General features: G+C 44.3%; 10 protein-coding genes, 2 long non-coding RNA genes and 1 pseudogene across 13 annotated transcripts; 9 read left to right on the top strand and 4 right to left on the bottom strand.

Annotated features, from left to right (window-relative positions):
- Positions 1-11173: 11173 nt before the first annotated feature.
- Positions 11174-34702, top strand: LOC149301528 (uncharacterized). The gene is made up of 3 exons (XM_089484306.1): positions 11174-11258; positions 12992-14259; positions 33733-34702. Exons 1-3 carry the CDS (start codon positions 11174-11176, stop codon positions 34213-34215), a joined length of 1836 nt encoding a protein of 611 aa, XP_089340432.1. The 3' UTR covers positions 34216-34702.
- An 18121-nt stretch (positions 34703-52823) lies between these two features.
- LOC149301529 (uncharacterized) lies at positions 52824-125182 on the top strand. The gene is made up of 3 exons (XM_089484032.1): positions 52824-52896; positions 58185-59452; positions 124803-125182. Exons 1-3 carry the CDS (start codon positions 52824-52826, stop codon positions 125112-125114), a joined length of 1653 nt encoding a protein of 550 aa, XP_089340158.1. The 3' UTR covers positions 125115-125182.
- A 1446-nt stretch (positions 125183-126628) lies between these two features.
- Positions 126629-139164, top strand: LOC149301530 (uncharacterized). The gene is made up of 3 exons (XM_089484307.1): positions 126629-126640; positions 136949-137849; positions 139124-139164. Exons 1-3 carry the CDS (start codon positions 126629-126631, stop codon positions 139162-139164), a joined length of 954 nt encoding a protein of 317 aa, XP_089340433.1.
- Positions 139165-205063: 65899 nt separating this feature from the next.
- LOC149301531 (uncharacterized) lies at positions 205064-206673 on the top strand. Its single transcript, XM_089484242.1, has one exon. The coding sequence runs from the start codon at positions 205121-205123 to the stop codon at positions 206345-206347; it is 1227 nt and encodes a 408-aa protein (XP_089340368.1). The 5' UTR covers positions 205064-205120; the 3' UTR covers positions 206348-206673.
- An 18709-nt stretch (positions 206674-225382) lies between these two features.
- LOC149301532 (uncharacterized) lies at positions 225383-472728 on the top strand. The gene is made up of 3 exons (XM_089484308.1): positions 225383-225457; positions 466196-466316; positions 471202-472728. Exons 1-3 carry the CDS (start codon positions 225383-225385, stop codon positions 471933-471935), a joined length of 930 nt encoding a protein of 309 aa, XP_089340434.1. The 3' UTR covers positions 471936-472728.
- Positions 259583-279186, bottom strand: LOC149301533 (uncharacterized). The gene is made up of 4 exons (XM_089484078.1): positions 279074-279186; positions 278371-278434; positions 273918-274060; positions 259583-259654 (listed from the first exon to the last, which is right to left on the bottom strand). The coding sequence occupies exons 1-4, from the start codon at positions 279153-279155 to the stop codon at positions 259638-259640; spliced, it is 306 nt and encodes a 101-aa protein (XP_089340204.1). The 5' UTR covers positions 279156-279186; the 3' UTR covers positions 259583-259637.
- LOC149301534 (uncharacterized) lies at positions 298708-300574 on the top strand. The gene has a single exon (XM_089484034.1). The coding sequence runs from the start codon at positions 298903-298905 to the stop codon at positions 300460-300462; it is 1560 nt and encodes a 519-aa protein (XP_089340160.1). The 5' UTR covers positions 298708-298902; the 3' UTR covers positions 300463-300574.
- LOC149301535 (uncharacterized) lies at positions 307069-341066 on the top strand. The gene is made up of 3 exons (XM_089484231.1): positions 307069-307074; positions 320276-321451; positions 339975-341066. Exons 1-3 carry the CDS (start codon positions 307069-307071, stop codon positions 340707-340709), a joined length of 1917 nt encoding a protein of 638 aa, XP_089340357.1. The 3' UTR covers positions 340710-341066.
- On the bottom strand, positions 364131-377922 carry LOC149301536 (uncharacterized). The gene is made up of 5 exons (XM_089484232.1): positions 377892-377922; positions 375830-376477; positions 365025-365215; positions 364526-364727; positions 364131-364141 (listed from the first exon to the last, which is right to left on the bottom strand). The coding sequence occupies exons 1-5, from the start codon at positions 377920-377922 to the stop codon at positions 364131-364133; spliced, it is 1083 nt and encodes a 360-aa protein (XP_089340358.1).
- LOC149301537 (uncharacterized) lies at positions 426982-461371 on the bottom strand (annotated as a pseudogene). Its single transcript, XR_016272214.1, has 6 exons — positions 460805-461371; positions 459839-460004; positions 458868-458988; positions 448857-449946; positions 432828-432840; positions 426982-428159 (listed from the first exon to the last, which is right to left on the bottom strand). The product of XR_016272214.1 is annotated as an uncharacterized LOC149301537 (transcript).
- An 11622-nt stretch (positions 472729-484350) lies between the features above and the next one.
- Positions 484351-485553, top strand: LOC149301538 (uncharacterized). Its single transcript, XR_016272218.1, has 4 exons — positions 484351-484629; positions 484722-484775; positions 485008-485064; positions 485494-485553. It is a non-coding gene; the product is annotated as an uncharacterized LOC149301538 (long non-coding RNA).
- A 92-nt stretch (positions 485554-485645) lies between these two features.
- Positions 485646-486448, top strand: LOC149301539 (uncharacterized). The gene is made up of 3 exons (XR_016272227.1): positions 485646-485711; positions 485818-485889; positions 486072-486448. It is a non-coding gene; the product is annotated as an uncharacterized LOC149301539 (long non-coding RNA).
- A 6666-nt stretch (positions 486449-493114) lies between these two features.
- On the bottom strand, positions 493115-495246 carry LOC149301540 (uncharacterized protein F54H12.2-like). Its single transcript, XM_089484309.1, has 2 exons — positions 494961-495246; positions 493115-494055 (listed from the first exon to the last, which is right to left on the bottom strand). The coding sequence occupies exons 1-2, from the start codon at positions 495244-495246 to the stop codon at positions 493115-493117; spliced, it is 1227 nt and encodes a 408-aa protein (XP_089340435.1).
- Positions 495247-514572: the final 19326 nt, after the last annotated feature.

The following is a 514572-nucleotide window of genomic DNA, read 5'->3' on the forward strand; positions in this document are numbered from 1 at the left end:
TAAGACTGTTGATCAAGGCTAAGGAAAGCCTAACGCTCCTGTCAGAGGCGTTCAAGGGAAGAAGAGACACATGAAAATGGCAAAAGCAGAACCGCCCAAGACATCCCCAAGAGCAGTCTGGCTCTGCAAATGATGGAGTCCGTCCATGTGTTCTACCCCTTGGGGAAGAAGCTTCCAAGTGTCCCCAGGAAAATGACTCACCCTGAAAAGAGGCCACCATCGGGAGCCATTGCAGAGAAACCCCTGCCTATACTGGCCTTCTTGTGGGGAGGCATGGGGAAGCCACTGCCCAAAATACCACGGAGCCCAAGCTCAAGATCAGTAGCGGAGCCACCAGGATCTTCCTTGCCTCAGCCAACCTTACCCAAAATGAAGCCGTCTCTGCCGAAACAGGTGCCTTTCCCTTCTGTGCCATCACGGCCGTACGCAGGGACCTCAACCAAAGCCACACAGCTGAGGCCACCAGAAGCTCTCTGCTCCCAGTCGCCACCACCAGCAACAAGGAAGCCAGCCCTACTCAAGCCTGCCGACATATCCTTTTTTGCAACCCAGATACCTCATCCCAAGCTGCCTTCTTCTCAGCCTTTCCAAACCAGAAGAGACAGAGTGCATCACCCCAAAACAACAACTCTCTATTCTGGGCCAGCTTTGACCATGGAGAAGATTTTGAGGCCTACCTGCAGATCTTCCTCACCCCCAGCCAGAAGAAGTGACCTTCTCCCTGTTGACCCTCCTCCATCTCCACCCTAGAAAGGGGACACCTTCATCCCATGGAGGACACCCCCTCCTGACCTGGAGTTCTCCAAGCCCATCACGGAGGAGCAGTGGCCCATCCGAGAGAAGATGAAGCGCCAGGCCCAGAGGGAGAGGGCAGAGGCGGCCTGCTGGACCAAGCTGGGCAGAGACAGGTTTAGGGAAAGGGAGAAAGAAGTGGCGATTGCCGACCACTACGGCTACCCTTAGGCTGAGGACTCTTAAAACTAAAAGAACTCTATTTAGGCACTGAATAGCTTCCCATCCTACAATTAGGGAGACATTAGTTCATTTGTGGTCAACTGTCATCAAGTCAACTTCGACTTATGGGGACCCTATAAATGACAGACCTCCAAATCTCACCTTCTTTATCAATCACCTTGCTTAGGTCCTGCAGACTCAGGGCAACCGTGATTGAGTCTATCCTTTTATTCATAATCTTGGGAAATTATCCTGCCTTTAGTTTCATTAGTATTCTTAAAACATATTCACATTTATTTATTTATTTATTTATTTATTTATTTATTTCCAATAAAATATATATTTTCCTATTTTTTATTTGTTGCCTTGATTGTTACCTTTAAGGTTACTTCCCATTGGAATGATAGTACCAGGGAATGTCTGAATTCGAGGCTGAGGTTGCAATCCAGGGCTTGCTTAAGTAGGAGTAGGTCCCATTGGCCTTACAAGAACTGATATCCATTATAGCAGTGCTTCCCAAACCTTGGCCCTCCTAGTGTTTTGGACTTCAGCTTCCAGAAGCACCCACCAATTTGGTCCAAAGTCAGGAATTCTGGGAGCTGAAGTCCAAAACATCTGGAGGAACAAAGTTTGGGAACCACTGCAATATAGGATGGCTCAGTAAAGGTTCATTACAGTGTGCAGGGATGGGAGGTGAATTTTGATCACTTGCCTTCAGTAGTGGGTTTCAAAAAATTATATTATTTCAAATTATATATATATATATATATATATATATATACATATATATATATATTGCACTGTTGAACATTTCCTCTGGTTCTGATGCTCATTTGTCACATAACTGGGTTCAATTGTACTTTTACCTTTAGCTGCTAGATAGTTAATAGTACACTAGTGGAAATCAGGAAATGTATTAAACGTCATCTCATGGTATGTAAGAATATGGAACTTTGCTCTATTGGAAAAGTTAACACAAACAGTCAAGGAACTGAATGAAAAGTACATTTTCTGCAGAGGGAGTTTGAATAGATGCAATTTTGCATCTAGGGCTTTAAAAGTTATAACCAACACCTTGTACTGGAACTTGGTGAAAAATAACACTTGAGATCTGTGTAAGTATGTGAATATCTGAATATATAAAATTATGTTGTGATAGATAAGATTTAAAAGGTATACAAAGAAAGACATGCAAAATAAATTAAATAACAAGTAATGTCAATGGTGATGTAATTTAGGGGGTTAGATAGACTGAGATAACGTAATACGATAGACTGTGATATAGATTTCGACTTCAGATACATACGTACATATATATGATCAAGGATAAGGACCTAGAAGTATAGATTAATATGTATGTATATAAGGAAATAAAGGAATAATAGATATAAAATAAAGTAAGGAAATATAGAAACCACCATTTTAAGACATATATATGCAAAACAAATTTTTTATTATGAATAAGGTTTATATAAAAGCCAGTATACATAAATATAAGAACCAACAGAGAGGAGTGGAAGTGATATATTTCCATGGTATTAATGTGTTTTATTTGTATGTTTGTTGTCTGATGAGTTAAGTTTTATGTTTATTGTTTCTGACTTTTAATAACAAATATATTTTAAAAAAATACTGATGTTCCATAATTAATGCTGTCTTTCACAGATTCAAGATATGAAACGAAGAATGAGAATGCTTCAATTAATGCAAAGGTTTATTGAATGTCCCTATAAGGGCAATACTTTCAAACCAACTATTTTGTAGCAGAAGTAGTATAAATGAAGATTGCAATAGACCTTTACAAAATACAACAAAATATATGAAGGCTGCTTCTCCAAAAAAGTATTTTCAACCACTAACATTTGCACACTTTGTCCCTAATGTGGATTTTTGGATGCCTCTAAAAGTGTAACTTCTGAGAAAGACATTTTCCACAGTCTTTCTTTTCTATAGCTTCTCTTCTATATGAATGCTATGGTGGCGTGTAAGGTTGGTACCTGAATCAAAACACTTGCCACACTCCTGGCATTTGGATGGTTTCTCTCCTGTGTGGACCCTTTGATGTCTCAAAAGGTCTGACTTCTAAGCAAAGCGTTTTCCACACTGCTGGCATTTGTAAAGTTTCTCTTCTGTGTGGACTCTCTGATGTTCCATAAGGTGAGTTCTGAGGAAATCATTTCCCACACTCCTGGCATTTGGATGGTTTCTCTCCTGTGTGGACTCTTTGATGCCTGAAAAGTGTTGACTTGCAAGCAAAGCATTTTCCACACCACTGGCATTTGTGTGGTTTCTTTCCTTTGTGGACTCTCTGATGTAAAACAAGGTGAAACCTCCAAGCTAATCATTTTCCACACTGCTGGCATTTGTATGGTTTCTCCAGAATGTCGATTCTCTGGTGAGCCACAACTTCTTCTACAAAGAAGAGGAAAGACAGAAAATACTCATCTCAGCATCTTGAGAGGAGAGGTCTCTGGAATCTACAATGGATCTAAGCAAGCTCTACTATGAAGAGAAACAAGAGAGATAAAGGAGTTTTAGTCTTCCCTTTCCCTCCCTTCATAGATATGAGTCATAATTGCTACATGGAATACCTTAAAATGTCTGAAAACAAGGACTTGAGCTGGTTCCCACCAGTTTACTTATTTAGTTGTTAATGTTTTTCAGGTTCATGGCTGTCTGACAATACTCCTCTAGCTGTTTTATGGACACCTCTCCTGGCTCTATTGTGGACTTTCCCTGAGTTACTTTCCTGTCCAAAGAGAGCTAGACTTTGCTCCTGCTCTCTCCTCCTCGCTTCCACTTTCCTGATCTCCTTCCATTTCTCCCTCCTCTCTCCAATTTTCCTTCCTGCTCTCTTTCCATCTGCACTGCTTCTGTATTTCAGCTTCAGCATCTCCTCCTGCCATTCTGCCTTTCACATTCTCTCTCTCTCACACACACAAAAAGTATGGTGCAGGAAAGAGACATTTTCATTCCCATTTAGTGAGACATGTAAGATAATGATATAGCAATCAATCCATAGGAAGGCTGAGGAAGGGACCTGAGGACTCCCAATTTGGTGGGGTTAGGGCTCAAGAGAGGAGCCTTGAAACAACCTGAAGACACCTCCAAGACAGGGCTGGGCAGCTGTTGGGGATTAGGAGCCAGACTGGGCCCAAAAGGGACCTCAGAGGCAACCCCCATTGGACCACCTTGAAAAAACCTAAATGACGTTTTGCCCCTCAATATCCCCCAAATGCCTTAGGAGAAGCGGAGGCAGTTTTGTCACCGTTGGGCCACTCTGAGCCCTTGTAGGAGGACCAAGGGAGGCCTTCTTCCCAAGAGGCTATTAGAGGCCTCTCCAGAACAGAGAAACACTGAAACACAGATCAAAAAGACCTGAAACCTTGCTAAGGGATGTAATGAAGAGCATTTGGGTCCAAAAGATATCAAGTGCCATGGTTCTTTCCTAGTATATCCTAAGATTTGCAGTTTAGCAAAGGGCATTTACAATCATAACTAGAGAGCTCTATTGGCTCCGTAAAGTAAAGTACAAATCCCAAGATTCCCAGGATGTTCCTTTGACCATTAAAGTGGAACCATAGAGCCATGTATGTAGCATGCAAGGCCCCCTGTTCTGAAGGAAGAGCGAAGGATCCAAGTTCCTTTCAGAGAGAGGAGACATTTCCATAGGTTTCCATCATCACCTCATTGTACAGAAACTTCTGTTCCAGACTGAAGAGAGGCCCTTCCTCCTCAGAGAAGAAGACTTCCACGTCTCTGGAGATCTGCAACAGAAAGTAACCCTCATCCAGAGACTGACTGAGCAAAAGGGGAGGAAGAACACAGAGCATCCCGAATATGATTTGATCACTTCAGGATATCAATTGAGTGGGATACATTGGGACATCCTCCCTTCCCTTTTCCTTGGCTCCCTGGATCTTCAAGAATGGGGAGAGAGGGAAAGACAAGGCTGCCATCTGGGTCCCTGATCCTCTAGATTTCTCCTTGATGGAGACTGTGTTTAGCAATGGAGGCTCTTCCCTGGAACTCTTCCCAATCTGCTTCACTGAACTGACAGAAGTCTAGGGCAGCCTTTGTAGTCTGTCTGGAGGCCAAGTTCTCTTTGGATTCAAGGCAGAGAGCACTCCAGGGCCCTCTTCCCTTCCCTGGGAATAGAAATAGGAAGACCACTATTCAGTCATTAGGAATGGCTTCCTTTCATCATGGCTCCAAACCAACTGCCTTCATCAGGAGCCTCACTGCATCAAGCCCTATCTCAAAGCCATGGGTTCAATGTTCTTTTAGGAACAGAAGAAGTCCTCCTGAGGACACTCTGAGGGCTGCCATTGGCTGGAGTCCCTGTCCCTCCCACCATCCCTAGATCTCATTGGGTGGAATCCCACATCCAACACAGAGTGACATCACTGCTACGGAAGGCTCCCTTGACCAATCAGAGAGCAAGATAAAGGTTCTTCTGGAAGCTTCCGTGAGAAGGAGATATAAGGCCTGAGAGACCAAGAGACAGTTGGGGGAATTGTGTCGGTTGGAGATCCAGAGAGAGAGTTAAAGAGCAGATCTTGGAAGTCAGTCTCAGAATTGGATGTTTAGGTCTATTTATTTCTTTAATAGCTTGTAGGAATTGTATATTATATACTTACAAATGTTGTACCTGCAACACTCTTAATATCTTGTATGACTTATATTTCATTTATATTTTGTTATTTATAATAATCATTTCCTTAGAGTATCTACTACTCGACGCTCCTTTTACATATGGAGCCCTGGTGGCGCAGTGGTTAAATGCCTGTACTGCAGCCATTCACTCGAAACCACAAGGTTGCGAGTTCAAGACCAGCAAAAGGGCCCAAGCCCAACTCAGGCTTGCATCCTTCCGAGGAGGGAGCTAAAATGAGTACCCAGACTGTTGGGGGCAAATTAGCTTACTTGCTAATTAGCTTACTTGCTGTTCACCACTATGATCTTTGGAATAGCAGTATATAAATAAAACAAATTATTATTATTATTATTATTACACGTGTCTTGGATCGGTTGATGCTTGGAAAGATCAGTAAAGAAGTAGAAATAAGGTTTTGGGTTCCCTAAAGGCCTCAAACTGCCAACTGCCAAGCACTGAGGCAGAGGCGGCCATTTTGTATTCCAACCACCATTTTGTGCTGCTTGTGACTGTGGGGAATAATGTTCCAGAACCTTCTCTGAGGCCCCAGTTGAACAGAGGCTTCTCTTTCTCTCCTGAGGCTCCAGAGTCAGAAGGAGGCCAAGCTCCTTGGGCCAAAAGGAAGGAAGTGTGTCTCTTTGTGTGTCTTTCGTGTCTCTTTTCTGAGAGGGTTTTCTTATTACAAAGCTCTGCTCCTTCTGGGGAACATGGGTTTTAAAAGGGATCAGAAATGAGGAGGATAGGTTTAATACAAGGCTTATTCTTCTTCACTAACATTGGGCTTTTGCTACTATCCCTGTTTTAATAACTATTTCAATAACTGTCCAATAATTTAATGGTATTTTATTTTGGATGGGAGTCTTAGGGTTTGGGAGATCATGAAACATGTTTTTATTGTATTGTATGGATCTTTTTATTGTAAGCTGCTAAAAGGTGGCCATTCTTGTGTAGTAATTGTCTTGTGATTAACTCCCACAACAACCTTGTAAGGTAGGCTTCATAGGCTCCTAGAGCTGGAAGGGAGTCCCAGGGGCCAAACAGTCAGCCCCATTCTGCCCTCCAAGTCCTCCGAAGAGATGGCCATCCAGACAGAGACTCCTCCAATGCTCTTTGAGGCAGCATCTCCCATAGATTTGCTCAGAGGTCATGGGGCCCCATGGGAACTGGTCCTTTCAACCCACTTTGGGAAAGGAGACAACCGCCCCCCCTCAGCCTCCTGGACTATTTACTACCAGGAGTTACTATGGCTGTGACTCAGAGGAGTTTCCTAGGCATTGTCACCTTCTGCCCTCCATGGCCATTGGCACTGACCTTTCCCCATTGCCTTCCCTCCCTCAGCCCTTGGACCTCCTCCTCCTTCGCACTCAGAGCAACCCTTCTCTACGGCTGAGGAGACGGCCTCTGACCCAGGGAAGCTCCGGCCATAAAGGATTACAGAAGAGCCCTTTCTGAAGCTGCAGAAGTCAGTGTCCTTGTACTGAAGGTAGGCCTTTATTCCTGGAGCTGAAAGAGGACCTTTCTTTAAATGTTTCAGTCCAGGATTGTGTGGAAGGGCTGCAGCTGAGAGAATGAGCCCATGCTTTGCAGGCATAAAGTCCCCAGTTCAGTCTCTGGCAGCATTGTCTTCCCAGAAGGTGGAAGTGAGATTTCCAGTCCCAGACACACAGTGCGCCAGTGAGTCCTTTCTGTGGGGACTCTGTGTGTCCATGTTGTTTACTAGAGCTTTGTGAGATATTTGTTTCACTGGGTTTACAAAATGAATTTACATAGGTCTTCACTTCCCAAAAATGAGCATAATCAAGGATGCAATCTTCATTCATAAACCTATACATTTATAGATTTTTGTTGTATAAGTGCAATATATTTAGCATTGTGCATCTTTTAAAAAAATATACAAGGAAAAGTGAAGAAATTGTGATTTTGACAATAGATCCATTCAGAAACAATGCACACAAATGTACATGCCTCAATTTCTATGTGGCTTTAGCAAGAAGAGGGAGGAGGTGCATACTTCATGCTCCTGCTATGACTGACACACACAAACACACAAATCTTGTAATTGTCCATTTGTAAACTGCTTTGATCTTTTTGGAAAAGTGGCATATAAATAAATGTATTATTATTATTATATTATTATATTATAAACACAGCAGTTAAGCTCAGAGATTTGTCTCATTTGTAAAAATGAAATGATTATTTTCACCAGTGTCTAAATGGGGAAGTGGCGTAATGAGGGGAGGCCATTGATCAGATCATTGAAGAAATGCAGGTCTTATCCAGCCCAGGGACCGGAGTTTCTCCATCTGGGAAATAAATCATAGAATCATAGATTCATAGAGTTGGAAGAGACCCCAAGGGCCATCCAGTCCAACTGCATTCTGCCATGCAGGAACTCTCAATCAAAGCATCCCTGACAAATGGCCATCCAGCCTCTGATTAAAGACCTCAAAGGAAGGAGACTCGACTGCACTCCAAGGAGGGAGTTTGTTCCACTGTTGAACAGACCTTACTGTCAGTTAGTTCCTCCTAATGTTGAGGTGGAATCTCTTTTCCTGTAGTTTCCATCCATTGTTCTGGGTCCTAGTCTCTGGAGCAACAGAAAACAAGCTTGCTCCCTCCTCAATATGACATCTCTTCAAAAATTTAAACAGAGCTATCATATCACCTCTTAACCTTCTCTTCTCCAGGCTAAACATCCCTAGCTTCCTAAGTCATTCCTCATAAGGCATGGTTTCCAAATTCTTCACCACTTTAGTTGCCCTCCTTTGGACAAGCTCCAGTTTCTCAATGTCTGTTTTGAACTGTGCCCAGAACTGGACAAAATATTCCAGGTGGGGCCTGAGAGAGCAGAATAGAGTGGCACTATTACTTCCCTTGATTTAATATTTATTTAGGTATTTATGCCCTGCCCTTCAGCCCTAATAGCTCTCAGAGCGGCTTACGATTATTATTTTTAATCAGACTGTTCCCTGCCCTCAGGCTTACAATCTAAAAGACACGAAACAAAAGGAGAAGGGAATGGTGGAGGGAAAGGGGATGAGGTCCAGTGGTTCTTCGCTCCCTCTGAGGCCTGGACCAAGGCAGATAATAATAATAATAATAATATGTTTTATTTATATACCGCTATTCCGCGATGATCATAGATGGATTGGAGGGGGGGCTCTTCCTTCTTCCAAGCTAGCCCTGATGGAGCTGGACCTGCCTAGCGAACTCCCTCTCAGGCTGGCAGATGGCAGTTATGGAGGGCGGAGTCTCCTTCCTTCAGGCTAGCCCAGATGGAGCTGGACCTGCTTGGTGAACACCCTCTCAGGCGGCAGATGGCAGTTATGGAGGGTGGAGTCTCCTTCCTTCAGGCTAGCCCAGATGGAGCTGGACCTGCCTGGTGAACTCCCTCTCAGGCAGAAGGATGGCAGTTATGGAGGGCGGAGTCTCCTTCCTTCAGGCTAGCCCTGATGGAGACGGACCTGCCTGGTGAACTCCCTCTCAGGCCGGCGGATGGCAGTTATGGAGGGCGGAGTCTCCTTCCTTCAGGCTAGCCCTGATGGAGCTGGACCTGCCTGGTGAACTCCCTCTCAGGCCTGCGGATGGCAGTTATAGAGGGCGGAGTCTCCTTCCTTCAGGCTAGCCCTGATGGAGCTGGACCTGCCTGGTGAACTCCCTCTCAGGCTGGCGGATGACAGATTTAGACACTATACTTCCATTGTTGCAGCCCAAAATCGCTTGTTTGCAAGAATGACAAGGGGATACTTGTCAAAGGCCTTACTGAAATCAAGATATACTATATCCACAGCATTCCCTTCATCTACCAGGATCATCTATGGAGATTAGATTTGTCTGGCATGATACCCACCTCTGCATCGGCCCAAAGGAGATATATGTGACCTGCGTATGTCACCAGCAGGATGCTGTTCTCTGTGTCTGAGCGCTGTAGGGTTTCTTGCCAAACCAAGCCTAACCTTGGTCCCTTTTCTCAGGACCTTCATCTCGGCCTCCTTGTACACGGCTTTGGGCCCTCTCTTTCTGGACGTGACCCAAGTGCAGGACGACCAGCCCCCCCCCCCCGCAGACCTGATGGCCGACACAGAGGCCAACCGGAGGGAGTTGGGCTCCAAGAGGAAGAGGTTGCCAAGGTACAACAGCTCTTTGGTGAGTCACTATCCTATTAGCTTCGTCTGGATCATTGATGGGCCAATTTATGAAAGGAATGAAATACAATACTATCCGAGTTTGGCAGACACAGTCCTGGTTAATCCTCTGTCACCCCATTATTTGGGAGGCTTTTAAAATGTCCTGGTTTCTCTCTCCTCCTCCCACTTTCCCCCTTCTTCAGCTGACTCCTATTTCTGCATAATGAATGCCAAGGAGTTTGCACCCCATCAACTCAAAAGTGGGGAGAGGAGAAGAAAGAAGGGGGCAGGGACATGTCCTTGCTAGAAGTCTGAGGCAAAAGCAAAGTGCTGTGCCCTTCCCCGCTTGTGTGATCTTCCTCATAAACAACTTTGACCATCTTCACCACTTTCTGGCGTTGCTTGTCCACATGTGTCTTGTTCTTTCCATCTGTGAAATGTTGGGGGATATGGGGAAATGTCTCTGGATCTAAATTGGGGGTGGCCCCATGGCCCTCAAGCCCACAGTGCTCCCCAAAACTGCTTTTTAGAAATGACATTTGCCTCTGAAATTTGGCAACAAATGGCTAAATGCACTATAATGTTTGGAGGCTAAATGTACTATATGTGTTGGAATAGACAGTATCCTAATCCATCATCAATATCCCAGCCATGGTCAAAATTATATTGTTGATTATATTGTATATTACATTGAAAGAATTTGAGACAAACTGGGTCTAAAAGGCAGTAGCTTTTCTCTTACTAACAGAATTAAAAGTTTATTTCCTGGACAAAATTCTGAGGTGATCAAATAATTTTTGGGATTTGCTCCTCCCTCCCCTTTTATTAGTCGTTCTCTGGATGAGGGCTATTTTTTATTGTAGGTGACCTTTGCGGATGTGGTGGTATATTTCACTGAGGAGGAATGGAAACTGTTGACAAAGAAGCAAAGACTTATGTACAATGATGTGATGATGGAGAATTACGAGAATGTGGCCTCTGTGGGTAAGGAAGCTGAATTCATTGCCCTTACTATGAAGACTGAGGGCCCTTTCATTCTACATTATCATGGCACTATGATTCCACTTTAGATCTGGAATAGACCACAAGGACCATCTGGTTCAACCCCTTGCCATGCAGGAAACACATTGAAAGCATCCCTGACAGATGGCCACCCAGCCTTTGTTTAAAGGCATTTAACAACAACAACAATGAGATGCCACCATGCTCTGAGGGGGTATATTCCACTATGGCATAGCTCTTACTTTCAGGAAGTTCCTTCTAAAGTTTAGGTAGAACCTCTTTTCCTGTGGCTTCTGACCATTGTTCTATGTCCTTTGCTATAGAGTAGGGTTGCCATATTCTTCTTGGGCTAAACCAGGATGGGGTGGACGCTCCCCCTTCCCAGCCTCGCAACCAATCAGAGAAGCTTCTGGGGGCGGAACTTCAGGTCGCAATGACCGCTGGGGCTTGTAATCACAGTGGGTTCCTATTGGAAACTACAAGCTTCAAGGGCCAGGAAGAAGGCCAAAATGGAGGAGGTTAGTGGGCTGGAGGACAAGGGCAGCAGGCTGGAGGACAGGAGGCCAAAACATGGGATTGTCCCACCTAAATCCGTGACATAGCAACCCTACTCTAGAGCAGCAGAAAGCAAGCTTGCTCCATCCTCAGTATCTCTTCAAATAGTTGAACAGGTCTAACATATCCACTCTTAACCTTCTCTTCTCCAGGCTAAACATTCCCAGCTCCCTAAACCACTCCTCATAGGGGCTTGATGGTTTCCAGACCCTTCACCATTTTCATTGCTCTCCTTTGGATACACTCCAGCTTCTCAACATCCTTTTTTGAATTATGGTGACCAGAAGTGGACACAGTATTCCAAGTGAGGGCCTCACCAAAGCAGAATAGAGTTGCACTATTACTCCCCTGAATCTCTAACATAGAATCATAGAGTTGAAAAAAATTAGCTTAGCTGAAAGGAGATATATAGTTTGGTTGGGGCAAGAGTGACCTCGGGATTGAGCCCAACTACACCAGGCCTGGAAGCCCACAGAACTCCAAAGGCATTTGAAATAGGTTTTTATGTTTTATTTAGGTGAAAAGCAAAATACACACACACACATAAGCATTCACACACACGCACAAGAACTAGATAACAGGTGGAAGTGGTGAAGAGATGTAAGACTTTCATAATGGTAATACTTTACCTAGGTGGATCTTGATTCCAATTGCTGAGTGTGTGAAATGGGAAGAGAAGTCAGGAGCTCCTGCGACAAATGGGTTTGTCGAGTGCATTGAGGTGCTTAGCCATGTAAACCGACTGTCTGTAATTGGACTGACGTCAAAGAACACACACACACACACACACACACTGGAATTGTTGCTTGAGGGCAACAAGGTTTAAATTGCTTTAGAATGTTTCCTGGGGGGAACAATGGTCTGAAACCAAATTGAATGCAATGGGAGCTTGGTGTAAATATCTCAGACAAAAAGGATTAGCACACTGGGTCTCAGTCCTTCTTGGCTGTGAATTCTGATCGTGTTCATGAGCCAATATACAGCACAATCTGAGGGTAACGCTCCCAGATGCAGCTCAACAATAACATAGCAGAGTACGGAAGCAAATATCCAGATATAGATATTGGCAATGCACTGACCACTTTTCAAACTTAAAAGTAAGTCACAAACACAGTTGATTTCACTGAAATCTTTGGAAGTTTTCTATCTTGAGTTACAAATTAATACAAATATTTGCAAGCTCTCCTCTCCGACTTCCATGAACTTCACCATCTCTTGAACACACAACTCCAATCCAATCCACACCAATCCGCATGTGAGCTATATAATGTATTAGTTGTGACTCATATCCTGGTGCCAAACAGCATGAAGTGACCTCTGCAGTTAGCTTGCATCATGCCATGTGCTCTGACTCAGCACTCTATGGCAGTCTCACAGGATATGCCACCTATCAATCAAAGTATTTTTGCACATGTTTCCTGGAATATTGTTTCAACAGTCCTTTGACTATCTGCTTCCACTGATTCCCTCAAGGCAGTCCCCATCCAGCCTCTTCTTTGCTAACTCTTATGAGTAAGGATACAATCATTCCATGGATTTAGAGGTATAAGCAACAGGGCCATGCTTGGGTTCCACACAGCAACTTCATTAATTAAATTTCAAATAAGGAGGGGTTAATGTGGGCTAAATCTTGGGGTAACTCCCTCCTCTATTAAGTCTGATTTTCAGTCTTAACTGTCATTGTCCTTTTTTACAGAAGAATATTTTAGTCATGAGAGAGTCCACACAGCAAAGAAGTCACATAAATGCCAGCATTGTGGAAAATGTTTTTCCTCGAAGTCAGACCTAGTGAGACATCAGAGAGTCCACACAGGAGAGAAGCCATACAAATGCCATCATTGTGGGAAATGTTTTTCTTTGAAGTCAGACCTAGTGAGACATCAGAGAGTCCACGCAGGAGAGAAGCCATACAAATGCCAGCATTGTGGTAAATGTTTTTCTTTGAAGTCAGACCTAGTGAGACATCAGAGAGTCCACACAGGAGAGAAGCCATGCAAATGCCAGCATTGTGGGAAATGTTTTTCCCGGAAGTCAAGCCTCCTGATACATCAGAGAGTCCACACAGGAGAGAAGCCATACAAATGCCAGCATTGTGGGAAATGTTTTTCTTTGAAGTCAGACCTAGTGAGACATCAGAGAGTCCACACGGGAGAGAAGCCATACAAATGCCAGTATTGTGGGAAATGTTTTTCTTTGAAGTCAGACCTAGTGACACATCAGAGAGTCCACACAGGAGAGAAGCCATACAAATGCCAGCATTGTGGTAAATGTTTTTCTTTGAAGTCAGACCTAGTGAGACATCAGAGAGTCCACACAGGAGAGAAGCCATGCAAATGCAAGCATTGTGGGAAATGTTTTTCCCGGAAGTCAAGCCTCCTGATACATCAGAGAGTCCACACAGGAGAGAAGCCATACAAATGCCAGCATTGTGGGAAATGTTTTTCTTTGAAGTCAGACCTAGTGAGACATCAGAGAGTCCACACAGGAGAGAAGCCATACAAATGCCAGCATTGTGGTAAATGTTTTTCTTTGAAGTCAGACCTAGTGAGACATCAGAGAGTCCACACAGGAGAGAAGCCATATAAATGCCAGCATTGTGGGAAATGTTTTTCTTTGAAGTCAGACCTAGTGACACATCAGAGAGTCCACACAGGAGAGAAGCCATACAAATGCCAGCATTGTGGTAAATGTTTTTCTTTGAAGTCAGACCTAGTGAGACATCAGAGAGTCCACACAGGAGAGAAGCCATACAAATGCCAGCATTGTGGGAAATGTTTTTCCCAGAAGTCAAGCCTCCTGATACATCAGAGAGTCCACACAGGAGAGAAGCCATATAAATGCCAGCATTGTGGGAAATGTTTTTCTTTGAAGGGACACTTAATGACACATCAGAAAAGTCACACAGGAGAGAAGCCATACAAATGCCAGCATTGTGAGAAATGTTTTTCTCAGAAGTCGCACCTAGTAAGAAATCAGAGAGTCCACACAGGGGAGAAGCCATACAAATCTCAGGAGTAAACTAACATTATTTTTGTCAATAAGGAATATAAAATACTTTAATTCAGTGTTGCTAAGAAAAGCCCTTGTGATTTTGTTTGTAAGGCTTGTCTGTCCATATGTCTCTTTGGGTTTTAAAGTTGTATTTTATTAAGTTTAGATTTTAATTGCTAATAATATAGATAGTTGGTTTGGGTTGTAAATTTGGCTGGGGATTATGGGTCATGGCTGGGGAATATGGGTCATGGTATAGGTTAGCTAGGTTAGCTAGATGGGGGGCTGGGATTTGTTGCAGCTGTCTAGAATAGTTATGGCAATAATAGCTTTTGCAATGTTTGGGATGTTGGCTGAAGAAAGTTGGAGGCTTGTATTAACAGAAAGGGGTCTAGTTTCTGGGGATGGCAAAGAGGGGCTTGTTTACTGTGGGGCTTAGACTGTGGGAATTGGAGGTGGGGGCTAGGATTGGAAGAGGGTGGAGTTTTAAGTTTTGGGGTTGAATGTATTGTTTGACTTGGAGTGGGCAGTTCTGGCTTAAAGACTGAATTTCTGACTATGTGTTCTCAATAAAGTTCTTTACTTTTTCAACACACTGGACTCTTTGATGCACAAAACTGACCCTTTATTCTCTCCTCAGCTCCATTCCCATCCGTAAGAACAGCAGAGGCAAACATACAGGATACACAGAGAGAGCTTTATTTCCAAAACAGAGCCTCCCTTTCCTGCCTTTCCCTCCTGAGTCCAGCTCTGCACCTTGGGCTCCATTGCAGTCTTCTCAAAGGAAGAAAAGAGGGAAGGAAGGGGAGGCCACTGAATCCCCTTCCTTTCCCACAAAGGATGCCAGCAGAATAAGCAGCAGCAGCTAGGCCCTGGCAATCCCTGCGCATGCTGAGGAGGGGCCTTGAGGGGGATGTTGCGGTCGCCCAGGACCAAAAGCCTAGGCGACTCCAGCAGCAGCTCTGAGACCAGTTGTGTCAGCTTGGCTAAGGAGTCTGTTACGGAACAGGGAGGATGGTAAACCAACAGATTCCCCAGACTTTCTCTAGTCTTTAAGCTGAGGTAAATACATTCGATGTGGTCGATCATACGGATAGGTATCCTGCTCAAGGCAAGATTGTCTTCATGGACCAAAGGCATTCCCCTTACCTTCTCATTGATGGAGAACCCAGCTGGTAAGGCCTGATCCCAGCTGGCTGAGCTATCATCACCAGCCAGGTCTCCATGAAACAAGCCAGGTCAGCCTCTTGGTCCAGTAGGAGATCATGGACTATGTGCGTTTTATTTTTGACTGACCTGGCATTACACAAGAGCAGGGAAAGGTTCTGTGGTTGGTTTGGTATGCTCTCCAGCCCTTTTGGGAAAGCAGGGTGAATGGAAGGGGAGAGAGATATCTGTCAGGGTCCTAATCGCAGCCCCTCTTGCAACACAAAAGGCAGTACTTTGCAAAAGGAAGAGCTTGTATTGAAGAAGAAGTAATGGAAGTAACTTTTTTTGTCACAAATGAAAGAAAGTATAAAGATATCCAGTTTATAACCATATGAATCCACCCCACTCCATTTACCAGTAAACCAAATTAATTGGATAGCCCTTTCCCGCACAGTGTTCTCCCGCCCTTTTCTGCGCAGTGTCCTCCCATCCGGGATTCTGGCAGCTTTTCTTAAAGCAATTATGCTCTCATGTGCCTTTTCTCAACCACTGCACCTGTGGCCTTGGACAACAGAACTCAGCCACACAACAGTTTTCATTAACATTATGGCTTAACAATATATATAGCTATCTATAATACAAAACCCCATCAATCTCCACATAATATGGTACAATATGAAAATATAACAAGCACAAACCCATAGCAACATAATGCAATATAAAAAATACCAATAACTCTCTAGGTTCCCCCTCCTTTTACAGAGACCAGTCTTTTAAACTCAAGCCTCTGTTAGAAGGGTGATGCCCACACATTCCAATCCTAGCAAAGAAGCACATTCTTTAGCCATGATCTCTCTACCTCTTTCTAGTATCTTCTATTAAAGCAGATATTAAAACATATTATTTTAACCCACCATAAATCCCATCTATCTTAAGTCTAATCTACACTAAAACCTATAACCTTTATGGCATGAATCCCTAAATGAATAAATGCATGAATAAAAGGATTCATGACATATTGTGACTTCAGGCTGATGCTCCTTGCCTGCAACAATGAGATGGGACCATTTTGAATTTAGGCTAATGCTGCTTACCTGAAGGTTTGAGACGTGACCATTGCAACCTGAGGCTGATGCTCCTTGCCTGAAGGATTGAAACTGGCCCATTGTGATCTCAGCCTGAGTTTCCTTGTCTGAAGAATTGAGACATTACTATTGTGACTTCAGGGTAGTGCTCTTTACCTGAAAGATTTAAACTGGCCCATTGCAACCTCAGGCTGATGCTCCTTGCCTGAACAATTGAGATGGGAGAATTGTCACTTCAAACTGGTGGTGTGTCCCTGAAGGATTGAGAAAGGTCAGAACTTGTGTATAAGAGTTCTGTCATAAAGGGTAAAAATATTAGGGGTTGGTTATTAAAGTAGGAGTTACAGTTGTAGTTCTTAGTAGGCAGTGTAGAGTGATGGGTTATAGAAAGCACATAATGGAAAGTGATAGAAGGACAGATGGAGTGGCTTTTAGATGAAGGAGGGCGTTTGGAGAGGGGCTGGGGTTGCAGCTGTAGACGGGTTTTCAAGGAGGAGTGAAGCTGGCTTGGGAACACCGCTCTTCAAGGTGAGGCTGTCTGGGAGAAGGGAAGGGAAGTATAGACAACCTTGGTATCTATGCAACCTCTGCTTGTGTTGTTTTAGCTTGGGAACTGGGGGCTGGGTTGAGTGAGTTAAGAAGGGAGCAAGTTCCTTTGGACTTCTGACTTTGCAGAAAGGTGTTAATGGATGTTTCTGCCTGGATTCATCAATAAAGCTTCTTTTGTTTCAAATGAGTTTTATTTTTTGAGCACAGGACTGACTCCAGATCTCACAGTTTGCAAAGTCTCACAGATTTACCTCCAGTGGAGACCCAGGAACAAGAAGAGTGGTTCTGGAGATCCCGATGGTGGAGGAGCAGGTGCCTTCTTCAGAGGAACTAGGAGCCAAGCCCAAGACTGGGAAACCTTATGAAGCTCACACCATCCAGGCCACCACTGGAGGATTTGGGTTTCCGGCCCCAGACTGGGGAAAGGAAGGCCGTCGGGAGGCAGAGTGACAGCCTGGGACCTGGCAGTGGGGGAGTCGCTTGATAGCCGCCCCAGCAAAGAAGAACCCCAGGTAGACGTTTATCTAATGGAGGAAGACATCAAGGAATTAAAAGACCTTATGAAGTGGATGGTGCCCAGGTTAAAGGTGCAGAGGAGGAAGATGTCAGAGGCGAACCGAGGGCATCTGATGCTCCTTGCCTGAAGCATTGAGACTGTCCCATTGTGACTTCAGTCTGATGCTCCTCACCTGAAGCATTGAGACTATTCCATGGTGATCTCAGGCTCTCATGGATGACTACGTTGGGGCACGTCCATGACATACAATGGACCAGTGAAACGATGTCCATGATATAGGAGTCAGTGTGGCCTTGTGGTTTGAGCATAGTGGAACTACAACTCTGGAGATCAGGGTTTGAATCCCAGCTCCAACATAGAAACTCACTGGGTGACTGGAGAAGTCACACTCTCTCAGCCTTAAGGGAAGGCAATGGGAAATATTTAATAGCAACATTTAAGTATTGCAATTGCTATGGTTGTTGTTACTGGGTTGTTGTTATTGCTGTCTATCTATACATTATGATTTTTATGTAGATTATTGGAAGAAAAAAATAGAACCATTAAAATCAATCAGACACATGAGTCCTACCCAGCCCTCCTCCTCTTGACATGTTTGGAGTGATGAAGGCTGGGGCCAGCCCTAGGACTCCAATCCTAGACCCATTTTCTGGAAATTAAGGGGATGTACAGGCCGCCCCTTTTAGCACCAGATCAGGGCCATGGCAAACACACTGCTTGTTGCAGCTCCTTTTTGCACTATAATAAGGCTACGCTGTGGCCCTGATGTGGCCTTTCCATAGTGCAAAAAGGAGCTCCTTTCTGCGCCAGGGAAAAAGTGCCATATCCACCAACATTGTGGCTTTTCTGCACTACTTTGGCACTGCGTCATCTGGATGTAGTGCCAGAGGACTAGCACTACGTCGCCTGTGATGTAGTGCAGTGTGCAGCGTCACACTGGCATAGGAGAAGAGTCAGGGAGTGCGCTCTGCAGACGCCATCTTTGCCCTCATGCCGGCTAAGGATGCTGGTCTCTATGCCCTCAAAGGCCCAGTGAACTGTCTTAGTCTTCCAGCATTCACAAGATTCTCTCTCTGAGGGTTTGGAGGTGAGACTGATAATAGTAATAATAATAATATCATCACTAGTTAATATCCTGCTTTCCAATGGATTTATTTTGAATTTTAAGGAAGGTTCAGGTTTGAATTGCTCTTAGCGCTGTTGAATTGTATTTTCAGTGGTCCGTGAAAGATTGCATAAATGTGTGCACATAAAAACACTTTGTATTTTCTGCAGGTGTGGAAAGAACCAAGATGGCTTCCAGAGGAAGGGAGAGAAGAGAAACAACCCTCAATTCCTCCTTTGTTGAAGAAATTGGAGGAAAGAAGACCTCCGGACAGGTTAGTGTCCAGACCTCCTTTTTTGTGGTGGAGCCATTGGGAATTTGACTGACTAGGATGCAATGGGGCTGTTATATACAATCCTCTGTCTTTCAGCAAAGGCTATTTTGTATTGCAGATTACCTTTTGAGATGTGGCAGTGTTCTTCTCAGAGGAGGAATGGCCACTCTTGAGTCCAAAGCAGAAATTTCTGTACAAAGAGGTGATGATGGAGACCTATGAAAATGTGTCCTCTGTGGGTAAGGACCCATTGCCCTTCCTATAGAATGGGGGCAAGTGCTCTAGAAAGCTACATTGCGTGGGACACTGGTTCCAGTTTAATTTTTATAGCTACATCCAGTGAAATCATGGAATTTGTAGTTTGTATTTTCTAGAACTGCCCAGATTACACCGGTTCTTAAATCCCTCCACTGGCTGCCCATTAGTGTCTGGGCAAGATACAAGGTGTTGGTTGTAACCTTTAAAGCCCTACATGGCTTGGGTCCAGACTACTTGCAGGAGTGCCTTCTTCCACACAATCCTCCCCACACTGGAAAAAGTCTCCTAAAGCCTAAGAAGATTAGATTGGCTACAACAACCCAGAGGACCTTTTCTTCTGCCTCTCCTAGGCTTTGGAATGACCTTCCAGAAGAGATCCATCACATCACCACCTTTGAAGCCTTTAAAAAGGCTGTTAAGATGGATCTCTTTTGGCAGGTCTTTCTAGAACACTGTCACCGACACTGTTATTGATACCGATCCCCCGGCTGCCCTGGATAGATAGAAGTTCTCCCCTCAGCCTCTCCACCCAATCTAGTCTTCACATGTCTTTAAAGAACAAAGGAGGTAGGAAGGAGAAAGATGTAGATGGTAATAATAAGAACAAAAATAAGAAAAAGTGTGATGTTTGTTTGAATTGTAATTTTATTGATTGTATGGTTGTTTATTCTGAAAATAAAAAGAATTTGAAGATTATTTACAGTTTGACCTCAGTATCTGCTGAGGTTTGGTTTCAGGACCCCACTTAGTAACCAAATCCGTGGATGTTCAAGTCCTATTACAAACAATGGGGTTGTAGTATGATGCGCCTTACATAAAATGGCAAAATCAAGGTTGGCTTTTTGGGGATATATTGAGATGCAGAATCTGTGGATACTGAAAGCTGACTGTGAAATGTTAAAAAGCAGTTGAAATCATCCCATTAAGAGAAATGCAACCCATGTAATTGGACTCATGGAGAAGTGGTCAGATGGAACCAAGGAGAATGTGTTTCTTTGGTTGGTTTCCCTGGAAACAATTGGGAATCTTGGCCAAGGTGGAAGTTGAGTCAGTTGAGGCTGAGAGAAGGAGGAGAGACCTCAGGAGAAGAGCATTTCTCTGGGTTAGTTTGCCTGTTTCCTATTTTATGTTAGTGTTTTGAATACTGTCTTTCTTACAGTGGAACCTACTCCTGCTTTGTGAACTGACAAGGAACAGAAGAAGCCTCATGCACTTTCCATGGTGTTTTAGAGTTGGGCAGCGTGTTCACATCTGGCTGTCTTGGAAAGAGAGTTAATTATTCCTTCCCACTGAGAATTTATCCTTAAAGTAATGGAGGTCAGAGCAGGGGAGCATTAAATCTGCCTCAAACTTTTTACTGAACTCTCTTCCCCCCAATAAATTCAATGCCTTGGACAGTCAAGATTAAAACCAACATGGATTCACTGTCCCACTAAGATGGAAACGACTAAGGGGGTTAGACACAGTGGGATGCAGACCTTTGCCTCTAGTGAGAGCCGTTCGATGAATTTTACGAGGCAAGTCAAGTTTATTTACATACCCCCTTTCTAATGGGAAAAAAGTATATAAAGTGAATTCCTTGCCATGATAAACACAGATTTAGGCTACAGATACAAGGGAATATTTGATTATACAACATTTTTGTTGGAGATTTGGGATATCTGCATTGCATATGTAAACAAAACTAGACACATTTCCTGTTAAACTTCCTGCATCTATTTGTAGAAAGGTACACAAGCCGAAATGATTTGTCTTGCTGGGATTTGCTGTTTTAGTTGATTTGGAGATAGTTATACAAACTCATTTTTTTTGTTTGTTGTATCATTACCTTTACGTAACTGTTACTTCTCATTGTTATTAATACAGAATGACAGGGAGAAAAACTGTGCAATCACAGATCATGCATTGTGGAGTTCCTATTACAATGGAACAACCATTAATACCATAATAACCATGTGAATCAGATGTGTCACCTACAAGCTGCTCGCAGAAAACAATGTTCACATCACGTTCAAAATCACGCCTTCCAACCCTTGCTTGCCTTGCTCTGGTAGGGGACTATTAAAAAACATGTGGGATATTCTTTTCTTTTTGTGTATTTTCCCATCCAAAGATCCTGGAAGTTGAGAGAGACAAAACGCCACAGGAGGAGCATCTCCAAACCCAGCGTGACTACTACTGAATTTGGTCAAGAAAAAGAAGCAGGAAAACAAGCGCTTGAAAGAGAAAAGCTCACAGGTGCCACAAGATCTCTTTGCAAATTTAAAGAAGAGTGATTTAAGTCGGGTAAACCTATATTCTAAAAATATGGCAAATTAAAATAGAAGAGCCGACAGCCTTTGAAAACAATTTGAAACCAAACACATGCACAAATATGGATTAAATCCAAAGGCACCGGGAAGCAAAAAGCCAAGTTTTATTTGGCATTCAATGAAATCGGTGTTGGTGCCAATTGGACCCCTGAAGGCGCCCTAGTAGAAAAGGCCCTCTCTCACATCCTCCCACCATAAACAGAGCCCACTGGAGGAACATGGAGGAGGTCCTCTCCAAAAGACTTTATTTCTTAGGCAGATGGGTCCATAGGAAGCACTCCTTCAAGTACTGGGGTTCCAAGCCATTTAGGTCTTTAAATAACTAAGTGCCTAGTTCCAATCGTAACAGATGTAGTTTTGCAAACTTGCAGGAAGCAGTTAATGAAACCTCTTGAAGCCCAAGAGAGGTTTGACAGGGATGGGATCCAGTGCTCATATAAATGAGATGCTTCCAGCTGCTACTATTTTCCTTCTTAAGTAGGGATCCTTTCCCTCCTCTGATCAAGGTGAAAAACAAACAAACAGCTTCATTTATATACCGCTTCATACTGAACTAACAGTGTCTAAGTGATTTACAACTGTAAGCTAATTGCCCCCAACAATCTGGGAAGTCATTTTAGCAACTTCCTCGGAAGGATGCAAGCTGGAGTCGAGCTTGAGCCCTTTCGCTGGTCTTGAACTCGCAACCTTATGATTTTGAGTGAGTGGCTGCAGTACAGGCATTTATCCGCTGTGTCACCAGGGCTCCTAAAAGCAGAAGCCCTGTGTAAAAAGGAAAACAAATCCATCAAAGGCAAGGATGAGGGTGGGATTAAAGTCTCTCTTCAGCACTCGGACAACCCGTCGGAAGAAGGAAAGGATAAGGTAAAGCAAACCCCATAGATCCCATCATCAATGTCTCTCCTGTACCAGTTTAGTAAAATGCATCAGGAGATTTTTGGCTGGCCATTGGAAGAACATCCCGTGGATGATATGTTGGATTCCAGGATGCAACCTCATACTGAGAAAAGCGAGAGAGGCAGGCTGACTTCTGAGCAGGTACATTTCAGCCAGCTAAATGGAGTGTCTCCTCCATGTGCCATCCAGCGCTTTCACAAGGGGCATTGTTCTTGCTACTTCATTGCTTGTTTTGAGATTGAAAAAAATATTCATTTGCATCTTTTAGCAGAAAGAAGGTATAAAAAGGATTCCCTTGGTCGCCTTTCCTCCATCCTTTCTTCCTTTTTTCTAGAAGCAGGGACAGGATAAGAGCCTTGAAAAAATGGGGGAGAAGAAGGAGAACAAGGAAGATACAGAAAAGGAGGATGAGAAGGAGAAGAAAGAAACAAAAGAGGGGGAAAGAGAAGGTAGAGCCAGCATGATGTGGCTATTTTAGTTTTAAACTAGGTCTCCCAAAAAGTCCCTTTGTCTCCTTTACTCCATCCTTTCTTCCTTTTTTCTAGAAGGATGGACAGGATAGGAGCCTTGAAAAAACAGAGCAGAAGAAAGAGCACAAAGAAGATAAAGAAATTCTTGCAATCAGTCCAGAAAAGAAGGATGAGAAGAAGAGGGGAAAAACCAAGGACAAGACAGAGAAGGTATAGCAAGTATAGCATGCCTGTTTAAATATTAAATTAGGACCCTAGCAATCAGGGTTCAATTCCCTGATCAAACATTAAAAAAACCCACTGGGTGACCTTAGGCAGGTCAAACACTGTCAGCCTCACAAGATTGCAATGGCAAACCCCCTCTAAATAAATTTGCCCAGAAGAACCTAAGACAGGTCTGCCTTTAGGCCTCCATTAGTCAAAAATGACCCGGAGACATGCCAGCACCACCAGCAGCAGCACCACAACAAGGCAATGTCACACCTTCTCCCCCTCCTTTCTTTCAATGGCCAGATCCCTGATTTTGTCACATCCTTAATTTTACTTTAGGACTAATCTGCCCAATTTTCTTCTTTCACAGGCCAAAGACAGTGAGGCCAAAGTTGGAGATACAAGGAACGCACCAAAGGGCCCTGTCTACGTTGCAAATGGGAGCGAGCCCATAGCTATCGCGGAACAGGAGGAAGAAGAGGAGGAAGAGCAACTGGACCAAGAAACATTTGACATTGTACGCTTTCTGCCACTCCTAACATGTTGAAAGCATGCAGAAAAGAGTATCCATTGAACTCTTCTTCAGCATCACATTTTAGATGAGCTGATTTTCCACTTTCCTTAGCTGTCCAGAGCAATAGGCAAGTTTAAACAATTCCTCCCACCTTCCCTCCAACCCTTCACTTTCACATGGCTCCTCTCTGTTTGTTCCCCTCTTCAGTGTGAAGAGAAGATGTGGCCAGTCAGGAAGACCATCTGGACAACCCAGGCAAAGGGCGCTTGGTGGAAGAACTGGAGAATATTATACACAGCTGAGAGGCAGTGAACAGGCAGGCCCAGCTCCATCAGGGTTAGCCTGAAGAAAGAGAGCCCTCCCAGCAGTCCATCTGCCTTGATCCAGGCTGCAGAGGGAGAGAAGAACCACTGGACCTCATCCCCTTCCCCACCACCATTCCCTTCTCCTTTTGTGTCGCATCATTTCAGATTGTAAGCCTGAGGGCAGGGAACCGTCTAATTAAAAATAATAATTGTAAGCCACTCTGAGAGCCATTAGGGCTGAAGGGCGGGGTATAAATACCTTAAATAAATAAATAAATATTTAAACAGGGCTATCATATCACCTCTTAACCTTCTCTTCTCCAGGCTAAACATCCCCAGCTCCCTAAGTCCTTCCTCATAGGACATGGTTTCCGGATCCTTCACCGTTTTAGTTGCCCTCCTTTGGACACGCTCCAGTTTCTCAACATACTTTTTGAACTGTGGTGCCCAGAACTGGACACAATATTCCAATTAGGGCCTGACCAAAGCAGAATAGAGTGGCACTATTACTTCCCTTGATCTAGACACTATATTCTATTGATGCAGCCTAAAATCACATTGGCCTTGTTAGCTGCCTCATCACACTGTTGACTCATGTTCAACTTGTGGTCTACTTGGACTCCTAGATCCTTTTCATACATAGTTTCATTCATCCAGGTGTCCCCCATCCTATATCTCTGCATTTCATTTTTCCACCCTAAGTGCAGTACCTTACATTTCTCCGTGTTGAATTTCATTTTGTTACCTTTGGCCCAGCTTTCTAATCTATTAAGGCCATTTTGAATTTTGATCCTGTCCTCTGGGGTATTAGCTACTTCTCTTAATTTGGTGTCATCTGCAAATTTGATATGCCCCCATTTCTGTCATCCAAGTCATTGATAAAGATGTTGAATAGCACTGGGCCCAGGGAAGATCCCTGTGGGACCCCTTTTCTCTTGCCAATGGGATTTGCAGTGTATTCCTGGACTGTATCTCCCAGCATCCACAGGGCCAGAGAGAGGAGGGTCCTGCCCTGCATAGGGCTGCCATTTCATGGGTCTTAGGCTCTGGGAATGTGTGCCTTTGGCCAGTGTCCGTGTGGCTGGGGCTCCAGGGTCCTCAGTCCCTCCTGCCTTGCTCCATATTAACTGCAGGAGGAGCCTGTGAGGGTGGGGCAGGGGGCGGGGCCTTCCAGCTCCTCTGCCCCCATTGGCCAGAATGAAGAAGGGGAGGAGCTTCTGCCTCTCTATTTAGCTCTGTGCGCGGAAGAGAGAGTGAGGAGCAGAGAGAGAGAGACAAGGAGGAAGGAGAGAGACAAAGAAAAGGAGGGAAGGAAGGAAGGGAGAGGAAAAGAGAGGGAGCAGAGGGACAAGGCCTGGAAGTGGTAGGCTTCACTGCTGTGCTGAGGCCTCCAACTGCCAAGCGCTGAGGTGGAGGTGGCCATTTTGTGTTCCAGCAGCCATTTTGTGTTCTGGCGGCCATTTTGTGCTGCTTGTGACTGTGAGGAATAATGTTCCGGAACCTTCTCTGAGCCTCAGTTGAACAGAGGCTTCTCTTTCTCTCCTGAGGCTCCAGAGTCAGAAGGAGGCCAGGCTCCTTGGGCCAAAAGGAAGGAAGTGTGTCTCTTTGTGGGTCTTTTGTGTCTCTTTTCTGAGAGGGTTTTCTTATTACAAAGCTCTGCTCCTTCTAGGGAACATAGGTTTAAAAAGGGATCAGAAATGGAGAGGATAGTTTTAATACAAGCCTTATTCTTCTTCTTTACAAACACTGGGCTTTGGCTTGTAAGAGGAGGCTTGTCCCCCCAAAAAAGGCCAAAAGTGGCTCCTTTGGGAGGTTTTAAAAGTCTCCCCAGTTTTCTTATTAAGAGATTTTCAGGGAAGAAGGAAGGAGGCAGACCAGAATAACTCATATTACCAAGAATGAAGCAAGACTTGGGCGCTTTTACCCTTTTACAACCAACTCTGGCTGTATCTGCACTGAAGAAATAATCCAGTTTCAAACCGCTTTAACTCTCCTGGCTCCATTTTGTGGAATCCTGGGATTTGTAGTTTGTTGTGACACTAGAGCTCTCTGGCAGAGAATGTAAAATCCCAGGATTCCATAGCACTGAGTGGTTAAACCAGTGTCAAAGTGCCTTATTTATATAGTGCGGATGCAGCCTTCTTGGGAAAAGGGCTGATGATGGGGAAAAGCACTGGAGGTTTCAGCAGATGATTTATTTATTTGTGATGCCCTCATTTCACATCCAGCGACAGGGACATAACCAGGACCCTCTCCAATTCCCCATCCCCTAATCTCCAACCACCCTAAGAAGGCATGGAGTATCTGTTGTGTAGGGGAGCTGCAGTGAATCTATGCTAGGTCCAGGGGGCTTTGTTTGGTGCAGAGGGAGGGAGGAAGGGGATGCCCACCTCTGCATCGGCCCAAAGGAGGCATATGTCATCTGCGTTTGTCACCAGCAGGATACTGTTCTCTGTGTCTTTGAGTGCTGCAGGGTTTCTTACCGAGCCAATCCTAACCCTGGTCCCTTTTCTCAGGAACTTCATCTCGGCCTCCTTGTACCCGGCTTTGGGGCCTCTCTTCCTGGAAGTGACCAAGTGCAGGTTCACCAGGACCCCCTGCCCACCTGATGGCCAACACAGAGGCCAAGCCGAGGGAATTGGGCTCCAAGAGAAGGAGGCTGCCAAGATACAACAGCTCTTTGGTGAGTCACTATCCTATTAGCTTCATCTGTGTCACTTCTGGGTCAATTTATGAAAGGAAGCAAATAATATACTGTCCAAGTTTGGCAGAGACAGTCCTGGTTAACCCTCTGTCACCCCACTTATTCAGGGGCTTTTAAAAATGTCCCAGTTGGTCTATCCTCCTCCCACTTTCCCCTTTCTCAGCTCACTTTAGTTCCTGAGTGCAACTGAGTTTGCAGCCTATCAGCTCAAAAGTGGGGAGAGGAGAGGAAAGAGGGAGACTGGATATGGCCCTTCCCAGAAGGCTGAAGCAAAAGCAAACTGCTGTGTCTTTCCTAGCTTGTGTGATCTTCCTCATAAACAACTTTGGCCATCTTCACTGCCTTCTGGGTTGCTTGTCCACATGTGTCTTGTTTTTCCCATCAATGAAATGTTGGGGGCTATGGGAGAATGTCTCTGGATATAAATTGGGGGTGGGCCTAGTGACCCTTAAGCCCAGATGCTCCCCAGAACTGCTTTATAAAAATGACATTTGCCTCCAAAATGTGGCAAGAAATGTCTAAATGCACCATAAATTTTTGGTGGCTAAATGTACTGTATGTGTTGGGATAGTCAGTATCCTAATCCATCATCAATATCCCAGCCATCGCCTAAATTATATTGTTGGTTATATTGAAAAGATTCAAGACAAACTGGATCTCAAAGGCAGTAGCTTTTTTCTTGCTGACAGCATTTAAAGTTTATTTCCTGGACTGAATTCTAAAGTGATCAAATAATATTTGGATGCACCATGTGCTTTCCTCCCCTTTTGCTTAGTCACTCTGTGGATGAGGGTTATTTTCTGTTGCAGGTGACCTTTGCGGATGTGGCAGTATATTTCACCGAGGATGAATGGAAACTGTTAACGAAGAAGCAGAGACTGATGTACAATCATATAATGATGGAGAATTATGAGAACGTGGCTTCTGTGGGTAAGGAACCGGAATCCACTAGCATTATAGCTAGAGTTGGAATAGACCACAAGGGCCATCCAGTTCAACCCTCTCCTGCCATGCAGGAATACACATTCCAAGCATCATCCAGCCTCTGGTTCAAGACCTCCAAAGAAGAGAACTCCATCAAACTCTAAGGAAGTATATTCCACTGTCGAAGAGCTCTTACTGTCCCAAAGTTCCTCCTAATGGTCAGGTGGAACCTCTTTCTCTGTCGTTTGCATCCATTGTGGTGTCTCTTTTTCTCTGTAGCAGCAAAAAGCAAGCTTGCTCCATCCTCAATACGACCCTTTCCAATATTTAAACATGGATATCATATCCGCTGTTAATTTTCTTTTCTCCAGGGTAAACATACCCAGCTCTCTAAGCCGCTCCTCATAGGGCTTGATGGTTTCCAGATCCTTCACCATTTTGGTTGCCCTCCTCTGGGCATGTTCCAACCTGTCAACATCCTTTTTGAATTTCGGAGGCCAGAACTGGACACAGGATTATTCCAAGTAAGGCCTGAACAAAGCTGAATAGAGCAGCACTATTACTTCCCTTGATCTAGAAACTATCCTTGTATTGATGCAGCCTAGAATCACATTGGCCTTTTTAGCTGCCGCATCACACTGTTGGTCCAAGTTCAACTTGTGGTCTACTAGGAGTCCTAGATCCCTTTGAAGCGTAGTTTAATTGTGATAGCAACATCCTGTAGAATATTTGAATTTGTAGTTTAGTGAGGCACTATTGCTTTCCACTTTATAAGGATTCCAAATACTGCATTGTAAACTGCCAATTGTCAGAAGCAGGTTCTGTGGTTCATCCAGAATGGTATTGGGGTTTAGGGGGGATTGTTAGTAGTTTAAATGCTAGTAGTTTTAAGTAGTTGGTAAGGATATTGGGGTCTAGAATGGCTTCGGGGAAGGGAAGCAGTTGTGGGGGCTATTAACTGCCTGGTCTGTGAACTCTGGGTGGCAGACATGCCCCCGGGGGGAGAGGCGCCTGTGAACGGTAGAAGAAGAAGGCCATAGGTACCTTGGCAGCTGGGCTGGTTAGGGGCTGAAGGGGAGGAAAAGGAAGGAGTGTGAAGGTAGTTAACGACGGAGGGAAAAGGTTTAGACTCTTCAGGGACAGCTTAGATGTATTAATGGACCCTTCTGCCTGAGTTTCTCAATAAACCTTTTGGTGGAAAGAAAGGACTTTTTAATTCTGAAACTAAGTTCTGCCCCCAGATATCTCACCAATGCTAGGATTTTGTAGGAAGACAGCATGGAGATAACTAGTAATGCATTTCTCATTGAAATGGTAGCACATCTCTGAGTATGTTTCCTTTTTTGGCCCTCTTCCAGCCTTTTGAGGTTCTGCTTCACTTCCCAAAAGGGATGCAATGGGATACTGAGGCACAAAACTTTATTCCTATTTTAAAGCAATACAATGTGCAGTTGCCCCTGAGATCCCCAGGGGGCCAATGTGACGCCCCCAATCCCCAACAGTAGCCCATCCCTGTCTTAGAGATGTCTTAATACTGCTCCCTGTTGCTTGATCCTCACCAAAACAGAAGTCCAGGTCCCAGCCCCTTTGCTTTGCCTTTCCCAATGAGTAATTTGTATATGGATTATCCTGCCTTTCTCAACAAATGAGCCTCAAAGTGTCCCTTTTATGCATCACATAAATGGGTGTGTGTCTGTGATAGAGAGAAGGAGCGAATGTGAAAAACAGAAAGGCAGGAAAGAGATGGTGAAGGTGAAATACTGAAGCAGTGCAGATGGGCAAGAAGGAAGGTTGGAGAGCGGAGGGAGAAAGGGAAGGAGATCAGGCTTAAGAGGGAGATGAAATGCACAGATATAGGATGGGGGACACCTGGCTGAATGAAACTACGTGTGAAAGGGATCTAGTAGTCCAAGTAAACCACAAGTTGAACATGAGTCAACAGTGTGATGCAGCAGCTAACAAGGCCAATGTGATTTTAGGTTGCATCAATAGAAGTATAGTGTCAGGATCAAGGGAAGTAATAGTGCCATGGTATTCTGCTTTGGTCAGGCCTCACCTGGAATATTGTGTCCAGTTCTGGGCACCACAATTCAAAAAGGATGTGGAGAAACTGGAGCATGTCCAAAGGAGGGTGACTAAAATGGTGCAGGATTTGAAACTATGAGGAACGACTTAGGTAACTAGGGATGTTTAGGCTGGAGAAGAGAAGGTTAGCCCTGTTTAAATATTTGAAGGAATGTCAAGCTTGTTTTCTGCTGCTCCAGAGACTAGAACACAGAACAATGGATGCAAACTGCAGTAAAAGAGATTCCACTTCAACATTAGAAGGAACTTCCTGACAGTAAGGTCTGTTCATAAAATAGCCACAAAACAACAATAGCATCCAGTTTACACACAGTAAAACAACAAAACGGTTAAAACTCAATTTGGGACAAATAAAAACATCATTTAAAATGCACAGTTGTGATCAGAAGTGGGATTTTTCCTTAAGTTCTTTACAAGAGGTCAGGTGTGTAAGCCTGCCGGAAGGGATCCGTCTTAAGTGCTTTCTTGACAGCATCCAAGGTGGTGTTAAGACGGATCTCCTCCGGCAAGTTGCTCCATAACTTGGAGGCCATGGCTGTGTATGCTCTGTGAGAAGTTGTTCTTAGCCTGACCTTTGGGTAATCTAATAGATTCTTCCCAGATGTTCTGAGAGTGAGGGGCGGATGGTGTAGGGAGAGGCGTTCCCTCAAGTAGCTCAGGCCCAAGCCATGTAGGGCTTTAAAGGTAATAAGCAACGCTTGGTATTGCGCCGGAAGCTAATTGGCAGCCAACGTAGGGATACTGGTGTTATATGGTCTGACCTAGATGTTCTGGTGACCAATCTGGCTGCCGCGTTTTCAACTAACTAAAGCTTCCGAACTTGGTACAAAGGTAGCCCCATGTAGAGCAGTGAACTTAAGAAATGAACTTGAAATCAGGCCCTTGTTTTCATACATATTAAGGGTTCCATTTAGCAATTATGAGCAATGTCTATGAAGAGAGGAAAGGGTGACACAAAAATTCCTTTTTCTCTCATGTTTCTTTTCCGACCTGAGCTTGCTTAGCTCCGTGGTTGATTCCAGAGGCCCTTTGTCACTCGAAATGCTGGAGTCTGGGGAGGACACCCACAAGTGCTATGCTTTTAGGGGAATTTCATACTTAGCTCAAAGGAGAGATTGAGGCAACAGTGACCTCGGGATTCATCCCAACTATACCAGGCCCAGAAGCACACACAACTCCAGTGGCATTTCAGATAGGTTTTTGTGTTTTATTTAGGGGAAAAGCAAAATAAATGCACGCACAAACAGATATACACATATAGGTGTTCACGCACCACATGCAAGAACTAGGTAACAAAGGTGGGAGTGGTAATTGTGTAAGGCTTTGCTAATGGTAATACGTTACCTAGATGGATCTTGATTCCAATTGCTGAGGGTCCAGAATGGGGAGAGAAGTCAGTAACTGCTATAGCAAATGAGGCTGGTGAGTGTAGTGAGGTGTTTAGCAATGTAAACCAACAGAGTGTAAGTCTGCAAATGGACTGATGCTGAAGAGCAGCCAGTTGGGGATGATATTTATACTGAAATTGTTGCTTGGGGGCAGAAACCGAGCATTCGAAAAGGTTTAAATTGCTTTAGGATGTTTCCTGGGTGGGGAAAGAATTGTCTGAAACTGAATTAAATTAAATGGGTGCTTGGCGGAAATACTTCAACCAAAAAGGATTATCACACCGGCTCTTAGGTCCTTCTTGGCTCTGAATTCTGTTCCCATTCAAAGCCAATGTATAGCACAGTCTGAAGGCGACACTCTCAGAGTTCAATAATTTTTTTTAATCTTTATTGAAATTATTTACAACATAAAAAGGGCAGTACTAAAGTTTGTACTAAAATTTAATAAATTTATAATGAAATATGAAAAAAATAAAAAGGGCAGTACCAAAACATTTCCAAATTCTTATTCCAATATTTCTTAACCCTCCCCTCCCCCACCCCACCCCCTCACTTTCTATTTCACTTACTGCTTATTTATTAGCTATAAAATCTCTATTTCTCAAAGATCTATCATCCTTACTTCCTTATCTCATCGTCTTTCATTCTATTTTGCTTAAATCCTAAGTTTATACAATAATTGACTCTATATCAATAATTCTACACAGCAATGGTATCACCTATCTAACATGATTTCCCTTCACTCCTTATTACCTTATTTAACCTTTCCCTTTTGAAACAATTCTCTTATTTTCAGCCAAATTAAATTATCTTCTTCTCGCGTTTCATCTTTTAATTTCAAAGTTATGGTATCCATTTCTATGATTTCTAGACACTTTCCTAACCAATGGTCCACTTTAGGTACTTCCTTATTTCTCCAGACTTTGGCATTTGTTATTCTGGCAGCGGTGATTAAATATAATAGTGGTTTCAATTTTGGTCTTAAATCCTTATTTTCTACTATGTTTAAAAGACAGAGCTCCGGAACCAGAGGGAATTCCAGTTGTATAATTATTTCAGTTTTCTTGTGTACTTCTCTCCAGAATTTTTTAATCAGAGGACAACTCCACCACATGTGAAAAAAGCTTCCTGTAGTTCGTTCACATTTCCAACATTTCCCTCTATCTTTTTTATATATTTTCGCTAATCTATTCGGTGTCATATACCATCTGTACATCATTTTGTAGAAATTTTCTTTTAGATCCATACACAATGTAAATTTTAAATCCTGTCCCCAAGCTCTTTTCTACGCCTCGTACTGTATGTTCTTCCCTATGTTCTCTGCCCATACAATCATACAATGCTTAATTTGTTCTTGTTCCAATTCAAGCCTCAAAATTAGATTATAGAAATTTGTTATTTTTTTCTTATCCTTATCCATCCATATGACATCCAATTCTGTTTCTTTAACGTTATACCTACATTTTTTCTGTCTGCTTTATATTTTTCCGTTAATTGGTAATATAAATACCAATCTATTTTAATTCCCTCTTTTAGCATTTCTTCCCTATCTTTACATAATCTTTATATTTTAGCCAATCTCTTCCCTCAATCCTGCCCTTCTTTAATACTGCTTCATGAGGAGAAGCCCACTCTGGTAACTTTGTATAATATTTTTGCTTATATTTTATCCATACTTTATATAGTGCTTTCCTTACAATATGCTCTTTGAATTCCTTGTTTAGTTCAACTTTATTCCACCACATGTAGGCGTGCCACCCGTATCTTAGATTAAATCCCTCTAAATCTAATAATTGCTCATCCTTTAATTCCACCCATTTTGTTATCCATTCCAAGCAACATGCATAAAAATATAATTTCAAATTTGGCATCCCTAATCCTCCTCTTTCTTTGCTGTCCGTTAATATTGTCCAATTGATTCTGGCTTTCCTTCTTGCCCACACAGAGTTCAATAATAACATAGCAGAGTACAGTAGCAAATCTCCAGATATAGGCATTGGCAATGCATTAACCACTTTCCACACTTAAAAATAACTCACAGACACAGTTGATTTCCTCCAAGTCCTTGGAGGTTCTTTAGCTTGAGTTGCAATAGAAAACAAATATGTACCAGCTCTCCTCTCTGACTTTCATCAACTTCACAATCTCTTGTACACACAACTCCAACCCACATCAATCCACATGTGAGCTGTATACTGTATTTGTTGTGAGTCATCTCCTGGTGCCACACATCATGAAGCATCCTCTGCAGTTAGTTTGCATCATGCCATGTGCTCTGACTCAAGACTCTATGGCAGTCTCACAGGAAATGATGCCACTTTTCAATCAAAGTATTTTTACATATATATATTGGAATATTTTTCAAATGCCTGACTATCTGCTTCTACTGATTTCCTCATGACAGTTCCCCTTCAATTTCTTCTTTGGTAGCTCTGAGTAAGGATACAGTCATTATATGGATTCGGGGCATCCAGAACAGGGTCATGCTCAGTTCACTCACACCAACATTATTAATTTAATCTCAAATAGGGAGGGATGAACGTGGGGCTAAATCTTGGGGTAACCCTTTCCTCTCTTAACACTGAGATTCAGTCTTGTCTGTCATTGTCCTCCTTTACAGAAGAATTTGTCAGTCACGAGAGAGTCCACACAGGAGAGAAGCCACATAAATGCCAGCATTGTGGGAAATGTTCTTCAAAGTCAGACCTAGTGAGACATCAGAGAGTCCACACAGGAGAGAAGCCATACAAATGCCAGCATTGTGGGAAATGTTTTTATCGGATGTCAAGCCTCCTGATACATCAGAGAGTCCACACAGGAGAGAAGCCATACAAATGCCAGGATTGTGGGAAATGTTTTTCTTCAAAGTCATACCTATTGGCACATCGGAGAGTCCACACAGGAGAGAAGCCTTACAAATGCCAGGATTGTGGGAAATGTTTTTCTTCAAAGTCATACCTATTGGCACATCAGAGAATCCACACAGGACAGAAGCCATACAAATGCCAGCATTGTGGGAAAGGTTTTTCTAGGAAGTCATACCTAGTGACACATCAGAGAGTCCACACAGGAGAGAAGCCATACAAATGCCAGCATTGTGGGAAATGTTTTACTTCAAAGTCACACCAAGTGAGACATCAAAGAATCCACACAGAAGAAAAGCCACACAAATCCCAGCAGTGAACTAACGAGAAGTCAAGAAGGAATACAAAAAAGATATGTTCTATCCAGTTGTGATAAGAAAAACCCTTGTGATTTTTTGTGTTAGGTTTGTCTGTCCATATGTCTGTTTTAAATTTATATTGTGTTAAGTTTAGGTTTTTATTGTTATTAGTATAGATCATTGCTTTTAATTATAAACTTGGCTGGGGATTATGGGTTGTGGTATAGGTTAGCTAGATAGAGGGGTGGGATTTGTTGTAGCCGGCTAGAATAGTAATGGGAATGATAGCATTTGGGATTTGTGGGATGTTGGCTGAAGAATGTTGTGGGTCGATATTAGCAGAAAGGGGTCTAGTTTCTGGGAATGGCAAAAGGGGCTTTGTTACCTGTGGGGCATAGACTGTGGGAATTGGAGGTGGGGCTATGTTTGGAAGAGGGTGGAGGTTTAGGTTTTGGGGTTTTAATGTATTCTTTGGCTTGGGGAGGGCAGTTCTGACTGAAATCTGAATTTCTGACTATGTGTTCTCAATAAAGTTCTTTGCTATTTCAGCACACTGGACTCTTTGATGAGTTCAGCATTTGCACAAAACTGACCCTTTCTTCTCTCTTCGGTCCTCAGCTCCATTCCCAGCCACAAGAAGCAAACACACACATACACACACACACACACACACACACACACACACACACCAACATAGACAGACAGAGCTGTATGTACAAAGCAAAGCCTTCCTTTCCTGCCTTTCCCTCCTGAGTCTAGCTTCTTATCTTGGGCTGCATTCTGACCTCCTCCAACTCTCCTCAGACGGAGGGAGGGAGGGAGGGGAGGCTGCTGAACCCCTGGCACACTCCTTCCCTTCCTTCAAAGGCCACCAGCGGAATAAGGAGCACCAGCAGCAAAGCCTTGGCTATTCCTCCAAATGCTATGGAGGGAGCTTTGGGGGCATGTGTGCATGTGCAGCCTCAGCCCCTGAAGCCATTGCTTCTCTAATAGTCCTCTATTCTGAGGGAGGGAGGGAAGTGGGGGGAGCCTTCGTTCGTTCGGAGGTATGTCTGGAGGGTCTTCTGGAGGATCCTTTGGGGGGGGTTATAAGAAGAAAGAAAACCCCTCTGCTCCCCCCCCCAAACAAAGGCAGGGGCCCTGCCAGGCCTCCTTTCCCTCCCTCCCTCCTCTCCTTCCTTCCTTCCCCTCCCCTTCCTTGGGGATTCCTTGATGCTCAGGTACATAGGGGGGCTTATTACGAGTAAAGGAGTTAGGGGGACCCTTAGGGAGGGGCATGGCAATGGGGGAAGGGGGCAGGGTGGTCCAAAAACAGAAAGAGCTTTGAGGACTGCCCTCCCTCCTGGAAAGTGGGGCAGAGACAGACCCTCCTTTCTGATTACTCATTTGGGGAGAAATTTGGCTTGGCTAGGCCCTCCTTTTTGCTTTCCAGGAAGGGGGCACCCTTTTCATCTCTGGGAGGGGGCTGAGATGGGGTTCAGAAGAAGGGAGGCCCCCAGTCAAAAGATTTTTGTGACAAATAAAAAGCATCACACAGGAGAGGGTTCAAGAGCATTGGAAACAACATTTTTTTGGGGGGGGGGAGGAGTTTTCCTGGGGTCCTAGGGGAAGGGGGCTCTGTCTGGGGGAGAGAGAAGAGCCCAAATCTAGGCCAAAGCCAAGAGGAGGCAGACAGAGGAACCTCAAAGCCCCTTCTGGGGAGAGGAACATCCCCCTGGCAACCTGCAAACTAGGCATAGAAGCACACAGGATCCGTATTAGGCAGACACACACATTCCAAATATATACCTTTCCCTTCACAACAACCCTGCAGAGGAGGGTCAACAGAGAGACCCTCAGTACCAGAAAGATTGTCTCCCCCCACTTCTGGGAATATGCTGAAAGGGCCTTGGACCCCTTGATGGGATTTAGGTTAAAGGAGGGGAAGGAAGAAAGGAAAGAGGGAAACTGCCAAGGGAAGAGAAACATAAAGGGAGTCCTGAGGTGGAGGGGAAGCATCTGGGAACCGATCCAGTCGCCTGCCCCCCGGAGTCCATTATGAGAACCTTCCACAGCTCACTGTGATGCTTTAAATGGCCATTTCGTAGATAAAATCTCTCAGATAAGAGCCAACTTAGACTCCGATGTTATTGCAGAAGCTATAGGTGAGGTGTCCAGTGACTCTGTGAATAAGATCATACTGGATCAAACTGAATCTGTGAGTATCAAGGATGTTGACAAGCTCCTTGGAAGTGTGAAGAAGACAACTTGCCCTCTTGAACATTGCCCTTCATGGCTGGTCCTCCAAGGAGGAGATGCACTTAGGACTCACCTGAGATATATTATAGATGCATCTCTTAGGGAGGGCTATTTCCCATCTTGCTTAAAAGAAGCGGTGGAACGGCCACTTCTGAAGAAGCCTTCTCTATATCTCTTGGACATGAACAATTACAGAACGGTCTCCCATCTTCCATTTCTAAGCAAGGTGATGAGAGGGCAGTTGCTCTTCAAGTCTAAGCGGTCTTGGATGAAGCAGATTATCTGGACCCATTTCAAACTGGCTTCAGGATGGGATACGGAGTCGAGACTGCGATGATCGCCTTAGTAGATGATCTCTGCTTGAGTATTGACAGATGAAGTGTGACCCTGTTGATCCTTTTGGATCTCTCAGTGGCTTTCAATATCATCGATCATGGCATCCTTCTGGAAAGCCTGAGGGAATTGGAGTTTGGGGGCACTTCATTGGGCAGATTCCAGATGGTGATGCTTGGAGAAAGTTGCTTCTCCTAAAGGGAGCTTAAATTTGGCATCCCGCAGAGTGCCATCCTGTCCCCAATGCTCTTTAACATCTACATGAAACCTCTGGGAGAGATCATCTGGGGTGCTATCAGTTGCTGGTGACACCCGGATATATCTCTCCATGCTGCAGACCTCAGCGTCAACAAAGGAAGGCATCTCCCCTCTCAATGAATGTCTTGAGAAAGTAATGGGCTGTATGAGGAAAAACAGATTAAAACTGAATCCAGATAAAACAGAATTACTTGTTGTTGGATAGCCTAATCCAGGTATGGAGGTTTGTCAACCGGTCCTGGACAGGGTCACACTTCCCCTAAAGGACGGTATTTGCAGTTTGGGGGTGCTCCTGGAACCGTCGCTCCAGATGTCAACTCAGATAGATGTTATGGCCAAGAGTGCCTGTTATCAGTTTCAGTTGATACACCAACTGCGTCCCTTCCTGGAACCTGAAGACCTAAAAACTATGATGCATGCGCTGGTAACCTCACATCTTGACTTCTGCAATGCGGTCTACAAAGGGCTAACCTTCAACCAAGTCCGGAAACTTCATCTAATTCAAAATATGGCAGTCAAAGTGGTCACTGGAAGATCTAGAGGTGACCATATTAAACCTATAATAAAGTCTCTTCACTAGTTGCCTGTTAATTTCTGGGAACAATACAAAATCTTGGTTATAACCTTTAAAGCCCTTCATGGCTTGGGTCTAGCTTACTTATGGGATCCCCTTCTCCCATACAATCCACCAAACACATTGAGGGCATCTGGTAAAGTCTTACTATTAAAAAGTAGGCTGACTGCATTTACCCAGAGGACCTCCTCTTCTGTCACTTCCAAGTTAAGAAATAGCCTCTGGAAGAGATCTGATATATCACCAGTCTTTAAGGCTTTAAAAAGGCAACCAAGACGTATCTCTTTCCAGATTAACATTCCAGCAATCTCCTATTAATTTAATTAATTGTTCAACAACTGCTCTAACTGCCTCTGCCCTTGTAATGATCTCCTGTGGTCCAAGAAGCCAAACTGTGGCCCTCTTATGGCTCTTAGCCCAGCAGACTCTTAAATTCCTGAAATCACGCTGCCAGCACCCAGTGACTTATAAAAGAATTTCCCTTAACTTACACTGGGACCAGTTAAGGAACCTGATTTCTCCTCCTTTACTGATCTTCCAAGCATCAACTGAGCCAAGACATGTGTAAAAGGAGTGTAAAGTAGTAGATGCTCCAAGGAGGTATTTATTATAAATAGCAAAATATAACTAAAATATAAGTCTTACAAGATATTAAGAATCTTGCAGGTACAATATTTGTAAGTATATAATATTCAATTCCTACAAGCTATTAAAATAATAAATAAACCTAAGCGTCCGAGACTGACTTCCAAGATCCGCTCTTTAACTCTCTCTCTCGATCTCCAACCGACACAATTCCCCCAACTGTCTCTTGGTCTCTCAGGCCTTATATCTCCTTCTTACGGAAGCTTCCAGAAGAACCTTTATCTTGCTCTCTGATTGGTCAAGTGAGCCTTCCGCAGCAGTGATGTCATTCTGCATTTGCATAAACCTCCCTTTACTGCCTGAAGAAGACTTCAATCGCCTGGGGCCCTGTTATTACAACAACAGCAACAACAGCAACCTCTCTTTTCCTTGGAAGAGATTTCCAACAATGCCTTGCTTCCCTGCTGGGAGAAAGACAAGAACTCCAGAGGTTCCCATTTCCACTTAGAATAGGAGCTCCCAAATTCCCATGGAAGAGGTTTCCTAAGGCATGTGCCAGGACAGAGAGGGAAATGAGGGGGCTCCTCATGGGCAAATGGCCCTTTGTCAGCTGAACTTGGGGCTGAGGGTCCCTAAGAAGAGGAGGTGCCAGGACCCCCCAGAATCTCCTCTGAGCCTCCAGGACAGCAAGACTCAGAGAAGGGACAGTCTGCAAGGGGCTGAGAGCCGTTTGGACTAAACTTTGAGGGCCCTTTCCCAAAAGCTGGCCAGGATTGGTTTCAGGGTCTGGCATTTTCCTCTCAGAGGACCATCAGGATCTCAAAGACCACTCCCCATTTTGGATTTTGTTGTTTGACTGTGCTGCCCTCAGTGGAGACTTACTTATTCCTAAGGTGCCATGGAGGTGAGCATGGAACATACAGGGAAGATGGCTTTGGTAATCTTTTCCACCATTGAGCTTACCTTGTGTTGTCTTCAAGCCTGTCCAAAGAGAGCAGGAAAGTAATCGGGAGGAGAAAGCAAAGACCCACATTTGCTTCCATAAGCTCCCTCTGAAGCTTTTCCCAGCATGCCCTAGTCCTCAGTCTCCCTCCAAGGCTCCAGCATTTCCTAGAGATGGAAACCTTCAAGGAAGAGTCTTTGGGGGTCAAGCCAAGTTCTCCTCTGCTTCCCAAGGCCTCCATCTCCATCCACTGCTGGTCTTTGGAAGGGAGACCTAGACTGCTCTTAGGAAAGTAATTTTTGGAAGGACAGGGACTCCCCAAACCTCCCAGTCTGGCTCTAACATTAAGGACTTCAAATCTCTGCAATGAACTGGGCCAGGTCTTATGCCAGGAGTGGGAATCCTGTGGCCCTTGCTCTATATCCCCATTAATAAAAAGATGGATTCATCATAACTAGGGCTATGTGTTTCATGTTCTTATGATGGGCAGCCAGGAAAATAGAATGCTTGAAAGAATTCAAGGGTTTATTGGATGGAGACAGAAGTGCAAGATGCCTTAAAATCATATGTTCTGAATCAAAGACAGCATCAAAGGGGGCTCTGATAGTCTTACAGGACAGAATCTGGATAGACACTTCCTCCAAACAAAAACTATTTTGCACTTCTACTTTCTCTCCTTTCTGGAAATGCTGATGCCTCAAGGACTGGATCCTAAGCAAAACAAGAGATAAGGTTTGAACTGCAATTCAGAGGTCAAGGTTTGTATGTGGTTTTTGATGCAATTTACTATTTTCAAGGTCCAACTGTATAAATGATTTAATTTAAAAAAACTGTTATAATTTTAATGCCTTTGCATTGTTTTGAATTTGTACTGTATTAAATTTGCTGTTAGCCATCCTGAGTCCCTATATTGGGAAAAAGGATGGCTGTATATAAATAAACTAAATAAACTGGAGATCTTTTGAAGATCCATGGGTTTCTTGGTGTAAATAGCCCTCCATCAATAGAGACAGATACTGAAGAAGCCTTTCCGGAATTGCTATGGGTCATTTTTGGCACCTGGGTTGTATCTCCATTGCCGAAACCTAGCACTTTGACACCATGAAGCTTCCAGGACTCTGTCCAACAGAATCCTGGGATTTCATCTTTCAGGTACTTAGAATTATATAGCAACTTTCATGAACAACTGTACTGGGGCTCTCTACCAAGTATCCAATTCTAAGCACCCCATTCCTAGGTTTCTGTAGGATGGATCCACAGCCGGTAACATGGCACCAAACTGGTACAATTGGATAATATGTATAGGACTTTGGTTGCCTACTTTCTGGTGTCCCTCCATCTCTCTTATAGGGTTGTGAATTCAGGTCCTGAAGTTTGTGAGCTAAAACCTAGGACCTGGGGCAGGGCCTCTAGCGATCTCATTCAGCCTAATGCATAAATTACAAACCACAGTCGCTCACAGTTTGTCATTCAAATCTACTCAATATACTTTCCTGTGTAGAAATGAAGAGAGAAATTTTTAAAGGTCTGTTCCCAGATCAAGAGGAAATGAGAGAATTATTCTTTCTCACTTGCTTGGAGAGACAGGATAAAAAGCGTGAAGTCGAAGGCTTTCATGGCCGGCTTCCATAGCTTTTTGTGGGTTTTTTGGGCTATGTGGCCACGTTCTAGAAGAGTTTCTTCTGATGTTTCGCCAGCATCTGTGTCTGGCATCTTCAGAGATTCCAGCCACAGATGCTGACGAAATGTCAGGAAGAAACTCTTCTAGAACTTGGCCACATAGCCCAAAAAATCCACAAACAACTAAGGATAAAAAGCATTTAATTTAGCCTCCTTCTTTCTAGCCAGATGGCGAATGCAGAGTATAGTAGTGAGCCCTTGTACCACCACAACTGAGAGAAAGCAAGAAACTAAACTAATCCATAGACCTCTGCAATTTTTCTAGTTGAAGAAACCAATGAACTAAGCCTCGCAAATTATAATAAGCTACTGCTCTCACATCTGATCTGGATGTTTGCACAGAGCCCTTTCCCCTTTCCTGGAATTGGGCTCCTTCCAAAATGGAGAAGAGGCAGCCTCATCTCCTGTCTGAAGATCATGCATGAAAACTGGAAGCTCAATGCCAGGCCCTGATGTATCATATCTTTACTGCCACGTGTAAAAAGGGCAAGGAAAAACACCTGTTGCAGGAGAAGAAAGCAAATAAAGCCTGATCCTTTCTGGTCCAGGTTTAGGTCCTGGGCAAAAGAAGGGAAACCAGGATTTGACTTGGGAGTTAGCGAATGTTGTGTGCCCTGCCCTGCCTGACCGGGGGCCTCCCTGGGGACCAAATCCATCGCCCTTCTCTTCCCCCTCAGTCAGCATTCTCACAAAGGAACCAAATTTAGGGGTCTCCCATCGGCATCTTGAGGCACCCACCTTTCCTTTCCTTTCCTGCCAAGGAAACCCAGAAGGAGCCCTTCTTCCCAAGCAGCTAACGACCAAACCCACCAGCCTTCTAGAACCCTATTCAGGCTCCAAGCCAACCGCTAACAATGGTCCAAGTTCAGGGCTGCTTTAACTGTCTGGCTGAATGCTAGGGAATTCTGGGAACTGTAGTTTTGTGAGATATTTAGTCTTCTCTGTCAGACAACTCAGATGCCATAATAAACTAAAATTCCCAGGATTCCCTAGCACTGAACTAGGGCAGTTAAAATGGTTTATTTCTGCAAACTGGATTATTTCTGCAATGTGTTTTTGACCTCTGTTACTATTTAAGCATCCACAAGGCTCTGTGGGTTTGAAGGGAAGATTCATCATCATCATCATTATCATCATCATAATTTCTGCAGTGTCTTTGAACCAGATCTGAGAGAGACCTGCAGCCTGGATCTGCCCAAATCCCAAATATTGCCCTCTCAGCAAAGCCTGGAGATATTAACCTTTAAGGACCAGAATTCCTCAAAGGCTGACTTTCCCAATCTCTCCTGAGAGACCCTCCTGGACCTAGAGCAGCCTCAAAGAAAGTGGTCCCATTGAATGGGGGGCCCATGTCTTTCTGAGTCTGTGGGTCCAGAGGAAGAGGCCTGTTTTCCAGGACCCTCTTCCTAACTTCACAAGGCAGCTCTTAGCATTTGCCCAACATGCAAAGATCAGGCAAGCAAGATCTGCTTTGCTGTTTGCAAAAAAGATGGGAAAACAATGGGCCCTTGGTATCTTTTGGGATTTGGTTTGGATAGAAAATCCATGGGTGCTCAAGTCCCATTATATAAAATGGGTGACCTTGGGTAAGTCACACTCTCTCAGCCTCAGAGGAAGACCAATGGCCAGCTGGAAGGCACACAACACACACACACACACACACACATCTACATGAAATGCCATTCACTCTGGGTCATGAAATCCACTGCGGGGGAACCTTGGGCAGTAGACACTCTCTCAGACTCAGAGGAAGCCAAAGGGCAAAGTGGAAGGCAAACCTGAAGGCAAGGAAACCCTGGGAATAGGGTCACTAGACACGAGTTCAAGGCACGCAGCACACCCCCCAGCCCCCAAGGCACACTCTCTCAGCCTCAAACTATGGCAATGGTAAACACCCTTCGACAAAACCTACAAAGGGACTCCTGTGACAGTCTTGCCTTAGGATCCCCAGAAAGGAATTGAAGGCACACAACACTCCCCCAAAGTCTGGGAGGAAAAGGAGGAGGAAGGTTTAGAGGAAGGGCCTGAGGAGGAGGAGGAGGAGGAGGAGGAGGAGGGGGGGGAGGAAGAGGAAGGCCTTACAGGAAGGGCCTGAGGAAGAGGAGGAAGGCTTAGAGGAAGGGTCTGAGGAGGAGGAGGAGGAGGAGGAGGAGAAAGAGGAAGGGCTTATAGGAAGGGCCTGAGGAAGAGGAGGAGGAAGGCTTAGAAGAAGGACCTGAGGAGGAGGAGGAGAAAGGCTTAGAGGAAGAGCCTAAGGAGGAGGAGGAGGAGGAAGGCTTAGAGGAAGATCCTAAGGAGGAGGAGGAGGAGCAGAGAGACCTCTGGAGGATTCTGCAGAGGAAGAAGAAGGGGAAGAAGAAGGGGCTCCTGAGCATACGCAGAGGCCTCTGGGGGAGAAGCCACCGGGAGAAATCTCCTGGTTGTACCTTATTATTACTATTATTAGTAGTAGCATTAGTATTATTAAATTTTATTTATTTATAAAGACATGTAAAGACGTATTTATAAAGAGTATCTCAGGGAGTCTCTATATTATAGCATCAGGAAAGATTTTAGGTGTTGTTAAGGTTTGGAAATGCTGTTTGGGGTCCCTTCTGACTTTGGGGCCCTTTCCTCCTCCATTTTGGCTTCCCTGAAGGCCTCAAACTGCCAACTGCCAAGCGCTGAAGCAGAGGCGGCCATTTTGTGTTCTGGCGGCCATTTTGTGCTGCTTCTGACTGTTGGGAATAATGTTCCAGAACCTTCTCTGAGGCTTCAGTAGAACAGAGGCCTCTCTTTCTCTCCTGAGGCTCCAAAATCAGAAGGAGGCCAGGCTCCTTGGGCCAAAAGGGAGGAAGTGTGTCTTTTTGTGTGTCTTTTGTGTCTCTTTTCTGAGAGGGTTTTCTTATTACACAGCTCTGCTCCTTCTGGGGAACATGGGTTTTAAAAGGGATCAGAAATGGGAGGATAGTTTTAATACAAGCCTTATTCTTCTTCTTCACAAACGTTGGGCTTTGGCTTCCAAGAGGAGGCTAGTCCCCCAAACAAGGCCAAAAGTGGCTCCTTTGGGAGGTTTTAAAAGTCTCCCCAGTTTTCTTATTAATAGATTTTTACGCATGAAGGAAGTTGACAAACCAGACCATCTCCTATTACCAAGAATGAAACAAACAAACAACAAAAATAAAGATTAGACAGAAAAACATACTGCTTAGTTTTTGAAAGTAAAACCATTATTAAGAGGGGGAAAACCAGACTTGGGTGCTTCTACCCCAGGGATAGGCAACTTTTCTGAGGTTGCTGTCCCTCAGACAAATGGGGGGGGGCGAAGCCAATAAATAAATAAATAATTTTTAAAAAATTTAACTAAATAAATAAACCGGGACAAATGTAGGACAACATTTTTTTTGTGCTTTGACTATTACTAGTTTTCTTCCCCCCCCAATTTGCTCATTTCACATCTTAATCTTATTTACATTCTCAATTTTTTTATACTTATTATAATCAACTTGACAAAAACAACTATTTCCGAATAAAAATAAAAAATATATGTACACACATTTTTTCCTCATTTCACATGCATCAAATTTATATCAAAATACCTTTCTTTATATCAAATACCTTTCCCCATGTCTGTGCTATTGGTAACCAGTCATCATTTAATTCCAATTCAGATCTATTACTTAGCAATTTTGTCAATCTGTCCATTTCCTTCCATTCATCTATTTGTGGTGGGTTACTGCTATTCCAATTTTGTGCTATCACAAGTCTTGCAGCAGTAACTAAATACAGTGGAACCTCGCCATATGCTGTCTTGACATACGGGGACTTGAGCGTACGCGCTCAAGCCGTGGGGCGCGCGCGGGGCGGAAGGGGCGTGTCCCATTCAATTGAATGGGCGCACGCCCCTGTTGCGCCCTGGGCGCGCCCGAGCCACCATGCACGAGCCCCATTGTTTCCAATGGGGCTCGAGCATAGACGGAATTCGCCTTACGCGGAGGGATCCGGAACGGATCCCCGCGTAAGGTGAGGACGGACTGTATAAAAAAGTTATCCAATGTTTTTTTCCATCTTTTTTCCATCTTTGGCAGTAAATAGTTCAGTAAATAGAACTCTGGAGACATGTTAAATTGAAAAGAAAAGGCTGTTTGTATCTCAGAATGAACCTTAAACCAAAATTTCTTGACTTTTTTACAAGACCACCACATATGCCACATCTCCAACATTTTAAGTTAGGTATTATATATATATATATATATATTAATTTTAGCTGGTGTGAAATACCACTTATTGGATATTTTGAGATGATTTTCTTTTAGAGACTGTGAGGCGGTGAATTTATTTGTCTTGTCCCAGGCCTTCAGCCATTCTTCATATGGGATTGGATGTCCTATATCCCGTGCCCATCTTATCATATTTTCTTTTATTGTCTCCTTTTCAAGATCTCTCATTACTAATATCTTGTAGGACAACATTTTCAAATGGTAGACACTTTTTTTTAAAAAAAGTGGGGGACACACAAAAAATGTGCTGATTTTTTTTAAAAAATGTTAATATAAATGCATGTTTCTGAGATGTCTATAGACAGTTGCCCCCCTTGCCCCTGTGCACGAGAGGCCAAAGGCCCTGGCGGCAATCGGCGGCAGTTCTGGGCTGGGGCCGGTCCCAAGGCCTCGCCGGGCTGCATCCGGCCAGCGGCCCACAGGTTGCCTAACCCTGTTCTACCCTTTTACATCTAGCTCAGGCTATATCTGCACTGCAGAAATATTCCAGTTTAAACTGTGTTAACTCTCCTGCCTCCATCCTGTGGAATCCTGGGATTTGTAGTTTGTTGCGGCACCAGAGATCCAGAGCCACCCCAAGACAAAGCTCTCCAGGGCTCTCTTGGCCCTCGTTTGCTTGAGAATACAGTGGGCCCCTGGTATACCTCCCCCCCCCCCCATGTATACCAAAATCCGCGTATGCTCAAGTCCACGCTCGCCGACATTGGGGACAAGAGTCCCTCTCCTCTCCTCCCCTCCCCAACTTTTTCCCTCCTTGCCGCCACGCTCTGGGGAAAGGCTGTGTGGGGCTATTGGCGGCCAAGGGGCCTCCAGCCAACCATCCGGCCCTTCTGTGGATATGGCAGTGCTTGTGGCAGTGGCAGCGAAGAGGAGGCGGAGGAGCAGCACCAGAGGCCTCCTCTCCACGTCAGCCTCCACGGCCCCACTGCCGCCACCATGGAAGGGCCGGGTGGTGACCCAGAGGCCTCTTGGCCTCCAATAGCCCCACCCGGCCCTTGCGTCATGGCGGCGGTAGAGAGGAGGCCGAGGAAGCCTCTGGCACTGCTCCTCAGCCTCCTTTCCACTGCCAGCACACTGCCAGGGAAAAGACTGGGTGCTGCTCCTGGAGGCCTCTTGTGTAGCTTGTTTCGTGTTTTTGTTTTATAAACTGTTTAATTTGGTTAACTGCTATTAAGAGACATAGCTATGAGAATCTATGATATGGGGTGCACTATAAACCTTTTGATAAATGAACAGGGATTGCAATCCTATATATACATATTATCAGACATAACTACAGAAAATGCCATCCTTTTGGATGCCAGAAGGTTCCTCTCATTCTTCAGAGGAAGAAGCAACTGCTGCCTTCTAGAAGATAAAGCAAAAAGGCTTCCAAAAGAACTGAAGCCTTGGGCAAGTCGCACTCTCTCAGCCTCAGAGGATGGCCATGGGAAACCCACTCTGAAGGAACCTGCCAAGAAAACCCCTTCAGAGACTCCCATAAGGTCACCATAAGACCTGGAAACAACTGGAAGGCAGACACCAAGAACAACAATGGGAAATAGGGGCAAGTATTGCCTTGGGAAAGTGTAATGACTGGGCTCCAGTCAATGGAGGTCTTCTTCAGGCAGTAAAGGGAGGTTTATGCAAACGCAGAATGACATCACTGCTACGGAAGGCTCTCTTGACCAATCAGAGAGCAAGATAAAGGTTCTTCTGGAAGCTTCCGTGAGAAGGAGATATAAGGCCTGAGAGACCAAGAGACAGTTGGGGGAATTGTGTCGGTTGGAGATCGAGAGAGAGAGAGTTAAAGAGCGGATCTTGGAAGTTAGTCTCAGAATTGGACACTTAGGTTTATTTATTTTTAATAGCTTGTATGAATTGAACATTATATACTTACAAATATTGTACCTGAAAGATTCTTAATATCTTGTAGGACTTATATTTCAGTTATATTTTGTTATTTATAATAAATACCTCCTTAGAGTATCTACTACTCGACGCTCCTTTTACACGTGTCTTGGCTCGGTTGATGCTTGGGAGGATCAGGAAAAAAGTAGAAATAAGGTTCCTTAACTGGTCCCAGTGTAGGTTAAGGGAAACCCTTTTATAATTCACTGGATGATGGCAGCGTGATTCAAGGAATTTAAGGGTCTGCTGGGCTAAGAGGCATAATGTCTAAATGTCTAATTAACCATTTGTAATCCACTCTGATAACCTTTTGGCTGAAGAGAGGGGTATAAAATTATTTTTGTTATTATTATTATTATTATTATTATTATTATTACAGGGCCGCAGTTTGGCTGCTTGGACCACCGGAGATCATCACAGTGAGTCAGTTGGAAAAGCCCATCTCACTCCAGAAAATAAAGGTACTTGAGGAGTTTGTACTCTACGTCTTTCTGTAATACTAGCTACAAAACTGATAATAGCATTTGGGACATTTAGGATTTTAAAAACAAATATGGCAGATTTAAATGCTGCTTTAAAACCTCTTTCCATCTGCCAGCTTTGTGCTGGTTTTGGGGGGAAATGAGAAAGTGTTGGGAGGGAGGGACTGCCAACAGAATTAGGAGATGCATTGCAGGGTATGGACAGTTTGCGGCCAAGTAAGGTCCAAAACACACGGCAGCAATAGTCCATTTTGAGAGCGCTTTAACTGTCCTGGCCCCGTGCTAGGGACTCCTGGGAACTGGAGTTTATTGTGGCACCAGAGCCCTCTGACAGAGAAGGCTCAATGTCTCACAAAACTACATTTCCCAGAATTCCCTAGGACTGAGCCAGGGCAGTTAAAGCAATCTCAGATTGGATTATTGCTGCAGTGTGTTTGGGACTTAGGTGACCCTTGGCAAGTCACACTCTCTCAGCCTCAGAGGATGGCAATGGCATCCCCTCTCTGAATAAACCTGGAAAGGGAACCCCATGATAAGGTTGCCTTAGGGTTGCCATAAATTGGATTAGACTTGAAGACACACATGAAGAACAGAAAAAAAGTCGGCAATTATTTCACAGGTTGTACATGGGAATGGGAGGCAGTGTGGTGCAGTGGTTTGAGTGCAGGGTTACAACTCTGGAAGCCATGGTCCAGTGCCCCAATCCTCCATGAAACCAGCTGGGTCCCTTGGACAAGATGTCACACTCTCTCAGCCTCAGGGAAGGCAATGGCAAACCTCCTCTGAACAACTCTTGCCAAGAAAACCCCAGGGAAGGCTCTCCAGAAGTCGGCAATGACTTAGAGCCACTCCACAAAAAACTACAAAGCCTCAAGAAAGAGCCAGTGTGGTTTAGTGGCTGGAGCATTGGACTATGACCCTGGAGTCCAGGGTCCGAATGCCCTCTTGGCCACGGAAATCCACTGAGTGACCTTAGGCAAGAAGTCACACTCGCTCAGCCTCAGAGGGAGGCACTTGCTAAACCACTTCTGAACAAATCTTGCCAAGAAAAGCCTTCAATGGACTTCCCTTAGGGTCACCATAAGTCAGAAACAACTTAGAAGCACACAACGACAACAAGAGCAGTAACAGCACTAACACAAGGCAGCTTGGGAGAAAAGAAGGAAGGAAGGAAGAAGGAATGTAACGAAGAAAGAAAGAAAGAAAGAAAGAAAGAAGACTTGGGAGTTGTAGTCCTCGGTTGAGAGGGATTGGAGTGGCCTTACTGCAGGGCAGGACCAGTGTTGGTAAGAAGCCTTGAACTTATTTCCCGGCATGTTTTACCAAAATCCATGGAATCCACCCCATATTACACGGAATATTCAGTCAAAATCCCTTGTAAGTTCCCGTAATGTTAATAATAATAATAATAATAGGATTTATTTATTTTTTTATTAATATGGTGGATCTTTAGCAAATAAATGTAAACCTAATTGAATAAAAATAATTGTAACTTATTTCAACTCTCAAAATTACCATTGGACCAAACAAAGAATCTTTCAGTCCTTCTAATACCTTTAAGATACTTATTTGGACATGAAGGGGGGCCAGGAAGATTTATGCAAAATAGAAACGTGTTCGGCTGCAACCACACTGCAGAAATAATCCAGTTTGACACCCCTTTAATTGCCCAGGCTCGGTGCTATGGAATCCTGGGAATTCTAGTTCTGTGAGACATTGAACCTTCTCTCTCAGCAAACTCTGGTATGATAACAAACTACAATTACTGGGACTTCATAGCACTGGGCCATGGCAGTTAAAACGGTATGAAACTGGATTGTCTCTGGAGTGAAGATGCAGCCTGAGTTGGTTCCAAGACACACTGCAGAAATAATCCAGTTCAAGACCACTTTAGCTGCCGTGGCTCAGTGCTAGGGAACCCTGGGAATTGTAGTTTTGTGAGAAAGAGCTCTGGTGCCACAATAAACTACAATTCCCATACATCTGAGGAAGTACACTTAAGTCTAGGAAAGCTCATGCTGCCAACTTTTCTTTTAGTGAGTCTCAAATGTGCTACACGATCTATCTATCTATCTATCTATCTATCTATCTATCTATCTATCTATCATCTATCTATCTATCTATCTATCTATCTATCTATCTATCTATCATCATCATCACCATTATTATTATCATTATTAAATTCAAATGCAGCTGAAAAAGTGGACTTAGATTGGCAATGCTGATATACTGTAGAGACTCTTTCTCTGGGGCTGTGATCTGGAAGCGTGGAAGCAATTCCCTTGTCAAATCAGGGAATCCTGGGAATTGTAGTTTGTTGTGACATGTATGTATATATACAGTATATGTATGTGTATATATGTCTCTCTCTGTGTGTGTGTGTGTGTGTGTGTATATGTGTGTCTATATGTCTCTGTGTGTCTGTGTGTGTGTGTATCTGTGTGTGTTTATGCATGTTCAACTGAGGACTCAGAGAAGGTTCTAGAACATACTCCATAGTCACAAACAGCACACAAAATGGCTGCCAGAACACAAAATGGCCGCCAGTGTGGCTGGGGCTCCAGGGTCCCTCAGTCCCTCTTGCCTTGTTCCATATTAACTGCAGGAGGAGCCTGTGAGGGTGGGGCAGGGGGCGGGGCCTTCCAGCTCCTCTGCTCCCATTGGCCAGATTAAAGAAGGGGTGGAGCTTCTGCCTCTCTATTTAGCTCTGCACGCGGAAGAGTGAGTGAGAAGGGGACAGAGGAGACAGAGACAAGGAGGCAGAGGCAGAGGCAGAGGCAGAGGCAGAGGCAGAGGCAGAGGCAGAGGCAGAGGCAGAGGCAGAGGCAGAGGCAGAGGCAGAGGCAGAGGCAGAGGCAGAGGCAGAGGCAGAGGCAGAGGCAGCGGGAGCGGGAGCGGGAGCGGGAGCGGGAGCGGGAGCGGGAGCAGAGGGACAAGGCCTGGAAGTGGTAGGTTTCACTACTGCACTGAGGCCTCCAAGTGCTGAGCCAGAGGTGGCCATTTTGTGCTGCTTGTGATTGTGGGGAATAATATTCTGGAACCTTCTCTGAGGCCTCAGTTGAACAGAGGCTTCTCTTTCTCTCCTGAGGCTCCAGTGAGAGAGGGAGGCCAGGCTCCTTGGGCCAAAAGGAAGGAAGTGTATCTCTTTGGCCTGTTACAGACAGCCAAAATAAAGCTGCTTCGAGTCACTTTGGAGGTATGGTATTTCAATGATGCATGCATCCTAAGAGTCCAAAAGCCGCACCAAAGCCACGCTCCAGTCCTAAGGACTAGAGTGCAGCTTTGGTGAAGCTTCCAGACTCTTAGGACTCATGCATCATTGAAATACCATACCTCCAAAGTGACTCGAAGCAGCTTTATTTTGGCTGTCTGTAACAGTGTGTCTTTTGTGTTTCTTTTCTGAGAGGATAGTTTTAATACAAGCCTTCTTCTTCTTCACAAACATTGGGCTTTGGCTTCAAAGAGGAGGCTAGTCCCCCAAACAAGGCCAGAAGTGGCTCCTTTGGGAGGTTTTAAAAGTCTTCTCAGTTTCCTTATTAATAGATTTTTAGGCAAGAAGGAAGGAGACAGACCAGAATAACTCAGATTACCAAGAATGAAACATAAAACAAACAACAAAAATAAGGATTATAGACTAAAACAAACTACTTAATTTTTTAAAGGAAAACCATTATTAGGAGGGTAAAAACAAGACATGGGTGCTTCTATCCTTTTACAATCGACTCAGGATGTATCTGCACTGCAGAAATAATCCAGTTTGAAACTCCTGGCTCCATTCTATGGAATCCTGGGAGTTGTAGTTTGTTGTGGCATGAGAACTCTCTGGCAGAGAAGGCTAAGTGTCCTAAAGGTAAAATCCCAGGATTCCATAGCACTGAGCAGTTAAAGCGGTCTTAAAGTGCCTTATTTCTATAGTGTGCATGCAGCCTTCTTCTGAAAGGGGCTGATGCTGGGGAAAAGCACTGGAGACCTCTGCAGGTTTCAGCAGATGGTTTATTTATTTATGATGGACTGATTTCACATCTATCTATGGGGACATAACCAGGGGCCTCTCTAATTCCCCATCCCCTAATTCCCCCCCCCCCCCCCACTCTAAAAAGGCATGGAGTATCTGTTGAGTAGGGGAGCTGAAGTAAATCTATGCTAGGTCCAGGGAGCTTTCTTTGGTGGAGAGGGAGGAAGGGAATGCCCACCTCTGCATTGGGCCAAAGGAGGCATTTTTCACCTGCGTATGTCTCCAGCAGGATGCTGTTCTTTGTGTCTTTGAGTGCTGCAGGGTTTCTTGCCAAGTCAATCCTAATCCTGCTCCCTTTTCTCAGGACCTTCATCTTGGCCTCCTTGTACACGGCTTTGGGCCTCTCTTGCTAGAAGTGACCCAAGTGCAGGGCCACCAGGACCCCTGCCCACCTGATGGCCGAAACAGAGGCCAAGCAGAGGGAGTTGGGCTCCAACAGAAAGAGGCTCCTGAGGTACAACAGCTCTTTGGTAAGTTGCCATCCTTACTATTAGTTTCATCTATGTCTGGTCCGGCTAATGAAAGCAAGCGGAGAACATATTGTCCCAGTTTGGCAGAAAGAGTCCTGGGTAATCCTCTGTCACCTCATTTTTTCAGGGGCTTAGAAAATGTCCTATTTCACTCTCCTCCTCCCACATTCCCCCTTCTCCTCAGGTCAGTTCAGTTGCTGAAAAATTTGTTCCAAGTTCAAAAGAGTGTTCATCCCTTCCACTCAAAAGAGCGGAGAAGGGAGGAGAGGAGGAAGCAGGGTCTTGCCCTTGCCAGGAGACGGAGGCAAAAGCAAACTGCGGTACCCTTCCTCGCTTGTGTGATCTTTATTATACAACTTTGGCCGTCTTGACCACCTTCTGGTGTTGCTTAGCCACATGTGTCTTGCTTTCCGCATCTGTGAAATGCTGGGGGATATGGGAGAATATGTCTAGGCCTAAATTGAGGGTGGGCCCAGTGGCCTCAAACCCAGAGCACTCCCCAGAACTGTTTTTAACAATGAAATATACCTCTGAAATTAGGTGAGATATGGCTAAATGCACTATAATTCATTGGTGACTAAATGTACTATACATGTTGGGATAGTCAGTATCCTAATCAATCAATAATATTCCAGAAATGGCCTAAATTATATTCTTTATTATATTGTATATTATATTGATAGGATTCGAGACAAACTGGATCTCAAAGGCTGTAGCTTTTTCTGGCTTGCAGAATTTAAAGTTTATTTCCTGGACTAAATTGTGAATTGTTGAAAAATAATTGCAATGCACCATGTGCTTTCCTCCCCTTTTGTTTAGTCACTCTCTGGATGAGGGCTATTTTCTGTTGCAGGTGACCTTTGCGGATGTGGCAATATATTTCACCGAGGAGGAATGGAAAATGTTGACGAAGAAGCAGAAACTTATGTACAGTAATGTGATGATGGAGAATTACGAGAATGTGGTCTCTGTGGGTAAGGAACCTGAATCCATTTCCCTTCCTGTGAAGACTGAGGGCCCTTTCATAATTCACTGTCAGAGCGCTATGATTCCACTTTAGAATTATAGCATCAAAGAGTTCAAATAGACCACAAGGACCATCTGGTTCAATCATCTGCCATGCAGGAAAAGCACCCCCAAGAGATAGCTATCCAGCCTCTGTTTAAAGACATCCAAAGAAAGTGACTCCACCAAACTCTGAGGGAGTATATTCCACTTTTGAAGAGCCCTTACTGTCAGGAAGTTCCTCCTAAAGTTTAAGTGGAATCTCTTGTCCCTGTGGCTTGCATCCATTGCTCCATGTCCTTTTCTCTGGAGTAGCAGAAAGCAAGCCTGCTCCATCCAGAATATGACATCTCTTCAAATATTTGAACAGGGCTATAATATTACCTCTTAACCTTCTCTTCTCCAAGCTAAACATACACAGCTCACTAAGTCATTCCTCAGAGAGCATGGTTTCCAGACTGTTCACCATTTTGGTTTCCCTCCTCTGGACATGGTCCAGCTTCCCAACATCTGTTTGATTTGTGGTGCCCAGAACTGGACACAGGATTATTGCAAGAGAGCCCTAACCAAAACAGAATAGAGTGGCATTATTACTTCCCTTGGTCTTGACACTATACTCCTATTGATACAGCCTAGGATCACATTGGCCTTTTTAGCTGCTGCATCACACTGTTGACACATGTTCACCTTGTGTTCTACTACCATTCCTAGTTCCCTTTCACACGTAATTTAATTGTCATAACAACTTCCTGTGGAATCTTGGAATGTCTAGTTTTAGTGAGGCAATATTGTTCTCCACTTTGTAAGGATTCTAAATATCCAATCCTAAACTGCCAGTTCTGGAATTTTGTGGGAAGGACCCATGGAGATTAATGCTTCTTGCCCCTAAATGGTCCTCAGCCCATTCCTGATCAAGTTTCCTGGCTTTTGAGGCTCTGGAGAGGCTTTGTAGGAAAAAGGCCTCCCTTAGCCCTGCAATGGCTCAGAGAGGGCCCAACAGTGGCAAAAAAGCCTCCATTCCCGAAAGGGATGCTGTGGGATATTGAGGGGCAAACTATTATGCCAAATTTTTAGGCGACACAATGTGGGGTTGCCTCTGAGATCCCCTGGGGTCCAATGTGACCACCCCACTTCCCAAGAGTAGTCCATCCCTTTCTTAGAGATGCCCTAAGGTTGTTTTAAGGCTTCTCCCTTGCACTTGACCCTCACTAATATCAAAAACGAGGTCCCGGAGCCCTTGTTCTGCCTTCCCTAATGCATTAGTTGTAGTCTTGCCAAGAAATGACCTCAAAGTGTCCCTTTTGTGCATCACACTCTGTGGGTGTGTGTCTCTGATAGAGAGATGGTGGCAATGTGAAAAACATAAAGGCAGGGAAGAGATGCTGAAGGTGAAATGCTGAAGCAGTGCAGATGGGCAAGAGGGAAGGTTGGAGAGCGGAGGGAGAAAGGGAAGGGGATCAGGCCTCTGGGAGCCAGGAGGGGAAGGCAGGAGCAAAGCCAGGATCGCCTAATTCTGTGCGGAGAGGAAGGGACTTCTGGGAAGGGCCAGGAGAGAGGCCTTGGGGATTGGGAGGCAGCCACCAACCTCACAGATTTTAAATTTTGGTTTGAGTGAACTTCTGAGAACCAGCTCAAATCCTTCTTTGACAAGGTTTCCCATGATATTCTTGCAAACAAGCTTGTAAAATGTGGGCTAGACAAAGGAACTGTTAAATGGATCTGTAATTGGTTGACCGGCCGAACCCAAAGGGTGCTCAACAATGGCTCCTTTTCATCCTGGAGAGAAGTGACCAGTGGGGTCCCACAGGGCTCTGTCCTGGGCCCAGTGCTATTCAACATCTTTATCAATGACCTGGATGACAGAATTGGGAGCATACTTATCAAATTTGCAGATGATACCAAATTAGGGGGAATAGCTAATACCCCAGAGGACAGGATCAAGATTCAAAATGACCTGAATAGACTAGAAAGCTGGGCCAAAGCTAACAAAATAAAATTCAACATGGAGAAATGTAAGGTATTGCACTTAGGGCGGAAAAATAAAATGCACAGCTATAGGATGGGTGACACCTGGCTGAATGAAACTACGTGTGAAAGGGATCTAGGAGTCCAAGTAGACCACAAGTTGAACATGAGTGAACAGTGTGATGCGGCAGCTAAAAAGGCCAATGCTATTTTAGGATGCATCAATAGAAGTATAGTGTCTAGATCAAGAGAAGTAATAGTGCCACTGTATTCTGCTTTGGTCAGGCCCCACCTAGAATATTGTGTCCAGTTCTGGGCGCCACATTGAGAAACTGGAGCGTATCCAAAGGAGGGCGACAAAAATGGTGAAGGGTCTGGAAACCATGCCCTATGAGGAACGACTTAGGGAGCTGGGGATGTTTAGCCTGGAGAAAAGAAGGTTAAGAGGTGATATAAAGCCCTAAATGGCTTGGGTCCAGGATACTTGAAGGACCGCCTCTCCCCATATATTCCGTCCCGCACCCTCAGAACATCCGGGCAGCTAATACTGAAGGTGCCTGGGGCTAGGCTTACTTCTGTCGCAAGACGGACATTTTCCATCGCCGCCCCGGCCCTTTGGAACACGCTGCCCGTCGAGCTCCGCTCGATCACCTCCCTGGCCCAATTTAAAAGGGAGTTGAAAACCTTTTATTTCCAGCTAGCATTCCCCGCATAAAAATCCTATGGGCCTCCCTCCTCTTCCGTGGCCACGAGGATGGGCTACTGGGGCTTTAGTTGGTTTCACTTTAATTTTATTCTTGTATATTCTATGATGTTGTTTTTAATCATTGTATCTGTACTGTAATTTTATGTAAACCGCCCTGATCTACGGAAGGCGCGGTATATAAATAAAAGCTTTATTATTATTATTATATGATCGCCCTGTTTAAATATTTGAAAGGATGTCATATTGAAGAGGGAGCAAGCTTGTTTTCTGCTGCTCCAGAGAACAGGACCTGGAACAATGGATGCAAGCTACAGGAAAAGAGATTCCACCTGAACATTAGGAGGAACTTCCTGACAGTAAGGGCTGTTCGACAGTGGAATGCACTCCCTCGGAGGGTGATAGAGTCTCCTTCCTTGGAGGTCTTTAAACAGAGGCTGGATGGCCATCTGTCAGGGATGCTTTGATTTGGATTTCCTGCATGGCAGGGGGTTGGACTGGATGGCCCTAGTGGTCTCTTCCAACTCTACGATTCTATGATTCTTTTTAGACATATTTAGGGGTTCCATTTAGCAATTATGTGTAACATCTATGAAGGGAGGAAACGGGGACACAAAAACTCCTTTTTCTCTAATGTTTCTTTTGCTTAGCTCCATGGTTGATTCAAGACATCCTTTGGCGGGTTACAGAACGGCAGCCTCTGAGGCCCCGATCCGCCGCTTTTCAGGCTGCGGGGAAGCGGCAAAGGGCCACTTCCCTGCGGCCTGGAAAGGGTGTCGTTGAGGCTTCAAGCCCCAAGGACACCCGGCGGCGACGGGGAGGAGGAGAAAGGGGCCGCTTGGCCCCTTTCACCTTTGTGTCGCTTGCGCAGCCATCTAAATGCTGCGCCCAGCGACACAAACGGCAAAAGGAGCTCCGTTTTGGAGATCATTCTGAGGCCGGGGAAAGGGCACACTCTGCGCCCTGGCGTAGCATGACGACGTCACGTCCGCACCGCCCCGTATTGAGGCAGCGTGCTCATGACGCTGTAATGGTGGCGCAGTCTACATAGAGTGCCGCCATTTTGTACGGACTGGGTCTGTATTAGGGTTAGGGGTGTCCGGAAGGGACACCCCTTGCTAACCCTAGTATGGACCCAGTCCATACTTTAAGGCCCGTGTGTAACGGGCCTTTGTTACCCAAAATGCTGGAGTCTGGGTGGACACCCACAAGTGCTATGCTTTTAGGGGAATTTGGTACTTAGCTCAATAGAACGAATTAGGTTTACTGGGGCAATAGTGACCTCTAGATTCAGCCCAGCTATAGCAATTCCTGAATCAAACAGATCTTCAGAGGCATTTGAAATAGGTTTTTGTGTTTTATTTAGGGGGAAAGCAAAACACACAGACGCATATATATAAGTGTTCATGCACACACACAAGAACTAGGTAACAAAGGTGGGTGTGGTGAATAGATGTAAGGCTTTGATAATGGTGATACATTATCTATCCAGATCTTTATTCCAATTGTTGAGGATTTGAAATAAGGAGAGGTCAGTAGTTCCCATGACAATTGGGGTTGGTGAGTGCATTGAAGTGTTTAGCCATGAAAACAAACAGAGTGTCTATCTGTAACTGGACTCACACCGGAGAACAGCAAGTCGGGGCTGATATTTATACTGAAATTGGTTTCTGCTTGGGGGCAGAAACTGTGAGTTCAGAAAGGTTTATATCACTTTAGAATATTTCCTTTGTGGAGGAAGAATGGTGTGAAACAAACTGAATGCAATGGGTGTTTGATGCAAATACATCAGACAAAAGGCATTAGCTCACCGGCTCTCAGATTCTTGTTGGCTCTGAATTTTGATCGCATTCACAAGCCAATGTACACTATAATCTGAGGGTGATGCACCCAGATACAGCTCAAAAATATCATAGCAGAGTACGGAAGCAAATATCCAGATATAGGCATTGGCAATGCAATGACCACTTTTCACACTTAAAAATAAGTCACAAACACAGTCGATTTCATTGAAATCCTTGGAGGTTCTCTATCTGGAGTTGCAAAATAATACAAATATTTGCAAGCTCTCCTCTCCGACTTCCATCAACTTCACCATCCCTTGTACACACAACTCCTATCCTATCCACACCAATCATGGCATGTGAGCTGCATACTATATTGGTTGTGAGTCATCTCCTGGTGCCACATAGCATGAAACATCCTCTGCAGTTAGCTTGCATATGCCATGTGCTCTGACTCAGCAGTCTATGGCCGTCTCACAGGATATGATGCCACCTGTCAATCAAAGTATTTTTGCACATGTTTAATTAAATATTTTTTTTTCAACAGTCCTTTGACTATCTTCTTCCACTGATTCCCTCAAGGCAGTCCCCATACAGTCTCTTCTTTGCTAGCTCCTATGAGTAAGAATGCAACCATTCAATGGATTTAGAGGCATAAGCAGCAGGGTCATGCTTGAGTTACTCACAGCAACTTTATTAATTTCATCTCTAAGAAGGAGGGATTAATGAGGGCTAAATCATGCGGTAACACCCTCCTCTCTTAACGCTGATTTTCAGTCTCATCTGTACTTGTCCTTCTTTACAGAAAAACATTTGAGTCATGAGAGAGTCCACACAGGAAAGAGGTCACAAAAATGCCAGCACTGTGGGAAACATTTTGCTTATAAGTCAATCCTAGTCATGCATCAGAGGGTCCACACCAGGCAGAAGCCATACAAATGCCAGCATTGTGGGCAACGTTTTTCTTGGAAGTCAAACCTAGTGATGCATCAAAGATTCCACACTGGAGAGAAGCCATACAAATGCCAGCATTGTGGGAAATGTTTTTCTTGGAAGTCATACCTAGTGAGACACCAGAGACTCCACACAGGAGAGAAGCCATACAAATGCCAGCATTGTGGGAAAGGTTTTTCTCAGAAGTCAAACCTAGTGACACACCAGAGAGTCCACACAGGAGAGAAGCCATACAAATGCCAGCGTTGTGGGAAATGTTTTTCTCGGAAGTCTGACCTAGTGAAACACCAGAGAGTCCACACAGGAGAGAAGCCATACAAATGCCAGCGTTGTGGGAAATGTTTTTCTCAGAAGTCTGACCTAGTGATACATCAGAGAGTCCACACAGGAGAGAAGCCATACAAATGCCAGCGTTGTGGGAAATGTTTTTCTCGGAAGTCTGACCTAGTGATACATCAGAGAGTCCACACAGGAGAGAAGCCATACAAATGCCAGCGTTGTGGGAAATATATTGTTACGAAGTCATACCTAGTGACACATCTGAGAATCCACACAGGAGAGAAGCCATACAAATGCCAGCGTTGTGGGAAACGTTTTTCTCGGAAGTCAATCCTAATGATACATCAGAGAGTCCACACAGGAGAGAAGCCATACAAATGCCAGCGTTGTGGGAAATGTTTTTCCGAGAAGTCAAACTTAGTGAAACATCAGAGAGTCCACACAGGAGAGAAGCCATACAAATGCCAGCGTTGTGGGAAATGTTTTTCTGAGAAGTCAAACCTAGTGAAACATCAGAGAGTCCACACAGGAGAGAAGCCATACAAATGCCAGCATTGTGTGAAATGTTTTTCTTCAAAGTCAGACCTAGTGAAACATCAGAGAGTCCACACAGGAGAGAAGCCATACAAATGCCAGCATTGTGTGAAATGTTTTTCTTCAAAGTCAGACCTAGTGAGACATCAGAGAGTCCACACAGGAGAGAAGCCATACAAATGCCAGCATTGTGGGAAATGTTTTTCTTCAAAGTCAGACCTAGTGAAACATCAGAGAGTCCACACAGGAGAGAAGCCATACAAATGCCAGCATTGTGTGAAATGTTTTTCTTCAAAGTCAGACCTAGTGAGACATCAGAGAGTCCACACAGGAGAGAAGCCATACAAATCCTAACATTATATTTGTCAATAACGAATACAAAAATATATTTCAATCCAGCATTGCAAAGAAAAGGCCCTTGTGATCTTATTTGTAAAATTTCTCTGTCAATATGTCTCTATGTTTTCAAGTTGGATTTTGTTAAGTTTAGGTTTTAATTGCCAATAGTATAGATAATTGCTTTGGGTTGTCAATTTGGCTGGGGATTGTGGGTTGTGGTATAGGTTAGGTAGATGGGAGGTTGGGATTTGTTGCAGCTGGTTAGAATAGTTATGGGAATTATAACTTTTGCAATGTGTGGGATTTTGGCTTAAGAAAGTTGGGGGCAGGTATTAACAGAAAGGGCTAGTTTCTGGGAATGGCAAAAGGGGGCCTTGTTACCTGTGGGGCAGAGACTGTGGGAATTGGAGGTGGGGGCTAGGTTTGGAAGAGGGTCATGTTTTAGGTTTTAGGGGTTTTAATATATTGTTTGTATTGGAGTGGTCAGTTCTGGCTTAAACACTGAATTTCTATGTGTTCTCAATAAAGTTCTTTACTGTTTCAACACACTGGACTTTGATGCACAGAATTTCTGAATTTGCCCAGAACTGACCCTTTCTTCTCTCCTCAGTTCTCATCTCCATTCCCAGCCATAAGAACAGCACAGACGCACAGACACAAACATACAGGATACACAGAGAGAGCTATATTTCCAAAGCAGAGCCTTCCTTTCCTGCCTTTCCCTCCTGAGTCCAGCTCTGCACCTTGGGCTCCATTGCGGTCTCCTCAAAGGAAGAAAGGAAGGAAGGAAGGGGAGGCCACTGAACCCCGGCGCATACCTTCCTTTCCCACAAAGGCCGCCAGCAGACTAAGCAGCAGCATCTAGGACCTGGCAATCCCTGTGCATGCTGAGGAGGGGCCTTTGGGACTATATGCGCCTGCACAGTCTCAGCCCCAGAAGCCATTGCTGCCCTCACAGTCTGTTCTTAGGGAGGGAGGGAAGTGGGGAGAGCCCTTGTTCATTCAGAGGAATGGCTGGAGGGGAGAAGCCCCTCTTCTCCCCCCCAAAGAAAGGCAGGAGTCCTGCAAGGCCTCCTCTCCCTCTTTCCTTCCCTGCCCCCTCCTTGGGGGATTCCTTGGGTCCCGGGTACTTGGGGAGTTATTATGAGAAATGAAGGCCGGTGGGACCCTTGGAGAGAGCCATGGCCATGGAGGGGAGGGGGATCCAAAGGTAAAAAGGTCTTTGAGGAGCCCCCTCCCTCGTGGAAAGTGGGGCCGAGGAGAACCCCTCTCTTCTGATGCCTCATTTGGGGAAGAGTTTTGTGCCAAATAGAAAGCATCACACAGGATAGGATTCAGTAGCATTTTTCTTGGGGGGGGGGTTTCTCTGGAGTCCTGGGGGAGGGGGCTCTGGGTGGAGAGAAGAGCCAAAATCCTCTTGGCCAAAGCCAAGAGGAGGGAGATGGAGGGACCTCAAAACTCTGGCAATCCCCTGTCAACCTGGGAACTAGGCTTAGAGACCCACAGGATCCAGACTGGGCATCCTCTCTCACATACTTATCTTTTCCTTCACAACAACCCTGCAGAGGAGGACCAACAGAGAGACCCACAGCCCCAGAAACACACACACTCCCAGATCTGGGAGCATACTGAAAGGGCTTTTGACCCCCTTGAAGAGATGTAATAATAATAATAATAATAATAATAATTTATATTCCACCTTTTCTCAATGGAATCAGAGAATTACAGTAATAAAATAATATACAATTTAAGAAATACAATTAAAATTCCAAACCCCCAATCCTTCTCCCAATTATAAAAACATTAATCAACCCTTTAAAAACCTATTAAACAGCAAGAAAATTTAAAACTTTCATAACACAATACAGTAAAAAAAGCTTTTCGGGCAAGAAATGGGTCATTTTCTGAAGGAGAGGTGGGAGGGCAGGAATGATACATCAATAGCAATTTCCATCACACGATGGCAAGGGTAAGGGTCAGGAGGAGGGGGAGGCAAGTCAATAGATTTAATCTAGTCTGGAAAGAGGTCCGTCTTCATAACCTTCCTAAAGGCTTCCAAGGTGTTAATAGGACGGATCTCATCCGGAGGTCGTTCCAGAGTGAACCAACACCTTGGATCTTGCCCGGAAACTAATGGGCAGCCAGTGGAGGGATTTAAGAACCGCTGTAATGTGGGCAGTTCTAGAAGTGCCCGTAACCAACCTGGCTGCCATATTCTGTACCAATTGAAGTTTCTGAACTTGTCACAAGGATAGCTCCATGTAGAGTGCGTTACAGAAGTTGAGCGCATGTACTACTGTTTCAAGGTCTCCCTGCTCCCCGCCCCATGTCTCCGAATGATCTCACCCAGCAGCTTCATGTAAATGTTGAATAGCATTGGGGACAGAATCACGCTTTGAGGGATGTCCGACTTGAGCTCCCTCTTGGATGAACAACTGTCCCCAAGGAGAGTTGGGAATTGGGGCACTGCTTTCCAGTGGTTCAGGTCCTACACCTGAACCACTGGAAAGCAGTGCCCTAATTCCCAACTCTCCCATATGTTCCAGAAGGATACTGTGGTCAATGGTATTGAAGGCCGCTGAGAGGCCTTCAATAGCACCAGCAGGGTCCCACTTCCCCTTTTCAAAGAGCTGTCGATGCTCAAACGGAGATCGCTGACTAAGGTGACCATGGCTGTCTCAACTCCGTAACCCTTCCTAAATCCAGTTTGAAATGGATGTAGAAAAATCCATTCCTTCCAAGATTGCTTGGAGTTGAATGGCGACTGCCCTCTCCATTACCTTGCCTAAGAATATTAAGATCCAAACTGGCCTGTAATTGTTTCTGTCCAGAAGTCATGGGGAAGGCTTTTTAAGGAGTGGTTTAACCACCACCTCTTTGAGGCAAGATGGAAGAGAGCCTTCCCTGAAAGATGCATTAGTTATATGTTTAGCAGCATCTTGATGGTATTTCCCCCTGGATGGCCAACCAAGACAGCAAGTATCGAGAGAGCAAGTCCTCTTTTTCATACTGCCAAGGAGCTTGTCCACATCCTCTGTACTAACTGACTCAAATTCATCCAGAATAACAGTATAGGGGGAGGCTCTGGATACCTCTCCTGTCACCTCTGTCGTAAGGCCAGTATCCAAATCTGCTCTTACCTGAGAGATTTTGTCTGCAAAGTAGTTATTAAAAGCATCACATCAGGCTTTTGTAGGTTCTAATAAAGAGTTCAGGATTCTGGAAGGTATATATTAAATGGGACAGTGTTGAAAAATATGTAGTTTGGCAAATGGGTGATATAACCCAAGAAAAAGGTTTAGTTCACAGAGACTGGAAGAATCTTAAAGTAAAAGTTGAAAGAATAGATGTGTATATGCAGAACATGTTCCCGTCTATAAACTTCACTGTCAAACATACTGGTGGCGACCAGATGACAGACAAGCGTCGGTGGGACCCCAAAAACCATCAACCAACTGGAAAAGGAGATTCAACAGAGGGAAAAAGACCAAAGATTGTGATGAACTATCTAGAGAACGGATGATTTTGATAAGGGACACTTTACGGTCTACAGAAGAAGATGTAAAGATTGCTCAGCGCACTCAAGGAACGTGGTCCAGTGAAACAGGAGGAAGCAAAGACTTTTTACTAGATGAGGTGTTAAGTCCACAGCCGGTAAAAAGAAACACGTGGTCAGTTACAAGGACTGATCCAGAGAAGACTCCTAAATCGGTCTGAAATTTTTGACCTCCAGCACTTCTTTACTTTCTTTAGGAATCAAAGGCGGGTTACATACTGCCATTTGGGACGTCCCCAGGACATCCCAGTTTAAAAAGGAGGCATCTCTTCCAGATGCCCCTACTCCTGTTACGGACTCTGTCTGTAACAAATGGCAGCGGCCGTTCCACACGGCCGCCGCCATCTTGACGTAGCGGACGCTGTGTGTCTGCACGTCACGCAGCGCTTATGACGTTTTTGGACATTTTGGAGCTTCTTTTTTGCTCCGCAAGGGAGTCGCACAGTTTGGCTGCTGCGGCTCCCTCACGGAGCAAACAACAGCGCCGGCAGACCGCCGCAAAGCGGCGGTCTGTAAAGCACCAAAGTCTCATCTAGTCTCCATATCAGTTCCTTAGGTTTATTCTTCAAAGACAATAAAATTGGATTGTGATCCAATAGGATTTTTGGTAAGGTTTCTACTGCTTCCACCATTGTGCTAATAGTTGGGAAAGTCAAGAACATATCTATTCTCCACCAGGATTGATGGGTGTTTGAAAAGAACGTGAATCCCTTAGACAGACCCTACTTCATTCTCCAGTATCTTCTAACGTGAAGGCTTCTTTTAATTCAAAGAAAGATTCCGGCAATTTCCCTTTCTTATATAAGTATATTTTGTTGTCTGCTTTTTTATCTATCTGCGGGCATATCACCCCACCCCAATCTCACATCATTAAGGTCCTATCGCAAATATGGTCTGGCATTTGTTTTTTCCGTTTTCCAAAAAACAGGCCATTATTTCCTAAGGGTACATAAACTCCCACCATTAGGATCCTTTGGTCTTGTAAAGTAACTTCTACACCAACCAAGTATCCATTGGGGTCTGAGAATACCTCTTTAGATTCTCATTTATGCTTTACATACATCACTACACCTTTTTTCCTCTCTTTTGAGGCTGCTATGTATTCTTTCCCCAATTTGTCATTTTCCAACAATCTTATATCCTCTTCCTTTATATGGGTTTCCTGAAGGCAAATGACATCAAGTCTCTGTTTCCCTCAATAATGAAAAAGTTTACCTTGTTTTTTGGGCTGTTGATTCCTTTAACATTCGATGATAGGATGTCCGTCTTTTTCCGTTTCATCTTCATATTCTCCATCTATATCATCCTCTCTTGTGTTTGGATCTGGTTTCCTAAGCAATTCTCCTTCTTCTCTTTCTTCTTTTAAGCTCTCTTCCTCCTTATCCTCTTCTCCTTTTCCGGGGTTGTTTCTTTCTTCTTTCTGACTGTCCCCTTTATTAAGTTCTTTTTCATTCTCATGTAGAAAATGTCTTTCTTTTTGTACCGAGTTGATTTGGTATCTTTTTTGCTTGAATTTAAAAGATAGGCCCTGAGTTAGTTCCCATTTGTAGTAGATTGCATTGCTGCGCAAAACCTTAGTCAGTGGTCCATATTCCTTCCTCTTCCTTAACAGTTTTCCAGAGATATCTTTAAACAACAAAATTTCATTTTCTTCAGTGTTGAATCTTGTATGAAAGTGTTGTTGTAGAATTGCTTCTTTCATTTGAGTCCTAACAAAATACATCACAATATCTCTGGGCAGTCTCTTCTGTTTTGCGACCCAGGAGCTTACTCTAAACATCTTGTCCACCTCAAGGAGAAAGGTTTCATTATCTAGGTCCATAAATTCAGCCAAGGCCGGTATTATCCTTTTATATAGATCTTCTTCTGTTCGGGAAGACCTCTTATTCTAAGACATCCCTCCCTAAATCTTTGCTCTAATTTAATTCTTTCTGCTGTATCTTCAGTATGTTCTTTTGTTAATCTCTCTATCTCTTTTCCCATTTTTTATATTCTTCCTCCAGGAATGTCACTCTTTCCCTGGTTTGTGTTAATTCTGATGTTATCTTTTCCAGAGAGTATTTATGTTAAGCAACAGGGTGGACATTAAACCAACAGAATCCCCAGACTTTCCCTAGTCTTTAAGCTGAGGCAAATACATTCGATGTGGTCCATCTTACGGATAGGTATCCTGGCCAAAGCAAGATTGTCTTTATGGACCAAAGCGACGTCGCTTTACCTGCTCAAAGACTGAGAACCCGGCTGGTAAGGCCTGATCCCAGGTGGCTGAGCTATCATCACCCAGCCAGGTCTCCATGAAACAATCCAGCTCAGCCTCTTCGTCCAGAAGGAGATCTTGGACTATCTGCGGTGTATTTTTGACTGACCTGGCATTACACAAGAGCAGGGAAAGGTTCTGTGGCTGGTTTGGTATGCTCTCCAGCTCTTTTGGGATAGCAGGGAGAATGGAAGGGGAGAGAGATATTTGTCAGGGTCCTAATTGCAGCCCCTCTTGCAACACAAAAGGCAATACTTTGAAAAAGGAACAGCTTTTATTGAAAAAGAAGATATATGCAATAGAAGTGACTTTTTTTGTCAGGAATGAAAGAAAGTATGTATATACATTTCACTTTTATAACCATATCAGTTAACCCCATCCTATAACCAATAAAGCTAATTAATTAGATAGCCCTTCATCTGGCAGTGTTTCTAAAAACAATTAAGCTCTCATGTGCCTTTTCTCAACCACTGCACCTGTGGCCTTGTACCACAGAACTCAGCGACACAATAGTTTTAATTAACATTATGGCTTAACAATATATATATGAAACCCCATCAATCCCAATCTAATATGATACCATATGAAAATATAATAAGCATAAACCCATGACAACATATTACAATATAAAAATACCAATAACTCTCTATGTTCCCCCTCCTTTTACAGAGACCAGTCTTTTAAACTCCAGCTTCTGTTAGAAGGGTGATTCCCACACATTCCAATCCTAGCAAAGAAGAACATACTTTAGCCATGATCTCTCTACCTCTTTCTAGTATCTTCTATTAAAGCACATATTCAAACATATTATTTCAACCCACCATAAATCCCATTGATCTTAACTCTAATTTAATCCTAAAACCTTATGGCATGAATCCCTAAATTAATAAATGCATGAATAAAGGGATTCGTGACATATAGCAACCTCAGGCTGGTGCTCCTTGCCTGCAGCAGTGAGATGGGACCATTGTGAATTTAGGCTAATGCTACTTACCTGAACGTTTGAGACTTGACCATTGCAACCTGAGGCTGATGCTTCTTGCCTGAAGGATTGAAACTGGCCCATTGTGATCTCAGGCTGATTCTCGTTGCCTGAGAAACTGAGTCTGGCCTATTGTGACTTCAGTCTGATGCTCCTTGGATGAAGGATTGAGACGGTACTATTGTGACTTCAGTCCGAGCAGGTGCCTTCTTCAGAGGAACTAGGGCCAAGCCCAAGACTGGGAAACCCCCTGAAGCTCACAGCACCCAGGCCACCACTGGAGGATTTGGGTTTCCGGCCCCAAACTAGGGAAAGGAAGGCTGTCAGGGGGGGAAGTGACAGCCTGGGACCTGGCAGTGGGGGAGTCGCTTGATAGCCGCCCCAGCAAAGAAGAACCCCAGGTAGACGTTTATTGAATGGAGGAATACAGAAAGGAATTAAAGGACCGTATGAAGTGGATGGTGTCCAAGTTAAAGATGTAAGAGAAATGTGTGAGTTCTGACTTAAACCCAGAGCTGAAGAACCAAAGAACCAAGGAATGGTGTTTTAACACAAGCTAAAGAACTAAACAAGATGGTTCTGCGCAGAGCATTGATATGAAGGAGGGATTTGGCAACTGAGATGAGGAAAGGCTGAGGAATTTGGAAGCTGAAGCCGGGTGCTGTTCAGGTGTGTCGAACTATGACCGGGAAGGTGCCTTTTCTCCTGAGTCACAATAAAGAGGAACTGACAGGACAATGGACTAATTTGAACAGAACGACCTGCCTTTGAACAGCTGTCTCCTCCCGAAAAGAAGAAGTTGAGTAATGGGCGCCAATATTGCAAGACTTCAGTAACCAAAAGCCAGAGAGAAGAAAAGTATAAGGAGCCTTGGCTTTCACCCTAATTTTGTTGGCACCAAATGCGCAGCAATGATGTCATCCCCAGCCTTCGAGGACAACTGATCAATGTCCGGCGGAAGGAAAGTGTGTGAGAGTATTGTATGAATCTGTGAGTGAATGAAAGACCTCTTGATAATCAATGTTTGTATTATGTTTGTGATTTAATAAATGTTACATGTATTATGTTTAAACTCAAATTTTGGTGTCTCACTATCTGTGTTATCCCTTCTCTGAATCAGTCCACAGAAAGAGACATTTTCATTACACGCTCTCAGGTTAAACAGGTTGCCCTTACAAACTTGGGCATAACAAAGATGTGGAGGAGGAAGACGTCAGAGGCAAACTGAGGGCAGCTGATGCTCCTTGAATGAAGCATTGAGACTGTCCCATTGTGACTTCAGTCTGATGCTCCTTGCCTGAAGCATTGAGACTGTCCCATTGTGACTTCAGTCTGATGCTCCTTGCCTGAAGCATTGAGACTGTCCCATTGTGACTTCAGTCTGATGCTCTTTGCCTGAAGCATTGAGACTGTCCCATTGTGACTTCAGTCTGATGCTCCTTGCCTGAAGCATTGAGACTGTCCCATTGTGACTTCAGTCTGATGCTCCTTGCCTGAAGCATTGAGACTGTCCCATTGTGGCTTCAGTCTGATGCTCCTTGCCTGAAGCATTGAGACTGTCCCATTGTGACTTCAGTCTGATGCTCCTTGCCTGAAGCATTGAGACTGTCCCATTGTGGCTTCAGTCTGATGCTCCTTGCCTGAAGTATTGAGACTGTCCCATTGTGACTTCAGTCTGATGCTCCTTGCCTGAAGTATTGAGACTGTCCCATTGTGACTTCAGTCTGATGCTCCTTGCCTGAAGTATTGAGACTGTCCCATTGTGACTTCAGTCTGATGCTCCTTGCCTGAAGTATTGAGACTGTCCCATTGTGACTTCAGTCTGATGCTCCTTGCCTGAAGCATTGAGACTGTCCCATTGTGACTTCAGCCTGATGCTCCTTGCCTGAAGCTTTGAGACTGTCCCATTGTGACTTCAGTCTGATGCTCCTTGCCTGAAGCATTGAGACTGTCCCATTGTGACTTCAGTCTGATGCTCCTTGCCTGAAGCATTGAGACTGTCCCATTGTGACTTCAGTCTGATGCTCCTTGCCTGAAGCATTGAGACTGTCCCTTTGTGGTTTCCAAATCCTTCACCATTTTAGTCGCCCTCCTTTGGAGGTGCTCCAGTTTCTCAACATCCTTTTTGAATTGGGACACCCAAACTGGACACAATATTCCAGGTAAGGCCTGACCAGAGCAGAATAGAGTGTCACTATTACTTCCCTTGATCTAGACACCATACTTCTATTGATACAGCCTTAAATCGCATTGGCCTTTTTAGCTGCTGCATTGCACTGTTGACTCATGTTCAACTTGTGCCTACTTGATTCTTAGATCCCTTTCACACGTAGTTTCATTCAGCCAGGTGTCCCCCATCCTATATCTGTGCATTTCATTTTTCCTCCCTTAATGCAGTACCTTACATTTCTCTGTGTTGAATTTCATTTTGTTAGGTTTGGACCAGCTTCTTAGTCTATTCAGGTCATTTTGAATTTTGATCCTGTCCTCTGGGGTATTAGCTACTCCTCCTAATTTGGTATCATCTGCAAATTTGATAAGCATGTCCCCAATTCTGTCCTCCAAGTCATTGATAAAGATGTTGAATAGCATATAAAACAAAAACATGAAACAAGTTAGACAAGGCAACTGTTACATGGATTTGTAACTGATTGACCGGCCGAACCCAAAGGGTGCTCAAGAATGACTCCTTTTCATCCTGGAGAGAAGTGACCAGTGGGGTTCTGTCCGGGGCCCAGTGCTTGTTTAATTTGGTTAACTGCTATTAGTGAATTGCCAAGAGTGGCCACCAGGTGGCGCTCCAGAATAGAAGTTGGTGAGAAGCCCAAAGAGGCTGCAGTGCCCTGAGTATCCACCAGAGGGCAGCGTTGTATTAGGAATGTTCTTTATTGATTAAAACATTAGTCTATGGGGACTAATGTGATTTTCCATTGGCTCCCCATTCCTGAGGGGGTGTGGCCTCCTTCCCATTACCTGGACTTTCCTCCACTCCCATTGGCTGCCTATTCCCCACGAAAGGTTTCAGCCTTATCCCAGCAACAATGGAGCGAACAACACACTCCCCTGGTTGCCCTGAAAGTGAAAGGAGCACCGGAAGGAAATGGGGGGAATTGCAGCGCTGCATCATGGGAAATTTGCAACCGGGGGGTTTGCGGTGGTGAAACAGAGCAGAAGCGAAGCTACATTCCACACCAGACCAATTCGGAGTGGAATCGGAGTGAGCTTGGAAGCGATTTCTGTGCATTCGCTTGTTACCGATTTCAGCAAAATGAGGGGTCACTTTGGAATCACTTCGGAAGCCCCACGGAAGGAGCCCCATAGAAAGGAATCGCGTGTGATAACACAAAACGTTGTCGCCTGAATTCGCATCATTGGACCCGCAGTGGCTTCGGATCTGAGCTGCAAAGAGCTGCAAAAACCTCTGTGTGATAAACACAGTCTTTGAGATTTCACAAGGCTCTGTGGTTTTGGGAACAAGACACTAATTATCATAATTGTTGTTGATAATAATAATAATAACAACAATAATAATAATCTCATTCTCCCTCATAAAGGGACACAACTGGAATTACAAGTTTAAGACAATAAACTCTCTTTCCCTGGAGTTTGCACCCATTGCTCCATCTCCCGGTCTCCTCCGCTGGGAGGAAGGAGAGCGTGGAATTCTGGGAAAGGCTGGTGGTTGGCTTGGAGCCTGAATAGGGTTCTAGAAGGCTGGTGGCTTTGACCGTTGGCTGCTTAGGAAGAAGAAGGGCTCCTTCTGGGATTCCTTGGCAGGGAAGGCAAGGTGGGGGCCTCGAGATGGCGATGGGGGACCCCCAAATTTGGGTCTTCTGTGAGAAGGATGGCTAAAGGGAAGAGCCCCCATTTTGGAGCCAAGGATGGGGTCTGGAGGGTCTTCTGTAGGGAGGCAGCCTTTGGGGGCTGGAAGCAAGGAAGCCCCCCTCCTCTTCCCCTCTTCTCCGGCTGCCAGGCCTCCTCTCCTCTCTTGGGAGTCTCTGTGGGGCCCTGAGAATTTGGAGAGAGATCCAAGAGAATCAAAGGGAGGCTGGGACCAAACAACCTCATAATATGATCAAGACTGCAAGGTTCTTTCTGAGGAAGGAGAGGCAAACTAGGAGAGGCTGCAGCTGTTTGCCTTTGCCTGAGCCGCTGGGAAGGGCCCCTCTTCTCCTTTCTCCTTCACTGTCTTCATGGAGGGCAAACTCCTTTTGCCCTTTGGACTCAGTTTGCAGCAATGGCAGTGAGCTGAAGAGAAGGGGAGAAATGGCAGCAGGAGGAGGAAACTGTGGCCTTTGAAGAGCAGCTGAAAAGATGGGAGGGCAGAGGATGAACAAGGGGAGGGTCCCAGCCAGACTGGGAGAGATGGAGGGTATGCAGAAGGAGCTGGGCCTGGAAATGGAGGAGGAGAAGGGGGCTTGCAAAATGACCTCCATGGATGAGGAAGCTGCCCAAGTCCATGGCATACAATGGTCCAGTGAAATGATGTCCATGATATAGGAGCCAGTGTGGCCTAGTGGTTTGAGCATAGTGGAACTACAACTCTGGAGATCAGTGTTTGAATCCCATCTCCAACATAGAAACTCTCTGGGTGACTGGGCAAGCCACACTCTCTCAGCCTTAGGGGAAGGCAATGGGAAACATTAAATATAGACATTTAAATATTGCAATTGCTATGGTTGTTGTTATTGCTGTCTATCTATACATTATGATTTTATGGAGATTATTGGAAGAAAAAAATTAAAAATAGACCCATTAAAATCAATCAGACCCATGAGTCCCTCCTCCTATTGACATCTTTGGAGTGATAAAGGCTGGGGCCAACCCTAGGACTCCAATCCTAGCCCCATTTTCTGGAAATTAAGGGGATGTACAGGCCGCCCCTTTTAGCGCCAGATCAGGGCCACGACAAACACACTACTTTTTGCAGCTCCTTTTTCCACTATGATAAAGCTACGCTGTGGCCCTGATGTGGCCTTTCCGTGGGGCAAAAAGGAGCTCCTTTCTGCGCCAGGGAAAAAGTGCCATATCTGCCAATGGTGTGGCTTTTCTCCACTCCTTTTCTGCATCATCAGGATGTAGCGCCAGAAGAACACCGTGATGTCACCTGTGATATGGTGCAATGTGCAGCATCACACATGCGGGAAGAGTCAGGGAGTGCGCTGTGCAGACTCCATCTTCGCCCTCATGCCAGCCAACGATGCTGGTCTCTACGCCCCGAAAGGCCCAGTGAACTGTCTTAGTCTTTCAGTATTCACAATATTCTCTCTCTGAGGGTTTGGAGGCAAGACTAATAATAGTAATAATAATAATATCAATAATTAATATCCTGCTTTCCAATGGATTTATTTTGAATTTTAGGGAAGGTTCAGGTTTGATTTGCCCTTAGTGCTGTTGAATTGTATTTTCTGTGGTCCATGAAAGATTGCATAAATGTGTGCACATAAAAACACTTTGTATTTTCTGCAGGTGTGGAAAGAACCAAGATGGCTTCCAAAGGAAGGGAGAGAAGAGAAACAACCCTCAATTCCTCCTTTGTGGAAGAAACTGGAGGAAAGAAGACCTCCAGACAGGTTAGTGCCCAGACCTCCTTTTTTGTGGTGGAGCCATTGGGAATTTGACAGACTAGGATGCAATGGGGCTGTTATTTACAATCCTCTGTCTTTCAGCAAAGGCTATTTTCTATTGCAGGTTACCTTTTGAGATGTGGCAGTGTTCTTCACAGAGGAGGAATGGCCACTCTTGAGTCCAAAGCAGGAATTTCTGTACAAAGAAGTGATGATGGAAACCTATGAAAATGTGTCCTCTGTGGGTAAGGACCCATCGCCCTTCCTATAGAATGGGGGCAAGTGCTCTAGAACACTACATTGCATGCAACACTGGTCCGAATTCAATTTTTATAGCAACATCCTGTGAAATCATGGAATTTGTAGTCTGTAGTTTCTAGAACTGCCCACATTACACCGGATCTTAAATCCCTCCATTGGCTGCCCATTAGTGTCTGGGAAAGATACAAGGTGTTGGTTGTAACCTTTAAAGCCCTACATGGCTTGGTTCCTGACTACTTGCAGGAGTGCCTTCTTCCACACAATACTCCCTGCACTAGAAAAAGTCTCCTAAAGCCTAAGAAAAGTAGATTGGCTACAACAACCCAGAGGACCTTTTATTCTGCCACTCCTAGTCTTTGGAATGACCTGCCAGAAGAGATCCATCACATCTCCACCTTAGAAGCCTTTAAAAAGGCTGTTAAGACAGATCTCTTTCAGCAGGCCTTTCCAGATTAGGGCTTTTCACTGTCACTGACACTTTTATTGCTACCAATACCTTGGCTACCTTGCATAGATAGAGGTTCTCCCCTCAGCCTCTCCACCCTCATTTTAGCCCATTTTTCCTTTTTCTTATCTGTATTGTAATTTATCTTACTTAGAGCCGATATAGACAGGCCAAAATAAAGCTGCTTCTGGTCACTTTGGAGGTATGCTATTTAAATGATGCATGTGTCCTAAGAGGCCAGAAGCCATGACAAAGCCACACTACAATCCTAAGGACAGGAGCGCAGCTTTGGTGCAGCTTCTGGCCTCTTAAAATGCATGTGTCATCTGAACAGTAATAATAATAATAAGAAGAAGAACAAAAATAAGAACAAGTGTGATGTATGTTTGAATTGTAATTTTATTGATTGTATGGTGGAATTTGAAGATTATTTACAGTTTGACCTCAGTATCTGAGGTTTGGTTTCAGGACCCCATGAAGCAACCAAAATCCATGGATGTTAAGTCCTATTACAAACAATGGGGTTGTAGTATGATGTGCCTTACATAAAATGGCAAAATCAGGGTTGGCTTTTGGGGGATATATTGAGATGCAGAATCTGTGGATCCTGAGAGATGACTGTGAAATGTTAAAAAGCAGTTGAAATCATCCTATTAAGAGAAATGTAACCCATGTCATTGGACTCATGGAGAAGTGGTCAGATGGAACCAAGGAGAATGTGTTTCTTTGGTTGGTTTCCTTAGAAAGAATTGGGAATCTTGGCCAAGGTGGGAGTTGAGTCAGTTGAGGCTGAGAGAAGGAGGAGAGACCTCAGGAGAAAAGCATTTCTCTGGGTTAGTTTGCCTGTTTCCTATTTTATGTTAGTGTTTTGAGTACTGTCTTCCTTACAGTGGAACCTACTCCGGCTTTGTGAAGGCATCACAAGTTGGACTGGTTGATCTCACCTGAAAGCATCCTTCTGGAGGTCTTTAAGCAGAAGCTGGATGGCCATCTGTCAGGGATGCTTTGATTTGGATTTCCTGCATCGTAGGGGGTTGGACTGGATGGCCCTAGTGGTCTCTTCCAACTCTACGATTCTATGATTCTATGATTCTTATTCATTCATTCCTATTGTACCTTCTTTTAACTGTATGGTTGTGTTATTTATTACATTTCATCCCATCTTTCTCCCATGGGTGGGTCTCAAGGTGGCTTAGAATACAAAATGTAGAATGTACAAAAGCATCTTTGGGTCTCCATTAGTCCAAAATGACTTGGAGACACACCAGCACCACCAGCAGCAGCACCACAACAAGGCAATGTCACACCTTCTTCCCCTCCTTTCTTTCAATGTTCAGATCCCTGATTTTGTCACATCCCTAAATTTTGCTTTAGGACTAATCTGCCCAATTTTCTTCTTTCACTGGCCAAAGACAGTGAGGCCAAAGTTGGAGATAAAGGGAACCCACCACAGGGCCCTGTCTACGTTGCAGCTGGGAGTGAGCCCACAGCCATTGCGGAACAGGAGGAAGAAGAGGAGGAAGAGTATATAACCAGGAAACATTTGACATTGTATGTTTTCTGCCACTCATATCATGCTGAAAACATGCAGAAAAGAGTATCCATTGAACTCTTCTCCTGCATCACATTTTAGATGAGCTGATTTTCCTCTTTACTTAGCTGTCCAAAGCAATAGGCAAGTTAAAATAATTCCTCCCACCTTCCCTCCAACCCTTCACTTTCACATGGCTCCTCTCTGTTTATTCCCCTCTTCAGTGCGAAGAGAAGATGCAGCCAGTCAGGAAGGCCATACAAGATCTGGACAACCCAGGCAAGGGGCGCTTGGTGGAAGAACTGGAGAATCTTATGCTCAGCTGTCTGTTGAGATAGGCCACCACATCGGCGAGTGCTTGAAAGCTTATTCCAACAAGCAGGAAACTATACTTTGGCGAAGGTAAGCCTCAGCTACTTTCCTGCCAGGCCTTTTACCATGGAATCCAATGACCCCGACGGAAAACCCAGGACAGGGCTATAGAAAGGGAGCTTGTTTGGCTCTCAGTGGCTCCCCTTGAGGTCCAATGGACACGGCAGATTGCAGTCTGGAACATAGTTGAATGCAGGAGCAATCATGGGTCTTGGCTTCCATGTCGACCTGTTCTCAGTTTTAATACCCTCTAAGATGCTGAGTTTGAGGGATATGGTTCAGCACTGTCAATAGTTGCCTTAAAATCTGAAACTGCGCATGTGCATATACTTCCAAAAGCCCCTTCTGATCATGTGCAGGGATCACCAGGGCCTTACTGCTGCTGCTGTTTATTCCACTGGCGGCCTTTGAGGGAAGGGAAGGAGCGCGCCGGGGGTTCAGCAGCCTCCCCCTCCTTCCTTCCTTCCTTCCTTCCTTCCTTCCTTCCTTCTTTTGAGGAGATTTTGAAGAGGCCGCAATGGAGCCCAGGAAAGGCAGGAAAGGAAGACTCTGCTTTGGAAATAGCTTCTCTGTGTATACTGTATGTATATAGATATAGATATATATAGATGTATGTGTGTTTGCCTCTGCTGTTCTTATGGCTGGGAATGTTGCTGAGGACTGAGGGGAGAAGAAAGGGTCAGTTTTGTGCAAATTCACAACTTCTGTGCATCAAAGAGTCCAATGTGTTGAAATAACAAAGACCTTTATTGAAAACACAGCCAGAAATTCAGTGTTTAAGCCAGAACTGCCTCCCCGAGCCAAAGAATATACTGCAACTCCAAAACCTAAAACTCCACCTTCTACCAAACCTAGCCCCCACCTACAATTCCCACCATCTATCTCCCACTATTAACCAGCCCCACTTTGCCATCCTTCTCACACGCACAATCTCTCCCCGCCCCAGACATTCGAAGAAGCTAGCTCCCTTTCTGTTACTACCGGTCCCCAACTTTCTTCAGCCAACATCCCACAAATTCTGAATGCTATCATTGCTATTCTAGCTAGCTGCAATAAATCCCAATCCCCCATCTAACTAACCTAAACCACGGCCCATAATCCCCAGCCAAATTTATAACCCAAAGTGATTATCTATACTAGTAGCAATGAAAACCTAAACTTAACAAAATATAACATAAACAGACATATGGACATAAAAACCGTACAAATAAAATCATGAGGGCCTTTTCTTAGCACTGCTGGATTGAAAAAAGATTTTTGTATTCCGTCTTTACAAAAATAAAGTTCGTTCACTGCTTGGATTTGTGTGGCTTCTCTCCTGTGTGGATTTTCTGGTGTGTCAGTAGGTTTGACTGCTGAGAAAAACAGTTCCCACAATGCTGGCATTTGTATGGCTTCTCTCCTGAGTGGATTCTCTGGTGTGTCAGTAGGTGAGACTGCTGAGAAAAACAGTTCCCACAATGCTGGCATTTGTATGGCTTCTCTCCTGAGTGGATTCTCTGGTGTGTCAGTAGATGGGACTGCTGAGAAAAACAGTTCCCACAATGCTGGCATTTGTAAGGCTTCTCTCCTGAGTGGATTCTCTGGTGTGTCAGTAGGGTTGACTGCCAAGAAAAACAGTTCCCACAATGCTGGCATTTGTATGGCTTCTCTCCTGAGTGGATTCTCTGGTGTGTCAGTAGGGTTGACTGCTGAGAAAAACAGTTCCCACAATGCTGGCATTTGTAAGGCTTCTCTCCTGAGTGGATTCTCTGGTGTGTCAGTAGGGTTGACTGCCAAGAAAAACAGTTCCCACAATGCTGGCATTTGTATGGCTTCTCTCCTGAGTGGATTCTCTGGTGTGTCAGTAGGTGAGACTGCTGAGAAAAACAGTTCCCACAATGCTGGCATTTGTATGGCTTCTCTCCTGAGTGGATTCTCTGGTGTGTCAGTAGGGTTGACTGCCGAGAAAAACAGTTCCCACAATGCTGGCATTTGTATGGCTTCTCTCCAGTGTGGACTCTTTGATGCATGACAAGGATAGACTTGTACGTAAAATGTTTCCCACAATTCTGGCAGTTGTATGGCTTCTCTGATGTGTGGACTCTCTCATGACTGACAAGTTCTTCTGTAAAGAAGAATAATGACAGATAATACTGAAATTCAGAGTTAAGAGAGGAAAGTGTTAGCCCAAGATTTAGCCCTACGTTCACGCCTCCCTATTTGAGATTAAATTAATAGAGTTGGAGTGGGTGACCTGAGCATGATTCTGTTGCAGGTGCCCCAAATCCATGAAATGATTATATCCTTACTCAGAGGAGCTGGCAAAGAGGAGATTGTGGGGAACTACGTTGAGGTAATCAGTAGAAGCAGATAGTCATACAGACTGTTGAATAAATATTCATTTAAACATGTGTAAAAATATCTTGATTGAAAAATGGCATCATATCCTGTGAGATGGCCAGAGAGTGCTGAGTCAGAGCACATGGCATGATGCAAGCTAACTGCAGAGGACGCTTCATAGTGTGGCATCAGGAAATGAATCACAACCAATACAGTATACAGGTCACATGTGGATTGCTGTGGATAGGATTGAATTGTAGTTGTTTATACAAGAGACAGTGAACATGATGGAAGTCAGAGAGGAGAGCTTGCAAATATTTTTTTATTTTGCAACTCAAGATAAAAAACCTCCAAAGATTCAGATGAAATCAACTGTGTCTGTGACTTATTTTTAAGTGTGAAAAGTGGTCAGTGCATTACCAACACCTGTATCTGGAAATTTCTTTCCATATTCTGCTATGTTATTGATGAGCTGCATCTGGGAGCATCGTGCTCACATTGTGTTGTACATTAGCTTGTGAACGGGACTGGAATTCAGAGCCAAGAAGGACCTGAGAACCGGGGTGCTAATCCCTTATGTCTTAGGTATTTGTACCAAGCACCCATTTTATTCCATTTGATTTTGGACCATATTTTCCCCAACCAGGAAACTTTCTGAAACGATTTAAACCTTATAGAAACTCAAGTTCTGCCCACTAGCAACAATTTCAGTACAAATATACCAACTGGCTGTTCTTTAGCGTCAGTCCAGTTGCAGACAGACACTCTGTTGGTTTACATTGCTAAACACCTCAGTACACTTGCCAGCTACACTTGCCATGGGAGTTACTGATTTCTCTCACCATTCTGGACTGTCAGCACTTGGAATCAAGTTCTGTCTAGGTTATGTATTACCATTAGCAAAGCCTAACATCTCCAGGCCCACCTTTGTTACCTAGTTCTTGTTTTTGTGCGTGAACACCTATATGTGTGTGCCTGAGTGTAGAGTGCACCTGTAGCCAAGGGTCCGTTTAGGGGAATTTTATTATGATGTTATTAGTCCAAATATTGCAAGAGGGGGCTGGCTACAAGAGCCCACCGAGATCGTCTCCCGATATGTATACGGAGTAGACCAGGGGATCCCAATAAATAAAGCTGAGACGGATTGCAATAACTAGATGTCTAATTTATTGAAATAGGGGAAAAACACATGCGTTGCGCATACACTCACACATACACTCAGGAAAATTAGGGTTGGAAAATAGGAACAGATTTCAGGCGTTACTAAGGGTGATGCTTACCAGAATGTAGATTCCCTCCGGGAAGCGAATGGAGTGGTGATGGACAGTGAGGCAAGTCTGCTCCGCAACCTGGGTTTGAGCAGAAATGCCGGCTACCAGAACAGAGGTCTGACTGACGTGGAGTAAGTAGACCTTTGGGATGGCGCGCTGAGCAGCCAAAGTTGGGACCTTTTAAGGGCGAAATCTCGCCTGAGGGCAGAGAGTTTTGGTGATTGAAACAAAGGCGTTTAATTGCTTTCTTTCACCTGGATGTCTGGATCTGATAATATCACTGACTTAAGTTGTTCGGACAACAGACTTGAGGAGGGGGTGATAGCTTCAGGGAAGGCAAACATTTCACTCCTTCTGACTCAAGATAATCCCTTCATGCGACTTCCCAGACCTTCTAAGATGTAAATGGGGCTTCTCCCCTCAGGGGAGGTGCACATGTCCTCTCGCTTTGCCAGTAATGGAGGACAGGCTTGGAGTCTGGCCAGGGGTCATCCAAGGGTTATCATTGATTCCAAAATTTATATAAACCAGCATGGGTAACACACCTGCGTCATACGCGGGCATGCCTTACACGGATTTCAGCATACACTAAAAGTCACATTGGGAAAAGGGCCGGCATGCCTCATAAGGGTTAATGGCGCTTCATTCATTTAAATAGGGCTTGGGAATATACGGAATTCGTCTAATGCCGGGGGGGGGGGGGTGTCCGGAACTACTGAGGTCCCTGTTGCCCCAATCTCTCCTTTGAACTCAGTATGAAATTCCCCTAAAAGCATAGCACTTGGGGGTGTCCTCCCCAGACTCCAGCAATCAGGTAATAAAGGTCCTCTGGAATCAACCATGGAACTAAGCAAGCTCAGATTGGAAAAGAAACATTAGAGAAAAAGGGATTTCTGTGTCGCCCTTTCATCTCTTCATGGGCCAATAGTGTGATGAGGCAGCTACAAAGGCCCATGTGATTCTAGGCTGCATCAATGCAAGAATAGTTTCTAGATCAAGAGAAGTAATAGTGCCACTCTATTCTGCTTTGGTCAGCCCTCACTTGGAATAATCCTGTGTCCAGTTCTGGGCCCCATAATTCAAAAAGGATGTTGACAAATTGGAGCATGCCCAAAGAAGAGCAACCAAAGTGGTGTAGAGTAAGGGAACTATCAAGTTCTGTGAGGAACACTTTTAAGAGCTGGTTATGTTTAGCTTGGGGAAAAGAAGATAAAGAGTGGATATTATATCCAAGTTTAAATATTTGAAAGGTTGTCATGTTGCGCAAGGAGCAAGCTTGCTTTTTGTTGCTACAGAGAAAAGGCGACACCACAATAGATGCAAGACACAGGGAAAGAGGTTCCACCTAAACATTAGGAGGAACTTTGTGACAATAAGAGCTCTTTGACAGTGGAATATACTCCTTTAGAGTCTGGTGGAGTTATCTCATTTGGAGGTCTTTAAAGAGAGGCTGGATGGCCATCTCTTGGGGGTGATTTGAATGTGTATTCCTACATGGCAGAAGGGGGTTGAACTGGATGGCCCTTGTGGTCTATTCCAACTCTATGATTCTATTATTCTAGTGGAACCATAGAAACATAATAATATAGGATAAAAGGACCCTCAGTCTTTATAGAAAGAGCAATGGATTCAGGTTCCTTACCTACAGAAGCCACATTCTCATAATTGTCCATCATTACATAACTGTACAAATGTTTCTGTTTCTTTGTCAACAGATTCCATTCATCCTCGGAGAAATATACTGCCACATCTGCAAAGGTCACCTGAAATAGAAAATAGCCCTCATCCAGAGAGTGACTAAGCAAAAGGGGAGGAAAGCACATGGTGCATCCGAAATATTAGTATTTCATCACTTCAGAAATCAGTCCAGGAAATAAACTTTAAATTTTGGCTGGGATATTGAGGATGGATTAGGATACTCACTATCCCAGCACATATAGTACATTTAGCCACCAAAGAATTGTGGTGCATTTAGATCTTTCTTGCCAAATTTCAGAGGCAAACGTCATTTTAAATAAGGGCCACTGGGCCCACCCCCAATTTAGATCCAGAGACATTCTCCCATATCCCCCAACATTTCGCAGATTGGAAAAGCAAGACATATATGGACAAGCAATCCAGAAGGGGGTGAAGATGGCCAAAGTTGTTTATGAGGAAGATCACACAAGCTAGGAAGGGCACATCAGTTTGCTTTTGCTTCAGCCTCTTGGGAAGGGCATATCCTGCCTCCTTCTTTCCTCTCCTCTCCGCACTTTTGAGTTGATGGGCTGCAAACTGAATGGCACTCAGGAACTGAAGTGAGCTGAGAAGGGGGAAAGTGGGATGGGGTATTTTTAAAAGTCCCTGAAAAAGTGGGGTGAGAGAGGCTTAACTAGGACTGTCTCTGGTAAATTGGGAGAGTATGTTCTCCGCTTGCTTTCATGAACTGGCCCAGCAGTGACACAGATGAAACTAATAGTCAAGAACCTAGACTCACCAAAGAGTTCTTGTACCTCTGCATCCTCTTTCTCTTGGAGCCCAACTCCCTCCGCTTGGCCTCTGTGTCAGCCATCAGGTGGGCAGGGGTCCTGGTGGTCTTGCACTTGGGTCACTTCCAGAAAGAGAGGCCCAAAGCCGTGTACGAAGAGGCCGAGATGAAGTTCCTGACAAAAGGGACCAGGGTTAGGATAGGCTTGGTAAGAAACCCGGCAGTGCTCAAAGACACAGAGAACGGCATCCTGCTGATGACATGCGCAGGTTATATATGGCTCCTTTGGGCCGATGCAGAGGTGGGTATCCCCTTCCTCCCTGTGCCCCAAACAAAGCCCCCTGGACCTAGCATAGATTCACTGCAGTTCCCTTACACAACAGCTATTCCATGCCTTGTGAGTGGTGGGGAATCAGGGGATGGGGAATTGGAAAGAGCCTTGTCTATATCCCTGTAGCTAGATGTGAAATGAGTGCACCATCTCCACAAGTACCCAGTGGTCCTCAGAGGAAGATGTCTTCATTTTGCTTCTGGCTACAGAAACACGGCTGGATGCTTCTCTAATACCTCGCACCCGACACTCTCAGCAGGCATGGAATGGCCATGCGGGATGGCATCCACAACTCTATGGTAGGACCTGGGTCAGTGAATGGCCAGTTGTAGCCTCATTCCACCCAGAACAACACTGGAGCGTGGAGGGTTTTGCTGAGTCAGGCTGTGTGGCCTAGTGGCCCCTCATTCTCCCAAACCAGTTGCCCTCCATCCCCCAGGGAGGTCCCTGGTCAGGCAGGGCAGGAAAGGAGCTCTCTCTTCTCTTCTTGCTCCCCTTGCATTGTATCATGCCCTCCTCCCAGGGTTGGGGGGCATCAGAGGATTGAGCTGATGGGAAGAGAGCACCTGATTTACACATACAGGACTAAATCCTAACCTGGAACCTATACTATGCTTTGTCCTGATCAGAGGAGAATCGCTGAATCAGTTGGCATTACCTATAGTTTGACTCGCCAGTCACTTATGGGTTCAGTGGGTCTAATCTCTAGGGTTAACCAACAGGATTCATGCCACCTCAGTTTTTTTAAATGAAGAAATGCTGTTTCAAAGTCATGGATGAGAATTAGACTACTCTTTCATGTAGAGGAGGAGGAGGACCTGTTTTATGTCCCACGAAGAGAAGATCTAGCTCCTGGACTGGATAAGATATGCACTACTTTACGGATCTGATCCACAGCCTCCCCTCATCATGCCCCCATCCCCATTTTGACACTGGTGAAAATAATCATTTCATTATTACAAATGTGTTCATCTAAGTTTAACTGCTGTGTTTCTGTCTGTCAGTCATAGATAGGGCATGAGGTGTGCAGCTCCTCTCTCTGCTTGCTGAGGCCATCCAGAAATCCTTATATGTATATTTGTGTGCAGTGTTTCTGAACAGACCCATTGTCAAAATCACATTCATTTTCACTTCTTTTTGTATATTTTTAAAAGGTATGCACACCACTTGATACAATAAAATTATATAAATGTATAGGTTTAAGATTAAAGACTGCATCCTGGATTATGCTTATTTTTGGGAAGAGAGGACATATGTAAATTCATTTTATAAACCCAGTAAAACAAATACCTCACAAAGCTCTAGTAAACAACACATACACACATATTCCCCACACAAAGGACCATGTGTCTGGGGTCTGGAAATCTCACCTCCACCTTCTGGGAAGACAATGCTGCTATAGACAGAATTGGTGACTTTATTCCTGCAAAGCATGGGCTCACTCTCTCAACTGCAGCCCTTCCACACAATCCTGGACTGAAACATTTAAACAAAGGTCCTCTTTCAGCTCCAGGAATAAAGGCCTACCTTCAGTACAAAGACCCTGATTCCTGCAGCCCCAGAAAGGGCTCTTCTGCAGTCCTTTATGGCCGGAGCTTCCCTGGGTCAGAGGCCGTCTCCTCAGCCGTAGAGAAGGGTTGCTCTGAGTGCGAAGGAGGAGGAGGTCCAAGGGCTGAGGGAGGAAGGCAATGGGAAAAGGTCAGTGCCAATGGCCATGGAGGGAAGAAGGTGACAATGCCTAGGAAACTCCTCTGAGTCCCAGCCATTCTAGGAATGAGTGGCAGGAGTGAGTCCAGGGGGCTGAGGGGGTCTCCTTTCCCAAAGGGGGAGGCAAGCACCGGTGGATCCTCCCCAGCTAGGGCCCAAAGGGAGGGTCTCTTTCCCAACTCTCTCTCCCAGCCCCCAAAGCCCAGGTTCCCCACTGACCCTGAGTCCCTGCCTCCCCTTCCTCTGACCCCCACTGGCCCCTTCCTTCCTTCCTTCTCCCCAAAATGGAGGGCCAGAGGCACAAAGGGACACACTTCCTTCCTTTTGGCCCAAGGAGCCTGGCCTCCTTGACTCTGGAGCCTCAGGAGAGAAAGAGATACCTCTGTTCAACTGAGGCCTCAGAGAAAGTTCTGGAACAAGCAGCACAAAATGGTTGCCAGAATACAAAATGGCCAGGGATGGTGGAAGGGACAGGGATTCCAGCCAATCAGGGTCAGGGATGGTGGGAGGGACTGAGATTCCAGCCAATCAGGGTCAGGGATGGTGGGAGGGACTGAGATTCCAGCCAATCAGGGCCAGGGATGGTGGGAGGGACTGGGATTCCAGCCAATCAGGGCCAGGGATGGTGGGAGGGAGGGGATTCCAGCCAATCAGGGCCAGGGATGGTGGGAGGGAGGGGATTCCAGCCAATCAGGGCCAGGGATGGTGGGAGGGAGGGGATTCCAGCCAATCAGGGCCAGGGATGGTGGGAGGGAGGGGATTCCAGCCAATCAGGGCAAGGGATGGTGGGAGGGAGGGGATTCCAGCCAATCAGGGCCAGGGATGGTGGGAGGGAGGGGATTCCAGCCAATGGCAGTCCTCAGAGTGTCCTCAGGAGGCAATCATGTGTAAAATACACATCATAAAGCCATCATAAAGAGGGACGTAGCCAGGATTTTGGGAAGGGGGGGGTCCAGACTAAGTGCCACCATTTTGAGAGACACAGAAAGAGGGTCAGCGTTCACCTGAGGAAAGGGAAAGAGGAGGGGAGGGGGCTCCATTCCAGCCCCATTGCCAAGGGCCCTCAGGTCCATTCAGGGGACGGAGAGCCAGGAGAGCTGTCTTTTGGGGGAAGGGACATAAAGGAAGCTGGGGCTGCAGGGAAGTCTTTGAGTCAGTGGAGAAGTTTGCCCTTGGAGTGAAGGGAAGGAGGGAAAGAGAAGAGAGGGGGGAAATCCCATTTCAAACCGGATTCGGGGGGGGGGGATACGGAGTGGAGACTGCCATGGTCGCCTTAGTCGATGATCTCCTTCTGGGCATCGACAGGGGAAGTGTGGCCCTGCTGGTGCTCTTGGACCTCTCAGCGGCCTTCGATACCATTGACCATGGTATCCTTCTGGAACGCCTGGGAGAGTTAGGTATCGGAGGCACTGTTCCGGTCCTACAGTGGTTCTGCTCCTACTTCTCAGGCAGAGTCCAGATGGTGGCGCTGGGAGAGTTGATCTTCTAAAAGAGAGGTAAAATTTGGTGCCCCCAGGGTGCAATATTGTCTCCTATGCTGTTTAACATTTACATGAAGCCACTGGGAAAAATCATCCGGAGACACGGGGCAGGATGTTATCAGTACGCTGATGACACCCAAATATATTTCTCTATGTCTCAGACTGATGCAGTGACTAAGGATGGCATCTCTCCTCTGAATGCATGTCTTGGGGCGGTAATGGACTGGATGAGGGAAAACCGACTCAAGCTGAATCCAGGTAAGACGGAGGTACTTGTTATAGGAAACCCAAGCCCAGGTATGGAATTATGTCAGCCAGTTCTGGATGGGGTCACACTTCCCCTGAAAGACTCTGTCCGCAGCTTAGGGGTGCTCCTTGACACGTCGCTTCACCTGACAGCTCAGGTGGAGGCAACAGTCAGGAGCACTTGTTATCAGCTTCGGCTGCGCCTCTTCCTGGAGTAGGGAGAGCTTGAAACAGTTGTACATGCGCTGGTCACCTCTCGATTGGACTTCTCTAATGCGCTCTACATGGGGCTACCCTCGTGCCAAGTTCAGAAACTTCAACTTGTACAAAATATGGCAGCCAGGTTAATTACAGGTTCTCATCGTAACGATCACATAACACTGATTTTGAAATCCCTTTACTAACTGCCAATTAGTTTCCGGGCAAGGTACAAGGTGTTGGTGTTTACCTTCAAAGCCCTACATGGCTTGGGTCCAGAATACTTAAGGGATCGCCTTTTTCCGTATTGTCTGTCACACACTCTAAGGTCCTGGGGGAAGAATCTACTTCAGCCAATAACATCTAGGCTAACCTCAGTCACCCAGAGGGCCTTTTCCATCGCAACTCCGAAGCTACGGAATGACCTGCAGAAGGAGATCCATGACATTTCTACTCTTACAGCCTTTAAGAAGGCTCTTAAGACAGATCTCTTCCGGCAGGCCTTCCCTGCCTAGTTCCCTACCTAGTTCCTCTCCCCATTTACTGTGACTTATGTCGCTTTGTCCACCAATTCTTCTCTTATATTAATGAGAAGAATTAAATTAAAATTAATGAAATTATATTATTGCCTCAAGAAGAAGAGCCCTCCCTCCATTTCAAGTGTCATCATCAGACCTGGGAGGGAGTGAAAAAGACAGGCCCAATTTCCATCAGGCCTAACTGTGAATTACTGTAACTAACGTCGCTCTGTTTTATTTTATTGTATTGTATTTATTTTTTGTATTTTATTTTATTGTATTCTTTATATTTTTATTCTTGTAACCCACCCAGATTCCTTGTGATTGGGCGGGCTATAAATAATAATAATAATAATAATAATAATAATCATTATTATTATTATTATTATTATTATGTTGTTGTTGTTGTTGTTGTTGTTGTTGTTGTTTAGAAACGGAAGATGGGAGACCGGTCTGTAATTGTTCATGTCCTAGGGATCATAACACCATTTCTTTTAAGCAAGATGGAAGAGATGCATTTATGATACATCTCAGGTGAGTCCTAAGTGCATCTCCTCCTTGGATGACCAGACATGAAGGACACAGGTCAAGAGGGCAAGTTGTCTTCTTCTCATTTCCCAGGAGCTTGACTACATCCTTAGTACTCACAGATTCAAATTGATCCAGTATGATCTCATTGACAGAGTCACTGGACACCTGACCTATGGCCTCTGCAATAATGCAATAATGCAATAATGCTGGCATCCAAGTCAGCTCTTATCATTTAAAGCAAGGGTCCTCAAACTCCGGCCCTCCAGATGTTTTGGACTTCAGCTTCCAGAATCTCAGATCATTGGCCAAGCTGTCAGGGAGGGCATTATGAGGTAGGAAGCAAATTTGTGGATGGTGATTGGCTGAGGGCCAAAGAGGAAAGGGGAGCCTTTGTGGGGCTCTGGAAGTCTATTCAGATTGACTGTAGACTACTGAGGTAGGAAGGAAATTTGCATGTGGATGTTGATTGGCTGAGTCTTCTGGGAGATGAAGTCCAAAACACCTGGAGGGCTGGAGTTTGAGGACCCCTGATTTAAAGCATCACAGTGAGCTGTGATAGCTCTTACAATGGGTCCTGGGAGGTGAGTACATCAGTCTGGTCCACGATACCCCCACCTCACTTCAATAGTCCCATTATGCTTTTCTTCCCTTGGCACCTTCCTTCCTTCCTTCCTTCCTTCCTTCCTTCCTTCCTTCCTTCCTTCCACCTCCAGCCAGGCAGAGAGTTGAGCCAAGCCAGAAGCAACCCTTTCTCTCCTCCAATTCCTCAGGGGCCAAGGAAGCCAGCAGAGGCAAGGCAGCAGTGAGAGGGGCATGGCCAGGACTGTAGATCTTCCCCGAGGCCAGAGGATGCCAGCCAGGAGACAGCCTTCTCCCTTAACATCCCTGGCTCCCAGTGGCAGGGACGCAGTGGTGAATGGTGGGACAGATGATGCCAACTGGCTGGTACCTTTTTCCTTGTGTACTTTTATTTCATATGTTCTTAGACAGACACTTGGAGGGAGATGGCCATGGGCAAGGAGAATATCATTCAGATGATGAATTGGGGGGGGGGGGAGATTGACTGTGGAGTGGCTATACAAGATGTGCATGGTGCGCTAACAGGGTGAAATGTCGTTACAGCGGAAGGAGAGTGATGTTTGATATCTATCTCCCATTCACCCTGCTATCCCAAAAGAGCTGGAGAGCATACCAAACCAGCCACAGAATCTTTCCCTGCTCTTGTGTAATGCCAGGTCAGTCAAAAATACAAAGCAGATAGTCCAGAATCTCCTACTGGACAAAGAGGCTGACCTGGCTTGTTTCACGGAGACCTGGCTGGGTGATGATAGCTCAGCCACCTGAGCTCAGACTTTACCAGCTGGGTTCGCCATCAGTGAGCAGATAAGGGAACGTTGCTTTGGTCCATGAAAACAATCTTGCTTTGGCCAGGATACCTATCCATAAGATGGACCACATTGAATGTATTTACCTCAGCTTAAGGACTAGGGAAAGTCTGTGGGTTCTGTTGGTTTAATGCCACCCTGTTGCTTAACAGACTCCCTAGCGGAGCTGACACAACTGGTCTCAGAGCTGCTGCTGGAGTCGCCTAGGCTTTTAGTCCTGGGTGACCTCAACATCCCCCTCGAAGCCGGTTTAAGGAACGTATCTGGTGCAGCTCGGGAGTCCATGGTCAGCATGACAAACATGGGCCTTTCCCAGATAGTCTCTGAGCCCACTCACTGTGCAGGTCATACTCTCGATATGGTCTTCTGTGCGGAACAGGCACATCCATGGGCGGAGGTAGTCAATATCTCCGCATTGTCATGGACCGTGGATCATTTCCTGGTCAAGGTTGGGCTGAAGGCCACTATTCCCCCCGTCGGGGTTGGAGGACCTATTAAAATGGTCCGCCCTCGAAGGTTGATGAAACCCACTAGGTTCCCAGAGGCCTTAGAGGGTTTGATGGCTGGTAATGCCTGCGATTCTGTTGAAGCTCTGGTCAATACTTGGAACAATGTTCTTACCAGAGCTATAGACACTATTGCTCCCAAGCGCCCTTTTTCAACCCGCTTCAAATTGCAGTTCATGGTATACTAAAGATCTCAAATTAATGAAGGGGGCTGGACAACGGCTAGAGCACTTCTGGCAGAAATATGGACTGATACCTGATAAGGGTTTTTCTTAAATCCTATGTAGTAGCAATAGATGCAGCTAAGAAGTCCTTCTACTCTGCATGTACTGCATTTGCAAAGTCTCGTCCTGCAGAGCTATTCAGGATGGTAAGGGACTTGGCTCAAATGTCCCCCACCCTCAAGTCTTTGTGAGAACCTACAAAAGTCTGCTCTGATGCTTTTAATAATAACTTCGCAGACAAAATCTCTCAGATAAGAATCAATTTGGACTCTGGCTTTACAACAGAGGCGACAGGAGAAGTATCCAGACCCTCCGCTTATACAGTTCTTCTGGATGCGCCGGCGGTTCAGGAGCCTCCCCTTCCTTCCCTCATTTCTTCCTTTGAGGAAACCAAAATGGAGCCCAAGGTGCAGAGCTGGAAAGTCAGGAAAGGAAGGATCTAGTTTGGAAATATAGCTGTCCCTGTATATTTGTGTTTGTGTGTGTGTGTTTGCCTCTGCTGTTCTTATGGCTGGGAATGGAGCTGAGGACTGAGGACAAAAGAAAGGGTCAGTTTTGGGCAAATGCAGAACTTCTGTGCATCAAAGAGTCCAATGTGTTGAAATAGCAAAGAACTTTATTGAGAACACACAGAAATTCAGTGTTTAAGACAGAACTGCCCACTCCAATACAAACAATACATTAAAACACCAAAACCTAAAACATTACCCTCTTCTAAACCTAGCCCCCACCTCCAATTCCCACAGTCTATGCTCTGCAGGTAACAAGGACCCTTTGCCATTCCCACAAACTAACCCTTTCTGTTAATACTGGCCTCCAACCTTCTTAGGCCAAAATCCCACAAATTGCAAAAGCTATCATTCCCATAACTAATAAAGCCAGCTGTAACAAATCCCAACCCCCCATCTACTTAACCTATACCATGACCCACAATCCCCAGCCAAATATACAACCCAAAGTAATTTTCTATACTATTAGCAATGAAAACCTAATCTTAACAAAGTATAACTTTAAAACATAAACAGACATATGGACAGACAAACCTTACAAACAATATCACAAGGGCCTTTTTTGGACTGTTGGATTGAAAATGTATTTTTTGTATTCGTTATTGACAAATATAATGTTAGTTCACTACTGAGATTTTTGTGGCTTCTCTCCTGTGTGGACTCTCTGATGTCTCACTAGGTCTGACTTTGTAGAAAAACATTTCCCACAATGCTGGCATTTGTATGGCTTCTCTCCTGTGTGGACTCTCTGATGTAACACTAGTTTTGATTTCAAAGAAAAACATTTGCCACAATGCCGGCATTTGTATGGCTTCTCTCCTGTGTGGACTCTCTGATGTGTCACTAGGTATGACTTCCGAGGAAAACATTTCCCACAATGCTGGCATTTGTATGGCTTCTCTCCAGTGTGGACTCTCTGATGTATCACTAGGTATGACTTATGAGGAAAACATTTCCCACAATGCTGGCATTTGTATGGCTTCTCTCCTGTGTGGACTCTCTGATGTATCATTAGGATTGACCTCTGAGAAAAACCTTTCCCACAATGCTGGCATTTGTATGGCTTCTCTCCTGTGTGGACTCTCTGATGTCTCACTAGGTCTGACTTCTGAGGAAAACATTTCCCACAATGCTGGCATTTGTATGGCTTCTCTCCTGTGTGGACTCTCTGATGTCTCACTAGGTATGACTTCTGAGAAAAACATTTCCCACAATGCTGGCATTTGTATGGCTTCTCTCCTGTGTGGATTCTCTGATGCATCACTAAGTGTGACATCTGGGAAAAACACTTCCCACAATGCTGGCATTTGTATGGCTTCTCTCTTGTGTGGACTCTCTGATGTTTCACTAGGTCAGACTTCCAGGAAAAACATTTCCCACAATGTTGGCATTTGTATGGCTTCTCTCTGGTGTGGACTCTTTGATGCATGACAAGGATTGACTTGTAAGCAAAATGTTTCCCACAATGCTGGCATTTATGTGACTTCTTTCCTGTGTGGACTCTCTCATGACTCAAATGTTTTTCTGTAAAGAAGGACAATGACAGATGAGACTGAAAATCAGACTTAAGGGAGGAGGGTGTTGCCACATGATTTAGCCCTCATTAACCTCTCCTTATTTGCGATTAAATTAATAAAGTTGCTGTGAGTAACTTAAGTATGGCCCTGCTGCTTATGCCCCTAAACCCACTGAATGGTTGTATCCTTACTCATAGGAGCTAGCAAAAAATGGGGCTGCCTTGAGGGAATCAGTGGAAGCAGATAGTCAAAGGACTGTTGAAAAAATATTCCATTAACCATGTGCAAAAATACTTTGATTGACAGGTGGCATCATATCCCATGAAACTGCCATAGAGTCCTGAGTCAGAGCCCAAGGCATGATGGAAGCTAACTGCAGAGGTCCCTTCATGCTGTTTCGCACCAGGAGATGACTCACAACCAATACAATATACAGCTCACATGCGGATTGGTGTGGATTGGATTGGAGTTGTGTGTACAAGAGATGGTGAAGTTGATGGAAGTCGGAGAGGATTATTTTGTATTATTTTGCAACTCAAGATAGAGAACCTCCAAGGACCTGAATGAAATCTACTGTGTCTGTGACTTATCTTTAAGTGTGGAAAGTGGTCAGTGTATTGCCAATACCTATATCTATTTATTTGCTTCCATACTCTCCTATGCTATTTTTGAGTTGCATCTGGGAGTGTCACCCTCAGATTGCAGTGTACATTGGCTTGTGAACATGGTCAAAATTCAGAGCCAACAAGGACCTTAGAGGCGGTGTGCTAATCCCTTTTGTCTGAGGTATTTGCATCAAAGACCCAATGCATTCAATTCGGTTTCACGCCATTCTTTCCCCACACATGAAATATGCTAAAGTGATATAAACCTTTCTGAACCCTCAGTTTCTGCCCCCAAGCAACAATTTCAATATAAATATCAGCCCCAACTTGCTGTTCTTTGGTGTCAGTCTAGTTACAGACAGACACTCTTTTTTTTTTCATGGCTAAGCACCTAAATGCACTCACCAACCCCAATTGTCAAAGGAACTACTGACCTCTTCCCAACCAAATCCTCAGCAATTGGAATAAAGGTCTGGATAGATGACGTGTCACCATTAACAAAGCCTTACATCTATTCACCACTCTCACCTTTGTTACCTAGTTCTTGCATGTGTGTGTGAACACTTATATATTTCAAATGGCTCTGAAGATCTGTTTGATTCAGAACTTGCTATAGCTGAGCTGAATCTAGAGGTCACTATTGCCCCAGTAAACCTAATTCATTCTATTGAGCTAAGTACCAAATTCCCCTAAAAGCATAGCACTTGTGGGTGTCCACCCAGACTCCAGCATTTTGGGTAACAAAGGATGTCTTGAATCAACCATGGAGCTAAGCAAAAGAAACATTAGAGAAAAAGGAGTTTTTGTGTCCCCTTTCCTCCCTTCATAGATGTTACACATAACTGCTAAATGGAACCCCTAAATATGTCTGAAAAGAAGGATTTGAGCTGGTTCTCACCAGTTCACTCAATCCAGTTCTTAAAATCTGTCAGTTTGGTGGCTGCCTCCCAATCCCCAATGCCTCTCTCCTGGCCCTTCCCAGAAGTCCCTTCCTCTCCGCACAGAACTAGGCGATCCTGGCTTTGCTCCTGCCTTAGGGTTGCCATAATGGAGGACCTCCAAACCGGGACAAATGTAGGACCAGGTTTGAAAATGTAGGACTTTTTTTTTTTAATTTCCTGGCTAGGAAATTAAAAAAAAAGTCCTACATTTTCAAACCCTGTCCTCCTCCTCCCGGCTTCGGAGGATGCCAAGGCTCTCTCCCAAGCCGGGAGGAGGAACAGGGGCCGCTTGGAATCGCGCCGCGGTTCCAGTGGCCTCTTCCTCCTCCCGGCTTCGGAGGACGCCTAGGCCGGCTCCCAGGCCGGGAAGGGGCGCGGGGAAGCTTGGCACTGTGGCGATCGCCACGGTGCCAGGCTTCCTCCTCCTCCTCCCGGCCTGGGAGAGAGCCTAGGCCGGCTCCCAGGCCAGGAAGGGGCGCGGGGAAGCTTGGCACCGTGGCGATCGCCACGGTGCCAGGCTTCCTCCTCCTCCTCCCGGCCTGGGAGAGAGCCTAGGCCGCCTCCCAGGCCGGGAAGCGGCGCGGGGAAGCTTGGCACCGTGGAGATCGCCACGGTGCCAGGCTTCCTCCTCCTCCTCCCGGCCTGGGAGAGAGCCTAGGCCGCCTCCCAGGCCGGGAAGCGGCGCGGGGAAGCTTGGCACCGTGGCGATCGCCACGGTGCCAGGCTTCCTCCTCCTCCTCCCGGCCTGGGAGGGAGCCTAGGCCGCCTCCCAGGCTGGGAAGGGGCGCGGGGAAGCTTGGCATCGTGGCGATCGCCCCGGTGCCAGGCTTCCTCCTCCTCCTCCCGGCCTGGGAGAGAGCCTAGGCCGCCTCCCAGGCCGGGAAGCGGCGCGGGGAAGCTTGGCACCGTGGAGATCGCCACGGTGCCAGGCTTCCTCCTCCTCCTCCCGGCCTGGGAGAGAGCCTAGGCCGCCTCCCAGGCTGGGAAGGGGCGCAGGGAAGCTTGGCATCGTGGCGATCGCCACGGTGCCAGGCTTCCTCCTCCTCCTCCCGGCCTGGGAGGGAGCCTAGGCCACCTCCCAGGCCGGGAAGGAGGCGGGGCCGCCCCTCATCGCGGCGATTGCCGCGAGGGGAAGCGTCCTCCTCCTCCTCCCGGTCTGGGAGGAAGCCTCAGCAGGCTCCCAGGCCGGGAAAGAGGCAGGGGCCGCTCCTCATCGCGGCAATCGCCGCGGTGGGAAGCGGCCTCCTCCTCCTCCCTGGCCTCGTGGAGGCCTTGAGGACCCCGCAGCCGGAGCTCCGACTGCGGAGCCGCCTCCAAGGCCTCACTGGGGCCCGGGAGGAAGCGTCTCCGCGGCTGGAGCTCCAACCATGGAGAGCCTTCCCAGGCCTCAGCAAGGCCTTGGAGCCGCCGCGGAGCCTGAGGTGGCTGCAGTGGGCGGGGCCGTCCCGGTTTGGGCGCCAAACCAGGGTGGGACCGGGATGGCACCGCCCAAACCGGGATTGTCCCGCCTCCCGGCGGGATATGGCAACCCTATCCTGCCTTCCCCTCCTGGCTCCCAGAGGCCTGATCCCCTTCACTTTCTCCCTCTGCTCTCCAACCTTGCCTCTTGCCCATCTGCACTGCTTTACCATTTCACCTTCCGCATCTCTTCCCTGCCTTTATGTTTTTCACATTGCCACCATCTCTCTATCACAGACACACACCCACAGAGTGTGATGCACAAAAGGGACACTTTGAGGTCATTTCTTGGCAAGACAATTAATATACAACTAATGCATTAGGAAAGGCAGAAAAAGGGGTCCGGGACCTTGTTTCTGATATTAGTGAGGGTCAAGTGCAAGGGAGAATCCTTAAAACAACCTTAAGACATCTCTAAGACAGGGATGGACTGCTGTAGGGAAGTGGGGTGGTCACATTGGACCCCAGTGGATCTCAGGGGCAACCCCACATTGTGTCGCCTAAAAATATGGCCTAATGTTTTGCCCCTCAATATCCCACAGCATCCCTTTGGGGAAGTGGAGGCCATTTTGCCACTGTTGGGCCCTCTCTGAGCCATTGCAGGGCCAAGGAAGGCTTTTTCCCCACAATGCCTCTCCAGAGTCTCAAAATGCCAGAAGACGGGCTACAAAAGCCAAGAAACTTGTTCTGGGATGGGCTGAGGACCATTTAGGGGCAAAAAGCATTAATCTCCATGGCTCCTTCCCACAAAATTCCAGAATTGGCAGTTTAGGATTGGATATTTAGAATCCTTAAAAAGTGGAGAACAATAGTGCCTCACTAAAACTAGAAATTCCAAGATTCCACAGGAAGTTGTTATGACAATTAAATTACGTGTGAAAGGGAACTAGGAATGGTAGTAGAGCACAAGTTGAACATGTGTCAAGAGTGTGATGCAGCAGCTAAAAAGGCCAATGTGATCCTAGGCTGTATCAATAGGAGTATAGTGTCAAGATCAAGGGAAGTAATAGTGCCACTCTATTCTGTTTTGGTCAGGGCTCACTTGCAATAACCCTGTGTCCAGTTCTGGGCACCACAATTCAAATAGATGTTGAGAAGCTTTAGCATGTCCAGAGGAGGGAAACCAAAATGGTCAACGGTCTGGAAACCATACTCTCTGAGGAACGACTTAGGGAGCTGGGTATGTTTAGCTGGGAGAAGAGAAGGTTAAGACTGGATATGACAGCCCTGTTCAAATATTTGAAGAGATGTCATATTCTGGATGGAGCAGGCTTGCTTTCTGCTACTCCAGAGAAAAGGACATGGAACAATGGATGCAAGCCACAGGGACAAGAGGCTCCACTAAAACTTTAGGAGGAACTTCCTGAGAGTAAGAGCTCTTCAAAAGTGAAATATACTCCCTCAGAGTTTGGTGGAGCCTCTTTCTTTGGAGGTCTTTATACAGAGGCTGGATAGCCATCTCTCGGGGGTGCTTTGAATGTCTATTCTTGCATGGCAGAAGATTGAACCGGATGGTCCTTGTGGTCTATTTCAACTCTTTGATTCTATGGCCTGTTACAGACTGCCAAAATAAAGCTGCTTCAAGTCTCTTTGGAGGTATGCTATTTAAATGATGCATGCATCCTAAGAATCCGGAAGCTGCACCGAAGCCACACTCCAGTGCTTAGGAATGGAGTGTGGCTTTGGCACGACCTCCGGACTGTTAGGACCCATGCATCATTTAAATAGCATACCTCCAAAGAGACCCGAAGCAGCTTTATTTTGTCAGTCTGTAACAGGCCTATAATTCTAAAGTGGAATCATAGCGCTCTGACAGTAAATTATGAAAGGACCCTCAGTCTTCAGAGGAAGGGCAATGGATTCAGGTTCCTTACCCACAGAGGCCACATTCTCGTAATTCTCCATCATTACAGAACTATACATAAGTTTCTGCTTTTTTGTCAACAGTTTCCATTCCTCCTCAGTGAAATATACTGCCACATCCGCAAAGGTCACCTGCAACAGAAAATAGCTCTTATCCAGAGAGTGACTAAACAAAAGGGGAGGAAAGCACATGGTGCATTGCAATTATTTTTTCAACAATTCACAATTTAGTCCAGGAAATAAACTTTACATTCTGCAAACAAACAAAAAGCTACAGCCTTTGAGATCCAGTTTGTCTCTAATCCTTTCAATGTAATATATAATATAATAAACAATATAATTTAGGCCATTTCTGGAATATTATACATTGATTAAGATACTGACTATCCCAACATGTATATTAGATATAGTCACCAATGAATTATAGTTCATTTAGTCATATCTCACTTAATTTCAGAGGCAAATTTCACTTTAAAAAAAAAACAGTTCTGGGGAGTACTCTGGGCTTTAGGGCCACTGGGCCCACCTTCAACTTAAGTCCAGAGATATTCTTCCATATCCGCCAGCATTTCACAGATTGGGAAAGCAAGACTCATGTGGAAAAGCAACATCAAAATGGGGTCAAGATGGCCAAAGTTGTTAATGATAAAGATCACACAAGCGAGGAAAGGTACAGCAGTTTGCTTTTGCCTCTGACTCCTGGCAAGGGCAAGACCCTGCTCCCTTCTCTCCTCCCCTCTTTTGAATTGATGGGATGCACACTCTTTTGAACTTGAAACACATTTTGCAGCAACTGAACTGACCTGAGGCGAAGGGGGAAAGTGGAAGGAGGAGAGTGAAATAGGACATTTTCAAAGCCCCTGAAAAAATGAGGTGACAGAGGAATAACCAGGACATTCTCTGCCAAACTGGGACAGTATGTTCTCTGCTTGCTTTCATAAGCCGGCCCAGACACAGATGAAAGTAATAGTCAGGATGGCAACTTACCAAAGAGTTGTTGTTCCTTGGCAGCCTCTTTCTGTTGGAGCCCAGCTCCCTCTGCTTGGCCTTTGTGTCGGCCATCAGGTGGGCGAGGGGTCTTGGTGGCCCTGCACTTTGGTCACTTCCAGCAAAGGATACTCCAAAGCCGTGTACAAGGGGTCCAAGTTGAAGTTCCTGAGAAAAGAGACCAGGATTAGGCTTGGTTTGACTAGAAACCCTGCAGCACTCAAAGTCACTGAGATCAGCATCCTGCTGGTGACATACGCAGGTGACTAATGTCTCCTTTGGTCCAATGCAGAGGTGGGCATCCCCTTCCTCCCTCTGCACCAAACAAAGCCCCCTGGAACTAGCATAGAATCACTGCAGCTCCCCTACACAACAGTTACTCCATGCCTTGTGAGAGTGGCTGGGGATCAGGGAATAGGGAATTGGAAAAGGTCCTGACTATGTCCTAATAGCTAGATGTGAAATGAGTGCATTATCTCCTGCAGAGGTCCCCAGTGGCCCTCAGAGGAAGATTTCTTCATTTTGCTTCTGACTACAGAAACACAGCTGGATGCTTCTCTAATGCCTCACACCCAACAGTCTCACCAGGCATAGAATGGCCATGAGGGATGGCTTCCACAACTCTATGGTAGGACCTGGATCAGTGAATGGCCAGTTGTAGCCTGATTCCACCTGGAGAAACAATGGAGCATAGAGGGTTCTGCTGGGTCAGGCTGTCTGGCCTGGTGGTTCCTCATTCTCCCGATGGTCGAATCAGCAGAACTCTCTATGCTCCAGTGTTGCTCTGGGAGGAATGGGTCTACAGCTGGCCATTCACTAGGGAGCCCTCCGGTCAAGAAGGGCAGGAAACGAGCTCTCTCTTCCCAGGTTGTTCCCCTTCCATGGGATCCAGCCTTCCTCCCAGGATCAGGGGGCACCAGAGGATTGAGCTGATGGGAAGGGAGCACCCAATTCCCATGGCAAACTTCTGCATGCAGAGAAGTCACAATTCTGAGAGTGTCTCTGCCCATGTGGAGAGTGCCCATTTTCCACACTGTTGCCTGTCCATCTTGTCTTGGGAATATCCTGGTCTAGCCACATGCAGACCTAAATCCTAGCCTGTATCCTATGCCTAGTCCTGATCAGAGTAGAATCACTAAATCAATTGGATTTATCTATATGTTGACTCACCAGTCACTTATGGATTCAGTGGGTCTGCTCTCTGGGGTTAACCAACAGGATAAAGGACTCCTCAGATTTTTTAATGCAGGGATGCAAATTTTTAATGCTATTTCATCATCACTGATGAGAATTTGACTTCTCTTTCACAAACAGGAGGAGGGGGAGGACCTGCTTTATGTCCCAGGTGGAGAAGCTCTAGCTCTTGGGCTGGATGATACATGCTTTACTTTACAGACCAAATCCACGCCCTCCCATCATCATGGCCCCCTCCCCATTTAGACACTGGTCAAAATAATTATTTTATTTTTGCAAATGAGACTATTTCTCTAAGCTTAACTGCTGTGTTTGTCTATGTCAGTCATAGCAGGATCAAGAAGTGTGTACTTGCTCCCTCTGCTTGCTAAAGCCACATAGAAATTGAGGCATGTACATTTGTGTGCATTGTTTCGGAATGGATCTATTGTCAAAATCACAATTTCTTCACTTTTCCTTGTATATTTTTTTAAAAAGATGCACACTACTGAATGTGTTGCACTTGATATAACAAAAATCTATAAATGTATAGTTTATGAATGAACATTGCACCCTGAATTATACTCATTTTGGGGAAGTGAAGACATATGTAAATTCTTTTTATAAACGAAAGACGTCATGCCAGACAAACCTGATCTCTTTTTTTGATAAAATTACCAGCTTGTTAGATGAAGGGAATGCTGTGGATATAGTATATCTTGATTTCAGTAAGGCCTTTGACAAAGTTCCCCATGATATTCTTGCAAACAAGCTTGTAAAATGTGGACTAGACAAGGCAACTGTCACATGGATTTGTAATTGGTTGACCGGCCGAACCGAAAGGGTGCTCAACAATGGCTCCTTTTCATCCTGGAGAGAAATGACCAGTGGGGTCCCACAGGGCTCTGTCTTGGGCCCAGTGTTATTCAACATCTTTATCAATGACCTGGATGACAGAATTGGGGGCATACTTATCAAATTTGCAGATGACACCAAATTAGGAGGAGTAGCTAATACTCCAGAGGACAGGATCAAGATTCAAAATGACCTGAACAGACTAGAAAACTGGGCCATAGCTAACAAAATGAAATTCAACACGGAGAAATGTAAGGTACTGCACTTAGGGCGGAAAAACGAAAAGCACAGATATAGGATGGAGGACACCTGGCTGAATGAAACTAAATGTGAAAGGGTAGTAGACCATAAGTTGAACATGAGTCAACAGTGCAATGCGGCAGCTAACAAGGCCAATGCGATTTTAGGCTGCATCAATAGAAGTATAGTGTCTAGATCAAAGGAAGTCATAGTGCCACTATATTCTGCTCTGGTCAGGCCCCACCTGGAATATTGTGTTCAGCTCTGGGCACCACAATTCAAAAAAGGACATTGAGAAACTGGAGTGTGTCCAAAGGAGGGTGACTAAAATGGTGAAAGGTCTGGAAACCTTGCCCTATGAGGAACGACTCAGGGAGCTGAGGATGTTTAGCCTGGAGAAAAGAAGGTTAAGAGGTGATATGATAGCCCTGTTCAAATATTTAAAGGGATGTCATATTGAGGAGGGAGCAAGCTTGTTTTCTGCTGCTCCAGAGACTAGGACCCGGAGCAATGGATGCAAACTGCAGGAAAAAAGATTCCACCTCAACATTAGGAGGAACGTCCTGACAGTAAGGGCTGTTCGACACTGGAACACACTTCCTCGGAGTGTAGTGGAGTCTCCTTCCTTGGAGGTCTTCAAGCAGAGGCTGGATGGCCATCTGTCGGGGATGCTTTGATTGTGATTTCCTGCATGGCAGGGGGTTGGACTGAATGGCCCTTGTGGTCTCTTCCAACTCTACGATTCTATGATTCTATTATTCTAATATGTCACAAAATTCTAGTGAACACAACATACAAACACAGTCCCCATAAAAAGAATCACTGGCGCACTGTGTGTCTGGGTCTGGATATCTCACTTCCACCTTCTGGGAAGACAATGCTGCTAGAGACGGAATTTGGGGCTTTATGCCTGCAAAGCCTGGGCTCAGTCTCTCAGCTACAGCCCTTCCACACAATCCTGGACTGAACCATTTAAACAAAGATCCTCTTTCAGCTCCAGGAATAAAGCCCTACCTTCAGTAGAAAGACCCTGATTCCTGCAGCACCAGAAAGGCCTCTTCTGCAGTCCTTTATATCTGGAGCTTCCCTGGGTCAGAGGCCGTCTCCTCAGCCGTAGAGAAGGGTTGCTCTGAATGCGAAGGAGGAGGAGGTCCACAGGGCTGAGGGAGGGAAGGCAATGGGGAAAAGATCAGTGCCAATGGCCATGGAGGGCAGAAGGTGACCATGCCTAGGAAACTCCTCTGAGTCCCAGCCCTAGGAATGAGTGGCAGGAGTGAGTCCACGGGGCTGAGGGGGTCTCCTTTCCCAAACGGGGAGGCAAGGACCGGTGGGATCCTCCCCAGCTAGAGCCCAAAGTGAGGGTCTCTTTCCCACCTCTCTCTCCCAGCCCCCAAAGCCCAGCCTCCCCACTGGCCCTGAGTCCCTGCCTCCCTTCCTTAGACCCCCACAGACCCCTTCCTTCCTTCCTTCCTTCCTTCCTTCGCCCCCAAAATGGAGGGCCAGAGGCACAATGGGAAACACTTCCTTCCTTTTGGCCCAAGAAGCCTGGCCTCCTTCTGACTCTGGAGCCTCAGGAGAGAAAGAGGAGCCTCGGTTCAACTGAGGCCTCAGAGAAGGTTCTGGAACATTATTCCCCACAATCACAAGCAGCACAAAATGGCTGCTGGGAAGACAAAATGGCCTCCTGAGTCTCAGCGCTTTGCAGTTGGCAGTTTGAGGCCTTCAGGGAACCCAAAATGGAGGATGAAAGGGCCTCAAAGTCGGAAGGGCCCCAAATAGGATTTCTGATCCTAAAGAAAAGATTTCCTGATGGCACCCGATGGCTGTGAGAACACAAAAAGTCCCCAAACAGGATTTGCAAACCTTCACAACACTAAACATTTTTCTGATGGTATTGAAAGGAGGAACCTCATCCCCTCCTTAATTACAATCAATAGTGAAAGATATTAATATTGATATTAAGAGTGCCCATCGTCCACAACCCAGCTCAGGTCTTGACTGCTCAGGGAGGCCACTCCAGCTGCAGGTGGCCGTCCGTCCGTCCGTCCGTCCGTCCGTCCGTCCGTCCGTCCGTCCGTCCGTCCTCCTTTCCTTCTGCATTCCTCCTCTTTTCCCCAGCATCAGCCCCTTTCCCAAGAAGGCTGCATCCGCACTATAGAAAGAAGGCACTTTGACACTGCTTTAACCACTCAGTGCTATGGAATCCTGGGATTTTACCTTTGGACACTTAGCCTTCTCTGCCAGAGAGCTCTCATGCCACAACAAACTACAAATCCCAGGATTCCATAGGATGGAAGCAGGAGAGTTAAAGCAGTTTCAAAGCGGATTATTTCTGTAGTGCAAATACAGCGGGAGTCGGTTGTAAAAGGATAGAAGCAGCCCACTCTTGTTTTTACTCTGCTAATAATGGTTTTCCTTTCAAAAAAGATGAGCAGTTTGCCTTTCAGTCTGATCTTTATTCTTATTCTTCTTGTTTGTTTGTATGTTTGTTTGTTTCATTCTTGGTAATGAGTTATTCTGATCTGTCTCCTTCCTTCTTGTCTGAAAATCTATTAATAAGGAAACTGGGGAGACTTTTTAAACCTCCCAAAGGAGCTCCTTTTCGCCTTTTTGGGGGACTAGCCTCCTCTTAGAAGCCAAAGCCCAGTGTTTGTGAAGAATAATAATAAGGCTTATATTAAAACTCTCCTCCCCATTTCTGATCCCTTTTAAAACCCATGATCCCCAGAAGGAGCAGAGCTGTGTAATAAAAAAACCCTCTCAGAAAAGAGACACAAAAGACACACAAAGAGACACACTTCCTTCTTTTTGGCCCAAGGAGCCTGGCCTCCTTCTGACTCTGGAGCCTCAGGAGAGAAAGAGAAGCCTCTGTTCAACTGAGGCTCAGAGAAGGTTCCAGAACATTGTTCCCCACAATCACAAGCAGCACAAAATGGCCGCTGGAAAGACAAAATGGCTGCCAGAACACAAAATGGCCTCCTGAGTCTCAGCGCTTGGCAGTTGTCAGTTTGAGGCCTTCAGGGGAGAGAGAGAGACTGAGGGAAGAGAGGAAGGAGGTCATGGAGGGAGGGGGCCTTGGGAGATATAGGGCCTTCCTGAGATATTCGGGGTTTGCTTCCTAACAAAGGGTTTTCTGGCCTCATAAAGGATTTGGGGCAAACTGGATCTGAAAGGCAGTAGTAGCCTTTTCTCTTGCCAATGGGACTTAAAGTGTATTTCCTGGACTGAATCTCCCAGCATCCACATGGCCAGAAAGAGGAGAGGTCCTGCCCTGCAGTAAGGCCCCTCCAGTCCCTCTGAACTAGGACTACAACTCCCATGTCTTCTTGACCAGACACACTGGCAATAGCTCGCTTTCTTTCTCTTGTTGTGGTTGCGTGCTTTCAAGTTGTTTTGACTTATGGAGACCCTGTGGGGTCTTCTCAGGCTTTTCTTGGCAAGATTTGTCCAGAAGTGGTTTTGCAAATGCCTACCTCTGAGGCTGAGAGAGTGTGACTTGCCTAAGGTCACTCAATGGGTTTCTATAGCCAAGAGGGCATTCGAACCCTGGTCTCCAGGGTCATAGTCCAGTGCTCCAGCCACTAAACCACACTGTCTTTTTCGTGAGGCTTTGTTGTTTTTGTGGAGTGGCTCCAAGTCTTTGCCGACTTCTGGGGAGCCTCTCCTGGGGTTTTCTTGGCAAGAGTTGTTCAGAGGAGGTTTGCCATTGCCTTCCCTGAGGCTGAGAGAGTGTGACTTCTTGCCCAAGGGACCCAGCTGGTTTCATGGTGGACTGGGGCAGTGGACCGTGGCCTCCAGAGTTGTAAGCAACATTCAAACCACTGCACCACACTGCCTCCCATTCCCATGTACAACTTGAGAAATAAGTGCAGACTTTTTTCTGTTCTTCATCTGTGTCTTCAAGTCGTTTCCGACTTATGGCAACCCTAAGGCAAATTTATCATGGGGTTTCCTTGGCAGGTTTCTTCAGAGAGGGGTTGCCATTGCCATCCTCTGAGGTTGAGAGAGTGTGACTTGCCAAGGGTCACCTAAGTCCAAAACACACTGCAGCAATAATCCAGTCTGAGACGGATTTAACTGCCCTGACTCAGTCCTAGGGTATTGTGGAAGATGTAGTTTTGTGAGACATTGCACCTTCTCTTTCACAGACCTCTGGTGCCACAATAAACTCCATTTCCCAGGATTCCCTAGCACTGGGCCAGGGCAGTTAAAGCGCTCTCAAAATGGACTATTGCTGCCGTGTGTTTTGGACCATTCTTGGCCACAAAGTGTCCATAGCCTGCAATGCATCTCCTAATTCTGTTGGCAGTCCCTCCCTCCCAACACTTTCTCATTTCCCCCCAAAACCAGAGCAAAGCTGGCAGATGGAAAGAGGTTTTAAAGCAGCATTTAAATCTGCAATATTTGCTTTTAAAAGACTAAATGTCCCAAATGCTATTATCAGTTTTGTAGCTATTATTACAGAAAGACGCAGAGAGCAAACTCCTCAAGTACCTTTATTTTCTAGAGTGAGATGGCTTTTCCAACTGACTCTCTGTGATGATCTCCGGTGGTCCAAGCAGACAAACCGCGGCCCTGGAATAATAATAATAATAATAATAATAATAATAATAATAATAATGTTTTTATACCCCTCTCTTCAGCCAAAAGGCTATCAGAGTGTCTTACAATTTGTTAATTAGACATTTAGACATTATGGCTCTTAGCCCAGCAGACCCTTAACTTCCTGAAATCACGCTGCCATCATCCAGTGAATTACAAAAGGACTTCCCTTAACCTACACTGGGACCAGTTAAGGAACCTTATTTCTACTTCTTTACTGATCTTCCCAAGCATCAATCCATCCAAGACGTGTAAAAGGAGCGTCGAGTAGTAGATACTCCAAGGAGATATTTACTATAAATAACAAAATTTAAGTATAATATAAGTCCTACAAGATATTAAGAATCTTGCAGGTACAATATTTGTAAGTATATAATATTCAGTTCATTCAAGCTATTAAAATAATAAACATCCAGTTCTGAGACTAACTTCCAAGATCCGCTCTTTAACTCTCTCTCTCGATCTCCAACCGACACAATTCCCCCAACTGTCTCTTGGTCTCTCAGGCCTTATATCTCCTTCTCACGGAAGCTTCCAGAAGGACCTTCATCTTGCTCTCTGATTGGTCAAGAGAGCCTTCCGTAGCAGTGATGTCATTCTCTGTGGGATGTGGGAGGGACTGGGATTCCAGCCAATGGCAGCCCTCAGAGTGTCCTCAGGAGGACATCTTCTGTTCCTAAAAGAGCATTGAACGCATGCCTTTGAGACAGGGCTTGATTCAGTGAGGCTCCTGGTGAAGGCAGCTGGTTTGGAGCCACCATGAAAGGAAGCCATTCCTAATGGCTGAATATGTGGTCTTCCTATTTCTATTGCCAGGGAAGGGAAGAGGGCCCCGGAGTGTTCTCTGCCTCCAAAAAGAACTTGACCTCCAGGAATACTAGAAATCAAATAAATAAATAAATAAATAAATCTGCTGATTGGGTGACACTGCCCTAGATTTCTGTCAGTTTAGTAAAGCAGATTGGGAAGGCCTCCAGGGAAGAGCTTTCATTGCTAAACAAATAATCCCATCACAGGAGAAATCTAGATGACCAGGAACAAAGATTGCAGCCTTGTCTTTCGCCTCTCACCCCTTTCTTGAAGATCCAGGGAGCTAAGGAAAAGAGAAGGGAAGATGTTCCAATATCTCCCACTCTTATGATATCCTGAAGGGATCAAATCATATTTGGAATTCACCCTGTGCTTCCCTCCTGAATCGCTCTCTGGATGAGGGCTATTTTCTATTGCAGATCACCTTTTGAGATGTCGCAGTGTTCTTCACCGAAGAGGAGGAAAGGCCATTCTTGAGTCTGAAGCAGAAATTTCTATACAGGATTTGGAAACCATGAAGCCCTATGAGGAAGGACTTAGGGAACTAGGGATGTTCAGCGTGGAGAAGAGAAGGTTAAGAGGTGGTATGACAGCCCTGTTTAAATATTAGAAGGAATGTCATATTGAGAAGGGAGCAAGCTTATTTTCTGCTGCTCCAGAGACTAGGATGCAGAACAATGGATGCAAAGTGCAGGAAAGGAGAGTCCACCTCAACATTAGGAGGGACTTCCTGACAGAAAGGGCTGTTTGATAGTAGAACAAACTCCCTCAGAGATTTTGGTGGAGTCTCCTTCCATGGAGGTCTTTAAGCAGAGGTTGGATGGCCATCTGTCAGGGATGCTTTGATTGAGAGTTCCTGCATGGCAGAATGGGGTTGGACTGGATGGCCCTTGTGGTCTATTCCAACTCTATGAGTTGGAATTCATTTTGGTTGCATCTACACTGCAGAAATAGTCCACCTTTAACTGCCATGGCTCTCAGTGATATGGAATTCTGGGATTTGTAGTTGTGTGACTGTACAAAGGCATTCCAGGGGGAAGAATCACCGTGTGCTTAATAGACTATAGCAGTGTTTCCTAAACTTGTTCCCAGGATTGCAGCTTTCCTGTTTACTGACCAGTAAAGTCCAAACCACTTGGAAGAGCAGAGTTTGTGAAACACTGGTCACTATAGCAAAGCCTTTGACTGCATAGATCATGAAAGGCTATGGAAAGCCCTTAAAACCATGGGAGGGCCAAGACCTCTGATAGTCCTGAGGAGGAATCTGTACTCATGACAAGAGGCTTCTGTCAGAACAGAACATGGAGAAACAGAATAGTTCTCAGTTGGCAAAAGGCTGCATCTTATCACCCCAACTGTTCAGTTTACATGCAGAAAATAAATGAAGAGCTGGTTTGAAAAGGAGGAGGGAAGATAAGAGGAAGGAACATCAGTAGTCTCAAGATACATGGACCATACAATACTACTATCGGAAAACACCATGGACTTGGAGCAATGACTAAGGAAGGTCAAGGAAGAAATTGCAAAGGCAGCTTTGTTACGGAACATAAAGAAAACAAAAATAATGACTTGGGAAGATCTACATAAATCCAACCAAGATAATGAGGAAGTTAAAAGGTTTCTTGTATCTTGGAGCAAACATTGATCAGAATGGGAAACTGCAGTCAAGAAATCGAAACAAGACTATGAATGGGAAGGGTAGCCATGAAGGGACTGGACAAGGTCCTAAAGTCTAAAGATATACAACTGAGCACTAAGGTCCAGTCCACTGTATCCCCTGTTGCCATGTACGGCTGTGAGAGCTGGGCAGTAATGAAAGTGGATAAGAAGAACATAAACTCATTTGAGATCTGGTGCTGGAGAAGAGGCTGAGGATACCGCAGACAGTCATATAAAAAGTTTTTATATGTTGCAAAGTAAACTTTGCCCAGTGATTCCAGTAGGTTCCGAGCACCACTGCGCAGGCGCAGTAAAACCCATTTGTATGATTCGCAGAGACCACGAAGAAGAAGGACAGGTTGCTTACCTGTAACAGTATTTCTTCGAGTGGTCATCTGCGAATACATACAAATGGGTTTTACTGCGCCTGCGCAGTGGTGCTCGGAACCTACTGGAATCACTGGGCAAAGTTTACTTTGCAACATATAGAAACTTTTTGGCGGTAACTCCGCCCACCCGTTATAAGGCCCCTGCTTTCCCGCTCTTTCCCCAGTTCCGCAATTTTTCCGCCAAGCTGGCGATGGAAGAGCCAATAAGAGCAGGACACTGAGGGGATGGACGGGTGGGATTTGTATGTATTCGCAGATGACCACTCGAAGAAATACTGTTACAGGTAAGCAACCTGTCCTTCTTCTTCGTGGTCTCTGCGAATCATACAAATGGGTATAGACTGACAAGCTAAGGTCTGCGGCGGAGGGAGTGTCCTGAGACCAAAGATATGGTAAACCAAAGGTATATTTATTACAATAAACACCCTGAACCATAAAAGAGTCAGTCTTTGTTCATGCACAGATCAAATAGCAACAATCCTGCTAAACCTGAGAAGGGAACAGAGGTCATGCAAGACCGATCCCATAGGACATGTGCAAATCAACATTCAACAGTATAAACAGTGTAAACTATATAACACAAATACATCAGTAGTGCACTCAATGCAACCCTGAAACCAAGACAGCCCTCCCGAATGCTGCGTCACGGATGGCTCTGGTCTCCAACCTATAGTGTTTTATAAAAGTTAGAGGTTGGGACCAAACAGCAGCCTTGCAGACATCCTCCAAGGGGATCCCTGACAGGAATGCCGAGGATGCCGCCATTGATCTTGTGGAATGGGACCGAACCCTGCTCGGGAGAGGCTTGCCTAACAGTTCATAGCAGAGGTGGATGGTACCGGCCACCCACTTAGACAACCTCTGCGGAGATACAGGCAACCCCTTCCTCGGTTCCGAGTAACATTGAAAAAGTCTCTCGGACCGACTGGATGAGGCAGTTCTGTCCAGGTAGAATGCCAGCGCTCTCCTGACATCAAGGGAGTGCAGGCGTCGCTCCTCATCCGACGTCGGATCGGATGCTAGAGTGGGCAACACAATGTCCTGGCACATGTGGAAAGCAGACACCACCTTCGGCAGGAAGGTGATATCCGTACGGAGGACTACCTTGTCCTTGTGGAACCTCAGGAATGGCTGGTCCCTCCGTAAGGCACAGAGTTCGCCCGCACGGCGGGCAGAAGTGATAGCCACAAGGAAGGCGGTTTTCCAAGTTACTAGTCTCAAGTCCGCTGTGGCCATGGGTTCAAAGGGCTTGGATTGGAGCGCCGAAAGTACGGACTCCAAGTTCCAAGCCGGTGTTGGTACCGACACTGGTGGGTGTAGGTTGGCACAACCCCTTAAGAAACCTTTTACTAAAGGATCTTTGAAAAAGGAAACCCTCCCCCCGAATTGATATTTTGCACAGATGGCGGACAGATAACATTTGATGGACGTGAGGGAAAGCCCCCCATCCAAAAGTGCCATCAAAAACTCCAGCACCACTGGAGTGGAAACGTGTGCAGGAGACAAGCCCTTATGGTCAAGGAAGAGGCAAAATCTCCTCCACTTCAGGGCGTAAGACCGCTGGGTAGAAGGTTTCCTCGCAGCCAAGATCACCCTCCTCACCGGCTCCGGCAAGGCAGTCAGGGCTGAATCCTCCAGGCTACCAGCGCCAGGTTCTCGATGTCGGGGTGGAGAATTCGTCCATCCTGGGTCGACAACAGGTCCGGGCAGGGCTCGAGGCGGAGGAAGCACCGTCTGGAGAGATGGAGAAGGGATGCGAACCAAGGTTGTCTCGGCCACCATGGCGTGATCAGGATCGCGTCCGTATGGTTTAGCATCATCTTGGAGACCACCCTGATGATGAGAGGGAAGGGGGGAAAGGCGTAAAGGAATTCCCCCGACCACAGGAAGGCGAATGCGTCTCCGAGGGATCCGGTCATTGGCCTCCTGGAGCAGAACTGGGGACAATGGCTGTTCGAAGCGGTCGCGAAGAGGTCGATCTGGGGGGTTCCCCACCTGTCGAACAAAACGCCGACCGCTTCCGGATGGAGCCTCCATTCGTGGCACACCGAGGACGATCTGCTCAGGCGGTCTGCCAAGTCGTTGTCCTCCCCTGGCAAGTGGATCGCTTGAAGGAGAACCCGTCTCTGAATGCACCAGTCCCAGATGCGCAGGGTAATGTCGAGGAGGGTCCTTGACTTGGTACCACCCTGTTTGTTGATGTAGTACATCACGGTGGTGTTGTCCGTCCTCAAGAGCACCACCCTGCCTGTCACAGCGGGTTCGAAGGCCCTCAGAGCCTTCTCGACCGCAAGCATCTCGAGGGCATTGATGTGAAGGAGACTGTCCGAGTCCGACCATTTGTCCTTTACAACTAGGTCGAGGAGGTGGGCGCCCCAGCCCTCTAGGGAAGCATCGGTTGTCAGCGTCACCTGTGGTTGCGGTTGGTGAAAAGGCATTCCCACGCACACGTTGTGCTCGTCCAGCCACCAGCTGAGGGAGGCGGCCACCGGTCTCGGTACCGTCAACCACTTGGATGGGGAATCCTCCGTCGGGGAGAAGACCGACAGAAACCAAGCCTGAAGTGGGCGTAGGCGAAGTCTCGACCACGGCGTCACGAAGGTCGTTGATGCCATGTGACCCAGGGCGATCTGGACGTCCCTGGCCCTCACTCTTCTGTGGGAGATGCAGGGTGTCAGCGCTGTCACCAGTGCTTGGAAACGGTCTGCAGGAAGGAAGGCGGAGCATCTTTCGGAATCGAGGATGGCCCCGATGAATTTGACCTGTCTGGACGGAGTGAAGTCAGACTTTTCCTTGTTGATCACCAGCCCGAGAGAGTCCAGCAGTCGGGTGGCAAATGAAATAGCCTCCTGGAGGTCTTGCTGGGAGTCTGCGACAAATAGCCAGTCGTCTAAATAAGGGAAGACTCTGTAGCCCCTTCTGTGGAGATATGCGACCACCGGGGCCATGCACTTTGTGAAGACCCGTGGGGCCGTGGCAAGACCGAACGGGAGCACGTTGTAGTGGTATGCGTCGGAGCCGACGGCGAAGGCGAGGAACCTCCGGTGGGACTCCCGAATCCCGATGTGGAAGTAGGCGTCCTTCAGGTCGACCGTCGCGAACCACAGGTCCTGGCGGAGGAGAGGTAAAATAGAGGCTAGGGTTACCATACGAAACCGGCGGTATTGGAGGAAGAGGTTTAAGTCCCTCAAGTCCAGGATTGGTCTAATGCCTCCGTCGGCCTTTGGTACCGTGAAATACCTGGAGAAAAAGGCCTTATGAAAAGAGTCAGGGGGTAATGGAGAAATAGCCCCTTTGTCCAATAAAGCGCGCACTTCGTCGAGAAGGGTGTCCGAGGGTGGGGTGGAAATGAAAGCTCCGGTGGGCGGGAGCTCTTCGAACTCGAGGGTATAGCCCCTACGGACGATGTTTAGCACCCAAGAGTCGGAGGAGATGGAAGCCCATATGCTGACAAAGGGCTTAAGGATGTCCAAAAAGCATCTATGGGAGGCGAAGTGCGCGGGAAGGTTTCATGCCCTCTTTTTGGGCTGGTCAGAGTCTTGGCGTCGGTTCCTACGGTACCGAGAAGACTGATTGCGGCGGCCCGAGGACGATGGGGACTGAGACGGGTACCTCTGGCGTTGGGAACCCTGCTGGTGAAACTGTCGGTCCTGGTAAGAAGACCTGTTAAACTGGCCCTGCTGCTGTTGCCAGGGGCGGAACCTCTTGCGAAAGGGAGCCGGGGCAGGGGCAGACATACCATGCTTCCTCGCTGCCGCCTTTAGTCTGAACTTCCGGTTCAACTTGTCATCTGTCTCCGCATGGAAGAGTCCAGAGTCGTCTATCGGCATGTCCTCAATCGTTGACCTAACGTTGGCGTTAAGGTCTGATCCCCGCAACCAGGCGTGTCTCCGTAGGGCGATGGAGGCCGCCATGGCCCTGCCCGAACACTCCACCACGTTCCTGGACGCGGTGATTAGCCACGCGCCGATGGAGTGGGCCTCATCCCTAATCTCCGTGAGGGTCCGCTGGGTGTCATCCGGGACATCGGGCACAATGGGGGAGATGCCCTCCATAAGGGTTTGTATGTAAGCCCCCATACACGCGGTGTAGTTGGTTGCCTTCACCGCGAGTGCTGCAGCCGCGTATGCCTTCCTGGCCAAGGCATCAATCTTCTTAGCCTCTTTGTCAAATGGCACCGCCGCTTGCCGTTGAGTCGAGGTCTGTTGGGCACCCTCGACAATCGCTGAGTTCTGCCGGGGGTGGGAGGTAAGCCACGGAGCAGAAGGGGCCGAGACCTTGTAGAGGGATTCAATCTTGCGCGGCGGACCTAAGAGCGAGGAGGGACAGTCCCAAGAACGTCTGACCAGGGCTTCTAGGGACGGCATGAACGGGATCAAAGGTGTAGAGTGGGCCCGGCTGCGAACCCTGCGCTCGAGGGGGTCCCTGGCCTCTTCCTCGGGATATGCGAGGTCAATGTCCAGAGCCCTGGACATCTTGATGACGTGTTCGAGAAACGACCTAACGTCATCCGTAGGAGAGGCTGCTTCAGGATGGTGTAAAAGCTGCGGAGAGTTCTGGGCTGGGTCATCCTCGGCTGAGGAATATTCCGAATCAATAGGCTCGGGTTCAGACTCCGAAGCCACCAAGTCTACAGCAGCATGCTGTCTGGAGTGTTGGACAGGCCTGCTTGCACGCAGAGACGGAGCCGGTACCGACGGGTCTGGTCAGTCAGAGAGCTCGTGATGACGGCGGTCTTGATCCTGAGGCTGTTTAGAATCACCGGGACGGTCACGACCTCGAGCAGGCTTGGCGAGAGCCACCTCCTTAGGGACTGGGAGAAAGAATTGGTCAGTCTCCGAGTCATAATAGTATTGAGGATCGGGCGGAGAACGTGGAGCCAGAGAAACTGGAGACGGAGACCTCGGCGGTTGATCAGCAACCTCTTCGTCGTCCGAAAGGAGGAAGGGAAGCGTTGTCGCCGATTGGGTCTGGGTTGGTACCGTCTGGACGGCGGTGTCCCGGCCGCGGGTCCTCGCCGGGGAACGGTCAAGGCCTCCCATGGATGAACGATTGTCCGCCATCGGTGTGGCAAGAGGGTCAACTCGTCCCGGAGAGTCGGGCCGGGGGCGGTCCCGACGGGACTCACGATGAGACTTCCGAGAAAGGGAAGCATCGTCGGAGCGCCTCTTGGGAGGAGAGCTGGAATGAGAGTCAGACTTAGAAGTAGACTTGGGCTTCTTAGCCGAAGAAGATGAAGTCGCCTCCGGGGCCGACGGCTGCCTCTTCTTGGCGGACTTAAGGCGAGAAGGCGCATCCGGAGGGAAGAACTGGATCGGGGACTCCGAGATGGTAGCCGTACGACCAGCACGATCCTCAGTGCGGGCGGCGGAATCCCTCGAGCCCGAGGGTTCCTCGGAGGCGATGCTCCTCGGTGCGGGGTCCTCCGATCCGGGCCGCTTAGACTGGTCCGATGATCCGGACTTAGACTTGGACTTCTTGGTAGAAGATCCCGAGGAGGTCCTTTTGTCTGGAGCCGTCAGGGACGTCCCCGATGCCTCGGAGGGGACTCCTTTCTTGCGGCTGGGGGCCGTGTCGGGACCCACTGAACCCGGTTTTTTAGGGGCCTTGAGTGAAGCACCGTCCGAACGCCCCATGTCCTGCCCCAAGGAAGTGGAAGGGGGCGCGCTGGAAGGGCCGCTATGAGCCTGGACAGCTGGAGCAGAGGCCGTAGGGGCTGATGCAGGCCGAGGGTCCCCTTCCCTGATCTTGCCTTGGGCAATAGCGGATGTCAGCCGCGACTCCCGATTCTTGCGGGCTTGGGAGGACATGGACTTACAGAGGGTGCAGACCCTGGGGTCGTGGTCCCGGCCCAAGCAGAAGAGGCACGAAGAATGAGGGTCCTGAACGGGGACCTTTCCACTGCAGATGTCGCACTTCTTGAATGGAGGAGACATCCTGTGAGCCAAGAAGCGAGGTCCAAAGGCGAAGTCAAAAACGGTCCGAAGTCAAAGTGAGAGCGAAGTTCCAAGCAGCCACTAGCACGGCGGAAAAAAGGAACTGGGGAAAGAGCGGGAAAGCAGGGGCCTTATAACGGGTGGGCGGAGTTACCGCCAAAAAGTTTGTATATGTTGCAAAGTAAACTTTGCCCAGTGATTCCAGTAGGTTCCGAGCACCACTGCGCAGGCGCAGTAAAACCCATTTGTATGATTCGCAGAGACCACGAAGAAGAAAGATAAATCCAATTGATTCAGTGATTCTACTCTGATCAGGACTAGGCATAGGATACAGGCTAGGATTTAGGTCTGCATGTGGCTAGAACAGGATATTCCCAAGACAAGATGGACAGGCAACAGTGTGGAAAATGGGCACTCTCCACATGGGCAGAGACTCTCACAGAATTGTGACTTCTCCGCATGCAGAAGGTTGCCATGGGAATTGGGTGCTCCCTTCCCATCAGCTCAATCCTCTGGTGCCCCCTGATCCTGGGAGGAAGGCTGGATCCCATGGAAGGGGAACAACCTGGGAAGAGAGAGCTCCTTTCCTGCCCTTCTTGACCGGAGGGCTCCCTAGTGAATGGCCAGCTGTAGACCCATTCCTCCCAGAGCAACACTGGAGCATAGAGAGTTCTGCTGATTCGACCATCGGGAGAATGAGGAACCACCAGGCCAGACAGCCTGACCCAGCAGAACCCTCTATGCTCCATTGTTTCTCCAGGTGGAATCAGGCTACAACTGGCCATTCACTGATCCAGGTCCTACCATAGACTTGTGGAAGCCATCCCTCATGGCCATTCTATGCCTGGTGAGACTGTTGGGTGTGAGGCATTAGAGAAACATCCAGCTGTGTTTCTGTAGTCAGAAGCAAAATGAAGAAATCTTCCTCTGAGGGCCACTGGGGACCTCTGCAGGAGATAATGCACTCATTTCACATCTAGCTATTAGGACATAGTCAGGACCTTTTCCAATTCCCTATTCCCTGATCCCCAGCCATTCTCACAAGGCATGGAGTAACTGTTGTGTAGGGGAGCTGCAGTGAGTCTATGCTAGTTGCAGGAGGCTTTGTTTGGTGCAGAGGGAAGAAGGGGATGCCCACCTCTGCATTGGACCAAAGGAGACATTAGTCACCTGCGTATGTCACCAGCAGGATGCTGATCTCAGTGACTTTGAGTGCTGCAGGGTTTCTAGCCAAACCAAGCCTAATCCTGGTCTCTTTTCTCAGGAACTTCATCTTGGACCCCTTGTACACGGCTTTGGGGTATCCTTTGCTGGAAGTGACCAAAGTGCAGGGCCACCAAGACCCCTCGCCCACCTGATGGCCGACACAAAGGCCAAGCAGAGGGAGCTGGGCTCCAACAGAAAGAGGCTGCCAAGGAACAACAAGTCTTTGGTAAGTTGCCATCCTGACTATTACTTTCATCTGTGTCTGGGCCGGCTCATGAAGCAAGCAGAGAACATACTGTCCCAGTTTGGCAGAGAATGTCCTGGTTATTCCTCTGTCACCTCATTTTTTCAGGGGCTTTGAAAATGTCCTATTTCACTCTCCTCCTTCCACTTTCCCCCTTCGCCTCAGGTCAGTTCAGTTGCTGCAAAATGTGTTTCAAGTTCAAAAGAGTGTGCATCCCATCAATTCAAAAGAGGGGAGGAGAGAAGGGAGCAGGGTCTTGCCCTTGCCAGGAGTCAGAGGCAAAAGCAAACTGCTGTACCTTTCCTCGCTTGTGTGATCTTTATCATTAACAACTTTGGCCATCTTGACCCCATTTTGATGTTGCTTTTCCACATGAGTCTTGCTTTCCCAATCTGTGAAATGCTGGGGGATATGGAAGAATATCTCTGGACTTGACTTCCGGGTTGGAATGGCGCCTCGCTGAACGGATTCCAGATAGCTCTGGGATCCTTCTGTTTGGAAAGCGGGTTTGAGACTTTAAAGTTACTTTGGAGTCTCAGAATTTCCCGTCAGAGAAGGTGGGAATCAGAGGGGGCTCGACGGAGGGCTCACTCGAACACCCCCAGCACTGGAGACAGAAGTAGACCCGGGTCAGAAGAACGCGGGGAGAAAGCAGGGGAACGGAGCCTGCAGAGCAATCCACGCCTGCAACACAAACTTTAATGGGAAACCTTAGGTTCCCTATACAGAGGTGCCACCAACTTATATTTTAAGAACATTTTCTTAAGGAAGAGTGAAGAAGATATATATAAACGCTGCTTAATACTCATCGGTAAGCAAAGCTACAACATAGCCATTCACCTGGGAGTTAGAGAGAGACTCTTTCTTTCCTAATAACATGAATTACTGAGAGGCTTTCTGGAGGTTAACTGGACTATAATATTGGGCAAGCGATCTAGAGAACGTCTTTGAGGAGAGATTTGTTTGTATTTTCTGCGCCCCCCTCCTCGTTTACTTTGCGACTGACCCCCATAAAGCAATTGATTTTGGAGATGGAGATTACAGTCCGGAAGGGGTTAAAATTTATTTGAAGGCTTAGAAGTGTGGTGACACTCAGCCCTGAAAGAGCAGCAACATAAACTGTCCTTGGACGTTATCTAAGAAACCCACCTGTGTTGAAGAAGGAGTGATTGAGGAGGAGGGGAAAGCCGGAGATAAGCAGCACTGGAGGACTGATTAGTGGAAAGACGAGATAAAATATAGAAGGTACCAGAGAAGGAAGTGACGGGTCCATGGAAGGAAGAAGGAAGTAAGAGTGGAGGACTGAAAGATGGAGGACAGACAACGACGGGAGATAGAGAGGCAAAGTAAAGAGAGCGGAAGAGGAGAGGCAGACGAAGGAAGAAGGAAGTAAGAGTGGAGGACTGAGAGACTGAGGACAGACAACGACGAGGGACAGAGAGGTAGAGTAAAGAGAGCGGAAGAGGAGAGGCAGACGGAGGAAGAAGGAAGTAAGAGTGGAGGACTGAGAGACTGAGGACAGACAACGACGAGGGACAGAGAGGCAGAGTAAAGAGAGCGGAAGAGGAGAGGCAGACGGAGGAAGAAGGAAGTAAGAGTGGAGGACTGAGAGACTGAGAACAGACAACGACGGGGGACAGAGAGGCAGAGTAAAGAGAGCGGAAGAGGAGAGGCAGACGGAGGAAGAAGGAAGTAAGAGTGGAGGACTGAGAGACTGAGGACAGACAACGACGGGGGACAGAGAGGCAGAGTAAAGAGAGCGGAAGAGGAGAGGCAGACGGAGGAAGAAGGAAGTAAGAGTGGAGGACTGAGAGACTGAGGACAGACAACGACGGGGGACAGAGAGGCAGAGTAAAGAGAGCGGAAGAGGAGAGGCAGACGGAGGAAGAAGGAAGTAAGAGTGGAGGACTGAGAGACTGAGGACAGACAACGACGGGGGACAGAGAGGCAGAGTAAAGAGAGCGAAAGAGGAGAGGCGGACGGAGGAAGAAGGAAGTAAGAGTGGAGGACTGAGAGACTGAGGACAGACAACGACGGGGGACAGAGAGGCAGAGTAAAGAGAGCGAAAGAGGAGAGGCGGACGGAGGAAGAAGGAAGTAAGAGTGGAGGACTGAGAGACCGAGGATAGACAACGACGGGGGATAGAGAGGTAGAGTAAAGAGAGTGGAAGAGGAGAGGCAGACGGAGGAAGAACGAAGCAGGAGTGGAAGACTGAGAGCAGATAACAAAGTGGGATAGAGAGGCAAAGCAACTAGGAAGAAGCCCAGAAATAAAAGGTCTGTGGAAATAAAGTGGGGGGTAGATTAATAAGTTAAAGATACAGTAAAGAAAGGAAGAATTTGGAGGAAAAGAAAGGGACAATTTTATAGAACTTTGAATATCTGGCTATAAAAAATCATTGAAGATAAATTGGAACTGTGAAGGGGGAATTGAAGAAGCTTCGTTCTGTTCTTTATTTTTTTCCTTTTTCTCGTACCTCTTCCTACTCTCTTTCTTTTTAAAGCTCTTACCTTAGAGTTGGAATTTGGGAAGTAAAGAAATATAATAGGTCTGAATTGATAATGAACACAAGAAAACAAACACAGAAAGGAAGTACCCAAAATATAAATCAAAGAAGACTGTCTTTGTCAGTGGATAAAGATAAGGATAAAGTAACAGATATGAATGATCTAATTTTGGAAAAAATAGAGAAATTAAATCTTAATATGAGTAATTTAGCGAAGGATCTTACAAGTAATTTGTCGAAAGAATTGTCCAATTTTAAGAGAGAAATTAGACAAGAAATTAGGGAAGATTTGAAAGAAATAAATCAAACGGTAGACAAACTGACTTGATATTCAAAAAACAAAACAAAAAGTTGAAATATTGGAATGTCGAAATGAAAAATTGGAGAATGAAGTGACAAAAATTAAAAATAAGGAAGAAATTGAATTGGATGAAAGAGCAATAGTGGAATTGAAATTTAAAGAAAGATCTGTGAAAATAAGGGGATTACCAGAACAAAAAGATGAAAATTGGCAGGAAAAATTGATAGAGGAAATAGCCATATTTTTAGATAAAGATATTGAAATTTTTGAAAGTGAAATAGATAAAATATACAGAGTGAACTCCTCAGTCGCTAAACAAAAAGGTCTACCGAGGGATGTCGCAGTTTTTTTTACCAGGAAAAGAGTGAGAGATCAGTTTCTCAGTAGGCATAACGAAAACCCATTTCAATACGAAGGACTGGAGTTGAAGATTTTAAAAGACATACCAGGTAGATTGCTGCAGAAAAGGAAAGATTATAACGGACTAACGGCTGTGTTGAGAGCAGAAAGAATTCCTTATAGATGGGAAATTCCAGAAGGACTCACTTTTTGGTGGCAGAAAAAGAGAATTAGAATTCTTACGGCAGAACAAGCAAAGACCTTTTTAAGGAAAATAAAAGAGGAACATACAAAAGGGAAAAAAGGCAGAGGGGAAGGAGAAGAAGAGAGATACGAGGATAGAAACGGAGAAAACGCCGGAAGAATTACTGTTGTTGGAAATACCAGAAAAGAGCAGACGGATGATTTACAAGAGCTGTTGAACACAGATCTAGAATATGATGATCAAGACCTATTGCAAGAGGAACTGAGAATGAGGAGAGAAGAGCAGGAGGAGAGAGAGGAAAACTGAAGAATTGGGAAAATTGGAAGGACTAATTATTTTTTAATGATTGATAAGTCAACCCTCCCTATTAAAGAGGGTTTGAAAGTAAGACTTTGCTAATTGACTTTAGATTGTGTATTTAGATAATAAATAAATTAATTTTCTGAAAATATTTGGTGGAGATTGATTCAGGAGATACATTTTCTTTAGACATGGCACAATATCTAAAATGTTTAACCTGGAATGTCCAGGGGATGAACACACCACAAAAAAGGAAGAAAATTTTTCATTACTTACAAAAATTAAAATTGGATATAGTTTGTTTACAAGAAACAAGAATAAAAGAAAAGGATAAAAAACACTTAAAATGTTTAAAATTAGGTCAAATGTTTTCGGCAAATTCTAAATATAAAAAGAAAGGGGTAGTCATATATGTTAAGGATAAATATGAGGCAAAAGAAATATATAAAGATAAGGAGGGGAACTTTGAATTGATTGAAATATTAAATAAAGGGAAAAAAATACTGATAGCTGGGATATATGGACCATTGGAAAATAAAGGCAACTTCTATAAAAAGCTAAAAAATATACTTTTGAAACAAGACTGCGAGTCGTTAATGTTAATGGGGGACTGGAACGGAGTAATAAACCCAAGTATAGATAGGTTTTCGGAAAAGAAAAATAGAAGACAGAAAGGGAAATTACCTAGAGAATTTTTTGATTTGAAAGAATTATTAGTAGTGGAAGATGTATGGCGAACAAAATACGGGAATAGTAGAGATTATACGTTTTTTTCCAATCCACATAAAACCTGGTCCAGAATCGATATGATTTTGATTTCGACCCATCTAAATTCCAAGATACAAGAAGTTAAGATTCTGCCCAGAATATTGTCGGATCATAACCCAGTCCAATTGAAATTAAATTATGGACAGAAAACGGAATATAATTGGAGATTAAACCCGAATTTATTGCTGAATGAAGAATTGATTAAATAATTAAATATAGTTATAGATAATTATTTTGTAGATAATTTGGACAAAGGGACTTCGATACAGACGGTATGGGATGCTCATAAGGCGGTGATTAGAGGATGGTTAATTCAAAAAGCAGCTGAAATTAAGAAAAGGAGGGAAGATAAACTTAGCAAACTGAATGAAGAATTAAAGAAAAAAGAAGAAATTTTAAAGAAACAACCAAAAAATAAGAATGTACTAACAGAGATTAAATATTTACAAAAGCAGATATCAATATTACTGATTGAGGAGATGGAAAAAAAATTGAAATTCATAAAACAAAGATATTTTGAATCTGCCAACAAAACAAGTAAGTTATTAGCATACCAAATTAGAAAAGAAAAGGCCAAAAGACAAATCAAGGTAATAAAGGAAGGGGGGAAATCATATACAAATCAAAGTAGTATAAAAAAAATATTTGCCCAATATTTTAAGGATCTGTTTAAAGAACCCATAGTGAATAAGAATAAAATTATAGTCTATCTGGAATCCTCAAAATTAAAAAAATTAACGGATGAACAAAGACAAATATTGAACCGGCCAATAATAATGACAGAGTTGATTGAGGCAATAAATAAAAGCAAACTTGGGAAATCTCCGGGTCCGGACGGCTTTCTGAATGAATATTATAAAAAATGTCAGAATCATATAAGAGAACCACTTTTACGAGTAATGACTGAAATACGAAATGGAAATATCCCACAAACCTGGACACAATCGGATATTACATTGATACCTAAAGAAGGGAAAGAACCAACTTCGGTAAAGAATTATAGACCAATAGCCTTATTGAACACGGATTATAAATTATTCGTTTCAATATTGGCAACAAGATTAAAGAAAGTATTGAAAACATGGATTAATGATGATCAAGCTGGCTTTCTGCCAAATAGGAAAATTAAAGATAACATAAGAAATTTGATAAATTTAACTGAAATACACGAAAAAAAGATAGATAAAAAATTGGCAATAATTTTTTTAGACGCAGAAAAAGCTTTTGACAATGTGTATTGGCAATTTTTGTTTGAATTAATGGGAAAATTAGAAGTCGGGGATAAATTTCAGGATTGGATAGAAACAATATACAACAAGCAAGAAATGAGAATTTGGATAAATGGAGAAAAAACGGAATTATGTAAAGTATATAGGGGGGTAAGGCAAGGTTGTCCGCTATCGCCTCTCCTATTTATATTGATTCTTGAAATCTTATTAAATAATATTAGAGAAAATCAGGAGATAAAAGGATATAAATTAAATGGTGAAGAGTACAAGCTGAGGGCGTACGCAGACGACCTAGTCTTAACTATAGCGAACCCATTGGAAAGTAGTGAAAACTTGGTAAGTATATTAGAAAAATTTGGCAAGAAGGCCGGCTATAAGATTAATAGAGAGAAAACAGCGGTACTGACAATGAATATGAATAGAGAGGAGATAGCAGAACTTAAGAAGAAAACGGGATTTCAAATTAATAAAATGGTTAAGTATCTGGGTATAAATATTACAACAAAAAATTTGGATCTCTTTAAAAACAATTATGAAAAAATTTGGAACAATATCAAAGCAGATCTTAAGAGATGGGAAAAACTGAACTTGTCTTGGCTGGGTAAAGTAGCAGTGTTAAAAATGTCAGTACTTCCGAGATTAATCTTTCTCTTCCAAAGCTTACCAATTATATATAACGATACACCATTTAAGAACTGGGAGAGGGAATTGTCAAAATTTATTTGGAACAACAAAAAACCGAGAGTCAAAATGAAAATATTATATGATGCGGTTGAGAAAGGAGGTTTAGCATTGATGAATTTGAGATGGTATTATCATGCATGCGTACTGGAATCGATATTGGACTGGATCAAATTGGATAATAGAAGGAAGATTAATTTAGAAAAGATAGATTTGAGATTTGGATTGCACGGATACCTATGGTACAATAAAAGCAAACAAGATAGTAATTTTAATAACCATTGGATAAGGAAAGTAATGTTGAAAGTCTGGTTAAAGTATAAAAAAAGGTGGTTCCCTAGACTCCCGTTATGGACCTCATCTCAGGAAGCGTTTTTTAAAAGAGAAGAAATTAAGAAAGATGGATGGGTGACATATAAAGATATTACTAAAATAGATAACGGTGAGATAACAATGAAAACACAGGGAGAGTTAGCAGAGGAAGGACTATCTGTAAATTGGTTTGCATATAGACAAATTAAAGAGAGATTCCGGGTAGATAAGAAGGAAATGGGAATTGGTGAAGGAATTGGGGAAATAGAGATAATAATAAAACAGCCAAAAAAACAAATATCTAGATTATATCAATTAATTAGGAATTTTGAATTAGAAGATGAGACAATTAAAGAATTTATGGTTAAATGGGCAATTGATATGAATCAAAATATTCAACTAGAAGAATGGGAGAATCTTTGGAAGAGAAAAATTAAGCCAATAATAAATATTCAAATGAGGGAGAACATTTATAAAAGTATGTATAGATGGTACTTAACCCCGTATAAATTAGCAAAAATGTTCAAACAGACGAAAAATATATGTTGGAAATGTGAGAAAGAGGTAGGTAACTACATGCATATGTGGTGGAATTGTGTTAAAGCGAAAACATTTTGGACTAGTATTCATTCAGAAATAAAGAAAATGTTTGGGGTTAAAGAAGAGATGAAGAGTAAAATGTATCTCCTGAATATGACGGAAAAGATGAAGATAGAAAAGAAAAATCAAAAGGTATTGCAATATGCTATTATAGCGGCTAGAATGAGTTATGCTAAATACTGGAAGAAAAAGGAATATCCGACGATAGATGAATGGAAGTTAAAGATGATAGACATATATGAAATGGATAAATTAACTTTTTTAGTGAATAATAAATCTTTGGATGAGTTTTATAATATATGGGAAAGCTGGAGAAATTACATGCAGAGGAAGATATGATATAAAGTAAAATGTATTTTGTACTAGATAAATAAGAGTAATATAGATGTGTATAGTGACTAGAGTTAAGAGAGATAGTAAATTTTGTCCTCAGTCCTATTCTTTCTTGTCTTCTCTATACTCATTGTTAACTACATCCTATTTCTTTTTGAGAATCAGATTGAGAATAAAGAATACATATAAGTAAGCCTCAAAGACTTAAAATAATGAGTGATAGAAATATAAGAAGAAAGATAGAAAGTAACTAAGAAGTAATAAAGGGTTAGAAAGTAGTGAAAATAGATAAGGTAAATGGCAAGTAATTAATCATATATATAAATAAGAGCTTAGTGAATAAGAAGGAAAGAATATAAAACCGGTGAGAAGCAGTGTATAAGGAAGTCAACCATCATTATGTTTGTATTTTTTTTATTTTGTTATATGTTTGTAGATGTGTAGTATTAGGTATTGTGGATTCTTGTGTGTATTATGTTATGTGTGTGTTATGTTATATGTGTATTCTTTTTTAATCATTAAAATTTAAAAAAAAAAAAAAAGGAAGAATATCTCTGGACTTAAGTTGAAGGTGGGCCCAGTGGCCCTAAAGCCCAGAGTACTCCCCAGAACTGTTTTTTTTTAAAGTGAAATTTGCCTCTGAAATTAGGTGAGATATGACTAAATGAACTATAATTCATTGGTGACTATATCTAATATACATGTTGGGATAGTCAGTATCTTAATCAATGTATAATATTCCAGAAATGGCCTAAATTATATTGTTTATTATATCATATATTGCATTGAAAGGATTAGAGACAAACTGGATCTCAAAGGCTGTAGCTTCTTGTTTGTTTGCAGAATGTAAAGTTTATTTCCTGGACTAAATTGTGAATTGTTGAAAAAATAATTGCAATGCACCATGTGCTTTCCTCCTCTTTTGTTTAGTCACTCTCTGGATAAGAGCTATTTTCTGTTGCAGGTGACCTTTGCGGATGTGGCAGTATATTTCACTGAGGAGGAATGGAAACTGTTGACAAAAAAGCAGAAACTTATGTATAGTTCTGTAATGATGGAGAGTTACGAGAATGTGGCCTCTGTGGGTAAGGAACCTGAATCCATTGCCCTTCCTATGAAGACTGAGGGTCCTTTCATAATTTACTGTCAGAGCGCTATGATTCTACTTTTGAATTATAGGCCTGGTACAGACTGCCAAAATAATGCTGCTTCAAGTCTCTTTGGAGGTATGCTATTTAAATGATGCATGCATCCTAAGAATCCGGAGGTCGTGCCAAAGCCACACTCCATTCCTAAGCACTGGAGTGTGGCTTTGGTGCAGCTTCCGGATTCTTAGGATGCATGCATCATTTAAATAGCATACCTCCAAAGAGACTTGAAGCAGCTTTATTTTGGCAGTCTGTAACAGGCCATAGAATCAAAGAGTTGAAATAGACCACAAGGACCATCCGGTTCAATCTTCTGCCATGCAGGAATAGACATTCAAAGCACCCCCGAGAGATGGCTATCCAGCCTCTGTTTAAAGACCTCCAAAGAAAGAGGCTCCACCAAACTCTGAGGGAGTATATTCCACTGTTGAAGAGCTCTTACTGTGAGGAAGTTCCTCCTAAAGCTTAAGTGGAATCTCTTGTCCCTGTGGCTTGCATCCATTGTTCCATGTCCTTTTCTCTGGAGTAGCAGAAAGCAAGCCTGCTCCATCCAGAATATGACATCTCTTCAAATATTTGAACAGGGCTGTCATATCCACTCTTAACCTTCTCTTCTCCCAGCTAAACATACCCAGCTCCCTAAGTCGTTCCTCAGAGAGCATGGTTTCCAGACCGTTGACCATTTTGGTTTCCCTCCTCTGGACATGCTCCAGCTTCTCAACATCTATTTGAATTGTGGTGCCCAGAACTGGACACAGGATTATTGCAAGTGAGCCCTGACCAAAACAGAATAGAGTGGCACTATTACTTCCCTTGATCTTGACACTATACTCCTATTGATACAGCCTAGGGTCACATTGGCCTTTTTAGCTGCTGCATCACACTCTTGACACATGTTCAACTTGTGCTCTACTACCATTCCTAGTTCCCTTTCACACGTAATTTAATTGTCATAACAACTTCCTGTGGAATCTTGGAATTTCTAGTTTTAGTGAGGCACTATTGTTCTCCACTTTTTAAGGATTCTAAATATCCAATCCTAAACTGCCAATTCTGGAATTTTGTGGGAAGGAGCCATGGAGATTAATGCTTTTTGCCCCTAAATGGTCCTCAGCCCATCCCAGAACAAGTTTCTTGGCTTTTGTAGCCCGTCTTCTGGCATTTTGAGACTCTGGAGAGGCATTGTGGGAAAAAAGCCTTCCTTGGCCCTGCAATGGCTCAGAGAGGGCCCAACAGTGGCAAAATGGCCTCCACTTCCCCAAAGGGATGCTGTGGGATATTGAGGGGCAAAACATTAGGCCATATTTTTAGGCGATACAATGTGGGGTAGCCCCTGAGATCCGCTGGGGTACAATGTGACCACCCCACTTCCCTACAGCAGTCCATCCCTGTCTTAGAGATGTCTTAAGGTTGTTTTAAGGATTCTCCCTTGCACTTGACCCTCACTAATATCAGAAACGAGGTCCCGGACCCCTTTTTCTGCCTTTCCTAATGCATTAGTCGTATATTAATTGTCTTGCCAAGAAATGACCTCAAAGTGTCCCTTTTGTGCATCACACTCTGTGGGTGTGTGTCTGTGATAGAGAGATGGTGGCAATGTGAAAAACATAAAGCCAGGGAAGAGATGCGGAAGGTGAAATGGTAAAGCAGTGCAGATGGGCAAGAGGCAAGGTTGGAGAGCAGAGGGAGAAAGTGAAGGGGATCAGGCCTCTGGGAGCCAGGAGGGGAAGGCAGGAGCAAAGCCAGGATCGCCTAGTTCTGTGCGGAGAGGAAGGGACTTCTGGGAAGGGCCAGGAGAGAGGCCTTGGGGATTGGGAGGCAGCCACCAAACTGACAGATTTTAAGAACTGGATTGAGTGAACTGGTGAGAACCAGCTCAAATCCTTCTTTTCAGACATATTTAGGGGTTCCATTTAGCAGTTATGTGTAACATCTATGAAGGGAGGAAAGGGGACACAAAAACTCCTTTTTCTCTAATGTTTCTTTTGCTTAGCTCCATGGTTGATTCAAGACATCCTTTGTTACCCAAAATGCTGGAGTCTGGGTGGACACCCACAAGTGCTATGCTTTTAGGGGAATTTGGTACTTAGCTCAATAGAATGAATTAGGTTTACTGGGGCAATAGTGACCTCTAGATTCAGCTCAGCTATAGCAAGTTCTGAATCAAACAGATCTTCAGAGCCATTTGAAATATATAAGTGTTCACACACACATGCAAGAACTAGGTAACAAAGGTGAGAGTGGTGAATAGATGTAAGGCTTTGTTAATGGTGACACGTCATCTATCCAGACCTTTATTCCAATTGCTGAGGATTTGGTTGGGAAGAGGTCAGTAGTTCCTTTGACAATTGGGGTTGGTGAGTGCATTTAGGTGCTTAGCCATGAAAAAAAAAAGAGTGTCTGTCTGTAACTAGACTGACACCAAAGAACAGCAAGTTGGGGCTGATATTTATATTGAAATTGTTGCTTGGGGGCAGAAACTGAGGGTTCAGAAAGGTTTATATCACTTTAGCATATTTCATGTGTGGGGAAAGCATGGCGTGAAACCGAATTGAATGCATTGGGTCTTTGATGCAAATACCTCAGACAAAAGGGATTAGCACACCGCCTCTAAGGTCCTTGTTGGCTCTGAATTTTGACCATGTTCACAAGCCAATGTACACTGCAATCTGAGGGTGACACTCCCAGATGTAACTCAAAAATAGCATAGGAGAGTATGGAAGCAAATAAATAGATATAGGTATTGGCAATACACTGACCACTTTCCACACTTAAAGATAAGTCACAGACACAGTAGATTTCATTCAGGTCCTTGGAGGTTCTCTATTTTGAGTTGCAAAATAATACAAAATAATCCTCTCCGACTTCCATCAACTTCACCATCCCTTATACACACAACTCCAATCCAATCCACACCAATCCGCATGTGAGCTGTATATTGTATTGGTTGTGAGTCATCTCCTGGTGCCAAACAGCATGAAGGGACCTGTGCAGTTAGCTTCCATCATGCCTTGGGCTCTGACTCAGGACTCTATGGCAGTCTCACAGGATATGATGCCACCTGTCAATCAAAGTATTTTTGCACATGGTTAATGGAATATTTTTTCAACAGTCCTTTGACTATCTGCTTCCACTGATTCCCTCAAGGCAGCCCCATTTTTTGCTAGCTCCTATGAGTAAGGATACAACTATTCAATGGGTTTAGGGACATAAGCAGCAGGGCCATACTTAAGTTACTCACAGCAACTTTATTAATTTAATCGCAAATAAGGAGAGGTTAATGAGGGCTAAATCATGTGGCAACACCCTCCTCCCTTAAGTCTGATTTTGAGTCTCATCTGTCATTGTCCTTCTTTACAGAAAAACATTTGAGTCATGAGAGAGTCCACACAGGAAAGAAGTCACATAAATGCCAGCATTGTGGGAAATATTTTGCTTACAAGTCAATCCTTGTCATGCATCGAAGAGTCCACACCAGAGAGAAGCCATACAAATGCCAGCACTGTGGGAAATGTTTTTCCTGGAAGTCTGACCTAGTGAAACATCAGAGAGTCCACACAGGAGAGAAGCCATACAAATGCCAGCATTGTGGTAAATGTTTTTCTCAGAAGTCAGACCTAGTGACACATCAGAGAGTCCACACAGGAGAGAAGCCATACAAATGCCAGCATTGTGGGAAATGTTTTTCTTCTAAGTCATACCTAGTGAAACATCGGAGAGTCCACACAGGAGAGAAGCCACAAAAATCTCAGTAGTGAACTAACATTATATTTGTCAATAACAAATATAAAAAATATATTTTCAATCCAACAGTCCAAAAAAGGCCCTTGTGATATTGTTTGTAAGGTTTGTCTGTCCATATGTCTGTTTATGTTTTAAAGTTATACTTTGTTAAGATTAGGTTTTCATTGCTAATCGTATAGAAAATTACTTTGGGTTGTATATTTGGCTGGGAATTGTGGGTCATGGTATAGGTTAAGTAGATGGGGGGTTGGGATTTGTTACATCTGGCTTTATTAGTTATGGGAATGATAGCTTTTGCAATTTGTGGGATTTTGGCCTAAGAAGGTTGGAGGCCAGTATTAACAGAAAGGGTTAGTTTGTGGGAATGGCAAAGGGTCCTTGTTACCTGCAGAGCATAGACTGTGGGAATTGGAGGTGGGGGTAGGTTTGGAAGAGGGTGATGTTTTAGGTTTTGGGGTTTTAATGTATTGTTTGTATTGGAGTGGGCAGTTCTGTATTAAACACTGAATTTCTGTGTGTTCTCAATAAAGTTCTTTGCTATTTCAACACATTGGACTCTTTGATGCACAGAAGTTCTGCATTTGCTCAAAACTGACCCTTTCTTCTGTCCTCAGTCCTCAGCTCCATTCCCAGCCATAAGAACAGCAGAGGCAAACACACACACACAAACACAAATATACAGGGACAGCTATATTTCCAAACTAGATCCTTCCTTTCCTGACTTTCCAGCTCTGCACCTTGGGCTCCATTTTGGTTTCCTCAAAGGAAGAAATGAGGAAAGGAAGGGTAGGCTCCTGAACCCCCGGCGCATCCAGAAGAACTGTATAAGCGGAGGGTCTGGATACTTCTCCTGTCGCGTCTGTCGTAAAGCCAGAGTCCAAATTGATTCTTATCTGAGAGATTTTGTCTGCGAAGTTATTATTAAAAGCATCAGAGCAGACTTTTGTAGGTTCTCACAAAGACTTGAGGGTGGAGGACATTTGAGCCAAGTCCCTTACCATCCTGAATAGCTCTGCAGGACGAGACTTTGCAAATGCAGTACATGCAGAGTAGAAGGACTTCTTAGCTGCATCTATTGCTACTACATAGGATTTAAGAAAAACCCTTATCAGGTATCAGTCCATATTTCTGCCAGAAGCGCTCTAGCCGTTGTCCAGCCCCCTTCATTAATTTGAGATCTTTAGTATACCATGAACTGCAATTTGAAGTGGGTTGAAAAAGGGCGCTTGGGAGCAATAGTGTCTATAGCTCTGGTAAGAACATTGTTCCAAGTATTGACCAGAGCTTCAACAGAATCGCAGGCATTACCAGCCATCAAACCCTCTAAGGCCTCTAGGAACCTAGTGGGTTTCATCAACCTTCGAGGGCGGACCATTTTAATAGGTCCTCCAACCCCGACGGGGGGAATAGTGGCCTTCAGCCCAACCTTGACCAGGAAATGATCCACGGTCCATGACAATGCGGAGATATTGACTACCTCCACCCACGGATGTGCCTGTTCCGCACAGAAGACCATATCGAGAGTATGACCTGCACAGTGAGTGGGCTCAGAGACTATCTGGGAAAGGCCCATGTTTGTCATGCTGACCATGGACTCCCGAGCTGCACCAGATACGTTCCTTAAACCGGCCTCGAGGGGGATGTTGAGGTCGCCCAGGACTAAAAGCCTAGGCGACTCCAGCAGCAGCTCTGAGACCAGTTGTGTCAGCTCCGCTAGGGAGTCTGTTAAGCAACAGGGTGGCATTAAACCAACAGAACCCACAGACTTTCCCTAGTCCTTAAGCTGAGGTAAATACATTCAATGTGGTCCATCTTATGGATAGGTATCCTGGCCAAAGCAAGATTGTTTTCATGGACCAAAGCAACGTTCCCTTATCTGCTCACTGATGGCGAACCCAGCTGGTAAAGTCTGAGCTCAGGTGGCTGAGCTATCATCACCCAGCCAGGTCTCCGTGAAACAAGCCAGGTCAGCCTCTTTGTCCAGTAGGAGATTCTGGACTATCTGCTTTGTATTTTTGACTGACCTGGCATTACACAAGAGCAGGGAAAGATTCTGTGGCTGGTTTGGTATGCTCTCCAGCTCTTTTGGGATAGCAGGGTGAATGGAAGGGGAGATAGATATCAAACATCAATCTCTCCTTCCGCTGTAACGACATTTCACCCTGTTAGCGCACCATGCACATCTTGTATAGCCACTCCACAGTCAATCTCCCCCCCCCCCCCCGCCAATTCGTCATCTGAATGATATTCTCCTTGCCCATGGCCATCTCCCTCCAAGTGTCTGTCTAAGAACATATGAAATAAAAGTACACAAGGAAAAAGGTACCAGCCAGTTGGCATCATCTGTCCCACCATTCACCACTGCGTCCCTGCCACTGGGAGCCAGGGATGTTAAGGGAGAAGGCTGTCTCCTGGCTGGCATCCTCTGGCCTCGGGGAAGATCTACAGTCCTGGCCATGCCCCTCTCACTGCTGCCTTGCCTCTGCTGGCTTCCTTGGCCTCTGAGGAATTGGAGGAGAGAAAGGGTTGCTTCTGGCTTGGCTCAACTCTCTACCTGGCTGGAGGTGGAAGGAAGGAAGGAAGGAAGGAAGGAAGGAAGGAAGGAAGGTGCCAAGGGAAGAAAAGCATAATGGGACTATTGAAGTGAGGTGGGGGTATCGTGGACCAGACTGATGTACTCACCTCCCAGGACCCATTGTAAGAGCTATCACAGCTCACTGTGATGCTTTAAATCAGGGGTCCTCAAACTCCAGCCCTCCAGGTGTTTTGGACTTCATCTCCCAGAAGACTCAGCCAATCAACATCCATATGCAAATTTCCTTCCTACCTCAGTAGTCTACAGCCAATCTGAATAGACTTCCAGAGCCCCACAAAGGCTCCCCTTTCCTCTTTGGCCCTCAGCCAATCATCATCCACATGCAAATTTCCTTCCTACCTCAGTACTCTACAGCCAATCTGAATAGACTTCCAGAGCCCCACAAAGGCTCCCCTTTCCTCTTTGGCCCTCAGCCAATCACCATCCACAAATTTGCTTCCTACCTCATAATGCCCTCCCTGACAGCTTGGCCAATGATCTGAGATTCTGGAAGCTGAAGTCCAAAACATCTGGAGGGCCGGAGTTTGAGGACCCTTGCTTTAAATGATAAGAGCTGACTTGGATGCCAGCATTATTGCATTATTGCATTATTGCAGAGGCCATAGGTCAGGTGTCCAGTGACTCTGTCAATGAGATCATACTGGATCAATTTGAATCTGTGAGTACTAAGGATGTAGTCAAGCTCCTGGGAAATGAGAAGAAGACAACTTGCCCTCTTGACCTGTGTCCTTCATGTCTGGTCATCCAAGGAGGAGATGCACTTAGGACTCACCTGAGATGTATCATAAATGCATCTCTTCCATCTTGCTTAAAAGAAATGGTGTTATGATCCCTAGGACATGAACAATTACAGACCGGTCTCCCATCTTCCGTTTCTAAACAACAACAACAACAACAACAACAACAACAACATAATAATAATAATAATAATAATTATTATTATTATTATTTATAGCCCGCCCAATCACAAGGAATCTGGGTGGGTTACAAGAATAAAAATATAAAGAATACAATAAAATAAAATACAAAAAATAAATACAATAAAATAAAATAAAAGAGAGCGACGTTAGTTACAGTAATTCACAGTTAGGCCTGATGGAAATTGGGCCTGTCTTTTTCACTCCCTCCCAGGTCTGATGATGACACTTGAAATGGAGGGAGGGCTCTTCTTCTTGAGGCAATAATATAATTTCATTAATTTTAATTTAATTCTTCTCATTAATATAAGAGAAGAATTGGTGGACAAAGCGACATAAGTCACAGTAAATGGGGAGAGAACTAGGTAGGGAACTATTCAGGGAAGGCTTGCCTGAAGAGATGCGTCTTAAGAGCCTTCTTAAAGGCTGTAAGAGTAGAAATGTCGTGGATCTCCTTTGGCAGGTCATTCCATAGCTTCGGAGCTGCGATGGAAAAGGCCCTCTGGGTGACTGAGGTTAGCCTAGATTTTATTGGCTGAAGTAGATTCTTCCCCCAGGACCTTAGAGTGCGGGACGGACAGTACGGAAGAAGGCGTTCCCTTAAGTATTCTGGACTCAAGCCATGTAGGGCTTTGAAGGTAAACACCAACACCTTGTACCTTGCCCGGAAACTAATTGGCAGCCAGTGAAGGGATTTCAAAACCGGTGTTATGTGATCGGTACGACGAGAACCTGTAATTAACCTGGCTGCCCTATTTTGTACAAGCTGAAGTTTCTGAACTTGGCACAAGGGTAGCCCCATGTAGAGCGCATTACAGAAGTCCAACTGAGAGGTGACCAGCGCATGTACAACTGTTTCAAGGTCTCCCTGCTCCAGGAAGGGGCGCAGCTGGCGTATCAGCCGAAGCTGATAACAAGTGCTCCTGACCTGAGCTGTCAGGTGAAGTAACGAGTGAAGGAGCACCCCTAAGCTGCGGACAGAGTCTTTCAGGGGAAGTGTGACCCCATCCAGAACTGGCTGACATAATTCCATACCTGGGCTTGGGTTTCCTATAACAAGTACCTCCGTCTTACCTGGATTCAGCTTGAGTCGGTTTTCCCTCATCCAGTCCATTACCGCCCCAAGACATGCATTCAGAGGAGAGATGCCATCCTTAGTCACTGCATCAGTCTGAGACATAGAGAAATATATTTGGGTGTCATCAGCGTACTGATAACATCCTGCCCCGTGTCTCCGGATGATTTTTCCCAGTGGCTTCATGTAAATGTTAAACAGCATAGGAGACAATATTGCACCCTGGGGGCACCAAATTTTACCTCTCTTTTAGAAGATCAACTCTCCCAGCGCCACCATCTGGACTCTGCCTGAGAAGTAGGAGCAGAACCACTGTAGGACCGGAACAGTGCCTCCGATACCTAACTCTCCCAGGCGTTCCAGAAGGATACCATGGTCAATGGTATCGAAGGCCGCTGAGAGGTCCAAGAGCACCAGCAGGGCCACACTTCCCCTGTCGATGCCCAGAAGGAGATCATCGACTAAGGCGACCATGGCAGTCTCCACTCCGTATCCCCCCCCCCCCCGAATCCGGTTTGAAATGGGATTTCCCCCCTCTTTTCTCTTGTCCTCCTTCCCTTCACTCCAAGGGCAAACTTCTCCACTGACTCAAAGACTTCCCTGCAGCCCCAGCTTGCTTTTTGTCCCTTCCCTGCAATGACAGATGTACTGCCTCTCCTTCCCCTGAATGACCCTGAGGGCCCTTGGCAATGGGGCTGGAATGGAGCACCCTCCCCTCCTCTCTCCCTTTCCTCAGGTAAATGCTGGCCCTCTTTCTGTGTCTCTCAAAATGGAGGCACTTAGTCTGGACCCCACCTTCCCAAAATCCTGGCTACGTCCCTCTTTATGATGGCTTTATGATGTGTATTTTACACATGATTGCCTCCTGAGGACACTCTGAGGACTGCCATTGGCTGGAATCCCCTCCCTCCCACCATCCCTGGCCCTGATTGGCTGGGATCCCAGTCCCACCCACCATCCCTGGCCCTGATTGGCTGGAATCCCTGTCCCTCCCACCATCCCTGGCCCTGATTGGCTGGAATGCCCTCCCTCCCACCATCCCTGGCCCTGATTGGCTGGAATCCCCATCCCTCCCACCATCCCTGGCCCTGATTGGCTGGAATCCCCATCCCTCCCACCATCCCTGGCCCTGATTGGCTAGAATCCCAGTCCCTCCCACCATCCCTGGCCCTGATTGGCTGGAATCCCAGTCCCTCCCACCATCCCTGGCCCTGATTGGCTGGAATCCCAGTCCCTCCCACCATCCCTGGCCCTGATTGGCTGGAATCCCAGTCCCTCCCACCATCCCTGGCCCTGATTGGCTAGAATCCCAGTCCCTCCCACCATCCCTGGCCCTGATTGGCTGGAATCCCCATCCCTCCCACCATCCCTGGCCCTGATTGGCTAGAATCCCAGTCCCTCCCACCATCCCTGGCCCTGATTGGCTGGAATCCCAGTCCCTCCCACCATACCTGGCCCTGATTGGCTAGAATCCCAGTCCCTCCCACCATCCCTGGCCCTGATTGGCTAGAATCCCAGTCCCTCCCTCCATCCCTGGCTATTTTGTATTCTGGCAACCATTTTGTGCTGCTTGTTCCAGAACTTTCTGTGAGGTGTCAGTTGAACAGAGGCATCTCTTTCTCTCCTGAGTCTCCAGAGTCAAGGAGGCCAGGCTCCTTGGGCCAAAAGGAAGGAAGTGTGTCCCTTTGTGCCTCTGGCCCTCCATTTTGGGGAGAAGAAGGAAGGAAGGAAGGAAGGGGCCAGTGGGGGTCAGAGGAAGGGGAGGCAGGGACTCAGGGCCAGTGGGGAACCTGGGCTTTGGGGACTGGAAGAGAGAGTTGGGAAAGAGACCCTCCCTTTGGGCCCTAGCTGGGGAGGGTCCACTGGTCCTTGCCTCCCCCTTTGGGAAAGGAGACCCCCTCAGCCCCCTGGACTCACTCCTGCCACTCATTCCTAGAATGGCTGGGACTCAGAGGAGTTTCCTAGGCATGGTCACCTTCTGCCCTCCATGGCCATTGGCACTGACCTTTCCCCATTGCCTTCCCTCCCTCAGCCCTGTGGACCTCCTCCTCCTTCGCACTCAGAGCAACCCTTCTCTACGGCTGAGGAGACGGCCTCTGACCCAGGGAAGCTCCGGCCATAAAGGACTGCAGAAGAGCCCTTTCTGGGGCTGCAGGAATCAGGGTCTTTGTACTGAAGGTGGGCCTTTATTCCTGGAGCTGAAAGAGGACCTTTGTTTAAATGTTTCAGTCCAGGATTGTATGGAAAGGTTGCAGCTGAGAGACTGGGCCCATGCTTTGCAGGCATAAAGTCCCAAATGCAGTCTCTGGCAGCACTGTCTTCCCAGAAGGTGGAGGTGAGATTTCCAGACCCCAGACACATGGTCCTTTGTGTTGGGAATATGTGTGTATGTGTTGTTTACTAGAGCTTTGTGAGGTATTTGTTTTACTGAGTTTATAAAATGAATTTACATATGTCCTCTCTTCCCAAAAATAAGCATAATCCAGGATGCAGTCTTTAATCTTAAACCTATACATTTATAGAATTTTATTGTATCAAGTGGTGTGCATACCTTTTAAAAATATACAAAAAGAAGTGAAAATGAATGTGATTTTGACAATGGGTCTGTTCAGAAACACTGCACACAAATATACATATAAGGATTTCTGGATGGCCTCAGCAAGCAGAGAGAGGAGCTGCACACCTCATGCCCTATCTATGACTGAGAGACACAAACACAGCAGTTAAACTTAGATGAACACACTCATTTGTAATAATGAAATGATTATTTTCACCAGTGTCAAAATGGGGATGGGGGCATGATGAGGGGAGGCTGTGGATCAGATCCGTAAAGTAGTGCGTATCTTATCCAGTCCAAGAGCTAGATCTTCTCTTCGTGGGACATAAAACAGGTCCTCCTCCTCCTCCTCTACATGAAAGAGTAGTCTAATTCTCATCCATGACTTTGAAACAGCATTTCTTCATTTAAAAAAACTGAGGTGGCATGAATCCTGTTGGTTAACCCTAGAGATTAGACCCACTGAACCCATAAGTGACTGGCGAGTCAAACTATAGGTAATGCCAACTGATTCAGCGATTCTCCTCTGATCAGGACAAAGCATAGTATAGGTTCCAGGTTAGGATTTAGTCCTGTATGTGTAAATCAGGTGCTCTCTTCCCATCAGCTCAATCCTCTGATGCCCCCCAACCCTGGGAGGAGGGCATGATACAATGCAAGGGGAGCAAGAAGAGAAGAGAGAGCTCCTTTCCTGCCCTACCTGACCAGGGGCCTCTCTGGGGGATGGAGGGCAACTGGTTTGGGAGAATGAGGGGCCCACTAGATCACACAGCCTGACTCAGCAAAACCCTCCACGCTCCAGTGTTGTTCTGGGTGGAATGAGGCTACAACTGGCCATTCACTGACCCAGGTCCTACCATAGAATTGTGGATGCCATCCCGCATGGCCATTCCATGCCTGCTGAGAGTGTCGGGTGCGAGGTATTAGAGAAGCATCCAGCCGTGTTTCTGTAGCCAGAAGCAAAATGAAGACATCTTCCTCTGAGGACCACTGGGTACTTGTGGAGATGATGCACTCATTTCACATCTAGCTACAGGGACATAGACAAGGCCCTTTCCAATTCCCCATCCCCTGATTCCCCACCACTCTCACAAGGCATGGAATAGCTGTTGTGTAAGGGAACTGCAGTGAATCTATGCTAGGTCCAGGGGGCTTTGTTTGGGGCACAGGGAGAAAGGGGATACCCACCTCTGCATCGGCCCAAAGGAGGCATATATAACCTGCGTATGTCATCAGTAGGATGCCGTTCTCTGTGTCTTTGAGCGCTGCCGGGTTTCTTACCAAGCCCACCCTAACCCTGGTCCCTTTTGTCAGGAACTTCATCTCAGCCTCTTCGTACACGGCTTTGGGCCTCTCTTTCTGGAAGTGACCCAAGTGCAAGACCACCAGGACCCCTGCCCACCTGATGGCTGACACAGAGGCCAAGCGGAGGGAGTTGGGCTCCAAGAGAAAGAGGATGCAGAGGTACAAGAACTCTTTGGTGAGTCTAGGTTCTTGACTATTAGTTTCATCTGTGTCACTGCTGGGCCAGTTCATGAAAGCAAGCGGAGAACATACTCTCCCAATTTAGCAGAGACAGTCCTGGTTAAGCCTCTCTCACCCCACTTTTTCAGGGACTTTTAAAAATACCCCATCCCACTTTCCCCCTTCTCAGCTCACTTCAGTTCCTGAGTGCCATTCAGTTTGCAGCCCATCAACTCAAAAGTGCGGAGAGGAGAGGAAAGAAGGAGGCAGGATATGCCCTTTCCAAGAGGCTGAAGCAAAAGCAAACTGATGTGCCCTTCCTAGCTTGTGTGATCTTCCTCATAAACAACTTTGGCCATCTTCACCCCCTTCTGGATTACTTGTCCATATATGTCTTGCTTTTCCAATCTGCGAAATGTTGGGGGATATGGGAGAATGTCTCTGGATCTAAATTGTGGGTGGGCCCAGTAGCCCTTATTTAAAATGACGTTTGCCTCTGAAATTTGGCAAGAAATATCTAAATGCACCACAATTCTTTGGTGGCTAAATGTACTATATGTGCTGGGATAGTGAGTATCCTAATCCATCCTCAATATCCCAGCCAAAATTTAAAGTTTATCTCCTGGACTGATTTCTGAAGTGATGAAATACTAATATTTCGGATGCACCATGTGCTTTCCTCCCCTTTTGTTTAGTCACTCTCTGGATGAGGGCTATTTTCTATTTCAGGTGACCTTTGCAGATGTGGCAGTATATTTCTCCGAGGATGAATGGAATCTGTTGACAAAGAAACAGAAACATTTGTACAGTTATGTAATGATGGACAATTATGAGAATGTGGCTTCTGTAGGTAAGGAACCTGAATCCATTGCTCTTTCTATAAAGACTGAGGGTCCTTTTATCCTATATTATTATGTTTCTATGGTTCCACTAGAATAATAGAATCATAGAGTTGGAATAGACCACAAGGGCCATCCAGTTCAACCCCCTTCTGCCATGTAGGAATACACATTCAAATCACCCCCAAGAGATGGCCATCCAGCCTCTCTTTAAAGACATCCAAATGAGAGAACTCCACCAGACTCTAAAGGAGTATATTCCACTGTCAAAGAGCTCTTACTGTCACAAAGTTCCTCCTAATGTTTAGGTGGAACCTCTTTCCCTGTGTCTTGCATCTATTGTGGTGTCGCCTTTTCTCTGTAGCAACAAAAAGCAAGCTTGCTCCTTGCGCAACATGACAACCTTTCAAATATTTAAACTTGGATATAATATCCACTCTTTATCTTCTTTTCCCCAAGCTAAACATAACCAGCTCTTAAAAGTGTTCCTCACAGAACTTGATAGTTCCCTTACTCTACACCACTTTGGTTGCTCTTCTTTGGGCATGCTCCAATTTGTCAACATCCTTTTTGAATTATGGGGCCCAGAACTGGACACAGGATTATTCCAAGTGAGGGCTGACCAAAGCAGAATAGAGTGGCACTATTACTTCTCTTGATCTAGAAACTATTCTTGCATTGATGCAGCCTAGAATCACATGGGCCTTTGTAGCTGCCGCATCAAACTATTGGCCCATGAAAGATGAAAGGGTGACACAAAAATCCCTTTTTCTCTAATGTTTCTTTTCCAATCTGAGCTTGCTTAGTTCCATGGTTGATTCCAGAGGACCTTTATTACCTGATTGCTGGAGTCTGGGGAGGACACCCCCAAGTGCTATGCTTTTAGGGGAATTTCATACTTAGTTCAAAGGAGAGATTGGGGCAACAGGGACCTCAGTAGTTCCGGACCCCCCCCCCCCCCCCGGCATTAGACGAATTCCGTATATTCCCAAGCCCTATTTAAATGAATGAAGCACCATTAACCCTTATGAGGCATGCCGGCCCTTTTCCCAGTGTGACTTTTAGTGTATGCTGAAATCCGTGTAAGGCATGCCCGCGTATGACGCAGGTGCACTCTACACTCAGGCACACACATATAGGTGTTCACGCACAAAAACAAGAACTAGGTAACAAAGGTGGGACTGGAGATGTTAGGCTTTGCTAATGATAATACATAACCTAGACAGAACTTGATTCCAAGTGCTGACAGTCCAGAATGGTGAGAGAAATCAGTAACTCCCATGGCAAGTGTAGCTGGCAAGTGTACTGAGGTGTTTAGCAATGTAAACCAACAGAGTGTCTGTCTGCAACTGGACTGACGCTAAAGAACAGCCAGTTGGTATATTTATACTGCTATTGTTGCTAGTGGACAGAACTTGAGTTTCTATAAGGTTTAAATCGTTTCAGAAAGTTTCCTGGTTGGGGAAAATATGGTCCAAAATCAAATGGAATAAAATGGGTGCTTGGTACAAATACCTAAGACATAAGGGATTAGCACCCCGGTTCTCAGGTCCTTCTTGGCTCTGAATTCCAGTCCCGTTCACAAGCTAATGTACAACGCAATGTGAGCACGATGCACCCAGATGCAGCTCATCAATAACATAGCAGAATATGGAAAGAAATTTCCAGATACAGGTGTTGGTAATGCACTGACCACTTTTCACACTTAAAAATAAGTCACAGACACAGTTGATTTCATCTGAATCTTTGGAGGTTTTTTATCTTGAGTTGCAAAATAAAAAATATTTGCAAGCTCTCCTCTCTGACTTCCATCATGTTCACTGTCTCTTGTATAAACAACTACAATTCAATCCTATCCACAGCAATCCACATGTGACCTGTATGCTGTACTGGTTGTGATTCATTTCCTGATGCCACACTATGAAGCGTCCTCTGCAGTTAGCTTGCATCATGCCATGTGCTCTGACTCAGCACTCTCTGGCCATCTCACAGGATATGATGCCACTTTTCAATCAAGATATTTTTACACATGTTTAAATGAATATTTATTCAACCGTCTGTATGACTATCTGCTTCTACTGATTACCTCAAGGTAGTTCCCCACAATCTCCTCTTTGCCAGCTCCTCTGAGTAAGGATATAATCATTTCATGGATTTGGGGCACCTGCACCAGAATCATGCTCAGGTCACCCACTCCAACTCTATTAATTTAATCTCAAATAGGGAGGCGTGAATGTAGGGCTAAATCTTGGGCTAACACTTTCCTCTCTTAACTCTGAATTTCAGTATTATCTGTCATTATTCTTCTTTACAGAAGAACTTGTCAGTCATGAGAGAGTCCACACATCAGAGAAGCCATACAACTGCCAGAATTGTGGGAAACATTTTACGTACAAGTCTATCCTTGTCATGCATCAAAGAGTCCACACTGGAGAGAAGCCATACAAATGCCAGCATTGTGGGAACTGTTTTTCTCGGCAGTCAACCCTACTGACACACCAGAGAATCCACTCAGGAGAGAAGCCTTACAAATGCCAGCATTGTGGGAACTGTTTTTCTCAGCAGTCAACCCTACTGACACACCAGAGAATCCACTCAGGAGAGAAGCCATACAAATGCCAGCATTGTGGGAACTGTTTTTCTTGGCAGTCAACCCTACTGACACACCAGAGAATCCACTCAGGAGAGAAGCTTTACAAATGCCAGCACTGTGGGAACTGTTTTTCTCGGCAGTCAACCCTACTGACACACCAGAGAATCCACTCAGGAGAGAAGCCTTACAAATGCCAGCATTGTGGGAACTGTTTTTCTCAGCAGTCTCACCTACTGACACACCAGAGAATCCACTCAGGAGAGAAGCCTTACAAATGCCAGCATTGTGGGAACTGTTTTTCTCAGCAGTCTCACCTACTGACACACCAGAGAATCCACTCAGGAGAGAAGCCATACAAATGCCAGCATTGTGGGAACTGTTTTTCTCGGCAGTCAAACCTACTGACACACCAGAGAATCCACTCAGGAGAGAAGCCATACAAATGCCACCATTGTGGGAACTGTTTTTCTCGGCAGTCAAACCTACTGACACACCAGAGAATCCACTCAGGAGAGAAGCCATACAAATGCCAGCATTGTGGGAACTGTTTTTCTCAGCAGTCCCACCTACTGACACACCAGAAAATCCACTCAGGAGAGAAGCCATACAAATGCCAGCATTGTGGGAACCGTTTTTCTCAGCAGTCTCACCTACTGACACACCAGAGAATCCACTCAGGAGAGAAGCCATACAAATGCCAGCATTGTGGGAACTGTTTTTCTCAGCAGTCAAACCTACTGACACACCAGAAAATCCACACAGGAGAGAAGCCACACAAATCCAAGCAGTGAACGAACTTTATTTTTGTAAAGAAGGAATACAAAAATCTTTTTTCAATCCAGCAGTGCTAAGAAAAGGCCCTCATGATTTTATTTGTACGGTTTTTATGTCCATATGTCTGTTTATGTTATATTTTGTTAAGTTTAGGTTTTCATTGCTACTAGTATAGATAATCGCTTTGGGTTATAAATTTGGCTGGGGATTATGGGCCGTGGTTTAGGTTAGTTAGATGGGGGACTGGGATTTATTGCAGCTAGCTAGAATAGCAATGATAGCATTCAGAATTTGTGGGATGTTGGCTGAAGAAAGTTGGGGACCGGTAGTAACAGAAAGGGAGCTAGCTTCTTCGAATGTCTGGGGCAGGGAGAGATTGTGCGTGTGAGAAGGATGGCAAAGTGGGGCTGGTTAATAGTGGGGGATAGATGGTGGGAATTGTAGGTGGGGGCTAGGTTTGGTAGAAGGTGGAGTTTTAGGTTTTGGAGTTTCAGTATATTCTTTGGCTTGGGGAGGGCAGTTCTGGCTTAAACACTGAATTTCTGGCTGTGTTTTCAATAAAGGTCTTTGTTATTTCAACACATTGGACTCTTTGATGCACAGAAGTTGTGAATTTGCACAAAACTGACCCTTTCTTCTCCCCTCAGTCCTCAGCAACATCCCCAGCCATAAGAACAGCAGAGGCAAACACACATACATCTATATATATATCTATATATCTATATACATACAGTATACACAGAGAAGCGATTTCCAAAGCAGAGTCTTCCTTTCCTGCCTTTCCTGGGCTCCATTGCGGCCTCTTCAAAATCTCCTCAAAAGAAGGAAGGAAGGAAGGGGAGGCTGCTGAACCCCCGGCGCGCTCCTTCCCTTCCCTCAAAGGCCGCCAGTGGAATAAACAGCAGCAGCAGTAAGGCCCTGGTGATCCCTGCACATGATCAGAAGGGGCTTTTGGAAGTATATGCACATGCGCAGTTTCAGATTTTAAGGCAACTATTGACAGTGCTGAACCATATCCCTCAAACTCAGCATCTTAGAGGGTATTAAAACTGAGAAGAGGTCGACATGGAAGCCAAGACCCATGATTGCTCCTGCATTCAACTATGTTCCAGACTGCAATCTGCCGTGTCTATTGGACCTCAAGGGGAGCCACTGAGAGCCAAACAAGCTCCCTTTCTATAGCCCTGTCCTGGGTTTTCCGTCAGGGTCATTGGATTCCATGGTAAAAGGCCTGGCAGGAAAGTAGCTGAGGCTTACCTTCGCCAAAGTATAGTTTCCTGCTTGTTGGAATAAGCTTTCAAGCACTCGCCGATGTGGTCGCCTATCTCAACAGACAGCTGAGCATAAGATTCTCCAGTTCTTCCACCAAGCGCCCCTTGCCTGGGTTGTCCAGATCTTGTATGGCCTTCCTGACTGGCTGCATCTTCTCTTCGCACTGAAGATGGGAACAAACAGAGAGGAGCCATGTGAAAGTGAAGGGTTGGAGGGAAGGTGGGAGGAATTTTTTTAACTTGCCTATTGCTTTGGACAGCTAAGTAAAGAGGAAACTCAGCTCATCTAAAATGTGATGCAGGAGAAGAGTTCAATGGATACTCTTTTCTGCATGTTTTCAGCATGATAAGAGTGGCAGAAAACGTACAATGTCAAATGTTTCCTGGTTATATACTCTTCCTCCTCTTCTTCCTCCTGTTCCGCAATGGCTGTGGGCTCACTCCCAGCTGCAACGTAGACAGGGCCCTGTGGTGGGTTCCCTTTATCTCCAACTTTGGCCTCACTGTCTTTGGCCAGTGAAAGAAGAAAATTGGGCAGATTAGTCCTAAAGCAAAATTAGGGATGTGACAAAATCAGGGATCTGACCATTGAAAGAAAGGAGGGGAAGAAGGTGTGACATTGCCTTGTTGTGGTTCTGCTGCTGGTGGTGCTGGTGTGTCTCCAAGTCATTTTGGACTAATGGAGACCCAAAGATGCTTTTGTTCATTCTACATTTTGTATTCTAAGCCACCTTGAGACCCACCCATGGGAGAAAGATGGGATGAAATGTAATAAATAACACAACCATACAGTTAAAAGAAGGTACAATAGGAATGAATGAATAAGAATCATAGAATCATAGAATCGTAGAGTTGGAAGAGACCACTAGGGCCATCCAGTCCAACCCCCTACGATGCAGGAAATCCAAATCAAAGCATCCCTGACAGATGGTCATCCAGCCTCTGCTTAAAGACCTCCAGAAGGATGCTTTCAGGTGAGATCAACCAGTCCAACTTGTGATGCCTTCACAAAGCAGGAGTAGGTTCCACTGTAAGGAAGACAGTACTCAAAACACTAACATAAAATAGGAAACAGGCAAACTAACCCAGAGAAATGCTCTTCTCCTGAGGTCTCTCCTCCTTCTCTCAGCCTCAACTGACTCAACTCCCACCTTGGCCAAGATTCCCAATTCTTTCCAAGGAAACCAACCAAAGAAACACATTCTCCTTGGTTCCATCTGACCACTTCTCCATGAGTCCAATGACATGGGTTACATTTCTCTTAATAGGATGATTTCAACTGCTTTTTAACATTTCACAGTCAGCTGTCAGGATCCACAGATTCTGCATCTCAATATATCCCCCAAAAGCCAACCCTGATTTTGCCATTTTATGTAAGGCACATCATACTACAACCCCATTGTTTGTAATAGGACTTAACATCCACGGATTTTGGTTACTTCATGGGGTCCTGAAACCAAACCTCAGCAGATACTGAGGTCAAACTGTAAATAATCTTCAAATTCCACCATACAATCAATAAAATTACAATTCAAACATACATCACACTTGTTCTTATTTTTGTTCTTCTTATTATTATTATTATTACTGTTCAGATGACACATGCATTTTAAGAGGCCAGAAGCTGCACCAAAGCTGCGCTCCAGTCCTTAGGATTGTAGTGTGGCTTTGTCATGGCTTCTGGCCTCTTAGGACACATGCATCATTTAAATAGCATACCTCCAAAGTGACCAGAAGCAGCTTTATTTTGGCCTGTCTATATCGGCTCTAAGGAAGATAAATTACAATACAGATAAGAAAAAGGAAAAATGGGCTAAAATGAGGGTGGAGAGGCTGAGGGGAGAACCTCTATCTATGCAAGGTAGCCAAGGTATTGGTAGCAATAAAAGGGTCAGTGACAGTGAAAAGCCCTAATCTGGAAAGGCCTGCTGAAAGAGATCTGTCTTAACAGCCTTTTTAAAGGCTTCTAAGGTGGAGATGTGATGGATCTCTTCTGGCAGGTCATTCCAAAGCCTAGGAGTGGCAGAAGAAAAGGTCCTCTGGGTTTTTGTAGCCAATCTAGTCTTCTTAGGCTTTAGGAGACTTTTTCTAGTGCAGGGAGTATTGTGTGGAAGAAGGCACTCCTGCAAGTAGTCTGGACCCAGGCCATGTAGGGCTTTAAAGGTTACAACCAACACCTTGTATCTTGCCCAGACACTAATGGGCAGCCAATGGAGGGATTTAAGATCCAGCGTAATGTGGGCAGTTCTAGAAACTACAGACTACAAATTCCATGATTTCACAGGATGTTGCTATAAAAATTGAATTCGGACCAGTGTTGCATGCAATGTAGTGTTCTAGAGCACTTGCCCCCATTCTATAGGAAGGGCGATGTGTCCTTACCCACAGAGGACACATTTTCATAGGTTTCCATCATCACCTCTTTGTACAGAAATTCCTGCTTTGGACTCAAGAGTGGCCATTCCTCCTCTGTGAAGAACACTGCCACATCTCAAAAGGTGATCTGCAATAGAAAGCACCCTTCGCTGAAAGACAGAGGATTGTAAAGAACACCCCCATTGCATCCTAGTCAGTCAAATTCCCAATGGCTCCACCACAAAAAAGGAGGTCTGTACACTAACCTGTCCGGAGGTCTTCTTTCCTCCAGTTTTTCCCACAGTGGAGGAATTGAGGGTTGTTTCTCTTCTCTCCCTTCCTTTGGAAGCACCTTGGTTCTTTCCACACCTGCAGAAAATACAAAGTGTTTTTATGTGCACACATTTATGCAATCTTTCATGGACCACAGAAAATACAATTCAACAGCACTAAGGGCAAATCAAACCTGAACCTTCCCTAAAATTCAAAATAAATCCATTGGAAAGCAGGATATTAATTATTGATATTATTATTATTACTATTATTAGTCTTGCCTCCAAACCCTCAGAGAGAGAATATTGTGAATACTGAAAGACTAAGACAGTTCACTGGGCCTTTCGGGGCGTAGAGACCAGCATCGTTGGCTGGCATGAGGGCGAAGATGGAGTCTGCACAGCGCACTCCCTGACTCTTCCCGCATGTGTGATGCTGCACATTGCACCATATCACAGGTGACATCACGGTGTTCTTCTGGCGCTACATCCTGATGATGCAGAAAAGGAGTGGAGAAAAGCCACACCATTGGCAGATATGGCACTTTTTCCCTGGCACAGAAAGGAGCTCCTTTTTGCCCCACGGAAAGGCCACATCAGGGCCACAGCGTAGCTTTATCATAGTGGAAAAAGGAGCTGCAAAAAGTAGCGTGTTTGTCGTGGCCCTGATCTGGCGCTAAAAGGGGCGGCCTGTACATCCCCTTAATTTCCAGAAAATGGGGCTAGGATTGGAGTCCTAGGGTTGGCCCCAGCCTTCATCACTCCAAAGATGTTAATAGGAGGAGGGCTGGGTGGGACTCATGGGTCTGATTGATTTTAATGGGTCTATTTTTAAATTTTTTCTTCCAATAATCTACATAAAATCATAATGTATAGATAGACAGCAATAACAACAACCATAGCAATTGCAATATTTAAATGTCTATATTTAATGTTTCCCATTGCCTTCCCCTAAGGCTGAGAGAGTGTGGCTTGCCCAGTCACCCAGAGAGTTTCTATGTTGGAGATGGGATTCAAACACTGATCTCCAGAGTTGTAGTTCCACTATGCTCAAACCACTAGGCCACACTGGCTCCTATATCATGGACATCATTTCACTGGACCATTGTATGCCATGGACTTGGGCAGCTTCCTCATCCATGGAGGTCATTTTGCAAGCCCCCTTCTCCTCCTCCATTTCCAGGCCCAGCTCCTTCTGCATACCCTCCATCTGTCCCAGTTTGTCAGGGACCCTCCCCTTGTTCATCCTCTGCCCTCCCATCTTTTCAGCTGCTCTTCAAAGGCCACAGTTTCCTCCTGCTGCTGCCATTTCTCCCCTTCTCTTCAGCTCACTGCCATTGCTGCAAACTGAGTCCAAAGGGCAAAAGGAGTTTGCCCTCCATGAAGACAGTGAAGGAGAAAGGAGAAGAGGGGCCCTTCCCAGCGGCTCAGGCAAAGGCAAACAGCTGCAGCCTCTCCTAGTTTGCCTCTCCTTCCTCAGAAAGAACCTTGCAATCTTGATCATATTCTGAGGTTGTTTGGTCCCAGCCTCCCTTTGATTCTCTTGGATCCCTCTCCAAAATCTCAGGGCCCCACAGAGACTCCCAAGAGAGGAGAGGAGGCCTGGCAGCTGGAGAAGAGGGGAAGAGGAGGGGGGCTTCCTTGCTTCCAGCCCCCAAAGGCTGCCTCCCTACAGAAGACCCTCCAGACCCCATCCTTGGCTCCAAAATGGGGGCTCTTCCCTTTAGCCATCCTTCTCACAGAAGCCCCAAATTTGGGGGTCCCCCATCGCCATCTCGAGGCCCCCACCTTTCCTTCCCTGCCAAGGAAACCCAGAAGGAGCTCTTCTTCTTCCTAAGCAGCCAACGGTCAAAGCCACCAGCCTTCTAGAACCCTATTCAGGCTCCAAGCCAACCTCCAGCCTTTCCCAGAATTCCACGCTCTCCCTCCTCCCAGCGGAGGAGACCGGGAGACGGAGCAATGGGTGCAAACTCCAGGGAAAGAGAGTTTATTGTCTTAAACTTGTAATTCCAGTTGTGTCCCTTTATGAGGGAGAATGAGATGATTATTATTATTATTAATATCAACAACAATTATGGTAATTAGTGTCTTGTTCCCAAAACCACAGAGCCTTGTGAAATCTCAAAGACTGTGTTTATCACACGGAGGTTTTTGCAGCTCTATGCAGCTCAGATCCGAAGCCACTGCGGGTCCAATGATGCGAATTCAGGCGATAACGTTTTGTGTTATCACACGCGATTCCTTTCTATGGGGCTCCTTCCGTGGGGCTTCCGAAGTGATTCCAAAGTGACCCCTCATTTTGGTGAAATCCGTAACAAGCGAATGCACAGAAACCACTTCCAAGCTCACCCCGGTTCCACTCCGAATTGGTCTGGTGTGGAATGCAGCTTCGCTTCTGCTCTGTTGCAACACCGCAAACCCCTCAGTTGCAAATTTCCCATGATGCAGCGCTGCAATTCCCCCCCATTTCCTTCCGGTGCTCCTTTCCCTTTCAGGGCAACCAGGGTGGTGCGTTGTTCGCTCCATTGTTGCTGGGATAAGGCTGAAACCTTTCGTGGGGAATAGGCAGCCAATGGGAGTGGAGGAAAGTCCAGGTAATGGGAAGGAGGCCACACCCCCTCAGGAATGGGGAGCCAATGGAAAATCACATTAGTCCCCATAGACTAATGTTTTAATCAATAAAGAACATTCCTAATACAACGCTGCCCTCTGGTGGATACTCAGGGCACTGCAGCCTCTTTGGGCTTCTCACCAACTTCTATTCTGGAGCGCCACCTGGTGGCCACTCTTGGCAATTCACTAATAGCAGTTAACCAAATTAAACAAGCACTGGGCCCCGGACAGAACCCCACTGGTCACTTCTCTCCAGGATGAAAAGGAGTCATTCTTGAGCACCCTTTGGGTTCGGCCGGTCAATCAGTTACAAATCCATGTAACAGTTGCCTTGTCTAACTTGTTTCATGTTTTTGTTTTATATGCTATTCAACATCTTTATCAATGACTTGGAGGACAGAATTGGGGACATGCTTATCAAATTTGCAGATGACACCAAATTATTAGGAGTAGCTAATACCCCAGAGGACAGGATCAAAATTCAAAATGACCTGAATAGACTAAGAAGCTGGTCCAAACCTAACAAAATGAAATTCAACACCGAGAAATGTAAGGTACTGCATTAAGGGAGGAAAAATGAAATGCACAGATATAGGATGGGGGACACCTGGATGAATGAAACTACGTGTGAAAGGGATCTAAGAATCAAGTAGGCACAAGTTGAACATGAGTCAACAGTGCAATGCAGCAGCTAAAAAGGCCAATGCGATTTAAGGCTGTATCAATAGAAGTATGGTGTCTAGATCAAGGGAAGTAATAGTGACACTCTATTCTGCTCTGGTCAGGCCTTACCTGGAATATTGTGTCCAGTTTGGGTGTCCCAATTCAAAAAGGATGTTGAGAAACTGGAGCACCTCCAAAGGAGGGCGACTAAAATGGTGAAGGATTTGGAAACCACAAAGGGACAGTCTCAAAGCTTCAGGCAAGGAGCATCAGACTGAAGTCACAATGGGACAGTCTCAATGCTTCAGGCAAGGAGCATCAGACTGAAGTCACAATGGGACAGTCTCAATGCTTCAGGCAAGGAGCATCAGACTGAAGTCACAATGGGACAGTCTCAAAGCTTCAGGCAAGGAGCATCAGGCTGAAGTCACAATGGGACAGTCTCAATGCTTCAGGCAAGGAGCATCAGACTGAAGTCACAATGGGACAGTCTCAATACTTCAGGCAAGGAGCATCAGACTGAAGTCACAATGGGACAGTCTCAATACTTCAGGCAAGGAGCATCAGACTGAAGTCACAATGGGACAGTCTCAATACTTCAGGCAAGGAGCATCAGACTGAAGTCACAATGGGACAGTCTCAATACTTCAGGCAAGGAGCATCAGACTGAAGTCACAATGGGACAGTCTCAATACTTCAGGCAAGGAGCATCAGACTGAAGTCACAATGGGACAGTCTCAATACTTCAGGCAAGGAGCATCAGACTGAAGTCACAATGGGACAGTCTCAATACTTCAGGCAAGGAGCATCAGACTGAAGTCACAATGGGACAGTCTCAATACTTCAGGCAAGGAGCATCAGCTGCCCTCAGTTCGCCTCTGACATCTTCCTCCTCCACATCTTTGTTATGCCCAAGTTTGTAAGGGCAACCTGTTTAACCTGAGAGCATGTAATGAAAATTTCTATTTCTGTGGACTTACTCAGAGCAGGACTAACACAGATAATGAGACACCAAATTTGGGTTTAAACACTATACATGTAACATTTATTAAATCACAAAAAAATAATACAAACATTGATTATCAAGAGGTCTTTCATTCACTCACACATTCATACAATACTCACACACACTTTCCTTCCGCTGGACATTGATCAGTTGTCCTCAAAGGCTGGAGATGACATCGTTGCCGCGCTTTTGGTGCCAACAAAATTAGGGTGAAAGCCAAGGCTCCTTATACTTTTCTTCTCTCTGGCTTTTGGTTGCTGAAGTCTTGCAATATTGCCGCCCATTACTCAACTTCTTCTTTTCGGGAGGAGACAGCTGTTCAAAGGCAGGTCGTTCTGTTCAAATTAGTCCATTGTCCTGTCAGTTCCTCTTTATTGTGACTCAGGAGAAAAGGCACCTTCCCGGTCATAGTTCGACACACCTGAACAGCACCTGGCTTCAGCTTCCAAATTCCTCAGCCTTTCCTCATCTCAGTTGCCAAATCCCTCCTTCACATCAATGCTCTGCGCGGAACCAGCTTGTTTAGTTCTTTAGCTTGTTTTAAAACACCATTCCTTGGTTCTTTGGTTCTTCAGCTCTGGGTTTAAGTCAGAACTCACACATTTCTCTTACATCTTTAACTTGGACACCATCCACTTCATACGGTCCTTTAATTCCTTTCTGTATTCCTCCATTCAATAAACTTCTACCTGGGGTTCTTCTTTGCTGGGGCGGCTATCAAGCGACTCCCCCACTGCCAGGTCCCAGGCTGTCACTCCCCCCCCCCCCGACAGCCTTCCTTTCCCCAGTTTGGGGCCGGAAACCCAAATCCTCCAGTGGTGGCCTGGATGGTGTGAGCTTCAGGGGGTTTCCCAGTCTTGGGCTTGGCCCTAGTTCCTCTGAAGAAGGCACCTGCTCAGACTGAAGTCACAATAGTACCGTCTCAATCCTTCATCCAAGGAGCATCAGACTGAAGTCACAATAGGCCAGACTCCGTCTCTCAGGCAACGAGAATCAGCCTGAGATCACAATGGGCCAGTTTCAATCCTTCAGGCAAGAAGCATCAGCCTCAGGTTGCAATGGTCAAGTCTCAAACGTTCAGGTAAGTAGCATTAGCCTAAATTCACAATGGTCCCATCTCATTGCTGCAGGCAAGGAGCACCAGCCTGAGGTCGCTATATGTCACGAATCCCTTTATTCATGCATTTATTAATTTAGGGATTCATGCCATAAGGGTTTAGGATTAAATTAGAGTTAAGATAAATGGGATTTATGGTGGGTTGAAATAATATGTTTGAATTTGTGCTTTAATAGAAGATACTAGAAAGAGGTAGAGAGATCATGGCTAAAGTATGTTCTTCTTTGCTAGGATTGGAATGTGTGGGAATCACCCTTCTAACAGAGGCTGGAGTTTAAAAGACTTGTCTCTGTAAAAGGAGGGGGAACATAGAGAGTTATTGGTATTTTTATATTGTAATATGTTGTCATGGGTTTATGCTTATTATATTTTCATATGGTATCATATTAGATTGGGATTGATGGGGTTTCATATATATATTGTTAAGCCATAATGTTAATTAAAACTATTGTGTGGCTGAGTTCTGTGGTACAAGGCCACAGGTGCAGTGGTTGAGATAAGGCACATGAGAGCTTAATTGTTTTTAGAAACACTGCCAGAATCCCGGATGAAGGGCTATCTAATTAATTAGCTTTATTGGTTATAGGATGGGGTTAATTGATATGGTTATAAAAGTGAAATGTATATACATACTTTCTTTCATTCCTGACAAAAAAAGTCACTTCTATTGCATGTATCTTCTTTTTCAATAAAAGCTGTTCCTTTTTCAAAGTATTGCTTTTTGTTTTGCAAGATGGGCTGCAATTAGTACCCTGACAGATATCCATCTCCCCTTCCATTCACCCTGCTATCCCAAAAGGGCTGGAGAGCATACCAAACCAACCACAGAACCTTTCCCTGCTCTTGTGTAACTCCAGGTCAGTCCAAAATACAACACAGATAGTCTATGATCTCCTACTGGATGAAGAGGCTGAGCTGGATTGTTTCATGGAGACCTGGCTGGGTGATGATAGCTCAGCCACCTGGGCTCGGGCCTTACCAGCCGGGTTCTCTGTCAGTGAGCAGATAAAGGGACGTCGCTTTGGTCCATGAAGACAATCTTGCTTTGGCCAGGATACCTATCCATACGATGGACCACATCAAATGTATTTGCCTCAGCTTAAAGACTAGGGAAAGTCTGGGGATTCTGTTGGTTTAATGTCCATCCCGTTGCTTAACATAAATACTCTCTGGAAAAGATAACATCAGAATTAACACAAACCAGGGAAAGAGTGACATTCCTGGAGGAAGAAAATAAAAAATTGGGAAAAGATATAGAGAGATTAACAAAAGAACATATTGAAGATACAGCAGAAAGAATTAAATTAGAGCAAAGATTTAGGGAGGGATGTCTTAGAATAAGAGGTCTTCCCGAATAGAAGAAGATCTATATAAAAGGATAATACCGGCCTTGGCTGAATTTATGGACCTAGATAATGAAACCTTTCTCCTTGAGGTGGACAAGATGTTTAGAGTAAGCTCCTGGGTCGCAAAACAGAAGAGACTGCCCAGAGATATCGTGATTTATTTTGTTAGGACTCAAACGAAAGAAGCAATTCTACAACAACACTTTCATACAAGATTCAGAATGGAAGAAAATGAAATTTTATTATTTAAATATATCTCTGGGAAAGTGTTAAGGAAGAGGAAGGAATATGGACCACTGACTAAGGTTTTGTGCAGCAATGCAATCTACTACAAATGGGAACTAACTCAGGGCCTATCTTTTAATTCAAGCAAAAAAGATACCAAATCAATGGTACAAAAAGAAATAAATGTTCTACATGAGAATGAAAAAGAACTTAATAACGGAGACAGTCAGAAAAGAAAGAAACAACTCCAGAAAAGGAGAAGAGGAAAAGGAGGAAGAGAGCTTAGAAGAAGAAAGAGAAGAAGGAGAATTGCTTAGAAAACCAGATCCAAACACAAGAGAGGATGATATAGATAGAGAATATGAAGATGAAACGGAAAAAGACAGACATCCTATCATCGAATGTTAAAGGAATTAACAGACCCCAAAAAACATGGTAAACTTTTTCATTATTGAGGGAAACAGAGACTTGATGTCATTTGCCTTCAGAAACCCATATAAAGGAAGAGGATATAAGATTGTTCAAAAATGCCAAATTGGGGAAAGAATACATAGCAGCCTCAAAAGAGAGGAAAAAAGGTGTAGTGATATATGTAAAGGATAAATGAGAATCTAAAGAGGTATTCTCAGACCCCAATGGATACTTGGTTGGTGTAGAAGTTACTTTACAAGACCAAAGGATCCTAATGGTGGGAGTTTATGTACCCTTAGGAAATAATGGCCTGTTTTTTGGAAAACGGAAAAAACAAATGCCAGACCATATTTGCTATAGGACCTTAATGATGTGAGATTGGGGTGGGGTGATATGCCCCCAGATAGATAAAAAAGCAGACAACAAAATATACTTATATAAGAAAGGGAAATTGCCGGAATCTTTCTTTGAATTAAAAGAAGCCTTCATGTTAGAAGATACTGGAGAATGAAGTAGGGTCTGTCTAAGGGATTCACATTCTTTTCAAACACCCATCAATCCTGGTTGAGAATAGATATGTTCTTGACTTCCCCGACTATTAGCACAATGGTGGAAGCAGTAGAAACCTTACCAAAAATCCTATTGGATCACAATCCAATTTTATTGTCTTTGAAGAATAAACCTAAGGAACTGATATGAAGACTAAATGAGACTTTGGTGCTTTACAGACCGCCGCTTTGTTTGCCGGCGCTGTTGTTTGCTCCGCGAGGGAGCCGCAGTGGCCAAACTGTGCGACTCCCTTGCGGAGCAAAAAAGAAGCTCCAAAATGTCCAAAAACATCATAAGCGCTGCGTGACGTGCAGACACACAGCGTCCGCTACGTCAAGATGGCGGCGGCCGTGTGGAACAGCCGCTGCCATTTGTTACAGACAGAGTCCGTAACAGGAGTAGAAGAGATGCCCCCTTTTTAAACTGGGATGTCCTGGGGACGTCCCAAATGGCGGTATGTAACCCGCCTTTGATTCCTAAAGAAAGTAAAGAAGTGCTGGAGGTCAAAAATTTCAGACCGATTTCTCTCCTTAACAACGATGATAAAATCTGTGCAATGGTCTTAGAAAGATTTTTAAAAACCCTACAAAATATCATAAACGGAGACCAAACGGGCTTCCTCCCAAAAAGGCACCTTAGAAACAACACGAGGAATTTACTGGATATTATAGACTTCTATGAGAAGAAAACAGATTAAAAAGCAGCTATGATTTTTCTTGAGGCTGAAAAGGCGTTTGATGAAGTTAATTGGAACTTCATGCTGGAAACCTTAAGAAACATGGTTCTAGGAGATAACTTTATAAGCTGGATAGATGCAATCTATAGAAAACAAACATTGAGACTTATTATTCATGGGGATAATAAGAGAGATACTCCTCTCACCTTTGTTATTTATGGCCACTTAGGTACTCTGAGTCCTAGCATTAAAGAAGATAAGAAGACCAAAGGCCTGAAAATAAAACAGGAAGAGTTGAAACTTAAACTATACGCAGACGACGTGGTGATATACTTATCTGACCCAATAGAAAGTGTTAATCCCCAACTTCATAAATTAAAGGAATATGGACAGCATTCAGGTTTCTGGATTAACAGGGATAAGACAAAAATTTTACCAATGGATTTAACAAAAGAAGGATCAGGAAAATCTACAAGAGGAGACTGGCTTTAAAGTAGAAAAAAGGGTCAAATATCTAGGTGTTGAGTTCACCTCTAAAAACCGAGACCTCTTTAAAAGCAACTACAAGAAAATATAGGGTGATATCAACCAAGATCCCAATAGATGGGCTAAACTCAACCTATCCCTCTTGGATAGGATCAGGGCAGTTAAAATGAAAGTACCACCTAAATTACTATGTTTCGTTCAGACTATACCTATCCTTCTTAATGACAAACCATTTTTAGAACGGCAGAAGGACCTGCAAAATCCATCTGGGCAGGAAAAACCTAGAATCAGATTTAAATCTCTAATAGATGATGTAACGATTCACAATCCGTCTATTTTGACCCGACGCTTCTTTGGGTGTTTGAAGGACAGTCGTGTGGATGGATTTTAAAACACAGACCAAGCGGCTGGTTAAACAGGAATATAAGTTTATTTTTAAAACAGAATAGACAAAGGTATCTTTGAGATGGAGTTGTTACTATGTCTTCTTTTGTTATTTATATACAGGTCTGGTTTTAACTCTATAGTAATAATAAGAATAATAACTCCGCCACACAGGCTATACTGTCACTCAAGAAATGATGTAAGCCAAAGCCCTCTTCCTGAGTCTGGTTCCACTGAGTCTCTCTTCTCCAGACTCTCCAGAACTAATCCTGTCCCTCTCTGGACAAAGCAGTTCCTTAAGTAACCATCCCTCAGGAACTATGGGAACCCACTCCTCTCTTGGACTCTACTGTTCCCATCCTCTCTATGACTATCTCCCACTGAACTCCCGCTTCATCCCTCAGGATTGCAAACCCTAACTGACTCCACCCAACTGCCAAGCGGAATCTTCAAACTCCTCAGCCAGCACCTGATTGGCTTAGAGTCTCTGGCTTCTGATTGGCTGGTTTGTAAGTCAGTCCGTCACACGCCTCCCCCCTTTAATAGGTTCATTGAGACACAGAACCAAACGGTTCTATGGTCCAAGGAACTCCCAGTTATCAATTATACTTACCCATTATATATAACATTATACACATATCAGGTGACACATGTGATATACTTCATATACTTGTTTTATCAGTAACAATTTCCAACTTAAATATCTTTGGTATTTTCCTGTATGTTCCCCTTTTAAACATATGTCTAATATCAGTTCTACCTGTTATAACAACTTACCATCATTTTCTTATAAGTTTAGCATATTATAACCATATCCCTTATCACTTGTTGGGTTTTAATATTTTAATAACACTTAAATAACCTTTTCCCCAACTTTAGAGCTTTATATGTTCCATTTAAATGTTTTTATCAAACATATTTAATCTTTAACCCTTTTCTCTTATTGGATTAAAGGCTGATGGAGCATTATCTCCAACTACTTTGCCCCGTTCCCAGTATGGTTTTGAAAATATTTCACCTTCCATTATACTAATGGCAAAGTACAATATATTGGTTTTCCAGTCTATCAACTCAATTATATCCTTGTCCTTTTTAGGAGTCTTCTCTGGATCAGTCCTTATAACTGACCACGTGTTTCTTTTTACCGGCTGTGGACTTAACACCTCATCTAGTAAAAAGTCTTTGCTTCCTCCTGTTTCACTGGACCACATTCCTTGAGTGCGCTGAGCAATCTTTACATCTTCTTCTGTAGACCAGAAAGTGTCCCTTATCAAAATCATCCCATTCTCTAGATAGTTCATCACAATCTTTGGTCTTTTTCCCTCTGTTGAATCTCCTTTTCCAGTTGGTTGATGGCTTTTGGGGTCCCAGCGACGCTTGTCTGTCATCTGGTCGTCACCAGTATGTTTGACAGTGAAGTTTATAGATGTGAACATGTTCTGCATATACACAGCTATTCTTTCAGCTTTTACTTTAAGATTCTTCCAGTCTCTGTGAACTAAACCATTTTCTTGGGTTATATCACCCATTTGCCAAACTACATATCTTTCAACACTGTCCTATTTAATATACTGTATAGCTTCCAGAACCCTGAACTCTTTATTAGAACCTACAAAAGCCTGCTGTGATGCTTTTAATAACTACTTGGCAGACAAAATCTCTCAGATAAGAGCCACTTTGGATGCTGGACTTACGACAGAGGCAACAGGAGAGGTATCCAGAGCTTTTGCCTATACTCTTCTTCTGGATGAATTTGAGTCAGTTAGTACAGTGGATGTGGCCAAGCTCCTTGGGAGTATGAAAAGGAAGACTTGCTCTCTCTCGATCCTTTCCCGTCTTGGCTGGCCATCCAGGGGAAAGATACCATCAAGATGCTGCTAAAAATATAACTAATGCATCTTTCAGGGAAGGCTGTCTTCCATCTTGCCTCAAAGAGGCGGTGGTTAAACCACTTCTAAAAAAAGCCTTCCCCTTGACCCTCTGGACAGAAACAATTACAGGCCAGTTTGTATCTTAATATTCTTAGGCAAGGTAATTGAGAGGGCAGTCACCATTCAACTCCAAGCAGTCTTGGAAGAAATGGATTTTTCTACATCCATTTCAAACTGGATTTAGAACGGGTTACAGAGTTGAGACGTCCATGGTCGCCTTAGTCGGCGATCTCGGTTTGAGCATCGACAGCTCTTTGAAAAGGGACCCTGCTGGTGCTCTTTGACCTCTCAGCGGCCTTCAATACCATTGACCACAGTATCCTTCTGGAACATATGGGAGAGTTGGGAATTGGAGTATTACATTTCGTCGAGGTTCCAGATGCTGTCACTTAGGGACAGTTGTTCGACCAAGTGAGAGCTCAAGTTGGGCATCCCTCAAGGTGCAATTCTGTCCCCAATGCTATTCAACATTTACATGAAGCTGTTAGGTGAGATCATTCGGAGACATGGGGCGGAGAGCAGGGAGACCTTGAAACAGTAGTACATGCGCTGGTTACCTCTCGGCTGGACTTCTGTAACGCACTCTACATGGGACTACCCTTGTGCCATGTTCAGAAACTTCAATTGGAACAGAATATGGCAGCCAGGTTGGTTATGGGCTCTTCTAGAACTGCCTACATTACACCGGTTCTTAAATCCCTCCACTGGCTGCCCATTAGTTTCTGGACAAGATACAAGGTGTTGGTTCACTCTGGAACGACCTCCGGATGAGATCCGTCCTATTAACACCTTGGAAGCCTTTAGGAAGGCTATTAAGACGGACCTCTTTCAAGACTAGATGAGATCTATTGACTTGCCTCCCCCTCCTCCTGACCCTTACCCTTGCCATCGTTAGTGTGATGGAAATTGCTATTGATGTATATCGTTCCTGCCCTCCCACCTCTCCTTCAGAATACAGCCCATTTCTTGCCCGAAAAGCTTTTTTTACTGTATTGTGTTATGAAAGTTTTTAATTTTCTTGCTGTTTAATAGGATTTTTAAGGGTTGATTAATGTTTTTATAATTGGGAGAAGGGTTGGGGGTTTGGAATTTTAATTGTATTTCTTAAATTGTATGTTATTTTATTACTGTAATCCTCTTTGATTCCTTTGAGAAAAGGTAGAATATAAATAATAATAATAATAATAATAATAATAACAACTCTTTAAGGGGGTCAAAAGCCCTTTCAGTATGCTCCCAGAACTGTGTGTGTGTGTGTGTGTGTTGTGTTTCTGGGGCTGTGGGTCTCTCCATTGGTCCTCCTCTGCAGGGTTGTTGTGAAGGAAAAGATAAGTATGTGAGGGAGGATGCCCAATCTGGATCCTGTGGGTCTCTAAGCCTAGTTCCCAGGTTGACAGGGGATTGCCAGAGTTTTGAGGTCCCTCCGTCTCCCTCCTCTTGGCTTTGGCCAAGAGGATTTTGGCTCTTCTCCCCCCCCCCCAGAGCCCCCTCCCCCAGGACTCCAGAGAAAACTCCCCCCCCCCCAAGAAAAATTCCATTGAATCCTATCCTGTGCGATGCTTTCTATTTGGCACAAAACTCTTCCATAAATGAGGCATCAGAAGAGAGGGGTTCTCCTCGGCCCCACTTTCCACAAGGGAGGGGGCTCCTCAAAGACCTTTTTCCCTTTGGATCCCCCTCCCCTCCATGGCCATGCCTCTCTCCAAGGGTCCCACCGGCCTTCATTTCTCATAATAATTCCCCAAGTACCCGGGACCCAAGGAATCCCCCAAGGAGGGGGAAGGGAAGGAAAGAGGGAGAGGAGGCCTTGCAGGACCCCTGCCTTTCTTTGGGGGGAGAAGAGGGGCTTCTCCCCTCCAGCCATTCCTCTGAATGAACAAGGGCTCTCCCCACTTCCCTCCCTCCCTAAGAACAGACTGTGAGGGCAGAAATGGCTTCTGGGGCTGAGACTGTGCAGGCGCATATAGTCCCAAAGGCCCCTCCTCAGCATGCACAGGGATTGCCAGGTCCTAGATGCTGCTGCTTATTCCGCTGGCGGCCTTTGTGGGAAAGAAGGTATGCGCCGGGGTTCAGTGGCCTCCCCTTCCTTCCCTCCTTTCTTCCTTTGAGGAGACTGCAATGGAGGCCAAGGTGCATAGCTGGACTCAGGAGGGAAAGGCAGGAAAGGAAGGCTCTGCTTTGGAAATATAGCTCTCTCTGTGTATCCTGTATGTTTGTGTCTGTGTGTCTGTGCTGTTCTTATGGCTGGGAATGGAGAAGAGAACTGAGGAGAGAAGAAAGGGTCAGTTTTGGACAAATTCAGAGATTCTGTGCATCAAAGTCCAGTGTGTTGAAACAGTAAAGAACTTTATTGAGAACACATAGAAATTCAGTGTTTAAGCCAGAACTGACCACTCCAATCCAAACAATATATTAAAACCCCTAAAACCCAAAACATGACCCTCTTCCAAACCTACCCCCCACCTCCAATTCCCACAGTCTATGCCCCACAGGTAACAAGGCCCACTTTGCCATTCCCAGAAACTAGCCCTTTCTGTTAATACCTGCCCCCAACTTTCTTAAGCCAAAATCCCACACATTGCAAAAGCTATAATTCCCATAAATATTCTAACCAGCTGCAACAAATCCCAACCTCCCATCTACCTAACCTATACCACAACCCACAATCCCCAGCCAAATTGACAACCCAAAGCAATTATCTATACTATTGGCAATTAAAACCTAAACGTAACAAAATCCAACTTGAAAACATAGAGACATATTGACAGAGAAATTTTACAAATAAGATCATAAGGGCCTTTTCTTTGCACTGCTGGATTGAAAATATATTTTTTGTATTTGTTATTGACAAATATAATGTTAGGATTTTTGTGGCTTCTCTCCTCTGTGGACTCTCTGATGTGCCACTAGGTGTGACTTCTGAGGAAAATATTTCCCACAATGGTGGCATTTGTATGGCTTCTCTCCTGTGTGGACTCTCTGATGTCTCACTAGGCTTGACGTCTGAGAAAAACCTTTCCCACAATGCTGGCATTTGTATGGCTTCTCTCCTCTGTGGACTCTCTGATGTGCCACTAGGTGTGACTTCTGAGGAAAACATTTCCTACAGCGCTGGCATCTGTATGGCTTCTCTCCTGTGTGGACTCTCTGATGTTTCACTAGGTATGACTTCCCAGAAAAACATTTCCCACAATGCTGGCATTTGTATGGCTTCTCTCCTGTGTGGACTCTCTGATGTATCATTAGGCCTGACTTCTGAGAAAAACATTTCCCACAATGCTGGCATTTGTATGGCTTCTCTCCTGTGTGGACTCTCTGATGAATCATTAGGATTGACTTCAGAGAAAAACATTTCCCACAATGCTGGCATTTGTATGGCTTCTCTCCTGTGTGGACTCTCTGATGTATCATTAGGATTGTCTTCCGAGAAAAACATTTCCCACAATGCTGGCATTTGTATGGCTTCTCTCCTGTGTGGACTCTCTGATGTATCATTAGGATTGACATCCGAGAAAAACATTTCCCACAATGCTGGCATTTGTATGGCTTCTCTCCTGTGGACTCTCTGATGTATCATTAGGATTGACTTCCGAGAAAAACATTTCCCACAATGCTGGCATTTGTATGGCTTCTCTCCTGTGTGGACTCTCTGATGTATCATTAGGATTGTCTTCCGAGAAAAACATTTCCCACAATGCTGGCATTTGTATGGCTTCTCTCCTGTGTGGACTCTCTGATGTATCATTAGGATTGACTTCCGAGAAAAACATTTCCCACAATGCTGGCATTTGTATGGCTTCTCTCCTGTGTGGACTCTTTGATGTATCATTAGGATTGACATCCGAGAAAAACATTTCCCACAATGCTGGCATTTGTATGGCTTCTCTCCAGTGTGGACTCTCTGATGTGTCACTAGGTATAACTTCCAAGAAAACCATTTCCCACAATGCTTGCATTTGTATGGCTTCTCTCTGGTGTGGACTCTCTGATGTTTCACTAGGTCTGACTTTGAAGAAAAACATTTCCCACAATGCTGGCATTTGTATGGCTTCTCTCCTGTGTGGACTCTCTGATGTGTCACTAGATGTGACTTCCGAGAAAAACATTTCCCACAATGCTGTCATTTGTATGGCTTCTCTCCTGTGTGGACTCTCTGATGTATCATTAGGATTGACATCCGAGAAAAACATTTCCCACAATGCTGGCATTTGTATGGCTTCTCTCCTGTGTGGACTCTCTGATGTTTTACTAGGTCTGACTTCCGAGAAAAACATTTCACACAACGCTGGTATTTGTAAGGCTTCTGCCTGGTGTGGACTCTCTGATGCATGACTAGGATTGACTTGTAAGCAAAATGTTTCCCACAGTGCTGGCATTTATGTGACTTCTTTCCTGTGTGGATTCTCTCATGACTCAAATATTTTTCTGTAAAGAAGGACAATTACAGATGAGACTGAAAATCAGACTTAACAGAGGAGGGTGTTACTGCAGGAATTAGCCCTCATGAACCCCTCCTTCTTAGAGATTAAATTAATAAAGTTGCTGTGAGTAAGCCAAGCCTGACCCTGCTGCTTATGCCCCTAAATCCATTGAACGGTTGCATTCTTACTCCTAGGAGCTAGCAAAGAAGAGACCATATGGGAACTGCCTTGAGGGAATCAGTAGAAGAAGATAGTCAAAGGACTGTTGAAAAAAAATGTTCAATTAAACATGTGCAAAAATACTTTGATTGACAGGTGGCATCATATCCTGTGAGACTGCCATAGAGTCCTGAGTCAGAGCCCAAGGCATGATGCAAGCTAACTGCAGAGGATGCTTCATGCTATTTGGCACCAGGAGAGGACTCACAACCAATACAGTATACAGCTCACATGCGGATTGGTGTGGATTGGAGTTGTGTGTACAAGGGATGGTGAAACTGATGGAAGTCGGAGAGGAGAGCTTGCAAACAATTGTATTATTAGGAGCAGGTGACTTTTAAAATTGCCAGATATTGTGCAGCTGTGATTATTTGTTGCAGAATTTTTTTGAAACAGATGCAGAAACACCCATGAAATATCTTGAAATAATTATGACACAGAGTCAGGCTATTACATTTTTATACACTTCCTTTTTGAAATTAATATGATTGTATATGGTGTTTACTGCACTATATTCGGTTGACTGTTATGTTTTGTATGAATCATTTTAGAAGTTTGAAGTGGATGAGTGGGTTGCCACTATAAACACAACAAACAAATGATGTGTAGCTTGTATTCTGCTCGAAATGTTATATAACTCAGCTTAGGAGATACTCGATTAGGATACAAGTTTCTAAGCCATCGTGCCAAAGCTACTATTTTAAATCTATATTTCTCAAAGTTATTTGGGACAATTTTTTCCTGCCAGGTTTAGGATTTCATTTTATGAACTGACGTTTACCCTTATTGCTAGAATACAATTTATTATTGTGATGCTTTGTAATATTTGTATTTATTTTGTTTGTTTGTTTTAATCTGGCCATGAGCCGTAATAAATTATTCATTCATTTATTTGTATTATTTTGCAACTCAAGATAAAGAACCAAATGAAATCTACTGTGTCCATGACTTATTTTTAAGTGTGGAAACTGGTCAGTGTATTGCCAAAACCTATCTCTGGATATTTGCTTCTGTACTCTGCTATGATATTTTTGAGCTGCATCTGGGACCCTCAGATTCTAGTGTACATTGTCTGTGAACACGATCAAAATTCAGAGCCAACAAGGATCTGAGAGGTGACCTTTTGTCTGAAGTATTTGCATCAAACACCCACTGCATTCAATTTGGTTTCATGCCATTCTTTCCCCTCACAGGAAATATTCTAAAGTGATATAAACCTTTCTGAACCTTCAGTTTCTGCCCCCAAGCACCAATTTCCATATAATTATCAGCCCCGACTTGTTGTTCTTTGGTGTCAGTCCAGTTACAGACAGACATTCTTTTCATTATCAAAGCCTTACATCTATTCACCACTCCCACCTTTGTTACCTAGTTCTTGCGTGTGTGCATGAACACTTATATGTATGTGTCTGTGTGTTTTGCGTTCCCCTTAAATAAAACACTAAAACCTGTTTCAAATGCCTCTGAAGATCTGTTTGATTCAGGACCTGTTATAACTTGGCTGAGTCCAGAGGTCTCTATTGTCCCAGTAAACCTATTTTGTTCTATTGAGCTAAGTACCAAATTCCCCTAAAAGCATAGTACTTGTGAATGTCCTCCCCAGACTCCAGCATATTGGATAACAAAGGATCTCTTGAATCAACCATGGAGCTAAGCAAGCTCAGGTAAGAAAAGAAACATTAGACAAAAGCAGATTTTGTGTCCCTTTCTTCCCTTCATAATAATTACTCATAATTGCTAAATGGAACCCCTAAATATGTCTGAAAACAAGGATTTGAGCTGGTTCTGAGAAGTTCACTCAAACCAGTTCTTAAAATCTGTGAGGTTGGCGGCTGCCTCCCAATTCCCAAGGCCCCTCTCCTGGCCCTTCCCAGAGGTCCCTTCCTCTCCGCAAAGAGCTAGGCGACCCTGGCTTTGCTCCTGCCTTCCCCTCCTGGCTCCCAGAGGCTTGATCCCCTTCCCTATCTCCCTCCGCTCTCCAAACTTCCCTCTTGCTCATCTGCACTGCTTTACCATTTCACCTTCAGCATCTCTTTCCCGCCTTTCTGTTTTTCACATTGCCTCCATCTCTCTATCACCGACAGAAACACACCCACAGAGTGTGATGCATAAAAGGGACATTTTGAGGCTCATTTCTTGAGAAAGGAAAGGCAATGAATATACAAATAATGCATTAGGAAAGGCAGAACAAGGGGTCTGGGACCTGGTTTCTGATATTAGTGAGGGTCAAGTGCCAGGGATGAGCATTAAAACAGACTCTCCAGAGCCAAAAAAGGCTGGAAGAGGGGCTACAAAAGCCAGGATACCTGCTCAGGAATAGGCTGAGGACCATTTAGGGCAAAAAGCATTAATCTCCATGGCTCCTTCCCACAGAATTCCAAAATTGGCAGTTTCGGATTGGATATTTAGAAACCTTACAAAGTGGAGAGCAATAGTGCTTCACTAAAACTAGAAATTCCAAGATTCCAGAGGAAGTTGTTATGACAATTAAATTACATGTAAAAGGGAACTAGGAATGGTAGTAGAGCACAAGTTGAACATGTGTCAACATTGTGATGCAGCAGCTAAAAAGGCCAATGTGATCCTAGGCTGTATCAATAGGAGTATAGTGTCAAGATCAAGGGAAGTAATAGTGCCACTCTGTTCTGTTTTGGTCAGGGCTCACTTGCAATAATCCTGTGTCCAGTTCTGGGACGACAATTCAAACAGATGTTGAGAAGCTGGAGCATGTCCGGAGGAGGGAAACCAAAATGGTGAATGGTCTGGAAACCATCCTCTCTCAGGAATTACTTAAGGAGCTTGTTATGTTTAGCTTTGAGAAGAGAAGGTTAAGAGTGGATATGACAGCCCTGTTCAAATATTTGAAGAGATGTCATATTCTGAATGGAGCAGGCTTGCTTTCTGCTACTCCAGAGAAAAGGACATGGAACAATGGATGCAAGCCACAGGGACAAGAGATTCCACTTAAACTTTAGGAGGAACGTCCTGATAGTAAGAGCTCTTCAAAAGTGGAATATACTCCCTCAGAGTTTGGTGGAGTCTCTTCCTTTGAAGGTCTTTAAACAGAGGCTGGATAGCCATCTCTTGGGGATGCTTTGAATGTCTATTCCTGCATGGCAGAAGATTGAACCGGATGGTCCTTGTGGTCTATTTGAACTCTTTGATTCTATAATTCTAAAGTGGAATCATAGCGCTCTGACAGTGAATTATGAAAGGGCCCTCAGTCTTAACAGGAAGGGCAATGGATTCAGGTTCCTTACCCACAGAGGCCACATTGTCATAATTCTCCATCATCACAGAACTGTACATCAGTCTCTGCTTCTTCGTCAACATTTTCCATTCCTCCTCAGTGAAATATACTGCCACATCCGCAAAGGTCACCTGCAATAGAAAATAGCCCTCATCCAGAGAGTGACTAAGCAAAAGGGGAGGAAAGCACATGGTGCATTGCAAATATTATTTCAACACTTTAAAATTCAGTCCGGGAAATAAACTTTAAATTCTGCAAGCAAGCAAAAAGCTACTGCCTTTGAGATCCAGTTTGTCTCGAATTCTTTCAATATAATATACAATATAATGAAGAATACAATTTAGGCCATTTCTGGGATATTACTGATTGATTGAGATACTGACTATCCCAACATGTATAGTACATTTAGTCACCAATGAATTATAGTGCACTTAGACATGTCTCACCTAATTTCAGAGGCAAATTTCATTTTTTAAAAGATGTTCTGGGGAGTACTCAGGGCTTGAGGGCCACTGGGCCCACCCTCAATTTAAGTCCAGAGATATTCTTCCGTATCACCCAGCATTTCACAGATTGGGAAAGGAAGACACATGTGGACAAGCAACCCCAGAAGTGGATCAAGATGGCCAAAGCTCTTAATGATACAGATCACATAAGCGAGGAAGGTGTGTGTCCAGCAGTTTGCTTTTGGCTCTGACTCCTGGCAAGGGCAAGACCCTGCTCCCTTCTCTCCTCCCCTCTCCCCTCTTTTGAGTTGATGGAGTGCACACATCTTTTGAACTTGACCTGCGGACAAGGGGGAAAGTGGGAGGAGGAGAGAGAAATAGGATATTTTCAAAGCCCCTGAAAAAATAAGGTGACAGAGGATTGACCAGGACTCTCTCTGCTAAACTGGGACAGTATGTTCTCTACTTGCTTTCATGAGCCAGCCCAGCACTGACACATATGAAACGAATAGTCAGGATGGCAACTTACCAAAGAGCTGTTGTATCTCAGCAGCCTCTTTCTGTTAGAACCCAACTCCCTCCGCTTGGCCTCTGTGTCAGCCATCAGGTGCGCACGGGGTCCTGGTGGCCCTGCACTTGGTCACTTCCAGCAAGAAAGGCCTCAAAGCCGTGTACAAGGAAGCCGAGATGATGTTCCTGAGAAAAGAGACCAGGGTTAGGATTGGCTTGGCAAGAAACCCTGCAGCATTCAAAGACACACAGAACAGCACCCTGCTGGTGACATACACAGGTGACATATGCCTCCTTTGGGCCAATTCAGAGGAGGGCATCCCCTCCCTCCCTCTGCACCAAACAAAGCCCCCTGGACCTAGCATAGATTCACTGCAGCTTCTCTAACAACAGATACTCCATGCCTTCTTAGAGTGGTGGGGGATTAGAGAATGGGGAATTGGAGAGGGCCCTGGTTATGTCTCTGTAGATAGATGTGAAATGAGTGCCCCATAAATACATAAATAAATAAATAAATAAATAATGTGCTGAAACCTCCAGAGTTTACCAGTGCTTTTCCGCAACATCAGCCCCTTTCCCAAGAAGGCTGCATCCACACTATAGAAATAAAGCACTTTGACACCGCTGAAACCTTTCAGTGCTATGGAATCCTGGGATTTTGCCTTTGGGACACTTAGCCTTCTGTGACAGATAGCTGATGCCACAATGAACTACAAATCTCAGGATTCCATAGGCTGGAGCTAGGAGAGTTAATGCGGTTTCGAACTGGATTATTTCTGAAGTACGGATACAGCATGAGTCGGTTTTAAAAGGATAGAAAGCACCCAATTCATCTTTTTACTCTCCTAATAATAGTTTTCCTTTAAAAAAAAATAAGTAGTTTGTCTTAGTGTCTAATCTTTATTTTTGTTGTTCTTGTTTGTTTCTATGTTTGTTTGTTTCATTCTTAGTAATATGAGTTATTCTGGTCTCTCTCCTTCCTTCTTGCCTGAAGATCTCTTAATAAGGAAACTGGGGAGACTTTTAAAACCTCCCAAAGGAGCCACTTTTGGCCTTGTTTGGGGAACTAGCCTCCTCTTAGAAGCCAAAGCCCAATGTTTGTGAAGAAGAAGAAGAAAAAGGCTTGTATTAAAACTATCCTCCTATTTCTGATCCCTTTTAAAACTCATGTTCCCCAGAAGGAGCAGAGCTTTGTAGTAAGAAAAACCTCTCAGAAAAGAAACACACTTCCTTCCTTTTGGCCCAAGGAGCCTGGCCTCCTTCGCTCTCTGGAGCCTCAGGAGAGAAAGAGAAGCCTCTGTTCAACTGAGGCTCAGAGAAGGTTCCGGAACATTATTCCCCACAGTCACAAGCAGCACAAAATGGCCACCAGAACACAAAATGGTTGCCAGAACACAAGATGGCTGCCTCTGTCTCAGCGCTTGGCAGTTGGCAGTTTGAGGCCTTCAGGGAACCCAAAATGGAGGATGAAAGGGCCCCAAAGTCCTCAAACAGGATCTCCAAACCTTAACAACACCTAAAATGCCAAACCAAAAGAACATTCCCAGAGTTCCATAGCACTGAGCCATGGCCATTAGAGTGGTGCAGAGCAAGAAGGCCCAGCGATGGTGGCATTAATGAGGATTAAGGTCAGGAGGCAGCTCTTTCCTCCCCCCCCCCCCCCAGGCCTGATGATGATGATGATGATATCATCAGCATCATCAGCATCATCTTTCCTACAGCGTGAGCGCCACCATTAAAAGCATTGAAATGCCCTTTGGGGAGTCCCACTCTCCCACCTTCAGAGAGAGAGGCCCATGCCTAGAAGCACTCCTTAATGGCAGTGTGGCCAAAGAAAAGCAGCAGCAGCAGTAGAACCAAGCCAGACCCAGCCAGACCTCAGGGCAGCAGTAAAGCCTAGTGGTTCCAGGCCTTGTCTCTGTGCTGTCACTCTGCTTCTTTTTGTCTTTCTCCCTCTGATACTCTGCTCCTCACAAAGAACTAAATAGAGAAACTGAAACTCCTCCTCTTCTTGAAAGTGGCCAATGGGGGCCAGTAAAGGGAGGTTTATGCAAATGTAGAATGACATCACTGCTACGGAAGGCTCTCTTGACCAATCAGAGAGCAAGATGAAGGTTCTTCTGGAAGCTTCCGTGAGAAAGAGATATAAGGCCTGAGAGACCAAGAGACAGTTGGGGGAATTGTGTCGGTTGGAGATCGAGAGAGAGAGTTAAAGAGCGGATCTTGGAAGTTAGTCTCAGAATTGGATGCTTAGGTCTATTTTTTATTTTAATAGCTTGTATGAATTGAATATTATATACTTACAAATATTGTACCTGCAAGATTCTTAATATCTTGTAGGACTTATATTTCAGTTATATTTTGTTATTTATACTAAATATCTCCTTGGAGTATCTACTACTCAGGCAGACCCAGACATTTTGTGAGGAGGAGGAACGATTAGAGGAAGGGCCTGAGGACGAGGAGGGGGAGGAAAGTTTAGAGGAACGGCCGGAGGAGGAGGAGGAGGAGGAGGAGGAGGAGGAGGAGGGCATTTATAGGAAGGACCTGAGGAGGAGGAAGAGCAGGAGGGCTTAGAGGAAGAGCCTAAGGAAGAGGAAGGCTTAGAGGAAAGGGTGGAGGAGGAAGAAAAGGCTAAGACGGAGGGGCTGAGGAGGAGGAAGGATTAGAGGAAGAGGAGGAGGAGGAGGAGGAAGGCTTAGAGGAAGAGTCTGAGGAGGCAGGCTTAAAGGGAGGGACGGAGGAGGAGGAGAAGGCTAAGAGGGAGGGCCTGAGGAGGAGGAGGAGGAGGAGGAGGAGGAGGAGGAGGAGGGAGGCTTAGAGGAAAGGCCTGAGGAAGAGGAGGAGGAAGGCTTAGGAGAGGCCTCTGGAGGATTCTTCAGGGGAAGAAGGAGAAGAAGAAGAAGGGGCTCCTGGGCATGCGCAGAGGCCTCAGAGGGAAAAGCCACAGGGAGAAATAGCTCTTGGTTAATGTTCCTTCTTATTATTATTATTCCTAAACTTTATTTATTTATAAAGACTTATAAAGAGTTACTTGTATAGACTGCCTCAGGGAGTCTCTAAATTATAGCATCAGGAAAATATTTAGGTGTTGTTAAGGTTTGGAAATCCTGTTTGAGGTCCCTTCCGACTTTGAGGCCCCTTCAGCCTCCATTTTGGGTTCCCTGAAGGTCTCAAACTGCCAATTGCCAAGTGCTGAGGCAGAGGTGGCCATTTTGTGTTCTGGTGGCCATTTTGTGCTGCTTGTGACTGTTGGGAATATTGTTCCGGAACCTTCTCTGAGGCCTCAGTTGAACAGAGGCTTCTCTTTCTCTCCTGAGGCTCCAGAGTCAGAAGGAAGCCAGGCTCCGTGGGCCAAAAGGAAGGCAGTGTGTGCCTTTCTGCCTCTGGCCCTCCATTTTGGGGTGAAGGAAGGAAGGAAGGAAGGAAGGAAGGAAGGAAGGAAGGGGTCTGTGGGAGTCTGAGCAAGGGAGGCAGGGACCCAGGGCCAGTGGGGAGGCTGGGCTTTGGGGGCTGGGAGAGAGAGGTGGGGAAAGAGACCCTCCCTTTGGGCCCTAGCTGGGGAGGGTCCACCGGTCCTTGCCTCCCCCTTTGGGAAAGGAGACCCCCTCAGCCCCCTGGACTCACTCCTGCCACTCATTCCTAGAATGGCTGGGACTCAGAGGAGTTTCCTAGGCATTGTCACCTTCTGCCCTCCATGGCCATTGGCACTGACCTTTCCCCATTGCCTTCCCTCCCTCAGCCCTTGGACTTCCTCCTCCTTCGCACTCAGAGCAACCCTTCTCTACGGCTGAGGAGACGGCCTCTGACCCAGGGAAGCTCCGGCCATAAAGGACTGCAGGAGAGGCCTTTCTTTGGCTGCAGGAATCAGGGTCTTTGTACTGAAGGTGGGCCTTTATTCCTGGAGCTGAAAGAGGACCTTTGTTTAAATGTTTCAGTCCAGGATTGTGTGGAAGGTTTTCAGCTGAGAGACTGAGCCCATGCTTTGCAGGAATAAAGCCCCAAAATCAGCCTCTGGCAGCATTGTCTTACCAGAAGGTGGAAGTTGGATTTCCAGACACACTGTGCGCCAGTGAGTCATTTGTGTGGGGACTGTGTGTATGTGGTGTTTACTAGAGCTTTGTGAGAGATTTGTTTCAATGTGTTTATATAATGAATTTACATAGGTCTTCACTTCCCAAAAATGAGCATAATCCAGGCTGCAATCTTCACTCATAAACCTATACATTTATAGATTTTTGTTGTATAAGTGCAACATATTCAGCAGTGTGCATCTTTTTAAAAAATATACAAGGAAAAGAAATTGTGATACTGACAATAGATCCATTCAGAAACAATGCACACAAATGTACATGCTTCAATTTCTGTGTGGCTTTAGCAAGCAGAGGAAGGAGGTACATACCTCATGCTCCTGGTATGTCTGACACACACAAACACACAAATCTTGTAATTGTCAATTTGTAAACTGCTTTGTTCTTTTTGGAAAGGTGGTATATAAATAAATGTATTATTATTATATTATTATTATTATTATTATTATTATTAACACAGCAGTTAAGCTCAGAGATTTTTCTCATTTGTAAAAATGAAATGATTATTTTCACCAGTGTCTAAATGGGGAAGGGGGCGTAATGAGGGGAGGCCATTGGTCAGATCATTGAAGTAATACAGGTCTTATCCAGCCGAGGGGCCAGAGTTTATCCACCTGGGATATAAATCATAGAATCATAGAATCATAGAATTGAAGGTGACCTCAAGGGTCATCCAGTCCAACCCCATTCTGCCATGCAGGAACTCTCAATCAAAGCATCCCTGACAGATGGCCACTCAGCCTCTGCTTAAAGACCTCAAAGGAAGGAGACTCCACTGCACTTCAAGGAAGGAGTCTTTTCCACTCTCGAACAGCCCTTACTGTCAGGAAGTTCCTCCTAATGTTGAGGTGGAATTTCTTTCCTGTGGCTTGCATCCATTGTTCTGGGTCCTGTTCTCTAGAGCAGCAGAAAACAAGCTTGCTCCCTGCTCAATATGACATCCCTTCAAAAATTTAAACACAGCTATCATATCACCTCTTAACTTTCTCTTCTCCAGGCTAAACATCCCCAGCTCCCTAAGTCATTCCTCAAAGGGCATGGTTTCCAAATCCTGCACCACTTTAGTTGCCCTCCTTTGGACACACTCCAGTTTCTAAACATCCTTTTTGAATTGTGGTGCCCAGAACTGGAGAAAATGTTCCAGGTGGGACCTGATCAGAGCAGAATAGAGTAGCACTATTACTTCCCTTGATCTAGACATTATACTTCTATTGATGCAGCCCAAAATCGCTTCTTTGCAAGAATGACATGGGGAACCTTACATAAATCAAGATATACTATATCCACAGCATTCCCTTCATCTACCAAGGCCTTACTGAAATCAAGATATACTATATCCATAGCGTTCCCTTCATCTACCAGGATCATCTACCGAGATTAGATTTGTCAGGCATGACTTGTTTCTCTGTAACTAATATTGACGTTTTGTGATTATGGCATTGCTTTCTAGATGTTCACAGACTCTCTGTTTAATGATCTGCTCTTTAATCTATCAATAAAGAAGGTGGTCCTCCTCCTCCTCCTCTTCCTCTGCATGAAAGAGAAATCAAATTCTCATCAGTGATGATGACGCAGCATGGAAAAATTAACATTCCTGTCTTTAAAGTCTTTTTTAAAAATAATTTTTATTGAAACTAAAGTACATACATTGAATTTTATACAATGCATAATTATGTATATATATATATATATTTTCTACATTCTATTGCAATTTATCGGTATTTAAAGTCTGAGGAGGCTTGAATCCTGTTGGTTAACCCTAGAATAGACCTACTAAACCCATAATTGACTGGTGAGTCAATCTATAGGTAAATCCAAGAGACTGAGTGATTCTACTCTGATCGGGACTAAGTATAGGATTGGATACAGGCTAAGATTTAGTCCTACTTGTGGCTAGAACAGGACATTCCCAAGGCAAGATGGCCAGGCAACAGTGTGGAAAATAGGCACTCTCCACATGGTCAGAGACACTTTGAGAATTGTGACTTCTCTGCATGCAGAAGGCTGCCATGGGAATTGGTTGTTCCCATCACCCCCCCCCCCCGCCCCCGATCCTGGGAGGAGGGCTGGATCCCATGGAAGGAGGGCAACCAGAGAAGAGAGAGCTCCTTTCCTGCCCTGCTTGACCGGGTAACTTCCTGGGGGATGGAGGGCAACTGCTTGGGCCAATGGGAGAATGGGGGGCCACTAGGCCAGAAAGCCTGACCCAGCAGAACCCTCTATGCTCCAGTGTTGCACCATGTGGAATCGGGCTAGGAAGCAAATGCCCACCTCTGCATTGGCCCAAAGGAGGCATATGTCATCTGTGTGTGTCATCAGCAGGATGCTGTTCTCTGTGTCTTTGAGTGCTGCAGGGTTTCTTGCCAAGCCAATCCTAACCCTGGGCCCTTTTCTCAGGACCTTCATCTCGGCCTCCTTGTACATAGCTTTGGGCCTCTCTTTCTGGAAGTGACCCAAGTGCAGGACCACCAGGACCCCTGCCCATCTGATGGCCAACACAGAGGCCAATCGAAGGGAGTTGGGCTCCAAGAGAAGGAGGCTGCCGAGGTACAACAACTCTTTGGTGAGTCACTATTCTATTAGCTTCATCTGGGTCACTGCTGGGCCAATTTATGAAAGGAAGCAAATAAAGTACTGTCCGAGTTTGGCAGAGACAGTCCTGGTTAATCCTCTGTCATCCCAATATTTCGAGGGCTTTTAAAATGTCCTGGTTTCTCTCTTCTCCTCCCACTTTCCCAATTCTTCCGCTCATTTCAATTTCTGCATAATGATTGCCAAGGAGTTTGCAGCCCATCAACTCAAAAGTGGGGGTTGGAGAAGAAAGAAGGGGGCAGGGACTTGCCCTTGCTAGGAGTCTGAGGCAAAAACAAACTGTTGTGCCCTTTCCCACTTGTGTGATCTTCTTCATAAACAACTTTGTCCATCTTCACCACTTTCTGATGTTGCTTGTCCACATATGTCTTGTTTTTTCCATCTGTGAAATGTTGGGGGATATGGGAGGATGTCTCTGGATCTAAATTGGGGGTGGCTCCGTGACCCTCAAGCCCACAGTGCTCCCCAGAACTGCTTTTTAAAAATGACATTCGCCTCTGAAATTTGGCAACAAATGGCTAAATGCACTATAATCTTTGGAGGCTAAATGTACTATACGTGTCGGGATAGTCAGTATTCTAATCTATCATTAATATCCCAGCCATGGCCTAAATTATATTGTATATTACATTGAAAGAATTTGAGACAAACTGGACCTGAAAGGCAGTAGCTTTTTTCTTGCTAAAGGAATTTAAAGTTTATTTCCTGGACTAAATTCTGAGGTGATCAAATAATTTTTGGGATGCATCATGTGCTTCTCCCTCCCCTTTTATTAGTCATTCTCTGGATGAAGGCTATTTTTTTTAATTGCAGGTGACCTTTGCAGATGTGGCGGTATATTTCACTGAGGAGGAATGGAAACTGCTGACAAAGAAGCAGAGACTTATGTACAATGATGTGATGATGGAAAATTACAAGAATGTGGCCTCTGTGGGTAAGGAAGCTGAATTCATTGCCCTTACTATGAAGACTGAGGGCCCTTTCATTCTACATTATCATGGCACTATGATTCCACTTTAGAATTATAGAATCAAAGACTTTATACAGATAACAAGGACCATATAGTTCAACCCCTTGCAATGCAGGAATACACATTGAAAGCATCACCAGCAGATGGCCATTTAGCCTTTGTTTAAAGACCTTAAAGCCCTTTAAAGACCTTCAAAGATGGAGCGCTTTAGAAAATAATAATAATAATAATGAGATGCCACCATTCTCTGAGGGAGGATACTCCACTGTTGAATAGCTCTTACTGTCAGGAAGTTCCTCCTAATGTTTAGGTAGAACCTCTTTTCCTATGCCTTGCTTCCATTGTTCTATGTCCTTTGCTCTAGAGCAGCAGAAAGCAAGCTTGCTCCATCCTCAGTATCTCTTCAAATATTTGAACAGGGCTATCCACTGTTAACCTTCTCTTCTCCAGGCTAAATATTCCCAGATCCCTAAACCACTCCTCATAGGGCTTGATCATTTCCAAACCCTTCAGCATTTTTACTGCCCTCCTTTGGATAAACTCCAGCTTCTCAACATCCTTTTTGAATTGTGGTGACCAGAAATGGACACAGTATTCCAAGTGAGGGTCTTACCAAAGTAGAACAGAATTGCACTGTTACTTCCCTGAATCTATAACACAGAATCAAAGAGTTGAAATAAACCAGAAAGGCCATCCAGTCCAACCCCCTGCCATAACACTATACCCATATTTATGTAGCCTAGAATCACATTGGCCCTTTTAGCTGCTGCATCAAACTGTTGACCCAGGTTCAAGTTGTGGTCTACCAGGACTCCTAGATCCCTTTCACACATAGTTTGTCGTAGCAGCTTTCTGTGAAATCTTGGAATTTGTAGTTTAGTGAGTCACTATTGCTCTCCACTTTCTAAGGATTCTAAATATCCTATCCTAAACTGTCAATTCTAGGATTTTGTGGGAAGGAACCATGGAGATAAATGCTTTTTGACTCCAAATGCTCCTCAGCCCATCCCTGACCAAGTTTCCTGGCTTTTTTGGCCCCTCTTCCAGCCTTTTGAGACTCTGGAGAGACTTCTTGGGTAAAATCCCTCTGTTGGCCCTGCAATGGCTTAGAGAACAATGGCAATGTTCTCTAATGTTTCTTTTCGTACTTGAACTTGCTTAGTTCCATGGTTGGTTCAAGAGGCCCTTTGTTACTCAGAATGCTGGAGTCTGGGAAGGACAGCCGCAAGTGCTATGCTTTTAGGAGAATTTGTTACTTAGCTGAAAGGAGATATAAAGTTTGGTTGGGGCAAGAGCGAACTCGGGATTCAGCTTAACTATACCAGGCCTGGAAGCACACAGAACTCCAAAGGCATTTGAAATAGTGTTTTTTATTTTCTATTGAGGGGAAAAGCATAATACACACACACGTAAGTGTTCACAAACACGCACAAGAACTAGATAACAGGTGGGAGTGATCAAGAGATGTAAGACTTTCATAATGGTAATACTTTACCTACATGGATCTTGATTCCAATTGCTGAGGGTTCGAAATGGAAAGAGAAGTCAGGAGCTCATGCGACAAGTGGGGCTGGAGACTGCATTGAGGTGCTTAGCCACGTAAACTAACAGACTGTCTGTCTGTAATTGGACTGAAGTCAAAGAACAGCCAGTCAGGGCAGATATTTATGCTGTAATTGTTGCTTGGGGGCAGAAACCGAGTGTCCAAAAGGGTTTAAATTGCTTTAGAATGTGTCCTGGGGGGAAGAATGGTCTGAAACCAAATTGAATGCAGTGGGTGCTTGGAGCAAATAAATCAGACAAAAAGGATTAGCACACTGGCTCTCAGTCCTTCTTGGCTCTGAATTCCTATCGTGTTCAGAAGCCAATATACAGCACAATCTGAGGGTGACACTCCCAGATGCAGCTCAACAATAACATAGTAGAGTACAGAAGCAGATATCCAGATATAGATATTGGCAGTGCACTGACCATTTTTTAGACTAAAAATCTATCTCTCTTGAGTTACAAAATAATATTTTCAAGCTCTCCTCTCAAAGTTCCTTCAACTTCACCATCTCTTGTACAGACAACTCCAATTAAATCCACACCAAACTGCCTGTGAGCTGTATACTGTATTGGTTGGGAGTCATCTCCTGGTGCCAAACAGCATGAAGTGACCTCTGCAGTTAGGTCGCATCATGCCTTGGGCTCTGACTCAGCACTCTATGGCGGTCTCACAGGATATGATGCCACCTGTCAATCAAAGTATATTTGGACATGTTTCATGGAATATTTTTTCAACAGTTCTTTGACTATCAGCTTCCACTGATTCCCTCAAGGCAGTCCCCATGCAGTCTCTTCTTTGCTAGCTCTTATGAGTAAGGATGCAATTGTTCCATGGATTTAGGGGCATAAGCAGAAGGATCATGCTTGGGTTACTCACAGCAAATTTATTAATTTAATCTCAAATAAGGAGGGGTTAATGAGGGCTAAATCATGGGGTAACACTCTCCTTTCTTACCGTATATACTCATCTATAAGTCGAAAAATTTATGCTAAAAAGTTGGTCCCAAAATCCTGAGTCGACTTATAGAATAGAATATAGAATACGGTAATGTGGCTGAGAAAAATGGCGACCGTGACTTTGCAGCCGAGGGGAAAGCAGAGCGTGTCCTGAAAGATGTGCTGCCCAGGAGCCACGAGGGAGGGAGGCAGGGAGGGAGGGAGTGATTGAGTGAGTGAGTGGAGGTTTACTGGCAATTGCTTTTGTCCAGGGAGGCTGTCTTGCAAAAGAAACTGCCCTCCCTCCCTTCCACACCTGGCTCCTTGCCTCGCTGCTGCAACTGTGGAGGTATCCCTGCTGGTCTCCTTGCCTGTGTGTGTGTGTGTGTGTGTGTGTGTGTGCGCTCCACGGGGACAAAAAAGAGCCATCTCCCATCTGTTCCTTTGCTTGTGTGTTTGGGCTCTATATTAGGTGTTTCTTCCTCTGTAAGACAGAGGACCCTTCCCCTCTCCCCTTTTTCTCAAGCCCTGGGAGAAGCCGGCTTGGCTTGGCTTGGCTTGGCTGGCTGTTTTTAAAAAAGCAGACTGCAGCCCTCAAACATTTTTGGGGAAAGGACACAGGGGGGAAATGTCTGCTCTTTGGCTGTTTTTAAGGCGGCAGAAACTAAGGAAATTATAGCAAACGTTATTGTTCCACTTTAAGTAATTTGACTGCCTTGTGTTGCATCCTGGGACTTGTAGTTTAGAAAGGGGAATTGAGAGAGCTCAAGCAGTGGCTGAGAAAAGGAGAGAGGGGGAAAACTCTTTTTATCTGCTGTTTTTAAACCTAAGACTCACTGGAGCTGGAGAGTCCGACTGAGAGGGAGGGAGCCTCTCTTTAACTTTCCCCCCCAAAAATAAGAAAACAGCAGCTCCTTGAGCTAGATTTCTCAAATAAAGAATCAAAGGGATGGGGGGAGAGAAAGAGAGGGGGGGGGAGAGGGAGAGGGAGAGAGAGAGAGAGAGAACTGTGGGGATGTGGCAGCAGTGATGGTTCTTTGAGCACCTCACAGAGCACCATGAGCCAGGGAGACCAGGGCAGCAGCTCTAATGCCTCACTCAAAGGAGTGCCAAGAGACAAATGGAGCACAGGGGACAGGAAAAGAGATTCCACCTCAACATTAGGAGGAACTCCTGACAGTAAGGGCTGTTCCACAGTGAAACACACTCCCTCAGAGAGTGGTAGAATCTCCTTCTTTAGAGGTCTTTAAAAAGAGGCTGCATGGCCATCTGTCAGGGATACTTTGACTGAGAGTTCGTGCATGGCAGAATGGGGTTGGATTGGATGGCTTTTGGGATCTTTTCCAACTCTATTATTCTGTGATGCAGAGGGAGTGGCTGCCACCTCGATTTATCCACGGGTCATATTAAAATCCATAATTTTTAACCCCAAACCTACCCTCGATTTATACATGAGGTCGACTTGTACATGAGTATATACGGTAACTCTAATTTTCAGTCTTATCTGTCATTGTCCTTCTTTACAGAAGAACATTTGAGTCATCAGAGACTCCACACAGCAAAGACGTCACATAAATGCCACCATTGTGGGAAACGTTTTGCTTACAAGTCAATCCTGGTCATACATCAGAGAATCCACACAGGAGCAAAGCCATACAAATGCCAGCATTGTGGGAAATGTTTTTCTTCGAAGTCATACCTAGTGATACATCAGAGAGGTCACACTGGAGAGAATCCATACAAATGCCAACATTGTGGGAAATGTTTTTCTCAGAGGCCAAACCTAGTGAGACATCAGAGAGGCCACACTGGAGAGAAGCCATACGAATGCCAGCATTGTGGGAAATGTTTTTCTCAGAGGTCAAGCCTAGTGAGACATCAGAGAGTCCACACTGGAGAGAAGCCACACAAATCCGAGAAGTGAAATGACATTATTTTTCTCAAGAAGGAATACAAAGAATATATTTTCAATCCACTGGTGATAAGAAAAGGCTCTTGTGATTTTGTGTTAGGTTTGTCTGTCAATATGTCTGTTTAAGTTTTAAAGTTATATTTCGTTAAGTTTAGGTTTTAATTCCTATTATTATATTTCTTTTCTTTAGTTTATAAATTTGGCTGGGGATTATGGGTTGTGGAATAGGTTAGCTAGATGGAGGGGTGGGATTTGTTGCAGCTGGCTAGAATAGTTAAGGGAATGATAGCTTTTGGAATTTGTGGGATGTTGGATGAAGAAAGTTGGTAGTCGGTATTAACACAAAGAGGGCTATTTTCTGGGCATGGCAAAGGGGGCTTTTTTACCTATGAGGCGAAGACTGTGGGAATTGGAGGTGGGGGCCAGGTTTGGAAGAGGTTGGAGTTTTTGGTTTTGGGGATTTAAGGTATTCTTTGGCTTGGGGAGGGCAGCTCTGATTTAAAAGCTGAATTTCTCACTATGTGTTCTTAATAAAATTCTTTGCTGTTTCAACACACTGGACTCATTGATGGACAGAAGTTGTGAATTTGCACAAAATTGACACTTTCTTTTCTCCTCAGTCCTCAGCTCCATTCCCAGCCATAAGAACAGAGGCAAACAGACAAACACACACACAAACACACACTCACACTCAGAGAAACAGAGCTATATGTACAAAGCAGAGCCTTCCCAGCCTTTCTCTCCTGAGTCCAGCTCCGCTGGTTGGGCTCCATTCTGGAAGGAAGGAAAAAAGGACGGAAGGGCGTACTCCTTCCCTTCTTCCAAAGGCCGAGAGTGGAATAAGCAGCAGCAGCAAGGGCCTTGCGATCCCTGTGCATACTCAGGAGGGGCCTTTGGTTGCTAATGTGCATGCAGAGTGTCAGCCTCTGAAGCCACTGCTGCCCTCACAGCCTGTTCTGAGGGAGGGAAGTGGAGGAGAGCCCTTGTTTGTTTGAAGGATTGGCTGGAGGGTCTTCTGGGGGGGGGGGGTGGAGGGTTGTAAGAAGGAATGAAACCCCAATTTCCCCCCAAAGAAAGGCAGGGAACCTGCCAGTCCGCCTCTCCCTCTTTCCTTCCCTACCCCCTCCTTCGGAGGGTCCTTGGGGCCCAGGTACTTGGGAGGTTATTATGAGAAAAGAGGGCGGGGGGGAGACCCTTGGAGAGAGGCATGGCCATGGAGGGGAGGGGGATCTGATGGTAAAAAGGGGTTTGAGGAGCCCCCTTCCTGCTGGAAAGTGGGGCAGAGGAGAGACCCTCCCTTCTGATGCCTCATTTGGGGGAGATTTTTGTGCCAAATAAAGAACATCACACAGCATAGGCTTCAATAGCATTAGATCAAGCAATCAATTTTTTTATTAATGCTTAAGCCAAAGGCCATTCGCATGATTAAAATGTAAAATCGGTGACAGAAATTCAGAATTATAAAATGCTCCATCAAATAACTAACACCCAAATTTTATACATTAAACATAATCAAATTCCAGACAAATAAAACAACATTAAAAACAACTTCAAAGTTTAGATAAGATCATCCCCATGACAATCAACTGCTATGTCCGCTATTGCCCTTGCCTGAATTTTGATTGCTGCTGAGGCAAACAGTGAAACCTTATAAGTTACCTGAGAATCAATATCAGACAGGAGAAAAAAAATCTTTTCAGAAGTGGTATTAGACTGTAAAATGAACAGAATAGATCCCATAAATTTAGTTCTTGGATCAGTATATAGTGAGCAAAAAAGCAGATAATGAGGCAAGCCCTCGATTTGTGGAGCTCCACAAATACATAAACCAGAATCCGTAGGTGTGTGTGAATATCTACCATCGATCGTGGCTGAAGGCATTGTTTGGAAATGAAGAGCTGTAAAAGCCTGCCTAAGCTTTGGGAATGTAAGCTTCCCTCGGTAAACAGCCCTCTGATGGTCCAATTTATATAATCTAAACCATTTGGAAAATTTCAAATTGTTAATAGCCAATGTATCCAGATACACATCATGGTTAAAAATGTATTCACGAAGCTTCTCTCTTGAATTCCGGATAGAAGGATTTTCAGTTAGAGCAGGATATGATTCAAGCAACCTATTGTATCTTAAACTCCAGACATTGCAGCTTGGTAAATGTTGGAAACACAACTTAGGAAAAACCTTAACCGGAGAACCTATTACAGATCTCCAGTAGTTAAATAAAGCAAAATGAATATGAGTTCTGATGGAAGGGAGGCTGACCTCAGCCCGAACCAAAGCTGCAGGTTTGCCAGGGGAAAGTAGAAGCAATTTCTTGAAAAATGTATTCTGGATGGCCTCCAGTTTCAGCAATTGGGAATCATCCCATCCCCACACAGAGCGCCATATAGGATCTGAGCTATAACTTTAGAGCTGGTGCGACCAGATGACCCCCTGCCTGGTTGTAGGATCTAAGGATTGCTCCAATAGATCTCACAGCCATTGCTCTACTAGCTTCTATGTGGGACCATTTTAATAGGTCCTCTGCCCCCAACGGAGGGAATAGTGACCTTCAGCCCAACCTTGACCAGGAAACGGTCCATGGTCCATGGCATTGCGGAGATATGGACTACCTCCACCCACGAATGTGCCTGTTCCGTACAGAAGACCACATTGAGAGTATGACCTGCACAATGTGTGGGATCAAAGATTGTGATGATCTCCTGGGGTCCAAGCAGCCAAACCACAGCCCTTTTATGGCTCTTAGCCCAGCAGACCCTTAAATTCCTTAAATCACGCTGCCTCCACCCAGTGAATTATAAAAGGATTTCCCTTAACCTATACTGGAACCGGTTAAGGAACCTTATTTCTACTTCTTTACTGATCTTCCCAAGCATCAACTGAACCAAAATACGTGTAAAAGGAGCGTCAAGTAGTAGATACTCCAAGGAGATATGTATTATAAATAATAAATATAAGTCATGCAAGATATTTCATACAAGGGATTAAAACAAATAAATAAACCTAAACGTCCAATTCTGAGACTAACTTCCAAGATCCGCTCTTTAACTCTCTCTCTCTCGATCTCCAACCGACACAATTCCCCCAACTGTCTCTTGGTCTCTCAGGCCTTATATCTCCTTCTCACGGAAGCTTCCAGAAGAACCTTCCTCTTGCTCTCTGATTGGTCAAGTGAGCCTTCCGTAGCAGTCATTCTGCATTTGCATAAACCTCCCTTTTCTGCCTGAAGAAGACCCCGATTGACTGGACCCCTGTTATTACAACAACAACAACGACAACCCCTCTTTTTATTGGAAGACATTCACAACTATACCTTGTTTCCCGGTTGGGAAGAATAGGAGAATTCCTGAGATTCCCATTTCCACTAAGATTAGGAGCTCCCAAATGTCCATGGAAGAGGTTTCCTAAGGCATGTGCCAGGACAGAGCAGGGAATGGGGGGGTTCATCGTGGGCGAATTACCATTTGTCAGCTGAACTTGGGGCTCAGGGTCCCTAAGAAGAGGAGGTGCCAGGACCCCCCAGAATCTCCTCTGAGCCTTCAGGAGAGCAAGACTCAGGGAAGGGACAGTCTGCCAGGGGCTGAGAGCCGCTTGGACCAAACCTTGAGGGCACTTTCCCAAAAGCTGGCCAGGATTGGTTTCAGGGGCTGGCATTTTCCTCTCAGAGGACCATCAGGGTCTGAAGGACCACTCCCCATTTTGGATTTTGTTTTTTGACTGTGCTGCCCTCAGTGGAGATTGCTTGCTCCTAAGGTGCCGTGGAGGTGAGCATGGAACGTACAGGGAAGATGGCTTTGGTAATCTTTTCCACCATTGAGCTTACCTTGTGTTGACTTCAAGGCTGTCAAAAGAGAGCAGGAAAGTAATCGGGAGGAGAAAGCAAAGACCCACATTTGCTCCCATAAGCTCCCCTGAAGCTTTTCCCAGCATGCCCTAGTCCTCAGTCTCCCTCCCAGGTTCCACCGTTTCCTAGAGAGATGGAAACCTTCAAGGGAGAGTCCTTGGGGATCAAGCCAAGCTCTCCTCTGCTTCCCCAAGGCCTCCTTCTCCATCCACTGCTGGTCTTTGGAAGGAAGACCTAGAGTGCTCTTGGGAAAGTTACTTTTGGAGGGACAGGGACTCCCAAAACCTCCCAGTCTGGCTCTAACATTAAGTATGTCAAATATCTGCAATTAACTGGGCCAAATGTTATGTCAGGAGTGGGATCCTGTGGCCTTCGCTCTGTATCCCCATCAAGAAAAAGACGGAATCTCCATGACTGGTGCTATGTTTCATACTCTTGGGATGGGCAGCCAGGAAAACAGAATGCTTCAAAGAATTCAAAAGTTTATTGGATGGAGATAGAAGTTCAAGATGCCTTAAAATCATATGTTCTGAATCAAAGACAGCATCGAAGAGGCTCTAATAGTTTTAGAGGACAGAACCTGGATAGACACTTCCTCCAAACAAAAAGTATTTTGCTCTTCCACTTTCTCTCCTTTCTGGAAATGCTGATCCCTCAAGGGCTGGATCCTAAGCAAAACGAGAGATAAGGTTTGAACTGCTGTGCAGTTCAGAGGTCAAGGTGCAATTGTATATGGTTTTTTCAAGGTGTAATTATATAAATAGTTTAATTTTAAAAAATAGTTATAATTTTAATACATTTGCATTGTCATTAATTTGTATTGTATTAAATTTATTGTTAGCCACCCTGAGTCCCTATATTGGGAGAAAGGATGGATGTACAGCGCGCCCGCATCATATGCGGGCGCGCTTTACGCGGCTTGAGCATACGCGCTCAAGCCGTGGGGCGCGCACGGGGCGGAAGGGGCGGCGCGTCCCATTCAATTGAATGGGTGCGCGCGCCCGTTGCACCCCCCGCACTGCCACGCCGCTGTGCATGAGCCCCATTGTTTCCAATGGGGCTTGAGCATAGGCGGAAATCGCCTTACGCGGAGGGATCCGGAACGGATCCCGGCGTAAGGCGAGGACCCACTGTATATAAATAAACTAAATAAACTGGAGATCCTTTGAAGATCAATGGGTTTCTTGGTGTAAATAGCCCTCCACCAAAAGAGACAAAGACTGAACAAGTCTGTCCAGAATTTCTATGGGTGTTTTTTGGCACCTGGGTTGTATGCGTATGGCGAGGTTCCACTGTACTAATATACTTTCCTGTGTAGAAATGAAGAGAGAAAATTTTAAAGGTCTGTTCCCAGATCAAGGGGAAATGAGAGAATTATTCTTTCTCACTTGCTTGGAGAGACAGGATAAAAAGTGTGAAGTCGAAGGCTTTCGTAGCCGGCTTCCATAGGTTTTTGTGGGTTTTTCGGGCTATGTGGTCACGTTCTAGGCTTCTTCTAATGTTTCACCAGCATCTGTGTCTGGCATCTTCAGAGATGCCAGCCACAGATGCTGACGAAACGTCAGGAAGAAACTCTTCTAGAACATGGCCACATAGCCCAAAAAATCCACAAACAACTAAGGATAAAAGGCATTTAATTTAGCCTACTTCTTTCTTGCCAGATGGCGAATGCAGAGTATAGTAGTGAGCCCTTGTACCACCACAACTGAGAGAAAGCAAGAAACTAAACCAATCCATAGACCCCTGCATTTTTTCTAGTTAAAGAAACCAATGAACTAAGACTCGCAATTTATAATAAGCTACTGCTCTCACATCTGATCTGGATGTTTGCACAGAGCCCTTTCCTCTTTCCTGGAATTGGGCTCCCTCCAAAATGGAGAAGAGGCAGCCTCATCTCCTGTCTGAAGATCATGCATGAAAACCAGGCCCTGATGTATCGTATCTTTACTGCCACGTGTAAAAAGGGCAAGGAAAAACACCTGTTACAGGAGAAGAAAGCAAATAAAACCTGATACTTTCTGGTCCAGGTTTAGGTCCTGGACAAAAGAAGGGAAACCAGGATTTGACTTGGGAGTTAGCAAATGTTGTGTGGCCTGCCCTGCCTGCCTTGCCTGCCCTGGGGCCTCCCTGGGGACCAAATCAATCACCCTTCTCTTCCCCCTCAGTCAGCATTCTCACAAAGGAACCAAATTTAGGGGTCTCTCATCGGCATCTTGAGGCACCCACCTTTCCTTTCCTTTCCTGCCAAGGAAACCCAGAAGGAGCCCTTCTTCCTAAGCAGCCAATGACCAAACCCACCAGCCTTCTAGAACCTTCTATTCAGGCTCCAAGCCAACCGCTAACAATGGTCCAAGTTCAGGGCTGCTTTAACTGTCTGGCTGAATGCTAGGGAATTCTGGGAACTGTAGTTTTGTGAGATATTTAGTCTTCTCTGTCAGACAACTCAGATGCCATAATAAACTAAAATTCCCAGGATTCTTGAGCACTGAACTAGGGCAGTTGAAGTGGTTTATTTCTGCAAACTGGATTATTTCTGCAATGTGTTTTTGACCTCTGTTACTATTTGAGCATCCACAAAGCTCTGTGGGTTTGAATGGAAGATTCATCATCATCATCATTGTCATCATCATAATTTCTGCAGTGTTTTTGAACCAGATCTGAGAGAGCCCTGCAGCCTGGATCTGCCCAAATCCCAAATATTGCCCTCTCAGCAAAGCCTGGAGATATTAACCTTTAAGGACCAGAACTCCTCAAAGGCTGACTTTCCCAATCTCTCCTGAGAGACCCTCCTGGACCTAGAGCAGCCTCAAAGAAAGGGGTCCCATTGAATGGGGGGCCCATGTCTTTCTGAGTCTGTGGGTCCAGAGGAAGAGGACTGTTTTCCAGGACCCTCTTCCTAACCTCACAAGGCAGCTCTTAGCATTTGCCCAAAACTGCTCTTGAACATGCAAAGATCAGGCAAGCAAGATCTGCTTTGCTGTTTGCAAAAAAAGATGGAAAAACAATGGGCCCTTGGTATCCTTTGGGATTTGGTTTGGATAGCAAAATCCATGGGTGCTCAAGTCCCATTATATAAAATGGGTGACCTTGGGTAAGTCACACTCTCTCAGCCTCATAGGAAGACCAATGGCCAGCTGGAAGGCATACAACACACACACACACACACACACACACATCTACATGATGGAAATGGCATTCACTCTGGGCCATGAAACCCACTGCGGGGGAACCTTGGGCAGTAGACACTCTCTCAGCCTCAGAGTAAGCCAAAGGGCAAAGTGGAAGGCAAACCTGAAGGCAAGGAAACCCTGGGAATAGGGTCACTAGACATGGGTTCAAGGCACGCAGCACACCCCCAGCCCCCAAGGCACACTCTCTCAGCCTCAAACGAAGGCAATGGTAAACACCTTTCAACAAAACCTACAAAGAGACTCCTGTGACAGTGTTGCCTTAGGATCCCCAGGAAGGAATGGAAGGCACACAATTCTCCCCCAAAATCTGGGAGGAAAAGGAAGAGGAAGGCTTAGAGGAAGGTCCTGAGGAGGAGGAGGAGGAGGAGGAGGAGGAGGAAGGCTTAGAGGAAGAGCCTGAGGAGGAGGAAGAGCAGAGAGACCCCTGGAGTATTCTGCAGAGGAAGAAGAAGGAGAAGAAGAAGGGGCTCCTGAGCATATGCAGAGGCCTCTGGGGGAGAAGCCACAGGGAGAAATCTCCTGGTTGTAACTTAATATTACTATTATTAGTAGTAGCATTGGTATTATTACATTTTATTTATTTATAAAGACATGTAAAGAAGCATTTATAAAGCGTATCTCAGTGAGTCTCTATATTATAGCATCAGGAAAGATTTTAGGTGTTGTTAAGGTTTGGAAATCCTGTTTGGGGTCCCTTCTCACTTTGGAGCCCTTTCATCCTCCATTTTGGGTTCCCTGAAGGCCTCAAATTGCCAACTGCCAAGTGCTGAGGCAGAAGAAGCCATTTTGTGTTCCAGCGGCCATTTTGTGTTCTGGCGGCCATTTTGTGCTGCTTGTGACTGTGGGGAATATTGTTCCAGAACCTTCTCTGAGGCCTCAGTTGAACAGAGGCTTCTCTTTCTCTCCTGAGGCTCCAGAGTCAGAAGGAGGCCAGGCTCCTTGGGCCAAAAGGAAGGAAGTGTGTCTCTTTGTGTGTCTTTTGTGTCTCTTTTCTGAGAGGGTTTTCTTATTACACAGCTCTGCTCCTTCTGGGGAACATGGGTTTTAAAAGGGATCAGAAATGGGAGGATAGTTTTAATACAAGCCTTATTCTTCTTCTTCACAAACGTTGGGCTTTGGCTTCCAAGAGGAGGCTAGTCCCCCCAAAAAGGCCAAAAGTGGCTCCTTTGGGAGGTTTTAAAAGTCTCCCCAGTTTTCTTATTAATAGATTTTTACGCATGAAGGAAGTTGACAAAAGAGACCATCTCCTATTACCAAGAATGAAACAAACAAACAACAAAAATAAAGATTAGACAGAAAAACATACTTCTTAGTTTTTGAAAGTAAAACCATTATTAAGAGGGGAAAAACCAGACTTGGGTGCTTCTACCCCAGGGATAGGCAACTTTTCTGAGGTTGCTGTCCCTCAGACAAATGGGGGGGGGCGAAGCCAATAAATAAATAAATAATTTTTAAAAAATTTAACTAAATAAATAAACCGGGACAAATGTAGGACAACATTTTTTTTGTGCTTTGACTATTACTAGTTTTCTTCCCCCCCCAATTTGCTCATTTCACATCTTAATCTTATTTACATTCTCAATTTTTTTATACTTATTATAATCAACTTGACAAAAACAACTATTTCCGAATAAAAATAAAAAATATATGTACACACATTTTTTCCTCATTTCACATGCATCAAATTTATATCAAAATACCTTTCTTTATATCAAATACCTTTCCCCATGTCTGTGCTATTGGTAACCAGTCATCATTTAATTCCAATTCAGATCTATTACTTAGCAATTTTGTCAATCTGTCCATTTCCTTCCATTCATCTATTTGTGGTGGGTTACTGCTATTCCAATTTTGTGCTATCACAAGTCTTGCAGCAGTAACTAAATACAGTGGAACCTCGCCATATGCTGTCTTGACATACGGGGACTTGAGCGTACGCGCTCAAGCCGTGGGGCGCGCGCGGGGCGGAAGGGGCGTGTCCCATTCAATTGAATGGGCGCACGCCCCTGTTGCGCCCTGGGCGCGCCCGCGCCACCATGCACGAGCCCCATTGTTTCCAATGGGGCTCGAGCATAGACGGAATTCGCCTTACGCGGAGGGATCCGGAACAGATCCCCCGCGTAAGGTGAGGACGGACTGTATAAAAAAGTTATCCAATATTTTTTTGCATCTTTTTTTCCATCTTTGGCAGTAAATAGTTCAGTAAATAGAACTCTGGAGACATGTTAAATTGAAAAGAAAAGGCTGTTTGTATCTTAGAATGAACCTTAAACCAAAATTTCTTGACTTTTTTACAAGACCACCACATATGCCACATCTCCAACATTTTAAGTTAGGTATTATATATATATATATATTAATTTTAGCGGGTGTGAAATACCACCTATTTGATATTTTGAGATGATTTTCTTTTAGAGACTGTGAGGCGGTGAATTTATTTGTCTTGTCCCAGGCCTTCAGCCATTCTTCATATGGGATTGCATGTCCTATATCCCGTGCCCATCTTATCATATTTTCTTTTATTGTCTCCTTTTCAAGATCTCTCATTACTAATATCTTGTAGGACAGCATTTTCAAATGGTAGACACTTTTTTTAAAAAAAGTGGAGGACACACAAAAAATGTGCTGATTTTTTTTAAAAAATGTTAATATAAATGCATATTTCTGAGGTGTCTATAGACAATTGCCCCCCTTGCCCCTGCGCACGAGAGGCCAAAGGCCCTGGCGGCAATCGGCGGCAGGACTGGGCTGGGGCGGGTCCCAAGGCCTCGCCGGGCTGCATCCGGCCTGTGGCCCGCAGGTTGCCTACCCCTGTTCTACCCTTTTACAACCAGCTCAGGCTATATCTGCACTGCAGAAATATTTCAGTTTGAAACTGTGTTAACTCTCCTGCCTCCATCCTGTGGAATCCTGGGATTTGTAGTTTGTTGCAGCACCAGAGATCCAGAGCCACCCCAAGACAAGGCTCTCCAGGGCTCTCTTGGCCCTTGTTTGCTTGAGAATACGGTGGGCCCCTGGTATACCTCCCCCCCCATGTATACCAAAATCCGCGTATGCTCAAGTCCACGCTCGCCGACATTGGGGACAAGAGTCCCTCTCCTCTCCTCCCCTCCCCAACTTTTTCCCTCCTTGCCGCCACGCTCTGGGGAAAGGCCGTGTGGGGCTATTGGCGGCCAAGGGGCCTCCAGCCAACCATCTGGCCCTTCTGTGGATATGGCAGTGCTTGTGGCAGTGGCAGCGAAGAGGAGGCGGAGGAGCAGCACCAGAGGCCTCCTCTCCACCTCAGCCTCCACGGCCCCACTGCCGCCACCATGGAAGGGCCGGGTGGTGACCCAGAGGCCTCTTGGCCTCCAATAGCCCCACCCGGCCCTTGCGTCATGGCGGCGGTAGAGAGGAGGCCGAGGAAGCCTCTGGCACTGCTCCTCAGCCTCCTTTCCACTGCCAGCACACTGCCAGGGAAAAGACTGGGTGCTGCTCCTGGAGGCCTCTTGTGTAGCTTGTTTCGTGTTTTTGTTTTATAAACTGTTTAATTTGGTTAACTGCTATTAAGAGACATAGCTATGAGAATCTATGATATGGGGTGCACTATAAACCTTTTGATAAATGAACAGGGATTGCAATCCTATATATACATATTATCAGACATAACTACAGAAAATGCCATCCTTTTGGATGCCAGAAGGTTCCTCTCATTCTTCAGAGGAAGAAGCAACTGCTGCCTTCTAGAAGATAAAGCAAAAAGGCTTCCAAAAGAACTGAAGCCTTGGGCAAGTCGCACTCTCTCAGCCTCAAAGGATGGCCATGGGAAACCCACTCTGAAGAAACCTGCCAATAAAACCCCTTCAGAGACTCCCATAAGGTCACCATAAGACCTGGAAACAACTGGGAGGCAGACACCAAGAACAACAATGGGAAATAGGGGCAAGTATCGCCTTGGGAAAGTGTAATGACTGGGCTCCAGTCAATGGAGGTCTTCTTCAGGCAGAAAAGGGAGGTTTATGCAAATGCAGAATGACATCACTGCTACGGAAGGCTCTCTTGACCAATCAGAGAGCAAGATGAAGGTTCTTCTGGAAGCTTCCGTGAGAAGGAGATATAAGGCCTGAGAGACCAAGAGACAGTTGGGGGAATTGTGTCAGTTGGTGATCGAGAGAGAGAGAGTTAAAGAGCGGATCTTGGAAGTTAGTCTCAGAATTGGACGCTTGGGTTTATTTATTTCTTTAATAGCTTGTATGAATTGAACATTATATACTTACAAATATTGTACCTGAAAGATTCTTAATATCTTGTAGGACTTATATTTCAGTTATATTTTGATATTTATAATAAATACCTCCTTAGAGTATCTACTACTCGACGCTCCTTTTACACGTGTCTTGGCTCGGTTGATGCTTGGGAAGCTCAGTAAAGAAGCAGAAATAAGGTTCTTTAACTGGTCCCAGTGTAGGTTAAGGGAAGTCCTCTTATAATTCACTGGATGATGGCAGCGTGATTCAAGGAATTTAAGGGTCTGCTGGGCTAAGAGCCATATTGTCTAAATGTGTAATTAACCATTTGTAATCCACTCAGAAAGCCTTTTGGCTGAAGAGAGGGGTATAAAATTATTTTTGTTATTATTATTGTTGTTGTTATTATTATTATTATTATTATTATTATTATTATTATTATTATTACAGGGCCGCAGTTTGGCTGCTTGGACCACCGGAGATCATCACAGCAAGTCAGTTGGAAAAGCCCATCTCACTCCAGAAAATAAAGGTACTTGAGGAGTTTGCACTCTACGTCTTTCTGTAATACTAGCTACAAAATTGATAATAGCATTTGGGACATTTAGTCTTTTAAAAACAAATATTTCAGATTTAAATGCTGCTTTAAAACCTCTTTCCATCTGCCAGCTTTGTGCTGGTTTTGGGGGGAAATGAGAAAGTGTTGGGAGGGAGGGGCTGCCAACAGAATTAGGAGATGCATTGCAGGCTATGGACAGTTTGCAGCCAAGAAAGGTCCAAAACACACGGCAGCAATAGTCCATATTGAGAGCGCTTTAACTGCCCTGGCCCAGTGCTAGGGAATCCTGGGAATGGGAGTTTATTGTGGCACTAGAGCTCTCTGACAGAGAAGGCTCAATGTCTAAGAAAACAACGTTTCCCATAATTCCCTAGCACTGGGCCAGGGCAGTTAAAGCAGTCTCAGATTGGATTATTGTTGCAGTGTGTTTTAGACTTAGGTGACCCTTGGCAATTCACTCTCTCTCAGCCTCAGAGGATGGCAATGGCAACCCCTCTCTGAAGAAACCTGCCAAGGAAACCCCATGATAACGTTGCGTTACAGTTGCCATAAGTTGGAAACGACTTGAAGACACACATGAAGAGGAGAAAAAAGTGCTATTTCTCAGGTTGCACATAGGAATGGGAGGCAGTGTGGTGCAGTGGTTTCAGTGTTGGGTTACAACTCTGGAGGCCAGGGTCCAGTGCCCCACTCCTCCATGAAACCAGCTGGGTCCCTTGCGCAAGAAGTCACACTCTCTCAGCCTCAGGGAAGGCAATGGCAAACCTCCTCTGAACAAATCTTGCCAAGAAAACCCCAGGAGAGGCTCCCCAGAAGTCAGCAATGACTTGGAGCCACACCACAAAAAACGACAAAGCCTCAAGAAAGAAACGGCATGGCTTAGTGGCTGGAGCATTGGACTATGACCCTGGAGACCAGGGTTCGAATGCGCTCTTGGCCACGGAAACCCAATGAGTGACCTTAGGCAAGTCACACTCTCTCAGCCTCAGAGAGAGGCACTTGCAAACCACTTCTGTACAAATCTTGCCAAGAAAAGCCTGCGAAGGGCTTCCCTTAGGGTTGCCATAAGTCAGAAACAACAGAGGAACACAACGACAACAAGAGCAGTAACACCACAAACACAAGGCAGCTAGGGAGGGAGAAAGAAAGAAAGACGTGGGAGTTGTAGTCTTTGGTTCAGAGGGATTGGAGGGGGCTTACTGCAGGGCAGGGCCCCCTCCTCTCTCTGGCCATGTGGATGCTGGGAGATCCAGTCCAGGGAATAAACTGTAAATCCCATTGGCAAGAGAAAAGGCTACTACTGCCTTTCAGATCCAGTTTTCCCCAAATCCTTTATGGGGCCGGAAACCCCTTTGTTACGAAGCAAACAACAAATATCTCAAGAAGGCTCTCTATCTCCCAAGGCCCCCTCCCTCCAGGACCTCCTTCCACTTTTCCCTCAGTCTATCTCTCTCTCCCTGATGGCCTGAAACTGACAACTGCCAAGCGCTCAGGCGGAAGCTGCCATTTTGTGTTTCAGCTGCGATTTTGTGTTCTGGCAGCCATTTTACGTTCCAGTGGCAGTTTTCTGTTCTGGCGGCCATTTTTGCTGCTTGTGACTGTGGGGAATAATGTTCCGGAACCTTCTCTGAGGCCTCAGTTGAACAGAGGCTTCTCTTTCTCTCCTGAGGCTCCAGAGTCAGAAGGAGGCCAGGCTCCTTGGGCCAAAAGGAAGGAAGTGTGTCTCTTTGTGTGCCTTTTGTGTCTCTTTTCTGAGAGGGTTTTCTGACACAGCTCTGCTCCTTCTGGGGAACATGGGTTTTAAAGGGATCGGAAATGGGAAGGATAGTTTTAATACAAGCCTTATTATTATTATTATTCAAAACCTTGGGCTTTGGCTTCTAAGAGGAGGCTAGTCCCCTAAACAAGGCCAAAAGTGGCTCCTTTGGGAGGTTTTAACAGTCTCCCCAGTTTCCTTATTAATAGATTTTCAGGCAAGAAGGAAGGAGACAGACCAGAATAACTCAAATTACCAAGAATGAAACAAACAAACATAGAGACAAACAACAACAACAAAAATAAGGATTAGAGACTAAAACAAACTACTTATTTTTCTTAAAGGAAAACCATTATTAGGAGGGTAAAAACAAGACTTTGGTGCTTCTACCCTTTTACAATCGATTCAGGCTATATCTGCACTACAGAAATAATCCAGTTTTAAAGTGTGTTAACTCTTCTGGCTCCATCCTATGGAATTCTGAGATCTGAAATTTGTTTTGGCAGGAGAGCTCTCTGGTAGAGAAGGCTAAGGCGGGTTACAGACCGCCAAAAAATACGTATAGAATACGTATTAGGGTTAGGAAGGGGCGGTGCTACCGCACCCCTTAACCCTAGTACGTATTCCATACGTACAATATGGCGATGGCCATTCCACACGGCCGCCGCCATATTGATGTAACGGACGCTGTGCGTCCGCACGTCACGCGGCGCTAATGACGTTGCGAGTGCGACATTGGTGCCTCATGACGTCATTAGAGTGCCACACCATGCGGTGTGGCTACTGCGGCTCTCTTATGGAGCAAGCGGCGGCAGCGGCAGACCGCCGCAAAGCGGCAGACTGTAACCTGCCTTAGTGTCCCAAAGGTAAAGTCCCACGATTCCATAGCACTGAGCGGTTAAAGCAGTGTTAAAGTGCTTTATTTCTTTAGTACGGATGCAACCTTCTTGGGAAAGGGACTAATGCTGGGTTAAAGCACTGGGGACCTCTGAAGGCTTCAGCAAATCATTTATTTATTTATGATGCACCCATTTCACATCAAACTACAGGGACATAACCAGGGCCCTCTCCAATTCCCCATCCCCTAATCCCCTACCACTCTAAGAAGGCATGGAGTATCTGTTGTTTAGGGGAGCTGCAGTGAATCTATGCTAGGTCCAGGGGGCTTTGTTTGGTGCAGAGGGAGGAAGGGGACATCCACCTCTGCATCGGCCCAAAGATGGCATATGTCACCTGCGTATGTCACCAGCAGGATGCTGTTCTGTGTGTCTTTGAGTGCTGCAGGGTTTCTTGCCAAGTCAATCCTAATCCTGGTCCCTTTTCTCAGGAACTTCATCTCGGCCTCCTTATACACGGCTTTGGGGCCTCTCTTGCTGGAAGTGGCCAAGTGCAGGGCCACCAGGACCCCTGCCCTCCTGATGGCCGACACAGAGGACAAGCGGAGGGAGCAGGGCTTCAACAGAAAGAGGCTATCGAGGTACAACAGCTCTTTGGTGACTCACTATCCTATTAGCTTCATCTGTGTCACTGCTGGGCCAATTTATGAAAGGAAGCAAATCACATACTGTCGGAGTTTGGCAGAGACAGTCCTGGTTAATCCTCTGTGACCCCACCTTTTCAGGGGCTTTCCTCCTACTTTTCTCTTCTCAGTTCACTTCAGTTCCTGAGGGCAATTGAGTTTGCAGCCCATCAACTCAAAAGTGGGGAGAGAAGAGGATAGAAGGAGACAGGATATGGCCCTTCCTAGGAGGCTGAAGCAAAAGCAAACTGCTGTTCCCTTCCTAGATTGTGTGATCTTCCTCATAAACAACTTTGGCCATCTTCACTGCCTTCTGGGTTGCTTATCCACATGTGTCTTGATTTTCCAATCTCTGAAATGTTGGAGGCTATGGGAGAACATCTCTGGATCTAAATATGGGGTGGGCCCAGTGGCCCTCAAGCCCAGAGAGTTCCTCAGAACTGTTATTAAAAATGAAGTTTGCCTCTTAAATGTGGCAAGAAATGTCTAAATGCACCATAATTCTTTAGTGGCAAAATGTATTGTATGTGTTGGGATAGTCAGTATCCTAATGCATCTTCAATATCCCAGCCATGGCCTAAATTATATTATGTATTATATTGCAAATTATATTGAAAAGATTCAAGACAAACTGGATCTCAAAGGCAGTAACTATTTTCTCGCTGACAGAATTTAAAGTTTATTTCCTGGACTGAATTCTAAAGCGATCAAATAATATTTGGATGCACCCTGTGCTTTCCTCCCCTTTTGCTTAGTCACTCTCTGGATGAGGGCTATTTTCTGTTGCAGGTGACCTTTGCGGATGTGGCAGTATATTTCACTGAGGACGAATGGGAACTGTTGACGAAGAAGCAGAGACTTATGTACAATTATGTGATGATGGAGAATTATGAGAATGTGGCCTCTGTGGGTAAGGAACTAGAATCCACTAGCATTATAGAATCACAGAGTTGGAATAGACCACAAGGTCCATCCAGTTCAACCCACTTCTGCCATGCAGGAATACGCATTCCAGGCACCATCCAGCCTCTGTTTAAATAATGCCAAAGAAGAGGACTCCACGAAACTGTAAGGGAGTATATTGCACTGTCAAAGAGCTCTTACTGTCCCAAAGTCCCTCCTAATGTTTAGGTGGAACCTCTTTCTCTGTCGTTTGCATCCATTGTGGTGTCTCTTTTTCTCTGTAGCAGCAGAAAGCAAGATTGCTCTATCTTCAATACGACCCTTTCCAATATTTAAACATGGATATCGTATCCGCTGTTAATTTTCTTTTCTCCAGGGTAAACATACCCAGCTCTCTAAGCCGCTCCTTATAGGGCTTGATGGTTTCCAGATCCTTCACCATTTTGGTTGCCCTCCTCTGGGCATGTTCCAACTTGTCAACATCTTTTTTGAATTGTGGGACCCAGAACTGGACACAGGATTATTCCAAGTAAGGCCTGACCAAAGCAGAATAGAGTGGCACTATTACTTCCCTTGATCTAGAAACTATACTCGAATTGATGCAGGCTAGAAGCAAATTGGCATTTTTAGCTGCCGCATCACACTGTTGGCCCATATTGAACTTGTGGTCTACTAGGAGTCCTAGATCCCTTTCAAGCGTAGTTTAATTGTGATAGCAACATCCTGTAGAATATTTGAATTTGTAGTTTAGTGAGGCACTATTGCTCTCCACAAAAGGTGGAAGAGGCAACAAGGGGGTCAGCTATTTTAGATCTGATCCTAACCAACAAGGATGACTTGGTTAATGGGGTGCAAGTGGTGGGATCCTTAGGTGGAAGTGACCATGTTCTCCTGGAGTTTGTAATACAGTGGAAAGGAGAAGTCAGGCAGAGTCAAACACGCATTCTAGACTTTAGGAGAGCGGATTTCAGTAAACTTAGGCCTGTTACAGACAGGCCAAAATAAAGCTGCTTCGAGTCACTTTGGAGGTATGGTATTTCAATGATGCATGCATCCTAAGAGCCCAAACGCCGCACCAAAGCCATGCTCTTAAGACTCATGCATCATTGAAATCCCATACCTCCAAAGTGACTCGAAGCAGCTTTATTTTGGCCTGTCTGTAACATTGTAAACTGCCAATTGTCAGAATCATCTTCTGTGGTTCATTCATAATGGTATTGGTTTTTACAGGGGATTGTTAGTATTTTAAATGCTAGTAGTTTTAAGTAGTTGGTACGGATATTGGGGCCTAGAATGGCTTGGGGAAAGGAAGCAGTTGTGGAGGCTCTTAACTGACTGGTTTGTGAGCTTTGGGTGGCAGACATGCCCCAGGAGAGAAAGGCGTATGTGAACGGTGGAAGAAGAAGGAAAGAGGTACTTTGGCAGCCAGGCTGTTTCGGGGCTGAAGGGGGAGGAAAGGGGGGCGTGAGAAGGTAGTTAACGATGGAGGGAAAAGGTTTTGACACTTCAGAGATGCTTAGACATGTTAATGGATGCTTCTGCCTGAGTTTCTCAATAAATCTTTTGGTGCAAGCAAAGGACTTTTTAATTCCACCCCCAGATATCACACCAGTTCTAGGATTTTGTGCATTTATCCCCGAAATGGTACTCAGCATATCTTTGAGTATGTTTCCTACCTTTTTGGCCTTCTTCCAGCCTTTTCAGGTGCTGGAGAGGCTTTTTGGGGGAAATACCTCCCTTGGCCCTGCAATGGCTCAGAGAAGGCCCAACAGTGTCAAAATGGCCTCCACTTCCCGAAAGAGATGCAATGAGATACTGAGGGGCAAAACATTATTGCTATTTTAAGGCAATACAATGTGCAGTTGTCCCCGAAAGCCCATGGGGGCCAATGTGATCCCCTCAATCCCCAACAGTAGCCCATCCCTCTCTTAGAGATGTCTTAAGGCTGTTTTAAGACTGCTACCTGGTGCTTGACCCTCACCAGAATTGGAGTCAAGGTCCCAGCCCCCTTGCTCTGCCTTTCCCAATGAGTTATTTGTATTTTGATTATACTGCCTTTGTCAACAAATGAGCCTCAAAGTGTCCCTTTCATGCATCACATAAATGGGTGTGTGTATGTGATAGAGAGAAGGAGGGAATGTGAAAAACAGAAAGGCAGGAAAGAGATGGTGAAGGTGAGATGCTGAAGCAGTGCAGATGGGCAAGAGGGAAGGTTGGAGAGCGGAGGGAGAAAGGGAAAGGGATCAGGCTTAGGGCGGAAAAATGAATTGCACAGATTAAAGGCTGGGGGACACCTGGCTGTATGAAACTACGTGTGAAAAATATCTAGGAGTCCAAGTAGACCACAAGTTGAACATGAGTCAACAATGCGATGTGGGAGCTAACAAGGCCAATGCAATTTTAGGCTGCATCAGTAAAAGTATAGTGTCTAGAATCAAGGGAAGTAATAGTGCCACATTATTCTGCTTTGGTCAGGCCTCACCTGGAATACTGTGTCAGTTCTGGGAACCACAAGTAAAGAAGGACATTGAGAAACTGAAGTGTGTCAAAGGAGGGCGACTAAAATGGTGCAGGATTTGGAAACCATGCCCTATGAGGAACGATTTAGCTAACTTGGGATGTTTAGCCTGGAGAAGAGAAGGCTAAGGGGTGATATGATAGCCTTGTTTAAATATTTGAAGGAATGTCAAGCTTGTTTTCTGCTGCTCCAGACACTAGAGCACAGAACAATGGATGCAAACTGCAAGAAAAGAGATTCCACCTAAACATTAGGATGAACTTCCTAACAGTAAGGGTGGTTCAACAATGGAACAAACTCCTTCTGAGATTTTGGTGGAGTCTCCTTCCTTAGACGTCTTTAAACAGAGGCTGGATGGCCGTCTCTCGGGGATACACTGGTACCTCGGGTTATGAAATTAATTCGTTCCGCTATTCCTTTCGTAAGCCGAAAATTTCGTAACCCGAAACGCTTTTTCCATTGAAAATAACTAATGCGTTCTATGACCTCAGACTGAACCTGCAAGTCAAAACAAAGGCACAATAGAGGCCTGTTAAGCTAAGTACCCTACAATACAAGTTGCCTGAGGCACTAAAGAGCTTAACAATGACTGGCAGGTCCATTCTAAACTTTCTAATGATCTTAACAATGACTGGCAGGTCCATTCTAAACTTTCTAATGATCTTAACAATGACTGGCAGGTCCATTCTAAACTTTCTAATGATCTTAACAATGACTGGCAGGTCCATTCTAAACTTTCTAAAGGATAAAGAAAAAAAGTTTTTTTCTTATCTTTGATGGTTCTGGCATCTCAGAGTGAGGCAGGAGGAGGAGGAGGAGCTCTCAAATCATCACACCCATGACCAAAGCAACCCCAAATCTAAAAAAGCAACCCCATGGTCACACTCTCTGGCCCACATCAAATCAAGGCCAAACATGCAAAACTCACATTCCACACTCTCAAATCATCACACCCATGACCAAACCACCCCAGAACCCAAACTCAAAGGCCAGAAACCCCAAATCTGAACATGCAACCCCATGGTCACACTCTCTGGCCCACATCAAATCAAGGCCAAACATGCAAAACTCACATCTCACACTCTCAAATCATCACACCCATGACCAAACCACCCCAGAACCCAAACTCAAAGGCCAGAAACCCCAAATCTAAAAAAGCAACCCCATGGTCACACTCTCTGGCCCACATCAAATCAAGGCCAAACATGCAAAACTCACAGCCCACACTCTCAAATCATCACACCCATGACCAAACCACCCCAGAACCCAAACTCAAAGGCCAGAAACCCCAAATCTAAAAAAGCAACCCCATGGTCACACTCTCTGGCCCACATCAAATCAAGGCCAAACATGCAAAACTCACAGCCCACACTCTCAAATCATCACACCCATGACCATAACCACCCCAGAACTCAAACCCAAAGGCCAGAAACCCCAAATCTGAACATGCAACCCCATGGTCAGGCCCATTCTAAAGGATAAAGAAAAAAAGTGTTTTTCTTATCTTTGCTGGTCTTGGCATCAGAGTGAGGCAGGAGGAGAAGGAGCTCTCAAATCATCATAGCCATGACCAAAGCAACCCCAAATCTAAAAAAGCAACCCCATGGTCACACTCTCTGGCCCACATCAAATCAAGGCCAAACATGCAAAACCCACATCTCACACTCTCAAATCATCACACCCATGACCAAACCACCCCAGAACCCAAACTCAAAGGCCAGAAACCCCAAATCTGAAAATGCCACCCCATGGTCACACTCTCTGGCCCACATCAAATCAAGGCCAAACTTGCAAAAAATCGATGCCCACATTTTGAAAACATCACAGCCATGACCAAACCACCCCAGAACCCAAACTCAAAGGCCAGAAACCCCAAATCTGAAAATGCCACCCCATGGTCACACTCTCTGGCCCACATCAAATCAAGGCCAAACATGCAAAACTCACATCTCACACTCTCAAATCATCACACCCATGACCAAACCACCCCAGAACCCAAACTCAAAGGCCAGAAACCCCAAATCTGAAAATGCCACCCCATGGTCACACTCTCTGGCCCACATCAAATCAAGGCCAAACTTGCAAAAATCGATGCCCACACTTTCAAAACATCACACCCATGACCAAACCACCCCAGAACCCAAACTCAAAGGCCAGAAACCCCAAATCTGAAAATGCCACCCCAAAGTCACACTCTCTGGCCCACATCAAATCAAGGCCAAACTTGCAAAAATCGATGCCCACACTCTCAAATCATCACAGCCATGACCAAACCACCCCAGAACCCAAACTCAAAGGCCAGAAACCCCAAATCTGAAAATGCCACCCCAAAGTCACACTCTCTGGCCCACATCAAATCAAGGCCAAACTTGCAAAAATCGATGCCCACATTTTGAAAACATCACAGCCATGACCAAACCACCCCAGAACCCAAACTCAAAGGCCAGAAACCCCAAATCTGAAAATGCCACCCCATGGTCACACTCTCTGGCCCACATCAAATCAAGGCCAAACATGCAAAACTCACATCTCACACTCTCAAATCATCACACCCATGACCAAACCACCCCAGAACCCAAACTCAAAGGCCAGAAACCCCAAATCTGAAAATGCCACCCCATGGTCACACTCTCTGGCCCACATCAAATCAAGGCGAAACATGCAAAACTCACATCTCACACTCTCAAATCATCACACCCATGACCAAACCACCCCAGAACCCAAACTCAAAGGCCAGAAACCCCAAATCTGAAAATGCCACCCCAAAGTCACACTCTCTGGCCCACATCAAATCAAGGCCAAACTTGCAAAAATCGATGCCCACACTCTCAAATCATCACAGCCATGACCAAACCACCCCAGAACCCAAACTCAAAGGCCAGAAACCCCAAATCTGAAAATGCCACCCCAAAGTCACACTCTCTGGCCCACATCAAATCAAGGCCAAACTTGCAAAAATCGATGCCCACATTTTGAAAACATCACAGCCATGACCAAACCACCCCAGAACCCAAACTCAAAGGCCAGAAACCCCAAATCTGAAAATGCCACCCCATGGTCACACTCTCTGGCCCACATCAAATCAAGGCCAAACATGCAAAACTCACATCTCACACTCTCAAATCATCACACCCATGACCAAACCACCCCAGAACCCAAACTCAAAGGCCAGAAACCCCAAATCTGAAAATGCCACCCCATGGTCACACTCTCTGGCCCACATCAAATCAAGGCCAAACATGCAAAACTCACATCTCACACTCTCAAATCATCACACCCATGACCAAACCACCCCAGAACCCAAACTCAAAGGCCAGAAACCCCAAATCTGAAAATGCCACCCCAAAGTCACACTCTCTGGCCCACATCAAATCAAGGCCAAACTTGCAAAAATCGATGCCCACACTCTCAAATCATCACAGCCATGACCAAACCACCCCAGAACCCAAACTCAAAGGCCAGAAACCCCAAATCTGAAAATGCCACCCCAAAGTCACACTCTCTGGCCCACATCAAATCAAGGCCAAACTTGCAAAAATCGATGCCCACATTTTGAAAACATCACAGCCATGACCAAACCACCCCAGAACCCAAACTCAAAGGCCAGAAACCCCAAATCTGAAAATGCCACCCCATGGTCACACTCTCTGGCCCACATCAAATCAAGGCCAAACATGCAAAACTCACATCTCACACTCTCAAATCATCACACCCATGACCAAACCACCCCAGAACCCAAACTCAAAGGCCAGAAACCCCAAATCTGAAAATGCCACCCCATGGTCACACTCTCTGGCCCACATCAAATCAAGGCCAAACATGCAAAACTCACATCTCACACTCTCAAATCATCACACCCATGACCAAACCACCCCAGAACCCAAACTCAAAGGCCAGAAACCCCAAATCTGAAAATGCCACCCCAAAGTCACACTCTCTGGCCCACATCAAATCAAGGCCAAACATGCAAAACTCACATCCCACACTCTCAAATCATCACACCCATGACCATACAAAAGTGTTTTTCTTATCTTTGCTGGTCTTGGCATCTGGTCCTGGCATCTCGGAGTGAGGCAGGAGGAGGAGGAGGAGGAGAGGGGCAGCCCAAAAAGCCAAATTTAAACCAATTCAAACAATGTAACCACTTCAGCCAATTCAAGCAATTTAACCACTTCAGCCAATTTATCCAATTCAAGCAATTTAACCAATTCAGCCAATTTAGCCAATGCCACCAATTTAACAAAGTTAACCATTTTTTTAAAAAGAATTTGGTGTGTTTTTTTAGGGTCACCTTTTTTTTAAGGGTCACCTTTTGCCTTCTTGGATGACGGTTCTCCCTCTCTAGTGAAGAACTGGTCCAAGGATGTCTGCTTTTGCCGGCCCTTAAGCAGGTTCTTAAAATGGCTAAGGCAGACATTATCAAAATGGGCAATGGCATGGCTGGTGAGCACCTTCTCAGGGTGGTGCTTCTCCACATATGAAGACACATTGTGGAATTGCCGCAAAATGTCTTTAATTTCTGCCGTTGGCAAAGATGCCCCCGCAGCCTCCTCCTCCTGGCCCCTGTCGAAATGGAGCACGTCTTCATCCACGGCCGAGTGTTGCATCGCCGCCAAGGCCTTCAGGTCCTCTGTTGTCAGGTCCTCGTTGTGCTCCTCGATGAGTTCCTCCACGTCCTCGTTGTCCACGTCGAGTCCCAGGGACCTTGCGATGGAGACGATCTCGTGCACCTCTTCCTCTTCACCTGGCTCAGCACCCTCGGACTGTGACCCTTCCAAGGAAGAAGCATCAGGCCACAGCTTCCTCCACGCAGCAATCAGGTTGCGCCTGGTGATCTCCTGCCAGGCCAAGTCCACCATCTTCAAGCACACCACGATATCAAAATGCTGCTTCCAGAACTCTCGAAGGGTCAGCTGTGTGCTCTCCGTCACATCGAAGCAACGCTTGAACATGTGCTTGGTGTAGATCTTCTTGAAGTTGGCGATCACCTGCTGGTCCATGGGTTGCAAGAGGGAGGTCGTGTTGGGTGGCAGAAACTGGACCTTGATGAAGGAGAACTCCGCGAGGATGTCCTTCTCCAGGCCATGCGGGTGCGCAGGAGCATTGTCCAAGAGGAGGAGGCACTTCAAGGGCAAATCTTCTTCCTCCAGGTACCGCTTCACTGTCGGGGCGAAGACACTGTTGATCCACTCGACGAAAAGGAGGCGTGTGACCCATGCGCGGCCATTGGAGCGCCACATCACTGGCAACCTGTCCTTCTGGATGTTGTGTGCCTTGAAGGCCCTTGGATTTTCGGAGTGGTACACCAACAGGGGCTTGACCTTACAGTCCCCGCTGGCATTGGCACACAACGCAAGTGTGAAGAGGTCCTTCATAGGCTTGTGGCCTGGCAGTCTCCTCTCCTCCTGGGTGATGTAGGTGCGGCGAGGCATCTTCTTCCAGAAGAGGCCCGTCTCGTCGCAATTGAAGACTTGCTGCGGGACGTAGCCTTCCTCCTCCACCATGGCCTTGAACTCGACGACGAATGCTTCGGCGGCCTGGTGGTCTGCGCTGGACGCCTCGCCGTGACGGACGACAGAGTGGATCCCGGTCCTCCTCTTGAACTTCTCGAACCAGCCACGTGATGCTTTGAAGTCCGGGGTGGCTGGCTCCTCCTGCGAAGAAGTTCCTTCATCTGCCTCCCTGCTGGCCAGGTCTTCGAAAATGGTGATGGCCTTCTCGCAGATGACCGAGGTGGTCACAGTGTCCCCGACTCGCTCCTTTTCCTTGATCCAGAGGAGAAGCAGGCGCTCCATCTCCTCGTGCTTCGGTGTCCTCTGCTTGGCAATCGTCGTCACGCCTTTCGCTGGAGCCACAACAGCTCTGATGGCCTCCTTCTGCTTGAGGACAGTGCCAATTGTCGAAGGGTTTCGTCCATACTCCTTGGCAATGTCCACCAAGCGCACGCCCCTCTCGTGCTTGGCGATGATGTCCTTCTTGTCCTCCAAGGACAAGGGAGCCCTCTTCTTTTTCTCACCGCTTGGCTTGGGAGCCATAGCTCAAGCCTAAAAAGGACAAAAGGCACAGGCACTGAGCAAAAGCCACAATTGGAAACCACCCCCACCCCCATGGTCACACTCTCTGGCCCAAACTTGCAAAAGTCCCACCCCACACTCTCAAATCATCACAGCCATGGCCAAAGCACACAAGAACACAAGCCCATAGGCCAGAAACCCAAAATCTGAAAATGCCACCCCTATGGTGGGACTCTCTGGCCCACATGGGACCATGGCCAAAGTTTCAAAACCCACACTCCACACTTTGAAAACAGAAAAAAAAACCCAGCACGTCAAGCCCATAATCCACACATCTGAACATGCCACCCTAAAAGGAAAAAAAGGCCAAAAAAGGCAAGCTAGCATGTCAAGCCCATAATCCACACATCTGAACATGCCACCCTAAAAGGAAAAAAAGGCCAAAAAAGGCAAGCCAGCATGTCAAGCCCATAATCCACACATCTGAACATGCCACCCTAAAAGGAAAAAAAGGCCAAAAAAGGCAAGCCAGCATGTCAAGCCCATAATCCACACATCTGAACATGCCACCCTAAAAGGAAAAAAAGGCCAAAAAAGGCAAGCTAGCATGTCAAGCCCATAATCCACACATCTGAACATGCCACCCTAAAAGGAAAAAAAGGCCAAAAAAGGCAAGCTAGCATGTCAAGCCCATAATCCACACATCTGAACATGCCACCCTAAAAGGAAAAAAAGGCCAAAAAAAGCAAGCTAGCATGTCAAGCCCATAATCCACACATCTGAACATGCCACCCTAAAAGGAAAAAAAGGCCAAAAAAGGCAAGCTAGCATGTCAAGCCCATAATCCACACATCTGAACATGCCACCCTAAAAGGAAAAAAAGGCCAAAAAAGGCAAGCCAGCATGTCAAGCCCATAATCCACACATCTGAACATGCCACCCTAAAAGGAAAAAAAGGCCAAAAAAGGCAAGCTAGCATGTCAAGCCCATAATCCACACATCTGAACATGCCACCCTAAAAGGAAAAAAAGGCCAAAAAAGGCAAGCTAGCATGTCAAGCCCATAATCCACACATCTGAACATGCCACCCTAAAAGGAAAAAAAGGCCAAAAAAAGCAAGCTAGCATGTCAAGCCCATAATCCACACATCTGAACATGCCACCCTAAAAGGAAAAAAAGCCAAAAAAAGGCAAGCCAGCATGTCAAGCCCATAATCTACACATCTGAACATGCCACCCTAAAAGGAAAAAAAGCCAAAAAAGGCAAGCTAGCATGTCAAGCCCATAATCCACACATCTGAACATGCCACCCTAAAAGGAAAAAAAAGGCCAAAAAAAGGCAAGCTAGCATGTCAAGCCCATAATCCACACATCTGAACATGCCACCCTAAAAGGAAAAAAAGCCAAAAAAAGGCAAGCCAGCATGTCAAGCCCATAATCCACACATCTGAACATGCCACCCTAAAAGGAAAAAAAGCCAAAAAAAGGCAAGCTAGCATGTCAAGCCCATAATCCACACATCTGAACATGCCACCCTAAAAGGAAAAAAAGCCAAAAAAAGGCAAGCCAGCATGTCAAGCCCATAATCCACACATCTGAACATGCCACCCTAAAAGGAAAAAAAGCCAAAAAAAGGCAAGCTAGCATGTCAAGCCCATAATCCACACATCTGAACATGCCACCCTAAAAGGAAAAAAAGCCAAAAAAAGGCAAGCTAGCACCCCAAGCCCATAATCCACACATCTGAACATGCCACCCTAAAAGGAAAAAAAGGCCAAAAAAGGCAAGCTAGCATGTCAAGCCCATAATCCACACATCTGAACATGCCACCCTAAAAGGAAAAAAAGGCCAAAAAAAGCAAGCTAGCATGTCAAGCCCATAATCCACACATCTGAACATGCCACCCTAAAAGGAAAAAAAGGCCAAAAAAGGCAAGCTAGCATGTCAAGCCCATAATCCACACATCTGAACATGCCACCCTAAAAGGAAAAAAAGGCCAAAAAAGGCAAGCCAGCATGTCAAGCCCATAATCCACACATCTGAACATGCCACCCTAAAAGGAAAAAAAGGCCAAAAAAGGCAAGCTAGCATGTCAAGCCCATAATCCACACATCTGAACATGCCACCCTAAAAGGAAAAAAAGGCCAAAAAAGGCAAGCTAGCATGTCAAGCCCATAATCCACACATCTGAACATGCCACCCTAAAAGGAAAAAAAGGCCAAAAAAAGCAAGCTAGCATGTCAAGCCCATAATCCACACATCTGAACATGCCACCCTAAAAGGAAAAAAAGGCCAAAAAAGGCAAGCTAGCATGTCAAGCCCATAATCCACACATCTGAACATGCCACCCTAAAAGGAAAAAAAGGCCAAAAAAGGCAAGCCAGCATGTCAAGCCCATAATCCACACATCTGAACATGCCACCCTAAAAGGAAAAAAAGGCCAAAAAAGGCAAGCTAGCATGTCAAGCCCATAATCCACACATCTGAACATGCCACCCTAAAAGGAAAAAAAGGCCAAAAAAGGCAAGCTAGCATGTCAAGCCCATAATCCACACATCTGAACATGCCACCCTAAAAGGAAAAAAAGGCCAAAAAAGGCAAGCTAGCATGTCAAGCCCATAATCCACACATCTGAACATGCCACCCTAAAAGGAAAAAAAGCCAAAAAAAGGCAAGCCAGCATGTCAAGCCCATAATCCACACATCTGAACATGCCACCCTAAAAGGAAAAAAAGCCAAAAAAGGCAAGCTAGCATGTCAAGCCCATAATCCACACATCTGAACATGCCACCCTAAAAGGAAAAAAAAGGCCAAAAAAAGGCAAGCTAGCATGTCAAGCCCATAATCCACACATCTGAACATGCCACCCTAAAAGGAAAAAAAGCCAAAAAAAGGCAAGCCAGCATGTCAAGCCCATAATCCACACATCTGAACATGCCACCCTAAAAGGAAAAAAAGCCAAAAAAAGGCAAGCTAGCATGTCAAGCCCATAATCCACACATCTGAACATGCCACCCTAAAAGGAAAAAAAGCCAAAAAAAGGCAAGCCAGCATGTCAAGCCCATAATCCACACATCTGAACATGCCACCCTAAAAGGAAAAAAAGCCAAAAAAAGGCAAGCTAGCATGTCAAGCCCATAATCCACACATCTGAACATGCCACCCTAAAAGGAAAAAAAGCCAAAAAAAGGCAAGCTAGCACCCCAAGCCCATAATCCACACATCTGAACATGCCACCCTAAAAGGAAAAAAAGGCCAAAAAAGGCAAGCCAGCATGTCAAGCCCATAATCCACACATCTGAACATGCCACCCTAAAAGGAAAAAAAGGCCAAAAAAGGCAAGCTAGCATGTCAAGCCCATAATCCACACATCTGAACATGCCACCCTAAAAGGAAAAAAAGCCAAAAAAAGGCAAGCTAGCACCCCAAGCCCATAATCCACACATCTGAACATGCCACCCTAAAAGGAAAAAAAGCCAAAAAAAGGCAAGCTAGCACCCCAAGCCCATAATCCACACATCTGAACATGCCACCCTAAAAGGAAAAAAAGCCAAAAAAAGGCAAGCCAGCATGTCAAGCCCATAATCTACACATCTGAACATGCCACCCTAAAAGGAAAAAAAGCCAAAAAAAGGCAAGCTAGCACCCCAAGCCCATAATCCACACATCTGAACATGCCACCCTAAAAGGAAAAAAAGCCAAAAAAAGGCAAGCTAGCATGTCAAGCCCATAATCCACACATCTGAACATGCCACCCTAAAAGGAAAAAAAGCCAAAAAAAGGCAAGCTAGCACCCCAAGCCCATAATCCACACATCTGAACATGCCACCCTAAAAGGAAAAAAAGGCCAAAAAAGGCAAGCCAGCATGTCAAGCCCATAATCCACACATCTGAACATGCCACCCTAAAAGGAAAAAAAGGCCAAAAAAGGCAAGCTAGCATGTCAAGCCCATAATCCACACATCTGAACATGCCACCCTAAAAGGAAAAAAAGCCAAAAAAAGGCAAGCTAGCACCCCAAGCCCATAATCCACACATCTGAACATGCCCCCCTAAAAGGAAAAAAAGCCAAAAAAAGGCAAGCTAGCACCCCAAGCCCATAATCCACACATCTGAACATGCCAGTAGCAAAACCCACAATCCACACTTTGAAAACACACACACAAAAAAAAAAACCCAGCACCCCACAGCAAAAGCATGGTCACACTGTCTCACCCCACCCCACCCCACAAGAAGAAGGTAAAAATCCATCAACCTACCTGTAGAGAAATTCCCGATGGCCGGTCTTGATCCGAAGATACACCTGGCAAAGGCAGCAAAAGTCCAAAGCCAGGAAAAGTCCGAACCGCAAGTGAACCCAAGAGTCAGAGCTCAAAATATCAACTCTTCCTCACACAGTCCACAGGGCCAGACAAAGGAGCAGATCAATGGAAGCCGGCTTTTGTACCTCAAGCCAGGCCACCCCCCCCAATTTCGTTAGCCAATACAGTTGATCAGCTTGATTTCTCAAGCCAATCACTGCTGCTAACGAAATTCAAAATTCGTGCCAAAGCTAACCCCTAACCCAGCCCCCTTAGTTTTCCGTTAGCCCTGGAAATCCCTGGAAAATCTGTACGTTGCACTTTGCATCATTTGAATTTCGCGCCAAAACGAATTTCGTAACCCGAAAAATAATTCGTAACCCGAAACAGTTTTTTCCAATCCACGTTTTTCGTATCCCGAAAATTTCGTAACCTGGGTATTTCGTATCCCGAGGTACCAGTGTACTTTGATTCCTGCATGGCAGAATGGGGTTGGACTGGATGGCCCTTAAGGTCTCTTGCAACTCTATGATTTTAGGCCTCTGGGATCCAGGAGGGGAAGGCAGGAGCAAAGCCAGGATTGCCTAGCTCTGTGCCGAGAGGAAGGGACCTCTGGGAAGGGCCAGGAGAGGGGCCTTGGAGATTGGGAGGCAGCCACCAACCTCAGAGATCATAATAATAAAAATTATTATTATTACTATTATTTACCTGCCTCTCTTGAAATAGCGAGGCGGTATTACAACCGTAAAATAGCCACAAAACAACAATAGCATCCAGTTTGCACACAGAAAAAAACCAAGTTGCTTAAACTCAATTTGGGACAAATAAAAACATTGTTCAAAATGCACAATTGCATTCAGAAGTGGAATTTTTCATTAAGTTCTTTACAAGGGGTCGGGTGGGTAAGCCTGCTGGAAGAGATCCGTCTTAACTGCTTTCTTGAAAGCATCCAAGGTGGTGATAAGACGGATCTCCTCCAGAAAGTTTTTCCATCACTTGGGGGCCATGACTGTGTACACTCTGTGAGAAATTGTTCTTAGCCTTACCTTTGGGTAATCTAATAGATTCTTCCCAGATGTTCTGAGATTGTGGGGCAGATTTTTTAGGGAGAGGCATTCTCTCAAGTAGCTCAGGCCCAAGCCATGTAGGGCCTTAAAGGTAATAACCAACACTTTGTATTGCGCCCGGAAGCTAATTGGCAGCCAATGTAGAGATTTTAGAACTGGTGTCATATGGTCTGATCTAGATGTTCTGGTGACCGATCTGTCTGCCGCATTTTGAACTAACTGAAGCTTCCGAACTTGGTACAAAGGTAGCCCCATGTAGAGCACTGAATTTAAGAAATGAACTTTAAATCAGGCCCTTGTTTTCATACATATTAAGGGTTCCATTTAGCAATTATGAGCAATGTCTATGAAGAGAGGAAAGGGTAACACAAAAATTAAATTTTTCTATAATGTTTATTTTCCAACCTGAGCTTGCTTAGCTCTGTGGTTGATTCCAGAGGCCCTTTGTCACTCGAAATGCTGGAGTCTGGGGAGGATACTCGCAAGTGCTATGCTTTTAGGGGAATTTCATACTTAGCTCAAAGGAGAGATTGAGGCAACAGTGACCTCGGGATTCATCCCAACTATACCAGGCCTGAAAGCACACAGAACTCCAGAGTCCTCTCCTGGTGCCACACAGCATGAAGCCTCCTCTGCAGTTAGCTTGCATCATGCCATGTGCTCTGACTCAACACTCTATGGCAGTCTCACACGAAATGATGCCACTTTTCAATTAAAATAGTTTTACATATATTTAATGGAATATTTTTCAATGGCCTGACTATCTGCTTCTACTGATTTCCTCATGGCAGTTCCCCTTCAATCTCTTCTTTGGTAGGTCCTATGAGTAAGGATACAATCATTATATGGATTTGGGGTCATCCAGAACAGTGTCATGCTCAGGGCACTCACACCAACTTTGTTAATTTAATCTCACATAGGGAGGGGTGAATGTGGGCTAAATCTTGGGGTAAGACTTTCTTCTCTTAACACTGAGATTCAGTCTTGTCTGTCATTGTCCTCCTTTACAGAAGAAGTTGTTAGTCATGAGAGAGTCCACACAAGAAAGAAGTCACATAAATGCCAAAATTGTGGGAAATGTTTTGCCTACAAGTCAGTCCTTGTCATGCACCGAAGAGTCCACACAGGAGAGAAGCCATTCAAATGCCAGCATTGTGGGAAATGTTTTGCCTACAAGTCAGTCCTTGTCATGCACCGAAGAGTCCACACAGAAGAGAAGCCATACAAATGCCAGCATTGTGGGAAATGTTTTTCTTCAACGTCACACCTAGTGAGACATCAGGGAGTCCACACAGGAGAGAAGCCATTCAAACGCCAGCATTGTGGGAAATGTTTTGCCTACAAGTCAGTCCTTGTCATGCATCGGAGAGTCCACACAGGAGAGAAGCCTCACAAATGCCAGCATTGTGGGAAGTGTTTTTCTTGGAAGTCAGACCTAGTGAGACATCAGAGAGTCCACACAGGAGAGAAGCCTCACAAATGCCAGCATTGTGGGAAATGTTTTTCTCGGCACTCAAACCTACTGACACACCAGAGAATCCACAAGGGAGAGAAGCCATACACATGCCAGTATTGTAGGAAATGTTTTTCTCAGAAGTCACACCTAGTGACACACCAGAGAGTCCACACAGGAGAGAAGCCTCACAAATGCCAGCATTGTGGGAAATGTTTTTCTGACAAGTCAGTCCACCTGAGACATCAGAGAGTCCACACTGGAGAGAAGCCTTACAAATGCCAGCATTGCGGGAAATGTTTTTCTTCAACGTCACACCTAGTGAGACATCAGGGAGTCCACACAGGAGAGAAGCCTCACAAATATCAGCATTGTGGGAAATGTTTTTCTTGGCACTCAAACCTACTGACACACCAGAGAATCCACAAGGGACAGAAGCCATACACATGCCAGCATTGTAGGAAATGTTTTTCTCAGAAGTCACACCTAGTGACACACCAGAGAGTCCACACAGGAGAGAAGCCTCACAAATGCCAGCATTGTGGGAAATGTTTTGCCTACAAGTCAGTCCTTGTCATGCACCGAAGAGTCCACACAGAAGAGAAGCCTCACAAATGCCAGCATTGTAGGAAATGTTTTTCTCAGAAGTCACACTTAGTGAGACATCAGGGAGTCCACACAGGAGAGAAGCCTCACAAATGCCAGCATTGTGGGAAATGTTTTGCCTACAAGTCAGTCCTTGTCATGCACCGAAGAGTCCACACAGGAGAGAGGCCTCACAAATGCCAGCATTGTGGGAAATGTTTTTCTGACAAGTCAGCCCACCTGAGACACCAGAGAGGCAACACAGGAGAGAAGCCACACAAATCCATGAAGTGAATGAACATTATTTTTGTAAAGATGGAATACAAAGATATTTTTTCAATCCAGCGGTGTTTAAAAGCCCTTATGAATTTATTTGTAGAGTTTTTCTGTCCATATGTCTGTTTATGTTTTAAAGTTATGTTTTGTTAAGTTTAGGTTTTAATTGCTACTAGTATAGATAATTGTTTTGAGTTACAAATTTGGCTGGGGATTATGGGTCATGGTTTAGATTAGTTAGATGGGGGGCTGGGATTTGTTGCAGCTAGTTAGAAAAGCAATGATAGCATTCGGAATTTGTGGAATGTTGGCTGAAGAAAGTTGGGGACCGGTAGTAACAGAAAGGGAGCTAGTGTCTTCAAATGTCTGGGGCAGGGAGAGACTGTGCGTGTGAGAAGGATGGCAAAGTGGGGCTGGTTAATAGTGGGGGATAGATGGTGAGAATTGTGGGTGGGGTTTGGAAGAGGGTGGAATTTAAGGTTTGGGGTTTTAATATATTCTGGTAGTTCTGGCTTAAACGCTGAATTTTTGATATGTGTTTTCAATAAAGTTCTTTGCTGTTTCAACACACTGGTCTCTTTGGTGCACAGAAGTTGTGAATTTGCACAAAACTTTGCCTTCTACAGCTCACTATGATGCTTCAAATGACTATTTCACAGATAATATCTCTCAGATAAGAGCCAAATTGGATGTCAGCATTATTGCAGTGGTTGTAAGTAAGGTGTCCATACGTAAGATCAAACTGGATCAATTTGAATCTGAGTACTGAGGATGTGGACAAGCTCCTTGGAAGTGGGAAGAGGAGAACTTGCCCTCTCGACCGTTGCCCTTCATATATCACCTGAGATATATCATAGATGCATCTCTTAGTTAGGGCTATTTTCCATCTTGATTAAAAGAAGCTGTGGTATGGCCGTTTATGGAGAAGCCTTCCCTAGATCCCTTGGACATGAACAATTACAGACCAGTCTCCCATCTCCCATTTCTAAACAATATGACTGAGAGGACAGTTGATCTTCATCTACAAGAGGTCTTGGATGAAGCAGATTATCTGGACCCATTTCAAACAGGCTTCAGGATGGGATACGGAGTCAAAACTGTTATGGTTGCTAATGTGAATCTTGGTATACATGCATATATGTGGTATAGAAAACCAAAAGATAATAATACTTTTAACCATCATGTTATAAGAAGATCATTGCTTAAAGCATGGTGTAAAATGAGACATCAATTTTGGGTGTAATTGCAAGAAGCCTATTACAATAGAACAAAGGACAAAGATTCTCCATGGCTAAGATACGGAGATTTAATAAACAAAACACCAGAAGGAAAATACAATATGAAATCTATGGAAGAACTTAATGAAAAAGGAAACATGAAGGATTGGTTTTTATACAACCAATTAAACAATCGTTTTAAGGCAGACAATAAAGCTCCTGGGTTGACGATGGATAACAACGAAATCGATAAAATTATGATGGACAAAAAAGGTAAACACATATCCAAATATTATAAACTATTAAAAGAAAGAGATCTAGAAGATGAAATTATTAAACACAGCATGGTAAGATGGGCACATAATATAAATAAATCTATAACTGTAGAGGAATGGGAAAAATCATGGAAGGGAACAAATGAATTCACTCTGTGCCAAAACTATAAAGAAAATGATATCAAAATGTTATACAGGTGGTATCTAACCCCCCAAAAACCCACCAGATATACAAAACTGGCAATACTAAGTGCTGGAAATGTGGGGAACCCGAAGGAAGCTTCTTTCATATGAAGTGGACATGCATTAAAGCTAAAGGATTCTGGCAAAGGATTCATAGAAGCATCCAAAACATTCTTGATATAGATACAGTGCATCCTCCCCATACACGGCCTTCTCATATGCGGACTTGAGCGTACGCGCTCAAGCCATGGGGCGTGCGTGGGGCGGAAGGGGCGGCGTGTCCCATTCAATTGAATGGGCGCGCGTGCCCGTTGCGCCCTTCACCCCACCGCGCTGCCGTGCATGAGCCCCATTGTTTCCAATGAGGCTTGAGCATAGGCGGAATTCGCCTTACGCAGAGGGATCCAGAACGGATCCCCCGTGTAAGGTGAGGTTCCACTGTATTCCCTTTGAACCAAATTTATTTTTACTAAACATGACACACAACATAAAGGCAATAAAATACAACAGAATTCTTTTATATATGGTCTCATGTGCAAGGATCTTATTTGCTCAAGTTTGGAAATCTACAGTTAATCCTTCTGTCAAACATTGGTTGATTAAGATACATGAAGCTAGAAATATGGATATAGTATCTGCCTTACTAAGAGGGAAATCAAAAGGATACTTAGAAATGGAATGTTCTTGTCTTAAAACATTTGGAGAAAAGGGCGATAAAATTCCATTAAATTAATAGTTAATATTTGGTCGATATTTGGTCATTTAAATACTATCATGGGAATATCTCAGTGTAATAAACATTTTTGAAAATAAAAAAGACACACATCATTGTTGTGGGGAGCGCCACACACCGAGTTGTATAGCCACATTCTGTGCTCTCCTGGCCTTGCTGCTGGTGAGCCATTGACAGTTCGAGGGTGACGGCACGCTCTAATGCTGCAATGGTCAAAGGAAGTGTTTAGACTTTGCTTGTTGTTTCTTGCTCCCTTCACCCTTAAATGTAGGGGCCATTCAGACTACAATTTACCCTGGTTCCCAAACCGGTTTAAAAGTTGGAAGTTCACACTCACACCAATTTTAACACAACTCGATCAGGGGCTTCCACAAGAGATCCAGGGCAATTCCCTCTTAGCGCGGTTTTTCTGAAAGCGGACTATTGACCCTTTCTTTTTGGAAACAGCCGGCTCTTCCCTGCTGCCGATTGAGGTAAAGGGTAGTACGGACTTGTTTCTGGGGAGATTCGATATGGGGCACCTGGATCTGCCCAGTTCTATCCAGGGCAAATGAGGGAGTGGGAATGGGGCCTTTGTGAAGGTGGGGGGACTGACCTTCCTGGTGCTGGCCCTCCAGGTGAGCGATGCATTGGGCAAGGAGACCCTCTCCTCATCGCCTGCAGCCTTTGGTTCTGCTGGAGGGTCTCTTCTCCAGCATCACCTGGAACAACGGACCAGAACAATGGACAACAACAGATGGATGTGTGCATGTGTGTTTGTGTATATACATATATGTATATATGTGGAGGCATCTCTACATACCCATAGATATCTGTCTGAACATCTGCATGTTTACACAAGTGTGTGTGTGTGTGTGTGTGTGTGTATACACATTTATATATACTCTTCTACTTGCATACAATTTAAACATAAGCAAATGCATGGAGAAATATGTGTGTAGATATGCATGCACATGGATGCACCTGCGCATGTATACACCCCCCACGTTCTGGTCAACATCAGCATGTATATATAATGATAAATGTATATATGTTTAGTTCCGGTCATAACAGCATAACTGTCCTGCGATGACTGTAATTGGAATTTTTATACTTTGTGATGTTTTTATGATATGTATTTTACACATGATTTCCTCCTGAGGACACTCTGAGTGGCTGCCATTGGCTGGAACCCCCCTCCCTCCACCATCCCTGGCCCTGATTGGCTGGAGTCTCAGTCCCTCCCACCATCCCTGGCCCTGATTGGCTGGAGTCCCAGTCCCTCCCACCATCCCTGGCCCTGATTGGCTGGAGTCCCAGTCCCTCCCACCATCCCTTGCCCTGACTGGCTGGAGTCCCAGTCCCTCCCACCATCCCTGGCCCTGATTGGCTGAAGTCTCAGTCCCTCCCACCATCCCTGGCCCTGATTGGCTGGAGTCCCAGTCCCTCCCACCATCCCTGGCCCTGATTGGCTGGAGTCCCAGTCCCTCCCACCATCCCTGGCCCTGATTGGCTGGAGTCCCAGTCCCTCCCACCATCCCTGGCCCTGATTGGCTGGAGTCCCAGTCCCTCCCACCATCCCTTGCCCTGATTGGTTGGAGTCCCAGTCCCTCCCACCATCCCTGGCCCTGATTGGCTGGAGTCCCAGTCCCTCCCACCATCCCTGGCCCTGATTGGCTGGAGTCCCAGTCCCTCCCACCATCCCTGGCCCTGATTGGCTGGTGTCCCAGTCCCTCCCACTATCCCTGGCCCTGATTGGCTGGAGTCCCAGTCCCTCCCACCATCCCTTGCCCTGATTGGTTGGAGTCCCAGTCCCTCCCACCATCCCTGGCCCTGATTGGCTGGAAAACCTGTCCTTCCCACCATCCCTGGCCCTGATTGGCTGGAAAACCTATCCCTCCCACCATCCCTCGACTATTTTGTGTCCCAGCAGCCATTTTGTGCTGCTTGTGACTGTGGGGAATAATGTTCCAGAACCTTCAGTATCTCTTTCTTCTCCTGAGGCTCCAGAGTCAAAAAAGGAGGTCTGGACACTAACTGTCCGGAGGTCTTCTTTCCTCCAGTTTCTTCCACAAAGGAGGAATTGAGGGTTGTTTCTCTTCTCTCCCTTCCTTTGGAAGCATCTTGGTTCTTTCCACACCTGCAGAAAATACAAAGTGTTTTTATGTGCACACATTTATACAATCTTTCATGGACCACCAAAAATACAATTCAACAGCACTAAGGGCAAATCAAACCTGAACCTTCCCTAAAATTCAAAATAAATCTGTTGGAAAGCAGGATATAAATTATTGATTAAATTATTATTATTATTATTATTATTATTAGTCTCGCCTCCAAACCTTCAGAGAGACAATCTTCCGAATGCTGCAAGAGACAGTTCACTGGGCCTTTCGGGGCGTAGAGACCAGCATCCTTAGCTGGCATGAGGACAAAGATGGCGTCTACACAGCGCACTCCCTGACTCTTCCCGCATGCCGGTGTGATCCTGCACATTGCACCACATCGCAGGTGACGTCCCAGCATTCCTCTGGTGCTACATTCAGATGACGCAGTGCCAAAGGAGTGCAGAAAAGCCACACCATTGGTGGATATGGCATTTTCCCCTGGCGCAGAAAGGAGCTCCTTTTTGCACCACAGAAATCCCACATCAGGGCCACAGCGTAGCCTTATCATAGTGGAAAAAGGAGCTGCACAAAGCAGTGTGTTTGCCATGGCCCTGATCTGGCGCTAAAAGGGGCGGCCTGTACATCTCCTTAATTTCCAGAAAATGGGCCTAGGATTGGAGTCCTAGGGTTGGCCCCAGCCTTCATCACTCCCAAAGATGTCAATAGGAGTAAATCATGTCTCTGATTTTAATGGGTCTGTTTTTTTCTTGCAATAATCTACATAAAATCATAATGTATAGATAGACAGCAATAACAACAACAACAACCCAATAACAACAACCATAGCAACTGCAATATTTAAATGTCTATATTTAATGTTTCCCATTGCCTTCCCCTAAGGCTGAGAGAGTGTGACCCAGAGAGTTTCTATGATGTAGTTGGGATTCAAACCCTGATCTCCAGAGTCCTAGTTCCACTATGCTCAAACCACTAGGCCACACTGGCTCCTACAAAATGGACATCGTTTCACTGGGCCATTGTATGTCATGGACTTGGCCCAGCTTCCTCATCCATGGAGGTCATTTTATAAGCCCCCTTCTCCTCCTCCATTTCCAGGCCCAGCTCCTGCTGCATGCCTTCCAACTCTCCCAGTTTGGCAGGGACCCTCCCCTGGTTCATCCTCTGCCTCCCACCTTTTGAGCTGCTCTTCAAAGGCCACAGTTTCCTCCTCCTGCTGCCATTTCTCCTCTTCTCTTGAGCTCACTGCCATTGCTGCAAACTGAGTGCAAAGGGCAAAAGGAGTCTGCTCTCCATGAAGACAGCCAAGGAGAAAGGAGAAGAGGGGCCCTTCAGAGGTTCAGGCAAAAGCAAACAGCTGCAGCCTCTCCTAGTTTGCCACTCCTTCCTCAGAAAGAACCTTGCAATCTTGATCATATTCTGAGGTTGTTTGGTCCCAGCCTCCCTTTGATTCTCTTGGATCCCTCTCCAAAATCTCATGGCCCCACAGAGACTCCCAAGAGAGGAGAGGAGGCCTGGCAGCCGGAGAAGAGGGGAGGAGGAGGGGGCCTTCCTTGCTTCAAGCCCCCAAAGCTGCCTCCCTACAGAAGACCCTCCAGACCCCCATCCTTGGCTCCAAAATGGGGGCTCTTCCCTTCAGCCATCCGTCTCACAGAGGAACCAAATTTGGGGGTCCCCCATCGCCATCTTGAGGCACCCACCTTCCCTGTTCTGCCAAGGAAACCCAGAAGGAGCCCTTCTTCCTCCTAAGCAGCCAACGGTCAAAGCCACCAGCCTTCTAGAACCCTATTCAGGCTCCAAGCCAACCGCCAGCTTTTCCCAGAATTCCACGCTCTCCCTCCTCCCAGCGGAGGAGACCGGGAGACGAAGCAATGGGTGCAAACGACAGGAAAAGAGAGTTTATTGTCTTAAACTTGTAATTCCAGTTGTCCCTTTATGAGGGAGAATGGCATATTATTATTATTATTATTATCAACAAGAATTATGATAATGAGTTTCTTGTTCCCAAAACCACAGAGCCTTGTGAAATCTGAAAGACTGTGTTTATCACACAGTGGTTTTTGCAGCTCTTTGCAGCTCAGATCCGAAGCCACTGCGGGTCCAATGATGCAAATTCACACGACAACGTGAGTGTTATCACAGGCGATTCCTTTCTATGGGGGCTCCTTCTGTGGGGCTATTGCAGTGATTCCAAAGTGACCCCTCATTTTGGTGAAATCGGTAACAAGCGAATGCACAGAAATCGCTCCCAATTCCACTCCGAATTGGTCTGGTGTGGAATACAGATTTGCTTCTGCTCTGTTTCACCACCGCAAACCCCCCGGTTGCAAATTTCCCATGATGCAGCGCTGCAAACCCCCCCCCCCCCCATTTCCTTCTGGTGGCCCTTTTGCTTTCAGGGCAACCGAGGGGGGGAATAGGCAGCCAATGGGAGCGGAGGAAGGTCCAGTTAAAGGGAAGGAGGACACGACCCCTCAGGAATGGGAGCCAATGGGAAAATCACATTAGTCCCTATAGAACAATTTTATCAATAAAGAACATTCCTAATACAACGCCGCCCTCTTGTGGATACTCAGGGCACTGCAGGCTCTTTGGCTTCTTACCAACTTCTATCCTGGATCGCCATCTGGTGGCCACTCTTGATAATTCACTAATAGCAATTAACCAAATTAAACAGTATATAACACAAAAACATGAAACAAGCTAGAAAAGGAAACTGTTACATGGATTTGCAATTGGTTGACTGGCCAAACCGAAAGGGTGCTCAACAATGACTCCTTTTCATCCTGGAGAGAAGTGACCAGTGGGGTGTCCAGTGGGGTTCTGTCCTGGGCCGAGCGCTATTCACCATCTTTATCAATGATTTGGTTGACAGAATTTGGGACATACTTATTAAATTTGCAGATGACACTAAATTAGGAGGAGTAGCTAATACGCTAGAGAACAGGATCAAAATTCAATATGACCTGAATAGACTAGAAAGCTGGGCCATAGCGAACAAAATGAAATTCCTTATGGAGATATGTAAGGTACTGCATTAAGGGCAGAAAAATGAAAGGCAGAGATATAGGATGTGGACACCTGGATGAATGAAAGTACGTGTGAAAGTGATCTGGGAGTCCAAGGTAGACCACAAGTTGAACATGTGTTAAGAGTGCGCTGCGGCAGCTAACAAGGCCAATGCGATTTTAGGCTGCATCAATAGAAGTATAGTGTCTAGATCAAGGGAAGTAATAGTGCCACTCTATTCTGCTTTGGTCACCGGGAATATTATGGGCACCACAATTCAAAAAGAACATTGAGAAACTGGAGCATGTCCAAAGGAGGGCAACTAAAATGGTGAAGAGTTTGGAAACCAAATATCACAATGGGACAGTCTCATTGCTTCAGGCAAGGAGCATCAGCTGCCCTTGGTTCACCTCTGACATCTTCCTCCTCCGCGTCTTTAACTTGGGCACCATCCACTGCATAAGGTCTTTTAATTCCTTTATGTCTTCTCCCATTCGATAAACGTCTTCCTGGGGTTCTTCTGTGCTGGGGCAGCTATGAAGGGACTCCCCCACTGCCAGGTCCCAGGCTGTCTCTCTGCCCCCCGACGGCCTTCCTTTTCCCACTCTGGGGCTAGAAACCTAAATCCTCCAGTGGTGGCCTGGATGGTGTGAGCTTCAGGAGGTTTCCCAGTCTTGGGCTTGGCCCTAGTTCCTCTGAAGAAGGCACCTGCTCTTCCACCACCGGGATCTCCAGAACCACCGGGTTCCCCAAGAACTCTTCTTGTTCCTGGGTCTCCATTGGAGCTAAAACTGTGAGACTTTGCAAACAGTGAGATCTGGAGTCAGTCCTGTGCTCAAAAAAATAAAACACATTTGAAACAAAAGAAGCTTTATTGATGAATCCAGGCAGAAACATCCATTAACACCTTTTTGCAAAGTCTGAAGTCCAAAGGACCTTGCTCAACCCCTCCCTAAGCCAGGCCCCAATTCCCAAGATAAAGCAACACAAGCGGAGGTTGCATAGATACCAAGGTTGTCTATACTTCCCTTCCCTTCTCCCAGACAGCCTCACCTTGAAGAGCGGTCTTCCCAAACCTGCTTCACTCCTCCTTGATAACCAGTCTACAGCTGCAACCCCAGCCCCTTCTCCAAACGCCCTCCTTCATCTAAAAGCCACTCCATCTGTCCTTCTATCATTTTCCATTACGTACTTTCTATAACCCATCACTCCACACTGCCTACTATGAATTACAACTATAACTCCTACTTTAATAACCAAACCCTAATATGTTTACCCTTTATGACAGAACCCTTATACACTAGTTCTGACACGCAATGGACCTTTCTCAATCCTTCAGGCATGGAGCACCAGTCTGAAGTGACAATTCTCCCATCTCAATCCTTCAGGTAACTAACATCAGCCTGAAGTTGTAATGGGCCAGTCTTAATCCTGTAGGTAAAGAGCACCACCTTGAAGTCACAATAGGACCGTCTCAATTCTTTAGGCAAAGAACTTGAGGCTGAGATCACAATGGGCCAGTCTCAGTGTTTCAGGCAAGCAGCATCAGCCTCAGGTTCCAATGGTCACATCTCAAACCTTCAGGCAAGCAGCATTAGCCTAAATTCACAATGGTCCCATCTCATTGCGGCAGGCAAGGAGCACCAGCCTAAAGTGACAATATGTCATGAATCCCTTTATTCATGCATTTATTCATTTAGGGATTCAAGCCATAAAGGTTATTGGTTTAGGTTTAGAGTAGAATTAAGATAGATTGGATTTATGCTGGGTTAAAATAATATGTTTTAATATGTGCTTTAATAGAAGATACTAGAAAGAGGTAGAGAGATCATGCTAAAGAATGTTAACATCAGCTGGACAACGCTATTTACAATGTTGGAAAAACTGGAGGTTGGGGCACAATTCCAGAAATGGATCCAGGAAATATATAAGAAACAAAAGGTGAATTTAATAATAAATAACAGTAAATCTGAAGAATTTGAAATAAAACGAGGAATGAGACAAGGTTGTCCCCTATCCCCATTGTTATTCATCTTTGTATTAGAAATGTTAAACAATAGAGTTAGGTTGGAAGAACAAATTCAAGGCTTAAAATTAAGAAAACTGAATTTAAAATGAGGTTATTCGCCGACGACGTGGTTTATATCCTGGAAAACCCCTGTAACAGTATTCAAGCTTTAATCAACCTAGTACAAGAATTTGAAAAAGCTTCTGGGCTTAAGGTGAACAAGGACAAAACCAATATGCTGACGAAAAATATGGACGATGCGGCTATTAAGAATTTGGAAGAACTTTCGGGATTCAGAATAGGAAAAAAAGGGAAATATCTGGGAATAACGATAACTAACAGGAACACAGACTTATTCCATAACAACTATGAGGAAACGTGGAGGAACATTAAACAAGACCTTGTTAAATGGGGGAATATTCAGCTATCTCTTTTGGGGAAGATAGCAGTCATTCAGATGAATGTGCTTCCTAAAATTTTGTTTATGTTTCAGACTATTCTGATTTTGCATTCCTTTAAACCTTTGGATATGTGGCAAAATGATATAATGAAATTTGTCTGGAACAAAAAGAAGGCCAGAATTGGAAAGAAAATAATGTGTGATGAGAAAAGTAGGGGGGGCCTGGGGCTCCCAAATTTGAAAATCTGTTATTTTGCATCTACATTATTGTGGTTAATAGATTGGATTCTGTTAGAAAATGCGTATATACTGAATTTAGAAGGAGACGGACTAAGATTTGGGCTTCACGGCTATCTATTTTATAATAAAGATAAAATCCACAGAGAATGTAAAAATCATATTATAATTGGATCAATGCTGAAGGTGTGGGATAAATTAAAACCGAGACTGTGTAATCAAATTATTCACAGTTGTTCTCCACACGAAGCCTTTTTTGGGAGGGAAGGTATACCAAAGAAAAAAATGGCTAAGATACGCAGATTTAATTAATGTAACACAGAATCTGACAGAATTCAAAACAGTGGAAGAGTTACAAAGTTCGGGCATTGCATGTCATTGGTATTTGTACATGCAATTGAAAGAAAGATGGAAAATTGATAAGTTACAGCCAGGCATATGTAACAAGAGAACTGAATGGGAAGAGATAATGGGGAAAGGAAAGAAGAATGATAAAATGATTTTGAGCTGGGATACGGAGGAAGAGGTAATTAGACGTAGCATGATCTTATGGGCACAGAATGTGGGTCACAAATTAGCATATAAAAATGGGAGAACATTTGGACCAAAGATCTTAAGTATACCAGTAATCAGAATTTAAAGGAGAACATATAGAAAATGACATATAGATGGCATCTCTCTCCACAAAGAATCTCCTTGATGTTTAAAGGCAGCAAACCAGAGTGTTGGAAGTGTCTGAAAGTAATAGGGTCTTACTACCATGTGTGGTGGACATGCACTGCGGCAAAACAATATTGGCTAAAGGTGCATAATATTATAACTAGAGAACTAAATGTTCAAATCTCTTTTCTTCCTGAAACATACTTGCTAGGTATGGTTGATTCAGAATTGCAGAAACAACATGGTAAATTAATCTTCTATCTTCTTACATGTGCCAGAATTTCATATGCTACATTTTGGAAATCTGACCAGACCCCATCCATGGAAAAGTGGTTAATGAAAGTATTCGAAATGGCAGAAATGGATAAGATGACTTGTTGGATGAGGGGAAAAAATGAAGAATCTATCAAAAAAGAATGGGAACCTTTTTACAACTTTATAGAAAGAAAATGGGAAAATATTGTGGTTTTGAGATAATTACGTAATATGACATTCAGTAAGCAGTGAGAAATAGTAATTTGATAGTTTCAAAAATCAGATTTCAATGTGAATTTAGGTTTCCAATTTATAAATGAATACAGAGCAATGAAATTGAGGGTATGCTCTTTATAACTAAGTTGAAGTTCGCCTACACAATTCTCCTTATATGAAGTAATTTTATAGGGTAAAAGGAGGAGGGAGAGAGGAGGAGGAAGGAAAAAAACCAAGGGGAAAAAAACAGGCTAAAATGATAGAAAATCCACTCCGAAAAAATTGATCAAACAATTTGTGTACTCTGTGAAGAAAACAATTGAGTATTAAATTGAGTGTATGCTGTTCACATTTACTAGTAATATGTTCATAGAGATTTACTCACTTAAGGTAAATTACAGGGTAAAAGACTGTTCAAAAACAATACAATAAGAAATTCATTGTTGAAATGGGATTGAACTAATTGTGCACTTTGTGAAGGAAACATCTGAATAACATGTAAGATAAAGACAATGTAAAATTGATAGACTGTATAGGGATTCAGACAGCTGGAAGGTACAGTATATGTTAAGTGTTTTTTTATTAGTGTTAAATGTTTAATGATGAGGTTGAGTGGGGTATATATTGTCTAGGTAAATGTATATTTTATGTGTTATTATTGTATAATGTATTTGGTTCTATGTTTTTGTTATCTCATGTTTGTCAAAAACTTTGAAAACATTAATAAAAAAAAGAATGTGCTTCTTTGCTAGGATTGGAATGTGTGGGAATCACCCTTCTAACAGAGGCTTGAGTTTAAAAGGCTGGTCTCTGGAAAAGGAGGGGGAACCTAGAGAGTTATGGATATTTTTATATAATAATAATAATAATAATAATAATAATAATTTATTTTATTTATATACCGCTATTCCAGAGATCATAGCGGTGAACAGCAAGTAAGCTAATTTGCAAGTAAGCTAACTAGCCCCCAACAGTCTGGGTACTCATTTTAGCGACCTTGGAAGGATGCAAGCCTGAGTTGAGCTTGGGCCCTTTTGCTGGTCTTGAACTCGCAACCTTGTGGTTTTGAGTGAATGGCTGCAGTACAGGCATTTAACCACTGCGCCACCAGGGATATTTTTATATTGCATTATGTTGCTATGGGTTTATGCTTATTATATTTTCATACGGTCTCATATTATGTGGAGATTGATAGGGTTTTATATTATAGATAACTATATATATTGTTAAGCCATAATGTTAATTAAACTGTTGTGTGGCTGAGTTCTGTGGTCCAAGGCCACAGGTGCAGTGGTTGAGAAAAGGCACATTAGAGCTTAATTGCTTTTAGGAAAGCTGCCAGGATCCCAGATGGGAGGACACTGCACAGAAAAGGGGGGGAGAACGCTGTGCGGGAAAGGGCTACCCAATTAATTAGCTTCATGGGTAAACGGAGTGGGGTGGATTCATATGGTTATAAAAGGGATATGTTTATACTTTCTTTCATTCCTGACAAAAATGTCACTTCTATTACATGTATCTTCTTCTTCTTCAATAAAAGCTGTTCCTTTTTCAAAGTACTGCCTTTTGTGTTGCAAGACGGGCTGCAATTAGGACCCTGACAGATATCTATCTCCCCTTCCATTCACCTTGCTATCCCAAAAGGGCTGGAGAACATACCAAACCAACCAGAGAACCCTCCCCTGCTCTTGTGTCATGCCAGGTCAGTCAAAAATACAACGCAGATAGTCCATAGTCCTGGATGAAGAGGCTGACCTGGCTTGTTTCACAGAGACCTGGCTGGGTGAAGACAGCCACCTGGGTTCGGGCCTTACCATCCGGATTCTCTGTCAGTGAGCAGGTAAGGGGAGTGCCTTTCGTCCATAAAGACAATCTTGCCTTGAGCAGGATACCTATCCGTATGATGGACCACATTGAATGTATTTACCTCAGCTTAAAGACTAGAGAAAGTCTGGGGAATCTGTTGGTTTCCTGTCCTCCCCGTTCCTTAACAGACTCCCTAGCCAAGCTGACACAACTGGCCTCTGAGCTGCTGCAGGAGTCGCCTAGGCTTTTGGCATCTCCCCTCTGAATGAATGTCTTGGGGCAGTAATGGGCTGGATGAGGAAAAACAGACTGAAACTGAATCCAGGTAAAACGGAGGAGCTGATTGTTGGAGGTCCTAATCCAGGTATGGAGGTTTGCCAACCGGTCCTGGAAGCGGTCGCACTTCCCCTAAAGGACTATGTCTGCAATTTGGGGTGTTCCTGAATCTGTCACTCCAGATGTCAGCTCAGATAAGTACGACAGCAAGGAGTGACTGTTATCAGCTTTGGTTGATACGCCAACTGCGCCTCTTCCTGGAACCTGAGGACATGAAAACTATGATGCATGCGCTGATAACCTCATGCCTTGACTTCCGCAATGAGATCTACATAGGGCTATCCTTGCACTTAGTCCGGAAACTTCAACTAATCCAAAATATGGCAGCCAGAGTGGCCACTGGAATATCTAGAGGTGTCCATATCACACCTATAATAGCTGCTCATTAATTTCCTGGGACAGTACAAGGTTTTGGTTATAACCTTTAAAGCCCTCCATGGCTTGGGTCCATCTTACTTACGGGATCACCTTCTCCCATACAATCTGCCCCACACTTTGAGGTCCTCTAGTAAAAACTTACTGCAGCCAGCAATAACAAGGCTCTCTGCAGTTACACAAAGGACCTTCTCCCAAGATATGGAACAGCCTCCAGAAGAGATCCGATATATCACCAGTCTTTAAGGCTTTAAAAAGCTCATCAAGACATATCTCTTTCCAGATTAGCATTCCAGCAATCTCTTATTAATTGAATTGTTCAGCAACTGCTCTAACTGCTTCTGCCCTATTTTTAATAATTGTTTTAATAATTGTTTAAGAACTAATTGTATTTTATTGTGGATGGGAGGAATTGGGAGGGTTTGGGACACAACAATGACAAGTTGTTACTGTGTTTTATCAGTGCTTTTACTGTTAGCTGCTTTGATCTGTTTTTAGAAGCCTTTAGAAGCCTTTGAGGCACCCTCGTCACGTGTGAGGGTTGCCTGGTAGGTGGAGTGACCACACAGATGGCAACCCTTGCAAGTGATGAGGGTGCTGCAGCTGCAGCGCACCCACCAGACGCGGCGCATAACGGTGATGTTGCAGATGTGCCACCTCCAAACGGGGCGGTTCAACTGCAACGTACCCATGCCATCGTGGGCTCTTTGGGGTGGCAGAAGTGCACCGCCAAAAGGAGCTGCTTCCGTGCGCTCCTTTTTTGCTCCGCAACAGCGCTGCTCAATTTGGTTGTTGCGGCGCTTCTGCAGAGGAAAGAGTGGCGCCGGGGATGCGCCTCTTTCTGGCGGCCTGTACCCCGCCTTAGTATGTTTCACAAGTTTTGTTGCTTGTAAATATTTGTATTTGTCAAGTCTCTTAATAGTATCTGTGTTATTGTTATTGGTCCTATGTGGGTTGTTTTTTCTTTTAGCACCAAAGTTTTAAAAAATATAGTGTCCTGAAATCTAGAAAGTATATCCAGGAGAAGGTGTTTTGGCCACACTGTAAACAATAACATCCAAAATGTACAAAACAGTGATGCCTTTCTCCTGTTTGATTTTTAACACTTTTGATCATAGAATCATAGAATCGCAGAGTTGGAAGAGACCGCAAGGGCCATCCAGTCCAACCCCATTCTGCCATGCAGGAACTTTCAATCAAAGAATCCTCGACAGATGGCCATCCAGCCTCTGCTTAAAGACCTTCAAGGAGGAAGACTCACCAAAATCTCTGAGGGAGTTTGTTCCACTGTTGAACAGCCCTTACTGTCAGGAAGTTCCTCCTGATGTTGAGCTGGAATCTCTTTTCCTGTAGCTTGTATCCATTGCTCCGGGTCCTAGTCTCTGGAGCAGCAGAAAACAAGCTTGCTCCCTCCTCAATATGACATCCCTTCAAGTATTTAAACAGGGCTATCATATCACCTCTTAACTTTCTCTTCCCCAGGCTAAACATCCCCAGCTCCCTAAGGCGTTCCTCATAGGGTTTCATGGTTTCCAGACCCTTCACCATTTTAGTCGCCCTCCTGATAAAAATCTGATAAAGAAGACCCTCTATTTTTTCATGATGATGATGATGAGGATGATGATCGACCCCTACAGATTTCTTTACCCATGGATTGAACCATCCAAAGCTTGAAAACATAGAAACACAATATAAATTCCAAGAGCAACTCTTGTTTTTGCCATTTTATATAATAGACATTGCTTTTGTTGTTGTTATTATTGCGTGTCTCCAAGTCGTTTTGAATTTATGGTGACCCTAAGGCAGACCTATCACAGGGTTTCCTTGGCAAATGTCTTCAGAATAGTTTTCCCATTGCCTTTCCCTGAGGCTGAGAGAGTGTGACTTGCCCCCCAATGGGCTTCCATGGCAGAGCTTTGATTCCAAATCTGAACTCCAGAGTCATAGTTCAGCTATGCTCAAACCACTATGCCACACTAGCTCCTATATTATGGACACCATTTCACTGGGCCATTTCATTTCATGGACTTAGCCCAGCTTTCTCATCCATGGAGGTCATTTTGCAAGCCCCCTTCTCCTCCTCCATTTCCAGGCCCAGCTCCTTCTGAATGCCCTCCAACTCTCCCAGTTTGGCAGGGACCCTCCCCTTGTTCATCCTCTGCCCTCCCACCTTTTCAGATCCTCTTCCAATGCCACAGTTTCCTCCTCCTCCTTCCATTTCTCCTATTGAGCTCACTGCCATTGCTGCAAACTGAGTCCAAAGGGCAAAAGGAGTCAGCCCTCCATGAAGACAGCCAAGGAGAAAGGAGAAGAGGGGCCCTTCCCAGAGGCTCAGGCAAAAGCAAACAGCTGCAGTCTCTCCTAGTTTGCCTCTCCTTCCTCAGAAAGAACCTTGCAATCTTGATCATATTCTGAGGTTCCTTGGTCTCAGCCTCCCTTTCGGATTCCCCTCCAAAATCTCATGGCCCCACAGAGACTCCCAAGAAAGGAGAGGACTAGACACACAAAGAGACACACTTCCTTCCTTTTGGCCCAAGGAGTCAGGCCTCCTTCTCTCTCTGGAGCCTCAGAGAGAGAAAATGATACCTCTGTTCAACTGGGGCCTCAGAGAAGGTTCTGGAACATTCTCCATAGTCACAAACAGCACAAAATGGCCCCCAGAACACAAAATGGCTGCCTCTGCCTGAGCTCTTGGCAGTTGGCAGTTTGAGGCCTTCAGAGGAGAGAGAGAGACTGAGGGGAAGAGTGGAAGGGGGTCCTGGAGGGAGGGGGCCTTGGGAGATATTGCCAGAACTTGTTATTGAGATCAGTTATAATGCTGTATATATTCAGTTCCTATATAATCACTTCATGTATGTCTTGAGATATCTGATCTATATTGTTCTGTTAGCTAAGATGTTGGGGGGGTGAAGAGTATATGGGTAGAATATTAAAGTTGGTGTTAGTTTCTAAGTGGGGCCCTATTAACTGCTTTGGGGTGTTGTCTTAGACAACTAGCTGGCAATGTTGCAAATGTCTTGAGTGAGGCTAGGTTGTGAGGGGGACCTGGCTAAGGTTGTGTGGGGTGGGGAACTAGCAGAGGGGAGAAAGGAGGGGCGTTTTTGTATGTACAACGCTGTGTAAATTTACAGCGCCTTATAAATAAAGGTTAATCATAATAATAATAATAATAATTTTAAAAGTGTACATTTTTCTCTGAAGCCTCAGACTCTGCAAAAAAGTGTTACAGATCTCTACTGCAATGCTCTCACAATAGACTTTCTACTTTTGGTATACGTTTGGATGTGGGCCATTGATCAGAGGATTCCAACCCTCACAGATATAGAGCCTTCCTGAGATATTCGGTGTTCGCTTCCTAACAAAGGGGTTTTGGGCCTCATAAAGGATTTGGGTCAAGAGAGGAGGGGTCTCTAATAGGAGGGCCACTGAGACGACGATTGTCCCCCAAACGACGCCAAAAGTAGCTCCTTTGGGAGGTTTTAAAATCAAGTGAATGTACATGAACTGAAAAGATATAACCTTATAACTGATCCTAATAACAGGTCCTGACACCTAGTGAGATATCAGAGAGTAGTAGTAGTATCTCCTCTTGCCAATGGGATTTACAGTGTATTCCTGGACTGTATCTCCCAGCATCCACAGGGCCAGAGAGAGGAGGGTCCTGCCCTGCATAGGGCTGCCATCTCATGGGTCTTAGGCTTTGGGAATGTGTGCCTTTGGCCAGTGTCCGTGTGGCTGGGGCTCCAGGGTCCCTCAGTCCCTCATGCCTTGTTCCATATTAACTGCAGGAGGAGCCTGTGAGGGTGGGGCAGGGGCCGGGGCCTTCCAGCTCCTCTGCCCTCATTGGCCAGACTGAAGAAGGGGCGGAGCTTCTGCCTCTCTATTTAGCTCTGTGCGCGGAAGAGAGAGTGAGGAGCAGAGAGTGAGAAGGGGACAGAGAGAGAGGAAAGGAAGGAGAGAGATAAAGACAAGGAGGGAAGGAAGGAGGGGAGAGGAGAGGAGAGGAAAGGAAAGGAGAGGGGAGGGGAGGGGAGGGACAAGGCCTGGAAGAGGTAGGCTTCACTGCTGTGCTGAGGCCTCCAACTGCCAAGCGCTGAGGTGGAGGTGGCCATTTTGTGCTGCTTGTGACTGTTGGGAATAATGTTCCGGAACCTTCTCTGAGTCTCAGTTGAACAGAGGCTTCTCTTTCTCTCCTGAGGCTCCAGAGTCAGAAGGAGGCCAGGCTCCTTGGGCCAAAAGGAAGGAAGTGTGTCTCTTTTCTGAGAGGGTTTTCTTACACAGCTCTGCTCCTTCTGGGGAACATGGGTTTTAAAAGGGATCAGAAATGGGGAGGATAGTTTTAATACAAGCCTTATTCTGATTCTTCACAAACATCGGTTTTTGGCTCCTAAGAGGAGGATTGTCCCCCCAAAAAGGCCAAAAGTGGCTCCTTTGGGAGGCTTTAAAAGTCTCCCCAGTTTCCTTATTGAGAGATTTTCAGGGAAGAAGGAAGGAGACAGACCAGAATAACTCATATTACCAAGAATGAAACAAGACTTGGGCGCTTCTACCCTTTTACAACCGACTCAGGCTGTTTCTGCACTGAAGAAATAATCCAGTTTGAAACCGCTTTAACTCTCCTGCTCCACTTTGTGGAATCCTGGGATTTGTAGTTTGTTGTGGCACCAGAGCTCTCTGGCAGAGAATGTAAAATCCCAGGATTCCATAGCATTGAGCGGTTAAACCGGTGTCAAAGTGCCTTATTTCTATAGTGCGGATGCGGCCTTCTTGGGAAAGGGGCTGATGATGGGGAAAAGCACTGGGGACCTCTGCAGGTTTCAGCAGATGATTTATTTATTTATGATGCACTCATTTCACATCTAACTACGGGGACATAACCAGGACCCTCTCCAATTCCCCATCCCCTGATCCCCCACCACTCTAATAAGGCATGGCGTATCTGTTGTGTAGGGGAGCTGCAGTGAATCTATCCTAGGTCTGGGAAGCTTTGTTTGAAGCAGAGGGAGGAAGGGGATGCCCACCTCTGCATCGGCCCAAATGAGGCATATGTCATCTGCGTGTGTCACCAGCAGGATGCTGTTCTCTGTCTCTTTCAGTGATGCAGGGTTTCTTGCCAAGCCAATCCTAACCCTTGTCCTTTTTCTCAGGAACTCCATCTCGGCCTGTTTGGACACGGCTTTGGGCCTCTCTTGCTGGAAGTGACCAAGTGCAGGGCCACCAGGACCCCTTGACCACCTGATGGCCGACACAGAGGCCAAGCGGAGGGAGTTGGGCTCCAACAGAAAGAGGCTGCCGAAGTACAACAGCTCTTTGGTGAGTCACTATCCTATTAGCTTCATCTGTGTCACTTCTGGGCCAATTTATGAAAGGAAGCAATTAATATACTGTCCGAGTTTGGCAGAGACAGTCCTGGTTAATCCTCTGTCACCCCACTTATTCAGGGGCTTTTAAACATGTCCCAGTTGGTCTATCCTCCTCCCACTTTCCCCTTTCTCAGCTCTCTTCAGTTCCTGAGTGCAATTGAGTTTACAGCCTATCAGCTCAAAAGTGGGGAGAGGAGAGGAAAGAGGGAGACTGGATATGGCCCTTCCTAGGAGGTTGAAGCAAAAGCAAACTGCTGTGCCTTTCCTAGCTTGTGTGATCTTCCTCATAAACAACTTTGGCCGTCTTCACTGCCTTCTGGGTTGCTTGTCCACATGTGTCTTGTTTTCCCCATCAATGAAATGTTGGGGGCTATGGGAGAATGTCTCTGGATATAAATTGGGGGTGGGCCCAGTGACCCTTAAGCCCAGAGTGCTCCCCAGGACTGCTTTATAAAAATGACATTTGCCTCCAAAATGTGGCAAGAAATGTCTAAATGCACCATAATTCTTTGGTGGCTAAATGTACTGTATGTGTTGGGATAGTCAGTATCCTAATCCATCATCAATATCCCAGCCATAGCCTAAATTATATTGTATATTATATTGTATATTATATTGAAAAGATTTGAGACAAACTGGATCTCGAAGGCAGTAGTTTTTTTCTCTTGCTGACAGAATTTAAAGTTTATTTCCTGGACTGAATTGTAAAATGATGAAATAATATTTGGGATGAACCATGTGCTTTCCTCCCCTTTTGCTTAGTCACTCTCTGGATGAGGGCTATTTTCTGTTTCAGGTGACCTTTGCTGATGTGGCAGTATATTTCACTGAGGACGAATGGAAACTGTTGACGAAGAAGCAGAGACTTATGTACAGTTCTGTAATGATGGAGAATTATGAGAATGTGGCCTCTGTGGGTAAGGAACCGGAATCCACTAGCATTATAGAATCATAGAGTTTGAATAGACCACAAGGGCCATCCAGTTCAACCCCCTTCTGCCATGCAGGAATACCCATTCAAAGCACCATCCAGCCTCGGTTTAAAGACCTCCAAAGAAGAGAACTCCACCAAACTCTACGGGAGTATATTCCACTGTCGAAGAGCTCTTACTGTCCCAAAGTTCCTCCTAATGTTTAGGTCAGGGGTCGGCAACCTGTGGCCCGCGGGCCGGATGCGGCCCGCCAAGGCCTTCTTACCGGCCCCTGCGCAATCCTGCCGCCGATTGCCGCCGATTTTCCCCGTTTTCTCGCCGCTCCGGCCGCCATTTTGTTTTTCAAAATGGCAGCTGAAGTCTCGCGTGACCTCAGGATGGCAAAGGTCACGCGAGATTTCGGCCGCCATTTTGAAAAACAAAATGGCGGTGCCCATGTAGGAGGCCTGGTGCAGCCCCTGTAGCACTCCAACAGGGCTCCAGGGGCTGCAGCAGGCCTGCAGCAGGCTCCACCTCGCCCTCCGCCCTCCTCCTCCTCCTCCCTAAGAGCAGGGAAAGGAGGAGGAGGAAGAAGGAAGGAGTACAGAGCGAGGGAGCCAGAGCAGCAGCTGCATCAGCCACAGCAAGGCCAGAGGTTGGTTCATTGGGGGAGGGGGTTAGCTGGGTGTTCTTTCTGCAAAATCCCCTCTGAGCACCTTGTGGCTTTTCTGAGTTGAAACTGTGCATGCTTGCTGCAGTTTATTTTCAATTGCATTTTAGTAATTTCCTGGCTTGTAATTTTATTAGTATTATTATTATTACTACTAATACTTGCCCTGGGTGTTCTTTCTGCAAAATCCCCTCTGAGCACCTTGTGGCTTTTCTGAGTTGAAACTGTGTGCATGCTTGCTGTAGTTTATTTTCAGATGCATTTTAGTAACTTCCTGGCTTGTAATTTTATTAGTATTATTATTATTACTACTAATACTTGCCCTGGGTGTTCTTTCTGCAAAATCCCCTCTGAGCACCTTGTGGCTTTTCTGAGTTGAAACTGTGTGCATGCTTGCTGTAGTTTATTTTCAGATGCATTTTAGTAACTTCCTGGCTTGTAATTTTATTAGTATTATTATTATTACTACTAATACTTGCCCTGGGTGTTCTTTCTGCAAAATCCCCTCTGAGCACCTTGTGGCTTTTCTGAGTTGAAACTGTGTGCATGCTTGCTGTAGTTTATTTTCAGATGCATTTTAGTAACTTCCTGGCTTGTAATTTTATTAGTATTATTATTATTACTACTAATACTTGCCCTGGGTGTTCTTTCTGCAAAATCCCCTCTGAGCACCTTGTGGCTTTTCTGAGTTGAAACTGTGCATGCTTGCTGTAGTTTATTTTCAGATGCATTTTAGTAACTTCCTGGCTTGTAATTTTATTAGTATTATTATTATTATTATTATTATTACTAATACTTGCCCTGGGTGTTCTTTCTGCAAAATCCCCTCTGAGCACCTTGTGGCTTTTCTGAGTTGAAACTGTGCATGCTTGCTGTAGTTTATTTTCAGATGCATTTTAGTAACTTCCTGGCTTGTAATTTTATTATTATTATTATTATTATTATTATTATTATTACTAATCCTTGCCCTGGGTGTTCTTTCTGCAAAATCCCCTCTGAGCACCTTGTGGCTTTTCTGAGTTGAAACTGTGCATGCTTGCTGCAGTTTATTTCCAATTGCATTTTAGTAATTTCCTTGCTTGTAACTTTATTAGTTGTATTATTATTATTACTACTTGCCCTGGGTGTTCTTTCTGCAAAATCCCTTCTGAGCACCTTGTGGCTTTTCTGAGTTGAAACTGTGCATGCTTGCTGTAGTTTATTTTCAATTGCATTTTAGTAATTTCCTTGCTTGTAACTTTATTAGTTGTATTATTATTATTACTACTTGCCCTGGGTGTTCTTTCTGCAAAATGCCCTCTCAGTGAGAAAGAGGGGGAGGAGGTGGAAAGGTGAGTAATTTCAGGTCTGCCTTGGGTTTTTTCCATTTTTTTAAAAAAATATATAACACTTATTTTTGTTTTTTTATTTCATTATTTTTATTATTGCTTTTTATTTCATTTCATTGTTTTTATTATTTATGAAGGTGAGACAGTGTGACTTTCCAAAGTGCTGTAACAAAGGTCTGCTGTAACAATGATAGTGGTGGTGGTGATGATGATGATGATGCTTCGGTGGAAGCTCCACCCCCAGTGTGTGGCTCCGCCCCTGGAGTGTGGAAGCTCCACCCTGGCATGTGGCTCCGCCCCCAGAAGGTGGAAGCTCCACCCCTGGCATGTGGCTCCACCCCTGGAGGGTGGAAGCTCCACCCCCGGCTTCGGCCCCCCAGTTGTCTGAGGGACAGCAACCTGGCCCCCGACTCAAAAAGGTTGCCTACCCCTGGTTTAGGTGGAACCTCTTTCTCTGTCGTTTGCATCCATTGTGGTGTCTCTTTTTCTCTGTAGCAGCAAAAAGCAAGCTTGCTCCATCCTCAATAGACCCTTTCCAATATTTAAACATGGATATCATATCCGCTGTTAATTTTCTTTTCTCCAGGGTAAACATACCCAGTTCTCTAAGCCGCTCCTCATAGGGCTTGATGGTTTCCAGATCCTTCACCATTTTGGTTGCCCTCCTCTGGGCATGTTCCAACCTGTCAACATCCTTTTTGAATTTCGGAGGCCAGAACTGGACACAGGATTATTCCAAGTAAGGCCTGACCAAAGCTGAATAGAGTGGCACTGTTACTTCCCTTGATCTAGAAACTATACTCGTATTGATGCAGCCTAGAATCACATTGGCCTTTTTAGCTGCCGCATCACACTGTTGGTCCAAGTTCAACTTGTGGTCTACTAGGAGTCCTAGATCCCTGTCAAGTGTAGTTTAATTGTGATAGCAACATCCTGTAGAATATTTGAATTTGTAGTTTAGTGAGGCACTATTGCTCTCCACTTTATAAGGATTCCAAATACTGCATTGTAAACTGCCAGTTGTCAGAAGCAGGTTCTGTGGTTCATCCAGAATGGTATTGGGGTTTAGGGGGGATTGTTAGTAGTTTAAATGCTAGTAGTTTTAAGTAGTTGGTAAGTATAATGGGGCCTAGAATGGCTTCGGGGAAGGGAAGCAGTTGTGGAGGCTATTAACTGCCTGGTCTGTGAACTCTGGGTGGCAGACATGCTCCAGGGGTGAGTGGCGTATGTGAACAGTGGAAGAAGAAGGCAAGAGGTACCTTGGCAGCCGGGCTGTTTAGGGGCTGAAGGGGAAGAAAAGGGAGGAGTGTGAAGGTAGTTAATGACAGAGGGGAAAGGTTTAGACACTTCAGAGACAGCTTAGACTTATTAATGGACCCTTCTGCCTGAGTTTCTCAATAAACCTTTTGGTGGAAGCAAAGGACTTTTTAATTCTGAAATTAAGTTCCGCCCCCAGATATCACACCAATGCTAGGATTTTGTAGGAAGACAGCATGGAGATTACCAGTAATGCATTTCTCATTGAAATGGTAGCACATCTCTGAGTATGTTTCCTTTTTTGGCCCTCTTCCAGCCTTTTGAGGTTCTGCTTCACTTCCCAAAAGGGATGCAATGGGATACTGAGGCACAAAACTTTATTCCTATTTTAAGGCAATACAATGTGTGGTTGCCCCTGAGATCCCCAGGGGGCCAATGTGACGTCCCCAATCCCCAACAGTAGCCCATCCCTGTCTTAGAGATGTCTTAATACTGCTCCCTGGTGCTTGATCCTCACCAAAACAGAAGTCCAGGTCCCAGCCCCCTTGCTTTGCTTTTCCCAATGAGTAATTTGTATATGGATTATCCTGCCTTTCTCAACAAATGAGCCTCAAAGTGTCCCTTTTATGCATCACATAAATGGGTGTGTGTCTGTGATAGAGAGAAGGAGCAGATGTGAAAAACAGAAAGGCAGGAAAGAGATGGTGAAGGTGAAATACTGAAGCAGTGGAGAAGGGCAAGAGGAAAGGTTGGAGAGCGTAGGGAAAAAGGGAAGGGCATCAGGCTTAAGAGGGGGATGAAATGCACAGATATAGGATGGGGGACACCTGGCTGAATGAAACTACATGTGAAAGGGATCTAGTAGTCCAAGTAAACCACAAGTTGAACATGCGTCAACAGTGTGATGTGGCAGCTAACAAGGCCAATGCGATTTTAGGTTGCATCAATAGAAGTATAGTGTCAGGATCAAGGGAAGTAATAGTGCCATGGTATTCTGCTTTGGTCAGGCCTCACCTGGAATATTGTGTCCAGTTCTGGGCACCACAATTCAAAAAGGATGTGGAGAAACTGGAGCATGTCCAAAGGAGGGCGACTAAAATGGTGCAGGATTTGGAAACTATGAGGAATGACTTGGGTAACTAGGGATGTTTAGCCTGGAGAAGAGAAGGTTAAGGGGTGTTATGATAGCCCTGTTTAAATATTTGAAGGAATGTCAAGCTTGTTTTCTGCTGCTCCAGAGACTAGAACACTGAACAAAGGATGCAAACTGCAGTAAAAGAGATTCCACTTCAACATTAGAAGGAACTTCCTGACAGTAAGGTCTGTTCGACAATGGAACAAACTTTCTCTGGGTTTTTGGTGGAGTCTCCTTTCTTAGAGGTCTTCAAACAGAGGTTGGATGGCCATCTGTCAGGGATGCTTTGACTCCTACATGGCAGAATGGGGTTGGACTGGATGGCCCTTGTAGTCTCTTCCATCTCTATGATTCTATGATTCTAAGCCTATGGGAGCCAGGAGGAGAAGGCAGGAGCAAAGCCAGGATTTCCTAGCTCTGTGCAGAGAGAAAGGGAGCTCTGGGAAGGGCCAGGAGAGGGGCCTTGGGGATTGGGAGGCAGCCACCAACCTCACAGATTACACTGATAATAATAATAATAATAAGTTTTATTTGTATTTACCCGCCTCTCTCAATGGAGCAAGGCGGTATTACAACCGTAAAATAGCCACAAAACAACAATAGCATCCAATTTACACACAGTAAAACAACAACAGTTGTTATCAGAAGTGGGATTTTTCCTTCAGTTCTTTACAAGAGGTCAGCTGGGTAAGCCTGCCGGAAGGGATCCGTCTTAAGTGCTTTCTTGAAAGCATCCAAGGTGGTATTCAGACAGATCTCCTCTGGCAAGTTGTTCCATAACGTGGGGGCCCAGGCTCTGTGGGAAGTTATTCTTAGCCTGACCTTTGGGTAATCTAATAGATTCTTCCCAAATGTTCTGAGAGTGTGGGGCGGATTGTGTAGGGAGAGGCCTTCCCTCAAGTAGCTCGGGCCCAAGCCATGTAGGGCTTTAAAGGTAATAATCAACGCTTTCTATTGCGCCCAGAAGCTAATTGGCAGCCAATGTAGAGATACTGGTGTTATATGGTCTGACCTAGATGTTGTTGTTGTTGTTATTATTATTATTATTAACCTTTATTTAGAAAGCGCTGTAAATGTACACAGTGCTTTACATACAAACTTTTTAATTAGACGGTTCCCTGCCCTCAGCCTTACAATCTAAAAAGACACAACACAAAAGAAGAAGGGAGTGGTGGTGGGGAAGGGGATGAGGTCCAGCAGTTCTTCTCTACCTCCGAGGCCTGGACCAAGGCAGATGGACTGGAGGGAGGGCTTGGGTTCTTAATGGATGGTTCCAGTGACCGATCTGGCTGCCGCGTTTTGAATTAACTGAAGCTTCCGAACTTGGTACAAAGGTAGCCCCATGTAGAGCACTGAACTTAAGAACTGAACTTGTTATCAGGCCCTTGGTTTCATACATATTAAGGGTTCCATTTAGCAATTATAAGCGATGTTTATGAAGAGAGGAAAGGATAACACAAAAATTCCTCTTTATCTAATGTTTCTTTTCCAACCTGAGCTTGCTTAGATCCATGGCTGATTCCAGAGGCCCTTTGTCACTCGAAATGCTGGAGTCTGTGGAGGACACCTGCTAGTGCTATGCTTTTAGGGAAATTTCACACTTAGCCCAAAGGAGAGATTGAGGCAACAGTGATCTCGAGATTCATCCCAACTATACCAGGCCCAGAAGCACACAGAACTCCAGAGGCATTTCAAATAGGTTTTTGTGTTTTATTTAGTGGAAAAGCAAAATACATGCACGCACACAACACATATACGCATATAGGTGTTCACGCACCACATGCAAGAACTAGGTAACAAAGGGGGGAGTGGTGAATAGTGTAAGGCTTTGCTAATGGTAATACATTACCTAGATGGATCTTGATCCCAATTGCTGAGGGTCCAGAAAGGGGAGAGAAGTCAGTAACTGCTATAACAAGTGGGGCTGGCGAGTCTAGTGTTTAGCAGTGTAAACCAACAGAGTGTCTGTCTGCAACTGGACTGATGCGGAAGAACAGCCAGTTGGGGCTGATATTTATACTGAAATTGTTGCTTGGGGGCAGATACCAAGCATTTGAAGAGGTTTAAATTGCTTTAGGAAGTTTCCTGGGTGGGGAAAGAATTGTCTGAAACTGAAATAAATGCAATGGGTACTTGGTGGAAATACTTCAGCCAAACAGGATTGTCACACCGGCTCTTAGGTCCTTCTTGGCTCTGAATTCTAGTCCCATTCACAAGCCAATGTATAGCACAGTATGAAGGCGACACTCCCAGAGCTCAACAATAACATAGTAGAGTACAGAAGCAAATCTCAAGATATGTATTAACCACTTTCAGCACTTAGAAGTAACTCACGCACAGTTGATTTCTTCCAAGTCCTTGGAGGTTCTTTATCTTGAGTTACAATATAAAACAAATGTTTACCAGCTCTCCTCTCTGACTTCCATCAACTTCACAACCTCTTCTAAACACAACACTAACCCACATCAATCCGCATGTGAGCTGTATAGTGTATTGGTTGTGAGTCATCTCCTGGTGCCACACAGCATGAAGCATCCTCTGCACTTAGCTTGCATCATGCCATGCGCTCTGACTCAACACTCTATGGCAGTCTCACAGGAAATGATGCCACTTTTCAATTAAAATAGTTTTACATATATTTAGTGGAATATTTTTTAACTGCCTGACTATCTCCTTCCACTGATTTCCTCCTGGCTGTTCCCCTGCAATCTCTTCTTTGGTAGCTCCGATGAGTAAAGATACAATCATTATATGGATTTGGGGGCATCCAGAACAGGGTCAAGCTCATGTCACTCACACCAACTTTGTTAATTTAATCTCAAATAGGGAGGGGTGAACATGGGGCTAAATCTTGGGGTAACCCCTTCCTCTCTTAACACTGAGATTCAGTCTTGTCTGTCATTGTTCTCCTTTACAGAAGAATTTGTTGGTCATGAGAGAGTCAACACAAGAAAGAAGTCACATAAATGCCAGCATTGTGGGAAATATTTTGCTTACATGTCAGTACTAATCATGCATCAGAGAGTCCACACAGGAGAGAAGCCATACAAATGTCAGCATTGTGGGAAAGGTTTTTCTCAGAAGTCACACCTACTGATACATCGGAAAGTCCACACAGGAGAGAAGCCATACAAATGTCAGCATTGTGAGAAAGGTTTTTCTCAGAAGTCACACCTAGTGAAACACCAGAGAGGCCACACAGGATAGAGGCCACACAAATCCCAGAAATAAACTAATGTTATTTTTGTCAAGTAGCAATACAAAGAATATAGTTTTAATCCTGTGGTGATAAGAAAAGGCCCTTGTGATTTTGTGTGTTTGGTTTGTCTGTCCATATGTCTGTTTTTGTTTTAAAGTTATATTTTGTTAAGTTTAGGTTTTAATTGCTATTTGTATAGACCATTACTTTAGTTTATAAATTTGAGTGGGGATTATGGGTTGTGGAATAGTTTAGCTAGAGAGAGGGGTGGGTTTTATTTCAGGTGGTTAGAATAGTTATCGGAATGATAGCTTTTTTACTGTGTGGGATGTTGGCTGAAGACAATTGGGGGCAGATATTAACAGAAATGGTTAGTTTCTGGGAATGGCAAAGAGGGCCTTGTTACCTGTGGGGCATAGACTGTGGGAATTGGAGGTGGGGGCTTGGTTTGGAAGAGGGTGGAGTTTTAGGTTTTGGGGCTTTAATGTATTCTTTGGCTTGGGGAGGGCAGTTCTGACTTAAATACTGAATTTCTGACTATGTGTTCTTAATAAAGTTCTTTGTTGTTTCAACACACTGGACTCACTGATGTACAGAGGTTTTGCATTTCTGCTCTCCTCAGCCCTCAGTTCCATTCCCAGCCATAAAAACAGAGGCAAATACACACACACACACACTCAGAGAGACAGAGCTATATGTACAAAGCAGAGCCTTCCTAGTCTTTCCCTCCTGAGTCCAGCTCCGCAGCATGGACTCCATTCCGGAAAGAAGGAAAAAAGGTCGTAGTCCTTCCCTTCTTCCAAAGGTCGACAGTGGAATAAACAGCAGCAGCAGCAAAGGCCTTACGATTCCTGCGCATGCTCAGGAGGGGCCTTTGGGGTATCTGCGCATGCACACTCTCAGCCCCTGAAGCTGCTGCCCCTTGCAGCCTGCTCTGAGGGAGGGAAGTGGGGAGAGCCCTCGTTCATTTGGGGGAATGGCTGGAGGGTCTTCTGGAGGGGGTTGGGTTGTTGTAATAAGGAAGGAAACCCAGATCTCTCAACCCCACCCCCCAAAGAAAGGTAAGGGGCCTGCCAGGCCTCCTCTCTCTTTCCTTCCCTACCCCCTCCTCTGTGGATTACTTGGGTCTCAGGTACTTGGGGGGTTATCATGAGAAAAGAGGGCAGGGGGGACCCTTGGAGAAAGGCACGGCCATGGAGGGGAGGAAGATCCAAAGGTAAAAAGGGCTTTGAGGGGCCCCCCTTCCTCCTGGAAAGTGGGGCAGAGGAGAGGATTTTTGCGCCAAATAAAGAGCATTACATGGCATAGGCTGCAATAGCATTGGGGGAGGTCCTCTGGGATCCTGGGGGGGCTCTGTCTGGGGGGCAGAGAAGAGCCAAAATTTAGGCCAAAGCCAAGAGGAGGGATATGGAGGGACCCCAAAGCCCCTTCTGGGGAGACTGACACCCCCTGGCAATCTGGGAACTAGGCTTAAAGCCCCCCCCCCCCCATGTACACGTCTTTCCCTTCACAACAACCCTGCAGAGGAAGACCAGCAGATAGACCTCCAGCCCCAGAAAGAATGCCTCCCTCCTAATTCTGAGAACATGCTGAAAGGGCCTTGGACCCTCTTGAAGGGATGTATGTTAAAAGAGAAGAAGGAAGGAATGAAGGAGTGAAAGTGCCAAGGGAAGAGAAGCATAAAGGGACTGCTGAAGTTGGGGGGGGGGGAGGGATCTGGGACCTGACTCAGGCACCTTCCCCCCCGGAATCCATTATTAGAGCCTTCCGCAGCTCACTATGATGCTTTAAATGACTATTTCACAGATAATATCTCTCAGATAAGAGCCAAATTGGATGTCAACATTATTGCAGAGGCTATAAGTGAGGTTTCCATGAATAAGATCATACTGGATCAATTTGAATCTGAGTTCTGAGGACATGGACAAGCTCCTTGGAAGTGTGAAGAAGACAACTTGCCCTCTCGACCCTTGGCCTTCATGGCTGATCATCCAAAGAGGAGATGCACTTAGGACTCACCTGAGATGTATCATAAATGCATCTCATCCATCTTGCTTAAAAGAAGCGATGGTACAGTCGTTTATGGAAAAGCCCTCCCTAGATCCCTTGGACATGAACAATTAGAGACCGGTCTCCCATCTTCCCTTTCTAAACAAGGTGATTGAGAGGGCAGTTGCTCTTCATCTCCAAGAGGCCTTGGATGAAACAGATTATCTGGACCCATTTCAAACTGGTTTCAGGATGGGAGTTGAAACTGTTATGGTTGCCTTAGTAAATGATCTTTGCTTCAGCATTGACAGGTGAAGTGTGACCCTATTGATGCTTTTGGATCTCTCAGTGGCTTTCGATACCATCGACCATGGTATCCTTATGGAAAGCCTGAGGGAACCGGGGATCGGGGGCAATGCGTTGCAGTGGTTCTGGTCCTCTCTCTCAAGCAGATTCCAGATGGAGATGCTTGGGGACAATTGCTCCTCTAAAAGGGAGCTTAAATTTGGCATCCTTCGGGGTGCAATCCTGTCCCAAATGCTATTCAACATCTACATGAAACTGCCTGGAGTGAATCCAGATAAGATAGAAATACTTGTTGTTGGAGCCCCTAACCCATGTCTGGAGGTTTGTCAACTGTTCCTGGATGGGGTCACAGTTTCCCCTAAATGACTTTGTTCGCAGTTTAGAAGCGCTCCTGGATCCGTCACTCCAGATGTCAGCTCAGATAGATGTGACGGCGAGTTGTGCCTGTTATCAGCTTCGGCTGATGCACCAACTGCATTGCTTCCTGGAACCTGATGCATGCGCTGGTAACCTCACATCTTGACTTCTGCAATGTGATCTACAAAGGGCTACCCTTGTACTTAGTCTTGAAACATCAACTAATTCAAAATATGTCAGCCAGAGTGGTCACTGGAAGATCTAGAGGTGACCTGGGATCAATCTGGGATCTGTAGTTTTGTGAGGTATGTAGCCTCTCTCAGGGAGATCTGGTGTGAAAACAGACTACAAACCCCAGAATCCCACAGCATTGACCCAGGTCAGTTAAAGCAGTGTCAAACTGCATTAATTCTGCAATGCAGATTCAACCATAAGCCATGTGAGTCAGGAATATCAGTATCCTAAGGGATCTTGTAGCACCTGCGAGACTAACTGTGTGAAAGAGGTTGTAGCACAAGCTTTTGTAAACTTGTGTCTGAGGTTTTGTGGAAGAGAGGCATGGCAACCCTGGTAGCCAGAACCTTCTTTTGTCCTCCATTTTGGGAGGGAGATACGAAGGCCGAATGGAGAGCTCCCAGGGAAAGAAGCCATGTCTGTACAGGCTGAGAGGCCACAGATTTAGCATGGCTCCTCCAGCTTTGCCTCTCCTTAGAACAGAGCAAAGGGACCCTAAGTCCTTCCTTGCTCCTTCCCCTCTTTGGGCACCAAAAGGCTTGCCTTCATGCCCTCCTTTCCCCAGAAACTGCTCAGCTTCCTCTGCAAGGAGCCCAAGGAGGAGAGCTTCTTTGGGGAAGAAGGACACTGGCTCGTGGCAAGGCAAAAGGGAAGATGAGGGACAGAAAGGTGCTCTACTTTCCCTTTGACCTTGGCTAGCTAGCTCAAGCCATCTATCCAGGGCAGAGGCGGAGGGAAAGGGGCAGGTTCTCCCTCGGTTCCCCCTTGCGTTAGATGCTGCCAATGCTCTGGTGACTCCTGGCATCCCCTGTTCCTGGAGGAGGGAAGCTGCAGGGCATTGCTTGGCATGGGCTTCTTCCCAGGAAGCTATGCGTCCCTTCCTTCTTCAGGTGTAAATCCCGCAGAGCTTGCCTGCCCCCCTGCCCTCTTCCTTAGGGATCCCATTCAGACAATGTTCTTTCTTCCAAAGATGGGACTCCTACTTTCTCTTCCCCAAGACACTCCTCAGCCTCACCTTCCTTCCCCCCAAAATACAAACTTATGGGGCTCCGGGTTGTCTTTTGTTCTCCCTGGCAGCAATTGTTGTTGTGTGCCTTGAAGTTGTTTTGACTCATGGAGACCCTCAGGAGAACCTATCATAGGGTTTTCTTGAAAGATTTTCTTCAGAGGGGTTTGCGCTTGCCTTCCCCTGGGGATAGGAGAGTGGGATTTGCCCAGGGTCAACCAGTGGGGCTGTATGACAAGCAGGGTTTCATGTACCTCATTCTCAAAATTACCCCAGCCACTTCTCTTGCTTAGGATACTTTCTCTGTTCTCTCACTCCTCCCAGGAGAACAGGGGACCAAATACCAAGAAACAGTACTTGTCAGCTGAGAGAAAAGGAGGCAGTAGCCCGAAAAGGTTTGGGGACCACTAATCTAGACACTATTTGGATTGAAGCAGCCTTGAATCACATTGGCCTTTTTGGTTTAGTCAGAGGGGGGTTTTCATAGAATCATAGAATCGTAGAATTGGAAAAGACCACAAGGGCCACCAAGTCCAACCCGTCATGCAGGAAATCTCAATCAAATCCTCCCCAACAGATGGCCATCCAGCCTCTGCTTAAAGACCTCCAAGGAGGGAGACTCCACTACACTCCGAGGGAGTGTGTTCCACTGTCGAACAGCCCTTACTGTCAGGAAGTTCCTCCTAATGTTGACGTGGAATCTCTTTTCCTGGAGCTTGCATCCTTTGTTCCGGCTCCAGTTCTCTGGAGCAGCAAAAAGCAAGCTTGCTCCCTCCTCAATATGACATCCCTTCAAATATTTAAACATGGCTATCATATCACCTCTTAACCTTCTCTTCTCCAGGTTAAACATATCCAGCTCCCTGAGTCTTTCCTCATAGGGCATGGCTTCCAGACCCTTCACCATTTTAGTCACCCTCCTTTGGACATGCTCCAGTTTCTCAGTGCCCTTTTTGAATTGTGGTGCCCAGAACTGGACACATTATTCCAGGTGGGGCCTGACCAAAGCAGAATAGAGTGGCACTATTGCTTCCCTTGATCTAGACACTATACTTCTATTGATGCAGCCTAAAATTGCATTGGCCTTTTTAGCTGCTGCATCACACTGTGGACTCATGTTCACCCTATGGTCTACTTGGACTCCTAGATCCCTTTCACACGTAGTTTCATTCAGCCAGGTGTCACCCATCCTATATCTGTGCATTTCATTTTTCTACCCTAAGTGCAGTACCTTATATTTCTCTGTGTTGAATTTCATTTTGTTAGCTTTTGCCCAGCTTTCTAGTCTATTCAGGTCATTTTGAATTTTGATCCTGTCATCTGCAGTATTAGCTATTCCTCCTAATTTGGTGTCATCTGCAAATTTGATGAGTATGCTCCCAATTCTGTCATCCAAGTCCTTGAAAAAATGTTGAATAGCACTGTCCCCAGGATAGAGCCCTGATGGACCCCACTGGTCACTTCTTTCCAGGATGAAAAGGAGCCGTTTGGGTTCGGCCGGTCAACCAATTACAAATCCATGTAACAGTCGCCTTTTCTAGCCCACATTTTACAAGCTTGTTTGCAAGAATGTCATGGGAAACCTTGTCAAAGGCCTTACTGAAATCAAGATATACTATATCCACAGCATTCCCTTCATCTACCAAGCTGGTAATTTTATATATAAAAAAAGAGATCAGGTTTGTCTGGCATAACTTCTTTCGCTGAAACCCATGTTGATTTTTTGTGATTATGTAATTGCCATCTAGATGTTCACAGAATCTCTGTTTAATGATCTGCTCTAGAATCTTTCCTGGTATTCTAGAGCAGATCATTAAACAGAGAGTCTGCGAACATCTAGATGGCAATTCCATAATCACAAAAAGTCAACATGGGTTTCAGAGGTTTTCCTCCAGAAGTCCTGCCCCAGAAGTCCCACCCCTGAAAGTCCTCTCCCTGGCACCTGCTGATTCTCTGCACAGGAATGCCACTGACTTTGGAGACTCAGTCTCCCTCCCAGGCGCCACCGTTTCCTAGAAAGATGGAAACCTTCAAGGGAGAGTCCTTGGGGGTCAAGCCAAGCTCTCCCCTGCTTCCCCAAGACCTCCTTCTCTATGCACTGCTGGTCTTTGGAAGGCAGACCTAGAACGCTCTTCAGAAAGTTACTTCCAAAAGGGACTCCCAAAACCTCCCATTCTGGCTCTAACCTTAAGTACGTCAAATATCAGCAATCAACTGGGCCAAGTCTTAGCCAGGAGTGGGGATCCTGTGGCCTTTGAAAGGTATCCTCATGAAGAAAAAGACTGATTTTTCATGCCTGGTGCTATGTAGTAGATGTGCCATAAATGAAATTATAATAGAGCTTTACAAAATACAATAAAAATGTATAAAAGCTACATCTCCAAAACAGAATTTTCACTTGCTCACATTTCTACAATATCTCACTAGTGTGCATTTTTTATTTCTCTAAAGCTGTAAATTCTGAGAAAAATATTTTCTTCATATATTTTGTGGTATTTTTATGGCTTCTGTCCTGTATGAATGCTAAGGTGGTGTGTAAGGTTGGTACCTGAAGTAAAACAGTTGCCTCATTCCTGGCATTTGTATGGTTTCTCCCTTGTGTGAGTTCTCTGGTGTGCCACAAGGACTGACTTGTTAGCAAAGCATTTTCCACACAGCTGGCATTTGTATGGTTTCACTCCTGTGTGGACTCTCTGATGGACTAACAGGGCTTACTTTCAAGCGAAGCATTTTTCACACAGCTGGCATTTGTGTGGTTTCTCCCGAGTGTCGATTCTCATGAATCTTGAGTTCTTCTATAAAGAAGGACAAAGACAGACAAGGCTCATCTCAGGATTAAGAGAAGAGAGGCCTCTGGAATCTATAATGGAGGTGAGCAAACTCAACCAGGAAAGAAAACATGAGAGATAAAGGAGTTTTGGTGACCCTTTCCCTCCCTTCATAGATATTAGTCATAATTGCTAAATAGAACCCCTTCAAATGTCTGAAAACAAGGACATGTTTTGCACTGGTTTACTTGAACCATTTGTTTCAGGTTTTTGGCTGCCTGACAATACTCTTCTGTCTCTATTCTGGACTTTCCCAGCGTTCCCTTCCTGTCCAAACAGAGCTAGACTGTCTTTGCTTTGCTCCTTCCCTCCCCTCCACGCTTCCACTTTCCTGATCTCCTTCCATTTCTCCCTCCTCTCTCCAGCTTTCCCAGATGCTCTCAGGCCCGTCTGCACTGCTTCAGCATTTCACCTTCAGCATCTCTTCCCTGCCATTCTATATCTCACATTCTCTCTTACACACAGATAGAGAGAAAAAGAGAATGGTGCAGGAAAGAGAGACTTTCACTCCCATCTGGTGAGAAAGGTAAGATAATAAATAGATGCAATTAATCCATTGGAATGGCTTAGGAAGGGTCTGGGAAGTGGAGTCCAGTTTTGGTGAGGATAGGACTGCAGAGAGGAGCCTTCAAACAGCCTGAAGGCACCTCCAAGACAGGGCTGGGCAGCTATTGGGGATTGGGCAGCCACACTGGGCCCACAGGGATCTCAGAGGGAGCCCCATTGGACCACCTGGGGAAAAATGAAATAGTCTTTATCTCCTCAATATCCCCCAATATCCTTTAGGGGAAGTGGGAGCAATTTTGTCATTGTTGGGCCCACTCTGAATCCTTGTAGGGCCAAGGGCCTTACTGGTCAAGGTCTTTTACCACAAAAGGCAGAGAACACTACAGGGTCCTCTTCCCAAAAGGATATTGGAAGCCTGTCTGGAGACAGTAACACTTCAACGGGGAGAAAAATCTCTATAAACTTGCCAAGGGATGTCCTGAGGAGCATTTGATGCTAAAGATATTAACTGCTGTAGTTCCTTCCTAGGAATTCCTGGGATTGGTAGGTTAGAAAGAAGTGTTTAAAATCCTCAACTAGAGAGTTCCAGTGGCTCAGTAAACTACAAATTCCAAGATTTCACAGGATGTTGCTATAACAAAATGCAATTTAAACCCCCCCCCCCCCAAATTCTGTAGGAAGGGCATTGGATCCAAGTTCCTCACCCACAGATGACAAATTTTCATACGTTTCCATCATGACCTCGTTGTAAAAAACATCTGCTTTGGACTCAATAGTGGCCCTTCCTCCTCAGTGAAGAAGACTGCTACATCTCTAAAGGTGATCTGCAACAGAAAATAGTCCTCATCCAGAGACTGACTGAGCAAAAGGGGAGGAAGAACACGGAGCATCCCAAATATGATTGATCCCTTCAGAATATCAACAGAGTGGGATATATTTTGATATCCTCCCTTCCTTTTCCTTGGCTCCCTGGATCTTCAAGAAAAGGATAAGAGGGAAAAGACAAGGCCACAGTCTTTATTCCTGGTCATCTAGATTTCTTGTGTGATGGGAGACATTTTTAGCACATGAAAGGTTTTCCATGATGGTCCTGACAAGCTGCTTTACTAAACTGATATAAGTCTATGGCAGCCTTTCCCAATCATCCAATTTTTATTATTCATGTACTTGATTTCCAGTCTGTTTGGTCAAGTTCTTTTACCACAAAAGGCAGAGAACACTCCAGGGCCCTCTTCCCTTCAGTGACAATAGAAATAGGAAGACCACATATTCATCCATTAGGAATGGCTTCCTTTCATGATGGCTCCAAACCAACTGCCTTCACCAGGAGCCTCACTGCATCAAAATGGAGGACCAACCCTTTGTTCAATGCTCTTTTAAGAACAGAAGGAGTCCTCCTGTGGACACTCTGAGGGCTCCCATTGGCTGGAATCCTAGTCCCTCCCACCATCCCTGGCCCTGATTGGCTGCAGTCCCAGTCCCTCCCACATCCCACAGAGAATGACATCACTGCTACGGAAGGCTCTCTTGACCAATCAGAGACCAGGATAAAGGCCCTTCTGGAAGCTTCCATGAGAAGGAGCTATAAGGCCTGAGAGACCAAGAGACAGTTGGGGGAATTGTGTCGGTTGGAGATCGAGAGAGAGAGAGTTAAAGAGCGGATCTTGGAAGTTAGTCTCAGAATTGGACATTTAGGTTCATTTATTATTTTAATAGCTTGTATGAATTGAACATTATATACTTACAAATATTGTACCTGCAAGACTCTTAATATCTTGTAGGACTTATATTTCAGTTATATTTTGTTATTTACAGTAAATATCTCCTTGGAGTATCTTCTACTCGACGCTCCTTTTACACGTCTTTTGGCTCAGTTGATGCTTGGGAAGATCAGTAAAGAAGTAGAAATAAGGTTCCTTAACTGGTCCCAGTGTAGGTTAAGGGAAACCCTTTTATAATTCACTGGATGGAGGCAGAGAGATATAAGGAAATTAAGGGTCTGCTGGGCTAAGAGCCTTAATGTCTAAATGTCTCATTAACAATTTGTAACACACTCAGATAGCCTTTTGGCTGAAGAGAGAGGTATACAAATGTTGTTGTTGTTGTTATTATTATTATTATTACAGGGCCGCGGTTTGGCTGCTTGGACCACCGGAGATCATCACAGTGAGTCATTTGGAAAAGCCCATTTCACTCCAGAAAATAAAGGTACTTGAGGAGTTTGCACTCTACGTCTTTCTGTAATAATAGCTACAAAACTGATAATAGCATTTGGGACATTTAGTCTTTTAAAAACAAATATGGCAGATTTAAATGCTGCTTTGAAACCTCTTTCCATCTGCCAGCTTTGTGCTGGTTTTGGGGGGAAATGAGAAAGTGTTGGGAGGGAGGGACTGCCAACAGAATTAGGAGATGCATTGCAGGCTATGGACAGTTTGCGGCCAAGAAAGGTCCAAAACACACAGCAGCAATAGTCCATTTTGAGAGCGCTTTAACTGCCCTGGCCCAGTGCTAGGGAATCCTGGGAATTGGAGTTTGTTGTGGCACCAGAGCTTTCTGACAGAGAAGGCTTAATGTCTCACTAAACTACATTTCCCAGAATTCCATTTTGTGTTCTGGCGGCCATTTTGTGCTGCTTGTGACTGTTGGGAATAATGTTCCGGAACCTTCTCTGAGGCCTCCTCAGTTGAACAGAGGCTTCTCTTTCTCTCCTGAGGCTCCAGAGTCAGATGGAGGCCAGGCTCCTTGGGCCAAAAGGAAGGAAGTGTGTCCCTTTGTGTGTCTTTTCTGATAGGGTTTTTATATTACACAGCTCTGCTCTTTCTGGGGAACATGGGTTTTAAAAGGGATCAGAAATGGGGAGGATAGTTTTAATACAAGCCTTATTCTTCTTCTTCACAAACATTGGGCTTTGGCTCCTAAGAGGAGGCTTCTCCCCCAAAAAGGCCAAAAGTGGCTCCTTTGGGAGGTTTTAAGAGTCTCCCCAGTTTCCTTATTAAGAGATTTTCAGGGAAGAAGGAAGGAGACAGACCAGAATAACTCATATTACCAAGAATGAAACAAATAAACATACAAATAAACAAACAAGAACAACAAGAATAAGGATTAGACAGAAAAACAAACTGCTTATATTTTTAAAAAGCAAAGCCATTTTTAACAGGATAAAAATCAACTTTGGTGCTTCTACCCTTTTACAACCAACTCGGGCTGTATCTGCACTACAGAAATAATCCAGTTCTAAAGTGTATTAACTCTTCTGACTCCATACTATGGAATCCTGGGATTTGTAGTTTGTTGTGGCATGAGAGCTCTCTGGCAGAGAAGGCTAAGTGTCCAAAGGTAAAATCCCAGGATTCCATAGCACTGAGCGGTTAAAGTGGTGTCAAAGTGCCTTATTTCTGTTGTGTGGAGGACACCTTCTTGGGAAATGGGCCGATGATGAGGAAAAGCACTGGGGACGTCTGGAGGTTTCTGCAGATTATTTGTTTATTTATTCATTTATGATGCACTCATTTCACATCCAGCCATAGGGACATAACCAGGGTCCTCTCCAATTCCCCATCCCCTAATCCCCCACCACTCTAAGAAGGCATGGAGTATCTGTTGTGTAGGGGAGCTGCTTCTCAGAGGGGGACAGGAAAAGTCTTAGAGCCCCCATTTCCCATTGCCAGGAGAGGAAAGGTGATTTTGGGGGTCAGGCCTAGAAGGAGGAGGGAAAGGTGGCCATGGGGAGAAGGAGGAAAGGCTTCAAAGAATACTCTCTTTTGGGGGAGGTATTGGTCTATGGCATGAAGGCAATTGCCTCCCCCCCACACACACAAAGCAATGGCTGCCAAGGCCTTCCCTCCATCCCCCTCCTCTGACCCAGAAGGAGATCATGGAGGGACTGGTCTCTATTGCCTGGCATAACAACCTCACAGGGTTGTTGTTGTGATTGTGGTTGTGAGGAGAAGAGAGAGGGGCATTGGTGGGGGAGAAGGGGCTCTCCACAAAAAGAAGAAGTGAGAAGGAGGAGCTCCTTTCAGGGGTGCATTAGAGTTTTTTTGGGGGGAAGAGGCCTGTAGCCTTGTTAAGACAAAGGTCTTGGTTTCCAGACACTTCACCATTTTAGTCGCCCTCCTGGTACAAATTTGATAAAGAAGACCCTCTACTTTTTCATGATGATGATGATGATGATGATGACGATAGCCCTCTGTATTTACAGATTTCTTTACCTGTGGATTGAACCATTCAAGGCTTGAAAATATAGAAAAATAATGTACATTCCAAAAGCAATTCTTGGTTTTGCCATTTTATATAATAGACGTTGCTTTTGTTGTTGTTATTATTGTGTGTCTCCAAGTCGTTTTGAATTTATGGTGACCCTAAGGCAGACCTATCACAGGGTTTCCTTGGCAAATATCTTCAGAATAGCTTTCCTATTGCCTTTCCCTGAGGCTGAGAGAGTGTGACTTGCCCAAGGTCACCCAATGGTTTTCCATGGCAGAGCTGGGATTCCAAATCTGAACTCCAGAGTCATAGTTCAGCTATGCTCAAACCACTATGCCACTCTGGCTTCTATATTATGGACACCATTTCACTGGGCCATTTCATTTCATAGACTTGGCCCAGCTTTCTCATCCATGGAGGTCATTTTGCAAGCCCCCTTCTCCTCCTCCATTTCTAGGCCCAGCTCCTTCTGAATGCCCTTCGACTCTCCCATTTTGGAAGGGACATTCCCCCTGATTCATCCTCTGCCCTCCCACCTTCTCAGCTGCTTTTCAAATTTCCTGGTTTCTTCTTTCCTTTCCTGCCATTTCTCCCTCCTCTTCAGCTCATTGCCATTGCTGCAAACTGAGTCCAAAGCATAAAGGCAGTCTGCCCTCCAAGAAGACAACAGGGGAGAAAGGAGAAGAGGGGCCCTTCCCAGAGGCTCAGGCAAAAGCAAACAGCTGCAGCCTCTCCTAGTTTGCTTCACCTTCCTCAGAAAGAACCTTGCAATCTAGATCATATTCTGAGGTTCCTTTGTCACAGAGTCCCTTTGGGATTCCCCTCCAAAATATCATGGCCCCACAGAAACTCTGAAGAGAGGAGAGGAGGCCTGGCAGCCGGAGGAGCCTTGAGGGCATTTTCAGAGGGAGGAGGAGGCTTCCTTGCTTCCAGCCCCCAAGACTGCCTCCCTACAGAAGACCCTCCAGCCCCGCATCATTGACTCCAACTTGGGGGGCCTTTCACTCTCATTCATCATTATCACATAGGAACCAAATTTGGAAACTCCTCATTGAGGCACCCATCTTTCCTTCACTGCCCGGGAAATCCAGATGAGCCCTTCTTCCTAAGCAGCCAACAGTCAAAGCCACCAGCCTTCTAGAACCCTATTCAGGCTCCAAGCCAACTGCCAGCCTTTCCCAGAATTCCACACGCTCCCTTCCTCCCAGCGGAGTAGACTGGAAGATGGAGCAATGGGTGCAAACTCCAGGACATGAGAGACCCCCCCCCCTTCAGCATCTCTCCTCTTTTCCTCTCTTCCCATTTCAAGTCCCTTCCAGGTCTCCCACTTTCCAGAGAGGGAGCTGAATTAGTTTAATTCTTTTTATTTTTATATTAATGTATACTTTTGTATGTTAAAATTCAATGTTCTTAAACTTGTAATTTAAGTTGTGTCCCTTTATGAGGGGGAATGGGATATTATTATTATTATCAGCATCAACAACAATTATGATAATTAGTTTCTTGTTCCCAAAACCACAGAGCCTTGTGAAAACTCAAAGACTAATTGAGATCCAAAATGCACTGCATAAATAGTCCAGTTTGAGACTGCTTTAACTGCCCTGGCACAATGCTAGGGAATTCTGGGAACTGTAGTTTTGTGAGACATTTAGCCTTCTCTGTCAGAGAGCTGAGGTGCCAGAATAAACTACAATACCCAGGATTCCCTAGCACTGAGCAAAGGTAGTTAAACCTGTCTGAAAGAGGGTTATTTCTGCCGTGTGATTTGGACCTCTGTTAGCCTTTGAGCTTCCACAAGGCTTTGTGCTTTTGAAGGAAGAGACTCATCATCATCATCATCATACCTGCAGTGTGTTTTGAACCAGAAATCACTGGGACTTAACTCCCAGAAAGTGGGGCCAGGATTGCAGTCCTAGGAGGAGGAGGAGGAGGAAGGCATAGAGGAAGGGCCTGAGGAGGAGGAGGAGCAGAGAGGCCTCTGAGGATTCTTCAGGGGAAGAAGGAGAGGGAGAAGGGGATCCTGGGGGAAAAGCCACAGGGAGAACTAGCTCCTGGTTGTAACTTCTTTTTCTTCTTCTTCTTCTTCTTATTATTATTATTATTAAATTTTATTTATTTATAAAGACATAAAAATATTTATAAACAGTATCTCAGTGATAATTTTTTGTGGGTTTTTCAGGCTATGTGGTCATGTTCTAGTATCTCAGTCAGTCTCTGTATTATAGTATCAGCAAGGACTTTAGCTGCTGTTAAGGTTTGGAAATCCTATTTGGGGTCCCTTCCGATTTTGGGGCCCTTTCATCCTCCATTTTGGGGTCTCTGAAGGCCTCAAACTGCCAACTGCCAAGCGCTGATGCAGAGGCGGCCATTTTGTGTTCTGGTGGCCATTTTGTGCTGCTTGTGACTGTGGGGAATAATGTTCCAGAACCTTCTCTGAGGCCTCAGTTGAACAGAGGCCTCTCTTTCTCTCCTGAGGCTCCAGAGAGAGAAGGAGGCCAGGCTCCTTGGGCCAAAAGGAAGGAAGTGTGTCTCTTTGTGTGTCTTTTGTGGCCTGTTACAGACAGCCAAAATAAAGCTGCTTCGAGTCACAGTAGAGGTATGGTGTTTCAATGATGCATGCGTCCTAAGAGTCCAGAAGTCACACCAAAGCCATGCTCCAGGCTGGAGCGTGGCTTTGGTGTGACTTCTGGACTCTTAGGACACATGTATCATTGAAACACCATACCTCCACTGTGACTCGAAGCAGCTTTATTTTGGCTGTCTGTAACAGGCCTGTGTCTCTTTTCAGAGAGGGTTTTTATATTACACAGCTCTGCTCCTTCTGGGGAACATGGGTTTTAAAAGAGATGAGAAATGGGGAGAATAGTTTTAATACAAGCCTTATTCTTCTTCTTCACAAACATTGGGCTTTGGCTTCTAAGAGGAGGCTTGTCCCCCAAACAAGGTCAAAAGTAGCTCCTTTGGGAGGTTTTAAAATTTTTCCAGTTTCTTATTAAGAGATTTTCAGGGAAGAAGGAAGCCGTCTCAAATGACCAAATAAAAATAGAAAGAAACAAGAACAACAAAAATAAGGATTACAGACTAAAACAAACTACTTATTTTTTTAAATGAAAACCATTATTTGGAGGGTAAAAACAAGACTTGGGTGCTTCTATCCCTTTACAACCGATGTAGGCTGTATCTGCTCTACAGAAATAATCCGGTTCGAAACCACTTTAACTCTCCTGGGTCCATCCTGTGGAATCCTGGGATTTGTAGTTCGTTGTGGCACCAGAGCTCTCTGGCAGATAAGGCTAAGTGTCCCAAAGGTAAAATCCCAGGATTCCATAGCACTGAGCGGTTAAAGCGGTGTCAAAGTGCCTTATTTCTGCAGTGTGGATGCAGCCTTCTTCGGAAAGGAGATGATGCTGTGAAAAAGCACTAGGGACATCTGGAGGTTTCAGCAGATTATTTATTTATTTATTTATTTGTGATGCACCTATTTCACATCTAGCTGGAGGGACATAACCAGGGCCCTCTCCAATTCCCCATCTCCTCATCCTTCATCACTCTAATAGGGCATGGAGTATCTGTTGTATAGGGGAGCTGCAGTGAATCTATGCTAGGTCCAGAGGGCTTTGTTTGGTGCAGAGAGAGGAAGGGATGCCCTCCTCTGCATTGACCCAAAGGAGGCATATGTCACCTGCGTATGTCACCAGCAGGATGCTATTCTCTGTGTCTTTGAGTGCTGCAAGGTTTCTTGCCATGTTAATCCTAACCCTGCTCCCTTTTCTCAGGACCTTAATCTCTGCTTCCTTCTACACGGCTTTGGGGCCTCTCTTGCTGGAAGTGACTCAAGTGCAAGACCACCAGGACCCCTGCCCACCTGATGGCCGACACAGAAGCCAAGCGGAGGGAGTTGGGCTCCAAAAGAAACAGTCTGCGGAGGTACAAGTATTCTTTGGTGAGTTGAAGTTCTTGACTATTAATTTTCATCTGTGTCACTGCTAGGCCAGTTCATGAAAGCAAGCGGAGAACATATTCTCCCAATATGGCAGAGACAGTCCTGGTTAACCCTCTGTCGCCCCACTTTTTCAGGGGCTTTTAAAAATGTCCCGGTTGCTCTCTCATCCTCCCATTTTCCCCCTTCTCAGCTCACTTCAGTTCCTGAGTGCCATTCAGTTTGCACCCCATCAACTCAAAAGTGGGGAGAAGAAAGGAAAGATGGAGGCAGGATATTGCCCTTCCCAGGAGGCTGAAGCTAAAGCAAACTGCTGTGCCCTTCCCCATATGTGTCACCTTCCTCATAAACAACTTTGGCCATCCTCACCGCCTTCTGGATTGCTTGTCCACATGTGTCTTGCTTTTCCAATCTCTGCAATGTTGCAGGATATGGGGGAACATCTCTGGATCTAAATATGGGGTAGCCCCAGTAGCCCTCAATCCCAGCCTGCTCCCCAAAACTGTTATTAAAAATGACATTTGCCTCTGAAATGTGACAAGAAATTTCTAAATGCACTATAATTCTTTGGTGGCTAAATGTTCTGTATGTGTTGGGATAGTCAGTATCCTAATACATCTTCAATATCCCAGCAATGGCCTAAATAATATTGTTTATGATATTAGAATCATAGAGTTGGAAGATACCACAAAGGCCATCCAGTCCAACCCCCTGCCATGCAGGAACTCTCAATCAAAGCATACACGTCAGATGGCCATCCAGCCTCATCTTAAAGACCTCCAAGGAAGGAGACGCCCCTGCATTCTGAGGAAGGAGTGTGTTCCACTGTCAAACAGCCCTTACTGTCAGGACGTTCCTCCTAATGTTCAGGTGGAATCTCTTTTCCTGGAGCTTGCATCCATTGTTCCCGATCCTGTTTTCTGGAGCAGCAGAAAACATGCTTGCTCCCTCCTCAATATGACATCCCTTCAAGTATTTAAACAGGGCTATCATATCACCTCTTAACCTATGATCATTGTGGAATAGCGTTCTATGAATAAAACGTATTATTATTATTATTATTATTATTATTATTATTATTGCCTTCTCCAGGCTAAACATGTCCAGCTCCCTAAGTATATTATATTGAAAGGATTCGAGACAAACTAGATTTAAAGGCAGCAGGTTTTTGCTTGCTAACATAATTTAAAGTTTATTTCCTGCACTGAATTCTGAAGTGATGAAATAATATTTGGATGCACCATGCGATTTCCTTCCCTTTTCCTTAGTCACTCTCTGGATGAAGGCTGTTTTCTGTTGCAGGTGACCTTTGCGGATGTGGCAGTATATTTCACTGAGGATGAATGGAATCTGTTGACGAAGAAGCAGAGACTTATGTACAATTGTGTAATGATGGAGAATTATGAGAATGTGGCTTCTGTGGGTAAGGAACCTGACTCCATTGTCCTTTCTATGAAGACTGAGGTCCCTTTTATGCTTAATTATCCTGGTGTTATGATTCCACTAGAATTATGGAATCATTTCCAAACACCATCCAGCCTCTATTTAAAGACCACCAAGGAAGAGGACTACACGAAACTAAGGGAGTTGCACTGTCAAAGAGGTCTTACTGTCATTCCTCAAAGGGCTTGATGGTTTCAAGATCCTTCACCACTTTGGCTGCCTTCCAACTTGACAACATCCTTTTTAAATTGTGGGGCCCTGAACTGGACACAGGATTATTCTGACTAAAGCAGAATAGAGTAGCACTATTACATCCCTTGATCTAGAAACTTTACTCGTATTGATGCAACCTAGAATGACATTGGCTTTTTTAGCTGTATACTGTATTGGTTGTGAGTCATCTTCTAGTGCCACACAGCATGAAGCATCCTCTGCAGTTAGCTTGCATCATGCCATGTGCTCTGACTCAACACTCTATGGCAGTCTCACAGGAAATGATGCCACTTTTCAATCAAAATATTTTTACACATATTTATTGGAATATTTTTCAACTGCCTGATTATCTGCTTCCACTGATTTCCTCATGAAAGTTCCCCTACAATCTCTTCTTTGCTAGCTCCTATGAGTAAGGATACAATCATTATATGGATTTGGGGGCATCCAGAACAGTGTCATGCTCGGGTCACTCACACCAACTTTATTAATTTAACCTGAAATAGGGAGGGGTGAACGTAGAGCTAAATCTTGGGGTAACTCCTTCCTCTCTTAACGCTGAGATTCAGTCTTGTCTGTCATTGTCCTTGTTTACAGAAGAACTTGTCAGTCATGAGAGAGTCCACACAAGAAAGAAGTCACATAAATGTCAGCATTGTGGAAAAAGATTTGCCTACAAGTCAGTCCTTGTCAAGCATCAGAGAGTCCACACAGGAGAGAAGCCATACAAATGCCAACATTGTGGGAAATGTTTTTCTTCAAAGTCAAACCTAGTGACACATCAGAGAGTCCATACAGGAGAGAAGCCATACAAATGCCAGCATTGTGGGAAATGTTTTTCTTTGAAGTCAAACCTAGTGACACACCAGAGAGTCCACACTGGAGAGAAGCCATACAAATGCCAGCATTGTGGGAAAAGTTTTTCTTTGAAGGGAGACTTAGTGAAACATCAGAGAGTCCACACAGGAGAGAAGCCATACAAATGCCAGCATTGTGGGAAATGCTTTTCTTTGAAGGCAGACTTAGTGAGACATCAGAGAGTCCACACAGGAGAGAAGCCATACAAATGCCAGCATTGTGGGAAATGTCTTTCATCAAAGTCATACCTAGAGATACATCAAAGAGGCCACACAGTAGAGAAGCCACACAAATCCCAGAAGTGAACTAACATCATTTTTTCAAGAATTAATATAGAAAATATATTTTCAATCCAGCAGTGAAAAGGCCCTTATGGTTTTGTTTGTAAGGGTTGTCTATCCATATGTCTGTGGTTTGTCTGTGGATGAGTCTGTTTATGTTTTAAAGTTATATTTTGTTAAGTTTAGGTTTTCATTGCTGTTAGTATAGATCATAGTTTATAAATTTTACTGGAGATTGTAGTATAGGTTAGCGAAATAGAGGGGTGGGATTTGTTGCAGCTGGCTCGAATAGTTATGGGAATGATATTAACAGAAAGGGGGTTAGTTTCTGGGGGTGGCAAAGGGGGTCTTGTTACCTGTGGGGCATAGACTGTAGGAATTGGAGGTGGGGGCTAGGTTGGGAAGAGGGTGGCGTTTTAGGTTTGGGGTTTTAATGTATAGTTTGGCTTGGAGTGGGCTTAAACACTGAATTCCTTCTATGTGTTCTCAATAAAGTTCATTGCTATTTCAACACACTGGATTCTTTGATGCACAGAAGTTCTGCATTTGCACAAAATTGACACTTTCTTCTCTCCCTAGTCCTCACCTCCATTCACAGCCATAAGAACAGCAGAGGCAAACACATACACACACACACACACACACACACACACATATACTGAGAGAGAAAGAGCTATATGTACAAAGCAGAGTCTATCCAGCCTTTCTCTCCTGAGTCCAGTTCTGCAGCTTGGGCTCCATTCCGGAAGGAAAGATGGAAGGAAGGAAGAAAGGGCGTACTCCTTCCCTTCTTCCAGAGGCAGACATTATTGTAGAGGCTATAGGTGAGGTGTCCAGTAACTCAGTGAATAAGATCATACTGGATCAATTTGAATCTGTGAGTACTGAGGATGTGGACAAGCTCCTTGGAAGTGTGAAGAAGACAACTTGCCCTCTCAACCCTTGCCCTTCATGGCTAGTCCTCCAAGGAGGAGATGCACTTAGGACTCATCTGAGACGTATCATAGATGCATCTCTTAGGGAGGGCTATTTTCCATCTTGCTTAAAAGAAGCGGTGGTTCAACATCTTCTGGAAAAGCCCTCCCTATATCCTTTGGATATGAACAATTACAGATCCATCTTCCATTTCTAAGCAAAGTGATTGAGAAGGAAGTTGCTCTTCAACTCCAAGCATTCTTGGAAGAATCAGATTATCTAGACCCATTTCAAACTGGCTTCAAGACGGGATACGGAGTCGAGAATGCTATAGTCGCCTTAGTAGATGATCTTTGCTTGAACACCGACAGATGAAGTGTGACCCTGTTGAAGCTTTTGGATCTCTCAGTGGCTTTTAATACCATCGACCATGGTATCGTTCTGGAAAGCCTGAGGGAATTGGGGATCAGGGGCAATGCATTGCAGTGGATCCAGTTCTATCTCTCCAGCAGATTCCAGAAAGAGATGCTTGGGGACAGTTGTTCCTTTAAAAGGGAGTTTAAATTTGGCGTTCTTCAGGGCATCATCCTGTCACTAATGCTGTATAACATCTACATGAAACCACTGGGAGAGATCATCTGGAGAAATTGAGTGGAGTGCTATCAATACGCTGATGACACCCAACTATATCTCTTTATGCCCCATACCTCTGCATCAACTAAGGAAGGCATCTCCCCTCTGAATGAATGTCTTGGGGCAGTAATGTGCTGGATGAGGAGAAACAGATTAAAACTGAATCCAGATAAGACCGAGGTACTTGATGGAGATCCTAATCTAGGTATGGAGGTTTGTCAACCGGTCCTGGATGGGGTCACACTTCCCCTAAAAGACTGTGTTTGCAGTTTGGGGGTGCTCCTGAATCCATTGCTCCAGATGTGAGTTCAGATAGATGCGATGGCCAGGAGTGCCTGTTATCAGCTTTGGTTGATATGCCAACTGTGCCCCTTCCTGGAACTTGTAGACCCGAAAACTATCATGCATGCTCTGGTAACCTCACATCTTTACTTCTGTAATGCGCTCTACTATAGCTACCCTTGTACCAAGTCTGGAAAATTCATCTAATCCAAAATATGGCTGTCAGAGTGGTCACTGGAAGATCTAGAGGTGACCATATCACACCTATATTAAAATCTCTTAATTGGCCGTCCATTAATTTCAGGGCACAGTACAAGATCTTGGTTATAACCTTACTTACAGGATCGCCTTCTCCCATACAATCCGCCCCACACATTGAGGTCCTCTGGTAAAATCCTTGCTACCATTGCCTTCTTCTGAGACTGATAAAGTGTAACTTGCCCAAGGGCAGCCATTGAGTTTCTATGGCCGAGTGAGGATTTAAACTTTGGTTTCTCAGAGTACTAGGCCAATACTCAAACCACTGTATAATACTTAGTCATAGGGGTCTCTTTTATGTCCATATTTATTCAGAAGAGCCTTCCTTTGAGGCTGAGAGAGTGCGATATATGCAAGCTCACCCATGGATTTCCAAGGCTGAGTGAGGATTCGAATACTGGTCTCCCGGTCCTAGTCCAGCCCTCAGTCCATGGCACCACGCTGTTTCGCTTTCAGACCTTTCTTGCTGGCTAGACGTGGCTCCAGCTTAATCCCAGAAGATGGACTAGTCTGCCTTTCTGCTTAGATAACATAAAATTAGAATGTTTCTGGACCAGCTGTGGAGGGAATCTCTAGAGGTCTGCTTGCAATCTGGAACTGCTTTGTTTCCCAGCTAATTTCCACGGATGTTTGTCCATGGATTCAAGCATCCAGACCTTGAAAATATTTTCAAAATTTATCAGTTCCAAAAAGTAACTCTTTTTATTTTATTTTATTTAAGGGACACTATTTTAGTATGCCCTTGTATTTAAGGTACAGTCGGCCCTTCTTATACAGGGATTATTTTATACACAGATTCAAGCATACATGGTTTGAAAATGTTAAAAAAAGTATAAATTTCAAATATCAGACCTTGATTTTCCATTTTTTATAAGAGACACCATTTTTCTATGTCATTGTATTGAATGGCACTTGAGCATACACAGATTTTGTAATACACAGAGGATCTTGGAACCAAACCCCAGCGTATAACAAGGGTCCGCTGTAACTTGAGCATGCATGGGTTTTGGCATCCACCGTGGGTCCTGGAACCAAACCCCAGCGTATACCAAGGACTGACAGTACTTTTATTTCACATGCTCACTGACTTCCTCGGAATCTTCACATATTCTTCTTGAATAAGATTATTGAAGCCAGAGATTCCCATTCCACGCAAAGGCAAGCATTTCCTCCAGCACTAGCCAGAGAACCTCAGTCAGGGCACCGACTATAACTTGGTGTGAGAGATCAGGAAGGAAGACGGTCCAGGGCTTGACTGGCCCAGGCCAGAAGGATGGCCAAGGGCATTGCCAGGAGGGTGCGGGGGGCATCACCTAGGTGCTGCTAAGAAGGGGTGCTGAAGTTATGGGTCTGGCAAGAGAAAGCGAGCCTTGCCCTCTTCTGCTTGTTCAGCAGCTCCGCTGGACCCGAAAAGGCTGTGGAAGAGAGGGATGATTGATGAATGATTTGCACAAATATACTAGGAATGCCTCTGAGTGTGGCAGCTCTTCTCTGGCTCAGGCGAGGTCAAGCGTGAGGGTGGCAGGAACATCATCCTGGCAGAGATGCCAGTCCTGAGCTGATTGCCCAACAATTTTGGGGGCAAGCCACCCCCCACAAACTCCTTAAAAGCAACGCAGCGTTTCCAACAGGGATGGGAATCAGGTAGATTTTCAGATGTTGATGGACTGCAACTCCCACTCTCCCTCACCATTGGCCATGCTTACTAGAAGCTGCTTGATCTCTGGGAACTTTCCCCCTTTGGGGTTTGAATGAAGGTGGCGCTCCGGGTGAGTGCTTGCCATGCCCTGCCGCCAGGAGCCAGGCCTGTCCTCTGAGTCTGAGGTGGAGGCGGAGATCCCAGGGACAAGCCAGGGCTGCAGCCACTGTCAGATCCTCTGGAGGTAAGCCTGCAGCCAGTCCTAGGGTCAGGTTCCCAGCAGCAAGGTTTCCCTCCTCCTGAGCCAGATTGACTGGGGCCTACTCCCACAGAGAGACCCCAGGAAAAAGAGAGACAAGGGCATTCTCTATGGTTAAGTAGGAAGCCAACAGCTAGAACATGCGAGACCCAGATGGGTTAGAAACATCCCAGCACCTCCCTCGGTCCAGCATGGTTGAGAACCATCCGTGGTGCTTGGGAGACACCTTGCTCTTGCCTTGAATGTTGGCTGAATGCCAGTTACCTGGAATTCTGCTCAGACCTGGAGGACTCTCAGATTTCCCCTTTGAACCTGATGGACTGGAATGACTGAAGCCTCGTGATGAACATGGACTGGATTATGCCACCACTGCTTTTGCTACGCAGGACTTGGTGAGACAACCATCCCTTCTCCCTTTCACTCAGTGCTTGAAACACTGAGATTCTGGACTGAGGGTTTGCTAGCCTTGCAAGGGCAAAACAGGACAGAGTTGGAGGTGGCTCTGGGAAGAGTGGATCCTTCTCCTCCTCTGCTTTCATCATCATTCTTCCACCCACCCACCTTCTGTCTTTTACCCAGCCCTGGGACTGCAGGAGTGGCTAACAAGAATTAAAACCAATGCTGACCAAAGAATATGCAAAAACATAAGTAAAGACCTCAAAAGGTTATTCCTAAAACCCAATTAAACAAACTCTCCACAGAATTAAAACCACTAAAAACAAATCAACAAAAAGGGGAAAGATACCCCAACAATAACCTTCCCTTAGAGTTCATTGCATTTGTCATCTTTTTCTCCCTTAATCAATTTTCCACAGAAGGACAAAGGCAGGAACAGAAGAAGTCCTCCTGAGGACACTCTGAGGGGCCATCATTGGCTGGAATCCCAATCCCTCAATCCATCCCTGGCTCTGGTTGGCTGGAATCCCAATCCCTCCCACCATCCTTGGCTCTGGTTGGCTGGGAGGGGAAGCAAGGGCAAGATGGCAGGGACCACGAATCAACTAATCACTGAAAGACAGAGGATTGTACATAACTGACCCCCATTGCATCCCAGTCTCTCAAATTCCCAATGGCTCCACTTCAAAAAAGGAGGGCTGAACATTTACTGTCCCAAGGTCTTCTTTCCTCCATTTTCTTCCTCGAAGGAGGAACTGAGGGTAGTTTCTCCTCTCTTCCTTCCTTTGGAGGCCATCTTGGTTCTTTGCACACCTGCAGAAAGTACAAATGGAGGTGTTTTACATGTGCAACACTTATGCAGTCTTCCATGGACCACCAAAGATAGAATTCAATGGCTCTCAGAGCAAAGCAAGCCTCAACCTTTCCTAGAAGATCAAACAAATCAATGAAGCTATTGTATTTGGGCAGATAGTTAGATGACATGACTCCCTGGAAAAAGGAGGATGGTCAGTAAAGTGGAAGGCATCAGGAAAGAGAAAGAGTGGCTGGAGGTGGACTGAGTCAAGGAAAGGAAGACTTTCAGCTTGCAAGACCTTGTTCAGTCAGTTAATAACAAGGTCTTTGGGCTTCCCTCCTTCTTAGGGTTGCTCCAGAGTGAAGCCAACTGAACAGATGAAGGAACAGGAAAAGGCTCTTGTCTTGGGTTCCTTCTTTCTTCATTAGGAAAACCAACCCCAAACCCTTCTAGCTGGGATTACACACAAGGCGTAGTCCTAAACTAGGGATGGGATTTCTTTTGGCCTCCAGGTGTCAGTGTACTACAACTCCCAGCATCCTTCTTTTATTTGTTATGCTGTCCAAGGGGATGATGGGAGCTGTAGTCTGTCAACATCTGGTGGGCGATAGGATGTCCATCCCAGTTGAAAGAAGACCAACAGTTTGCAATGAAGGAAACAGAGCCAGAGCTCCCTCCCTCCAGGATCCAGCCTTTGGAGAGGAGTCTGGAAAGAGCTTCAACACCAGAGATGGTCCTCTTTTGCCTGAACAGAAGCAGATGTATATATTCACACAGAGACACCCTTTGATTCCCCTCTGAAATCTCATAGACCCACAGAGACCCCCAAGAAGGAAGAGGAGGCCTGGCAGCCAGAGGAGCCTTTGGAGGAGGAGGAGGAGAAGGGGCCTTCCTTGCTTCCAGCCCCAAAGCTGCCTCCCTACAAAAGGCCCTCCATCCCCCCATCACTGGCTCCAAAATGGAGCTCTTCCTCTCCAGTCCTCATTCTCACAGAGGAACCAAACTGGGGAGTGCCCCATGGAGGCCCCACCTTCCCTTCCCTGCCGAGGAGACCCAGAAGGAGCCCTTCTTCTTCCTAAGCAGCCAATGGTCAAAGCCACAGCCTCCTAGGACCCCATTCAGGCCTCTCTAGTCTCAGCAGCCACCTTCTAGTAGCTTCTTCCCCAACAGCTGCCCTCTGATTGGACGGTTGCCCACCAGTGATGTCATCCCCCAGAAGAGTGTCTTTGTGCCTCTGAGAACAGCCTCCTTCACTGTTGCCGGGCAGAGTCTGTTGTCGCCATGGAAACACCAAGGGAGGGAGGGAGAGTACTGAGCATGCTCCTCAAGAGATCTGGGCATGCTCAGTAGCAGCCACTGAAGCCCCTCTGCCCTGAAGGAAGATGGCTGCCCTGGCTGCCACTGGGCATGCTCAGTCCCTCCAGAGGAGAAAACGGAGGAGGAGGAGGAAGGGGGCTGAGCCTTTAAGGGCTTGAGCCATTCCCAGAAAGAAGGACTCATTAATAGTTAATACTAATTATAAGTGAGTCAGTTGGAAAAGCCCATCTCACTACAGAAAATAAAATAAAGATACTTGAAGAGTTTGCTCTCTGCCTCTTTTCTAATGTAAGGGGAAAATACAGGAAAGGGCAAAATATCAGTACAGAATATATAGGTTATGCCAAGATAATAAATAGAACATGTATTGGAAGGTATTAGAAGTTGTAAATATGATCAATCTGTTAATATCGTGCATGTTCAAGAGATCCTGGCAGAAGTTATCAATAACTGGAAAGTACAATCGCAAATGTATAACTGTATGTGAATTTATAAATAAAGCTCACCTGAACCTAAATCAATCAATCAATAAATTGTCACAGTGAGCTGCCATATTTTGAATTAGTTGAAGTTTCGAGACTTACTGCAAGGGTAGCCCTATGTAGAGCGCATTGCAGAAGTCAAGATGTGAGCTTACCAGCGCATGAACCATAGTTTCTGGGTCTTCAGGTTCCAGGAAAGGGCGCAGCTGGCGTATCAACCGAAGCTGATAACAGGCACTCTTGGCCATCGCATCTATCTCAGCTGACATCTGGAGCAAAGGAACCAGGAGCACCCCCAAACTGCAAACATAGTCCCTTAGGGGAACTGTGACCCCGTCCAGGAGCGGTAGACAAACCTCCATACCTGGGTTAGAGGCTCCAACAACAAGTACTTCTGTCTTAAACGGATTCACTTTCAATCTGATTTCCTCATCTTGCCCATGACTCCCTCAAGACATTCATTCAGAGGGGAGATGCCTTCCTTAGTTGACGCTGAAGTCTGGGGCATGGAGAGATATTGGATGTCATAAGCGTACTGATAAAACCCCATCCCATACCTCCAGATGATCTCTCCAGGCGGTTTCATGTAGATGTTAAATAGCATTGAGGACAGGATGATGCGACGAAGGATGCCAAATTTAAGCTTCCAAGCATCACCATCTGAATCTGCTTCTGAGATAGGACCAAAACCACTGCAACGCAGTGCCCCCGATCCCCAATTCCCTCAGGCTTTCCAGAAGGATACCATGGTTGACGGTATCGAAAGCCACTGAGAGGTCCAAAAGCACCGACAGGGTCATACTTCCCCTGTCAATGCTCAAGCGGAGATCATCTAAGGAGACCATAGGAATCTTGACTCTGTATCCTGTCCTGAAGCCAATTTGAAAAGGGTCTAGATAATCTGTTGTCAGGAAAAAGCCACATGGGATATATAGTCACAAGAAATATAATATGTATATGAATGTATTTGTAAGTAACATGACACAGCAAAAGTTATTGAATTGTCACACAGGTGTTGTAAGTAATCTAATTAGAAGGTCCTGAAAGCCAAGGACATATGAGGCAATGACAAAGTGAAAAGGTGCAAATTGATATCACCTGAGAGTCATTGAGTGGACAGTAATGTATGATGCAATGTGAGGTCTAGATTGAGCCAAGTATGGTATGTCAATCATAATGTATGTACACGCCCAGGAGGTGGCAACTGTATAATGAATAGAGAGACAAATGTCTATATAAACAATAATGTATGGCAATACTTTTTGTGGGTATTGAGGAGTATAGTAGTGTGGGTATTGAGGAGTATAGTAGTGAGAGTTTTGTGAGTAGTGAATTGTTTTGTGCATAGTGTATATAGTAGAATAAAAGTAGATCTTTTTAAGAAGACTACTGTGTTGACTGGTGTCTTGAGAGCTGAACAAGAACCAGCAGACTCCAGAGAAGATTGGAAGACATCTTCAGCCAATTCTCAGAGCTACTGGTCAAACTGGTTGTTCTTCCGCTGACCAAGGGGGTGAGAGTGAAAGCCAGGAGAAGAGCTGCAACTCCCATCATCCCTAACAAGGGTTACGGGCCCAGAGCCAGTTACTGGAACACCCAGCATCCACAGAAGCTGAACTTTCCTGGAAGAGAAAGAAAGTTTTGTGGACGACCGATCAGAGCAAGCTGTGTACGCTGCACTGGTAAGCTCGTGAGTGAAGTGTTTTGTGTTTTGGAAAAGCCCGAGACGAGGCAGCTGTGCAAACTCAGGAAGGACTTTGCCAAATTGAGTCACTGCACAAGATAAGATGGAAGTGTTGAAGTTTAGCAAGTTGAACTCCCACAATTACTCCACCTGGAAAGTTTATGCACAGTCACTACTGATTAAAGAAGGTTTATGGGCCACAGTCGAGACGGGGCTAACAGCCGATGCAAGTGCAGCCGCCAAAGAAAGAGATAGCAAGGCAAAAGCATGCTTGTATTTGATGCTCGAGGAGGACATGATAAACGATGTGAGAGATAAGGGCTCCGCAAAAGAAGTTTGGGAGACTCTTGAAAGGCTACATACTCCAACTACAGCTTTTGCCAAAATGCTTTGGTCTAAAAGAATCTATAGACAAAAGATGACTAAGGGACAGTGTGTGATTGAACATTTAAAGAAAATGCAAAACCTGTTTGTGGAGGCAGAATTAAGAGGTGTCCAAATAAACAAAGAACAGCAGTGTTACATCCTAATAGAGTCTTTAGACAGTTCATGGGACTCCATCACTAACAGTCTTCAGAATCTGCCTGAGGCTGAACTAAGCAGAGACTTAATAGTAGCAAGAATTTTGGAGGAAAATCAGAGAAGAATGTCTGAAAGAGAAGACTCACATAAATCAGCACCAAGACTGCACCAGGCTCCTGAGTTAAGAGAACACCAAGCAGCAGCTCCCGTGAGAGAAAAACGACGTTGTTACCACTGTGGAAAGGCAGGACATTTGCAAAGAAACTGTCAACAATTGGCTGCTGACCAGTACAGACAGAGAGATAACAGACCGCAGACGCGGAACTTTCAGCAACAGAGACAGAACAAGCCGACATTTTTCAGGGGCAGTTACAACAAGAAGGAACGTGCAACAATGATAAAAGAGAAACATAGAAAAGATTCTAAATGGTTAATAGATTCTGGTGCAACTAGTAATATGTGTAATGACATTGAGTTGATTGAAAATAGGAAATCTGCCAATATTAATGCAGTAATTCTAGCTAATGGCAATGAAGTAAGTTCAGTAAAAGAAATGGGATCTGTTTACATTCCGGGGTTAAAACAAGAATTTAATAATGTGCTACATGTGAGAGAGTTGGAAAACAATTTATTATCAGTCAGTAGATTAACAGACCAGGACTACACTGTAATTTTTGAAAAGAATTTTTGCAAGATAAAGTTAAATGGTGAGCTTTGCGGAATAGGGCTAAAGAAAGATAAGCTTTATTTCCTAGAGGAAAATGTTGATCATTACAAAGTAGAGAATGTAAACAATGTTGATAATGTTCCGTTACACAAGGATTGTATACATGAGTTACATAGAAAATTTGGTCATGCAAGCTTTAAATGCTTAAAGAACCTAATCAGTATGTGCCCTGATCTGAGAGTGGCAGACTGTAAAAATCATTTGGATTGTACCATTTGTAGTCAAGTGAAAATTAAGTCATATCCTGTAGCAAAAAAGTCAAAAAGAATTGCACGAAGACCTTTTGAATTTGTACATGCTGACGTTGCCCACGCAAACTGTTTATCTATAGGAGGTTGCAAGTATTATTTGGTAATTGTGGACAGATACACTAGATTTACATTTGTCAGAATACTGAAAAACAAGTCAGACGCTGGGCAAAGCTTAAAATCTTGGATAAGAATGGTTGAAAGAAAATTTGATTACAGAGTAGACACAATTATAACTGATAAAGGCGGGGAATTTTTATCTAATGAATTGTTTTATTGGTTTCAAAAGGTTGGCATAACACACCACACAACAAATCCTGCATGTCCTAGTGAGGATGGGCTTGCAGAGAGAAAGATTCAAGAAATCAAAAAGTTAACTGCTTGTATGATGGCTGACGCGGGTGTAAGTTATAATTTTTGGGGTGAAGCTGTTTTGACAGCTGTACACATAACCAATAGACTCTATCATTCAGTAATAGATGATATTCCTTATAGAGTTCTATATGGTAGAATTCCTAATTTTAAATACCTAAGAATCTTTGGTCAATATGCATATGTGTACACACCTGCATGCTTTAGAAACAAAGGTGAACCCAAGAGTAGAAGAATGATGTTTTTGGGGTATTCTGGAAACAGTTACAAATTCTATTTAGGAGGAAAAGAAGTGAGACATTCGAGATCTGCCAATTTTGAAAGATATGCTGGTTGGGAAAAACTCCATGCAAATAAGGAAGTGTTTGTGAAGTTAGGCAACTCAAGTGAGGCAGAGACTCAGACCCAAAGCCAAGCATCTCCAGGAAATGGAGGGGTTATAGTAAAACCAGAAGAACCATCCACGAGTAGCAGTGATAGCTCCTCAGATAGTGAAATGTCCAGACCAAAAACCACACGCATGACAGAGGACAAGAGATTCAGTAAGAAAGCCACAACTTCCAGTGTAGACAGAGATGAGGAAGAGAGAGGCAGAACAACAGAGTTAGTACCTAGACGTAGTCAAAGAACTAGAAAATCTCCTGACAGATTTGTGGTGACCAATGCAAAAGCTTGTTTGGTTTTTGAAGAACCAGAAAGTTTTGCTGAAATAGAAAATTTTCCTAAAGAGGAACAGGAGAAGTGGTGTGAAGCAATGGAGTGTGAATTTGATTGCTTAGAAAGGAAAGATGTTTTTGAAATAGTAGGAAGACCCAAGGATAGAAAAGTCATTGGTTGCAAGTGGGTTTATAAAAGGAAAGACATGCCTGATGGTAGTGTGAAATATAAGGCAAGGTTGGTAGCAAAAGGCTTTTCACAGGAACAGTTTGAAAATTATGACAAAACTTTTTCTCCAACCGCAAAAGCAGAGAGTTTAAGAATGGTATTAGCAGTTGCAGGAAAGAGAGATCTGATTGTAGAGCATTTTGATTTTGAGACGGCTTATTTAAATGCCAATTTAGAAGAAGAAATTTTCATGGAGCAACCTCAAGGTTTTGAAGTAGGTGGTAGTCAGAATGTATACAGGTTGAAGAAAGCATTGTACGGTCTCAAGCAAAGTGCAAGAGCTTGGAATATATGCATCAATGATGAATTGGAGAAGTTAGGTTACAAGAGAAGTGTTGCAGATGCTTGTGTATACACAAAAGGAGATGTAATTTTGTTGATCTATGTGGATGATTTGTGCGTTGCAGCCAAATCAAAGAAAGAAATTGAGTTGGTGAAAAATGAATTGTCAAAGAAATTTGTGTTGAAAGATTTAGGTATGTTGAAGTCTTACTTAGGGATAAATGTAGAATGGACTGAAGAAGGGCATTGTTTGCTGAGTCAAAGCAAGAAAATTGAAAGGTTAATTGAGAAATGTGGTTTACATAGTGCAAAGGTTGTGAAAACTCCGATGACTACAAGTTTTGTGTCAGAGGAAGTTACAAGAGCTTTTGAGGATAAAAGATTGTTTAGAAGTGTTGTTGGATCTTTACAGTTTATTTCTAGCCATACCAGACCAGACATCTCATACGCGGTGTATGTTTTGGCAAGAAGAGTGAACGACCCGAGAATTGAGGATTGGACAGCAGTGAAACATTTGATTAGGTATCTGAAAGGAACCATAGACAAGAGGTTGATAATTAGAAAAAGCAATGCTGATTTGGAATGTTATGTAGATAGTTCATTTGCTTCGGAATCAGGGGACAAAAAGTCAGTGACTGGAATGATTATAAGATACAGCGAAAGTCCCATTGTGTGGAGAAGTAGAAAACAGACAAACGTCGCATTGAGCACTAGTGAGGCTGAGTTCGCAGCTTTGAATGAAGTCACAAATGAGGTACAGTGGATAGAACAATTATTGATTGATTTGAATGAAAGCTTTAAAATTCCTGTAGAAATTCATGAAGATTCGCAGTCCTGTATAGCAATGGCAGAAACAGAAAGTCTGAAAAACAGAACAAAGTACGTAGGTGTAAGATACCAGAACGTAAGAGAAATGGTCCAGAAAGGTGAAATAGAGTTAAAGTACATAGAGACACAACACAACATAGCAGACATTTTTACAAAGGCTTTGACAGTTGAAAAACACGAGAGATTGTCTCAGTTGATTGGAATGACAATATAATTCACATACAATATTCTATTTCGGAGGGGATTGTCAGGAAAAAGCCACATGGGATATATAGTCACAAGAAATATAATATGTATATGAATGTATTTGTAAGTAACATGACACAGCAAAAGTTATTGAATTGTCACACAGGTGTTGTAAGTAATCTAATTAGAAGGTCCTGAAAGCCAAGGACATATGAGGCAATGACAAAGTGAAAAGGTGCAAATTGATATCACCTGAGAGTCATTGAGTGGACAGTAATGTATGATGCAATGTGAGGTCTAGATTGAGCCAAGTATGGTATGTCAATCATAATGTATGTACACGCCCAGGAGGTGGCAACTGTATAATGAATAGAGAGACAAATGTCTATATAAACAATAATGTATGGCAATACTTTTTGTGGGTATTGAGGAGTATAGTAGTGTGGGTATTGAGGAGTATAGTAGTGAGAGTTTTGTGAGTAGTGAATTGTTTTGTGCATAGTGTATATAGTAGAATAAAAGTAGATCTTTTTAAGAAGACTACTGTGTTGACTGGTGTCTTGAGAGCTGAACAAGAACCAGCAGACTCCAGAGAAGATTGGAAGACATCTTCAGCCAATTCTCAGAGCTACTGGTCAAACTGGTTGTTCTTCCGCTGACCAAGGGGGTGAGAGTGAAAGCCAGGAGAAGAGCTGCAACTCCCATCATCCCTAACATCTGTTTCATCCAAGACCACTTGGACTTGAAGAGCAACTGCCCTCTCAATCACCTTGCTTAGAAATGGAAGATGGGGGACCAGTCTGTAATTGTTCATGTCCAAGGGATCTAGGGAGGGCTTTTTCAGAAGTAGCCGTACCACCGCTTCTTTTAAGCAAGATGGAAAATAGCCCTCCCTAAGAGATGCATCTGTGATATAGCTCAGGTGAGTCCTAAGTGCATCTCCTCCTTGGAGGACCAGCCATGAAGGGCAAGGGGCGAGGGGGCAAGTTGTCTTCTTTACACTTCTAAGGAGCTTGTCTACGTCCTCAGTACTCACAGATTCAGTTTGATCCAGTATGATCTTATTCACAGAGTCACTGGACACCTCACCTATAGCCTCTGCAATAATTCTGGCATCCAAGTCAGCTCTTATCTGAGAGATATTATCTGTGAAATAGTCACTTAAAGCATCACAGTGATCTGTGGTAGGCTCTAATGATGGGTTCTGGGGGGCAGGTGCCTGGATCAGGTTCCAGATTCCCCCCCCCCCCCCCACTTAAGCCATCCCTTTATGCTTCTCTTCCCTTGGCATTTTCACTCCTTTATTCCTTCCTTCTACTCCTTTTACCTACATCCTTTCAAGGGGGTCCAAGGCCTGTTCAGCATGTTCCCAAAACCAGGAGGAGGGTGTGCTTTTTGGGGCTGAGGGTCTCTCTGCTGGTCCTCCTCTGCAGGTTTGGTGTGAAGGGAAAGGTATGTATGTGTGGGGAATGCCTAATTTGGATCCTGTGGGCCTTTAAGCTTAGTTCCCAGGTTGCCAGGGAAGTGTAAGTCTCCCTAGATGGGGCTTTGGGATCCCTCCATCTCCCCCCCAAAAAAATGTTGTTTCCAATGCTATTGAACCCTATCCTGTGTGATGCTTTGTATTTGCCACAAAACTCTTCCCTAAATGAGTCATCAGAAGAGGGGGGTCTCTCCTCTGCCCCACTTTCCAGGAGGGAGGGGACTCCTCAAACTCCTTTTTACCTTTGAATCCCCCTCCCCTCCATGGCCACGCCTCTCTCCAAGGGTCCTCCCTTTCCTCTTTTCTCAAAATAACCGCCCAAGTACTTGGGCCCCAAGGAATCCCCAGAGGAGGGGGCAGGGAAGGGAGAGAAGGGAGAGGAGGCCTGGCAGGCTCCCTGCCTTTCTTTGGGGGGAGGAGATCGGGGTTTCCGTCCTTCTGACATCACCCCTCCCCCAGAAGATCCTCCAGCCATTCTGAATAAATGAGGGCTCTCCCCACTTCCCTCCCTCAGAGCAGGCTGTGAGGGCGGCAGATTCAGGGGCTGAGACTGTGCACAATTGCCACCAAAGGCCCCTCTTGAGCATGCGCAGGGATCGCAAAGCCCTAGCTGCTGTTGCTTATTGCATTGTCGGCATTTGGAAGAAGGGAAGGACTACACCCTTCCTTCCTTTTTCCTTCCTTCCTTCCGGAATGGAGCCCAAGCTGCGGAGCTGGAAAGGCTGTGGAGACTCTGCTTTGTACATACAGATCTGTCTCTCTGAGTGTGTATGTGTGTGTCTATAGATAGATAGATAGATATAAGTGTGTGTGTTTGCCTCTGCTGCTCATATGGCTGGGAATGGAGCTGAGGACTGAGAAGAGAAGAACGGGTCAGTTTTGTGCAAATTCAGAACTTATATGCATCAATGAGTCCATTGTGTTGAAATAACAATGAACTTTATTAAGAACACAATGGCAAGATACGGACTGCCACAAAAGGGCGGTCGCCTGCCACCCCGGTTTGCTCCGCAAGGGAGCCAAAGTGAACAAACTGCGCGGCTCCGTCGCTGAACAAAAAGAACCCACAAAAAGCAGGTTCTTCTTGTGGCGCCTTTGTGGCGCCGCAACGCACCAATGGTGCACTTGCGGTGTCACAAAGACACCAGGACGTGCATACGCTACGCGTCTGTCGCATCAAAATGTCAGCGCCTGTGTGTAGAGGGCGCTGCCATTTTGACGCCCCCATCACATGCTAGGAGTGAGGCCGGTATGGACGCCACGTTTTCAGCCAACCCCTAGCAGCTGACGGAGGCTGCACAAAGGCCCGTTTAAATCAGGCCAGAGTCAGAAATTCAGCATTTAAGTCAGAACTGCCCACCCCAAGCCAAATAATACATTAAAACACCAAAACCTAAAACTCCACCCTCTTCCAAACTTACCCACCACTTCCAATTCCCACAGTCAATGGCCCACAGGTTACAAGGCTACCTTTGTCATTCCCAGAAACTAGTCCCCTTTCTGTTAATATCTTCCCCCCAACTTTCCTAAGCTAACATCTCACACATTCCAAAGGCTATCAACCAAATAACTATTCTAGCCAGCTGCAACAAATCCCACCCTCTATCTAGCTAACCTATTCCACAACCCATAATCCCCAGTCACTTTATAAACTAAAGCAATGATCTACACTAATAGCAATTAAAAGCTAAAATTAAGAAAATATCACTTTAAAACATAAAGACATATGGACAGACAAATCTAACACACAAATCACAAGGGCATTTTCTTATCACCACAGGAATAAAAATATATTCTTTGTATTCCTTCTTCACAAAAATAATGTTAGTTCATTTCTGGGATTTTTGTGGCTTCTTACCTGTGTGGATTCTCTGATGTAACACAAGGTATGACTTCCAAGAAAAACATTTCCCACAATGCTGGCATTTGTATGGCTTTTCTCCTGTGTGGACTCTCTGATGTTTCACTAGGTGTGCCTTCTGAGAAAAACTTTTCCCACAATGATGGCATTTGTATGGCTTCGCTCCTGTGTGGACTCTCTGATGTGTCACTAGGTGTGACTGCCAAGAAAAACATTTCCCACAATGCTGGCATTTGTGTGGCTTCTCTACTGTGTGGACTCTCTGATGTGTCACTAAGTGTGCCTTCTGAGAAAAACATTTCCCACAATGCTGGCATATGTATGGCTTCGCTCCTGTCTGAACTCTCTGATGTTTCATTAGATATGACTTTGAAGAAAATCCTTTCCCACAATGCTGGCACTTGTATGCCTTCACTCCTGTGTGGACTCTCTGATGTTTCATTAGGTTTGACTTTGAAGAAAAACCTTTCCCACAATGCTGGCATTTGTATGGCTTCTCTCCTGTGTGGACTCTCTGATGTCTCACTAAGTCTCCCTTCAATGAAAAACATTTCCAACAATACTGGCACTTGTATGCCTTCACTCCTGTGTGGACTCTTTGATGTTTCACTAGGTGTGCCTTCTGAGAAAAACATTTCCCACAATGCTGACATTTGTATGGCTTCTCTCCTGTGTGGACTCTCTGATGCTTGACAAAGACTGACTTGTAGGCAAAACATTTCCCACAATGCTGGCATTTATGTGACTTCTTTCTTGTGTGGACTCTCTCATGACTGACAAGTTCTTCTGTAAACAAGGACAATGACAAACAAGACTGAATCTCAGCCTTAAGAGAGGAAGGTGTTACCCCAAGATTTAGCCCCACGTTTAGCCCTCCCTATGTGAGATTAAATCAATTTGGGCGCGTTACACACACACTGAAAGTACGCGCTCTGCACGTGCTAGGGTTAGGAAGGGGCGTACTAGGGTATAAAAGGGGCATCTATTCTAGACGCCCCTGAACCCTAGTACACGCAGAGCACGTACAAAATGGCGGCACCCTACCACACAGGTGCCGCCATTTTGTTGTCATGGATGTATAACGTCCGGATGTCGCGCAGCGGAAGTGACGCCATGAGTGTGCGACTAGCACCTCGTGGCATCACTTCCGGGGTGCAGAAAAGAAGCGCCATTTGCGAGCTTCTTTTTTTACTGCGTCCAGGAACTGCGCGGTTTGGCCACTGCGGTTCCCGGACACAGCAACCGGCAGCACCGTCAAACCGCCGCTTTCAGGCGGTCTGTAATGCACCATAGTTGGTGTGAGTGACCCAACTATAACCCTGGTCTGGATGCCCCAAATCCATATAATAATTGTATCCTTACTCCTAGGAGCTAGCAAAGAAGAGATTGTAGGTGAACTGCCATAAGGAAATCAGTGGAAGCAGATAGTCAGGCAGTTGAAAAATATTCCAATAAATATATGTAAAAATACTTGAAAAGTGGCATCATTTCCTGTGAGACTGCCATAGAGTACAGAGTCAGAGCACATGGCATGATGCAAGCTAACTGCAGAGGATGCTTCATGCTGTGTGGCACCAGGAGATGGCTCACAACCAATACAGTATACAGCTCACATGCAGATTGATGTGGGTTGGAGTTGGATGTAGAAGTGATTGTGAAGTTGGTACATATTTGTTTTCTATTGCAACTCAAGCTAAAAAACCTCCAAGGACATGGAGGAAATCAACTGTGTCTGTGAGTTATTTTTAAGTGTGGAAAGTGGTTAGTGCATTGCCAATACCTATATCTGGAGATTTGCTTCTGTTCTAGCTGTGTTATTATTGAGCTCTGGGAGTGTCACCTTCAGACTGTGCCATACATTGGCTTTGAATGGGACCAGAATTCAGAGCCAAGAAGGACCTGAGAGCCGGTGTTATAATCCTTTTTGGCTGAAGTATTTCCACCAAGCACCCATTTCATTTAATTCAGTTTCAGACAATTCTTTCCCCACATAAAAAACTTTCTAAAGCAATTTAAACCTTTTTGAATGCTCGGCTTCTGCCCCCAAGCAACAATTTCAGTATAAATATCAGCCCCAACTGGCTGTTCTTCAGCGTCAGTCCAGTTGCAGACAGACCCTCTGTTGATTTACATTGCTAAACACCTCTCTACACTCGCCAGCCCCACTTGCCATTGAAGTTACTGTCTTCTCTCCCCATTCTGGACCCACAGCAATTGGATTCGAGATACATCTAGGTCAGTGATGGCGAAACTATGGCACGCGTGCCAGAGGTGGCACTCAGAGTCCTCTCTGTGGGCACGTGTGCCATCACCCCAGCACAGATTTTGCCAGAGTTTGTTACTAGAAAGCCAGAAGGACACGGCAATTTGCAATAAATAAGGGACTTTTGGGTTGCAGTTTGGGCACTCGGCCTCTAAAAGGTTCACCATCACTGATTTAGGTAATGTATTACCATTAGCAAAGCCTCACACTATTCACCACTCCCACCTTTGTTAGCCTGGTTTATGTGTGTGTGTGTGTGCGCGTGCGCGTGCATGAACACGTATATGTATGTGTGTGTGTGTTTTACTTTTCCCCTAAATAAAACACAAAAACATATTTGAAATGCCTCTGGAGTTCTGTGTGTTTCCCGGCCTGGTATAGTTGGGATGAATCCTGAGATCACTGTTGCCCTAATCTCTCCTTTGAGCTAAGTATGAATTTCCCCTAAAATCCTAGCACAATGATGGCGAACCTGTTTAGGTTCACGTGCCAGGGGGCGGGGCTTCTGGCCGCTCGGGATGGGGCTGTGTGTTGGGGCGGGGCTTCTGGCCCAGGGGATGTGGCTTTCACCCTCTAGGCGGGGCTTCCCAAAGACAGCTGGGTCAGCAAAGGACCATGAGGGGGCGAAGCTATGAGCACAGCCACAGTCCTCCTCTTCCCGGACCTTTCTTCACCCCAAGGGGCTCTCTGGAGCCCTTTGGGGGTGAGGAAAGGCAAAAGGGGAAGAAGAGGAATGGGCAGCCCCCCTCTCTTCCTCCCCACAGACCTTTCCCTGCCCACCAAGTGCCCCATTTGGGACACCTGGAGGGCAGGAAGAGTAAGTGGAGAGATAGGTGGCTGGGGAGCCCCCCTGCCTCCCTCCCCACGGACCTTTCCTTGCCCTCCAAGTGCCCCGTTTGGGATACTTGGAGGGCAGGAAGAGTAAGTGGAGAGAAAGGGAGCAGGGCAGCCCCAGTGCCTCCCTCCCCACGGACCTTTCCCTGCCCTCCAAGTGCCCCGTTTGGGACACGTGGAGGGCAGGAAGAGTAAGTGGAGAGGAAGGGGGTTGGGCAAAGTGCCACTTCTGACACACGTGGCTAAAAAGGCCAATGTCACTCTAGGCTGCATTAATATGAGTATAGTTTCTTGATCAAGGGAAGTAATAATGCCACTCTCTTCTGCTTTGTTCAGGCATCCCTTTGAATAATCCTGTGTCAAGTTCTGAGCCCCACAATTCAAAAGGATGTTGAAAAGTTTGAACATGCCCAGAGGAGGGCAACCAAAGTGGTGAAGGATCTGGAAACCATCAAGCCCTATGAGGAACAGCTGAAAGAGCTGGGTATGTTTACCCTGGAGAAAAGAAAGTTAAGAGTGGATATGATATCTAAATATAGGAAAGGGTCATATCAAGGATGGAGCAAGCTTGCTTTCTGCTGCTACAGAGAAAAGTAGACACCACAATGGATGCAAGCCATGGAGAAAGAGGTTCCACCTAAACATTAGGAGTAACTTTGGGACAGTAAGAGCTCTTCGACAGTGGAATATAATCCCTTAGAGTTTGGTGGACACATCAGAGAGTCCACACAGGAGAGAAGCCATACAAGTGCCAGCATTGTGGGAAATGTTTTTCTCATCAGTCAAACCTACTGACACACCAGAGAATCCACACAGGAGAGAAGCCATACAAATGCCAGAAGTGTGGAAAATGCTTTTCTTGGAGATCAGGCCTATTCAGTCACCAGAGAGGCCACACAGGAGAGAAGCCACACACATCCAAGCAGTGAACGAACATTATTATTGTAAAGAAAGAATACAAAAATACTGTTTCAATCGAGCAGTGCTAAGAAAAGACCCTTATGGTTTTATTTGTATGTTTTTTTCTTTCCATATGTCTGTATATGTTTTAAAGTTATGTTAAGTTTAGTTTTTAAATGCTACTAGTATAGATAATTGCTTTGGTTTATCAATTTGACTGGGGATTATGGGTCATGGTATAGGTTAGCTAGATGGGGGCTGGGATTTGTTGCAGCTAGCTAGAATAGCAATGATAGCAATGATAGCAATGTGGGATGTTGGCTGAAGAAAGTTGGGGACCTGTACTAACAGAAAGGGAGCTAGATTCTTCAAATGTCTGGGGCCTTGAGAGAGTGTGTATGTGAGAAGGATGGCAAAGTGGGGCTGGTTAATAGTGGGGGATAGATGGCGGGAATTGTGGGTGGGAGCTAGGCTTGGAAGAGAGTGGAGTTGTAGGTTTGGGGTTTTGATGTATTGTTTGGCTTTGAGTGGACAGTTCTGGTTTAAATACTTAATTTCTGACTATGTGTTTTCAATAAAGTTCTTTGCTATTTCAACACACTGGACTCTTTGATGCACAGAAGTTCTGCATTTGCATAAAACTGACACTTTCTTCTCTCCTCAGTCCACAGCTCCATTCCCAGCCATAAGAACAGCAGAGGCACACACACACACACACACACACATCTGTACATACAGTATACACAGAGAGACTATTTCCAAAGCAAAGCCTTCCTTTCTTGCCTTTGCTGGGCTCCTCAAAAGAAAGAAGGAAGGATGGAAGGAAGGAAGGGGAAGCTGCTGAACATCCGGCGCACTTCTCTCTAAGGCCGCCAGTGGAATAAACAGTACCATAAGTAAGGCCCTGGTGATCCCTGTGAATGATCAGAAGGGGCCTTTGGATGTATGTGTGCATGCGCAATCTCAGACCTGAAGCCATTGCTTCCCTCACAGTCTATTCTGAGGGATGGACATGGGGGACAACCCTCATTCCTTTAGAGGAATGGCTGAAGGGTCTTCTGGGGGGCCCTGGGAGTTATACAAAGGAAGGCAGCCCCTCTTCTCCCCCAAAGAAAGGCAGGGGGCTGCCAGGCATCTCTTCCCTCTTTCTTTCCCTGCCTCCTCCTTGGGGGATTCCTTGGTGCCCAGGTACTTGGGGGTTATTCTGAGAAAATAGGGCAGGAGGGACCCTTGGAGAGAGGCATGGCCATGGAGAGGATCAGGATCCAAATGTAAAAGGGGCTTTGAGGAGCCCTCTCCCTCCTGGAAAGTGGGGCAGAGGAAAGACCCTCCATTCTGATGCTTCATTTGGAGTATATTTTTGTGTCAAATAAAGAGCATCACACAGGATAGCATTGGAAATAACATTTTTCGGGTGGGAGGAGTTTTCCCTGGGGTCTAGGGGGAGGGGGCTCTATCTGGGAGGGAGAGAAGAGCCCCAATTTAGGACACAGCCAAGAGAAGGCAGATGGAGGGACCCAAAGACCCTTCTGGGGAGAGGGACACCTCCCTGCCAACCTGGGAACTAGGCTTAGCGGCCCCCAAGATCTGGATTTTCCTTCACAACAACCCTGTGATGGAGGACCTGCAGAAAGACCCTTGTATAGATTTCTCTAGCTCTGTAAGAAAAATAAAATAAGAATCCTACCTTGGTAAAGAGAAATCGCACAATCTAAACAGAGCTTCTCCAGTGTAGCGCACCCTGCACCACTGAGCAGGCGCAACGCCCTTGCTTGCAGAAGCCTCACACGGACAGGAAACCAAGGACTTCTGGGAATTGTAGTCTGTTGCCTACAAAACAAAGAAAGAAAAAAGAAAAATCACTACTCTTATATATATATTTCATTTGTATGCTTGTCTTTTAAAGCCAGAATTCTCTTTTGTAATATTCATCTAAGGAAAGTATTATCTTGACTTTAAAAAAAGAAAAGGAAGCTATTTGCCATTAGAGAAGTAACTGCAGCACTCCTGCCTTTGTTGGAATAGCACAATTTGTATACTACAGCGCCTCATCCTGGTGAACTCAATAACATCCGAATAACAAACTAGGGTTTTTTTTCTTTTTGGACTTATAATCCTTAATTTCTCAGTTGAAAGATAGTACCTTTACAAAATAAAATAAATAATAATAATAATAAATAAATAAATACTCTTCATTTGGAATACTCACTGGTACTGTGCTGTTGTGCCATTATGCTATGGACACTAGGAAAAAAACACAACAACAACAAAACAATGCCAAAATGGGACAACAAGCTCAAAGAAGAACTTCAGTGGACCAACAAGCACCTCCAGAAAATCTAGCTTCTTATTTAGAAGAAATAAAAAAAAATTACCACACATCTTAGTGAACAAATGGACAATCTAAACAGAGAGGTGAAATCTTTTAAAGTTGAAATTAAAAAAGAACTACAGGAAGATATGAAAGAAATAAATTGCACTGTTGAAAAAATTGCATCAGACCTTAACAATATGAAGGAAAAAATAGTTAAGTTGGAAGAAAAACAAGAAGATGTACAAGGAGAAGTTGAAGAAATTAAAGTGAGACAAAACTACTATGAAATTGATCACCTGATATGGGAACCGAAACTGAGAGAAAAATGTATTAAAATCAAAGGATTCCCAGAATTAGAAAGAGAGGACCTATACACAAGAATAATACCGGATCTGGCAAAATTCCTAGGACTAGATGAACAAATGTGCTTAATGGAAACGGACAGGATGTTAAGATTAAATACAAAATTTGCAAAACAAAAGAAAACTGATAGAGACATTGTCATATACTTCTTGAGGAAAGAACTAAGAGATAGAATCTTGCGTCTACATAATGCAACCCCGCTTAAGATAGACGGCCAGGAGGTACAACTCTTTAAGGACATCCCTGCTCAAATGTTGAAACGTCGCAAAGAATATAAATTCTTAACGGCAGAACTACAGCAAGATGATATTTCATACAGATGGCTGATGCCGGAGGGCATTGTATTTTGGCTTAAAAAGAAGAAAATTGAACTACGTTCTGTACAACAGGCTAAATTTTTTGGGGGGAAATATATGAAGGATAAGAAAAGATCAAGCAAGCCTGAAAACAACAACTCACCTACAACAGCACAACTGTACAAACAAAACTCCCCAAAAAGCTCGCTTCCTTTCTCTAATTCTACCCCTGATCAGGGAAAGAAAAAAATCTAAGGAGAAAGGTAACATAGTCACAAACCCGACATCTAACCATCAAACATCTGCAGCATTGTCAAGCTCTACTGAACAAACTAATTTGAACATCGTACCAACACCTTCTATCAACAATCCCCCTCAAGATGTAGGAGCAGTGGCAAGAGAAAATGATGTAAACAGAAACACAGACACGGATTCAGATTCGGATTCGGAAGATCTCATCCTAGACAATGATGTGGACCAATAAACTTAAATTTCTCACCTGGAACGTAAAAGGTATTAACAGAATAATCAAACGTAAAAAAGTTTTTCTGTATCTATACAAGCAAAAGAGCGATGTTTATTGTATCCAGGAAACACATATATGCAAAAATGAGTTGAAATTTCTTGAGAATAGGAAATTGAGTCAATGTTTTGCATCAGGTAACAACAAAAGGAAAAAGGGTGTAGCTTTATATCTTAAACATGATCTAGAAGGCAAAGAAGTATTAAATGATCCAAAAGGACATTATATTGGTGTATTAACAAAAATATAAAACCAAGACACTTTAATCTTGGGAGTTTATGCCCCGAACGAAAAAAGAGATATATTATATTCCAAATTATTGGGTAAAATTAAAAATATTTGTTTTGATTACATTGTGGGACTAGGAGATTGGAATGGCATAATAAATCCTTTAACAGATAGATATTCAGAAAAAAAGATCAAAAATAATCAAGGAGAGCTGCCTAAGGCATTCTTTGACCAGCTGGATTATTGTTCTATGTTAGACTATTGGCGTACAAAATGTAATAACGATTCTAATCCCCAAACCAGATAAAGACTCATTAGACCCTGCAAATTACAGACCAATAGCACTTCTTTAATGTTGATTACAAACTTTTCACCCATATACTAGCATCCAGACTGAAATCTATTCTCAAAGACATAATTAATGAAAATCAATGCGGGTTTTTACCAGATAGGAAAATAAAAGACAATATTAGACATATATTAAATTTAATAGAATTACATGACAGAATGATCGACAAAAAACTGGCTTTGATCTTCTGTGATTTTCAAAAAGCCTTTGACAACGTGGATTGGGGATTTTTGAAAGAAGTGATAAAAGAAATGAATTTTGGTGTAAAATTCCAAGAATGGATTAACAAAATATATGAAAAACAAACTACAAAAATAATAGTTAATGGGGAAAAAACTAAAGAAATTAATATCTCAAAGGGCACCAGACAAGGCTGCCCACTGTCCCCCCTACTGTTTATAATTGTACTGGAGATTCTTAATAACACAATTAGAGAAGATGATAAAATCTCAGGGGTCAAAATAAAAAAAATACAATACAAACTTAGAGCATACGCTGACGATCTAATGATCTCTCTGGCAAACCCAATTGAAGAGCTATCACATCTAAATGTAATCTTAGACGAATTTGGCATGTTTTCTGGGTTGAAACTTAACAAAGACAAAACATCGATGTTAGTAATGAATATGTCAGAAAGGGAGAAAGAAGAATTACAATCAAAGGTTACCTATCAAATTAAAAATAAAATAAAATATCTAGGCATTGTAATCACATCTAACAATAGAGATCTTTTCCAAAACAATTACAAAAGTACCTGGAAAAGCATTAAAAAAGATATGGATAAATGGGATAAATTTATCCGTGGATGAATAGAATGGCCACAATAAAAATGAATATTCTACCTCGTATTCTTTATCTGTTTCAAAACATCCCTATTCTAACCAACGAAAAACCTTTTAAAATCTGGCATAAGGACCTATCTAAATTTATCTGGGGAGGGAAAAAGGCAAGAGTTAGATTTAAAGAAATGCAGGATAGCGGTGAGAATGGAGGCCTGGCAATTCCTAATCTAAAACTCTATTTCTACGCGTGCTGTTTAGAATGGCTAAGGGACTCGTCTACACTTGATAATAAGCCCCTATTACAATTGGAAGGATACAACAATGTCTTCGGCTGGCACGCTTATCTTTTTTATGAGAAATTAAAAGCAAATCAGGACTTTAAAAATCATTGTATAAGAAAAGCCTTAATAACAACTTGGCAAAAACTCAAACCTAGACTATTTCCTAAAATCCCTCTTTGGGTTTCAATTATTGAAGCATTCCATTTAAATTATGATCTCATACCAAAAGGTTGGGCTAACTACCACCACCTTTTGACAACAGATAAATCAACAAACAATATAAGCTTGAAAACTCTGGAAACACTAACTAAAGAAGGGTTGAACACAGGCTGGTTCACCTATAGGCAAATAAAAGAAAGATTTTGTATAGATAAAACTAATCCTGGTTTGGACATTGGTAAAACGGAACTAGATGACATTCTTTTGTCGAATAAACCTAAAAAAAAATCTAATTTTTATAAACTATTACTGGCCCAAGAGATGGAAGAAGAACACATTAAAGTTGCGATGTCTAAATGGGCCCAGGATTTTCAACACACACTGCCTCTAGCCCAATGGGAGAAAAACTGGAGAACAAGAATTAAGAATACAACTAGCTATACCCTAAGAGAAAACTACTATAAGATGCAATTTCGTTGGTACTTGATCCCTACGAAATTGGCAAAAATATATAAAGGTGCTGACTCAAATTGCTGGAAATGTAGAAAAGCGCCTGGCTCCTTGTTCCATCTTTGGTGGAATTGTGTTTATGCAAAAGAATTCTGGAAACAGATACACCAATGGATTCAACTAATACTGGATCATAAATTTAAGCAAGAACCAGAAATCTACCTTTTGGGTATGATAATAGATGATAGTTTAGATAAAAAATACAGGAGATTATTATTTCATTTAATAATAGCAGCTAGATTAATTTTTGCAGCAAACTGGAAAAACCAAGAGAAAATTGACTGTAATCAGTGGATATTAAAGGTATTAGACCTAATAGAAATGGATAAACTTACCTGTTTGGTGCATGGAGATACATGGGAAAATTGTAGGAAAATTTGGAATCCTTTCCTTGAGTTCCTAGAAAAGAAGAAAAATATTAAATGTGACATAGACTAATGCGATTCAGAATTTCAACAATCATTTATCATCATAAAGGGTATTATCTATGCTCTTGATATTAATTCTATGTTTCTTTACTTTATACTAGAAGATCTATCAACCGTACAAGGAAACGGAAGAAATTTGGATTAAATTATACAATGTTATGCATATATATATATATATATATATAAATTAAAAATAATAATTGGGATTTAATTTTTATCGCATTATCATATTATATATACCTGCAGATATGTTTCAGGGCAGAGTTTCAGTTTGTATAAATTTATATGTTAACCTGATGTAAAAGCAAAAGCTAATTCCTTTATTAATCAAAAAAAAAGTAGTAGAAAAATTATCTTTAAATACCTGCAAACTGATAAGAATGAGTGTATTGGTAAACTCCAGGAAGTCCATTTTTATGTTAATTGTTGTTTTATTTTAAATTGTTGTCTAAGGAACAAGTGTAATGTTTGTTATTTAGGGATATATGTATAAATGTTTGTATCATTTGTACTCTACGTGTGTATTATGTGTAATTTACGGTTTGTATGGTATGTAAATTGTTTTTTAATTCAATAAAATTTATTTTTTTAAAAAAGAAAGAAATCAGACCTAGTGAAACATCGGAGAGTCCACACAGGAGCGAAGCCATACAAATGCCAGCATTGTGGGAAATGTTTTCCTCAGAAGTCATACCTAGTGACACATCAGAGAGTCCACACAGGAGAGAAGCCATACAAATGCCAGCATTGTGGGAAATGTTTTTCTACAAAGTCAGACCTAGTGAGACATCAGAGAGTCCACACAGGAGAGAAGCCACAAAAATCTCAGTAGTGAACTAACATTATATTTGTCAATAACGAATACAAAAAATATATTTTCAATCCAACAGTCCAAAACAGGCCCTTGTGATATTGTTTGTAAGGTTTGTCTGTCCATATGTCTGTTTATGTTTTAAAGTTATACTTTGTTAAGATTAGGTTTTCATTGCTAATCGTATAGAATATTACTTTGGGTTGTATATTTGGCTGGGGATTGTGGGTCATGGTATAGGTTAAGTAGATGGGGGGTTGGGATTTGTTACAGCTGGCTTTATTAGTTATGGGAATGATAGCTTTTGCAATTTGTGGGATTTTGGCCTAAGAAGGTTGGAGGCCAGTATTAACAGAAAGGGTTAGTTTGTGGGAATGGCAAAGGGTCCTTGTTACCTGCAGAGCATAGACTGTGGGAATTGGAGGTGGGGGCTAGGTTTAGAAGAGGGTAATGTTTTAGGTTTTGGTGTTTTAATGTATTGTTTGTATTGGAGTGGGCAGTTCTGTCTTAAACACTGAATTTCTGTGTGTTCTCAATAAAGTTCTTTGCCATTTCAACACATTGGACTCTTTGATGCACAGAAGTTCTGCATTTGCCCAAAACTGACCCTTTCTTTTGTCCTCAGTCCTCAGCTGCATTCCCAGCCATAAGAACAGCAGAGGCAAACACACACACACACAAACACAAATATACAGGGACAGCTATATTTCCAAACTAGATCCTTCCTTTCCTGACTTTCCAGCTCTGCACCTTGGGCTCCATTTTGGTTTCCTCAAAGGAAGAAATGAGGGAAGGAAGGGGAGGCTCCTGAACCCCCGGCGCATCCAGAAGAACTGTATAAGCGGAGGCTCTGGATACCTCTCCTGTCACCTCTGTTGTAAAGCCAGAGTCCAAATTGATTCTTATCTGAGAGATTTTGTCTGCGAAGTTGTTATTAAAAGCATCAGAGCAGACTTTTGTAGGTTCTCACAAAGACTTGAGGGTGGGGGACATTTGAGCCAAGTCCCTTACCATCCTGAATAGCTCTGCAGGACGAGACTTTGCAAATGCAGTACATGCAGAGAAGAAGGACTTCTTAGCTGCATCTATTGCTACTACATAGGATTTAAGAAAAACCCTTATCAGGTATCAGTCCATATTTCTGCCAGAGGCGCTCTAGCCATTGTCCAGCCCCCTTCATTAATTTGAGATCTTTAGTATACCATGAACTGCAATTTGAAGTGGGTTGAAAAAGGGCGCTTGGGAGCAATAGTGTCTATAGCTCTGGTAAGACCATTGTTCCAAGTATTGACCAGAGCTTCAACAGAATCGCAGGCAATACCAGCCATCAAACCCTCTAAGGCCTCTGGGAACCTAGTGGGTTTCATCAACCTTCGAGGGCGGACCATTTTAATAGGTCCTCCAACCCCGACGGGGGGAATAGTGGCCTTCAGCCCAACCTTGACCAGGAAATGATCCACGGTCCATGACAATGCGGAGATATTGACTACCTCCGCCCATGGATGTGCCTGTTCCGCACAGAAGACCATATCGAGAGTATGACCTGCACAGTGAGTGGGCTCAGAGACTATCTGGGAAAGGCCCATGTTTGTCATGCTGACCATGGACTCCCGAGCTGCACCAGATACGTTCCTTAAACCGGCCTCGAGGGGGATGTTGAGGTCACCCAGGACTAAAAGCCTAGGCGACTCCAGCAGCAGCTCTGAGACCAGTTGTGTCAGCTCCGCTAGGGAGTCTGTTAAGGAAGGGGGTGGACATTAAACCAACAGAATCCCCAGACTTTCCCTAGTCCTTAAGCTGAGGTAAATACATTCAATGTGGTCCATCTTACGGATAGGTATCCTGGCCAAAGCAAGATTGTCTTTATGGACCAAAGCAACGTCCCCTTACCTGCTCTCTGATGGAGAACCCGGCTGGTAAGGCCTGAGCCCAGGTGGCTGAGCTATCATCACCCAGCCAGGTCACCGTGAAACAAGGCAGGTCAGCCTGTTGGTCCAGTAGGAGATCCTGGACTATCTGCACTGTATTTTTGACTGACCTGGCATTACACAGGAGCAGGGAAAGGTTCTGTGGTTGGTTTGGTATGCTCTCCAGCTCTTTTGGGATAGCAGGGTGAATGGAAGGGTAGATAGATATCAAACATTAATCTCTCCTTCCACTGTAACAACATTTCACCCTGTTAGCGCACCATGCACATCTTGTATAGCCATTCTCTCCCCTCCCCCAATTTTCCATCTGAATGATATTCTCCTTGCCCATGTCCATCTCCTTCCAAGTGTCCCACCACAGATCTGTCTAAGAACATATGAAATAAAAGTACACAAGGAAAAAGGTACCCTCCAGTTGGCATCATCTGTCCTCAGACGGGTGAGGGTTGTTCCCAGGGCAGACTGAAGGGATCCTTTAAATTGGCACCCACAGCCTCACCCACCATTCACCACTGCGTCCCTATCACTGGGAGCCAGGGATGTTAATGGAGAAAGCTGTCTCCTGGCCAGCGTCCTCTGGCTTCGGGGGGATCCAAAGTCCTGGCCATGCCCCTCTCACTGCTGCCTTGCCTCTGCTGCCTTCCTTGGCCCCTGGAGGAATTGGGGGAGAGAAAGGGTTGCTTCTGGCTTGGCTCAGCTCTCTGCCTGGCTGGCTGGAGGTGAAAGGAAGGAAGGAAGGAAAGAAGGAAGGAAGGAAGGAAGGAAGGAGTGAAAGTGCCAAGGGAAGAGAAGCATAATGGGACTATTGAAGCGAGGTGGGGGTATCTTGGACCAGACTGATGTACCCACCCCCCAGGACCCATTGTAAGAGCTATCACAGCTCACTGTGATGCTTTAAATCAGGGGTCCTCAAACTCCAGCATTCCAGGTGTTTTGGACTTCATCTCCCAGAAGCCTCAGCCAATCACTGCAAATATACAAATTTCCTTCCTACCTCAGTAGTCTACAGTCAATCTGAATAGACTTCCAGAGCCCCACAAAGGCTCCTCCTTCCTCTTTGTCCCTCAGCCAATCACCATCCACATGCAAATTTCTGTCCTACCTCATAATGCCTTCCCTGACAGCTTGGCCAATGATTTGAGATTCTGGGAATTGGGGATCGGGGGCAATACGTTGCGGTGGTTCTGGTCCTATCTCTCAGGCAGATTCCAGATGGAGATGCTTGAGGACAGTTGCTCCTCTAAAAGGGGGCTTAAATCTGGTGTTCCTCGGGGCGTCATCCTGTCACTAATGCTGTTTTTTCTTAAACCTTAAAAACCAACTTCAAAAATTCAAGGTCACATGGGATGTAAAAGGGCAACATTACATAAAAACAGGGATGGACTCAGAAGACAGAGATACCTTCTTTGCACCAATTCAGTCATCGAAAGGGAATCCTATTACAAAGGAAGGCCCACTTCTGCTCCAATGTGGTTGAGATCAGATATAAGTGGGGACCATCGTTCTTCAAAAGGCAGAGGAAGAGTCCCCCCCGCAACCTTCTGGATTGATCAGTGAGCTTTTCTATAAACCAAAAATCCCAAAATCAAGACCACCAATCAGTCATATTGACCTTTCCAGTTTTCCCAGCCCTGGCAATTTCAGTCCTGGCCAATGTCAACAAAAGTGCCACAATATCTTTATTGTGTAATGTCTTGTTTTCATTAATAAACACTGAAAGCAATAAAAGTTCTGGAGAAGGGACAATCTTTTGATCATTGATTTCTGAAACTAAGTTAACTACTGAATGCCAAAATGCAAATATACTTGAACAGTCGTACCAAATGTGCAGGAAGGTACCTCTAGTATTACATCCTCTCCAACAGCATGAGATGGGGCTCTTAGTAAGGCCTGCAAGTTGTCATGGTGTCAGGTACCATCTATGCTCAACTTTAAGGATGCTTTCTTTTAATGCTGTTTAACATCTACATGAAACCGCTGCGAGAGATCATCCAGAGGCATGGGGCGGGTGCTATCAGTATCCTCATGACACCCAGAGATATCTCAGCGGCATCTCCCCTCTGAATGAATGTCTTGGGGCAGTAATGGGCTGGATGAGGAAAAACAGACTGAAACTGAATCCAGATTAAACGGAGGTGCTGATTGTTGGAGGTCCTAATCCAGGTATGGAGGTTTGCCAACTGGTCCTGGAAGCGGTTGCACTTCCCCTAAAGGACTGTGTTTGGGGGTGCTCCTGAATCTGTCGCTCCAGATGTCAGCTCAGATAGATGTGACAGCAAGGAGTGCCTGTTATCAGCTTTGGTTGATACGCCAACTGCGTCTCTTCCTGGAACCTGAGGACATGAAAACTATGATGCATGCGCTGATAACCTCATGCCTTGACTTCTGCAATGCGCTCTACATAGGGCTATCCTTGCACTTAGTACGGAAACTTCAACTAATCCAAAATATGGCAGCCAGAGTGGTCACTGGAATATCTAGAGGTGTCCATATCACACCTATAATAGCTGCTCATTAATTTCCTGGGACAGTGCAAGGTCTTGGTTATAACCTTTAAAGCCCTCCATGCCTTGGGTCCATCTTACTTACGGGATCACCTTCTCCCATACAATCTGCCCTACACTTTGAGGTCCTCTAGTAAAAACTTATTGCAGCCAGCAATAACAAGGCTCTCTGCAGTTACACAAAGGACCTTCTCCCAAGTTATGGAACAGCCTCCAGAAGAGATCCGATATACCACCAGTCTTTAAGGCTTTAAAAAGCTCATCAAGACATATCTCTTTCCAGATTAGCATTCCAGCAATCTCTTATTAATTGAATTGTTCAGCAACTGCTCTAACTGCTTCTGCCCTATTTTTAATAATTGTTTTCATACTTGTTTAAGAATTTAATTCTATTTTATTGTGGATGGGAGGAATTGGGAGGGTTTTGGACACAACAATGACAAGTTGTTATTGTGTTTTACCAGTGCTTTTACTGTTAGCTGCTTTGATCTGTTTTTAGAAGCCTTTGAGGCACCTTTGTCACATGTGAGGGTTGCCTGGCAGGCGGAGTGCCCACACAGATGGCAACCCTTGCAAGTGATGAGGGTGCCGCAGCTGCAGCGCACCCACCAGACGCGGCGCATAACGGTGATGTTGCAGATGTGCCACCTCCAAACGGGGCGGCGCAACTGCAACGTACCCGTGCCATCGCTGGCTCTTTGGGGTGTGTCAGAGTTAGCACCCAGAATCCCAGACAATCAACCAGTCAGTTTGATTGATATAATCAACAGCACTTCATTGATAGATCCAGAATCAGACATGTGCCTCACTCAGCTTCTTAGCTGAGACTAACCACACCCCTCCCACAGACAAAGTAACAGAATTCCCCAAAGCCAAAATCCCCTCCCATGCAGAAACCCGCCAAGCGAAGCCCCTCCTGGTTCCCACAGAACTGAAAGCACATTCCCCGCTCAGAGAGCCAGGCCCTCAAGGCCACCCAATAAGACACCTGGCCCTGCTATGCACTAAACATCACTATCTACATTTCTAACTGCAACTAAAGCCCCATCATCCCCAACTACTATACTACAACACCAACCACTATCTGGTAGAATACTAACAGGATTCTAACAGTCAGCCCCCCTGAAAAGAAAACCCTCTCCCCCCCCCCCCCCCAATGACAGACGCACAGGAAAGTAAGAAATCAAGTCACAGAGGAAAGAGAAGGCTTGTCAGGGTACTGTGCATGAAAACGAGACACCAAATCAGGCGCATTAACATGAGCAACAGAAACCCATTCATCATGATCAACAGGAAAATGCTTCCAGCGTATAAGATACTGGAGTTTGCCCTTATGCACTCTAGAGTCCAGAACTTTAGCAACTTCAAAATGTTGTTGCCCATCAATCATCATAGGCAAAGGTTGAGAATCAGTAGTCTTCCAACGACCCGTGCTCTGATCTGGCTTCAACAACCTAAAATGAAAAACGGGGTGAAGATGACGGTAGGACTTGGGAAGAATGAGCTCAGCAGTGACATCATTTACCAGTCTCTTAACAGGAAAAGGCCCAATGAATTTGGGACCCAACTTCTTAGAGGGAAACCTGGACTTTAAATTCTTAGTGGACAGGTACACCATGTCCCCAGGCTTAATGTCCCAACCGTCTGACCTTTTCCTGTCCGCATATTTTTTGTATTGACGCTTGGCGTCTTGCAATGCCTTAGTAATCATAGGCCAGGCCCCCTTGACTTTCTCAGACCATTGAGTCACTGAAACAGGGTCAGACTTTTCAGCAGGCAATGCAGGCAGCAGCTTTGGCTCAAACCCATAGTTAATCAAAAAAGGAGATTGTCCAGTACTTCTATGAACAGCACTGTTAAAAGCCACCTCAGCATGAGGGAGTAAGTCATACCAATCGTCCTGCAGGTAATTAGTGTAAGACCGAAGGTACCTCTCAAGCGCCATGTTCGTTTTCTCACATTGTCCATCAGTCTCGGGGTGATAGGCTGTGCTAAGCGCTAACTGAACCCCCAATTTCTTCTGTAACACCCTCCAAAACTTAGAGGTGAAGGTACTGCCTCTATCTGAGATTATTCTATCCGGCAAACCGTGATATTTGTATATATGGGAAATAAACAGGTCAGCTAGTTTAGAAGCCGAGGGCATCCCTTTACAAGCCACATAATGCGTCTGTTTAGAAAATAAGTCCACCACCACCCAAATGGTGTCTCTGCCCTTACTTGGTGGCAAATCAGTTATAAAGTCCATAGCAATGTGTTTCCATAGTGTATCAGGCGTGGGCAAAGGGTGAAGTAAACCTCTAGGCTTGCCCACCACAGGCTTGGCCCTAGCACAAACAGGGCAACTCTTTACATAAGCTTCAACATCAGCACGCACACCCTCCCACCAATAGGTGTTGCGCAGCTTGTGCCAAGTTTTTAGATAACCCCAATGTCCAGCAGCTTTAGAATTATGGCACAGCTTCAAAATGTCTTCTCTCATGGAAGCTGGGACATAGACCTTAGAACCTTTCACCCACAGGCCCTGAGCATTACGAGACAATAAGTCCTTGTGGTGCAGTAGCCAGTCATCGGCATCTGCCACCTGCTGGATTCGTAGCAGCATGTCATCCAACTGAACATCAGACTTAGCCTGTGTAGGAGGAGAAATCAAAGCTTTGGCTTTGCTGTGAGTAATCACAGCCAAGCCCAACTGTTCAGGGGAAAAGATAGTTTCCAGTGGGATTGCATCCTTCCCCTCATGTTGTGGCAATCTAGACAGTGCATCAGCCAAAATGTTTTGGCGCCCAGGGAAGAATTTTAGCTTGAACTTGTATTTATAAAAGTCCTTGGCCCACCTCCTCTGTTTGGGGGTCAGTTTTCGAGGAGTTTGCAATGCCTCCAGGTTCCTGTGGTCAGTCCACACCTCGAAAGGTTGTGGAGCCCCCTCTAAGAATTGTCGCCAACTTCCTAAGGCGTGTTTAATGGCATAGGCCTCCTTCTCCCAACAAGGCCAAGTTATTTCAGCCTTCTGGAACCTCCTAGACAGGTAAGCACATGGCCTAAGTTTGTCCTCATTGTCCCTTTGCAACAATACAGCGCCCATGGCAAAGTCACTGGCATCTACTTGTACAACAAAAGGTTTATCTGGGTCTGGGTGAAGCAAAATGGGTTCAGTACTGAACAACAGCTTTAACTGGTCAAAGGCCCGCTGGCACTCCTCAGACCACAGAATTGGAGTAGAAGGTTTGGGCACTTTGCCTCCTTTTGGCACCACCTCCCCCCCTTTCTTCTCCAAAGACTTAGTTTTAAGCAGGTCAGTTATGGGCAAGGCAATTTTGGCAAAATCAGGAATGAATTGTCTGTAAAAGTTGGCAAAGCCCAAAAACTTTTGAACATCTTTGCGGTTCCTTGGTGGCGCCCAATCTAATACAGCTTGCACTTTAGCATTTCTATGCCCTGGTTAGAAACTCTATACCCCAAAAAGTCCAGTCTTTCTGTGTGGAAATGACATTTAGACAGTTTTACATACAGTTGATTATCCAAAAGTCTCTTAAGTACCTCTCGGACCAACTTAATGTGGCTATCCAAGTCTTTGGAGTAAATAAGCACATCATCCAGATATACTAGGACCCCCTCGAACAATAGGTCATGTAGTACCTCGTTAATATGCCTCATGAAAATCCCAGGGGCCCCCGATAAACCAAAAGGAAGAACCAGGTACTCAAATGCCCCCAAGGGGCAATTAAATGCAGTCTTGTATTCATCCCCCTCTTTGATGCGAACACGGTAGTAAGCATCCCTCAAATCCAGCTTGGTAAAAATCTTGCCTGTGACCAACCGTCCCAGCATGTCTTTCATCAAAGGCAAGGGGTATTTGTTGGTACTACAAATCCCATTCAAGTTACGATAGTCTGTGACCAACTGTAAAGAGCCATCCTTCTTTTCCCTGAAAAAGACAGGGGCAGCAAACGTCGAAGTGGATGGCCTAATGAACCCCCGGGCCAAGTTCTTCTCAATAAACTCCTTTAAGGTGGTAAGTTCCCTTGGGGTCATCGAGTACAACTTAGGCTTAGGCAGCGGCGCCCCCGGCTCTATTTCAATGGCGCAATCCGTCTCTCTATGTGGAGGCAGCACATCACACTCCTTAGCTTCAAAAACCCCCTGCAAATCTTGATAGCACTGAGGGAAGGAAACTGCTCCCTCCCCAACACAGTCTATTATTCCATCTCCTTGTACAGTCTCTAAATGGGCAGCCACCTCCTTTGGAGTCAATCCCGGGCGTGGCACCGGCGGGAGGAGAGGAGGAAGCACAATAGCCTGGTCAAGGCAATGCTCTCTGCAGACTGGATCATCAAAAAATAATTGTCTGTCCCTCCATCTTAAAGAGGGGTTGTGGTGATGCAACCAGTCAATTCCCAGCATCAAATGGTAGTTGTAGGTGGGCCCCACCACCAGTTGGAGTTGTTCCCAATGGTCTGCCACCCCAAGCCACACAGGGGCGGTTTTCCTCTCAGCTGCTTGCCCACCCATCAAAGACCCATCCATCTGCGTGAAGGGTATGGGCTCCTGCAAGGGGTGAGTTGCAATGTCCAAACTGCTGACCACAGCAGGGTTTATTAAGCACCTGGTGCACCCACAGTCAATGGCCGCAATTAGTTGCATGGCCTTTTTCTTTGGCCCCACCATCAAAGTCACAGTCAATGAAAATAGGGGGACACCCCCACTCACCATTCGCATGCGGCTCTCAGTTCCATCAGCCCGCCTTTCGCCGCTTTCTAAGGCAGGCTCTGGTAGTTTAAAGGCCCCTCCTCAGGCTCCGAACTTCCACTGTCTGTCCAGACTTCTGATTCCCCTTCCTCTGCTGCTTGCAGGCTGCGATCAGCTGGGGTCTTCTTCTCTGGCTTGCCTTTTCCCCCTTTTGCCGCTTTGCCAGGGGGGGTCTGCGGGGGGTTGGGTTTCCTCTCTTGGCCTTTGTCAGGACAGGCTGCAATTAGGTGGCCTTTATTGCCACACTTCAGACACAGGCCCAGCCTGCGCCTTCTCTCCCACTCACTCTCCGCAGAGCTTCCTTGCCCTTTAGCTTTCGGTGCTGGGGCCCTGTTTCCCTTCCCTTTGGAATCTTTTACTCTCCTCTGAGACAGCATCTTGACCTCCTGCTGAATGGCCTCGGCCTCTCCAGCCAATCTAATCCACTCCATCGCGGTGGGGGGGTTGCCTCTGGTGAGAGCCCATCTCACAATCTCAAGACGCAGTCCCTCTTTAAAATACTGAATCTTCATGCCCTCTGTGCAGTCAGGCACTTGGGCCACTAATCTCCTGAACTCCATTGCATATTCAGACACCGACCTGGATCCCTGATCCAAAGCCTTAAGTTCAGCCAGGGCAATGCTAGCCCGAAAGGGATCTTCAAATCTGGCCCTTAGAGCTCTCATAAACTCCGCTAGGCTTCTCAGCTCAGCGGCCTGGCAGTCGTATAGCTGCACCAGCCAGTTCGCAGCCTCCCCCTTGAGGTGTCTAGCCACACACTTTACTTTGGCTGTCTCATTGGGGAAGGTGGGTCCCCACTCCTCCATGTGGTCTGCCACTTGCGATAGGAAGTAAGGCAGTGTATGGGGATCCCCATCAAACTTGACTCCCAGCCTCCTGGCTTGGGCCTCCTGCGCTCTGTCTTGGGGGGGTGCCGCCGGTGGGAGACCCTGGGGCAAAGCCTCTTCCTCCCCAGCTCCCGCGCCAGCTCCAGCCCCTGGGGGCAGCACTGCTGGGGCAGGGGCCGGTCCTGCACCTGCTCCTGCTCCCCCTCCTCCTTCACCCGTGAGCCATTGGAGGACCTCTAGGATCATGGCCAGGGTGCCCTGGACCCCCTCCATGTCCACCGTCAGCTGTTGTACCTGCGTTTCCAAGTCGTCTTCTTCCCCAGGAGGCAGTTGCAGCGGCTGCGTGAAGCCTGTGTTCCAGTCCGACCAGCGTGCAGCACGCCTTCGCTCCTTCGTTCGGGGTGGCGCCACTGGCAGGCCAAACCACTGCCCAGGTGCCAGTGGGGTCTGCGGCAACTGCTGCCTCACCGTCCTTGGCACGGCCCCGGTTCCTCGGGCCTCCGTCTGAGTGTCCTCCACGGCCTCGGTCATTTGGCTTTCCTTGGAGGATGCAGTTTCCTCCTTGGCCTCCTGGTCCGTCATGGTTATTGCAGAAGTTGGTGTAAGGAGTCTCAGCTAACTGTCCGAGTTAGCACCCAGAATCCCAGACAATCAACCAGTCAGTTTGATTGATATAATCAACAGCACTTTATTGATAGATCCAGAATCAGACATGTGCCTCACTCAGCTTCTTAGCTGAGACTAACCACACCCCTCCCACAGACAAAGTAACAGAATTCCCCAAAGCCAAAATCCCCTCCCATGCAGAAACCCGCCAAGCGAAGCCCCTCCTGGTTCCCACAGAACTGAAAGCACATTCCCCGCTCAGAGAGCCAGGCCCTCAAGGCCACCCGATAAGACACCTGGCCCTGCTATGCACTAAACATCACTATCTACATTTCTAACTGCAACTAAAGCCCCATCATCCCCAACTACTATACTACAACACCAACCACTATCTGGTAGAATACTAACAGGATTCTAACAGTGTGACAGAAGTGCACCGCAAAAAGGAGCCGCTTCCGTGCGCTCCTTTTTTGCTCTGCAACAGCGCTGCTCAATTTGGTTGTTGCGGCGGTTCTGCAGAGGAAAGAGTGACGCCAGGGACGCACCTCTTTCAGGCGGCCTGTGCCCCGCCTTAGTATGTTTCACAAGTTTTGTTGCTGGTAAATATTTGTATTTGTCAAGTCTCTTCATTGTATCTGTGTTATTGTTGTTGGTCCTATGTGGGTTTTTTTCTTTTAGCACCAAAGTTAAAAAAAATGTAGTATCCTGGAATCTAGAAAGCATATCCAGGAGAAGGTGTTTTGGCCACACTGTAAACAATAACATCCAAAATGCACAAAACAGTGGTGCCTTTCTCCCGTTTGATTTTTAACACTTTTGATCATAGAACTGTAGAGTTGGAAGAGACCGCAGGGGCCATCCAGTCCAACCCCATTCTGCCATGCAGGAACTTTCAATCAAAGCATCCCTGACAGATGGCCATCCAACCTCTGTTTAAAGACCTCCAAGGAGGAAGACTCCACTAAAATCTCTGAGGGAGTTTGCTCCACTGTCGAACAGCCCTTACTGTCAGAAAGTCCCTCCTAATGTTGAACTGGAATCTCTTTTCTTTTGCATTCATCCATTGCTCCGGGTCCTAGTCTCTGGAGCAGCAGAAAACAAGCTTGCTCCCTCCTCAATATGACATCCCTTCAAGTATTTAAACAGGGCTATCATATCACCTCTTAACTTTCTCTTCCCCAGGCTAAACATCCCAAGCTCCCTAAGGCCTTCCTCATAGGGTTTCATGGTTTCCAGACCCTTCACCATTTTAGTCGCCCTCCTGATAAAAATCTGATAAAGAAGACCCTCTATTTTTTCATGATGATGATGATGGACCTCTCTATCTACAGATTTCTTTACCCATGGATTGAACCATCCAAAGCTTGAAAACATAGAAACACAATGTAAATTCCAAGAGCAACTCTTGTTTTTGCCATTTTATATAACAGACGTTGCTTTTGTTGTTGTTGTTGTTATTGCGTGTCTACAAGTCATTTTGAATTTATGGTGACCCTAAGGCAGACCTATCACAGGGTTTCCTTGGCAAATGTCTTCAGAATAGCTTTCCCATTGCCTTTCCCTGAGGCTGAGAGAGTGTCCTCCAATGGGCTTCCATGGGATTCCCAATCTGATCTGCAGAGTCATAGTTCAGCTATGCTCAAACCACACACTGGCTCCTATATTATGGACACCATTTCACTGGACCATTTCATTTCATGGACTAGGCCCAGCTTTCTCATCCATGGAAATCATTTTGCAAGCCCCCTTCTCCTCCTCCATTTCCAGGCCCAGCTCCTTCTGAATGCCCCCCAACTCTCCCAGTTTGTCAGGGACCCTCCCCTGGTTCATCCTCTGCCCTCCCATCTTTTCAGATGCTCTTCAAATGCTACAGTTTCCTCCTCCTCCTGCCATTTCTCCCCTTCTCTTGAGCTCACTGCCATTGCTGCAAACTGAGTCCAAAGGGCAAAAGGAGTCTGCCCTCCATGAAGACAGCGAAGGAGAAAGGAGAAGAGGGGCCCTTCCCAGAGGCTCAGGCAAAAGCAAACAGCTGCAGCCTCTCCTAGTTTGCCTCTCCTTCCTCAGAAATAACCTTGTAATCTTGATCATACTCTGAGGTTCCATGGTCCCAGCGTCCCTTTGATTCTCTGGGATCCCCCCCCCAAAAAAAAATCTCATGGCCCCACAGAGTCTCCCAAGAAAGGAGAGGACTAGACACACAAAGAGACACACTTCCTTCCTTTTGGCCCAAGGAGCCAGGCCTCCTTCTCTTTCTGGAGCCTCAGGGAGAGAAAGCGATACCTCTGTTCAACTAGGGCCTAAGAGAAGGTTCTGGAACATTCTCCATAGTCACAAACAGCACAAAATGGCCCCCAGAACACAAAATGGCCCCCAGAACACAAAATGGCTGCCTCTGTCTGAGCGCTTGGCAGTTGGAGGCCTTCAGAGGAGAGAGAAAGACTGGAGGAAGAGTGGAAGGGGGTCCTGGAGGGAGGGGGCCTTGGGAGATATTGTCAGAACCTGTTATTGAGATCAGTTATAATGCTGTATATATTCAGTTCATATATAATCACTTCATGTATGTCTTGAGATATCTGATCTATATTGTTCTGTTAGCTAAGATGGTGGGGGGTGGGGAGTGGAGAGTATATGGGTAGAATATTAAAGTTGGTGTTAGTTTCTAAGTGGGGCCCTATTAACTCCTTTGGAGTGTTGTTTTAGACAAGTAGCTGGCAATGTTGCAAATGCCTTGAGTGAGGCTGGGTTGTGATGGGGACCTGGCTAAGTGTGTCTGGGGTGGGGAACTAGCAGGGGGAGAAAGGAGGGGGCGTTTTTGTATGTACAACGCTGTGTAAATTTACAGAGCTTTATAAATAAAGGTTAATAGTAATAATAATAATAATTTTAAAAGTGTACATTTTTCTCTGAAGCCTCAGACTCTCCAAAGAAGTGTTACAGATCACTACTGCAATGCTCTTACAATAGACTTTCTACTTTTGGTATACGTTTGATTGTGGGCCATTGATCAGAGGATTCCAAACCTCACAGATATAGAGCCTTCCTGAGATATTCGGTGTTCGCTTCCTAACAAAGGGGTTTTGGCCTCATAAATGATTTGGGTCAAAAGAGGAGGGGTCTCTAATAGGAGGGCCACTGAGACGACGATTGTCCCCTAAACTACGCCAAAAGTAGCTCCTTTGGGAGGTTTTAAAATCAAGTGAATGTACATGAACTGAAAAGATATAACCTTATAACTGATCTTAATAACAGGTTCTGACTCCTAGTGAGACATCAGAGAGTAGTAGTAGCCTTTTCTCTTGCCAATGGGATTTAGAGTGTATTCCCTGGACTGGATCTCCCAGCATCCACATGGCCAGAGAGAGGAGGGTCCTGCCCTGCATAGGGTTGCCATTTCATGGGTCTTAGGCTCTGGGAATGTGTGCCTTTGGCCAGTGTCTGTGTGGCTGGGGCTCCAGGGTCCCTCAGTCCCTCCTGCCTTCTTCCATATTAACTGCAGGGGGAGCCTGTGAGGGTGGGGCAGGGGGTGGGGTCTTCCAGCTCCTTTGCCCTCATTGGCCAGACTGAAGAAGGGGCGGAGCTTCTGCCTCTCTATTTAGCTCTGTGCGCGGAAGAGAGAGTGAGGAGCAGAGAGTGAGAAGGGGACAGAGAGAGAGGAAAGGAAGGAGAGAGATAAAGACAAGGAGGGAAGGAAGGAGGGGAGAGGAGAGGAGAGGAAAGGAAAGGAGAGGGGAGGGGAGGGACAAGGCCTGGAAGAGGTAGGCTTCACTGCTGTGCTGAGGCCTCCAACTGCCAAGTGCTGAGGTGGTGGCCATTTTGTGTCTTGGTGGCCATTTTGTGTCTTGGTGGCCATTTTGTGTCTTAGTGGCCATTTTGTGCTGCTTGTGACTGTGGGGAATAAAGTTCCGGAACCTTCTCTGAGCCTCAGTTGAACAGAGGCGTCTCTTTCTCTCCTGAGGCTCCAGAGTCAGAAGGAGGCCAGGCTCCTTTGGCCAAAAGGGAGGAAGTGTGTCTCTTTGTGTGTCTTTTGTGTCTCTTTTCTGAGAGGGTTTTCTTATTACACAGCTCTGCTCCTTCTGGGGAACATGGGTTTTAAAAGGGATCAGAAATGGGGAGAATAGTTTTAATACAAGCATTATTCTTATTCTTCACAAACATTGGGCTTTGGCTTCTAACAGGAGGCTAGTCCTCCAAAAAAGGCCAAAAGTGGCTCCTTTGGGAGGTTTTAAAAGTCTCCCCAGTTTCCTTATTAATAGACTTTCAGGCAAGAAGGAAGGAGACCAGACCATCTCATATTATTACCAAATAAACATAGAAACAAACAAGAACAACAAAAATAAGGATTAGACAGATAAGCACACTACTTATTTCTTTTAAAGGAAAACCGTTATTAAGAAGGTGAAAACAAGACTTGGATGCTTCTGCCCTTTTACAACCGACTCAGGCTGTATCTGCACTGCAGAAATAATCCAGTTCGAAACCACTTTAACTCTCCTGGCTCCATCCTTTGGAATCCTGGGATTTGTAGTCTGTTGTGGCACCAGAGCTCTCTGGCAGAGAAGGCTAAGTGTCCCAAAGGAAAAAGCCCAGGATTCCATAACACTGAGCAGTTAAAGTCGTGTCAAAGTGTCTTATTTCTGCAGTGTGGACGCAGCCTTCTTGGGAAAGGGGCTGATGATGGGGGAAAGCACTGGGGAACTCTGGAGGTTTCAGCAGATGATTTATTTATGTATTTATGATGCCCTCATTTCACATCTAGCTACAGGGACATAACCAGGGCCCTCTCCAATTCCCCATCCCCTCATCCTTCACCACTCTAATAAGGCATGGAGTATCTGTTGTGTAGGGGATCTGCAGTGAATCTATGCTAGGTCCAGGGGGCTTTGTTTGAAGCAGAGGGAGGAAGGGGATGCCCACCTCTGCATTGGCCCAAAGGAGGCATATGTCACTTGCGTGTGTCACCGGGAGGATGCTGTTATCTTTATTCCACATTATTTCCTGTTCTAGATCAGAGTCTGATTTGCAAATACCGTATTGTTTTTATCCATTAGAAAGAGCTTTCTTAATTGTCTGTCAAAGAACCATGAAAGATCATAACCCTGATCATTAGGATCTTCTCATGTCTTTATTCTATAACCAGTTCTATTTATTTGGATTAATTCTTTATAGGAGATCCAATTTGCGTCCTTTTATGAATCTCTGGTCTCTTTTCTCAGGAACTTCATCTCGGCCCCCTTGGACACAGTTTTGGGGCACCTTTTGCTGGAAGTGACCCAAGTGCAAGACCACCAGGACCCCTGCGCAACTGATGGCCGACACAGAGGCCAAACGGAGGGAGTTGGGCTCCAAGACAAAGAGGATGCAAACCTACAAGAACTCCTTGGTGAGTCGAGGTTCTTGACTATTAGTTCCATCTGTGTCACTGCTGGGCCAGTTCATGAAAGCAAGCGGAGAACATACTCTCCCTATTTAGCAGAGACAGTGCTGGTTAATCCTCTATCAGGACTGTCACTTTTTCAGGGGCTTTTAAAAATGTCCCGGTTGCTCTCTCCTCTTCCCACTTTCCCCCTTCTCAGCTCACTTCTATTCCTGAGTGTCATTCAGTTTGCACCCCATCAACTCAAAAGTGGGGAGAGGAGATGAAAGAAGGAGACAGGATATGGCCCTTCCCAGGAGACTGAGGCAAAAGTAAACTGCTGTGCCCTTCCTAGCTTGTGTGATCTTTCTCATAATCAACTTTGGCCATCTTCACCGCCTTCTGGGTTCCTTGTCCACATGTGCCCTGCTTTTCCAATCTGTCAAATATTGGGCGCTATGGGAGAACATCTCTGGATCTAAATATGGGGTGGGTCCAGTGGCCCTCAAGCCCACAGTGCTCCCCAGAAATGTTTTTTAATAATGACATTTGGTTCTAAAATGTGGCAAGAAATGTCTAAATGCACTATAATTCTTTGGTGGCCAAATTTACTGTATGTGTTGGGATAGTGAGTATCATAATCCATCGTCTATATCCCACCCATGGCCTAAATTATATTGTTTATTATATTGTATATTATATTGAAAGGATTCAAGACAAACTGGATCTCGAAGGCAGGAGTTTGTTTTTCTTGCTGACAGAATTTAAAGTTTATTTCCTGTACTGAATTGTGAAGTGATGAAATAATATTTGGATGCACCATGTGTTTTCCTCCCCTTTTGCTTAGTCACTCTCTGGATGAGGGCTATTTTCTGTTGCAGGTGACCTTTGCGGATGTGGCTGTATATTTTACCGAGGACGAATGGAAACTCTTGACGAAGAAGCAGCGGCTTATGTACAATTATATAATGATGGAGACTTATGAGAATGTGGCTTCAGTGGGTAAGGAACCAGAATCCACTAGCATTATAGAATCATAGAGTTGGAATAGACCACAAGGGCCATACAGTTCAACCCCCTTCTGCCATGCAGGAATACACATTCCAAGCACCATCCAGCCTCTGTTTAAAGGCCTCCAAAGAAGAGGACTGCACCAAACTCTAAGGGAGTATATTCCACTGTGGAAGAGCTCTTACTGTCCCAAAGTTCCTCCTAATGTTCAGGGGGAACCTCTTTTCCTGTGGCTTGCATCCATTGTGATGTCTCCTTTTCTCTGTAGCAGCAGAAAGCAAGCTTGCTCCGTCTTCAATACAACCCTTTCCAATATTTAAACATGGATATTATATCCACTCTTAAATTTCTTTTCTCCAGGGTAAACATACCCAGCTCTCTAAGCTGCTCCTCATAGCACTTGATGGTTTCCAGATCCTTCACCATTTTGGTTGCCCTCATCTGGGCATGTTCTAACTGAATTGTGGAGCTCAGAATTATTCCAAGTGAGGATTATTCCAAGTGAGGCCTGACCAAAGCAGAATAGAGTGGCACTATTACTTCCCTTGATCTAGAAACTATACTCATATTAATGCAGCCTAGAATCACATTGGCCTTAAGGAGTCCTAGATCCCTCTCAAGCGCAGTTTAATTGTGATAGCAACATCCTGTAGAATATCTGAATTTGTAGTTTAGTGAAGCACTATTGGAGAGACAACAAAGGAGAGGAGCCTTCGGGATTGGGAGGCAGCCATGAACTTGACAGATTTTAAGAACTGGTTTGAGAGAACTTCTGAAAATTGGATCAAATCCTTGTTTGTAGATATTTTTAGGGGTTCCATTTACCAATTATGAGTAAAATCTATGAAGGGAGGAAAGGGGGACACAAACCTGCTTGTCTTCTAATGTTTCTTTTCCTACCTGAGCTTGCTTAGTTCCTTGGTTGATTCCAGAGGCCCTTTGTTACCCAAAATGCTGGAGTCTGGGAAGGATACTCCCAAGTGCTACGCTTTTAGTGGAATGGGGTACTCAGCTGAAAGTAGACATATAGTTTGGTTGGGGCAAAAGCAACCTTGGGATTCAGTTCAACTATACCAGGCCCGGAAGCACAGAGAACTCCAAAGGCTTTTGAAATAGGTTTTTATGTTTTATTTAGGGGAAAAGCAATATATACACATATACACGCATATAAAGATATAGGTGTTCACACACACACGCAAAGACTAGTAACAAAGGTGGGAGTGGTTAACAGTGTGAACCTTTGCTAATGGTAAAACTTGACCTAGGTGGATTTTGATTGGAATTGTTCAGGGTCCAGAATGGTGAGAGAAGTCAGTAAGTTCCATGGCAAGTGGGGTTGTTGAGTGCATTGAGGTGCTTAGCCATGTAAACCGACAGACTCTCTGTCTGTAATTGGACTGATGTCGAAGAACGGCCAGTCAGGGCAGATATTTATACTGTAATTGTTTCTTGGGGTCAGAAACCGAGTGTTCAAAAAGGTTTATAATAATAATTAATAACTTGTTTTATTTATATACCGCTATTCCAAAGATCATAGCGGTGAACAGCAAGTAAGCTAATTAGCAAGTAAGCTAATTTGCCCCCAACAGTCTGGGTACTCATTTTAGCGACCTCGGAAGGATGCAAGCCTGAGTCGAGCTTGGGCCCTTTTGCTGGTCTTGAACTCGCAACCTTGTGGTTTTGAGTGAATGGCTGCAGTACAGGCATTTAACCACTGCGCCACCAGGGCTCCTTTATATCAATTTAGAAAGATTCCTGGGGGAGAGAATGGTTTGAATCCAAATTAAATTCAATGGGTGCTTGGTGGAAATATCTCAGACAAAAAGGATTAGCACACTGGCTCTTGGTCCTTCTTGGCTCTGAATTCCTATTGCGTTCACAAGCCAATATACAGCGCAATCTGAGGGTGACACTTCCAGATGCAGCTCAAGAATAACATAGCAGAGTATGGAAACAAATATCCAGATATAGATATTGGCAATTCACTGACCACTTTTCAATTAAAAATAAATCAGAAACACAATTGGTTTCATACAAATAATAATACAAATATTTGCAAGCTCTCTTCTCTGACTTCCATCAACTTCACCTTTTCTTGTACACACAACTCCAATCTAATCCACACCAATCAGCTGTATACTGTATTGTTTGTGAGTTATCTCCTAGTGCCAAACACCATGGAGGGACCCCTGCAGTTAGCTTCTTACTCAGGACTCTATGGCACTCTCACAGGATATTATGCCACCTGTCAATCAAAGTATTTTTGCACGTTTTTAATGGAATATTTTTTCCAACAGTCCTTTGACTATCTGCTTCCACTGATTCCCTCAAGGCAGTCCCCATACGGTCTCTTCTTTGGTAGCTCTGATGAGTAAGGATACAATCATTATATGGATTTGGGGGCATCCAGAACAGGGTCATGCCCAGGTCACTCACACCAACTTTATTAATCTAATTTGAAATAGGCAGGGGTGAACGTGGGGCTAAATCTTGGGGTAACATCTTCCTCTCTTAATGCTGAGATTAGTCTTGTCTGTCATTTTCCTTGTTTACAGAATCACTTGTCAGTCATGAGAGAATCCACACAAGAAAGAAGTCACATAAATGTCAGCATTGTGGGGGAAAATTTGCTTACAAGTCAATCTTAGTCATGCATCAGAGACTCCACACAGGAGAGAAGCCATACAAATGCCAGCATTGTGGGAAATGTTTTTCTACAAAGTCACACCTAGTGAGACGTCAGAGAGTCCACACAGGAGTGAAGGCATACAAGTGCCAGTATTGTTGGAAATGTTTTTCATTGAAGGGAGACTTAGTGAGACATCAGAGAGTCCACACAGGAGAGAAGCCACACACATGCCAGCATTGTGCGAAATTTTTTTATTTGAAGTCAATCCTAGGGTCACATCAAAGAGTCCACACAGGAGAGAAGCCATACAAATGCCAGCATTGTGGGAAAGGTTTTTGTCGGAAGTCAAACCTCGTGACGCATCAGAGAGTCCACACAGGAGAGAAGCCATACAAATGCCACCATTGTGCGAAATCTTTTTATTTGAAGTCAATCCTAGGGTCACATCAAAGAGTCCACACAGGAGAGAAGCCATACAAATGCCAGCATTGTGGGAAATGTTTTTATTTGAAGTCAATCCTAGTGTCACATCAAAGAATCCACACAGGAGAGAAGCCATACAAATGCCAGCATTGTGGGAAATCTTTTTCTTCAAAGTCATACCTATTGGCACATCAGAGAGTCCACACAGGAGAGAAGCCACACAAATGCCAGCATTGTGGGAAAGGTTTTTCTTGGAAGTCAAACCTAGTGACGCATCAGAAAGTCCACACAGGAGAGAAGCCATACAAATGCCAGCATTGTGCGAAATCTTTTTATTTGAAGTCAATCCTAGGGTCACATCAAAGAGTCCACACAGGAGAGAAGCCATACAAATGCCAGCATTGTGGGAAATGTTTTTCTACAAAGTCACACCTAGTGATACATCAGAGAGTCCACACAGGAGAGAAGCCACACAAATGCCAGCATTGTGGGAAATGTTTTTTTCAGAAGTCAAGCCTTCTGACACATCAGAGAGTCCACACAGGAGCGAAGCCATACAAATGCCAGCATTGTGGGAAATGTTTTTTTCAGAAGTCAAGCCTTCTGACACATCAGAGAGTCCACACAGGAGCGAAGCCATACAAATGCCAGCATTGTGGGAAATGTTTCTCTCAGAAGTCAAACCTAGTGAGGCATCAGAGAGTCCACACAAGAGAGAAGCCATACAAATGCCAGCATTGTGGGAAAGGTTTTTCTTCGAAGTCAGACCTAGTGATCCATCAGAGAATCCACACAGGAGAGAAGCCATACAAATGCCAGCATTGTGGGAAATGTTTTTCTACAAAGTCACACCTAGTGAGGCATCAGAGAGTCCACACAGGAGAGAAGCCATACAAATGCCAGCATTGTGGGAAATGTTTTTATTTGAGGTCAATCCTAGTGTCACATCAGAGAATCCACACAGGAGAGAAACCATACAAATGCCAGCATTGTGGGAAATGTTTTTCTCGGAAGTCAATCCTAGTGTTACATCAAAGAGTCCACACAAGAGAGAAGCCATACAAATGCCAGCATTGTGGGAAAGGTTTTTATTTGAAGTCAATCCTAGTGTCACATCAGAGAGGCCATACAGGAGAGAAGCCACACAAATCCCAATAGTGAACTAACATTATTATTGTCAATAATGAATACAAAAAAATATGTTTTCAATCCAGTGGTGCTAAGAAAAGGCCCTTGTGATTTTGTTTGTAAGCTTTGTCTGTTGATATGTCTGTTTGTGTTTTAAAGTTGTATTTTGTTATTTTTAGGTTTTAATTGCTAATAGTATAGTTAATTACTTTAGTTTGTAACTTTGAGTGGGGATTGTGGGTCAGGGTATAGGTTAGGTAGATGGGGGGTGGGATTTGTTAGAGCTGTCTAAAATAGTTATGGGAATTATAGCTTTGCAATGTGTTGGATGTTGGCTGAAGAAAGTTGGGGGCAGGTATTGACAGAAAGGGCTAGTTTGTGGGAATGGCAAAGGGGGCCTTGTTTCCTGTGGGGCATAGACTGAGGGAATTGGAGGTGGGGGCTCGGTTTGGAAGAGGGGGGAGTTTTAGGTGTTGGGGTTTCAATATATTCTTTGGATTCAGGAGGGTAGTTCTAGTTTAAACACTGAATTCCTTCTATGTATTCTCAATAAAGTTCTTTGCTGTTTCAACACACTGGACTCTTTGATGCACAGAAGTTCTGAATTTGCCCAAAATTGACCCTTTCTTCTCTCCTTAGTCCTCAGCTCCATTCCCAGCCATAAGAACAGCAGAGGAAAATACATACACACAGAGACTAACTAGAGCCTTCCTTTCCTGCCTTTCCCTCCTGAGTCCAGCTCTGCATTTTGGGCTCCAAGATGTGGTCCATCTTATGGATAGGTATCCTGGCCAAAGCAAGATTGTCTTCATGGACCAAAGCGACGTCCTCTTACCAGCTCACTGACGGAGAACCCGGCTGGTAAGGCCTGATCCTAGGTGACTGAGCTATCATCACCCAGCCAGGTCTCCGTGAAACATCCCAGGTCAGCCTCTTCATCCAGTAGGAGATCATAGACTATGTGCGTTGTATTTTGGACTGACCTGGAGTTACACAAGAGCAGGGAAAGGTTCTGTGGTTGGTTTGGTATGCTCTCCAGCCCTTTTGGGATAGGAGGGTGAATGGAAGGGGAGATCAATATTTGTCAGGCTCCTAATTGCAGCCCCTCTTGCAACACAAGACAGTACTTTGAAAAAGGAACAGCTTGTATTGAAGAAGATACATGTAATAGAAGTGACTTTTTAATGTCAGGAATGAAAGAAAGTATAAACATAATATTTTTATAACCATATCAATTATCCCCACCCCATTAGGCTATAAAGATAATTCATTGGATAGCCCTTTCCTGCACAGTGTCCTCCCATCTGGGATTGTGGCAGCGTTTCTAAAAACAAGCTCTCATGTGCTTTATCTCAACCACTGCACCTCTGGCCTTGGACCACAGAACTCAGCCACACAACAGTTTTAATTAACATTATGGCTTAACTATATATATATATATATATATATATATATATATATATATAATGAAACCCCATCAATCCCAATCTAATATACCATATGAAAATATAATAAACCCATAACAACATAATACAATATAAAAATACCAATAACTCTCTATGTTCCTCCTCCTTTTACAGAGCAGTCTTTTAAACTCAAGCCTCTGTTAGAAGGATAATTCCCACACATTCCAATGCTAGCAAACAATCACATTCTTTAGCCATGATCTCCCTACCTCTTTCTAGTATCTTCTATTAAAGCACATATTAAAACATATTATTTTAACCCACCATAAATCCTATCTATCTTAACTCTGTTCTAAACCTAAACCTATAATTCTTATGGCATGAATCCCTAAATGAATAAATGCATGAATAAAGGTATTAATGACATATTGTGACTTCAGGCTGGTGCTCCTTACCTGAATGAGACTGGCCCATTGCAACCTCAGGCTGATGCTTCTTGCCTGAAAATTGAGTCTGGCCCATTGCAACCTCAGGCTGATTCTCGTTGCCTGAGAGATTGAGACTGGCCCATTGTGACTTCAGTCTGATGCTCCTTGGATGAAGGATTGTGACTTCAGGGTGGTGCTCTTTACCTGAAGGATTGAGACTGGCCCATTGCAACCTCAGGCTGATGCTCCTTTCCTGAAGGATTGAAACTGGACCATTGTGATCTCAGCCTGAGGTTCCTTGCCTGAAGAATTGAGATGGTACTATTGTGACTTCAGGATGGAGCTCTTTACCTGAAAGATTCAGACTGGTCCAATTTGAACTCAGGCTCATTATGACTTCACGCTGATGCTCCTTGCCTGAAAAACTGAGACTGGCCCATTGCAACCTCAGGCTGATACTCCTTGCCTGAAAGATTGAGTTGGGAGAATTGTGACTTCAGACTGGTGCTGTATACCTGAAGTATTGGGACTGGCCCATTGCGTGTCAGAAACAGTGTATAAGGGTTCTGTCATAAAGAGTAAAAATATTAGGGTTTGGTTATTAAAGTAGGAGTTATAGTTGTAGTTCATAGTAGGTAGTGTAGAATCTTTGCCAGTTGAAGCAACCAATGAATTAAGCCTTCCCTATTCCAATAAGCTACTGCTCTTCCATATGAGCTGGATATTAGTGCAGAGTCCTTTCCTCTTGAGTTGCCCCCCCCAAAAAAAAAAAATGGAAAAGAGGCACAATCGTCACCTTCCTGAAAATGATCCCAGAAAACTGGAAGTTCAATGCCAAGCCCTGATGTACAGCCCCCCTGTTACCCATGCTGCTTTATATAAATTTTGGAATCAATGATAACCCTTGGATGACCCCTGGCCAGACTCCAAGCCTGTCCGCCATTACTGGCAAAGCGAGAGGACATGTACACCTCCCCTGAGGGGAGCAGCCACATTAACATCTTAGAAGGTCTGGGAAGTCGCATGAAGGGATTATCTTAAGCAAGGAAGAGTAAAAAGGTTTGCCTTCCCTGAAGCTATCACCCCCTCCTCAAGTCTGTTGTCCGAACAACTTAAGTCATTGATACTATCAGATTCAGACATCCAGGTGAAAAGAAAACAATTAAACACCTTTGTTTCGGCCAAGCCAGCCTCTTTGCCTCAGGCGAGATTTCGCCTATAAAAAGTCCCAACTTTTGCTGCTCAGCGCGCCATCCCAAAGGTCTACTTACTCCACGTCAGTTAGACCTCTGTTCTGGTAGCCGGCATTTCTGCTCAAACCCAGGTTGCGGAGCAGACTTGTCCCACTGTCCCACATCCCATTCGCTTCTCGGAGGAAGACTACATCTTGGTGAGTATACCATTAGCAAAGCCTAAAACATCTTTTCCATATTTCCAACCTACCTTCCTGAGCCTTGAATGTGTGTGTGTGAGTGTGTGCATTGAGTGTGTTCCCCCTTGTTTTCAATAGAGTAAACATTTAGTTATTGCAATCTGTCTCAGCTTCAGTTATTGGGATACCCTGGTCTCTTGGTATAAATATCGGGAGGGCGATCCTGGGAGGGACCGTCGTAGCAGGCCCCCTCTTGCAATATTTGAGCTAATAACAACAATAATAAAATTCCCCTAACGGACCCTTGGCTACACCCCTACTGCTCCATGTAAAAAGGACAAGGAAAACACACATGTTACAGTAGAAGATCCCAAATAAAACCTGATCCTTTCTAGCCCAGGTTTAGTTCCTGGGGACAGAGAGGGAAATCTGAGTTTGACGCGGGAGTCAGTGCATGTTGTGTGTGTCGATATAGGGCTAGATAGGAGACAGAAATTCATCTTCAGCATCCTTTCTCATAGTCACAACCAGTTGAATTGTAGCAACACCTCATTTATGCTAAAAGTGATGCTTCCGTAATTGACACTGTCCTTCAGATTCTTAGTGAAGAATACAGGATACTCAAAATAGGGCAGAGGTTTATTTGAATGTTTCTGTAAGGACAAGATACTTTCAGACCAAGAACTTTGTAGCAGAAGTAGCATAAATGATGATTATAATAGAGCTTTACAAAATACAGTAGCCCCTCCCAATTCACGGGGGATCCATTCCGGACCCCTCACGAAAATGATGACTCTCACATACTTGAGTCCCATAGAAAATAATGGGCTGCACACCCATGGCACCGGGAGGGGAGGCGTATGCAGGAGCACGCCGTTTTATTAATGGTCACCTGTCCTCCCACGAGGAGTGAGGTTGCGGATACCAAGTCCTCAAAAAGGGAGTGACAACTGTACAACAAAATGTGTGAAGGCTGCTTCTCCAAAAAAAAATTCCTATTTAGTTTTTGTTAATTAAGTCTTATCAAATAATAAACTTATAAACCATCAAAAACGTACTTTCAACTGCTCATATTTCTACACTTTCTCTCTAGTGGATACCTCTAAAGGTATAAATTCTGAGAAAAAAATGCTTTCCAAAGCCTTACATTACTATGCTTCTCTCCTGTGTGAATGCTATGGTGGCGAGTAAGGTTGGTACCTAAAGTAAAAGGCTTGGCATACTCCTGGCATTTGTATGGCTTCTCCCCTGTGTGGACTCTCTGATGCCTCAAAAGGGTTGACTTCTGAACAAAGCATTTCCCACACTGCTGACATTTGTGTGTTTTTCTCCACTGTGGACTTTCTGATGCCTGAAAAGCTTTGACTTAAAAGCAAAGCATTTCGCACACTGCTGGCATTTGTTTGATTTCTCCTGTTTCGATTCTCTGACGAGTTTCAAGTTCTTCTATAAAGAAGGGCAAAGACAGAGAAGAGTCATATCAGCATTAAGAGAGGAGAGACGCCTGGGATCTACTATGGAGCTAAGCAAAGGTCATCTAGGCAAAAAAACTGGAGAGATAAAGTAGTTTCTGTGTCCCCTTTCCTTCATATTAGTCACAGTTGCTAAATGGAACTCCTTAAAAAGTTGGAAAACAAGGACTTGAGCTGGTTCACACCAATTACTTGAACCAGTTGAACCAGTAAAATTTGGATTCTTCCATAAATGTTGATGTATAATTGGATTCTTCCATATTTGTTGTTGGAGAGATATGGAAGAATCCAAACTGAATGTAATTATATAGTTTATAGAAAGTGGTAGTGGTCTTATATATTTGGAAAAAGGGGTTGAGTGAAGTTTGTGGAACTGGATGGTGGGAAGGTTAATTCATTGAGTTTGTGGAGCTGGCTAACGGAAGGGTTAATTCCTGGAGTGAACATAATGTGGAGGGAAAGGAATGGGAACCATAGCAAGCACCCAAGCCTCACTCGCCCACATGCCCCCTCCTCACCCCCCACCCCTGATGCGAAAGCTGAGAAGGTGAAAGGGTTGGTTGGAGATAAGTTTAATGTATGTTAACTTGGTGAGATTGCTTGACTGGGTTTATTGGGACCTTGTTTGGTTTAATTTAAGGTTGCAAAATGGTGGGAGCAGATGGGAATTATCTCACTGTTGTGGGGAGGTTTGGTGGGAACTTGCTGGCCATTCAGTGGTTCTCAAAACAACATATTTGGGGGGAGATTTTGGATGATGAGGTAATTAACTTGTCAATTATATTTTTAGCAGGAATAAAATACCCAATAGGTCTTGTTGTGGGGTGGGATGTTAATTGGGGATATAAAATGGTCAAATTTTTATCGTTAGCTAGATCTGACTATAACGTCATGAACTGTGCCTTTTATGCAATCTCTTACTTTCAATAAAATTTTTAGTTTAGATTCCTGTTCTGAAATTTGACTTTGTTGATGAAGACTTTGTTAGACTTGTTTCTGACAATCATCAACCGAGCCAAAACACGTGTAAAAGGAGTGTCAAGTAGTAGATACTCTAAGGAGGTATTTATTACAGCTAACAAAATATAACTAAAATATAAGTCATGCAAGATATTAAGAATCTTGCAGGTACAGTATCTGTAAGTATATAATATTCAATTCATAAAAGCTATTAAAATAATAAATAGACCTAAACGTCCAGTTCTGAGAGTAACTTCCAAGATCCGCTCTTTAACTCTCTCTCTCTCTCGATCTCCAACCGACACAATTCCCCCAACTGTCTCTTGGTCTCTCAGGCCTTATATCTCCTTCTCACGGAAGCTTCCAGAAGGGCCTTTATCCTGGTCTCTGATTGGTCAAGAGAGCCTTCCGCAGTGATGTCATTCTGCATTTGCATAAATCTCCCTTTACTGCCTGAAGAAAACCTCCATTGACTGGAGCCCTGTTATTACAACAACAACAACAACAACAACAACAACAACCCCTCTTTTCCTTGGAAGAGATTCACAACTATACCTTGTTTCCCTGCTGGGAAGAATAGGAGGATTCCAGAGGTTCCCATTTCCACTAGGATTAGGAGCTCCCAAATTCCCATGGAAGAGGTTTCCTAAGGCATGTGCCAGGACAGAGCGGGGAATGGGGGTTCCTCATGGGTGAATGGCCGTTTGTCTGTTGAACTTGAGGCTCAAGGTCCCTAAGAAGGGGAGGTGCCCAGGCCCCCCAGAATCTCCTCTGAGCCTCCAGGAGAGCAAGACTCAGGGAAGGGACAGTCTGTAATGGGCTGAGAGCCGCTTGGACCAAACCTTGAGGGCACTTTCCCAAAAGCTGGCCAGGATTGGTTTCAGGGGCTGGCATTTTCCTCTCAGAGGACCATCAGGATCTCAAAGACCACTCCTCATTTTGGATTTTGTCTTTTGACTGTGCTGCCCTCCACTGAGATTGCTTGCTCCTAAGGTGCCATGGAGGTGAGCATGGAACGTACAGGGAAGGTGGCTTTTGCAGTCTTTTCCACCATTGAGCTTACCTTGTCAAAAGAGAGCAGGAAAGTAATCGGGGGGAGAAAGCAAAGTCCCACATTTGCTCCCATAAGCTCCCCCTGAAGCTTTTCCCAGCATGCCCTAGTCCTCAGTCTCCCTCCCAGGCTCCTCCGTTTCCTAAAGAGATGGAAACCTTCAAGGGAGAGTCCTTGGGGGTCAAGCCAAGCTCTCCTCTGCTTCCCCAAGGCCTCCTTCTCCATCCACTTCTGGTCTTTGGAAAGGAGACATAGACTGCTCTTGGGAAAGTTAATTTTGGAGATTCAGGCCTGTTACAGACAGCCAAAATAAAGCTGCTTCGAGTCATAGTGGAGGTATGGTATTTCAATGATGCATATGTCCTAAGAGTCCAGAAGCCGCACCAAAGCCACGCTCCAGGCTGGAGCGTGGCTTTGGTACGACTTCTGGACTCTTAGGACGCATGCATCATTGAAATACCATACCTCCACTGTGACTCGAAGCAGCTTTATTTTGGCTGTCTGTAACAGGCCACAGGGACTCCCAAATCCTCCTAGTCTGGTTCTAACATTAAGTATGTCAAATATCTGCAATGAACTGGGACAGGTCTTGCGTCAGGAGTGGGGATCCTGGGGCTCTCGCTCTGTATCCCATTAAGAAAAAGACTGAATCTCCATGACTGGTGCTAAGTTTCATACTCTTATGATGGGCAGCCAGGAAAACAGAATGCTTGAAAGAATTCAAAGGTTTATTGGATGGAGATAGAAATGTAAGATGCCTTAAAATCATATGTTCTGAATCAAAGACAGCACCAAAGGGGCTCTAATAGTTTTACAGGACAGAATCTGGAAAGACACTTCCTCCAAACAAAAAGTATTTCACACTTCCACTTTCTCTCCTTTCTGGAAATGCTGATGCCTCAAGGGCTGGATCCTAAGCAAAACAGAGATGCGGTTTGAACTGCAATTCAGAGGTCAAGGTTTGTATGTGGTTTCTGATGCAATTTACTATTTTCAAGGTCCAACTTATAATTTTAATGCCTTTGCATTGTTTTGAATTTGTACTGTATTAAATTTGCTGTTAGCCACCCTGAGTCCCTATATTAGGAGAAAGGATGTATGTATGTAAATAAAATAAATTAACTGGAGATCCCTTGAGGATCCATGGGTTTCTTGGTGTAAATAGCCCTCCACCCATAGAGACAGAGAGACATAGAGACTGAACAAGTCTGTCCAGAATTGCTATGGGTCATTTTTGGCACCTGGGTTGTGTCTCCATTGCCCAAACCTAGCACTTTGATACCATGAAACTTCTAGGACTCTGTCCAACAGAATCCTGGCATTTCATCTTTCAGGTACTTAGAATTATATAGCAACTTTCATGAATGATTGCGCTGGGGCTCTTCTACCAAGCAGCCAATTCTAAGCAGCCCATTCCCAGGTTTCTGTAGGATGGATCCACAGCTGTTAACATGGCACCAAACTGCTACAGTTGGGTAATATGTATAGGACCTTGGTTGCATCCTTTCTGGTGTCCCTCCATCTCTCTTGTAGGGTTGTGAATTCAGGATTGTGCCAGGCCCTGAGGTTTGTGGGCCTCTAGCGATCTCATTCAGCCCAATGCATAAATTACAAACCACAGTTGCTCACTGTTTGTCATTCAAATGTACTCCATATACTTTCCTGTGTAGAAATGAAGAGAGAAATTTTTAAAGGTCTGTTCCCAGATCAAGGGGAAATGAGAGAATTATTCTTTCTCACTTGCTTGGAGAGACAGGATAAAAAGCACGAAGTCGAAGGCTTTCATGGCCGGCTTCCATAGCTTTTTGTGGATTTTTAGGGCTATGTGGTCACGTTCTAGAAGAGTTTCTTCTGATGTTCATCTTCAGAGATGCCAGCCACAGATGCTGACGAAATGTCAGGAAGAAACTCTTCTAGAACCTGGCCACATAGCCCAAAAAATCCACAAAAAACTAAGGATCAAAAGCATTTAATTTAGCCTCCTTCTTTCTAGCCAGATGGTGAATGCAGAGAATAGTAGTGAGCCCTTGTATCACCGCAACTGAAAGAAAGCAAGAAAATGAACCAATCCATAGACCCCCACAATTTTTCTAGTTGAAGAAACCAATGAACTAAGCCTCGCAAATTATAATAAGCTATTGCTCTCACATCTGATCTGGATGTTTGCACAGAGCCTTTTCCTCTTTCCTGGAATTGGGCTCCCTCCAAAATGGAGAAGAGGCAGCCTCATCTCCTGTCTGAAGATCATGCATGAAAACTGGAAGCTCAATGCCAGGCCCTGCTGTATCGTATCTTTACTGCCACGTGTAAAAAGGGCAAGGAAAAACACCTGTTACAGGAGAAGAAAGCAAATAAAACCTGATCCTTTCTGGTCCAGGTTTAGGTCCTGGGCAAAAGAAGGGAAACCAGGATTTGACTTGGGAGTGAGTGAATGTTGTGTGGCCTGCCCTGCATGCCTTGCCTGACCGGGGGCCTCCCTGGGGACCAAATCCATCACCCTTCTCTTCCCCCTCAGTCAGCATTCTCACAAAGGAACCAAATTTAGGAGTCTCCCATCGGCATCTTGAGGCACCCACCTTTCCTTTCCTGCCAAGGAAACCCAGAAGGAGCCCTTCTTCCTAAGCAGCCAATGACCAAACCCACCAGCCTTCCAGAACCCTATTCAGGCTCCAAGCCAACCGCTAACAATGGTCCAAGTTCAGGGCTGCTTTATTTGTCTGGCTGAATGCTAGGGAATTCTGGGAAGTGTAGTTTTGGGAGATATTTAGTCTTCTCTGTCAGACAACTCAGATGCCATAATAAACTAAAATTCCCAGGATTCCCGAGCACTGAACTAGGGCAGTTGAAGTGGTTTATTTCTGCAAACTAGATTATTTTTGCAATGTGTTTTTGACCTCTGTTACTATTGGAGCGTCCACAAGGCTCTGTGGGTTTGAAGGGAAGATTCATCATCATCATCATCATCATTATCATCATCATAATTTCTGCAGTGTTTTTGAACCAGATCTGAGAGAGCCCTGCAGCCTGGATCTGCCCAAATCCCAAATATTGCCCTCTCAGCAAAGCCTGGAGATATTAACCTTTAAGGACCAGAGCTCCTGAAAGGCTGACTTTCCCAATCTCTCCTGAGAGAAGCTCCTGGACCCAGAGCAGCCTCAAAGAAAGGGGTCCCATTGAATGGGGGGCCCGTGTCTTTTTGAGTCTGTGGGTCCAGAGGAAGAGGACTGTTTTCCAGGACCCTCTTCCTAACCTCACAAGGCAGCTCTTAGCATTTGCCCAAAACTGCTCTTGAACATGCAAAGATCAGGCAAGCATGATCTGCTTTGCTGTTTGCAAAAAAAGATGGAAAAACAATAGGCCCTTGGTATCCTTTGGGATTTAGTTTGGATAGTAAAATCCATGGGTGCTCAAGTCCCATTATATAAAATGGGTGACCTTGGGTAAGTCACACTCTCTCAGCCTCAGAGGAAGACCAATGGCCAGCTAGAAGGCATACAACACACACAAACACACATCTACATGATGAAAATGGCATTCATTCTGGGCCATGAAACCCACTGCGGGGGAACCTTGAGCAGCAGACACTCTCTCAGCCTCAGAGGAAGACAAAGGGCAAAGTGGAAGGCAAACCTGAAGGCAAGGAAAACCTGGGAATAGGGTCACTAGACATGAGTTCAAGGCACGCAGCACACCCCCAGCCCCCAAGGCACACTCTCTCAGCCTCAAATGATGGCAATGGCAAACCCCCTTCGACTAAACCTACAAAGAGACTCCTGTGACAGTTTTGCCTTAGGATGCTCAGGAAGGAATTGAAGGCACACAATTCTCCCCCAAAGTCTGGGAGGAAAATGAGGAGGAAGGTTTAGATGAAGGTCCTGAGGAGGAGGAGGAGGAGGAGGAGGAGGAGGAGGAGGAGGAGGGCTTAGAGGGCCTGAGGAGGAGGAGGAGGAGGAGGAAGAGGAAGGGCTTACAGGAAGGGCCTGAGGAAGAGGAGGAGGAGGAGGAGGAAGGCTTAGAGGAAGCGCTGGAGGAGGAGGAAGGCTTAGAGGAAGAAGAAAAGGAGGAGGAAGGCTTAGAGGAAGGGAGTGAGGAGAAGGAGGAGGAGGAGGAAGAGGAAGGGCTTACAGGAAGGGCCTGAGGAAGAGGAGGAAGAAGAGGAGGAAGTCTTAGAGGAAGGACCTGAGGAGGAGGAGGAGGAGGAAGGCTTAGAGGAAGAGCCTAAGGAGGAGGAGGAGCAGACAGGCCTCTGGAGGATTCTGCAGAGGAAGAATAAGGAGAAGAAGGGGCTCCTGAGCATACGCAGAGGCCTCTGGGGAGAAGCCACAGGGAGAAATCTCCTGGTTGTAACTTATTATTACTATTATTAGCAGTACCATTAGTATTATTAAATTTTATTTATTTATAAAGACATGTAAAGACGTATTTATAAAGAGTATCCCAGGGAGTCTCTATATTAAAGCATCAGAAAGATTTTAGGTGCTGTTAAGGTTTGGAAATGCTGTTTGGGATCCCTTCTGACTTTGGAGCCTTTCATCCTCCATTTTGGGTTCCCTGAAGGCCTCAAACTGCCATCTGCCAAGCATTGAGGCAGAGGCAGCCATCTTGTGTTCTGGCGGCCATTTTGTGCTGCTTGTGACTGTGGGGAATAATGTTCCGGAACCTTCTCTGAGTCTCAGTTGAACAGAGGCCTCTCTTTCTCTCCTGAGGCTCCAGAGTCAGAAGGAGGCCAGGCTCCTTGGGCCAAAAGGAAGGAAGTGTGTCTCTTTGTGTGTCTTGTGTGTCTCTTTTCTGAGAGGGTTTTCTTATTACACAGCTCTGCTCTTTCTGGGGAACATGAGTTTTAAGAGGGATCAGAAATGGGAGGATAGTTTTAACACAAGCCTTATTATTATTCTTCACAAACATCGGTCTTTGGCTCCTAAGAGGAGGCTAGTCCCGCAAAAAAGGCCAAAAGTGGCTCCTTTGGGAGGTTTTAAAAGTCTCCCCAGTTTCCTTATTAATAGATTTTCAGGCAAGAAGGAAGGAGACAGACCAGAATAACTCATATTACCAAGAATGAAACAAACACATAGAAGCAAACAAGAACAACAAAAATAAGGATTAGACAGAAAAGCAAACTGCTTTTATTTAAAAAAGCAAAACCATTTTTAACAGGAGAAAAGTACGAATTGGGTGCTTCTATCCTTTATAACCGACTGAGGCTGTATCTGCATTTCAGAAATAATCTGGTTGGAAACCACTTTTTTTCTTTTGTAATTTGTTTATAAACAATCCTTTACAAACAAAAATGAAAAAAACATACCAAGACATTTGGATAACAAATACAGCTACAACAACAAAAAAGTACAAATACCTATATCATACACATACAACATGCAATAAATAACATCCTGATATACAAAACTGTCAGAAATATACTATTCAGTTACTTCCAAGTTAAGCTAAGATGACCTTTTTATTTAATTTACTTAAATTCCTACAAGGTATCGATACGTGTTAAACCTCTAATGTTCCTGTAGACTTTCCATATGATATCTGGGACTGTAAATTAATAATTAGTATTACAAAATAAATCAAAGCATGACCAGTCCTCTTTAGTTTTCTCACCTGGTTTATCCCTCATGATTGCAGTTAAAATGTCCAATCCCTTTGCTTCTCTTAGTTTAATTATCCACTCCTCTATTTTAGGAATTTGGATGTTTTTCCAATACTGTGAGTGATCATCTACAAAATTAGTCTGGAAAATCTTTTAGCTACTTCCTTTTCCAGTTTATATGTCATATTGAGCAAAAAGATCAAAGGGTTTAAAGGTATTTCTTCCTGTAAATGCCATCAAAGAAAATGCCATCAAAGAAAACCATTATCCTGAAACATGGAAACAAGCTAATTTAACTTTGCTGTTAAAAGAAGATTGAGATGCAACTGAGGTAAAGAGCTATAGGCTAATTTCCTTATTAAATGTGGATTATACATTATTTCCTATGACTTTGGCCCATAGACTCAAAAAAGTTCTTAAACACTGGATTTATAAGGACAGTGATAACATTCAAAACGTCTGAAATATAATTGAATATTTTCAAAGGCACAACGAAAAAACACTTATCTTTTTAGAAAAGGCCTTCAATAACATAGGATGGGGATATGTTATTTGTGACACTTGAAAAATGGAAATAGGAGCTTCTTATTATAGATGGATAAAGGCAATGTACAAAGATCAAAGACTAATTGTTAACTATAAAAACCAGAAGAGTTTAAGATTTCTAAAGGTAAATGGCAAGCTTTCCCACTTTCGCCCCTTTTGTTCATTCTGATCCTTGAAGCACTGATTAATAGGATAAGATTAGAAAATAAGACCAATGGAATAAAAATTAAAAACAACTGATTTTAAAATGAGAGTCTTCTCAGACGACATTTGTATTCCCTGGAGAACCCAGAAAAGAGCACAAGGCAATTGATGGATGTAATAGTGGGATTGGAATATGTTTCAGGACTAAAAGTAAAGAGAGACAAAACAACATTAATAACAAAAAATATGGGGAAAAGGAAGAATAAATCCTGGAAGAAATCAGTGGATTTAAAGTGGGAAATAAAGTTAAATATCTAGGAATCAATTTAAGAAATACAAACTCAGATCCATTTCACAATACCTATGAGACACATGGAAGCAAATCAGAAAAGACCTAGAAAAATGGGGGAAATTACACTTATTGATATTAGGAAAAATATCACTGATCCAAATGAGTTTCCTTCCTGAAATACTGTTTCTGTTCCAAGCGATACCCATCATCCAGAATGAAAAACCATTGAATCTATGGCAAAAGGAAATCTCAAAATTTATTTGGAATTAAAAATAGAGCCAGGATAAAATGAAAATACTTTGTGATGACAAAAGTAGAAGAGGACTTTATTATGCTGCTTGTTGTTTAGTTTGGATTAGAGAATGGGTTTTGTTAGAGAATGAACAATTGTTATGTCTGGAGGGTGAACATTTAAGATTTGGGTGGCATGGTTACCTAATTTACGGTAAAGAGAAAGTTCATAAAGAAAGCACAAATCATTTCGTAAGAAAAGCTCTATTGAAGATCTGGGGGAAAACAAGTGTAGAATATGTCCAAAAATACCTTTATGGTGTTTGCCGCATGAGGCTCTTTTCGGGAGGAAAAGTATCCCGAAAACTAAATGGTTAAGATACAAGGATGTACTGAAAGAATCTCAAGGAAAACTAGAGATCAAAACACAAGAAGAACCTAAAGAATCTGGCCTAGATTGTCACTGGTATCTTTATCGTCAAATGAGGGAGAGGTTTAAAATAGATGTGAAATTAGAAGGAATACAAAATGAAACATGGGAATTGTGGAAGCCATGCTCCATGTTCATTCCATGCCTGATGAGAGTCTTGGGTGCGAGGCATTGGAGAAGCATCCAGCTGTGTTTCTCTAGCCAGAAGCCAAAGGAAGGCATTCTCCTCTGAGGGCCACTGGGGAGGTCAGGAGGTTTCAGCAGATGATGCGCTCATTTCACATCTAGCTACAGGGACATAGCCAGGGTCCTCTCCAATTCCCCATCCCATGACCCCCCTCCACTCTCACAAGGCATGGAGTGTCAGGACCATGGTGAACAGGTCTGAGGAAATGACATGCATGTGATCACTAGGTGGAGCTGTTGTGGAAGTCATTGACAGCTCTAGTGGCAGTTAGATGTGTCAGCATTTAAACAGTGCATCATTGGAATGTTGATGCAACTGCCAACTGTCATTCTCAACTGTCACTGAGGAAGAGTCAGACAGTGTGTGCCTCAGAGTGGGTTGTTACTGGTGTGGATGGTGGATGGTGTCAATGTATATAGTGTTGTACACAGTGGAACATCTTATAGGAATAAAAGCCTCATCTGAGAGAAGATTACAGTGTCTCTTTGCTCACTGAGAAAGCGACAGGTGTTTCTTCAGCTCACAATCTACTGACTACAGTTAAGGTGGAGAATCTGGCGCCATACGTTAACGTGTTGCCTCACATGCTGCGCAACATAGCAACGTCAAAAATGTTTTAATATGGAGTATCTGTTGTGTACGGGAGTTGCAGTGAATCTATGCTAGGTCCATGGGGCTGTGTTTGGTGCAGAGGGAGGAAAGAGACACCCACCTCTGCATTGGCTCAAAGGAGGCATATGTCACCTGCGTATCTCACCAGCAGCATGCTGTTCTCTTTGTCTTTGAGTGGTGCAGGATTTCTTGCCAAACCAAGCCTAACCCTAGTCTCTTTTCTCAGGAACCTCATCTTGGTCTCCTTGTACACAGCGTTGGGCCATATTTTACTGGAAGAGACCCAAGTTCAGGGCCACCAGCACACCCTCCCCGTTGCCCACCTAATGGCCAACACAGAGGCCAGGCGGAGAAAGTTGGGCTCCAAGAGAAAGAGGCTGTCCAAGTACAACTCTTTGGTGAGTCACCATCCTGACTATTAGTTTCATTTGTGTCACTGCTGGGCCAGCTGATGAAAGCAAGTGGAGAACATATTGTCCCAGTTTGGCAGAGAAAGTCCTGGTTAATCCTATGTTGCCAGGGTCTTCCCTTGCCAGGAGGCTGTGGCAAAAGCAAACTGTTGTGCCCTTCCTAGCTTGTGTGATCTTCTTCCTAAACAACTTTGGCCATCCTCACCACCTTCTGGTGTTGCTTGTCCACATGTGCCTTGCTTTTCCTGTCTGTGAAATGTTGGGGATATGGGAGACCACCTCTGGATCTAAACTGAGGGTGGGCCCAGTGGCCCTGAAGTCCAGAGTGCTCCCCAGAACTGTATCCCAGCCATGGCCTAAATTATATTGTTTGTTATAGTGTATATTATATTGAAATGATTCGAAACAAACTGGATCTCAAAGGCAGTAGCTTTTTGCTTGCTAACAGAATTTAAAGTTTATTTCCTGGACTGAATTCTGAAGTGATGAAATAATATTTGGGATGCACCATGTGCTTTCCTCCCCTTTTGCTTAGTCACTCTCTGGATGAAGGCTATTTTCTATTTCAGGTGACCTATGCAGATGTGGCAGTATATTTCTCAGAGGATGAATGGAATCTGTTGACAACGAAACAGAAACTTTTGTACAATTATGTAATGATGGACAATTATGAGAATGTGGCTTCTGTAGGTAAGGAACCTGAATCCATTGCTCTTTCTACAAAGACTGAGGGCCCTTTCATACTATATTATTATGCTGCTATGGTTCCACTAGAATTATAGAATCATAGAGTTGGAATAGACCACAAGGGCCATCCAGTTCAACCCCCTTCTGCCATGTAGGAATACACATTCAAATAACCCCCAAGAGATGGCCATCCAGCCTCTCTTTAAAGACATCCAAAGAAGAGGACTCCACCAAACTAAGGGAGTATATTCCACTGTCAAAGAGCTCTTACTGTCACAAAGTTCCTCCTAATGTTTAGGTGGAACCCCTTTCCCTGTGGCTTGCATCTGTTGTGGTGTCTCCTTTTCCCTGTAGCAGAAAAAAGCAAGCCTGCTCCTTGCGCAAAATAACACCCTCCCAGATATTGAACAATGGCTATCATATCCACTCTTTATCTTCTTTTACCCAGGCCAAACATAACCAGCTCTCTAAGCTGCTCCTCATAGAGCCTGATGTTTTCCAGACCCTTCACCACTTCGGTTGCCCTCCTTTGGACATGCTCCAATTTGTCAACATCCTTTTTGAATTGTGGGGCCCAGAACTGGACACAGGATTATTCCAAGGGAGGCCTGACCAAAGCAGAATAGAGTGGCACTATTACTTCTCTTGATCTAGAAACTGTTCTTGTAATGATGCACCCTAGAATCACATGGGCCGTTGTAGCTGCTGCATCACACTGTTGGCCCATGTTCAACTTGTGGTCTCCTTGGAATCCTAGAGCCCTTTAAAGCATAGTTTAATTGTGATAGCAACATCCTGTAGAATATCTGAATTTGTAGTTCAGTGAGGCACTATTGCTCTCCAGTTTCTAAGGATTCTAAATACTCCATCCTAAACTTCCTATTCTAGGATTTTGTGGGGAAAAGCCAAAGAGATTAATGCTTTTCACACCCAAATTGTACTCAGCACATCCCTGGGCAAGTTTCCTACTTTTTTTGGCGCCTCTTCCATCCTTTTAAAGCTCTGGAGAGTCTTCTTGGGGGAAAGACCTCTCTTGGGCCTGCAGTGGCTCAGAGATTGCTCAACAGTGGTAAAATGGCCTCCACTTCCCCAAAGGGATGCTGTGGGATGCTGAGGGGCAAAATATTATTTCATTCTGACCCCCCTCCCCCCCAGCAATACAATGTGGGGTTGCCCCTGAGATCTCCTCCAAACCCCATCAGTAGTCCATGCCTGTCTTATAGATGTTTTAAGGCTGTTTTAAGACTGCTCCCTGGCACTTCACCCTCACCAAAATTGGAGTCCAGGTCCCAGCTCCTTTGCTCTGCCTTTGCCAATGAATTATTTGTATATTGATTATCCTGCCTTTCTCAACAAATGGGCCTCAAAGTGTCCCTTTTATGCATCACACTCTGTGGGTATGTGTCTGTGATAAAGAGACGGACGGAAAGTGAAAAAGTGAAAGGCAGGGAAGAGATGCTGAAAATGAGATGCTGATGGGCAAGAAAGAAGGTTAGAGAGCAGAGGGAGAAAGCGAAGGGGATCAGGCCTCTGGGAGCCAGGAGGGGAAGGCAGGAGCAAAGCCAGGATCGCCTAGCTCTGTGCGGAGAGGAAGGGACCCCTGGGAAGGGCCAGGAGAGGGGCCTTGGGGATTGGGAAGCAGTTCTGACAGATTTTCAGAACTGGTTTCAGTGAACTAATGAGAACTGGCTCAGGTCCTTGTTTTCAGACATATTAAGTGGTTTTATTTAGCAGTTATGAGTAGTATTTAGGAAGGAAGGAAAGGAGGACACAGTTAGAGAAAAAGCACTTTTATTTTCCAACTTGAGCTTGCTTAGCTGCCTTTTTGGTTCCAGGAGCCCTTTGTTACTCAAAATGCTGGAGTCTGGGGAGGACACTTGCAAGTGCTATGTTTTGGGTGGGGGGGGGGAATTTGGTACTTAGCCCTAAGAAGAGACATAATTTTCGTCAGGCAACAGTGACCTCAGAGGTCAGCCCAACTATACCAGGCACGCAATCTCACATACCTCCAGAGGCATTTCAAATGGGTTTTTATGTTTTATTTAGGGAAAAAGCAAAATACATGCACCCACACGGCGCGCGCGCACGCGCACACACACAAGCATTCATTCATACACACAAGAGGTAAGTAAAAAAGGTGGGATTGGTGAATAATGTAAAGCTATACTAATGGTAATACATTTCCTAGAATGTTCTTGATTCCAATTGCTGAGGGTCCTGCAAGGGAACAGAAAGTGGTTTTGTTGAGTATATTGAGGCGCTTAGCCATGTAAACCAACAGAGTTTCTCTCTGCAACGGGACTGACGCCAAAGAACAGTAAATTGTCAGGGATGATGGGAGTTGTAGCTCTTCACCTCTGGCTCGAACTCACCACCTTGTTACGCACCGGCGCTGACCAGTTTTGGTCAGTGGTTAAAGCTTTGCTCTAAAGCAGCAGAGTTACAGAGAATAGGCTGAAGACCCTGACAAAGCCTTCTCACTCTTGCTTCCACAGAAGTCTTCCCACTTCTTCAGGATCCAGCTGGCTCTTGTATCTTCACTCAAGACACCAGACAACTCAGTAGTCTTATTTAAAAGATCTACTTTATTCTACTATATACAGCTCCAAAACTATCCAATACAACTCCTCACTACTATCCACTACTACCCACTGCTACTACCCACAAAATACATTCGGAATCATAGCCATTATTATAGTCCTTGGATCATACCACCCACTCTTGTCAGTTTCCACCCAGTGGGCGTGTATATCCACTCTCACTGGTTCTCTTGTTTCTACCCAGAATTGATGATTTCATCATCTCAGCCTTGACCACTTAACAATTCTCAGGTGTGTTCAATTATCCACTTTGCATTTCTGTCTTTGGCATTTAGGACTTGTTAATTCCTTTACCTTCTACACCTGTGTGGCTCTTAATTGCTTCTGCTGAGTCATCCTGACTCTCACATACAAGTTTTATTTCAATCACTGTATGTCCCATGTTGCTTTTCCTTAACATAAATATCAGGGTGGACATTTATACTGAAATTGTTGCTTATGGACAGAGACTGAGTGTTCAAAATGGTTTAAATCGCTTTAGTATGTTTCCTGGGTGGGGAAAGAATTGTCTGAATCCAAACTGAATGCAACGGATGCTTGATGCAAATACCTCAGACAAAAGGGATTAGCACACCGGCTCTCAGGTCCTTCTTGGCTCTGAATTCCAGTCCTGTTCATAAGCCAATGTACAGCGCAATCTGAAAGCAACACTTCCAGATGCAGCTCAACAATAACATAGCAGAGTATGGAAACAAATATCCAGATATAGGTTTTGGCAATGCACTGACTACTGTCCACACTTAAAAGTAACTCACAGACACAGTTGATTTCACCCAAGTCCTTGGAGGTTCTCTATCCTGAGTTGCAAAATAATACAAATCTTTGCAAGCTCTCTGACTTCCATCAACTTCACAATCTCTTGTACACACAACTCCAATCCAGTCTACACCAATCTGCAGATGAGCTGTACAGTGTATTGGTTGTGAGTCATCTGGGGCAAAAGAGCATGAAGTGACCTCTGCAGTTAGATTGCATCATGCTTTGGGCTCTGACTCAGGAAACTATGGCAGTCTCATAGGAAATGATGCCACTTGTCAATCAAAATATTTTAAATCATGTTTAATGGAATATTTTTTCAACAGTCCTTTGACTATCTGCTTCGACCAATTCCCTTAAGGCAGTTCTACCACAATCTCTTCTTTGCTCCTGTCAGTAGGGATACAATTGTTTCATGGATTTCGGGACATCTGCAATAGTGTCATGCTCGGGTCACTCTCACCAACTTTATTAATTTAACATCAAATAGGGAGGGTTCAGCAAGGGTTAAAAATTGGGGTAGCACCCTCCTCTCTTAATTCTGATATTCATTCTTGACTGTGATTGTCCTTCTTTACAGAAGAACTTGTGAGTCATGAGAGAGTCCACACAAGAAAGAAGTCACATAAATGCCAGCATTGTAAGAAAGGTTTTTCTTCAAAGTCACACCTAGTGAAACATCAGAGAGTCCACACAGGAGAGAAGCCATACAAATGCCAGCATTGTGGGAAATGTTTTTCTCAGCAGCCACACCTAGTGACACATCAGAGAGTCCACACAGGAGAGAAGCCATACAAATGCCAGCATTGTGGGAAATGTTTTTCTCGGCAGCCACACCTAGTGATACATCAGAGAGTCCACACAGGAGAGAAGCCATACAAATGCCAGCATTGTGGGAAATGTTTTTCGTCAAAGTCAAATCTAGTGATACATCAGAGAGTCCACACAGGAGAGAAGCCATACAAATGCCAGCGTTGTGAGAAATGTTTTTCGTCAAAGTCAAATCTAGTGATACATCAGAGAGTCCACACAGGAGAGAAGCCATACAAATGCCAGCATTGTGGGAAATGTTTTTCTTGGCAGCCACACCTAGTGATACATCAGAGAGTCCACACAGGAGAGAAGCCATACAAATGCCAGCATTGTGGGAAATGTTTTTCTCGGCAGCCACACCTAGTGATACATCAGAGAGTCCACACAGGAGAGAAGCCATACAAATGCCAGCGTTGTGAGAAATGTTTTTCGTTAAAGTCAAATCTAGTCAAACATCAGAGAGTCCACACAGGAGAGAAGCCATACAAATGCCAGCATTGTGGGAAAAGGTATGCCTACAAATCAGACCTTGTCATGCATCAGAGAATCCACACAGGAGCAAAGCCATACAAATGCCAGCGTTGTGGGAAATGTTTTTCTGACAAGTCACACCTAGTGAGACATCAGAGAGTCCACACAGGAGAGAAGCCATACAAATGCCAGCATTGTGGGAAATGTTCTTCTTCAAAGTCAGACCAAGTGAAACATCAGAGAGTCCACACAGGAGAGAAGCCATACAAATGTCAGCATTGTGGGAAATGTTTTTCTTTGAAGGCAATCTTAGTGAGACATCAGAGAGTCCACACAGGAGAGAAGCCATACAAATGCCAGCATTGTGGGAAATGTTTCTCTCAGAACTCAAGCCTAGTGAAACATCAGAGAGTCCACACAGGAGAGAAGCCATACAAATGCCAGCATTGTGGGAAATGTTTCTCTCAGAACTCAAGCCTAGTGAAACATCAGAGAGTCCACACAGGAGAGAAGCCATACAAATGTCAGCATTGTGGGAAATGTTTTTCTTTGAAGGCAATCTTAGTGAGACATCAGAGAGTCCACACAGGAGAGAAGCCGCTCCAATCTCAGCAGTAAACTAACATTGTTTTTGTCAATAAGAAATACAAAAAGGATATTTTCAATCCAATAATGCAAAGAAATGCCCTTGTGATTTTGTGTGTTACGTTTGTCTGTCTATATGTCTGTTTCTGTTTTAAAGTTATAGTTTGTTAAGTTTAATTGCTATTAGTATAGATAATTGCTTCAGGTTATAAACTCGGCTGGGGATTATGGGTCATGGCATAGGTCAGCTAGATGGGGGTGCTGGGTTTTTTTTTTTTACAACTGGCTAGAATAGTTATGGGAATGATAGCTTTTGGAAAGTGTGGGATGTTGTCTGAAGAAAGGTGGGGGCAGGTATTAACAGAAAGGGGTCTAGTTTCTGGGAATGGCAAAGGGGGCCTTGTTCCCTTTGGGGCATAGACTGTGCGACTGTGGAGGTGGAGGCTAGGATTGGAAGAGGGTGGGTTTTAGGTGTTGGGGTTTCAATGTATTCTTTGTCTTGGGGAGGGCAGTTCTGGTTTAAACACTGAATTTCTGATGTTTTCTCAATAAAGTTATTTGTTGTTTCAATGTGTTGGACTCTTTGTTGTACAGAAGTTCTGAATTTGCACAAAATACACTTTTTTCTCTCATCAGTCCTCAGCTCCATTCCCAGCCATAAGAAGAAAAGAGGCAAACACACACAAACACATACCAAACAGACAGATAGAGCTCTATGTACAAAGCAGAGCCTTCCTTCCTTCCCTTTCCCTCCTGAGTCCAGCTCCTCCTTGGGCTCCATTCTGGCATCCTCCAAGTCTCCTCAAAGGAAGGAAGAAAGGAAAGAAGGGTGCACTCCTTCCCTTTCCGCAAAGGCTGTCAACCGAATAAGCCTCAGCAGCAGCAGCAAGGCCCTGGTGATCCCTGCGCATGCTCAGGAGGGGCCTTTGCGGCATGTGCACATGCTCAGTCCCAGGCCCTGAAGCCATTGCTGCCCTCACAGTCTGTTCAGAGGGAGGAAGAGATGGAAGTGGGGGAGAGAAATGTATGAGAAAAAGGGGGCAGGGGGCACTTGAGGAGAGGCATGGCCATGGGGGGAGGGGGCAGGGTCCTTTAGATGTAAAAAGGGCTTTGAGGATCCCCTCCCTCCTGGAAAGTGGGGCAGAGGAGAGACCCTCCCTCCCTTCCTCCTCATTTGGGGGGAGATAAGGGCTTGCAAGCCCCCCTCTTTGGTCTTCCAATGGGGGCACCCTCTTCATCTCTGGGAAGAGGGGAGGGTCCCAGTCAAAAGACTTTTGTGACAAATAAAAAGCATCAGATAGCATAGGCTTCAATAGCATTGGAAACAACAGCTTTCTGGGGGGAAGGGGTTTTCCCTGGGGGAAGGGGGCTCTGTCTGTGGGGGAGAGAAGAGCCCAGATTTAGGCCAAAGCCAAGAACAGGCAGACGGAGGGAGCTCAAAGCCCCTTCTGGGGAGAGGGATACCCCCCTGGCAACTAGGCTTAGAGGCCCACAGAATCTGAATTAGTCCCCCCCCACACACACACACATCCTTTAGTTACCCTTCACAACAACCCTGCAAAGCTCAGTGATCCTCCTCTGGGAACAAGCAGAAAGGACATGGAAACCATTGTTAGTTCTTTGCCTGAAAGTCCCCTTCCTTGAAGGGATGGAGGTTAAAGGAAGGAAAGAAGGAAAGTGTCAAGGGAAGAGATGGCATAAAGGGGGCTGCTGAAAGACAGGGGCCATTTGGATAGGAATCCCTCAGCAACCATTTTGGGAAAGAGGGCTCTGCCTCTGGACAGAGAGACGGAGAATGTGCTCATTTGGGAAAATGTTAGGGTCCCTCTATTGGGCCACATTCTCCTCTGCCCTGGAGCCTTCTTTTGAAGCCCCATAGACAGGGAAGATCTAGACCATGCCCTCCCCAGGAAAGGAAGCCCCCTCCCTTTGCAGGCCCCATAGACGGAGGGAAGATAAGAAGATTATAAAGAGGGAAATCCCCTGGAGTGGACGGATTTACAGCTAGATATTATGAAATATTTCAAGGGGAACTAGTGGATCCACTATATAAATGGTTTAATCCTATTAATGCAGAGGGGATTCCAGACTCATGGGAGCTAGCGAGTATCACTTTAATTCCTAAAGAAGGAAAGGATAGCTTGTTAATGACTAATTATAGACCAATAAGTTTGCTGAACACTGATTATAAGATATTCACACAAATACTTCCCAGCAGACTGAAGGGAATTTTGAATTCGACAATTGGGAAGGAGCAAAACGGGTTTTTACCTGGCAGACAGATTAGGAACAATATCAGAACGATTATAAATTGTCTTGAATTTTACCAGGTCAATAATGAGAAAAAATGTGCCCTAATTGCTATTGACACGGAGAAAGCCTCCGACAGCGTGAGATGGGATTTTTTGATAGAAGTGGTAAAAAGTATGGAAATGGGAGACAATAAGGCAAATATATAATCGGCAAAGAGCTTAATTATCAATGGAGAAAGATCCCAAGGATGTATGATAAATAAGGGCACAAGGCAAGGATGCCCGATATCACCGCTCTTATTCTTAGAAGTGATGGAAATTTTGATTTCCTCTGTTAAAGGTAATCCAAATATAAAAGGCATTAACAGGAAATGAAACCAAGGTAAGAGCGTTTGCGGATGACGTGGTAACAGTTTTGGAGGACCCAAATCGGGGCAGAGAACCGCTGCTACAGGAGCTAAACAAATTCGGCAAATTCACAGGACTGAAAATCAATAAAGACAAGACAGTGTTGATAACTAGAAATATGACTGGAGAAGAGGTAGAGGAATGAAAGAGGAAACCGGGCTTCCAAGTAGGAAAGAAACTGAGGTGCTTAGGAATTTGGATTTCTAAAGACAATAATTATTTAGGGGTATGGAAAGACATAAGAGAACATTTAAGGAGATGGAGCTGGTTAAATCTTTCACTACTAGGCAGAATTGCCGTAATCAAAATGACAGTTCTACAGAAAGTTATGTTTCTGCTACAAAATTTGCCAATAGAGATTAAGGATAAGCTATTTAAAAGTTGGGAAGCTGAGCTAAAAAGATTCATATGGAAAGGACACAAACCTCGGATTAAATGGGAGGCGCTCAAAGATGCTTCAGAGAGAGGGGCTATTCGCTCCCAGACTTCAGATTATATTACTGGGCATGTAATCTAATTTGGATCCAAAACTGGATTAAACTAGAGGACAAAGAAATGCTTGATCTAGAGAATGTGCTGTTAAGATTTGGTTGGCACGCCTTCTTATGTTATGAGAAGTTGGGGATGAATAAAGATTTCATTAATCATCCAATGAGGAAATCTTTACTACTCACTTGGAACAAGATTAAAAAGACATTTTAGTTTAAGTTACCCCTTCGGACATCGGCCCAGAAGGCACTCTTCGGTAGATGGATAAGCATCAGTAATTGGCTCACTTACAAACATTGGCTTAAGAAGGATCAATCAGGGAATTGGTCGATAAGATCTAGGGAAGATATTAACAAGGATGGACATAATAGACAGTGGTTTAATTTCTACCAGCTAAAACAAAGATTTCTGGTAGACAACAAAACAATAGGGATCGAAGCTAGACTAAACGAATTGGATGATTTATTCTGGCAACCTGATAAGAAAAAGATATCCAAACTACACAAACTACTGTTGAGGAGGAATATGGAATAGGAGACTGTAAAAGAGTATATGGTGAAATGGGGGCAGGATATGGGATGCAAAATAGAAATGGAAGAATGGCAAAACGCCTGGAATAGAACAAATACATTTACAGAAGCGCAGGATCTAAAAGAGAATCACATGAAAATAATGAACAGGTGATATTACACCCCATGGAAGCTAAACAAACCCTTATAAATTAGCACAGGGGAATTGTTGGGGGTGTGATTGTAAAAAGGGAAACATCTATCATATATGGTGGCATTGCAGGGAAATTCAGAAATTTTGGAAGAAAGTACATGACTCAATACAGCAGATATTGGGAATAAAATTCCCATTGAGCCCTAAATTGTACTTACTCAATATAACTTCGATTTTAAGCCCTCAGGACAAAAGACAATATTGGAGGATTATATTATATCTTGTAACAGCAGCTAGAATTGAAATAGCAAAGTTATGGAAGTCAGATGAGACTCCAAGACGGGAAAATTGGATGCAGAGAGTTAATGATTACAGGGAACGGGACAAACTCTCTTGTAGGGCTCAGAATTACGATATGGAAAAAGAGAAGAGGAATGGGAAAAGAATGGAACTGAAATCTGAAGCTCTTTGAGGTCTCAATTAACTGGAATTGAACCTACAAAGTTTCTTCTTCAAAAATTGGTTTAAATGTGTATTTTTATTTCCTGATTAATTATAGGTCAGTAGAAGAAAGTTTGAGTCTCCTGCTTTAAAGTAAAGCATGATAAAGAAGGAATCGAATACTGCGAAGTTATGCATACGTTATTTTGACAATAGATAAGAACATAAATGGAAACTGATATTATCAATAAGCAATTGGGATATATTGTGTTCATACGTTTTAGAGTTGTGCATAAAATGTGTGTTTAAAAGCAGGGTTCGGTTATAATATGATGAAAGTGAGCTCTTTGAAAGGCCAAGAAGACAGAAAGCAGAAAGTGGGTCAAAGAAAACGGAAAGATTTGTGACAGTGATGTTATGGATTCTGTATTTGTATCATTTATTTCTATTTTTATGACTCAGAAAATAATAAAGATTATATAAACGTCAAATTTGTAATGAAGATTACTATGTATTGTGGAAAGAAATGGTAATATCTGGGGGAATATGTACAAAGGATTTACATTGAAAAGGGTAGGGAATAATTCCAGTTCAAAATAAAATTGGAATAGGTTAAGTATGAAGACAAATAGAGAATTATGGACTCTCATCCATAGGGTCGCCATGAGTCTAAATCGACTTGAGAACAAGAAAAGATGTAGAGATAAAGGAGTATTATTGAAAGAAAGGAGCTAGCTGTCGCTTTAGGTTTGGAAGTTTATTCTAATGTACTTTGCATTTAGAATTATATGTATATATGGTATTCCTATGTATGTTTGGGAATTTAAATGTTGTTCATTTGTTTGTTATAAGTTATATGTATTTATTTTAAAATTCATCTTTATTTAAGTTTCCAAATACATAAAACATGACCAATACATAATCCAAATAAAAATTGCTTGTAAAAGCAAATTTGAGTCTTGACTGGTCATTTGGGACCCTCTGAAGTCTTCCTTTTCCGTCTTCTGAATTTAAGCCCATTTGAATGTCCTTCGCCTTGAAACCTCCCTCCGAAATATGAAGTCTAGCTGTGAATTATTCTTTTACAATTTAAGTAAAAAAAGAAAGAAACTGCAAATTTTTTCATTCAATTTTACATAGAAAATGTGTCTACTTCTCTTACTATTTTGTAAGGTTAACAACAACTGAAGAAATATATATTTATACAGATGTTCACATCAATTTCATTGCATGGATCTCTCTCTATTGTTTTTAATACACACAGCGATTCATTCAATCATCCTCTGTTGACCTGGGATTTATATAAGAAAGCAAAAAGAAACAGAATATGCTTATATTCAATTTATAACATGAATAACATAATATTCTTAAAGATCCTTAAATTTCATTCTCCCAAATCCACTGAGAGCAGTAAAAAGAGAGGACTTTGATTAGTCCTCCACTAGCGACAAGTTTAATTCCCATTCTTTCCCCCACTTTATCAAAACTTTCTTCCACTCCTCCTTTCTTTTGCCTTTATCATGATTTTGGGCTATACATGAAAGTCTATCCGATTCCCTGGACTCATTTACTTTCAGCATCCAGTTTTCCCAAGTTGGTCTCTTATCAGATTTCCATAATTTAGCTATTTCTGTTCTACCTGCCGAAACAAAATAAAGTAAAATTCTCCAAATTTTGTTTTCTCCTTTTGAATTTAGTACCGAAATTATATTCAAAAGATACAACTTTGGGTTCATTGGGAATTTAATTTCGAGTATCTGTTGAATGAATTCATGAATCATTTCCCAAAATTTCTGAATTTCCTCACAACCCCACCACATATAATAATAATAATAATAATAATAATAATAAATGTTATTTATATACCACTTTTCCATAAAGATCAAAGCGGTTTACATAGAGTGGTAAAGGGTGCCCTTTTTGTTTTTCCGTCTCCAACAGTTTCCGTCTGATACTCTATACATTTCTTTTCATTTTCCAGGGAGTAAGGTACCATCTATTCAAGTTATATGTATTTTAATACAAGAAAGATTTTAAAAAGAAACCTTCTGGGTGACCTTGGGGAAGTCGCACTCTCTCAGCCTCAAGGGAAGGCAATGGCAAAGCTCCTCTGAACAAATCTTGCCAAGAACAACCCAGGATAGCGTCGCCATAAGTCAGAAACCACTTCAAGACACACAACAAAAACAACGGTTGTTTTAATGGTCAGAACCTGCCTTGTGGCCCAAATCAGGGGAAGCAGAATATTAATGAAAACGGCAAGACTAAGAAGGGGTTCCCAATCCTGAGAGCAGCCCCCAAGCAGCCCTCTCCTGACTTCCCCCCAAATGCACCTGAGAGGTCCATGGACAGCAACCAGGGCCTCCCCAGAAGATCCCAAAACCAGGACAGGTTTCATGCAGGAAAGTAGAGGAAGATCGGTTGCAAAATACGTATCTGGCACATTTCTTGAATGAGGAAGTACTAGAGTATCTCAGATGACAGCCTGCTCCCTTGCGGCTGAGGAAGACCTCTTGTCTTGAAATGTCCTCCATCAGTTCCCAAAGACAGGGATAACAGCACTTTATTCAGTTTCATATCATCTATTTTAGCATGTCATCTAGAGCAGATATATTGGAGGGAGTTTGTGTCTTGTAATTCTTCCTTTTGTTGTTTTGTTGTAGCCCATTCTTAATTATATGTATTGTCATTGTACTGAAGCCTTTGTGTAACTGTACTCACAATTGCCCTTGTTTATATACAGTCATTCTGTATTACATACATTAGTAGGTTATTCATAGTAATAAACTGAAATTAGTTTTTACATTATCATTGTTTAGATGTTATTCTGCATTACATCAGTATGTTATTCAGAGTAGATAAATTGAAGCTGATTTGTGTATTGTAATTGTTCTTTGTATTCATACCTTTTCCTCTCATTACATAGCATTACTTTCTTATTACATGTTTCATGTTCACATAGAATCATAGAATCATAGAGTTGGAAGAGACCCCAAAGGCCATCCAGTCCAACCCCATTCTGCCATGCAGGAACTCTCAATCAAAGCATCCCTGACAGATGGCCATCCAGCCTCTGCTTAAAGACCTCCAAGGATCACTGCACTCCAAGGAAGGAGTGTGTCCCAATATCGAACAGCCCTCACTGTCAGGAAATTCCTCCTAATGTTGAGCTGGAATCTCTTTTGCTGTAGATTGCATCTATTGTTCAGGGTCCTATTCTCTGGAGCAGCAGAAAACAATCTTCCTCCTTCCTCAATATGACATCCGTTCAAATATTTAAACAGGGCTATCACATTACCTTCTCTTCTCCAGGATAAACATTCCCAGCTCCCTCATAGGGCATGGATTCCAGATCCTTCACCATTTTAGTCGCCCTCCTTTGGACACACTCCAGTTTCTCAATGTCCTTTTTGAATTGTGGGGCCCAGAACTGCACACAATGTTCCAGGTGGGGCCTGACCAGAGTAGAATAGAGTGGCACTATTACTTCCCTTGATCTAGACACTATACTTCTGTTGATGCAGCCTAAAATCGCATTGGCCTTGTTAGCTGCCTCATCACACTGTTGACTCATGTTAAACTTGTGGTTTACTTGGACTACTTTCACACGTAGTTTCATTCATCCAGGTGTCCCCCATCCTATATCTCTGCATTTCATTTTTTTCGCCCTAAGTGCAATACCTTACATTTCTCCGTGTCGAATTTCATTTTGTTAGATTTGGCCCAGCTTTCTAGTCTATTCAGGTCATTTTGAATCTTGATCCTGTCCTCTGGAGTATTAGCTATTCCTCCTAATTTGGTGCCATCTGCAAATTTGATAAGTATGCCCCCAATTCTGTCATCCAAGTCATTGATAAAGATGTTGAATAGCACTGGGCCCTGGACAGAACCCCACTGGACACCCCACTAGTCACTTCTCTCCAGAATGAAAAGGAGCCACTGTTGAATATCCTTTGGATTCGGCCAGTCAACCAATTACAAATTTATGTAACGGTTGCCTTGTCTAGCTTGTTTCATGTTTTTGTTTTATATACTGTTTAATTTGGTTAACTGCCATTAAGGGACATAGCTATGAGATTCTATGATATGAAACCTTTTAATAAAAGAACAGAGATTGCAATCCTATATAACCATATTATCAGACATAACTCCAGAGAATGTCATCCTTTTGGATGCCAGAAGGTTCCTCTCATTCTTCAGAGCAAGAAGCAACACCTCAGCTGCCTTCTAGAAGATAAAGCAAAAAGGCTTCCAAAAGGACTGAAGCCGTGAGCAAGTCACACTCTCTCAGCCTCAGAGGATGGCCATGGGAAACCCACTCTGAAGGAACCTGCCAAGAAAACCCCTTCAGAGACTCCCATAAGGTCACCATAAGACCTGGAAACAACTGGAAGGCAGACCCCAAGAACAACATTGAAAATAGGTGCAAGTCTTTCCTTGGACAAGTGTAATGACTGGGCTCCAGTCAATGGAGGTCTTCTTCAGGCAGAAAAGGGAGGTTTATGCAAATGCAGAATGACATCACTGCTACGGAAGGCTCTCTTGACCAATCAGAGAGCAAGATAAAGGTTCTTCTGGAAGCTTCCGTGAGAAGGAGATATAAGGCCTGAGAGACCAAGAGACAGTTGGGGGAATTGTGTCGGTTGGAGATCGAGAGAGAGAGAGTTAAAGAGCGGATCTTGGAAGTTAGTCTCAGAATTGGACACTTGGGTTTATTTGTTTCCTTAATAGCTAGTATGAATTGAATATTATATACTTACAAATATTGTACCTGCAAGACTCTTAATATCTTGTATTACTTATATTTCAGTTATATTTTGTTATTAATAGTAAATATCTCCTTGGAGTATCTACTACTCGACGCTCCTTTTACACGTGTCTTGGATCGGTTGATGCTTGGGAAAATCAGTAAAGAAGTAGAAATAAGGTTCCTTAACTGGTCCCAGTGTAGGTTAAGGGAAACCCTTTTATAATTCACTGGATGATGGCAGCGAGATTTAAGGAAGTTAAGGGTCTGCTGGACTAAGATCCATAATGTCTAAATGGCTAATTAACAATTTGTAATAACTCTGAAAGCCTTTTGGCTGAAGAGAGGGGTATAAAAATATTATTATTATTATTATTATTATTATTATTATTATTATTATTACAGGGCCGCAGTTTGGCTGCTTGGACCACCGGAGATCATCACAGAGAATCAGTTGGAAAAGCCCATCTCACTCCAGAAAATAAAGGTACTTGAGGAGTTTGCACTCTACGTCTTTCTATAATAATAGCTACAAAACTGATAATAGCATTTGGGACATTTAGTCTTTTAATAAAATATGGCAGATTTAAATGCTGCTTCAAAACCTCTTTCCATCTGCCAGCTTTGTGCTGGTTTTGGGGGGAAATGAGAAAGTGTTGGGAGGGAGGGACTGCCAAAAGAATTAGGAGATGCATTGCAGGCTATGGACAGTTTGCGGCCAAGAAAGGTCCAAAACACACGGCAGCAATAGTCCATTTTGAGAGCACTTTAACTGCCCTGGCCCAGTGCTAGGGAATCCTGGGAACTGGAGTTTATTGTGGTCCCAGAGCTCTCTGACAGAGAAGGCTCAATGTCTCACAAAACTACATTTCCCAGAATTCCCTAGTACTGAGCCAGGGCAGTTAAATCGGTCTCAGATTGGATTATTGCTGCACTGTGTTTTGGACTTAGGTGACCCTTGGCAAGTCACACACTCTCAGCCTCAATGGCATTGGAAACCCCTCTCTGAAGAAACCTGCCAATGAAACCTCATGATAAGGTTGCCTTAGGGTCACCATAATACTTGAAGACACAAATGAAGAACAGAAGAAAGTCTGAAATTGTTTCACAGGTTGTACATGGGAACGGGAGGCAGTGTGGCTCCCCAGAAGTTGGCAATGACTTGGAGCCAAGCCACAAAAAACTACAAAGCCTCAAGAAAGAGCCAGCGTGGTTTAGTGGCTGAAGCATTGGACTATGACCCTGGAGACCAAGGTTCGAATGCCCTCTTGGGCACAGAAACCCGCTGAGTGACCTTAGGCAAGAAGTCACACTCTCTCAGCCTCAGAGGGAGGTACTTGCAAAACCACTTTAGGACAAATCTTGCCAAGAAAAGCTTGCAAAGGGCTTCCCTTAGGGTTGCTATAAGTCAGAAACAACTTGGAGGCACACAATGAGAAGAAGAGCAGTAACACCACTAACACAAGGCAGCTAAGGAGAAAGAAAGAAAGAAAGAAAGAAAGAAAGAAAGAAAGAAAGAAAGAAGACATGGGAGTTGTAGTCCTAGGTTCAGAGGGATTGGATGGGCCTTACTGCAGGGCAGGGCCCCTCCTCTTTCTGGCCCTGTGGATACTGGGAGATCCAGTCCAGGAAATACACTTTAAATCCCATTGGCAAGAGAAAAGGCTACTACTGCCTTTCAGATCCAGTTTGCCCCAAATCCTTTATGAGGCCAGAAACCCCTTTGTTAGGAAGCGAACACCGAATATCTCAGGAAGGCCCTATATCTCCCAAGGCCCCCTCCCTCCAGGACCTCCTTCCACTCTTCCCTCAGTCTCTCTCTCTCTCTCTCCCCTGAAGGCCTCAAATGTCAACTGCCAAGCGCTCAGGCAGAGGCAGCCATTTTGTGTTTCAGCTGCCGTTTTGTGTTCTGGCGGCCATTTTGTGTTCTGGCAGCCATTTTGTGTTCAGGAAGCCATTTTGTGTTCCAGCGGCCATTTTGTGTTCTGGCAGCCATTTTGTGCTGCTTGTGACTGTGGGGAATAATGTTCCAGAACTTTCTCTGAGGCCTCAGTTGAACAGAGGCGTCTCTTTCTCTCCTGAGGCTCCAGAGTCAGAAGGAGGCCAGGCTCCTTGGGGCAAAAGGAAGGAAGTGTGTCTCTTTGTGTGTCTTTTCTGAGAGGGTTTTCCTATTACAAAGCTCTGCTCCTTCTGGGGAACATGGGTTTTAAAAGGGATCAGAAATGGGAGGATAGTTTTAACACAATCCTTATTCTTCTTCACAAACATTGGGCTTTGGCTTCTAAGAGGAGGCTAGTCCCCCCAAAAAGGCCAAAAGTAGCTCCTTTGGGAGGTTTTAAAAGTCTCCCCAGTTTCCTTATTAATAGATTTTCAGGCAAGAAGGAAGGAGACAGACCAGAATAACTCATATTACTAAGAATGAAACAAACAAACATACAAACAACGAACAACAAGAAGAATAAGGATTAGACTGAAAAACAAACTGCTTATATTAAAAAAAAGCAAAACCATTTTTACAGGTTAAAAATTCTACCTGAGTGCTTCTATCCTTTTATAACCAATTTAGGCTTTATCTGCATTATAGAAATAATCCGGATTGAAACCCTTTTAACTCTCCTGGTTCCATCCTATGGAATCCTGGGATTTGTAGTTTGTTGTGGCATGAGAGCTCTGTGGCAGAGAAGGCTAAGTGTCCAAAGGTAAAATCCGAGGATTCCATAGCACTGAGCGGTTAAAGCGGTATCAAAGTGCCTTATTTCTATAGTGCGGATGCAGCCTTCTTTGGAAAGGGGCTGATGCTGGAGGAAAAAGGAGGAATGCAGAAGGAAAGGAGGACGGACGGACGGAGGCCCACCTGCAGCTGCACTGGCCTCCCTGAGCGGTCAAGTCCTGAGCTGGGTTGTGGACGATGGGTTCTCTTGATATTAATATCAATATCTTCCACTATTGATTGTAATTAAGGAGGGGATCAGGTTCCTCCTTTCAATAGCACCAGGAAAATGTTTAGGCGTTGTTAAGGTTGGAAGTCCTGTTTGGGGACTTTTTGTGTTCTCACAGCCATCAGGTGCCATCAGGAAAACCTTTCTTTATCCTGCTTAGGGTCCCTTCCGACTTTGGGGCCCTTTCCTCCTTCATTTTGGGTTCCCTGAAGGCCTCAAACTGCCAACTGCCAAATGCTGAGGCAGAGGTGGCCATTTTGTATTCCGGCGGCCATTTTGTGCTGCTTGTGACTGTGTGGAATAATGTTCTAGAACATTCTCTGAGACCTCAGTTGAACAGAGGTATCTCTTTCTCTCCTGAGGCTCCAGAGCGAGAAGGAGGCCAGGCTCCTTGGGCCAAAAGGAAGGGTGTCCCTTTGTGCCTCTGGCCCTCCATTTTGGGGCGAAGGGAGGGAGGGAGGGGCCTGTGGGGGTCTGAGGAAGTGGAGGCAGGGAACCTGGGCCAGTGGGGAGGCTGGGCGTTCGGGGCTGGGAGAGAGAGGTGGGGAAAGAGACCCTTCCTTTGGGCCCTAGCTGGGGAGGGTCCACCAGTCCTTGTCCCTCCCTCAGACCCCTGGACTCACCCCTGCCACTCATTCCTAGAATGGCTGGGACTCAGAGGAGTTTCCTAGGCGTTGTCACCTTCTGCCCTCCATGGCCATTGGCACTGACCTTTTCCCCATTGCCTTCCCTCCCTCAGCCCTGTGGACCTCCTCCTCCTTCGCACTCAGAGCGAAGCCTAACCCTAGTCTGTTTTCTCAGGAACTTCATCTCGGCCTTCTTGTACACAGCTTTGTGCCACATTTTGCTGGAAGAGACCCAGGTGCAGGTCCACCAGGAACAACCTAATGACCAACACAGAGGTTAAGCAGGTGGAGTTGGGCTCTAAGAGAAAGAGGCTGTCGAAGTGCAACAACTCTTTGGTGAGTCACCATCCTGACTATTAATTTCATTTGTAACATTGCTATGCCAGCTCAGCAAAGCAAGTGGAGAACATATTGTCCCAGTTTGGCAGAGAAAGTACTGTTTAATCCTCTCTCACCCCAATTTTTCAGTGATATTCAGTAGATATACTGGCAGTTGCCCTTGTTTCAAAAATGTCCCGGTTTCCCTCTCCTCCTCCCACTTTCCCCCCCTTCTCCTCAGCTCTCTTGGGTTGCTGCAAAATGAGTTCCAAGGAGTTTGCAACCCATCAACTCAAAAGGGGGGAGAGGAGAGGAGATAACTTGCCAGGGTCTTCCCTTGCCAGGAGGCTGAGGCAAAAGCAAACTGCTGTGCCCTTCCTAGTTTGTGTGATCTTCCTCATAAACAACATTGGCCATCCTCACCACCTTCTGATGTTGCTTGTCCACATGTGCCTTGCTTTTCCTGTCTGTGAAATGTTGGGGATATGGGAGACCATCTCTGGATCTAAATTGGGGGTGGGCCCAGTGGCTCTCAAGTCCAGAGTCCTCCCCAGAACTGTTTTTTAAAATGACATTTGTCTCTGAAATTTGGCAAGAAATGGCTAAATGCACCATAATACTTTTGTGGCTAAATGTACTATATGTGTTTGGATAGTCAGTATCCTAATCCATCCTCAATATCCCAGCCATGGCTTAAATTATATTGTTTATTATATTGTATATTATGTTGAAAGGATTCAAGACTAACTGATCTCAAAGGCAGTAGCTTTTTGCTTGCTAACAGAATTTAAAGTTTATTTCCTGGACTGAATTCTGAAGTGATGAAATACTAATATATGGATATGCACCATGTGCTTTCCTCTCCTTTTGTTTAGTCTCTCTCTGGATGAGGGCTATTTTCTATTTCAGGTGACCTTTGCAGATGTGGCTGTATATTTTACCGAGGATGAATGGAATCTGTTGACGAAGAAACAGAAACTTTTGTACAATTATGTAATGATGGACAATTATGAGAATGTGGCTTCTGTAGGTAAGGAACCTGAATCCATTGCACCTTCTCTAAAGACTGAGGGCCCTTTCATACTATATTATCATGTCGCTTTGGTTACACTAGAATTATAGCATCATAGAGTTGGAACAGACCACAAGGGCCATCCAATTGAACTCCCTTCTGCCATGCAGGAATACACATTCAAATCACCCCCAAGAGATGGCCATCCAGCCTCTCTTTAAAAACCTCAAAAGAAGAGGACTCCACCAAACTCTAAGGGAGTATAGTCCACTGTCAAAGAGCTCTTACTGTCATGAAGTTCCTCCTAATGTTTAGGTGGACCCTCTTTCCCTGTGGCTTGCATCCATTGTGGTGTCTCCTTCTCTCTGTAGCGGCAAAAAGCAAGCCTTCTCCTTGCGCAACATGACACCCTTTCAACTATTTAAATATGCACATCATATCCATTCTTTATCTTCTTTTCTCCACGCTAAACATAACCAGCTCTTTAAGCTGCTCCTCATTGAGTTTGATGGTTTCCAGACCTTCACCACTTTGGTTACCCTCCTTTGGACATGCTCCAATTTGTCAACATCCTTTTTGAATTGTGGGGCCTAGAACTGGACACAGGATTATTCCAAGTGAGGCCTGACCAAAGCAGAATAGAGTGGCACTATTACTTCCCTTGTTCTAGAAACTATTCTTGTATTGATACAGCCTAGAATCACATTGGCCTTTGTAGCTGCCTCATCACACTATTGGCCCATATTCAACTTGCAATCTACTAGGAGTCCTAGATCCCTTTCAAGCCTAGTTTAATTGTGATAGCAACATCCTGTAGAATATTTGAATCTGTAGTTCAGTGAGGCACTATTGCTCTCCAGTTTCTAAGGATTCTAAATACCCCATCCTAAACTGCCAGTTCCAGGATTTTGTGGAAAGAAGCCATGGCGATTAATGCTTTTCACACCCAAATGGTACTCAGCAGATCCCTAAGCAAGTTTACTACCTTTTTTGGCCCTTCTTCCATCCCTTTAAGGCTCGGGAGAATCTTCTTGGGGCAAAGACCTCCCTTGAGCATGCAATGGCTCAGACGGCCCAACAGTGGCAAAATAGCCTCCTGTTCCCCAAACGGTTGCCGTGAGATGTTGAGGAGCAATGTCATGGCCAGCCAAGAGCAGGTCTCGGAGGATGAGGAGTAGGATGGGGCTCCTCCAGAGCAAGAGGTAATTGAGGCTACACCAGGTCTCCCAGCCCCAGAGGAGGAGGCTCAGCCAGGTCCTAGTGCTGGTGGGATTCCTCTGGTGGTACAGCAGCCTAGTGGTGACTCTGGGGAGGAACCAAGCTTGAAGGTTCCCTCCTATGGACAATGCAGGGCTGAAAGTGCTGGCAGACGCAGATCCCAAAAACTGCTGAGAAGCAATTAGCAAATCAACCTCAGGTGGCATGGGGGAGAGTTTCCCTTACTTAATTAGCAGAGAGACACCAACTCAGTGCCAGTGTTTATTGCATGATCCTTTGGTGTGATTGTTGCCTGCACTGTCTCCCTATATCTTGACTCCTTGTTGCCTTGACTCTTGACTTTGGAATGGACTGGGCTATTGCTACTTTCTGGCTGACCTGACCCTGGACTGGACTGACTATTGTGACCTCTGTTATCCTGACTTTGGCTTTGGCAATTTACTTTTTCTCTCTCTCCCTGCAAGGTTTATGGACTACTTCCAGCTTCATAGTTAATTGGCTTCCTTATCGGTGTGTGTCTGTGGGTGCTGGCTGCAGTCCAGGACAAGCAAAATATTATTTCACTCACCCCCCCCTCCCCTGAGGCAATACAATGTGGGCTTGCCCCTGAGATCTCCTCCAAACCTCATCAGTAGTCCATGCCTATCTTATAGATGTTTTAAGGCTGCACCCTGGCGCTTGACCCTCACCAAAATTGGAGTCCGGGTCCCAGCTCCCTTGCTCTGCCTTTGCCAATGAATTATTTGTATATTGATTGTCCTGCCTTTCTCAAAAATGGCCCTCAAAGTATCCCTTTTATGCCTCACACTCTGTGAGTATGTGTCTGTTACAGAGAGACAGAGGGAAAGTGAAAAAATAGAAAGACAGGGAAGAGATGCTAAAATGAGATGCTGAAGCGGCGCAGATGGGCAAGAGGGAAGGTTGGAGAGTGGAGGGAGAAAGGGAAGGGGATCTGGCAGATGGGAGCCAGGAGGCGGAGGCAGGAGCAAAGCCAGGATCGTCTAACTCTGCGTGGAAAGGAAGGGACCTCTTGGAAGAGCCAGAAGAGGGGCCTTAGGGATTGGGATGCAGCCACCAACCTGACAGATTTTAAGAACTGAACTGGTGAGAACTAGCTCAGGTCCATATTTTCAAACATATTAAGGGGTTCCATTTAGAAATTATGAGCAAAGTCTAAGAAGAGAGGAAAGGCGACACAAAAATTCCTTTTCTCTGATGTTTCTTATTCAACCTGAGCTTGCTTAGCTCCATGGTTGATTCCAGAGGCCATTTGTTACCCAAAATGCTGGAGTCTGGGGAGGATACTCCCAAGTGCTATGCTTTTAGCGGAATTTCATACTTTGTTCAAAGGACAGATTGGAACAATAGTGACCTTTGGAGTAATCCCCTTTCACCCTCTCCCCGGCGTTAGGCGAATTCTGTGTATTCTCGGGGCCAATTTAAATGAATGGAGCTCCGTGCAGTGATGTGATTAACCCTTATGGGACACGCTGCCCCTTTTCCCAGTGTGGCTTTAATATATGCTGAAATCCACATAAGGCGTGCCCACGTATGACGCAGGTGCACTGTACACGTATGCACACACATATAGGTGTTCATGCACACACACAAGAACTAGGTAACAAAGGTGGGAATAGATGTTAGGCTTTTCTAATGGTAATACATAACCTAGACGGAACTTGATTCCAATTGCTGAGGGTCCAGGATGGGGAGAGAAGTCAGTAAATCCCAAGGCAAGTGGAGCTGGCGAGTGTAGTGAGGTGTTTAGCAATGTAAACCAACAGAGTGTCTGTCTGCAACTGGACTGACGCTGAAGAACAGCCAGTTGGTATATTTATACTGTTTCTTGGGTGGGGAAAATATGGTCCAAAATGAAATTGAATGCAATTGGTACTTGGCGCAAATACCTCAGACATAAGGGATTAGCACACCGGTCCTCAGGTCCTTGTTGGCTCTGAATTCCAATCCCGTTCACAAGCCAATGTATGGCGCAATGTGAGCACGATGCTCCCAGATGCAGCTCAACAATAACATAGCACAGTATGCAAACAAATTTCCAGATACAGGTATTGGCAATGCATTGACCACATTTCACACTTAAAAATAAGTCACAGACATAGTTAATAATAATAATAATAATAATAATAATAATAATTTTTATTTATATCCCGCCTTTCCAATTGCATGATCAAGGCGGCTTACAAGACAAAAAACGATAAAATACAAGTAAAACATCACAATATAAAAAGTTTAAAAACATCATTACTAGGGGTAGGAATGGGAATCTATACAAATCACAATTCACTAGGGGCAAGAAAAAGACAATATATTGCACTAATCCGGGGTCGAAAAACAGAGGGCAAGGAGCAGAGAAAAAACACTATTACCTAAAGTGAAAAAGCCAACTGGAATAGATGCGTTTTTAATTGTTTCTTAAAAGAAACTAAAGATGCAGAGGAACGGAGCTCTACAGGGAGCTTATTCCACAATGAGGGGGCGGCGATAGTGAAAGCCCTCTGTGAGGTCCTCACCAAATGGGATTTAGGGACCTCTAACAAATTGGTCCCAGATGTTCTGAGTGTGCGGGGCGGATTGTATGGGGAGAGGCGGTCCTCCAAGTATCTTCATCCGAATCTTTAGAGGTTCTCTATCTTGAGTTGCAAAATAATAAAAATATTTGCAAGCTCTCCTCTCTGACTTCCATCATGTTCACCATCTCTTGTATACACAACTCCAATCCAATCCTCTGCAGTTAGTTTGCATCATGCCATGTGCTCTGACTCGGCACTCTCTGGCCGTCTCACAGGATATGATGCCACTTTTCAATCAAAATATTTATACACAGGTTTAAAGGAATCTTTTTTCACCAGTCGGTATGACTATCTGCTTCTACTGATTACCTCAAGGTAGTTCCCCCACAATCTCTTCTTTGCCAGCTCCTATCAGTAGGGATATAATCATTCCATGGATTTGGGGCATCTGCAACAGGGTTATGCTCAGGTCACCCACTCCAACTTCATTAATTTAATCTCAAATAGGGAGTCGTGAACATAGGGCTAAATCTTGGGCTAACACTTTCTTCCCTTAACTCTGATATTCAATATTATCTGTCATTATCTTTCTTTACAGAAGAACTTGTCAGTCATGAGAGAGTCCACACATCAGAGAAGCCATACAACTGCCAGCATTGTGGGAAACATTTTGCATACAAGTCAATCCTTGTCATTCATCAGAGAGTCCACACTGGAGAGAAGCCATACAAATGCCAGCATTGTGGGAAATGTTTTTCTCGGCAGTCCAACCGACTGACACACCAGAGATTCCACTCAAGAGAGAAGCCATACAAATGCCAGCATTGTGGGAAATGTTTTTCTCAGCAGTCCCACCGACTGACACACCAGAGAATCCATCCAGGAGAGAAGCCATACAAATGCCAGCATTGTGGGAAAGGTTTTTCTTGGAAGTCAGACCTATTGAAACACCAGAGAATCCACTCAGGAGAGAAGCCGTACAAATGCCAGCATTGTGGGAAATGTTTTTCTCAGCAGTCAACCCTACTGACACACCAGAGAATCCACTCAGGAGAGAAGCCATACAAATGCCAGCATTGTGGGAAATGTTTTTCTCGGCAGTCCAACCGACTGACACACCAGAGAATCCACTCAGGAGAGAAGCCATACAAATGCCAGCATTGTGGGAAATGTTTTTCTCAGCAGTCAACCCTACTGACACACCAGAGAATCCACTCAGGAGAGAAACCACACAAATGCCAGCATTGTGGGAAATGTTTTTCTCAGCAGTCACACCTAGTGAGACACCACAGAGTCCACACAGGAGAGAAGCCATACAAATGCCAGCATTGTGGGAAATGTTTTTCTCAGCAGTCAACCCTACTGACACACCAGAGAATCCACTCAGGAGAGAAGCCATACAAATGCCAGCATTGTGGGAAATGTTTTTCTTTGAAGGGAGACTTAGTGAAACACCAGAGAGTCCACACAGGGGAGAAGCCATACAAATGCCAGCAGTGTGGAAAATGCTTTTCTTGGAGGTCAGGCCTATTCAGTCACCAGAGTGGCTACACAGGAGAAAAGCAACGCAAATCCAAGCAGTGAACAAACATTGTTTTTGTAAAGAAAGAATACAAAAATATTTTTTTCAATCTAGCTGTGCAAAGAAAAGGCCCTTATGATTTTATTTGTATGGTTTTTATGTCCATATGTCTGTTTATGTTATATTTTGTTAAGTTTAGGTTTTCATTGCTACTAGTCTATTGCTTTGGGTTATAAATTTGGCTGGGGATTATGGGTCATGGTTTAGGTTAGTTAGATGGGGTTGCAGGGATTTGTTGGAGCAAGCTAGAATAGCAATGATATCACTTGGAATTTGTGGGATGTTGGCTAAAGAAATTTGGGGACCGGTAGTAAGAGAAAGGGAACTAGCTTCTTCGAATGTCTGGGGCAGGGAGAGATTGTGTGTTGGAAGGATGGCAAAGTGGGGCTGGTTAATAGTGGGGGGTAGATGGTGGGAATTGTAGGTGGGGGCTAGGTTTGGTAGAAGGTGAAGTTTTAGGTTTTGGGGTTTTAATATATACTTTGGTTTGGCAAGGGCAGTTCTGGCTTAAACCCTGAATTCCTGACTATGTGTTTTCAATAAAGTTCTTTATTTCAACACACTGGACTCTTTGATGAACAGAAGTTGTGAATTTGCACAAAACTGACACTTTCTTCTCTTCTCAATCCTCAGGTCCATTCCCATCTATAAGAACAGCAGAGACAAACACACACATGCACACACACCCCATATATACATATATATATACACACACACACACACACACACATCTATCTATCTATCTATCTATCTATCTATCTATCTATCATCTATCTATAGTATACACAGAGAGACTTTTTCCAAATCAGAGCCTTCCTTTCCTGCCTTTCCTGGGCTCCATTGTGGCCTCTTGAAAATCTCCTCAAAAGAAGGAAGGAAGGAAGGAAGGAAGGAAGGGAAGGCTGCTGAACGCCTGGCACGCTCCTTCGCTTCCCTCAAAGGCCACCAGTGGAATAAACAGCAGCAGCAGTAAGGCCCTGGTGATCTGTATGCATGATTAGAATCTCCTACCTGAAGCATTGCTGCCCTCACAGTCTGTTCTGAGGGATGGAAATAGGGGACAACCCTCGTTCATTTAGAAGAATGGCTGGAGGGTCTTCTGGGGGACCCTGGGGGTTGTAAGAAGGAAGGAAGCCCCTTTTCTTCCCCAAAGAAAGGGGGCCTGCCAGACCTCCTCTCCCTGTTTCCTTCCCTGCCTCCTCCTCGGGGGATTCCTTGGGGCCCAGGTACTTGGGGGTTATTATGAGAAAAGAGGTCATGAGGGACGCTTGGAGAGAGACATGGCCATGGAGGGGATCAGTATCCAAATGTAAAAAGGGCTTTAAGGATCCCCCTCCCTCCTGGAAAGTGGGGCAGAGGAAAGACCCTCTATTCTGATGCTTCATTTGGGGAATATTTTTGTGCCAAATAAAGAGCATCACACAGGATAGCATTGGAAATAACATTTTTGAGTGGGAGGAGTTTTCCCTGGGGTCTTGGGGCATGGCATAGGTTCACCATCACTGCCCTAGAGGAACAATCCTAAATAGAAAGTAATGACTGCCAAAGGACTGATGATGGTAGAATGGGGTGTTCTGGAATAGAGCCTGGCTAGCTAGTGCCATGAACAAAATAATCACTCCCTGTTGCAAAATGTTATTGCACATCCCAATTCTGGCTCCTAGCACCAATGGGGCCACACTCATGAGATCTAAAGAAGGACTTCTATCTATGCAGCCAGGGCATAAGCCCCTCTACCCAAAGTGAGATGAAGAAGCAGGTATAAATCCTATTCCCACCCTCCAGGGATTACTAGTGTATGGAAGTGCTGAATCAGGGTTATATTTCAGATTTTACGGCAACTATTGACGGTGCTGAATCATATCCCTCAATCTCAGCATTTTAGAGGGTATTAAAACTGAGAACAGGTTGAATGAGCCTCGACATGGAAGCCAAGACCCATGATTGCCCCTGCATTCAACTATGTTCCAGGCCGCAATCTGCTGTGTCCATTGGACCTCAAGGGAAGCCACCGAGAGCCAAACAAGCTCCATTTCTATATCCTTGTCCTGGGTTTTCCGTCGGGGTCATTGGATTCCATGGCAAAAGGCCTGGCAGGAAAGTAAGTGAGGCTTACCTTTGCCAGAGTATAGTTTCTTGCTTGTTGGAATAAGCTTTCAAGCACTCGTCGATGTGGTCGGCTATTTTCAACAGAGCTGTGCATAATGTTCTCCAGTTCCTCCACCTAGCGCCCCTTGCCTGGGTTGTCCAGATCTTGTATGGCCTTCCTGACTGGCTGCATCTTCTCACTGAAGAGGGGAACAAACAGAGAGGAGCCATGTGAAAGTGAAGGGTGGGAGGGAAGGTGGGAGGAATTGTTTAAACTTGCCTATTGCATTGGACAGCTAAGTAAAGCTGGAAATCAGCTCATCTAAAATGTGATGTTGGAGAAGAGTTCAATGGATACACTTTTCTGCACGCTTTCAGCATGAAATGAGTGGCAGAAAACTTAAAATGTCAAATGTTTCCTGGTCCAGTTGCTCTTCCTCCTCTTCTTCCTCCTGTTCCGCAATGGCTATGGGCTCACTCCCAGCTGCAACGTAGACAGGGCCCTGTGGTGGGATCCCTTTATCTCCAACTTTGGCCTCACTCTCTTTGGCCAGTGAAAGAAGAAAACTGGGCAGATTAGTCCTAAAGCAAAATTAGGGATGTGACAAAATCAGGGATCTGTCCAATGAAAGAAAGGAGGGTGACAGGGTATGACATTGCCTTGTTGTGGTGCTGCTGCTGGTGGTGCCAGTGTGTCTACAAGTAATTTTTGACAAATGGAGACCCAAAGTTGCTTTTGTTCATTCTGCATTTTGTATCCTAAGCCACCTTGAGACCCACCCATGGGAGAAAGGTGGGATGAAATGTAATAAATAACACAACCATACAGTTCAAGGAACGTACAATAGGAATGAATGAAGAAGAAGGATGCTTTCAGGTGAGATCAACCAGTCCAACTTGTGATGCCTTCACAAAGCAGGAGTAGGTTCCACTGTAAGGAAGACAGTACTCAAAACACTAATATCAAATAGGAAATAGGGAAACTAACCCAGAGAAATGCTCTTGTCCTGAGGTCTCTCCTCCTTCTCTCAGCCTCAACTGACTCAACTTCCACCTTGGCCAAGATTCTCAGTTCTTTCCAGAGAAACCAACCAAAGAAACACATTCTCCTTGGTCCCATCTGACCACTTCTCCATGAGTCCAATTACATGGGTTGCATTTCTCTTAATAGGATGATTTCAACTGCTTTTTAACATTTCACACTCAGCTCTCAGTATCCACAGATTCTGCATCTCAATATATCCCCAAAAAGCCAACCTTGGTTTTGCCATTTTATGTAAGGCGCATCATACTACAACCCCATTGTTTGTAATAGTACTTGAACATCCACGGATTTTGATTACTTCCTGGGGTCCTGAAACCAAACCTCAGCAGATACTGAGGTTAAACTGTAAATAATGTTCAAATTCTTTCTATTTTCAGAATAAACAACCATACAATCACTAAAATTACAATTCAAACATACATCACACTTGTTCTTGTTTTCTTATTACCATGTACTTCTTCCATCTACATCTTTCTCCTTCCTACCTCCTCTATTCTTTAAACCGCATGTCATCCTACCTTCCTACTACCTTCTTTCTCATTCGTTCCATCTCTCTCCTCCTTTCTCTCTCTTTCCTTCACAACTGTACTACTATCTTTCTCATCATTCCACTCTACTCAACTGTAAACTTTACTTTCTACACTTACACACACCTTCAACTACACACATAACTCTCTTTTTCCCACCGCTATATTCTTTCTTTCTTTCTCACTTCTAGAAGAATAGGAAAGAAGATCTTATTTCAGCTTCCTCACTTCTAATTTATTCTATACTTTACCATGTATCATAACTTTCCTTTCTTTCTCTATTTCATATTTACTTTACTACTACTATCTTGTTACTCAGTTTACATTCTTCTACTCTATCCAAAGTTCAGTTAATACACAGAAAAGAATCTCCAATGTCATCTTCTATCTCCTTTGAAGGCTGACTGATGCATTTCTGTATCATTATATACAACAGTGATGCTCCACTCCACTCTTATGCCCTCTGGGTGAATGTAATAATAATAATAATAATAATAATAATAATAATAATAATAATTTATTTGGATCCTGCCTTTTCCCGAATGAATCAAGGCGGGTTTACAAGAAAGAGTAATAAAATACAATATGTGTAAACAAAATAATAGCCAAACCCTAACCCTCCCTCCTGCACCCCAGTGACCAATTATAAACGTCAATTATGGGCCTGAACACCCTTTCCAATTTTGAATTAAAAAGTAAATTAAATATTTGGGTGTGACTATTACTGGGAAAAACTCTGACCTATTTAGAAACAATTATATACCATTATGGAATAATATAAAAAAGGATTTACAAAGTTGGGGAAAATTACAAATTTCATGGCTTGGAAAAATAGCAGCTATACAGATGAATATTACACCCAAACTACTATTTTTATTTCAGAATCTTCCTATTATTTGGTTATTTGTATATTTGTTTGTTACATGTTGCTTGTTTTTATAATCAATAAAAAAAAGAAAAAAAAGAATCTTCCTATTATAACCAATGACAAACCTTTTAAGGAATGGGATAAAGAATTTGTGAGACTCGAGTATTCTGAACCAATCATCCACAACAGCTATTGTAAAACAAAAATGTATTGTAGAGAAGGTAGAAATACACTGGATCACGTTTTTGCTGAAGCTGAAGAACTCCAAAGAGAAACCCCACTTTAAAACCCCAGCCACCACTCTTTTTTCCTGTTCAACCCAGATCGTTCCCCCCAACTCACCCCCTTCGCCACAGAGGAGGGGATTCTACATCAAAGCAGTCCTAACGAAAGCACCATTTGGTTCATAGTCTCTTCTGCCTTGATAGTTCTATGGATACCGGAACAGAGGGTATCTGTTAAACATCACCCCATCATAAACCTGCCTGACTGGCAGTAACTGCTTGCTGCTCTCAGCTGACAGTTCCAGATACGTGATCATCCTGAGCATAGCCCATGGTGGCAGCAACTCTTTCCCAGAATGCCTTTCCCTGAGAGGTTTAGATAGATCCATCATGTCTATCTATCTATATATATATCTACCCATGTATCTATATAACTATATGTATGTGAGAGTTTAACGCACTGGACTTCCGTTCTGCAACCTCCCTCCAATCCTTGTCCACCCCGGCATACCACCCATTCATGACAGTCCATTAAAGCATATGAATATGTGTCTAGAAGCTATCCCTACTTATCTCACTAACTTATACAATCCTCATGGCAGAATCGTCACTGAATCACTGAATGAAGGAGGACTCTGACAGAATTAACTAAATTCATCTGGAATAAAAAGAAACCAAGGATTAAACTCAAAGTACTTCAGCACAGTAAGGAAAGAGGGGGGGGGTAGGATTTCCAAATTATAAAATGTATTATCAAGTCTGTTGCTTAGATTGGATCAAAGAATGGGTACAAATTAAAAAGGATAAAGCTCTACAACTGGAAGGGTTCGATAATGTGGTTGGGTGGCATGGGTATCTGTTACATGATCAAATAAAAATAAACAAAAACTTTAATAATCATTATCTAAGGAAATCCTTACTGAGAATTTGGCTGAAATACAAACCCTACATTGTTCCTAAAATCCCCAGATCGGCCTCAATAAATGAGGCCTTTTTAGAAGAGAGAGAATGAAAGATGTAGATTGGGTAAGATATAATGATCTGTTAAAAATTGAAAATAGAGAGTTCAAAATCAAAACAATGGAAGAATTAATGGACGAAGGTTTTAATTGCAATTGGTTTCTGTACAGACAAATAGTTGAAAGATTTAAATTAGACAACAAAACCCAACAGATAGGAAAAGAAGATACAGAATTTGGAATATTGTTAAGCAAAGATTTGGATCACAAAATCGCTAAACTATACAAATTACTACTACATTTAGAATTGGAAAGCGAAACAGTTAAACAATTTATGATAACATGGGCACAGGATTTTGGTAAACCAATACTAATGGAGGAATGGGGGGGAAAATGTAAAGTTAGATTAAAATACACATTGAGTGCAGACGTAAAAGAAAATTACCTTAAAGTACAATATAGATGGTACATAACTCCAGAAAAATTAAGCAAGGTTTATAGGAATAAGAGGAATGAATGCTGGAATTGTAATAGTACAAATGCAAATTATATGCACATGTGGTGGGAATGCAAAAAAAAAATTAAAAACTTTTGGAGCCAAATTCATAGAGAAATGGAAGGGATATTGGATACAAAAATTAAATTCGAGCCCAATTTTTTTTTATTAGGAATGGTGCGAGATTCAAAACGGGAAAGTAAATTTGGTAAGATTATATTTTATATGATAAGCACTGTGAGAATGATCATAGCTACTTCAACTATCCTGATATTTGCTGGAAGTCAAACTCAGTCAAATTCCTCACTTGCCTGGAAGACAATTTCATGGTCCAAAAGGTGGAAGAGGCAACAAGGGGGTCAGCTATTTTAGATCTGATCCTAACCAACAAGGATGACTTGGTTAATGGGGTGCAAGTGGTGGGATCCTTAGGTGGAAGTGACCATGTTCTCCTGGAGTTTGTAATACAGTGGAAAGGAGAAGTCAGGCAGAGTCAAACACGCATTCTAGACTTTAGGAGAGCGGATTTCAGTAAACTTAGGCCTGTTACAGACAGCCAAAATAAAGCTGCTTTGAGTCACTTTGGAGGTATGGTATTTCAATGATACATGCGTCCTAAGAGTCCAAAGGCCGCACCAAAGCCACGCTCCAGTCCTAAGGACTGGAGTGCAGCTTTGGTGAAGCTTCCAGACTCTTAGGACTCATGCATCATTGAAATACCATACCATCAAAGTGACTCGAAGCAGCTTTATTTTGGCTGTCTGTAACAGGCCTTAGAGAAGTATTGAGGGTGATCCCATGGTCAGGAATACTAAAAGAGAAGGGAGTTCAAGATGGATGGGAGTTTCTCAAAAGGGAGATACTGAAGGCACAAATTATAACAGTTCCAGTGAGAAAGAAAAATGGGAGGTGTCGCAAGAACCCAGGATGGATGACAAAGGAACTTTCAGCTCAGCTAAATTTTAAACGGAACATGTATAAGAAATGGAAAAATGGGGAAATCACCAAAGAGGAATTCAAACAAATAGCTAGCAAGTGTAGAGATAAGGTCAGAAAAGCCAAAGCACAGAATGAACTCAGGCTTGCTAGAGAGGTTAAGAACAATAAAAAGGGCTTTTTTGGATATGTCCGCAGCAAAAGGAAGAAGAAGGAAACAGTAGGGTCACTGCGTGGAGAAGATGGCAAAATGCTAACAGAAGACAGAGAAAAGGCAGAATTACTCAACACCTTCTTTGCCTCAGTCTTCTCAGAAAAGGCAAAGGGTGCTCAACCTGAGGATAATGGAGCAGAGGACAGAACAGGGGAATTTCAGCACAGAATAAGTAAAGAGATAGTGGATATAGTATATCTTGATTTCAGTAAGGCTTTTGACAGGGTTCCCCATGACATTCTTGCAAACAAGCTTGTAAAATGTGGGCTAGACAAGGCAACTGTTACTTGAATTTGTAATTGGTTGACCGGCCGAACCCAAAGGGTGCTCAACAATGGCTCCTTTTCATCCTGGAGAGAAGTGACCAGGAGTCCATCCTGGGCCCAGTGCTAATCAACATCTTTCTCAACGGCTTGGATGACAGAATCGGGGGCATACTCATCAAATTTGCAGATGACACCAAATTAGGAGGAATAGCTAAAACCGCAGAGGTCAGGTTCAACATTCAAAATGACCTGAATAGACTAGAAAGCTGGGCCAAAGCTAACAAAATGAAATTCAATATGGAGAAATGTAAGGTACTGCATTAAGGGCGGAAACATGAAATGCACAGATATAGGATGGGGACATCTGGCTGAATGAAACTACGTGTGAAAGGGAATAGGAGTCCAAGTAGACAACAAATTGAACATGAGTCAACAGTGTGATGCCAATGTAATTTTAGGCTGCATCAATAAAAGTATAGTGTCTAAATCAAGGGAAGTCATAGTGCCACTCTGTTCTGCTCTGGTCAGGCCCCACCTGGAATACTGTGTCCAGTTCTGGGCACCACAGTTCAAAAAGGATGTTGAGAAACTGGAGCACGTCCAAAGGAGGGTGACTAAAATGGTGGAGGATTTGGAAATCACAATGGGACACTCTCAATGCTTCAGGCAAGGAGCATCAGACTGAAGTCACAATGGGACAGTCCCAATGCTTCAGGGAAAGAGCATCAGCTGCCCTTGGTTCGCCTCTGACATCTTCCTCCTCCACATCTTTAACTTGGACACCATCCACTTCATAAGGTCCTTTAATTCCTTTATGTCTTCCTCCATTCAATAAACGTCTACCTGGGGTTCTTCTATCCTGGGGCGGCTATCAAGCGACTCCCCCACTGCCAGGTCCCAGGCTGTCACTCTGCCCTCCGACGGCCTTCCTTTCCCCAGTCTGGGGCCGGAAACCCAAATCCTCCAGTGGTGGCCTGGGAGGTGTGAGCTTCAGGAGGTTTCCCAGTCTTGGGCTTGGCCCTAGTTCCTCTGAAGAAGGCATGCTCCTCCACCACCAGGATCTCCAGAACCACCAGGTTCCCAAAGAACTCTTCTTGTTCCTGGGTCTCCATTGGAGTTAAAACTGTGAGACTTTGCAAACTGCGATATCTGGAGTCAGTCCTTGTGCTCAAAAAATCAAGCTCATTTGAAACAAAAGAAGCTTTATTGATGGATCCAGGCAGAAACATCCATTAACACCTTTTTGCAAAGTCTGAAGTCCAAAGGCACTTGCTCCCTTCTTAACCCACTCAACCCCTCACTAAGCAAGCCCCCAATTCCCAAGCTAAAGCAACACAAGCGGAGGTTGCATAGATACCAAGGTTGTGTATACTTCCCTTCCCTTCTCCCAGATAGTCTCACCTTGAAGAGCGGTGTTCCCAAGCCAGCTTCACTCCTCCTTGATAACCATCTACAGCTACAACCCCATCCCTCTCTCCAACGCCCTCCTTCATCTAAAAGCCACTCCATCTGTCCTTCTATCATTTTCCATTAGTGCTTTCTATACCCATCACTCTACACTACCTACTATGAACTATCACTGTAACTCCTACTTTAATAACCAAACCCTAATATTTTTACCCTTAATGACAGAACTCTTATACACTAGATCTGACACACAATGGACCAGTCTCTTGCAAGTAACATCAGCCTGCGGTTGCAATGGGCCAGTCTCAATCCTTCAGGTAAAGAGCACCACCCTGAAGTCACAATAGTGCTATCTCAATGTGTAGTTTTGTAATTACAAAACTCTTTATTCAGGCAAGGAGCATCAGCCTGAAGTCAAAATGGGCCAGTCTCAATCTCTCAGGCAATGAGAATCAGCCTCAGGTTGCAATGCGCCAATCTCAATCCTTTAGGTAAGCAGCATCAGCCTCAGGTTGCAATGGTCACGTCTCAAACCTTCAGGTAAGCAGCATTAGCCTAAATTCACAATGGTCCCATCTCATTGCTGCAGGCAAGGAGCATCAGTCTTAGGTCGCAATGGGCCAGTCTCATTCAGGTAAACAGCACCAGCTTGAAGTCACAATATGTCATGAATCCATTTATTCATTCATTTATTCATTTAGGGATACATGGCATAAGGGTTATAGGTTTAGGTTTAGATTAGAGTTGAAATAGATGAGATTTATGGTGGGTTAAAATAATAAGTTTTAATATGTGCTTTAATAGAAGATACTAGAAAGAGGTAGAGAGATCATGGCTAAAGAATCTGTCATCTTAAAATAATCTGTCACGTTAAGATAAATGTCATCCTTCGGCCAGGGAGGGAGAGAATAGGCTGGCCCCGCTCCATCAGGGCTAGCCTGAAGATAGAGGCTCCTCCCTCCATAACTGTTATCCTTCGGCTTGAGAGGGAGAGAATAGGCTGGCCCAGCTCCATCAGGGCTAGCCTGAAGATAGAGGCTCCTCCCTCCATAACTGTTATCCTTCGGCTTGAGAGGGAGAGAATAGGCTGGCCCAGCTCCATCAGGGCTAGCCTGAAGATAGAGGCTCCTCCCTCCATAACTGTTATCCTTCGGCTTGAGAGGGAGAGAATAGGCTGGCCCAACTCCACCAGGGCTAGCCTGAAGATAGAGGCTCCTCCCTCCATAACTGTTATCCTTCGGCCTGGGAGGGAGTGAATAGGTTGGTCCAGCTCCACCAGGGCTAGCCTGAAGATAGAGGCTCCTCCCTCCATAACTGTTATCCTTCGGCTTGAGAGGGAGAGAATAGGCTGGCCCAACTCCATCAGGGCTAGCCTGAAGATAGAGGCTCCTCCCTCCATAACTGTCATCCTTCGGCCTGGGAGGGAGTGAATAGGTTGGTCCAGCTCCACCAGGGCTAGCCTGAAGATAGAGGCTCCTCCCTCCATAACTGTCATCCTTTGGCCGGGGAGGGAGGGAATAGGCTGGCCCGACTCCACCAGGGCTAGCCTGAAGAAGAAGAGCCCTCCCTCTAGTCCATCTGCCTTGGTCCATGCCTCAGAAGGAGAGAAGAACTGCTGGACCTGATCCCCTCCCCTCCTCACCATTCCCTTCTCCTTTTGTGTCTTGTCTTTTAGGTTGTAAGCCTGAGGGCAGGGAACCGTCTTATTAAAAATAATGATTGTAAGCAGCTCTGAGAGCCATTAGGGCTGAAAGGCGGGGTATAAATAACGTAAATAATAATAATAGAGAATCTGCTTGTTTGCTAGGATTCGAATGTGCGGGAATCATACTTCTAACAGAGGCTTGAGTTTAAAAGACTGGTCTCTGTAAAAGGAGGGGGAACCTAGAGAGTTATTGGTATTTTTATACTGTATTATGTTGCTATGGGTTTGTGCTTATTATATTTTCATATGGTATCTTATTATATGGAGATTGATAGGGTGTTATATTATAGATAGCTATATATATTGCTAAGCCATAATGTTAATTAAACTGTTGTGTGGCTGAGTTCTGTGGTCCAAGGCCACAGGTGCAGTGGTTGAGAAAAGGCACATGAGAGCGTAATTGCTTTTAGGAGAGCTGCCAGAATCCCGGATGGGAGGACACTGCGCAGAAAAGGGTGGGAGAACGCTGTGCGGGAAAGGGCTATCCAATTAATTAGCTTCATTGGTAAATAGAGTGGGGTGGATTCATATGGTTATAAAAGGGATATGCTTATACTTTCTTTCATTCTTGACAAAAAAGTCACTTCTATGACATGTACCTTCTTCTTCAATAAAAGCTATTCTTTTTCAATGTACTGCCTTTTGTGTTGCAAGAGGGGCTGCAATTAGGACCCTGACAGATATCTCTCTCCCCTTCCATTCCCCCTGCTATCGCAAAAGACCTGGAGAGCATACCAAACCAACCACAGAACCTTTCCCTGCTCTTGTGTAATGCCAGGTCAGTCAAAAATAAAACGCACATAGTCCATGATCTCCTACTGGACCAATAGGCTGACCTGGCTTGTTTCACGGAGACCTGAGCAGTGAGCAGATAAGGGGAGCACCTTTGGTCCATGAAGACAATCTTTCCTTGAGCAGGATACCTATCCATATGATGGACCACATCGAATGTCTTTACCTCAGCTTAAAGACTAGGGAAAGACTGGTGATTCTCTTGGCCTACTTCCGCCCCGTTCCTTAACAGACTCCCTAGCCAAGCTGACACAACTGGTCTATGAGCTGCTGCTGGAGTCGCCTAGGCTTTTGGTCCTGGCCGACCACAACATCCCTCTCAAAGCCCCTTCTCAGCATGCGCAGGGATTGCCAGGGCCCAGATGCTGCTGCTTATTCCACTAAGGCCTTTGTGGGAAAGGAAGGTATGCGCCGGGGGTTCAGTGGTCTCCCCTTCCTTCCCTCCATTCTTCCTTTGAAGAGACTGCAATGGTGCCCAAGATGCAGAGCTGGACTCAGGAGGGAAAGGCAAGAAAGGAAGGCTGTGCTTTGGAAATCAAGCTCTCTTTGTGTATCCTGTGTATTTGTGTGTATGTGTGTTTGCCTCTGCTGTTCTTATGGCTGGGAATGGAGCTGAGGACTGAGGAGAAAAGAAAGGCTTAGTTTTGTGCAAATGCAGAACTTCTGTGCATTAAAGAATCCAGTGTGTTGAAATAGCAAAGAACTTTATTGAGAACACAGAGTCAGAACTGCCCACTGCAAGCCCCAAAGCCTCTTCCAATCCTAGCCCCCACCTCCAGTTCCCACAGTCTATGCCCCACAGGAAACAAGGTCCCCTTTGCCACCCCCAGAAACTAGCCCTTTCTGTTAATACAAGCCTCCAACTTTCTTCAGCCAACATCCCACACATTACAAAAGCAATCATTCCCATAACTATTCTAGACAGCTGCAACAAATCCCAGCTCCCCATCTAGATAACCTATACCACAACCCACAACCCCCAGCCAAATTCACAACCCAAAGCAACTATCTATACTATTAACAATTAAAATCTAAACTTAACAAATTACAACAGACATATGGACAGACAAACCTTACAAACACAATCACAAGGGCCTTTTCTTGGCAACACTGAATTAAATTTTATAGATATTCGTTATTGACAAAAATAAAGTGGCTTCTCTTCTTTGTGTACTCTCTGATGTGTCACTTGGTTTGACTTCTGAGAGAAACATTTCCCACAATACTGGCATTTGTATGGCTTCTCTCCTGTGTGGACTCTCTGATGTATCACTTGGTATGACTTCGAAGAAAAACATTTCCCACAATGCTGGCATTTGTATGGCTTCTCTCCTGTGTGGACTCTCTGATGTTTCACTAGGTCTGACTTTGAAGAAAAACATCTCCCACAACGCTGGCATTTGTATGGCTTCTCTCCTGTGTGGACTCTCTGATGTATTACTAGGTATGACTTTGAAGAAAAACATCTCCCACAACGCTGGCATTTGTATGGCTTCTCTCCTGTGTGGACTCTCTGATGTATCACTAGGCATGACTTTGAAGAAAGACATCTCCCACAACGCTGGCATTTGTATGGCTTCTCTCCTGTGTGGACTCTCTGATGTTTCACTAGTTCTGACTTGGAAGAAAAACATTTCCAACAACGCTGGCATTTGTATGGCTTCTCTTCTGTGTGGACTCTCTGATGTATCACTAGGTATGACTTTGAAGAAAGACATCTCCCACAACGCTGGCATTTGTATGGCTTCTCTCCTGTGTGGACTCTCTGATGTATCACTAGGTATGACTTTGAAGAAAGACATCTCCCACAACGCTGGCATTTGTATGGCTTCTCTCCTGTGTGGACTCTCTGATGTTTCACTTGGGCTGACTTGTCAGAAAAACATTTTCCACAATGCTGGCATTTGTATGGCTTCTCTCCTGTGTGGACTCTCTGATGTATCACTAGGCATGACTTTGAAGAAAAACATCTCCCACAACGCTGGCATTTGTATGGCTTCTCTCCTGTGTGGACTCTCTGATGTTTTACTAGGCATGACTTTGAAGAAAAACATCTCCCACAACGCTGGCATTTGTATGGCTTCTCTCCTGTGTGGACTCTCTGATGTCTCACTAGGTGTGCATTTGAAGAAAAACATTTTCCACAATGCTGGCATCTATGTGACTTCTTTCTTGTGTGGACTCTCTCATGCTTGACAAATTCTTCTGTAAAGGAGGACAATGACAGACAAGACTGAATCTCAGTGTTAAGAGAGGAAAGGGTTACCCCAACATTTAGCCCCCCTTTCACACCTCCCTATTTGAGATTAAATTAATAAAATTGGTATGAGTGACCTGAGCATGACCGTGTTCTGGATGCCCCCAAATCTATATAATGATTGTATCCTTACTCATAGGAGCTACCAAAGAAGAGATTGAAGGGGAACTGTCATGAGGAAATCAGTAGAAGCAGATAGTCAGGCCGTTGAAAAATATTCCATTAAATATATGTAAAACTATTTTAATTGAAAAGTGGCCTCATTTCCTGTGAGACTGCCATAGAGTGTTGAGTCAGAGCCCAAGGCATGATGCAAGCTAACTGCAGAGGATGCTTCATGCTGTGTGGCACCAGGAGATGAGTCACAATCAATACAGGATACAGCTCACATGTGGATTGATGTGGGTTGGAGTTGTGTGTACAAGAGATTGTGAAGTGGATGGAAGCTAGAGAGGAGAGATAGTAAATATTTGTTTTATATTGCAACTCAGGATAAAGAACCACCAAGGACTGTGAATTATTTTTAAGTGTTGAAAGTGTTTAGTGCATCGCCAATGCCTATATCTGGAGATTTGCTTCTGTACTCTGCTATGTTATTGTTGAGCTCTGGGAGTGTCGCCTTCAGACTGTGCTATACATTGGCTTGTGAATGGGATCAGAATTCAGAGCTAAGAAGGAACTAAGAGCCGATGTGACAATCCTGTTCTTTCCCCACCCAGGAAACATTCCAAAGCAATTAAAACATCCTAAAGCAATTTTGAATGCTCTGCTTCTGCCCCCAAGAAACAATTTCAGTATAAATATCAGCCCCAACTGGCTGTTCTGTTGTGAATCGCTTTGATCTACAGGAAAGGTGGTATATAAATAAAGTTTTATTTATATATCTTTTTTATTTCGACAGTGGAATATACTCCCTTAGAGTTTGGTGTAGTCCACTTCTTTGGAGGTCTTTAAACAGAGGCTGGATGGTGCTTGGAATGTGTATTCCTGCATGGCAGAAGAGGGTTGAACTGGATGGCCCTTGTGGTCTATTCCAACTCTATGATTCTATAATGCTAGTGGATTCCGGTTCCTTACCCACAGAGGTCACGTTCTCACAATTCTCCATCATTATATGATTGTACATAAGTCTCTGCTTCTTCGTCAACAGTTTCCATTCGTCCTCAGTGAAATATACTGCCACATCCGCAAAGGTCACCTGAAACAGAAAATAGCCCTCATCCAGAGAGAGACTAAGCAAAAGGGGAGGAAAGCACATGGTGCATCCAAATATTATTTGATCTCTTTAGAATTCAGTCTAGGAAATAAACTTTAAATTCTGTTTGCAAGAAAAAAGTTACTGTCTTTGAGATCCAGTTTGTCTTGAATCTTTTCAATATAATATGCAATATAATAAACAATATAATTTAGGCCGTGGCTGGGATATTGTTGATTGATTAGGATACTAACTATCCCAACACATACAGTACATTTAGCTACCAAAGAATTATGATGCATTTAGACATTTCTTGCCACATTTGAGAGGCAAATGTCATTTTTAATCACAGTTCTGGGGAGCACTCTGGGCTTGAAGGCCACTGGGCCCACCCCATATTTAGATCCAGAGATGTTCTCCCATAGCCCCCAACATTTCATAGATGGGGAAAACAAGACACATGTGGACAATCAACCCAGAAGGCATGAAAGATGGCCAAAGTTGTTTATGAGGAAGATCACAAAAGCTAGGAAGGGCACAGCAGTTTCCTTCTGGTTCAGCCTCCTGTCTCCTTCTTTCCTCTCCTCTCCCCACTTTTGAGTTGATGGGCTGCAAACTCAGTTGCACTCAGGAACTGAGGAGAGCTGAGAAGGGGGAAATTGGGAGGAGAAGAGAGCAACTGGGACATTTTTAAAAGCCCCTGAAATAATGGGGTGTCAGAGGATTAATCAGGACTGTCTCTGCCAAATCTGGACAGTATTTTATTTGCTTCCTTTCATAAATTGGCCCAGCAGTGACACAGATGAAGCTAATAGGATAGTGACTCACCAAAGAGCTGTTGTACCTCGATAGCCTCTTTCTGTTGGAGCCCAACTCCCTCCGATTGGCCTCTGTGTTGGCCATCAGGTGTGCAGGGGTCCTGGTGGCCCTTCACTGGGTCACTTGCAGCAAGAGAGGCCCCAAAGCCGTGTACAAGGAGGCCGAGATGAAGTTCCTGAGAAAAGGGAGCAGGTTTAGGATTGGCTTGGCAAGAAACCCTGCAGCACTCAAAGACACAGAGAACAGCATCCTGCTGGTGACATACGCACGTGACATATGCCTTATTTCGGCTGATGCAGAGGTGGGCATCCCCTTCCTCCCTCTGCACCAAACAAAGCCCCTTGGACCTAGCATAGATTAACTGCAGCTCCCCTACTCAACAGATACTCCATGCCTTCTTAGAGTGGCAGGGATTAGGGGATGTGAAAGGAGTACATCATAAATGAATAAATAAATAAATCATCTGCTGAAACCTCCAGAGTTCACCAGTGCTTTTCCCCAGCATCAGCCCCTTTCCCAAGAAGGCTGCATCCACACTATAGAAATAAAGCACTTTGACACTTTTTTAACCGCTCAGTGCTGTGGAATCCTGGGATTTTACCTTTGGACACTTTGCCTTCTCTGCCAGAGAGCTCTCATGCCACAACAAACTACAAATCCCAGGATTCCAGAGGATGGAAACAGAAGACTTAACACACTTTAGAACTGGATTATTTCTCCAGTGCAGATACAGTCTGAGTCGGTTTTAAAAGGGTAGAAGCACCCATGTCTTGTTTTTAGCCTCCTAATAGTGGTTTTCCTTTACAAAATAAGTAGTTTGTTTTAGTCTCTAATCCTTCTTCTTCTTGTTCTTGTTTAATTCTATGTTGGTTTGTTTCATTCTTGGTAATATGAGTTATTCTGGTCCGTCTCCTTCCTTCTTGCCTGAAAATCTATTACTATTATTATTATTAACCTTTATTTATGAAGCGCTGTAAATTTACACAGCGCTGTACATACAACTCTTTAGTGAGACGGTTCCCTGCCCGCAGGCTTACAATCTAAAAAGACACGACACAAAAGGAGAAGGGAGAGGTGGTGGAGAAGGGGATCAGGTCCAGTAGTTCTTGTCTACCTCCAAGGCCTGGACCAAGGCAGATGGAATGGAGGAAGGGCTTGGGTTCTTAATGGATGGTCAAAAGAAGAAGGGAATGACAGTAGGGAAGGGGGAAAGTCCAGCTCATCTGCTCTCTCACATAGGCCTCTCTCCCCCTCAAGATGGTGGTCGGAAGGAGGGCTCTTTGTTGTTGCTGGCCTGCCTCTCTCCCCCTTGAGATAACAAGGAAACTGGGGGGACTTTTAAAACCTCCCAAAGGAGCCACTTTTGGCCTTGTTTGGGGGACAAGCCTCCTCTTAGGAGCCAAAGCCCAATGTTTGTGAAGAAGAATAAGAATAAGGCTTGTGTTAAAACTGTCCTCCCATTTCTGATCCCTTTTAAAACCCATGTTCCTCAGAAGGAGCAGAGCTGTGTAATACGAAAACCCTCTCAGAAAAGAGCCACAAAAGACACACAAAGAGACACACTTCCTTCCTTTTGGCCCAAGGAGCCTGGCCTCCTTCTGACTCTGGAGCCTCAGGAGAGAAAGTGAGGCCTCTGTTCAACTGAGACTCAGAGAAGGTTCTGGAACAATATTCCCCACAGTCACAAGCAGAACAAAATGGCCTCCAGAACACAAAATGGATGCCTCTGTCTCAGCACTTGGCAGTCTGAGGCCTTCAGGGAACCCAAAATGGAGGATGAAAGGGCTCAAAAGTTGGAAAGGACCCCAAACAGGATTTAGATACTCCAAGGAGGTATTTATTATAAGTAACAGAATATTACTAAAATCATACAGGATATTAAGAATCTTGCAGGAACAATATTTGTAAGTATATAATATTCAGTTCTTACAAGCTATTAAAATAATAAATAGACCTAAGCATCCAATTCTGAGACTAACTTCCAAGATCCTCTCTTTAACTCTCTCTCTCCATCTCCAACCGACACAATTCCCCCAACTGTCTCTTGGTCTCTCAGGCCTTATATCTCCTTCTCACGGAAGCTTCCAGAAGAACCTTCATCTTGCTCTCTGATTGGTCAAGAGAGCCTTCCGTAGCAGTGATGTCATTCTGCATTTGCATAAACCTCCCTTTTCTGCCTGAAGAAGACCTCCATTGACTGGAGCCCAGTCATTACACTTTCCCAAGGCAAGGCTTGCACCTATTTCCCAATGTTGCTCTTGGGGTCTGCCTTCCAGTTGTTTCCAGGTCTTATGGTGACCTTATGGGAGTCTCTGAAGGGGTTTTCTTGGCAGGTTCCTTCAGAGTGGGTTTCCCATGGCCATCCTCTGAGGCTGAGAGAGTGTGACTTGACCAAGGCTTCAGTCCTTTTGGAAGCCTTTCTGCTTTATCTTCTAGAAGGCAGCTGAAGTGTTGCTTCTTGCATTGAAGAATGAGAGGAACCTTGTGGCATCCAAAAGGCTAACATTCTCTGGATTTATGTCTGATCATATGAATATATAGGATTGCAATCCGTGTTCATTTATTAAAAGGTTTATAGTGCACCCCATATCATAGAATCTCATAGCTATATCTTTTAATATCAGTTAACCAAATTAAACAGTATATAAAACAAAAGCATGAAACAAGCTGGACAAGGAAACTATTACATGGATTTGTAACTGGTTGACCAGCCGAACCCAAAGGATATTGAACAATGGCTCCTTTTCATCCTGGAGAGAAGTGACCATTGGGTTTCAAAGGGGTTCTGCCTGGGGTACAGTGCTATTCAACATCTTTATCAATGACTTGGATGACAGAAATAGGGGCATACTTACCTCAATCCTTCAGGCAAGGAGAATCAGCATAAGGTTGCAAGAGGCCAATGTCAATCCTTCAGGCAAGAAGCATAGGCCTTAACTCACAATAGTCCCATCTCAATCCTTCAGGCAAGGAGAATCAACCTGAGGTTGCAATGGGCCAGTGTCAATCCTTCAGGCAAGAAGCATAGGCCTTAACTCACAATAGTCCTGTCCCAATCCTTCAGGTGAGGAGCATGAGCCAGAAGTTACAATGGGCCAGTCTATAGACTTCAGGAAAGAAGCCACAGTCTAAAGTCCCAATAGGCCAGTCTCAATGCTTCAGGTAAGGAGCATCAGCCTGAGATCCCAATGGGGCAGTCTGGATCCTTTAGGCAAGGAGTATCAGTCGGAGGTCGCAATGGACCAGTCTCAGTCCTTCAGGCAACCTCCTTTTCTGGGATAGATTTTGACTTCCATAGAATCATAGAGTTGGAAGAGACCGCAAGGGCCATCCAGTCCAACCCCCTGCCATGCAGGAAATCCAGATCAAAGCATCCCCGACAGATGGCCATCCAGCCTCCGTTTGAAGACCTCCAAGGAGGGAGACTCCACTACACTCCTAGGAAGTGTGTTCCACTGTCGAACAGCCCTTACTGTCAGGAAATTCCTCCTAATGTTGAAGTGGAATCTCCTTTCCTGCAGTTTGCATCCATTGCTTCGGGTCCTAGTCTCTGGAGCAGGAGAAAGGACAGGTTGCTCACCTGTAACAGTATTTCTTCGAGTGGTCATCTGCGAATACATACAAATGGGTTTCACTGCGCCTGCGCAGTGCTGTTCGGAACCTACTGGAATCACTGGGCAGAGTTCACTCTGCAACATATTGAAACTTTTTGGCGGTAACTCCGCCCACCCGTTATAAGGCCCCTGCCTTCCCGCTCTTTTCCCCAGTTCCGCAATTTTTCCGCCAAGCAGGCGAAGGAAGAGAGCCAATGAGAGCAGGACACTGAGGGGATGGACGGGTGGGATTTGTATGTATTCGCAGATGACCACTCGAAGAAATACTGTTACAGGTGAGCAACCTGTCCTTCTTCTTCGTGGTCTCTGCGAATCATACAAATGGGTTTAGACTGACAAGCTAAGGTCTGCGGCGGAGGGAGTGTCCTGAAACCAAAGCTATGGTAAACCAAAGGTATATTTATTACAAATAAACACCTTGAATCAGAAAGAGTCAGTCTTTTGTGAATGCACCGATAAATTAGCAATAACTTTGCTAAACCTGAGAAGGGAACAGAGGTCATGCAAGACCGATCCCATGGAAGTTGTGCAAACCAACATTGAACAGTAAAAACAGTGTAAACTGTATAACACAATACATCAGTAGTGCATTTAATGCAACCCTGAGACCAACACAGCCCTCCCGAAAGCTGCGTCGCGGATGGCCCTGGTGTCCAACCTGTAATGCTTAATAAAGGTGAGGGGTTGGGACCAGACAGCAGCCTTACAGACATCCTCCAGAGGAATCCCAGACAGGAATGCTGAGGATGCCGCCACAGCTCTTGTGGAATGTGACCGAACCCTGTCAGGGAGAGGTTTGCCCAGGAGTTCATAGCAGAGGTGGATGGTACTAGCCACCCATTTGGAGAACCTCTGCGTAGACACGGGCAACCCCTTCTTCAGTTCCGAGTAGCATTGGAATAGTCTCTCGGACCGGCTGGAGGCAGCAGTTCTGTCCAGGTAAAACGCCAGCGCCCTCCTGACATCAAGGGAGTGCAGGCGCCGCTCTTCATCCGACGTCGGATCGGATGCCAGAGTGGGCAACACAATGTCTTGGCACATGTGGAAAGCAGACACCACCTTCGGCAAGAAGGTGATATCCATACGGAGGACCACCTTGTCCTTATGGAACCTCAGGAATGGTGGATCCCTCCGTAAGGCACAGATTTCGCCCGCACGACGGGCAGAGGTGATGGCCACAAGGAAAGCGGTTTTCCAAGTCAATAGTCTCAAGTCCGCTGTGGCCATGGGTTCAAAGGGCTTGGATTGGAGAGCGGACAGTACCGACTCCAAACTCCAAGCCGGTGTTGGTACCGACACAGGAGGATATAGGTTGGCACAACCCTTCAGAAAGCTCTTCACCAAGGGATCCTTAAAGAAAGACACCCTCCCCCCGAATTGATATTTTGCACAAATGGCAGAAAGGTAGCCTTTGATGGATGTGAGGGACAGCCCTCCCTCCAAAAGCGCCATCAAAAACTCCAGCACCACTGGAGTGGACACCTGTGCAGGAGACAAGCCCTTCTGGTCAAGGAAGAGGCAAAATCTCCTCCATTTCAGGGCATAAGAACGCTGGGTGGAAGGTTTTCTGGCAGCCAGGATCACCGTCTGAACCGATTCCGGCAAGGCGGTCAGGGTCGGATCCTCCAAGCCACCAGCGGCAGGCTCTCGATGTCCGGGTGGAGAATTCGTCCGTCCTGGACCGACAGCAGGTCCGGACGCGGGTCGAGACGGAGGAAGCATCTCCTGGAGAGGTGGAGAAGGGATGCGAACCACGGTTGTCTCGGCCACCACGGGGTGATCAGGATCGCCTGCGAGCGGTCCGTTGTCAATTTGGACACCACCCTGATGATGAGAGGGAACGGAGGGAAGGCGTAGAGGAGCTCCCCCGTCCAAAGGAAAGCGAATGCGTCTCCAAGGGATCCGTCGAATCGCTTCCTGGAGCAGAACTGGGGACAGTGGCTGTTCCATCTGGTCGCGAAGAGGTCGATCCGGGGGGTTCCCCACCGATCGAAGAGGTCGCTGACCGTCTCGGGATGGAGCCTCCACTCGTGGCACACCGATGGAGATCTGCTGAGGCGGTCTGCCAGCTCGTTGTCCTCTCCGGGAAGGTGAATCGCCTGGAGGAGGACACGTCTTTGGATGCACCAATCCCAGATGCGGAGCGTGAGGTCGAGCAGGGTCCTGGACTTGGTACCACCTTGCTTGTTGATGTAGTACATCACGGTGGTGTTGTCTGTCCTCAGGAGGACCACTCTTCCTGAGACAGCAAACTCGAATGCCCTCAAAGCCTTCTCCACTGCGAGCATCTCCAAAGCGTTGATGTGGAGGAGCTTGTCTTGTGCGGACCACCTGTCCTTGACGACAAGGTCGAGCAGGTGGGCGCCCCACCCTTCCAGGGATGCATCGGTTGTCAGCGTCAGCTGTGGCTGAGGCTGATGGAAAGGCATCCCGGTGCAGACATTGGAGCCGTCTAGCCACCATCTGAGGGAAGCGGCTATAGGTCTGGGTACCGTGAGCCACTTTGAAGGTGGGTCCTTGAACGGAAAGAAGACAGATAGGAACCAGGATTGGAGAGGACGAAGACGTAGTCTTGCCCAAGGGGTGACGAATGTCGTCGATGCCATGTGGCCCAGGGCAACTTGGACGTCTCTGGCCCTTATCCTTCTGTGTGAGACGCACGGCCTGAGGGATGCAGCCAGGGCCTGAAACCGGTCCGGAGGGAGGAAGGCTAGGCATTTGTCGGAGTCGAGGACGGCCCCGATGAACTTGACCTGTCTGGACGGCATGAAGTGGGACTTTTCCTTGTTGACAAGCAGCCCAAGGGAGTTGAAGAGGTGCAAGGCGAATGAGACTGCCTCGTGTAGCTCTTCCTGGGATTCGGCCGCAAACAGCCAGTCGTCCAGGTAGGGAAAAACCATGAAGCCCTTCTGGTGAAGGTATGCCACCACCGGTGCCATGCACTTCGTGAAGACTCGTGGGGCCGTGGCCAAGCCGAACGGGAGCACGTTGTAGTGGTACGAGTCGGAGCCGACAGCGAAGGCGAGGAATCTCCGGTGGGATTCTCGGATCCCGATGTGGAAATAGGCGTCCTTCAGGTCGACAGTCGCGAACCACAGGCCCTGGTGGAGGAGGGGCAGAATGGAGGCTAAGGTTACCATTCGGAAGCGACGGTAGCTTAAAAAGAAGTTCACTTGTCTCAAGTCCAGGATGGGCCTGATGCCCCCATCCGCTTTAGGTACGGTGAAGTACCTAGAGAAAAAGGCCAAAGGATGCTGGTCGGGCGGCAAAGGGGAGATTGCCCCCTTTGCGAGCAAGGTGCGCACTTCGTCGAGAAGGGTGTCCGAGGGGGGAGTGGACATGAAGGCTCCAGTTGGAGGGAGCTCTTGGAACTCGAGGGCATAACCCCTACGGACGATGTTAAGAACCCACGAGTCCGATGTTATAGAGGCCCAGGTGTTAACATAGGGCCTCAAGATGTCCAAGAAGAAGAGGGATGAGGGGGAGACGAAGCGCGCTGCGTCCCTTCAGGTTCTCTTCTTCCCCTGGTCGGTATCCTGCCGGCGGGACTTGCGGTACCGAGGCGGGAAGGTGCGACGGCCAGAGGAGGAGGAAGACTGCGAAGGGAAGCGCTGTCTCTGAGAACCTTGATGCTGGGGCTGTCGGTCCCGGGAGAAGGTCCCTTGTGACTGACCTTGTGGTTGCCACGGGCGCTGTCGCTTCCGGAACGGAGAAGCCGGCGCTGAGGACATGCCGTGCTTCTTCGCCGCCGCCTTCATCCTGAACTTGCGGTTCAGGCGGTCGTCGGTCTCGGCATGGAAGAGGCCGGTCCCGTCGAGCGGCATGTCCTCAATGGCTGCTCTAACCGTCGGGTTGAGGTCGGAGGCCCTGAGCCACGCGTGGCGCCGAAGAGCCATGGCGGCTGACATGGACCTCCCGGAGCAGTCAGCTATGTTTCTGGAAGGGGTGATTAGCCAGCTTCCGATGGAGTGTGCCTCGTCTCTTATCTCTACCAGCTGCCTCTGGATGTCATCAGGGACGTCCTGAACAACGGGGGAGATCCGTTCCATGAGGGTCTGGATGTAGGCCCCCATGCAGGCGGTGTAGTTGGCGGCCTTGACCCCCAAGAGCCGAAGCCGAATAAACCTTTTTTGCCAGCCCATCGACCTTCTTAGACTCTTTGTCGACAGGAGAAGTAGCCTGCTTCGGAACGAAGCTATGCTGGGCTCCCTCCACAATGGCCGAGTTTGGTCTGGGGTGTTCCGCCAACCAGGAGCAACTCGCCGGGGCGACCCTATAGAGGGACTGGACCTTGCGGGGGGGCGCCGATAGCGCGGCCGGAGCATCCCAAGACCTTTTCACGATGGTCTGGAGAGAGGGAAGGAGAGGAAGGCATGGCGGAGTGGGGACCCGTCCATGAACCCTACGCTCGACCGGGTCCTCTGCGTCGTCACTCGCGGATGCGAGCTCGATGTCAAGTGCCCGTGACATCCTGACCACGTGCTCCGTGAAGGCCCTGACGTCTTCCGACGGCGAAGATGGCCCCGGGTTGTGCATCCTCTGCGGGGAGGTCGAACCCGAGAGGACATCCTCGTCCGAGGGTGCCTCCGAAGGTGGCAGTGGTTCATCCTCAGAATCCAGGTCGGAGGAGAGAGGGTCCGTCACCCTGACCTGGGATCTCGGGAGGGTGAAGTCCACCGACGATCGGGAGCGTCTGCGGGTTGGGGACGGCGACCTCTCACGTGGACGGAGTGGAGACGGCGACCTCTCGCGTCTACGGGACGGTGATGATGACCTATCGTAGACCGACACAGTGGGAACCGCTCTGGCCGGGTTGGCTCGGTCCGTGGGGTGAGGGTTCACCCTGGTGAACTCCCTCAGAGCTCTGTCCTCCGGTACCGACATGTAGTAGCGGCGCGACTGCACGTCGTAGAAGAGGTCCGGGATCCCCCGTGTGTGGGCCAAGTCATCTTCATCATCGGACGCCGGATGGGAGGGAGACCGATGATCAGGAGAGCGAGGGGCGTCATCCGTCCCGTGGGTGAAGTCCATGGCCGGGGGAGGCAGGGATGTAACCGGGGTCCCTTGGTCTACCGGCATCGGCTCCTGGTATGGAGCTGGCAAGGCGGAGGCGCGGGCATGTCTGGAGTGGGAGCGCTCCTTATCCTTTGCCCTCGGCGGGTCTGTGATGGGCCGAACCTTGGAGGGCTTGGCCTTCTTAGGGGCCGGATCCCGGTCAGCCTTGTCCTGGTGCCTCTTCTTCCCAGGCTTGGGAGTCTCCTCCGATGGGAAGAAAGGGTTGTCCGGGAAGTCCAGGAGGACAGCAGACGAGGGCTTCGGGGACTTTGTCCCCTTGGATGCCTTGGAGGACGAAGGCGAGGCGAGATGGACCTCCGGTTTGGGAGCCTCTTTCGAACGGGGGCCCTCCGGTCCCTCCTTCGGCTTGGAGGCCCGTTCGGTACCCTCAGTCCCCGATGACTTATGGGGGCGCTTGGAGGGTTTGTCGGTGGCACTGGGCGGTTTGGAGCCACGGGCCACATCGGTGGTGGTGGAAGGAGTCCCGGCCGGGACACACACCACGCTGGGGACGGTCGCTCTCCCCGATCCCAAGCTGGAGACACTTGCCCGGGAAGATGAAGCGGGGGGCGGCAGAGGCGGGACAGACGAAGACCGCGAACCCCTTTCTTGCAATTTCCCCAGGGCAATCGCCGAAGTAAGCCGGGACTCACGGTTTTTCCGGGCCTGGGAAGAGAGGGATCTGCAGAGTCCGCAGGCCTTGGGGTCGTGACTTGGACCAAGGCAAAGCAGGCAGGTGGAGTGCGGATCCTGAACGGGCATCTTGCCCTTGCAAATGTCGCACTTCTTAAAGGCCGCAGGCATTTTGAAGTCGCTGGGAGATCCAAAAACGAAGTCAACAATCCGAAGATCCGAAGTTACCAGGGGCGGAAGACAAAGAATGGTCAAGATACAGTCCGAGGTCTAAAACGAAAGTGATTCCAAGCAAGCAAAGCAAGCGAAGGTTCCTCTGAAGCAGCTAGCGCGGCGGAAAAAAGGAACTGGGGAAAAGAGCGGGAAGGCAGGGGCCTTATAACGGGTGGGCGGAGTTACCGCCAAAAAGTTTCAATATGTTGCAGAGTGAACTCTGCCCAGTGATTCCAGTAGGTTCCGAACAGCACTGCGCAGGCGCAGTGAAACCCATTTGTATGATTCGCAGAGACCACGAAGAAGAAACAAGCTTGCTCCCTCCTCAATATGACATCCCTTCAAACATTTAAACAGGGCTATCATATCACCTCTTAACCTTGTTTTCTCCAGGCTAAACATACCCAGCTAACTAAGGCGTTCCTCATAGGGCTTGGTTTCCAGACCCTTCACCATTTTAGTCGCCCTCCTTTGGACACGCTCCAGTTTTTCAACATCCTTTTTGAATTGTGGCGCCCAGAACTGGACACAATATTCAAGGTGGGGCCTGACCAGAGCAGAATATAGTGGCACTATTACTTCCCTTGTTCTAGACACTATCATTCTATTGATGCACACTAAAATCGCATTGGCCTTGTTAGCTGCCGCATCGCACTGTTGACTCATGTTCAACTTGTGGTCTGCTTGGACTCCTAGATCCCTTTCACACGTTGTCTCCTTAAGGCAGGTGTCACCCATCCTATATCTGTGCATTTCATTTTTCGCTCTAAGTGCAGTACCTTACATTTCTCCCTGTTGAAGTTCATTTTGTTAGCTGTGGCCCAGCTTTCTAGTCTATTCAGGTCATTTTGAATCTTGATCCTGTCCTCTGCAGTATTAGGCTGAGAGAGTGTGTCTTGGCCAAGGTGGGCATCCAAACCCTGAGCTCCCTTTCCCCATGACCTATTGGAAACATGGCTGTTGTCGTGTGTTGTGACTTTGGAGGGCTCTCGTGGCATGCAAGGCTCTTTGGTGGGTGGCCAGTGCCTCCCTTCGAGGCTGAGAGAGTGTGTCTTGGCCAAGGTGGGCATCCAAACCCTGGGCTCCCTTTCCCCATGACTTCTTGGAAACATGGCTGTTGTCGTGTGTTTTCACTTTGGAGGACTCTCCTGGCATGCAAGGCTTGTTGGGGGGTGGGCAGTGCCTCCCTTCGAGGCTGAGAGAGTGTGTCTTGGCCAAGGTGGGCATCCAAAGCTTGGGCTCCCTTTCCCCATGGCCTCTTGGAAACATGGCTGTTGTCGTGTGTTGTGACTTTGGAGGACTCTCATGGCATACAAGGCTCTTTGGTGGGTGGCTAGTGCCTCCCTTCGAGGCTGACAGAGTGTGTCTTGGCCAAGGTGGGCATCCAAACCCTGGGCTCCCTTTCCCCATGACCTCTTGGAAACATGGCTGTTGTCGTGTGTTGTGACTTTGGAGGACTCTCCTGGCATGCAAGGCTTGTTGTGGGGTGGCCTGTGCCTCCTTTCGAGGCTGAGAGAATGTTTCTTGGCCAAGGTGGGCATCCAAACCCTGGGCTCCCTTTCCCCATGACTTCTTGGAAACATGGCTGTTGTCGGGTGTTATGACTTTGGAGGACTCTCCTGGCTTGCAAGGCTTGTTGGGGGGTGGGCAGTGCCTCCCTTCGAGGCTGAGAGAGTGTGTCTTGGCCAAGGTGGGCATAGAAACCCTGACCTCCCTTTCCCTATGACCTCTTGGAAACATGGCTGTTGTCGTGTGTTGTGACTTTGGAGGACTCTCCTGGCATGCAAGGCTTGTTGGGGGGGGGGGGCAGTGCCTCCCGTTGAGGCTGAGAGAGTGTGTCTTGGCCAAGGTGAGCTTCCAAACCCTGGGCTCCTTTTCCCCATGACCTCTTGGAAACATGGCTGTTGTTGTGTGTTGTTACTTTGGAGGACTCTCCTGGCATGCAAGGCTTGTTGGGGGGTGGGCAGAGCCTCCCTTTGAGGCTGAGAAAGTGTGTCTTGGCCAAGGTGGGCATCCAAACCCTGTGGCATTCCCTGGGAGACCCAGGGGGTGCGCCCCCTCCCAGGATAGCAATGTCTACCAAGAATAGGATGTGATAGCCTCGCTGGCAAACTGGTCATGACTCACCTTCTGGTTGACAATGCTTTATCCATAATTGGATAAGCCCATGTTGATTCGGCTGAGACAGTGTACACATCCTGTTCCCTTTGCTAATTAGAATTCTCCTGAACACACATTGGTCCCTAATTCCGCAAATTGCCTTCTGATGTACTATGAGATAATGTAAACCTAATGTAACCCTGAGGTGAATGAAAGGGGCTGGCCAAGACCTGGCCAGCTAAGAAGCTTTGCACCCCCATTCCTGTCTCTGCGTCTCATTGCCGCGACAGCTGGTGACCCTGACGTGATACGGGAAAGGCGGCTATGGCCCAGCTCACTCGACTGGAATAGTCTGCGTGCACATCCTCAAAGGATCCCGTGAGTATGGGAGGAACGTTGACCGCCAAGCAAAGGTCTCACGCTAGGGAGTTATAGTTAAGCGGTTGTCAGGGGATAAACAAATCACCCGGAGAGACATAAAAAATTTAGTCGCTGTGATGATCCCTGGGGGCAAAGCCCTGTGCGTGACTATTACTCTCAGGGGATCCTATACAAAAAGACCTTTTCGCTGCCACCACCCAGTGAATGAATCAGATTTATTTTTATATTGTAGCTCCACAGCTACCCCTTCCTCACACACACTGGGACTTGTGAGGAATAGAGAGAGAGAGATCTAGTTTCCTTTCTTGCCAACCCAGAACAACCAGTAGCCGAGTTAAGGCGCGTGTACAGGAGCAGAGAGATAGCAGATGCTTTTTAAGAAAGAAGTTTATTTTAAAAAGGGATAGAATAGGATAGAAAGAATTTATATCGCTCTTGCAAAGCCTCCTTGCCTTGCAGGTCAAAGAACATAGTTACAGAGTTCATCCCAGACAAGCCATTGTTGAAAATAACAAAAGGCCTAAACGCACTAGCTAACACATTCCTAACTACTCACGGAAGATGGGATTTGTAGTCCCTTTGAGTTCCTGGATGCAGGGAGCTGGCTCCTTGCCAACTCTACCTGCATCCCTGAGTCTGTGTCTCCCAGACTCAAAGAGACATCATCTGGTTCCCCCTCAGGAGAGGATCAAGGGAGAGACAAAAGACCGCATGGCCTCAGAGGGCCTTTTAAAGATTTCCCATAGAAAGTTCTTGAATCTCGCGGTCCTACTCTCTGATTGGTCAGTTAGACCTTACATCAGCTATGATGCTACAGCTCATTAGCATGTGATGTCATCTCTCATTAGCATGTTCCTCCTCCCCGATTAACCCCTTATGGTTCAGAAGAAGTTCCCAGATGACTGAAGGACCAGTCATCACAGTCGCAGAGATCTCATGCCAGTGTCCCTGGTACCCAGAGAGGGGAAGACTCTCTGCGGAGGAATGGGAGAAGATAGGCAATCATCTTAAGGCTGAGCCTCGTGCCGCGGCACCCCACTTGATTGCCTGGCAGGTGGTAAACTCGGCCGTGGGACGGCTAAGCCAATCCATGGCCCCCCAAATCCTGCCCACAGCCCCCCGCTCCTCCAGCCTCGTTAGCTCCTCCGGGAGATCCACCTGGTTACCCCGTTCCAGTGGTTGCTCTTCCCTTATCGCCTGTAAGGCCCCGGCTGGGAGCGGCAGAGGCAGGAATAGCTGAAGCAAAGAAAAATCCTAAAGTCAGAACACTAGAAGTGGCCTGGCTTTAAACTCTACCTGAGTTGAAAGGTGGAGGGAATGCCAATAAATCCCTAAAAGTCTTGGCCAATTTTGATTTGAAGCTCCCAAAATTGCTAGGGCTTTCCCCAATAAAATGAAGAAAGAGATTAAAGAATTGGTAGCCCAAGTCAACCTCCTCAGGGAGGAAAATTCCATTTTGGCAGCCAAGGTTCAAAAATGGGAAGTAACATCAAATCAAGAACAAACCCATTTCTCCATCGCAGAAGCATGTATAATGGCAGATTTGTTAGGTCCCTTAAGTCAGGAAACGAGCATAAAATGGATGATTCGGGCTGCAAATAGTTATCCATATGCTGCAGGATTTCATCTGACACAGTTGGCTAGGCTGTGCATGTCCTCTGTGGACAGAGACAACCTGGAAGCAGCAGTGATGTGTCGAAACCTTTTGTCCCAAGATATGTACTCCTGGATGGGACATATCTTGAGCCTATTGTGGCCAGGACAACTGGCCGAGGATTTATACTATGCACAAGAGCAAAAAACAAATGAGGATCCAGAAACATACATGGCTAGAAAAATGTTGCTTGCAAGAATAGCTCTCCCCTCCAAAGCTATGAATAAAGAGTTCATGGGTGAAATATATAGAGGACTTCATCCCAAGAGCAAGGAGTCTCTGGGACGCCAAATCAAAGAGTCAGAGCTATTTGCGGGTTGGGAAACCTTTTCCCAACACCTGAGGCAGCTCTCTTCAAAGTTTCATCTGATGATAGCACAGAGACAAGAAATGTCCCTAGCCCTAAAGAAGAAAGCTAGGGAAAATTCCCTTAAAAAACGCTTTTTAGATCCATCTAAAAGCCCTACTCAGCCTTCTCTCATTCCCCAAAGAGAGATGGAAACACCCGAAGGCCTGCCTCACCATAGCAAGCAGAAATTGCCAGAGACCCCCAAGGGACTCCATTCCAAGAGCCCCTATATTACTAGTTGCTCTGTAAATCTCAGGAAAGCAAGCCCCCCTTGCCCAAACGGAAAGAAAAATGTCTCACTTTCTTTTGGAGACACCTCTGCTACTGTTCGGACTACAGTCTACAAACAGAGAGATCAGAACCATACCCTAAATAAGCACTTCAAGGCCAAGAGGGTCAAAACCCCAGAAAACAGGGCATGGACTCAACCACAAAACCCCAAGCTTTGGAAACCTTTCCAGCCAGACATGCCAGAGAAAGGGAACCGCAGAGGTCATATTTCCCATTCCCGTGGTTCAGATTGGAGTGGCACTGGGAGATGTGTTTCCTGGAAGAGGCAAAAGCCCAGCTCCCTGGGAAAAACAGTGAAAATGGATGACACCGTCTCAGCTTCAACCCAGCTCCTTGACCAAGAGGTGAGGCACACTGTTTCAGCCTCAGCTCCCAGAACAAAGACCTCAGAAGGTAGTTCTCGGAAAGGAATCGTAGAAACTGCTCTTTGAGAAACATAAAACCCTACAGGCATTTTAAACATTGCAGAGAACTTTTGTAAGTGTTGGGATCTTAAAAGATAGGAAGTTTTCCTTCCCCTCAGTAAGTCCAGTTTATTCAGTAGTCTGTGTTTTTTATATTTCTGCATTTTCCTTTGTGCCCATGAGGCAAGTGGACAAGATCATTCAGTAGGAAATTCCAAATTGAGTAAGGACCCCCCTCTTCTGTTCCTGCTTTGCAAATTGAGATTGAGAAATTTCTCACTATTTTCTGTTGTTGGCACTCTACATGTGCTCAGGCAGAGTGACACTGTCTCAACCTTTTGTCTCTACATTCTGTTTTCAGAGGATTCTTTATGCCTTTAGTTTGTTCTCTCCTATTTAACTGTGGAAATTGTAAAGGGACAGGAGTTTCTAGGTTCCCCCCCCCACTCAAATCTGTGTTAATTTTGCGTTTTTGGTTGTGATAAAGCATAATTGAAATTCTCTTTGGACGCACAAATCTTACAGACAAAGAGAATATACCATTTTATGGAATAAAATCATTACTTAGAGTGTGCTTGGAAAACTATGTCTCATTCTTCTAGTAGTCAGCTTGGCTTGCGCTCTGTCTCCTTTATGTGTTTGATTTGCCCAGGCTTGGCTGAAAAATTGCAACAGCCAGAGGCCAGCATGGTTGTTATAGATCCTATCAATTGTTGCTTGTATCTGTTAATTTGCTTGTTTGGCTGTTTGTGATTTGCAAATCTGAAGACAGCTCCCTTCCTTTAGTCCAAAGGTCTTTGCTGCATTGGTTTTTCGGTAGGGATTAATTCCTGTTCTCAAGTGTCTTTTTCCTTGCTGTTAAGCCTCACTTTGGTCAGCACAGTCTATCTGTAAAAACTGTCTTGGCTAAAGTGGGAAAAAGGTTTTGTCTAAGTTGCTTTATATTCTCATGGCTAAAGGACTACATATCCCATCTACCTAAATTGTGGTACATGTTTAGAAACAGATTCTAGTCCTCTTGCACCTAGAAATTGTTCATTTGTCTGTCTGTTAATGTGTTTGGATTTGTGCTACACTTTTGCAACTCATAAGTCTGAATTTCTTGTACTCTTCCTCCATTTGTGTTGTTTTGCTTCCTTCTTTTATACATCGTTTCCTAGAGAGAGAACTTCTTTTACCAGCACAGTCTCTCTGTCTCTCTTGCTCTTCATCTGGGTTAGCTATAGTGGGATTACTGGGGGGGGGGGGGAGAACCCCTCCTTCTCCTCTGCCTCGTCCTTTTTGTTTTGGAGTTTAATCCTGTACTCCACAGGTCTGCTTGCAGAAAAGGATTTGCTAAAATAGATTTCCTCATTTTTGCTAAAATTGGTATCCTACCTTCTTTACTAAAGTCTGCTATTGCCATTCTTCTATGTTCTTCCCTATGGACACCCCTCTCTGTTTAAAGTTCAAAAAGGGGGGAGAGATTCTTTTTCTCTCTCCTACCCACTATTTTCCTATGTTCCTAACAATTTTTCTTTGTTCTCTTCTGTGAGAAGGTAAGGCTATACAGCCTCACTATTGCCCTTTGTCTCGTCTAAGTGTTGCTTCCTCTGCTTCTGTCTCTTCATACTCTTCACATGCTCAGAGAACAATGCAAGTTCAGTTTTTTCGCAATGCCATCTGTCTTTTCTGAGCTCTCCAGCCCTCAAAGTAAAAGGCACACGCCTTACATTTTCCTTTCAATCTCAGAGGTGATACACCTTCTCAATTAAAATGGTGCAAATATCCCAAATTTCTTTCTTAAATTTTGCCTATGCCCAGAAGTTAAAGGGACATAAAATCCCCTCTTTCTCCTTTTTAATGACCCCAATAGCCTTCTTCTATAAAAACAAAAAAGGGGGAATGCACCTCTCACTCAACACAAAAAGGTTGTGAACCGGGCCATATCTGTTGTATTTGATTTGCCTGGAATAATTTAATTGCATTGTCTGATTATTTATTTCCAACACAGAAACGTTTTCCTTCATTTTACCTGCTGCTGTGGCCCTTGGTGTGATATTGACAGTTGCCAGAGACAGCGGAAAGGACCAGCAACCCCCGTCATTTGGGGAAGAGGTTGTGCAGCAGTGTCAACCCCAATAGGCACAGTATGGACATCAGCCAAGTATCTTAAACCTACACACGGCATTGAGGCCTTCAGAACCTAATATTTCAATCCAATCAACAATTTCACATGATGCTAAACGATGAACAACATGAACTTAGAAATGCCACTCTGGACAATGGAGCAGCCATAGACTATTTACTTTTGCTATGTGAAGAAATCAAAAATATGTGCTGTATTAACCCATAATTCTATGTTAACTGTTGTACTTGGTTTATTATGTTTGACCAGTGGAGCCCCTTCAGACCAGTGGTATCAAATGGGAGATCAAAATGTTTGGGGAAAGAGATTTCATTTATATATATCCATGTTTTGTTGCCACCTGGGTAGTCTTTTAACTGTAACTGTCAAACCTATAATTCTATACCTGCCAATGTGTCTGATGGCACACAGTGCTGTCTGAGTAGGCTTGTTCCTGTTCTCCAACACCCTTCTATCTTGGATGTTTCCAGGGTTCAAAGAGCAGTAACACTCACCTCTGACTATGACACTACAATACACCTCTATAGCCCAACTGAATACTTTTGCTGTATGAAGACGTCAAAATATGTGTTGCCTTAAATTGTCAGATAACTCTTGTTCCATTAATAATTTGATTGAAGAACCACATGATTTACCTGACTCAGGTCCACCAGAACATTGGATATTCTGGACTATGAAGCTGATTGATTTACTGTTTGCCAGACTTTCATTGGCTGAAACAACTTCTTGTATATGGCATTGTCACTTTTGTATTATGATCCTATTTTGCCATCTCATCCAATGTATCCCTGCCTTATGCGCTATGTTTTCGTAAAGGTAAAAGCAGAAAAGCAGCGGTTCGCAGGATATGTATACCAGCTCATAAAAAACAAAAAAGAGGGAGATGTGGCAACCCCATGGGTAAAACCGTGGGGTCGTGACCCTCTCTCAGGATAGCAATGCTCATCAAGATTGAGACGTGGCAGTTCTACTGGCAAACCATAGGACTTCGACCCTCTCTCAAGATGACAATGCTTTATCCATAATTAGATAGATAAGCCCATGTTGATTCGGCTGGCTTAGCTGGTCTCCATATCCTGCTTCCTTGCCTCAAGAGCACGCACCAAGCATGCACTGATCACGCACCTGTCATGCCAGTCAGATGACCTAGGAGCAAGGCTATCATCAATGATTGTAAGGAAGACAATGGACGGAAGTAAGCAAGATGACAATAAAAGGCCCAGCCAGAAGCCTGGCTGAGAGGCAAGCTTGTGAGGAGTCTTGTGCACCCCCATTCCTGTCTCTGCGTCTCCTTGCCGCGACAGGAAGGAGTGTACTGGGGTCCAGCAGCATCCCCTCCCTCCCTTCGTTCCTTCTTTTGAGGAGATTTTGAAGAGGCTGCAATGGAGCCCAGGAAAGGCAGGAAAGGAAGGCTTTGCTTTGGAAATAGTCTCTCTGTGTATACTGTATATAAACACATAGATAGATAGATAGATAGATAGATAGATAGATAGATAGATAGATGTGTGTTCAGCTGGAAATGGAGCTGAGGATTGAGGAGAGAAGAAAGTGTCAGTTTTGTGCATATTCACAAATTCTGTGCATCAAAGAATCCAGTGTGTTGAAACAGCAAAGACCTTTATTGAAAACACATATCAGAAATATGTTTAAGCCAGAACTGCCAGAATATATTGAAACCTCAAAACCTAAAACTCCACCTTCTACCAAACCTAGCCCCCACCTACAATTCCCATCATCTATCCCCCACTATGAGCCCCACTTTGCCATCCTTCTCACACACACAATCTCTCCCTGCCCCAGACATTTGAAGAAACTAGCTCCCTTTCTGTTACTACCGGTCCACAACTTTCTTTGGCTTAAATCCCACAAATTCCAAATGCTATCATTGCTATTCTAGATAGCTGCAACAAATCCCAGCCCCCCTCTAACTAACTTAAACCAGTACTAGTAGCAATTAAAACCTAAACTTAACAAACCATAACTTTAAAACTTTATTTGAAATTTTGTCAATCTTCTTGATTTCTGTACTTTTTATTGTAAAATTTAATAAAGATTATTAAAAAACAAAAATAATGTTCCTTCACTGCTTGGATGTGTGTGGCTCCTCTCCTGTGTAGCCTCTCTGGTGATTGAATAGGCCTGACCTCCAAGAAAAACCTTTCCCACAATGCTGGCATTTGTATGGCTTCTCTCCTGTGTGGATTCTCTGGTGTGTCACTAGGCTTGACTGCCGAGAAAAACATTTCCCACAATGCTGGCATTTGTATGGCTTCTCTCCTGTGTGGACGCTCTGGTGTGTCACTAGGTTTGACTGCCGAGAAAAACATTTCCCACAATGCTGGCATTTGTATGGCTTCTCTCCTGTGTGGATTCTCTGATGTTTCAATAGGTCTGACTTCCAAGAAAAACCTTTCCCACAATGCTGGCATTTGTATGATTTCTCTCCTGTGTGGATTCTCTGGTGTTTCAATAGGTTTGACTTCAAAGAAAAACATTTTGCACAATGCTGGCATTTATATGGCTTCTCTCCTGTGTGGATTCTCTGGTGTGTCATTAGGCTTGACTGCCGAGAAAAACATTTCCCACAATGCTGGCATTTGTATGGCTTCTCTCCTGTGTGGATTCTCTGGTGTGTCATTAGGCTTGACTGCCGAGAAAAACATTTCCCACAATGCTGGCATTTATATGGCTTCTCTCCTGTGTGGATTCTCTGGTGTGTCATTAGGCTTAACTTCCAAGAAAAACATTTCCCACAATGCTGGCATTTGTATGGCTTCTCTCCTGTGTGGATTCTCTGGTGTGTCACTAGGCTTGACTGCCGAGAAAAACATTTCCCACAATGCTGGCATTTGTATGGCTTCTCTCCTGTGTGGATTCTCTGGTGTGTCATTAGGCTTGACTGCCGAGAAAAACATTTCCCACAATGCTGGCATTTATATGGCTTCTCTCCTGTGTGGATTCTCTGGTGTGTCATTAGGTTTAACTTCCAAGAAAAACATTTCTCACAATGCTGGCATTTGTATGGCTTCTCTCCTGTGTGGATTATCTGATGTTTCAATAGGTCTGACTTCCAAGAAAAACCTTTCCCACAATGCTGGCATTTGTATGGCTTCTCTCCTGTATGGACTCTCTCATGACTGACAAGTTCTTCTGTAAAGAAGGATAATGACAGATAGTACTGAATATCAAAGAGAGAAAAGTGTTAGCCCAAGATTTAGCCCTATGTTTACTCCCCCCTATTTGATATTAAATTAAGTTGGAGTCAGATCCCAATAACTCATTGCCAAAGGCAGAATAATGGGGCTGGGACCTGGACTCCAATTTTGATGAGGGTCAAGTGCCAGGGAGCAACCTTAAAACATCTATAAGACAGGCATGGAGTACTGATGGGGTTTGGAGGAGATCTCAGGGGCAACCCCACATTGTATTGCCTGGAAGGGGGGGGGGGAGAAATGAAATAATATTTTGCCCCCAACATCCAACAGCATCCCTTTGGGGAAGTGGAGGCCATTTTGCCACTGTTGGGCCCTCTCTGTGCCATTGCAGGGCCAAGGGAGGTCTTTCCCCCTTAAAAGGATTGAAGAGGGGCCAAAAAAGGTAGGAAACCTGCTCAGGAATGTGCTGAGTACCATTTGGGTGTGAAATGCATTAATCTCCATGGCTACTTCCCATTAAAACCTTGAATTGGCAGTTTAAGATGGGGTATTTACAATCCTTAGAAACTGGAGAGCAATAGTGCTTCACTGAACTACAGATTCAAATATTCTACAGAATGTTGCTATCACAATTAAACAAGGCTTGAAAGGGATCTAGGACTCCTAGTAGACTGCAAGTTGAACATGGGCCAACAGTGTGATGCAGCAGCTACACAGGCCAATGTGATTCTAGGCTGCATCTATGCAAGAATAGTTTCTAGATCAAGGGAAGTAACAGTGCCACTCTATTCTGCTTTGGTCAGGCCTCACTTGGAATAATCCTGGGTCCAGTTCTGGGCCCCACAATTCAAAAAGGATGTTGACAAATTGGAGCATGTCCAAAGGAGGGCAACCAAAGTGGTAAAGGGTATGGAAACCATCAAGCTCTATGAGGAGCATCTTAGAGAGGTGGTTATGTTTAGCCTGGAGAAAAGAAGATAAAGAGTGGATATGATATCTATGTTTAAATATTTGAAAGGGTGTCATGTTGTACAAGGAGCAGCCTTGCTTTTTGTTGCTACAGAGAAAAGGAGACACCACAATGGATGCAAGCCACAGGGAGAGAGGTTCCACCTAAACATTAGGAGGAACTTCATGACAGTGAGAGCTCTTTGACAGTGGAATATACTCCCTTAGAGTTTGGTGGAGTCCTCTTCTTTGGAGGTCTTTAAAGAGAGGCTGGGTGGCCATCTCTTGTGGGTGATTTGAATGTGTATTCCTGCATGGCAGTAGGGGTTGAATTAGATGGCCCTTGTGGTCTATTCCAACTCTATGATTCTATAATTCTAGTGGAACCATAGCGACATGATAATAGAGTATGAAAGGGACCTCAGTCTTTGTAGAAAGAGCAATGGATTCAGGTTCCTTACCTACAGAAGCCACATTCTCATAATTGTCCATCATTACATAATTGTACAACTGTTTCTGTTTCTTCGTCAACAGATTCCATTCATCCTCAGAGAAATATACTGCCACATCTGCAAAGGTCACCTGAAATAGAAAATAGTCCTCATCCAGAGAGTGACTAAACAAAAGGGGAGGAAAACACATGTTGCAACCAAATATCATTTCATCACTTCAGAATTCATTCCAGGAAATAAACTTTAAATTCTGTTAGCAAACAAAAAGCTACTACCTTTGAGATCAGATTGTCTTGAATACTTTCAATATAATATACAATATAATAAAAAATATAATTTAGGCCATGGCTGGGATACAGTTCTGGGGAGCACTCTGGACTTGAGGGCCACTGGGCCCACCCCCAATTTAGATCCAGAGGTGGTCTCCCATATCCTCTACATTTCACAGATGGAAAAGCAAGGCACATGGGGACAAGCAACACCAGAAGGTGGTGAGTATGGCCAAGGTTGTTTAGGAGGAAGATCACACTAATAATAATAATAATAATAATAATAATAATAATAATAATAGGTTTTATTTATATACCGCCCAATCACTGGGAATCCGAGCGGTTTACAATAGAGGGGAAGGGCACAGCAGTTTGGATTTGCCTCAGCCTCCTGGCAAGGGAAGACCCTGGCAACTTCTCTCCTCTCCCCCTTTTTGAGTTGATGGGGTGCAAACCCCTTGGAAGTCACTTTGCAGCAACCCAAAAGAGATGAGGAGAAGGGGGAAAGTCGGAGGAGGAGAGAGAAACCGGGACATTTTTGAAAGCCACTGAAAAAGTGGGGTGACAGAGGATTAACCAGGACTTTCTCTGCCAAAGTGGGACAAGATGTTCTCCACTTGCTTTCATGAGCTGCCCCAGCAGTGACACAAATGAAACTAATAGTCAGGATGGCGACTCACCAAAGAGTTGTACTTCGACAGCCTCTTTCTCTTGGAGCCCAACTTTCTCCGCTTGGCCTCTGTGTTGGCCATTAGGTGGAAAGGGGTCCTGGTGGTCTTGCACTTGGGTCACTTCCAGCAAAATATGGCCCAAAACTGTGTACAAAGAGGCCAAGATGAAGTTCCTGAGAAAAGAGACTAGGGTTAGGCTTGATTTGTCAAGAAATCCTGCATCACTCATAGACACAGAGAACAGCATGGTGCTAGTGAGATACGCAGGTGACATATGCCTCCTTTGGGTCAATGCAGAGGTGGGTATCTCTTTCCTCCCTCTTTGTTTGTTTGCACCAAACAAAGCCCCATGGAGCTAGCATATTCACTGCAACTCCCCTACACAACAGATACTCCATGTTAAAATGCTTTTGATGTTGCTATATTGCGCAGCACGTGAGGCAACACGTTAACGTATGGCATCAGATTCTCCACCTTGACTGTAGTCAGTAGCTTATGAGCTGAAGAAACACCTGTCGCTTTCTCAATGAGCAAAGAGACACTGTAATCTTCTCTCAGATGAGGCTTTTATTCATATCAGAAGTTCCACTGTGTACAACACTATATACATCGACACCCTCCACCATCCACAGCAGTAACAACCCACTCTGAGGCACACACTGTCTGACTCTTCCTCAGTGACAGTTGAGAATGACAGTTGACAGTTGCATCAACATTCCAATGATGCACTGTTTAAATGCTGACACATCTAACTGCCACTATAGCTGTCAATGACTTCCACAACAGCTCCATCTAGTGGCCACATGCATGTCATTTCCTCAGACCTGTTCACCATGGTCCTGACACTCCATGCCTTGTGAGAGTGGAGGGGGGTCAGGGGATGGGGAATTGGAGAGGACCTTGGCTATGTCCCTGTAGCTAGATGTGAAAGGAGCGCATCATCTGCTGAAACCTCCTGACCTCCCCAGTGGCCCTCAGAGGAGAATGCCTTCCTTTGGCTTCTGGCTAGAGAAACACAGCTGGAGGCTTCTCCAATGCCTCGCACCCAACACTCTCATCAGGCATGGAATGAACATGGAGCATGGCTTCCACAATTCCCATTTTTCATTTTGTATTCCTTCTAATTTCACATCTATTTTAAACCTCTCCCTCATTTGAGGATAAAGATACCAGTGACAATCTAGGCCAGATTCTTTAGGTTCTTCTTGTGTTTTGATCTCTAGTTTTCTTTGCGATTCTTTCAGTACATCCTTGTATCTCAACCATTTAGTTTTCTGGATACTGTTCCTCCCGAAAAGAGCCTCATGCGGCAAACACCATAAAGGTATTTTTGGACATATTCTACACTTGTTTTCCCCCAGATCTTCAATAGAGCTTTCTTACTAAATGATTTGAGCTTTCTTTATGAACTTTCTCTTTACCGTAAATTAGGTATCCATGCCACCCAAATCTTAAATGTTCACCCTCCAGACATAACAATTGTTCATTCTCTAACAAAACCCATTCTCTAATCCAAACTAAACAACAAGCAGCATAATAAAGTTTTAAGTTTGGTAAACCCAGCCCTCCTCTACTTTTGTCATCACAAGGTATTTTCGTTTTTATCCTGGCTCTTTTTTTATTCCAAATACATTTTGAGATTTCCTTTTGCCATAGATTCAATGGTTTTTCATTCTGGATGATGGGTATCGCTTGAAACAGAAACAGCATTTCAGGAAGGAAACTCATTTGGATCAGTGATATTTTTCCTAATAGCGATAAGTGTAATTTTCGCCATTTTTCTAGGTCTTTTCTGATTTCCTTCCATGTGTCTCATAGTTATTGTGAAATGGATGTGAGTTTTTATTTGTTATATTTATTCCTAGATATTTAACATCCTTTCCCACTTTAAATCCACTAATTTCTTCCAGGATTTGTTCTTCCTTTTTCCCATATTTTTTGTTATTAATGTTGTTTTTTCTCTTTTAGTCCTGAAACATATTTGAATTCCACTATTACATCCATTAATTGTCTTGTTCTCTTTTCTGGGTTCTCCAGGGAATACAAATGTCGTCTGAGAAGACTCTCATTTTAAGAAATCTTAAATTCTTCTGGTTTTTATAGTTAACAATTAGTTTGGCTCTTTGATCTTTATACATTGCCTTTTTCCATCTTAAATAAGAAGCTCCTATTTCGATTTTTTCAAGTGTCACAAATAACATATCCCATCCTATGTTATCAAAGGCCTTTTCTAAATCAACAAAGATAAGAGCAAGCTTTTTTTCGCTGTGCCTTTCAAAATATTCAAGTATAATTAAGATGTTTCCTATTTTATCACTGAGTTGTCTGTGAGGAAGAAATCCTGATTCGTCCTTATGAATCCAGTCTTTAAGAACTTTCTTGAGTCTATCGGCTAAAAGCTTGTTTCCATGTTTCAGGATAATGGTTTTCTTTGATGGCATTTATCGTTAATTTGAGTGATTGACCCTCAAATACTTTATAATAACTGGCGGTGAAGCCATCAGTCCTGGTGTTTTCCCTTTTTAAACATTTTCTTATTACTTAGATTATTTCTGTTGTTGTTATCGGTCCATTTAATATATTTCTTTGTTGGTCTGAAAGTGGCTTTAAGTTAGCTTTTTTCCAAAAACTCCTCTATTTTGGCTCTAGACGTTTGAGATCCTTTATAGAATTTAGCATAGAATACTTGGAAGTTCTTCTTAATTTTATTTTGGCCAGATGTTAATGTCGAATCTTTATTTATGTCCGAAATTATGTTTCTTTCTTTTAACTTCCTTAAAAGGAGGAGGAGGTCCACAGGGCTGAGAGAGGGAAGGCAATGGGGAAAAGGTCAGTGCCAATGGCCATGGAGGGAAGAAGGTGGCAATACCTAGGAAACTCCTCTGAGTCCCAGCCATTCTAGGAATGAGTGTCAGGAGTTAGTCCAGGGGCTGAGGGGGTCTCCTTTCCCAAAGGGGGAGGCAAGGACCGGTGGACCCTCCCCAGCTAGGGCCCAAAGGGAGGGTCTCTTTCCCACCTCTCTCTCCCAGCCCCCAAAGCCCAGCCTCCCCACTGGCCCTGAGTCCCCTGCCTCCCCTTCCTCAGACCCCCACAGCCCCCTTCCTTCCTTCCACCTTCCTTCCTTCCTTTGCCCCAAAATGGAAGGTCAGAGTTCTGTTCAACTGATGAGGCCTCAGAGAAGGTTCCGGAACATTATTCCCCACAGTCACAAGCAGCACAAAATGACTGCCTCTGACTCAGCGCTTGGCAGTTTTCAGTTTGAGGCATTCAGGGAAACCAAAATAGAGGATGAAAGGGCCCCAAAGTCAGAAGGGACCCCAAACAGGATTTCCAAACCTTAACCACATCTAAACATTTCCCTGATGCTATTGAAAGGAGGAACCTGATCCCCTCCTTAATTACAATCAATAGTGAAAGATATTGATATTAATATTAAGAGAGCCCATCATCCACAACCCAGCTCAGGTCTTGACCACTCAGGGAGGCCAGTCCAGCTGCAGGTGGCCCTCTGTCCGTCCGTCCGTCCATCTTCCTTTCCTTCTGCATTCCTCCTCTTTTCCCCAGCATCAGCCCCTTTCCCAAGAAGGCTGCATCCGTACTATAGAAATAAGGCACTTTGACACCACTTTAACCACTCAGAGCTATGGAATCCTGGGATTTTACCTTTGGGACACTTAGCCTTCTCTGCCAGAGAGCTCTCATGCCACAACAAACCCCAGGATTCCATAGCATGGAGCCAGGAGAGTTAAAGCGGTTTCAAACTGGATTATTTCTGTAGTGCAGATACAGCCTGTCGGTTGTAAAAGGATAGAGGCACCCAAATTGACTTATTATCCTGTTAAAAATAGTTCTGCTTTTTAAAAATATAAGCAATTTGTTTTTCAGTCTAGTCTTTTTTCTTCTTGTTGTTATTTGTTTGCATCTTTGTATATTACATTCTTGGTCATATGGGATGGTCTGGTCTGGCTCCTTCCTTCTTCCCTGAAAATCTCTCAATATTGAAACTGGAGAGACTTTTAAAACCTACCAAAGGAGCTACTTTTTGCCTTGTTTGGGGAACAAGTCTCTTCTTAGAAGCCAAAGCCCAATGTCTGTGAAGAACAAGGCTTGTATTAAAACTATCATCCTATTTCTGATCGTTTTTAAAACCCATGTTCCCCAGAAGGAGCAGAGCTAAGAAAACCCTCTCAAAAAAGACACACAAAGGGACACACTTCCTTCCTTTTGGCCCAAGGAGCCTGGCCTCCTTCTCTTTCTGGAGCCTCAGGAGAGAAAGAGAAGCCTCTGTTCAACTGAGGCCTCAGAGAAGGTTCCGGAACATTATTCCCCACAGTCACAAGCAGCACAAAATGGCCACCAGAACCCAAGATGGCTACCTCTTCTACACAGCTTGGCAGTTGTCAGTTTGAGGCCTTCAGGGAGAGAGAGAGTGTGACTTCTTGCCTAAGGTCACTCAGTGGGTTTCTGTGGCCAAGAGGGCATTTGAACCCTGGTTTCCAGGGTCATAGTCCAATGCTCCAGCAGCTAAATCAGGGGCAGGCAACCTGCAGCCCGTGGGCCAAATGCAGCCCAGCAAGGCCTTGGGACTGGCCCCAGCCCGGTCCTGCCACCGATTGCCACCGGGGCCTTTAGCCTCGCGCGCAGGGGCAGGGGGGCAATTGTCTATAGACGCCTCAGAAACATGCATTTATATTAACATTTTTTTAAAAAATGAGCAAATTTCCTTGCGTGCCCTCCACTTTTTTTTAAAAAAGGGTCCACCATTTGAAAATGTTGTCCAATATTTGTCCTGGTTTATTTATTTATTTAATTTTTTAAATTTTTTAAAAATTATTTATTTTTTGGCTTCGGCCCCCCAGTTGTCTGAGGGACAGCAACCCGGCCCCCGGCTCAAAAAGGTTGCCTACCCCTGAACTAAATAAACCACACTGTCTCTTTCTTGAGGCTTTGTAGTTTTTGTGGTGTGCCTCCAAGTCATTGGCAACTTCTGGGGAACCTCTCCTGGGGTTTTCTTGCCAAGAGTTGTCCAGAGGAGGTTTGCCATTGCCTTCCCTGAGGCAGAGATAGTGTGACTTCTTGCCCAAGGGACCCAGCTGGTTTCATGGAGGAGTGGGGCACTGGACCCTGGCCTCCAGAGTTGTAACCCAACACTCAAACCACTGCACCAGACTGCCTCCCATTCCCATGTACAACCTGTGAAATAAGTGCAGACTTTTTTCTGTTCCAACTTATGGCAACCCTAAGGCAATCTTATCAAAGGGTTTCCTTGGCAAGTTTCTTCAGAGAGGGGTTGCCATTGCCATCCTCTGAGGCTGAGAGAGTGTGACTTGCAAAGGGTCACCTAAGTCCAAAACACACTGCAGCAAAAATCCAATCTGCTTTAACTGCCCTGGCTCAGTGCTAGGGAATTCTGGGAAATGTAGTTTTGTGAGACATTGAGCCTTCTCTGTCAGAGAGCTCTGGTGCCCCAATAAACTCCATTTCCCAGGATTCCTTAGCACTGGGCCAGGGCAGTTAAAGCACTCTTAAACTCGACTATTGCTGCCATGTGTTTTGGACCTTTCTTGACCGCAAACTGTCCATAGCCTGCAATGCATCTCCTAATTCTGTTGGCAGTCCCTCCCTCCCAACACTTTCTCATTTACCCCAAAACCAGCACAAAGCTGGCAGATGGAAAGAGGTTTCAAAGCAGCATTTAAATCTGCCATATTTGTTATTAAAAGACTAAATGTCCCAAATGCTGTTATCAGTTTTGTAGCTATTATTACAGAAAGACGTAGAGTGCAAACTCCTCAAGTATCTCTATTTTCTGGAGCGAGATGGGCTTTTCCAACTGACTCACTGTGATGATCTCCGGTGGTCCAAGCAGCCAAACTGCGGCCCTGGAATAATAATAATAATAATAATAATAATAATAATAATAATAATAATAATAATTTTATACCGCTCTCTTCAGCCAAAAGGCCATCAGAGTGGATTACAAATTGTTAATTAGACTTTTAGACATTTTGGCTCTTAGCCCAGCAGACCCTTAAACTCCTTAAATCATGCTGCATTCATCCAGTGAATTATAAAAGGGCTTCCCTTAACCTACACTGGGACCAGTTAAGGAACCTTATTTCTCCTTCTTTACTGGTCTTCCCAAGCATCAACCGAGCCAAAACACGTGTAAAAGGAGTGTCAAGTAGTAGATACTCCAAGGAGGTATTTATTATAGATAACGATATATATGTAAAATGTAAGTAATACAAGATATTAAGAATCTTGCAGGTACAATATTTGTAAGTATATAATATTCAATTCATATAAACTATTAAAATAATAAATAAACCTAAGTGTCCAATTCTGAGACTAACTTCCAAGACCCGCTCTTTAACTCTCTCTCTCTCTCGATCTCCAGCCAACACAATTCCCCCAACTGTCTCTTGGTCTCTCAGGCCTTATATCTCCTTCTCACGGAAGCTTCCAGAAGAACCTTTATCTTGCTCTCTGATTGGTCAAGAGAGCCTTCCGTAGCAGTGATGTCATTCTGCATTTGCATAAACCTCCCTTTTCTGCCTGAAGAAGACCTCCATTGACTGGAGCCCAGTCATTACACTTTCCCAAGGCAAGGCTTGCCCCTATTTCCCAATGTTGTTCTTGGGGTCTGCCTCCCAGTTGTTTCCAGGTCTTATGGTGACCTTATGGGAGTCTCTGAAGGGGTTTTCTTGGCAGGTTCCTTCAGAGTGGGTTTCCCATGGCCATCCTCTGAGGCTGAGAGAGTGTGACTTGCCCAAGGCTTCAGTTCTTTTGGAAGCCTTTTTGCTTTATCTTCTAGAAGGCAGCTGAAGTGTTGCTTCTTGCTCTGAAGAATGAGAGGAACTTTCTGGCATCCAAAAGACTAACATTATCTGGAGTTATGTCTGATAATATGTATATATAGGATTGCAATACATGCTCATTTATTAAAAGTTTTATAGGGCACCCCATATCATAGAATCTAATAGATATGTCCCTTAATAGCAGTTAACCATATTAAACAGTATACAAAGCAAAAACATGAAATAACTAGACAAGTTAACTGTTACATGGATTTTTAATTGGTTGACTGGCCAAACCCAAAGGATATTGAACAATGGCTCCTTTTCATCCTGGAGAGAAGTGACCAGTGGGGTTCTGTCCAGGGACCAGTGCTATTCAACATCTTTATCAATGACTTGGATGACAGAATTGGGGGCATACTTATCAAATTTGCAGATGAAACCAAATTAGGAGGAATAGCTAATACCCCAGAGGACAGGATAAAAATTCAGAATAATAATAATAAAAACTTTATTTTTAGCCTGCCTTTTCTGGGATCAAGGTGGGTTACAGCAGCGAGAAGCACAATACAATCAATAAACAATAAAATTAAAAATACAACAATTACAAAATATAAGAACTATTAAATACAGGTAAGAATTATCCAACTAGCACAGATTTACAAAAACAATGAGGAGAGAGAAGGGGGTTACATTGGAATGTTAGGGGTAGGCCTGCTGGAACAGAAAAGTTTTAAGCCCGGAGTTCCAGAGATTGGGGGCCGAGGTAGAGAAGGCCCTCTGAGTGGTGGTAGAATATCTTACCTCTGGGACTTGTAACAATTGCTTCCCAGCAGATCTGAGTGTGCGCGGCGGAATGTATGGGGAGAGGCGGTCCTCCAAGTACCCTGGGCCCAAGCCATATAGGGCTTTATAGGTAATAACCAACACCTTGTATTGTGCCCGGAAGCGAATAGGCAGCCAATGGAGATCTTTCAGAATAGTTGTTATGTGACTGGTCCTGGAAGAGCCAGTGACCAGTCTCGCTGCCATGTTTTGAACCAATTGAAGCTTCCGAGTATGGTACAAGGGTTGCCCCATGTAGAGTGCATTACAGAAATCCAACCGAGAGGTTACCAGAGCATGTACCACTGTTTCAAGGTCCCCCCGGCCCAGGTAGGGTCACAACTGGCGTATCAGCCTAAGCTGATAACAAGTGCTCCTGACTGTCGCATCTACCTGAGATGTAAGATGGAGTGACGAGTCCAGAAGCACCCCCAGATTGCGAACTGAGTCTTTCACGGGGAGCGTGATCCTGTTCAGGAGAGGTGGACAAACAACCATTCCCGGGCCAGGCGAGCCTATCACGAGCACTTCCGTTTTCTTTGGATTCAAACTGAGTCTGTTTTCCCTCATCCAGCCCATTACCGACTCCAGACAGGCATCCAGAGGAGAGATGCCATCCCTGGTCACTGCAACAGTCGGAGGCACAGATTAGACTATCTGGGTGTCATCAGCGTACTGATAACACCGCGCCCCGTGTCTCCGGATGATCTCTCCCAGCAGTTCCATGTAAATGTTAAATAGCATGGGGGACAGAATGGCTCCCTGAGGGACACCAGATGTAAGTGCCCTCCTATCGGAGCACACATCCCCCAGCTGCACCACCTGGGACCGACCCGAGAGGTAGGAACGGAACCACTGGAGCACAGTGCCCCCGATTCCCAGATCTCTCAGGCGTCCTAGAAGGATACCATGGTCAATGGTATCGAAAGCCATTGAGATATCTAAGAGCACTAACAGGGACACGCTACCTCTGTCCATGCCCAGACGGAGATCATCGACCAAGGCGACCATGGCAGTCTCCACCCTGTAGCCCTCCCGGAAGCCGGTTTGAAATGGGTCCAGAAAATCAGTATCATCCAAGATCGATTGAAGCTGGATGGCAGCCGCCCTCTCGATCACCTTCCCTAAAAATGGCAGTAGCGTTACCGGCCAATAATTACTATGCATCAGAGGGTCAAGGGAGGGCTTCTTTAATAATGGTTTTACAATAGCCGTTTTCCAATTGGATTGAAATTGCCCATCCCTGAATGATGTATTTATTATTCGGTGCAACAAAGTGGTTACCACCAATCCCCCCTGAGCCGCTAGCCATGAGGGACAGGGATTGAGAGAGCAGGTCGTCCTCCTAACACTTCTAAGGATCTTGTCCACATCCTCGGTACTTACAGACTCAAAGTGATCCAGTCTAATTGAGTCCATGGAAACTCTGGAGACCTCTACACTGGTTTCTAACCCAGCAATGGCGTCGAGATCAGCCCTTATCCGAGAGGTTTTATCCGCGAAGAAGTTATTAAATTGGTCACAGCAGGCTTGGATGGTTCCAAAATAGGGTTCAGGGAGGAGGGAAGCTGCGTAAGTTACCTCACTACCCTGAACAGATCTGCTGGACGCGACTCCGCGGACGCGATACATGCAGCATAGAACGAGTTCTTTGCTGTGTCTATCGCCACTCCGTAGTCCTTCAAGAGGGAAGCTAGGAGTGCCTTGTCGGCTAAGCGCTGGTGTCTCCGCCATTTACGCTCTAGTCGTCGCAGAGCCCGCTTCCTTGCCCGAAGATCTTCCGTATACCAGGGCTTCTTTTTGGAAGCAGGCCTGAGAGGGCACTTGGGAGTGATACTGTGTATAGCCCTGGAGAGATCAGTGTCCCAGATGTTTGTCAGGGCATCAACAGAATCGCTGTCACATCCAACCATATACCCCTCTAGAGCTTCCTGGAACCTTATGGGTTCCATCAGCCTTCGAGGGTGGACCATTCTAATAGGTCCACCACCCCATTCTTGCTTGTGACTGTGGGGAATATTGTTCCGGAACCTTCTCTGAGGCCCCAGTTGAACAGAGGCTTCTCTTTCTCTCCTGAGGCTCCAGAGTCAGAAGGAGGCCAGGCTCCTTGGGTCAAACGGAAGGAAGTGTGTCTCTTTGTGTGCCTTTTGTGTCTCTTTTCTGAGAGGGTTTTCTTATTACAAAGCTCTGCTCCTTCTGGGGAACATGGGTTTTAAAAGGGATCAGAAATGGGGAGGAGAGTTTTAATACAAGCCTTATTCTTATTTTTCTTCACAAACATCAGGCTTTGACTACTATCTCTGTTTTTATTAACTGTTTAAATAACTGTCCAGTAATTTAATAGTATTTTATTTTGGATGGGAGGGTTAGGGTCAGGGTTTGGGAGATCATGAAACATGTTTTTATTGTATTGTATGGATATTTTTTATTTTAAACTGCTGAAAGGTGGCCATTCTTGTGTAGTAATTGTCTTGTGATTAACTCCCACAACAGCCTTGTAAGGTAGGCTTCATAGGCTCCTAGGGCTGGAAGGGAGCCCCAAGGGCCAAACAGTCAGCCCCATTCTGCCCTCCAAGTCCTCTGAAGAGATGGCCATCCAGTCAGAGGCTCCTCCAATGCTCTTTGAGGCAGCATCTCCCACAGATTTGCTCAAAGGTCATGGGGCCTACAGTCCCATGGGAACCAGTTATTTCCACCCCACTTTGGGAAAGGAAACCCCCCTCAGTCCCCTGGACTATTTACTACCAGGAGTTACTATTGAGAGGGACATAATAATGCTTTCTGCTGCTGTACATGGCTTTGCAAAAGAATCAGTGGTTACAGTAGACTGATAGAATGAGCTACAGAGTAAAGTGCAGATGGGCGAATGGCCCCCTACCCTTTTTTACTGCGGCACGTACTCACTTATCACCCCCTCCTTTCTGTAGAGAACTCTGAATACAATGGCCTGTGTCTTAGCAGTGGCCTTGGAAGAGAACAGGATCAGTCTAGCTAAGTATCTCTGTACATTCCAGGCTCCAAGCAGATGTAATGCCAAGAAGAAAATACAGGACCGTTGAGTGAACAGTGAACGCAACCAATCGCTTGTTGTTTAGAAAACAGCCCTCTGCGAAGGGCATAAAAGGGGGGTGACAAGAAGCCATCAGTGCTGCAGCCTTGGTGATGCCTACTTTGGTGTGCTGCTGCCCTGTGCAGAAAATAAAGCATTTTTATTCTAGCCAGTTCGGTCTCGTTGACTCTGCTTGTCCTCTGGCAGGCCACGGGCCTTCGGGTTCGTGGGTTTGGGGTCACATTTTCTGGGGGCTGGTCCGGGATCCCCCCCTGCCGTTTTGGAGGACGGAGTCAGGGAAGAGGGCATTAGCCCTGCCACTCTGACACGACCCCGGCGGACGACGGGACTTCTGTGTGACGAGAGGGGCCCCTACTGATGACCGTTGGCAGTCGTCGCGCCGTCCGACGTGGCTGTCCCAGTGTTAGGTGCCGAACCAGGTGGCTAGGATAACCGCTTCGGGAAGATCGGTGCACCGGAGGAGGAGGAGGCAAGTATGAAAACAAGAGAAATGTGTTAATCAAATGTCGGAGGCTTTTGTGTGCAGTGTGCATGACCTATGAGGCTGGTACGGTTTCTGCCACTTGCCGTGATCGTCCGGGGGCACAGGCTACCAGTCTGAGTGTTCAAGTGGTTACTTCCCCCATTTTCCTTAAGTAACCACGAATTCCCTGTCAACCCTTGTGTGAATGGTGATTTATGTACCGCGGTTGGGAATAAAGAAAAGGAAAGGAAAGTCTAGGCTATAAAAGTCGGTCTAGGTGAGGGTGATCCGAGACCCTAGTTACCGCAATGGATATAAAGATAGGTTGTAACCTAAGGGAAACTGCAGTTAAAGTTGGTCTAGGTGAGGGTGATCCAAGACCCTAGTTACCGCAATGGGATCGGGGAAGTCAAAGGGACTGTCCCCCTTGGATTGTATGTTAAAAAAAGGGGGGGGGGGAAGGGGGGAAAAAGGGAAAAAAAGAAAAAGAAAACTAATAAGACAGGCTGGTGAGGGTACTCACCCAAGACCTAGCTTGCAACAGGAGCTCAGAAAAACAGCTGTTAAGACGGGCTAGTGAGGGTGGGTATCCCCACCCAAGACCTAGTCTGCAATAAGACAGACTAAATCTAGTCTGCAATGGGAGGAAAAAGTTCAAAAGGCAAGGTGCCATTGAGCTAATAAAAACAGCTGTTCAAAAGACTAGGGAGGGTGCCCCAATCTAGTCTGCAAGGGTTAATGGAAAATCAAAAACTGGAGGCAAGACGTCTTTGGATTGTATGCTAGCAAACTTTGGAGGGAAAAAAACAACAACACATTTCGGCAGGCACCGAAAAGCAGGGAAGTTGAAACAAACAAGCAAACCTTTTGTATGTTAGAGTGGCCACTTTTCCCTTTAGATTCCCCCTGGCCAGCTATTGTGTCCTTGGACCTAAAACTTATAAAGAAAGTGTTAGCCTTTACAGCAAAGTACCATCCAGATCAATACTACATTAATGCATAGTACAATGTCGTAAAAGAAAATCTGCCATGGTTAAGAACAATGTTGCATGGTAGTTAAAATACAAACTACATGAGAAAAATCTACAATTCTGTGATTCTTCATGTGCTAAAGACATGGAGACCAATTGTGAAGGAGACTGGCAACAGTGATGCAAGTTTGCCTAAGGCAAGAGGAAGATTCAAAAACAACAACAACAACAACAACAGAGAGGGTTCTCGAGTTTTGTGATCTATGGCCCAGTGAATGAGAACCTGAAGGAAAAAACAGAGACTGAGTAATAAAATGCTAAGAGTTTTAATTGTAAAATAAGACCCCTTTTTTCAACCTATTAGAAGAGATTAAAGTTTATGCAATACACTGAATAGCCCATAAGTTCTAAAATGCTCCTGGATGCCCAGTACCTTTGAAACAGACTTTGCCTGAAACTAGAAATTTGTGATGAAATTTGAAAAAGCCTATGTCCGTTTGCTCTGAGGACTGTGTTTAAAATTTAAAAAGGAGCAAACAGAAGATAAACCTAGGAGCATGGGCAGGAGAAAGATTAAAAGCCTGGAGTGTTTAAAAAGAAAAATGAAAGATGGGTGTTAGAGTAATTTAAAAACACCCAAATGGACTGTATATCATATAAGAAGAAAAATCACATTAATGAAATACCAGTCTGTGTGGAAAACACTCCTGTTAAAGAAAAATATAATCCCAATCTGTGTGAGTTTAAAGGAAATATTATTATTATTAACCTTTATTTATAAAGCACTGTAAATTTACACAGTGTCCAACAAACTTCCACAGATTGAGTTAGAAAACAGATGAGTTTTGCTGTCCTAAAGTAACAGAGAACCTGGAGTAACAAAGCAGGACAAGCTTGAAATTTGGTTGTGAGAGCAGTAGAACAACCACATTTAAAGAGTAAAGACGGGTTTGCAAAGTTATGCAGAACACATGAAAGAACCAAGCATGTTTGTAAAAGGAAAGAGACTCACAAGAAGCCTTTGGATTGTGGAAATCCAGGCTGAGGAAGGATGTATGCATGGAGGCATAAGAGAGGAATCCTGAGAGAGAAATCCTGAAATACAATACAGAGCACACAGCCAACCACTAAGAGAAAAGCAGGAGACAATGAGGAAATAAATGGGACAGGATTGCTAACAGCTTTTTGGGAAAACTTTCATTGAGCAATTTAAAAAGGAAGGAAAAGTTTCCTTCTAGAGAGCGAAGGCTTTCTTTTTTCTCCTGCCCCCCTTTATTCTTGCCATGGAGGATGAAAAAAAATACTTTCAGTTCCTCAAGGCAAGGCCAGAGATAAGACACTGTGTGCACTACAGAGAGGACAAAGAAAGTTTGTTTAAGAAAGCATGAGAGAGAAAAAGAGAGAGTTCTCGTAATACCCTGAGAGTGAACACTGGAGGCACTAGAGAGTCAACAAGAGTTCCAGAGCATAACAAGAGTGCCATCTTAATGAAAAAGGAGATGAAGTTGCCATTGCAGAATAAGTTTTAGCTGCACTTGATAACAGCAGCAGCAACAACAACAATAAAACTACAGAGAGATATCTTGCTAAGTTGAAAGAGTCTGAGAAGGATTTCTAACAAAGAAAGGCATTTCCAGACTTTAAAGAGTTTTTCAGTTCTTGATGAAACTTCTTGCTTTTTAAACTTTTGATGTTTATGAAATTCAACCACTTTTGAGAGTGTTTGGGACTGTTTGGATTTTGATTTTTGATTTTTGGGAAAAGGACACTGTTTCATCAATTTAGTGTTTTTGAGTTTTGGAGGTTGTAATCCTGAGTGAGTTTTAAATGTTTTGTAACCATACCTGGAAGAAGTTGTAGAAGGACTGAGGAATGTCCCAGCCTTGGCAGACAGAAGTTTAAGGAAATGTGAGAAGCAGATGCAGGAAAAAGCAAGTTTGCTGGCCCAGCAGCACTGAAGGAGGAGGATGTGTCCCATTGGACTGGAGAGGCCAGATGAGAGTATGTGGAATGATGATGCATGAGGATGAGGAAGAAGGCGTGGATGCGGAAAGGGTGCCATGAATTCAATGCTAGAGCTCCCCTTCTATTCCGCTTCCTAGGATGTTCCTGCCATGGTAATGAGAGATGTGGAGGAAAAAGAAGACTAAAGTAGAAAACAGAATACAAGAGTCTTAGCAGACAGCTGATGGCAAGATACTGTCAAATATGGATTTTAAACCTTGCTTCTCTGGTGAGGGCACTGTATGATATGTTAAAAGAAAAACTACTAGAGTCTGCACTTTTTTTGTGGACAGGCAAACACCAAGAAGACAACTGTAGCCCACCTGTTTTAGGATTACCAGACATCAGCAGACTTAGCATCTTGGTTCCTGGAATAAGCCTGTAGCCTTTTTCAATAAAAATAGGGACCCTGTGAGCCAAAGATAGCCAGGCTGTCTCAGAAACATTGTGGCTATCTCTCTTTTGTTGGAAGAAGCTGTCAAACTTATTTATGGGCAAACTGTTAAAGTTATGAGCTCACATTAAATTCAAACCCTGTTGGAAATTTAAAGGCCTAAGTAGAAGACAAGTTTGAGATTGGAGAAATAATAATAACTTTATTACAGCCATTTGGTCAGCATAGTTAAAGACTGAGCTATGCTTAACTCAGCCACACTGTTTCCCATCCCAGAAGGCTAGGCCATCCCAACTTGGTTCAGAAGTTGTCATTTACATGTACAGCCTGTGTCACTTAGGAGAAGAGACACTGAGATATTTGACTAAACAAACTATATATATATTGATTGGCTCTCAAGTATGTGCAGAGATGCCTCCAAAGGTTGTGTGACCAGAGCTAAGTCAAAACCCCTACAAGAGACCTGTGTTACAGCCCGAAGTTGTACTTGAAGAAAATGTGCTAGGAAACTAAACTAAATTGGGTTAAGGTTTTATCAATGGCATTGTTAAAAGTCAGGTGTACACCCACCAGGTTTTTGGGTCTGTCACCTTATGAATTGGTGTTTGGCAGACCACCGTTAGCAATTCCCCAACTACATGCAGATCCAGGAATTTTGGGCCCCAACAGGTTAGCTAAAGAGGTCCAAGCATTAGGGATTATTTTGCAACAGTTGTACAAATATGTGGGTGAAATCAGATATCCGTTCCCCTTTACTGCTTTACATTCTTTCTCTCCAGGGGACACTGTGTGGTTAAAAGATTGGAAAACGTCTACCCTGGGACCCAAGTGGAAGGGACCATTTGTGATTTTGCTGACAACTCCAACTGCAGTTAAACTGGAAGGAGTTAAACCTTGGGTCCATTACACTCGCATCAAGAAGGACCACACCCAACAGAGACCTGTGTGGACCATACAGACCAATAAAGACAATCCTTTGCAGGTAAAGATCACCAAACATCCTACAGATGGAGATGGAGGAAGGGGCAGCATCGCAACGTGAGCCCCCCTTCTGAGGTCATGATGCTAAGATCAGCCTCGAAGAAACGGGAGGAGTGGCTTCCGAGAGCCATTCTGAAAGACAGAAGGGACTTATGGGAAACGGGATGTGTTGCACAATTGATGTAGAAACACAAACACAAACATTTTCATCACCCCCTCCTATATGCCCACCTTCATCCAGAGTAAGCTGCCTCACACTTAACCATATGATAATCATTTGGTTAGTTGGTTTCATAGCAATGATGTTCATATTCCCACCGAGATGTCATGGATTTTCAGAAAGTAATTCCCTTTTGGTATACTCACAGAAAATTGGGAACGCTTTAAATGTATCTGACTGCTGGGTGTGTCACTAAATGCCCCTTGACTCACACACTGGGATGCCCTTTGAGGTAGTACCATTGAACTCTGCTGAATTGGCCAAACAATATAGATAAGACAACAGTAAGGGCTGGAGTTGGATAAAGTCTGAACCCTCCACCCAAGGGTACTATAGAATTGGTCAAAAGGCAGGACAATAGTGCTGGCAATGCAATGAGACCACAGGACCAAGAGTGGGCATCAGTAAGTGTAAAGTCAACCTAAAAATAAAAGGAGCATATATCAATGGTAGCTGGGTGGCAGGATACACCTTGCAAAATCAGAATGTAAGTGGTTATTATGCATCATGGACAGTGTCTGCATCATGTAAAAGGTAGTTCCCTGCTGTGAAAGGACATTATTTTATCTGTGGGATACGTGCATATGCCATTTTGCCTGAGAATTGGAGTGGGAATTGTTATGTAGCCACCATACTTCCAGCTATGACAATTAGAAATGAACTACCTGAGGGAATAATTAGAAATTACAGAGATTTGGAAGAAAGCAGGCAGCTTGTAAAAGATTATGCCCCAATGAGACACTGGAGAGGCCATAGAGGCCTATTGAATGCAGTATATAGACTGCAGGCGGTGGTAGAAATCATGGCAAATAAGACAGGTGAAGCCCTCATTGGTCTAGCCAAAGAACAGAAAGAAATCAGAAAAATGGTGTTGCAGAACAGGCTAGCACTGGACACCATGTTAGCCAGTCAGGGAGGAGTGTGTACACTAATAAAACAGGAATGTTGTGTATACATCCCAGACAATGAAGAAGATGTCAGACAGCATGTCGACAGAATAGCAAAAATAGCAGAGGTTCCTCACATGGGAAAAGGATGGAATCTATGGGACTGGCTGACATCCTGGTTGCCAAACTTTGGATGGTTAAAAGGTCTGTTTGGAACAGGAATAATTGTCCTCACAATAGGGCTATTGTTATGTATGTTAGTGCCATGCTTATTGCAATGTATAAAGAGAAGTATTACTAAGACCACTGCAAGCTTTGTAGCAAAAGAAATGATGATAATGAGGGCATATGATGAACATTCATAGTGAAACTTGTTTTCACAACTTTCAAAGAGAAAAAGGGGGGAATGAGAGGGACACAATAATAATAATGCTTTCTTGCTTCTGTACTTTGCTTTGCAAAAGAATCAATAGTTACAGAAGGCCCATAGATTGAGCCTACAGAGTAAAGTGCAAATGGGCTATGCTGGCCCCCACCCTTTCTTTCTGTATGTGTGGCAGTAGTATACACACTCACATAATCACCCCCTCCTTCCTCTGGAGGACTCTGAACACAATGGCCTGTGTTTAACCAGCGGCCTTGAAGAGCCTAGCTTAGCCGAGTATGTATCTTACAGTTATCTGTGCACATTCCAGGCTCCATGCAAGCAAGCAAGCAAATGTAATACCAAGCAAATGTAATGCCAAAAAGAAAATGTAGGACACAATGCTGCTTCGCTTTTGTGATTGGCTAGGAAAAGTAGAGTTAGAAGGGCATAAAAGAAGATGGCAAGAGGCCCTCAGCGCTGCAGTTTTGATAACGCCCACCTTGCTGTGTGTGTGCGTGCTGCTGCCCTTGGCCAAGAAAATAAAGCGTTTTTTTATCCTAGCCAGTTCGGTCTCTTTGACTCTGCTTGTCCTCTGGCAGGCCACGGGCCATCGGGTTTGTGGATTTGGGGTTCACCCGCTACAGGTTAAGGGAAGTCCTTTTATAATTCACTGGATGATGGCAGAGAGATTTAAGGAATTTAAGGGTCTGCTGGGCTAAGAGCCATAATGTCTAAATGTCTAATTAAAAATTTGTAATCCACTCTGATAGCCTTTTGGCTGAAAAGAGGGGTATAAAACTATTATTATTATTATTATTATTATTATTACAGGGCCACAGTTTGGCTGCTTGGACGACCAGAGATCATCATAGTGAGTCAGTTGGAAAAGTCCATCTCACTCCAGAAAATAAAGGTACTTGAGGAGTTTGCACTCTACGTCTTTCTGTAATAATAGCTACAAAACTGATAATAGCATTTGGGACATTTAGTCTTTTAAAAACAAATATGGCAGATTTAAATGCTGCTTTAAAACCTCTTTCCATCTGCCAGCTTTGCGCTGGTTTTGGGGGGAAATGAGAAAGTGTTGGGAGGGAGGGACTGCCAACAGAATAAGGGATGCAGAGCCGGCTCATCCATATAGGCGAACTAGGCAGCTGCCTAGGGCGCCAAACTGCAGGGGGCGCCAGAGAGAGAGAAAGAGATAGTGGCTTTAACCTGAGGATCATAGGCGCATTACAGACTGCCCGTTTGGGGCAGCCTGCACCCGCCCCTTTCCCCGCTGTATCGGGGCCTCAGCTGTCACAACGGCAGCCTCTGAGGCGCCGATCCGCCGCTTTTCAGGCAGTGGGGAAGCAGCAAAAGGCCACTTCCCTGCGGCCTGGAAAGGGGTGTCCTTGGGGCTTCATGCCCCAAGGACACCCGACGGCAGTGGGGAGGAGGAGAAAGGGGCCACTTGGCCCCTTTCTCCCTTACCTTGCTGGTGCAGCCATCTAAAAGCTATGCCAGCGACGCAAACCGCAGAAGGAGCTCCGTTTCGGAGCTCCTTCTCATGCCGCGGAAATGGCGCTTTAGGTGCCCTCGCGTCGCACAACGATGTCACCACCGCGCCGCATCATTTGGAGGCAGCACGGTGGTGACGTCATAATGGTGGGCCCCTTGTGGACGGGTGCCGCCATTTCGTACGGATTGGGTCCGTACTAGGGTTAGGGGCGTCAAGAAGTGATGCCTCTTTCTAACCCTAGTATGGACCCAGTCCGTACTATTACGGCCGCCAGCCTCCAAGTAGCAGGAAGAGAGACCTGCTTGCTGAGGCTGGAAGGAGGAAGAAGTTTGCTGCACTCTGCAACTCCTGGGCTGCATCCACACTGGAGAATTAACCTGGTTTGGCACTGCTTTAACTCTTTCTGGCTCAAGGCTATGGAATTCTGAGAGTTGGAGTTTGTTGTGGAGTGCCGAGCACCTTCTTTCTCCTTCCTTCCTTCCTTCCTTCCTTCCTTCCTTCCTTCTCTCCTTTTCCTTCCCTCACTCTTTCTTTCCTCCTGTCAATCTCTCCCCCTTCCTTCTTGCCTTCCTTCCTTCTTTCCTACCCTCCCCCTTTCTTCCCCCTTCCTTCCCTCCCTCCCTCCCTCCCTCTTTCTTTCCTCCTGCCCCTCCCTACCTCTCTCCCTCCCCTTCCTTCCTTCTTTCCTACCTTTCCCCTTTCTTCCCTTTTCCTTCATTCCTTCATTCCTTCCTTCCTTCACTAACTCCTTCCCTCCCTCCCTCCCTCCCTCCCTCCCTCCCTCCCTCCCTTCCTTCCTTCCTTCCTCTCTCCCTCTCTCTCTTGCCAAGAGAGAGACTTGTTCAGGAAAGACTTGCCATGGCCTTCCTCTGAGGCTGAGAGAGTGTGACTCCCCCAAAGCCACCCAGTGGGTTTCCATGGCCCCATCCTCCCCCCCCCCCCCCATTAACTCCTTCTCCTTCCCAGACTTTGGCCCTATTCCTTCTCTATCCACCCACTTTTGCCTCCCTTCCCACTCACCCACCCTTTTCTCTGATTCATAGACCCCCTTGTTATTGCTGTTGTATGTTGCTGTGTGTCCTCAAGTCCTTTCTGCCTAAGGCCACCCTCTCATGGCGTTTCCTTGGCAAGGTTTGTTCAGAGGAAGCTTGCCATGGCCTTCCTCTGAGGCTGAGAGAGTGTGACTCCCCCAAAGTCACCCAGTGGGTTTCCATGACCGAGCTGGGATTTGAACCCAGAGTCATAGTCCAGTGCTCAAACAAATAGTCCACACTGGCTCCAACAATACACTTTAAAAGCTTGGTCTCCTTCCCAGGGTGTCCAGATGTCTTCACTGCAAAATAAGGCACCACAAAATGGAAGACATTCAAATAAAGGGGATGACAGGACTCAAGAAAAGCTCCAAACAATGTTAATGCATGCTTCTTAGTCATGCTCAGAATGGAGGACAGAAGGTTGGAATGGAGGACATGTCCTGGAAGAGGAGGAGGTCTGTCCTGCCCTGAGGTGAACCTACCATGGGGTTTTCTTGGCAATATGAGTTCAGAGAAGCTTTGCCAGGACCTTCCTTTGAGGCTGAGAGAGTGTGGCTTGCCACTCTTGGTGGCTGTGCCTACTATGTGTCTTTTCTTTCTCAACCTGGAGCCATTCCCATCCTTTTTTCATAGGCTGCATCTACACTGCAGAAGTAATGCCATTTGACACCGCTTTAACTGCTCTGGCACCATGCTATGGAATCCTGGGATTTAAATTTTTGGAGGAGAATTCGCCTTCTCAGTCAGAGAGCAGTGGAGCCACAACAAACTACAAATCCCAGGGCTCCATAGCATGGAACCCGCAGGATGACCAGATGTCCTCTTTTTCTGGGGTATACCTTACATTTCAGTCTTCTGTCCAGGAGGAATTCCAAAAATGTCCTCCCTTTTGAGCATCACTAAGAAGCATGAATTTATATTTATATGAAGGGTTTCAGCTTTTACTGGTCATGTCCTCCATTTTACTTGAAAGCCCTACATTTTGCAGTGCCTTGTCCTCCTTTGCGGTTAGTACAACTGGTCACCATGGGAGCCAAAGGAAGCTAAAGTGGTGTCAAACTGCAGCCCTGGTCCTCTCACCTGGAGACCCTATGGGTTTTCTTTCTTGTGACACTCTTTTCTGCCCCTTGGGTGAAGATGTTTAGTTTTCAGGGGTCATACATGGACCACTACTACCCCATAAATTCATGGGATGGGACCCAGATTTTCCCACATCATTAGAATGAATAATGCTTCCAGATTGCAAAAGGAATATGTGTGCATTAGTCGCCATTCCAAATATCACAGCAGTCAATTAACTTGTAAAAACCTAATTGGCTTTTTGACTAATTCTCAGTACTGTGATGAGAGATTGGAACCTACGTTTTATGTCATGTTTAGCTTTAACAAATGAAACAGAGGAAATCAAGGAGTGAAAATAATTATGAGGAGCGACAGGGGTGCCAAAATATTTCTCGCCTAGCGTGGCAAAATACCTAGAGCCGGCCCTGGGAACAACTGTCCCCAAGCGTCTCCATCTGGAATCTGCTTGAGAGCTAGGACTAGAACCACCACAATGCATTGCCCCCTATCCTCAGTTTCCTCAGACCCTTCTGGATGCCATGGTCGATGGTATCAAAAGTCGCTGAGAGATCTAAAAGCACCAGCAGGGTCACACTTTCCCTGTTGATATTCAAGTGGAGATCATCTACTAAGGCGACCATAACAGTTTCGACTCTGTATCCCATCCTGAAGCCAATTTGAAATGGTCTAGATACTCTGCTTCATCCAAGACTACTTGGAGTTGAAGAGCAACTGCCCTCTTAAGCACCTTGTTTAGAAATGGAAGATGGGAGACCGATCTGTAATTGTTCATGTCCAAGGGATCTAGGCAGGGCTTTTCCATAAACGGCTGTACCACTGCTTCTTTTAAGCAAGATGGACAATAGCCCTCCTTAAGAGAAGCATATCTCAGGTGAGTCCTAAGTGCATCTCCTCCTTGGATGACCAGCCATGAAGGGCAAGCGTCCAGAGGGCAAGTTCTCTTCTTCACACTTCCAAGGAGCTTGTTCGTGTCCTCGATATTCACAGGTTCAAATTCACCCAGCATGGACACCTCACCTATAGCCTCTGCAATAATGCCAGTGTCCAATTTGGCTCTTATCTGAGAGATGTTCTCTGTGAAATAGTAATTTAAATTGTCACAGTGAGCTGTGGAAGGCTCTAATAATGAGTTCTGGGGGGAAGGTGCCTGAGTCAGGTCCCAGATGTCCCCCCCCCCCCCCGACTTCAGCACTCCCTTTATGCTTTTCTTTCCTTGGCACTTTCACTCCATTCCTTCTTTCTTCTCCCTTAATATACATCCCTTCAAGGGAGTCCAAGGCCCTTTCAGCATGTTTCCAGAAATGGGGGGGGGGGGCATACGGGCGGGGCATACGTTCTGGGGCTGAGGGTCTCTCCGCTGGTCCTCCTCCACAGGCTTGTTTTGAAGGGAAAGGTATGTATGTTGGGGAGTGCCTAATCTGGAACCTGTGGGCCTTTAAGCCTAGTTCCCAGGTTGCTGGGGGATGTCAGTCACCCCAGAAGGGGCTTTGGGATCCCTCCATCTCCCTCCTCTTGGCTTTGGCCTAGATTTGGGTCTTCTCTCCCCCCAGACAGAGCCCCATCCCCCCAGAGACAACTCCACCCCCCCGCCCCCCACCCCCGAATAATGTTGTTTCCAATGCTATTGAAGTACCTGGGCCCCAAGGCCATGCCTTTCTCCAAAGATCCCCCTGCCCTCTTTTCTCATAATAACCCCCCCAAGTACCTGGGCCCCAAGGAATCCCATAAGGAGGGGGCAGTGTTTGTCCCAAGAGCAATGCTATGTACTTTGGGTGTACTAAGGCCTCTGGCTCTCAGAAACACAGCCAGAACAAAAGGCTTGTCCACAAATTTCTTAAGTTTTCAAAGGCTTTACTGGTTATAACACAAAAACATGAAACTGATCTCTTTTTTCTCAGTAGTCCTTCCTAAATACCTTGCTCTCTCTTCTTGGTGGACTCTTATCTTTCTTCTTCTGAGGACTATCTTTCTTCTTTTGTGGACTTATCTTTTTGTCAAAGGAAAATACTCTCTCCAGGTATGACTTGGCTGAAATCTTACTACACACTGAAACTAACTAGACAGCATAAGACCCTGGGATTTCCCAAAATCCTTGTCTTTCTTAAAGCTGTAGATTTCTATTTCCCCTCCTAAACTGATACATAGAAAGCCTAATATAATCTCAACTAAATATATGTCTCAAGAGCATCAAAGATGCTCTGGAGGCATGACAATAATAATAATGTCTCTTGTCCACAAAACCACAGAGCCTTGTGAAAACTGAAAGACTAACAGAGATCCAAAACACACTATCCAGTTTGGGACTGTTTAACTCCTCTGGCTCAATGCTAGGGAGTTCTGGGATCTGTAGTTTTGTGAGACATTTAGCCTTCTCTGTCAAAGAGCTCTGGGGCCACAATAAACAACAATTCCCAGGATTCTCTAGCATTGAACAAAGGCAGTTAAAGCAATCTCAAAGTGGGTTATTTCCGCCATGTGACTGGGACCTCTGTTAGTCTTTGAGCTTCCACAAGGCTTTGAGACCACTTTAGCTGCCCTGGCTCAGTTCTAGGGCATTCTGGGAAATGTTGTTTTGTGAGAAAGAGCTCTGGAGCCACAATAAACTACAATTCCCATGCATCTGAGGAAGTACGCTTAAGTCTAGGAAAGCTCACACTGCCAACTTTTCTTTCAGTGAGTCTCAAAGGTGCTACAAGATCTATCTCTCTATTATCATCACAATCATTACTATTATCATTATTAAATCCAAATGCAGCTGAAGAAATGGATTTAAATTGGCAACACTGATATACTGTAGACTCTTTCTCTGGGGCTGTGATCTGGAACCTCAAACCAGGGAATCCTGGGAATTGTAGTTTGTTGTGACATGTATGTATATATATATGTGTGTGTGTGTGTGTGTTTGACTGTATATATATATATATGTGTGTGTGTGTGTGTGTGTGTATGTAATATATGTATATATTATGTGTGTGTATATGTGTGTGCACATATATATATATATATATATATATATAGATATAGATATAGATATACCTTGAAGTCTGAAGAATAGCCAAGAAAATCCGACAAGAAAGAGGGCAAGGTAGGGCCTGAGGAAGAGGAGGGAGGAGAAGAAGGCTTAGAGGAAGGGCCTGAGGAGGAGGAGGAGGAGGAAGAAGTCTTAGAGGAAGGGCTTGAGGAGGAGGAGGAGGAAGAAGTCTTAGAGGAAGGGCCTAAGGAGGAGGAGGAGGAGGAAGTCTTAGAGGAAGGGCCTGAGGAGGAGGAGGAGGAGGAGGAGGAGGAAGGCTTAGAGGAAGGGCTTGAAGAGGAGGAGGAGGAAGAAGTCTTAGAGGAAGGGCCTAAGGAGGAGGAGGAGGAGGAGGAAGTCTTAGAGGAAGGGCCTGAGGAGGAAGAGGAGGAGGAGGAGGAGGAAGAAGGCTTAGAGGAAGGGCCTGAGGAGGAGGAGGAAGAGGAAGAAGTCTTAGAGGAAGGGCCTGAGGAGGAGGAGGAGGAGGAAGGCTTAGAGGAAGGGCCTGAGGAGGAGGAGGAAGAGGAAGAAGTCTTAGAGGAAGGGCCTGAGGAGGAGGAGGAGGAGGAAGGCTTAGAGGAAGGGCCTGAGGAGGAGGAGGAGGAGGAGGAGGAGGAAGGCTTAGAGGAAGGGCTTGAAGAGGAGGAGGAGGAAGAAGTCTTAGAGGAAGGGCCTAAGGAGGAGGAGGAGGAGGAGGAAGTCTTAGAGGAAGGGCCTGAGGAGGAAGAGGAGGAGGAGGAGGAGGAAGAAGTCTTAGAGGAAGGGCCTGAGGAGGAGGAGGAGGAGGAAGGCTTAGAGGAAGGGCCTGAGGGAGAGGAGGAGGAGGAGGAAGAAGAAGAAGTGTTAGAGGAAGGGCTTGAAGAGGAGGAGGAGGAAGAAGTCTTAGAGGAAGGGCCTAAGGAGGAGGAGGCAGAGGAGGAAGTCTTAGAGGAAGGGCCTGAGGAGGAAGAGGAGGAGGAGGAAGAAGGCTTAGAGGAAGGGCCTGAGGAGGAGGAGGAGGAAGAGGAAGAAGTCTTAGAGGAAGGGCCTGAGGAGGAGGAGGAGGAGGAAGTCTTAGAAGAAGGGCCTGAGGAGGAGGAGGAGGAAGAAGTCTTAGAGGAAGGGCTTGAAGAGGAGGAGGAGGAAGAAGTCTTAGAGGAAGGGCCTAAGGAGGAGGAGGAGGAGGAGGAGGAGGAGGAGGAGGAAGTCTTAGAGGAAGGGCCTGAGGAGGAAGAGGAGGAGGAGGAAGAAGGCTTAGAGGAAGGGCCCGAGGAGGAGGAGGAAGAGGAAGAAGTCTTAGAGGAAGGGCCTGAGGAGGAGGAGGAGGAGGAAGTCTTAGAGGAAGGGCCTGAGGGAGAGGAGGAGGAGGAGGAGGAGGAGGAAGAAGTCTTGGAGGAAGGGCTTGAAGAGGAGGAGGAGGAGGAAGAAGTCTTAGAGGAAGGGCCTAAGGAGGAGGAGGAGGAGGAGGAGGAAGTCTTAGAGGAAGGGCCTGAGGAGGAAGAGGAGGAGGAGGAAGAAGTCTTAGAGGAAGGGCCTAAGGAGGAGGAGGAGGAGGAGGAGAAGGAAGTCTTAGAGGAAGGGCCTGAGCAGGAAGAGGAGGAGGAGGAAGAAGGCTTAGAGGAAGGGCCTGAGGAGGAGGAGGAAGAGGAAGAAGTCTTAGAGGAAGGGCCTGAGGAAGAGGAGGAGGAAGAAGTCTTAGAGGAAGGGCCTCAGGAAGAGAAGGAGGAGGAGGAAGGTTGAAAGGAATAAGGAGAAGAAGAAACAACTCCTGGGCAGAGTACTTTTTGGTTGTTGCTTATTATTATTATTAAATTTAATTTATTTGTTTATAAAGACTTATTTATAAGGATAATCAGGGAGTTTCTATAGCATCACATTAGGAAAACATTTAGATGTTGTTAAGGCCTGGAAATGCTGTTTGGGGTCCCTTCCAACTTTCCAGCCCTTTCAGCCTCCATTTTCGGTTCCCTGAAGCCCTCAAACTGCCAAGTGATCAGGCAGAGGTGGCCATTTTGTGTCCTGGGGGCCATTTTGTGTTCTGGGGGCCATTTTGTGTGCTATTTGTGATTGTGGGGAATAATGTTCCGGAACCTTCTCTGAGGCTTCAGTTGAACAGAGGCTTCTCTTTCTCTCCTGAGGCTCCAGAAAGAGAAGGAGGCCAGGCTCCTTGGGCCAAAAGGAAGGAAGTGTCTCTCTTTGTGTGTCTTTTCTGAGAGGGTTTTCTTATTACAAAGCTCTGCTCCTTCTGGGGAACATGGGTTTTAAAAGGGATCAGAAATGGGGAGCATAGTTTTAATACAAGCCTTATTATTATTATTATTCACAAACATTGGGCTTTGGTTTCTAAGAGGAGGCTAGTCCCCCAAAAAAGGCCAAAAGTGGCTCCTTTGGGAGGTTTTAAAAGTCTCCCCAGTTTCCTTAATAATAGATTTTCAGGCAAGAAGGAAGCTGACATACCAGAATAATTCATATTACCAAGAATGATGTGTACAATCATACAAACAAACAAGAACAACAAAAATAAGGTTTGGAGACTAAAAGAAATTACATATTTTTTTTAAAGGAAAACCATTATTAGGAGGGTAAAAACAAGAATTGGGTGCTTCTACCCTTTTACAACCAACTCAGGCTGTATCTGCACTGCAGAAATAATCCAGTTCTGAAGTGAGTTAACTCTTCTGTTTCCATCCTATGGAATCCTGGGATTTGAAGTTTGTTGTGGAATGATAGCTCTCTGGCAGAGAAAGCTAAGTGTCCAAAGGTAAAATCCCAGGATTCCATAGCACTGAGTGGTTAAAGCGGTGTCAAAGTGTCATATTTTATAGTGTGGATGTAGCCTTCTTGGAAAAGGGGGTGATGATGGAGAAAGCGCTGAGGAACTCTGGAGGTTTCAGCACATGATTTATTTATTTATGATGCACTCATTTCACATCTAGCTATGGGGACATAACCAGGGCCCTCTCCAATTCCCCACCACTCTAAGAAGGCATGGAATATCTGTTGTGAAGGGGAGCTGCAGTGAATCTATGCTAGGTCCAGGGGGCTTTGTTTGGTGCAGAGGGAGGAAAGGGATGCCCACCTCTGCATTGGCCCAAAGGAGGCATATGTCATCTGCGTATGTCACCAGGAGGATGCTGTTCTCTGTGTCTTTGAGTGCTGCAGGGTTTCTTGCCAAGCCAATCCTAACCCTGGTCCCTTTTCTCAGGAACGTCATCTCGGACTCCTTGGACACGTCTTTGGGGCCTGTCTTTCTGGAAGTGACCCAAGTGCAGGACCACCAGGACCTCTGCCCACCTGATGGCCAACACAGAGGCCAACCGGAGGGAGATGGGCTCCAAGAGAAAGAGGTTGCCGAGGTACAACAACTCTTTGGTGAGTCACTATCCTATTAGCTTCATCTGTGTCTCTGCTGTCCCAGTTTATGAAAGGAAGCAAATAAAATACTGCCCGAGTTTGGCAGAGACAGTCCTGGTTAATCCTCTGTCACCCCATTATTTTGGGGGCTTTTAAAATGTCCTGGGTTCTTTTTCCTCCTCCCACTTTCTGCCTTCTTCAGCTCACTTCAATTTCTGCATAAGGAGTGCAAAGGAGTTTGCACCACATCAACTCAAAAGTGGGGAGAGAAGAGGAAAGAAGGAGGGTATGGCCCTTCCCAGGAGGCTGAAGCAAAAGCAAACTGCTGTGCACTTCCTAGCTTGTGTGATCTTCCTCATAAACAACTTTGGCCATCTTTACTGCCTTCTGGGTTGCTTGTCCACATTTGTCTTGCTTTTGCAATCTGTGAAACGTTGGGGGCTATGGGAGAACATCTCTGGATCTAAATATGGGGTGGGCCCATTGGCCCTCAAGCTCACAGTGCTCCCCAGAACAGTTATTAAAAATGATGTTTGCCTCTCAAATGTGGCAAAAAATATCTAAATGCACCATAATTCTTTGGTGGCTAAATATACTGTATGTGTTGGGATAGTCAGTATCCTAATCCATCATCAATATCCCAAACATGTTCTCAATTATATTGTGTATTATAGTGTATATTATATATTATATTGAAAAGCTTCAAGACAAACTGGATTTCAAAGGCAGTAACTTTTTTCTTGCTGACAGAATTTAAAGTTTATTTCCTGGACTGAATTCTAAAGTGATCAAATAATATTTGGGATGCACCATGTGCTTTCCTCCCCTTTTGCTTAGTCACTCTGTGGATGAGGGCTATTTTCTGTTGCAGGTGACCTTTGCGGATGTGGCAGTATATTTCACTGAGGACGAATGGAAACTGTTGTCAAAGAAACAGAGACTTATGTACAATCATATAATGATGGAGAATTATGAGAACGTGGCCTCTGTGGGTAAGGAACCGGAATCCACTAGCATTATAGAATCATAGAGTTGGAATAGACCACAAGGGCCATCCAGTTCAACCCCCTTCTGCCATGCAGGAATACACATTCCAAGCACCATCCAGCCTCTGTTTAAAGACCTCCAAAGAAGAGGACTCCACCAAACTCTAAGGGAGTATTTTCCCAGCAGAGAAGGAGCCGAGCCTCCTTGATATTGGGGTAACTCAGCCTCTATGGCACCTGGTAGGCAGGGAGATAAAAAACAAAGGCCAGGGGCCGCCCCCCGCCTCTATGGGCGGAGTTACCCCTTGCATCCCCAGTCTTCTTCCTGCCTCGCTCCTGCTAGGACGCATCTTCTACAGCTCTAAGCTTCTACTTTTGGATTGTTGCTCCTTGGCTCTCCTGGCTCATCTGACTCTTCCTCCCTACCTTTTTCCTACCTTAAAAAAAAAAAAAGATTTCCTATCCTCCCTTCTCCTTCCCTTCCTTTTTTCCCAACCCTTCTTCGAAGATGGATCTAGTCAGGGAGGACAGCCCTCAGGGAGAGCCGGTTTCCACCCTACCCGGGCCAGCCCCGGCTCTGCCGGCTGCGGGCCCTGGGTCTTCATCCTCGGATGGACCGGTGGAAGCGCGGCAGCAGCCGACAGAGGGGACCCCCCTCCCTTCGGCTGCAGAGGCCGCAGCCTCCCAAATGACCCGGCTAGGGTCCGTGCAGGGAGAGCCCATTCCCATCGACTCTGAGGACCCAGAGGACAACGTGAGTAACCCCCCTTCCCCTGGGACGGTGCGGTGGCTCAGGTCATTCATCCGCCGGGAGGCCCCATCCTTAGCCAGGGCCCACCGGACGGAGACCGACTCCACAGGGTTGCGCCCCTTCGGACCCGGCACACCGGGCTGGGGTGGGGGAATTTTCCCGGGGGGAGGGCCCCTCTGGATGTGGCCGGGCCCCCTTCCCCCATTTGGCCCCCCGTCGGGCAGCGTTTTCCAATTCCTCCCTGGTGACCTCCGCTCCGCTGAGCCGTCTCCTGGGGGCCGCCATCTTGGCGACGTCCACCTGCAGGGCCGCATGGCCCAGCATGGGGGCTGCCATCTTGGGGCGGACCCAGAAGTCCGCCAGGACGACCGCGGGCTATCCCATGGGGGCTGCCATCTTGGGGCAGACCCGGAAGTCCGCCAGGACAGCCGTGTGACCCACCCTGGGGGCCGCCATCTTGGGGCGGACCCGGAAGTCCGCCGAGACGACCACGCGGCCTGCCTTGGGGGTCGCCATATTGGAGACGACCCGGAAGTCCACCAGTCCAACCGCGTGATGCGCCATGGGGGCCGCCATGTTGGGGCGGACCCGGAAGCCCGCCATCTTGGCCAACCAGACTCAGTCGGCTCCCAGCCCCTCCAAGAAGCCAGCGAGCCTTCCCAAAAGGCCCCACGGGGGGAAAAAAGGGGGGCTGCCTCCATTGTCCCTGATAGGAGGGCCAGGACTTCCAGTGAGGGTTCCGGGGGTTGTTGGGATCCGGCCTCGTCTGGATCCAGACCAGATGAAGGCAGCGACTCCTGCTCGGGTTCTGAGTCAGAGCAGTCCTATCGCCCCCCTGCCAAGAGGGCCAGACATTTTAGAGCCACCTCTAAACACTTACGCCCCCGCTCCACCCATTCCTCCGAGGAGGAGTCCTCGAGGATTCCTCTTGATTCATCAAACTCTGAGCCTGAAGAGGGTGAGCTGTCCCTTGACGAGGGCGACAGCGCCAAGGACACTACCATGTCCTCGCGGTTGTTGAGGCCAGAGGATTATGCCCCACTCATCAAAAAGACCACTAAAACGCTGGGCATCAGCCTGCCTTCTAGTCAGCCAACCCCCCTCGAGTCAGATCTGCCCAGGGTCAGTGAGGACCTTTTCCCAGTCACAGCGCCCTCGGTCCAAGAGATCCCATGTCCCTCTAATATCATGCAAATTATTAAGGACGAATGGAATAGCCCCGCAGCTAGCAGACCCTCTCACAGGGTTACCAGAAAACACTATATCCTTCAGCCTTCTGTCATGGACAGGCTCAGGATCCCCGTAGTTGATGCCCTGGTGTCCGCCCTTGTCTCTTCGGCTGTCTTCAGCAGAGATGGCGAAGATACCCTCAGAAACCAGGAAGATAGAAGGGCTGAGGGCGCCCTCAAAAGGGCCCATGAGGCCATGTCTATAGCCATTAGGGCCGATACCACCGTCTCCATGGTCATGCGTGCCAATCTCCAGTGGTCACGGGACCTACTTGATCTTCTCCCCAATGCAGATACCAGGGTTAGGCAGACAATCAATAAGATCATTAAGGCATCAGCCTTTGCAGCAGATGGCACACTCGATGCCATACAGCAGACCGCTAGAGCTCAGGCGGCGACCATGGCGGTCAGACGCCAACTCTGGCTAAAAAATTGGAACGTGGACACTAAGTCCAAACAAAACCTAGCCTTTACTCCCTTCCTGGGCTCTAAGCTTTTTGGGGAATCTCTAGACCCTGTGTTGATCGAGGGAAAGGACAAGAAAAAGGCATTGCCTTCAGCCAAGAAAAAAGAAGATAGGAGACAGTTTAGGAATCGCTCTGCCTATCATTCCTCTAGGCCCTTTTTTCCTGCTAGCTCCAACTCTAACTCCTTTCGAGCCAGGGAGCCCAGGTCTTCCAAGCCACGGTGGGGAGACTCCAAGTTCCCCAAACACAACAAACCCTCCTTCCCCACCAAGGAGGGAGGAGGTTCAAAGTCTGCTCGAAAAAACCAACAACAATGACAGGGTCCCTCCAGTAGGGGGCAGACTACAGGGGTTCGCACACATTTGGGAGACATCCACGTCAGACAAGTGGGTCCTCGACACGGTGCGCCACGGCTACAAACTAGACTTCTACACAAGACCTCACGACAGGTTCGTTCCGTCGCCAAGATCAAACGACCCCTCAAGACATCGCCTCCTACTGGAAGAAATCAATCGACTTTCATTCCCAAGGTTAATTCGGTCTTCCACTCATCACAAGACATCATTCTTCCCTCCTTCTGCCCTCGACCGTCCGAGGAATTAGAAAAGATTTGGCACACCCTGGATGTGCGTAGGGCAATCAGAATCTACCTAAAAAGGACTGCGAGTTTTAGAAAGTCGAAAACACTGTTCGTCTCTTTCCATCCAAGGTCCCAGGGTAAAGAGGTGTCGCTATCGACTCTGTCAAGGTGGATCAGGGAATGCATCAGTGCCTGCTACAAAGCCCTTGATCTGGTGCCGCCACAGGGCATCACCGCCCACTCCACTAGAAGCGCGGCCACATCAGCTGCCTTAACTACAAATGCCCCCCTGGCCGAGATCTGCAGAGCCACGTGGAAGACCCCTTCCTCATTCATAAGACACTACAAGCTTGACCTTTTCCAGTCAGCCGAAGCAGCCTTTGGCCGCAGGGTGCTCCAACAGATCGTCCCTGATTTGTCCGCGGGATCAGCAGGCCCTCCCTGATTGGAGTTGGCTTTTGTAAATCCCAATATCAAGGAGGCTCGGCTCCTTCTCTGCTGGGAAATGGAACGTGGGTTCTTACCTGATTACGTCCCTTTCCAGCAGAGAAGGTCCGAGCATCCTTCCCCACCCTTGCTCTGCTGATGTTCGCGGACAATATCATCGGGCCTTCATATTTGTCTCTGTTTAGAGGTTCAAGTTGGGCTCATGTTAAGTTATGAGGTCCCTATTGACTGTTCTTCTCTACCGTGCTGGTCATTGACTGGGGATGCAAGGGGTCACTCCGCCCATAGAGGCGGGGGGCGGCCCCTGGCCTTTGTTTTTTATCTCCCTGCCTACCAGGTGCCATAGAGGTGGAGTTACCCCAATATCAAGGATGCTCGGACCTTCTCTGCTGGAAAGGGACGTAATCAGGTAAGAACCCACGTTCCAATTCCACTGTCAAAGAGCTCTTACTGTCCCAAAGTTCCTCCTAATGTTTAGGTGAAATCTCTTTTTCTGTGACTTGCATCCATTGTGGTGTCTCTTTTTCTCTGTAGCAGCAGAAAGCAAGCTTGCTCCATCCTCAATACGACCCTTTCCAATATTTAAACATGGATATCATATCCACTCTTAACTTTCTTTTCTCCATGGTAAACATACCCAGCTCTCTAAGCCGCTCCTCATAGGGCTTGATGGTTTCCAGATTCACCATTTTCCTTGCCCTCCTCTGGGCATGTTCCAACTTGTCAACATCCTTTTTGAATTGTGGAGGCCAGAACTGGACACAGGATTATTCCAAGTGAGGCCTGACCAAAGCTGAATAGAGTGGCACTATTACTTCCCTTGATCTAGAAACTATACTCATATTGATGTAGCCTAGAATCACATTGGCCTTTTTAGCCGCCACATCACATTGTTGGTCCATGTTCAACTGGTGGTCTACTAGGAGTCCTAGATCCCTTTCAAGCGTAGTTTAATTGTGATAGAAACATCCTGTAGAATATTTTAAGTTGTAGGTCAGTGAGGCACTATTGCTCTCCACTTTATAAGGATTCTTAATACCGCATTGTAAACTGCCAATTGTCAGAACCAACTTCTGTGGTTAATCCAGAATGGTATTGGTGTTTAGGGGGGGATTGTTAGTAGTTTAAATGCTAGTAATTTTAGGTAGTTGGTAAGTATAATGGGGCCTAGAACGGCTTGGGGAAAGGAAGCAGTTGTGGAGGCTCTTAACTGACTGGTTTTCCTTAAGTTCTTTACAAGTGGGTAAGCCTGCCAGAAGAGATCCGTCTTAAGTGCTTTCTCGAAAGCATCCAAGGTAACTTGGGGGCCATGGCTGTGTACGCTCTGTGAGAAGTTGTTAAAGGTAATAACCAACACTTAGTATTGTGCCCGGAAGCTAATTGGCAGCCAATGTAGGGATACCGGTGTTATATGGTCTGACCTAGATGTTCCAGTGACCAATCTGGCTGCCGCGTTTTGAACTAACTGAAGCTTCCGAACTTGGAACAAAGGTAGCCCCATGTAGAGCACTGAACTTAAGAACTGAACTCGAAATCAGGCCCTTGTTTTCATACATATTAAGGGTTCCATTTAGCAATTATGAGCAATGTCTATGAAGAGAGGAAAGGGTGACACAAAAGTTCCTTTTTCTCTAATGTCTCTTTTCCAACCTGAATTTGCTTAGCTCCGTGGTTGATTCCAGAGGTCCTTTGTCACTCGAAATGCTGGAGTCTGGGGAGGACAAACCCAAATGTTATGCTTTTAGGGGAATTTCATACTTAGCTCAAAGGAGAGATTGAGGCAACAGTGACCTCAGGATTCATCCCAACTATACCAGGCCTGAAAGAACACAGAACTCCAGAGGCATTTCAAATAGGTTTTTGTGTTTTATTTAGGGGAAAAGCAAAATATATGCATACACACACATATACACATATAAGTGTTCACGCACACACACAAGAACTGGGTAACAAAGGTGGGAGTGGTAAATAGTGTAAAGCTTTGCTAATGGTAATACATTACCTAGATGGATCTTTATCCCAATTGCTGAGGGTCCAGGAAGGGGAGAGAAGTCAGTAACTCCAATGGCAACTGGGGCTGGCGAGTGTAGTGAGGTGTTTAGCAATGTACACCAATGGACTGTCTGTCTGCAACTGGACTTACGCTGAAGAACAGCCAGTTGGGGTTGATATTTATACTGAAATTGTTGCTTGGGGGCAGAAACAGAGCGTTCAAAGAGGTTTAAAATGTTTTAGAATGATTCCTGGGTGGGGAAAGTATTGTCTGAAACTGAAATGAATGTAATGGGTGCTTGGTAGAAATACTTCAACCAAAAAAGATTGTCACACCCGCTCTTAGGTCCTTCATGGCTCTGAATTCTGGTCCCATTCACAAGCCAATGTATAGCACAGTCTGAAGACAACACTCCCAGAGCTCAACAATAACAGAGTACAGAAGCAAATCTCCAGATATAGGTATTGGCAATGCACTAACCACTTTCCACACTTAAAAATAACTCAGAGACACAGTTGATTTCCTCCAAGTCCTTGGAGGTTCTTTATCTTGAGTTGCAATAGAAAACAAATATTTACCAGTTTTCCTCTCTGACTTCCATCAACTTCACAATCTCTTGTGCACACAACTCCAACCCACATCAATCCGCATGTGAGCTGTATACTGTATTGGTTGTGAGTCATCTCCTGGTGCCACACAGCATGAAGCATCCTCTGCAGTTAGCTTGTATCATGCCATGTGCTCTGACTCAAGACTCTATGGCAGTCTCACAGGAAATGATGCCACTTTTCAATTAAATAGTTTTACATATATTTAAAGGTATATATTTCAACTGCCTGACTATCTGCTTCTACTGATTTCCTCATGGCAGTTCCCCTTCAATCTCTTCTTTGGTAGTTCCTATGTGTAAGGATACAATCATTATATGGATTTGGGGCATCCAGAACAGCGTCATGCTCAGGTCACTCTCACCAACTTTATTAAGTTAATCTCAAATAGGGAGGGGTGAACGTGGGGCTAAATCTTGGGACAAGACTTTCCTCTCTTAACACTGAGATTCAGTCTTGTCTGTCATTGTCCTCCTTTACAGAAGAATTTGTCAGTCACGAGAGAATCCACACAAGAAAGAAGTCACATAAATGCCAGCATTGTGGGAAATATTTTGCTTACAAGTCAGTCCTTGTCAAGCATCAAAGATTCCACACAGGAGAGAAGCCATACAAATGCCAGCATTGTGGGAAATGTTTTTCTCAGAAGTCAAGCCTAGTGACACATCAGAGAGTCCACACCGGAGAGAAGCCATACAAATGCCAGCGTTGTGGGAAATGTTTTTCTTCAAAGTCAGACCTAGTGATACATCAGAGAGTCCACACCGGAGAGAAGCCATACAAATGCCAGCGTTGTGGGAAATGTTTTTCTTCAACGTCAAACCTAGTGAGACATCAGAGAGTCCACACAGGAGAGAAGCCACACAAATGCCAGCATTGTGGGAAAGATTTTTCTTGGAAGTCAGACCTAGTGATACATAAAAGAGTCCACACAGGAGAGAAGCCATACAAATGTCAGCATTGTGGGAAATGTTTTTCTTCAATGTCAGACCTAGTGAAACATCAGAGAGTCCACACAGGAGAGAAGCCATACAAATGTCAGCATTGTGGGAAATGTTTTTCTTCAATGTCAGACCTAGTGAAACATCAGAGAGTCCACACAGGAGAGAAGCCATACAAATGCCAGCATTGTGGGAAATGTTTTTCTTCAACGTCAAACCTAGTGACACATCTGAGAATCCACACAGGAGAGAAGCCACACAAATCCCAGAATTGAACTAACATTATAATTGTAAAGAAGCATTACAAAGAATATATTTTTAATCCTGTGGTGATAAGAAAAGGCCCTTGTGATTTTGTGTGTTAGGTTTGTGTGTCCATATGTCTGTTTATGTTTTTCAGTTATATTTTGTTAAGTTGAGGTTTTAATTCTATTAGTATAGATTATTGCTTTAGTTCATAAACTTGACTGGGGATTATGGGTGTTGGAATAGGTTAGCTAGACAGAGGGGTGGGATTTGTTGCAGCTGATTAGAATAGTTTTGGAATGATAGCTTTTGTAATTTGTGGGATGTTGGCTGAAGAAAGTTGGGGGCAGGTATTAACAGAAAGGGCTAGTTTCTGCGAATGACAAAGGGGCCTTGTTACCTGTGGGGCATAGACTGTGGGAATTGGAGGTGGGGGCTAGGTTTGGAAGAGGGTGATGTTTTAGGTTTTGGGGTTTTAATGTATTGTTTAGCTTTGGGAGGGCAGTTCTGATTTAAATGCTGAATTTCTGATTATGTGTTCTGAATAAAGTTCTTTGCTGTTTCAACACATTGGACTCTTTGATGCACAGAAGTTCTGAATTTGCCCAAAACTGACCCTTTCGTCTCTCTTCAGTCCTCAGCTCCATTCCCAGCCATAAAACAGAGGCAAACACACACACACACACACACACACACACACTCAAAAAGACAGAGCTATATGTACAAAGCAGAGCCTTCCCAGGCTTTCCCTCCTGAGCCCAGCTCCGCAGCTTGGGCTCCATTCCGGAAGGAGGAAAAAAAGGTAATAGTCGTTCCCTTCTTCCAAAGGCCTACAGTGGAATAAACAGCAGCAGCAGCAAGGGCCTTACAATCCCTGCACATACTCAGGAGCGGCCTTTGGGGCATCTGCGCATACACACTCTCAGCCCCTTAAGCTGCTGCCCTCGCAGCCTGCTGTGAGGGAGGGAAGTGGGGAGAGCCCTTGGTCATTTGGAGGAACCCCCCAGTTCGGGGACCATGCTGAAAGGGCCTTGGGCCCCCTTGAAGGGATCTACGTTAAAAGAGAAGAAGGATGGAATAAAGGAGTGAACGTGTCAAGGGAAGAGAAGCATAAAGGGACTGCTGAAGCTTTCTGGGATCTGACCCAGGCACCTTCCCCTCAGAATCCACAGCTCACTATGATGGTTTAAATGACTATATCACAGATAATATTTCTCAGATAAGAGCCTAATTGGACGTCAGCATTATTGCAGAGGCTGTAAGTGAGGCGTCCAGTGACTGTGAGTAAGATCATAGTGGATCAAATTGAATCTGAGTACTGAGGACGTGGACAAGCTCCTTGGAAGTGTGAAGAGGAGAACTTGCCCTCTCAACCCTTGCCCTTCATATATCGCCTGAGATATATCATAGATGCATCTCTTAGGAAGGTCTATTTTCCATCATGCTTAAAAGAAGCGGTGTTACGGCCATTTATGGGAAAACGCTCCCTAGATCCCTTGGAGATGAACAATTACAGACCGGTCTCCCGTCTTCCATTTCTAACCAACATAATTTTGAGGGCAGTTGCTCTTCATCTCCAAGCGGTCTTGGATGAGACAGATTATCTGGACCCATTTCAAACTGGCTTCAGGATGGGATACGGAGTCGAAACTGTTATGGTTGCCTTAGTAAATGATCTTTGCCTCAAGGGGGGATGTAACTTACCAAACTTTAAGCTGTATTATTATGCAGCTTGTCTCAAATGGTTAGAAGAATGGTTCAAATTAGAAAACAAGAATTTATTCAATATAGAAAAAGCTAACCTGAATCTTGGTATACATGCATATATGTGGTATACAAAACCATAAGATAATAATACTTTTAACCATCATGTTATAAGAAGATCATTGCTTAAAGTATGGTATAAAATGAGACATCTATTTTGGGTGTAATTGCAAGAAGCCTATTACAATAGAACAAAGAACAAAGATACTCCATGGCTAAGATATGGAGATTTAATCAACAAAACACCAGAAGGAATATACAATATGAAATCTATGGAAGAACTTAATGAAAGAGGAAACATGAAGGATTGGTTTTTATACAACCAATTAAACAATCGTTTTATGGCAGACAATAAAGCTCCTGGGTTAACGATGGATAACCATGAAATAGATAAAATTATGATGGACAAAAAAGGTAAACACATATCCAAATATTATAAACTATTAAAAGAAAGAGACCTAGAAGATGAAATTATTAAACACAGCATTGTAAGATGGGCATAAATAAAACTATAACTATAGAGGAATGGGGAAAATCATAGAAAGGAACAAATAAATTCACTCTGTGCCAAAAGTATAAAGAAAATTGTTTGTTTTGTTTTTTTTTATTTATATACCGCTATTCCAAAGATCATAGCGGTGAACAGCAAGTAAGCTAATTAGCAAGTAAGCTAATTTGCCCCCAACAGTCTGGGTACTCATTTTAGCGACCTCGGAAGGATGCAAGCCTGAGTCGAGCTTGGGCCCTTTTGCTGGTCTTGAACTCGCAACCTTGTGGTTTTGAGTGAATGGCTGCAGTACAGGCATTTAACCACTGCGCCACCAATGGAAAATGATATCAAAATGTTATTCAAGTGGTATCTAACCCCCCAAAAACCCACCAGAGATACAAAACTGGCAATACTAAGTGCTGGAAATGCGGGGAACCCAAGGGAAGCTTCTTTCATATTGGTGGACATGCATTAAAGCTCAAGGATTCTGGCAAATGATTCATGGAACCATCCAAAACATTCTTGATATAAATATTCCCTTTGAACCCAATTTATTTTTACTAAACATGACACACAACATAAAGTCAGTAAAATACAATAGAATTGTTTTATATATGGTCTCATGTGCAAGGATCTTATTTGCTCAAGTTTGGAAATCTACAATTACTCCTTCTATCGAAGATTGGTTGATTAAGATATATGAAGCTAGAAATATGGATGTAGTATCTGCCTTACTAAGAGGGAGATCAAAAGGATATTTAGAAATGGAATGGAGTTGTCTTAAAACATTTGAAGAAACGGATGATAACACTCTGTTAAATTAATAGTTAATGTTTGGTCGATATTTGGTAATTTAAATACTATCATGGGAATATCTCAGTGTAATAAACATTTTTGAAAGTCAAAAAAGGAAGACCCACATCATTGTTGTGGGGAGCGCCACACACCGAGTTATTATAGCCACATTCTGTGCTGCTCCTGGCCTTGCTGCAGGTGAGCCATCGACAGTTCGAGGGTGACGGCACGCTCTAATGCTGCAATGGTCAAAGGAAGTGTTTAGACTTTGCTTGTTGTTTCTTGCTCCCTTCACCCTTAAATGTAGGGGCCATTCACACTATATTTTCCCCTGGTTCCCAAACCAGTTTAAAAGTTGGAAGTACACACTCGCGCTGATTATAACACAACTTGATCAGGGGCTTGCGCAAGAGATCCAGGGCAAATCCCCCCTAGCGTGGCTTTACTGAAAGTGGACTATTGACCCTTTCTTTTTGGAAATTCCCGGCTCTTCCCTGCTGCCGGCAAATATGAACTCAGCCCCGGTCATGATCGGGTCAAGTTCAGGGGGTTGATTCCCCTGATTGAGGTCAAGGGTAGTAGGAACTTGTTTCCGGGGAGATTCAATATGGGGGAACCCGGATCTGCCCAGTTCTGTCCAGGGCAAATGAGGGAGTGGGAATGGGGCCTTTGTGAAGGTGGAGGGAATGACCTTCCTGGTGCTGGCCCTCCTGGTGAGCGATGCATTGGGCAAGGAGTCCCTCTCCTCATCGCCTGCAGCCTCTGGTTCCGCTGGAGGCAGGGCTCTTCTCCAGCATCACCTGGAACAAGGAACCAGAACAATGGACAACAACAGACAAATAAGAGAAAACACAAGATTAGTATTAAACATATTGGAATTCTATGAAAAACACAACGAAAGAGAATTAGGCTTATTATTAGTAGATCTAGAAAAAGCATTTGACACAGTTTGTTGGGAGACACTTTTTGAAATTTTAGGGAAATTGGAATTAGGCACCAAGTGTATAGGATGGATTAGAGAAATATATAAAGACCAAAAAGCAAGAATTATGGTGAACGGCGAAAAATCCAATTTTATCAAAATTAACAGGGGTACACGACAGGGCTGTCCCCTCTCCCCGTTATTATTTATACTTACAATTGAAAGACTGATTAAAATGATCAAGAATAATGACCATATCCAAGGTTTAAAAATAAAAAAAACACGAATACAAAGTGCGGGCTTTCGCCGTTGACCTTGTAATTTTTTTAAATGACCCGTGTAAAAGCGCAATAGAATTAGTAAAAAAAGTTGAAGAATTTGGAGAAATAACAGGTTGTAAGCTAAATAAAGATAAATCCACGATATTAACTAAAAACATGTCTCCAGACAAAGAAAGGAAATTATCAGAAATGTTAAAGATTAAAATAGAAAAAAACACAAAATATTTAGGAATAACAATATCTAACAATCTGAATGAGCTATTCGACATTAACTATAAAAAAACATGGAAAGAAATTAAATTGAAATTGGAGAAATGGAGAAAATACAATTTATCATTCATGGGGAAAATAGCAGCAATAAAAATGATGGTTCTTCTGAAAATTTTATATCTATTCCAAACACTCCCAATCGTAATCAAAGACAATTTTTTCAAAATCTGGCAAAGAGATTTAAGTAATTTTATTTGGCAAAAAAAGAGACCTAGAATTAGATTAAAAACAATGCAAGACTCAATAGAGAGAGGTGGATTAGGCCTACCAAATTTAAAATTATATTTTGAGGCATGCAGTTTAATGTGGATCAAAGAATGGATTTTGCTAAAAGATGAAGAACTATTAGAGATCGAGGGTGACAAAGTAATATTTGGATGGCATGCTTATTTGGGATACGATAAAATAAAAGCAAATAAAGATTTTAATTTACATTACATTAGAAGGTCACTACTCAAAACATGGAATAAATATAAATTTAGAATTATGGCAAAATGTCCTACTTGGCTTTCCCCCCAGGAAGCTATTCAAAAATCAGAAACGAGACAAAAAACAGAATGGCTAACATATTCAAAACTATTAAAAAAAGACAAAAAGGAAAGTGTAGAATTCAAAACACAAAAGGAACTCTTTGAGGAAGGGATAGAATTAGATTGGTTTAGATACTGGCAGATAAGAGAAAGATTCAAAGTGGATTCCAAAATAGCAAATTTTGAGGCCGAATCTAATGAATTTGGGAAAATAATAGAAAAAGAAAACCCAAAATGGATATCAGAATTTTACAAATTATTGCTTAGTTGGCAGCAAGAAGAAGAAGTAATAAAAGAAAATATGATACAATGGGCAAAAAATATTGGTTATCCTCTAAATTTAGATAGATGGGAAGCGGTGTGGAAAAAGAGATTAAAATATTCGGCCTCACATAATTTGAGAGAAAGCTATTATAAAACCTATTTCCGGTGGTACTTAACGCCAGAAAAGATATCCAAGATTTATAAATCAACAAACAATTTATGCTGGAAATGCCAAAAAGAACCTGGAACTTTATATCATTGCCTCTGGTCATGTAAATTAGTTAAGAATTTCTGGAAAAAGGTATACGAGACGATAAACCTGACTCTACCAAAAAAAATCAAATTTCTCCCTGAAACTTTCCTATTAAATATGTGGGAAGAGGATGTAGACAGAAGACATGGGAAGGTTTTGTATTATCTAATATCAATGGCGAGATTGGCTCTAACGCAAAAATGGAAAGGGAAAAAGTTTCCAAGCAAAAAAGACTGGCTAATGAAAGTTTACGATGCAATAGAAATGGATAAAATGACACAATTGCTCAGAAATCAATCTCTAGAGGAAGTAAATGAAGAATGGGCGAAAGTTTTGGAAAGTTTGAACAAGGAATGGGGAAAGATATCAACAATTAGCTTTTGTAAGTAATAGTAATAAATAAAATAGTAGAGTACACATATCATTTCTAGTAGATTATAAGAGTTGGAGAGTTAAGACGAAAGAAAAAATCTCGACGACCTAAAATAATAAAAGATATTAGATGGGTTTAAAATGAATTACGTATAGGATCAATAAATAGATAGCAATAAGATCAAGAATAAGCGGAAAGGGAAGATTTAGAAATCATACCATCGCTGTGGATGGACCTTTGAAAGGAAAATAATAACGATATCATAAATCTGAAGTAAGTTCAAAAGGGTGGAAAACAAAAACAACTATACCCAATAGGATCAGAGAGAGAAGTCTGGTAAGAATGGGATGAGAGATGGTGGAAGAGTGGAAGAGGGAAGAGAATGAATGAATGAAGGTAAAGTAGGTGTTGGAAGGTGAGTGTATGTAGTAAAGATAGGAGAGAAGAGGAGTGGTGAAGGTAATTAGACGGGAGGAAGAGAAGAAGGGATCTAAGGAGACGATGGAAGAAGTAGAAGGTAACAGTAGGAAGGAGTTCAACTAAAACAGAAGGAACAAGGAGGGATGTAACGGAAGACAAGAGGTAAAGGGGAAACAAAAACACTAAAGAAAGAAGATAAGATACAACATCTAAACTTTATGGGAATAGAGAAAGACTCACTTCTCCAACACGTAAATATATATATGTATATATATCTGTACATGTATATCTTCCCCCTTGGGTTACGTAATCCTTTCTAGATCTCTGCTCTGTCCAATTTCCTCTTGATGTACAACTCGATATAAGGACTAGTGAGTCTGTACCGAGATACATTTGTTATTGTTGTTGTGTGTTTTTAATTTTCAATAAAAAATTTAATAATAATAAAAAATAGAATCATATTGTACAGACAATCACAGAGGAATAAGCACAACATTAAATCCAATAACAATAGTAAATGCAACATTGAAATGCCTATAGATCTATATTCTTGCATTTCCTCATGGTTTGTTGTTAGCTTTCTGAAAGCTTAATTTTTTAAAATTTCTTCAAATATCCTTTATTTATGAGAAATTACAATCAATGATATCTACAGATCCTTTTCAAAAACAGATAATAAAACATACCCATCCTATATTACTTCTGATATATACATTATGTACATCTTTGAATACTACTATATTATCTAATTCTACCTATCTCTTCCTAAGGCTAATTACCATTATCCTCCATTACCTCCTAAACTACATCCACTAGCTCCTATCTTTTTTCTTTTATGACTTTCCATAGAATCCTTTTCCTATTAATATGGAATCCTAAACTTCCTTTAATTACCCCTTTAGAGTGTTACCCCCCGGAACTAATTTCTCCTTCATATACTGTTCGCTTATACTTCAAGCCCCGTCTGTATTGTAACCGCTTTTTCTCTCTGTAAGTATTCCTTCCGAGGTTTCCATACTTGGTAAAATTTATTCACGGTGCCTTTCCTGAGTAGTGTAGTCAGTTTGTCCATCTCTAAATAATCCATGACTTTCAGTCTCCATTCATCTATCCTCGGACTTTCCTCCACTTTCCAATATTTGGCGAATGATACTCTTGCCGCCACGATCAGAAAGAAAAGCAATTTTTCATTTTCTTTATCCAAATCTAAAGTGTCTGTCAAGTTTAAGAGATACAGCTTTTTCTCTAATGTTAATTATTTTTCCAATCTCTTTATGTATCTTCCTCCAATATTTTTCTGAATTACTACAGCCCCACCAACAGTGTATGTTCCTACTTTTATTTTGCATTTCCAACACATTTTTGATATTTTATATGGTGTTAAATACCCCCTATACATTGTTTTGTATACATTTTCTTTTAACGTTACACATTGTGTATATTTAATTTTTGTCTGCCACAAATTTTCCCAATGTTCCAATTGAATCCGTTCCTTCAAATCTTGTGCCCCCTTCATCATAAATCCCTTGACTGTTTCTTGTTCTAATTCATACTTTCTAATTAAATTGTATAATTTGGAAATTTGTTTTGTGGGGTCTTCTATTATTTTTCCTGATTCTCTCCCGACCGAACCAATTCCACCTTAATATCCGTTAGAAATCTCTCCCTCAACTGTCTGTAGGTGAACCAGTTGCATGAGAGAGAAGCCTTCTTCAATCAACTCTTCCTGAGTTTTCATAACTCTCTCCCATTCTTGAAGTTTAGAGATATCCTTATATGTCACCCAGGGATTTTTTTCCAATTCCTCTCTCTTAAATAGTGCCTCATTAGACGAGGTCCAAAGTGGTAATTGGGGACACCATCTATTCCTGTATTTATTCCAAATTCTTAAAAGGATTCTCCTGATTATGTGATTATTAAAATTTGCATTTATCTTAATTTTGTTGTAGAATAAGTATCCGTGAATCCCAAATTTTAAATCCATTTTTTCCAAATGTATTATTCTTTCATTTTGAAGTTTAACCCAGTCCAATACCCAGTCCAACACACAGGCATGGTAATACCATTTTAAATTCGGGAGGGCAAGACCCCCTCTAACCACTGAGTCTTGTAGTACTTTTGTTTTTATTCTTGCTTTTTTCCTATCCCAAATAAATTTAGAAATTTCTTTTTCCCATTTCTTAAAAGTCAAGTCATTGCCAATTATTGGGAGAGTTTGAAATAAAAATAAAAATTTGGGAAGCACCGCCATCTTAATTATTGCTATCTTACCCATCCACGAAATATGTAATTTAGCCCATTTTTCCAAATCTAATTTGATACCTTTCCACATCGTTTCATAGCTGTTCTTAAATAATTCTATATTTTTGATATTAATATTACCCCTAAATATTTTACTGATTTAACTATATTGAAACTTGATTTTTCTTGTAGGGACTTCCTTTCTTCTTTATTCAGATTCATCGTCAAAATGCTTGTTTTTTCTATATTTACATGATAACCCGCTACTTTTCCAAATTTCCTTAATATTTTTAAAATATGTTCAATGCTCTCTTCTGAATTTGAAATAGTCAGGACCAAATCGTCTGCATACGCACCTAATTTATACTCTTCCCCCTTCAGTTTAAATCCTTCAATTGATTAATCTTCTCTTATTTTGTTTAACAGTACCTCCAGGAAAATTATAAATAGCAGTGGAAAGCTTAATAAATTGTTATTATTACATTTTTGAGACTCCATTATAAACATTTTCCCCGATTTGACTTCTATCCAGTCAGTTCCACCTGTTATGGTTGAATCTCATTTCATCTAGAAATAGTATAATGTGTAATATCTTCCCTATACACAAGTTGAGAGGTTCAAGTATCAAAGAGAAGCTCTTCAACGGGTCTATTTTGAGTCTGGCTTAAAAAAAAATCAAACCAGGAGTACTTTTTTGGGCTATGTGGCCATGTTCTAGAAGAGTTTATTCCTAATGTTTCGCTGATATCTGTGGCTGCCATCTTTAGAGAATGCTGACCTGGAAGAGAATGGGTACACACACACACACACACACACACACACACACTGTGTGATCCTGGGTAAGGAGAAGTGATTCCCATGTTAATCTGTGTATTACTCTGTTATTGATGGCCTGGCTTCAGGGTTGGGGGATATCACCAGTGTGTGCATTACAGTTTTCAGTTCTTCAGGTTCCAGGAAGGGGTGCAGTTAGCGTATCAACTGAAGCTAATAACAGGCATTCATGGCCATCATATCTATCTGAGCCAACGTCTGGAGCGATGGATCCAGGAGCACCCCTAAACTGCAAACACAGTCCTTTAGGGGAAGTGTGACCCCATCCACAGATGGATTGCAGGTGACAAACCTCCATATCTGGATTAGGATCTCCAACAACGAGCAGCTCCGTCTCATCTGGATTCAGCTTCATTCTGTTTTTCCTCATCTAGACCTTTACTTTCTCAAGACATTCATTCAGAGGGGAGATGCCTTCCTTAGTTGACACTGAGGCAGCCAGGCTGGTCGCCGGAAAAAATAGGAGTGACCGAATAACACCCATCCTAAAATCTCTACACTGGCTGCCTATTCGTTTCCAGGCACAGTACAAGGTGTTGGTTACTCAACTACAAGGCTGACTCAACTGCCCCCTCCCCTGAACCCTATTTTAGAACCATCGATAGCCTGCTGTGATGAATTTAACAACTTCTTCGCGGATAAAATCTCTCAGCTGAGGGCTGATCTCGACGCCAGTATTTTGCCAGAACCTATAAGAGAGGTATCCAGAGACTTTGTGGACTCTATTAAATTGGATCACTTTGAGTTTGAGAGTACCGAGGAAGTGGACAAGATTCTTCAAAGCGTAAGGAAGATGACTTGCTCTCTCGATCCCTGTCCTTCATAGTTGGCAGCTCAAGGAGGAACGGCAGTTACTTCCATGCTCCGCTGTATAATTAATTCATTCTTCAGGGAGGGACAATTTCCATCAAGTCTAAAGACAGCAATAGTAAAACCATTGCTAAAAAAGCCCTCCCTGGACCCCCTATCACGGAATAACTATCGACCGGTATCACTGCTGCCTTTCCTGGGGAAGGTGATCGAGAGAGCGGTTGCTCTCCAGCTTCATGGGATCTTGGAAGAAACAGATTTTCTAGACCCATTTCAAACCGGCTTCCGGGCGGGCTATGGAGTTGAGATGGCCATGGTTGCCTTAGTCGATGATCTCTGTCTGGGCATGGACAAGGGAAGCGTGTCCCTGTTAGTGCTTTTGGACATCTCAGCGGCTTTCGATACCATCGACCATGGTATCCTTCTGGAACGCCTGGGGGAGTTGGGAATCGGAGGCACTGCACTCCAGTGGTTCCGTTCCTACCTCTCGGGTATATTCCAGATGGTGCAGCTGGGGGACGTGTGCTCCAACAGGAGGGCACTTACATCTGGTGTCCCTCAGGGAGACATTCTGTCCCCCATGCTATTTAACATCTACATGAAGCCGCTGGGAGAGATCATCCAGAGACACGGGGCGCGGTGTTATCAGTATGCTGATGACACCCAAATATGTTTCTCTGTGTCTCCGACTGATGCAGTGACTAGGGATGGCATCTCTCCTCTAAATGCTTGTCTGGAGTTGGTAATGGGCTGGATGAGGGAAAACAAACTCAGTCTGAATCCAGAAAAAATGGAAGTACTTGTGATAGGCTCTCCTGGTCGGGGTGAGGTAATTTGTCCACTTGTCCTGAATGGGGTCACGCTTCCCCTGAAGGACACAGTCCGCAGTCTGGGAGTGCTCCTGGATTCGTCGCTCCACTTGACTTCTCAGGTGGATGCGACGGTCAGGGGCACCTGTTATCAGCTTCGACTGATACGCCAGCTGCGACCCTACCTCGACCGGGGGGACCTTGAAACTGTGGTACATGCTCTGGTAACCTCTCGATTGGATTTCTGCAATGCGCTCTAAATGGGGCAACCCTTGTACCAAACTCGGAAGCTTCAAATAGTTCAAAATATGGCAGCCAGGTTGGTCTCTGGATGTTCCAGGGCCAACCACATAACACTGATTCTGAAAGACCTTCATTGGCTGCCTGTTCGCTTCCGGGCACAATACAAGGTGTTGGTTATGACCTATAAAGCCCTAAATGGCTTGGGCCCGGGGTACTTGGAGGACCGCCTCTCCCCATATAATCCGCCCCGCACTCTCAGGTCATCTGGTAAGGATCTGCTGAAAATCCCTTCCTCCAGATATAAGTCAACCTCACAGAGAGCTTTTTCCATCTCAGCACCTGGGATCTAGAACAACCTTCCAGAGGATCTCCATGCCACCTCCACTTTAGATCTCTTTAAAAAGAGATTGAAAACTTTTCTATTTCATCAAGCTTTCCCCGAAGTCCCATGTTAACGCGATCCTTCCCTATAATTGTGTGATAACTTCAAATATTTCAGCTGCCGTGATTGTGTTTTATCGGTTTTAATATGGAATGTGTATTTTGTAATGTTTTATTAGCCTTTGTATGAATTGAGTATTGATCATTGCATTTTTATCTTGTATTGCATATTGAATGTTTTGTACACCGCTGTGATCTAATTTTGGAATAGCGATATAGAAATAAAACTTATTATTAACTTATTATTATTTTTATAACCTTTAAAGCCCTGCATGGCTTGGGTCCAACCTATTTGAGGGATCGCCTGCTCCCACATAATCTGCCCCGCACCCTCAGGTCCTCTGGGAGGAATCTATTGCAGCCTTTAAAAACCAGGGCCTTCTCTGCAATTACTCCCAAACTATGGAACGGTCTGTGAGACGAGATCCGTCAAATTGCCAGCTTAGACAACTTTAAAGAAGCTGTCAAGACAGATCTCTTCCGGCAGGCCTTTCCTGAATAAAAGTGCCGGCCACAGAATGACTGCCCCCCACATCATGTATTAGCCCACTGCTTTGTCCTCGCTGTATTTTTTATTGTGTTTTTAATAGATATTTTAACATGTTTAATCCTGTTTTAAGGGGGGGAATTTGGGACATAATTTTGTAAATGTGGATTTTAATGTGTTGTGAGCCGCTTTGATTGTCTTGTCACAGAAAAGTAGGATACAAATAAAAGATTTATTTATTTATTTATTATTTATACCCCCTTCCCCAAGTACCTGGGTCCCAAGGAAACCCCCAAGGAGGAGCTGGGAAGGAAAGAAGAACAGGTGGCCTGATAGGCCCCCTGCCTTTCTTTGGGGGAAGAAGAGGGGCTTCCAGCCTTCTTACAACACCCCAACTCTCCCCCAGAAGACCCTCTAGCCATTCCTCTGAATGGACGAGGGCTATCCCCACTTCACTCCCTCCCTCTGAACAGACTGTGAGGGTAGTAATGGCTTCAGGGGCTCAGACTGTGCATGCATAGATGCCCCAAAGGCCCCTCCTCAGCATGCGCAGGGATTGAAAGGCCCTTGCTGCTGATGCTTTTTCCACTGTCGGCCTTTGGAAGAAGGGAAAGAGTACACCCTCCCTTCCTTCCTTTCTTCCTTCCGGAAAGGAGCCCGAGCTACAGAGCTGGACTCAGGAGGGAAAGGCTGGGAAGGCTCTGCTTTGTACATATAGCTCTTTCTGTGTGTGTGTGTGTGTGTGTGTGTATAAATTTATGTGTGTTTGCCTCTGTTTTTGTGGCTAGGAAAGGATCTAAGGCCTGAGGAAAGAAGAAAGTGTCGATTTTGTGCAAATGCAGAACTTCTGTGCATCAATGAGTACAGTGTGTTGAAACAACAAAGAACTTTATTAAGAACGCATAGTCAGAAATTCAGCATTTAAGTCAGAACTGCCCACCTCAAGCCAAAGAATACATTTAAACCCCAAAACCTAAAACTCCACCCTCTTTCAAACCTAGCCCCCACCTCCAATACCCACAGTCTATGCCCCACAGGTAACAAGGCCCCTTTTGCCATTCCCATAGACTAGCCCTTTCTGTTAATACTGGCCTCTAACTTTCATCAACCAACATCCCACAAATTCCAAAAGCTATCATTGCCATAACTATACTAGCCAGCTGCAACAAATCCCACCCCTCTATTCAGCTAACCTATACCACGACCAATAATCCCCAGTCAATCTTATAAACTAAAGCAATGATATATAGTAATAGCAATTAGAACCTAAACCTAACAAAATAAAATTTAAAAACATAAACAGACATATGGACAGACACACCTAACACAAAACATCACAATTCTTGACAAAAATAATGTTAGTTCACTTCTGGGATTTGTGTGGCTTTTCTCCTGTGTGTCACTAGTTGTGACTTCCAAGAAAAACATTTCCCACAATGCTGGCATTTGTATGGCTTCTCTCCTGTGTGGACTCTCTGATGTTTCGCTAGGTCTGACTTCTGAGAGAAACATTTCCCACAATGCTGGCATTTGTGTGGCTTCTCTCCTGTGTGGACCCTCCGATGCATCACTAGGACTGACTTCCAAGAAAAACATTTCCCACAATGCTGGCATTTGTATGGCTTCTCTCCTGTGTGGACTCTCTGATGTGTCACTAGGTGTGCCTTCTGAGGAAAACATTTCCCACAATGCTGGCATTTGTATGGCTTCTCTCCTGTGTGGATTCTCTGATGTCTCACTAGGTGTGACTGCCGAGAAAAACATTTCCCACAATGCTGGCATTTGTATGGCTTCTCTCCTGTGTGGACTCTCTGATGTGTCACTATGTTTGACTTCAAAGAAAAACATTTCCCACAATGCTGGCATTTGTATGGCTTCTCTCCTGTGTGGACTCTCTGATGTTTCACTAGGTCTGACTTCTGAGAGAAACATTTCCCACAATGTTGGCATTTGTATGGCTTCTCTCCTGTGTGGACTCTCCCATGCATGACTAGGACTGACTTGTAAGCAAAATTTTTCCCACAGTGATGGCATTTATGTAACTTCTTTGTTGTGTGGATTCGCTCACGACTGACGAGTTCTTCTGTAAAGGAGAACAATGACAGAGAAGACTGAATCTCAGCGTTAAGAGAGGAAGGTGTTACCCCAGGATTTAGCTCTATGTTCACCCCTCCCTATTTCAGGTTAAATTAATAAAGTTGGTGTGAGTGACCCGACATGACCCTGTTCTGGATGCCCCCAAATCCATATAATGGTTGTATCCTTACTTATAGGAGCTTGCAAAGAAGAGATTGTAGGGAAACTGCCATAAGGAAATCAGTGGAAACAGAAAATCAGGCAGTTGAAAAAATTCCATTAAATATATGTAAAAATATTTTGATTGAAAAGTGGCATCGTATCTTGTGAGACGGCCATAGAGTCCTGATCCAGACCCTAAGGCATGATGCAAGCTAACTGCAGAGGATGCTTCATGCTGTGTGACACAAGGAGATGCTTCACAACCAATACAGTATACAGCTCACATGCGGACTGATGTGGGTTGGAGTTGGGTGTAGAAGAGATTGTGAAGTTGATGGAAGTCAGTGAGGAGAGCTGGTACATATTTGTTTTCTATTCCAACTCAAGATAAAGAACCTCCAAGGACTTGGAGGAAATCAACTGTGTCTATGAGTTATTTTTAAGTGTGGCAAATAGTCAGTGCATTGCCAATACCTATATCTGGAGATTTTCTTCTGTTCTCTGCTATGTTATTGTTGATCTCTGGGAGTGTCACCTTCAGATTGTGCTATACATTGGCTTGTGAATGGGACCCAAATTCAGAGCCAAGAAGGGCCTGAGAGCCAGTGTGATGATCCTTTTTGGCTGAAGAATTTCCACCAAGGACCCACTGCATTTAATTCAGTTTCAGACAATTCTTTCCCCACCCAGGAAACATTCTAAAGCAATTTAAACCTTTTCGAATGTTTTGTTTCTGCCCCCAAGCAACAATTTCAGTATAAATATCAGCCCCAACTGACTAGTCTTCAGCATCAGTCCAGTTGCAGAGAGACACTCCATTGGTTTACATTGCTAAACACCTCACTACACTCGCCAGCCTCACTTGTCATGGGAGTTACTGACTTCTCTCCCCATTCTGGACCCTCAGCAATTGCAATCAAGTTCCATCTAGGTAATGTATTACCATTAGCAAAGCCTTGCACTATTCACCACGACCACCTTTGTTACCTAGTTCTTGTGTATGTTCATGAACACTTAGATGTATGTGTGTGTGTGTTTTGCTTTCCCCTTAAATGAAACACAGAAACCTATTTGAAATGCCTTTGGAGTCTGTGTGCTTTGGGGCCTGATATAGTTGGGATGAATCCCGAGATCACTGTTGCCTCAATCTCTCCTTTGAGCTAAGCATGAAATTCCCCTAAAAGCATAGCACTTGCGGGTGTCCTCCCCAGACTCCAGCATTTCGGGTAACAAAGCACTTCTGGAATCAACCATGGAGCCAAGCAAGCTCAGGTTGGAAAAGAAACATTAGAGAAAAAGGAAATTTTTTGTGTCCCTCTTTCCTCTCTTCATAGACATTGCTCATAATTGCTAAATATGTTAGAAAACAAGGGCCTGAACCAATTCTCACCAGTTCAGGTCTTAAAATCTGTCGAGTTGGTGGCTGCCTCCCAATCCCCAAGGCCCCTCTCCTGGCCCTTCCTAGAGACCCCTTCCTGTCTGCACAGAGCTAGGCGATCCTGGCTTTGCTCCTGCCTTCCCCTCCTGGCTCCCAGAGGCCTGATTCCCTTCCCTTTCTCTCTCTGCTCTCCAGCCTTCACTCTTGGTCATCTGCACTGCTTCAGCATTTCACCTTCACCATCTCTTTCCTGCTTTTCTGTTTTTCACATTCCCTCCATCTCTCTATCACGGACACACACCCACAGAGTGTGATGCACAAAAGGGACACTTTGAGACTCATTTCTTGAGAAAGGCAGGACAATCAATTTACAAATAATGCATTAGGAAAACCAGAATAAAGGGGCTGGGACCTGGATTCCAGTTTTGGTGAGGTTCAAGGAGAGCCTTAAAACAGCTTTAAGACAACTCCAAGACAGGGATGGACTACTGTTGGGGATTGGGGAGAGTCACATTGGCTGCCACAGGATCTTGAGGCAACCCCACGTTGTGTTGCCTAAAAATATGGCATAATATTTTGCCCCTCAATATCCCACAGCATCCCTTTGGGGAAGTGGAGGCCATTTGGCACTGCTGGGCCCTCTCTGGGCCATTGCAGGGCCAAGGGAGGCCTTTTTCCCACAAAGCCTCTCCAGAGCCTGGAAAAGTGGAAACAAAAGCCAGGAAACTTGTTCAGGAATGGGCTGAGGACCATTTAGGGGCAAAAAGCATTAATATCCATGGCTCCTTCCCACAAAATTCCAGAATTAGCAGTTTAGGGTTGGATATCCTTACAAAGTGGAGAACAATAGTGCCTCACTAAAACTAAAAATTCCAAGATTCCACAGGAATATGTTTTGACAATTAAATAATGTGTGAAAGGGAACTAGGAATGGTAGTAGAGCACAAGTTGGGCATGTGTCAACAGTGTGATGCAGCAGCTGAAAAGGCCAATGTGATCCTAGGCTGTATCAATAGGAGTACAGTGTCAAGATCAAGGAAAATAATAATGCCACTCTATTCTGTTTTGGTAGGGCTCACTTGCAATAATCCTGTGTCCAGTTCTGGGCACCACAATTCAAACAAATGCTGAGAAGCTGGAGCATGTCCAGAGAAGGAAAACCAAAATGGTGAATGGTCTGAAAACCATGCTCTCTGAGGAACGACTTAGGGAGCTGGGTATGTTTAGCTTAGAGAAGAGAAGGTTAAGAGGGGACATGACAGCCCTATTGAAATGTTTGTAGAGATGTCATATTCAAGATGGAGCAGGCTTGCTTTCTGCTACTCCAGAAAAAGAACATGGAACAATGGATGCAAGCCACAGGGACAAGAGATTCCACTTAAACTTTAGGAGGATCTTCCTGACAGTAAGAGCTCTTCAGCAGTGGAATATAGGCCCAGTACTGACCATGGAAAAGGGGTGGTCTGCAGCTGCCCCTTTCCATGGAGGATTTGAGCCAGGGCAGCGATACTGGCAGCCAAGAGGCCCCAATCCACCACAATTCCGGCCATGGAGAAGCGGCAAAATGCTGCTTCCCTGTGGCCTGGAAATGGATGTCCTTGGGGTTTCATGCCCCTGGACACCATGGGAGCCAGAGCTATGGCAGAAAGGGGCCTCTCTCCCTGCCATCATTCTCGCAGCCGTTTGGTGGCTGTGAGAACGAGGTGCGTGCCCAGAAGGAGCTCTTTCAGGTTTAGACATGGTGCGTGCGTGACATCATAATAGCAGTGCCCATGTACACAGGGCGCTGGCATTATGGCGCTGCTGGTATGTATTAAGGTTAGGGAGCATGTACATGATGCGCTCTTCCCAACCCTAATACCGGTGCTGGTACGCCGCTTGTTGACGGTCTGTACTGCGCCATATTCCCTCAGAGTTTGGTGCTCTTTCTTTGCAGGTTTTTAGACAGAGACGGGATGGCCATCTCTCAGAGATGCTTTGAATGCCTATTCCTGCATGGCAGAGGATTGACCCGGATGGTCCTTGCAGTCTGTTTCAACTCTTTGATTCAATCGTTCTAAAGTGGAATTATAGCGTTCTGACATTGAATTATGAAAGGGCCCTCAGTCTCCACAGGAAGGGCAATGGATTCAGCTTCCTTACCCACAGAGGCCACATTTTCATAATTCTCCATCATCACAGAACTGTACATAAGTTTCTGCTTCTTTGTCAACAGTTTCCATTCCTCCTCGGTGAAATATATCGCCACATCCGCAAAGGTCACTTGCAATAGAAAATAGCCCTCATCCAGAGAATGTCCAATAAAAGGGGGGGGGGGAGTACATGGTGCATTGCAAATATTATTTCAACACTTCAGAATTCAGTCCAGCAAATAAACTTTAAATTCTGCAAGCAAGCAAAAAGCTAAAGCCTCTGAGATCCAGATTGTCTTGAACCCTTTCAATATAATATACAATATAATAAAGAATATAATTTAGGCCATTTCTGGGATATTATTGATTGATTAAGATACTGACTATCCAGACATGTATAGTACATTTAGTCACCAATGAATTATAGTGCATTTAGCCATATCTCACCTAATTTCAGAGGCAAATTTCATTTTTAAAAAACAGTTCTGGGGAGTACTCTGGCCTTGAGGGCCACTGGGCCCACCCTCAATTTAGCTCCAGAGATATTCTTCCATATCCCTCAGCATTTCAGAGATGGGGAAAGAAAGACACATCTGGATAAGCAACACCAAAAGGGGGTCAAGATGGCCAAAGTTGTTAATGATGAAGATCACAAAAGTGAGGAAGGGTACAGCAGTTTGATTTGGCCCCCAACTCCTGACAAGGGCAAGACCCTGCCCCTTCTCTCCTCCCTTCTCCTCTTTTGAGTTGTTGAGCTGCACACATCTTTTGAACTTGGAACACATTTTGCAGCAACTGAACTGAAGGGACAAAGTGCGAGGAGGAGAGAGAACTAGGACATTTTCAAAGCCCCTGAAAAAATAAGGTGACAGAGGATTAACCAGGACTCTCTCTGCCACACTGGGACAGTATGTTCTCCGCTTGCTTTCATGAGGTGGCCCAGTTGGGACACAAATGAAACTAATAGTCAGAAAATTCTTCTCTATGCTATAATAGCAGCAAGGTCAGTGTTTGCAAAACAATGGAAAAAAGAAGAATGTCCTACAATTGAAGAATGGGGATAGAAAATGTTAAGATTTTTTCGAAATGAATAAATTGACTTACTTTGTAAATAATAAATCATTAGATAATTTCTATAAAGAGTGGAATGTTTGGAAGGAATATATTAAGGAATGGAATTTTTTGGGATGAGTACTGTAGAATATGCCAAAAGAGTTGAAATGATATTGGAAAATATGAAATATAGAACATATGAAGGTAAATATATGAAGAAAAATAAATAAACAACACAGTGGTGATATTGATAACATAGTATATGGTATAAGGTGGAATGAAAAAAGTATAGAAAAGTAACGTGATAACAGGTATACAAGCCTTTATTCAGAAGTATTAAGAAGCCATTGGTAAATAGTTGGTAAAGAGATAAGAGTTCAGTTAAAATAAAATGGTTTTTATTTTTGGAGAGATCTGGAGAACCAGGAAGTTTATTTAAAGAAATCTACATAAGTCTAATAGATAAAGGGGTTTGCTTCATAATGTAATTGGATTGTCATATGTCTTTTTGTCATTTGTAATTTTTAATATTTTCAATAAAAACTTTTTAAAAAGAAATTAATAGTCAGGGTGGCAACTTACAAAAGAGTTGTTGTACCTCGGCAACCTCTTTCTCTTGGAGCCCAACTCCCTCCACTTGGCCCCTGTGTCGGCCATTAGGTAGAGAGGTCTTGGGGGCCTTGCACTTGGATCACGTCCAGCAAAAGATATCCCAAAGCAGTGTACGAGGGGGCCAAGATGAAGTTCCTGAGTTCCTGAGAAAAGAGACCAGGGTTAGGCTTGGTTTGGCAAGAAACCCTGCAGCACTCAAAGTCACAAAGATTGTCATCCTGCTGGTGACATATGCAGGTCACATATGCTTTCCTTCTGGCTACCAAAACACAGCTGGATCCTTCTCTAATACCTCACACTCAACTCTCCCACCATGGTGGACCCTCATTCTCCCAGTGGCCAAACCAGTTGCACTCCATCGACCAGTGAAGCCGCTGGTCAGGCAGGGCAGGAAAGGAGCTCTCTCTTCTCAAGTTTCTTCCCTTCCATGGTAACCAGCCCTCCTCCCAGGATCAGGGGGCATCAGAGGATTGAGCTGATGGGAAGGGAGCACCCAATTCCCATGGCAGCCTTCTGCATGCAGAAAAGTCACAATTCGGAGAGTGTCTCTGCCCATGTGGAGAGTGCCCACTTTCCAAATGTTACCTGGCCATCTTGGCTTGGGAATATCCTGTTCCAGGCACATGCTGGCCTAAATCCTAGTCTGTATCCTATGCTTAGTCCTGATCAGAGCAGAATCACTGAATTGGTTGGATTTATCTATATGTGGACATCAGCAGTCACTTATGGGTTGAGTGAGTCTACACTCAAGGGTTAACCAACAGGATTCAGGACTCCTCAGATTTTTAAATGCAGGAATGCAAATTTTTCAGGCTGTGTCACCATCACTGATGAGAATTTGACTTCTCATTCACACAGAGGAAGAGGAGGAGGACCTGCTTTATGTCCCAGGTGGAGAAGCTCTAGCTCCTGGGCTGGATAAGAACTGCATTACCTTAAGGATCTGATCCATGGCCTCCTCTCATCATGGCCCCTCCTCATTTACACACTGGTGAAAATAATTATTTTATTTTTGCAAATGAGACCATTTATCTGAGCTTAACTGCTTTGTTTATATTTCGGTCAGAGATGGAGCATGAGGTGTGCATCACCTCTCTTTGTTTCCTGAAGGCACGCAGAAATTGATGCATGTACATTTGTGTGCACTGTTTCTGAATGAACCTATTGTCAAAATCACATTCACTTCACTTTACCTTGCATGTTTTTAAAAAGTCTGCACAACGCTGAATGTGGTGCATTTGAAAAAACAAAAGTCTATAAATGTATAGGTCTTTGATGGAACATTGCACCCTGGACTGTGGTCATTTTTGAGAAGTGAAATCATATGTAAATTCCATGAAACAAATATCTCACAAAGCTCTAGTAAACAACACGTACACACAGTCCCCACACAAAGGACTTACTGGCGCACTGTGTGTCTGGGTCTGGAAATCTCATTTCCACCTTCTGGGAAGACAGTGCTGCCAGAGACTGAATCTGGGACTTAATGCCTGCAAATCATGGGCTCACTCTCTCAGCTGCAGCCCTTCCACACAATCCTGGACTGAAGCATTTAAACAAATCCTCTTTCAGCTCCAGGAATAGAGACCTACCTTCAGTACAAAGACCCTGATTCTTGCAGCCCCAGAAAGGCCTCTTCTGCAATCCTTTATGGCCGGAGCTTCCCTGGGTCAGAGGCCGTCTCCTCAGCAGTAGAGAAGGGTTGCTCTGAGTGCGAAGGAGGAGGATGTCCAAGGGCTGAGGGAGGGAAGGCAATGGGGAAAGGTCAGTGCCAATGGCCATGGAGGGAAGAAGGTGACAATGCCTAGGAAACTCCTCTGAGTCCCAGCCATTCTAGGAATGAGTGGCAGGAGTGAGTCCAGGGGGCTGAGGGGGTCTCCTTTCCCAAAGGGTGAGGCAAGGACCGGTGGACTCTCCCCAGCTAGGGCCCAAAGGGAGGGTCTCTTTCCCCACCTCTCTCTCCCGACCTCCAAAGCCCAGCCTCCCCACTGGCCCTGGGTCCCTGCCTCCCTTGCTCAGACTCCCACAGACCCCTTCCTTCCTTCCTTCCTTCCTTCCTTCCTTCCTTCCTTCCTTCCTTCCAAAATGGAGGGCCAGAGGCACAAAGGGACACACTGCCTTCCTTTTGGCCCAAGGAGCCTGGCCTCCTTCTCTCTCTGGAGCCTCAGGAGAGAAAGAGATGCCTCTGTTTAACTGAGGCCTCAGAGAAGGTTCTGGAACATTATTTCCCACAGTCACCAGCAGCATAAAATGGCTGCCTGCACCCAAAATGGCCTCCTGAGTCTCAGTGCTTGGCAGTTGGCAGTTTGAGGCCTTCAGGGAACCCAAAATGGAGGATGAAAAGGCCCCAAAGTTGGAAGGGACCCCAAACAGGATTTCTGAACCTAAACAACACAGAAACATTTTCATGATGGCACCCGATGGCTGTGAGAACAAAAAATGTCCCTAAACAGGATTTCCAAACCTTAACAACATCTAAACATTTTCCTGAAGCTATTGAAAAGAGGAACCTGATCCCCTCCTTAACTTCAATCAATAGTGAAAGATATTAATATTAAGAGTGCCCATCATCCACAACCCAGCTCAGGTCTTGACTGTTCAGAGAGGCCAATCCAGCTGCAGGTGGCTCTTTGTTTGTCCGTCCGTCCTTCCGTCCATCCTTCCTCCTTTCCTTCTGCATTCCTCCTCTTTTCCCCAGCATCAGCCCCTTTCCCAAGAAGGCTGCATCCGCACTATAGAAAGAAGGCACTTTGATACCGCTTTAACCACTCAGTGCTATGGAATCCTGGGATTGTACCTTTGGGACACTTAGCCTTCTCTGCCAGAGAGCTCTCATGCCACAACAAACTACAAATCCCAGGATTCCATAGGATGGAAACAGAAGAGTTAAAGCGGTTTTGAGCTGGATTATTTCTGTAGTGCAGATACAGCCTGAGTCGATTGGGAAATGATAGAATCACCCAAATCGAATTTTTATCCCGTTTAAAATGGTTTTGCTTTTTTAAAATATAAGAAGTTTGTTTGTCTGTATAATTCTTATTCTTTTTCTTGTTGTTTGTTTGTATGTTTGTATGTATCATTATTGGTAACAGGAGATGATTTGGTCTGCCACCTTCCTTCTTCCCTGAAAATCTATTAATAAGAAAACTGGGGAGACTTTTAAAACCTCCTGAAGGAGCCACTTTTGGCCTTTTTTGGGGGACTAGCCTCCTCTTAGAAGCCAAAGCCCAATGTTTGTGAAGAAGAAAAATAAGACTTGTATTAAAACTATCCTCCCATTTCTGATCCCTTTTAAAACCCATGATCCCCAGAAGGAGCAGAGCTGTGTAATAAGAAAACCCTCTCAGAAAAGACACACAAAGAGACACACTTCCTTCCTTTTGGCCCAAGGAGCCTGGCCTCCTTCTGACTCTGGAGCCTCAGGAGAGAAAGAGAGGCCTCTGTTCAACTGAGGCCTCAGAGAAGGTTCTGGAACATTATTCCCCACAGTCACAAGCAGCACAAAATGGCCACTAGAACACAAAATGGCTGCTGGAACACAAAATGGCTTTCAGAGCACAAAATGGCTGCTTCTGTCTCAGCGCTTGGCAGTTGGCAGTTTGAGGCCTTCAGGGAGAGAGAGAGACTGATGGAAGAGTGGAAGGGGGTCCTGGAGGGAGGGGTCCTTGGGAGATATAGGGCCTTCCTGAGATATTCGGGGTTCGCTTCCTAACAAAGGGGTTTCTGGCCTCATAAAGGATTTGGGGCAAAGTGGATCTGAAAGGCAGTAGTAGACTTTTCTCTTGTCACTGGGATTTACAGTGTATTCCCTGGACTAGATCTCCCAGCATCCACATGGCCAGAAAGAGGAGGGGTCCTGCCCTGCAGTAAGGCCCCTCCAATCCCTCTGAACTGAGGACAACAACTCCCACATTTTCCTGACCAGACACATAGTCAATATCTTTCTCTCTCTCTCTCTCTCTCTCTCTCTCTCTCTGTCTGGCTTGTGAGGTGTGATTAACCCCTGTTAGTGGTGTTACTGCTCTTGTTGTCATCTTCTGCCTCCAAGTTGTTTCTGACTTATGGCAACCATAAGGGAAGCCGTTTGCAGGCTTTTTTTTTAGCAAGATTTGTTCAGAAGTGGTTTTGCAAGTGCCTCCCTCTGAGGCTGAGAGAGTGTGACTTGCTTACGGTCACTCAGTGGGTTTCTGTGGCCATGAGGGCATTCAAACCCTGGGCTCCAGGGTCATAGTCCAATGCTCCAGTGACTGAACCACGCTGTCTCTTTCTTGAGGCTTTGTAGTTTTTTGTGGAGTGGCTCTAAGTCATTGCTGACTTCTGGGGAGCCTCTCCTGGGATTTTCTTGGCAAGAGTTGTTCAGAGGAGGTTTGCCATTGCCTTCACTGAGGCTGAGAGAGTGTGACTTCTTGCCCAAGGGACCCAGCTGGTTTCATGGAGGAGTGGGGCACTGGACCCAGGCCTCCAGAGTTGTAACCCAACACTCAAACCACTGCACCACACTGCCTCCCATTCCCATGTGCAACCTGAGAAATAGCACATTTTTCTGCTCTTCATGTGTGTCTTCAAGTTGTTTCCAACTTACGGCAACCCTAAAGCACCTTATCATGGGGTTTCTTTGGCAGGTTTCTTCAGAGAGGGGTTGCCATTGCCATCCTCTGAGGCTGAGAGAGTGTGGCTTGCCAAGGGTCACCTAAGTCCAAAACACACTGCAGCAATAATCCAATCTGAGATTGCTTTAAGTGCCCTGGCTCAGTGCTAGGGAATTCTGGGAAATGTAGTTTTGTGAGACATTGATCCTTCTCTGTCAGAGGGCTCTGATGCCACAATAAACTCCAGTTTCCAGGATTCCCTAGCACTGGGCCAGGGCAGTTATATATAATCAAATATACCTGAAATATAAGTCACACAAGGTATTAAGAATCTTGCATGTACAATATTTGTAAGTATATAATATTCAGTTCATACAAGCTATTAAAATAATAAATAGACCTAAACGTCCAATTCTGAGACTGACTTCCAAGATCCGCTCTTTAACTCTCTCTCTGGATCTCCAACCGACACAATTCCCCCAACTGTCTCTGGTCTCTCAGGCCTTATATCTCCTTCTCACGGAAGCTTCCAGAAGAACCTTCATCTTGCTCTCTGATTGGTCAAGAGAGCCTTCCGTAGCAGTGATGTCACTCTGCATTTGCATAAACCTCCCTTTTCTGCCTGAAGAAGACCTCCATTGACTGGAGCCCAGTCATTACACTTTCCCAAGGCAAGGCTTGCACCTATTTCCCAATGTTGTTCTTGGTGTCTGCCTTCCAGTTGTTTCCAGGTCTTATGGTGACCTTATGGGAGTCTCTGAAGGGGTTTTCTTGGCAGGTTCCTTCAGGGTGGGTTTCCCATGGCCATCCTCTGAGGCTGAGAGAGTGTGACTTGCCCAAGGCTTCAGTTCTTTTGGAAGCCTTTTTGCTTTATCTTCTAGAAGGCAGCAGTTGCTTCTTCCTCTGAAGAATGAGAGGAACCTTCTGGCATCCAAAAGGATGGCATTTTCTGTAGTTATGTCTGATAATATGAATATATAGGATTGCGTTACCTGTTCATTTATCAAAAGGTTTCATATCATAGAATCTCATAGCTATGCCCCTTAATAGCAGTTAACCAAATTAAAGAGTATATAAAACAAAAACATGAAACAGGCTAGACAAGGTAATTGTAAAATAGATTTATAATTGGTTGACCGGCCGAACGGCTCAACAAAGGCTCCTTTTCATCTTGGAGAGAAGTGACCAGTGGGGTGTCCAGTGGGGTTCTCTCCTGGGCCCAGTGCTATTCAACATCTTTACCACGGACTTGGATAGTTATCCTATTAGAAGATGACACCAAATCAGGAGCAGTAGCTAATACCCCAGAGGACAGGATCAAAATTCAAAATGACCTGAATAGACTAGAAAGCTGGTCCAAAGCTAACAAAATCCATCTGGGAGAGGCAGGAAAATATAAATAAATTGTATTATTATTATTAAAATATCTTCAACACGGAGAAATGTAAGGTACTGCACTTAGGGTGGTAAAATTAAATGCACAGATATAGGATGGGGGACAGCTGGCTGAATGAAACTACGTGTGAAAGGGATCTAGGATTCCAAGTAGACCACAAGTTAAACATGAGTCAACAGTACTTTTCGGCAACTAAAAAGGCCAATGTGATTTTAGGATGCATCAATAGAAGTATAGTGTCTAAAACAAGAGAAGTAATAGTGCCACTCTATTCTGCTTTGTTCAGGCCCCACCTAGAATAATGTGTCCAGTTCTGGGCCCCACAATTCAAAAAGGATCAAACTAATCTAGTTGGGGACTAAAGTCTAATGAAGTTACCCCAATCAGTTGCATCTGATTAATGGCACTTTGTAGTTTAACTCTTACTTGGATAGGGGATATGATTGTGATTTTGAACTAATATGTCATCAATGTCGTGCTCTATTACATAATATGATAGAGTTGTTTGCGAGGTGATAGCAGCCTACTCATTGTTGTGTGTTTGCCTGATCGTGCAGTCCTATCCTTGCTTTTTATCCTTACTTTTTATAGACTGTCATTTGTTTATATTCTCCAATCTGCCTATGAACCTATGTTGTGTTTTAAATTGGAATTTTGTAATTGTGCTGGCCAAATGGCCGTAATAAAGTTATTATTATTATAAAAGGATGTGGAGAAACTGGAGCGTGTCCAAAGGAGGGCAACTAAAATGGTGAAGGGTCTGGAAACCATGCGCTATGAGGAATGACTTAGAGAGCTGGGGATGTTTAGCCTGGAGAAAAGAAGGTTAAGAGGTGATATGATAGCCCTGTTTAAATATTTGAAGGGATGTCATATTGGGGAGGGAGCAAGCTTGTTTTCTGCTTCTACAGAGACTAGGACCCAGAGCAATGGAAGTAAGCTATAGGAAAAGAGATTCCAGCTCAACATAGGAGGAACTTCCTAACAGTAAGGTCTATTCTTTTTTTCCCCTTTTTTTTAAAATAAGTTTTATTGATTTTAAAACCACAAACATTACACAAACAAATACACAATAAAACATATAACCACATATATCAGAAGCATTACATACCAATGGATATACATGTAGTATTAATAAAACATAAAAACTTCCTGCTATCACAGTCCAACCTGTTTACTATCTCATTCTTAGGAAATTGTTAAGTCCTCAAATGCATTTCCCCTGTTCTTAGTTTCGGTTTTTTATATCAAGATATCGTCAGTTTTTATTTAAATCTCATTTTGCTGAGCAGGGGGATCCAATTTTGCTTTTGAGTTTCGCCTAGCTACTGTAAGCCTCTTTAATATCTGAAAAGCAAAATAATAGGTTGACCAATGTTAAAATTAAATCATACTCCTCCTTTTTTGTCTGTACCGTTTATCTTGTTATCTTTACATCTATGACTTATTGAATCTTCTACCATACAACTATTCGTTTCTTTCATTTTTATTTCTTTACCAGTCTTTTAATATGCTAGTTGCCTGCTTTCCCAAATTGTTTTCTATATATTCAAATACCTGTTTCCACTTATCCAAAAAATTAGCCATTTTTTCATTTCTCAATTTTCTTGACAGTTTATCTAACTCTATTATTTCCTGCAATTTCAATATCCATTCTTCCGCTTTTGGAACAATTTTACTTTTCCAAGCTTTTGCATATATCATTCTTGCAACACATAGTATCATATAGAATAACACACAACCATATTTCTTTTCCAATTCATCATTAAGCATATTTAACAAATAAATTTCAGGTTTATTCTCTAAGTTTATATTTAATATTTTGTTAATTGTTTTACGAATGGTTCTCCAGACTCTTTTTGCTTTTTGACACCCCCACCAAAAGTGAAATAGTGTCCCTCTCTTTTTCCCACACTTCCAGCATTTGCTATCATGTTTTCCATAAATTTTACACAATTTCACAGGTGCAAGGTGCCATCTATAATACAATTCATAACAATTTTCTCTTATATCTTGGCACAGGGTATATTTCATTCTTTTAGTCCAAGATCTTTCCCATTGCTCCAGGTTCAATGGTCTCCCAATATCTTGTGCCCATGCAATCATATCTGTTTTCACTAATTCGCTTTCAGTATAGTATTTCAAAAGGCATCTATATAACGCTGATATTGTTGCCCCGTTTTTTGCCCAGATCATTTCCTCCAAATCTGATTTTTTTATTTGTTACCCCCTCTTTTTAAGGTCTTTTTAAAAACTGTTCATTTAGTTGAAAATACATAAACCAGTTGTTTATCTTCCCCTCTTTCTTTAGTTCCTCTAGCGATTTCATTTCCCATGTTGCTTGCTTTAGAGGTTTCAACAGATCTGTATATTTCAGCCAGTTTTCATTTCTTAATGGATCTGTTTTTAAGAGTGCCTCATGGGGAGAACACCATATTGCAATTTTATTACAAATCAGCTTCTTGTATTTCATCCAGATTCTATAAATGGCTTTTCTAATAAGATGGTTTCTAAAATCCTTATTTGCCTTAACTTTATCGTAACACAAGAAAGCATGCCACCCAAATCTTAAGTTTGAACCTTCTAATTTTAACAAGGGGTTGTTTTTCAACTCTAGCCAATCTTTTAGCCAGATCATTCCACTGGCCTCATAGTATAGATTTAGATTTGGAAGTGCAAAACCTCCTCTGTCTACCGAGTCCTGCATATATTTTAATCTTATGTGTGGTTTCTTCCCTTCCCACACAAAAGAATTTATATCTTTCTGCCATTTAGAGAAAACCGAATTGTTTTGGAAAATTGGGATACACTGGAAAAGAAATAATAATTTAGGGAGGATTGTCATTTTAACTGCCGCTATCCTTCCCAATAGCGATAATTTGATGTTCGTCCAACTTTTCATTTCCTTTTTAATATTTGTCCAAGTTTTGTTATAATTAAATTTGAATAAATCTGTATTCTTTTTTTTTTTTTTACAGTTCTATACCCAAATACTTCACCTTTTTATTTATTTGGAGACCAGAAATCTTTTTCAATTCCATTTCTTCTCCCTCTTTCATGTTTTTTTTGTTACAATTACTGTTTTTCCTTATTCATTTTTAGACCTGATGTCTTCCCAAATCTCTCTAGTTCCTTTTGTAGAACTGATATATCTTCTAATGGGTTGCTCAATGATACTAATAGGTCATCTGCAAACGCATGCAGTTTAAATTCGCTACCTTTTACTTTAACTCCTCTTATATTAACCTCCTTTCTTATATTATGGAATAACAATTCAAAAACCATAATAAACAAGAGGGGGGAAAGGGGTCAACCTTGTCGAGTTCCCTTTTGTATCTCAATGGGGTCTGTTCTTTCACTATTTACAATAATTTTTGCATGTTGTTTACAATATATCACCATAGTCCATTCCAAAAATTTCGGGCCCACTTCCAGCTTTTCCAATGTCTGTTTTATCAATGGCCACTGAACATTATCGAAAGCCTTCTCTATGTCCAAGAAAACTAGAGCAAGTTTTTTCTCATTGTGGACCTCATAATGTTCTAAGATGTTTACCACATATCTAATATCTTTTAACTGCCCTTTGGTCCTCGTGTATCCATTCATCCAGACACTTCCTTAGCCGCTTGGCTAATATAGAGGCAAAGATCTTATAGTCCACGTTTAGAAGAGAGATTGGTCTAAAGTTGGCTGGAGTTGTGTGGTCTCCTCCCTCTTTTGGAATCAGAGTGATGGTCGCTTCATCCCAAGTGTGGGGTAGTTCTCCAGTCTTGATCTTATTCATTATTTGTTGCAGAGGTTCAGCTAAGATGTCTACAAATTCTTTGTAATATTGGGCAGAGAACCCATCCGGTGCTTTCCCTGATTTTAATGATTTTGTGGCTTCTTTGGTTTCTTGAATTGTAATAGGTTGATCCAACAATTCTCTCTACTGGGGTGTAAAAGGTGCAATAGTGGTGTTGTCTAAATACTCTTTTATATCTTTTACATTGTTATTTTTACTCCTATATAGGTCTCCCTAATATTCCATGATCGTTTTTTTAATCTCTTTTTGGTCTGTGATGTAGTCTTTACCCTTTTTTAGTTTATTTATCACCAACATTTCTTTCTTCTTCTTCAGTTTGAAGGCCAACCATTTTCCAGCTTCATTTGCATGTTGGAAGGTTTAAATAACTTTTGCAGTTTTCATTTTTTGTTCTAGCTCTTTAATCCACTTCTGCCAGATTTGCTGTTTGAGGCTTTTTATTTCTAATTGCAGCTTTTTATCCGTTTGTCTTGTTTGCAATTCCAGTTCTTTTTTCTTAATTTCTTGAGTTATTTCTTGGGTTTTCTTCTCGTTTTGTCTTTTTATTTCTGCTTTTTTCTGTATAAAGAAACCTCTCATTACTGCTTTTGAGGCTGCCCACATCATGGTTTCTTTTGTCTCTATGTTATCATTTTCTTTGAAATAATACTTAAGGGTCTTTCGTGCTTCTTCTACAATTAAGTTGTTCTGTAACAGATAATCTTGGAGCCTCCAAATGAATTCACTTTTAGAACCCTTCATATTTATCACCAAAGGATGATATTAATTTAGGGTGGATTTTTGCTTTGTGCACCATTTTACATAGCTTTTTTGTCATGAAACACATATCAGTTCTTGAATATGAGTTATGACGATTTGAGAAAAAGTGAAAGTCCTTTTCATTTGGCTTTTAAGTTTCCATATATCTTGTAGATCCAATTCTTCTATTAATGAGAAGAAGGTTTTAAGAAGTTTACCTTGAAGGTCTAAAGTTTGCTTTATATTGCTTTTTTCTATTCTGGGGTCTATTACTCCATCAAAGTCTCCAAGCATAATAATGTTTTCATATGCTGCTTCTTGGATTTCTTCTAGAAGCTGTCTGAAGGATTTGCTTTTGTTATTTTGGGGTGCATATACTCCCACTATTAAATTTTTTCCCTCCTGGTTTATTACTTCAACAGCCACATATTGACCATCTGAGTCACTAAAAATCTTCCTGCTTTTGATTCTCTGATTAACATATATGACTACTCCTCTTTTTGCTTTTGTTGTTGCAGATAAATATTCATTTCCTAATTTATTATTTTTAAGATATTTAACATCTTTAAGTTTAATATGCATCTCTTGCAGACATACAAGATTTGCTTTTGTTTTACTCAAGTAGTGAAAAATCATCTTTCTTTTTGTTGGACTATTCATTCCATTTACATTCCAAGAAACAATATTTATATTTTTTGAGACATTTTCTCCAATATTTAAAGTTTATAAACTACAAATTGAGATATGAAAAGAGGAGGGGGAGAGGGGGGAAGTCTTACTAGTTACCTTACTGTTCGGTGTTTTCTTCTTCCCCGTCTTCTATTTCCTCCCGTCTCTCTTCACCCACCTCCTCTTTTCCTTCTTCAGATATGTCTTGTTTAGGGGTTGTTTCTTCACTAGTTTCGCCAACTAAATCTCCTTTACTGCTTTGACTCTCCTCCTGAGTTTCACCTTGTTCTTCACTCCTCGACTCATTCTCTCTTCTCAGAGTTTCTTCCTTCCTTTTCTGACTTCTAGTTTGAATTATACTTTGAATATCTTCCCTTTGTTGATTTGTTTGATTACGTCTTACAAATGTATTTTGAATTTCTTGACCAAATTTATTCCAGAATTCTTTTGCTTTCTGTATTGTTTTGAGTCTATACCATTTCTGTTTGTAGTTAACTGAAATGCCCTCTAGTTTTTCCCATTTGTAATTTTTTTTTCTTACTTAGTTGTACAGTCAAATATTTGTAGTCTTCCCGTTTCCGTAAGATTCGCTTGGGTATGTCTTTGTAAATTTTTATTTGATTTCCTTCAATGTTGCATTCTTTATGGTAGCTTTGGAAAAGCACATCATCTCTAGCTTTTTTCCTCACTAAGGCCTGTTACAGACTGCCAAAATCGAGCTGCTTCGGGTCTCTTTGGAGGTATGCTATTTAAATGATGCATGGGTCCTAAGAGTCCAAAGGTCGCACCAAAGCCACACTCCATTCCTATGCACTGGAGGGCAGCTTTGGTGCAGCTTCCAGATTCTTAGGATGCATGCATCATTTAAACAGCATACCTCCAAAGAGATCCGAAGCAGCTTGATTTTGGCAGTCTGTAACAGGCCTATGTAAGTAAGTGTTTTTCTCTGTTGCCATAGCAGAATTCACTCTGAATGCCTTGTTAATTTCCCATGAATATTCCAATTTTGGTATTTCCGTATATTCTGCTAGCACTGTGACCACATAATCATGTAGATTTTCATTTTTCAACTCCTTTAGCCTGCGAACCTTCAGACAATTTTCTCTTATTTTTAAATCCTCTAAAGCCTTTTGGTCCAATTCCCTCTCGTGTTGCGTTGTCATTTTCTCCGTTGTTTCTTCTATCTCTCTAGTTTTCTCTTCCAAATTTTTAATTTTTGATTTAGCTTGATTTGCATCTTTCATCATAGCATCAACTGATTGAGAGAAATTTTTAATTTGCATTTTAAAGTCTTGTTTCAAATCCACCCTTAAACTCTTAATCTCTTGCTGGAGATTAGCTTGATATTTTCCATTTTATCATCTATTTTCCTTATTTCCTCCAAAAGTGGATTGAGTTCAGTTGATCCTCTTCTTTGTTGCTGCTGAATTTGTGCTGCTGAATTTGTGCTGCTGCAGCAGCTGCAGCTTTTTTCACAGCTGAAGCCATTATTATTTATAATTGATTTGTAATTACTCTTACAGTTTGTAGTTCCACTTATCTCCCTCTTCTTCACACTTCCTCTCAAGTCCAATACAAATGAAATAACAACAAAAATATTATGAAGCAGTTCAGGGAGAGAAAAAAAAGAAAAAAAGAAATAGAGTAGGCAAAAAGCAGCTTCACAAGCAGCTTGAGTAGCTTAAAGTAGCTTAAAGGCTATGTTTCTGTCCCAATTCTTACAATCTCCAATGGCTTCTAAAGTAGCTTTACAAAGTTACCTTTAATTGCCTCTCACTTGCAGTCCGTAGCAGCAACAAACGGATATACTGATAGCACCCCGCTCCACGCCTCTGGATGAACTCCCTTGGCGGTTTCATGTGGATGTTGAATAGCATTGGGGATAGGATGGTGCCCTGAGGAACGCTGGATTTAAGATCCCTTTTAGATAGCAACTGTCCCCAAGCATCTCCATCTGGAATCTGCTTGAGAGATAGAACTGGAACCATTGCAATGCATTGGCCCCTATCCCCAATTCCCTCAGGCGTTCCAGAAGGATGCCATGGTCAATAGGATCAAAAGCCACTGAGAGGTCCAAAACCATCAACAGGGTCGCACTTCCCCTATCAATACTCAAGTGGAGTTGATCTAAGGTGAGCATAGCAATCTTGAGTCTGTATCCCATCCTGAAGCCAGGTTGAAATGGGTCTAGATAATCTGATTCTTCCAAGACTGCTTGGAGTTGAAGAGCAACTGTCCTCTTAATCACCTTGTTTACAAATGGAAGATGGGAGACTGGTCTGTAATTGCTAATGCCCAAGTGATCTAGGGAGGGGCTTTTCAGAAGCGGCCGTACCACCGCTTCTTTTAAGCAAGATAGAAAATAGCCTTCCCTAAGAGATGCATTTAAGATATATCTCAGGTGAGTCCTAAGTGCATCTCCTCCTTGGATGGCCAGCCATGAAGGGCAAGGCTTGACAGGGCAAGTTGTCTTCCTCACACTTGCAAGGAGCTTGTCCACATCCTCGGTACTCAGAGATTCAAAATGATCCAGTATGATCTTATTCACAGAATCACTGGACACTTCACCTATAGCCTCTGCAATTTGAATCAATTTTTTTCCTGTTTTCCTGTTTTTATACTATCATTTTTTAATCCAGTTTTAGTACTGGGATCGGAGGGTGGGCATAGGGATTGATTTCTCTTGGATTTTATTGTAACCTCAATGTATTTTATTGTTGTAATCTACCCATATGGCAGGCTCCAATAATGTGTTCTGGGAAGTGGATTTCTGGATCAGGTCCCAGATGCTCCCTTCCCCACTTCAGCAGTCCCTTTATGCTTCTCTTACCTTGCTACTTTCCCTCCCTCCCTCCTTGCTTCCTTACTTCTCATCCTTTAGCCTACATCCATTCAAGGGGGTCCAAGGCCTTTTCAGCATTTTCCCAGAACCGGGATGGGGGTAATCTTTCTGGGGCTGAGGGTTTTTCTGCTGGTCCTCCTTCGCAGAGTTGTTGTCAAGGAAAATCCAGATCTTATGGGCCTCTACGCCTAGTTTCCAGGTTGCCAGGGGGAAGGGAAGGAGTGCATCAGGGGTTCAGTAGCCTCCCCTTCCTTCCTTCCTTCCTTCCTTCCTTCCTTCTTTTGAGGAGATTTTGAAGAGGGTCCAGGAAAGGCAGGAAAGGAAGGCTCTGCTTTGGAAATAGTCTCTCTGTGTATACTGTATATACACACATAGATAGATAGACAGACACACAGACAGACAGATAGATAGATAAAGATAGATGTATGTGTGTTTGCCTCTGCTGTTCTTACGGCTGGAAATGTAGCTGAGGACTGAGGAGAGATGAAAGGGTCAGTTTTGTGCAAATTCACAACTTTTGTGTATTGAAGAGTCCAGTGTGTTGAAATAGCAAAGAACTTTATTGAAAACACATAGTCAGGAATTTAGTGTTTAAGCCAGAACTGCCCGCTCCAAACCAAAGAATATATTGAAACCCTAAAACCTAAAACACCACCTTCTACCAAACCTGGCACCCACCTACAATTCCCACCATCTATCCCCCACTATTAACCAGCCCTTCCTTGCCATCCTTCTCACACACACAATCTCTCCCTGTCCCAGACATCCGAAGAAGCTTGATCCCTTTCTATTACTACTGGTCCCCAACTTTCTTCAGCCAACATCCCACAGATTGTGAATGCTATCATTGCTATTCTAGATAGCTGCAACAAATCCCAGCCCCCCCCCCATCTAGCTAACCTATACCATGATCCATAATCCCCAGCCAAATTTATAATCCAAAGCATTTATCTATACTAGTAGCAATGAAAACCTAAACTTAACAAAATATAACATGAACAGACATATGGACATAAAAACCATACAAATAAAATCATGAGGGCCTTTTCGTTGGACAGTTAGATATTTTTGTATTCCTTCTTTACAATAATAATGTTTGTTCACTGCTTGGATTTGTGTGGCTTCTCTCCTATGTAGCCTCTCTGGTGATTGAAAAGGCCTGACCTCCAAGAAAAGCATTATCCACACTGCTGGCATTTGTATGGCTTCTCTCCTGTGTGGATTCTCTGGTGTTTCAGTAGGTGGGACCGCTCAGAAAAACAGTTCCCACAATGCTGGCATTTGTATGGCTTCTCTCCTGAGTGGATTCTCTGGTGTGTCAGTAGGGTTGACTGCTGAGAAAAACAGTTCCCACAATGCTGGCATTTGTATGGCTTCTCTCCTGAGTGGATTCTCTGGTGTGTCAGTAGGGTTGAGTGCTGAGAAAAACCTTTCCCACAATGCTGGCATTTGTATGGCTTCTCTCCTGAGTGGATTCTCTGGTGTGTCAGTAGGGTTGACTGCTGAGAAAAACAGTTCCCACAATGCTGGCATTTGTATGGCTTCTCTCCTGTGTGGACTATCTGGTGTGTCAGTAGGGTTGAGTGCTGAGAAAAACCTTTCCCACAATGCTGGCATTTGTATGGCTTCTCTCCTGAGTGGATTCTCTGGTGTTTCAGTAGGGTTGACTGCTGAGAAAAACAGTTCCCACAACGCTGGCATTTGTATGGCTTCTCTCCTGAGTGGATTCTCTGGTGTTTCAGTAGGGTTGACTGCTGAGAAAAACAGTTCCCACAACGCTGGCATTTGTATGGCTTCTCTCCTGAGTGGATTCTCTGGTGTGTCAGTAGGTGAGACTGCTGAGAAAAACAGTTCCCACAATGCTGGCATTTGTATGGCTTCTCTCCTGAGTGGATTCTCTGGTGTGTCAGTAGGTGGGACCGCTGAGAAAAACAGTTCCCACAATGCTGGCATTTGTATGGCTTCTCTCCTGAGTGGATTCTCTGGTGTGTCAGTAGGTGGGACTGCCAAGAAAAACAGTTCCCACAATGCTGGCATTTGTATGGCTTCTCTCCTGAGTGGATTCTCTGGTGTGTCAGTAGGTGGGACTGCTGAGAAAAACAGTTCCCACAACGCTGACATTTGTATGGCTTCTCTCCTGTGTGGACTCTGAGATGCTTGACAAGGACTGACTTGTAAGCAAAATGTTTCCCACAGTGCTGGCATTTATGTGACTTCCTTCTGGTGTGGAATCTCTCATGACTGACAAGTTCTTCTGTAAACAAGGACAATGAGAGACAAGACTGAATCTCAGCATTAAGAGAGGAAGGTTTTACCCCAAAATTTAGCCCCACGTTCACCCCTCCCTATGTGAGATTAAATTAATTTGGGCGTGTTACACATGCACCAATAGTACGTGCTCGGCGCGTACTAGGGTTAGAAAGGGGCATCTATTGTAGACGCCTCTGAACCCGGGCACCACCATTTTGACGTCGTGGATGCGTAGCGTCTGGATGTTGTGTGGCGGAAGTGATGCCGTGAGTGTGCGACTAGTGCCTCGCGGCACCACTTCTAGGGTGCTGAATGAAGCACCATTTCCAAGGTTCTTTTTTGCTGCGTCTGGGAATCGCACGGTTTGGCCACTCCGGTTCCCGGACGCAGCAACCGGCGGTGCTGGCAAACCGCTGCTTTCAGGAAGTCTGTAACGCGCCATAGTTGGTGTGAGTGACCCGAGCATAACCCTGTTCTGGATGCCCCAAATTCATATAATGATTGTATCCTTACTCCTAGGAGCTAGCAAAGAAGAGATTGTAGGTGAACTTCCATAAGGAAATCAGTGGAAGCAGATAGTCAGACAGTTGAAAAATATTCCAATAAATATATGTAAAAATACTTTGATTGAAAAGTGGCCTCATTTCCTGTGAGACTGCCATAGAGGGTTGAGTCAGAGCACATGGCATGATGCAAGCTAACTGCAGAGGAAGCTTCATGCTGTGTGGCACCAGGAGATGCTTCACAACCAATACAGTATACAGCTCACATGCGGATTGGTGTGGGTTGGAGTTGTGTGTACAAGAGATTATGAAGTTGATGGAAGTCAGAGAGGAGAACTGGTACATATTTGTTTTCTATTGCAACTCAAGCTAAAGAACCTCCAAGGACCTGGAGGAAATCAACTGTGTCTGTGAGTTATTTTTAACTGTGGAAAGTGGTTAGTGCATTGCCAATACCTATATCTGGAGATTTGCTTCTGTTCTTGCTGTTTTATTATTGAGCTCTGGGAGTGTTGCCTTCAGACTGTGCTATACTTTGGCTTTGAATGGGACCAGAGAGCTGGTGTGATAATCCTTTTTGACTGAAGTATTTCCACCATTTAATTCAGTTTCAGACAATTCTTTCCCCACACAAAAAACTTTCTAAAGCAATTTAAGCCTTTTTGAATGCTTGGTTTCTGCCCCCAAGCAACAATTTCAGTATAAATATACTGTTGTTCAGCGTCAGTCCAGTTGCAGACAGACCCTGTGTTGATTTACATTGCTAAACACCTCTCTACACTCGCCAGCCCCACTTGCCATTGAAGTTACTGTCTTCTCTCCGAGAAGAGAGAAATAAAGCGAGAAGAGAGAAATAAAGAAAAGGATAAGAGGGAAAGAGAAAGTGCTAATAGGCAAAGAGAGGAAAGGACACAAAGGAAGGCTCAAGGAGAAAAAAGTAATCAGGAGACAAAGGGGCTGAATACAGACCATCAAGAAAACAAGAAAGCAGAAGAGGGCGCCACAGGAGGGACATAAAAATTAGTGTAGAAGGCTAATTGGAATATAAGGACCTGGGCTGAAAAGCAAAGGAAAAATGGGATTTAAGTTAATTTCATGGAATGTAAAGGGAATAAGTCAGGAAAGGAAAAGAAGGCACATAATGCATTACTTGGAGAAAAATAATTTTGATTTACTATGTTTACAGGAAACTAAAATGAAAGATGGGGACAAAAAATATTTACGTAATAGGAAACTGGGAACTTTATTTTGTGCAACAGTAAATAAAAGGAAAAAGGGCATTGCTATTTTTGTAAATCAAGATATGAAGCAAAACTTGTGAAAAAGATAAAGATGGTAGATTGCTTTGTGTAGAAATGCTACTAGATAATGTGAAATATGTGATATGTAATGTTTATGCCCCACTAGAAAGGAAAGAAATGTTTTATAAAAATTTGGCAGAGAATATAAGGGAATTTGAAAACGACAACTTAATTATAACTGGGGACTTTAATGGCGTGATAAACCCTTTGAGGGACAGAAAATCCCAGAAAAAAACAAACCAACAATTCCAAGGAAAGCTGCCTAAAAGTTTCTTTAATATGAAGGAGGAATTTAATTTGATAGATGTTTGGACACATTGCAATGGGGATAAAGAAGGGTTTACTTTTTATTCGGATGCGCACAAATCCCTATCAAGACTAGACTTAGTGTTGCTTACAAAAACAGTGGCAACTAAGGTAAAAAAAATGGAAATATGGCCAAGGACTTTTTCTGACCATAATATGATAGAACTGGAATTAAATGAGAAATGGAATAGAAATAAAGGTTGGAGATTAAATGAGGATATTCTGGAGGATGAAGATTTTGTAAATAGGGTTAAAAAGAGTTGATGTTTTTCTTTGAGACAAATAGTGGAAAGGAGAATAAAATGAAAGTAGTGTGGGATACAAGCAAGGCATTTGTAAGAGGGTTATTTATACAAAGAATGATGGAAATTAAAAGGAAAGAAAGACAAAAGGAGGAAAAAATTAGAAATGAGCTTAAAATGAAAGAACAAGAGCTACAACAAGTAAAGAAAAATAAAAAATTAGTAAATGAAATAAAGATTTTGAAAGGACAATTGGAAAGAAAAATAACAGAGGAGATTGCCGTTAACTTAAAAAAATTAAAACAAAATCAATTTGAAAACACAAATAAAATAAGTAGGTGGATGGCTAATAGATTAAAGAACGAGAGAGAGAAAAAGATGATAACGCAAATTAATCAAAATAACATAATTATAACGGAACAGGAGAAAATTAAGAATGCCTTTGTTTCATACTTTAAAAAATTATTTGAGGAACAGGAAGGGAGTGTACCTGTTGAGAAACAGATAACAGAACTGCATGAACACAATGAAATAAGAATAAATTTGGATCAGAAGGAGAAATTAAATGCGGAAATAACATCAGATGAAATAAAAAACGCAAAAGCCTCTGGGATAGATGGGCTTACGTCAAAATACTATAAAGTTTTTGAAACAGAACTACAAGAACCTTTAAAGAAAACATACAATTTAATTCAAACAGAGGGGAAACCAGAGACATGGGGAAAAACTTTAATATCTTTGATACCCAAAGAAGGTAAAGATGAAAAATTAATGAGTAACTATGAGCCAATCTCCTTAATGAATAATGATTGTAAGATTTGGGCATTTATTATGGCAAATAGACTTAAGATAATATTGAATGATATAATAAAAAAGGATCAGAATGGTTTCCTGCCTAGGAGGAAGATTAAAAATAATATAAGAACTATAATAAATGTACTGGACTATTATAACATGCATAATGAAAAAAAGGTGTCACTGTTGTTTGTTGACGCGGAAAAAGCGTTCGATAGTATCAGTTGGAAATTTATGTTTAATTTATTAAAGGTAATGGATTTAGGGGAAAACTTTATTAAATGTGTGGAGGAAATATATAAAAAGCAAACAGCATGCTTAATAGTTAATGGAGAACTAACGGAGGAATTTACTATAAGAAGGGGGACAAGACAAGGATGTCCGCTGTCACCCTTACTGTTTATAATAGTATTGTAATATATGTTGAATAAGATAAGGAAAAATCAGAGGATAAGAGGAACTAAAGTACGAGGAGAAGAAACTAAAGTACAAGCTTATGCGGATCATTTGGTGGTAATCCTTGAAGATCCGATAGTAAATATCGAAAGTCTGTTATTTGAATTAAATTGGTTTGGAAAATTATCAGGATTTAAAGTAAATAAAGGTAAATCGGTGATAATAGCTAAAAATATGAATAAAGAGGAAAAAGAAATGTTAAAGAAAAAACAGGATTTGAAATATTGAACAAGGTAAAATATTTAGGAATCTGGATTTCAAATAACAATATGAATCTTTTTGATAATAACTATAAGGCAATGTTGAATAGATTGAGTAGATGGGCAAAACTAAGTTTGTCTATCCTAGGTAAGATTAATGCAATAAAAATGTCCACCCTACCAAAGATTTTGTTTATCTTTATGAATTTACCAACAACTATTAATAATAAAATTATAGATCAGTGGAATAGGGAATTTAAAAAATGTATTTGGAAGGGAGGTAAGGCGAGAATTAGGTGGAATAATATAAAGGAGAAGAAAGAGAACGGGGGATGTGCCATGCCAGATATTAAAACATATAGGTGGGAGTGTGATATGCTCTGGCTGGAGGATTGGATTAAGCTAAAAGATAAAAGTATATTAAATTTGGAAGGAGCAATTCTTTGTTTTGGCTGGCACGGACAGCTCTGGTATAATAAAGATTTAGTACATCAAGATTTTTACTACAATCCAATTTGGAGGGTATTAATAGAGACATGGAATACAATTAAAGCCAAATTTTACTTTAAAATACCAGGATGGGTGTCAACTCATGAAGCCTTTGCTAATAGATGGGATGTACAAAATACTTGGTTAAGATATGATGATGTAGTAAAGATAATGAAAAACAGGAGTTGAGTATAAAAACTAGAGAACTAATTAAAGAAGGTAAAGAAATAAATTGGTACAGTTACCATCAAATACCATCAAAGAAGATATAAAAACAACGGGAATTGAATTAAAACCAGTAGAGTTGGACAAAATAATAATGGAGGATGGAGGAAAGAAAATAACAAAATATTACAATTTGTTTAGAGAAAGAGAGTTAGAAAGAGAGCCAATAAAACAATATATGATTGATTGTGCGAAAGATCTTGGGCATGAGATACCACTAGAAGCTTGGGAAAATCTTGGAGGAAAACGAATTCATTTACTAGGTGCCAAGATCTTAAAGAAATTTTTTTAAAGATCAGTAATAGGTGGTACTACACGCCTGCTAGGCTAAAGAAGATGTTTAAAACTGAAACAGACATTTGCTGGAATTCCCAAAAGGAAAAGGGAACAATGATCCACATGTGGTGGAAATGCAAAAGAGTTAAAAGTTTCTGGGAGGACATACATAAAACAATACAACAAATATTTGGTATAAAATACAAGAAAAAACCAGAGATTTATCTGTTGAATATGACACATTATTTGAGGGCAGAGGATGAGAATAAACTGAGGAGAAATATGTTATATATGATAACTCTTGTCAGGATGGTTATTGCAAAATACTGGAAAGCAAATGTAGAGTTACAAATAGATGAATGGTTATTAAAATTAAACCATATTAGAAAGTTAGATATACTCTCATGTAAACTTGAAGATAAGAAAGATAAATTGGAAAAAGAATGGGGACAAATATTGCTGTTTTTGGAAAAAAGATGGTGTCTGGACAAAAACCTGGTTGATTTGATTATGTGAATATAGAAACAGATAGTTATATAACTGGACCAGGATGTGAATATATACTAGTTAAACAAGGTTAAAATGTATGATGAGATAATTTTTGGAGAATATGTATGGATATACAACCAGTATATAACCGATGGGAAAAGTGATAACAGGATTCTGTTTTATATACCATAAGTAGGAAATAATAATAATAATAATAATAATAATAATAATAATGACTTTATTTCTAGCCCGCCTTTCCAAAGATCAAGGCGGGTTACAGCACTTAGACCATCCAACAGTACAATCCATAAAATACAATAAAAGCATCAATCAATATAACATCAGTTAAAACATACTACAATAAAAATAACTGTCCAAACTAGCACAATAGTGCAACAGTGAGGGGAGAGAAGGGGTTATCTCGAGGGTATTAGGGGTATGCCTGTTGGAAAAGGTGTGTTTTGAGCCCCTTTTTAAATTGGTCCAGAGAGGCGGCCGTTTAATATTTGGGTTTTTTGGAGGGAAAATGGGTTGTATATGGAAAAATTGCAAGAAGCAAAAGAAGACAAATAAGCAACACAAAAGAAGATTTGTAAAGACAGGAAGTAAAGATACGAAGAACAAATGGTGATGTAAATAAATAAATATAAGGTTCACCATCATTGATCTAGGTAATGTATTACCATTAGCAAAGCCTCACACTATTCACCACTCCCACCTTTGTTACCTAGTTTGTGTGTGTGTGTGTGTGTGTGTGCGTGTGTGAACACATATATGTATGTATGTGTGTGTGTGTTTTACTTTCCCCCTAAATAAAACACAAAAACCTATTTGAAATGCCTCTGGAGTTCTGTGTGTTTCCCGGCCTGGTATAGTTGGGATGAATCCTGAGGTCACTGTTGCCCTAATCTCTCCTTTGAGCTAAGTATGAATTTTCCCTAAAATCATAGCACAATGATGGCGATTTGGGACACTTGGAGGGCAGGAAGAGTAAGTGGAGAGGAAGGGAGCAGGGCAGCCCCCGTGCCTCCCTCCCCACAGAACTTTCCCTGCCCTCCAAGTGCCCCATTTGGGATACTTGGAGGGCAGGAAGGTTAAGTGGGGAGGAAGGGGGTTGGGCATCCCCCCTGCCTCCCTCCCCACAGACCTTTCCCTGCCCTCCAAGTGCCCCGTTTGGGACACTTGGAGGGCAGTAAGAGTAAGTGGAGAGGAAGGGAGCAGGGCAGCCCCCGTGCCTCCCTCCCCACAGACCTTTCCCTGCCCTCCAAGTGCCCCGTTTGGGATACTTGGAGGGCAGGAAGGATAAGTGGGGAGGAATGGGGCTGGGCAAAGTGCCACTTCTGGCACGTGTGGCATAGGTTCACCATCACTGTCATAGCACTTGTGAGTGTCCTCCCCAGACTCCAGAATTTTGAGTGACAAAGAGCCTCTGGAATCAACCATGGAGCTAAGCAAGCTCAGGTTGGACAAGAAACATTAGAGAAAAAGGAATTTATGTGTTGCCATTTTCTCTCTTCATATGCATTGCTCATAATTGTTAAATGGAACCCCTAAATATATCTGAAAACAAGGGTCTGAGCCGGTTCTCACCAGTTCAGTTCTTAAAATCTGTCAGGTTGGTGGCTGCCTCCCAATCCCCAAGGCCCCTCTCCTGGCCCTTCCTAGAGATCCCTTCCTCTCCGCGCAGAGCTAGGCGATCCTGGCTTTGCTCCTGCCTTCCCCTCCTGGCTCCCAGAGGCCTGAGCCCCTTCCCTTTCTCCCTCCGCTCTCCAACCTTCCCTCTTGCCCATCTGCACTGCTTCAGCATTTCACCTTCACCATCTCTTCCCTGCCTTTCTGTTTTTCACATTCCCTCTTCTCTCTATCACAGACACACACCCAGAGAGTGTGATGCATAAAAGGGACACTTTGAGGCCCATTTGTTCAGAATGGATGGATAATCAATACACAAGTGATTCATTGGGAAAGGCAGAGCAAGGGGGCTGGGAACTGGACTCGAATTTTGGTGAGGATCAAGCACCAGAGAGCAGCCTTAAAACAGCCTAAAGACATCTCTAAGACAGGGATGGACTACTGTCACATGGGGGGGTCATATTGGCTCTCAGGGGCACCCCCACATTGTATTGCCTAAAAATATGGAATAATGTTTTGCCCCTCAGTATCCCATTGCATCCCTTTGGGGAAGTGGAGGCCGTTTTACCACTGTTGAGCCCTCTCTGATCCATTGCATGGCAAATTTTCCCCAAGAACCATCTCCAGAGCCTCAAAAGGATGGAAGAGGGACCAAAAAGGGTAGGAACCTTGCTGAGCAATATGCTAAGTACCATTTGGGTGAGGAAAGCATTAATCTCCATGCTTCCTTCCCACAAAACCCTAAATTTCAGAATTAAAAAGTCCTTAGCTTGAACCAAAGGTTTATTGAGAAACTCCAGCAGAAGCATCCATTAACTTGTCTAAGCAGTCTTTGAAGAGTCAGAATCTTTTCCCTCCGTCGTTTACTATCTCCACACTCCTCCCTTTCCTCTCCCTTCAGCCCCTAACCAACCCAGCTGCCAAGGTACCTCTTGCCTTCTTCTTCCACTGTTCTCATACCCCTCTCCCCCTGGGGCATGCCTGCCACCCAAATCTCACAAACCAGTCAGTTAATAGCCTCCACAACAGACTCCCTTCCTCCAAGCTGTTCTAGGCCCCATTATACTTACCAACGACTTAAAACTACTAACATTTAAACTACTAACAATTCCCCCCTAAACCGCAATCCCATTCTGGATGAACCACAGAAGCTGGTTCTGACAATTGGCAGTTTACGATGGGGTATTAAGAATCCTTATAAAGTGTAGAGCAATAGTACCTCACTAAACCACAAATTCAAATAATCTACAGGACGTTGTTATCTCAATTAAACTACACTTGAAAGGGATCTAGGACTCCCAGTAGACCACAAGTTGAACATGGACCAACAGTGTGATGCGGCAGCTAAAAAGGCCAATGTCATTCTAGGCTGCATCAATATGAGTATAGTTTCTTGATCAAGGGAAGTAATAGTGCCACTCTCTTCTGCTTTGGTCAGGCCTCCCTTGGAATAATCCTGTGTCCAGTTCTGGGCACCACAATTCAAAAGTATGTTGAAAAGTTTGAACATGCCAAGAGGAGGACAACCAAAGTGGTGAAGGATCTGGAAACCATCAAGCCCTATGAGGAATGGCTTAGAGAACTGGGTACGTTTAGCCTGGAGAAAAGAAAGTTAAGAGTGGATATGATATCCATGTTTAAATATTGGAAAGGGTCGTATTGATGATGCAGCAAGCTTGCTTTCTGCTGCTACAGAAAAAAGGAGACACCACAATGGATGCAAGCTGCAGGGAAAGAGGTTCCACCGAAATATTAGGAGGAATTTTGAGACAGTGCAATATACTCCCTTAGAGCTTGGTGGAGTCCTCTTCTTTGGAGGTCTTTAAACAGAGGCTGGATGGTGCTTGGAATGTGTATTCCTGCATGGCAGAAGAGGGTTGAAGTGAATGGCCCTTGTGGTCTATTCCAACTCTATGATTCTATAAGTCTAGTGGAATCATAGCACCATGATAATTTAGCATAAAAGGGACCTCAGTCTTCATAGAAAGGAGAATGGATTACGGTTCCTTACCCACAGAGGCCACATTGTGATAATTCTCCATCATCACATAACTGTACATCAGTCTCTGTTCCTTTGTCAACAGTTTCCATTCCTCCTCAGTGAAATATACAGCCACATCTGCAAAGGTCACCTGCAACAGAAAATAGCCCTCATCCAGAAAGTGACTAAGCAAAAGGGGAGGAAAGCACATGGTGCATCCCAAATATTATTTCATCACTTCACAATTCATTCCAGGAAATAAACTTTAAATTCTGTCAGCAAGAAAAAAAGCTACTGCCTTCGAGATCCAGTTTGTTTGGAATCCTTTCAATATAATATACAATATAATAAACAATATAATTTCGGCCATGTCTGGGATATAGAGGATGGATTATGATACTCACTATCCCACCACATACAGTACATTTAGCCACCAAAGAATTATAGTGCATGTAGATATTTCTTGCCACATTTCAGAGGCCAAAGTTAATTTTAACAAACTGTTGTGGGGAGCACTGTGGGCTTGAGGGCCACTGGGACCACCCCATATTTAGACCCAGACATGTTCTACCATGTCCCCCAACATTTCACAGATGGGAAAAGGAAGACACATGTGGACAAGCAACACAAAAGGTGGTCAAGATGGCCAAAGTTGTTTATGAAGAAGATCACACAAGCTAGGAAGTGCACAACAGTTTGCTTTTGCTTCAGTCTCCTGGGAAGGGCAATATCCTGCCTCTTTCTTTCTTTTCCTCTCCCCACTTTTGAGTTGATGGGGGGCAAACTGAATGGCATTCAGGAGCTGAAGTGAGCTGAGAAGGGGGAAAGTGGGAGGAGGGGAGACCAACCGGGACATGTTTGGAAGCGCCTGAAAAAGTGGGGCGACAGAGGATTAACCAGGACTGTCTCTGCTAAATTGGGAGAGTATGTTCCCCGCTTGCTTTCATGAACTGGCCCAGCAGTGACACAGATGAAACTAATAGTCAAGAACCTCGACTCACCAAAGAGTTCTTGTACGTCTGCATCCTCTTTCTCTGGGAGCCCAACTCCCTCCGCTTGGCCTCTCTGTCGGCCATCAGGTGGGCAGGGGTCCTGGTGGTCTGGCCCTTGGGTCACTTCCAGCAAAAGGTGCCCCAAAGCTGTGTCCAAGGGGCCGAGATGCAGTTCCTGAGAAAAGAGATTCAAAAAAGGACGCAAATTGGATCTCCTATAAAGAATCGATGCAAATAGAACTGGTTCTAGAATAAAGACACAAGAAGATCGTAATTATCAGGGTATTATCTTTCATGGTTCTTTTACAGACAATTAAGAAAGCTCTTCCTAATGGATAAAAAACAATCCGGTATTTGCAAATCAGACTCTGATCTAGAACAAGAAATTATGTCAAATAAAGATGCCTTGTTAGCAAGACTTTATAATTGTATTTTTAAAATCTGTACATAAGAGAACATTATTAAAGAAAATGTGATCAGATGGTCTCAAAACTTTGGTTTTGTAATTGAATTAGACCATTGGGAATACACTTGGAAAAAAAGATTGAACTATACTTGCAGCCAAAACATCAAACAGAGAGTTATTATAAAACATTTTGATGGTATTTAACATGAGAGAGAATAAGCAAGATGTATAAGAATTGCAGTAATTTGTGTTGAAAATGTGAAAAGGAGCAGGGCTCAGTCTATCAAATATGGTGGAATTGTGGGAAAGCGATACAATTTTGGAAGTTGATTTATTATTCGTTTCCGGGCCTATTAGTTTCTGGGCACAGTAGAAGGTGTTGATTATAACCTTTAAAAACCTACATGGCTTGGGTCCAACCTATTTGAGGGATCGCCTGCTTCCATATAATCTGCCCCGCAGCCTCAGGTCCTCTGGGAGGAATGTATTGCAGCCTTTAAAAACCAGACTGTGTAAATTTACAGCGCTTCATAAATAAAGGTTAATAATAATAATAATAATAATGGTACCCTCCTCTCCTTAAAAAAGTATTAAATCCAAAGCAATATTTAAAAAACAGAAAAAACAACAAACAAACAAACAAAATGGACAAACTCTCAAGAGGAATTAGATAGGAGCCTCCTTCTCTCTCTGGAGCCACAGGAGAGAAAGAGAGGCCTCTGCTCAACTGAGACTCAGAGAAGGTTCTGGAACATTATTCCCCTCAGTCACAAGCAGCACAAAATGGCCATAAGGACACAAAATGGCCATAAGAACACAAAATGGCCTCCGGAACACAAAATGGCCGCCAGAACAAAAAATGGCCTCTGGAACACAAAATGGCCGCCAGAACACAAAATGGCCTCTGGAACACAAAATGGCTGCCTCTTCCTAAGCACTTGGCATTTGGCAGTTTGAGGCCTTCAGGGAACCCAAAATGGAGGATGAAGGGGCCCCAAAGTCAGAAGGATCCTCAAACAGGATTTCCAAACCTTAACAACACCTGAAATGCCAAACCAAAAGTACATTCCCAGAGTTCCATAGCACTGAGCCATGGCCATTACAGTGGTGCAGAACAAGAAGGCCCAGTGATGGTGGCATTAATGATGATTAAGGTCTGGGGGCAGCTCTATACTCCCCCCCAGGCCTGATATCATCATCATCATCATCATCATCTTTGCTACAACATGAGAGCCACCATTAAAAGCATTGAAATCCCCTTTGGGGAGTCATAATCTCCCAACTTCAGAGAGAGTGGGCTATGCCTAGAAGGACTGCTGGGCCTCCTTCCTCCCCACCTTAACGGCAGTGGCCAAAGGAAAGCACCAGCAGCAGTAGACCCAAGCGAGGCCTAGCCAGACCTCAGTGCAGCAGTGAAGCCTAGTGGTTCCAGGCCTTGTCTCTCTGCTGTCGCTTCACTTCACTTCACTCCCCTCTCTCTCCTTCCTTCCTCCCTTAATGTCTGTCTGTCTCCTTCTCCCTCTAAAACTCTACTCCTCTCTCACTCTTCTGCGCGCAAAGCTAAATAGAGAAGCTGAAGCTCCGCCTCTTCTTGAAGCTGGCCAATGGGGCAGAGCAGCTGGAAGACCACGCCCACTGCCCCAGACTCACATTTTGTGTTCTGGCGGCCATTTTGTGTGCTGCTTGTGGGGAATAATGTTCCAGAACCTTCTCTGAGGCCTCAGTTGAACAGAGTCCTCTCTTTCTCTCCTGAGGCTCCAGAGAGAGAAGGAGGCCAGGCTCCTTGGGCCAAAAGTGTGACTCTTTGTCTGTCTTTTGTGTCTCTTTTCTGAGAGGGTTTTGTTACACAGCTCTGCTCCCTCTGGGGAACATGGGTTTTAAAAGGGGTCAGAAATGGGGAGGATAGTTTTAATACAAGCCTTATTCTTCTTCTTCACAAACATTGGGCTTTGGCTTCTAAGAGGAGGCTAGTCCCCCAAACAAGGCCAAAAGAAGCTCCTTTGGGAGGTTTTAAAAGTCTCCCCAGTTTCCTTATTAATAGATTTTTACGCATGAAGGAAGTTGACAAACCAGACCATCTCATATTACCAAGAATGAAACAAACAAATATAGAAACAAACAAACAACAACAAAAATAAGGATTAGACAGAAAAACAAAGTGCTTATTTTTTGAAAGTAAAACCATTATCAAGAGGGTAAAAACCAGACTTGGGTGCTTCGACCCTTTTACATCCAGCTCAGGCTGTATCTGCACTGCAGAAATATTCCAGTTCGAAACTGTGTTAACTCTCCTGGCTCCATCCTGTGGAATCCTAGGATTTGTAGTTTGTTGGGCACCAGAGATCCAGATCCACCCCAAGGCAAGGCTCTCCAGGGCTCTCTTGGCCCTCCTTTGCTTGCGAATACTGACTATCTCAGGGAGTCTCTATATTAGAGCATCAGGAAAACCTTTAGGTATTGTTAAGGTTGGGAAATCCTGTTCGGGGTCACTTCTGACTTTAGGGACCTTACATCCTCCATTATGGGTTTCCTGAAGGCCTCAAACTGCCAACTGTCAACTGAAGTGCTAAGGTTGAGGTGGCCATTTTGTGTTCTGGCAGCCATTTTGTGGTCCAGCAGCCATTTTGAGACTGGCCCATTGTGACCTCAGTCTGATGTTCCTTACCTGAAGCATTGATAGTGTCCCATTGTGACCTCAGACTGATGCTCCTTACATGAAGGGCTGAGAATGGCCCATTGTGACCTCAGTCTGATGCTCCTTACCTGAAGCATTGATAGTGTCCCATTGTGATCTCAGTCTGATGCTCCTTTCCTGAAGACTGAGACTGGCCCATTGTGATCTCAGACTCAAGCTCCTTGCCTTAAAGATTTAGATAGGACTATTATGAGTTGAGGCTGGTGCTCTTTACCTGAAGGATTGAGACTGGCTCATTGTGACTTCAGCCTGAAGCACCTTCTCTGAAGGATTGAGAATGGCCCATTGTGACCTAAGGCTGATGCTCCTACCCTCATGCATTGAGTCGGCCCATTTTGATTTCAGGCTGATGCACCTTGCTTGAAGTATTCAGATGGCGCTATTTTTTACTTCAGGTTGCTGCTCCTTACCTTAAGCATTGAGACTGTCCCATTCTGCTCTCTGCGCAGAAGAGTGAGTGAGAAGGGGTTAGAGAGAGACAAGGAGGAAGGAGAGTGACAAGGCTTGGAAGGGTAGGCTTCACTGCTGTGCTGAGGCCTCCAACTGCCAAGCGCTGAGGTGGAGGTGGCCATTTTGTGTTATGGCAGCCATTTTGTGTTCTGGTGGCCATTTTGTGCTGCTTGTGACTGTGGGGAATAATGTTCCAGAACCTTCTCTGAGGCCTCAGTTGAACAGAGGCCTCTCTTTCTCTCCTGAGGCTCCAGAGTCAGAAGGAGGCCAGGCTACTTGGGCCAAAAGGAAGGAAGTGTGTCTCTTTGTGGGTCTTTTGTGTATATTTCCTGAGAGGGTTTTCTTATTACACAGCTCTGCTCACCTGTGTATGTCACCAGCAGGATTCTGTTCTCTGTGTCTTTGAGTGCTGCAGAGTTTCTTTCCAAGCCAATCCTAATCCTGGTCCCTTTTCTCAGGAACCTCATCTCGGACTCCTTGTACACGGCTTTGGGCCTCTGTTGCTGGAAGTGACCCAAGAGTAGGGCAACCAGGACCCCTGCCCACCTGATGGCCGACACAGAGGCCAAGCAGAGGGGGTTGGGCTCCAAGAGAAGGAGGCTGCGGAGGTACAACATCTCTTTGGTGAGTCCCCATCCTGGTTATTAGTCTCATGTGTTTCACTGCTGGGCCAGTTCATGAAAGCAAGTGGAGAACATATTCTCCCAATTTGGCAGAGACAGTCCTGGTAAATCCCCTGTCACCCCACTTTTTCAGGGGCTTTCAAAAATGTCCCTGTTTTGTTCTCCTCCTCCCACTTTCCCCTTTGTCCTCAGCTCACTTCAGTTCCTACAAAATGAGTGCCAAGGATTTTGAACCCCATCAACTCAAAAGTGGGGAGAGAAGAGGAAAGAAGGGAGCAGGGAGTCCTTGCTAGGAGTCTGAGGCAAAAGCAAACTGCTGTACCCTTCCCCGCTTTTGTGACCTTCCTCATAAACATCTTTGGCCATCTTGACCACTTTCTGGTGTTGTTTGTCCACATGTGTCTTTCTTTCCCCATCTGTGAAATGTTGGGGGATATGGGGGAACATCTCTGGATCTGAACTGTGGCCCTCAAGCCCACAGCGTTCTCCAGAACTGTTTTTTAAATATGACATTTGCCACTGAAATTTGGCAACAAATGGATAAATGCACTATAATTCTTTGGTGGCTAAATGTAATATATGTTTTGGGATAGTCAATATCTTAATCTATCCTCAGTATCCCAGCCATAGCCTAAATTATTTTGTTTACATCTTATCTTTGGTTTATATATTATATATTGTGTATATCGAGCTAGAATAGACCCTTTCAATCAACTACTAAACGATTCTTCAACAGATAGGTAAATTCAGCTGATTCAGTGGGTCTACTCTGGTGAGGAACAGAGGCAGTTTTGCTTATGTGAAATCACAATACTTGTGAAACTCCGCTTATTCCACACATGGTTGTAAATCCTATGGGATCAATAGGTCTTCTTGCGCTAAAACTAACAGTATGATTCAGGCCCTTATCATGGTAATGAAAATCATTTGATGGTTCAGACTAAATAATAGTGAATCAAATATGATTGGGTGGGTTATAAGATGTAGTGATTGTTTGCAGAGGGATTTTGCAGCACCCTTGAGACCAACTGTGTGAAAGATATTGCAGCATTGAACCTGGTCTGTGCCCCTTCCTCTGGCAACAGCCCCCTGACCCTCTCCTCTCACCCCCTCAGAGCTCAGCCCCAGTGGTCAGTGGGACAGAAACAGGTCTTCCGAGCCACAACACATTGCTATGGGCTACGTTCCTCTGGCCATGCAAGCAAGTGCACAAGACCGTTCCTGGGAGGAACAAGAAGGGGTAGGAAATGTCCGAGACCCAGGTAGCCCCGGGCTCTTGTTACTGAAATGGGCTCAGGGAAGGCAGAGCACCTGACTTCTAACCTCCATGTGTCTGGTGATGGTGGGGCTGGGGTGTCTTTTCCAGGCATTCCTCGCCCTCCGCAAGGGCTGCCCCACCTTCGACCAGAGCCAGTAATGCAGCCACCATGGTTCTCCAGCTCTGGCAGAGTTTCTCCTCCAGCCCTCCCTGTTAGCTCACCATTTCCTCCAAAGGAGGCCATACTTGAAGGCCCAGTCAGTCCCTTGGAGGGGAGAGAGAGCTGGGGGGCTCTGGAAGAAAATGGAGTGGGGTGAACCCAGGAGGAAATGGATGGGAAACAGGATGATGTGAAAAGACCTTCCTATTGACACCCAGAGAATGTCAGAAACTCAGACTTTGCTTCCCAGATTTTATCCCACACAAACACACACACAATTGACATATCCAGCGGGAGCCATGTTGGCCATATAGCAGTAGCATCCCAAATCCACAAAACTAGGATATCGGATATGTTATATGGATGTGAATATACCACATTTTAGGCTTCACGGGAGAATGATAAAGAGAAGGCCAATGGATGGGACCTGTACTATTGGAGGTTGCTACCTCCAACAAAGGTTTTAAAATATCTTTTAAATTGGGACAGCATTGGCATGTTTTACCTTATCAACACCTACAAGTTTTCCTGTGTAAAAGCATGGAGCCTGCCTGAGAAATTCAGTTTTCTCTTCCAAACAGAGGGGCTTGTAGCCTCACAAAGGATTCGAGACAAACTGGATTTCAAAGGCAGTAGCTTTTTGCTTGCTAACATTATTTAAAGTTTGTTTCCTGGGATAAATTCTGAAGTAATGAAATAATATTTGGGATGCACCATGTGCTTTCCTTCCCTTTTATTAGTCACTCTCTGGATCAGGGCTATTTTCTATTGCAGGTGACTTTTGCGGATGTGGCGATATATTTCACCGAGGATGAATGGAAACTCTTGACAAAGAAGCAGAGACTTCTGTACAGCGATGTTATGATGGCGAATTATGAGAATGTGGCCTCTGTGGGTAAGGAACTTGACTCCACTGCCCTTCCTGTGAAGACTGAGGGTCCTTTCATACTACATTGTTATGGTGTTATGTTTCTACTTTAGAATTATGGAATCATAGAGTTGGAATAGGCAACAAGGGCCATCCAGTGAAACCCCTGGCTATGCAGGAATACACATTCAAAGCACCCCCAACAGATAGTCATCCAGCCTTTGTTTAAAGATCTCCAAAGAAGGAACACTTTAGAAATAAATCTTAATAATAATAACAATGGCTCAGTACAGATTAGAAGAAAGGGGTGTCCAGAGGCTGTCCCTTTCTCCTCCGGATCATTGCCGCAGCAACCTCATGGCCGCAAGAACGATCTGCAGCCAAAAGGAGCTCAGAAATGGAACTCCTTCCTGTGATGCCACCAAGGCGCCATTTGCACCTTGGAATGTCACGGTGATATGTCTTATGCACCGTGCTGTTTTGACGCGTCACACAAGACACGTCATGGATGCATGCGCCGTATGGATGGCGCTGCGTCAAGATTGTGCTGCCCATAAGTATTAGGCTTTGGGAGTGTGCAGTTACTGCATGCTCCCAAACCCTAAAATCACCGCCGGCATGCCACAAAGTGCCCATTTGTACCAGGCCAATAATAACAATAATGATACTCCACCTCGTTCAGAGGAAGTATATTGCACTCTCGAACAGCCCTTACTGTCAGCAAGTTCCTCCTAATCTTTAGGTGGCATCTCTTTTCCTGTGGCTTGCATCCACTGTTCCTCTCCTTTTCTCTGGAATAGGAGAAAGCAAGCTTGATCCATCAATGTGACATCTCTTCAAATATTTGAACAGGGCTATTATATCCACTCTTAACCTTCTCTTCTCCTGGATAAATATAGCCACCCCTAAGCCACTTCTCATAGGGCTTGATGGTTTTCAGTTCCTTCACCTTTTTGGTTGCCCTCCTTTGGATACTCTCCAGATTCTCAACATCCTTTTTGAATTGTGGTGCCAAGAACTAGACACAGGGTTATTTCAAGTGAGGCCTGACCAAAGCAGAATAGAGTGGCACTATTACTTCTCTTGATCTAGACACTATACTTTTATTGATAAAGCCTAGGATCATATTGACCTTTTTAGCTGCCTCATGTTCAACTTGTGGTCTACTATGAGTCCTAAGCTACTTTCACACGTAGTTTAATTGTCATAACAATATCCTGTGTAATCTTGGAATTTGTAGTTTGGTGAGGCACTATTGCTCTCCACTTTCTAAGGATTCTAAATATCCCATTCTAAACTGCCAATTCTAGGATTCTGTGGGAAGGAACTATGGAGATAAATGCTTTTCACCCCCAAATGCTCCTCAGCACATCCCTCAGTAGGGCGGTTTACAGACTGCCCCTTTGGGATGGCCTGTACCTGCCCCTTTCATCAACGGATCGGGGCCTCAGCTGCCACAGCGGCAGCCCTGAGGCCCCAATCCACCGCTTTTCCATGCCGTGGCCTGGAAAAAGTATCCTTGGGGCTTCAAGCCCCAAAGACACCCCAGCAGCGGCGTGGATAGGAGAAAGGGGCCACTCTGCACCTTTCTCTTTTGTATCACTGGCGCAGCTCTCTAAAGGCTGCACCAGCGACACAAATGAACGAAGGAGCTCCAAAATGGAGTTCCTTCCTGCGCCGTGGAAAGGGCGCCACAAGCGCCCTTTCATGACACCAGGACGTCACGTCCATGCCGCTCCGTTTGAATGCGGCGCAGTCATGACATCCTAATGGGCATCACCATCTGCATGTAGAATGGGCGCCACCATTTTGTACGTACTGTGTGCGTACTAGGGTTGGGGGCGTCTGAAAAAGATGCCCCCGGGCAACCCTAGTACGTACACAGTACGTACTAGGGTGCCCTTCTGGAAAGGTCCTAAGTTTCCTGGCTTTTTTGGCCCTTCTTCCAGGCTTTTCAGGCTCAGGAGAGTCTTCTTGGGGAAAAGGCCTCCCTTGGCCCTACAAAGGCTCAGAGAGAGCCCAATAGTGGCAAAATGGCCTCTGGTTCCCCAAAGGGATGCTGTGGGATACTGAGGAGAAAATAGTATTTCATTTCACCCCCAGACAATACAACGTTAGGTTGCTCCTGAGATCCCCTGTGGGCCAGTGTGATCCCCCCATCCCCAACATTAGGCCATCCCTGTCTTATAGATGCCTTAAGGCTGGCACTTGACCCTCACCAAAATTGGAGTCCAGGTCCCAGCCCCCTTGCTCTTGCTTTCCCAATGACTTATTTGTATATTGATTATCCTGCCTTTCTCAACAAATGGGACTCAGAATGTCCCTTTTGTGCATCACATGCTGTGGATGTGTGTCTGTGATAGAGAGATGGAGGGAATGGGAAAAACAGAAAGGCAGGAAAGAGATGCTGAAGGTGAAAGCTGAAGCAGTGCGGATAGGCAAGAGGGAAGGTTGGAGAGTGGAGGGAGAAAGGGAAGGGGATCAGGTCTCTGGGAGCCAGGAAAGGAAAGCAGGAGCAAAGCCAGGATTGCCTAGCTCTGTGTTGTTGTTGTTGTTGTTATTATTATTATTAACCTTTATTTATAAAGCGCTGTAAATTTACACAGTGCTGTACATACAATCTTTTTAATTGGACGGTTCCCTGCCCTCTGTCTTACAATCTAAAAAGACATGACACAGAAGGAGAAGGGAGTGGTGGTGGCTAAGGGGCCTGTCTACTAAGATAATACATATAAAATACATAGCAATACCGGAAATGATTCAATAAAACAGACAAGAAAAGAACATCAAATAGCAAGTGACAATTATGCAATGCCTGGGAACGCTTCTCTGAACAGGATGGTCTTCAGCTCCATTTTGAAGCTGGTTAATGAAGTGATGGCTCTTGCTCACGGGGGAAGAAGGTTCCAGGAGTGAGGGGCAGCGAGTGAGAAGGGGCGAATCCTAGATGGGGCAGAGGAAATCCTGGGCTGGGACAGCAGGCTTGACTACCAGAACGGAGGGCCCTAGTGGGAAGGTGAGGGGAAGTAAGGTGAGGTATGTGGACAGGAAAGGACCTCTGGGAAGGGTCAAGAGAGGGGCCTTGGGGATTGGGAGGCAGCCACCAACCTGACAGGTTTTAAGAACTGAACTGGTGAGAACCGGTTCAGGCCCTGGTTTTCAGACATATTAAGGGCTTCCATTTAGCAATTACGAACAATGTCTATGAAGAAAGGAAAGGTAACACAAAAATTCCTTCTTCTCTAATGTTTCTTTTTCCTACCTGAGCTTGCTTAGGGTCTTTTACCTGAAATGCTGGAGTTTGGGGAAGACACCTGCAAGTGCTATGCTTTTAGGGGAATTAGATACTTAGCTCAAAGGGGAGATATAGTTTGATTGAGGCAACAGTGACCTCAGGATCCAGCAAAGCTATAGCAGGTCTGCAATCACACAGAACTCCAGAGGCATTTGAAAGGCAAAATGCACACACATGCACAGAGAGAATTAGGTAACAAAGGTGGGAGTGGTGAATAAATGTAAGACTTTGCTAATGGTAATATGTTGCCTGGATGGATCTCAATCCCAGTTGCTGAGAATCCGGAATGGGGAGAGAAGTCAGTAGCTCCCATGGCAAGTCGGGTTGGAGAGTGTATTGAGGTGCTTAGCCATGTAAACCGACAGAGGACCCTATCGCATGGGATAAAAAAGCCAGCTTAACTTTTCTGAACTGAATTCTGATTCGGGCTGCATCCGGGTCCTATCATATGTGAATCTCCGCTGAATCCACCAGCCAAATCCATCCTGGATTCAGCCCGAATCCCCACAGCACTTCAGCGGCCATTTTTTTAGTGTTGGAAGCTTCCACTTAAAAAAGAAGGGGGATGCCTGAGCATGCCTCGGACCCAGGCTACATCTGGGATGGATTTGGCCAATAGATTCAGCAGTGATTTAAATAAGATTGGACCCGGACATAGCCCGAATTAAAATTCTCTTTGGGAAAGGTACCCTGGCTTTCTTACCCCATGCAATAGGGAGCAGAGTGTCTGCCTGCAACTGGACTGAGGCTGAAGAACAGCCACTAGGAGCAGATATTTATGCTGTAATTGTTGCTTAGTGGCAGAAACTGAGGGTACGAAAAGGTTTAAATTGCTTTAGAATGTTTCCTGGGTGAGGAAAGAATGGTCTGAAACCAAATTTAATGCAATGAGGGCTTGGTTTAAGCTCTCCCCATTTACTGTGACTTCCTTCACTCTGTCCATCACTTCTTCTCTTAAATTAATGAGGAGAATTAAATTAAATTAAATTAAAATTATATTCTGGCCTCAAAAAGAAGAGCCCTCCCTCCGCCCCAACTGTCATCATCAGACCTAGGAGGGAGTGAAAAAGACAGGCCCAATTTCCATCAGGCCTAACTGTGAATTTTACTGTAACTCACGTCGCTCTGTTTTATTTTACTGTATTGTATTTATTTTTGTATTTTATTTTATTCTCTTTATTTTTATTGTTGTAACCCACCCGGATTCCTTGTGATTAGGCAGGCTATAAATAAATCATCAGCATCATTATTATTATTGGTGCAAGTACCTCAGACAAAAGGGATTAGCACACTGATTCTCAGAGCCTTTTTCTGACTATTTCCTTCCAGTCCCATTCCTTAGCCATAATCCCTTCATCCTCTACAGACATAAATGGATCATGCAGCTAAATCCACTCATTTTCTCAAGGCAGGTTCTCCTACAATCTCTTCTTTGCTACCTCCTATGAGTAGGGATCCATACCTGCAAAAATGCTAAATTCAGGGCACCCACTCCAACTTTATTAATTTTATATCAAATAGGGAAGGGTTAACAGGTGGCTAAATCTTGGGGTAACACATTCCTCTCTTGATTCAGAGAGTCACTCTTGTGTGTCATTGTTCTTTTTTTTTTTTCAGAAGAACATGTCAGTCTTGAGAGAGTCCATACATGTGAGAGGCCACATAAATGCCAGCACTGTGGGAAAGGTTTTCCTTCAAAGTCAGACCTTGTGAGACATCAGAGAGTCCACACAGGAGAGAAGCCACACAAATGCCAGCATTGTGGGAAATGTTTTTCTCAGCAGGCACACCTAGTGAGACATCAGAGAGGCCACACAGGAGAGAAGCCATACAAATGCCAGCGTTGTGGGAAATGTTTTTCTCAGAAGTCAAACCTCCTGCTACATCTGAGAATCCACACAGGAGAGAAGCCATTCAAATGCCAGCATTGTGGGAAAGGTTTTCCTTTAAAGTCAAACCTAGTGACACATCTGAGACTCCACACAGGAGAGAAGCCATTCAAATGCCAGCATTGTAGGAAAGGTTTTTCTCAGAAGCCCAACCTAGTGACACATCAGAGAATCCACACAGGAGAGAAGCCATTCAAATGCCAGCATTGTGGGAAATATTTCTCTCAGAAGTCAAGCCTAGTGACACATCAGAGAGTCCACACAGGAGAGAAGCCATACAAATGCCAGCATTGTGGGAAAGGTTTCTCTCAGAAGTCAGACCTAGTGAAACATCAGAGAGTCCACACAGGAGAGAAGCCATACAAATGCCAGCATTGTGGGAAATGTTTCTCTTTGAAGTCATACATAATGATACATCAGAGAGTCCATGGAGGAGAGAAAGCACATAAATGCCAGCAGTGAACTAACACTGTTTTTGTTAAGAAGTATTACAAGAAAAATATTTTCAATGCATTGGTGATAAAAGAAAGCCCTTGTGATTTTTTTGTAAGGGTTTTCTGTTCATAAAGTTATTGATTTTTGTATGTTGTTGTTGTTGTTGTTTTTATTTTTTTTTATAGAATTCTAGAATAAGAAAGGACCACAGGACCCATGTAGTCCAACCCCCGACACACAGGATGACAAAGCATGGATTTATAGGATTCTGGCTTTGTAAGGCACCACAAGCGCCATCTAGTCCAAGCCCCTGCCATACAGGAAGACGTAGCATGGTGGGTGGGTGTGTTATGTGTGAATGTGACAGAATTAGAAGATGAAGTATGAGATGAAGGATATGGCACAGAGAAGCAAGAAAAGCTGAAACTGTTGAGTCGAAAAGGAATGTGCAAAAGATAGACACCGTAATGCAAGGACATGAAACTGAATGTACTAAAAGAAGAATGGACTGTGTATAACACAACTTGATGTAAAGAGCACCAGAACAAGAACGGAATGGGAACAAGAAGTCACTCATCAGGAAAAATGATGCACATATAAAAAGCATAAAGGAATCTTCAAAACCATGGTGATAGTGTGCCAAAATCAGCTGGAACTGGCACCCATCGCTCTTTCAGAAAACTGATGGACCTCTGGGAAGATTTGTGTGCATGAGCATTGTATGAATGTGTGCATGATTTGAGGCCTCTTGATATGTAATATATTAGAATGAATGTCCGTAATGTTAGAATAAATGTTACATACAAAGTGTTTGAACCCAGATCTGGTCTCTTATGTGTCTGATTAAAAGTTTTATAGTCCAATTCTGTATTTACTCACCACTCTAGATGTAAAGAAGAACACCTAGATTGGTGACCGGAGTGTGATCTCTCATTTCACCTTCTGGAGCTTCTGCACTGATCCCTGAAAGCGGAAAGAGAACTAACCAAGCAGTGGGGACACACTTCCTTTGTTAACCCAATACAATTCCACTATAAGAGACAGGCTTTGGAGTTCTGGGCCACTGCTAACCGCAAGGTTTGGTTTAAAATATGGGGGCTGGGTCATCGCCTGCAGCCTCTGGTTCCGTTGGAGGCAGGGCCTCTTCTCCAGCATCACCTGGAACAACGGACCAGAACAATGGACAACAACTGATGGATGTGGCATGTGTGTTTGCGCATATACATATATGGATATATGTGCATATATATGTGTGTGTGGAGGCATCTCTATCTAAGTGTACTCAGACTTTTACTTTTAAGAGCCTACACACACACAAGACACACACACATAAAGGGAATGTTTAAAGTCTATAAATCTTGCATACAATACCCATAGATACATCTCTACATACCCATAGATACCTGTCTGAACGTGTGCATGTGTACGCGCACACACACACACACGTATGTGTGTGTGTGTGTGTGTGTGTGCATAAATCAGGCCCTGATTGGCTGGAATACCTGTTGCTCCCACCATCCCTGGCCCTGATTCGCTGGCGTCCCTGTCTCTCCCACCATCCTTGGCAATTTTGAGTTCTGGCAGCCATTTTGTGCTTCTTGTGACTGGGGAATAATGTTCCAGAACCTTCTCTGAATCTCAGTTGAACAGAGGCTTCTCTTTCTCTCCTGAGGCTCCAGAGTCAGAAGGAGGCCAGGCTCCTTGGGCCAAAAGGAAGGAAGTGTGTCTCTTTGTGTGTCTTTTCTCTGCTCCTTCTGGGGAACAAGAGTTTTAAAAGGGATCAGAAATGGGGAGGATAGTTTTAATATAAGTGTTATTATTATTATTCACAAACATGGGGCTTTGGCTTCTAAGAGGAGGATTGACCCCCCAAAAAGGCCAAAAGTGGCTCCTTTGGGAGGTTTTAAAAGTCTCCCCAGTTTCCTTATTAATAGATTTTCATGCAAGAAGGAAGGAGACAGACCAGAATAACTCATTTTACTAAGAATGAAACAAACAAACAAACATAGAAACAAACAAGAACAACAAAAATAATGATTAGAGACTAAAACAAAAGACTTATTTTTTTAAAGGAAAACCATTATTAGGAGGGTAAAAACAAGACATTTGAGAGAAAAAAGGAGAGAAGCCATACAAATGCCAGCATTGTGGGAAATGCTTTTCTACGAAGTCATATCTATTGACACATAATGCAGTCCACACAGGAGAGAAGCCACACAAATCCCAGTACTGAACTAATATTATTTTTGTCAATAAGGAATACAAAAATTATATTTTCAATCCAGTGGTGCTAAGAAAAGGCGCTTGTGATTTTGCTTATACAGTTTGTCTGTCCATATGATTGTTTATGTTTTAAGGTTGTATTTTGTTAAGTTTAGGTTTTCACTGCTGATAGTATATGTAGATAATTACTTTGTGTTGTAAATTTGGCTGTGGATTGTGGGTCATGGTATAAGTTAGGTAGATGGGAGACTGGGATTTGTTGCAGCTGGTTAGAATAGTTTTGGGAATGGTAGGTTTTGGAAATTGTGGGGTGTTGGCTGAAGAAAGTTGGGGGCAGGTATTAACAGAAAGGGTTAGTTTGTGGTAATGGCAAAGGGGGCTTGTTACCTGTGGAGCATAGACTGTGGGAATTGGAGGTGGGGCTATATTTGGAGGAGGGTGATATTTAAGGTTTGGGGTTTTTAATATATTGCTTGGATTGGAGTGAGCAGTTCTGGCTTAAATACTGAATTTCTATGTGTTCTCAATAAAGTTCTTTGTTATTTAAACACATTGGACTCTTTGATGCACAGAAGTTCTGAATTTGCCCAAAACTGACCCTTTCTTCTCTCCTCAGTCCTCAGCCATAAGAACAGCAGAGGCAAACACACACACACACACAGACAAATATACAGGATACACAGAGAGAGCTTTATTTCTAAACTAGAGCCTTCCTTTCCTGCCTTTCCCTCCTGAGTCCAGCTCTTCATCTTGGGCTCCATTGGGGTTTCCTTAAAGGAAGAAATGAGGGAAGGAAGGTGAGGCCGCTGAACCCCCGGCACATACCTTCCTTTCCTGCAAAGGCTTCCAGCAGAATAAACAGCAGTATCAGCAGCAGCAGCATCTAGGCCCTGGCAATCCCTGCGCATGCTGTCTTCTTTGGGGGCATCTACGTATGCACAGTCTCAGCCCCTGAAGCCATTGCTGGCATCATAGTATGTTCTGGGGGAAGGAGGGAAGTGGGGAGAGCCCTGGTTCATTCACAGGAATGGCTGGAGAGTCTTCTGGGGGGCCTTTGGGGGCTTATAGAAAGAAAGGAAGCCCCTCTTCTCCCCCCAAAGTAAGGCAGAGGTCCTGCCAGGCCTCCTGTCCCTCTTTCCTTCCCTGCCTCCTCCTTGGGGGATTCCTTGGGTCCCAGGAACTTGGGGGGTTATTATGAGAAGAGAGGGCAGGGGGGACCCTTGGAGAGAGGCATGGCCATGGAGGGGAGGGGGATCCAAAGGTAATGTAATGTAATAAAGTTTATTCGGTCATTGACCAGCAAAATCCAAAGGTAAAAAGGGCTTGGAGGAGCCCCTTCCCTCCTGGAAAGTGGGGCAGAGAAGAGACCCTCCCTTCTGATGCCTCATTTGGAGAAGAGTATTGTGCCAAATAGAAAGTATCACACAGGATAGCGTTCAATAGGATTGGAAACAACATTTTTCGGGGGGGGGGGGTCCTCTGGAGTCCTAGGGGGAGGGAAGGGCCAAAATCTAGGCCAAAGCCAAGCGGAGGGAGACGGAAGGACCTCAAAACTCTGGTAATCCCCTGGAAACCTGGGAACTAGGCTTAGAGGCCCACAGGATCTGGATTGGGCAACCTCCCTCACATACTTACCTTTTCCTTCACAACAACCCTGCAGAGGAGGACCAACAGAGAGAACCACAGCCACAGAAATATTGTCCCCCCATCCTGGTTCTGGGAGCATACTGAAATGGTCTTGGACCCCCTTGAAGGGATGTAATAATAATAATAATAATAATAATAATAATTTATATTCTGCCTTTTCTCAAATAGATCAAAGCATATTACAGTAATAAAATAACATACAATTTAAGAAATACTATTACAAACCCCAACTCCCAAAACTCCTCATAGTTATAAAAACATTAAAAAGCTATTAAACTGCAATAAAATTTAAAACATTCCAAACACAATACAATAAAAAAGGTTTTTCAGGCAAGAAATGGGTCATTTTCTGAAGGTGAGAGGGGAGGGCAGGAACGATAGATAACAATTTCCATCACACTAACGATGGCAAAGGTAAGGGTCATGGGGAGGGAGAGGCAAGTGAATAGATCTAATCTAGTCTGGAAAGAGATCCATCTTAATAGCCTTCTTAAAGACTTCCAAGGTGTTAATAGGACGGATCTCATCCGGCAGGTTGTTCCAGATTGAACCAACAACTTGTATCTTGCCCGGAAATTGATGGGCAGCCAATGGAGAGATTTAAGAACCGGTCTAACGTGGGCAGTTCTAGAAGTGGCCGTAACCAACCTGTCTGCCATATTCTGTACCAACTGAAGTTTCCAAAATTGTCACAAGGGTAGCCCCATGTAGAGTGCGTTACAGAAGTCGAGCCGAGAGGTGACCAGCGCATGTGCAACTGTTTCAAGGTCTCCCTGCTCCCCGCCCCATGTCTCCGGATGATCTCACCTAACAGCTTCATGTAAATGTTGAATAGCATTGGGGACAGAATCGCGCCTTCAGGGATGCTTAACTTGAGCTCCTTCTTGGACAAACAGCTGTCCTGAAGTGACAGATGTAGGTCTAGAGCCACTGGAAAGCAGTGCCCCCAATTCCCAACTCTCCCAGGCGTTTCAGAAGGATACCGTGGTCAATGGTATTGAAGGCCGCTGAGAGGTCCAAGAGCAGCAGCAGGTCCCACTTCCGCTTTTCAAAGAGCTTTTGATGCCCAGATGGAGATCATCAACTAAGGCGACCATGGCTGTCTCAATTCCACAACCTGCCTTAAATCCAGTTTGAAATGGATCTAGAAAATCTGTTTCTTCCAAGTAGTGATTGGAGAAACCCATGTTTTTCTTCTCGTTCATTGAGAACTTGAAGAGAATTTCTTTAAAAAATATTCGTTCCACAAGTCCCCCTTTCAAAAGGTGATTTCTTCTCTCCCTTCCAGCAGCTAGTGAAATATTTTTCACAGATTTCTCGAATGACAATAAAATAATAAAAATAAATAAAAATTTTATTTTTATACCTTCCAAAGATCAGGGTGGTTCACAGTAAAATAACAACAATACAAATAAACAACATACATTAGTATAAAAATACATACAATAAAAATAAAAATAACTAAAAGCCAACTTGAATAATTATGCTAATTACTTTGCATTACAAACTCAATTGCCATGTCAAAAGGAAGTTTGGCAGATGTTTAAAGAACATTCCTATGCTTAAAAAAACCTGAAGGCACACACACAAAAGGGGGGAAAAGCCCAGTCTCAATAAATAAACTGTGATTGAAGCCCCAACAAGAAATGGTAGAGTTGAGGGGACCTAGGAGTTGGAGTTGAGAGCAAGTGACTTGCCCAAGGTCAGCCAGTGAATTTCTAGGGTGAACTGGGAGAATGAAGATCTACTGAACTTTTCCCCTTCCCCTTCCCCACTGCCATTCCCTTCTCCTTTTGTCTCCTTCATGAATGAATGCTGATGGTTCTGGCCTTTGGTTTTGTTTCATTTTAAGAAAGACTCTTTAAATAATAAAGTTACATTTTATTCATTCATTCATTCATTCATTCATTCATTCATTCATTCTATGATTGGTTTGCTTTTGGGCAAGGATGGTTCAGAATGTCCCTGAGGCTGAGACAATATGACTTACCCAGGGAAACCTCTGCATTTACCTGGCTGAGCTGGGATTAGCACAATAATAATAATAATAATAATAATAATAATAATAATAATTTATGCCCAGCTCTTCAGCCAAAGGGCTATCAGAGCAGCTTACAAATTGTTAGACATTTCCCTGCCCTCAGGCTTCCAATCTAAAGAGACAAGAGACAAAAGGAGAAGGGAATGGCAGTGGGGAAGGGGAAGAGGAAAAGTCCAGTAGATCTTCATTCTCCCAGTTCACCCTAGAAATTCACTGGCTGACCTTGGGCAAGTCACATGCTCTCAGCTTCAACTCCAACTCCTAGGTATTCCTTCATGGTAGAAGAGGGGGGGGGGTTGGATGACCTCTTGGAATCCCTTCGAATGCTAGGTTTTATCCATCATGGCAGAATTCCTGCCATTGCACCCCACCTTGCCCCTTCTTCTCTTTTGTGAGGGTCACACTCTCTCAGCCTCAAAGGCAGGGCATGACTAACTCTGCGCTTCTCCCATGGTGATGCTAAGGTCATGCAATAATAATAATAATAATAATAATAATAATAAGTGGCAAGGAGAGTGCACATTCTCTCAGTCTCAGAGGCAAGGCATGACAAACCTCTCTCCAGCTCTCTCAAGGTGATGCTAAGGCAAACCTACTTTTATTTTGCTATATATATATATATATATATATATATATATATATATATATATATGGCAAAGGGAGTTCAAAATATCCATGAATAAGAGTGTGTGATGCATCCAAAAAGAGTATGGCATAAAGGGCAGAATGTCTTATCTACCACCAACACACAAAATGCCTCCCCTTTTGTTCTCTTTTGTTTTTCAAAGTAAAGCTGTGAGTGAGCAAAGTTAGGGGGGGAATCACCCTAACAAAGGAAATAGCCGCTGGTAAAACCCAGGATGAATGGTAGCTTTTCTTACGCAAAATGCCCCAAATCCCGGCCATTGTCAGCTGAAAGTTTTGTCTCTTCACTTCATTTGGAAATAATTAAAAATCAATATTCTTACTCATGATCGAGAAGTGATCAGAATTTCTTCTCTATAAAATGCTTTCAAAATTTTCAAATTAGACATATTTCTATTAATTTTCGAATTTTGGAGAACATTCTTTACATCCCAATTTCTACCCCATCCACTCAAAAGTGGGGAGAAGACAGGAAAGAAGGAGGCAGGATATGGCCCTTCCCAGGAGGCTGAAGCAAAAGCAAACTGCTGTGCCCTTCCTAGGCTGTGTGATCTTCCTCATAAACAACTTTGGCCATCTTCACTGCCTTCTGGGTTGCTTGTCCACATGTGTCTTTTTTTCCAATCTGTGAAATGCTGGGGGATATGGGAGAACGTCTCTGCATATAGATATGGGGTGGGCCCAGTGGCCCTCAAGGCCCAAGTGCTCCCCAGAAATGACGTTTGCCTCTCAAAGGTGGCAAGAAATGTCTAAATGCACCATAATTCTTTGGTGGCTAAATGTACTGTATGTGTTGGGATAGTCAGTATCCTAATCCATCATCAATATCCCAGGCATGGCCTAGATTATATTGTGTACTATATTGTATATTATATTGAAAAGATTTGAGACAAACTGGATCTCAAAGGCAGTAGCTTTTTTCTTGCTGACAGAATTTAAAGATTATTTCCTGGACTGAATTCTAAAGTGATCAAATAATAATTGGACGCGCCATGTGCTTTCCTCCCCTTTTGCTTAGTCACTCTGTGGATGAGGGCTATTTTCTGTTGCAGGTGACCTTTGCGGATGTAGCAGTATATTTCACTAAGGACGAATGGAAACTGTTGACGAAGAAGCAGAGAAGTAGTATATAGGGGTAGCTCCTGTCAAAAAATGATTGATGACCCTTAAGCCCCGCCCCCTTGAATGATTTATGACCCTTAAGCCCCGCCCCTGACCACGCCCCAAGAATGATTTATGACCCTTTGGCCCCGCCCTTGACCCCTCCCCTGACCCAAGGGTTCCCATTCACCCCCGCCCTTGAGGTCACGTGCCCCCCTGACCAATGGTTTGATCTCAGGAGAGCCACGTGGTCCACGCTAGCCAACCAGAAGGCTGGCTGAAGAGAGCTCTAGCCTGTATCGAGAAGCGGCCATTCTATGCATGCCCAGACACGTTCTGCGGAGACAGCATGGAGACGCCGAGCACCCCTCTGCGGTTTGCAGCGCCTTCTACAAACCGGAGAATCAAACCCACCAGAATAACATCCTGGCCAAACTACCACGGGCCTGTGGGCTTTAGTGACCCTCCCGTGCCGTTGAATATTTGGCCTGGAAAGGAATCCAAAGAGCCTGAAAAGACACCCAACATTATGGATTTCATTGACGATTCCTCAGAACTCGAGTGTGATTGCGGATGCAATTTAAAATCCATTCTCCAGAAGAAGGAGAAGAAGGACGTACCTGACACTCCACAGAGCCCTGATGAACCGGATGGCGCAGGACTTTCGAAACCCGCCGCTCAGATGGAAGAGGGAGATCGTGACCCACCCGTACCCTTGAGTATGGCTGACAAAGAGAATTGTGCACCAGAAGATTCTAAGGGGCTTCATGCTGTTTTGGACTCAGAGAAAGCTACAAGGCAGGTAAAAACCCAAACCTTTTTTTAAATTGGGGCTTCATGGATGGAGATCAAAATCAATAATGATTGTTTTTAAATTACAGAGGCCTGGAAGACACAGCTGTCAAGATGTTGCAAAATACATCGAAGGTCCTTGTAATATAAGTTTGCAGCCTACTACTGAATCTGCAGACATCAGAATGCAAAGCCTGGAACCTGCAACAATACCCCCCAGCAAAAGATGGTGGACTATGAAAACTATCTCTAGAAGCGTCATTTTTGTGGTTATAAGAAAATTTGTCGATGCACAATTAGGAAAAAATTGTTCTGCTTGTAAATCTGCTGCACAGCAATCGTTAGAATTCCACTCCTGTTTAAAAAGGGATAAAAAGATTCTTTCTAAATATGTGAGAGAGATATGCTGTAAAATCTGCTTTAAAAATTTAATACACATGATCATTGTAGTATCCTACAGTTTAAATCATATGATCTTGACAAAGAAAGGTATTGATTCTATATTAAATACTGTTTTGATTTTAAGTAAATCTGAACATGCTATGGATGTCTTAAAAGCATTATTGAAGCCTTCAGACAAGGCAATTTTACAATATGTAGAAACTGTAATTAAACAAAGACATCTTTCTATGATTTGTAAGGGATAAATTCCTATATACTGATTGTCTTGAAATAAAAGTCTTGAAATAAAGGCCATTTTGAAAAGCACATTGCAGTTTTGCCTCATTCTCCAAAAATGTTTTTGCCATGGGTTGTCAGATCTGTTTTTGGAGATAAGATTTCCAAAAAGAATGGATCTGTCATTTGAAATGACATAGGAGACCCTCTGTTTTCCCCAGGAAAACACAACAAAATGAAATGAGGTTTGTCCGGTATGTGTTTGTAAGATAAATGCGCAAGGAAGGATGTGCAAGAATGTTGACCATTTTGAACAGATCCTCTTAAATTTATGGCAGGATCTGTGTTTTAGGACACCTGTTTTTTGTGAAGGTGAAGAGAAGTTCAGCAGAAGGGCATAAAAGCCTTTTAATTAAAAGAATTAAAGCTAGCAAACCTACAAATAAAACCTTTTGAAGGGGGGGGGGGGGTCAAATGCTTAGAGAATTTTGCTCTATGAAGAAAACTGTTATTCTACAAACCGAGCTGAACCACACCTTGCTTTTGGCTGTCTGTGTTAAAATATTTTGTCTCTCTACTCTGCGTGTGTGTTTGTGATTTCAATGAGGACTGTGTGCCTCATAATTTCTAACCCACAAATACTGCTTATGAATGCCTGCAATAATAACTTTGTTAGAAATGTGGTTGTAAAACAAGACATATTTACAATCTTTCTAAAAACTTAGGAACTAATTTTTCTCACTGGCAAGATCTCCTTGAAGCAGCCTCAGGTGGCTGGAAAATGATTTTGGAAGCTGGCTTTCTTGACATCTAGGAACATTTTAGAATGCATTGTTAATTCTTTATTACAGACCCCTAAGTTTTGCAGGGAAGGAGGCCATAGGTCTCCATAGGGGGCCAAATCTGCAAAATTTTACAGAAGTTAACTAAATCTGAACATGCTATGGATGTCTTAAAAGCATTATTGAAGCCTTCAGACAAATCAATATTAAAATATGTAGAAACTGTAATTAAACAAAGACATCACTGCTTTATTTTGGCAGTCTGTAACAGGCCTATGATTTGTAAAGAATATATTCCTATATACTGATTGTCTTGAAATAAAAGTCTTGAAATAAAGACCATTTTGAAAAGCACATTGCAGTTTTGCCTCATTCTCCAAAGATGTTTTTTGCCATGGGTTGTCAGATGTTTTTGGAGATAAGATTTCCAAAAAGAATGGACCTGTCATTTGAAATGACATAGGAGACCCTCTGTTTTCCCCAGGAAAACACAACAAAATGAAATGAGGTTTGTCCGGTATGTGTTTGTTCGGTTTTTGTTTGTAAGATAGGTTGTGCAAGAATCTTGACCATTTGTAACAGGGTCTCTTAAATTTATGGCAGGATCTTCTTGAATGTCTGTTTCCTACATTTTAAAGAATCATCACAAGGGATGTTTAATTTTGAGTTATACATATGGTGTGTAAGATAATTTTGAAAAGTAGTGGTCAAATCCTATAAAAAAGAGAGGCCTTTTCGGGTTTAAACATAGCAAGTTCCTCGACACTTGACTGCAGAAAGGTGCTTCGTCTTAAATATACATCTGAAAATTGGGTGAGTATATTTGCCTCTTTCCCTCTCCCTCTCTCTATTTTTCTCTTTCTCTCTGTGTTGCTTTGTTAAAAGTGGTCTCTTCCAACTCTATGATTCTATGATTCTAAGTTTTATAAAAGGTGTCCATGCAGTAACTTTAAAACATAGACAGGACCTGTTTGTGTTTCTCTACTATATGTATTTGTTTCACTAAAATTCATTAATGTGTTTCATAAAAATTAAGTCTGCAAAGATACTTTGCCCCTCTGTGTGTGTGTGTGTGTGTGTGTGTGTAAAAACATTTTTCTTTTATTCTCTGCTTATTTAAGAGCTGTTTTTAAAGTGCAATGTATTTCATTTAAATTAAGTGTTATTTTGTATAAGGATATTTTTGCCTCTCTCTGTGTTATGCCTAGGTAACAGAACTTTTCTTGTTTCTCTGATTTTGCATTCTGTGTGTCTTTTCTGAGCTCTACAGGCACTCTGTGTGTGCTTAGACAGAGTGGCACTGTCTCAACCTTTTTGTCTCTTCCTCCACTTGAATGTTGTTTTTGCATCCTTCTCTGACAAGCACAGTCTATCTGTCTATATCAAAAGAGGGGCTTGTGAAGGAGTGAACCCTTCCTCCTCTCATCTTTGCTAAAGGCTCTTTGTCTCTGTGTAACTTGCTCCTTTCTGTTTAAATCATTATTATTATTGTGCGTGTAATTTTGCTTTCCCATGTGTTGTTCTTCTTAAAAGTTTTTCTAAAATGTGTTATTGCAATAACCCTGTGCATATGCATATATATATATATATATATATTTTCTGTTAAAGTTAAAATTTCAAAGTTTAAAACATGGGTTTATTCTGAGGCCCCCCCCTCCCCAATGTTAAAATAACACTGTTCCAAGCATTCATTTTCCCTACATTTTTTTTTAATGAAACAAAATATGTCTTGCATTATCAATTTAGTCAGATCAATAATAAACCATAGACAGGTTTTGTGTCATTATGATTATTTGCCTAACTGTTTAAAAGTGTAAACTTTGGCTTTTAATCTCTCTTTCTGTGCTGCTATGATTTAAATAAGTATCATCATTATTATAATTATTAGTGTGTGTGTGTGTGTGTGTGTGTGTGTTCATGCATATATATTTATATATATATATATATATATATATATATATTCTGATTTAAGGAATGTTTTTAAAGTGCAATGTGTTTTATTTAAATATTTCATTTAAAGGTTTTAAATCACATGGCCCAGGCTGATTGAAATGAAAATGTTGCCCTTACACATTCAATATTAGACAGTTTGAAAAATAAAATATAGTTAGGGTGTATTCATTCATTGTCTTCTGATCTAAGTGCCCCTCATCTGTGTGTGTGTGTGTGTGTGCGTGTGTGTAAAAATAATTTTCTTTTACTCTCTGCTTATTTAAGAGTTGCTTTTAAAGTGCAATGTATTTCATTTAAATTAAGTGTTATTTTGTATAAGGATATTTTTGCATTCTGTGTGTTTTTTCTGAGCTTTACAATCCTCAACTAGCACTCTGTGTGTGCTTAGACAGAGTGACACTGTCTCAGCCTTTTTGTCTCTTCCTCCATTTGTATGTTGTTTTTTGCATTCTGTGTGTATGTTGTTCTTGTTAAAAGTTATATAAAATGTGTTCTTTTATTAACTCTGTGCATATTTATATTTCTTTTCATTTATTTTCTGATTTAAGGGATGCTTTTAAAATTAAGCATTCAAAGAGTTTTTCTTTTTTGCAAAGGAACAATGGTTATATGAGAGAGGCACACCACCTGCTGTCGGGCCAAATTCACCACAAACACACATTCTTTGTTTTTTACAAAATGACACTGCGCATGATCCCTGGATGTGTACTAACATGTCTCAACATGTTACCCTGAAGATAAGAGGGCGTCATTTCCCCAGGGTGTGACCCAGGAGATGTCCTTGTACATTCAGTGGGACACTACACGGTTTCTATGCACTGCTGTTGGTAAAAATGTTGTATATGCTTTTCAGATTTATCTCAAATCTTCTGAGATATATATTTTGAAACAAACGCCATGGCATCATCAAAACAAACAGGTAAAGAGGTTTACTTTTAGGGTTAACCTTGGAAAATTACAGAGGTTCCAAGATGTGCCTGATGCTAAACTGCACCCCTCCTTTCCTATTAGGAATGGGCATAGAAAAGGCTTGTCAATATGTGGACAGTGATGATTCCGATTTCGGTAAGTTATATTTATATATTTTATAGGAGGAGGGTTAAGGTGTATTATAAAGAACTTACTAATGTGCATCAGTTCTTGCAGCGGGCATCTCTAAACCTCTAAGCACGCCATGAAACCAAGTGAAAATTAAATGATTCTGGCGCGTGTTTTTGAAGACTATCATATATTTCATTTAAAGGTCTAGTTAACATTATTATTATTATTATTATTATTATTATTATTATTATCCTAGCTCTTTCAGAAGTTATGGACAAGACCTTGAGGGCTGAAAATCAAAGAAAGGCTTTTTGTGAGTATGGGCGTTTAAGGATATAACATGCATAGTCTCTGAAAGGTCTATGTAATTGCATTATTTATTTATTTATTTATTTATTTATTTATTTTCCATGCTTTTTCAGCAGGCACCTCTAAACTTAAGGACACCATAAGGACAAGTGAACAGGGAGATTTGAAGAATGCAGGTGTGTGGGTTTAAGGATATAACATGCATAGTCTCTGAAAGGTCTATGTAATTGCATTATTATTATTAATATTAATATTTATTTTCCATGCTTTTTCAGCAGGCACCTCTAAACTTAAGGACACCATAAGGACAAGTGAACAGGGAGATTTGAAGAATGCAGGTGTGTGTGGGTTTAAGGATATAACATGCATAGTCTCTGAAAGGTCTGGTTCATTGCATTATTATTATTAATATTTATTTTCCATGCTTTTTCAGCAGGCAGCTCTAAGCCCAAGTTCTTGACGCCAAGTGAACAGGGAGATTTGAAGAATGCAGGTGTGTGTGCGTTTAAGAATATGACATGTATAGTCTCTGAAAGGTCTGGTTCATTGCATTATTATTATTAATATTTATTTTCCATGCTTTTTCAGCAGGCAGCTCTAAACTTAAGGATGCCATAAGGACAAGTGAACAGAGAGATCTGAAGAACGCAGGTGTGTGTGCGTTTAAGAATATGATATGTATAGTGCTTATAATGTCTAGTTCATTGCAATATTATTATTATTATTTATTTATTTATTTCCCTTGCTCTTTCAGCAGGCAGCTCAAAGATTCTGGACAAGAACTCCATTGAAACTCTGACACCAAGTGGAAAGAAAAGAAAGATTTTTGGTGAGTATGTGCATTTAAATCATTATTACTGTACTTGAAATGCCCAATATTTCTTTTACAGGAAAAGATATAATGAGGGAAAAACACCATTTAAATGGTTGCTCTTTCCATCTTTGACTACAGTGTGTGCTACAAATGGAGTAGGGACCCTATTTACTGATACCTTTCTTCTTCTTCTTTAGACAATAAAGTTCAAAAGGGAGAAGACCCTGAGAGCAGCCCTCCCAAGAGACAAAAACATGATGAGGATCTTCTTGAAGAATTTGCTTTCAAGTATAAGACAATATATGACTGTTTTATTCATTTACAAAGAGCCGCACAGCAAATACGGATACATCGCGACACGTTGAATAGGCTTGCAGCTAATTCACAGTGTACACGTGCAGATCTGGAGGCTATTGTGAAGGCCATTAAAAAATACTGTAACTATGTGGTCTGTGGTGACACACCCTTTGAAAATGTTCAAGTAGGTGGGGGAAGTTCTAATTGTCAAAAGGGCAGAAAAAGAAAAAAGTCTATCAAAGAAATGAAGTATTGGAGAAAAAGAGCTATTAAAATATTAAACAGGGCAAGAAAGACACTTGTTACATCTAGGAAGGGAGCAAAGAAAAAACGTAAACATAGGGCTTCTCAGGCTGCTGTACAACATTCTGAAGGTGTAGGGGCGCCTCCTGCACCTCCCACTCCTCCACACCCACGCTCACCTCCACCCCCACCACCAAACAGCCCCGAAGCTGCACCCTTTCCCCCGACCCCACCCCCCTCAACCCCTCCAGTTCAGCCGCTGCCACGCCCTCCAGGCCTGCCTCCAAATAACCTCCAAGGTGAACACCAAAATCTACTTCCAACACCTCCTCCATCTCCAGACCTGCCCCCAGCACCTCCCACCCCTCCACCCCCCGCCCCTCTCACCCCTCCACCCCCCGCCCCTCCTACCCCTCCACCCCCACCACCACCCCCACCTCCAGAAAATCATGTCTTTGCAGAAAGGGTTAGAGGTTGGGAATGGTTTAACAGGAGGTATCAGGCTATCAATATTGCAGAAGAATTCCGATTTGTCAATTTAGAACATATCAGATCATATTCAGAGGCTATAGCTGCTGTCCATCAGGCTATCCAAGAGGTTCTGGATCAGGCAATTTTTAGAGCGGGGCCTGGGGATTTTATCCAACTAAGACTACAAGATGCAGGTTTAGCAAACCCTCTGTTTTCAGTGCAAAGAGTCAGGGATCTTATGAATGCTGAGGATTTTTTATCTCACATAAGTAACCTCCTGCAGAGTAATATGGACATCTGTGCACAGGGAACACTCCGATTGGTTATTACTATTGTGCGAGCTCCTCAAGGAGGGGGCCGTTCCAGATCTATAGATTCTATACCTTACAGCTCAATTATTGCTAAAAAGAAGCAGCATCTGGTGGATCCTACTAACTTAGGCACTAATTTATGTTTTGCTGCAAGCCTTGTGGCAGTAATGGCTAAGCAGGTTCCCACAGATGTAGAAATGCTGAGAGACGCTGCTAAATTACACCAAGAGCTGGGATGGTCTGACCAGAAAAAAGTATCCCTTAGTGATATTTCATTTGTTGAAGAGCATTTAAAGTGTAACATCCATGTTGCCCTTTACTCTGACAAGGGCTGGGGTCTTTTTAAGACACAGAAAATCCAATATCCAGAAACATACACGGTTTTGCTACATGAAGATCATTTTTATGGGGTCCTCAATGTGAAAGGTCTCTTTGGGAAGAGGAATCTCTGTTTAATATGTAATACTTTATTTACCCACAAACATTCATGCCTTTACTATTGCAGAATGTGTAAAGAACGTGATTGTGCTTCTAAAGTAGATGAAATGGAAAGATGTTTTAGGTGTAAGTTGAACTGTAGATCCGGGGCCTGCTTAAGGAGGCACAGAAAACTAGCCTTGGAAGAAAAAGTCAGATGTGACCCTAAAACGTTTTGTGAGAAGTGTGGCCGTTATGTCACATTTGACCATGATAAAAGTGAATGTAGAGGGGTGCTGTGCACACTTTGTTGGGGTCCTATCCTAAAGGATACTAAACATCTGTGCTACATGCACCCTATAAAATACCCAAAAACATCAATCCAGTATATTTTTTTCGATATTGAAACCCACCAGGGTACAGGTGTCCATGTTCCTAATTACTGTTTTGCCAAAGCCTTTGAGGGGGAAACTGTGGAGTGTTTAAAGGATGACGGGGGAATGCGTAAAAAGAAGAATAAAGGTGGTAAGAAAGGAAAAGCTAATCATGCAAAACTGTGTGATGAAAATGAGGTGTTACAGCCTGAGTGGGGCCCTGCAGGACAGACTTGGGAATTTAAGGGGGAGGGTTGCATGTCTGAGTTTATCAAGACATTCATAACTGATGGCAAATTTGGGGGTACCACGTTTATAGCCCACAATTCAAAGGGGTATGATTCCTATTTTGTCCTCCAAGAATTAGTCAAAGAAAAGGTGGATGTTGATATTATTGCTCAAGGGGGTAAACTGATATGTGTAAAAGTGAAAGGTGTAGATCTAAAATTCATTGATTCACTTAGTCACCTACCCATGGCTCTAGCACGACTCCCAAAGGCCCTGGGCTTTGATGAATGTAAGGGATATTTCCCTCATTTTTTCAACACCCCTGAAAACTGGAATTATGTTGGCCCTATGCCTAAACCTGAGGATTATGGTGTGGAAACCATGATGCCTGGGGCAAAGGAGGCTTTTTTAGCATGGTATGAAGACAGCAAGTCAAAAACCTTTGACATGCAGAAAGAGCTGGCCTTTTATTGCCAGCAAGATGTCAATATTCTGGCACAAGCTTGTACCAAATATAGACATGAGATCATTAATCTGACAAAAGTGTACAAGAAGACAGAAACAGGGGAGAAAGGTTGGGTAGCCATAGACCCTTTACAGTACCCGACCCTGGCTAGTGTGTGTTTTGCGATGTACAAGTTTAATTTTCTAGAGGAAGATCAGATTGCAATTCCCCAGCCTGATAGGTACCATAATTATTGCAAGCGATTCTCAACCCCTGCAATCCAATGGCTTTCGTACCTTGAACACAAAGAGAACATTCAGATTCAGCATGCCCTAAATGGTGGAGAAGTAAAAGTCGGCAACTATTATCTTGATGGCTATGCTGTCATAGATAATAAAGAGACAGCCTTTGAATTTAACGGCTGTTACTGGCATGGTTGCCCTTTATGTTATTCTCCAGACGGCTGGAACTCGCTTCTGGGGAATACATTTGAGTTTCTTTACAATGCTACCCAGCAAAAGGCAGCTGAACTGAAAAGCAGAGGGTATGAGGTCCGGTCAATCTGGGAACATCAGTGGACAGCCCAGCAAAAAACAGATGAGCAGCTGAAGCAATTTCTTGCTGAAGCTGAATTTCCACCTGCCTTAGAGGCCAGGGATGCTCTCTTTGGTGGTCGTACAAACGCTATCTGTCTGTACTACAAGCCCAAAGAGGGTGAGGAAATTAAGTATTATGATTTTACCAGTCTGTACCCCTATGTCAACAAAACTAAAGTATATCCTCTTGGACACCCTCAAATCATTTATGAGAATTTTCGACCGCTCTCAGAGTATTTTGGCTTAGCCAAGCTTAAAATACTGCCCCCTCGTGGTTTGTTCTTTCCTGTTTTGCCCAGTAGAATCGGTGGAAAGCTCATGTTTGTACTGTGTGCAACTTGTGCAGAACATCGCCAGCAGGACCCCTGCAATCATACAGATGAGGAAAGGTGTTTGTTGGGAACTTGGTGTACTACAGAGCTGAATGTAGCTATAGAAAAGGGTTACAAGGTGATGAAAATCTATGAAGTGTGGAACTTTCAACGCCGGTCAGGGGGTTTATTTGAAGAATATATTAAATTACATCTTCGCCAGAAACAGGAGGCATCAGGATTTCCCCACTGGTGTGTTACTGAAGAAGACAAAAATAAATACATAGCTGATTTTGAGGAAAAAGAGGGGGTCCTTTTGCGCAAGGAAGAAATTGTTGTTAATCCTGCAAAGCGGCAGATTGCCAAATTGTTTTTAAATTCCTTGTGGGGAAAATTTGGCCAGAGAACAAACCTGACTAACACACAGGTGGTGAGGGATCCTGATGAATTCTTCAATCTTGTATTTTCTGATGCTTACAATGTTTCGATGTTTGAGTTCATTGATGAAGAGGCTGTTTGTGTGTCCTGGAAAAACTCTGCTGATCGCATAACAACCGCAGGTAGAAAGAATGAGTTCATTGCCTGTTTTACAACCGCTTATGCTAGAATTGAACTTTATTCTTTGTTAGATAAGCTTCAAGAGAGAGTTCTGTACCATGATAAAGATAGTGTCATCTTTGTGAGTAGAGAGGGAGAATTTTCCCCCCCTCTTGGGGATTACCTGGGCGATCTCACCAGTGAAATCCCCCCAGATCAACGTATCACAGAATATGTATCAGCTGGACCCAAAACCTACGGGTACAAGCTTTCGGGGGGTACAGCGTGCTTGAAGGTCAAAGGGATCACACTGAATGTTGCTAATTGTGAAAAAATTAATTTTGACAGTCTGAAGGACCTGGTGTTTGACTACACCTCAGACAGAGAGAAAGGAGGTGCTCATGAAATAGTGGTGCAGCAACAAGGGATTGTTAGAAATAAACGTCAGTGGTCTATCCACACAAAAGAGCTAAAGAAAACTCAAAGAGTGGTTTATGACAAGAGAGTGATTACTGAAGGGTTTAAGACTCTCCCTTACGGTTATTGAATATGTCTACGCGGTGGCAACACCCCTTCTCAGCTATTCTAGCAGGACCGAGCAACTGTGGAAAAACTGTATTTGTAAAAAAGATGTTGGATAACGCTCACAGTCTGTTTTCAGTGCACCCTGAGAAAATTTTGTGGTGTTATAGCTGCTGGCAACCTTTGTACCAAGAACTGCTATGTAAATATCCTTTTATTCAATTTGTAGAGGGTATGCCTGATAATTTTGATAATGAAGATTTGTTACCCCTGAAAAAAATAAAGTTCTTAGTGATAGACGATCTAATGCAGTCTTGTGATACTTCAAATATTGAAAGACTGTTTACAGTCCACGTTCATCACAGGAATCTGAGTGTTTTTTTCATCACACAAAATATTTTCTGCAAGGGAAAAAGCTTCCGGACCATCAGCTTAAATGCAAAATACATGGTGCTGTTTAAAAATCCTAGGGATAAATTACAAATTGCAACTTTAGCTCGTCAGATGTACCCAGGGAACACTAAATTCTTCATGGAAGCCTTTGCGGATGCAACAAGCAAGCCCTTTGGTTACCTGATTATTGATCTCCAGACTAACACGCCAGAAGCTTACAGGTTACGAACGGGCATTTTTCCTCCAGACTTGCCGGTAGTATATACCATGAAGAAAGGTGCCGGTGGTTACAAAAGGCTTCAGCTTTAATTCCCACACCATAATGCTCCCACCACTCCCTTCGGGTCAACATGTCTGGGCGTGTGAAAAGAAACCTTGCGCTCTTAAAACTACTCGTTAAGATGCCCCCACCCCAGAGGAAAGCTTTTTTATGTACAGCCTCAAATGACCTGGTTGCAGCCATCTCAGAAATAGCCCTGAACGCTTTAAAAGGCAACATTCCCTTATCTCCTCATCAGGTGCGTGTACTGAGAAAGAGGCGCCATCTTATTAAAACTCTGGGTAACAAGCGAGTCTCGCTGAGAAGGAAAAAAGTCTTGGTGAAGCAGTCTGGGGGTTTTCTTGGTCCGCTGTTAAGCTTTGCTGTACCCCTGATAACCAGCCTTTTAACTAGGTAGTAATGGAATATGCAGAAAAGATGTATTTGGTCCCTAGCCATCAGCTAGAACAGTTAAAGGGCTCATCTCCTAAGGATGAAAATATCAGAACTAAGGCCATATATACCCTGGATGCTGAGATGCAGAGGATTCTTCAAAGGACTGACTTAACAGAGTATGAAAAAGCTAAACAATATGACAGTTTGCTTCAAAGGTATTTGACTCATGTCAGACAGAAGGAAACAGAGAAAGAAAACATAAATCTAATTCTGCCTCAAATGCAACAGACCCCTGAAAACGGATTGGCCAACTCCTCTGAACCCCTGTTTCAAGAAATCCTGGAAAGCCTGCCTGCCAGATACAAGAATGCAGCAAGGGTGTTGTTAACCAAAATGAAGCAACACAAGAGTATTGTCATGGAATGACAAAGGATCCTTTGTCTATAAAGGGGAACCTGTAGCTGGGTCCAATATGCTGGATTTAGTCAAGGGGGTCACTCAGACCCATGCTTTACCAGCCAAACATGTCCCAAAGGCTGGGATGTTTTCATTAGGGCCATGGCAGAGCTCAATGTCCCAACGTCTGTGGTTGGGCACCATGCCAACAGAGAAGTTTTGGACAAGCTAAAGAACCCCAACGACGCCACTCCGGTGCTGTTTCACACACCCAAGACCTCCCGCAGGGCTTTGAGAAAACAGCGACAATCTAGTACTACAGGTTGGCTCCATTTATGATTCTCCTGTTGTTTTTCAAAAAGAGAAATAAATAAGTTAAAAATATCACTTAAGTCTATATTTTTATTTTAGTTAAAAGAAAAAAAAACACACACACAAGAAAAATTCTTTAAAATCCTTCCTAGAGGATACATTTATTGACAAGAACGTCTATGAAAAGCATTGCAGGTTATACATCCTTGGGCTGGTTGAAACATGTTTGGGACAAGTCTGGGCATGTATGAGACAAGCCTTGGCATGTTCCTCTTTGTTTTTACATGTTCAACCACCATTTCATCATTTCTTTGCAAATCGTGAGAATATAATTCTTGAATATTTTTAAAACTCAGGCCTTTAGAACGGTGCTGAAGAAAAAACACACAGTGGTAACCACACACCACAGAGTCTGAGGCTTGCACTGCCCTGGGTTGAAACCTTGTTTTACTGGTATTTTTTCTTAAAAATTTAATGATGGTTTTAGGAAAGAGCGGGTGGTCGGGAGGGTGTCCGTAGGAGTCAAAAAATTCACCGGTATTTTCTTCTGTTAAGTAGATAGCCAACCAGTGTTCTCCAGGGAGATTGTGGGGGTGAGTGTTGATGACTAGACAGACAGGTCTTTGTATCAGCTTCTCTCTAGGGAGCATGTCACACGGGAAGACTCCATAGAACGGCTTTCGAGTATAAGGATTTGAAGAAAGGATGCGGGTTAATTGCACGCTGTCCATGTTACATATAATCATACAAGACATTTCTCCTGTGATTTATCTCTATGACATTGTCAAAAACACCATATACGATCATATTCACAGTAGTAGGCAGAGGTCTGGCGAACCGGAATTCAGCCCTCAGGTTCCCGGTTTTGATCAACGAATAATGATCTCCGCCTTCTTGGTCTGGGGTAAGGTCAAATGCAAAAAGCGTGTAACCTCTTGCATATTCGTCACGGTTGATTAAAAGAGACCGGTCTTTCATATGCTTGCCTGCTGTCTGCACCAAACTCATGTATTCCCTGACACAGTTTCCATCTTCAAAATTGGGTTGAAACGGCTTTGTAGGGTTCTGCTCTCCATCCAAATACAGCGCAGCAAAATTGATGTCATAATGCTTAAAGTTAAAGGGGTTCTTGTTGTAAACTCCACTGAAGGCGTCATTATCGACCATGCCTATAATCACCTGCTTGGGTAGTTGACCCAAAAAGAGATTCTCCTGGTTGGTGACACGGCTGCCTCTCGGGATGCTAAACACTTTCATGCTTACACGGTCCACAGGGTATTTGGCATTGCATGTCAGCAGAGCTTCTGCATGACCTAGCCGTACTCCCGGTGACACTCTCACCTTCTTGACAAAAAGGGACGCTGATAAAATTTGCAGTTTGTAATTGCTGTCTGCATCGTCGGTCATTAAGCAGAAAGGATCTTTGTTGCGTGTGAGTTTGATTTTTACATCCACCACATTTAGAAGCAGTTTCTCCTGAAAAAATAGGTCTGTGTGGAGATGTCCCAGAAGATCTAGTTTTCTGCTTCCACGTGTCAGGTTTGCTCTTTCAATAAAGCCATGATTATTCCCCTCCGGATCTGCCGATTCATGCTCTCCAGCGACATCTTTATAGAACAACCCTGTAGAGAATTGGGTGGCTAGAGTGTCTTCACTGTAGTTCAGCACAGACTCTATGAAAGCACGGTAAGGATAACAGTTATTGCTCTGGCTGATCAGCCTATCACCCAAAACCACATCCAGCTGACTAAAAATGGAGGCTATAGGATAGTTCACCAATCCAACTTCAGCATCTTGAGGAATGTTTGTATTATCATCCTTAGTAATCTTACAGGTTAGATATAAGAGCGTATTATTGAGATCCATATAATCTTCACCATTTCCTGCAATGAAAAAATCTAGCGGTGCAGATTCTGTCAGAGCCGTCAAAGGGGGCACCTCAATATACAAACTTTTCTCAATACTTGTCTGTGTAGGTCCAATAGTAAACAGGTCTAATTCAGATTTTGTGCATTCTTCAGATCCGCTGTGGATAAAAGCCATGGTGTTAGTTTAAAATATATCTCTCTTAGACGGTGTGCGAGGCCGACTCCTCCTCTTCCTTACAGCTCTCCGCTTCTGAGTTTTCTTTCTGCTTACACGTTTTCTTTTAAGGGCTCGGGGAGGGCCTATTAACCTCACCCGTGATGCTTTTCTTTTTTGACGATGCCTTCTTTGAATATACATCAGGCCTGAGCCTTCTTGTGGAGTTGTGGGTTTCATTTTATTCATAACCGCCTGGGTAACTTCACCGACCACATCTGTAGCAATATTCTGCATGGCTGTTTTAACGTGGGGTTTCATCATGTTCAGGCCTCTTTTCAAAAGTGGACCTGCTTTTCTGAAAAGGCTTCTGAAAATCCCACCAAGCCCAGATCCGTACATTACAGGGGTTCCATGGTACCCTGGAAGACCATTTCCAGCTTGGACCCTGTAATAATCTCTATAAAGGGCAGGGTCGCCATATGTTTTCACAAATACCATCTTTAAAACTTCAGTATTCTCCTGGGGCGGAAATGTAGTTTCACAAGCACCTTACCCGAGCGAAATGGCACTTTTTTGTTCTGGTCCGACTTTATCTCGATGGTAATGGTGTCAATGTGGTGCTTACTTACAGGGATGTAATGAGGCTTGTCATACACAATATTGACACATTCGTCGCTCTGTCCCCGTACAGGCACGCAGCGCAACAGCGGGACATAGAAGTCTCCCACTATCTGATGCTCCACTATATCGGTATAAACATATAAGGTGTTGAAACCCGCCGTGATGTCTGCTTTGAAAGGAGGAATTTTGGCATGACGGGTGGGAACCAATCCTAACATGTGAGCTAGTCTCCCTCCAGCCTGGATTGCGTATGGCCCATCGGTTTTAAACCTAACCTTTCCGGTCACACGGTCATAGTGCAGATGCACTCTAGGGGGGTCAGGGTCTGATTTTATCATATCGTTCATGATTTCCAGCAGTTCAGGGATGCTAGAATAGTACCCCCGTTGCAGTATGAAGATCCAGTTCTTTTCCTCATTTGCGATTTCAAAAGGTGTATTAGTAATGATATTATTCCAGTTGTGCGGGTACTGTATCTCGGCGAGCCCTACTTCCTACTCCCCAGGAAGTTCCAGGGCTCTTGCTAAAGAGACAGTAAAGATTGGAATTGTGTTCTGTGGGAAAATGGCTGCGCTGCTGTTACTAGGGAGTAAGATATAAAAACCGTTATCTCCCATTTTCCCACCGCCTCTACACAGGTTCACCAACTTCAGAAGCAAGCACCCAACTGTTGAATTTACTAGGCCAGCCTAACCATTTCACTAGGTATTGTTTTCTCCTACCCCGGCCTTTAGTGTCTAGTATTTTTTCAATCCTGTATGCTTGATCCTCTTTGACATTCACCTTTTGTAACTCTTCAGGGTAAAAGCTTCCAACGACAGGCTCCCCAAGATAATCTTTCAGCAGGTACACAGGCCTCTTTGCAGTTAGGATGACCTGTTCAATAATAAATACTTCTGTGGTGAAATTCTGTTCATACCCTTTGGCAAATATACCCTTGCTTTTAGAAATTCTCACATGGTCCCCTTTTCTAAGGAGTGAATGCTCCTTTTCTGTTTTGATAGGGGCCCCATATACTGTTTTCCACACGGCTAGAGCATTAGAATCATTGACGTCTGCGGGTCTTGCTTTGATTGTTCGGTGAAAACTCTGGTTATAACTTTTTAGAAACAGGGGAAGCACGTCAATATAGGTGAAGGTATTTTTGGCTGAGAAATACCTCCACATTTTTGTTTTTAAAGTTCTATTAAATCGTTCCACAACCCCTGCTTTGACTTCATTATTGGTGACAAAATGGTGAATCCCATGATGTTTTAATTGGCTGCTCACAGATTTGTTTAGAAATTCACGGCCCCGATCCGTTTGTAATTTGAGAGGTTTTCTTCCGCTTTGGCTAAAAATAGTGTTAAAAGCACCGGCCACTTCTTTACCAGTTTTGTCCTTTAAAGCCAAAGCCCAGGCAAATTTAGACAGGATATCTATTACTGTTAAAATGTACTTGTAGCCTCTGTTATACTTAGACACCTGTTGCATATCAACTAGATCAGCCTGCCATTGAGAATCCACATTAGACACAACCGTCTTGTTTCTTTTAAAATGTATTTTGGCAGGTCTGTGTAGCGTATAGGCATCTTGGCCAGAAAGCCATCGGGACACCTCCTCTCTTTTAAGATTTTTGCTCTGTATTTTGGCTTCCTGAAGTAGGGCGTTCACACCCCCAAAGCTCCCAGTTTTTCCTGGAGAATAATATATATCACCCAGAATTTTGTCATGCCCTCCCATTTTCAACTCTCATGTAATTATGAGCACACACATGTAATACAGACAACATTTTATTGGTGGAAAAATTAGAAACATATCTACATCTCAGGGATGGGGGAAAGATTTAGGGGCTGTAGACTCTTTCCAACTTGGATCTCAGCACCGTCTGCCTGTAGGTCTTCATCCTAAGTGAATAAAGAGATATAAGAAGCAATTTATTCTTTTGGAAAACAACACACTCCTCTCCCAAACGATAACCAAACTACTAACATTTATTATTATTATCAGTAGTAGTAGTATTTAGATGTTATCAACTTACCATTACGCTGTGGTAGCCGGAATCCACGCTTTCATCCATAGTTTCTTCCACATGGGAAGGCTGTGATGGGTTGCGATCTCCTGCTTCCACGGCCTCTTCCATCTGAGCGGCGGGTTTTGAAAGTACTGCGCCATCTGGTTCGTCAGGGCTCTGTGGAGTGTCGGGAACTTCCTTCTTCTCCTTCTTCTGGAGAATGGATTTTAAATTGCAACCGCAATCACACTCGAGTTCTGAGGAATCGTCAATGAAATCCATAATGTTGGGTGTCTTTTCAGGCTCTTTCGGTTCCTTTGTAGGACAAATATTCAAGGGTACGGGCCCGCGGTAGTTGGGCCAGGATGTTCTCATTGTGGTTTTGATTCTCCTGGCTGTAGAAGGTCTAGCCAAACGCTGTGGGGTGCTCGGTACCTCCATGCTGCCTCCGCAGAACGTGTCTGGGCATGCATAGAATGGCAGCTTCTCGATACGGCCTAGAGATCTCTGCTGCCCGTCTTCTATTGGCTGGCGCAGACCACGTGATTCTCGTAGGGACCAAACCATTGGCCAGGGCGTGGTGAGGCAGGGTCTTACAGGAGGATCACGTGCCCCTCAAGGGGCTAATGGGAATCCCTGGGAGGGCAGGGGGAGGGGGCGGACCACGCCACCATGGATTGGGTCTGTCACGTGGCACGGATGTCCCGCCCTAGCATTTCCGGGGTAAGGACACGCCCATCAGTTTGACAGGTCATCCATCATTCTTGAGGGAGGGGCCAAAGGCGGGGCCAAAGGGTCATAAAACATTCTAGGGGGTGTGGCCAGGGGCGTGGCTAAAGGGTCATAAATCATTCTAGGGGCGGGACCAGGGGCGGGGTCAAAGGGGCGGGGTTAGGGGAGGGGCTCAAAGGGGTGGGGCCAAAGGGTCATAAATCATTCTAGGGGGGCGGGGCCAAAGGGTCATAAATCACTTTTTGACAGGAGCTACACCTACATACTACTGAAGCCTTACAAATGCCAGCATTGTGGGAACTGTTTTTCTCAGCAGTCAAACCTAGTGAGACATCAGAGAGTTCACACAGGAGAGAAGCCATACAAATGCCAGCATTGTGGGAAATGCTTTTCTTGGAGGTCAGGCCTATTCAGTCACCAGAGAGGCTACACAGGAGAGAAGCCACACAAATCCAAGCAGTGAATGAACTTTATTTTTGTAAAGAAGGAATACAAAAATCTTTTTTCAATCCAGCAGTGCTAAGAAAAGGCCCTCATGATTTTATTTGTACGGTTTTTATGTCCATATGTCTGTTTATGTTATATTTTGTTAAGTTTAGGTTTTCATTGCTACTAGTATAGATAATCACTTTGGGTTATAAATTTGGCTGGGGATTATGGGCTGTGGTTTAGGTTAGTTAGATGGGGGGCTGGGATTTATTGCAGCTAGAATAGCAATGATAGCATTCAGAATTTGTGGGATGTTGGCTGAAGAAAGTTGGGGACCGGTAGCAACAGAAAGGGAACTAGCTTCTTCGAATGTCTGGGGCGGGGAGAGATTGTGCGTGTGAAAAGGATGGCAAAGTGGGGCTGGTTAATAGTGGGGGATAGATGATGGTAATTGTAGGTGGGGGCTAGGTTTGGTAGAAGGTGGAGTTTTAGGTTTTGGAGTTTCAGTATATTCTTTGGCTTGGGGAGGGCAGTTCTGGCTTAAACACTGAATTTCTGGCTGTGTTTTCAATAAAGGTCTTTGTTATTTCAACACATTGGACTCTTTGATGCACAGAAGTTGTCAATTTGCACAAAACTGACCCTTTCTTCTCCCCTCAGTCCTCAGCAACATTCCCAGCCATAAGAACAGCAGAGGCAAACACACATACATCTATATATATCTATATATCTATATACATACAGTATACACAGAGAAGCTATTTCCAAAGCAGAGTCTTCCTTTCCTGCCTTTCCTGGGCACCACTGTGGCCTCTTCAAAATCTCCTCAAAAGAAGGAAAGGAGGGAGGAATAAGGAAGGAAGGAAGGAAGGAAGGAAGGAAGGAAGGAAGGAAGGGGAGGCTGCTGAACGCCCGGCGCGCTCCTTCCCTTCCCTCAAAGGCTGCCAGTGGAGTAAATAGCAGCAGCAGTAAGGCCCTGGTGATCCCTGCACATGATCAGAAGGGGCCTTTGGATGTATGGGCGCATGCGCAGTCTCAGATTTTAAGGCAACTATTGACAGTGCTGAACCATATCCCTCAAACTCAGCATCTTAGAGGGTATTAAAACTGAGAACAGGTCGACATGGAAGCCAAGACCCATGATTGCTCCTGCATTCAACTACGTTCCAGACTGCAATCTGCCGTGTCCATTGGACCTCAAGGGGAGCCACCGAGAGCCAAACAAGCTCCCTTTCTATAGCCCAGTCCTGGGTTTTCCGTCGGGGTCATTGGATTCCATGGTAAAAGGCCTGGCAGGAAAGTAGCTGAGGCTTACCTTCGCCAAAGTATAGTTTCCTGCTTGTTGGAATAAGCTTTCAAGCACTCGCCGATGTGGTCGCCTATCTCAGCAGACAGCTGAGCATAAGATTCTCCAGTTCTTCCACCAAGTGCCCCTTGCCTGGATTGTCCAGATCTTGTATGGCCTTCCTGACTGGCTGCATCTTCTCTTCGCACTGAAGAGGGGAACAAACAGAGAGGAGCCATGTGAAAGTGAAGGGAAAGGGAAGGTGGGAGGAATTTTTTTAACTTGCCTATTGCTTTGGACAGCTAAGTAAAGAGGAAAATCAGCTCATCTAAAATGTGATGCAGGAGAAGAGTTCAATGGATACTCTTTTCTGCATGTTTTCAGCATGATAAGAGTGGCAGAAAACGTACAATGTCAAATGTTTCCTGGTTATATACTCTTCCTCCTCTTCTTCCTCCTGTTCCACAATGGCTATGGGCTCACTCCCAGCTGCAACGTAGACAGGGCCCTGTGGTGGGTTCCCTTTATCTCCAACTTTGGCCTCACTGTCTTTGGCCAGTGAAAGAAGAAAATTGGGCAGATTAGTCCTAAAGCAAAATTAGGGATGTGACAAAATCAGGGATCTGACCATTGAAAGAAAGGAGGGGAAGAAGGTGTGACATTGCCTTGTTGTGGTGCTGGTGTGTCTCCAAGTCATTTTGGACTAATGGAGACCCAAAGATGCTTTTGTTCATTCTACATTTTGTATTCTAAGCCACCTTGAGACCCACCCATGGGAGAAAGATGGGATGAAATGTAATAAATAATACAACCATACAGTTAAAAGAAGGTACAATAGGAATGAATGAATAAGAATCATAGAATCGTAGAGTTGGAAGAGACCACTAGGGCCATCCAGTCCAACCCCCTACGATGCACGAAATCCAAATCAAAGCATCCCTGACAGATGGCCATCCAGCCTCTGCTTAAAGACCTCCAGAAGGATGCTTTCAGGTGAGATCAACCAGTCCAACTTGTGATGCCTTCACAAAGCAGGAGTAGGTTCCACTGTAAGGAAGACAGTACTCAAAACACTAACATAAAATAGGAAACAGGCAAAGTAACCCAGAGAAATGCTCTTGTCCTGAGGTCTCTCCTCCTTCTCTCAGCCTCAACTGACTCAACTCCAACCTTGGACAAGATTCCCAATTCTTTCCAAGGAAACCAACCAAAGAAACACATTCTCCTTGGTTCCATCTGACCACTTCTCCATGAGTCCAATGACATGGGTTACATTTCTCTTAATAGGATGATTTCAACTGCTTTTTAACATTTCACAGTCATCTCTCAGGATCCACAGATTCTGCATCTCAATATATCCCCCAAAAGCCAACCCTGATTTTGCCATTTTATGTAAGGCACATCATACTACAACCCCATTGTTTGTAATAGGACTTAACATCCACGGATTTTGGTTACTTCATGGGGTCCTGAAACCAAACCTCAGCAGATACTGAGGTCAAACTGTAAATAATCTTCAAATTCCACCATACAATCAATAAAATTACAATTCAAACATACATCACACTTGTTCTTATTTTTGTTCTTCTTCTTCTTATTATTATTATTACTGTTCAGATGACACATGCATTTTAAGAGGCCAGAAGCTGCACCAAAGCTGCGCTCCTGACCTTAGGATTGTAGTGTGGCTTTGTCATGGCTTCTGGCCTCTTAGGACACATGCATCATTTAAATAGCATACGTCCAAAGTGACCAGAAGCAGCTTTATTTTGGCCTGTCTATATCGGCTCTAAGTAAGATAAATTACAATACAGATAAGAAAAAGGAAAAATGGGCTAAAATGAGGGTGGAGAGGCTGAGGGGAGAACCTCTATCTATGCAAGGTAGCCAAGGTATTGGTAGCAATAAAAGGGTCAGTGACAGTGAAAAGCCCTAATCTGGAAAGGCCTGCTGAAAGAGATCTGTCTTAACAGCCTTTTTAAAGGCTTCTAAGGTGGAGATGTGATGGATCTCTTCTGGCAGGTCATTCCAAAGCCTAGGAGTGGCAGAAGAAAAGGTCCTCTGGGTTGTTGTAGCCAATCTAGTCTTCTTAGGCTTTAGGAGACTTTTTCCAGTGAAGGGAGGATTGTGTGGAAGAAGGCACTCCTGCAAGTAGTCAGGAACCAAGCCATGTAGGGCTTTAAAGGTTACAACCAACACCTTGTATCTTGCCCAGACACTAATGGCAGCCAATGGAGGGATTTAAGATCCGGCGTAATGTGGGCAGTTCTAGAAACTACAGACTACAAATTCCATGATTTCACAGGATGTTGCTATAAAAATTGAATTCGGACCAGTGTTGCATGCAATGTAGTGTTCTAGAGCACTTGCCCCCATCCTATAGGAAGGGCGATGTGTCCTTACCCACAGAGGACACATTTTCATAGGTTTCCATCATCACCTCTTTGTACAGGAATTCCTGCTTTGGACTCAAGAGTGGCCATTCCTCCTCTGTGAAGAACACAGCCACATCTCAAAAGGTGATCTGCAATAGAAAGCACCCTTCGCTGAAAGACAGAGGATTGTAAATAACACCCCCATTGCATCCTAGTCAGTCAAATTCCCAATGGCTCCACCACAAAAAAGGAGGTCTGGACACTAACCTGTCTGGAGGTCTTCTTTCCTCCTGTTTCTTCCACAAAGGAGGAATTGAGGGTTGTTTCTCTTCTCTCCCTTCCTTTGGAAGCCATCTTGGTTCTTTCCACACCTGCAGAAAATACAAAGTGTTTTTATGTGCACACATTTATGCAATCTTTCATGGACCACAGAAAATACAATTCAACAGCACTAAGGGCAAATCAAACCTGAACCTTCCCTAAAATTCGAAATAAATCCATTGGAAAGCAGGATATTAATTATTGATATTATTATTATTATTACTATTATTAGTCTTGCCTCCAAACCCTCAGAGAGAGAATATTGTGAATACTGAAAGACTAAGACAGTTCACTGGGCCTTTCGGGGCGTAGAGACCAGCATCGTTGGCTGGCATGAGGGCGAAGATGGAGTCTGCACAGCGCACTCCCTGACTCTTCCCGCATGTGTGATGCTGCACATTGCACCATATCACAGGTGACATCACGGTGTTCTTCTGGCGCTACATCCTGATGATGCAGAAAAGGAGTGGAGAAAAGCCACACCATTGGCAGATATGGCACTTTTTCCCTGGCACAGAAAGGAGCTCCTTTTTGCCCCACGGAAAGGCCACATCAGGGCCACAGCGTAGCTTTATCATAGTGGAAAAAGGAGCTGCAAAAAGTAGCGTGTTTGTCGTGGCCCTGATCTGGCGCTAAAAGGGGCGGCCTGTACATCCCCTTAATTTCCAGAAAATGGGGCTAGGATTGGAGTCCTAGGGTTGGCCCCAGCCTTCATCACTCCCAAAGATGTCAATAGGAGGAGGGCTGGGTGGGACTCATGTGTCTGATTGATTTTAATGGGTGCATTTTTTTCTTGCAATAATCTACATAAAATCATAATGTATAGATAGACAGCAATAACAACAACCCAATAACAACAACCATAGCAATTGCAATATTTAAATGTCTATATTTAATATTTCCCATTGTCTTCCCCTAAGGCTGAGAGAGTGTGGCTTGCCCAGTCACCCAGAGAGTTTCTATGTTGGAGATGGGATTCAAACACTGATCTCCAGAGTTGTAGTTCCACTATGCTCAAACCACTAGGCCACACTGACTCCTATATCATGGACATCATTTCACTGGACCATTGTATGCCATGGACTTGGGCAGCTTCCTCATCCATGGAGGTCATTTTGCAAGCCCCCTTCTCCTCCTCCATTTCCAGGCCCAGCTCCTTCTGCATACCCTCCATCTCTCCCAGTTTGGCAGGGACCCTCCCCTTGTTCATCCTCTGCCCTCCCATCTTTTCAGCTGCTCTTCAAAGGCCACAGTTTCCTCCTCCTGCTGCCATTTCTCCCCTTCTCTTCAGCTCACTGCCATTGCTGCAAACTGAGTCCAAAGGGCAAAAGGAGTTTGCCCTCCATGAAGACAGTGAAGGAGAAAGGAGAAGAGGGGCCCTTCCCAGCGGCTCAGGCAAAAGCAAACAGCTGCAGCCTCTCCTAGTTTGCCTCTCCTTCCTCAGAAAGAACCTTGCAATCTTGATCATATTCTGAGGTTGTTTGGTCCCAGCCTCCCTTTGATTCTCTTGGATCCCTCTCCAAATTCTCAGGGCCCCACAGAGACTCCCAAGAGAGGAGAGGAGGCCTGGCACCCGGAGAAGAGGGGAAGAGGAGGGGGGCTTCCTTGCTTCCAGCCCCCAAAGGCTGCCTCCCTACAGAAGACCCTCCAGACCCCATCCTTGGCTCCAAAATGGGGGCTCTTCCCTTTAGCCATCCTTCTCACAGAAGACCCAAATTTGGGGGTCCCCCATCGCCATCTCGAGGCCCCCACCTTTCCTTCCCTGCCAAGGAAACCCAGAAGGAGCTCTTCTTCTTCCTAAGCAGCCAACGGTCAAAGCCACCAGCCTTCTAGAACCCTATTCAGGCTCCAAGCCAACCGCCAGCCTTTCCCAGAATTCCACGCTCTCCCTCCTCCCAGCGGAGGAGACCGGGAGACGGAGCAATGGGTGCAAACGCCAGGGAAAGAGAGTTTATTGTCTTAAACTTGTAATTCCAGTTGTGTCCCTTTATGAGGGAGAATGAGATTATTATTATTATTATTATTATTATTATTATTATTATCAACAACAATTATGATAATTAGTGTCTTGTTCCCAAAAGCACAGAGCCTTGTGAAATCTCAAAGACTGTGTTTATCACATGGAGGTTTTTGCAGCTCTATGCAGCTCAGATCCGAAGCCACTGCGGGTCCAATGATGCGAATTCAGGCGACAACGTTTTGTGTTATCACACGCGATTCCTTTCTATGGGGCTCCTTCCGTGGGGCTTCTGAAGTGATTCCAAAGTGACCCCTCATTTTGCTGAAATCGGTAACAAGCGAATGCACAGAAATCTCTTCCAAGCTCACTCCGATTCCACTCCGAATTGGTCTGGTGTGGAATGTAGCTTCGCTTCTGCTCTGTTTCACTACTGCAAACCCCCCGGTTGCAAATTTCCCATGATGCAGCGCTGCGATTCCCCCCATTTCCTTCCGGTGCTCCTTTCACTTTCAGGGCAACCAGGGGGGTGCGTTGTTGCTGGGATAAGGCTGAAACCTTTCGTGGGGAATAGGCAGCCAATGGGAGTGGAGGAAAGTCCAGGTAATGGGAAGGAGGCCACACCCCCTCAGGAATGGGGAGCCAATGGAAAATCACATTAGCCCCCATAGACTAATGTTTTAATCAATAAAGAACATTCCTAATACAACGCTGCCCTCTGGTGGATACTCAGGGCACTGCAGCCTCTTTGGGCTTCTCACCAACTTCTATTCTGGAGCGCCACCTGGTGGCCACTCTTGGCAATTCACTAATAGCAGTAAACCAAATTAAACAAGCACTGGGCCCCGGACAGAACCCCACTGGTCACTTCTCTCCAGGATGAAAAGGAGTCATTCTTGAGCACCCTTTGGGTTCGGCCGGTCAATCAGTTACAAATCCATGTAACAGTTGCCTTGTCTAACTTGTGTCATGTTTTTGTTTTATATGCTATTCAACATCTTTATCAATGACTTGGAGGACAGAATTGGGGACATGCTTATCAAATTTGCAGATGACACCAAATTATTAGGAGTAGCTAATACCCCAGAGGACAGGATCAAAATTCAAAATGACCTGAATAGACTAAGAAGCTGGTCCAAACCTAACAAAATGAAATTCAACACAGAGAAATGTAAGGTACTGCATTAAGGGAGGAAAAATGAAATGCACAGATATAGGATGGGGGACACCTGGCTGAATGAAACTACGTGTGAAAGGGATCTAAGAATCAAGGAGGCACAAGTTGAACATGAGTCAACAGTGCAATGCAGCAGCTAAAAAGGCCAATGCGATTTAAGGCTGTATCAATAGAAGTATGGTGTCTAGATCAAGGGAAGTAATAGTGACACTCTATTCTGCTCTGGTCAGGCCTTACCTGGAATATTGTGTCCAGTTTGGGTGTCCCAATTCAAAAAGGATGTTGAGAAACTGGAGCACCTCCAAAGGAGGGCGACTAAAATGGTGAAGGATTTGGAAACCACAATGGGACAGTCTCAAAGCTTCAGGCACGGAGCATCAGACTGAAGTCACAATGGGACAGTCTCAATGCTTCAGGCAAGGAGCATCAGACTGAAGTCACAATGGGACAGTCTCAATGCTTCAGGCAAGGAGCATCAGACTGAAGTCACAATGGGACAGTCTCAATGCTTCTGGCAAAGAGCATCAGACTGAAGTCACAATGGGACAGTCTCAATGCTTCAGGCAAGGAGCATCAGACTGAAGTCACAATGAGACAGTCTCAATGCTTCAGGCAAGGAGCATCAGACTGAAGTCACAATGGGACAGTCTCAATGCTTCAGGCAAGGAGCATCAGCTGCCCTCAGTTTGCCTCTGACGTCTTCCTCCTCCACATCTTTGTTATGCCCAAGTTTGTAAGGGCAACCTGTTTAACCTGAGAGCGTGTAATGAAAATGTCTCTTTCTGTGGACTGATTCAGAGAAGGGATAACACAGATAGTGAGACACCAAAATTTGAATTTAAACATAATACATGTAACATTTATTAAATCACAAACATAATACAAACATTGATTATCAAGAGGTCTTTCATTCACTCACAGATTCATACAATACTCTCACACACTTTCCTTCCGCCGGACATTGATCAGTTGTCCTCGAAGGCTGGGGATGACATCGTTGCTGCGCATTTGGTGCCAACAAAATTAGGGTGAAAGCCAAGGCTCCTTATACTTTTCTTCTCTCTGGCTTTTGGTTGCTGAAGTCTTGCAATATTGCCGCCCATTACTCAACTTCTTCTTTTCGGGAGGAGACAGCTGTTCAAAGGCAGGACGTTCTGTTCAAATTAGTCCATTGTCCTGTCAGTTCCTCTTTATTGTGACTCAGGAGAAAAGGCACCTTTCCGGTCATAGTTCGACACACCTGAACAGCACCTGGCTTCAGCTTCCAAATTCCTCAGCCTTTCCTCATCTCAGTTGCCAAATCCCTCCTTCACATCAATGCTCTGCGCAGAACCATCTTGTTTAGTTCTTTAGCTTTTTTTAAAACACCATTCCTTGGTTCTTTGGTTCTTCAGCTCTGGGTTTAAGTCAGAACTCACACATTTCTCTTACATCTTTAACTTGGACACCATCCACTTCATACGGTCCTTTAATTCCTTTCTGTATTCCTCCATTCAATAAACTTCTACCTGGGGTTCTTCTTTGCTGGGGCGGCTATCAAGCGACTCCCCCACTGCCACGTCCCAGGCTGTCACTTTCCCCCCCTGACAGCCTTCCTTTCCCCAGTTTGGGGCCGGAAACCCAAATCCTCCAGTGGCGGCCTGGGTGCTGTGAGCTTCAGGGGGTTTCCCAGTCTTGGGCTTGGCCCTAGTTCCTCTGAAGAAGGCACCTGCTCAGACTGAAGTCACAATAGTACCGTCTCAATCCTTCATCCAAGGAGCATCAGACTGAAGTCACAATAGGCCAGACTCAGTCTCTCAGGCAACGAGAATCAGCCTGAGATCACAATGGGCCAGTTTCAATCCTTCAGGCAAGAAGCATCAGCCTCGGGTTGCAATGGTCAAGTCTCAAACGTTCAGGTAAGTAGCATTAGCCTAAATTCACAATGGTCCCATCTCATTGCTGCAGGCAAGGAGCACCAGCCTGAGGTTGCTATATGTCACGAATCCCTTTATTCATGCATTTATTAATTTAGGGATTCATGCCATAAGGGTTTAGGATTAAATTAGAGTTAAGATAAATGGGATTTATGGTGGGTTGAAATAATATGTTTGAATATGTGCTTTAATAGAAGATACTAGAAAGAGGTAGAGAGATCATGGCTAAAGTATGTTCTTGTTTGCTAGGATTGGAAAGTGTGGGAATCACCCTTCTAACAGAGGCTGGAGTTTAAAAGACTGGTCTCTGGAAAAGGAGGGGGAACATAGAGAGTTATTGGTATTTTGATATTGTAATATGTTGTCATGGGTTTATGCTTATTATATTTTCATATGGTATCATATTAGATTGGGATTGATGGGGTTTCATATATATATATATATATTGTTAAGCCATAATGTTAATTAAAACTATTGTGTCGCTGAGTTCTGTGGTACAAGGCCACAGGTGCAGTGGTTGAGAAAAGGCACATGAGAGCTTAATTGTTTTTAGAAACACTGCCAGAATCCCGGATGAAGGGCTATCTAATTAATTAGCTTTATTGGTTATAGGATGGGGTTAACTGATATGGTTATAAAAGTGAAATGTATATACATACTTTCTTTCATTCCTGACAAAAAAAGTCACTTCTATTGCATGTATCTTCTTTTTCAATAAAAGCTGTTCCTTTTTCAAAGAAGGGGTCTGCCTCCCAGTTGTTTCCAGGTCTTATGGTGACCTTATGGGAATCTCTGAAGGGGTTTTCTTGGCAGGTTCCTTCAGAGTGGGTTTCCCATGGCCATCCTCTGAGGCTGAGAGAGTGTGACTTGCCCAAGGCTTCAGTTCTTTTGGAAGCCTTTTTGCTTTATCTTCTAGAAGGTAGCTGAAGTGTTGCTTCTTGCATTGAAGAAGGAGAGGAACCTTCTGGCATCCAAAAGGCTAACATTCTCTGGAGTTATGTCTGATAATATGTATGTATGTATTATGTATACAAAGAACAATTACAATACACAAATCAGCTTCAATTTATCTACTCTGAATAACATACTGATGTAATGCAGAATAACATCTAAACAATGATAATGTAAAAACTAATTTCAGTTTATTACTATGAATAACCTACTAATGTAGGTAATACAGAATGACTTCTACAACAAATAATATAAACAAGGGCAATTGTGAGTACAGTTACACAAAGGCTTCAGTACAATGACAATTCATATAATTAAGAATGGGCTACAACAAAACAACAAAAGGAACAATTACGAGACACAAACTCCCTCCAATATATCTGCTCTAGGAGACATGCTAAAATAGATGATATGAAACTGAATAAAGTACTGTTATCCCTGTCTTTGGGAACTGATGGAGGATGTTTCAAGACAAAAGGTCTTCCTCAGCCGCAAGGGAGCAGGCTGTCATCTGAGATACTCTAGTACTTCCTCATTCAAGAAATGTGCCAGAGATGTATTTTGCAACCGATCTTCCTCTACTTTCCTGCATGAAACATTTCCTGGTTTTGGGATCTTCTGGGGAGGCCCTGGTTGCTGTCCCAGGAAACTCTCAGGTGCATTTGGGGGGAAGGCAGGAGAGGGCTGCTTGGGGGCTGCTCTCAGGATTGGGAACCCCTTCTTAGTCTTGCCGTTTTCATTAATATTCTGCTTCCCCTGATTTGGGACACAAGGCAGGTTCTGACCATTAACACAACCGTTGTTTTTGTTGTGTGTCTTGAAGTGGTTTCTGACTTATGGCGATGCTATTCTGGATTGTTCTTGGCAAGATTTGTTCAGAGGAGCTTTGCCATTGCCTTCCCTTGAGGCTGAGAGAGTGCGACTTCCCCAAGGTCACCCAGAAGGTTTCTTTTTTGAATCTTTATTTTATTAAAAGACATATTTTGTGACAGCAGCTAGAACAGAAATAGCTAAATTATGGAAATATGAAAAGATACCAACTTGGGAAACCTGGGAAAGTAAATGAGTGCAGGGAATTGGATAGACTTTCATGTATATCCCAAAATCATGATAAAGGCAGAAGAAAGGAGGAGCGGAAGAAAGTTTTGATAAAGTGGGGAAAAGAATGGGAATTAAATTGTCGCTAGTGGAGGACTAATCAAAGTCCTCTCTTTTTACTGCTCTCAGTGGATTTGGGAGAATGAAATGTAAGAACCTTTAAGAATATTATGCTATGCATGTTAAAAATTGAATATAAGAATATTCTGTTTCTCTTTGCTTTCTTATATAAATCCCAGGTCAACAAAGAATGATTGAATGACTCACTGTGTATATTAAAAACAATAGAGAGAGATCCATACAATGAAATTTATGTAAACATCTGTATAAATATATATTTCTTCAGTTGTTGTTAACCTTACAAAATAGTAAGAGAAGTAGACAATTTTTCTATGTAAAATCGAATGAAAAAATTGCAGTTTCTTTCTTTTTTTTACTTAAATTGTAAAAGAATAATTCACAGCTAGACTTCATATTTCGGAGGGAGGTTTCAAGGCGAAGGACATTCAAATGGGCTCAGATTCAGAAGACGGAAAAGGAAGACTTCAGAGGGTCCCAAATGACCAGTCAAGACTCAGATTTGCTTTTACAAGCTATTTTTATTTGGATTATGTATTGGTCGTGTTTTATGTATTTGGAAACTTAAATAAAGATGAATTAAAAAAAATACATATAACTTATAACAAACAAATGAAGAACATTTAAATTACCAAACATACATAGGAATGCCATATATACATATAATTCTAAATGCAAAATACATTAGAATAAACTTCCAAACCTAAAGGGACAGCTAGCTCCTTTCTTTAAATAATCCTCTTTTATCTCTGGCTAATTAGTCTTTACATCTTTTCTTGTTCTCAATTCGATTTAGACTGATGGCGACCCTATGGATGAGAGTCCATAATTCTCTATTTGTCTTCATACTTAACCTATTCCAATTTTATTTTGAACTGGAATTATTCCCTACCCTTTTCAATGTAAATCCTTTGTACATATTCCCCCAGATATTACCATTTCTTCCCACAATACATAGTAATCTTCATTACAAATTTGACGTTTATATAATCTTTATTATTTACTGAGTCATAAAAATAGAATAAAACAATACAAATCCAGTATCCATAACATCACTGTCACAAATCTTTCCGTTTTCTTGGACCCACTTTCTGCTTTCTGTCTTCTTGGCCTTTCAAAGAGCTCACTTTCATAATATTATAACCGAACCCTGCTTTTAAACACAAATTTTATGCACAACTCTAAAACGTATGAACACAATATATCCCAATTGCTTATTGATAATATCAGTTTCCATTTATGTTCTTATCTATTGTCAAAATACCGTATGCATAACTTCGCAGTATTCGATTCCTTCTTTATCATGCTTTACTTTAAGCAGGAGACTCAAACTTTCTTCTACTGACCTATAATTAATCAGGAAATAAAAATACACATTTAAACCAATTTTGGAAGAACAGACTTTGTAGATTCAATTCCAGTTAATTCAGACCTCAATGAGCTTCAGATTTCAGTTCCATTCTTTTCCCATTCCTCTTCTCTTTTTCCATATCCTAATTCTGAGCCCTACAAGAGAGTTTGTCCCGTTCCCTGTAATCATTAACTCTCTGCATCCAATTTTCCCGTCTTGGAGTCTCATCTGACTTCCATAACTTTGCTATTTCAATTCTAGCTGCTGTTACAAGATATAATGTAATCCTCCAATATTGTCTTTCGTCCCATGGGCTTAAAATCGAAGTTATATTGAGTAAGTACAACTTAGGGCTCATTGGGAATTTTATTCCCAATATCTGCTGTATTGAGTCATTTGCTTTCTTCCAAAGTTTCTGAATTTCCCTGCAATGCCACCATATATGATAGATGTTTCCCTTTTCACAATCACACCCCAACAATTCCTCTGTGCTAATTTATAAGGTTTGTTTTAGCTTCCATGGGGTGTAATATCACCTGTTCATTATTTTCATGTGATTCTCTTTTAGATCCTGCTCTACTGTAAATGTATTTGTTCTATTCCAGGCGTTTTGCCATTCTTCCATTTCAATTTTGCATCCCATATCCTGCGCCCATTTCCCCATATACTCTTTTATAGTCTCCTGTTCCATATTCCTGCTTAAGAGTAGTTTGTCTAATTTGGATATCTTTTTCTTATCAGGTCGCCAGAACAAATAATCCAATCCGTTTAGTCTACCTTCGATCCCTATTGTTTTGTTATCCGCCAGAAATCTTTGTTTTAACTGGTAGGAATTAAACCACTGTATATTATGTCCATCCTTGTTAATATCTTCCCTAGATCTTATCGGCCAATTCCCTGATTGATCCTTCTTAAGCCAATGTTTGTAAGTGAGCCAATTACTGATGCTTATCCATCTACCGAAGAGTGCCTTCTGGGCCAATGTCCGAAGTGGTAACTTACAATAAAATGTCTTTTTAATCTTGTTCCAAGTGAGTAGTAAAGAGTTCCTCATTGGATGATTATTGAAATCGTTATTCATCCCCAACTTCTCATAACATAAGAAGGCGTGCCAACCAAATCTTAACTGCACATCCTCTAGATCAAGCATTTCTTTGTCCTCTAATTTAATCCAGTTTTGGATCCAAATTAGATTACATGCCCAGTAATATAATCTGAAGTCTGGGAGCGAATAGCCCCTCTCTCTGAAGCATCCTTGAGCTCCTCCCATTTAATCCGAGGTTTGTGTCCTTTCCATATGAATATTTTTAGCTCAGCTTCCCAACCTTTAAATATCTTATCCTTAATCTCTATTGGCAAAATTTGTAGCAGAAACATAACTTTCTGTAGAACTGCCATTTTGATTACGGCAATTCTGCCTAGTAGTGAAAGATTTAACCAGCTCCATCTCCTTAAATTTTCTCTTATGTCTTTCCATACCCCTAAATAATTATTGTCTTTAGAAATCCAAATTCCTAAGCACCTCAGTTTCTTTCCTACTTGGAAGCACGGTTTCCTCTTTCATTCCTCTACCTCTTCTCCAGTCATATTTTTAGTTATCAACACTGTCTTGTCTTTATTGATTTCAGTCCTGTGAATTTGTTTAGCTCCTGTAGCAGCGGTTCTCTGCCCCGATTTGGGTCCTCCAAAACTGTTACCACGTCATCCGCAAACGCTCTTATCTTGGTTTCCTTTCCTGTTAATCCCTTTTATATTTGGATTACCTTTAATAGAGGAAATCAAAATTTCCATCACTTCTAAGAATAAGAGCGGTGATATCGGGCATCCTTGCCTTGTGCCCTTATTTACCATACATCCTTGGGATCTTTCTCCGTTGATAATTAAGTAAGCTCTTTGCCGATTATATATTTGCCTTATTGTCTCCCATTTCCATACTTTTTAACACATCTATAAAAAAATCCCATCTCATGCTGTCCAAGGCTTTCTCCGTGTCAATAGCAATGATGGTACATTTTTTCTCATTATTTACCTGGTAAAATTCAAGACTATTTATAATCGTTCTGATATTGTTCCTAATCTTTTTGCCTGGTAAAAACCCGTTTTGCTCCTTCCCAATTGTCGAATTCAAAATTCCCTTCAGTCTGCTGGCAAGTATTTGTGTGAATATCTTATAATCAGTGTTCAGCAAACTTATTGGTCTATAATTAGTCATTAACAAGCTGTCCTTTCCTTCTTTAGGAATCAAAGTGATACTCGCTAGCTCCCATGAGTCTGGAATCCCCTTTGCATTAATAGGATTAAACCATTTATATAGTGGATCCACTACTTCCCCTTGAAATATTTTAATATCTAGCTGTAAATCCATCCATTCCAGGGGATTTCCCTCTTTATAATCTTCTTATCTTCCCTCCGTCTATGGGGCCTGCAAAGGGAGGGGGCTTCCTTTCCTGGGGAGGGCATGGTATAGATCTTCCCTGTCTATGGGGCTTCAAAAGAAGGCTCCAGGGCAGAGGAGAATGTGGCCCAATATAGGGACCTTAACGTTTTCCCAAATGAGCACATTCTCCGTCTCTCTGTCCAGAGGCAGAGCCCTCTTTCCCAAAATGGCTGCTGAGGGATTCCTATCCAAATGCCCCCTGTCTTTCAGCAGCCCCCTTTATGCCATCTCTTCCCTTGGCACTTTCTTTCTTTCCTTCCTTTAACCTCCATCCCTTCAAGGAAGGGGACTTTCAGGCAAAGAACTAACAATGGTTTCCATGTCCTTTCTGCTTGTTCCCAGAGGAGGATCACTGAGCTTTGCAGGGTTGTTGTGAAGGGTAACTAAAGGATGTGTGTGTGTGTGGGGGGGGACTAATTCAGATTCTGTGGGCCTCTAAGCGTAGTTGCCAGGGGGGTATCCCTCTCCCCAGAAGGGGCTTTGAGCTCCCTCCGTCTGCCTGTTCTTGGCTTTGGCCTAAATCTGGGCTCTTCTCTCCCCCACAGATGGAGCCCCCTTCCCCAGGGAAAACCACTTCCCCCCAGAAAGCTGTTGTTTCCAATGCTATTGAAGCCTATGCTATCTGATGCTTTTTATTTGTCACAAGTCTTTTGACTGGGAGCCTCCCCTCTTCCCAGAGATGAAGAGGGTGCCTTCATGGGAAGACCAAAGAGGGGGGCTTGCCAGCCCTTATCTCCCCCCAAATGAGGAGGAAGGGAGGGAGGGTCTCTCCTCTGCCCCACTTTCCAGGAGGGAGGGGCTCCTCAAAGCCCTTTTTACATCTTAAGGACCCTGCCCCCTCCCCCCATGGCCATGTCCCTCCTCAAGTGCCCCCTGCCCCCTTTTTCTCATACATTTCTCTCCCCCACTTCCATCTCTTCCTCCCTCAGAACAGACTGTGAGGGCAGCAATGGCTTCAGGGCCTGAGACTGAGCATGTGTACATGCCCCAAAGGCCTCTCCTGAGCATTCACAGGGGTCGCCAGGGCCTTGCTGCTGAGGCTTATTCTGTTGGGAGCCTTTGCGGAAAGGGAAGGAGTGCACCCTTCCTTCCTTCCTTCCTTCCTTCCTTCCTTCCTTCCTCTCTTTCTTCCTTCCTTCCTTTGAGGAGACTTGGAGGATGCCAGAATGGAGTCCAAGGAGGAGCTGGACTCAGGAGGGAAAGGGAAGGAAGGAAGGCTCTGCTTTGTACATATAGCTCTCTCTGTCTGTTTGGTATGTGTTTGTGTGTGTTTGCCTCTGTTCTTCTTATGGCTGGGAATGTTGCTGAAGACTGATGAGAGAATGAAATGTATTTTGTGTAAATTCAGAACTTCTTTGCATCAAAGAGTCCAACACATTGAAACAACAAATAACTTTATTGAGAACACATTATCAGAAATTCAGTGTTTAAACCAAAACTGTCC

The sequence above is a fragment of the Sceloporus occidentalis genome, unplaced genomic scaffold, assembly GCF_023333645.1.
Source record: "Sceloporus occidentalis isolate IW3139 unplaced genomic scaffold, rSceOcc1.0.p SCAF_21, whole genome shotgun sequence".
Lineage (NCBI taxonomy): Eukaryota > Metazoa > Chordata > Lepidosauria > Squamata > Phrynosomatidae > Sceloporus > Sceloporus occidentalis.

Excerpts from the sequence above, each read along its gene's own strand:
- LOC149301528 (XM_089484306.1), top strand. The coding sequence starts at position 11,174 with ATGACCGCTGGGGCTTGTAATCACAGTGGGTTCCTATTGGAAACTACA. Across the intron at positions 11,259-12,991 it reads AGAAGGCCAAAATGGAGGAG|AAGAATATTTTAGTCATGAG; the intron begins GTTAGTGGGCTG and ends CCTTTTTTACAG. Across the intron at positions 14,260-33,732 it reads TTTCTCAGAAGTCGCACCTA|TCAGACCTAGTGAGACATCA; the intron begins GTAAGAAATCAG and ends TGTTCTTCAAAG.
- LOC149301529 (XM_089484032.1), top strand. The coding sequence starts at position 52,824 with ATGTTGACGAAGAAGCAGAAACTTATGTACAGTAATGTGATGATGGAG. Across the intron at positions 52,897-58,184 it reads CGAGAATGTGGTCTCTGTGG|AAAAACATTTGAGTCATGAG; the intron begins GTAAGGAACCTG and ends CCTTCTTTACAG. Across the intron at positions 59,453-124,802 it reads TTTCTTCAAAGTCAGACCTA|TCAATCCTTGTCATGCATCG; the intron begins GTGAGACATCAG and ends TTTGCTTACAAG.
- LOC149301530 (XM_089484307.1), top strand. Across the intron at positions 137,850-139,123 it reads GCCATACAAATGCCAGCATT|GGTCATTGGATTCCATGGTA; the intron begins GTGGGAACTGTT and ends GTTTTCCGTCAG.
- LOC149301531 (XM_089484242.1), top strand. The coding sequence starts at position 205,121 with ATGCACCGAAGAGTCCACACAGGAGAGAAGCCATTCAAATGCCAGCAT.
- LOC149301532 (XM_089484308.1), top strand. The coding sequence starts at position 225,383 with ATGGCCGACACAGAGGCCAAGCGGAGGGAGTTGGGCTCCAACAGAAAG. Across the intron at positions 225,458-466,195 it reads CGAAGTACAACAGCTCTTTG|GTGACTTTTGCGGATGTGGC; the intron begins GTGAGTCACTAT and ends TTTCTATTGCAG. Across the intron at positions 466,317-471,201 it reads TGAGAATGTGGCCTCTGTGG|AAGAACATGTCAGTCTTGAG; the intron begins GTAAGGAACTTG and ends TTTTTTTTTCAG.
- LOC149301533 (XM_089484078.1), bottom strand. The coding sequence starts at position 279,155 with ATGACTTCTGAGGAAAACATTTCCCACAATGCTGGCATTTGTATGGCT. Across the intron at positions 278,435-279,073 it reads ACTCTCCGATGTTTCACTAG|GAACTCAAGGAAAGGATTCC; the intron begins GTCTGATTTCTT and ends CTTCTTTTCTAG. Across the intron at positions 274,061-278,370 it reads TATCTCCATGCACCAAACAG|GCAACAGACTACAATTCCCA; the intron begins GTAAGTTTATCC and ends TTTGTTTTGTAG.
- LOC149301534 (XM_089484034.1), top strand. The coding sequence starts at position 298,903 with ATGCATCAGAGACTCCACACAGGAGAGAAGCCATACAAATGCCAGCAT.
- LOC149301535 (XM_089484231.1), top strand. Across the intron at positions 321,452-339,974 it reads GGAAATGTTTTTCTTTGAAG|TCCCACCGACTGACACACCA; the intron begins GCAATCTTAGTG and ends TTTTCTCAGCAG.
- LOC149301536 (XM_089484232.1), bottom strand. The coding sequence starts at position 377,922 with ATGGACAATTATGAGAATGTGGCTTCTGTAG. Across the intron at positions 376,478-377,891 it reads TGAGAATGTGGCTTCTGTAG|AAGAACTTGTCAGTCATGAG; the intron begins GTAAGGAACCTG and ends CCTTCTTTACAG. Across the intron at positions 365,216-375,829 it reads GCCATATAAATGCCAGCATT|CTCCATACCAGGAGCCGATG; the intron begins GTGCAAAATGTT and ends CCGCCTTGCCAG.
- LOC149301540 (XM_089484309.1), bottom strand. The coding sequence starts at position 495,246 with ATGTTAGGATTGGTTCCCACCCGTCATGCCAAAATTCCTCCTTTCAAA. Across the intron at positions 494,056-494,960 it reads AAAAGTGCCATTTCGCTCGG|AGTCTGTGCTGAACTACAGT; the intron begins GTAAGGTGCTTG and ends GTGCTTTCATAG.